We start from the raw sequence: 485,877 nt of genomic DNA on the forward strand, positions 1-485,877 counted from the left end.
ATGTGGAAAAAACACTAAACATTCAACACATCCATTTTATTTTCCTTTTAAACACAGAGGAAATCTATATTTCTTAGCTGTTTTGCTGTTGTGCAGGGCCATGTGACTGAGTTCTGGCCAATGGCTTCCTGAGCAATCCTCCATCTATCTTTTCCTCTCTTCCCTTGTCTGCCAGATAAAGGTTCTAAAAAATGCATAGCCACTAAATGAAAAGAGCCTGGCCCCATTACTCAAAGGAAGTCTGCTCTCTAATACCAAAGTGTTCAAAGTATTATGGTATACGCAAGCAGTAAACTTTTATTTCGTTAAGTCATTAAGCTTTGGGGGGGGGGGGGGGTTGTTTGTTATAGCAGCTGATGCTACTTGCCCTGACTAATACATGTATAAAAAGCCTTTCAATATTGTTGTGCCTGATATCACCATCGCATATTGTTTACTCATATACACATACACAAAGAGTGTGAGAACAGTTTAGCCTTCAGTCTGTGTGAGTAACCAGAACATCCCTTAAAAGCATTATTTGGCTTTCATATCCCCAACAAAGAAAATCTTTATTCCAGAACACTACTTCCTACTCATCACATGGGGATAAAACAACTACAATTTCAAAACTAAGACACCAGGTAAATAAAGGAAAATCTCGACCTTTGTGAAATAACCATACCAAATTTGAGCTCCAAAAATGTGTAAACAGCTCTTTCATGCTTGTTCCTCCAAAGGGCTATTTCTCATTTAACTTTCATCATCCTGTTTAGAGTTTACCAAATGAGAATCTTCAGATTTCAGTTTAGACACATCTGGCTCACAAATGAGGCCCAACACCCCCAGTCATTGTGAAATCCTTGCCACAAGCATTGGTGATGAGATCTTGTGTTTATTAGTAAAGATGTGAGAAACAGTCAGTTGCAAACTGTTGTGAGTGGATGTATCTCTGATGTGGCATCTTAGAGGTGTCCATTTGCTCTTTCTCTGCTGAGGAACTGCTGTCATTAAGTCCATTTCTAAATGCAAAGTTACTGCTTTTAGCTTTCTTTCAGACATAACCTCACCAGGAGCTTTTGAAAAGATTATTTCCACTACTCCTTAGTTGTTAAAAAAGAGCGACCATTTCTTGTCTGTTCGTTTTCTCATCTGACTGAGCTCTTTGTAATTTCTCTAGGTATATTTAGCTTCCTTGTATTTTTTTAATGCAACATAGAGTTAGTGTATTTATTATTTTTAAATCACTGAAGCCAATTGTGATTAATAACAAATGTATTTCTCTTTTGTCTTACACCAAGTCTGGCTTGCTATTTCTGAAGAAGAAGAAGAAGAAGAAGAAGAAGAAGAAGAAGAAGAAGAAGAAGAAGAAGAAGAAGAAGAAGAAGAGGAAAAAGAAGAAGAAGAAGAAGAAGAAGAAGAAGAAGAAGTTTGAGGCTAGATGATTAAGAATTAATTGATAAGGGAGCCTGGGTGGCTCAGTTGGCTATATGCCCAAATCTTGAATTTGACTCAGGTCATGATCTCATGGTATGTGAGTTTGAGTCCCACATCAGGCTCTATGCAGACAGTGCAGAGTCTGCTTAAGATTTTCTCTCTCCCTCTCTCTGTCCCTCCCCTACTTGTGTGTGCTCTCACTCTCTCTCAAAATAGATAAACTTTAAAAATAATAATTATTAAAAAAATAATGAATTGATAATGACTTCTGATTAGACCAAATGAAAAAATAACTGACTCACATAGAAAAGTCACCCTCTAATATGGTCATAGCCCATTGCCCTCTGGGGACTGGACAAGGTTGACAACTTAGAACAAAGTGGCGTAGTTTGCTGGGAAATTAGATGAACTTGTGTTTTTCTCTTTCCACATAAAAAAAGTACCAACATATCCTCAGTCAAGAATTCTCACCTAACCTTACAAAATGATTCAAGATCTTTGCATCTTGAAAGAGATTCCCAAACAACTGGACAATTGGGCTTCATGGCGCCTGTGATGCAATGCACTAAGAAGAACACAACATCATGCAGGTAGCATTCCTGCCCAAAGTGCATAATCTAAAACTAATATTGGAGAATCAATCATACAAGAATAAACTGAAGGTCATACTGCAAAATCAGTTGGCCTGGGCTCTTTAAACATGTTAATGACATGAAAGACCAAAAGAAAAGGGTGGTGGGAGGAGATAGGGACTGTTCAAGACAGACATAAAGAGACATGACAATGGGAATTAAATGCAATGAGTAATTCTCATCTGCATCCTGGATAGAAAAAAAATAACTGTAAATGATATTGTAGGGACAGTAAGAAAATGTTGAATAGGGATTTAAATTAGATAAGATTATTGTATCCATAGTAAGTGTCCTGAGCAAAATTAGACTGTGATGATATAGCAGAACCTCTTCAGGAGGTATATGCTGACATATTTGGGGTGAAGGGTTATACTGAGAAGCTTTTTCAGTATGACAAACCCCCACACAACACCTGGGTGCTTCTTGTCATCTCCATTGGGTCCCCTTATGTGTGTGTGCTATCTGTAGGTGGCTCTACTTCTGGGGACAGGGTGGGTGTTGGTTAGAGTGACTGGAACCCTGTCTCTTCTCTTCCAGTAGTCTAGTCCTGGCTTATTCACATGGCAGTGACAAAGCTCCAAGTCAGACACAAAGAGAGAGGAAGCATGTGAGGCTTCTTGAGGCCTAACCACAGAACTGGCACAAACCCACTTGTGCTGCATTTTGTTAGTCAAAGTTAATCACAAGGCCAGTATAGTCAAAGGGGAGATGCTTCCACATTGTGATGGGAGAAGCCACAAAGTCATGTTGTGAAGGGCTTGGGTACAATGAAGGAAAAACTGGTCATTTGTGCAATCTACCACAAGGATGAACGGGTGTTCATTCAATTATACATGTAACTTTTCTCGAGCTTTGAAATTTTTCAGAATAAAAAGTTGAGTAAAGGGATAGATGATAGCACAAGAAGCCAGATACCAAAGAAAATCTACTGTAAAATTCAATTTATATTAATTTTTTAAAGGCAACTCAAATGTATGGTGATAGAAGTCAGGACATTGGTAACATTTGGGTAATTGGCCTCTGGGGTGCTGGTAATATATTGTTTCTTGATCTGGGTAGTAAAAATTCCACTGATCTGTACACTTAGGATATGTATTCTTTTCCATGTGTAGATCATATTTTCATTTTTTAAAAGTTTACTTTGAATAACAGAATATTGGTCTTGGAGCTGGGAAACCTAATACTGCCATCAGGTGCCTTTGCAATATTGCAAATGTCTCTTTAATTCTCTGGACCTCAGTTTCCTCATCTATAGAAGGTAGCTGGATAGTGAATTCTGTGGGCCCCTTCCAACATCTAGACTCTGAGATTCAACTCTGAGTGAATAGTTCACTCACTTCCTGCCTAGAAATTGTCAGAAGTTAAAAGAAAAATTATACCATGTATAATATATAACCTTATAACTATGAACTGCTTTTCTCTTCCAGCTATAACATGCCCCTGAGATTTTATTTTGCTTCCCAGGATTTGCACAGAAGTAATTATAGCAAAGCAAAAGCAATAAAGGGGTCTTTTTAAAAATACAGATTAGAAGGGCACCTGGGTGGCTCAGTTGGTTAAGCGTCTGACTTCAGCTCAGCTCATGATCTCACAGTTCATGAGTTTGAGCCCCATGTTGGGGTCTGTACTGACAGCTCAAAGCCTGGAGCCTTCTTTGGATTCTGTGTCTCCCTCTCTCTCTGCCCCTGCCCCATTTGCACGCGTGCTCTCTCTCTGTCTCTCAAAAATAAATAAAATGTCAAAAAAATAAGTAAATAAAATACAGAGGAGAGCTATGAGGGCCAGCTATTTGCCGAAGATGTCAGTGGACAGGCAGGATCTCATATTTTAATATCACACTAGAAATGCAGTAAAGGACCCTGCCGCATAAGGAAGAACCTTCATAAACCTTTTCAAAAAGCCAATCCAATCTCCCCACTGCTCCAGCTCATGTCTGGGAAGGACAGCCCTCACTCTGGAATGCCATTTCTGGGCCTCCTCAAAAGGTCATGCACTCAGTGGATTCAGGTTCTTTGTACATTTAGAGGCCCTTAGGGTGGAGTGGAAAGAGCTACAGGCATCCCTGCAATCTTCACACATTTTGTTTTGCCTGCGTGTGTTGGAGCCCCAGGAAGCAGAATGTCAGAGGTCCAGGTGTCCCATAAGCCTGGCTGTTACTCCAGGGGTTGGAGCCCCTGGGAGTGCCTCTGAGCCTCTGAGCCTCTGAGGGTGGTGATTTTCTCACTTTTGAGTGCTGTGACCCCTTCATAGTTCAAAGGACTCTAATGAAACAACACTTTGGGCTTTTTGTTTGTTTGTTTCCTTGAGGGCTTAGAGTTTATCTCAGATTCTTTCAGCAACAATTTCCAGCAGTTTTCTAAAAGTTGCATCCATCGAACAAATATTTATGGAGCATCTACTATGCAAATTTGGAAGTGAGTGACACAAAGAAGCTCTCTGCCCTCATGGACACAACATGGTGTCCTTCATCTAGTAGAGCCAAAGACCTGGGACTACTCACCTTGTCTTGATGTGGAAGTGATAGTTGAACTTCACAACAGCCCTAGAACAGCCATTCTTAGATCCAATTTACAGAGGAGGAAACAGATTCAGAGAGGTACAATAACTGGCCCAAGAGGTGCATGGCTAGCAAGTGGAATCCATCTAACTTCACTTCATATTGGCACCTGGGAGGAGGTGGGGAGGTGTGCCAGTCTCTCCAAACAGGGATTCGCAAACTAAGTCATGTGGTCCAGCTGCCTGTTGTGTATGTACAGTTTTATGAAAACACAGCCACACCCATTTGTTCATGTATTATCTTTGACTGCTCTCCCACTGCACCACTGCAACAGGAGGGTTGAGTATTTGCAAGAGAAACCTTGTAGCCCACAGACAAAAAAAAAAAAAAAAAAAAAAAAAAAAAAAAAAAAAAAAAATTGCTATCTGTCCCTCGAAAAGGAAGATTTGCCACCCGTCCTTCTCAGAATAGTACTCCCTTTATTAGAGAAGGTGGTGAAACTCCTATAACAAACCCTCAAATTTTAGTGGTTTAACACATTTTTTTAAGTTTGTTTTTCTTTTAAGTTTATAGATGAAACAAAAGCCCAGCCAGGGTGTTCTGGGCACAGTTAGAGGTGGGGTAAGGGCTCTGCTCCAGGGATCCAGGCTGATCATTGTTCTAAGGTCTGGGCAGACACATTTAGCCAGCAAGGAAGGAAAAAGAGAAGGATCATGCACAGGAGACTTTCATGGGTTAGATATGGAAGTGACACACATTACCTCCACCCACATTCTATTGGCCAGAATTTCAGAGGATAATGGGAAATGTAGTCTAGGGATAAAAAGAAACGGTAACACATAACAGCCTCCACTGCAATCCCTAAATGCTAATTTTTCGTGCACCCTGTAAGTCTCTGGTTTTGGCTTTTCAAATCTGTTTTATACCTCACATACAGTGTGCATGTTTAAAATTTTTTTAATTGACCCCTTGCCTTCTTGAGCTACAAACTGAAATACGTATAAATAAATCAAATGATATGATGTCATGGATTTTGCTTCAAAACAATCCGAGAGGGAGAAAGTACATGAAAATACAGATGAAACATGAGTTTTGTTGAAGCTAGGTGATGGGTGTCTAAGGACTTCTTATATTAGTCTCTTGAATTTTGTACATATTTAAATTTTTCCATGATAAAAAAAAGTGTGTTTTAAAGGTACTAAAACTACTCTTTACTGTCTTGCAACAATTTTTAGTTTTTTTAAAAAAGGAACAACAGTAAAATCCTGACATAATAGACTTGCAAGTTTCTCTTTAGTAATTTTTCCAAGAAGGTTTTCTGATTTATTAATTTTGCTTGCTTTCTCCTAATATTCCAGTTACACAAGCTTGTCTGCAAAAGAAACAGACCAATAACACAAGACAAAAATCTATGAGAGGATAGTACATTCCAGACATAGAAGAGTTAATATTTATAGGTCAGCCACCTATAGTAGGAACACTTTAAGGACACTTAATTTATTAAGTAAGGTCTATATAAAGACCACATTCATTGGGCAACCACTGATTGAGCAACTACTCCATGTAAGGCACTGTGCTCAGGTCTAGAAATACAATGATGATGAGACAGGTGTTCCTCTCTTGAAGAATGTACTTGTCAGGACAGGTAATAATAAGCTGCTATAGCAAACATCCCTAAATCACAGTGGCTTTGAACAATCAAGCTTTATTTCTCACTGCGCAAGGTTAAATGCAGATATCCGTGGTCCAATAGCTCTATTTTGAGCAGTAACTCAGAGATTTGGGCTCCTTTCACCTCAGAGTCCTTCTTTATGTAGAAAGGAAAGATAGCGTGTGTATAGGTGATCACTCATGAGTTTTATTTATTTATTTTTGTTTATTTACTTTTGAGAGACATAGAATACGAGCCGGGGTGGGGGACAGAGAGAGAGAGGGAGACACAGAATCTGAAGCAGGCTCCAGGCTCTGAGCTGTCAGCACAGAGCCCAATGAGCCAAAATTGGACACTAAACCGACTGAGCCATCCGGGTGCCCCACTCACTCGTGATATTTCATAACCAGACCTGAATGTAACAGAGCTCTTCACACCTCACCTAGATCTAGTGTTGTTGGAAAATATTCTCTATAAACCCAGGAAGAAGAAAACTATATGCTGAAGGAGGGGAGGGGACACGTATTCTAGAATGTTCTACGTAAATGGTGATCTGGATCTGGTGAGAAGGCACATTCTATTAGGGCAAAATAAGAGCAATAATAAAGATATGAATAAGTTGTATAAAACTCTAAAAGAGGAGGTAGGAATTTTTTTTTTAACTGATCAGCAATTCACAATTCCATAAATGTGCTTGCAACTTAATTTGTTTGGGCTATTAAATTTGTAATTCTCTTTCCACAAAAATTATAGTCCGGTTTTCCCTACCCCCTAAAAAGCAGCCTGGTTTGGCAAGTTCAGTCACAGATTACGGGTGTTTATCGATACCGGCTATGTATACTCACTAGAACATAAACTCACCTGGAATTTGGATCTCGCAGCGTGAAAGGATTTTAATAGGATTCATTCATACATTTGTTCAACATTTTATAAAGACTTCTGTCCCCAAAATTCAATTTACAATTTTTACAACATTTCACAAAGACTTTGATCTCTAACTCCCCCTTTACAAATTTACAAGAATTTACACTCACTGCAAGGATTTCTTTCCAGAGTTTTTTTTTTTTTTTTTAAGTTATTTTTCCTTAGGATCCAAAAATGTTAATTTTAGATGAGAGGAGAGGCAATTGAGGCTCACATGTGGGGACTGTGTGTGATGGAAATACGGGACACAGCAGCGCCTGGATTCTAATTTAGACCAGCCTGCCTCAGGCAATAGGAAAAGTCATTTGTCCCTGTGCGCCCACATCATAATCTGGCACAACTGGGGCTTAGAGCCAGTCTTAAACTCTCTCTGCCTTCAGATTCTAGTTTGCCATCTTAATTTATGTATTTCATCATCGTGCCGACTGTCCCACCCTGCTCCCCTTTGGAAGTGACTCTAATTAGAAAGCACACTGGAGGATCCTTGTGGGATCTGAACTGCTGGGATCTCCTTTGATCTCCAATCTGAACTGCGGACGGTCTATTGTTTCAAATTCTCCCCCAGCCCTCGGGTTGACAATTATTTGGCATTTCAGAGCCTGGAGATTGCAATGGATGCTGGACAGGACCGACCGCCTGAAAATCCAAAGCAAGCACTCCCTCCAAATATCTCCCTTCCCCAGACCCTGCACTCCTCCCCCTTACCCCCCCCAAAAAAAAATTACTGAAAAGGGAAAGATATCGAGTGCTTTATAAACAGCTGCCAATCCATTAATAAAATGATAAGCCTGGTTAGAATTTTAAAGATGCTCAAGGCGTCTCTAAAGCAGCAACTAGCCTAGCCTTTCCTTCCCCTGACACAAATTAAAACGCAACTATCACACCCTACCCTACTATTGCTATTTAAATTCTGCAAAATGCCACGGTGACCTGAGAAACTTTCGGAATGGTGAAGTGTTTCTTGTCTTAATTTGGGTTAGACTCAGCTGAGATGCCTTGCGTAAAGATGTGAACTCCGAAGGTAGTTGACTTAAGAATCTTCAGTTTGTAGGACCGGGAGGAGGAGGGCAGAAACGGGGTGGGGGGGGGTGGGCGGGGGGACGGGCAGGCGAAAAAGTTTTGCTTATTTATTTAATTTCAACCACCAAGGGAACGACGGAAGGTTCATCCCCGGAGCACTGGAATCCTAAAGGCTAGGTAGGCTTGGAAATTTGCGAAATGAATTGTGCGAACGCCTAGGCTGAGGGCGCCGCACGCGGGGAGGGACTGGCTGGGCGGGCACAAGAAAGGAGGGAGGGAGGAAACCCGGTAGGAGGCGGAGGAAGTGCAGTATAAAAGGCCCCAGTCTTACAGCGCGCTCACCACTCTGAGCTACTTTGGGAAGGCGGGATCCTGAGCAAGATCAAAAGAGAGGGGAACGCGGGGTGCCACTGCGGTGATCCCAGCCTACCATCGGACCCAGTTTGCTCTTGCGCTCGAGTCCAAGCTCCGCGCTCTCTGCTCGACCCCGGAGCCTTTCCACTCGCCGGCTGCCCCCAGCACGGCATGAGCCGCGCGCGGGAGCCGGAGGCTGCAGCGCGGTCATGAGACGGTGGCCCAGGAGCGGCGGCTGTGCGACGCCAGCCCCTAGGTCCCCTCCGGGAGCAGCGCCTCCGGGATGAGCCCCTCGACCCGTGACTGCCTGAGCTGAGATTGACCCCCAGTGCCCTACCTACGTACTGCGCGCCCGAGCCAAGCCCTGAAGCTTCCCACCGCGCCACCTGCGCGCTCCACCCGACCGACACCTAGCGAATCCGACTCGCCTCCCTTTCCAGGCTCTACCAGGCGCCACCGGCGCGTGAGCTGCGCTGCTCAGGGAGCGCAGACCCACCGTCCAGGAGCAAGTGTCAAGACCCTTCTGGAACTACACTTTATCATTCCCCTGGTACACACGCACGCCAGCTTCAGCAAGGGGCGCACAGTCGCAGACACCTGGCTTGCCCTGAGCCCCCTCCGTTCTCCACCACCACAACTCCCAACTCCACTTTGTCAATAAAGGTTTCTAAACTCGCCCAGGCACCCCACCCACCCACAGCCCCGAGCCTCAGTACGCACAAGGCTCTGCCCTCGGCGGCCACAGCGACCTCGGCAGCAGTGCGCGCACTTGGCGCAGCCCGGCAGGCGGACGCCGACCCCGGAGGGGCGCCCGGGTCACCTCCAAACTGTGACAGCCCCCGTGTACCCGGGGTCCCCATCTGGATCCGGCTCACCCTAGGACTCGGCGGCGGGGCGGCGGCCCGCGGCCCGAAGGAGCGCGGGGAGGAGGGGAGGTGGCTCGTCGGGTGAGTGGCTCCGGGCGGCAAGGGCGGGGGAGCCAAGCGTGGAGGTAACTCCGGGCCGCCACTGAAGCCCTCCTCCTCATTCTCCTCCTCCTCCTTCTCCTCCTCCTCCTCCTGCTCCCCGCGCTCCTCTGGCGGCCGCTCCCGCTCCAGCTGCGGCGCCGCGGCCACATCTGGGGCGCCCATGTGCGCTCGGGGGCTCGGCTGCGCCTGCCCCGCCGCCGCCCCCGCTACCCCCTGCCCGCAGGGTGGTCCCCGGCCCGGCCCGGGTCCCGGGCAGCCCCCCGTCCCCGCCGCCGCCGCCGCCGGGGAGCGCCGGGGTTTGCTCCGCAGCCGGCTTGGACGCCCCCGGCCCCGCCGTGGCTCCGCCGTGGTGCGGCGGCGGCGGCGGCGGCGGCGGCGGCGGCGGCTCCTGCTCCCCCGGCCCGGCGCGCCCCGCTGAGCCCAGCGCCAGCCCCGCGGGCCCGGGGAGCGGGGCCCCAGCGGGGGCCGAGGCGGGAGCCGCGCTGCCGGGCTCCCGGGCTCCAACTCCGCCTCCCCCGGCGCCGCCGCCGCCGCCGCCGCCGCCGCCGCCGCCCGCCGCGCCGGGTCCTAAAGCCGCGCGCCTCAAGAGGATGGTGCGTCTGGCGGCCGAGCTGTTGCTGCTGCTGGGGCTGCTGCTGCTCACGCTGCACATCACAGTGCTGCGCGGTTCGGGAGCCGCCGACGGGCCGGACGCGGCCGCGGGCAACGCCAGCCGGACGCAGCTGCAGGTGAGTGCGCCGCCAGAGAGGGGCGCGCGTGGCAGCGGGGACCGGGTGGCAGGGTGCTGAGCAAGCGCAGGCTGGATGCGAGGGGGCGGGTCCCCCGCCCCACCAAAGAGCAACGGTCTTGCGGGGACAACCTGTCTTAGGCAGAGACGGAGCGGGGTTGCGTGCCGGAGACTGAACCCCGTATTGAGGTCTGGCAGATGCTGTCCTCCAGGTTTTTCACAGGTCAGGTACCTGGGGGTGCGAGGCTTGGGATGGGCGGCTTGGTATGTGTTTGTTTTGGGGTGGTGACAGTCTTTGATTGCCCTTTTGTGGCGAGTAATGTTACTCTGGGGGGTGAGGGGAACGGCAGGAGACTCTTAACTATAGGGTAATACCCCCAAACTGGGTTTGGGAGAAAGAACCCCAGGGAGTCTGCCCCTTCAGAAAGCATCGCCAAGGGTCAGGAAATAATGTCCCAGAGGAAAATGGCCAGACACCCTGTTTTCCCGCGCGGTCCACGTGCCTCCCACGTCCCTCCCCAGCCTTGCGGAGGGAGCGGAGTCAAGCCACCTGTCGTGCTTGGGGCCCGAGTCACCTGGGGCTTTTAAAAATATAGTAAAGACTTTCAGCGTTCTGCCCCTCTTGAGGGTCGCTTTAGGAATGAGATTCTGAGCATCCGTTGCGCTCCAAGGCTGGAGAGGGGGTCGCCTTTGGGGAAGTGAGGGGGCTCCAGACACAAGGTTAATTATATTTTCCGAATAAAGGATTGCTCAGGTATAGATTTCTTGTCACTGCCCTGGAAAGCGTTTTTCCTTGAGTGTTACAACTGTCAACTTGGAGCATGGGTAGAAGTCAGCAAGATTTTCCCAGGAAGCCTCGGTAATTTTCTGCCTCCTAAAATCTCTTCCTCAAACCAGCTCTTTTAAACTCTTTGCTCTGCAGTGTGGAGATAAGTAGTATTCATTGTTCCCAAAGAACTTTACAACCATTGCCCCTGCTAATGTACTTTTTAATGTAATTTTTGTGAAAAAAAAAATTGTTAAAGAGAGAATTCACTTAAATATTTCTGTAGTGCTTACTATGTGCCTGTGTGCCACTGTATTAAGTGCTTTACAGAATTTCATTGATTTAATGAGGTACTATACTGTTAATATGCTCCCTTTACAAATGCAAAAACTGAGGCACAGAGAGATTAGGAAACTGGCCAATTTTCATGCATTCCAAACTCTTGATTACTTATACCAAGTTTTCTCTCTGCCAGGATGTTATAGACTAAAGCAAGGTGATCCTTGCACACAAATACAAAACCAGGAATGGAAAAGAATACACCCCAGAGCCTACAGTTCTTTTAAATTTGGGACATTTCTGGAGCGCCTGGGTAGCTCAGTCTGGGTTGGTCGACCAACTTCAGCTGACATCATGATCTCTCAGTTTGTGAGTTCAAGCCCAGCATAGGGCTCTGTGCTGACAGCTTGGAGCCTGGAGCCTGCTTCAGATTCTGTGTATCCCTCTCTCTCTGCCCCTCCCCTACATTCTCTCTCTCTCTCTCTCTCTCTCTCTCTCTCTCTCAATACCCATTAAAAAGAAATTTTAATTTGGGGCATCTCTGAAGATGTTCTAAATTTGTGGGGCCTGCCCATCTTCTGTGGGCAAACAGGTACAATGACAGACGTATCGGATTCCTTTGGGGAAACTGAAGACACTCCCATTCTGTAGATGGTGCGACACCCACCAGTCTACCACTGCCGGCATAATTCTTAATATCTTCAAGATTTCTGGAAGTCATATTTTGTACATGATGCTTTCTTTCCTCATGGACTCATGAAAAGCTATAAAAATGATGTTCTATGGAAAAGTAAATTTGGCAGATTTCTTTATGAGGTGTTTGCTATCATTAGAATAACCTGGGGTTGGCCTTTTCTGCCTGAACAGTAAGGTAATGAGAGAAGCAGCTGGTGGAAGTGGCAGCTGCAAAGGGGAAGTGGATTAAATTCTCAAAGGGGCCTTTGGCTGAAGAAGTTCCCCAAGAGGGCAAAAGAAATGGGGGATTTAGAAGGAGTAATGCTCCTAGGAGTATCTTGGGTCCCAAGCAGCTGCTAATCCACCAGCTTCAGTTTATCTTGCAATAGTGTTTGATTATTCTGTCCACTCAATGCACTTATCCAGGCAGAATGATGAGTTTAACAGTTTGGTTCATAATTTTACTCTCTTTTGTAATTTGTTATTATAAAAGTTTTATATTCTTCCTGACTAAAGTTATTTCTCTGGCTCTCCAAAGATCTTACCATTCAAATGGAGAGAGAGAATATGTCACACCAAGTGAGGAGGTCTGCAAAAAACATTTAGGTTATTGTTTTCAGCCCAGGACACTGAATTCACTAGTAGCAGGTGTATTTAAAAACAAAACTGCAGACACTGTATTCTTTCTGTTTAGTGGACATGTGTAACCCATCTCAAAATCCATTTAAATGTGTTGGTTCTGTGATATTTTAAGCTGCTAAATTCATTCTTTGTAACCAGGAAGTTAATCAGTCCCTAGACTACATGATTGTTCTTGTTATTTCTGCTTAAAATATTCTAAAATATGAGGTTGGAGTGAGAAATAAACATAGTTCGTTTATTTACCCAAACTGTAATATCTTTGGGGTCATTTAAGAAGAGATACTCCCTTATTTAAGATCTGGTTGTTTTGACGTTATTAAGGACATCCAATAAAATAGTAGTAAGAATAACAACAATCATGACTAAGATTTCTCAAGTGTCTTTTACGTGTCAGGCACTGTCCTTAGCAGTTTACATATATCAACAAAAGTCTTGTGAATCAGGCACTATCATTATTCTTGATTCAACTAAAAGAACTGAGGTTAGGTAACTTGTCCAAGGTTGCCCACCTAGAAACACTATATTTCAAGTGGCTCATGAAACCAATGATGTTAGTCGTCACACCGTTTTGAATATTTAAAAATATCTGATAAGAAATTGTCTGGTTGTCTGCAACAGCTGCATAAAAATGTACAGAAACATTAACTTTTTTCACTTTTGAATGAAATCTAAGCTCTTCATTGAAATAAGTGTCTCATGTTCAGAGACGCAGACTAGTTCTTTGAGGTCTTTAATAATAGTCAGAAAACAATGATATATAATAAAAGCAGTCTGGAAGATAGAACATCCCAAAATATAGAATCCCCAGGCAATAATAACAACTATTATTATATTTCTTTTATTTGAAATTCACATGACTACCTCTCTACTGAATCTCAGTCACATTTAAAACCATAAATTTCTACAGATTTTAATAGGAAAGTTAGAATTTATTAAGACAGTGAGATATAAGCAAATATTATAAACCATCAAATTGATTATTTTTACAACGCCATTAAAGCAACCCAAACTCTGAAATGTAACTTAGTGCCTTTGTTCTCTATCTCTTAACTACTGTCTTTATGAGCTCTTTCTCCCTTTATCGCTCTACTTGCCTTCAGTAAAACAACTTAGCTTCTGGTACTGAAGAGGTCATCAGAGCCATTTATAGCAGTAGAAGCAAAAGCAACATTTATTTGTATTTAATACAAGTACATTTCCTACAATGATTCTGTGGGATTGACAGAGAATTTGAGTCTTTGTATACTCATTTTATAGATGAGGAAACTGAGGCCTGGAGAGATTTGAGTAACTTGCCCAAGGCCACACAGCTGTGATGGGGACAGGGCCGAGCTTCAGAACCAGGCAGGCTGATACTGGAGCTCAAGTTCTTGTTCCTATTCAGCAGAAAGACTCCCAGCTCTGATTCAAGTCAACAGCCATTGTATTTCTTGTTTCATGGCTTGCCTTCCCATTATCCAGACAGGCTGGTGGCTCTTCTCCCTGGAATTCTTTATAAATTATGGATGACTGTCCCAGTTAGCTATTACTACATAACAAACTACCCCGATATTTAGTGGCTAGAAACAACCATTCTTTCGTTAGCTCATCAAGAAAACTTGCTCCAGGCTCAGCGGGGTGGTTCTTCTGCTGATCTCACCTGGAGTTACTCATGTGTCTCTAGCCTAGTGTTGGCTTGACATGAGCTTGATAGTCCAGGATGACCTCACTCATATGTCTGATGGTTGATGCTGGCTGTCACCTAGGCTCTGTCTCCACAGAGTCTTTCATCTTCAAGGAACCTAGCCCACATAGCCTGACGTGGTGGACTTAGAGCAGCAAGAGAGTAAAAGCAGAAGTTGCAAAGCCTCTTGAAGAACTTGTACAACTTCAGCTACATTCTATGAGCCAAATAAATCACTGGGCCAGCTCAGAGTCTAGGGCACAGGGAATAGACTCCTCTTGATTAGAGGACCAGAAAAGTAATATTGCAAAGGAGCATGTGTATAGCAATGGGAGGAATTACTGTGGCTATGTTTGCAAATATCTACCATATTCATTTTTTGTCTCATATGCTTTGTAAATGTTTAGACCAATCTTGCACTCACCTTTTAATATTGTTTATGCTGCCTTTGTAGTAGTAGTACAAAAAGTAGTAGTAGTAAAAGTTTCTACTTTATTTATTTTTTGTAATGTCTTATTTATTTTTGAGAGAGAGAGAAACAGAGCATGAATCGGGGAGAGGGAGAGAGAGAGGGAGACACAGAATCTGAAGCAGGCTCTGAGCTGTCAGCACAGAGCCCAGCGCAGGGGTCAAACTCACAAACCATGAGATCATGACCTGAGCAAAAGTCGGATGCTTAACTCACTGAGCCACCCAGGTGCCCCAAAAAACTTTCTGTTTTGAATGTAATCAACTCTGAATCCTTTTATGATTTTCGGTTGTCTTGCTTTACTTACAAAAAGGTTCCTCAAATAAAGATTGTCATAATCTTTAAATATATTTTGTTCTAACAGTTTTATAGTTCCTTATTGTTGTTGGCTGCTGTTGTTTAGAACAACAGTCTGCTTTGAAGTTATTTGTGGGTTTAAGGTTTAAGATGAAGGTACAACTTTGGTTTTTGTCCAAGTGAATAGCCACTTGTCCTATCATACCTAGGTTTGTTTCCTATTGTGGATAGGGTTTTATTTTTTGTTGTTATATTCTCCAATTTGTTAGTTCTAGAATATAGGAAAGTTATAGAAATATATGCTTACAGTTTTCTTGGTGTGGGCATGAAAGCTAGCAGCATCCATTTCAATAGTGTATCATTAGAGATCCATGGGATGAGGTGAAAATCTTTATTTTTTTTTCACTTTAGCACTTTAAATAATAATCATCTCTTTCTTATGAGATTGTTAAAATTCATTCATAAGTGCTTTTAGGCTTGGTACCTCTTTGCTTGAGATTACTGATTATCATTCCATGTTAATCATGGTTAGTAGTCTATTCAGATAATATAAATTTTCTTGAGTCAATTTTGATAAATTATGTTTTCCCAGAAAATTATATATTTTTATAAACTGATAAATTATACTTTATCACTATAAAGTTTATACATAGTACAAGCATATTTTGCAAATATTTCATAACTATATTCTTTATGTTTTATGATGTACACTCTTGGATCTCTTTATAAAACCTATCAGATCAAGATTGTTGATTATATTTTGAAAACCCTCAACTCAATGTATTTACTGTCCACTATTTTACTGATTTCTCAAGAAAATTAATTTCACTTTTATCCTACTGTTGTTGATTTTTCTGTCTCTCATTATCCCATTAATTTTTGCTTTACTTGTTTCGAATCCATGGTGTTAGGACATAAAATATCCTTTTTTGGTGGTTATATTTTATCAAGATGAAATTCCTTATTTATCATTTTATTGACTTTTGTCTTGAATACTTTTTTGTCTGATATTAATGTTGCAACTCTTGTTTTATTTCTTTTTCTTTTGAGATTTGTCGAATGTCCTTTTCCAACCTTTACTTTAAAACTTTGTCTAACTTTTTTTAAATTTAAATAGCTCTCTTATTAATAACTGATAGCTCAATTTTCTGTTTCCATGCAACACATCAATGAATGTAACTCATTTATATTTGTTGTGAGTACTGATAGATTTGAAGATATTTTTCCCATTTTGTATAGTATTCTCAAATTTCCACAATTTTTTTCCATTTTGCCTCTTACTCTCCAACTTATCTGTGTAACCTTTGGCAAGAGACTTAGCCTTTATCTTAATTTCCTCATCTATAAATTATATATATAATAGCTATTTCCTAGTGCTGTTGTAAAAATTAAAACACTGAATGCATACTAAGTACTTTATCAGAGCTTAGCACTTAAACATTCAATAAGTACTTAAATACTATTTACTTTGTTCATTTTTCCTCAAGTATTGAAAGTGTTCTATTGCTGTTATTCTCAACATTTTAACAGATTTGAACTTACACTTTTTATCAGTGCTGAGAATCAATCCGTATTTATAACCTAAAGTCTTCAAAAACAAGATTCTGACATTCTGTTTCTCTCTGTGTCCTGTGTATCTCTCAGCTTTTAATCATATTATCTGAATATTTAGGCTAAATTATTTCTCTTTCTATTTCTTTTTTCTTCTTTCTTTCTTTCTTTCTTTCTTTCTTTCTTTCTTTCTTTCTTTTTCATTATAACTCTTAGGAATAATTTCTTAGCAGTTTCATTTATGTTTCTAATAATTATCTAGACATAACTATAAAATTTACTTATTTCTTTACTGGCTGTTGCTGCTACTTGAATCTCATATTTTCATCTTTTATTTTGTTGGAAAACATTCTCAAAAAGTTATTTTAAGGTTTTATCAAAGGCTAAACTCTCTGAGATCCTAAATTTTTTAACATATCTTTATTTGGTTCTCACACTTACATGCTAATTTGGCAGTTGGCCATGTTCCATATTGTTTCCCCTCAGAATTTTGAAGATAAAATCCAATTTTATTACATCAGCTCATGTTTCATTCAAAATCGGATGCTATGTCTTTGTAGCTGGCTATTTTTTTAAACTAGAAGCTTTTAGGATTTTTCACTTTATTCATAATGTTCAGAAATGTCATCATGTTGTGTTTAGATTTAAGACTTTAGTAGTTTGTTCTGGTTGGCACTCAGTGGACCCTTTAAATCTGAAGCCCCAAGTTTGTCTTCATCGTGAGAACATTTCTTGAGTAATCTCCTTGCTTATCCACTCTTTAATCAGTTTCCTGTCCTCACCTTTTTCTAACTTCTATATCCTTGCCTCTTCTCTTCTCTTCCCTCCTCCTTCTCCCCTCCTCTCCTTTTCCTCTTCCTTTTTACTCTCTTTTTTCTCTCTCTTAGAATTTTTTAAGTTTTTAAAAGTAATGAATAATTTACATACAATAAAATAATCTTAAAAGTTCAGTTCCATTTTTGATGATTGTATATGCCCATGTAGCCACCATCAAAATTAGGATATAGAATGTCTACATCATCCCAGAAAGCCTTCTTGTGAATCTTTATTGGCAGTTCATTCCTCCCAGAGGCAATCAGTGTCTGACTCCTCTCATCACAATTAGTTTGCCTGTTCCAGATCTTCATGTAGATGGCATCATAGGTGTGCAGTTTTGTGTGTGTGTCTCTGGCTTCTTTTGCTCAACATGTTTTTGGGATTTATTTGTATTGGTGTGTGTATCAGTAGATTTCTCTTTTTTATTGGTGAGTTGTATTCCATTGTATAACCATATCATAATTTATTTCTCTATCCCCCCATTGGTAAACATTTTGATCATTTCCCATGCATTGGATATATTTTTTTAAAAGACCATGGTAACATTCTTGTACAGGCCTTTCTGTGAACATATATTTTCATGTCATGTGAGTAAATACCTAGTAGTACAACTGACACAGCTTCTATTCTTGATATTATTATAAGAATTCCTCTAAAGAAACTCACTTTTTCTCAACTCCTTTAGTGTTTCACTTTCAGTTGGTTACAATTTATTTCATGTCAACTAGAAATCATTCCTTCTTCTGTATGCGAAACTTCTCTGCTTTACACGTCTGTTCTGGATTTATTTACTTATTTGTATTTCAGCTGGCTTTTCAGTAGAATTTGGAGAGGGAAAAGAAGTAAATGAAAATGCCTGATCTGCCACCTTGAACTGAAACACTATAATTTTATTTCTTAATTTAATTTTCCTGTATACAAACCAAAAGGAAGTTTTATTGTTTGTGTAGCCCCTTTGTTCTTTCTTTGCCAGCCATATTCTAAAAGGCATTGATCTTTGAGTCTTGATCATTGATCTTTGAAGTCATGAGAACTATCCATTCAGTAAAGAAGAATCTATTTTGGTTTTAAAGCTTCCAAAGGAAAGAATCCCACCATCTTCTGTGTCTTTTAAAAACCCTCAGTGTCATAATATTTTCCCTCTGATGTGTCCTTTGAATCTTTTATGCTACATCTTTATTTCATGTTTGCCTTTTTTTTCCCCACTATTCATTCACTTTTCAAAAACCATCTCATGTAGGATTTGAAGTCTATTATTTAATAGTTTCTCTGTCTTCTCCAGATTTGATTATCTCAATCTTTTTTTCAACTTGTTTGCATTGGTCTCATTTTATAGCATTTTAATGGTTTCTGTGGTCCTCTTATTTCTCTTTCATCTTCTGAGAACATCTTCTGCAAACCTTGGCTCAGGATTTTTTAATCTATAAAAAAAAAAAGATGGTGATGAAGCTTCTGTTCAGTGACAGCTAGGGTATCCCTCTGTATTCATTTCCTAAAGGACAGAAGATTCTTCAGAGGATGAGTTAGGGGTGTCATTTTAATGCCCAGATTATATGCAGTGAGTTTATGAAGTAATGGAAGAGTATGCTATTAAGAAACAGATCTCATTTTGCATTTTATTTAAATCTTTTCTGTGCTCCACTTCAGTAAGAACTTCATAAGAAGCCATGAACATAAAAGATAAAATTTAATTTCCTTCTTTCTGTGGCTGATGAGTCCATATTTTAGATGAAATACAATGCTAATAAAGTCAATATGCTAGTGGCCAGTGTTCCTCTTGGGACTAAGCACTCACTGCCCACTGTGGTCATTGTCTTGATAACATAACTTTATGGCTTCTCCCTTCTCTGCCTTCTTTCCTTTTCCACTACCAAAGCTTTCTGGGATCATCTCCCAAATATACTACTTGCTCTTTGTCTCAGAGTTTCCTTGTGGGAGAACCCAAACTAAATGAAGCACTACTCACACGTTAGGCATGGGGATAGTGACCACTTTTCTAGATAGTGATGGTATAGGAAAGCTATGGGGCAGAGTTTCCATGAGGCACCTGCTGCTTCTTGCCATCAACAAGGTTGAGGCCTGTTAGTCTCAGAAAGGTACATGCTATGGGCAACAACAGAATCAGGCCATGCTATGCCCTCCCAGAGCAGCTGGGAACAGAGGGAATTCCAAAATTGTAGGAATGGGAAAGATCAGGCCTGGGCAAACCCTCAAATTGCTGGTGTGTAAAGAGATAACTGGTCTTTTCTCTCCTGAGAGCCTGATTCTGTGCTTGTGTGCTATTTTAGGTAGGAAAGTGAGCGAGCGACAATAGAAAGTCCTCAAAGATATATGGGATTGTCATCTAATGCCTTAAAAAGGCAGAGGCCCAGATGCCTTGTTAAATGTAGCTTCATCAACTCCCCAAGCACTGACCGGCATGTGTCACTGAAAAGTTGTTTCTGTAAACTGAGTAGATATAAAAACAGTGGATTAATTACTCCTTCTTCCTCTTGGTCTGACCCATGCACACTTTAGTAAACCAAGTCATCTTGCATAGAGCACTGTCTGGGACTCATATACCTCTGTAACAGAGCAGTACCCCTTTACCCACTGGCAGAGACAGTGCTGCAGGGCCTGTCTTCAAGTTTGGGACCCTGGGCTGCCAGACTCACAGTTTGGGGCGCTCCAATCCCCAGATGTTCACATAAGTGACCTGGAAAAAGGAAGGTAGTCTGTGAATGCAATAGGCCACTTCCTGCCAGACACCACATCTCTATTTTCAAAAATAACGAGATGTGGTTAGAATCTATATGAAGGATCCAGGGAAGCTGGAAACGATGCCATAAGCCCCCCAGGTGTTAACTTACTCCCAAAGGCATCTAGATAGAATATCCATGCCCATGCCAATGAAACAAATGAAAAACATGCCTTGGCTCCCAACTGCCTCTTGGAGATAGCAGTGGGAAGAAGATAGAGGGAAAAGTGGCAGTTGTGTTATTATTTTTAAAAACAGAGCTTTATTGAGGTGTAATTGACATAAAGGGAACCATGCATATTTAAAGTGAACAATCCAGTGGGCTTTGACACCTGTCAAACCGGCACTGCTATCAAGATAATGAATAAATCTATCATCTCCGAAAGTTTCTTTGTGCTCCTTTGTGATTCTTCCTTCATTCTCCAGCAATCTCCGGGCCACTGAGCTGCCTTCTGTCACTATAGCTTTTGCATTTCCTAGATTTTTATGTAACTAACATCATACAGAATGTACAGTACAACAAGCTTCTTTGCTCACCATAATGACTTTGAGAATCATCCATGTTTTATGTATAAAGTGTTTGATCCTTTTTATTGCCAATTAGTATTGCACTGTATGCATACAACATGCTTATCCACTCATCCATTGAAGCACATTTAGGCTGTTTCCAATTTGGGCCTATTAAAATAAAGATGCTATGAATATTCAGGTATAAGTCTTTGCATGGACATATGCTTTCATTTCTCCTGTGTGAATACTTAGCAGAATGGTTGGGTCATACGATAGGTGTATGTTTAGCTAAATTAGGAAATTGTAGCAATCTTTTTAAGGCACTCACATAACATGTTTGGGATCTGTAACAATCCACGGATGCCACTGGAAAACTTCAGAGAATTTGGACGTTGAGTCTCAGGAAGAGATCCTCTTACAGTTAAACCATTTGTAGACTATGTTCTGCAATATACAACTGATTCTCGAACAATGCAGTCAAAAATCCACGTATAATTTTGACTCCCCATAAACTTAACATCCAATAGGCTACTGTTGACCAGAAGCCTTACTGATAACATAAACAGTTGCTTAACGCATATTTTGTATGTTATACATATTATATACTGTATTCTTATAATCAAGCTAGAGAAAAGAAAATGTTATTAAGCAAATCATAAGGAAGAGAAAGTACATTTACAGAACTATACTGTATTTATCAACAAAACCAATAAGAAGCCACATAAGTGGACTCATGCAATTCAGACCCCTGTTGTTCAAGACTCAATTGTATTATGAAAAATGGAAGAAAGAAGAGAAGAGATTGTCTTCTTGCAAAGAATTCTCCTGTTTTTCCAGGATGCCCAAAGTATGGAAATTTCATGGGGCTCAATTCTCCAGGTGATGGTGGTAGAGGGAAAGTTAGGTGCTGGACAGAAAAACAGGTTGGAAAGATGTCCCAGCAGAAGACTCAGTTTCCTCCATAAGCTTCTGTCCATCACTCCCCTCATCTTCTTGTCCCAGGCCTTCCCTGACTAGAGTTTAAGAAAACCAGAAATAGACTTGGTATCTCTTGCCTGGGGACCCAGTTACATTGTGACTTAGAAATCTGGTATTGGTTATGACCCCCAAATGAATTGGACACCAGTTTTATTGCCATGAACCTTCAAATTCCAGGAAGTAGAAAGGGCAAAAAGTAAAAAAGGGGAGATCTCATTAGGTGATTCTAATCCTTAGCCCATGAAATGGGTTGAGGAAATGTTAATATGAGCTGATCTCCTGGCTACGCCAGACATTATGAGTGCACAGTATTATAAACCCACCCAGAATTCTCATTGGAGGGCAGGGACTGTCCTTCCCTTACCCATCTGCTGCCTTGATGTTCACCAGGTGCAGCTGTGGCTCTGAGGTACAGGTGAGAAGCTTGGGGTGACTTCTCTGCCTTTGCACCCAGAGTGCATTCTGTGGAACAGCAGCGGCATCTCCTGGGATCTTAGAATCTCAGGCCTCATCCAGAACAACTGAGTCAGGATCTGGATTTTATAAGGGCCCCAGACTCATCATATATATGCATGTCACAGTTTAAGAAGCACCATTCAAGATGCATATCTTACAAGTCGCAAGTCCCAGAAAACACTCAATACAGGTCAGGTATTATTCATCTATTGCCCAATTATGCTGCACGACCAAGTACCCTCAAACTCAGTGGCTGTAACAATAAGCATGTATTCTCATGCTGATGGGTCTGAAGATCATCTGGGGTTCAGTAGATCTAGGCAGGCTAAGTTGCAACCTGTGGGTTGGGTCTGGGTTTCTTCCATGTGTCTCCTATACTTGTGCAACCAGTGAGCTACCTGCCACATGTTCCTCTCATGATGATCAAATGCACAGAAAGGCAGAGGCAATGGGCACTCTTAAGGCTTTGCTTGGGCCACACTATCCCTTCAGCACAAACTAGTCACCAGGCCCGACAGAGTGGCAAAAGGCATGGGCTTTGGATTTGTTTCAAGTTCACTTGTGCTTCTCACTAACATGTGTACCCTTAGGCAAAAGTCTCACGTTTCTCTCTGCTTCTCTGTCCTGTTCAGTAAAATGGGGTAAGAGTAATAGATAAATCACTGGGAGCTTATAATGTTGCAAGGACCAACCACCCTTGATGTATAGGAATGGTTTAACTCATGGGTATGATAGAGCTGTGTGACCTTGGGCAAGTCACTTCAACTCTCTGCATTTCATTTTCTTCACCTAAGAATAGACATCCTAATGGGATAATTCTAATTTGTGAACTTCATCTTCAAAACTGATAACGATGATGCAAAAGCTAACACTGTGCATTTACTCTATGCCGGACACTGCTGTAAAGACGTTAGATGTATTTACACCTTTAACTCAAAATAGCCCAATGGGGATTATCTCCATTTTGCAGCTGAAGAAACTGAGGCAAAGCAATATGAGGAAGCCAAGGTTTAACATCTGATTGTTCAGAGCACCTCATGTGGAGGGAAAGATACCACAGAACTGCTGCAGTCCAGGCTTGGCTCCATGTGGCTGACACATTCTGCCTCACGCCAATCAGTGATGCTTCTAAAAAGGCTATTCTTGGCTTCTGCTCCCACGTGGGAAAAAGAAAAGAAAGAGCAGGGGCAGCTTGAGAGAAGAGACTGGGAAAGCAACTGTCCTCCTGGTTAAACAGCAGCCCCCTCCCCATGCTACCCACCATGCGGAAGCAGATGCTGGATGGATGTGATGAGCACTTCTGGTGGGACCCAGCCATCACCTAGGGCTGTGGTGTGGAGCAGACCAGCCTGGCTCTGAACCAGCATCAGGCTGAGGGGAAGCGTGAGGCCGGAAGGACCCTGCATCTGAGAAACTAGAGGTAGAAAAGGCTGTGGATTTCTCTGCCAGCACAGGATTCCACCCACCAAAGGTTGTTTGTTAGTCAAGAAATGCACGTCGATCTCTGTGTGTCTTCGTTCTGAATGCCCTCCCTTGTGCGGTCTCACTGCTTAAAATTCATGTGCTCCATGGCAGGGATGGAACTGTGCCCGCAAATATGTTATTCATCACTCACAAACCTTAACAATTTAAGCCTGAAACCACTTCCCTGATGAAGGGGGACACCCTTTCCTACCTTCCTTTCCCAGACATAACAGAAGAGAAACAGGACAAGCCTTGGGGGCAGGAGCCTGAGGAACTCTCTGAGCTGTATATTCTACTTTCTTAATGACTGTTGCTGGCCAGAAGGATAACTTCCTTGTGGCTAATCCAATTTTCCCTTTCTTCAATGTGTCACAAAGTCCATTTTCTCAAGGTCTTCTGAGGAACAAGTAGTCAGCTTTTTAAAATGTTTCCCATAGGTGAGAGTAGTATCATATTTCCGTTTTTATTTATGGCACTACATTGCTAATATCTGGTCAGCCACTCTGGTTCCAGATCTTTTTCAGTTATTCTTGCCAAGTTCCTGACTGCCCTAAATCCCCAGTGTATTTTATCTTCTGTTTTGTTTTTGTTTTGGTAGGCTGTGTCTTATACTTCAGGTATGTTCTGCAGTGCCCTATTTCTTCTCCCTTTGCACCCCAGATGTTGAGTTGGGACCAGTCTCATTTCAGCTATCTTAATAGCTTATTAATTTGCCAATTGTCACAGAATTGAGCACTGACTAGGTAGATAGCTAGATAGAAAGGAAAAAATCATTTTAAAAAATATATGACCACTGAAAATATGAAATCACTATAATATGCTGCCCGAAAGAAAAAATGAGAAAGAAAGAAAAAAAACCCAAATCTGAAGAGATCCAAGTGTTGGCAAGAAGGTGGAGCACCTGTAGGGAATGTGAACTGGTATGTACACTTTGGAAAATTGGTTTCCAAGCTATTAAAATAATATAAATGTACCCTCTGACCCAGCAATCCCATCCTGGAAATATACCCAACAGAAATATGCACTCCAAGCCCTGAAAAAGAATGCTCAGAGCAACACTATTTAAATAGCCCCAAACTGGAAACAGTGAAATGCCCGTCAACAGTAGAACAGATAATCAGTAAGTACACACACAGATAACGAACAACTAGTCACAACATGTACAACTTCACAAATGTAATGTTGACTGAAAGAAGCCAGGCACAAAGGAGTACATGGATGATTCTGTTTATATAAAATAACCAGGAAGAACTAGAAGAGAGAACACTGGTCACCCTTGTCAAGGAAGTGACTAGAAGGGAGCATAAAGGGGCTGTCTGGGGCACTGGTAGTAATGTTCTGTTTCTTGATGTGAGTGTGGACTACACAGATACAGTTTATGAAATCTCACTGGGCAGTATAGTTATATATGTGCATTTTCCATATGTGTATCAGACTTCAATTAAAAATACTGTAAAAAATGCAGTGGGCAGGGTGGATGGTACAGAAGAGATGGCCATTTTTCACTGGGAAAGGCAACCCACAAGCCCTGGAGCCCACTCTCTTTGCTCCCTGATGTGTACTACCCTGCAGACTGGTCTTCAAATTGTAATGAATGTGGACTAGTTTCAGTGTTATGAGGATCCTCCTCTGCCTCCATGGCCCAGTGCTATTGTTATGACATCAAAGACCAACTGCTGACTAAGATACAGTCCATATGAAAAGAATGACCAGCAAATTTACTGCTTGACTTCATTCCCTTTAAATGGAACTGGCCCCGTGGTCCTCTTTCAAAGCTCAGTTGTAGACATATATCTTCTTTATAGGACACCGTGTACAATAAAGAGAAGCAATAATTTAAAACTTAAAAAAAAAAAAAAAAAAGAATACCTTTGAGAGCGCTGTGAGGTGAGCATTCCATCACTGTGGTTACATGTGCCCAAACACTCCTAAAAGTCTAGCCGTTGGTCTGACAGCCTTCTATTCAACATGGTGACTTTTTTTGGACCAACTGAGTTCTATTTTTATGCTCCCACCCTTTCCCTAGGCTTTGCAAGTTCTTGGGAAAGTCCTTGATGAGGGGTGATCTACTTCAAGCCACCTCACTGAAGTCAGGCAGAATGGCAAAGTCTGTATCCCAGTACTCATTAACTTATTTGGAGTTGCCCTTTGTGGAGTACACATTTTTTTAAGGACTGAGCCGAAACTAAGCCTGGATCAGTTCTATGCAGTCCCTTAATACCAACATGGACAGCATTCCTTCACACAGCTCTAAGTGTGGAAGTCTCAGGGAGTTATTAGCACTTATGGATACTGAGTGACAAAAGAATGGAGTTGTTTTATGACTGTGAGAAAAGTAAGAACCTCGTTACCTTTCTAAGAGGGAATAAGGTTCTGCAGCATGCAAGTAAAATTCCTTACAACGTATAGGCTGTCCCTGGCGTGACTTGGGATCTGGCCCAGCTTGTGGAGGAAGAGGCTTCTGCAGTCAAAATTTACCAGCCTGCTCAAAACCAAACAATCCAGAACAATCCTTTCAATATGCAATCATGTATTACAGTGGTGCATTGGCCCACAGGGGATAAAACATTTCAAGAGTTGCCAAGTCATCCTGGCCCAAGGCTTCCCCTCCTGTTTAATCCATTACTCTTGAACAGGTTCAGCATACCATACTTTGCTGGAAAAAGGCTAACTGCTGAGAAGATCCTTTCCTTTGTGTTCCCCTCACTGGCACCTTCAGGAAGGCACACGTATCGTGTGAAACAGCTACAGTTTTCCTGTTGAGGGTTTGATGGAAGCAAAGCAATTCATAAGACACCTATGAAATGAGATAAATCTCACTTAAAATGGGAATAAGTATCCAGTGGAAGAAACTGGAAATATTTGAAGAGGCCATGGAATCCCAAGGAGAGTAACTCTAACTGCTGAGCAGCAGGTGGAAATAATGAGTCTGGCTCTTCTGAAGGCACCTGCGGCAGACAGCTTTTCTGTTCCAAGTTCTCACTGCTGGCCTCCTTGTCCTGAGGTGCAGTCCAGTGTGGTCCCCATGCCTGACGGTGGTTCCTTCACTGCTTCTTCTCCAAGGCCTGGCCCGATGCTAAGCTATGAGATAACCCAAAAATGAATGTCAGTGTCCTTGGCCCTAAATTTGTTCATAAATGGGGAAAGGGGAGGAAGAAGCGAAGGCAAGTGGGCCTGACCAGAACCAGAGAACTCAGTTACAGAAAGGCAGGGTCCAAAATAAGGGAAGAATTCTGTACCATGGACCCAAGAAGAGCACCATTTCCACCTTCCTAATGTGAGTGAAGGACAGGGATATGAGCACAGGGGAAAACTAAGAGACACAATCACAGCCTTAAAGAGCAACCCTCTAATTAAAGAGGCTGCATCTTTTCTCTGGGCCCCTGAATGCTTGTTGCTCCAAGATTGCTCAAATCATTTACTCAATTTACTTTACTTAGAAGGCCCTGTATGTTTCTACTATTCTTTGGGTCAGAGTTCTTCACACCATTTAGGATGCGGTGTAAATGGAAGTGCTGTGGAAACTTGCCAGTGAGATGGAGCTTGCCAAAGTGGCAGGGGCTGTCTGTAGACCACACAGACTCTTTTTAAGAGAAAAACTCAGCACCCTCAAAATCCCAGATGTTCAGCCTGAAGCAACATCAGGGAGCCATCTGTGGGCTCCCCCTTGAGACTCAAGGACAGGTGGATGCTGTCAGGAGAATTGCTATGGCTGTGCCCTGGAAGGTTCTTGGTCCTAACAATCTAAGTGAAGCGCTTCTTGTGCCATCAAGATACAGGGGCATATGACAGGTGTATGCCAGGGTCACAGCATGTGGTTGCAGGCATGGTCACTGCCCTGCTCACTCGGTTGAACCAGGGCTTCATCCAAGCTCTGTGCTACCCCCCACAACCATGATGAGGTGCTCTACTTAAAAGGCAGGTTGCAGGCACTCACCAAACACTAGAATTTTGTTGTCGGCAAGACCCCTGGAAAACTAAGTCCCAACCTCTCATTTCTTGCATGAGGAATCCAAAACCCAGAGAAATGAAAGAACTTCCTCAAGACTATACTACTCATTCCAGGTTGACCAACTCGTAGGCCAGTCCTCTTTCAGGAAGCCACACAACCTCCCATTTCTGGACATCTTTAAGAGAACTGGAGCATATGTACATCTAAAATGCCCAGGCTCTGATATTATAGTTACTGTTAGGTTGTTATGAGAGCCGAAAGGAAATTCAATGAACATGAATTGTAGCTTTATTTCAGATACCGGGTTGCAGTCAGGTAAAGACATAATGTACATAGAAGTATAGAGCATAGCCTGACTATACAGTAAGCATCCCATTATTCCATTCATTCATTTAGCACTTACATATTGAGTGTCTCCTATATGCAGGCATTGTGCTAGACACTGGAGATTCAACAGAGTACAAGCTTATGCTCTGGAAGGGGAGATTGAGAAGAATTAATTCATAAGTAAAGTAATAGATGTAAAGTAGATGGTAATAGGTGCTTAGCAGTAATAGTAATAGATGGTAAAGTAATAGATGGTAAAGTAGATGGTAATAAGTGCCAGCAGGACATGAACAGGGAGCAAAGATAGGGAATACTTGCGGGTACCTACTAAAAGAGTGTGACCAAGGAAGGACTTGGTGGAAGAGTGACACTGAAGCCTGGAGCTAAAGAGTAAGACAGGGCTATCTTTGCAAAGAACTAGGAGGAGAGCAGTTCAGGCAATGTAATCCCACACACCAAAACCTTGAGGTGGGAAACTTTGACTTGACTAAGGGACAGAAAAAAGACTGGAGAAAGAGAGTAAGTATAAGGGAAAAAGTGATTTTAGAATTTGTAGAAGAGGGTGGAGCCTTGTAGGTCATGATAAAAGATATAGCTGTGCTTCTGAGATCAGCAAGGAAGGAGTCATTAAAGAGATTTTGGATGATGGCTCTGTCTGGTTTGTGGAGAATGGGTTGGAGGGGTGCAGACATGTTAGGAGGTTTTGTAATAAAATAATCCAGGCAAGAGATGAAGGGACGTGGACTAACATGTGAAGAAGTGGATGGATACAAGACACCATTCTGACACAGAGCCAACAGGATGTGCTAATGGGTCATATTTCAGAGTTGAAAAACTGAGGAGTCAAAGATAACTTCCAGTTTTATGGGGGGGGGGTGCGGTATACATATCAGTGGATCTATATTGAATGTATAGAATTTGAGATGTCTGTGGGACATCCAAGTGAAGATGATGAGCAGAGAAGTGGTCAAATAGACTGGGAACCGAGACTGAGATGTTCTACCAAGTGATAGGAGGAGAACCAAGAGTTGTGTCATGGACAACAAGGGAGGAGAATGCTTTAAGTAAAGAGTTATTTTGAATGCTGCTATGAGAGCAAAGATGAAGACAGAGAAGTGCCCATTCAACTGGGCATCATGGCCATTGTTGAAAGCCTTGATGAGAGCAGTTTAAGAAGCATGGGAATAGATACCAGCCTCTACTGGGTAAAGTAGCAAAGGCGGGTGAAGAAGAAGAAACAGAATCTAGGGGCACCTGGGTGGCTCAGTCAGTTGAGTGTCCAACTCTTGATTTCAGCTCAGGTCATGATCCCCCAGGGTCATGGGATCAAGCTCTGAGGGCGGAGCCTGCTGAAGATTCATTCTCTCTCTCTCTCTCTCTCTCTCTCTCTCTCTCTCTCTCTCTCCCATCACTCTTCCCCACTCATGTACTCTCTCTCTCTCTAAAGTAACATAAAAAATAAAAATAAAAAAACAGCATCTATAATTAAGTCTTAGGGAAGCTTTGCCATGAAGGGGAACCATGTAGACTTGGGGTTAAGGGAGGGTATTTTGTTCATTTGGTTTTTTTTAACATTTTATTTTATTTTTAATTTATTTTGAGAGAGAGAGAGAGAAGAGAGAGGGAGAGTAAGCGATCACAAGCAAGGGAGGGGAAGAGAGAGAGGGAGACACAGAATCAGAAGCAGGCTCCAGGCTCTGAGCTGTCAGCACAGAGCCCGACATGGAGCTTGAACTCACGAACTGTGAGATCATGATCTGAGCCAAAGTTGGACGCTCTGGTTCATTTGTTTTAAGATCAGAGATACCAGGGCATCACTGATGCTGAGACTGAGCCAGTAAAAAGGGGAAAATGAATGGTGACAGATTGAGAAGGAAGGGCTGAGGGGTAAATTGATCAAGAAAGCAAGAATCTATGTATGGGAATTGACCTTTGATAGAAGCAGGGATGATTGTTCCATGCAATAGTTGAAAAGAAGAAGAAGATGAACTATGCAGTTAGGAGTGTAGATATAGTGTGAGTATATGAGAGTTAACCATACAACTCTCATGGATGAGGAAAGCTCCTGTTCCTTCAATGGAATATGCAGTGAGGTCAGTGAGGAAGAGTAGGGGATTTGGAGAGAGTAGATATGAAATAGTCATCTTGGATACCAGAGAAGGCAAAATTGTGAGGGAAGGGCCGTCAATTTTGGAACAGTGCTGAATACTTGTTTGAGGTTTGAGAACATGGGAAACAGACCAGGTTTTAAAGTTGAGCTATTGTGGGGTGCCTGGGTGGCTCAGTCAGTTAAGTGTCTAACTTCAGCTCAGGTCATGATCTCACAGCTCGCGGGTTCAAGCCCTACATTGGCTCTGTGCTGACAGCTCAGAGCCTGGAGCCTGCTTCGGATTCTGTGTCTCCCTCTCTCTCTGCCCCTCCCCTGCTTGTGCTCTGTCTCTGTCTCTGTCTCTCTCTCTCTCTCAAAACTAAATAAACATTAATAAAATTAAAAAAAAATAAAGTTGAGCTATTGTATTTTTCCCATCATCCATGTGCTTGGCTACTAACATAGATAGGGAAGTTGGATAATTGGATTCAACCAGAACTGAGGTTTTGCCCATGAAATAGATCAGAGGGAGAGGAGGCCAGGAGAGTCGTGGGGAGTTACAAAGAAATGGTTATATATATATATATATATATATATATATATATATATATATATACACACATACACACAACCATGTGCTAAATAAGAAGGAAAGTAAAATAGAAAGCTGAAGGGCGGTGAGAAAATGGTAGAAGACTAGGGATCTCAGTGAGTTTAAAACTAGGGAAATGAGCTAACAGGACGGGAAGTACCTTTGTGTAGAAGATTTGCTGATGGAAGGTCTTGGGCAGAGGGTGGCTGAGATACAGTGGAGGAAAAGGTTGTTGGTGGTGAGAGATCAAGGGGCTAGGAGGGCCATCTGTATGGATGTTGAAGTTACTAAATAGGACAACAGATGAGATTGGTGAAGAAGACTGAGCCAGAAGTTTACATTTTCAATAAATGAGGAAGAATGACCACAATAGCAACTAGAACAGCCATCATCCTGAAAGGAGCAGAGTTTGTTTATGTGTTTTTGGTTTTGTTTTTCAGGAAGAAGGGGGCAGAAATGGTCAGAAAGCAGCTATGGGGACCAGGAAGACATAGGAGGAGGTTGAAGGAAAAGTCAAAGAAGAAGTTGACAATGAGAGGAGATAGTTTATCATGGAATGAAAGTCTTACAAGGGTTTCAGAGGGTGGAGGGGGACAGGTTGATTTCAATTAGGAAATGTTTAAAGCTGTATGGGATGGAGAGCATATGGTCATGGGAGATCGCTCAGTGGAAGCTAGAGAAACCATAATGGGAATGGTCTTGAGCTTCTCTTGACACCCTTTTCTTAATGGCATGGTGGCCTCTGGGTTCTTGTTTCTGTGATTATTTGGTTTGATGTAAAGGCATTAGATGAGAGATGGGGTTACTTAGGTCTCACAAGGTGGGGTTGGCAGCCATAGCTTGAGATCCTTTAGTGTTCAATGTGGTATTGGTTAAGCTGGTAGTTATACAGAACTCACCTGATTCTATCTACTTGGTTTTATCAAACACCTATATAGCACTTACTATGAGCCAAGCACTTTTCTAAGCATGTGATGAATGTTAATTTATTCAATCCTCAAAACAACACCATGAACAGGCACTATTATTAACTCTGTTTTACACTATACAGTTAAATAACTTGTCCAAGTCACACGATTAGTAGAGGTAGAGGCAGGATTTGAACCCTGGCTGCCTGAATCCCAGAGTCCATACTTTCAGTCTCTATGACCACTATGCCCCACAGTAGGTTCAGGCAAAATTTCCTTTTTAATTGTCAGAAAGAGCTCTTGCCTTGAAAATCAGACCATGAGTTTGAATCCCTACTCTGCCACCAACCAGCTGTGGTCCTGGACACAACATTCAACTTCTATCCTCTTCAGCTTTCTTAGTGGCCGGTTCCATGCAGTCATTCAGGGACTCAGACTGATGGAGGCACTATGTCTCCTTAATAGTCCCAGCTTAGAAATTACACACATCACTTCTGTTCATATCAGTCATACCTTGATACAAGGTGGCTGGGAAATTCATTCCCTGGCTGCCTCCACTTTGGAGCAAGTGTACATATTTTTGGTGGACAGCTAGCCATCTCTGCCTTATTACTCAATGTGCCTTATGCTTTGGGACTCTGTGTGTGCACTTCTGTGTACACTTGAGCCTGTGCTCTCAGCTTCATGTCTTCTTCCTGCCTCACCTTTGGGTTTGTCTCATTGCCTGACCAATAGTTGACCATTAATTACCATGCAGTCCATGACTTCTCAGAATAGAAGACATGTAGTCAAGAAAAAACTTAGTCCTTGCCCAGCACCAAAACCTAAGGAAGAAATTAAGCATGCCCCAAATTTCAAGCCACAGCCATCACCTCTAAGCATTTAATTGCGTTGTGAATATTTATCCAGATACTAATCAGCAAAAGATAGTTTAGGTAGAAGTTGCTATAACCCATTTAATTGGGAATACAGTTGGATTGAATTCACAGTATTTCTGCAGTTAGAGTAGCAGGTGCAGTTTCCCCAAAATAGTTAGATGTTTGAAAGGAAGATGGACTTATTTTCTCAATTATCCAGATTATGTGTTTGCTTTAGTGGAATGGAGATAAGTCTCAATGCTCATGGAATTTTCAGAAGGGAATACTCATCTATTTACCACAGCTTCCATGGAGGAGGGGTTGATCCACCTGCAGGTGAGAGACAGAGCCCATTAGCAGTTCAGAAAGGTCACACTCATGGACAAACCCAAACTGTACTTTGCTGTCTTCCCCTTCACTCTCAGACGAGTGTGGTAAACTCATGCAGAAAGAAAATATGCCTCAGCCTTGTACTAAATGCAAGCTCATTTTCTTAGAATGAAGTCTATATGAGCAGGAGAGCTGATCCAGAACAGCTCATCTCTGACTGGTTTGCAGGTGTCAGTCTCTCACCACAGTGATGACTACAGGTCTCACCTAGGTGTCAAGCTCAAGTTCAGAGGCTCTGTTTCCCACTACTGTGGAAGATGGAGGATGTCATTATGAGGGGAAAAAAGCCTTAGCTAATAAAAACAGAATGTGGTTACCTCCTTAGACATTGTATGTCCTTATGTCCTGCAAGCTATGTGGTAAGGCAGTTTTCTTGACTACAAGAAGACCAGCAAAAGGAATTTAATTACAAGTAATCGCATTCCATGTAAAAACATATTTAAAAGGTTTAACAGGGGCACCTGGGTGGCTCAGTCAATTGAGCTTCTGACTTCAGCTCAGGTCATGATCTCACGGTCTGTGAGTTCGAGCCCCGCGTCGGGCTCTGTGCTGACAGCTTAGAGCCTGGAGCCTGCTTCAGATTCTGTGTCTCCCTCTCTCTCTGCCCCTCCCCAACTCATGCTCTGTCTCTCTCTGTCTCAAAAATAAAATAAACATTAAAAAAATTAAAAAAAAAAATAAGAAGTTTAACATGAAAGTTTATTCCATAGTTCACAGGCATGATATTAGCTTTGCTACATACTGCTGTAATTCAAACACAAATGAAGAGAGAATATAATTTCTTAAAAATCCCTTGGCCAAGTTTTTTTGTTAACTATCATTCAAGTATTTTGGTGCCACAAATGCATTGGTGGGGTGATGCATTTTATATTGAGAGAATACATTACCCTTACCAGGCTCCTAAAACCAAACTGCCAATGCAAAAGCAAAAGAGGGCAAAAGGAAAGGTGTGTTTCACCTAAATGTCAGATTTAGAAGCATCTGCCTTGCCTAGTATGTATGGCATTAATTTCCTGCTGGTTTTTCTATTGGAATGCCCCCCTGAGTTGCTTGAAATTGAAAATCAAGTCATGTTTCCTTCATCAGCTCTAGGAACCAGTGAAAAAAAGGGGGTGGTGGAGAGGTTTCTTTTTATGAAAAGTTTCTAAAATCCACAAAGCCTAGAAAAGAGACTGTGTACCACTTTGGGCCATGAGGCTGGGATTTTAATCTCAAAGAGCATTTGTCCCCCACTATCTCCACGCCAGTTAAGTATCTTCCTCCCTGTATTAGTTATCTCTTATTACAAAATTTAGCAGCTTAAAAGAGACATTTATTATCTCAGATTTTCAGTGGGTCGGAAACTCAGGCACAGTTTAGCTGGGCACCTCTGATGCAGGGTCACAATCAAGTTTATCAGACAGGACAACAGTCATCTCAAGACATGGCTGGAGGAGGACTGGCTTCCAGGTTTACTGACATGCTTATTGGCAAGATTCAGTTTCTCATGGGCTGTGAGCAGAGGGCGCCCTAAGCTCCATGCCAGGGGCCTCCCCACAGAGGATCTCAAATACGGCAGCTCGTTTAATCAGAGCAAACAGTGAGTAAAGCCAGAAAGACATTGTGAGCAAGACAAAACCCATGGTCTTTTGTAACCTAATCTCAGTGAAGTCCCATCACTTTTGTCATATCCTATTTGTTAGAAGCTAAGTTACGTCTTCCATCCTACCCTCAAAGGAATGGAAGATTGCACAGAAGTGTGAATTCCAGTAGATGGGACCACTTAGGGCCCTTCAGAAGCTGCCTTCCACACTCCGCTCCACATGTATCTGGGTCCCTGCCCATTCCTATTTGTCCCAGTGGATAATTCCCCTTCACTGTCTCGTGTGGCGAACTGGATCCTTCTCACGATCTCCTTATTTTTCATTCTGATTTCTCTTGCCTATTCAAAATGTAATACTCACGTTAATTTTCTTAAAAATTGTTGTGCTCCATAGCTTAAGAACCTCCAATGGTTTCTCCTGTTCCTCGCCTCAGACCAGGTATTGAGGAACTGCATATCTGGAATTAATCAACTTTTCTCACTCTTTGCTTTATAGGCTGTATTTGCAGCCAAATTGGATGCTTATTTGTCCTTGTGCCCTCCCCATGCTCTTTTGCCTCTCTGCTCAGACCATTCCCACGGCGAATACTACCTTCCTCCCTCTTTCCAGCTGTGAAAATTCTGGACAAGCCACAACAGTTTTTCTATGAACTGTCAAGGTGGAAACAGGCCATTTCTGAACCCTTATAACATTGTAACCTTATAACATTGTACATTCATTAAGTGACGATTGCATTCTTCCTTATATATAATTATCTGAGGGTGTGAAACATCTCTACTCCCCCACCTCTGCCTGCCAAAACAGGGTAAGGGTCTTAAGAGCAGACATAGTAGCTTGCTTCTCTTTTATACCCCCAGGGCACATGGTGTAGCCCCTGCATATAGCACATGTTCAATGAAATTTGCTCTGTCCATTAGTATGTGCTTTCCGAAATTCCTTCACTGTATTTGGGAAGACAAAGTGGGTGTTTTTATTTTCATTTCATAGATGAGGAAACTGACACCCAGAAAATTGACCTACTTGATGACAATGGCAGAGCCCCAATTAAGTTCCCAAGTTCCAATGCCCTGACCTATAAGAAGGAAATGACTAATTCGGGCTTCTCCATTCAGATCTGATTTTTTTCTTTTAAATGTAAAACTACTTAGCTTGACCTGATTTTTTTAGTGAGATGATTCACAGTCACTCAACAACCCCTGGATTGTAATAAATGTTTTATTCTTTTGAGTTTTTTTAACCATCCCAGGGCAAAGGAGGAAGTAGAACAGAGATTTTTTAAATAAATAAATAAAAGACCATCAGGAGTAGGAGGGGGCCCTGAATCTGCAATTTCTTGTTCCTCCATGAATTAACCTTTCCAACTTACCCCAAAAAGCAGCATCAGGAAACACTGTGCTTTTAAATGTCACTGTGTATGTGTGTGTGTGTGTGTGTGTGTGTGTGTGTGTGTGTGTGTGTTGCTGTCCCCTGATTCACTTCTGACTATGTGATGAAGTAAGTTATCATGCAACTTGTAGTTTGCACAGGTCAAGAGGGTTCCAGTGACCCGAGAGACTTTTGCCAGATGCCTTGGCTGGAACCACAGGCATTTCTGTCGGGAAAAGTGGTATATGCGATGTGTGTGTGTGTGTGTGTGTGTGTGTGTGTGTGTGTGTGTTGCTGTCCCCTGATTCACTTCTGACTATGTGATGAAGTAAGTTATCATGCAACTTGTAGTTTGCACAGGTCAAGAGGGTTCCAGTGACCCGAGAGACTTTTGCCAGATGCCTTGGCTGGAACCACAGGCATTTCTGTCGGGAAAAGTGGTATATGCGATGTGTGTGTGTGTGTGTGTGTGTGTGTGTGTGTGTGTGTGTGTGTGTAGGAGGAGGAGGAGCAACTTAAAAGAGAGACTCAGGCATGAAGGGTAATTATTTCTCAAAACCCACTATCCAGACCTCTGTAGGCAATATTCTGAATTCAAAATGACTTTCAGCCAAGTCATGTTTGCACCTGGGAACTGTGAAAAATATTGAAAGCTTCATAAAGGAGATGTAACTTGACCATGACAGGAAGTGACTTACAGCCCCAGAGGCTCAGATGTATTGACATAAGGTAGTGAAGTAGGAAAGAATTATGGTTTTTCAAAAAGTCAGATCTTGGTTTCTCTTTTATCTCAGTATAATGTGTGTGTCCTAGAATAAAACTCTCTAACCACAGTGCAGAAATGACTTTCATGCAACAGGCATTGTCTGAATCCTTTGCTTTGGTGGGTCTGATACTGATGAAAGTCAGAATTTCCTCTATGACTTCTTCATCCTGCATCAGTATTGTGGTTTCCAAATACTGTATGAACCTGAATTTCCAAGTTTCAGGTGGGCCATGTAGTTGATGGCAGCAGCAAAAAGTGTTGAAGGAATTCGCTACTTGAGACTAAGGCTATGGTGCCCTATTCATATTAGTAATTTCTTTGTGCGTGAATTGTCAGAAACCTTTATTCTCTAGCATTTAATTCCTTGGTTCTACTTTAAGAACATTTCTTGTTTCTCCACTTGAATTAGCAGTCTAACGTCCAGCAGCAGGTGATTATCCAAAAAGCTGAGGGGGAACTGCCCATAGCTGGTGGGGGAACTGACTCAGAGAAGCCATGATCAGCTGGAAAATTTGATATAATTTTGACAAGCTGGTGGGCCATTCATCTTAGCAGTGAGGTGTCTACACTCTGTAGAAAGCAACTTTATTTTATGTAACATTGTGCCTGACATACTGCTTTGAGGTCAATCTCAGAAGGGTCTTAGGTTTAGCCAAAGCACGCTTCATCATTTCCCAGCAGGTGACTTCATAGTACGTGAGACCATTGAACTTCACCCCTTGAGCCAGGTCCCATAACACTAATTTCTACCAGTGTTCCTCTCATGTTCCCTACAGTGAACTGCACTAATTTTGTTTCTCCTTTCAGCTCACCTCTCTCCCCTTTCTGTGCGCTGATCCCAGTGTTAGAGTAACAACTTCAGATATCCTGAAGGGATGACTTTGATGCCATTCCTCTGATCCCACAAGATGTTTCCCTGTTCTGTGTTACCAGCTGTTTGGGAGGGGGGAAAAGTGCAATAAATATATATTTATCCACAAAGCATAGCTCTGGCTTTGAATTTACCATGAAGGTACAAGTGGAAGATAGGGTGAAAGTATATGATATAAGGAAGAGAGTTTATAAACATGAAATTGGTAGAAAGGGCTGCTATTTCTGAAGCTGCTTATATAGGAGAGAGAGCTGTTTATACTTGGGTGAGATTGACTACACACCACGGTCCAAATTCTGGCCCTAAGTACATGTGGTCAGCCCATGAGCCCTGGAAAGAATCTGACTTTGCCTTTATCCAAATATTAGTCATTGCTGGGTGGATTTTTTTAGGATGATTTTTGAAAAGATAAACAAAATAAGGACACAAAGACCTAGAAGAAAAGCCAGGTCTTACAGGGGACAGGGCTTCTAATGATCTTCCACTCTCCCCACCATCAAGAGGTACCATAACAGGTATGAGTGAGGGTGAGTGTTGAGCCTGCCCGTTTCATAGGTGGACCAGGGCTTGGGAGCTGGTGCAGCCAGTCCAGGCCCAGCGCCTCCTGCCTCCTCATGTCTGGTTCTGCCGAGCAGACTGGCTGCTGCCTCCAGATGGGAAGAAGAGCAGGCCAACTTGAACCCCTCCATGCTGAGTGGATGGATGCGGCAGGACCACACGGAGGCCATTCTTCTCCAGCAAAGCAGTGATGTGTTCCAGGCAAGAACCCAATCTGGGATGTTTTGGCCCAAAGGAAACATTTACAACCAAATTATACACCTCGGAAAATAAATGAGCTTTCATTTTGGAAGGAAACCCTGCCAGGCTCTTTATTATTTGCACCACAATCATAAAGTTGGTTTTAATCTCTATAGTGGAATGTTGCTGGGCTGGCCAACTGGCAGGCGCTGGCCGTTTGAGTGGGGACCACTTCAGCCTTAAGAACGCACAATGGGAAGCAGGGGAAGTCCTTCTTCTGCAACATTTTTCTCAGGATCCATCGTTTTGGTTTTGGGTTTTTTTGTTTGTTTGTTTTGTTTTGTTTCCTCTGGCACGTTCATTGCAACTTCAAAGCAAACTCCTTTTTCTCTCTCTTTTCTTTTATTCTCATTTTTTGAAAATTCCTGGGGCCTTCCAGAAAAAGACTTAATGTAATGTTTCCTTTCTAAATTGATGAAAATCCAGGAGTAGGTCCAAGAAAATCTATAATGGCTTTCCATTGATTGCTTGAAGGGGAACACGGGATATAAAAGCTCAGAGAGAACAGAGGGAGAGGGCTTATCAAGCAAGTTCTCTTTTTCTATCTCAACAAAGACTTCGGGTGATTTAAACCCCCTGGGAGTCTGCTCCCAGGATTTATGCCATGAAATAACCTTGTAGCTATGGCAGCAGGAGGCTTAGAGTTTCTGGGATGGCTTGGGTCTCAAATATTTTATACCATTATCAGATTAGGTGCTGGCTAATGTGTTCTGATTTAGGGTTTGGAATAAGGAGGTACTCCTACCAGCGTTTAAGAATGTGGCTAGTACTTGTAGTTAGGGAACTCCTTTGGGAGCTACATAGAATTTTGCACTTGTCCTGAAGACATTAGGATGAAGTCCTTGTGGACACATGGAGCTTCAGAAGGCAGAGCAAGAGCTGCTAGGGTAAGTGATTGGCAAGCTTTGGTGCTCATTGATGGGACAAATCACTGCAACGCAGTCAAGAACCTAAGTGTGGGGGAGTTGGGGGAGGTTAAATGGGTGGTGGGCATTAAGAAGGGCACTTTTGGGGATGAGCACTGGGTGTCATATGTAAGAGATGAATCACTGGGTTCTATTCCCAAAGCCAAGACTACACTGTATGTTAACTAACTTGAGAAAAAAAAAAAAAAAAAAAAAAAAAAGAATCCTAAGTGATTCCCAAACTTAGCAGCACAATGGAATCCCCTAGAGATCTTTGAAAAATATCCGGGTCCTATTCCAAACACCCTGATTTAAATGGTTTGGGGTGTGACCTGGGCATCAGGAGGCACAGCAAAACATGGGAACCCCTAGTAGAAACTAGAAACTCCATGAAGGCAAGAATGGTATGTCTTCTTACCATCACATTCCCAGTCCTTGGAATAGAGTAATTGCCTCTCAGTAATTACATGTTGAGTAAATGAATAAAGGTCCTGAAGCTCATCTGCCCACACACCATTCAAAATGAATCCCAGATAAGTTCAGCTCTTAAATATTTGAGGTGATTTAGGGTGGAGTGTGGGTTAAGTTCTGGGTCTACTATGCATCCAATTTACCCACTGTCTCTTCCTGAGAATGAGATGATTTTATAACCTCTTCCTAGGTCACTTTTAATATTCATGACATGCAACCTTCCAGCTTAGGACTACTGATCACTTTGTATTTTCCATAAGTCAGGAATGCATACCTGGGGTATGCTGCATCTCAGGTTTCCCTGTCTCTCCCTGCGATGCCTTAATTATCCAGAGATGGGTCAATCCAGTTCTTTGCCAGCAATGCCACAGGGGCGTCTTTCACCTGTACTTAATGCCCAGTACTTGTTCTCTCATTCTGACGCTGAAGGCTTCTACTACTCACTCCTTGCCTTCATCCCACCTCACCCCCTCCTACAGACACCAAATCCTGGCAGTAGATAAGTCAGCTTCCATTGTAAAAATGTTTATGGAGACTGTCAGTTCTTAACCTTAAAACTGAACCATGCTGTTTGTATTTTTCCAAGTGATGGCGAGTGTGAAGGACTAAGGAAAATGGAGCGTGAAGAGATCAAACATGCATCGTGGAATCTTTGTTAAAGACCTGGGATGGGAGAAATTCCCTTGGGGAGGGCAGAATTCCGGGGAACGTGATCTTCTATTAGTTGGGATCCAGGCCTGAGATCCTGGCCAGGGAGGGAGGGGAGAGAACCAGAAGTGGTGTGTGGGAGGGAGGGATCATGAAATGCTTTTTTTTTTGTCTTTGGAAAGGCAAGAAACTTACTTCCTTTGGTCAGGGAATGAGCAGATCCACTTGTAACAAACTACATTCTGACCTTATAGAGCCTGCTTTCAAAAGTCAGTATGTTGAAAGACATTTGTAAGTTTGTGTCATGTACCTTGTTGGAGAAGTTTCTGCAAACTCTGTGCCTTTCTCTAGACCACTGGGGAAGGTGAGCATTTGGACCTCTCAGTGGCTGACTACCCAGCATTTGGTTAAAAATGGATTTTTCTTTAACTCCAAGCCAGTCTTTCCATCTGCAGACTTGGGGAGTGAATGGGGGAGTTTGAGCTGAAGCAAATAAATGTCATTTTCACAGAATGAGGTATAAATTTGCTGGAGGAGAGTGGAGCTCTGGTTGCTACATGAGCCCTATCCAGTCAGGGCCTGTGTGGGTTGTCTCAGGTTGGACTCATCCATCAGGCTTCTGTTCCCAGAAGGCGTCCCTGGAAGGTTAAGGAGCAAGTGTGAAGGGGAGCTGTTGAAGGACTCCTCCTCAGGGGTGTTTCCCTGTGGAATGGGGCACATTTGGTTCTGATGGTAAGGTCTGTAGATATGCTGGGAACAGATTGATATTGCTTCTCCAACTTCATACCTGTGTCATTCTTTCATCTCCTGGAAAGCTGCAGCTTTGATGGCGGACACTTTGGGGTTTATCCTTGTGATGGGTTTGTAGGGAGCTCTCAGGCTTGAAGAGGAGCCATCTCCAAACCATGGTAATAGGCACTTGGCATTTGGGGTGCCTGAAGGAAACTCTTGGTCCAATTGTCTCCTCTGTCTCCTGCCTTCTTTCTTCCCTTGTCTCTCATATACTGATGGATAATTTCTCTCTGGCCTTCCTGAGGCCCTCCTCATGGGCCTTGTTTAATTTGCCAGCCCTCTGAGCTAGGAAAGTTTATCCCGTAGCCAGTCAGGGCCCAAGCCTGTCCCTCCCCATGGCCCAGAGTGGCTTATTCGGAGACAGATACACTGTGAAGGGGATGTCAGTTAGAAACCCGTTGCTGTTCCATTTGGGACACTAGCTACCTAAATGAGCAGGACGAGGCTAGAAGACATTGATGCTGGGGATAAGTGGGAAGCGAGCCAAGTCTTATAGTATAGCCTCCATCTTTGAGGTTCTACCTTTTCACCTAGTTCCTAATGTCACCTGACTCAGCGGCACCTTCCTTCACCCAGGGACCCAAGAGTTGAGGAGCTCTGCCCTTGGTGTCCTCATTGCGGGGAAGGGGGGAGTCCCTGAGGAGTGGGTGACTGCTCAGAGGGTCTCCCCGTGCTGGACTGGATGCCTTGGGGCTCATTTGCTATTTACCTGGTTACATTTCCCTCAGTTTACCATTTGAGAGCCCTTCATTTCCTGAAAATCTTTCCCTTTGCTAAAGTGACCCTCAGAATAATAGCTCCTTAGCTACTACTCAGCCACCTGTTCCTCATATTCTCCTGGGTAAAGCCAAGGATCTCAGATGTTAGCCTGCCTCCGACTTCCTGGAAGGTCTGGTTAAAACACAAGCTGCCAGGCCCCACCCCAGAGACTGATTCTGCAGGACAGGGCCTGAGAGTCAGGATTTTTCAAGTTAACAGGTGATGCTGATGCTGCTGGACTGGCGGCCACACTTTGAGAACAAGTAGGTTCAGGTGATACTTCAGCTTATTAACACTTTCCATGAGCTTGGTGAACACATGTATACACTTATGTATCCACACTTATAAATGTGTATATGTAAAGAAATATGTATGTAGACATACATATAGAATATATTTGGATTCTTATGTGACACTGAAGAGAAGCAAGTAGATTCAGAAAATGTTTAGAATCTAAACTGAATGTAAGAGAACAAAATACCTGGGCTCCTACCCCTCATCTCCTTCAGAGTCTCCCTTCTGTCCTTGCTTCCCAAGTGCCTGCTGCCCCATGTTGCCCCACCAAGGCTTCTGCTTGGTGCACTTACTCAGTGTTGAATGGTGAATGAGTCACACACAGGTGGCTGTCTGCATTGGAGCCTCCAATGCTGTCTCTACATTCTCTCTCTGGGTGGAGTAAAGCCGGGCACTACTCATGACATCACTGGGAGGCGGGTGCCATGTCATGTTGGACAGAAATTGGGGTCACCTCACCAGTGGAGACCAGGCCAGAAACTGAGGCAGGGAGGACTTTCCCCACCTCTGCCAGAGCCTCTGTTCATCTCCCCACATCCCAGGATCCTAACATCAGGGAGGCAGGGTGATTCAGCTGTGCCTATGCCTCTGGAGCTTTGAAATCCTATTCATTCATTCACCCATCTGTCCTTCCATCTATTTATTTAGAGGGTATTTAGCACCTAGTTGTGAAGCACACAATTCGGTAGGAAGAACATCAGACTGGGAGTCGGGAATCCTGCATTCTGGGCCCCAGCCCAGAAACTCTCTCCATGTGCCACCTCCTCCCAAAGATCTCCGGGATCATGTTCCATCAACATGAGGAGCCGGATCCCCACTTTGTGCCCTGCTCTTGCCAGACAGGTCTGTTGTGACTATTCTCAGGACTAGCTATGTCTTAATAGGGGATCGTGGAGATGAAAATGGCTTTAAAATTCAAAAGACTAAAGCACTGACCACTCCCTCTGTCCTGAAGGGTAGGCATCTTTGGAAGGGCTGCCCATTGGTCATCTAGGTTGGTTCTCTCTCTCTGTCCTGATCCTTCCCTTTACACTGGGGTGGTTAACATTCTTCCCGGTGGCTTTGGCCAACACAGGCTGCCATCTCTTGTCTCCACTGTCCAGCATTAACACCTACAGCCCCTGCCCATCAGCCGGATTCACAGTCACAGTCAGCCCCAGCTAGACTCTTTATGAGCTGAGTGACTTTCATAACATTCTCAATTCAGCATTGTCATCTGTATGGTGGAGATGATGTAATTGTACCCACCCAGTGGGGAACTTGGGGAGGCACTGAGTTGATGCACGATGAGTGTTGGGACAAGGCTAGTACAGAGAAGACATTTCTGAAAAGGTGGTGGAGATGGAGGTGTGGTTACAACTAGGGAAGATAGGAGCTGAGCCTGAGGGGGCAGGGAAACGTTCAAGATCAAAGGTTAACAATATACCCGTGAGTACTAGAAAGACTAATGAGAAAAGGGAATAATAAAAAAGATGTGTGTTTACCACAGAGATGCTCCCCATTCTACAGGTGGAGCCCCTCTTTTTTCAAAAGGTGTGTTTCCCTCTGCCCTTTATTGTTCAGAAAATAGCAGTAGTAGAGAAGCTTGGCATCTTTAAGTAATATCTGTGATCTTGCCAATTGCCATTTCTCTAGGATTCCTTTTCTGTTTTCTCTTGTGTTTTTGGTAGTTGGGTAAGTTCTCATCTAAGTAACATGCATACCAAAGGGAGCACAGATCATAAGCACACAGCTCAATCAATTTTCACAAAGTGAATGCACTGTGTGACCAGCTCCCAGACCAGGAAAAGAGCATGGTCAGTGCCCCAGAGCCCAGTCAAGAACTCCCTGCAGGTCACTAGCATGCCCCGGACACCGCTGTCCTAACTTCTAACAGCACTGTTAGTTTTGCTGGCTTTTAAACTTTGTATAAATAGAATCATATGCTTTATGTTCTTTGGTATCTGCTTGCTTTGTTCACTATCATGTTTGTGAGATTCTTCGATGTTCTTGGGTGTGGTTGTAGTTTGCTCATTGCTCTATAGGGTTTCATTCTGTGACTATTTTATGCAGGCATCTTACTTAAACATTTTACTGTGGATGCCTGGCCATTTGGGCCGCTGCCACTTCCAAAGTTCACCCCAAATTTAGCAGGCGTGAGGATGAATGTGATGGCACCAAATGCTAATATCGAAAGCAACACATGTTTGAGGACTGGCTCTTTGTGACCTGTTTTGTCTGTTCTTTGCCTCATCTGGTCCCCTGAATAGCGGTCACAATGCTTGAATGAAGTACTATGTGCCATTCATTCTTATTTCATCTCCTCTCTCAATAGATAGGTAGAATTTACATTTATAAATATATACATTTAAGTATATACTTTTTTTTAGCAGAGGGGAGTCCTAGATTCATTTTCCTAGGAAAACTCATACTAGCCCAATCTTTCTCAACTTGTACAGTGTGACTATATTTATATGCGATATATGTTTATAAATATGTTTATAAATATATATCGCATATAAATATACACTATATAAATAATATGTAAAATATATTTATAAACACAAATTATATATAATATGTAGGTAAATATATATTATATTATATAAAATATAATAAATAATAAATATTATAATTTTAATAATTTTATAATTTATAATAAATAATAATAATTTAATAATACTAATTTATAATTTATAATATATTATAATTATAATATAATAAATAATAAAATGCTATTATAAATATAAATATATTTATAAATATATATTATATGTATATTAATGTATACGGTCAGACTGCACAAGTCAAGAAGCATTGGACTAGAATGAGTCTTCCTAAGAAAATGGGTCCAGGACTTCCCCACCAAACAAAATGGGGGAAAAGAGTGGAAGAATAAATCAACAGTGTGCTTCAGGGCAGTGTTTGCAAGCCAGTCCTCTTGGAACAGCTACCCCTCATTACCCCTGGGCAGGAGCTGCAGTTGGGGGAGGACGGGGCTTCAAGGGGCTGCAGACCCTCTTACTCTAAAGAGTAAGTACCCTCTTAGTCCAGGGGAGAAGTTAGGACCATGGGGCACAGCGGGAGGAACAGGGCTGTGGAGCCTACTTACTAGCTAGGGGCTTCTCTGACTCCACTTTCCCATCCATGGAATAGGGGTACTCATGGCTACGTCAAATGGACGTTGTAAAGATTAGATTTAATATCCAGTGCCTGGCACGAGTGCTCATGTGGTTTTCCCAGACATGAGCTATGTGCCCTATATCTTCTGTTTCTCTGTCTAGACCCAACCTTTGCCCTTCTGCATCCTAGCTTATCTCTTGGGTGCTTGATCTGTGTGTATTACTTCGACAGGCTCCCTTGCTCTCAGGCAGCAGGTGAGAGGAAGAGGAGAGGGAAGTTGCAATATTGAGTAAGCCCCGTATGTCCCCCCACACACAACTCTCTCTCTCACTTTTGGCAATGGAGACCTCCCTCTTTCCTTGTCTCTTCAGGCCTGGGGGAATAAGATTTCCCTGGCTTTAGTGGCCCTGGGCACTGCAGTGTCTTCAGTGGTTTCCAGCCTCTTTGCTCAGACATGTGTTAATTGTTCCTTTATTAAGCTTTCCTTGCTCATCTAGGACCTCAGTGCCATCCATTTCCTGCCCAGAATCAAACCAATACATCCTAATACCATGGTGTTTATGCTGGGGAGAGTAGTAAACCTATAAGCATGTTCTTGGCTGCAAACCCTCACTTGATGACCACTCGCAGAAAGACAGCCTCTGAAAACCTGTTGTTCTCTTTTCTTGAACCTTAACGAACTGAATGATTTCTAGCGGGAGAATTATCTTTGCGGAGAACAACGCTGGGGGTTGCTTTGTTTCTCTAGGGTCAGAGTAGGAAACGGTATGGGTACAGGGAGGTAATAAAATGGTTGAAAGTAATGAGGGTGCCCACCCGATCTGGCACATGACCTACTGTTAACATTAACTAATTAATGAGAGAACTAAGATGTTAATGCCAGAACAGAGGATTTGAGGAACACATATTTAAAACATTACTTAAGGGGCACCTGGGTGGCTCTGTCGGTTTAGCGTACGACTTCGGCTCAGGTCATGATCTCATGGTTTGTAGATTCAAGCCCCACGTCAGACTCTGTGCTGACAGCTCAGAGCCTGGAGCCTGCTTCAGATTCTGTGTTTCCCTCTTTCTCTGCCCCTCCCCTGCTTGCTCTCTCTCTCTCTCTCTCTCTCTGTCTCTCAAAAATAAATAACATTAAAAAAACCCAAAACATTACTTAAGAAAATCATGAGGATGTAAACTTGTAAGTTAGAAATAAAACTGGTTAATGTCCTATAAGGCAATAAAACAGTAAACTTTCAGTTATTGTCTCTCTCTCTCTTTTTTTGCTAGTTTTATTGATATACAGTTGACATATAGCATTGTATAAGTTTAAAGTATACAACAATCATTTGATGGATGTATATATTATGAAATGATCACCACAGTGTTTGGTTAATAGCCATCACCTCACAGAGTTACAATTTTTTTTTCTTATGATGACAATTTTTAATGAGTTAATATTCTACCAGGCCAAAAAACAAATTGGATTTCTACAAGATCAAAATGTACAAGTTACTGTGTAACTTTTAGTCTGGGCTCTCATCAATAGTCAATAATAAGTGAAACAAAGTTACCTTCTCCTAGAGTTAAATAATCTTTACAGGCCTGTCACACTGTGCCCTGGAATGAACTGATTGACTCGCAGACATCCTCTTCCTTTATTTCCAAGTTTGGGATAATTTGTCTTTAACAAGCGATGTGCTATTGACCTGTCTCACCCGCAGCAGAGCACCTGGCACAAAGTGCGTGCCCAGGAGGGTGTTTGTTGAGTGAATCCACGAAAAGAACAAACACCCCAACCATTTATAGAGAAGGGTTAGCCAGACTAAGCCAAGGGATCACAATCACATGTTCTGCCAGCTTTCCAAATAGGGATCAAACAGTTTCCCTGGAGAACAGAACAGCAGTCCAAATAAGAACAATCTGTATAGGCAGGTGGGCAAGGGAGCCACTCCTGGTGGTGCACAGCTTTCTCTTCACCTCAGGCTGCATTTGGTCTATGATAGCTCTATAATTGTTTTATAGTGTCAGTAGGGGTTCCCTAGTAAATGGGCATTGCTAGTTTCTGGCAGCCTACGGAGCTGTACAGGTGCATCATGAAAGTGCAAGGGGAGAATTGTTAAATCTCAAGTTGAATCTTTGAAAAACTGGCAATAGAGCTGTTAACAAAGCAGCACATGTAATTGACGGAAGCAGTAGGCAGAGGGTGGTTTTCCGACAGATTTTACCCAGCTTTGAGTTAGCAGGTGGAGAAGGCGAAGGTGTTCTAATAATTGAAATCGTAGTTATATTTTTATGTATTTAGAACCATTGGATTTTTTGTTTAATCTTCCCACCTTTAATTTGAAGCATTTGATATAATATTCTTTTTGCATTGTTGGAAAATATTTTCTCCAGGACAAGTGTCTCTCAAGGACTCCATTGCTAGGATGTCAGAACTGGATAGATGGAGAAGTTCTTTGCAGTTCCCACCCCACTTCACCATGCCCATTTTACAGAAGAAATCACTGAGGCCCTGAATCTGTTAGCTTTTGCTATATAACAAATCACTCTGAATTCATTAGCTTAAACTGACAAACACTGATTATTTTTCACAATTCTATGGGTCGTCTTAGTGGCTTTTCTACTCTGGGTTGACTCAGCTAGGGCTGGATGGTCTTAGGATGGTCTCCATTTGAGTGGCTAGTCATTGGCTGGCTACTTGTCTGGGGTGAATTATCTGTGTTCCACATGCCTCTCATCATCCAACAGATTAGCCCAGGCCTCTTCCACACAGTGGTCTTGGGATTACAAAGCACAACAAAAATAGACAAGCCCCAATACATAAGTACTTTTCTCTGCTTTGGCCATTCATTGGCCAAAGTAAATCACGTGGCCAAACAGAATGACAGTGTTGGAAGCCACTACCCAAGGTATGGATGTTTAGAGTATTTGTAGACATTTTTGCAAACCACAGACAAACAGGTACAGAAACCTGCCTAAGTTTACAAAACTAGGTAGGGACAATGGTAGGACATAAAACCAGGCCTTATACCTCCTGGCCCAGGCACCTTCCACAATACCATGAGCCCTTTTCCAGGATTTCCAGGCCAAGGTCCAATTCCTTTAAAACCTATTCCTTTAAATAAATTAAATATTAAATTTATTTATATATAAATTTATTTATATTTTTATATTTTATTTATACTTCTTATATTTTATTTATATTATTTATAAATTTATTAAATTAAATAAATTTAAATTCCTTTAAAACCTATTTTAGAGGGGTTGCCTGGGTGGCTCAGTCGGTTAAGCATCTGACTTCAGCTCAGGTCATGATCTCACGGTCTGTGGGTTTGAGCCCTGCATCGGGCTCGTTGCTGACAGCTCAGAGCCTGGAGCCTGCTTCAGATTCTGTGTCTCCCTCTCTCTCTGCTCCTCCCCCACTCATGCTCTATCTCTCTCTGTCTCTCAAAAATAAATAAACATTAAAAAAAATTTTTTAATTAATAAAATCTATTTTAGAGGTACTTGGAGCAGAGATTTGTGGTAGGTTTCAAGGAAGGATCTTGACTTTGAGTGTTGAGAGAAGTCCATCTTCGTGATTAAAATAATAAACTGGGCAAGGGTCTCCAGGGTCACCCCCACCCCCAGGTCAGCCGCTGAACTCTGTCCTCCAATGCTCTTTAGTTCTGTCAACAGCAGAACACCAGCCTTGACCTGGGCCTTGGGAGCCTCCCCCCATTTCATGTGGGGAGACACTGAATCCCTGCAGCGATGTTAGCTTCCTGGGACTCCTTGTCCTGTTTGACAACAGCCCTCTCTTGTCAAGGGCTGGCTTAGATAGTTGGGCCATTTAGGTACATTAACAATTTGGTGCTTCTTCAAATTGGGTCCTGGAAGATGGGTCTTGGATAGTTGCCACTCTTTCTTTACTACAGATGGAGAAAGCACAACTTGAAAAACCCTCAGTAATCCAGACTCATTAAGTATTTTGCTCAAAATTTGACATGGAGGGGAGGCTAAGTTCCAAGTGGCCCAAGGGCCCCCTGGTGGCCACCACTGGCCTGTTCTTTACAGCCTTGAGATTCAGACAGCCCTCTCAGCAGACAAAAACCTCCCCTGAGCTTACTCTTGAGGAGGGTTTGTCTCACACCAAAAGGGACTTACCAAAGTGTGCCTTCTAGGCAGGTCCACCATTCCCCCTGAGAATGGTTTTGGAAAATACAATTTCTCCATCCCCTACATTTGCAGAGATGTTTTAGATGATGGGTGAAGGTTTTTTTTTGTTTTGTTTTGTTTTGTTTTGTTTTTTGTTTTGTTTTGTTTTTTTGGCCAAATTGGCTTCCTCCCATTGCTTCTTACATGTTTTCTTAGACTTGAAAGAAAAATTTGTATTTCATTTCTGTTCATTCTTTAGCTTAACAGGACATAAAGGAAATGGGCCCTGGATAGTTCCCACTCTGTTTTCTTTGCCAGCAGTGGAGAAAGCACAACTTGAAAAATCACCAATAACATGCACATTTTCAAGATCAAAGCTGTTTACAGAAGTATCTGAGACAAGCCAGTGGGGTGTTGACTTCCATTTTGTCAGCCAGCCCCCAGAGCCTTCAATTAAGAAAGAATCACAGGGGTGGGTGGCCCACAGTAGTGGCCCCTTCCCCATGGAGCCAGCTCCCTGCTCAAGTGCAGCCAGTTGACCATTCTTCATGTCTTCTAAAGCCTCGCCTGGGATCATAAGCAGGGTCATTCCCAAGCCCTAAAATAAACATTCTTGTGATACATTCTGCCACTGTAACAAAAGATTCCTCAGCTATTAGTCAGGCTTTCAACAGAAGCCTCCATTCCCAACCAAGATGCAACACTCCTGGGTTCTTGAAACATGATGTGCCCATGTCACTAGTTCCCAGGGTTGTCTTCAAGCTTCCACAGCAAAGATGGAAGCATATCTCTAGCCATTTCCCCTCTGCCAGGAATTGGCATTTTCTGCTTGCTGTAAAATAAAACTGTTGATATTCTCTCTGTTCCTGCTGGCTGAAGGTGCGTGATTGCCATCACACACTGAACAAAGAGAGAACAGAGGGTGGCCAGCCCTGTCCTCCATATATTCACCAGTGCAGGGTTCTCCCCATGGGTCCTGGTTACTTCTTTCCAGTAGTTCACAGGACAAGCCTCCATCACCCCCTGCTTCCATGGCTATAGTGGTCTCTGTGCTTATCTTCCTGAGCCCTACGAGCAAGTGCACCCCCCTGAGATAGCCGATTTTACTGCCTGAAACTCATTTTGTTTATTCTGGTTTTCTCTTCCTAGAAGCGCCTGCTCTCCGATCATGTGTAAAGATAATCAGGGTGCCCTTTCATTCTTTCATCTCCCCAAACAGGGAAATTTTGCTCTTCCCTTTGAAATACCACCAATGGCATTCTTGAACTTATTTTTAGATGCGTGGAAGTGTTCCAGACAAAAATCGATGCCTAGCACAGATAAAGCTCTGAGTGTGTTTATCGTGGGTAGAAGAAAAACGGAGTGTTTTAATGTGAAAGGAGAATGGCCATATGCCTGGGTGCAGCATGGCTTCCTTTAATCTGGAAAAAGGAAACAAGCATTGTCGATAATAATATGCAGATGTCCAGCCCCAAATGAGGACATATTGCTAATTAGCTATATTGTTAGTATGTTTTAAGGAGAGAGGCTGCAGTGACATTAATTATAATCTCTGTTGTTTGTTGTTCAAAGTCTATGAGACCAAAAGCATTGCTAATAATATCTTCTTTAATATCTTCAATAGAAGATTCCTAGATTGTTTTTTTTTTCTTTAGAATCCCACATAAAAGCCCCATTAGGGGTAATGAGGCCTGTAGCCTGAGCCTAATTAAAATGAAATCTAACTAGGCCCGTAGCCATCATTATCATCAACTAGTACTTATTGGGTGCCCCCTGAGCTCGTGGAATTGGAGGGTGTGGGCTTCGCGATTGCAGATATACTTGTTCATTGCCCTCCAGAAATTTGCCATCCCGTCTGCCTCCAAGAAGCCTGCCTGGTTGTGTTAATCTGGGAATAGTTACCACAGCCTTTTAAAAAATAAATAAATAAATAATAAATAAATAAGGCACTAAAACTCTCTTAGCCAGCCACCAGTTTGTGCCTCTTCTGGAGGTTCTGGAAATGGTCAGATAAACCCTTTTATTCACATACCAGCCTTTGGTGGATGTTTGCAGAATAGGGCAGGTGGCTATTTGCAGATTGGGACAATGATGCTTAGCATGCTTTTTCCAAAGGTGGACCCACCACTCATTTCCACACCTTGATTGCCTCCCCTTGAGCTTACCACCCTATCCTCTCCAAAGAACCTCTCCCTCTTCCTGTGCCAAATGTCCAGCTGGAAACTCTAAACATTGTGACCACTTTGACCTTGATGTGGCTGTGGCAACCCACCTTGGTCACAAGGATGGCCAGAATGAGCAGCTCTGGCCAGGCAGTGGCTGGAAACAGTGGTTGGGCCAGTGATGTCCTGGGAAGAAAGGACACAAATGAGAAAGTGTCTGGGCTTAGCATCTTAGAAACTGTCCCCAATCTACCAATGAGAGACTTTTTTCTTCTCTGTTCATCTTTCCCAGGGGCACTGAGGATCATCTGCTAAGAGCAGGGAGGAGGGAGGAGATACTAGAACCACATAGCTTTAGAAGCCTCCAAATGACCCAGAAAATGCCACCAGGGAAGCGGTGGCCTGTTGGAAAAGTCACAACATGACCTGAGCCGAAGTCAGATGCTCAACCGACTGAGCCACCCAGGCGCCCCAGAGAGGACACTATTAACCACTAAAAGCTTCCTCATTTTCTGCCACATCAAAGTATCCCAAACTCACCTATACTTCCTGGCCCAAACTCTGGAATCAGCCATTTGCCCAAGGAGCTCTGGTTTCTTTTATTGAGGACAAACTCCTTAAAATTTAATGATAGGACTTTAGGACAAATTGAAGGAAATATTACATTACACAGTGAGTAATACGTTTGAGAAATTTAATATATAGATGCTGAGACAATGAGCAGATTCTATAAATGTGTGGAGAAGGGTACAGATGGCAGATTTGGAATAGGCTATTAGGAAAGTTAGCTGGTATCAGTAGCCTGGCTGCCACTGTGAAGTTCACCATGATGACTCACTAAATGCCCTGTCGGTACCTCTATCAGCTGGGGATGGTGTTCAGTTGCACAGAACAGAGTGCCCAACTTCGAGTCACTTAACTGAACTGGGCTGTTCCCTTCTCATTGGTAGTCACAGCTCTAAAATTAGAGTCACAACAGGGAACGTTGTTACTGGTGCTGCAGCATTGTCAATGTCAACATTAATGCTCGTGGTAGTGGTAAAAGAAGTTCAGAGGCCACCAATCCAGGACTGGTATGATGGCTCTACCATGACTTCAGGGACCCAGGCTCCCCTATCTTTCCATTCAGCCACCTTTATTATTTTTTTTAATATAATTTATTGTCAAATTGCCTAGCATACAGTGTATACAGTGTAGTCTTGGTTTTGGGGGGTAGATTCCTATGGTTCATCGCTCACATATAACACCCAGTACTCATCCCAACGAGTGCCCTCATCAATGCCCATCACCCACTTTCCCCTCTCCCCCACCTCCTATCAACCCTCAGTTTGTTCTCTGTATCCAAGAATCTCTTGTGGTTTGCCTTCCTCCTTCTCTGTTCATAACTATTTTTTCCCCTTCCCTTCCACCATGGTCTTCTGTTAAGTTTCTCAAGTTCCACATGTGAGTGAAAACATATGATATCTGTCTTCTCCGACCGACTTATTTCACTTAGCATACTACCTTCCAGTTCCATCCACATTGCTGCAAATGGCATGATCTCATTCTTTCTCATTGCCAAGTAGTGTTCCATTGTATATATAAACCACATCTTCTTTATCCATTCATCAGTTGATGGACATTTAGGCTCTTTTCATAACTTGGCTATTGTTGAAAGCCCATTCAGCCACCTTTAGAGACTAGCCTTCGACTTCATGCCTGCCAGCAGCCTCATTTTACTCAAAGCACTTGTGTCCACATTCTAGGCAAGAGAAAGGAGAAGACAGAAAAGCAAATGGTAAACTGACTGCCTCCCACTCAGCAGTCTCATCCAGCACCTTCCACTTACACCTCATTGGGTAGAACTGTATCACACAGTTACTTCTAGCGGATGCTGGGAAATGTAGTTTTATCCAGGAACATTGCCGCCTGAAACAAATACTGAAAAAACCCATATATTTATAGATATAGATACAGATATAGACATATAGATATAGATATAGATATAGATATAGATATAGATGATATAGATATAGGTAGGTAGAATTAGGCAAATTGCAATATTTGCCACAATACTGCTCTCTGAGGCAAAATATATGGCTCCCATTTTATTATTTTATCAGTGTTAACATTTTATGATTACTTTGTTTTCTATTTTAGGTAAGAATCGTTATAAAATAACAGAGGGACAGGAGCTATGCACAAAGATGAGGAATGTCAAGCAGAAGCTATATAATTTGGCCGCTATAGATCACCTGCCTCAGCTGTTGAACAGTGAATGTGTATGAACCATATAATAGCATTAGTTCTTCTGTTCCTCTTTTTATTGGTAATCCCAGCTCTTAAATTACAGTTTCAGAGAGAACAATGCTATTGGAGCGGCAACACTGATTGAAGATCAGCTCAAAGACACATTGTGGGTAAAGAAATATTTTCTCAAACTAAGCAGACCTCTTCATGTCATGTGAGTTTAGGCAAAATGAATCCCGCAGCACCTTGGAAAGTATGGTGACATTTTCCTTTCTCAGTTCCTGGACTTTCCCAAGCTAATACCTTCACAAAAAGTTGTTTGCTTTTCTGAGTAAAACAAACTATTTAACATCTTTATTTTGAGATCCACCCTTCCTGAGAATCTTCACTTTGCTAGAATAACTTAAGGGGACACTCAGTGGGTGAGCTCATTGTTATAGATGGAGTGATGGCCATCAACCCAGACCTCTGGTGGAGCCTCTGCAAGGAAGATGTGCAGTGTGCTCCTAAGACAAGAGGAAGAAAAGGCTTTCTCCTGCACTGCTGGCAGATCCTGTCTGCTGCCTCCCACCCCAGATGCAAAAATCTAGATTTCCAAAATAATGGCCACTCCCAAATCTTGTTATTGATTGAATAGAGTGGAGTTTCATTTTATAGGAGGTGTTGTAAGACAACCTTCCCCAGGGCTTCCAGTTTCTGGAAATTTGGGAGCTTGCCCATTGCAGGGAGCCAAGGTTTCCAGTTAAATATGTTTTGATAAAGACACAAGGATAATTCAGATATTCAGGGATTGTGATTGGTGTTTCTTTATTACTTACAATCTTCCAAATGCTTTACAAACACTGAACTTGTTTGGGGGGTGGGCAGGGGGATTGGGAAAAGATGGAGAAATGCCACAATTGTGTGCAGAACTCAAGCCAAAACATACTCTAGCCCCAATCTATTCCCGGCAGAGGAGCTTGTGGCCTGAGCTGGCCAGCCGATTGCCCTAACTCTAAACTTCTCTTTTTTTCTCATGTGTAGACAACAACCCAACTGAGTTGTCTTAACCATCCTGCTGGGACAGCATGGGACTGTTTTACATGGAGGATCATTGAGCCATGGAATGTTTAATGGGTTTCTTGTTTCGTGGCTAAATCAGGATCACTCTGTGGTGGTGTATCTCCTACCAAGAAAATTCCAGACTCAGAGCAAGAAACCATTCAGATTCAGTCCTTGGTTCTTCAGCCATCTAAGCAAAATGCCAAACAGCCTTTCCTATCTCTTCCTCTAAAATGTGAGTTTTAGGAGTAGAAAGTGTACTTCATCACAGGGTAAAGGAAAGAGAGCTCCATTTTTAACCCAGTTAAGCAGTTATGTCCCAGTGACTACAATGAAGTTAGGGCTGGATTCGCAAGTGATTCCGGAAGCAATTGGCAAGCAAATCTTGGTCCCCTCTGAGACTTATACTCACAAATCCGCTGCAAGAAATTCTCCATGAGAATCCAACTGTGTTCCCTAACACTGTTGCAGAAGTTTTAGGGTTGGGGATCCCGGAAGAAGAGCAAGGGAACAATGATAAAGAACTCATATTGAGGGAAGACTTAGCATGCTTCTCTCTCTCTCTCTCTCTCTTTCTGTCTCTCTCTCTCTCTCTCTCTCCCCCCCTTCCCTCCCTTCCCCTCCCCTCCCCCACCCCCCTCTCCATGTGCTGGGCTCAGTCTCAGCATAATACATTTGGCCCTCATTGCACTGAGCAATGCTTGGGTATGCCAGGGCAACTCCCTTTGCAAGGATGTGCCAGGAGACAAAAACCATGGCAGAGAGGTGGCTGGAAAGGTGAACAAAGACACAGCCCTTGGCCACATTTCTTGAGCAAAAAGGGAGGGCAAGCAAAAACATGATGAGGAGCAGCCAGCTTCCCCGCTCTGTAACTCTATAACTGCAGGTTTTAAGGAGACAGAAGACAGGCTGTCTCAGAATTGCGCTTGGCCTCTTGGAACATTCACAAAGGTGGTCCCTGCACCAACAAGTTTATTCCTCATACCCATTCCTGTTTAAAGAGATACAGGAAAAATCCATTCCCTCAGGTTAGCTCTCTAAGAAGATATTTATCTGCTGCATGTGTTCCATCCCCTGGCCATTCTTGACCTTTGGTACTCAGAGTCAGGAGTGTTTTGATACCAGATGTAACCCTTTGGCTGGGTCAAAGGCACTGCGGTGGGGGCAGGGAGTGCGTGTGGAGACAGTGTGCTGGAATATACACTCCAAAACCCCAGAACATGCCCAAGAATAACAAAAGCATTAACCACTGACCCAAACGCTGGTGAAATTCTATCTCTACATCTCCCTTCACCAGTAAACATGAAAATGCCATCCCTGACGGGATGGAGGAAACCTCCGGTGAGAAGTCCAGGGAGAATGAGAGGAGAAGAAGGGCTGGTTTAGGAAAGAAGTCCAACAACTTCTACACCCTTCAATCACTAGAAAAATTTCCCCCAAAAGACAACAAAATAGAGACATTTTTTTACTAGCTGAGAGAAACAACAGACTTGCACTTTTCTTTGCAGAATAAAGACATTAAATTTCAAAGTGCCTTCTTGTCACTTTTCTTTTTCTATCCCTGTCTCTTCCTCCTCATCGCATGCCATCTTCCCTCCCTCACTCCATACCAGCCTCATTGGCCTTCTTTCTGTCTCTCACATGGGCCAAGTTCATCCCCAGCTCAGGACTGTCTTACTTACTGTTTCCTCTTTGAGAATGTTCCTTCCCCAGATTGTTGCAGGTGTTCAAGTCTCACCTTCCCAAGGAGGTTTTCTCCAGAAACCCATCGAATGTTGTCCCTGGCCACTATCATGTTCTCCTTCCTTCTTACCAGTCACCACCCTCTGATCTGATCTGTCATAGTAGTTGTACATATTAAAAGAATAGGGCCTATGTCTTGTTCATGGCTCTATCTCCTGTGCCTAGCATGTGGTTGACACTTGTTGACTGGATGGATGGATACATGGTTGCATGGATGGATAGGATGGGGAAACGCATAGGTGGATGGGTGGAGAGATGGATCGATGGATGGATCAATGGATGGATATATTCAATGATTTGACTCAAGTATTTTATCCAGTTTGGTCAGATCTTTTGTTCCATGGCCTGCACAGACGAAATGAGCTCTGGACACTGGGGCTATAACTAATGCCAGAGTGGTTAATTAATTGAAGCTGTGAGAAAGAAACCATAATTTGATTGCAGTTCTGAATGAACACCTCCTCTCCTTCAAAATAGCACTTTTGTGTTGATGTGCTTCAATGGAATATATAGCCCTCAGAATATATAGCCCTCATTAGCCCTCAGAAAATTCCCAGGTAGCAGCCTGGGAAATGTTTCTTGATGATTTGGCGTTTTGAAGATGGAGTAAATAAACCAGGGGGAATGAAAATGAGTTGGAAATGCCATCCTGGTTTAATTCCAGCCACTGGAATTGTCTTTGCTCCGGAACTTAATGGACTGTTAAGGCTGGTATTTTTAAATCATGTGCCTCATATTCATTTATTCATTTGCTTGTCTGTTTGTTTTAGAATAACCTCCACGTGGAAACTGACTCTGCATCAGAAACCAGCTTTTCTCTCTCCAAAGAAGCACCAGGGGAGCATCTGGACCACCAGGCTGCACACCAACCCTTCCCCAGACAGCGATTCCGGCAAGACGCTGGGCACCCTTCCCTACAAAGAGATGGCCCCAGGTCCTTTCTCCTTGATCTACCAAACTTTCCAGATCTTTCCAAAGCTGATATAAATGGGCAGAATCCAAATATCCAGGTAATGCTAGAGGGTTGAAAGGTGGAAGAAAATGAAACAATCTGTCTCTTTGTGTCTTGACCTGATTCCAAAGCAACCACTGCCTTACCTCATTTTCCTCCTTAGCCCCTAATGAATCCTATTTATGATCATTTTATCTCTATGAGAACAGTGTTGTATTTCATCTACGTAACACCCTTGATTGTGAGAGGAACCATTATTTCATGAACCACTAAAAAAAGAAAACACCAATGACTACAATACATCCTGATTTCAGAGCTGTTGAATTGTAAAAACAAAACAAAATAAGATGCCCTGAAATTGATGAAATATGGTAGCTCTAGAAAAGGGCCCATCTAACACGTGGTTGCACTAGACAAATTATAGTAGGATTTCAAAAGTACTCAGGAAGGCCCTCTCACAAATGCCTCTTGGCTTGCCTTGGACACCAGCAACCCCCTCAGGAGGTGACAACACTTCAGTTGCTCTAAAATGTAAATGACTGATTTTTAAAAATGGATAAAAGAAAAGGAGGGGAGAACAGAAGTTCCTGGGAGAGAGATGAATCAGTACCACTAAGATGGGATGGGAAGAAGCTGAAGAGAATGGCAGGTTAGGGAAAAGGGTACCTGGGATTAAAAATAACTCATCTACACTGAAATAGAATGCTTTACAAAGCAAATGTTGATATGATTTGACTCTTCCAACACTCTCATGAAGGAGCTGAAGCACACATCATTTTCCATTATCAATAATGCAACAGGTACTCAGTAAGTTCCTATTTGGTTTGCCCAAGGTCATATGTCTAGTAAACAGTGGTTGCAGCTCAAATGTAGACTCTTGGGCTCCCAGAAGTACTCACCCTACAAATCCATGTTTCATAGACAAACTCCTAATTTTGAATTTTGCTTGTAATTCCTTCTGTGTCTTCCCAAAGATGGTAGCCATGATAACCAAGGAAGGCTCACCCACCCCTGGCAACCTAGTGCCTGTTGTAGCTCCTGTCCTCATTTGCCTGCTTCCATACTTTCAAGCTTTGTTCTCAATTCTTTTCATTTGGGGGAAGGGCAGCAATCTTGTATTCTTCCTATCTGCTTCAAATTCCAATTAGCTTACATGGCAGCAAGTTCCTGAACTTGACCTCATAGCTATTGATCCTTAATTTACTACCATTCTGTGCATGACACCACTTTAGATCAGATTTCCTTGGTCAGAGTTGTTTTGCTCATCATACCAGTGTCATAGTGGCTAAGAAATGTCACGGAGAATACACCTCCATTAGAATGTTGACCAGCCCCTACTGTGTATAAAGTGCTGTGTTAGGTTATGGGAAATTAAGAAATGTAAGACCTTCTCCCTCCAGGAAATGACATGCATATGAAGGTCGCAGCTACCACTTAAGACAGTGCCAAAGGGATCATGGAGACAGAGGCGAGAGAAAAAAAAAAATGCTATGTTCCATTGTGAACAGGTCTGCATAGATGGGAAGAAATAGGGCAGGATAATGTTGAGGGTCTAGAAGTGAACAGTGCTTTGGAGGTAATTCTTTGACAACTCATACACAGAAATCACATCATGCACCTCTTAACATTTCCAATGAGTCTTGTATTGTTCTAATTGATTAATTAGAAAAACAGGCCTTTTGCTCCACTCCTCTCTCTCCAGGAAGTGGCTGCATGGCTCTCTGCTAAAGAACAGAGGATCTTCTTGAGGGAGGTGCAGATTGGCAAAAAAGGTGCAGACATCTCCTTACTGTTGCTCAACAGTGCTCCCCATCAGGCCTTTCTCTACAGGAAGTGATTTCTTCCTTTTTTATAGAATTTATGGTTTCAGGACCAGACTACCTTCACTCCAGGGGAGGTTAGGCCATGCTCCAAACAATTTTAGGTTTGTTGTGGCTCACCTTTTTATTCCCCCAGAGTGGGAAATGTACTATAGGGCTTAATGCTGAGGATTGAGCTATTAATGTAATAGATTTAAGAGTTTCTTAGGTAAGCCTACAAGAAAAGACCCAGATGCAGGCGAACTGAAGGCTACAGGGAAAGCGTCCTCTCACTGGAAGGTTACTAAGTGCATGGGGCTCTACCTAAGAACCAAATTTGGGGCAACACTTTCAAGTTCCCCCCTCCTTCTCTCCCAGATAAATCCATCAGTCTGGAAATCCCCAGACCTCACTTGGGCCTTTTTAAAACATGAACCTAAATGTCAGGGAAGAATAGTGGTTGAGATCCTTAGACCTGGGAAACCCAGATTACTTTTTCAAAAAGAAGGTCAGGGCAACCGCGAAGTGCATGATGGATCTGTGCATGAGGTCAATAGAACACCCAAGGTTACAATTCATTTTAAATCATCCTCAACTGTGTTGTTTGGCTGGATAGGAAGGAGAGAATGCTCTGGAACAGTTCCACTTAGCTTCCTGAGGTGAGGGGCTGCTGGAGTTGGTGGATGTGGAGAGAACTAGAATGAACCAAGGAGCAAAGAATAAATGGAGGTGAGTTATGAAAAGGCCAAACACCAGATTCTGGCAAAGCTTCTGGCACTTTCATAAAATGCAGCTTCCCTGTGTACTGTCAGAAAGGAATGACAGCAGAGATGGAAATTATTTGTTCTTGTGTCCTCTCAGACCCCAAGCCACCTGTTTACATAGACTTACAACAGGTGGAAAGAAACAATCAGTGCTTTGTTTTCACTCTGTCTTACCACCACCCCAGCTCAAGAACAAAAAGTTCTCCTTCAGGTGCTGCTTCTGAAAGGAATGCTTTAGAGCACAGGGTGGAAAGAGGCCAGGGCTGCTCTTTCAGGACCTCATACCTTTCTGAGTTGCCCTTTGGACAGCAAAGATCACCGTAACTCCCAAGAACATAGGTCTCCCCAAAGCTGTAAATATCAGGGCAGAATGAATTAAAAATTTAATGGTACTCTAGCCCAGATACTTGTAGAGTCCAAAGCCCATGAAGATTAAGCTACTACCACTTTTCTGTCCACTGCCTGAATGGGCCACTCCACTTCTGCTTTGTGCAATCCCTGTGTCTGTTAGCCTTCCTCAGGCAGTAGAAAGGGGTGAGCAGCCTATGTTTTGTTGATCTGATGACCTGTTGGCCTGACAGAAAAGAAAATTGAGCCGTGTTTCTGGCCTCTTCTTTCTGGAAGACCACAAGGGTCACTCAGAAAGATTTCAAAGAAAGAACGAAGCAGCTGCCATCCCTGAGCGCCCCATCCTAGGTCTGCGTGTGAGTACACTAGCACACATGCTCATACACACTCTCACACACACAGACACACACAGTGCCATCCCCTGCAGCCCCATGCACCACTGCACTTGAGTAAACCAGTGCCCTGGTGGTCCTTTAAAAATGAGGTGCTTTCTAAAAGGGGGTGATGGTTTCTGTGCTGGCAGCCCTTGCCCCTTCCTTAAGAGCACTGCCCTTTTGTTGAAATGCACTGGTTTGACACGAGGCGGTTCAGCCAAGCAGACATCCAGGCCCACTGATCACCCAGGCCGTCAAAGCATTTTGTCTCTCTGGGGAGGAGAGTGAAGAAGGTGAAGGGCGCATCAGTGGGTCAGCTTCCGCTGCTAGGGCCCCTGGCCTTGTCTTCCCCCCTCCCCTGGCAACCTGCCCTTCACCCCCACACCTAGTTGTCCTGCTCTGAAGCCGGGGAGCTGAACAGGAATTTGATACCCTCTCTCTGAACAGCCCCCCCACCCAATCCATCCAGTGTCTGGAAGAGTTTCCCACGCTCCAGGACTGGGGTCTGCTGTCCCTCTTGCCAAATAGCCCACACCTTTGCAAAGTGATATTGCTGAGCCTGTGCAAGCCTGTCACATCCCTCTTGGACCTCTTAACTTTTAGGAAGGGAAATCCTTTAAAAAGCCTGGATTTTTGGAGCTTTTTTCACCCCACCTCCACCCCACCCCTCCAAGCCAGGTGGGACTGGTTTAGGGCTGTGGAAGTGAGTGGGAAAAAGAAAAGACAACAATGTACAAATTAGAAAGAAAGAGCCTCAAACTCCTGAACACAATCTCCATATTAAATTTGAAACAATTCTAGAAGTTGGGTTTTGTTAAAAATAAATAAATAAATCATTCAGAAAGAAAGGAAATTCCCCCAGGACAAGTTAGACTTGAACTTTAGTATTGTTGGCTGGGTTTTTTGGTCTGCAGCTGATGGTCAGATAGCAAAGACAAAAGTCTCTAAAATAAACTCATTACTAGTCTTACTGCATCACTTCATTACCATAGTAGCTATTCACAAACAAATACTTCTCTTTTCTGGATCAAGCCGAAATTAGTATTCGTTTCAACCAATATACTTATTTCTTTTTTCCAATTGAGGGAGACTTAAAATAGTCACCCAATTCTTTTTTTTTTTTTTTACTTGCAGACTTATTTACATGGTCATAGGCCTCTTGAGTGCCTTAAGATACAACCAGATGAGTTGGGCAGGGCTACTACTTTTGATTTCCCCTCCTCCTTTTTCTCTAAAATACTTTTGGAATGGCAGGTCTGACTGAGGAAGAAACAAGAAATTCTGTGCCCAAGACATGGGCCCACACAGCTATGTGGACAAGCCTATATTGTTAAGATTCTCATGGGAGCATGTTGTCCAGAACACTGAGCTGCATTGGATCAGGCATCACCATTGAATCTACCAGGCTTGGTCTCTATGTTTTCCTGCAGGTGACTTGACCTCTCTATGCCTCAGTGTCCTTATCTATAAAATGAGCGTGATAATATTACCCATGAGTACCTCTGTAGTACAATACTGAACAAAAGAAGGTTTGTTGTGGGAATTAAATGAGATCATCCACGTGAAGCACTTAACACAGAGACAGGTATATGGTAAGTGTCCCCAAATGGGTAGATTCAGGTTGGTGATGATAGTGGATTAAGATGACAGAGGAAACATGTATAAAATAACTGGGAATCAGGGGCATCTGGGTGGCTCTGTTGGTTAAGTCTGGCTCTTGATTTCAGCCCAGGTCATGATTTCACAGTTTGTGAGATCGAGCCCCACATAGGGCTCTGCACTGACATCACAGATTCTGCTTGGGTTTCTCTCTCTCCCTCTCTTTCTTCCCCTCCCCCACTTGCATTTTCTCTCTTTCTTTCTCTCTCTCTCTCTCTCTCTCTGAAAATAAATAGATAAACTTAAAAAAAAATAACTGGGAATCACAAGAACTAGTTTTGAGACCAGCTCTGCACGTTGCTGTTCCCCTCAGGAACTTGAATTCTCCAATCCAGTTTCTGTGCCTGAAATTCAGATCTAACTAGTGAAGAACAAGCAATAATGTTTGGGCAAGCACACTGCAAACCTCAAAGTACTAACCACAGTTACTGGTAACCGCTGGGTTACTGTAGTTGTGTTTTGGAGCATCGGTGAGTCTGAGAGGCAGAGATTATATACTTCCTTAGTCCATTTTGTGTTCTTTCTGCTGCATTTGTCATGGAAGGAGGGAGAGCGTAATCTGGGACCTAACTCTTCACTGGAGATTATTTCCTTGTCTGGATGCTCTGTGCTCTTGAGGAAATCACTTCACCATACAGGGTTCATTTTCCTGTCTGGGAAATACCAACCCACACCTGCCTAATCACCAGAGGTCTCCAGGCCTAGAGGACTGAGTTAAAAGATTCTAGAAGATTCTCCCGAGTTGAGAGGTCAAAGCTTATGTATTCGCAGAGTCATTAGTTTATTAACCAATAGACTGAGAAATGTGTTAGTTTCTCTATGAAAAGTGCTTTTCAGAGCAAGTTAATGTAAAGAGTTTGTTTCTAACAAATAACTATCAAGAGAAGGAAAGAAGCTGGTAGCACTTCATAGGATCTTATCCTCACTTCCCAATTTTGGTCAGAATTCCCCAAATCGACACTTATTTCGGACTTTTTTTTTTTTGGAGCTGACAAGTTCCTGCCAGAAGTTGGACTTGGGTCTTTTAAAAGAGTTCTCTTTCTTGTACTGTCTTGATTCATGGTGTGGAAAAGTCCAGAAAAAATAAATATACTAAAGCACATCAATTATGCATATTAAGGAACAGAAAAGATAGTAAGGTCTAGCATCTTTTTTGGCTTGGAAATCTGCTATACTCCCACATCTTCAGCCTGTCACATTGATTATTGTTTAAGGCATCTTTATCCACACATTCTTTGATGCTGAAGAACATGTAAATAAGAATGAGAGCAACAGGAAATATAAAACTAATCTCTGCCATCCAAGAAGCCACTGATCATGCTCATTAAGTTTCTTTAATTGGATGCCTATAAAATTTCAGGTTCAAGATTAGATTTCTTCTTCTGATATCAGTATGAGATTTCCACATTATTAACTGCAGGGAAGGGTGGGTTTAAGATTTATGTGTGTTTTTGTTTTTTTGTTTGTTTTGTTTTGTTTTTAATTCAGTTGGGGCTGTGGCCAGAAACTAAAGGGGAAAAAGAAACCTCTAAGCTGTTAAGATTCAGTCATCGATATGGTTTTTGGAGTAAATTCGCATTTTGCTACTTATTGCCTGGCCAGGCAACAAATCTATTTTGTTTGGACCTGAGCAACAGTTTGGGGGGAAAATCGTATTGACGGTAATAGCTTAAAACATGAAATTGTTTTTATTCCCAGCTTGGAGAAATTGCAGGGCACGTCTGCTTAGGCAATCCCTTCGACTCCAGTCTGAATACAAATGGAATACCAAAACCGTTGGGCACGTTCCCCCTTATCTTCTACCCAGAGACTGATTTCATTACCATAATTGCAGGCTTGCCTGGCTCTTGGCAGCTTCTCCCCTCTGAGACCCTTAATAGCCTTACAGATGATTGTTGCGGCTCAGTCGTTCAGTCTGTAGGCAGAGGGGAACGAGACTGCAGAAGAGAAAGGTTATGTCTCTGAAGGCTCAGCATTGCCCTGTCACTACCTGGCTCAGTTCTGCACCACCCAGCTGTGCATTCCAGGGGCACCTGTCCTCCCAGGGCTGCATGTGGGTCCCAGTCACTCTCCAGCAACCAGCCTTTGCAACAAACAGCAGTGATATAAGATGTATGAGGTATTCCTGTTCTTCTCTTCCCTTTTTTCCTTTCTGGAAGACTACTAAACATTCCATATTTATTAATATGCAAGAGATGCTTACCAGGCTGGAGATGATGGTGGCATGGAATAAAGCCAATGATGCCCTTCTAGGTATCCCACACCAGAAAAAGATTCACTTGGCTTCCTGTAGCCCGAGGATACTCTGGGACTGATGGTCATACCCTTGACCTTGTGTCTGGACCACACAAGGCCATAGCCCAGGCCTACCATAGGCTGGGCAACCTCCTTGGAATGTCAAAGTGAGTAGAATTCAAACCTCCCCATTCCTAGTACACAAGGAAGGGGCTGTTTGTCTCAGAGATGGGCACACCCTGGTGCAATTTGGCAGAGCATCCCAGCAACTCTCTCAGATGTCGAGTTAGGGCAAAACTGGAAACGCATCTGCCCAGTACATCTTGCGCTGATTACTCGGAGCACATGTTTCTGATTCATTTGCACACAACTCATCCAGGGGGTGTTGCAAGGGCTATGTGATGGCCAAAGGAACCCAATGAGTCTTTTATTATATTTTTTTAAACAAGTTTCTCTACGTTGATTGTCTCTCAGAGCCAAGAAACTCCATTCTTCCAGCCCCGTGACTTCAAAACTAGGCTCTGTACATCCAAGAGCAAGTTCTAACCTTGGCTCTGGGATTATCTGCTCTGACCCTCAGGGTCAGTTGAGGAGTGCACGCAGAGTCTGGATGTGGGATGGGTGAAAGTCACAATTGCGGCTCTTGAGGACCATGTGCTCACACCTCTACACAACCTGTGGCGGCCAGTCCCCACCAGCCTCTGTGGCCTTCTTGCCCCCCTATTTGCATGAGGGGACAGTACTTCTATTACCTTTTGAGAGTCAGTGTCACAAAGTTGTTGAGAGCATGGGCTTTAGGGCTAGACAGTTTGCATCTGCCACTCACTCTCTGTGTGACCTTCGGCAAGTTGTTAACTTCTCTGCAAAAAGCTAACCTGTTGCTGTCTAGCAACCAAAATTTAACAGCTTGAAGCGATGATCCTGGATTGCCCACGGTCCTGTGGGTTAGGCATTTGAACAGGGCTCAGCCAAAAGAGCTTGTCTCTGGTCCACATGGTATTGACTGTGGTAACCCAACTGGGCTGGAGCATCCAAGATGGCCTTACTCACATGACTGGGGCCCTGGAGCTGGCCATTGGCTGAAGTACCTCAGCTCTCTGCTAAGTGGCCTCTCTCTTCACTATGTGTAAGGCTTCCTTACCTTGTGGTAGGAACATTCCAAGAGAATGAAAATGGAAGCTGCAAGACCTCATGAGGCTTGTCACAGCGTCACTCCTATCATATTCTACTGAACAAAGTGAGTCACAAGACTGGGCCAGAATAAAAGGGAGAGGAAATAACCTCCACTTCTTAATACAAAGATGGGATGAATTGCTGAGGCCATCTTTTCAGATAGTCAACCATAGGGGCCAATCAGTAGTACCAACTTTATTCGGTTATTATGAGGATTAAATAAATTAATATATGTAGAACACGTAAAACAGTGCCTGGTTACAGATTTAGTACTCAAGAAGTGTTTGGTTTTATTATAATTATTCTTGTGTCACCTTAAAAACACATATAGTACATGTTTACTTCTTGAATTAAAGACTTCCCAGCAATGTAGTCATCAGAAAATCAGGAACCCTAGTGATGAACTGTCTCCTCACAACCTGAGGCCCATGTACATCAGTTCTGTCTGGTCATGTGGTTCATTTGGGCCATTCCTGGGTGTTTTCCATTCCGTATCGCCATGTGGTCTCAGCTTTCCTCCATGAGGGACACAGCCATCATTTCCCTCTACTCTCTTAGACTTTCTTCTGAGGGTACCTAGTTTGGAGACTGTCAACTCCTCATTGACTCTGCCCTGTTCTGAATTCTTCAGGTCACCATAGAGGTGGTGGATGGTCCTGACTCTGAAGCAGATAAAGATCAACATCCAGAGAATAAGCCCAGCTGGTCAGTCCCGTCCCCTGACTGGAGGGCCTGGTGGCAGAGGTCCTTGTCCCTGACAAGGGCCAACAGCGGGGACCAAGACTATAAGTACGACAGTACCTCAGACGACAGCAACTTCCTCAACCCCCCCAGGGGGTGGGACCGTCCAGCCCCAGGCCACCGGACTTTTGAAACCAAAGACCAGCCAGAATATGGTGAGTTTACCACCCAGCAATCTAAAATTGATGGGGAGAATAAATGAGGATGATGAGGCCTAATGGACACGGAGCCAAGCAAAACCCAGTTTACAGTATGTGGTTTTTGGTCTTCATAAAGACTTTGTTCCACAGAAGCCCCAAGGAGGCACCAGCAGCCACATTTTTCTGGAAAGCCTATAATTTTTAAATCATACCAATTATCCTAGGAGAGAAATTTTTTTTTTTTTTTTTTTTTTTTTTTAGTTACGGATCTTTGACATTCTGCTTTTTTTCCCAAAAAAGTTTTATTTCTAAAAGTGAAGATAGCACCAAATTAACTTCCTTGCATATTTTACTGAAAAATTCATACTAAAAATCAATTTAGTAAAAAGAGATGTGTCCAGTTGCCTCTGTTGACCAGGCAACCATGTTATGTTTGACATTGGCAGTGGAGCAGCCCTTGGGAATCCACATGAACATGTGCTTCACAGGTTGTCAAAGTAAGGCTCCCCCACGAATAAATGTGAAGACCCCAAGTTGGGATTTCTAGTTTCTCATGTTTTTAGAGTAGGAGAAGTGAGGTAACAACTTACAAATTCAGTGATTTAAATAATAAAAATCATGGTTCACTTGAGTCGGAGTGGGAGACAGTAGGGGAAACTCAGCTCCGCTCAGTCATTCAGGGATCCAGGCTTCTTCCATGTTGGAGCTCGGCAAACCATCAGGACCTGAGTTATGCTCCTTTGCTGGCAGCCAAGGGGACAGGGGGAGCCTAGAAAAGGCACTCATGATCTTAACCCCTCAGCCTGGAGATGATACACATCACATCTGCTTAGCACACCACCACACCACATTCTGTTGGTGACATGTAGTCATATGGCCCACATAGATGCAAGGAAAGCTGGGAAACACATCTCATGTGTGCAAAAAGAGGAAATGAAACAGACCTGGCAAGGCTTTGTGGGGAATCAGGCAATCTGCCTCATGTTATGAGAATATCTGATATCTTACAAATTCACCCATCGTGACAGTGTTCTTGTGGCTTCACCATCTGCAGCCTTAGGAATAAATGCTATACAATGGAGATGATTTGTCTCACACCATTGCCTTCTCACCCTTACCTCCATTTCTCAGTAGTAAGACCAGTTGTATATTGGAGAGTCGTTTCTGCTGCTAATAGATGATAGCAGGCAACTTCCAAAGCAGTTTCTGAAGATCATGCATTGTGTCTGCCACCATGCTAGGCTCCGGGAATCCAAAAGTTAGAAAGACATGGGTCTTCCCTAATGAGGATCTCACCGTCTGTGGATAAGGGAGAAAACTTAAGTGAGAGAGGAAAACAGTGCCATGGCAAAGATACACATCAAATACTAGGGTAGCAGAAAGAGAACTCCCATATTCTTTCCAGCCAGGAGGCTTCTCAAACCTTCCCCCTTTTCTGGAAGAAGTCCAATTTATCTGTTTCTAAGAGAAAGGACTGGGAATAATCATCAACGTTTATATAGCACTCCCCATGCACCAGTCCCACTTCATGGAATCTCACATATATTAGCTTATTTAATCAGCAATTTGAGGCAGATACCCCATTTTACAGATGGAAAAACTGAAGGCTAGAGAAGTTAAATAATTTGACTTGAAGGGTCAAGACCTAGGATTCATCTCAGGCGGTCCGAGTCCAGCATCTGTTCTCTTAACCATTGTGTTATTCTACCTCTCTAGGGAATAAAACATAGCACATCCTTTAGGACAATAGAAATGGATGCTTAGATTAGAAGATAGAAATGAGGGGAAAAGTCCCATGGTGTTGAGCAAGAGAAACACAGAGGATCCCTGTGTGCCAGTCTGACATGTCACCACTGGTTTTTGGGTTAAGCCGTTTGCTCAGCACATACAGAACATTGTTCAAAGAATGGAGCTCAGACCCTCCACATCAGAATCCCTTGGTTGCATGTTTGAAAATGCCAATCCTTGGGGCACCTGGGTGGCTCAGTCAGTTTGGTGCCTGACTTTGTCTCAGGTCATGATCTCGCCTTTCAGAGTTCAAGCCCCATGTTGGGCTCTGTGCTGACAGCTAGGAGCCTGGGACCTGTTTCAGATTCTGTGTCTTCCCCTCTCTCTCTGCCCCTTCCCTGCTCACACTCTGTCTCTCTCAAAAATACGCATAAAAAAAAAAATGAAAATAAAATGCCAATCCTGGTCCCAGCCCCATCTCTCTCTATACCAACATTCCTCAAAGTGTAAACCCCAAATCCGCTGCATCAACATCACCTGAGACTGTGATGGGAATGCAGATCTTCAGGCCCCAACCCCAGGCCTATTGAATAAGACACTCTGGGGTGGGGTCCCCAAAATCTGTGTTTGAACAGGCCTTCCGGAGGTTCTGGTACACTGAGCACCAATATCCCAGAGCAATGGTTCTCAGCCTTGGTTGCTCATTATACTCACCCCAGCAATTTTTTAAAGTCAATGCCGAGACTTGTCTTCAGACCAGTTATATTGGGATCTCTCGGGTTGAGGCCCAAGCATTAGTTTTTCAAAGCTCCATGAGTGACTCCGGTGTGCAGCCTAGTTTGAGAGATGCTGCTGTCCTTCTGCTGAAGTAGAGTGTCCAGGAGTGAGACCTGGAGTTGGCCTTTCTTTGCTTTTTTGTTTCTTTCTTTTCTCAGCCAAGGTCAGCAGGTGATTCTCATGCTCATCGAAGTTGAAGACCACCACTAGAAACAACTTTTGCATCTAAAGCTCTTACAGAATACACTCTCCCAAATTCATGAACATTAAGAACATCGTCCATTTCAATCTTGAGTATAGAATTTGCTTCTACTAGGACAGTTCCTGTGGTTGCCCCTGTCACCTTCACCCCAGCTCTCTAGGCCTAGAATACCTGTGCAGTATCCCACATCTGGATCTCACAGCATCCCTGGGCCATGGGAAACCCCCATCTTTCATGGGTTTGGACTATCTCTTGGTAACTTCCTCATCCTTAGAGCAGATATCAGGATTGCTACTTTATAAAGAAAATCTCGTCCCTTAAAATATCCCTAAGGGAGTGCTTCTTGGGTTTCAGTGTGCACACAAATAGCCTGGAGGTCTTTTTTTTTAATGTTTGTTTGTTTGTTTGTTTGTTTTTGAGAGAAAGAGAGAGAGAGAGAACGAACACAAGCAGGGGAGGGGCAGAGAGAGAGGGAGATAACAGAATCCAAAGCAGGCTCCAGGCCCTGAGCTGTCAACACAGAGCCCGATATGGGGCTTGAACCCACTAACCATGAGATCATGACCTCAGCTGAAGTCGGACACTTAACTGACTGAGCCACTCAGGCGCCCCTAACCTGGGGTCTTTTAAAATGCAGCATCTGATGCCATAGATGAAGCTGACAGTGCTCAGACCACACTTTGACTAGCAAGACTCTGAGCATGTTGTAAATGCTCAGTAGCAGGCAGAATGAATGAATGATTACTTACTTCCCTGACGGGCTCACAAGGAATGTGTGATTTCCAGAATTCCACACAGCATCGGATGAGCTGAATGCCCTTTATTTCAATCAATAAGAAACTACTAAACAATGTCTAAGTATTTATCCCTATGATGTGTGTGGTGAGGACAGAGGGAATGAACACATGGCCCAGGATGGCGAGGTTCCTGCGGTGGCAAAGCAGCGAGACTCACTGTGCCTAAGTATGTGTGAAAATCACCACAGGAACTGGCCTTTGTGGTGGGAGTTGATCTCGGATTTTTGAAGGGAGGATCTTTCGTAAGAATTTAAATGTTTGTGGCCAAAGAGTTCTTCAAAAAAATGTTGGTGTAAAAAAAATAGAATTTAATGGCATCTGTAGAATAAATTCTAAAATACACAATGGGAGTTAGTTACACCTAAGTTGCGATTGTGGAAACATATGATGTGACCACGGGTTGGCTCAATTTTGGACTCAATTTGAGATGCTGCATTTTAAATACCTTCTGTGTAGACACTTAAGGTATCATCAAGGACCAAGAAAGAATCCGAGTAAATATTTTTCTGTCAAATAGTAGAATACCATTGCCAAAATTGTTCTGAATCAACCATATAATGAAATCAGATAGGCATCGCTTACTGTAAACCTGGGTTGGGACTCAGTTCTTTGCAATTCTCTGACTGGTCATGGTCCTATTTTAATAGATTTCACAGTGATTTTTGTCGAGGCTTTTTCTTTGTAATGTTGAATTATGGCCACATAAGTGGGTGTCTTAAAAAAGAGAGGCCAACATGGGCCAGAATTAAAGCTGCAGGAGTACCAGGATATAGAACAGCATGCTGCCACAGAGACCTCACATCTAATCCCAGATCTGCCAGGCTTGAGCTGTGTGTCCTTAGGCAAGACCCTTAACCTCTCTGAGCCTCAGTTTCCTTATCCATAAAAGGAGGAAGTTTCTACCTACCTTACAGGATTATTATAGGAGTTTAATCAGTGTATTTAGACAGAGAAGCTGGTTAAAGCAGGCCCTCAATAATTGGTAGCCACTCTCATCTAGGATTAGTGGTGGAAGCTTGCCAGTGACCAAGACCCAAATCACTCCAGTTGCCCAGACACCATAACTGTCCCACAGAACTCTAGTGACCTGAAACTGCTTAATCACTACTTTAAAATTTCAAATGACATGATTGAGACCCAGCTCTCAGCCCAGTACCCTGTGGATTGTTTTCTTCCTTCATTGAGCTCTTTGATGTCACAGGGACTGTCTTTTACTGTCATTGTTGTCATCTTAGTGGTTACTGTTGTTCATATTCATTTTCTGCTCTGAGCGATGCTCCCTGGCAGGTGAGCACATGACAACAGGCTTGTTTTGCTATAACAGAAAGGAATACTGCCCTCAAAGCTTTCTGTCCTTTGCATGCATTAAACAAATAGAGATTACCCAAGAGGAGGGTCTTTGCTGGGACATTTATCTGGGACAGTATGCTATGGAGCCTGCAGGGTTGTGAGTGGACATACACACTTTGTCCTAGGAGGTGGCTTCATTTCATTGCTAACCTAATAGAAATGATTAGCCACATGGGTATGGAGCTTTTCTGTTTCTGATTTGGGGGACCATGTTTTGAAAAACTGGAAAAATCAGTGGCTTTGTGAGCATTTAAAATAAAAACATGAAGAGGCGCTTTTGTGGCTCAGTTGGTTGTCTGACTTCAGATCAGGTCATGATCTGAACTCAGCTCCTGAGTTCGAGACCCACGTCAGGCTCTTTGCTGTCAGCACAGAGCCTGTGTCAGATCCTCTGTCCCCCTTTCTCTCTGGCCCTCCCCTGCTCATTTTTTCTCTCTCTTTCTCTGTATGCTTTTAAAAAAACAAAAAAAATAATAATAACATGAAGAGAGCCACTTATTGGGATAATAAACCCTTCATTGTTCCAGACTCTGCTAGCCATCTAGAGAGCATATTTTAGGGAGAATTTTATGGTGTATTTGTAACAGGTAACTTTTTCTGCTTAAGAAACCACCCCCTAAGTTTAGTGTCTTAAAAGAACAAATGGGTTCTTTCTTAAGAATCTACAGTTTTGGGGTGTCTGGGTGGCTCAGTCGGTTAAGCGTCCAACTCTTGGTTTGGGTTCAGGTCATGAGTTCAAAGCCCCATATCCAGCTCAGTGCTGACAGCATGGGACCTACTTGGGATTCTCTATCTCCCTCTCTCTCTGCCCCTCCTCTGCTCATGCTCTCTCTCTGCCTCTCTGTGTCTCTCAAAAATAAACATTTAAAAAAAAGAAAAAAAGAAAAGAGTCTGAACTTTGCCTGAACTGTCATTCAGCTCTGGGCTGGCTTGGCTGGGGCTGGATAGTCTAGGATGGCTTTACTCAATGGTGGGGCCCCAGCTGAATAGCTGGGCATGCTGGGGTGGCTGGGGCCTCTCTCTAACTGGTCCCTCACCCCCCAGGTTGCCAGCCCAGGCTCTTCACATAGTGATGGAAGAGTTCTCTGTGTCAAGAGAGCAAACCCTAATTCACGAACACTTTTCCTGCCTCTGTTTGCATCATGTTTGCTATTTTCCCATTGGCCAAAGCAAGTCACATGGCCCAGGCTGGGGTGGGCAGGAGAAGAGAGTAACCGAAGGGCAGATATGGGGAAAGGAATGATGGAAGTCATTTTTCACATATCCAACACAGTATTAACATTCAATAATTTAGATCCAAGAAACCAAGACCAGAAATTACCTTGTGCAAAGATTCCAATATAAGCCTCATGGCGGGTTTAATGTTAGAATCTTAAAGGTCAAAGATATTTTCCAAAATGTCTCTCCATTTTACTGCAACAGGAAGGAAAGGCTGTAGGAGATCTAGATGGTTGAGGTCCCATTGCTTCGGCTGAGCAAAACAGCTACACCACTTGGCATCACTGGATTATGTACCTAGCATATCCATGACATAAACTCTACTTATCTGATTTAGTAAGCTTTCTCTGACTTGCCCACCGTCCCCTTTATGAGTCTAATGACATTACGACCTTTACTTGTGACTTTTGTTGTTGTTGTTCCCTTCAACAAATCTGGTCTTGGTGGTACGTGTCGGATGTGGTTCAGTGTGTTAGTGTGTGCCTATAACCCACTGCACCTGGATGTTCCCACTGACCAGAGTGTGATCTCATGATTGCTCTGGTGTTCTCGGGGGGAGATTACCAAGAGATACCAGACCACAGAGGTCTTGGAGGGAGCAGCAACCACCCTTACTGAGGTGGTTTCGCCCTCTGGAAGCAACTTGTCTCTCTAATTCTACTGTTGATGCCTAGTAAGAGATAAGAGAGATGGAGAGGCTGACACTGGGGAAATGGGCCCAACTCCTTCACACGAGACAGTAGTTTCAAACACCTGCTCGGCCGTGTTGCTGGAAAACCATTTCTTAGAAGATAATCAAAATACAAAAAGATTCCTTTTTGGGGAGAGAGAAGAAATGGATGGGGGCCCTTGGGGCAGGCAAGGTGTGGGCAAACTCTCTGCTCTCGGTTAGGGAAGAGGACACAACCATGAACGACACCCCCCTCCCCAACTCCGTTTAATGGGCTGAGGAGACTCGGCGGCCCTGTGTTTGCCTGAGGAGTGTTCAGAGTGGATGCAATGCAAACAGCAGCCTGGGAGGCTGGCACAGGGCCCACCCTGCAGGTAGAAACATGTGTGGACTACATTCCTGATGGGCCTACATCATAACAATCACCGCGACCTGTTATGAACAGAGAGGGCCCCTTCCCTGCAAAGCACATGCCTGTAGCTCCAAGTTTGGCATTGGCGGCAGCCCCAAGGCTGTAGGAAGATCTGGACAAACCAGGAGAAAGTATTACAGAGTGCAGATGCTTCAGAGGGGATCATGCTGTGCAGACCGAGGGCTTAGCACTAGCGCCCAAGCTTTCCTCTCCGTTACCCTTATGACGTTGGGTAAGTTCCCCAGTCCCTCCAGGACTTGGTTTCTTTACTTTTAAAAGAGGAACTTCATCTTGATAATATACCAACCTTCCTCACACCACTCACATTCTCAGCACCCCCACCCCCCAGTTTGGTCCACTCCTTTTTTCCTTATCATTTATTGACTTCTAGTACACTGTATAACTTACTCATTTTTTATTGATTATTGTCTGACTCTTCTTACTAAAATATTAGTTCCACCAGGAAAAAAGTCTTTGAAAGTTTTATTTAATGATATTTCCCACATAACTAGAATTATGCCTGGCATATAATAGGGGCTCAATAAATATTCATTGGATAGATATTGAGTGATGACCTCAAAGGATCATTTCTAGCTCTACCTTTATGTAGCAGTTATCTACTGCTGTATAACAAACCATCCCAAAACAACAATGGTTTTAGGGGTGCCTGGGTGGCTCAGTCAGTTGATCATCCAACTCTTGATTTCGACTCAGGTCATGATCCCAGGGTAATGAGATCAAGCCCCGTATCAGACTCTGAGCTGAGCATGGAGCCTGCTTAAGATTTTCCCCCTCTTTCTCTCTCTCTCTCCCTCTGCCCCTCTCCCCCACTTGCACTCTCACTCTCTCTAAAATAAAAATTTTAAACAAAACACAAACAAAAAAAACAGCAGTTTATTATTTATCATGATTCTGTGGCTCAGGAGTTCATGCAGGGCCCCACTAGGCAGTTGGTGTGCTCCTAAGCATCCACTGTGTTCATCTGTCCACTGGGAAGGGCTGGAAGGTTCAACAAGGCTTCACTCATGTGCGTGTGCCTTGCAGCCCCTCATGTGCCTCCTCCATCTCCATGCGGTGTCCCACAATTCACAAGTTTAGCCTCAGTTTCTTTCACAGTGACCAGATTGCCTAGAGCAAAGTCAGAAGCTGCCAGGCCCTCTTAAGGCCAAAGTCAGCTCAGATTTTAAAGAAGGGGAAATAAACACTCTCTCTCAATCTCTCTCTCTCTCTCTCTCTCGTATGTAATAGGAGGGAAAGAACTGATGGTGGCCATCTTTGAAAACTACCTACCATAGTATTCCATGAGCCCATACTCTACAAATGCAGGCATTCTCAATAAGCACTGACCGGGCACCTTCTAGGAGTCAGGCCCTGGCTGTGTGCTGACCATCACAGTGCTCAAAACCTCAGACAGAGTCCTGGTCTCATGAAGCTAATCCCTACAATGAACCCTGGAGCCATAAGCCTTTTGCCTCCAGCTGGCATCTAGTCCTCTCCAACAGTGAGAACGATGGAAGAAGACAACTGGCAGACTGCTTGACAAGAGGGATTTGGGGACTCCTTGGGCGAGGCTGGTGACCGTATCCCTGGCTCCCTTCCAGATTCCACAGATGGTGAGGGCGACTGGAGTCTCTGGTCTGTCTGCAGTGTCACCTGTGGGAACGGCAACCAGAAACGGACTAGGTCTTGTGGCTACGCATGTACCGCAACAGAATCTAGGACATGTGATCGTCCAAACTGCCCAGGTTGGTATACACAGGGGAGTGGCTCCAAGTTCGGGGGGAAGTTTTTAACTTATTTTTAAGCCTTAGAGAAAGTGACTTTCTAAAAGACAACCATTTCCCTAGTAAGAATTCTGACCAGGCTGAAACAACAAGAGCTAACACAAGCATAATGAGCTGAATGGATGAAAAGATGGGTTTTCTGAGCCTTATGCACAATCCCTATAGCCATGACCTAGAATGCAATGCCACAGTGTACTTGTTTAATTTAAAGGGGGGATTCTGTTTAACTTGAGACTTTGATGTGGGATTTGTTGTGCCTTGAAGAGACGCAGACAGACATTTGTGGTCTGATAAGGAAGCCAGGATGAGTGGATTGACAGCCACATACAGGAGAACCATGCAGGTAGCCCTGTCGGTGATGTGTGAGAGTTGCTGAAGCCTCCAAGGGAGGAGACAGAGGAAACCTGGCAGTTAATTATCCCTTTAAACTGCATTGTCAGTGTTTTAAAAACTAAACTAATTGCAATTGGAGAGAGGCCATTGGGGGTAAAAGAATAATTGTGACTGTCTGTGGCAGTTGGGTGTCAAAATGTGGCCTGTTTTTATATGGCCTACACATTTTTAAAGGGTCAAGAAGAAGGAAGGGGAGAAGGAGCAGAAGGAAGAGGAGGAGGAAACGGAGGGAGAGGAGGGTGAGTAGGGGTGGGAGAAGAAATATGCAACCAAGACTACATGGGACTCACAAAGCCTAAAACATTTACTCTCTGCCCCTTTACAAAAAAAATTTACCAGCTCCTGATCTGCAGTTTTACATTTACTTTTGTGTCCCGTTGCCAGGTAGAATGCCAGCTTCAAATAATATCTCAGGTTCTTCCAAGAAACTGTACATTCCAAATGGCTTCATCTGAAAGATGAATATCAGAGGCAGAAAACTAGATCCCTGCACCCCCAGACTTCCTTTTCCTACTCCTAGAAACTTGGTTGTCGACCATAAGGCTGAGATCTGAAACAGAAAAGAAGTGAAAGAGCAAAGGGGTTTCTGAGGGGAGAGAGGAAGGATCAGACTGGACATGTGTCTGTTAGCAAAGGGGCATGTGTAGAAAATGGGGCTGACATTTAACAAGCGGCAGCTTGGGCTCCATGTCAGCCATGCAGGTGGATTTCAGAAAATGGAGCAACCATCAAGATGCTCTTCCCGATCTTTCCTATGCTCACCGTAATGAAGCTGAGTTGGAAGTCTGGTGTGATGGGATTTAGGTGGGTACAAAATATACCAATAAATAATAACATGAGAAGGGGGAAGAGGAGAAATACATGAAGAAAAGGAAGAAGGGAGAGAAGGACGGTATGAAGAAGATGATGATGATGGAGATGAGATAAAACAAGAAAACAAAGGCGAAGATGAAGATAAAGAAAGCGAAGATGGTGAAGAAGGAAAACAAAATGTAATGAAGATCATGAAGAATAGGATTGTTTGAGGACTTAAGTATCAAGCCAATTTCTCAGGTCTTTGGGGGCATTATTTCATTTAATCCTTGCAATAGCCTCATGAAATAAGTATTTACTATTGTACCCACTTGACAGCTATGGAAACAGGCGTGGGATTAACTTGTACGAGTCATACAAGCAGCAAGTGATCAATCTTGAATGTGAATCCAGGCAGTCTGGTTCCAGAGTTCATGTTCTTAACCATTAAACTATTCCACTGCCACCAGGAGGAAGGATATGGGGCTCAGCCAGTAATGGATACAGATGGCATTTACTGTCAGGGCTTGGGGGCTTGCCTGTTATTTCTTTTCCCAGGCTGGCATCCGGATCCAAGTCTACCACCTGGTGACCACCATTGTGAATGTTTCTCTGCCACCATTTTTAATGTTTCCTTCTCATTTTCTCTCACCACCAAGAGCAGCATGCCCAGCAGCACTGTTCATACATTTTCTTCTCATCTGATCTTGCCCTCCTTCCATCCTTTCTGCCTCTCTGTTCCTCGGCCTTCCAGGTTTTCAGGGCTTCATGAAGGATTTTTTTTTTTTTTTACAGGATCTTTTTCTTTATTTGGTTTGTTGATTCTCAGCCTTACTGGAAGGAGTCGTGGGGCAGGCAATATCCCCAGCCTGGCAGTGATTACCCAGTAAAAGTTTGTCCCCTAAGTCAACCCTACAAATAAGTTCAAGGGGCCTCACATAAAGTCAGAGAGAGCCCCTTAAAGGAAATCAAGTCACACCTAGCAGGCAGCCAAGGCTCTCCACCATTCCAGCCTCCTTGGATGCCTCAGCTAGCACAGGATTCCTGTCCATAAGGGAAGCCTGGATGGGAATGGTAGTTTGGGGATGAAAGAGGAACCAAGAAGTATGAGGCAAGCTGAGTTCAGTCCCTCAGAGCAAGTAATGACAAGGTCGGTGTATTCTCTCTGAAGCATCGTTGTCAATGCTGAAAGTCCTAGAATTTGAGGTATCTGGTCTTTAGTTGTGGACTGCGACATCCTCAAAATGAGCTACTCTCAACCAACCAGGGAAAACTGGTTTTCTCAACCAGGGAAAACTCTCAACCAACAGTTACCGCTTAACTACAGTGCTTTCTTTACACATAGTTTGTTGAATGCATTCAGCTCTATGAGGTGGGGCACTTATTTCTCTCCATTTTACAGATGCAAAAGCTGAGGCATACAAAGGTAAAGAGTCTTCCCCAACGTCACCAGACTAGTTATAATTTTAACCCAGTCAGTCCTTAAAACTGGTATTGGCCACTAGACAAAATATTAACCATTGCCTCTAGTTCAGTTTGTCACCCTGACACCAGCAGACAGACAGCCTTGCAGACATGTGTCCCCCACTGCCCCAAACCCCATTCCTGGGCCTAGTGAATGAGTTCCTTAAGACTCATTCAGGGGCACCTGGGTGGCTCAGTCATTAAGCATATGAATTTGGCTTGGGTCATGGTCTCATGGTTCGTGAGTTCAAGTCCTACATCAGGTGAGCTCGAGCCTCGCTTTAGGTAAACACAAATCCTGCTTGGGGTAAGCCCCGCTTCTCTCTCTCTCTCTCTATCTCTCTCTCTCCCCCTCTGCCTCTATCTCCCTCTGCCTCTCCTGGAATTCTCTCTCTGCCCCTGGCTCTCTCTCTCTCTCTCTCTCTCTCAAAAAAAAAAAAAAAAAAAAAAGATTCTATCTCTCCCTCTGCCCCTCTCCCCCACTTACACTGCACTCTCTCTAAAAAAATAAAAATATGGTAAAAAAAAAAAAAGGCTAATTCAGGCACATTTGGATCTGATTTCATGCTGCAAATGGTATCTGGGGTTTTAATATATTTTATGCTCTACTACCTGCTTTTTACTGTTTCCTCCACTGGCAAGTTCCTACCCAGGAGTGGTAATGAATACAAAAAAGCTTTGTTCAGGTGTATTTGTTTCTGTATTTGCTGGGGGGGGGGGGGGGGGAGGGTAACTTTTTCCATAAAACTAGGGAAAAATGAGCTCCTGTCTGTGTCTAGGAATCGAAGACACCTTCAGGACAGCTGCCACCGAAGTGAGTCTGCTTGCGGGAAGCGAGGAGTTTAACGCCACCAAGCTGTTTGAAGTTGGTAAGGAGAGTTTTCTCCCCCGCCCCTTTTGTTTTTTTATTCAAATATTGATTTAATGTTTTGGTGATTCCTTTTGCTTTTGCAGTGCCGTCCCATCCCGGGATCCATTTAAGTGTTTTGTTTTCCTCTTATGGGGTCCAATTCTCCCAGCATATTTCTTGCTACCCGAATACAGTCCGAGCAGGAGAGAGCAGTCCTGGGCCTCCCAGACCAGCCTGAGCAGAGCAGCCAGCTGGGTCTGCCTTGCTTGCTACACAGCTTCCGTGGCAAGAAGTGGGACAGGACTGCTCTCCCTAAGCACAGAGTCAGCCTCAGTAGGGCCTCAGGCTGCATGGGGTCTCTTCTCATAGGCCTCACTGAGTGTCCCCAAGAAGTCAGGAAATGCTGATCTCAGTTCTGCAGCAAAAGGAGGGACGGAGAGAAAAAGGGAACTTCCTCGGCATTATACCTGCCTGTCTCTACCTCATCAATTTTTTTGTAAACTTTCGGCATACCCTGCTCCTCATCTGCCAGAAAGTGCTAGACCAAACACAATAAGCACGAACCAGAGAAAATTAAAAGTGACTACTCAGGGGGCACCTGGGTGGCTCAGTCGGTTAAGCAGCTGACTTCGGCTCAGGTCATGATCTTGCGGTCCGTGAGTTCGAGCCCCGCGTCGGGCTCTGTGCTGACTGCTCAGAGCCTAGAGCCTGTTTCAGATTCTGTGTCTCCCTCTCTCTCTGACCCTCCCCCATTCATGCTCTGTCTCAAAAATAAATAAATGTTAAAAAAATTTTTTAAAAAAAGTGACTACTCAGGTGTGAGGTGAAAGCTTCCTTTTTAAAAATAGCTTCACGTGCTTTGGGGTGCAATTCTTTATTGCAGAAAGATAAGACTCCTTCTGTCACACTTCTTCGTGTCACCCAGAAAGTCTTTCTTAGCCTCTTCACTTTTGCCCTGTCTCCTCAGCCAAACTGGAGGCAGTGTGGAAATTCTGTGTCACCCGGGGGTTCCACCTCAGTCTTTCACACACACACAAGCTACCTTTCGCAGGAGCCTTCTGCAAACACTATGCATTTGACTCCCCCGACACCAAAATTAAAGACTAAATGTGGGACATTTACATAAAATAGTAGAGCAACAAAGATTGTCTTTGCGGGGCAGAGAGCTTCTCGGGTCTCTCCATACTGCACACCCTACAGACAGGCAGCTGCTTGCTTTGTTGGGAGGATGGGTCCTGTTGCACAAAGTCACACCTGAGGTACGACTGAGGACTCACAGAGACAAGTAGGACTGGGCATCAGTCAGGTTCTGGGCACGAACAAACATGGCACACTGAACAGATAATTGAGGAGCATTTGATGAGGGTCTGTTTGCAAAGGTGTGAGCAGGGTAGAATGGAAACCAAGAAGGGGATGTACGGGGCCGTACAGAGCAGTGGGGAGCCCTTACTGCCCCTCGGCCTGAAGGGAGCAGGGGGAGGAGTGGCTACCACAATCCACAGCCGTGTGGAGAAGGTTACCAACAGCACTCTTGTTGCTAAAGAAGGATGTAGCCAACCTGCAGTAGCAAGGGAGGAGACACGGGAACAAATACCTTGACCTCGCTCTCCTCTCTTCCCCTGGTCTCTGGCCAGGTCCTCCCCTTGACTCAACCCAAAAAGAAGTCAGGGCTCAAGGAGCGCGTTGATGCAATCCACTTAGGATTCCAGAGCAAGAAAAACCTTCCAGAGCAAGAAAAAACACAGAATGAGGATATAAAACCCCAAACAGAAGATGCCTAGCAGAGATGGGACAGAGCTTGATTTGCACAAGGTCATTTATTAACCTTGTACTGCCTCAGTTATCTGATACGTAAAATGGTCTGAGGTAATAGTGCCAACTTATAGAGTTATTGCAGAATTAAATGAGTTAGTATTTGCAAAGCATTTAGAGCATGCCCATCACACTGAACGTCTACATAAGTTTGATAGATAAAAATAAGTCAATGCATGTTCTATAGGCACATGAATTATGATGACCTTCCACACTAGAAGGATAATAACAAAGCCATTTTCTAGCACCTCACTGAACTTTGTTTCTGAAGACTGTGCTCTCTGAAAGAGACCCTCACTCGTTCTGCAGACACACATTTCCCAGGAGGGAGCCTGCATGCTCTCACTACTGTTTAGTCAGGGGCTCCACAGGGGTGGAGTCTCAGAGCTCAGGTCCGAATGGAGCCTTCGCACGTGCCCTCAGGCAGCACCCCGGTCCCGTGCGTGCTGGGTACTCCCTGTGTTCTAGTTTAATCCTCAGCACACTTTATGAGACAGGCGTTACTTTCATCCCCAATGTAGAGATGAGAAAGCTGAATCACAGTGAGGGAGAATATTGTGCTCGAGGTCATGAGCTACCAAACGGTTGAGTGGGAAGTTGATCCCAGGCAGTCCAACACAAGACCCCACACTCTTCGTCTTAGGCCAGGCCTTTCTGAGCTCCTGAGAGATGCCCTATATCTCTCCTCCTCACTCCACTGAAGAGAAGCCTGAGCCCTCCTCCAAACTGCCCCTCCCAACCCTACCCCTGTCCCAGTCTCTTGATTCCCTCCTAGGACACCACCAGTCTCCCAGGCACCTGGGATCAGAGCTGAGGAGTCACTCCTAAAGTCTTTTCTCCTTTACCCTCAAGCCCACCAAGGCCCAGCAGCCCTAACTCTCTGACCACTCTTGATCCCTTGCATCCCCTCCCTTCCCACCTGGACTCTTATGACAGATATCAGCTCTGAATGTATCTTCCTACTGTACAGCTTAGCTAATAGCTCGCTATCACTCAGAAGCCTTCAGCAGTTCCCTAGGGCCATCTAAACAAGCCTAAACTGCACCAAAGACTCCCATGATCTGATGCCAACAGCCTCATTCCCTATAACCTCTGCTCTGGTGACGCTGAATGTTTCCCCACCCCCAGACAACCCCAGCAGATTTTTTGTGCTCAACCTTGGTTTGTGCAACATTCGCCACTGTTTGCCTGTTCATGACGCCTGTTCCCTTGGGGCAGTGCAGGACCAGCATAAACATATCTTTAGGTTTTTCAAATAAGACCAGGAATCCACATTAATAACTAGAATCACCTAAGTCTTAAGTTAATTCAATAATTTATTAATTCATTGGCAATTAATTCAATATTTTTTATTATTGTAAGGTCCAAATAGAACACCACCAGGGGTGGGTTCTTCAGGTCAATGGCCTCTGGCCTAAATGTTAAGTACCCTAAAAGCAGGGGCCAGCCCCTTCCTCTTTGAGGCATCTTATCATATGGATTTCCTTGCAGTGGTCGTTGCTGTTCGGTACCCATGGTTAAGAGATCAGGCCATGGCTCTAGCTTAAACCAGTGAGTGAGGGGCACAAATAAAACTTGTTCCTATAAATTCCCCTGGAGGTACTTTCTGCCTTACCTTGTCACCACTTATTTAAAGAGCAGATTCAAAATAGCCCTCTGAATTATTGTTAATTTTGTCATAGGTGATAAGGGGGTTGTGGTTATCCCCATATCCTCCTTTTTCCCCCCAGATGCCTACTAAAACTCAGGGATAATATATGTTTTCAAAAAAACAAAAAAGATGAAGCAAATGTAGTGGTTAAATCTGGGTGATGGCATATAGGTAGTCACTGCTTAAATGTATTCTCTCTACTTTTCTATGTGTCTGAAAATTTTTCATAGTATAAAGTGGGGAGGGGGTTGCCTTGTGAATAAAGTTCCCAAGTTCAAGGGAGGTGAGCAAGACAACCAAAGGCTGGTGGTTCCAGGGGGCTCCAGGGGTTGCCCCTGGGAGGGGAGGAGTTGACCTCAGCCTTAACCTGCTTCCCCTTTTGCATGTAGTGAGAGGGTTTCTCCCTGGTCTTTTTCAGACACGGACAGCTGCGAGCGATGGATGAGCTGCAAAAGTGAGTTCTTAAAGAAGTACATGCACAAGGTGATCAATGACCTGCCCAGCTGCCCCTGCTCCTACCCCACAGAGGTGGCCTACAGCACGGCGGACATCTTTGACCGCATTAAGCGCAAGGACTTCCGCTGGAAGGACGCCAGTGGGCCCAAGGAGAAGCTAGAGATCTACAAGCCCACGGCCCGGTACTGCATTCGCTCCATGCTGTCCTTGGAGAGCACCACGCTGGCCGCCCAGCACTGTTGCTATGGCGACAACATGCAGCTCATCACCAGGGGCAAAGGGGCCGGGACGCCCAACCTTATCAGCACTGAGTTCTCAGCTGAGCTCCACTACAAGGTGGACGTCTTGCCCTGGATCATCTGCAAGGGTGACTGGAGCAGATACAACGAGGCCCGGCCTCCCAACAATGGACAGAAGTGCACAGAGAGCCCCTCAGATGAAGATTACATTAAGCAGTTCCAAGAGGCCAGGGAGTATTAAGGAGATGCCACCTCGGGTATTTGTGACACAAATGCACTACACTGATCTACCGCTTGGGCAGCGCCCCTCTTATCCGCATACATGTATATTTGTATATACCACATGGGTATTTTTCATAAATTACACTAGGGGTGTGCACCAGCCCCAGGTGACTGCCATCTGAAGCCACCTTGCCATCTGAAATGCCCACAGAGCTCCTTGAAATTCCTCCAAGGGGCGATGTCAGCAGGAAGATGAGGACAAAGAAGCCAGAAGAACCTGGAAGCCATAGTGGGTGAGATTCAACTCACACCCCGATCCAATGTTTTCTAGAGAAGCAAAGAGGAAAAGACTGAGTTGTAAACGTTATAAGCAGTTTTTATATATAACTTATTTAATATGAATGTGACTTAAGCATAAACTTTTTCGCTGGAGTTGTGAAACTGTTTAATCCCTTCTGTGAGAGTTCAGACAGGGGCTTCCGGAGGTGGGAGAGAAAGGGAATTTTGTAATGATTTAAAAAAAGAAAAACTAAATAACTCAACATAAGTGTATCAAAATAAGAAAACAGCCACCTAAAAACAAATATTCTTTAGTCCTGAGGGACCTTGCTGGAGTCTCAGCTTCCAAAATGCCCTTGCCTAAGATTGGATAGGGGGTGGGGGGCACATGGGTATTTTAGGGACAAATCTGATGACTGGTTTTAAATAGGCTTTAAAATAAAAGGCCAATATTAGCATAATGCTATAATTCTATTGAAAGGCTTCAGAGTAGGAGACGTTCTGCTCATGTCTTAGTAGGTTCAGAAGGCTGCAGGAAGGTCAGATGTAAAAATAGTAGCACTTTTCCAAAGAAAAACAAGCAAAATAAATGGTAAAAGAACATAAACCTCATTTCATCTATTTTATTTTAATACCATCGTAACATTTTTTTTCTCCACCAATATATTCCCAGTAAATACATATAAAAAGAGTAGGGGGACTCATGTTTAGAAAAAACCTAATTTTTTTATGTTTTAAGAAAGGGGAAAAAACTACGTTATTTTTGTAAAGTATTTATTGAGTCACTGAGTCTTGTGCTTCAAGCAATTACCTGGTTCTGTAGTGTGGAACTTAGGACAAATAAAGAATTTGTTCTTATGAAATCTTTACTTGCAAAACTCCAGGAAAAGAGAATATATAATAAAATCATAATAAAATGTGTTACCTGCAATAAATGTGTTACCTGCCAATATTTATGATACAAATACCATAAATAATCCTGGTAAGCCCTGGACTCCAAGGCAGGGGGAGAGGAAGGTCTAAACCAGGTGGGAATAAAAGGCTCATTGATTGATGTGATGGTGGGTGGTATAACTCAGCATCTTTGGCACCAAGAACATCAACCCAGTCCCCAGGAAGCTGAAGTCATTGACCCACAGGTAAGTTTTTGCCTCCTCAGAGCTAAGAAGGAGCTAAGAAAACCAAGCCAGAGTAAAGGTTTAAGACAGTCCAGGTGAGCAGGGCTGCTTCCAGACAAAATTCAGCAATTACAGTAGCAAGTAGAACTAATCATGCAGATTATTCCTTTTACAGATGAGAAAACCAAAACTCGAGGCGGGGGGCGGGGGGGAATATATCACACTGGACCCATCTTTCTTTTCCTAGCCTAGCTCATTCTACTATGTCAAACTGGTAGTGTCCTGGTGATGTCATAAGCTCTTCTAGTAAAATCTTGTTCTTCTGGAAAAGCTTTTATCAATCATCTACACTTTAAAATGAATCACTCATGCATTGCCCATTCTCAGAATATTTGTATTTAAGAGCTATTTCTAATTATGATATGAGAAGCCTATTGACATCTGAAGGAATTTTAGGTAACTGAACTGGTAGGGAGAGAATCAATACACCTATATATCAGGGAAGCAGATTTGGTTTCTATAATAGGGAAACTATTTTTGCAAAGAGAGTTGGTTGCATTGGATTGCATTACTTTTGAGGTGGTGAGATCCCTGTTGAGACAGGTATTCAAGCAGAGACTGGAGATGAAGCATATGAGAAACTCAACCAAATGAGGAGAGAAAAAAAACGTATAATAACCCTCTGATAAATGTTTTATTAAGGATAAATGCAAAGTACTATGGGAAAACAGAGGCAGGAATCAGGTAAGTACCTGTCGAGTCCAATGGAGGTGTGGTATTTCATAAAGCAAAGAGGGAGGGAGAAATGGAGGCATTTGGAGTCAGAAAAAAAGAACAAAAACAAGGAATTAGGAATGAGCTTGGTGTTTCCCAAAGGCTAGTATGTTTAGAATGATAAGCAGAGGAACAAGAGTGGTAAGTTATGGAGCCATATCTAAGGTGTCTTTATTAAGGATTTAGCCTGGAAGACAAAAAGGAACAGAGCTCTTTCCTACTACAGTGAGAATGACTGATATGAGCAATGTTTGCAATGGGCTCTTTGCCTTTTCATATCAGACTTTGCTGACCTAGTGAAATGAGAGTTGGAAGGTGAGGTGAAATGGGAGCAGAGAGGTCCCCGGGTTTTTTGCCTACTGAATACATCCCTACTCTCCAGTACAAGTTAGTGTCACGCCTCTGGAAATTTGTGGAACTATGATCTGCCTCTAATCAGGATAAGCTAGTTGTCAGTCCCAAAGCCAATGAGTGATGCTCAGAAAGCCAGACCCCTCTGCTCAGCTATCTAATAAGACAAGGCAACCTTGTCTGATTCAGCACAGGGCTTCAAGCCAGCCCCTTGGTAGCCCCAAGTAATTCTCTCCTTCCAAGTGGAGCATGTGCTCAAGGGCCAACTTTGCCTGCAGCAGAGAAGGCTGCGCCTTCACCAACAGTACCTGTAAATATGACCCTCAACAAGTGCTCTACAAATGACTCTCATCAAATTTCTTGCTCCTTTGCTGGAAAAAGAGTCCTTTTTCTAATCACTGGGCCTCCTGGGTGCCATGTGAGCAAGCCAATAGTGGCAAACAGAGATGCCCAAGGCCCTCTAGTGGCTGCACATGGGAAAGTTGAGAAAGAGAACAGGGACAACGGAACTTTCTCTTTGGCCCCATTACAGTTGTCCACCATGATTACAGGCTCCGGGGTGTTTCTGCCTGTGTAGCTCAGCGGCCAAGAGGATAGAGTTCTCCAGCCTAACATCAGGGATCAAAGAATAGGTACTATACTAGCCACCCTTTCCTGAGCACACACTTTGTGCCTCTGTGCAGCTCACATTAACATGGGAGGCAAGCATAGTGCATCACATCCATTTTACAGATGAGGAAAAAGAAGCCCAACCAGGTTAGCAAAGTTGCCCAAAGTCATAAATGCTCCATAAATGGCAGACCCAGCTGAAGCCAGTTCTTTCTAATCACCAACCCAACGTTTGTAACCTTAACCCTTGTTCTACTCTCTTCCTAAGTCTTCACAGCACTCACAGGATCTGTTTGGTGTTTGTTTTTCTCTAACTCACTCTGCCTTTACTTGAATTGTTCAAATCTGCCAAATGTCCCTGCATCAACCCTTATGATATCTCACATTGGAGACAGAGGATCTGGCTTTATTTCTACATATTCTGCTCGGTTCTGTCATTCTGTAAGAGGATGCTTGCTCCTATAGCAGAGCCCTTGCTCCAGTTGGGTCAGTAACAGAACTCAACATTTCTAGAACAGAGACTGGTCTGTTTTCCTTACTGCAAGCAAACCCCATGCTGTTGCCTGTTGGGTAGGCCTCAGAGGCAGGTGTTGTGTCTCTTACTTTTCTACACTCTCAGCTCCTAGCACTGCCCCTGGCAGATGTCAGACAATGTGCAGAGGGCTTAAGAATTTGAAGGTTGAGTCAAACTTCCTGGATTATAGTCCTGGCTTCCACAATTGCCTGTTGGGTACCACTGGATAGATTAATCAGCCTCTATGCATTTCAGTTCCTCATACAGTTGTTATGAGAATGAACTAAGAGCCTTGAAGTTCTTGGAGCCTGTCAGATGCAATGAAGTTTGGACATTGGGATTTAGTCACTTGAAAAATGTATATTGAACATCTCCCAGTTGCCCAGAATTGTTCCAGATGCCAGAGATAAAACAGTATACAAATACAGATACTCCTGTTGGAGGGCAGACAGCTGAAAAATAAAGACATAATCTGAGATAATGATAAGTGATATAAAGAAAAATAAATTATTTGATTACACATGTATGTTGCATTATTTATAGTAATACTATACTAGTAGCTATTATAGATAATCTTCAAAATCACTGTGGCTTAACACAGTAAAAATCTAGGGGATGTGTCTGGTCAAGTGGCTCTCTTTTAGGTGATGAGTCAAGGGTCCAGGCTCCTTCCATATTGTGGGTTGGCCATCCTCAAAATGTAACTCTCTAGGATGTCCTGGGGGTCATCTCTATCCCAGCCTGCTTGAAGAGTAAAGAGCAGGCAGGCCGTGCATAAAGGTTTGCATAGGTCAAGGAGAGAAGTACTGTACATCATTTCCACTTCATCTCCACAGCTCTGTTCCATGCCACACTCTTTCACAAGGAAGATTGGGAAACGGAATTTAGTTGGGGGTGAAAGAAACAGAGAAAGACTATGTGAGCACTTAGCCAGTCTGCCACAGAGGTAGATCACCAACTACCTGATTACACAAAGCAGGAATATAAGCAAGCAAAAAAGGACTCTGGGTGGGCTGAAAGTAGGTAACCAAAGAAGAGAGGTCCTTCCCAGCCCCTCACCACCTTCCACATTGTTTTATAGTGTTAAACTGGACCTCAGTTTACTATCTATAAATTGGATAAGATCACCTGTCTTACCTACTCATTGGCAGATGCTTTTGATGTCCAGCACTTGCCCCTTGGCACTTACCACACTGACTACACATACTGTGTACACCAGCCCCATTCTCAACTGGAAGCTCCTGCAAGCCTTTGCCTGAACACGTTCTCTAGGCAGTGGGACCCACTTGGCTTGCATAGGAACAGACCAAAGTGCCAGGGACTTAACAGTGCCCCCCAGGAGCACTTAACAGTTGACTGACAGGAACTTGGGGGAACACTCCAGCTTCCTCACCCCTCAAGTGGGGCAATTCTGAAGCATATTCTGTACCATTCCCAGAATTCTCAGTGGGACTGAGCTCCAGTCACCCACAGTGCTAACTTGCTTGCTAACACACCATTTATCGGCTTCCTTCCCTTCCCTGTATTTCTTCCCGACTCTGCTACTGTTGCTCTCTGGAATCATCTCCCAAATGTGCTTACCTGCTCAGATCATTCTCTCTGGCTTTTCTTCTGGGTGAGTCCCAAACCAAGACTTTATGCTTTAGTACTTACTGAGTGCTATTCAAAAATAAGCTTACTATTATCACCCTCATGTGGAAATGAGGTTTTGCTGTTGTTGATAGTTCTACAAAAAAAAAAAAAAAAAAAAAAAAAAAACTGGTGCTTTAATAGATCTTTTTTGTTTCTACAAAACAACATGATAAACCCTCAGTTTTTACAATTAGAGCCAACAGACAGAAAGTGACTCTGCCAGATACCTCCAAAAATTGCTGAACGCCTTTTCTTAGTTTTTGAATTAATCTCCTTGCTGACTACAAACCAATCATGCTCCATAGACCACACTTTGAGTAGCACTGTTATAATCAACTGGGCGACAGTGATCAATATCCCCAAGAGCAATGATTCTGGCCTGATATACAAAATCATGAAAAGGCTTCACAGGAAGTTATGTGTGGGGAGGAAAGAGGATGGGGTTCTCCCTTTGTCATCTACTTACAATTTCCAATGGAAAAATGTGTGGGTTGTCACCACTATGCCTGCACTATTTCAGACTAATTAAAGACTTGCCTCAGTAATTACTGGGTGGGTATACACAGAAACATACATCCATGTGTACAGATCCTGAATACAGTAGTATAAATTAAGACAGAAAGCTTACAGCCCATTGCTTTTCTGAGACTTAGTATTGGTTTACCATACAGGATTAGAAGAAGAGGGGCATTTTCTGGGATCAGAAGATAAGACTTTTTAGAAACAAATTTATGGGACTAGCACTCTTTGCTGAACCAGAAGAACAAAGTTTAGATACATTTGGGGATTTTTTTTGGGGGGGGGGTTTGTTTTTTGGTTTTTGGTTTTTTTTTTTTTTACTATCTCCATCTCCTTGTAGAAGTTTTGGAAAGCCAACATACAACAGCCAGTGCCTTGCCTGTAATGGCAAAAATAACATCATCCTCAACCATTTTAGTGGCAGGGGAATTGGTGGGGGGCTGGACGGAGACACAGCTGCAATAGCAAAGCTGGGTAAGAATTTTATAACTTTGCTAATTTTCTATCTGTTCTGGGAGTAATAAATGTACCCTTATAGATATTCATGATTGCCCTTAAAATGAAAAAGAAAAAGACTTTTTTTTTTTTTTTTTTTTTTTTTTTTTTTTTTTTTTTTTTTTATTTTATTTTATTTTTTTTATTTTATTTTATTTTTTTTTAATATATGAAATTTACTGTCAAATTGGTTTCCATACAACACCCAGTGCTCATCCCAAAAGGTGCCCTCCTCAATACCCATCACCCACCCTGCCCTCCCTCCCACCCTGCCCTCCCTCCCACCCCCCATCAACCCTCAGTTTGTTCTCAGTTTTTAACAGTCTCTAATGCTTTGGCTCTCTCCCACTCTAACCTCTTTTTTTTTTTTTTTTTTTTTCCTTCCCCTCCCCCATGGGTTTCTGTTATGTTTCTCAGGATCCACATAAGAGTGAAACCATATGGTATCTGTCTTTCTCTGTATGGCTTATTTCACTTAGCATCACACTCTCCAGTTCCATCCATGTTGCTACAAAAGGCCATATTTCATTTTTTCTCATTGCCACGTAGTATTCCATTGTGTATATAAACCACAATTTCTTTATCCATTCATCAGTTGATGGACATTTAGGCTCTTTCCATAATTTGGCTATTGTTGAGAGTGCCGCTATAAACATTGGGGTACAGGTGCCCCTATGCATCAGTACTCCTGTATCCCTTGGATAAATTCCTAGCAGTGCTATTGCTGGGTCATAGGGTAGGTCTATTTTTAATTTTCTGAGGAACCTCCACACTGCTTTCCAGAGCGGCTGCACCAATTTGCATTCCCACCAACAGTGCAAGAGGGTTCCTGTTTCTCCACATCCTCTCCAGCATCTATAGTCTCCTGATTTCTTCATTTTGGCCACTTTGACTGGCGTGAGGTGGTATCTGAATGTGGTTTTGATTTGTATTTCCCTGATAAGGAGCGACGTTGAACATCTTTTCATGTGCCTGTTGGCCATCCGGATGTCTTCTTTAGAGAAGTGTCTATTCATGTTTTCTGCCCATTTCTTCACTGGGTTATTTGTTAGAAAAAGACTTTTAAATGGCACAGAAAAGCCTTTCATTCTTGAGGCATGTAATTCATGGATGATTTTCAAAATGTCATGTTTGAATTGGGAAAGTAACATTTCTTGAATTAATCAGCCAGTTGCTTCAAGAACATGACTCAAAGGATATAAAAATTTCAAGCCTGACTTTTAAAGAAAAAAGTAATTTTTTCTATGCAGCTAAGTTTATTTTTCACAAATGCCATGGCCACATATTAGGTTTATCTGCCATGGAAGGGAATGGTCTAAATGAAGTACCCCTTTAATTACTTAGTGAAAGTGAGCAGTAGCAGATCTTAACAAGAACTGCTTCAAAGTTTTACACCAGTAGACAAGTGGTTTTGCTTTGTCTAGTTCTGCCCTCCTTTACTCTCCTCTACACCTAGATTGGGTTTGGTTTGTTTTACCTTTGGAGAGCTTAGCAAATGGAGAAGGAGAAAGAAAAGGAAAAGGCAAAGAGAAAAGCCAGGGTTTCCCAGGACAAAATCTTCTTTGGAGCTTCTAAAGTAACTCAGTGCCTCTGTTGTCCATATAACTCCAATGAGATCTTTACACAGGTAAGACTGGGGACACCCACACCACTGATGCACCTGTTCCCAGGGCGCCTTCAAATTCGCCTTCAGGGACCAGCCAAGACCAGGAAGAGGTGCCCAGAGACCTCATGCTTCAGAGCCATGTGATCAGGATTCCTTCAGTCGAAAGAAAAGTGAGGTCCTCTGTGCTGATTGCTATGGAGGGCAGACCTTTCTATCAAGAATGTTTTAGGGCCCTCATCTGGGGACTTCTACTGAGTGGAGGCCAAGGCAGCCTTCTCCAGGTCTCAGGCAAAAGCCCTTCATGGAGCCACTCTTGAGCACTCCCTCCCACTATTACAAGATATTATAAAGAGAAAAAAAAAAAGGAGGAAAGCAGGCATCCCATTCTAGGAAGATAAAGCCTGGCTCACACTACTCACCATCAGCAAACATAGAAAACTGAAGTTTGAGATAAAAGCAAACTCACTTTGTTTCCTCTTCTTCAATATTTCTACTTCGTACACTCCCAGTTGCCTTCCCCCCTGCTCGTCTCTCATTCCCTTTGCCACCCAACTGGAGATCTTGTAGCCAACTTCCATTCTTTGAGCCAATCTTTTTTGAAAAATACTCTTCATTTTATTGATGTATAACATACAATCAGAAAAAAAGTACATGTCATAAATGGGTGGCTCAGTGGATTTTCACAAAGTGAACACACTCATGGACAAAGTCAAGAAATAGAATATAAGGTTCATGAGGGAGCTCCCAGGGATGAAATGTTCTATGTCTTGATTATGGTGGTGGCTACACAACTGTATGCATTTGCCAAAACTCATTGGACTATGGTGCACTTATAAAAAAAATTGAATTTCATCATATGTAAATGTTACCTCAATGGAAAACAAATAAAGAAGACATTACTTACCATCACTCCTGTGCCACCTTACTGTTAGTACCCACTTCCCACCAAAAGTAATCAGTATCATGACACCATATTGGTTTTGCCTGATTTTGAACATCAAGTGAATGGAATCCTCTAGCATATGCTCCCTGAAGTCTGGCATCTTTTGTTCAATATGACATTATGAGAGTCTTCCATATTGCTGTTTGCAGCTCTAGGTCATTCTTTCTCATCACTGCTTAGGACTGTACCTTTCTATTTAACCTTTCTACCATGAACAGGCATTTGGGTCCTTGCCAGTTTGGAGCTTTTACAAATAGTGCTGCAACAGTCCAGGGTGTGTCCTTTAGTGCTTGTACACACACATTTCCATGAGGAGTGGAATTAATAGGTCCTAGGGCAGGTTCAGATTTAGCAGATACCATCCAAGAATTCTCCCAAGTGGTTACATTAATTGACATTCTATCCAGGAGGGGTTGAAGGTTCTGGTTCTTTGATCAATCTTGGTTCCACTCCTACACGAACCGTTCTTTGATATGTTAATTCTTTAGATTTAAGTCAACATGTGTGTACTGAACACTTACTGTGTGCTTGTCATCATTGACCATGCTGGGTACTGGAGACAGATAGAGGGACAGATAGGAATCCTGTCATAAATGAATGGTACAGGGGGGTGACTAATTCAGATGACTGTCATACAATGTGATAGGTACTATGGGACCAGGTGAGGATTAATTACAGTGGTTGTAATTAATAAGTCAGAGTTGCCACATAGTATTTAGGGGGAAAAAAGGTCTTATGATATCAAGTGTTGGCAAGGTGACAAAGAGACAGAAACTCTTATTGCCACACTTTTGGGGATATAAATTGGGGATAATTTGACTCTACCTTATACCATGGATGCTGTAAAGTGCATGTAGCAGAAGTCACCAATTTCACCCCTGAGGGCTTTCTTTGTATTATCAAAAATTGGAAACAATTTAATTGTCTACCAATAGAAGAATGGACAAATAAACCGTGTTGTATTAGTAAGACAGAATACCACCCAGCTGTGAAAATAAATGATCTAAAGCTATGCATACTGTCACAGTGTCATAAAAATATAACGTGTAAAAAAACAAATTGCAAATGAATATATTAAGTATTGCACAATTTCAATAATTTAAAAACTCACAAAGCAATACTACATGATGTCTGGACACTGACATAGGGAATAGTACTAAATTATGCATGGGAAGGCTAACCACGAATTTCAAGGTAACAGTTACCTCTGGGGATGGATGACAGTGAGTGGGTGGAGAAGGCAAAAAACATTACAGGTAATATGATATTTCTTTTTTTAAAAAAAGAAACCTAAAATATACTGCAAGATGTTAATACTGGTTAAATCTGAGCATTGGACAACATACAATTGTTACATTATTCTCTATATATTTGATATATTTTAAACTAAGTACTAAAAATAAACAAAACTGAAAAGAAAAAATAAATGATGTAGTGAGGTCAGGTGGGTCATGAGTCTATGCCCCATGGCACATGTGAGTCCATACACAGAGGAAGTTGTGCAGGCCACCATTGGCTGTTGATGGCAATACTAAGGTTGGGATATCTGTATTCGCCCACTCCCAGGCAGTGAACCCACTCTGACTAGCAGCCATCTTGGTTACTCCAAGAGAATCACTTGGCATCTCTCCAAATTCTTCCTTCCTCTCTTGTGTGTACAGCTTGGGATAAACACAGCACTGGTCCCAAATCCAGCATTTCCTGGATGGGAGGCCTCAAGCAGTCCCACAGCTTTGCTGAGTCATGTTTCCTATCATCCCCCAACCCCTGCAGTTCTGCTCCCAGAGCTGCCCCCAGAGCCCAGAAGACAGCTTAAAAACTGCCCCTTTGGGGGCCATTGGCTCCCACCTCAGGCTAAAATACCCACTTACTGAGCACCTCCTTTGTGCTAGACACTGGATTGGGAAATCATCTCGGTCACCTTTTTAACATATCACAGGTGAGGACCCCAAGGCTCAGGGAGTAGAAAGACGTGCCCACAATCACTCAAGTGGATCCATATTTAAACCTGGGTATGTCTGGCTCCAAATCCACATTTCTTTTCGCCATTTGGACATCAAACATGGAGATAGTTTGTCTTCTTACTTCTGTTCCCTCTGCCCCACCTTCCCTTCATGCAACTAGCATCTGGATTAGGTGTGAGGGAGTGAGATTTGATTCTCATCTAAACACCTTCCAAATTCAAGTAGGGCCCCTGAATCCCAACGGGCTTCCCCCGACCCCCACCGGTCCCTCTTGTGGTCCATCTCATCACCATCACCGATGACTCAGCATTCATCTGCCACAGATTTCTCCCACCGTCTGTTCCCTTGAAAAATTGAATTGCAGAAAAGCAAACAGAGTAAGAGCAACTTAGACTATGAGCAACTTCTGGCCTCCGCTGGAAGAACCAGATGTGAGCCTGGCATGCCAGGTGTTTCTGCTTCTAGTCAGAAACTGGAAGTTATAGAAGACAGAGCTCAGGCACACCAGGGGCCGCTGATCCACATCTTGTCTGGGTCTCCCAGGGGCCAAGGGTTGAAGAGTGAGCCTCACTTAATCCTAACAGGGAACAGTCACTTAGGAAACTGGGAGAAGAGGGCTCAACAAGGCACAGATTGGAGAAGAGAGAGAACTATAGGGAAAAAAGGATGGTGAAATGGAGGGAGGGGAGGGAGGGCAGGGAGGGTGGGTGATGGGCATTGAGGAGGGCACCTGTTGGGATGAGCACTGGGTGTTGTATGGAAACCAATCTGACAATAAATTTCATATTAAAAAAAAAGAAATGGAGGCTTGAAAAAACATAACCCACATTCTAGCTTATTTATCTGTCCCAAAAAAGAGGGTTGGTTTTCAGAGTTCTAAGGTTGCTATGATGCTTGAAGGTATGAAGGGGTTAAGTTTGGCTACATGTAAAAGATGACTAATGCTGAGCCCCTCCCTACCACACACACACACACACACACACACACAGCAGATACGACAGAGGCCCAAAGAGGGCATGGCATCTTGTAATCTCTGGGGCTGTGGACCCGGCAGAACACCTGGCAATGGTGTGTCTGGAGTCTGGTTAAAGGAAGGGGGCTCTCTGACCAGCGCAGGTCCCACAGGGGCCCGTAAGCAGGGAGGGAAGAAAGCACTGGAAATTCTGAACAACCCGTCTGTGGATTGGGGGCTGGAGGATCTGGCCAGCCTGCTCTGAGGGGATGACCTTGGATTGCAAAGTCAGGGGCAGGGGGTGAGGGTGGGGAGGACACACAGCAGGTGGAAGTGCAGCACAAAGGGCCCAGGCGTCCGGTCCCATGCAGAGGACCAACAGCTCACACTCCTGGTCCCATCAACCATGTCCTGAAGTGAGAGCCCCCACTCCCACCCCCCAGCAAAGGCTGAGGGGATATGGACCCTGGAGAAGCACAGGACATTTTTCCTGTCTTTCTGAGAACTAAGACAAATCCATGGAAAGGATAGTAGTGCACACGTCAAGCAAAAATACTTGCCAAATTCCAAGGAGAATTCATACTTCATTAGCAGAGGTCCGTATGGTATACTAGCTTTGTGTTGCAGGAGGTATTTTAACCTTAAAAGCACTGGTATCATCGTGTGTTTGCAAAACCCAGGGCAACACTTTGAGACAGATGGTGCCAGTCGGGACTCAAGGCTGAAACCAAGAGAACTTAACTCTGGTTAATTTAAAAAGAAAGGAAGCATATGGGGCAGATGTTGGGTAGCTTTAGAAAGATTCAAATAAATAAATAAAACCACGTCACATATCATGTAAGAGGGATGCATATCAAACAAGATAACCATGGCTTAACTAAGATAGAGGTTTATTACTTTCCTGTGAAAAATACATCTGGCCTTAGAGAGTTCCATGGAGGTATGGGATCCAGTTTCTTCCACATTTCTCTCCAAGCAATTTCCACTTCATAGTCTAAAATGACTACCCAAACTCCAGCCTTCACATTCACATTCCAGCAAGCAAAATAAGAGAAAGAAGTGAAAAGGGACTTTCCAGAAGCTATAGGCACACTTCTCTTTGCATCCCGTTCACCAGAACTCAGTCCTCTGGACTCAACTAGTTTACGAGAGATGAGGAAGTCTTTCTCTGGGACAGCCATGTGTTTCAGCTAACAAATAAAGATTCTACGACAAATAAAAAAGATACTGGAGAGAAAATTAGCAGCTTCTTCCACAGGAGCTTAAATCCTATTAAACTCTATGACAACTGCAGTCAAAATTTTTATGTCAGACAGGGAGCCCCACTGAAGCACGCTGCTTTGAACAGAGTTTTTCCTCGCAGGGGAAGTGACAATTGTTGCTGGGATCCAAGGAGAGAAATGCTGTGTTCCAGGAAGTGTCAGGACCCCAGTCCCACAGCATCTAAAACCCTCAGCCGTGTTGCTGTACACATGTGATCCTTGGTCTCTGGGCCCAGACCTCAGCTTGAACACAGGAAGCTGGTGCATTTCAGCCTCTGCCATCCCCAGCACCTAGCCCAGGGCCAGGCACGCACAGCCAGCTTTCAAAGAAATGTTTATGAAACTGATGAATGAACGTCTACATTCAACTGCCTCCCACGTACTTGTATAACTCTTTTTCATGTGGATGAAAATATTTTAAAATATTACTGAATTCATAAATGTGTATCTTTTCCTCCCATGTGTATTTTCAGTGAATTTCTAAGTGTTGGTGGCGGGGGGCAGGGGGCAGCGGAGCAGCAGAGTCAGATTCTTGGGCTCAACTGCCTGGGTTTGAATCCTTAATCTGTCACGCGCTAGCTTTGTGACCTTGAGCAAGATACTTCACTTCTCTGTGCTGTAGTTTCCTCATTTGGTAGTGTTGTTCATGGTTGTCATGAAGTTTCATGAGTTAACATTTGTATTGTGTAAATTGTGTGTATCACGTAGGACAGTGATTGGCACAGAGGTTCAAATAAAATATCAGAAGTGAATGTGCCCGTTTACAAAGTCTCATGTTTTAACGTCATAGAGTCTCTTGAACAAAGCTGGAAGGCTGTGACCCAGCCTAAATGATTTTTACTTTGGCAGCTCTTGAGTTTCAAGCATTTTTTTTTTTTAGTTGCCCCAATCCCAAGACCAAGCCAGTTCATCACCATTAGAGATGGTTCTCAGTGCTTCACCTCAGTGCCCAGGTCTAAGTTACAGAGTTACAGGTCATTCTAAAAGGAAAGACACCCTTGGCTGATGGACCCAGGGCAGGGATCAAATGTATTTCTCTCTCCAAACCCTCCACCTGCCACTTCCTCACTTCATAGCATCCCAGCAGCTGACCATGTTGCAAACAGAGACCAATTCCCTTTGATGCCCATGACCAGACGAGGTCCATATGAGGCTCTCAAACAAAGCTTTTGCTTTGTTTCTAAACAACTTAAGAAGGCTTAAAGGGGGAAGAAGTGCCCTATTTTCTCAGGCTCCCTTTCCTGCTCAAATAGAAAGAAAAACTCAAGACCCAGGGAGGGACCCAGTGAGACAGAGAGAGAAACAGACAGGAGTGTAAGACAAGGAATGGCTGCAAAGCTTAGATTACTTCCTAAAGGATGGGGGGCTGGGGGAGGCGGGTGGATACGTGATCTTTATCTAATCAGACAGTCTACCCAGGAAGTCCCTGAGATCAAAGCAAGGGGCTTTTTATTTAGCCCTGTGTCAACTTAAAAACAGTCCTGGCAAAGCCACAGATCTGGACAAGCTCACACCTCTCCCCACCCCCACCTCCCTGAGCTGTCTCTCAGCATCTGAACCCTCTTAACATTCCATTTGGAATAAAACCCCGGGATGAAAAGAGTCCCAGGATTACTGTAGGAAGAGACAACATTTGACAAAGTAGGGCAGAAAACACTCTGGTGAAGCCACAATCCTTCCTGGCTTCCCAGAACAACTAGGTGTGCACTCTGAGGGAAGGCACCACCATCTCCATTTCTCTGGTAGATTCCCCACCACCCACCATTCCTCTAGGATCAAAAGAGTCCTAAAAGGCACACAGCCACTTGTCACAAGCATTTTCCCCCACCTGGCAGGCGCTGTGTCAGGACAGCTCTGAGGAAAAGCAGGCACTAAGGGGGAGCAACCAGACTGACAAGGGATAGAGTCCAAGCAAGGAGAGCCACAATCCCTATTGGATGGTCTGACGGATGAGATGGTGAGCAGGATGGGGGTGGGGTGTGTTCAGGCCAAGCAGGAGACACGCGAAGGCTGACCTGTTGAAAAGACAGGTGCTGAGGAACTGGGCACTGGTTCAAAGGGAGGGAAGTCATTTTTCAGGAGTACAGTGGCTCAAAGGGAAGAGGACAGGAAACTTAGAATCACACCACAGAGGTAGAAAGAGTTGGTCCCCTTGGATAAAAGACTCGAGAACCAGGGTCACCCTCCAGTGCATTTCCATAGAGAAAGCTCAGTACTGTGTTTTTTTGTTTGTTTGTTTGTTTGTTTGTTTTTTACCTAGTGCAGCTGAGACCCTTGTATCCTTTATTCCCAAAAACAGAAACATAGTACTGCTCATATGGAGCTAAGACATCTTAGATATTTATTTTGTTAGGCATTTAAAAATATATATCACCTTATTTAACCTTTATAAACACCTTATGATTATAGCTCCTATTTGATGGGAACTGGGTTCATCAGTTTAGTCCTGGTTTTTCTTATACAAGCTGCAGGCTGCTCCTCGAGTTGATTATTAAAAGAAATTTTCAAAAGAAGAGTATTTAACATTCACCTTGAAAGAGAACCTTGTTCTTCAATGCCAGCAGCTTGAAATGGAGGCTTCCTTATGGGAGAATGAACAAGCCTTTTTCTGTCCTCTTCTCCCAACAGGATTTATTATTTTTTTTCAGAGCCAAATCGATGGGAAATGCAGTATTTCTCATGAGTCTTTCTGGATTTCTATGTAGTGAGTCTGTCATTTTTAGGACATGTTTTTCTTTAAGAAATATTATCTATCTTCCTCCTAATAAGGATAATTTGCACTAAAGAGGAATTCTAATTTGAAGCCAAGAAACATGTGAAGTAATTGCTTGATGTTCTGTAGGAAAATGTTGCAACTTTCAGGTACCTACCTGGGATCTGGTGTGAATCAGCTTTAATAACACTCACACACGCTTGTGTGGCCCCTTACAAAACATGTCCCTATGGGTGTTCTCTTTCACATCCCCACCTCACAGGTAAGGAAGTGGAAGGTGGGAGCAATTGAGTTGCTTAAAAATACATAGGACAGGGGCGCCTGAGTGGGTCAGTCGGTTAAACTTCCGACTCTTGATTTCAGCTCGGGTCATGATCTCATGGTTCATGGGATTGAGCTCCGCATCAGGCTCTGCGCTGACAGCCAGATCCTGTTTGGGATTTCTCTCTCTCTCTCTCTCTCAAAATAAATAAATAAACATTAAAAAAAAAATACACAGAACAGTGTAGGGATCAATTGCCTCATTATCTATAAGATATAACTACATGTGAATGTATTTTTAAAATACAACTTACAGCTTCAGGACTTATGAATTCTTTTTTTTATTTTATTTTTTAAGTTTATTTATTTTGAGAGAGAGAGAGAGAACAGGGTGGGGAAGGGGCAGAGAAAGAAGGAGAGAGAATCCCAAGCAGGCTCTGCCCTGTCAGCACAGACCCCGATTATGGGGCTCGAACCCACCAACTGTGAGGTTATGACCTGAGTCAAGATCCAAGAGTCAGACGCTTAACCAACTGAGCCACCCAGGTGCCTCTGGGACTTATGAAGTCTTAAAATGATAGACAAGACCCAAAAGTGTTGAAAGAGGGTCTTATCTACATTTTTATCAGGAGTGTAGGATTTAAATGTACATCCTTAAGTCTCTCTGAAGACTGGTGGGTTTTAACTGCGATTGGATGAGAGCCTCTTGGAAAAAATTAAGTTTCAACTGGTTTTAATTGTGCCTTCATCATTATCGTCTATTTCATATATTCAAGATGCTTTCCCTTCCACAGGTGGAAAGGGATTGGTGATGGAGGTCAAAAAGCTGCCTACAAGATGTCTTTACATCGTCTTCAATTTCCCAGGCACTGATCTCTGCTCACAGCTGGTGCTAAGTCAGGGAGTACAAATAGCTTCTAACACCTCTATATAGAAGACACTTACTAAACATACATATATTAGATAATGGATAAGTTTAAAGTCAAAGCACCCTTAGAAATAATCTAGTTTAAGTTTCTTGTTTTCCAGATGAGAAAACTAAAGCGCAGGGAGGGAACAAAGCGGTTTGCTCCTGCAGCTAAGAAACACACAAGTACTCCTAGCTCTGATGACTACATTTTAACACCATTTGGTCAGAAAATACTTTGTTTCTTTTCTGCTTCTTCTCTGCTGGTCAGCTAATGCTTGCTGCGCCAAAGAAATATATCAGAATGTTTCTATTTGTTTTACACAAGTGTTCCAGCCAGGGAGCTTCTGGATGCCAGGAACAGAGACACTCCACCTAGAAACAAAAGTGACCACCAGGGGGTGCCCACAGGACAGTGCCACAAATGGGGGGTATCCCTGGAGATCCTCCCTTCTCATGGGAAATACATGTGATACCACAACTGAAACTATTATCTTTTGTTCTTAGCAAGGGGTTAGAGGTCTCTGGTCCCTTCTGAAAGCGAGTTTGAGCATGAAAAGTGAGGAAAAATCTGCAACACGTGCAGACCTCGTGCTTAAGATGTTTGTTTAGAACTCTTGCTTGCTTGCTCTTCTAATATCTGTCTCCGTAAGTAAAATGGGGAGAAATCTGTCATTCTGATTCCCAAACAAAGCAGAAAAGAGCAGGGATTTGATGTCATGAGGGGGGCTCACAATTTCTGCTACAAACAAAAGGTAAAAAGGGGCAGGGGTTATAATATAGACTCACTGTACCTCAACCTGTTTCCTGGAACAATCATATGGTTGTCTGTCCCCAGAGACTTGACCATGACCAAAATCCCTCTGCTGCCTTCAGAAGGCAAAACTCCCTTCGGGTGAAAGCCAGATCCAAAATTATCAGCTCTTCGGTGAATCCTACCAGCATCAAAATACTGAAATGTAGGTAACATGTGTTCATTCATAATTCCCATGTGGTGAACTGGATTCATCAGTTTGGGCATGATTTTTCTTATTCATGCCATGAATAATAAACTGATTACTGATTACTGATAGAACTGATTACTAGCAGTTTTTAAAAGAAGAGTATTTAACACTCACCTTGAAAAAAAACCTTGTTCTTCAACCCCAGCAGTTTGAAACGGAGGCTTCTTTATGGCTAAAAACAGTTTCATAACCCCCAAAACACTCTCTTATACTACCTATTATAGTCACATCCTCCACCCCACCCTACTGACCTCTGGCAACCACCAATCACTACATTTCTGTCTTTTTGAAATGCCATGGTTAATAGAAACATACACAGTGTATTACCTTTGCAAATGGCTTCTTTCACTGGGCACAATGCCTCTGAAATTTATCCAAGTTGTTGTTACTGTTGTTGTGTGTGCATGGCTCATTATTTTTTTATTGCTGAGTAGTAATCCATTGTATGAATATACCATAGTTTGTTTATCCATCACCTATTAAAAGACATGTAAGTTGCTTCTAGTTTGGGGCAATTATGAAAAGAGCTGCTATAAACAATTATGTACAGGTGTTTGTGCATAAGGTTTCATTTCTCTAGAGTAAGTATCTAAGAGTGCAGTAGCTGGGTCATGTGGTAAGTATATGTTTGACTTTTTAAGAAAATAACCAAATAGCTGTACTGTTTTGAATTCCCACCAGCAATGTATGAGCATTTCAGTTGTCACACATCCTCAGCAACACTTGGTGTTGTCAGTATATACATTTTTTTTTATTTTAGCCATTTTAAAAGGTATATGGTAGTACCTCGTTATGTTCTTTGTTTGAATTTCCTTGATGGTTAAGGAAATTGAACAGCTTTTCGTGTGTTTATTTCCCTTCCATGTATCCTCTTTAATGCTCATTTTCTTGCTCATTTTTATAATTGCATTGTTGGTTTTGTAACTGTTGAGTTTGAAGATACAGGTTGGATACAGGCTGTTTGTGAAGTATGTGTTTTTCAAACATTTTCTCTCAGACTGTAGTTTTTCTTTTCATTTTCTCAAGAGTGTCTTTTGCCAAGAAAAAACTATTAATTTTGATGAATTTTAATGTATCAATATTTTTATCTATTTTACTTTTGGTGTCATGTCTGAGATGTCTTGGTAAAACCCCAGGTCAGGAATATTTGTCTCTCTTTTTTTTTTAATTCTTATATAGATTTACATTTTAAATTTAGATCTCTGACTCACTTTGAGTTAATTTTTGTATAAAAAATTAGGTTTAGATCAAGGTTTACTTTTTTTGCATAAGATGTCCAATTACTCCAGCACCATTTGTTGAAAAGCCTATCCTCTCTCCTTGTAATTATCTTAGCACTTCTGTCAATAATAAGTTGATTGTACTTATGTGGGTCTTTTTCTGGATGCTTTACTCTGCTTTGTTGATATATAAGTTTATCCCTTCCCCAATACCTCACTGTCTTAATTACTATAGCTTTATGGCAAGTTTTTAAACCAGGCTGAGTTCACCAACTTTATTCTTTTTCAAAATTGCTTTTGCTATTCTAAGTACTTTAATTTTTATATAAATTTTAGAAACAGCTTGTCTTCATCTAAAAAAATCCTGATGACAGTTTTCATCGAAATTGCCTTAAATCCATAGGTCAATGTGGGTAGAGTTGACAATTTACTATGTTTAATAGTAATCTACAAACCTGGTATGTTTCCCCTGTTTGTTTAGGACATTTTTTATTTCTTTCATAACATTTCAAACTCCTCAGCATACAGATTCTGCACATTTCATTAGATTTATAAATGAAGTATTTCATTTTTAACAGCAGCTAATTTCAGAAAAATTAGCTACTGTTAATAGTTATTATGGGCTGCATTGTGTACCCCCACCCCTAATTTTCATATGTTGAAGTCTTTAACCCTCAGTACCTCAGAATATGACTTTAAAAAAAAAAAAAGAGATAGGTTCTTTAAAGAGATAATTAAGTTAAATTGAGGGGATTAGAGTGGGCCCTAATCCAATATAACTGGTATCCCTGTATATATAGGAAGAGGAGAACAGGACACAGACATGCACAGACAGAAGACCATGTGAGGACATAGGGAGAAGTTGATCATCCACAAACAGAAGAGAAAAGTCTCAGAAGAAATGACCTTAACAAAAGCTTTCTCTCAGACTTCTGGCTTCCAGAATTATGAAAAAATAAATTTCTGCTGTTTAAGCCATCCAGTCTGTGGTACTTTGTTATGACAGCACTAGCAAAGCATTACAGTAATCACACTTTTAAGAAAAACTCAGTTTCAGTTGTTCATTGCTAGTATATAGAAAACCAATTGATTTTGTGTTTACCTTATATCCCATGACCTTGTTAACTCACTTATTAGTCCTATGAGATTTTAATTAGAAATTTTTTGAGATTTTATACATAGACAATCATATCACCTGCCAATAGGGACAGCTTTATTTTTTCCTCTCCACTCTGCATGACTCTTATTTCTTGTTCTTGCTATTGCAATGGCTGGGACTTTCAGGATAATGTACAATAGGAAAAATGAGTGGACATTCTTGTCTTCTTCCCAGTCTTAGAGGGAAAACATTCAATCTTCAATCATTAAGTATGATGTTGGTATGATATTAGCATTTTTGTAAAATAGCCTTCTTAGGTTGGGGATCTTTGTTTTATGCCTTGTTTGTTGAGAATTTTTATCATACATTAATGTTAAATTCTGTCAAATGCTTTTTCTATATCGGTTGCATGATCATATGGTTTTTCTTCTTTCAACTGTTAATATGCTAGATTACAATGATTAATTTTTGAATATCGAATCAGTCTTACATATGCTAGATAAGCCTCTGTTGGCTTTATATACTGTTAAATTTTATTTTTTAACATCTTGTTGTGGATTTTTGTATCCATATTCATGAGGGGTATCAGTCTGTAGTCTTCATTTCTTGCAATGTCATTGATTTTGGTATCAGGATAAATCAGGCCTCATAAAATGAAACTAGAAATGTTGCCTCTTTTTTTATTTCCTGGAGGAGATTGTATAGAATTAATATTATGTCTCTTTAACACAATTAGTAGACAATGCCAGTGAGAAAATCCAAGGCTAGAGTTTTCTTTAGTGGCAACTTTTAAACTACACATTCAATTTATTTAGTTCTCTATTTAGGTACTTATTTTATCTTGGGTGAGTTTGGTAATCTGTGGATTTTTTTCCCTTCTTGACTTATGGTTTTTTTTTAGTTGCTACTTAATGTTGCTCTAAGTAAAAAAAAAAAAAAAAAAAAAATATATATATATATATATATATATATATTAATTAATTACAATGTAAGTTATTAGCATGAGCTTTACCATTCATTCTTATGTTGCGTAACACCAGTTTTAAATGAAAATCTAAGAGTGCTTAACATGTGCAAAGAATCACCAAAATTACACAATTTGTACCTCATAGCTCATATATGCATATGTGTTTTGTTCTTATGAGAACAGTGGAAATGCACAAAGCTAACTCAAGTGTTTTTATCTTACTTCTTCACACATGCACATTCTACCAACAGTCTCTATTTTGGGCCTCCTGGTGAGTTAGGAAGGACTGAAAGGAAAGGAACAATACATTGACCTTTCTCTTTCCTTCTATGTCATTACTAGCATACAAGGTTAGCTAATATAGGAGATGATAAGGTTTCTTGATCATTCATGCTTCTTACAATGCCCTTTTCTTCTTTCTGCATTCGAAGCAAGTCTGGTGTGAACACAAAATGTTGCCTCCCAGGGCTGTCAGTACTATAGCTTACTTTGTATGTTTACACATACATGCCTTGAAACGTGCTGAGTTCCCATGCAGAGTTCTGTACTCATGGACCATTGCAAATGGGCAGCAAAGAACGGCGGACCCACACATTGTACATACCTCTTCAGCTCATGTACATGCTCTATTGCCTTCTCAGACTTCACTTATACAACATAAGATAAAGTTATTAAGAATGTCAAGATAGTAACAGCAGTGCATTCAGCCAAGCTTGGGGCCCTCGTGAGCACAGGGCTATGCAACTGCCCAAGTTACATACCCATGAAGCTGGCCTGGAAGGTATGTGTAGAAATCACTAAGGTGATTCTGCATTGAAAATTTTTTTTTTTATTGTTCTACCCACACTTGACTTCCTGGGAAATCCGAAGAATCCATTGTGACATTTTGAGATCATTAACCACTTGACAGGGGAGGAGAGAGAAATTTAAAGCAAATGTGTCAGCAGTCACACCTAATCAAAGATCAATCCAAAGCAAAGATAAAAGCATCTTGAAATTACAACATGAGTCAATAGCAAGATAAGGTTTGATCCCAAACATTTTGGGAACAGGTCAGTTATGTCAAGAAACACATAGCTGCTCTCCAAAACATACTGAAATAAAAATTCACATTTTCCCTACCTGCCACAATCTCTTTCCACTGCCTCCCTTTAAAAAGACATAGTCGATGTTCCATATGTAATCTATAATGTTCAAACTCAAACAGCTTGGTGGTAAAATAGGATTGTTGTCCATGTGAAAAATAGTACTTCATTGTTCTGTCATCACGAAATAAATTTTATGATAAATTAAAGGTAATATTTTCTTTATACATCACACAAATTTATTTCTTGTTTCATTTTTATTATTTTTAAGGGAATTATACTGAAGAAAAAAGCCAATCTCAAAATATCACATACTCACTGATTCTATTAATGGCATTCTTTTTTTTCTTTCTTTCTTTTTGTTATTTTTGAAATCTTTTTGAAATATATCACACATATGCCTTCTTCTTAAATGAACTGTACAGATTCCATTTTGACTTGTCCTTGAGAACTAAAGATTATCACATCAAATATCAATTATCATACTTTCAATTGGATTTAACAACCTTTTACTCAGGAACATTTACTGACAAGGCATTACGCTGAGAGTAATGGCTGTCTTAGTCAATTTGGTATGCTACAACAAATATAGTGGCTCATAAATACCAGAAATTTATTTTTCACAGTTTCAGAGGCTGGAAGTCCCAGATCAGGGGGCTAGCATGGTTAGGCTCTTGCTGAGGGTGAGGAACAAAGAAGAGAAAGGAGGGAGAATACATGATGAGGATTCAAATAGGTCTTGTAGAATGACTTGTGATGGCAAGAAATGGTGTGCCATGCTAAGAAATTCACAGCTCGTAAGTAGAAATTCATAGGTGAATTAGAGCAGGGTGTTTCACTGGCACTGCAGGTCATATGCTTGGGAATAGATGGAACAGTGAGAGAGCATTAGGCTTATATCAACAGACACTGGGGGGTCATAGAAGGTTGTGTAATAGGAAGATGGCATCAGCATTACACTTGATTGCAGCAATGCATTTTGAAGTGTCTAGGACTGTTTGTACCTAAATAAACTGTTGTGTTGTTATATGTTCTTTTAACTTATAAGTTTCCTTTTTTTATAAGTCTATTTTGAGAGAGAGAGAGAGAGAGAGAGAACAAGCAGGGAAGGGTCAGAGTGGGAGAGAAAGAATCCCATCAGGTTCCATGCTGTTAGCGCAGAGCCCGACATGAGGCTCAAACTCATGAACCATGAGATCATGACCTGCGCTGAAACCAAGAGTTGGACGCAGAACCAACTGAGCCACCCAGGTGCCCCTTATAAGTTTTCTGCCACCTTTTGGTCTTCCAGCTATTCTGGATACTCCCAGGATATATGACTAGTTACATTCAGATCTAACTTTCTACTAAAATTCTGCCTCTAACCTACTAAAAGCTAGAGTACTAAATAATCAAGATTATTAGAATTGTATGTAAATAAATATACACAGGCCATGAGATATAGACTAAAAGTTAGTATTTTTCTAAATCGTTTACTGTTTATGTAGTAAACAGTAGGGATTTGCCTAAAAGAGAAGTTCAAGGGTCTGGATTCCAATAAAAATTAAGATTTCCAAGGGCAACTTCTGGTTAAAACTACTGGAATTGACCATAACTACCTTTTCTTCCTATCCAAATCTCATTAAAATGACAGGCGAAGAATTTTTAAAAACAAATTAATCAACAAGGTCAAAGAGAATGAGAGACATTTTGCCATAAATGCTTTCAACAAATTTTTGGAAGGTGAGAAATGAATGGAAGAATGGTAATTACCTTGGCAAATGAAGAAAGGAGAAAGCCAATTGCTTGCAGACAAGTGGGAACAAAGCTGCTTCACCCTGAAGAAACTTGGAGTTGCTCAGTGTTTATAAGCAATGAAAATTCCAAAAGAAAGGTGAGAGCAAAGCCCCTTGTGGGAAAGGGTGTTTGTTGGAAGTTTGCCCACAGTGTGGTTGAACCCATCAAGTCTCCTCTCCCATGTGTACATGCAGGCAATAGCCCTTCCCTCCTTCCTGGAAGAAAGCTGGAGGTTGATTCTTCAGAGCAACTGGACTTGGGAAGAAGGTGAAGAAAAATCTACATGCCATACTGCGGATGCCACACTCCTCCTCCCCCATGCTGTTTCCAGAGCTCCTCTTACCTATACACGCATGTGAGCACCTACACTCACATATACCCTGGTGTATGTTAGGTTCCCCTCTAAACCGTTCAGAGAAAAGACCTTCAAATAGTAACACTTTGGAGTTCTCAAGTGAATCGGTGATTCCTTCCCTGAGCACCCTGTGGTGAAGTGCCCCGATCCAGGGTCTTAATGCACCCAATCATAGTGCCTCACTTTTGAATAGACTGAGAGGTTCTCCTCCCTCCTGGCATCAAAAAACACAGTATCCTTCCTGACACCATTTCCCCAACACTCTGACACCAACTGGGTGTCCGATAATTCAATTCAGTTCTGACACTGTCTACTGAAGTTAGTGTCAAATCCTACATGTTAAAGGGCTCAGTCCCACAAGACTGTCCCACTTTGGATGCTAATCACAAGTCTCAGGCCACTGGTACTTCTGACCCACCAACTATAGATTGGGGGTCCCCTCAACCCCCTTCTTAGGTTTGGTATTTTGCTGTAAAGTATCACAGAACTCAGGAAAGCTTTACTTATTATATTCCCAGTTTACTGTAGAGGTTACAACTCAGGAACAAATGGTAGAGATGCATGGGGCAAGGTGTGGTGGGAGGGTCACAAAACTTCCAAGCGCTCTCCAGGCACCACCTCCCCAGCACCTACCCAGTGTGTCCATGTGTTCACCTACCCAGAAACTTTCTGAACCCTGTGGTCTAGGGGTTTTTATGGAATTTTCATCACATAGACACAGTTGATTACATCACTGGCCATTAGTGATTGAACTCAATCTCCAGCCCCTCACCTCTCCCCAGGGGTCAGGGGGTTGAGTTGAGACTCCTAACCTTCTGATCATGGCTGGATCTTTCTAGAGACCAGCTACCATTCGGATACTATCTAGGAGACCCTCAGCCAAAGGTCGTCTCATTAGCATACCAAAGATACTCTTCTCCATCAGGAGATTCCAAGGGCTTTAGTTCTGTGCCAGAAAACTGGGACAAAGGCCAAATATTTTTTATGCCACATAAACATATCACCAGACATTATGAAAAGTCTCCAACATGAAAGAATAGGAGAAAAGATCAAAGAGGGGGGACAAAAGGGACAGAATTAATGTAGGAATGAATAAAAGGATTGAAAATATTATTAGTATTCTCAAATACATAAGAAAAAGATATTGCATCCAAATAAGAACAGTTTGCTATGCAAAATGAATAAATTAAAAAGGAAAAAACCTCTTGCAAGTGAAAAATATGATTGCAGAAATTTTGTGAATTTCATAGACAGTTGACAAAGTTGAGGAACATTCCCAGAGAAAGGAGGCAGAGATCAAGGAGATAGAAACTAGGAAAGAAAGAAAAACAAATTAGAGACCTGATCCAACACACAGCAACAGGAATTGCAGGAAGACAGAACAGAAAAAGAAATAAAGGAGAAACAATTACCAAGGAAACAATGCAAGACAATTTCCCAGAACAGAAAGACGTTGGTTTCCAGACTAAAACAGTCCTCTGAGGGCTCTAGGCAATAAACGATGAAAAATGTATGTACACCAAGGTGCAGAAGTGAGACATTTCTGAATACTGGGGTTAAAGAGAAGATCCTAAAAGCTTCCAGGAATTAGAAACAGATTACATAGAAAAGAACGGAAATCAAAAGGTCAAATCAAAATCAGGAAAGAAGATTCCAACAATAAGATTTCAGACGGCCCAATGAGTCATGTTATGCCTTTGAAATCGTGAAAGAAAATAAGCTTCAACTAGGACCAGTGAAGTCACAAAGGGTCTGGAACTCAGAAGGGAGCCTTGCACTTGAGTTCAGTGCTGTGGTCACCATTTTTAACACCTGAGTAATTTTATCTTTGAATTTGTAGATTGTGACTGAAGTCCAACAGGACACTGGCACATACACCGTGCTGTGTCCTGCCATCCCCTTACCTCCCTGGCCTGGGTTCCTGGCTACCTGTTCCCTGATCCCCACCGAGGGGCTACTGGGGCCTCTGCCTCCCGTGGGCCCTGGGGCAGGTGCAGAGAAGATTGGGGCTGGTCATGTGCACTTCACACATCCAGTTGCCAGGCTGGGCTCTGGGTGCTTTTGAAGGTCTACACTCACCCTGCAAGTCTCCCCATTCTTGAGGGAGTGTGACAGTAAAATAGCAAATAAAAAATACCATGAGAGGTTGAAAGAGGTCACAAAAAAAAAAAAAAAAAAAAAAAAAAAAGCTTTTTTTCTGCTCTTTGAGAAAAAGGTCCCACATTTTCAGTTTGTGCTGAGCCCTATGAATTATGTAGCCATCCCTGGTTTCAATTTAGAGACTGCCTGAGAAGTGAGAATTTTTTTTTGTACCTCAAAAGTGCAACTGTGAATATCACTGAAGATAAAAAGAGCAAGTACTCCTAATATCGGTTGATTTTGTGATGATGACAGGATCATTCCAATGTGGACCCCGGATCCCACAGTTGAAAATTCCTAGTTTCAATGTGTCTTTTCTGAGCCACACCCCAACTACTGGATTAGGGTGTTCACAACCAAGCATTGGATTCACATCCAGACAGCCACAACTTCAGACCCAAAAAGACAGCTTCAGACAGAACTAGATGCTCCCAAAGAAACCCATGAGTGGATTTAGGGGTTTAGTGAGGTTTTTGCCATATGAATAGAGGCACCTGTTTTTTGAGAGTTTCTTGGTGTCTTCTAAGTTCAAGTTAAGGCAAAGGCATCTCAGGGAGTACGTGAGACTCTGTAAATGTCTATCAAGAACGAGGAGGATTTTCATCTCTGGGAAATCTTAAGAGGAAAAGAGATTCCTGCTCATCTGGACAGGCACAGGGGAGGCCAGAGGCAAAGATGGGGAGACTCAGACTCTCTAGCCCTGCCCACAACCTCCTGAATCTCTGATTTTCATTTTCTTAGACACCAAGGTCATTGCCAGTTGTGAGAATAGCCAAGTCTAGACCTTGCTTTTTGAAGTAAGTACTGCCACTTGCTTCACACAGGTCCACATTCTCCCCCCATCTTCCCCCTCGCTGCCACCCTCAGGACCTCAGACTTCACTGGATTTGGTGACCTGACAACTGCCCTTTACATAGGGATTTGTATCGTAAATTGCCACTAAGAGGCCTCTGATACACGTCTTCCTCACAAATTTATGCTGTCGTGGTTTTCAGACATAAACTGGTGTCTACACATGTGCCAGGCTTGCGGCTCCTCAGACAGGTTCTATTAACTTGGTCGCCAGGTGGTAACCATATTACTTCCTGCTTCTCGGTAACTTTTGTGCAACACAATTACCTTTGACAGTTCTTGAGTGGGACAGCAATTTTCAGCAAATGTTTTCAGTAACCAGAGGCCAGAAGGAAAGGAAACGTGAGTGCTTCAGTTAAGCTTTGAGTGTGGCTCTGACAGCTCTTCAGCACCTCTGTGGTGTTATAAATAGAAATTCTGCGGAAATTCGGGCACATGGAACATAACGGAAGGGGGCCAAGCAAGGCCAGTGGTTTCCACTGTATTTAAGAAAGAATTTGCCCTTAAACAGGATAGTAAGTTCTACCATGATGAATTTCTTCCAAGTTCCAGAACACAGTAGAATTTTCTTTCAGTGGTGTTTCATGCTAGGGATGTTTTGCCCTCCTTCATGCTAATTCCGTGGTACAGAGAATGTGACATTCACTTCTTGGACTTTCCTGAATTTACAGTGCCCCCAGCATTCCTCAGAGTTATCCAAGGAAGATGGAGATCAATTCACCCTCCACATAGTAGTTTCTATTTTCAGGGAAAAAAAGAATACTAAGTCATCACAGGTGAGCTGTTCAATATCTGGTCTTGTAGACTGAGAATATGAAAGTCAGTCACTTCTCCACAATCCTCCCACTAGCACCACCAACAGACACACACACACACACACACACACACACACACACACACACAAAAGCATGCACATACACATGTGCAACAGGACTTTCTAAGAAAATACAAAACAAGGTACCTGCAGCCTCTAATGATACATTACAGGAAAAGAAAAGAACCTTTTGGTCTCCAAATCATTAGGTGTTAAAAGGACTGATTACATACAATTGATAAATCGGCAGAGGTCAGGGCTGCTGAAGTTGAACATGAGGTCACGTGGCCATGACCACATCCCAGAGGACGTACTATGACTCACATCCCACTGGCCTGATGCAGAGCAAAACTTCCCTTTGAAACCACCCAAGAGAAGAGCCTACCCTTTGCTCCAGTTTCATTAGCAGTGTCTTACAGGCAAGCTTTCTTCTGATCTCCAGTGACTAGACACATGATTATCATCCACTGTAAATCAAGCCACATTCCTCCCTCTCCCCGAAACTGGTCTCACTGGTGAGATGGCAGCATCTCCTGGTGGCATCATTTATCACCTTTTTTATTTGCTTACCAGCCATTTTGTCAATAACAGTTGGTGACTTTTCTCCTAGACTCAGAGACCAGAATTCTGATTATAAACTTTGCCTGCATACCACATCCCTACCAAAGTTTGACGTTTGGCAATTACCCATTTGAACTAGTTTCTATGTATCTCAAGAGTTTGTTCTTTCCTTATATGTGATCTTTTAGTGGAGAACAACAGTCTAGAAAGTAATCTGCAGAGGGTTTGATATAGAATAACTCCCCAAAATAACTTTGTTTCCCCAAAGTCACAAGTGGCAGTTTGTCAACCTTTTACACATGTTGAGCATTAATTAATCTTCTGCTTAGTTTGGGAGACCAGAGAAGGAGACACCACAACCAGGCAACAACATATGTGTAATCAGGTCATTCTTATGTGCAATATGAAAACAGTAGGCTGCAGTCTTTTATTTGATCAGTTTTAAAATAATAGCCCTTGGGGCGCCTGGGTGGCTCAGTCGGTTGAGCGTCCAACTTCGGCTCAGGTCATGATCTCGCGGTCTGTGAGTTCGAGCCCCAAGTGGGGCTCTGTCCTGACAGCTCAGAGTCTGGTGCCTGCTTCGGATTCTGTGTCTCTTTCTCTCTCTGCCCATCCCCCACTCATGCTCTGTCTCTCTCTGTCAAAAATAAAATAAACATTAAAAAAAATTAGAATAGTAGTCCTTAATCAATGTCTTTCTTATTATGAAAACACAAAATGTATCTGTTACCAAAATATCGGGAAGTCCAAGCAAGCAAAAATTAGAAAGAAAAGAGAAAATATTCACATTTCCCCAGTAGCATAACTATTGGTTAGTGAGGACCACACATTCCCAAGTATTCTCATTTGGTTATCTCTGGTATAGAGTCACAAAGCGCCTCCTGCGACTTAAGTGGTCATATGACACATTTCTAGCCAATAAGAGCCAAATAGAAAAAAAATTCCTAAGGGAGTTTCTGAGAACACTGTGATTCCTCCACTTTTTCCCCTTGACTGGAGCTGCACAGCTATCTTGAGACCATGATACAGTAAGCATGAGGATAAAAGCCAATATGTTAAGGGTGACAGAGTGGGCACAGGGCATCATTGAGCAACTGAACCAATGCCAGAAAACCTCCACCACCAGACTTCTTATCAAGTGAGAAAATGCCTATTTATTTATTTAAGCCACTGGTAACTGCATTTTCTATCACATGCAGTATTCCTAACTGATACTCCCAATTACCTAGACAAGAATTCTATCATACCTGTGGACACTGTTCTAAAGGTTCTCACCTTTGAAGGAGGTAAGATACACATTTTTTTTTGTTTAACCCAAAACTTTTCAAATTCTCCAATTAATCATCTTCGGTGATAACTTTACTCTTGTGACAATAATAATAATAACTGATACTCTTATGGCACTTACCTTTTGTTATCTCATACTTTCATCTCCAATTTGAAAGTAAGGAGATTGTGATTACAGTTAACAGTGCCATATTGCATATTTGAAAGTTTCTAAGAGAGGTGATCTTAAAAGTTCTCATCACAGGAAGAAAAATTGTAACTATATGAGGTGATGGGTGTTAACTGAACTTCATTGTGGCAATCATTATGTAAATATATTAAATTTATATGCATCAGACCATTACAGTATACCTTCAACTGATGTAATCTTATATGTCAATTATATCTCAATACAACTAAGGGGGGAAAAAAGAAAAAAAAAACTAAAGTGCCGAAGAGATTAGAGTTGCTCAGGGAGTAGTTGGGGCTTAAATTCAAGTTTCATGGTTGCAAATACTCTCCTCTTTTAGTCGTATTACATGTTCAGGCTTTTCCCAGTGAGTTCTAGCAAATACTCTAACCTACAGCTTAAGGGCTGAGTAAACAGAAACTTGCCTGAGGTCAACTCTAAATGCCAGTTGAGATGCCAAATACATTCAAAGCAAGGTTCACTTCCTAAGCTTCTCACCCAGACAGAGTCTGGTGCCCCAGAGCTCATAATTGTGCTGGAGAAGGACTTGCTTCCTGCAATAGCCTGAATATTTGTGTTACCCCAAAATTCATATGTTGAAACACTGACCCCAATGTGATGGTATTTAGAAGTGGGGTCTTTGGGAGGTAATTAGGTCACAAGAGATCACATGAATGGAATTAGTGTCCTTATAAGAAGAAGCTAGAGAGCTAGCTAGCTTTCATTTCTACCATGTGAGTATATACAATGAGAAGATATTCCTTGGCAACTGAGGAAGATGGCTCTCACCATGAACCGAACCATGCTGATACCATGATATTGGACTTTTAACCTGCAGAACTATGAGGAAAAAATGTTATTTAAAACAACCAGTTTATGTTAATTTGTTATAGCATTCCAAGCTAAGACATTTCCAAAAATGTCACCATAGAACCAGAGAATAAGCATGTTAACTTTTCTAATTCTCTAGAAACAAAACACTTTCATCTTTCCTTTTGCAAAACTCTTAAGCCACATGCCTAAGATCATAGCTCATCGGAAGGGTGGAACCAGCATTTGAACCCTGGTCTTTCTGATTCTAAAGCCAGGCAAGAATTCCAATTATGTCACCTGTTTGGCATTTGCAAATATCATGAACACCCAGTGCGAATTTTTGTGGGGAGAAATAAGACCCTAGAGAACACTAGACAGGTCAGAAGTCCTGAGACTGACTCTCCATTCTGCCATTTTGTATATGAGTCTAAGCAACTTTTCTATCCTGTAACATTAGGGTTGGTGATAAAGCAAAGGAGATGGTGTGTATGTGGGATGGTCGAACAAACAGGCATGACAACTTTCCTCCTATAAAGTCTCTCTCTCTCTCACCTTCTCCCCACCCTTCTCCTAATGATGGACTGAGCTGGTGTATCAGTTCGCTTTTGCTATATAACAAACCATCCCAAAACAAATTAAAATTCTATGGATGCACTGGGTGGTTCTTCTCATCTGGGCTGGTTTGGCAAACTCTCTCATGTGTCCATGATCAAATGGCAGGGTGGGGAGAGGGTCAGCTGATGACTGGCTGCTCTACAATGGCCACAATCAAATGTCTGGTGGTTGAATGGCTGTCGGTCAGGCAATGGGGTGACTAGCCATATGTCTGTCATCCTCCAGCAGCTTGGGCTTGTTTGCACGGTGGTCACAGGAGACTGGGAGAAAGTATGCAACACCTCTTGAGACCCTGACTCAGAACTGGCACATGCTCACTTCCACCACATCCTGTTAGTCAAAGCAAGCCACAGGCCAGCCCAGGTTCAACAGGTGAGGAAATAGACTTCACCTCTTGAGGAGGGGCTTCAAAGTAACAGGCAAATTTAGGAAGAACTTGGGGCTGTTTTAGCAATCAATTACAATACTCAGACAGTATTCTGGAGCCACACATGTGGGCCAGCCATCCCAAATTTTCGCTGCCCAAAAACCCAGACAGAGCTTGTTTTTCCCGTGGGGCACCGATTGCAGGTCTGGATGGGTTGTTTGTTTTTCTATTTGTTTTGACTTTATGCTATTTCCAGGATGTTTCTTTCAGAAAAGAGAAGGCTCAGTTCTGTCTGCCATGTGTATTAAGATGAGCTGTGACAGAGTATTGCTTTGTGGTCAGAGGACCTGGAAGCTGGGACAGAGGCAGCAGAGTCCGTGACAGGCCCTCCAGGCACTGGAGTCCTCCCTTCCAAAATAAGAAAACAGTCTTCCTCCTGCAGTGCTCATGTCTGCCTGATAACCAAGATTGTGCAAGTCAAGAGCATGACCAGTTGTCAGCCAGCCCTGCCAGGGGTGACAGGGCAAGTTCACTTCACCAGCAAATCAGGGACACTCCCAGCCTGATGAATTTCTGGAACTCCTAGCCCTTGGTTGACACTATCTGGCTCATGGTTTCTCCGCTTTCAAGTTTGGATATTGCACAAGTGACATGAAGGGTTGCAGAGGGCCTTGGAATGTCCCGTTTGGTGAAATCACACAGGGGGACAAGATGGGGGCAAAGGAGGGGGGTCAAATACTCCCAACAGGGTGCCCCCTGATGGTGTATATGTTGGAGGGTGGGTGCCCGCCCAGGTTGGGTCACTTCTGGCCATCTGGGGTATTGGACAAGGAGAAGCTAGTGAACGTGGCTGGCAGAGATACAGGAAGGAATGTCTCAAGAAGAGTGAAAAATTGCTTTCATGCGCTTTGCTGGCACAGCCTCCGAGGATGGAGCCTTTTTCTGAGGAAATATTGCAACATGCTGAGAGGCTGAAGGGTCAGGGAAGAGTCCTGGCCAGTGAGGATGAATGCCCCTTCCCTGGCCTCCCTCACCTCTGGCAGGGGTCTGTTTGGTGGCATTCCCATGTGAGGGGGGAAAGTGAGAAATTCCACTTCCAATCCTTGCCGCCCACACGGAGGTCTTAAATGAGGTCCGGCAAGAGGCCAGCATCAGATATGCCTGGAGGCCCATGTGGGAAAGCCAGAACCTCCACCAAAACAAGCAGTGGCCATGCTCATCCACCAGTCTCCTGGGAGAGCAGAGGCTCGGCAGTGCCTGAGGGAGGCACAGTTGGGCTCTTGGAAAAACAGCCCTGTTGGCCTTCATTCCTCAGGTACTTGCTTTCTGGCTCTAGAGACAATGCGAAATTCTGTGCGCACCCACATGAAAGTTTCTGAATCCAAAAGCCAAGGAGACTCCCCAGACCATGCTTGGACCAGGAAACAAACAAAAGAAATCTATCTACTTTCTTTTAATGTTTCTCCCTATTGGCCAGGGGACAGTAGAACTGGGCCAAGCAACTGCGCTTCCTGCCCTGCTTCATTAGTCAGGAAGTTCTTCTCATCCAAAGATGGCCAGACCCTGTCCTGAGATACAGGGGTCCCCCAGTCACGCTTCTAGCTCCCCTCAGGCCTCAGTGAATTGTGCTTCTAGCTCCTACTTGACAGCCTTTTCTTTCAGCTGTGACTCTTGTTTGCAGAGCGCCTGCTCAGCTCCCACAGTCAGTGGCTGCAGCCAACCTGTAGGAAGAAAGGCATCAAGGACCCCAACCAACAGAGCCTATTCCTGCAGAATCCAGAACCTGGGAGGATTCCCGAGTCTAATGGAAACAGAGCTGCCACTAGAGCCAGGCCAGCCTTGCCATCAGTCCCTCTTGTCCACCAGCTTCTGCATGCTTTCAAGTGGTTGCCCCAATCAGGAATGTTCTCACTTTTAGCCCTTCTGCTTGTAGATGCTCTCCTCCTCTTTCTCAACTTCCCCAACCCCAGACTGATTCCATCTTTCCTTGTTTAATATTCTCTTTTCTGTAATTCAATGGACTTTTTGGTTGTGGGACACTAGCAGGAATCTCATCCTGAGGGGGAGAAGCATGACCTATGAAGGCCAGGTAGTATTCTTGGTCTTGATCTCCAGGCTCTGGGGGTGTGGTTTATAATAAATATATATTTGGACTTTGTTTCTGACAAAGAGCTTCTAAAACCCTTAGAATTTTTTAAGTAATGAGTACAGCAAAGTTGCCTTTTGTTAAGTTAATGAGGTGACTTTTCGACCCTACCTAAGGATGGGGGCTGGTTGCCAGGAGAATCAACCAGGTAATTGGAGGGCTGGAACATTCAGTCCCATCCCCATGACCCATAGGGGAGGGGAGATAGGCTGGAGGTTCAATCAATCACCAAAGACTCATGATTTAATCCATCATGACTATGTCATGAAGCCTCCATTAAAAAGTCAGAAAAATGTGATTCAGAGATCTTCTGGGTTGGTGACTACATGGAGACTTGGGGAGAAAGGCACACTCAGAGAGGGCATGAAGGCTCAGTGCCCTTTCCCCATACCCTGCCCTATGCATCTCTCCCATCTAACTGTTCCTGAGTTATATAATAATAAAATGGCAATCTGGTGAGTAAAAGGTTTTCCTGAGTTCTGTGAATTGCTGTAGCAAATTAATTGAACCTAAAGAGGGGGTCATGTGAACCTCTGATTTAGAGCCAGTTGGTAGACATACAGGTAACAACCAAAATTTCTGAAGGGTATCTGAAGTTAGGGGAGGTGACAGTCTTGGAGGATTCAGTCCTTTACCTGTGGGATCTGAAGCCATCTCAGGGTAGACAGTGTCAGAATTGAGTTGAATGGTAAGACACTCAACTTGTGTCAGAGAATTGCTTGCTTGATGGTATGGGGAAAGCCCCCACATATTGAAATTGGAATCAGAATCATTGTTGGGGGCCAGTCTTGGGATAGCCTCAAGTTTGCAGTATCTGAAATATTCACACACACACACACACACACACACACACGCCCAGACTGGATTCCCAAACCCAGAGTTCCCTTCAACCAAACATTTGGAATCAGACTTTTCAGATCCTGATAAAAGGGTACAATTAATTTAAATAAACAGAGGCAAAGGGAAGCGGTAGTTGTCTACATAATGGGATGGGAAGCTGGGTCATAAGAGATGGGGGAGAGATCCTTCATTTAGAATCAGATATTCTCAGAATTTAAGAGAAGATCTGCCAGTAGGGATCTCTGTGCCCAGGGAAGTTTTTCTGGAATGAAGTTTTATTCTCTCAATGATCTCCTGGTTACACTTAGTAACATCCACCCTCCTGGGAGGTAAAGGTAAGATTAGACCATAAGGTTGATACTCAGTGTGAGAGAGGATGTCCCTTAAGGCCAAGTTCTTCAGCATCCTTTGTGTTTCTCCCATCTTCCTAGGGCTTTGCTTTTTCCATGTGCCTAACACCCTTAGCCCACTGTGCTGGCCCCTCTCCCTCTATGCTGGCCCTGTGTTCACCCCCCTCCAGTCTCACTCAGGGGCTGACATGATTAATGGGTCACGGCAGGCCCAGGAAATAGCCCCAGGGGCTTCCAAGATTTCTTCGGCTTGAGGCATAGCGGAGGCCCTAAGTCTTCCAGGATTCTACTGTACTCAGTTCCATGTAGGGAGGTCAGACCCCACACAGGTAAGTGTGTCCAGTCAAACTGCTCCCACCTACTCTCAATCCACTACCACCTTCTGCAGGCTCATGCAGGTTTACACACATTCGCCAGGCTGGATGCCTGGAAACATTAACCTCTCCTGACTCTACCTTTGAGAACTTGGTGAAAATTTTAGAGTTGTTTCCTTTCTACATTTCTTTTCTTCTTCTTCTTCCTTTTTTTTTTTTTTTTTTTTTTTTTTGTTATAAAGACAATACACCACATTGGAGAAAATGAAGAGACCACAGTTAAAATTTTTGTTTTTATATCTGTTTAGTTTTTATATGTGTGCATACAGGTTTTTGTTTTTGTTTTTTTAAAGCAGTAAGCAGAATGTAGGGAATTTTGTTGGCCAACTTTTTGTTCATTTCAGCTGCATTTTCTGACCCATGAGGCCTTTGGGCACTGGAAGCCATCAATAGTAGGGTGGGGCCTGAGGCTCCACTTAAGAGGCAATTCAGAGGGCTGACACTGCACCTCTCAGTTCTTCCCCCCAAAAATCTAAGGTGTCCTTGACCTCCACAGAGCACCAGTAGAAAAATGAGTTGCCTCCCTGAGTTGAACACCCCTGCATGAATCCAATGTCAGGGCTCTGGCATGGCTCCCAGTGGGCCTACATTTTGCATGAGGGAGGTCTAGTATGCACCTATCCCCAGTTGAGTGACGCAAGGCTGGTGCCTTACAGAACAGAGCTGTCAGTGTCTCTAGAGGATGGACCTTGGCACCAGATTCAGAGTAGGTAGAACACTGGGCATTTGTTAGCTGAGCCAACCCCATCAGTTCCACTCTTTCCCCAGATCCAGTGGGTTTTCCTAACTCTGCCAGAGGTTGGAAGGGGACAGCTGGGGATGATGTTGAGCAGGATCCCAGGGGACTGGCCCCCACCACTGCCACAGCCTCCTCAAAGTCTAGTCGGTCTCTTCCCATGAAAACACTCAGCTCCCTCCCAAACTGTAAAAAGCGAATGAAGAGCAGGACTGTTTGACCAACACACTGGCTAAGAGAAACTTTGGAGGCAGCTCAAGGGCTACTGCCTGTTCCACCGGGTCCATGCTTCCAAACACAAATATTAACCTTGGCGATCTGTCTGTCTCCTGCTTCACAACTTAGACGGCACTTTTTGGGGTCATGTTTAAGTTGGGGAAGAGAGAGATGAAGAAAAAAATATGAAATCTGCAACAAAGTGAGCTTTTGATTTCTAGACAGTATGTAAATGGCAGTAGTGTTTAAAATCCACCCTGGTTAAAGTCTACTTTTCTAGGAACTTCTAGAACAGAAGGGTGAATCCCAGCAGCCCTTCCTTATGGGGTCCTCTGGTTGAAAACAGAAAAATAAAAACATCAATGCCTAGATTCTTTGTTGCAAAATCACTCAAGTGACAACTAATCCCCACAACTTGAGATCGGAAGCCTTGGGGATCAGCTTCATAAAGCCTGAAGACTTGTCTTGCACCCCAGTGGTTTAGATTTTATGAGACAGTCAGCAGGTGTGGCCATAAGAGGAGACAGAGGAGAGGTTCAGGGAACAACAAAATTTCTTATACTTACAGATCCTAGAGACAATAGGCACATGGCACACCTTGCAGGGCTATGTAGGAAAGACATGAGGGTGGTCAGGAGGCAGAAAATGGGAACGAAGGTTGTGCTGTAGCCACAGCCTTTATTGGGGTTTCCTGGGGAAAGACCAGGCAGAGCAGGGTAAACAGTTTAGGATTGAGAGTTTGAAAACTTTCAGCAGGCTCCGGGCTTTAGGAGTGGTTACTAGTTTCCCGGCACTGGCCGTGGCCGTAGGATGATTAAGGCAGAGGAATATTGTCTCCTGGGTTGCATTGGCCAAATAGAGTTAAGTGGGTCTCTGGATTGGTTAGTTTGCACATCAAGGGTAGGTTCTTGGCCATATCTTTTGCTATCTTTAAGAATTTTCTAACCCAGGAAGAGGTTGTGAGAAGAATTTTTCTAAGATGACAAAACATACAGAAAATTGAAATTATTTACAATTATTTACAATTTATTTACAAAATATACACAAAATTGAAAGTATATACACATAGCCTTCTCCAGAGGGGCTCACAGTCTATGAAAATGCACCTAACTTCATCAGGGATGCCAAATCCAGAAGAAAACAGTGGTTCTGACCACACCTCGGTGCCAGTGGCAAAGCACTAAAATGTGCCAAAAGTTAAGTGGCCCAGGGACAGGAGAGGAGAGTCTTACCAGGACCGTGGGAGCTGTTGGCTGCTAGGAGAAAGCAAAATCCACAAAAGTGCTCAAGTCTTTGAAACTGGGGCTCCAGACTTTAGCAGTTATCTGGGCTTCAGAGAAGCCTGAAAAGTATGCAGTGCATCTGTTACGTTACCCTTTCTTCATTTATGCGAGGTTATTTTAGCTCCTCTACAAATAATTCGGGGCTCCCTTTCAGGAGGGCATTGCAGTACACACCATTAAACCAATACGCCACATCTAATAATTTGCCCGTAGGCAACAATCAGTGGCAAATTTCAGTCTTCATCTCCTAGATGCTTAATTGTGTTCCTACCAGAAGAAATTTGAAAACAGTCAAAAGCGAATTGACTGAATACATTACATACAGGCAAGTAATGTGCAGCCCTTTCAAATGATGTCTTAAGTCATTTAATGTGGGTTGATATGGGAACTAAGAAAGGTTTATAAAACCATACATACAGTGCGATATTAAAAAGGCCACAAAACACAGTAGGATATGGTTTTTACTTAAAATATGTATGTTTCTGTACATTCATAGAAAAAAATTCTCCATGAACTCTTCTTTGCCTGTCCTTCACATTCCTGCCTTGACCCATAAAACAGGAACTCCTTCTAACTCTGTGGCTTTCTCAGAGGAGGTTTCCAGCTGTGGGGACAACCCTCCAACCTGGATACAGCAGCTTATCTTAACTGGCCATGTCGGCAGCACACAAGTCAGTTAGGGCCATTCTGTCTCAAAACCCTAAAACAGAACCTCCCCCTTTCCTGCCCTCTCAGACCTGCTCTGGCAGGGCCATAGGCTCTATTCTTGCCTTAGGCACAATGAGGCCTCTTTCTGCTTCCAGCTTCTCAGCTTACTTTGGATGGATGAAACCAGTCAGGCTCACTGTGGTCCATTTGCCACAAACTGAATAATGCATAAAGCTGATAACTGATAAGTGTCATCCAGACTCCTGGAGGGGAAGTGGGATGAATGATAGGATTCAGTCAATAAACCCCACTCTGAACCCAGAATGGCCTAAGGTGGTTAGGCCCTAGGAGACATTCAGCAATGCTCAGGAGTCATTTTTGGTTGTTCCAACAAAGATGAAAGTAGGCAGGGAGTTGCTGCTGACATGTAAGGGGGAGTGGGTAGCAGGCCAGAGATGCTGCTACATACCCTACAGTATACAAGGCATCCCTCTGCAATAAAGATTCATTGGACCCAAAATGTTGGTAGTGCTGATGTTGAGAAACTTTGGTCTTAAGAATATTTATAGACATACTGACAGCAGTTTGTCTTCTATTTTCTTAGTAATAAAGAAAAAAATAAAAGTTACTTTAAAATTTAAGACAAAGTGGCTATATTATAATTAGGATTTGTCAAATGAATAAGGGAAAGAAGAAAGAAAATAACATGGCTTCTTAAAAAAAGGGGGGTGGCTGGGTGGTTCAGTCAGTTGAGCATCCAACGTCAGCTCAGGTCATGATCTCACAGTTTGTGGGTTCAAACCCTGGATTGGACTCTGCTGACAACTCAGAGCCTGGAGCCTGCTTCAGATTCTGTGTCTCTATCTCTCTCTACCCCCTCCCTGGCTCTCTCTCTCTCTCTCTCTCCCTCTCTCTCAAAAATGGATAAATATTTTTCGAAAGGGTAGCTAAGACTATGAATTTCTTGGGCAGGGCTATCTATGTGTTGTACAACTTTATATTCTGAGCACTTCTATCAGTAGGTGGCAGGCGCATGGTAGGTGCTGGGTAATTGTAGGTAGATGGATGGATGAGTGGATGGGTAGATGGATGGATTGAAAGATGGATGGATGGATGGATGGATGGATTGAATCTGCCTCAACATCATCAAGAACACTTAAATATCTCATGGTAATCATTTTATAATATATACTTATAGCAAATCATCATGTTGTATACGTTAAACAATTTTACATGTGAATTATATCTCAATAAAATTGGAAACGAATAGGAAAAAAAAAGATAAAGTGCCTGTACCTTGTCAAAAGTTCAGGTATGGCCAATGTTGGTGAGTATTTATTGAAAAAAAGTATAAAATATGGGTCTCACCAACAGCCCCAGCCCTCTTTGGAAGCCCCTCTATGATGAACATAATAGAGAGGTAGAGAGATTGAACTTAGTACAGTCCAATCATAACTGTGCATTACTAGGAAAGAAATGTGGTAAGTTGACCCATCCCTAGGGACTTAATAAATTTCATGTTGGCTTATTTTTTTCTCTTCTCATTCAAATGATGTGAATTTTTAGCTACTGATACTGTGGTATGGGTGGTGTAGTGCATGCCAGAAAGCATGTTGTTCTGTTTCCATAGGTTTATTATATCTGGTCAGTCTTAATTAAAAGACTCCCTTTGTCTTCTCTTTAGGGCTTCTGGACATGGCGCCTGAACTTTATTTTTGGCCCTGAGTATTGATGTTGCTTCCTGTTTTGGTGCCAGATTAATGGCATACAGCATGGGAGCTAAGGCAGCTCTCACCTTCCTTCTTATTCCCTAGGACAATTCTGGACCCACAACAGATCAAGTGCATCATACAAGAGCCAGCAACTCTGACGTGCAAAACTCCCATGTCCTGCCACCTCCTGCCTGTTGATATTTTTGACAGTCCTCAATTAGCACGGTACAGTTAACTTCAGCCTGTCATTTGTGTGGGCTAAGCTGTTTGAAAAATCCTGGGGTCAAGAGGGGTCAGCCAGTGGTGGGAGGACCATTTTCCCATAAACAAATGATGGAACTTCTATGTCTGGAAGACACCAGCTGTGGTTTGGTGCCAGGGGCCTTTTGAGGGGATAGAAATGTCAGCCCCTTCCTCCTTGGCTCCGCAGGCTGTCTCTTCCTGGGACTGATGCTTTCCCATTCCATTATCAGGAGCTCCTGAGGAGGCCTCTGGATCACAAGGATGTCTGCCTCCAGCTTCAGATTATCATTACTAGTGCTAAAGATATAACATTTACCTCCCAGGTAACTTATTCTTGAGAACATCTAGGAAAGTTGGTTTGGGTTTTAGAATAGTTAATGTTTCACAAAGACCATGTCACCAAAAGCACAAGGCCATATCACTGAGAGAATATTTATTCTTATGATTAGGGGCATGGGAGGAAAAGCATGCAGATAATATAAGACAAATTTCAATCAAAAAGATAGAAATGAAAAAGAAAGGGACCAGAAAACTCAGCTTTGTTTTATATGACTTGAAATTTCTATCTGATCCCTCAGTAGATTGTTACCCAAACCCTGATATTAGAAAGAAGGCTCTGCCCATTCACATGTAATATCATAGTATATATAGAAATTTGTAAGGAATCTACAAAAAAAATCTAGAACTAATAAATGAGCTTATCAAGGTCACAGGATACAAGGTCAACATTTAAAAGCAATCAATCATGTAGGGGCACCTCGTTTGCTCAGTGGGTAGAGCATGTGACTTTTGATCTCAGGGTTGTGAGTTTGAGCCCCATGTTGGAGGTAGAGTTTACTTTTAAAAATAATGATAACATAATAAAATTCAAAAAAGAAAGATAACCAATCAATCATCTTGTTTTATGCTAGCAATGAACAGTTAGAAATAAAAAAAATTAAAAATATGATTTACAATAGCCCCAGAAATGACAAAATTCTGTAGGAATCTAAAAATACAGAATATATATGAGGAAAATTACAAAACATTAGTGAAAGAAATCATGGAATATCTAAATAAATAGAGAGAAATACCACATCCATGAATGGGAAGACTCAGCATAGTCAAGATGTTAATTTTCCCCCCAAATGATCTAAAGACTTGACTAAATTCCAATCTCAATCCCAGTAGGATTTTCTTTTGTGGATAAAGTAACACTGGCTCTAAAATTCATATGGAAATGCAACTAGAAGAGCCAAAACAATTTTGAAAAATAATAATAAATTTGGAGAAATCATGCTATCTCATTTTAAGATTTATTACAGAGCAATAGTAATGAGAACCATCAAAATTAAAAACATTTGCTCCACAAAAGACACTATTAAAAGAAAGAAAAGAAGGATACAGACTGGGAGAGATATTTGCAATTCATGTATCTGACAAAGAACTTATAACCAGAAAATATAAATAACTCTCAAAACTCAACAGTGTGGAAATAAACAATCTAATTTTAAAATGGGCAAAAACTGAACAGGCCTCTCTCCAAAGAAGATGCAAAGATGGTAAATAAGCAAAACATAATTAGCCATTAAGGAATTGCAAAATAATACCAGAAGATACTACTATGTGTGTACTTGAATGGCAAAAAAAAAAAAAAAAAAAAAAAAAAAAAAAAAAAAAGACAATACCAAGTGTTAATAAAGACACAGAGCTACTGGAACTCTATATATTGCTGTTGGGAATGCAACACAGAATAGCCACTCTGGGAAACTGTTTGGTGGTTTTTGGTACAATAAAGCATATATTTACCATATTACCCAGCAACCCTATTCCTGGATATTTACTTTAGAGAAATGAAAACCTATAATTCACACAGAAACCTGATCACAAATGTTTTAGCAGCTTTGTTCATAAACTCCTAAAACGGAAATGGCCAAGATATTTTTCAATGGGTGAGTGGGTTAACAAACTGTGAAACCACCATATAATGGAATACTATTCGCACAAAGACTTGGGTAGATGCAACAAGTTGGATAAATCTTAAAGGCACTAAGCTGTGTAAAAGAAGCCAGTCTTGGGGCGCCTGGGTGGCTCAGTCAGTTAAGTGACCGACTCTTATTTTCGGCTCAGGTCATGATCTCACAGTTCATGAGTTTGAGCCTCACGTCCGGCTCTGTGCTTACTGTGTGGAGCCTGCTCTGGATTCTCTCTCTCCCTCTCTCTCTGCCCCTCCCTTGCTTGCACACACACACACACTCTCTCTCTAAATAAATAAACTTAAATAAATAAAAAAAAAAAAAGCCAGCCTCAAAAGGTTAACATATTATATGATTCAATCTATACTATATCCTTGAAAAGGTAAAACTATGGGAAAAGACACACTAGATTAATGATTGCTTGGGGGCAGGGTGAGAAATTGTGCCTCTAAAGGAGCAGCATGAGGAAATTTGGGTGGTTATAGGATTGTTCTGTGTCACAATTGTGGTGGTGGTTACTTTTATTTTAAGATTTTCTAAAATTTAAAAGCAGCCTTTGTACAAATATCTAATCATTATGTTATACACCTGAAATGAATCCAATATAATATAACCATTATATCTCAATAAAAAAGAATAGACTTTGTGTAACCAAAGGACAGTGTGATCTAAGATAACTTCTGGTGATAAAAATGTTCTATATCTGTGATATGCAGTACTGCAGTCACTTATCACATGTGACCAGAAAGCACTTGAAATGTGACTAGTTTGAGACGTTCAATGTTCTATTTTATTTAATTATTTTAACTTTAAATAGTCACACATGGCTAGTAGTTACTGCATTGGGCAGTAAAGTTACAAAACACTTGAATCGCTATGTTGTGTTCCAGAGTTTAGCTAACGTGTGCAGATGTAGAAAACATGAGAATATCCACAAAGATAAGAAATCCCAAATTCATTATATGTATACTCATTGAGAATGCATTAACTTAGATTTTATAGCAGAATTGTCTTCCTGATTAAGGTTTTCTGAGATTTGGGTTAGTATGTATTTACATTTTTTCATCATACTATATCCAATGAAGTGATGGGCATGAGGGCTATATGGGGGCAGAGGAGAGGAGCAGGAAATAAAACCAGCAGCTTCCTATGTGACAGCAGGAAGCCAATCTATATCCTTTTTTAACTGTTGTAAATAATTCAAAGGAAAATCATTACTTATTGACTTGACTTGGATTAGCCACAATGAGTAACCATGATGCCTCTTGGACTTAGACACGGTACAACCATCAAACCAGTGTTAAAATAATACTTACAGAGGTACCTGGTGGTTCAGTTGGTTGAGCCTCTGACTTCAGTTCAGGTCATGATCTAATGGCTTGTGAGTTTGAGCCCTGCATCAGGCTCTGTACTGACAGCTCGGAGCTTGGAGCATGCTTCGGATTCTGTCTCCCTCTCTCTGCCCCTCCCCCACTCACACACTGTCTCTCTTTCTCTCTCAAAAATAAATAAACATTAAAAGATTTTTTTAAAGTAACACTTACAAAAATACATTGTTCTTCATAATCTACAAAAATACATTGTTCTTCATAATCTAGTCTCTGACCACTCTTTCCACTCTCCACACCCACACACAGAGGGACTTGTAATTTCCCCACCACACATCTCTGTCCCTTTGCTTTGTCCATCATTCCACATGGAGTCCCCTTTCTACTCTCTTTTTGCCTTGTTTCTATCCATCTTGTACTATTATTGATCTTAATAGTTTGAACTTGAGTCACTCTCATTTAGTTAGCTTGCCTTAAGTGATGATATGATCCATGACACCATGGTTTTGGTGTGCTAGTTATATTTTTGCCAGCACATACTAGAGCAAATATACTATAAAGAAAAATATTTAGTCATTTGTACCCTAAAGTCAACTCATGTATCACCAGTGCCACACTCAGCCTTTGGGCAATGTGGCTTTCACAGTCAGCTCAAGCATCTACACTTCCAAGAAGTGGGTTATGTACTTCTACTGCTCCAGCAGTTAGGCATAAGCCTCTGGTAAGAAAATTAGAAGACTCTTCAGTGGGGAAATTGACTGACATTTGGGAGTCCTCCCACAGAGCAGCTGGACCACTGCCTGATTCCACTGTGACGCCCTTCTGGCATATAAAGTCTCCAGTCATGTCTTTAGTACTTTACTAGAAATAGAGACAGAGAGGGGTGCCTGGGTGGCTCAGCTGGTTAAGTGTCCGACTCTTGGTTTCAACTCGGGTCATGATCTCATGGTTTGTGGGTTCAAGCCCCGCCTCAGGCTCTGTGCTGCTAGTGCAGAGGCTGTTTGAGATTTTCTCTCTCTCTCTCTCTCTCTCTCTCTCTCTCTCTCTCTCTCCTCTCTCTCTCTTTCTCTCTCTCCCTTTTCTCTGCTCCCCTCAGTCCCAGCCACTTGCTCACTCTCTCTCTCTCAAAATAAATAAATAAATAAATAAATAAATAAATAAATAAACTTAAAAAAAAAAAAAAAGAAATAGCAACAGAGAGCCAAAGACCACCAAATAGTTGAGGAATGTCTCCTAACATAGAACACAAAAACTGAAACAAAGAACTAGGGAAAAAAGAAACACAAAGGTCAAAGAGATAATGTGCAGATCAGAAGAAAATGACAAAAATCCCACTAATTCTTAGATTGAAAAGAGAAGATGTTGCATCCATGAGACAAGAAGAGAAAACTATAAAAAATAATGAATGAAATAATAAGAAAGAACTCTAACAAATTTAAAATAAGATGGCTAAAATTTAAAAGAATCAGTAGAAGGCTTGGAAAATAAAGTAGATGAAACCTCTCAGGAAGAACAAATATACACAAAGATTTTTCATAAAGAGTGATTAAGAGACTCAGGGAATCAATCTAGGAGATCCAAGATCCAAATAATAGTTATTTTGAACACTTAGAGAATGGAGAGGGAAAGAAATGACTAAGGAAATAATAAAAGAAAAATTCCATAATTAAAGAGTGTGCCTTGAGACTGAAAGGGTCCACTGAGTGACCAGTCTCACAGTCTTCCACTGTGAGACTCGTGGAAATAAAGAGAAGATCATAAAAAATATCCCAGAGAGAAAGAGAGAGAGAAAAGGAGAAAAAAAATGTCACTTACAAAAGATGGGAAATGAAATTTGCATTGGACTAGTCACAACAAAACATGTGCTAGAAGACAGTAAAGCAATTGAATTTTGACCAGGAATTTATATGCAGCCAAATTCCAAATTATTGTAAGAGGGACAATAAAGACATTTCAGACACATCCCTGGACTGAAGGAATAAGTCCCTCCCATGTACCCTGCCTTAGGAAACCACTAGTGAACCTTCTTACAAAAGGAGGGGGTAAGCCAAGAAAGTGGGAGACATGGGGATTCAAAAAACGAGGAATCCAAAAAGGGAAGTTGCAGGGTGATGGTGAAAAAACTCCAGGATGACAACCATGAGGTAGCCCTAATGACTGCATCAAAACAGGAGAACACAGGGGTTCAGGAGAGAAGACTTCAGAGGAAATAAGTAGAACAAATTATCTGACATGTTTGAGCTTTTGGAAAAGATATCAACAGGTGGGGATTGACAGACCTGATGGAAAAAATTAAGGTAGGACCAAGAAAATTCTGGGAGTGAAAAACAACAAAACTAAGCACTGGGTAAAAAAGATAATCACAATACCTACTTGGTTTTGGGGTCAACCATATTTACCAACCATAACAATATAAATAGTGACAATTGATTCAGCTAAAAACTGCAATGTAATTATGAGAATAGGGAGAGAGGAAAAGGGGAGGGAGTGTGCAAAGGTATTGTGTCCTTATTTAACACAGTAGGAAGTCAACACATATGGTCTAAAATGAATAATCCAGAAAGAGTATAAGCAAAAAGAGAGAAATCGGAAAGAAAAAAAAGAAAAGAAAAGAAAGAAACAGTTGAAAGCAAGTGGGCCTTGGGCAGCAGGAGTTGGGGGTAAGAACTGGTAAGGCCCTTGTTATTTGGGGGCTTATTTAATTTTTAAATTATGTCTATATATTTCACACACACACACACACACACACACACACACACACACGTGAAAAAGGGAGAGAGGAATTATGGCTGCCGGGCTGTAGAGCAGAAAGCAAAGATTTAGCTGCTGAGGGGAGCCATAAATTATAGCACAGCCAACTTTCTAAAGGCTCCCTTCTGCACACGATACCCCCAGATGATGTGACAATATTACACAAGGGAAGAGAAGGAAAGCCATGCCCAAGCTCCACCCTCCCTTTTGGGAAATTCTTGGCTCATTTCACAATACTGAGTCTTTGTTTCATGGTGTTTGCAGGACTCTGCCCTTTTGGAGGTGAGATGTTTACTTTCCATGGCCAGAAATTTTCCTACATCCCTATCCCACCATACACGTGGCTGAGGAATTGCATGAGCTCTAGCATGCCTCCTCCAACACTGTGTGTCAAGCCTTGGCCACAAATTACGTGTAACGTGATGGTGATGGTGCCTTTGGAATGCTTTACAGGCTGTCTCTGTCTTCCATTTTGACCAGCTGAATGGTTCATGATGTAACTAGGGATCTGATTGGTGGGGAGATGCCAACTTAGCTACACTTAAATGCCTCTGTGTAACTCTTCCTGTCTCCTTCCTCCTAAGCTCCCATTTATCTTGGTCGAGGAGATCCCCCAACCTCAAAGAGTCCTATAGAAAGCTCACTGTTCCTCGCTTTGCAGCAAAATAGCTATGTTGATACCATGTGCAGCCTTGCTCATAACTCAGCCCTACTGCTTCCTCCTGCTATTAGACTAACATGCTGCTGGTATTTCCTCTAACTCTTCATTCCCACTGGATTCTTGACAGGGAAACTAAAGTTTTGTCTTGTAAAGCAATCATAAATCAAAAAATAAAGGAGAGCCAGAGAAAAGGCAAAAAGAGAGGAGACTCACAAACCCATATCTCATTTCCAAGACTTGTTGTTGAGATGTTAGTATTTTACATAATAAGAGGTTTTATGGCTTAAATTCAAGAGGTGGGAATGCAGAAGTTAGTATTCCAGTCATGCCTACAGATTTTTCCAGACCTGACAATCAAGAATATGAGCAATTGTTGTGAAGCACAGTCTCCTCATTCAGCATATAAAGGTCAGAGAAATAATCTGCCTTTCTATACTTAGTCTTGGGGAACTGGGTTTTGGGAGCTGCCAGCAGCTTCATAACTAACAGAACTAAGCCTACATCAACATGACTTTACCATTTGTTCCAGAAAATTCTTGTCTACTAAATAACCTCAGTGTTTGCTCCAGGAGCTTCCTGAACATTTACTTATTTTCAAACAATGGACTACTCAACCAGCCCCTTTTCAGGCCAACAAGTTGCTCTATGGGACAGACTTACTTGTTTATCAGTACATACTTTGCTCTAGAACCTTTACCTTTTTGTGAACTTTGCCCATTTGGAATCCCCACATTGAAAGATCTGCCTTTAACCACTCAAAACCAGATCTAAACCCCTACACACATGTGTTCTGACCTTTCCTTTTGAAGCTACTACTAAGACTTGGTCAAGGTGGTGTTCTCCCTTATTACAGTACGTAATAAACAGTTTTGCTTGATCAGTAGAGTACTGGTATGGTCTTTTTGGGGAGTTGGCAGTCAACGAATACATGTATTTCAACCACTTTTGTATAGTCACAACCGTTAGCTTGGCAGTCTTGTTCTGTTAACCTGTTTCTATTTCTCTTATTCATTTGTTCATTCATTAAAAAATATATATATTTTTTTTAGTTCTACTGTGAGCCAGGAGAGATAAAGAAGCTTGGTTCCTCATGTCATGACGTAAGGAGAAAAGACACTCATCGATGAATTCCACAAATATCACTGACTATAAACTATACTAAGTGCTATAAAGGAAGAGGGTGTGGTGCCAAAGAAACATTTACTAGGCCTACTATGGGAAATTCTCAAAGGATTACCCCACTGGGGCTGAGCTAGGAGGAATGAGTAATCTCCAGGTCTGAAAAAGGAGTCTGAACTGGAGTCTGAAGGACAACTCTGCAGGTTGAAGGAAAAATTCACCACTGTTAGGTTAGGAATTCATTAACATTCTCTTCAATTCTTTTATCTTCAGGATCAGATAACCATTTGATTTCTTCTGGCTATTTCTCTTTCACAGAAATGAAAAAGAAAGAGAAATATATTTCAAAAGGAAGAACACCAAAAAGAAAAGACAACATATCCATGTTTTTCATTGTTAAACTCCCATTTCCCAAAGGCCCTTTAAACCCCTGGTAAGAAGCAATAATGGTAAAAATGGAAGATCCCAACCTCTCTGAAAAACAGTCTGGTAATTTCTTATACTTATATTCTTATGTAAATGTAATGGCGCCTGGGTGGCTCAGTCAGTTAAGTGTCTGACTTCAGCTCAGGTCATGATCTCACTGTTGGTGGGTTTGAGTCCCGCATCGGTCTCTATGCTGACAGCTTGGAGCCTGGAGCCTGCTGCAGATTCTGTGTCTCCCTCTCTCTCTGCCCCTCCCCCACTTGCACTCCATCTCTCTCTGTTTCTTGAAAATAAATAAATGTTAAAAATTTTTTAAAAAATGTAAAATACCATTTAACCCAGGATTTTCACTCCCAGGTATTTACCCAGGAGAAATGAAAACATACACCCTCACTTAAATATGAATATGACTTAAATATGAATATCCTTAGCAGTACTGTTCTTAGTAGTCCTGGACTGAAAAAACCTGGTACTCATCAATAGTAGAATAGATAAATAAATTGTGGTGTATTCATTTAGTGGAATACTATACAGCAGATAAAAATAAGTAATCTACTGCTATATGTAATAACATGGATACATTTCTGAAACACATTTAAAAGTCAGATGCAAATGAGTACATACCATATGATTCCATTTATATGAAATTCTATAAAAGGCAAAAAAAAAAAAAACCCACACCAATCTGTAGTAACAGAAAACAGATCAGTGATTACTAAGAGCCAGAAGGAAAGGGGGGACTGACTGCAAAGTGGCATTAGAGAAACTTTCAGGGTTATAAAAATGTTTTATATCTTGATTGTGGTGGCAGTTACACAGAAATATGTGTTTTCCAAAATTCATTGAACAGTACATTTGAAATGGGTATATTTTATAATATATAAATTCTACCTACATGAAATTGACCCCCCCTTTTTTTTTAATAAAATGAAGGTGGAAGAAGTTGGTTTCTAAGTAAGAGTGCTGAACCCTGCTCCAAATTTGATTAAGAGTCAAAGTTTTATGGCAATCTTGCTGCAGGGAAAGGAACTATATATATCAGGCTAATCCAAGGACTTACTTTGGCAGGGGAGGGGGGGGACGTTTTATGGGAAAAGAAATGGTTAGGTAATTTTGTTAGACTAGATACCAAGTGAAAGAAACGTCTAATTAAAGATCTTTAGAATCTTTACTGACAGTCAGCTGGGAGTCACCTGGAAGGATAAGTAACTGGCTTCTCAAACATGATCTTAATCCCATTGGAATGCATCAGAAAATTGCATCTGCATTGATCAGAAATGCCAATTTCTTCCTATGAGGAGGTTTGTGTATAATAACTCACAAAAAAGTCCAATTCCAGACAAAATTTGGTACAATTTTTTTTTCTTCCAAATATAAATTCACTAAGAAAAAAAAAAAAAGATGGAAGGAAAACATTTAAAAATGTTAAGTGCTGTGATTATTTCTCAGTGATGGGATTTTAAAGGACTTTAATTTTCTTCCTTGTCTCATTTTTAAGACATTTTCTAGTATATCAAACGTATCACTTTTATAATTCCAATAATAAGAAGGAAATGCTTTTCACCATCAATTAAATAAAGAATTCCATTTCTTCATTATAACATGTTTGATTATGAAAAATAAAGGAAGCAATATGAAAGTGCTGGCCTGGGATCCCACGGAGGACAAGCCATGCTTTCTCAATGGCACTAAGCTGAGGAATGAAGCAAGGTTAGGAAGGAAGATGAGGAATTCCTTCCCTAGAGAAGGAAAAATGCCAGGAGATGAGTGGTGCCATGGCCACCATGGCCATCGGGGGAGGAGCAGAGACTGATTTGCTCCTGTCAGTTCTCCTCACATTTTTTGTTCCTGTAGTGGCCAAAGACAGACAGATAACAAAGGTCCACCTGACATACAACAGCTTGCCCTGTGCCCCCGTCCATGAGCTTACGAGCTGGACTGAAACTCCTAGTTTTGTAAACATAGACCCAGGATTTGAAGTCTACATAGCTGACCCCTATGATGGGTCAAACTCGTATCTGCATTGAAATACCTATGCCCATTGAAAGAAAAAACAACTTGAAGGAATCTGGAGTAATGTGCTTTTCATCAGGTGCCCTACCTACTGCATCTTCCAAGACCAAATTAGGATGCATCTTTCTAAGTCAGCCAGCTCCTCATGCTGCAGTGTAGGGTATCTGTTGTGGAGATGAGGAAAAGAGAGAACTCAAAGGCAATTTGCAGATTTTGTACATGAGCCACTGAGTAAATGAGAATATCAATTGAAATGGTGAATTCTGGGGGAAGGAGCAGGCTTGGGGGTGGAGATGGGGAGATAGAAACTAAGGGTTCTGTGTTGGGCACATTATGAAATGCTTTATTGGGTGTTACAGTGAACATACCAAGTCAGGAGTTTGGAGTTTAGGTGCAGTTCAGGCTGGAGATTTGGGAGACATGATACTTAAGGCACCAAACAGAATAAAATCATCTATGGGGAAAAAGGGCTGATAACCAAGCACTGGGACCACCAACGTTCAGTGGCCAGGAAGAGAAGAGAAACCATAAAAGGATACTGAGAAGGAAACCAGGGAGGTATGAGGAAAACCAAAAGCATTAAGTGTCTCAGAATCCAAGTGAAGAAAGTCTTTAATTCTAAATCTTCAACAACTCCAGTTTCTTATCTTTCAACAATCCTTTAAGCAATGGCTGTACTATTTCAGCCCAACAACCTACCACTCCCACACCTAATGAAAAGATATTTACTAAGATTAAGTGTTTGGACAGTGGCCCAACATCCTCCCAGCCACCTGTGTGGTTGATTTTTCCTGCTCTTGCCCAGAGAAAGGAGAGCCAAAAACAAGTCCCCTGGATAAGAGATTTATTCTCTGGCCTTTATGATATAAAATGAGCCATCCCCCTTTTATACCAGCATTGACTGCCATGAACTGAGTGTGAGTTTAATAGACATGTTCTCCCAGTGAAAGATAGTTCCAAAGAGCATTCTTCTAGGGGTGTACCAAAAAAAAAAAAAAGCATTTCCTCTTTCCTTGCAGGCTCTGCACTGGTCTTGGTACCAAGAGGTAAACACACACACACACACACACACACACACACACACACACACACACACAAACCCAACTCAGAGCAAGGATTCAAAACACCGAGCAGCTCAGGAATTGATTTTAGGAGCGGAAGTATCAATGTTACCACCACCTAGCTCTTGCTAAGCCTTAGGCGTTGTAGCTAATCAGTTAGTAACATTGAAAGACTCCTTTTATGGAGGCTTCCCCACCATCAATGAACTCATTCTATATAAATATTTAGCCAGGCAATAAACTGGACAGCCTATATTACTCAACATCAGCCTCAAAAGACCCTCCCGATTTATATACACGGCATCTTGGTGGAGCAATACATTTTACACGCATGACATGGTCAGCGATAAATATACCAGGGTAGGTCAAAGCCTATTTGGTTCTCTGCTTTTAACTGTCTTGGGCTTTGTGTGTTTCTTTAATCAGTTGGATGATTTAGATAAACAACATGTATTAGTCTTTGTAAGTATAACATGCCTTGAACTTTCTCCAGATATTCATTCCCATTCATCATTGTAATAGTTGCTCCCCCTTGGCCATCATTAAGATTAGAAACGTCCTTGAACCATTTAATGATATTCCACAAGACTGGACAGACTTTTCATGCCTTGATGAATTGCGATCACTCAGCTTAGACCAATGAAATCGGATATCCTTTAATGTGCCTGATGACTTTAAGGAGTTTAGGGAAAGCAGTGCTCAGGAATCAAAATGGCTTCAGAGAATAACCATTCATTTGAGGGAAGATGCATGATTTCAGTAAAAATTGATTAATGAGTTAATATCTAATCTGATAGCTAACTATAATACATATTATTTCTCTGTTCATACTGCTAAATATGGTTTTATCTACAGGTGTCCATTTATTATAGAACTCACTAGAAGAAGGTATGATACAATTTTTCTAAAGCATAAGTTGGAGTGTTAAACAAGGTTCTTTCAAGAAAATGACTTTTATATGTTCATACTGCTGATGAGGAAAACAATATAAAGACAAGTCTGGGCTAGAATGTGTTTAACTACCTTGGAGCTGAGAAAGACGTTCTCTCTATTTTATGGGCCTTTGCAGCTCCAGATGGTCACCATGGGAATGATGTGGTCCCCCCAAATGTCTGTGCGACTTGGCAATTTGTCCCATAAATATCTTTAATATCCTCACAGATCTTTGTATTCCACTAACTCTGAAACCATTGACATCACTATGGTTTAGAGGTGGCTAACAATATTGGCGTATTTAAGTCATCTTTAAGTTCCTCTGCAGGCTATGATCTGAGACAACAGGGTTAAGAACAGGACGTGAGTGTATAATGGAGAGAATACTGTGCTTGGGTCAAAGAACCCTGGCTCTCTCACTGGCAATTTGATAAAATTGCTTACAGGAGCATCAGTTTCTTTCTTTACTCATCAATTATTTATTAAACATCTACAACATGCCAGGTGCTGTTCTTGGGATACACGAGAGAGTGTAACAGAACGTGGGACTCACATTCCATTGCTAGACTTAACCAATATAACTTTCTCTCTTCCAGAGTTGTTTTATGGGTCAAATAAGTTATCATAAGCAAAAGCATTTTATAATGTGCTTCTCTCCTAGAAGCAAATCCTGAGATAAGAATATGAGTGCAAGGGCTTTATTTGGGAGGTACAGGAAACACTGATAGTGGGGATAGGAGATGAGAAAGGGGAAGACAGCCAATAAAAGATGCATTAGCAAGGCAGTCACCGCTTTGGGAAACTGGAAACACCAAAGGGAAATTCTGGGAAATGGTGCAAACACTAGCCCCAGTGATATCCCACTCCAGAGGTAAAGGAGTTGGGGTATTTGTATACCAACTCCTGAGAATCATGAGTTGAGGGCTAGTCCAGGAGATGTTAATGCCCTGGTCCTTCTGGCATGCCACAGGCAGAGCTGTCTTCTGTGATTTTGGAGAGAACTCCCAGCACAGAGATACAGAGTATGGTAATTAGAGTATAGCAACTGGAAATCAGCTGGATCACACTGGAAATGGTAATGGAAATGGAGGAGGATTGTCAGATACAGATGAGTAAAGAATGAACCTATTATCCTCATTACTCTACTGGTCAGATGGGACTGTCTGTCCCCAACCATGTGCCCCAATTTTTAACAACTACCTTCAGGCTAGCTTGTAGTACATTAGTAACTCTTCTTATTAACTAGCTAAATGTGGAAATGGTGCAGACTTAAGTTTCTCAAATTGGAGTTTGTGAGTCCATATAGATGTAGCCTCTATAGAACCCATGAATTCAATGAATTTATAACTTAAGAATTTTTCATTTTGATGATAAACTAAAATGAATTAATACAAACATATTCAGGGATCACCTTGCAACTAATTCATGCCAGGCAATTTCATTTGCATTTGTACCTGGGGTTGTAGTAATGTTGATGCCAAATGAAGATTATAGGCGGCTGGAAAAGAATAAGTGACAGAACCAAGTCACGATCAGTAATAATCTATGCTGAAAACAAAATAGCCTCTGTGGTATTATCTTTACATTCAGGGTTGAGCAGAGGTGGTGCATGGATTAGTCTCTCTACGCACCAACATTTGCCAGCAGTAAATGTAGTACTAAACCCTCAATTAAGGAATTTTTCATTAAATGGCTATATCACAATTTCCCAGGGTATCTATTAAGTGGATTGGATAGAAAAATAATGGGTATGTAGTTAAAAAACAGGTTCATTATCAAAAAAGAAGTATAATGCCAATCATGTTAGCAACTCAAATGATGGCTGTCAAGTTTAAAATCAAAGAATCAAGTCAGCTAGAGAAATACTCAGTTTCCAAATAAAGGCTTCTATAATAAAAATCAGGACTTCTGCTTCTGAAAGATGCAGTAGAGGCATTTTCCCTTATTCCTTCCTACTACTAAGTGCAGTTAAAAACATGGGGCATTATACACAAAACAAACATGAGAAAAGTTGGACAGGTGGAGAAAAGAAGGCAGGCCAGTTTGGGACCATGAGTCCTAAGGAACATGGTCATGGGTTCCCTGAGAGTTCATTTTTGCCTCATCTATCCCAGACTGATTACTGGAGGAGCCAGCAACCCAGAAATACCAATGGACACAGACAAAAGAGCCCCACCAACTCTTCCAGGTGGTGTCTAAGAAGGCTGAGGGGGAATAGAAACTTTCATCTCCTCCAAGGAGTAAAGAGCCTCTTCCCCCACTCCCCACAGTGGGCAGGATGTCAGCAAAAGGCCTTGTGGGAGCCTGAATTCCCACCTCCACAGGCGGTAATGAGGAGCCACTCCCCTATGGGTATCTAAGCAGCTAAGTGGAGAGTCCAGGCTTCTCTACTTCCATCTGGCAAGTAACAAGGGAGCACCCCCCTTCTCCCACCAAAGTGGCATCAGAGGAGATCTGCTAAAATTTTAAATTTAAGATTTAAGTGAGATCCAGAGACTCATAAAATGATAACCAAAATATCCAGGTTTCAGTGAAATGCCACTCATACCAAGAACCAGGAAGATCTCAACTTGAATGACAAAAGACAGTCAACAGATGCCCAAGATGTTGGAATTATCTGATAAGGAATTTAAAGCAGCCATTACAAAAATGTTTTGACAAGCAATTATGAACATGCTTGACATAAATGAATAAAAAAATAGAAAGCCTCAGCAAAGAAATTTAAGATACAAAGAAAAATCACATGGAAATTTTAAGATGGAAAAACCCAATAACCAAAATAAAATCAAATAATGATTTAAGGTAAAATAATAACAAAACAATGTAATATAGCCATCATATAATTGTTAATATAAACTTTGATTTTGGATATTGTTGTATTCACTTGGAAATCTACCTGGATTTATAATTGTAAAAGAGCTCTACACACAAGAAGTTTATATTTAGTTTTTATACTTGCTTTTTAAAAGTTTATTTATTTGGGGGGGGGAGGGGCAGAGAGGAGAGAGAGAGTCTCAAGCTGATGGCACACAGCCCGATGCAGGACTTGATCCCACAACCATGAGGTCATGACCTGAGCCAAAATCAAGAGCCGGACTCTTAAGTGACTGAACCACCCAGGCACCCCATGTATGTTTAAGTTCTAACCTTCAGTATCCCAGAATGTGTCTTTTTTGAGACAGGGCCTTTAAAGAGCTAATTAAGGTAACATGAGGTCATATGTGTGGGGCTTAATCCAATATGACTGGTGTCCTTATGAGAAGAGGAGCTTAGGACACAGACATGCACAGAGGAAGGACAATGTCCAAACAAAACAGATAGGGATGGCCATGTAAAGCCAGAGAGAGAGGCCTCAGAAGAAATCAATCCCACCAACAACTGGATCTCAGACTTCTGGCCTCCAGAACTGTGAGGAAAATAAATTTCATAGCCACCCAGGCTGTGGTACTTTGCTATGGCAGCCCAAGCACATAGTAATACATAATGCAATTGGAAATGCAATCATTTAATAGACTTTTAATGATATGAAAGAATTATTATAAAATGTTTTAGATGTAATACTATGGCTAAGTTATTGTGGTTATGTTAAAAACACCTTAATTTTTAATAATGCAAGTGAAAAATGTTGGGAAAAACTGGAAATTATCAACCAGGAAAATGAAGAATTTGCTAGGGTATGATATTCTTTTCCAGTATTTTTTTTCCTAAATTATATCCTAAATTGTTTTCTATTTTTTAACAACTTATTGAGATATAACTTATATTATCATACAATTCACCCATTTAAAGTATACAGTTCAATGGCTTTTACTATATTCAGAGTGATGCATTCAGCACCATAATTAATTTAAGCACATCATTAATTAATCCTCAAGGAAACCCTACACTCTTTATTTATCACCACTTAACTTTCCCTGTCCCTCATCCCTCCCACCTCTAGGAAACTACTAATCTATAGGTTCTGTTTCTAGAGATTTATCTACACTGGGCATTTCAAATAAATGGGATCACACAACATGTAGTCCTTTGTGACTGGCTTCTTTTGTGTAGCATGTTTTCAAAGTTCATTCATGTTGTAGTATTTATCAGTATTGTATTGTTTTTATTGCCAAATAATATTCCATTATATTGCTATAATGTAGTATTATATACTAAATTATATTACTAAAAAGTAGTATTATATACTACATTTTGTTTATCAGTTGGGGAACTTTAGGGTTGTTTCCACTTTGTGGTTATTATGCTGCTATGAACATTCATGTACAAGTTTTTGTGTGACATGTTTTCATTTCTCCTGGGTATGTACCTAGGAGGGGAAAAACTCAGTGTTTAACTATTTGAGGAGAGCCTCCTGACTGTCTCAAAGTGTCTGCACCTCGTAGAATAAGTTGAGAAGTGTCTCCTCCTCTTCTGTATTTTGGAAAAATTTGTGTAGAACTGGTAATAATTATTTAAATGTTTGGTAGAATTAACCAGTACAGCCATCTAGTTCTGGACTTTCTTCCTGGGAAGACTTTTGATTAACAACTTAATCTCTTGTTATAAATCTATTTGGATTTTCTAGTTCTTTTTGAGTCAGTTGTGGTGGTCTGTATCTTTCTAAGAATTTGCCTCTACCTCTCCTTGGAAAGAACTTTCCAGATGGATCCACATAGCTTACTCGTCCCTCATCTTCAACACTTTGCTTAAATGTTATCTTCTCAATGAGCACCCTCCTTACCACTCTCCCGTCAGCACTCTGCGTCCCCTTTCTGCTTCATTTTTTCCTCTGGAACTCAACCCTTTCTAATCTACCATATAACTGACACATTTGTTTAGAGGTTTGGGGCAGAGGAGCACCATGATGAGACTCCTTCTGCTGCCAAGTGGACTAGTAACTCTGGATGCAGGGAGGCCAGTGAGGACCTTGTTGTAATTTCTCAGGTAAGAGATGATCTGGATGGTAGCAGTGGTGAGGGGGAGAAGTGGTTGGATTTAGGACACATTTTAAAGGAGGGCCAATAGCATTTACTAACAGACTGTTTGTTTCTTTTATGCTTTTTTGAATTTAAATTTTAGCTAACATACAGTGCAATATTGGTTTCAGGAGCAGAATTCAATGATTCGTCACTTACATACAACACCCGGTGCTCATCACAAGTGCCCTCCTCTTTTTTTTTTTTTTTAATTTTTTTAATGTTTATTGAGAGACAGAGAGCATGAGCAGGGAAGGGGCAGAGAGAGACGAAGACACAGAATCCGAAGCAGGCTCCAGGCTCTGAGCTGTAAGCACAGAGCCCGACGCGGGGCTCGAACTCAAGAACTGCGAGATCATGACCTGAGTTGAAGTCAGATGCTCAACTGACTGAGCCACCCAGGTGCCCCACAAGTGCCCTCCTTAATACCCATCACCCATCTAGCCCATCTCCCACCCAACTTCCTCCATCAACCTTCAGTTTGTTCTCTGTTGTGCAGAGTTTCTTGCAGTTGTAAAATAGGAGAAGAAGTAGATTCAAAGATTTCAGGTTGATGGCCCCCAAAGACCCTTCCTTCTGTATTTATACAGTTATGCAGTCCCCTTTTGAATCTGGGGTGGGCCAGAGGACTTGATTTAAGCAATAAATGTGGCAAAAGTAAGGCTGGGCCAGTTCTGACCTAACCTTAAAAAGGCCTGGTAGTTTTTGCTTTTATGCTCCTGGGAACCTTGAGCTGCCATGTCTTATGGAGAAGCAGCATGAAAAGACCATGTAGAGTGGTCACGAGCAGAGGGAAAGGCCCTGAGCCTGCATGTGGAAAAAAAGGAAGCTCATCCAGCCCAACCCCCAGTTCACACTCCTGCTGAATGCAGCACACCTGTGACTACCAGCAAGTGCCACAGAGAAACCATTGAGAGAAGCCAAGCCACGTTGACAGAATTGTGAGAAAAAAAAATAGTTGTTGTAAGATTTGGGGAGAATTGTTAGGCAACAATAGAAACATAAAAAGAGGACGCCAAGAATTTTGACCCAAGCACCCAAGAGGATGGAGTTACCATTAACTAGATGGAAAAGACTGTTAGTTAACAGGTTTGGAGAAAAACGTGGGTGGACAGATTATAATCTTACTACTTATAAATGAAAAAGAACATATTTTTCTTCATATATTAGAACAAAATCTTCTTCCTGGATTTTCCAAGGCGAGAAAAAGCCATTTTAGGAGCACCTTTTTGGAGAGTGACATCAGTGATTAAGGGAACTGTTTAGCATTTTTTCCTTTCCAGCTTCTGAAGCTCTATTGACAATCAGTGAAATCCCCATCAAGGCAGAGAAAAACCCAGTTTTTTCCAGCTTTGCCACTGTGGTTTCAGGGCTTCAGTGACTCTAGCATGTAAAGGAGAGACCACTGTGCTTGCTTTCTCTCCCGCCTTCCACAACTGGTCACCGTGAACCACCGCGGGCTTGGCTGACGGGCTTCTGGAAGCTGAGAGCAGAGTCTTGGAGGGAGGCTCTTGCCAGTTTTAGATTTAATCCTTCCTGTGGCCATACACTTCAGAGACAGCAGTATATGGGCAAAGAAAAACTGCCTGGTTAATCTGGTCAGCCTGTAGGTCTCTGATGATAGGCATCTGGGTTAATACCTTATGAATTTGAACCCAAATTAAGTGTTGGGGAAAAGTGGTGTATTCATTAAGAATTCCTAATGTCCCAGGGCAAATATTAATGTAAAAGGATTACTCTTATGCGGTCAACCTCCCATTCACTCACTCCCACCTATATAGCTCACCACGTTTACACACCCACATCTCCTTTCCCTGCTTAATCTGCATTTGGGGAAGGTTTAGAACATAGCTAAAGTAAAAGAAATTAATCATATTCACAGGGGCTCATTTTTTCTGGGCTCAATCTTTTCTTGGACTAGTGTTCCTGGGAGGGGGGCCCATAGTCCCCTTTTGGTCCTTCACCCCATGACTAACCACTGCAAGCTTAAGTTGGATAGGAGACTGGGCTTCATGGCACAAAGGGATTCACAATGTTGAGCAATTGTAGGGTTTATGTCAAAAAAAAAAAAAAGTTGATTTTAATAAACATTTTAGTTAAACGTTAAAAGTTAATAGACATTTTAAGAAAAATGTTGGGAGGCATTTTTAAAAAAATTAACCACAAAATTATGTTGGGGATATCTAGGCTTAAGAGGTGGCATTCTGAAAGTGGGTGCCATATGAAGTTGTTATGCATGGTCATGGTGGACATGTGTTCATGACATGGGAACACTGGCTACCATTGTTTCGGTCTCTTCAAATCTCTTAACTTCGTAACACACCTTTGGCTATGGTCTCTTCCAAGTCCCATTAACACAATTCCAGTTTCTTTCTCTTAAGGAGTCCCTCAATCCTTGATGGAGAGCTGCTATTTAGCTTGTTTATTCCCTACCTCCTTAAAAGTATGCACTTGTCTCCTGTCGGGTGCCTGTCATCACTGATTTGGCTATGAACTTCCTTCCACTTTTTTTTTTAATTTTAATGTTTTATTTATTTTTGAGAGAGAGAGAGAGAGAGAGAGACAGAGTATGAGTGGGGGAGGGGCAGAGAGAGAGGGAGACAGAATCCAAAGCAGGCTCCAGGCTCTGAGCTGTCAGCACAGAGCCTGACATGGGGCTCAAACTCAGGAACCGTGAGATAATGACCTGAGCCAAAGTCAGCACTTAATCAACTGAGCCTCCCAGGCTCTCTTCCTTCCAGTTTTGTGGCACATCCAGCCTTATCACTTGGAGAATATTCAATCAGATATTATGGATTAAAATGGTTCATCAGGAGCACAAGGCAGGAAGAGACTCCAGTGCAGGGCACAAGTAGACTGGTGAATTCATCCTCTCAATCAGAAGAGGGTATAAATGCCTCCTGGCTAAGAGTATGTAGAATGGATTGTTTCTTAGTTTCAAGTCCCCAAGAAGCAACCCTGAGACAGGGTGGCAAGTACAAACAGTTCATCTGGGAGATGACCCCATGAATCATAAAACAGGGGCACTAAGAAGGGAATAGGGAAGGGAAAAAAGTCAACACAAGGTGTATTAAGTCAACTGCCACAGGCGGCAACTGAAGCTTAATTTCTATGGAAAATCTCTCAAACAGTGTGAAACACACACCCAACTTATACCACCCAAGAAGCAAGGGAACTAGTGTGCTTATACAACTTTCGTTCATCAACTGTGAGCTGCTTCTGGGCCGTGCTGATTCCCTGACACTACTGGCCTGCTGTGTGCAGGGACAGTGCAGTTTTCTATGGTTCCAGAACAAGTCCTGAGGCATAGAGGTGCAGATACTAGTCTTTACATGTTGTCTGGGGGCACTCTGCAATGGAGGATCAATGGGCAATGGCAATGGTCTGCCCTAGGACACCTGCTCAGCTGGCTTTCAAGGGAAAGTAAGACCTCACAGTGCTCATTGCAGGGATCTGTGCCCTGAGAAAACAGATGCTGACTGTATTGTTAGTCTGTTAGTACTGAGACAGATTTCCACAGAAGTCTTAGGATAAAATATATGTACTGAACATTAGCTGAACCAATAATAAATGAGGTAATTCTTATTAAGTCTGGACATCTTCCTATGACATTATTAAGTGAAAATGGCAGGTTATATAAACCCATTTTGGTGTTAAAAATACAGAAAATGTATGCATAAAAAGGTCATAAAGGGTACAAGATAAAGTGTTAACTGTTGTCTCTAGGGAAATGGAGTTATGAGTTTTGTTTTGTTTTGTTTTGTTTTTTTGCTTTCCTATTTTCTGATTTTTTTTTTTTTTGTAATGAGCATGAATTGCTTTTATAATAACAATGACCAGATTAAAAAAAAATCCACAGGGGTGCCTGGGTGGCTCAGTTGGTTAAGCATCAGACTCTTGATTTTGGCTCAGGTCATGATCTCACAGTTTATGAGTTTGAGCCCCACGTCGGGCTCCGCACTGGCAGTGAGGAGCCTGCTTGGGACTCTCAGTCTCTCCCTCTCTCTGCCCTCCCACCCCTCCATGCACCCTATCTCTCTCTCAAAAATAAGTAAACATTTAAAAAATCCACAATAATTTAATACAATCTCAAGACTCAAGAATAATTTCCGCACTTTTCTAAATCTTCCCTTCTTCACAGCCTCCTTTCCTCCCTCCCCCTCCTACCAGTGCTTCAAAACAGCCAAACTTTGCATATTTGCTGGTAACTACAATGCACCATCACCGCCTCTCAAACATGGGAGAAAGTGAGGAATTAGGCAAAAAAGACTTTTGAGCAGCCAACAAAGAGGTTCCTATAGCCATAAACTACAATTCATCCATTTTTGCTCACAGATAAGCACCACAGACTAGCATTTAGGATGGATTTATACATACATCGATATCGGACTTCAACTTCCTGTTTAGAAGCAGCAGTGAAAAGCTGAGAAAGGGTCTGCTCTGGGCAGACACACAGGAGGCAGGGAGGAGAGGCAGAGCTGACAAGCGAGAAGGACAGTCCTGGACAAGACCTTCATGCCTCATCAGACAGCATGGACACTCTAGGCTCCTTTAAGGTAGAGCACATGGCCTCCATCTCCTTGCCCTTCCAGAAGATTCCCATTTCCAAACCCAGAGCAGGATTGCAGTGATGGCCTTGAGGGATCCAGACCAGGCTTATTTGTACTCAAGAGAACCGAGCATCCAATGATCAGGTCTTAAAAGGAAATGGAATATAGGCAGACGGTAAGTTCATCCATGTTAAAATACTGCTTCAGAATCTTGGTGATATAAACCAGACTAGGGAATGAAGTTACTTTCTTATCTGTTTCTTTCGACTCTTTCTACTTTTGTGTGAAATGAGGTTGATTTTATATCTGTCAATATCCTCCGGTTCTGGTATCTGCTCTTTAATATCTGATCTTTTCACTAAGGCACTTATACTGCCCATTACGTTTGTGCCTCAATGATTCTGAATATCACTTTTTTTTCCTCCTGGTTTGACAATATTCCTTAAATTTAAAAACAAAAAAAAAAAAAAACAAAAAAAAAAAAAAAGAAAGAAAGAAAGAAAAAAGAAATTGGAGAATGAAGCTTTAACAAACTGTTCTTGGAGGGGCTGTGCTCTTTTATACTGACCAGTTTTTAAAATCTTCATAAAAGGGTCTTTAACAAGCCCAAACTTTTAAATATGAGTAGAATAAAGTCAAAAGAAGATGAAAAGAAATGGCATTCCTGGTGAAATAGGTCAGATGATTTTCAGACTCCAAAGTGTCCTGATAGTTTTACGTGATCCAGTCCAGTTCCTCAAAAAACTCTGCCAACAGGTAACAGGTCTTTGAAAGCTTTTGAAGCCAAAGGCTCCCCACCAGCCAGCCCATCACTTACTAAGTTCTCAGCCTCATTAAGAATGAGAAACAGATATCATGGCACCAACCTGTCTACGAGAACACAGCGAGACAAATGTAATTGCCTGTACAAGGAATATAAATCAGCAACTCCCAAATCATTCATATTTACACCCACTCCATTTTGGTTGTCTTTCCTTTATAATTTGGCCATACATCGATGTCAAGTATATAATTTCATCTGGGGCTTTATCAGTTACCGCCCGAGCCATGATTATATGGTGCAGGGAACTTCCTCTCCCTGAGTGAGTCTATCTTTAGTATCTTCTTGATAGCCACTTCTTACACATAAAATCAAAAGAAAAGTCTTGGTTTTCTTATGTGGCTCCAGAATCACTAACTATAACATTTAGAAGCAATTTATCAGCTGAAACCATTGAGTTTTCAGCTGCCACTACAGTTTTTCAAACCAAAGCGGTCTTACTCCTTCCCTTTGTTAGTTTTTATCAACTCACAATAAACATTTTAGGGATTTTGATACTGGCCATTCAATCATGAGCTAAGTTCAACTTTCATCATGTTAGTGTCCAGGCCTAACTGCACAAAGACAGGTTTTGAACTATCAGAATCATAGCAACAAAGATAAAGGGATGATTTCTGGAAGAAGTAACTTTTTACAAACAAAATAAAAAATGGCTCTCCAATCTAGGATTCAAAAGATTAATTTATTAGTCTGAGAAGAGGAGTCACACACTGTACCCAGTAATATGCTTCTTTTATTTTTGTGCCTTTATCTTAAAAATATATTTAAACAGGAAACAAAGATAATATTGAATTTTCCCATAAATTTTGCTTTCTTATTTACAGTGTTACATTGTAAATAACATTCCATTATACACAAATTAGGGACTGTGCATTACTGTATGTTCTCTTTACATATTCTTTCATAATATAGTACATATAGCTCGAAGATATGCAGTATTTAAGCTTAGAAAAGCTTGAGGAAAGAAGTACAAACTTTATCAATAAGACTATTATTTAAAAAGGTTCTGACCTTAATTCTCTGCTAGATTGTTTCACTGAAACCATTCTTTGTTAAAGAAAAATGCCCCATATGAGGGATGAGAATAACAGTTTAAGTTACCACAGGATCCACTTAAACTGGTTAACAAATAAAACACTGTATCACTTATTACTGTTATTAAATGGAGCACTACCACTGTCAAATCATTTAAACAAGTAGATTTACTCTTCAGTTCGGACACATTACATCAACAACAGCTGGTACCTCTTTATGAAATCAAAAATGTTTCCTGCAACTCTAGGTTTTACTTGTAAACAGTAAAGCACACATTTTGTGAAGATGATTTAGTCATTCCCGGTCTTAGGTTACACAGTAAGGAGTTTCTATTTCATCAGGGGAGAAGCAAGCACACGCACTGCACACACACGCACATACACACGCACACTCAGTCCCGTCACCTGCCGAAGACCTGCATGTCACTAAGCGCTAACCACGGCAGCACTAGTGTCGCGAGCAGTGCACGAGGCTGCAACAGGAATTATAAAATGGCGAAGATAAAACATCCAAGTTCAGTTAAAAACCCCGAAAAGCTCAGGTTCTGAAATGCCTCTCAGACGCTTCATGCTCAGCCTGAGGGTCAGTTCACTGGGCTCTCCAGGCGGCAAACCCCACCTTCGATTGCCACGGACTGTCCTGCCACTGCACCGGGAGGGAGTCTTGAAATGTGAGTCTGCAGAGAGGGAGACAGGAGAGCGTTAGAAGTGCCAGCTGTGTCCTCCCATATGTGACAAGGATGGAGGAAATACTGGAGTGACACAGCCTCTCTTTGCTTCTCAGTATCTACAGAACATGAGGGTGGTAACCTTTAAGTGCAGAGAGATCTTGTTTGTTCAAATCCTGCAGGGAATGTTTACTGAGCAACTACTATATGCTAAGCATAGCACTAGCAACTAGAGATACAGATTGAACAAGAACTTAGAATTTCATCGTATTCAAAATAGTCATGGTTTTAACGCCAACTATATTAAGTATATTCTAGTTCCTCTGAAAACTAGTAATTTATATACATTTTGTCTTCTGAACATTCAAAGCAACTGAGAATACCCGATTCATGTTTATATTTATTCCCTAAAGGATTTGAATAGCTTGCAAAAATTCAGACAATTCAACAACCTAAAAAGTGAGGTGATGAGAGAAAAGAAAAATAAGAGCTTATAAAATAAGGTAAAGACAGGCATGAGATTACCACGCAATTCTAGCCTGAGTTCTGTACCTGTGCTAGAGGCAGACTGTTGCCCTGTCTCTCAGCATCCTCATTCCACGACCAGATAGGTGGTTCATGTGTGTGTTCACAGCCTCACAACAAACCAACTGCTCAGAGGAGAACTCCTGTTCCTGGTACGAGGTCTGGGAACTATTTCTCTTACAGGGCTTCATACACACTGGGTGCCATGTTTTGTGGGTGAGTAAAGACATCAGTGTACAACAAGGAGTTTTGTAGGGCTGAGTATTAACATCACTCAAAGGAGGCTGGCCCTGAGCAGAAGATAGTAAAAGCTGTTCCATAAAGGGTCAGGATGATGTCAGCCAGGAATTCCTTTTTTTTTTTTTTGACCGTCTGGCTTAATCCAGGGATAGATAAATGTCGGGAGTTTCTAAGAAGAACAGAAGGACTGCATATCCCTTTAGGTAATCCTCTCTAATTCTGCTACTCTAAACAAGTTTTTCCTAAGGACTGAACTGAAGTAAGTTCAAGCCCAAGGTGAGGCTGTTAGATGCTAGTGAAGTGGCCAAGTCTAAAATGGGAATGACATCTTCTCACGCAACCAAATGTGAAACAAGCCTGTTTTAGATGGAGTAACAGCTAAGCTAACTCTGTTGTAGTTTGAGCGTGGACACTATTCTTTAATCTCACCACACAAGTCCCATTAGAGTAGCTGACATACGTCAACAACTTGGAAAGTTCTAGAGAATGGGAAGTGTTCTTTGGGCACTTAGTTTTTCTGTGTGCAAGGCAGGAAGCAACCTGTAACCTACAGGGGGGTGAGGTCTGTTGCCTCAGGTGGAGAGCTGGGTGAGGCAGTCTCTGTGGTATCTCCTGGGATATGAGGATCAGTGAGTTCACTCACCATGCTCATGCTTCTGGGAACCCTGTCCCAAAATCTGGCCTCATTGCTGCATTTGAGGGCCAAACTTGGGTCTCACCATATGGATATATTGTACCTGAGAAGTCCACAGTAGGAAAACTTGTAGCTCTTTTGTTTCTTGTGGTGCCTCATTAATCTAGCAGGAGTTAGAACAGGGTGTGTTGTTCAATTCTGCTACCCAGAAGTCCTTGTCACATCAGGCACAAAAATCTCAATTCTCACAATTCTCAGTGTTGATACGGCCACTTTTATTCTTCCAGAAATTTCTTAACATGAGGTAAAAGAGAATTTTCTCCCCAGTTATCATTCATCAGTTTTTTAAAAAGGTTCTTCTAAACAAGAAAGATCCCTGGAAGAGTAGATAGAGGTCCCTCAGTCAATTTCATCCCTAATCTCACCCCCTACAGTCATAAACACCATCATGCAACTATGACAGGGATCGAAAATGTGGAAAACAGCATGGGGGTTCCTCAAAAACTTAAACATAAAATTAACATGTGGTCCAACAATTCCACTTATGGATATATATCCCAAACAAGTGAAAGCAGGGACTTAAAAAGGTATTTCTAGACCCATGTTCATAGTGACCTTATTCACAATAGCCAAAAGGTGGAAACAACCCAGGAGTTCATAACACAATGTGATATATAGTATATATAGCAATGGAACATTATTCAGCCCTAAAAAGGAAGGAAACTGTGACACACAGTACAACATGGATGAACTTTGAAGATGTTATACTAAGTGAAATAAGCCAGCTACAAAAGGACAAATATTGTAGGGTTCCACCTATATGAGGTGTCTATTAGTCAAATTCATAGAGACAGAAAACAGAATGGTGGTTGCCAGGGTTTGGGGGAGGGGTAATGGGAAGTCACTGTTTAATGGGTACAAAGTTTCAGTTTGAGGAGATGAAAAGTTCTGGAGACAGATGGTGGTGATGGTTATACAACAGCATGAATATACTAAATACTGCTGAACTGCGCACTCAAAAATGGATCAAATGGTAAATTTTGTTATGTAAATTTTACCATAATAATAATAAAAGAATAAAGCAGAAATGACAATTTCTGACCTGGACCAGAACAGTAGTCCATATGATAGTATTAAGAGAAGGGGCTAGTTAGGAATGAATCTACAATGCAGACCCCCGTAGAAGAAACATTAACACCATCAGGTTCTGTTCACAAATAGGCTGGAATTCTCCAATCAGGTTCATTAAAATATCTGTCCCTAAAAGAGAAGCTCACAGGAAAACCTGTCTTCATGTTTCCCAGAGATTCAGGGAGAATACAATGGGACCTCCTGGCAGGCCTGGTGGTCCAGGCACCAGAGGCTACAGAGAATAAATTAATTGTTTAAAGATCAAAGAGTGAACATATGTCCAAGCAGATGGCCTGCAACTTGACCAGGGGGATGTTGGTCTTAAAGCAACTGATTTCCTGCTGACCAAAGAAAAGACCAGAGCTAGAAGGAAGAAATTCTTGCCCCACGGACCAGGGGACTTGATAGCAATCCCTTGAGATTTACAAAAACACAGATGGCCAATTTAAACTTATCTCTGACACTCCCACCCCCACCAGGTTTACGACAGAAGAACAACTAAATAAACTGAACTGAACTGCAAAGTCTCTAGGAGAGTTAGAAAGGAAAAGAAAAAGGATTGGAAAAGATGAGACTGGTCTTGAGATAATCTGTTAACAGTACATGGCAAAATATTTCGAAAATACATGGAGATCTGTATAAATTTTGCTGTTTACATAGGACGGAAATGCTCAACTAGACAAACTAGCTAAGATTAATTTCTTAAATCATCATCTAGTCAGGAGGGATTTTGTGATTGCAAAACACATTGGCGTGATCTTGGTGTTGGGAGGAATACAATGGGCAACAATCCATCCAAATGTCAGTACTTCCCCAGTTTCATCCATCAACATGATCTTCTGATTCATCAGAAAATCACTGCCCTTGGTCTGAAAAAGTTTGAGCCGGAAGAATTTGAAGCTTTCTTTGGAAATTTCAATGGAGCATCAAATCACATTATAAACAATGGGAGCTATTTAAGAGAATGTTTATATGAGTGTTTATCTCGAAAAGTTCTTTTAGAGAACTGGGTTTGAATTCCTCTTGTAGCTAAAAATAGACCATTTTCTATAATGAATTTACATGTCACCATTTAAAAGCACAATAAAATATTTTATATTGTCTGAGGACTGTGTAGATTCTTGGGTACCCTATAATCATTAAGAACTTTACAAGCTGTCTTTTTTTTTTTTTTTTAATTTTTTTAATGTTTATTTATTTCTGAGGCAGAGAGAGACAGAGCATGAGTGGGGGAAGGTCAGAGAGAGAGGGAGACACAGAATCCGAAGCAGGCTTCAGGCTCCGAGCTGTCAGCACAGAGCCCAATGCGGGGCTAGAACTCACAAACTGTGAGATCATGACCTGAGCCGAAGTCGGTCGCTCAACCGACTGAGCCATCCAGGCGCCCCATAACAAGGTGTCTTTAAGGCAATTTAAAAAGCAATGTATTTTTATTGATATTTATAACTAATGATAAATAACATGAAAAAGCAGCAGACAGGTTCATTTTGGGCTATTTTCCTCCACTTCTTGCTGCATGCCCCACTCATACACTTAACCATGACTCCATGTCTGTCATGTCCTTTTCTGGTTCTTTCTCATGTAAAGACTCCCTTGACTGGATCCCCAACTCAAACTAGAAGCTCTTCTTCTAGCTCTAATGGCACCCATCTGAGCATTTCTCGTCCTGTGATGTAACTGTCTTGGTTTTGGTTTGCTTTTAATTTTTAAGTCTCTGTAACGGAAAGTCAATTGGAGACAGGAGCTTGTCTTACACGTACCTCTATATTCCTTGCACCTGTCAAAATGCTTGGCCCAGAACGTTCGCACACTCTGGAAATGCTCACTGAGTGAAGTGACTAAAATACACCCTCAAGGGCTATACTTACAAATACACAGGGTCTCAGGTGCTTTAACGTGTGTGACCAACCAGTTTGATTAAAAAGTGAATCAAACTAGTTGTCATAGTAAAGATTCTTTTAAACAGATTTTTTTAAAGACTAAACTTTTCAATTTTCCAAGTGATTATGTTTTTAGAATAAGATGGAGTTTTAGATTTCTCAGATGCTAACAGCTCCACACCAGTGGAACCCAATGGCCTTGTACTCACAATTCTCTGCTTTCTTGCTAATTCCCTGACTGACACAGAGAGATCCTTGAGGTTAACATTCCTTGAAGAATTATCTACTTCAAAATTAAACTAATTCACAGCCAATATTCTTAGGCCTATATCTTGCTATAAAACCAAATACATTGTATAATAACATATTTAGCCTAAGATTTCAAAATGAGAAACTTAAAGAAAAAATATTATAGAAATTGTATAATTCCTTGATGTCCTAATCACAATCTAAGTAGTAGCTGAGACTTCCTATCATTCATATTCATGTCTTTAAATCTCTGAAGACCACCTTAGTGACTGCTCTTTTGTGGTTTCTAGGAAAACTGTAAGCACACAATTTAATTTTAAAAGTCTCAAAGCCTTTATTTAGTGGTTATATTTTAATCCATCTTTCCACTCTTAGAATTGTTGCGATCTGCCACAAAAGTCAAGGAAAGAGCCTCTTAAACAAGTTTATCCTCCTTCAGTGGGGTTAGAAAAATAAAATCTGGACAGACACAGTCCAAAAAAAGCTCTTGGAAATATTTTATTCATTGGTTTCATAATTCTGAGGGTTTGGTTTTCTGTTTTTAAAAAATAGAGGTTGCAGCAAGATAGCACAGTCAAAGCAATACAGACATTTACAAATAGAACAAATGACGCTGAAAAAAACACTCTGCACAGACTTAAGAAACAGTATTTCAAAACAGAGAAGAGGTGTTTTTATCAACCAGAAGCTTAAACAGTACGTGCAATACACAACATATTATGCCCAATTCTAAGGTTAATCTACAGAGACAGTTTATCATGATGGCTGTGTGCATGGGTTACTGAATCAGAGCATCTCAGGTTCTGGGCCATTTCTTCTTCTTCTTCTTGGACACATGGAAGGACTACATTTCTGTTTCCTTTCAGTTGGGTGTGGCTATGTGACTGAATCAGGCCAGTGGACTAAAGTGGTATGAGCCACTACCAGGCTTTGCAGAAAATCTTCCTATGCACTATTCTCCATGCTCTTTTCTCTGATGACATTGAGGCCCATGTGCTATAAGGAGCTTGGACCCTGGTTCACAACTTGGGAGGAGAGCATCCTGTTAATCCTAATCCCCAATTTGGATTTTACGTGAATAAGAAACACACTTCTTATTGTATTTGAGCAACTACACATTTTGGGGGTTCCTTCTTAGAGCAGCTAGTGCTATCTTACCCAATAATACAGGCCTCTGCACTTACTAGCTGCATAATCTCTGTTGGCTACTTAACTTCTCAGGCTCCATTTCTAAAATGGATATAATAGTAGCATTTATGATCAGGTTGATAAGGACTATATGAGATATTGCATGCAATGAAAACATGTGTCAATAAATGTTAGGTTATTGTTATTCAAACAAACACATAGCCATAGAACAAAACATTATATAGCACAATCTCTATTATAGATTTTTGGATATCCCAGAATTGAGGAATTCTATTTTAAAAGTTCTATAGTTTGCAAAAATAGAATGAGGTATTTTAAAGAAAAGTTAGCTGCATGCTAAAAGGTAAGGTTCAGGAAAATTGACATTTTTAGGTCAGTATTTTTGATAGGGGCTATTTTGCTGCTACAGATAAAATAATTAACAATTGCTAAGTATTTAGTGACTCCTAAAGGTTTGTACATATCTGCTTGCTATATAACTAATCTTCTAAGGCTCAAAAACAATGAGCCTTGGGTACTTGGGTACTATAGAGAAAACCAAACTTGTAGAATACTGGCAAATTGCCTTCTAAAAACATGTAGCATTGTAGGGAAGACAAGTATAGCCATATAAAATGATTAGAAAACCATTAACCAAAGCCCTTATAGTGACCATGCACTGTAAGGGTAGAATACTCCAAAGTTGTCTTCTGACACCACCAAGCAATTAACTCAATTCTGCAAATTGTCTGACAATTTACCTCAATTCTGACACTTATCTACCAGGAGATAGTGTCAGATCCCCCAGATTAAGGGGTCAGTTCCACGAGACTTTTTCTCCTTCCCAATCCAGATGCCAATCACAAATCCAGATTGTCACCTGTGCCTCTGACCTACCCACTATAAATAGCACAACCGCTCCTCAAGTTTGCTAATTTGTTGGAGTGGCTCACAGAACTCAAGAAAACAGCTTACTTACTAAGTTACTGGTTTATTGTAAAAGTGTATAATTCAGGAGCAGCCAGATGGAAGAGATGGAGAGGACAAAGTAATTGGGAAGCAGTTCAGAGCTCCTATGCCTTCTCCAGACATGCTACTTGCCCCAGCACCCCCACATGTTCATCAACTCCACCCTATCGGGTATTCTGGAGATTTTATTACATAGGCATGACTGATTAAATCATTGGTTATTGGTGACTGAGCTATCTCCAGCCCCTCACCTCTCTTTAGATGTTAGGGGGTGAGGTTGAAAGTCCCAACTCTCTAATCACATGGTTGATTCCCCTGGCAACAGTCCCCATCCTTAGGTTACCTTGGGGTTTTCCATAAGTTGTCTCATTAACATAAACTCTGGTGTGGTTGAAAGGGGTTTGTTATGAATAACAAGACACCCATTTCACTCTTAAAGATGTATCTCGATTTTAGGAACTGAGGACAAAAGACCAATATAATAAAATATGATCCCACTGCTCTTACTGCTTAGGATATTACAAGGGTTTTGAAGCTGTGAGTCAGGAACCATGAAGGAAGACCAAATAAACATTTCTTATGATAAATCATAATACCACAGATACCCAACCACAAATGCCATAGGAAGTTAGGAGTGAGAAGACGGATGTGGATCAAAGAATTGAGGAAGACATTCCAGAGGCCTTGGCACTAGAAGGCAAGTAGAATGGGAGGGCAGAGGGACACAAAAATGACATGTTGGACCTTTGTAAGGAAGAGCTGATAAGTTTACTTGGTTTGAGCCACACAGTTTTTCCAACTTTTAAAAACTAGAAAATATTTTTGTTAATATAATTTATTGTCAAGTTAGCTAACATACAGTATATACAGTGCGCTGTTGCCTTTGGGAGTAGACTCCCATGATTCATCGCTTACATACAATACCTACTGCTCATCCCAACAAGTGCCCTAATAGAAAATATTTTTAAATGGAGAAGTTATATAAAAGCATCTTGATTTCTAGCTCGTCTTGAAAAATTTGGCAACCCTTATATTCCCTCACTGAGGTGAAGTAGCAGCTACCATTTTTGGCAAGAATTTTCCACAGGTGAAGCTGTGTTCCTCCTGTGGCATGTGTTCAGAAGGCACCTAATATCTGGTGATGTTCTTTCAGTGGGTTTAATCCACTGGGTTTAGGTCATGGCAGCCCGATCCTTCCATATAAAGTTTCCCCATCAACGTTTTGTCCAATGGTTGTAGCAGCCACTGATAATCATGCTTAAGACCCCTTATTTCATGAGGAAGTTCCCAAAGGGTGGTTTCCTAATTCTGTCATTCTCATTACATTAACAGCTGAAATTCATCTATGAAGAACTTTCTCTCATCAACTTTTTGATATTCCAAAATAAAGTTCACATAAGAAAGAAAGGATAAATACTTGATTCTTCCACTGCCTCAGGGCTCAAATAATAAGGCTCCAAAAGCAGCCAATCATTTTCCCCCTCATCATTTTTTGTGATGTTAAGAAACCAGTTTTGTTAGAAGAAAGATGATAAGAGATTAAAGAGGGAACATGGTTTGAGGGGATAAAAGGGATGGAAAGAGAAGTTACAGCATTTTGCTTCTTCATTCATACCAGCCCAAGGCCAATTCTTCTATGTTATATAAAAAAGAGACAGAAATAAAAGAACTGTAAGAGATACCTTCAAACTCCAACGCAAAAGAAACTATATCTAGCTGGACTGACTTGCTAGTTCTGTTCTGGATGACTAATCTGAACACTCATATGTTTTAAGTCAAATACAGAGACTTTAGGATGAATTAGCTCCTTTTGGATTGACATAAAATAAGTATTGCTGTCAGTTAATAAAGTTTGCTCAAGATCAATTTGACTAGCAGAAAGTTCTTTCATCAAAGTGAACTGGGTGTTAAGATAGTATGAGTCTGCTAAGGCTTCTGTAACAAAATACCTCATGCTTGGTGGCTTAAACAACATCAATTTATTTTCTCATATATTAAGATATCTGTAGATTTGGTTTTTCTGAGACCTCTCTCCTTGGCTTACAGATGTTCTCTTCTCTATTAGTACAACCCTAGTGTCTCTTCCTCATCCGACAAGGACTTTAGGGCCCCACCCTTCTGTTCATTTACCTTAATCATCTCATTAAAGGCCCTATCTCCAAATACAGTCACATTCAGGCTTCAAGATACGAATTTGGGGGGACATAATTCAGTCTTCAATAGATACAGATCTTAAAGTGATACAGAGTAAAATCCAAAAATGCCCCATATGTTCTGGTTTCCCTTAGTTCTCTGAGCTGAACTCCTCCTGCTCTCCCTCCTTTGCTCAGTCCTTTCTCTCTCTCCACTTGCCTTCTTGCTGTTACTCAACCACATAGCACACCCCTGCTTGAAGGCCATTACAAGTGGTGTTCTCACTGCCCAGAAAGCTCTTCCATCCTTGTCCCTGTGCCTCACTTGCTCAACTTTGCCAGATATGTACTCAAAAGCCACCTTTTCAAGAAAGTTTACTCTGGCCACTCACCTGAATCTCACTACCATCACCCTCTCTGCCTCAATGTTTCATACGTCCTTACTACTATTTAACTAGCCATTTATTTTGCTCCTTTATCTTATTCATTGCTTGTCTCCCCCACTGGGTCATAAACTCCATGAAGGCAGGAAGTTTATCTATTTGTTCACTGCTTTTTCCTCAGTTCCTAAAAGATAGTGTGGCACATGGTAGGGGTTCAGTATACTTGGCAAACGAATAAAGAACCTCCTTCCTTCCTTCCTTCCTTCCTTCCTTCCTTCCTTCCTTCCTTCCTCCCTCCCTCCCTCCCTCCCTCCCTCTTTCTTTCTTTCTTTCTTTCTTTCTTTCTTTCTTTCTTTCCTTTTAAAAAATGTTTATTTGTGTGCATGTGCAAGCAGGGGAGGGACAGAGAGAGGGACAGAATCCCAAGCAGGCTTCGTGCTGTCACGCGGTCAGCACAGAGCCCAACATGGGGCTCAATCCCACCCAGGAACCATGAGATCATGACTTGAGCCAAAATCAAGAGTTGGTTGCTCAACCGGCTGAGCTACCCAGGTGCCCCAAGACTTTTTTTTTTTTTTTTTAAATGAGGGTTGGGAAGTGAAAGAGAGCAAACTGCAAATTAGACATTTTATATTTCTTAATTTTATATTTTTACACTTACATTTGTTATAAAATTTTAAAGAGACTTGTATAAATTAAATAGTCAAAATGATATTGAAGCTGTGGACCTTTAAAAAGTCTGAAAATAAAAGCCTGCTTATTTTCCAAGACTGACATAGCATGATTCAACAGATTCTGTTCATCCATTTACACAACAATTGCATGTCAGTGCACATATCACTTTCTTTTAGACAGAGAGAGCATCACAGACATCAGCTAACTAGGTAGTGGTCAAGTGCAGGCTGTGTGCCTTATGTGTCTATTATGTTAGGCCGCATTAATACAATTTTGATGAATTCAGCATGAGGAGGAATATGGAAAACAGGACTTTAGCCTAGTGAGACATCAGTGCCTCCTGCTTAATCTTACATTATCACGAGCATTTGAAGAGACAGATCTTTTTCCCTACCATCTCCCCTTCTCTTGTTAATTCTGCCATAATTTTCCAACTGTTGAGTCCTCAGTAACTTATATTTTTCCATCTACTAACAGTGTCACATGAACTTTCTTAAAATACTATGGAATAATGTATATATTTCATAGAATGAAGACCCATTCAGCTACAGGCCAAGTTTGTCTTCTGTATTTATCACTGTGCTACTCGGGGCCCATACATTTGGAACTGTGAGTTGGCTCTGTTGGCTAAGCACATCTTATGTCCTTACATAGTGAATTCTTACCTGATGTGATAATAGTCATGCTTTCTTTTACTGGCACAAATGTGATAGACCTTAAATGACCGATTCCAGAGAGAAGGGCAGGAGAAATATGTCTGGTTGGCTTTTATCGCTTTGTTTCTATTAGGGGCATTCACCCCTCAATGAGTGAGTCAGGAGGCACTACCACCCCCACCCTTTTCCCAGAAGTTCCTTGCCCACTGCTGTCAAGGGCTGTCTTTCAAGGAGATACAAGTTGTGAATAAGTATATTCTGAGCATTCTTTGTGTGTGGTATTAAACCTTGGAATGTAGTTTACTGCTCTAAAAATAGGGTTTGGTCTTTAGACTTCATCCTGAAAGCAGATGTCCTCAAGTAGTTGACAGTTTCACATGAACTTGCTTAATATAGTCCAGAATAATGTGTATATTTTATAGAAGAAAAGCCCACTTAACTTCAGGTCAAAAGATCTGGGTGCTCACTTCCTAAGCCCCTGTGTTCGTGGGCAAATCAGTGAAAGTCTCCCGAGTTATAAAATGAGGACTTTGGGTTGGATTCTCTCTAGAGTAGCCTCTCAAGTTTTAACATTTTCTGATGCTTACTTCATTTAGCTTTTGTATACATTGTTAATGAATCCAAAAACAAATGTTTTACTTTTATTCCATCATTGTCTTACACTAAAAGTAATAAATAGGCCAGAGCAATTTCAAGATGTAATTTTTAAGTTCAACTTAACAAATCAGAAATACCAACAGAATGAGAAATTAATGCCATATGTTAGTCATTTTACTGTATGTCACCCCTACCTAGTTTTCCACATTTAAAACAAGGATGCCATAAAAGATCCAATGGTGAATGTGGACAAAACACAAAGACAGCATTATGGTGAATTTCATTGTTAGCGCTGAAACATGTCTACATAAAGGGAAAAGTTCTATTGTTCTCACATATAAATATCATGTCCAAGGAGCCTTAAAATGCTGTCTGATGAGAACAGCATGTTGTTCCAGTCTCAAGGCAACTTTTGTTACTTCTTTTACCATGCAGGCAACACCACACTTCACAGGCAACATCAGACAAGATTGTCCTCCTATTTTTAACTTAAAAGCCCTGGGAAGGCATCCGCATAAACATGGCAGGCCCCACAGTACCTATTATACCATCACTCACATGGAGAATTATCATGAGTATTCCATTTTGCTAAAGGTGATAAAAGCTCTCCATTATTTAGCAAATATTTATTCTGCACTTATTATGAGGGAACAAAAGAATGAAACACACATGGGTTGTACTCTGAAGGCAATTATGTCTTTGCAGGATGCAGAAACTAGCTCTTCGTGAACCTAGTTCCTTAAGAAATCTTAATAAAAACACCAAGTCCCTATATTTGCATAATACTTTAATTTGCATAATGTTTTTACATCTATGAGATCTCCTCAAAATGCCATGTACAAAGATGTTTACTATACCTGTATTTCAGGTGGAAAAAAGCAAGGCTCAGAATGGTTATGTGGTTTGCTTATGGTCACAGAGGAAGTGGAAAAACTGAAACTTGAAGGAATGCCTGTGGACTCCAAATTTAGGGCTCTCTTTACTCCCACAAAGCCTTACCATGAAGGATTCTAAATCTAGCTCTGTTAACAGACACACCTCTCACTGCAGGAGGCTTATGACTAAGTAGTTTCCCAGGGTGAAATAGGGCTTGCTCAGAAAAGCTATTGCCACAAATTTTACCAACAAATTTCAGGATGGTTCTGGGATTCAGAGAACTGGGTCTGAGCTTTAACTCTGCTGCTGACAAACTAGTTGGTCATAGGACTAGGAGGTTACCAGCTCTCTGGGCTTCAGCTACTTTGTAGGTAAAAATGAAAAAGTCAACTCAATCATACTCTGAGTCTTTCTGATTCTAACATTCTATATAGTTTTGTATTAGGCCCTCTAAATGTTTGAATACGTTTTTTCAAAAAAACCACACGTCTAAATTTTTCTAGAATTCAGGTTACAGATTTTTAATGTTTATTTATTTATTTTGAGAGAGAGAGAGAGAGAGAGAGAGAGAGAGAGAGAGAGAGAGAATGAGCTGGAGAGGAGCAGAGAGAGAAGGAAAGAGAGAACCCCAAGCAGGCTCCACACTGTCAGTGCAGAGCCCAACACAGGTCTCGAACTCTAGAACCGTGAGATCATGACCTGAGCCAAAATCAAGAGTCACACGCTTACAGGTTAAAGATTTTTTTAATAGCCCCTCTAAGAACTAACTAAAATTCCAGTTGGTCCCGGGACTTTGTGTCACCTTTTCCTTAGACCCAGCCTAGTACTGGGAGGTCTTTTTAGAGGGTAGTTTTATGACCACCTACTGAGAACCACCTACTGAGTATCTGAGGTTGGGACCAGGAGGCTGGATTTTCACCCTACTCCCATCTCTGCAGGAGCAAAGCCTGTCCTAGGCTACCTCTTGGATAAGTAGGTAGGCAGGCAAGCAGGAAGAAAGGTTGGTGGATAGGTCATGCAGACTAAATGTAAACATGTATCTGATACCATAATGTGAATGAATGCAAACTCAGGTTGTACAGACCTTTTGTACTGTACTCTGATTTTTAAAAATTTCTTTACTCTTCTTTTTCAAATATTGTAAGAGGAACATGTGCTATTTTTATATTAAAAACTGATTTTATTAAAATTTTTTTTTTAATGTTTTATTTATTTTTGAGACAGAAAGAGACAGAGCATGAGCAGGGGAGGGGCAGAGAGAGAGCAAGATACAGAATCCGAAGCAGGCTCCAGCTCTGAGCTGTCAGCACAGAGCCTGATGCGGGGCTCGAACTCACAAACCGTGAGATCATGACCTGAGCTGAAGTCGGACGCTCAACCGACTGAGCCACCCAGGCGCCCCATATATTATTACCGATAAAAGAATAAATCAGTATATGCCATTCCATGCTTTCCACGTGATCACAACTGTGTGTTTAAAAAAAAAAATTCATAGTTGCAAAAACAGAAGGAAATATACCAAAATGTTAAAAACAGTTAATGTGGGTAGTTCACTGTATTCCAGAAGGATTCACTCAGGGCCAGGACTGAATTTTTTTTTTTTCTTCCCATAATCTTCCTGTACTTTCTTAATTATGTAGAAGGGTGACTTAGTGAGTGTTTAATGTAGAACACAATCTATTACTGTTCTAGACTCATTTTGGAAAGTATGACTGTGTCCCCACTCTACTCCCCAGCTTTGCTGAAAAAGGAAGGAACAGAAGTAACTCTAATGTCCACATAGGACTCAGCAACAGCACCTGGTTGAGTTGGTCCCTCTGTTCCCCTCGGAACACCTTCTCCTCTCGGTTTCCAGGACACCACACTCATCTGGTTCTCCTCAACCTCTAAGGCCAGAACTTTTCAGTCTCCTTGCAGGTTCCTCCTCCTGTCACCAACTTATGTACACTGGAGTTCTCCAGGAGTCAGGCCTCTTTTCTTCTACCTGTGTTCACTCCCTTGGTCATCTCAGCTGATCTTAAAGGTTTTTTTTTTTCTTTTTTTTCTAATGTTTATTTATTTTTGAGAGACAGAGAGAGTGTGTGAGCAGGGGCGGGTCAGAGAGACAGGGACACACAGAATCCAAAGCAGGTTCCAGGCTCTGTGGTGTCAGCATAGAGCCTGACGTGGGGCTCAATCTCACAAACTGCGAGATCATGACCTGAGCTAAAGTCGGCCACTTAACCAACCGAGCCACCCAAATGCCCCTGATGTTAAAATTAAAAAAAAGGGGCACCTGGGTGGCTCAGTTGGTTAAGCGGCCGACTTCGGCTCAGGTCATAATCTCGCGGTCCATGAGTTTGAGCCCCGCGTCGGGCTCTGTGCTGACACCTCAGAGCCTGGAGCCTGTTTCAGATTCTGTGTCTCCCTCTCTCTGACCCTCCCCCGTTCATGCTCTGTCTCTCTCTGTCTCAAAAATCAATAAACGTTAAAAAAAATTAAAAACAACAACAACAACAACAACAAAAACATTCATATGCTGAGATTCCTAAATATACACTTCCAGCTAAGGCCTCTCCAGATAACTAAGTGGTTAGAAGCTTGGGTTCTGGAGTTCAGACTGTCCAGCCTGAATCTTAGTTCCACCTCTTTGTAGCTGTGTGACCGTAGATAACTAACTTGATATCTCAGATATTTCTTCTCTGAGGGGCTAGTGGTGGCAAAGTGTTCTGAGCTAAGAGGAGAGCGTCTAGCTGAGTCCTACAGGCCAAGGAAGGGGTTTATACTCAGTCCTATAAGGGGAGGCTCTGAGTCACCAATTTCTTGGTAAAGACAGGCCAGTGGCCTCTAATTCTTAGAGAACCTGGTAGGAAAGGCTCAACATCCTAATGATTTATACTGGGTGAAAATCCAAAATGTCAGTTACAATCTTCTGGTTGGTAAGCTGCCAGATAACATAGATTTTACCACTGCTTGAAAGGAGCATCTTGTATTTGAAAAGAAATGAAAGGCTAATGTTTAAACTATCATAAAGAGTGAAACTACTATTTGTGTAATGGACTATTTCCTGAGAATTTCAGTCCATCTGTCAGTGAGGAATTTGGGAGGGGTAAAAATAAAAGCCACCAACAAACCCTTTGAAGAAAGTTCTCCTTGTTAAAACCATCTGCTTCCTGACTTCTTATTGATCTGACCCATGTAATACCAATGAACTAACTAAGGCGTTGAGACCTAGACAGCAGCATTTCCCAAGCTGACTCCTGGGAGATGCTCTCTGAAAAAAAGAGCATGGTTAAATGTTAGGGAAATGGTGCAAACTTATTGCTCAACCCAGTCCACTCTTCTTAGAGCTGGATAGGCATGTGAACACTTCAAGGTTCAGACATCCTTCTGAGGGGAGCAAAATACATGACCCCAAAATATACCACTTCGGCATATGCATTATTTGAGCTGAGTGCAACTGAGACCTGGCAGAATCAAGAAAACCATTTTATCTCTCCCTTAACTACCCAAAAGAACTTAAATAGGAGGCCTGGCCAGAAAGAGAGCCCTTACCAGGTATAATTGTGTCTGTGAAAGGCTTATCTGTAGCGCAGGGCAAACATCTAATTACCAAACATCTGCTCTTACTGTCCTGTGAATTACCCTTCTCCCCTTGGAAGCCCCAGGCCCCTATCCCATTCCTTATCTCAAGATGGCTTACAGGCCTCAAGAGACTCATTTGTCCTTGTGTCTCATGTTTTTTTATGGGACTCGTATATGTACATAATTAAACTTGCTTTTTTCTGTTAATCTATTTTATGTCAATTTAATTAATAGACCAGCCAAAAGAACCTAGAAGGGTAGAGAAGAAAATTTCCTCCCCTACATTTCAATAGAGAATTCTATATAGGGGCGCTTTGGTGGCTCAGTGGGTTAACGTCCGACTTCGGCTCAGGTCACGATCTCATGGTTCATGGGATTGGGCCCTGCATCGGGCTCTGTGCTGACAGCTCAGAGTCTAGAGCCTGCTTCAGATTCTGTGTCTCTCCCTCTCCCTGCCCCTTCCATGCTCACACTCTCTCAAAAATAAATAAACATTAAAAAAAAAAAAAAAAGAATTCTATGTAACTTTAAGCCAGCTCATCCCAAAAGTTAATGAATGCTTTTCTTTAATTCCAGCTACACTCAAACTACTATTAAGAGTTTGCTCTTATTTTACTTTAATGCTGAGACTTCAGCTCCCTTTGCTGGTTCTTCCTCACCATATCAACCACTAAATATTGGGGAACCTCAGGACTCAACAGTTGGACAGCTTTTCCTCTGCTCATTTTATAGAAAAATATTTGTGAAACGTTTTGGACATATAGTAAAGCATCTGGCTGTATTGGAGAAAGAGGAAAGAATAAAAACTCTCCAGACCAACCTCCTCCTCTAGTTACCACTCCATTTCTTTATGTCCATTTACAGCAAAGTTTTTTAAAAGGCTTATCTGAACTTTGTTACCTCAATTTTTTTCCCTTCCATTCTCTCTGTAACTGCTCTATAATCAGGTTTTTGCCTTGGCCATTCCATTGAAACAGCTCTTGTCAAGGTAAGCAAAAACTTCCAATGCTAAACCCAATGGTCAGACGTAGTTTCGTGGTACTAGACTAATGCATCTGATAAAGTTGGTCTCCCTCTTCTCCTTAAAATATTTTCTTTCCCTGGTTTCTAAAACACCACATTCATGTTGTTCTCCATCAACCTCTGTGGCCATTTCTCACTCTATGGCCATTTTGCAATCTCCTTCATTCCCAATTTCCCAAACTCCTCCTCCTTTACTCCTCATTTCCCAAACTTATAAACATGTGAGGTCCTCAGGACTCTTTTCTCCTGTCTGTATTCACTCACTTGGTGATCTTTTTCAGTCTTCTAGTTTGAAAAAGCATTTATATTGAGATTCCCAAGTATTCTCCAGCTTAGTCCTCTCTCCTGACAAATATATCCAACTCTCTACTGAGTATCTCCATTCAATGCCTAACACGTGTCTCAACATTAAGATACTCCAATTCAGCTCTACTTCCCCTCATTCCCCTCAAGCCTTCTTCCTCTCCCACTCACCTTCCTTTCCCTAGTAAATGCCAAATGTACTCTTCCAACTGTCCAGGCCAAACTCTTAGGAGTCATCATTGCCTTCTCTATTTCCCTCATACCTCTATCCAATCAATCAGCAAATATCATTGGCTCTACCTTAAAACACACAAAGAAGTCAACTGATTCTCACACACAACTGATTCTGCACAGCTAACACTCTAGTCCAGTCATTATCATCATTTATATGAGTGGCAACAACCTAACACTCTGTCTCCCCTTCATAGCTGGAGTCACCTCTTAAAATGTAAGTCAGATCATGTCACACATGGGCTAGTGAATGACATGATGCTAGTGAGCCTCCAATGACTCCCATCTTAGAGAAAAAGCCCAAACCCTGACACTGACCAATATAAACTTATGATCTGGTCCCCTGCTACATACTCTGATCCACTAAGACTGGCCTTCTCAATGACCCTACAACATACCAGGAATATTCCTACTTGAGGGCCTTTGCACTTGCTGTTCTCTATGCCCAGAATGTTCTTGCCTTGCTTCCATAAACCTTCCAGACTTCACTCAAATGTTACTTTCTCAGTGAGACCTACCTAACATCGGAACCTTTGTACTTCCTAAAACCCTTCCCAGCTTCACATTTCTTTTTGCGCTTTATCACAAACATAGTATATTCCTTACTTACCTTGTTTATTATTACCCCCCTACCCTCAGCATGTAAGCCCACAAGTATAGGGATTCTTGACTTCCTTGTTCACTATTATGTCTCCAGGGAAGTACCTGAATATAAAAGGCATTCAATACTATTTAATAAATACTTCATTTTAAAAAATGAGCTTCTTTATTGTATCAAAATTCTATTCCTAAACTGAGTTTTTTAAATAGCTAAATTCTCAAAGCCAAAGAATTAGGGCTTCCTTCCTAGTCAATCATTGTTAAGCACTATAATAAATCCTTGAGTAGCCCTAATACTGGTTAACTGAAGTTTTAAAAAAATGTGTTTTTGTCACTTTGACGTGTGTGAAGATCTTATAAGTTATACTTATTTCTCTTTTGTCCCAGATATGGCTTACAGAACAAAAACATAAAAAAGAAAACATAAACACAAATGCTAGATTCAGGAACTTGTTGTATCTAAGAGGGTCATCATATTAAAGACCAGGTCTTCCTATCTGCCCATATGGCACTGGAAATGTATAGAAATTTGGAATGGAAGTATATTCTATTAAGTTATTATTGGGACTTATTACTAACTGTCTATTAAGAGCTTGTTTTGCTAAGATCTTCCATTTTTATCCTTAAAATACACATTATAAATATTTTTAAAAAAATTTTTTCCCAATGTTTATTTATTTTTGAGAGACAGAGAGAGACAGAGCATGAGCAAGGGATGGGCAGAGAGAGAGGGAGACACAGAATCCAAAGCAAGCTCCAGGCTCTGAGCCATCCGCACAGAGCCTGACACGAGGCTCAAACTCGTGAACGGTGAGATCATGACCTGAGCGGAAGTTAGACACTTAACCGACTGAGCCACCCAGGTGCCCCACATTATAAACATTTTTAATAGAGCAGTATAGTTAGCAGTTCTTTTTTTTTTTAATGTTTATTTATTTTTGAGAGAGAAAGCACAAGCCGGGGGGGGGGGGGAGGGGAGGGTGCAGAGGGTCCAAGTTGGGCTCTGAGTTGATAGCAGTGAGCCCGATGTAGGGCTCGAACTCAGGAACTGTGAGATCATGACCTGAGCTGGTCAGATGCTCAACTGACTGAGCCACCCAGGCCTCCCATAGTTGGCAGTTCTAACTATTCAAATGTTGATCATAATATCCACAAGAACTATCAATGGAAGAAATCAGGGGATTATTGGGTTTTTTATCTGTTATAGGAGATACCTTTAAAACAATATTTTCTATTTCAAGTGAATAAAAAGCTGTTTTAAAGTACTTTGAGCATCTCCTAATAGCAAAATGTTAATACAATCTTTATCCTAAATGAAGTTCCTTTTTACCCCTTCAACAGTACAGCAAACAGTGTAGTCCAAACGTGTATAGCACAGTGATGACAGCTCAAGAGCATAAAAGTCAATCGCCAGTACCTACCACTTATTGCATCCAGAAGTATTTGAAAGGAATATAAATAGAATAACTCAACCATATCCAAATGTCTCAATCAGTTATTACTAAAATGATAAGTTTTCACAAATTTACAATACTGCTTTACTTACAAGACATGAAAATCATACAGTGTAACTATCATAAAAAATTTAATTCTTAGGATTAGACAAACTGGACACTCCAAGATGAAGGTTTTTTAAAAGACAGAAACTATATTTTTTGAATGCGTGGTACTGAAATTAAAATGTATTCTAGCAGACAGATTTTTCTTAGGGTTCAAAATATACAACATGGGTCAATCTCAAATGTCTGTGAGTGAAGCAGGCCAAGTGTAGGACTGTCAAAGTGGAGTGGCAGGTCCTACCAAAGAGGGTGGTTACCAGTGTTGCCAAATCTTCTCTTAGAGAATAAAACAAATCAGAAGGAAAAAAATCATATTTTCACGTAAAATTTAAATGTTGAAATCTTGCACAAAAATGTTATATAAAATTTGCATTTTGTATAATCTTAATTTTTTATGTAAAAATTTTTAATGTTTTGAAAAAGCTGATCTGTAAATGAACCCCACTTTAGACCTCAAATCTGGGAAGGAGAGACAGTGGGGACAAAATGTTGTGTCCGAACAACCACCTGGACTCAAAGTTCTACCCTTAACCTTGACATGGAGTCACTCACTAAAGATGTAACCATGGAAAGCTTACATGTGCTAAAGTCTTGTGTGGTCATTGTCATTAGTACCTCCCATATACTATGCTTGGTAGATACAGCTCCCGTCACTCACCAATAAAATAATGTAATGAAAGTTCTTATAAAATCAACGGGTAATACTGAATATTTAAAATCATAAAACCAATACTTTGTGTTGAGTTGGGAAGTTGACATGAATTAAGAATGATGCCTCAAGACACAAGAAAAATCTCAAATAAACTAACTTTAACACCTAAAGGAACTAGAAAAAGAAGAACAAACAAGACCCAAAGTTAATGGAAGGAGGGAAATAATAAAGATCATAGCAGAAATAAATAAAAACAAAGGCAAAAAAAGAAAAGATCAATGAGACTAAGAGTTAGTTCTTTGAAAAGATAAATAAAATTGATAAACCTTTAACCAGAGTCACCAAAGACAGAGAGAGAGAACTCACATAAAAAAGAAATGTAAGAGAAGTTACAGCTGACACCACAGAAATACAAAAAATTATAAAAGATTACTACATAAAAGTATACGCCAACAAATTGGACAACCTAGAAGAAATGGATACATTCCTAGAAACATACAACCTTCTGAGACTGAATCAGGAAGAAACAGAAAATGTAAACAGATGAATTACTAGTAATGAAATTGAATCAGTAATCAAGAAATTCCCAATAAATGAAAGTCCAAGACAAAATGGCTTCACAAGTGAATCCTACCAGACATTCAAACAAGGGTTAATACCTATTCTTTTAAACTATTCCAAAAAAAAAAAAAAAAAAAAAAGAAGAAGAAGAAGAGGAAGGAATGCTTCCAAACTCATTCTAAGGCCAGTAATACTCTTATAACAAAACCAAAGACACCACACGAAAGAAAATCAGGGACCAATATCTCTGATGAACAAAGATGTAAAAGTGCTCAACAACAAAATATAACCAAACCAAATTCAAAAACATTCATCGAAACCAAGTGGTATTTATTCCAGGGAGGCAAGGATGGTTCAATATATGCAAGTCAATCAGTGTGAACATTACATCAACAAAATAAAAGATAAAAATCTTACGATCATTTCAATAGATGCAGAAAAAGCATTTGACAAAATTCAACATCCACTCATGATAAAAACTCAACAGAGTGGGGGTACAGAACATATCCTCACATAATAAAGGCCACATATGCCAAACCCACAGCTAATAACATACTCAATGGTGAAGAGCTGAAAGCCTTTCCCCTAAGATCATGAACAAGACAAGGATATGACTCCTACCACTGTTCTTCAACATAGTACTGGAACTCCAAGTCATAGCAATCAGACAAGAAAAAAGAAATAAAAGTCATCCATATTGGTAAGGAAGAAGTAAAATTGTCACTATATGCAGATGACACAATACTAAAATCCTAAAGACTACCAAAAAACTATTAGAACCAATAAATGAATTGAGTAAAGTTTCAGGATACAAAATCAATATATGGACACCTGTTGTGTTTCTATACACTAATAATGAAATAGCTAAAAGGGAAATAAAGAAAACAACCCCATTTTCAACTGCATTAAAGAGAATATAATACCTAGGGATAAATTTACCCAAAGAAGTTAAAGACTTTTGTAGTAGTCAAAAATGACAACACACTGAAAAACTTTCCTTCTGGTTAAAATAGCCATTGTCAAATATAGTCAACAATATCTTAATAGTGTTGTATAGTGACAGATGATAGCTATACTTGTGGAGAGCAGAGCACAATGTATGGAGAAACTGAATCACCACATTGTACAGTTGGAACTACTGTAACATTGTATATCAACTATACTCAAAAATAATTATTAATAATAAAAAGTAAAAGACCTATATTCTGAAAACTATAAGACAATGATGAAAGAAATCAAAGGTGACACAAATGGAAAGATGTACCATGCTCATAGACTAAAAGAATTAATATTGTTCAAATGTCTATACTACCTAAAGCAATCTACAGATTCAATGCACTCCCTATCAAAGTACCAACAGTTTTTCACAGGACTAGAGCCAAAAATAAGACAAACAAAACAAACAAACAAACAAACAAACAAACAAACAAACAAACAATTTATGGAACCACAAAAGACCCCGAATAGCCAAACCAATCTTAAGAACAAAGCAGGAGTTATCATAATCCTAGATTTCAAGATTTAATACAAAAATATAGCAATCAAAACAGTATAGTACTGGCACACACACACACACACAAAAGACACATAAACCAAGGGAACAGACTTGAGAGCCCAGTAATAAATGCACACATATATGGTCAATTAATCTATGACAAAGGAGGCAAGAATACAATGGAGAAAAGACAGTCTCTTCAATAAACAGTGCTGGGAAAACTAAATGGTTGCATGCAAAAGAATAAAAATGGGCTACTTATACCATACTAAAAACAAACTCAAAATGGAATAAAGACCTAAATGTATGACTTGAAACCAGAAAACTAAAAGAAAACACAGGCAGTAATCTCTTGGGCATCAAGCTTAGCAGTATTTTTCTGGGTCTGTCTTCTCAAGCAAGAGAAACAAAAGCAAAAACAAATAATTGAGATTACATCAAACTAAAAAGCTTTTTGCAAGTGAAGAAAGCCATCAACAAGACAAAAAAGAAACTTACTGAATGGGAGAAAATGCTACAAATGCTATATCCAATAGCAAGTTAATATCCAAAATATATAAAGAACTCCTACAACTCAACACTAAAAACAGATAATCTGATCAAAAAATGAGCAGAAGACCTGAACAGACATTTTTCCAAAGAAGACACACAAATCGCCAACAGACAAATGAAAAGATGCTCAACAATACTATTAGGAAAATTCAAATCAAAACCACCATGAGACACCACCTCTTAGAATATTTAATATTAAAAAGACAAGAAATAGGGGCGCCTGGGTGGCTCAGTCAGTTGGGCATCCGACTTTGGCTCAGGTCATGATCTTGCGGTCCGTGAGTTCGAGCCCCGCGTCGGACTCTGTGCTGACAGCTCGGAGCCTGGAGCCTGTTTCAGATTCTGTGTCTCCCTCTCTCTCTGACCCTCCCCCATTCATGCTGTCTCTCCCTGTCTCAAAAATAAATAAACGTTAAAAAAAAAAAGTAAAAAGACAAGAAATAACAAGTCTTGATGAGGATGTGGAGAAAAGAGAACCCTCATGGATTACTGGTGCAAATGTAAACTGGTATAGCCAATTATGAAATAAACAGTATAGAGGTTCCTCAAAAAAAAAAAAAAAAAAAAAAAAAAAAAAAAAAAAGAAGTGCCACACTATCCAGTAATGCCACTTCTGGGTATTTACCGAAAGAAAACAAAAACACCTTATGTTTACTGCAGTGTTATTTACAACAGCCAAGATATGGAAGCAACCTAAGTATTCATCAGTAAATGTATGGATAAAGAAGATGCGGTATAGGGGTGACTGGGTGGCTCAGTTGGCTGGGCATCCAACTCCAGCTCAGGTCATGATCTCGCAGTCCATGCATTCGAGCCCCACGTGGGGCTCTGTGCTGACAGCTCGGAGTCTGGAGCCTGCTTCAGATTCTTTGTGTACCCCCCCCCCTCTCTGCCCCTCCCCCACTCGTGCCCTGTCTCTCTGTGTCTCTCAAAAGTAAATGTTAAAAAAAAATGAAAAAAAAAAAAAGATGTGGTATAGATACACAATGGAGTATTAGCCACAAAAACGAATGAAATCTTGCATTCACAACAACATGGATGGATTTAGAGGGTATTACTGGTACTATGCCAAGTGAAATAAGCCAGACAGAGACAAATAACATATGATTTCACTTATAATGTACAATCTAAAAAACAAATGAACAAGTAAACAGCAAATAACAATGGCTAAAAAGAAACAGACTCATAAATACAGAGAATAAACCGGTAATTGCCAAGAGGGGAGGAGTGGGGGGAGGGACAAAATAGGTGAAGAGAATTGAGAGGTACAAACTTCCATTTACAAAATAAATAAGTCACAGGGATGAAAAGTACAGCATAGAGCGTACAATCAATAATATTGTAACACATTTATGGTGCCCAATATTCATAATAACTAAAACTAAGTTAATATTACACATCCACTATACTCCAATTAAAAATGAAATTTTTTTTTCAAAAAAAGAAGATTCCTTTCATCATTTGTCCTCTGCTTTTTAACCAAAAAAAAAAAGAAAACAGCATTCTGCAATCATTACTCACTCACTGTGGGTAATGAGGGCAATCATTCTCAAGGGCACTTGTCTTAGTTACAGGCCATGGTTATGCGTCCTGTGGACAGTCTGCCTTGGGAAGGTATACATATTTACCTAAAATGTTGAGTACTAAAAGGTAACAAGATAATAGTCTACTGTTCAATTCACACCTGATGTGAACTACATAGACTGATGACTATGCAACTATGTAGAGGTTGAGAAAGTAATGTTTTCGTTATTTTCCATGTTGCTATAACAACAACAACAAAAAGGCTTATTCACTTCACTTCAACTAACATCCAGTGTTTACAAGTCTAGGTAATAGATCTATTTATCTTTGCAAAGATCTTAACCTATACCATGATTAAAATGAGATTTATTTGGATAAATATGGTTAATACATCTGAGGAGATTTATGCTCTTGCCAACATGTGAATTCTCTGCTGTTTATTCTTTTTACTGCTTTGGAGCAATGTCAATGAACCATTTGGAAGAAATCGATGTCATAAGACTAATTAGGCAAAAATTACCGATTACTCTTAGAAATAAACTGGAGGCTGAGGAGACTTCTGTCTTCAAGTTTGTTTTCCACACATTCGGTTTTATACAATCGTCTCCTGTTTGTCTAAAGAACTTTCTAAACAGACCTAATGGGATCCTCCTTGCAGTCTTAGCAGCATGGACAAGAAATACAATTTTCTACACTTGAAATTCTGGGCAAACTTGAAAGGTACAAGTAAAATCACTGATTAGCCACTTTTCCTTGTGTTCCCTAAGTGTCTCCAGCAAATTTTGCTGTCTGGGATGTTTTCTTCATACACAGCTTGTTGGTGGTACCTAAGTTACCATCGTGAGGCAGTTGGGCTTCCTGTCAGGGATTAGGCTCCTTAGGTTGTCAGGCTCCTTCAGTATGGGGGCTAAATTACCAAAAGCAGTTAAAATTTGGTTTAGACTAGGGCCAACTTGTATCTAGGTGATCATCATAAATCTAACATATGTCCAATAAACCCATATGGCCCAATAAATCCAGTGACTGAATGCCACGGGGTACTATCACGGAGCTCTTTTAAGGAATTCACAGGCAATATACCCTAAAGTATTCCACTGTCTATTGCTCAGTAGAATCTAACAAGGCTGCCTGTATGTTCAAGGTTAACACAAGAGAAATTCAACAGGAGCTAGTCACCAATATTTTTCCCTATTTTAAAAGAAAAAATATTTAGTTGGGTGAGCTTAACAGAAAAGCAGCAGGCAAATCTTGGAGTTCATAAAAAACTTAGGTCTGTGGTGCTATCAAGCTGATAGGCCTCCAGTCAGACAGCTTTTTGAAAGGCATTACTATCATATAAGCCTGAACTACAGGGTTGGAGGCTGTGTGTGTGTGTTTTCTTGTAACTTCAAGCAAGTTTTTTTGTTTTTCTGAGATTTTTGAATTCACTCATCAATTTATATTTACGAGTTAGAGTTACATTTTGTCAAATGGAATAACTGCTCCACAAGAGGTGCAGGATAGAAATCCAGGAGGTACTGCTCTTGTCATAGACCATGTAAAAGGCACCTTTGGGAGTACAACTGTAGTGTATCGAAGGCTGTGGAGCTGTGCAGTGTGAAGGCCCTGAGAGAATGTCTACAATGTCTACTATCACTGCCTCCTCCTAACACAACCACCATCACCAACACCCAGTGTCGTTTACGTAGCTCTATTATATGCACTTTAGTTATATTATTCAGTTAATTTTCAGCAATCTATGAGAGCATCAGTAGTATTCTCACTTTAAATATAAGGAAGCCAAGCGTCAGAGTTGTAACCTGCCCCAGGTTATAAAAGCAGGGGCTCCAGGATCAAAATCCAAGTTTGGCTAACTCCAAAGCCCATTCCTGTTACCATCACACCACACCTAAAGACAGGCCCACTAATACCTTTCCTTAGACTTTTAAAAAGTAGAGGTTTGATTTAGATATGATAAAATGTATAGATGTTAAGTAAAGCATTTGAAGACTTTTGACCATCTGTATAACTATGAAACTGAAACCAAAACCTAAAAGGAAATTTTCATATGAAATATATTTCTATTACACCTCAAATTCCCTTGTGCTTTTTTTCCTTGAAGCAACCACTTTTGGATTTCTATCACTTAGTATACTTTATATAAATGGAATGATTCAGAAAATAGTCTTTTGTGTCTGGCTGTATTCACTCAACGTAATGTTTTTAGATTTGTTTGTTTTGAAAGGTATACGGAAGAATTTATTTAGCTTTGTGAGGATTTACTTTCACAATGGTATAAACCCTTGGCATAGAAGACCTTCTTAAAACTTCATAAACTGATTTAATTAGTTAAATATCTAGGCTGATATTACGAAGCTGTCAGACATTGTTAGAAAAAGTTAATGGTGGCCAGGATTTGTAAACATAACCATATAATGGTAAAATAAACCAAAGGACAAGACTTTTTAATACCCCTCAAAACATAATAAAGTACAATTTTTCATCAAACATTTATTCCCAGGCTATATCCATGTGGATCTATGAATTTATTTTCCATTTTACACTTTCTGACATTTTCTCTGAATATAGATTACAAATAGTCTTTTGCATTCTCTCCCCAGTCTCAACATCCCAAGTCACCTGCCTTACCTTGTTATACAGTTATCTTTTAGAGAAGATACACTTACATAGCATGTTATACTTGAAAGTGAAAAAATCTTAGAGGATTAAAAAGAAGTAATACAATAATTCTTTCACTGATCTTAATATAACTTCCAAAAGAACATTTCCCTACAACAGCAATTCTGCCTAATAAAATTCTTTCCAAGTCTAAACACACTGAAAACAAGTGAAATTATGAAAAACTTATGATAGGTTACCAGATATTGTGTGCTTTTAACCATTCAACACTGGCAATACTTGATAAACAATTAGGTAAGCTTCTTGAAGAAGCAAACCTAGACACATAAATTAGAAGATACTGGTATCCATCTAAATTTTCTTTCATTCTTTTACAGACCATTTTATTAAATAAAGTTGTTGAAGGTACACTTTATTTTTTGTCACTTTAGAGGACCTTTACTGTAAAGACAATTCTTTTATCTGATAACAACAGCAGCAGCCAAATTGCTAGTGATTATTCCAGACCTCCCTGTAGGATACATTCAGTTTCTTCTCGAGACGCAAATTTCCACCTGAGTTTCTGAGGCAATGTTTTTATAAATCCCGCAGTGTCTTATGAACCCTGCTACATCAACAAGTCTGGTAACTTACTCCTTTAGAACGTGAAATTGCAGAAGAGAGAGATGTATTCCTGCTGATCTCAAAGCTTCTGATATATTGGATTTAGGATTGTCTCTTCCACCAGACAACACTACCTTTAGCTTTATGGGGAGTCTCAAAATCAGTTAAGTTCTCTAAACTTCCATCTTCTTTTCTAAAGTTGATTTTTACAATTCTAGATACCTTGCATTTCCATAGAAATTTTGAAACCAGCTTGTCAATTCCTTATTTAAAAAACAGGTGGAATTTTTATTGGGATTGCTTTGAATCTATGGATGAATTTGGAAAGAATGACTATCTTAACATTATTGAGACTTGCAATCCATGAACATGCATATTTCTCCACCTACTTAGGTTTTCTTTTATTTCTCTCAGCAACACTGTTACCTTCAGAGGACAGGTCTTGCACATCATGTCTTAGAATCATTCCATAGCACCTGAGAATAACTACAGTTTTTACTACTTTTCCAATTTTTGTTTTCTACTTCTTTTATTTGCTTTATTGTACTGGTTAGGAATTCCAGTAAAATACTGAATAGAAGTAATGACAGTGGATCTCCCCATTGCCTGTTCTCAACGTTAGAAAGAAAGTGTCCATTGTTTCACCACTTAGCATGACTTTAACTATAGGTTTTTGGGAGATGACTTTTAACAAATTGAGGTATTTCCCAGATATCTGGTATTGCAAGGATTTTTATCATGAATGGAAGTTGAAATGAGCACATATCTAGATTGATCATATGGTTTTTCTCATTTATTTTGGTAATACAGTAAATAACATTGGTTGATATTTTTAACACATTTGTTGAGATATTTGAACATGATTTGTTCATGTACCATAAAATTCACCCTTTAAGTAAGTGTTCAATTTAGTACTTTTAGTGTATCTGCAAAGTTGTGCAGCTCCAATTCCAGAACACTTTAATCGCTTCAAAAAGAAAAAAACAAAACAAAAAACCAAAAAACCCTCTACCCATCAGCACTCTCACACTCTCCTCCCCGACCAGAAACCACTAATCTACAATCTGTCACATTCTGTTTATCCATTCATCAGTTGGTGGATATTTGTTTCCACTTTGGAGCTATCATGAATAATGCTGCTATAAACATTTGTGCACAAGTTTTTGTGTGGTCATCATTTCAAGTCTCATGGGTATATACCTAGGAGTGGAACTGCTGGTTTATTAGATAACTCTAGGTTTAATTTTTTTTTCTTTATTGCTTCTATAAGCAGAAGACACTGAATTTTGTATCTTTATTTTCTACTTGTTCTTCCTAAATTCATAATTCTGAGAATTTAATAGTTTATCTCCTTGGATTTTCTAGGTCTACATCATATCGCAAAGATATGGGTGCTTTCTTGTCTGTTCCTTTCTTTTCAGAAATTATACGTCGTTTTGATTCCACGTTCATTATATTGGTTTAAATATTCAGAAGAGTTTCAAATAGTAGTAGCAGTACTCTGATAGGTTTAATTTTTTTAAGGAAGTGGCCAACTGTTTTTCAAAGTGGCTATATACCATGTTCCATTCCCACCAGCAATATATGAAGGCTACATATATTCCTAACACTTGCTGTTGTTCATTTTTTTTATTATACCCATCTTGGTGGATGTGAAGTGATATCTAATTGTAGTTTTGATTTGCATTGCCCTAAAGACTACTGATGCTGAGCATTTTTCATGTACTAATTGGCTATTTATATACCTTTGCAGAAATGTCTAGGGGCACCTGGGTGGCTTAGTCAGTTAAGCATCCGACTCTTGATTTCGGCTCAGGTCACGATCTCACAGTTTTGTGAGTTCGAGTCCCACATCAGGCTCTGCACTGACCACACAGAGCCTGCTGGGATTCTCTCTCTCTCTCTCTCGCTCTCTCTTTCTGACCCTCGCCCCACCACACTGTCTCAAAATAAAAAAAGAAATGTCTATTTAAATCCTTTGCCCATTTTTGTCTTTTTATTGTTGAATTTAAAGAGTTCCTCATATATTTTGAATACAAATCCCTTGCCAAATACATTTATTTCTCTATTCTGTGGGTTGTCTTTTTACTTTCTTGATGGTGTCCTTTGAAGCACAAAAGTTATTAATTTTGATGACATCCTATTTATCTATTTTTTTTTTCTTTTGTAACTTGTGCTTTTGGAGTCACAGTGGAAAAAAAATTGCTTAATCCAAAGTCATGAAGATTTACTCCCGATTTCTTCAAAAAAATGTATAGATTCAGCTCTTACATTTTGGTCTCTGATCTATTCTGAATTAATTTTTATATATAGTGTGTAGTAAGTTTTCAACTTCGTTCTTTTGTATATAGATATATACAAATGTTTTGGGATCAACTATCGACATTGTGTTATTTTTTTAATGTTTATTTTGCATGTGTGCGTGCGCGTGCACACACACACACACACACACACACACACACACACACACACACACACACGTGGGGGAGGGGCAGAGAGAGAGGAGAGAGAAAATCCCAAGCAGGCTCTGTGCTGTCAGCACAGAGCCCATCACAGGGCTGATCCCACGAACCATGAGATCATGACCTGAGTTGAAACCAAGAGTCAGATACTTAACTGACTGAGCCACCCAGGCACCCCAGCATTGATTGGTTCTTAAATGTTAATTCTATTCTACACTCTTGGAAAAAAGAATTTACTTGGTGTGTATTTATGGTATATATGTGTGTGCGTGTGTAATATTTTTAGAGTTTTAATCCTAAATTAATAATTAACTAATTAAGAATTCTTACACCTATGTTTATGAGGGATATTGGTCTGTAGTTTCCCTTGCTTGTAAAATATTTGCCAAATTTTGATATGGAGATTACTCTCACATCATAAAATGGGTTGGAAAGCATTCCCCCTGCCTTGTTTTTCCAAAGATTTTGTGAAAGACTGTATTATTTCTTTATTTTTTTAAGTTAATTTATTTTGAGAGGGAGAGAGACAGAGACAGAGAGAGAGAGACAGTACACATGAGTGGGGGGAGGAGCAGAGAGAGGAAGGGAAAGAGAGAGTGAATCCCAAGCAGGCTCCACACCAGCAGCATGTAGTCCGATGTGGGGCTTGAACTTATAAACCAATCCCCGAGATCATGACCTGAGCCAAAACCAAGAGTTAGATGCTTAACCAACTGAGCCACCCAGGTGCCCCTATTTCTTCTTGCCTCTTTGGGCATGAAGTTTTCCTTGTGAGAAGATTTTGATGATAAATTCAATTTCTTAAATATGTATATGCTTTTTTCCAATTTTCTGTGTTAGATTTCCTAATTTGGGTTTTTATTTCAAGGAATTTATGAATTTCATCTAAGTTACTGAATGTATTGTAATAAAGTTACTCATTGTATCACCTTATTATCCATTTAATGTCTGTAGGATCCATGATTCTGCATTGATATTCCCTCTTTAACCTTGATATTGGTAATTTGTTCTATTCTCTCTTTCCTGACCATTTTTTCTAAGGCTACATCAATTTTATTAACTTTTTTCAAAGAACCAATTTCTGGCTTTGTTGATTTTTCTCTATTTTTTTTATTTTCTACATCACTGTTTTTACTTTTTAATCTTGACTATTTTGTATTTACTTTCCTTAAATCTTCTTAAGATGGAAATTTTACTCATTTATTTAAATTTTCTGCTATAAGCATTTAAGGACACACTTTTTCTTTTAGTGTTCTCATTGCATACTATAAATTCTGAGACATTTCCATTATCATTCTATTTGAAGTAATTTCCAATTTCTTTTGGTGAGTATTCCTTGTAAACTTGAAAAGAATAGCTTATTGAGTGTGGAATCTATAAATATTGCTTAAGTCAAGCTGGATCATAGTGCTGTTCATATTTTTATTCTACTTATTACTGAGAGAGGAATGTTAAAATTTCCAACTACACTGTAGATTTGTTGATTTCTTCTCTATAGTTCTCTCAATTTTTACTTCCTTTACTCGGTACATACATCCTTAGAATTTTTATGTCTTCTTTTAATGAATTGGCCATTTTATCAATATGAAATATGCTGCCTCACCTTAGAATGTTTCTTATGCCTGACATTAATATAACCATACCAACTTTCTTATGCTTAGTGTTTGCAGATACATTTTTTTCTACAATCTCACTACTAATTTTGTCTGAGTCTTTATACTACTAATTTTGTCTATTTCTTATAAACACCATATGGTTGGGTCTTCTGAAATTTTTTCAATCTGAAAATCTGTGCCTTTTAAATTGAATGTTTAGTTTATTCACATTTAATGTAATTATTGTTATAATTGAACTAAAGTCTTATAGCATTTGTTTTATGTTATATGTTTTTCTGTTCCTCTTTTCCTACCAACCTTTTGGTTAATATTTTGTAGTATACTTTCTTATATGTCTTGCATTGATTTTTTTAACAACTTTTTTGTTATGTTTAAATTTGTTGCTCTAGAAATTAAATAAGCACACTTACCTCAAACTACATTCAAATACTAACATAAGAACTTCACAGCTATATTAGTCCAAACGCACACATTTTAGGCCACTTGTGATAGTTCCATAGGTCAGACACTCGTTTCAGTTTCTTAGATTCATTTTCTTGTTTGTGTTTAACTTTGGACAGTTTCTACTGAATGGTTCTCAAGTTCACTCATCATATTTTCCACCCCAATTTCCTGTTAAGCCCATCGAATAAGTACTTTATTTCTGATGTTGTATTTTTCCATTATACCATTTCCATTTTGTTATTTCTTTTTGTAGTTATCATAATTATTTTATTATCCTTCTCTGCTAATTCCAACATCCAGGTCATCTATGGATAAGTTTCCATTTTTTTTCTGTTTCTTCAGAGGACTCAATTTTAATTGTGTGATAGACACTGCATGTAAAATAATAGTAAATTATATTTAACATGGATATTATTTATCCTAAGAAAATGGCACACCCTCTTCCTACAGGTTAGGAGTGTGAATCAGTCTAATCTCTAGTGAACTGGTTCTGGGCTTTGTGGTAGGTTTAGATTCAATTCACTCTTGGCTAATATTCTGAGGTCTGGATCAGGGATCTCCCTTAAGCAAAGTCTGGGATCTGAGCCCTGATTAGACTCTGAAGACTTCTCTATGTCTTATAATCCAGCTGCCAGTATTCTAATCATGGGCTATTTCTCTTTGCTTATAGCCTAACCACCAGATTTCTGGTATGCTTAGGTGATCTCTTTACTCTTGATAATCTCCCCCAGGTTTCCATGCCATAGCATATTTCTTCACCCTGCTCCCCAGGCACTAGCATTCATTAGTACACTGCTTTGCCCTTGATGAAGGTCCTGTACACCTTGCAGAAATAAGGGAGGTTTCTTCTCATTTCTTGTGCTTTATCCCAGCCTTCTCTTGCAATTGCCTTGCACTTGATAAAGGGCCACTATACCTCAGGGAGATGTCTCTCAGCTCTCTTGCTCTATCTCCAGTCTTTCTTTGGCCACTGCCATGTACTTGGTGCAAATCCTACACACCTTGATGAATCACTCAGTTCTTTACCATGCTCCAAGCCTTTGGTGTGTTCACTTGGTGAAGGCTTCATAGGGAAGAACTGGTGGTGGGTGTGAGACTCACCCTGTGACTGGGGCTTCTTAGGATTTTAAGCTGTCACACATGTGGCCATAAATAGTTCATTAAAAGTTGGGCTGGTTTCTCTTTATATTTTTCTATGTCAGTTTTACTCTTCTTCCTGATGTTCTGCCAGAAATAAACCAGTCAAGAGTTTTTATTCTCTCCTAAAAAAGGTTTGTCTCTTTCTGGGACTTAGTTCATTCAGGTTTTTCTAGCATATTCAGCTTTTTGGATGGTTTTTTAAATTTATGATTTTATAGTTTATCCAGCTCATTCTCATTGTTGGGAGTAGGAGCAACAGTCTCTTGTGACTTTCTTCATGCTAACTGGGAGTAGAAATTTCTTTCTCGATTCCTTTGATAACTCCTTCTTGTCTGCCTCACATTTTGTATTTGTCTTCCTCCTAGACTTTATTTGAGAGGTACATTAAGCCTAACAAAAAACTCTCAGAAATCCCATATGTTCTATTCCTTTTATATAGATGTTTATTTTTTTTTTTAAGCCTCAAAAACTATCTTCAAAAAAGACAAAACATGGTAAATACAACATTCGGATTGCAAAAATTCTACTGAGAATCATATCTGCTTATGTAATCTGGAATGCAGAATTTAGAATTTTGCATATTGGAGGCAAGTGTCTAGGGGTACTAATACATGCAAATATCTAGGGGGTCATAATATATGCAAATATCTATAATATATACAATATATCTATGATATAGATATATAGACAGATATAGATATAGATATAGATATAGATATAGATATAGATATAGATACAGATATAGATACATCAAGGAGTTAATAGGGTCCAGTCATCTGTATTCAGAGACAGATTTTGTTTCTTTGTTGTTATCATACCTTCTCCCAGAAAGGACTTAGGCATAATAAGGTACTCTTATTCTCATTTTACAGATGAGGCTCCTGAGATCCCAAGAAGCAGAGTGATCACACCAAGTGTGGAGAGTGGAGGGAAAACCCAGGCTCCAGCTTCCTGGCACTGCATCATTCCATTACGTATTCATTTCAAACCTAATCAAATGTGCCATAATAGCCAAGAGTGATAATACATTTTAAATTGTCTACGCAAAAATAATATCAAAATTACAGAACAGTTCGAGGAACATCCATACATCCTTTACCCAGATTCACCTATTGATAACATTTTGCTCCATTACTTTGTAATTTGCTCTCCAACTATCCATCCATCCACATATTTTTTCTGAACCATCAAGAAGATAGTATATATATTATGGCCCTTTATCCCTAGATACTTTAGTCTGTATTTGCTAAGAGTGAGAATATTTCTTTACGTACCACAGTACAGTTGTAACAAATTTAACAACGATATAATTTTTTCTATTTATATTCCAATTTTGTAAATTGACCTAGTAACACATTTATAGCATTTCCCCCTTCCCATATAGGATCCAGTCTAGGATCAAGTATTACATTTAGTTGTCAAGACTCTACTATTGTTTAATCTGGAGCATTTCCCTCAGCTTTTGTCTTTTATGACACTGACATTTTTGAAGAATATAGTCCTTTTTTTCTCTTTTCATAGAATGTTCTTCATTTTAGATTTGTCTGATGTTTCCTTGTGCTTAGATTCAGGTTATGCACTTCCAGATGGAATACTATAAAAATGATGTTGTGCCTTTCTCAGGTTATCACATCCAGAGCCACATGATGTCCATCTGCCCCTCACTAGTCACATTAATTTTGATCACAAGGTCAAGTTGTTGCCTGGTTTCCCCATTTATATTTATTTTTCTCTGCAACTAATAAGAATTCTGTGGGGAGACACGTTAAGATCATAAAACAGCCTGCTCTTCCTCAAGAATGAATTTTTTTATAACAGTATTTTCACTATTGTTATAAAAAGTGACCTCTACATAGTAAAAGAAACCTAGGTTTCACTTATTACACTGGAATAAGTTCCATGCAGTCTTAACATCTGTTTTTATTACAGTAGTCCATGCACACAGGGTGTTTATTAAAAACTATTCATTAGGCACTATCTGGGTAGGATATAGGCAATCTGATTTTTAAATCCAACTGGTATCAATGCCCTAGTTTTGGTTTAATAAAAAAATCTCTTTAATTTATGTTACCAGGCTTAGAAATTATACAATTGAAAGAATGTTCTATAAAAAAGAGAAGAAAACAAAGAAATTTGTAAAAGAAACTACTTCTTCTATTTAATTCAAATCATATATGGATTTTGGTTACAATATTATCCAGTCTTTTTAAAGCAGTATGATTTTGAGGTGAACTTTAATTCAAGGACTTAACTTGGATTGAACATAGCTAGCTTAAATAAAATGTTTGAATAGCCAGGTGGTTTAGTTTCTGAGGTTGGTAACAATAAGTCCAAATTGGAAAAAAAAAAAAAAAAAAGAACTTTTTAGAAATAGTTTTTAAATTTAAAAATGTGTGTGTTTTTTGTTGTTTGGTTTTTGAGTTTTGTTTTGGTTTAATTTTTAAAGATGCCTTCTTTCTTATTTTGCTACCATGGACCTCAACATTATGTAAGAGCATGTTTTACAAACCAGTCATCATACTGAATGGGTATACCATTAATTCAGCATTTTTTTCATTGAAGTCAGGAAAACAGAGGGGTACGCCAAAGGCTTACTTACTCTCTTAAAAGGAATACAAACTTTGCTATTGCCCCTTTCTCTTTTGAGCCCAGCTTTTCATTTCTAACATTGTCTTACTTGCAATACAATAAAATTCCAGCCTTTATGACAGAAGAGATGGTTTTTTGATCAATAGAATTCAACAGCCAAAGCATTAGTGTTTTGGGTGGGTTTTTTTTTTTTTTTTTTTTCTTTCTGGAAAGCATTTGTAGCCACAGGCTCAAAGGAGGAAGAAAGGGAGAGGGATTAACTCTCTGCAAGGAAGGTCAAAAACATAATTTACAAGTGAGGCAAGAGGAGCAGCTGTATCTGTTGGCCCAATCAAGACTACCAGCTGGAGAATTTACCAGCAATATGAAAACCACATCGACCAGATGTCAAGCAATGCAACTAGAGGCCAAACATCTTTGGGCTCAATGCAGGACTCTCCACTCTCTTTACTACCCATATTTCATGTTAAATAGTAAGGTGCCTTCCAGAGGCCACCAGCAGGGATAACTGGAACATTTCCACACAAGGGACTTAAATAACATGATGGTACCCCCACCACACTGGCTTAAACACTGAAGTCCACCTCCTACTTGTTCTTTTATTAAAAAGCAATTTTAGCTCGGAGTCAATATGCATGGGTAAGAGAAACTTAAATGGCTGTAAGCCATTTTTATGGCTTATCAGGCTTATTTATATTTGGAAATTATTTTGCCATTGGGAAGAAAAGAGTGTTCTGAAAATACTTATTTGAATAACCATTTTTCCACTCATTCTTTAAACCCATGATGTTCAATACAGTAGCTATTTTGCCACATGTGGCTATCTAAATTAAAAGTAAGTCATTTAGAGGCACCCGGGTAGCTCTGTCAGTTAAGCATCCGACTTCAACTCAGGTCATGATCTCACGGCTCATTGGTTTGAGCCCTACATTGGGCTTTGCGCTGACAGCATGGAGCCTGCTTTGGATTCTGTGTCTCCCTCTCTCTCTGCCCCTCCCCTGTTTGTGCACATGCGCTCGCTCTCTCTCTCTCTCTCTCAAAAATAAATAAACATTAAAAAAAACCCTAAGTAATTTAAATTAAACTAATTTAAAATTCTGTTCCTCAGGTATACTAGCCATATTTCAGGTGCTCAATAGCCACGTGACTAGTGGCTATCACACTGGATAACAAAATATAAATATAAATAATTTCACTCATCACAGAAAATTCTATTAGGCAATGTTGCTCGAAACTCAAAAATCACCTTTAAAGTGAGCAATTATAATTCTTCTCCGTATATACTATGAAACAAAGCAATCTCTGTGCATTCTCTTATGAAATAAGCCTACTAATACAATGTGTGAAAACTGTATTAGTTGAGGGTAAGACAAAGGGGAGGAGAACTCAGCAATACCATTACAAATATAAGTCAATCTTTGTCTGATGAAATGTTCTTGTATGCTGTACTCACAGAAGCCCTGTGATGCTCCTGGCTTGCTGAATAATATAGAGGCCAGTCTGGATGGGTTAGCAATAAGCAATAAACTGACATGTACCCTTAATTTGCTGCATGCATCTTTGATTTGTTAATGATTCAATATTTATCAGACAGTTTGTATCAGAAGTTTCCTTACTTATATTTCCCAATGTGCAAAATAAATTATGTCCTTTAAAAAAGAGGTGGCCCAACTTTACAGCTTTGCAATTGAGGCACTTTAATGCCAAGTAAACATCATATGCCACAGCTGTTTCTAAAACTTTTATGAACAAGAAGAACATGAGGCCAGTATAAAATAAAACCCACAAATTATATTTCTTACTCCCAGACTCACCCACCGTGGGTGCAGTGAAACCAAGCAACTCACGAGGTGCTGTGTATGTCTGTGTGATTGTTGTGACTCACCGAGGGATGCATGCCACAGGCACGTGTCGCCCAGAGCACAGACCTTTGACTCTTCCCACAAGGGCATCATGCCAGGGAATGCCATAACACACCAGAGCACTGGACAAGTTGCATGTGCAAGCACATCGGCTGCCTCTGCCCTTGAACATGTAGGGTGGTATACAAGCACTGTTTTTCCCTCTGTTTCCTTGATCTATTCCAACACTCCCGGCAAAATCACCCAGCCCGGTCAGCCCATCAGTTCTACTCCCACTTTCTCTTCTCAATCCCCAGTTTCTTCTTTTCCAATTATTCACAATAGATGAGGAAGAACAAGATGAAAATAAAAGGAAGGTGGTGTTTCCTAATCTCCCCTGCTTTGTCATTAAAAGCTAAAAAGATCTGCTGTTTTTCTTTGGCATCGTTAACTGTGCTTAATCAGATTCCCATAAAGATCACAGAGTTACTGCCCAACAGAAGCTGAAAAATTTCATTTGTATCAACTTAGCCAGTTAGAGGTTCATGCAACAGCTGCAAGGTTTTCAGGTTATGCCCCAGTGTTCCCGCTTACCTTGGCTTTCCCATCCTGGGCTGACATGTATCCAACACACATGCTCTCTGTCGTGTGGCTCCACAGAAATTCCACTGCCGTGGAAGAGAACACAAGTAGGCACATTCAGATCACAGATGGAAAATAAATCTTTGCTTTTTAATACAACAGTTAAAGATAGCTTTATATTTAACACACTCAGTTCCCTACTTTCCATTTGGTCCTTCATAAATGTCAAGATGATTTAGAACTCAAAACTGTGTAATGCCATTTACTGTGAAATGAAAAATGTATTTCTTTCTTGTCAAAACTTATGATTATTACATGTAAAATAAGTGCTCTTCTGTTTGAAACTTGTAAACTTAAACACACACATGCACCATACATTCATACATACAGTACACAATGATTTAGCACATGTAATATTCCATAACGTAGTTTCCTTTAACACACACACACACACACACACACACACACACACACACACAGAGTCTTGGTTTCTAAATACCATTCTCCATGAAAAGGAACCAGGATTCCTTGGAGAATGTTCGTTCTGGGGCTGGGGCAGAGAAAATATAAAATGAATCTGGAACATCTTTTTGCATGTCAGAAAGTAAGGCAGCTCAAGGAATGATGACAACTTATCAAAATGACCCCGAGGTCAGACTGAGGAGCTTCCACTGGCCAAAGTATCAAAATAAATCATGATAGTAAGGAATTATCACTACTGAATAAAATAAGAACCAATGAACCTATACTAATGCAAGTAAATAAATGAATAAATAAAAGAGAAAGGAAAGAAAGCTCTTCCTTGCAGCAGAATGCCAACTAGTAAATATAGAAGAAATAACAGACTTAGAAAATCATCACGGTTGCTAAAACGAGTGGGTGAAAATTTGAAGATGAGCAAGCTGTTTACATAGTCTCAACATATCTCTCCATAATGTTCTTACAAAATAGAAACGGGGGAAGTGTAGGTTCACTGTGGAGAAACCAATGGGCCCCCCCCTTAATCAAATGATGGAAACTCACATCACCAATTAAGAAAAAATCAACACCACGTGCCCCCTGATAAGACACCGTCAGACGTACACCACCACTCCTGTGGTACTTCTGCCAAAACTGCAGAGCCCAGACTGCGTGAGGAAATACCACACAAACTCGATTACAGGAATACTACTAAAGGACCGATTTGAACTCTTCACAAATGTCAAAGTCAAAACATACACAAAAACCATTCCCATGTAAAGGAGATATGACAACTAAATGCAATGTGTTATCCTGAATAGGTCTGGGGAGGGTGGGGAACATCATAGGCACGATACTGAGACAACTGATGAAATTTAAAAGGGACTATGGCTTAGATAATAATCCCATATCAATATTAAATTTTATGATTTTGATAACTATACCGTGATTATTTAGAAGAATGGCCTGTCTTTAAGAAATATACACTGAACTATTAGGAGTAAAGATAGCTGACATCCACCTTGCCTTCAAATAGTTCATTAAAAAAAAGCACATGTTTAAATGTGTATGATGTGTGTGCGTGTGTGTGTGTGTGTGTGTGTGTGTGTGTGTGTGTCTAGAGGGAAGAGAGGGGAAGGAAGGAGTGAGGATGGAAAGACAAACAGGGTAAAATAAAAACAGTGGGTAAATCTGGGTAAAGGAATAATGGGTGTCTCTTGTATTATTCTTGCAACTTTCCTGTAAGTTTGAACTTCTATTTAAATAAAAAGTGACAAAAGAAAAACCCACAAATATACAGATACACACAGCTCTGTCACCTTCAAGTATGTACTTTCAAAATTCTAAGGTTTTTTTTTTAAGTTTTGATGATGTACTTCTCCAACAAAAATTTCAAAGTCCCTGATAATAAAACTGCATTGCTCAACACTAAACCCTCTGGGTCCCAGACCATCCATCTGTTTATATCTCTGAGCTAATTAAGCCTGAAGACAAGTGTTGGAGTTGAGACACAACTGTGGGATCAGTGATCCTAGACTCTGAAGGCTTTGCCAGACATGTGGGGAAGAAAGAAGCAGTAAGGGGCAAAACTGAATCCTCAGATACGTGGCTCATTCCCTCATCATTAATTAATTATCAAACCTGCCAACCTGCTCAACAGACGCTCTGCTGAAGAGTGCAGGAAAACAGCATCACGCGACGAAGCAAGTTCTCTTCACCAGATGTTTTTTCTTCCTCACACATCTGCTTTGAACTACAAAAAATCTTGAAGTCCAGAGCAAGGTCTGGGATATTCTAAATTGCCTAATAGAGCAAAGGCATTCAAGTCTTACTGAATTTCCTTAGAGTAGTGACAAAGCAATTGTATTTAAATACAAAGTTAAGGCATTTCTAAAATTGCGACTTCTCCTTATGCTCCACATGTTAAGGTGGCTCATGAATTAGCCATGGAAAGAAAAATACATGGAAATATAGTTGATCTAGTCATGAAACTAAAGGATAAACACATTATGCTTTATTTTTTACGACACGATTTTGATGATTTTAGAATGCATTATTCTCTCTAAAAATGTAGCCTGCTTTAAGAAAATATAATATGTAAAAAATTTAGAATTACGAAACAGGATAAATTGGGTACACTGACTGATTTCATTAACTAATTGCTTTTTTAATTAAAGGGCTTCCAATGAAGTTTCTAGACATAGTCTAGGAGTTCTTAAAGAAAATAATGCAGTGTCTAAAAATTCAGTCTTCATTTACTTTTTTCACATTTATTACCAAAAAATTACCATATATTACCAAATTACCAAAAACCATTTATTACCAAAAAAATGTATTTTTGCAATGTGCATTGTACTGACACACAATTTTTAGTACCTTCAACTCAAATATGTATGTATGTATGTATGTATGTATGTATGAGTTACTAGTTCAGGCTGGCTTGAGAAACTCAACAGAAATTTTTTTATAATTTAAATTATAGAATGCTTTTGTAAAGAAATCCTATTTATTTAAGTATATGTCTTACATTAATTTATCAAAATATTTCTTGGTCAAGGGCTTCAGGAAAGCAGGAGAGAGAGCAACTAACATTGAGAATCTATCACGTGCCAGGCACTGTCTTTTGTAATAGAACTCACTAATGCCCGGATGGGGAACCTGAGGCTAAGAGCAAGTAAGTAACATGGCTTAGGTCACTTTAGTAAGTGCATAAACTACAATTCAAACTGGACTTTTGGATTCCAAAACCTGGTGAACTTCCATCGTTCTATTGCTTTGAAATTTACCCAGCATGGAAAGAAAGATTTGTAATTAATGTTATATACTGAAAAGATTAAATTCCTTAACAACACCAAAGGATCACAAAACTTCAAACACAAACACAACTCTTATACATCTCTTAAGAAAAGCTTTTAAAACTGTAACAAACCCAAGAGGCCACAAAAGCCATGATCAATACATTTGACTACATTAAAAATGTTTATAGGGGTGCCTGGGGTGGCTCAGTTGGTTGAGCGTCCAAGTCTTGATTTTGGCTCAGGTCTTGATCCCAGGGTTGTTGGATCGAGTCCCACATCGGGCTTCATGCTCAGCGTGTACCCTGCTTAAAATTCTCTCTCTCTCTCTCTCTCTCTCTCTCTCTCTCTCTCCCCCCACCCCCATCCCTCTCCCCTGCTCACACTCTTTCTCTCTTTCTCTATCAAAAAAAAAAAAATGTGTATTTTCTTTTGCCATATGGGGAAAAAAGTATAGAGACAAATGACACACTAGTGAAAATATCTGCAATTTGTAGCATAGAAAAAGAGCTAATTTTCTTCATACATAAAGATGTGCCACAAATCAATGAGAAAAAGACAAAAGGAAAAAGAGAAAACAAGGGGAATATAAGTGGCTCCAAAACATGAAAAGATGATCTACATTTTTCATACTAAATGTAATGCAAATTAAAACTGCAAACTACCATTATTCAACTATCAGATATCAAAGTTTGAAACATTATGTTAGCTGGGGTAGAGAAAAGAGCACTCTCACAAATGATGGAAGCATAGCCATTTGAAAATACATCCCTGCACTTTGTGGTAGTTATATTCTACAGTGTTGCCATGAACATTGAATTAGCAAATACTGAGCTATTGCTCCTAAGGAAAATACTGGGTTCGATTCCCACAAGCCTCTGGTCACAACATTTTCAATCAGTAAGTAACCTTAAGTGTTTCTGTATAAGACATCTTATATTTCTTTATAATGAAACACAAGCAAAGAAGAGTTAACCATTTTCCTGACCCTAGATGACCTGCTCATGAATTAATTTGGTTTTCAGCCTCAAAACAATGCTGTCCCCCATGCTCTGTTTATTGGTCATTATCTTATGAATGCACAAGTTTAGCTAATTGTCCAGTTTTTCCATGGCTTCATCATGCACCACAGACATTATTTTAGGAATTTTTGGAGCAGCCCTACATACAGATCAATGAATTTCCTCTTCCTTTTTCTGGATGTACGATACTGTTATTCATGAACTCTGAGTTCATCGTCAACAGCGTAACAACTCTTGCCTGAATGATGTTTATCTAACATGCACCCTTTCTCCACAAGGCAGCACAACCTCTTTGCATTAGGAAAACACTTCAACACTGAGCTTGGGGGCCATGTTAATTTCATTAAGATCTTAATTTTAATTTGAGTATAGTTAATGTACAGTATTATATTAGTTTCAAGTGTACAATATAGTGATTCAACAATTCTATACATTACTAGTGCTAATGATGAAAAGTGTACTCTTTAACCCCCATCCCCCCAACCCATCTCCCTATCAGTTTGTTCTCTATAATTAAGAGCCTGTTTCTTGATTTCTCTCTCTCTCTCTCTTCCCTTTTGTTTGCATTGTTTCTTTAATTCAAAATATGACTGAAATCATATGGTATTTGTTTTTCTCGGACTTATTTCACTTAGCATTATACTCTCTAGCTCCAACCATGTTGTTGAAAATGGCAAAATTTCATTCTTTTTTCAAGAGTGAATAATATCCCATTGTGTGTGTGTGTGTGTGTGTGTGTGTGTGTGTGTGTGTGATATATCTTGTTCATCCATTCATCTATCAATGGATACTTAGGATGCTTCCATAATTTGGCTTTTGTAAATAATGCTGCAATAAATACAGCAGTGCATATATCCCACTGAAATAATGTTTTTGTATTTTTAACACTAGTACTGTGATTGCTGGATCATAGGGTAGTTATATTTTCAACTTTTTGAGGACCTTCCATACTGTTTGTCACAGTGACAGCACCAGTTTGTATTCCCACCAACAGTACAAGAGGTAGTTCTATTTTTAACTTTTTGAGGACCCTCCATACTGTTTCTCACAGTAGCTGTACCAGTTTGTCTTCCCATCAACAGTGCAGGGGATTTCTTTATCTCCTACACTTGTATGGATATTAGCCATTCTGACACGTTTCGTGAAGTGAGATCTCATTGTAGTTTATGATTTGCATTTCCCTGATGATGAGTGATGTGCCTCTTTTCATTTGTCTGTTGGCCATCTGTATATCTTCTTTGGAGAAATGTCTCTTCATGTCTTCTGCCCATTTCTTAATTGGATTATGTTTTTTGGGTGTTTAATTATATATTTTGAATACTAACCCTTTATCAGATATTATTTGTAAGTATCTTCTCCCATTCTGTAGGCTGCCTTTTAGTTTTGCTGATTGTTTTCTTTGCTGTGCAGATGCTTTTTATTTTGATGTAGTCCCAATAGTTTATTTTTGCTTTTGTTTCCTTGCCTCAGGGGACATATCTAGAATAAAGTTGCTATGGCTGATGTCAAAGAGAGTACTGTCTGTGTTCCCCTCTAGGATTTTGATGGTTTCAGGTCTCACATTTAGGTCTTTAATCCATTTAAGTTTATTTTTGTGTATGGTGTAAGAAAGTGGTCCAGTTTATTTCTCTTGCATGTTGTCCATTTTCCCAATACCGTTTCTGGAAGAGACTGTCCTTTTCCCACTGGATATTCTTTCCTGCTTTGTCAAAGATTAACTGACCATACTGTTGTGAATTCATTTCTGGATTTTCCATTCTGTTCCATTAATCTATGTGTCTATTTTTATGCCACTCCCATACCATTTTGATTACTACACCTTTGTAATATAACTTCATATCTGGAATTATGATCCTTTGGCTTTTCTTTTTCAAGATTGCTTTGGCTATTCAGATTCTTCTGTAGTTACATACAAATTTTAGAATTGTTCTAGTTCTGTGAAAAATGCTATTGGTATTTTGATAGGGATTTCATTAAATCTGTAGGTTGCTTTGGGTAATATAGCATTTAAATGATATTCTTTCAACCTATGAGCATTGAATATCTTTTCTTTTTTTATAATTTTTTTAATGTTTATTTACTTTTGAGACAGAATCAGAGCATTAACAGGGGAGGGGCAGAGAGAGAGGGAGACACAGAATCTGAAGCAGGCTCCAGGCTCTGAGCCGTCAGTACAGAGCCCATCATGGGGCTCGAGCTCGCGGACTGTGAGATCATGACCTGAGCTGAAGTCGGACGCTTAACCGACTGAGCCACCCAGGCGCGCCCCCCCCCCTTTTTTTAAATTTAGATGCAAGTAAGTTAACATATAGTGTAGTATTGGTTTCAGGAGTAGAAATTGGTGATTCATCACTTACATATAACACCCAGTGGCTCATCCCAGCAAGTGCCCTCTTTAATGCCCATCACCCATTTAGCCCATTCCCCCTGCCACCATTTCCATCAACCCTCAATTTGTTCTCTATATTTAAGAGTCTCTTATGGTTTGCTCCCCTCTATTTTTATCTTATTTTATTTTTCCTTCTCTTCTCCTATGTTCATCTGTTGTGTTTCTTAAATTCGTCATGAGTGAAATTATATGATATTTGTCTTTCTCTGAATGGCTTATTTCACTTAGCATAATACACTCTAGTTCCATCCACATTGTTGCAAATGGTAAGATTTCATTCTTTTTGATCACTGAGTAACATTCCATCGCATATATATATCACAACTTCTTTACCCGTTCATCAGTCAATGGACATTGGGCCCTTTCCATAGTTTGACTATTGTTGATAGCACTGCTATTAATATTGCATGGACTCCTTTGAATCAGCATTTTGTAACCTTTGGATAAATACCTAATAGTGTAATTTCTGGGTGGTAGGGTAGTACTATTTTTAACTTTTTCAGGAACATCCATACTGTTTTCCATAGTGGCTACACCAGTTTCCATTCCCACCAACAGTGCAAGGGGGTTCCCTTTTCTCTGCATCTTCGCCAACATCTGTTGTTTCCTGAATTGTTCCTTTTAGTTATTCTGACAGGTGTGAGGTGGTATCTCATTGTGGTTTTGATTTGTATTTCCCTGATGATGAGTGATATTGAGCATCTTTTCATGTGTCTGTTAGCCATCTGGATGTTTTCTTTGGAAAAGTCCTCTACCAATTTCTTCATTGGATTGTTTGTTTTGGGGGGGATTGAATTTAATTAAGTTCTTTACAGATTTTGGATACTAACCCTTTACCAGACATGTCATTTGTAAATATCTTCTCCCATTCCAAAGGTTGACTTTTAGTTTTGTTGTTTCCTTCACTGGGCAGGAGCTTTTAATCTTGATGTGGTCCCAGTAGTTCATGTTTGCTTTTGTTTCCCTTGCCTCTGGAGACATGTCTGGTAATAAGTTGCTGTGGCTGAGGTCAAAAAGGTTACTGCCTGTATTCTCTTCTAGGATTTTGATGTCTCCTGTCTTACATTTAGGTCTTTCATCCAATTTGAATTTATTTCTGTGCATGGTGTAATAAAGTTGTCCAGTTTAGGGACTCCTGGGTGGCTCAGTTGGTTAAGCATCCAACTCTTGACTTGAGCTGAGGTCATGATATCACGGTTTATGAGTTTGAACCCTGCATTGGGCTCTGTGCTGACAGCATGGAGCCTGCTTGGGTTTCTGTCTCCCTCTCTCTCTGCCCCTCCCCCACTGGCTCTCTATCTCTCAAAAAATAAAATTTTTTAAAAGAACAATTAAAAAAAATTGGTCCAGTTTCATTCCTCTGCATGTCACTGTCCAGTTTTCCCAACACCATTTGCTGAAGATGCTGCCTTTTTCCATTGGATACTCTTTCCTGCTTTGTCAGAGATTAGTTGGCCATAGGTTTGTGGGTCCATTTCTGGTTTTTCTATTCTGTTCCATTGATCTAAGTGTCTTTGTGCCAATACCATACTATCTTGATAATTCCAGCTTTGTAAATACAGCTTGAAGTCTGGAATTATGATGCCTCCATCTTCACAGTTTTCTTTTGCAACATTACTTTGGCTATTTGGGGTCTTTTCTGGTTCCATACACATTTTAGAACTGTTCTAGCTCTGTGAAGAATGCTGATGTTATTTTGATACGGATTGCAGTGAATGTGGAGATTGCTTTGAGTAGTATAGACATTTTAACAATATCTGTCCTTCCAATCCATGCACATGGGATATTCTTCCATTTCTTTGTGTCTTCTTCAATTTCTTTCAGAAATGTTCTATAGTTTTCAGCATATAGATCTTTTACCTCTTTGGTTAGGTTTACTTCTAGGTATCTTATGGGTTTTGGTGCAATTGTAAATGGGATCAATTCCTTGACTTCTCTTTCTGCTGCTTCATTATTGGCATATATTAATGCAAGATTTCTGTACTTTGATTTTATATCCTGCAACTTTGCTGAATTCATGTATCACTTTTAGCAATTTTTTGATGGAGTCTTTCAGGTTTCCCATGTAGAGTATCATGTCATTTGTGAAGATTGGAAGTTTAACTTCTTCCTTGCCAATTTGTATGCCTTTTATTTATTTTTGTTGTCTGATTGCTGAAGTTATGGAATGTCTTTTCATTCCCTTGTATCATCAATTTCTTTCATCAGTGTTTTAAAGTTTTTACAGTACAGGTCTTTCACCTCCTTGGTTAGGCTTATTCCTAGGTATCTTATAATTTTTGGTGCAATTATAAATAGGACTGTTTTCTTAATTTCTCTTTCTGTTGCTTCATTATTGATGTATACAAATGCAACAGATTTCTGCACACTGATTTTGCATCCTGCCTCTTTACTGAATTCATTTATTAGTTCTAGCAGTTTTTTGGAAGAGCCTTGCAAGGACTTTCATTACTATGTTGAATAAAAGTGGTGAGAATGGCCATCTCTGTCTTGTTCCTTATCTTAGGGGGAAAGCTTTAAGTTTTTCATCGAGTAGGATGTTAGCTGTGGGTTTCTCATATATGGCCTTTATTATGTTGAGGAATGTTCCCTCTAAACTTACTTTGTTAAGGATTTTTATCATGAATTGATGTTGTATTTTGTCAAGTGTTTTCTCTGAATCTATCAAAATGACCATATGCTTTTTATCCATTCTCTTGTTGATGTGATATATCACATTGATTTGTGAAAACTGAACAATGCTTGCATCCTGGGAATAAATTCCACTTGATCATGGTGAATAACTTTTTAAAATGTAGTTTTGTATTCAATATGCTAGTATTTTATTGAGAAGTTTTTGCATCTATGTTCATCAAAGATATTGGCCTGCATTTCTCTTTTTTGGTAGTGTTTTTATCTGCTTTTGGTATCAGGTAATGCAGGCCTCATAGAATAAATTTGGAAGTTTTCCTTTTTCATTTTTTGGAATCGTTTGAGAATACTTTTTTTAAATTAAATTTTAGGCAAAATACAGTGCAATATTGGTTTCAGGAGTAGAATTCAGTGATTCATCATTACATACAGCACCCAGTGCTCATCAAAAGGGCCTTCCTTAATATCCATCACCTATCTAGCTCATCCCCCACTCACCTCCCTCCATCAACGCTCAGTTTATTCTCTATCATCAAGAGTTTCTTGTGATTTGTTTCCTTCTCTTCTTGTTTTTTTCCTCCCCTTCCCATATGATTATCTGTCTTGTTTCTTAAATTCTACATGAGTGAAATCATATGGTATTTCCCTTTCTGCTTGACTTATCTCACTTAGCATAATACATTCTAGCTCCATCCAGGTTGTTGCAAATGGCAAGATTTCATTCTTTTTGATGGCTGAGTACTATTCCATCATTTATATATACCACATCTTCTTTATCCATTTATCAGTCAATGCACATTTGGGTTCTCTCCATAGTCTGCTGCTTGTTGATAATGCTGCTATAAACATTAGGATTCAGGTACCCCTTCATATCCATATTTTTTGTATCCTCTGGGTAAATACATAGTAATGGAATTGCTGGATCTAGGGTAGTTTTATTTGTAGTTTTTTGAGGAACCTCCATACTGTTCTTCAGAGTGGCTACACCAGTTTGCATTCCTACCAACAGTGCAAGAGAGTTTCCTCTTTCTCCGTATCTTTGCCAACACCTGTTGTTTCTTGTGTTGTTAATTTTAGCCATTCTGACAGGTGTGAGGTGGTATCTCATCGTGGTTTTGATTTGTATTTCCTTGGTGATGAGTGATGTTGTACATCTTTTCCTGTTAGCCATCTGGATGTCTTCATTGGGAAAGTGTCTATTCATGTTGAAAAGAATAGGTATTAATGCTTCTTTAAATATTTGTTATAATTTGCCTGTGAAGCCATCTGGTCTTAGACTTTTGTTTGTGATGATTTTTTTGACTACTGATTAATTTCACTGCTGATTATTTATATAATTTTGTATTTCTCCTGATTCAATGTTGGTAGTTTATATGTTTCTAGGAATTTATCTATTTCTTCCAAATTGTCCAATTTATTGGCATATAACTTTTCCTCATATTCTCTTACAATCCTTTGTATTTCTGTACTATCATTTGTTATTTCTCCTCTTTAATTTCTGATTTTGAGTCCTCTCTCTTTTTTGATGAGTCTGGCTAATGGTTTATCAATTTTGTTGATATTTTCAAAGAAGCAGCTCCTGGTTTCATTGATATGTTCTATTATTTTTTAGTTCATATATTTTTCTTATTTCTGCTCTAACTTTATTATTTACTTCATTCTTTTGGTTTGGGATTTCAATTGTTCGTCTTTTTCTAACGCCTTTATGTGTAAGGGTTAGGTTGTTTATTTGAGGTTTTTCTTGTTTCTTAAGGTAGACCTGTATTGCTAAAACCTTCCCTCTTAGAACAGTTTTTGCTGCATCTCAAATGTTTTGGACTGTGTGTTTTCATTTTCATTTAATTTCATTTTGATTTCCTCTTTGATTTGTTGGTTGACCCATTTATTGTTTAGTAGTATGTTATTTAACCTCCATGTATTTGTTCTCTTTTCAGATTTTTTCTTATGGTTTTCTAGTTTCATAGCATTGTGGTCAGAAGAAATGCATGAAATGACTTTGATTTCTTTGAGTATGTTGAGATTTGTTTTGTGGGCTAACATATGATCTTTCTGGAGAATGTTCTATATGCACTTGAAAAGAATATGTATTCTGCTGTTTTAGGAAGGAACATTCTGAACATATCTGTTAAATCCATCTGGTCCAATATATCATTCAAAGCCACTGTTTCCTTGTTGATTTTCTATTCGGATGATCTGTTCATTGATGTAAGTGGGGTGTTAAAGTCCCCTACTAGTATTGTACTATTATTGATTAGTTCATGTTTGTTATTAACTGCTTTAAGTATTTGAGTGCTCCTATGTGGATGCATAAATATTTACAATTGTTCTACCTTCTTGGATTGTCCCCTTAATGATTATATAGTGTCTTTGTCTCTGTTACAGTGTTTGTTTTAAGGTCTATTTTGTTCTATGTAAGTATTGCTACCCTAGTTTTCTCTCCACACCTCCCTAAAAATCTTAATTATCCTATCAATCTATATTATCTAAGAATTAATTTCTTCTATAGATTATGACATTCTGAACTTCTGAAATTTGATGTAATAATACCATAAATTTTCAATTGTCCTTCATGAGAATGCTTTATTATGATATGAAACTGATCTAATGCTATCAAATTGTTTTATGTCTCATGACTACCTAAAATATAATCAAATCTTATGAAAGGCCATGAATAAGTCCCTACATAAATTTACACTGGGCACATATAATTAGGGCAAAATCTGTTATGTTTAAAGAACAATCAAAATGAACAAAAATTTATTCCCAATAGAAATTTAAAAATTGCAAAACTTCTATAAGTTTTTAAAAATGAATACAAAACATTTATTTGTCTCAGGCCAGTTTATCTCACAAACTTTTAAAACTGTCTAATTAACTCTTAATTTATAATTAAAACCTGGCAAAAGATAGAGTTACATAGGGAAAAAAAATAATAGAACAGTAGTATTTCTTATCATGAGTGATATCTAGAAGTCTATAATTTGTTTCTTGTTTTTAAGGACTATAATTGAAATTATTTCATAAACTTAAAATGGAAGTTTATGGTAAGAGTATTAAGAAATAATTCTAATAATCACACAGCAAACCAGGCAGATGTTATATTATAGTAATGGGATTTTTCCACGTGTAATTATTCCATGTAGAGAATCATGAACTCAAGCAGCATACAAGGTAAATGAATAGCCTGGAGTGCAATGCCTGAGCCTGTGAAAAAGCCATGTTGCTTTGGTAGTGGCTGGTGACTGCACTTAAACTACTAATCTGAAAAGCCTATTGTTTTGTAGAAAGCCAAAGCACAGGGATTGTGAAGCTACTGAAAATGACCAGACCATGAAAAGATCTCCATCAGAAAACTTTAAGAACCAAAGCCATGCTGAAATAAATTCCTGAATGGGTTTAACATGTGAAAAATGGTCAAAGGATTTGGCAAGTTTCTTCTCTACCAGCTGACTTCACATCACATCATATCACATCACATAAGTATGATATGAAAAAAAGGCCAACACTACTGATCCTGTTGCAGTGCCAGAGAATGTGTTAGGTAGGATGTGCTGTGCATGTGCTCCTCATGAATGACAGGTTAATGGTATTATAGGGACATCCAGAATGGATTCGCACATAATCTTAGAGGTTAGCCTTTCTGGAAAGTTGCATTTAATGGTTTGGAATAAAGAAACTCACCCACAGTATAATGCCCAAGAGTGGTTCTACTTTAGTCATAGTGTCCCTCCACTATATGAGACAGCCTTTAGTCCCTATGTAAGGCTTTGACTCCTGGGGACATTTAAATCACCACCTTTACTGGTTAACATTAGAGCTACAAGCCATCCCTTGTAAGATGTTCCCCCCATGATACCTCTTTCTCTTTCAAATGATTCACAGGTCATTCTGTTTAAATTAAGTCAAATAAAATTTCTTTACCAGGGGTGCAAGCAAGTTTTCTCTATCCAAACAGATTCTCTTTTCTGACCAGAGAGAAGCTCTTAGCCATCCCTCTAAAAAAAAGTTGTTGTTCTTCAATTGTTGTTAACAACCCCCATCTGCACTGGCTCCCGCACCCATTTAAAACTCCTCTGCCTGGCTTCACATCCCAGACTTTCTTGCAAGGAAAACAGAACTTTAACATCAGAACTGTCTTGGGCTAGGCAGTTGCCAAGTCAGCTGCTGCTCTTTAGACTTAGGTGGAATGTCTTCCCCTTAGACGTTCTACACAGTGCTTTAAGTTATAGCTTGCTGAATAAAGACAAATTCATTTTTAAAATGGGAAGAGTGAGGAACCATAAATGGAACAGCCTCCTATTGTCTCTGTAGATTTTTCCCCCTGGTTGTTAGTTTCTTTATAACCCAGTATGGGGCTCACACAGGGATGCTTTACTGTCCTGACATGGAATCCTTAAGATTCATCTTGTGTGTCCCCCTGTGGCCATTAAGTGGTTTTGAGCTGGCTTGCCTCCCTAAAAAACTTTAACCACTGAACTGTATTAAAAAGAATGGGTTCTATAGAACCTTGGCTATACTAAGCCAAGAAAATAACTATTCTCTCTTCCCAAGGCTCACCCTGATTGGTTCAATACTAAAGAAGCATGATGACTGAAAAGGAGGAAGGGGATGTGGGTCAAATACAAGCCTCAAAGGACAATTCAGCTCTCTTCCTTTATCATTTTATTGTATTAGAAACTTCCGGAAATAGGGACCACTGGATGGAACCTAGAAGTTCTCTGATGAACAGGAAAGCATTCAGTGACACAAGTTTTACTGAAACATGATTTCATCCATTCAACAAATATTTTTTTAGGATTTATTTCATATAGGAGTAATCTCTATCTCCTTTTGAGCAGATGAAAATGGACTATAAAATTTGTCAAAATGTTTTTCTGAGAGTTTTAGGAGAACCACGGTAATAAGAGTTACATAACCACTAGAATTCTATTCATAAATCTTTATATTATTTATATCAGATGGAAAATTTTGTAGCCAAAAAAAACCAAAAAAACAAAAAAAAAAAACCTACATGGTTTGATTACAGCTAGAACTATAGTTCTCAGGATGGAGGAAAAAAATTACAGATAAACCTCTATTTCTAATTTTTTTCTTTTTTTTAAGTACATTAGTGATGGGACGCCTGGGTAGCTCAGTCAGTTAAGCGTCCAACTCTTGATTTCAACTCAGGTCACCATCTCACAGTTCCTGAGACTGAACCCCACATCAGGCTCTGCATTGACAACATAGAGCCTGGTTGGGATTCTCTCACTCCCTTTCTCTGGCCCTACCCACTTGCTCACTCTCTCTCTCTCTCAAAACAAATAATTTTTTAAAAAACTACAGTTAGTGATATTTAAAGGAAAAAAATGTTCTTTTATAAGGCAAACAAAGCAGATTATATCCATTTGTAATCAACATTTTTGTCTTAAAAATGACAACTAATTCTGAAAAATATAAATCTCAGAGCACTACATCAATAGATTAATGCAACTCAGTTATTAAAAAGTTTAAATATCATGTCTGCTTATTTACTTTGCATTTAAAAACAACTACTTAATTTGCTTATTTCCATCTGATCCCTAAATAAGAACCAAAATGTCAGCCTCTATCAAGACTATAATGAAGATATAATAATTCCAAAGCATTGCTGAGGCACTAAAGAAATAATTTTCCACCCACCTCCCAGGATGTTGTATGGAAGTACTGAATCACTGTATTGTACACCTGAAACTAATATTATACTGTATGTTAACTAACTGGAAATTAAATAAAAAGAAAAGAAAGCAGTTTCCAACCATGACACTGGACCCTCTTTACAGACAGTTTTAGTTATATTTCTAAGACAAGTTATTAACGTCAGACAAGCATCCAGCACTACCTCTTTTCCACTACCAGCCTAATAGCTAATTTGCCTTCTCTTGAGGAGTTATTTTTATGATCATGTGAGCCCAACAGAATGCCTCCTCGTAAGTGCTCATGGTGGCATGTGCCATGAAATGGAAATAAGTGATACTGCCGGGGCCCCAAGAATGAAGCTCCTTTGAAGTGCATGTGTTTGTGTGTGCTCGCCAAATTTTTAATGCCAGTAAAACCAAAAGGCAGTTTGGAATTTTAACTTACAGTAAAATGACCTTTTATCTTTTTAATGTTCCAGGAAGCATCAACTCAATCTAACATTTTTTATTCTTAAACCATAGCATGTTTTGGTAACAGTGACAAGAAGAGTACTTGATAAAGAACTTTGCTTGTTCTAAGAAGGGGGGAAGGGAATGCCACATTTAAGCTCTAACTGGCAAGTGAAGAACAGTTTAATTTGATAGAGCTAAGTCGAAAATGATAGAAGGATTCATTATTCTTTGAAGTAATTATGTAAGAAATTGCAAAACTTCTCACATAGAAAAATCATGTACATACCATTTATATAAAGTCAGGCCCACATGGGGGCTTCAAAAATACGGGTTATGGGCTATTTCTTAGGCTGGGTGGTGGGTTCACAGGTGTTCATTTTATTATTATCCTTTATAACTCACAAATTTATTACATTCTTTTAAAAATATATGAAACATTTCATAGTTAAGATGAAAAACGGGAAAAAGGGGTAGCTGGACAATTATAAGCAATATCGTGTACACCACTTAATTATCAGCATAATGAACATATGCCTGGATAGCAAGGAACCTGGAGTCATTCTCTGAGTAAGGTGAGGGTAACTTAATGGGGGAGTAACAATTACCATATGTGTTCATCAGATGATCAGCCTCTGGCTGAACTGTGTGCCTCAAATTTATTTTGGATAAAGGACTCCCAACAGCAGCACAGAGGCCACTGGCTGAACACACAGCCCCTAAGAGCCCCTATGCCTCCTATCCTGAATTGCTTAAGATTTTCCTTAAATATATGGAGGCTGTTTCTCATTGATCCCCATACTCACTGCTTCTTAGTAACCATTCTCAAGCAGGGACCCTTGAACTTCACAAGGTCTGTGAGGCTCCCACCAACACAGTAAAGGCAAGCTACAAGGAAAGAAATGAACTCATATAGAGAGATGGCTGTTTATGCCATATATTTGCATAGACTCTAATTACTTGTATCAAATCACAAGTTTAAAACAGAAAAGGACTCATTTCTTTCCACTGGGAGGTTTGAGATGACTTTGTTTACACAATTATTAACCATACTATATATAGCAGCCTCAATAAAGCACTTTTGTACAGGCCTGGAAAGCACATGTAATTGTACTTTAGCAGGTAAAATATATATTGTTGTTATTGGTTTTTTTCTCTCTAAAAGCAGAGAGAAAAATTAATTCTTTTCAGTTGTTTCACTCCAGGGACAAGCATTTGCTTTACGTTAAAACAGTGATTTGTAGGCTGAGATTTGTCAGCATCTCATGATCTGGGAGGTGGGAGGTGGAGAGATGGGTGTTGCAAACACATTCACATCCAAATTGTCATTTTGCAAGGCTGTTTGCAGAGGCTGTCTCCTGCGATCCATTTAAACTGTCTCCAAAACTTGTTCCCAAACACTCGTCATTATCCAACATTTCCAAGCCATATTGTTTGTTTGTTTGTTTGTTTGTTTGTTTTTAGAGCACGTGAATATACCTTATATGACATTTCATTTTTCTGGAAGAGTGTCAATTTCTTTTAGCATTTCTGTTAAAGAATCAATAGAGAAATTCCACTTGGCACTTAACTCGTTCACCTAATAGTTAGAAGCTACTATGGTGGGTGGGTATAAGGTTGGATAGGACACAGTCATTGCCCTCAAATGATTCACAATCTGGTGGTGTGATTCTCAGAGGCAGCTGAAGCTTCTAGTGCTTGGAAAGGTATTTTAAACCCCTGGATCCTCCATGTGAGTCACTGGCACTCAAAAATCTGTGATCTATTCCTGTCAAATATTTGGGCTCAGAAAAAAGCTTAAGAGGTGTGAGCCTAGAGGGAGGGACAGACACTTTAACACATGTCTAGGATGTGTCACGGCAAGTGTTGCAAGGGATGCCAAATGCATGTTGCAAAAAAAAAAAAAAAAATGCACACACACACACACACACACACACACACAAGGAAGGAACAAATCACCTGGGGAAAGGATTTCCAAAGGATTCCAAGAATATTCACATCTGTCCTGGGTCTTAAAAGAAGGAATGTAATTGGCCCAAGGCATCCCAAGCACAGGTAAAAGCACATGAAGGTTACTGGGGAAAAACAGGACCCTTTGGAAGACGACCAACCAATCTGGAGTGGCAAGAACTTGGGGCATTGAGGATGTGTAGAGGGAAGGACTAATTGGAAACAACAATGAAAGCATGTTCTGGGGTTAGATCAGAGGAGGACTTTCCCATCCAGTTCAGTAGTTCTTGTCTGTCTTCTAGGGAAATGACCAGCAGAGGCAGGAGTATATATGTGTTCTCAGGGAAGAACTGAAAAGTAGGGAGTGAGTGATAGTAACAGATACAGGTTTTGTCTTTATTTTAACACACAGAGAAAGTTATTAAACATTTAGCTTAGACATAGAGTAAACGAATTACATATACTTTAGTGGCTCTTCTTTTGACCACTATTCCCCTGATCCTAGGATTAGTCTCTCCAAGCCACAATTAGGTCTAGTTCTCATTTTTGCCCTTTCTTCATGGCAGCCTGCTTCTCTCCTGACTGCCCATTTCTGAGCCCACAGTTAGGTTCTCTGGACCAGCTACAGATGTATTATCGAGAGCAAAGTCTGGTGACAATATGGAGATGGGAGACGAATAGAGGTGGGGTGGGTAAGGAGACAGTCTGGAAAAGAGTGACTAGGGACTGCAAGCTAGGGAAGGCACTGATTTCATTTGTCCCAGAGGATGTCAAAGAAGAAAACCAGGATCCACTGATGCAATATTTTAGAATGAGCTGCCTAAAGATGCAACAGAGCACCTTGATTTGTTATAACTATTTAGACAAACTAGAGGCCCCTTTGGCAGTGAGAGGGTTTAAAAGGTTTGTTAGTTATCTGTGTTGGCATAAATCACACCAAAATGTAGTGGTTTAAAACAACAAACATTTATTATCTCAGTTTCTGTGGGTGAGGAATTCAGGAGTGGCTTTGTTGGGTGATTCTTGCTCAGAGATTCATATTCTCCCTCATGGTTGCAGTTACCTGAAAGTTCGCTCAGAGCTGAGGCTATTGGCAAGAAGTCCCAATGCCTTGCTGGTTACTGGAAGGAGGGCTCAGTTTTTTGCCACATGGACCCCTCTCTAGTGCTGCCTGAGTTTTCATACAACATGACAGTTGGTCCTTCTGAGAGTGAGTGATCCAATAGAGAAAGCAAGGAGGATGTCACAATGCCTTTAAAAAAATTTTTTTAATGTTTATTTTTGAGAGAGAGAGACAGATACGAGCAAGGGAGAAGCAGAGAGAGAGACAGAGAGAGAGAGAGAGGGAAAAACACACACACACAGAATCTGAAACAGGCTCCAGGCTCTGAGCTGTCAGCACGGATGTGAGGCTTGAACTCGGAAACAGTGAGATCATGACCTGAGCCAAAGTAGGATGCTTAACAGACTGAGCCACCCAGGCACCCCCACAATGCCTTTTTTGATCTAGCCTCAGAAGTCACACTCTATCACACTGCCATATTCTTAAGCCTTAGAAGAAGAGTCCCAAGAGAGGAATTAAGCTCCACTTCTTGCAAACAGTTTATGGACAAAGCATATGTAACAAGGTCACACAAGAGGATTTTTAACATTCCTTCATACCTGAGATTAGCCAATTCTATTAATAAACCAGTAAACAGAGGATAAACCTGGAAAGTGCCCTATATTTGAGTCATCCCATGCCCTGAAGTGGCCCACTGGGGCTCTTGTAACTGATGTATTTGTCAAGAGGAAAGGTTCAGTAATGGATTTCTGGAAACTCCACCAAATGACAATAGCGTTTGATTGAAACTGCTCTTGTGGTGTAATGGAAACACTATTTACGATTTTCAGAAAAGAGAGTGGGCACAGAAAAAGCTTAAGTTAGAGACTATTTTGCTTATACTATTCTTCAGATAAAAAATGAACAATATACAGCAATCAAGTGTTTTTTTTTAATTTTGGGAATTATTTTATTTGGATTGTAGAAAAGAAAGACTTCTGAGCTCTCCTGGTTACTAGGTATTACTAAGTATTAGGAAGCATAAGTTTATAAAGTTATAGTCTCATGAGAGTTCTATAAGGCAGTAAATGAGAAGTTATGGTCCAAAGATGAGGCAAATTAAATTGTGGCCTGCTTTGGAGCAACTGATGGGGTATAGCATGGAAGAATTCACTTGACCTTGATATTTTAAATATTCTCCCTTTACAGGCAGAGGTTTATGACAGATACTTCTTATGGATCCAGTCTTCCACTACTGGGATCTGCAGTGAATAATATTTATAAAATCTTGATACTGTCTATACTGGTTACTAATTGTCACTGTTCAGAACCTCCAATCAAAGTGTAGAAGACAAGTTAGATATAGGACAGAATATGGATGGTAATAACTATGACATTATTGCTAGGGATTGAGGTGAGAGTTGGAGTGGGGAAGGAGGAGAAAAGAAGAGCACAAGAACTTTCCTGAACTTACATAGTCAAAGGGGGGTGAGATATGGTTGATAGAAATTGTATAAAGTTGAGGAATCAAGAAATAAATCAAGAAACAATGTTACAGTTGCAATAAAATTAAAACTTATGATTTCAAGTTAGAGTAGAAATCTATCAAAAGCCAGGAGGAAAGGGAAGTGGAAAGTGGTATGAGCTACATTCTTAATTTTTTTTTCCTAAAAAGAAGTCACACACTACTGACTAACCAAGAAATAGAAATATGAGCATATCCTATAGAGTGAAGGTGTTTCCTACAAGAATAACCAGAACCATGAGGCACCTGGGTGTCTCAGTCAGTTAAGTGTCTGACTTCAGCTCAGGTCATGATCTCAAGGTCTGTGGGTTTGAGCCCTGCATTGGGCTCTGTGCTGACAGCTCAGAGCCTGGAACCTGCTTTAGATTCTGTGTCTCCCTCTCTCTCCACCCTCCCCCACTCGCACTCTGTCTCTCTCTCTCTCAAAAATAAATAAACATTAAAAAAAAAAAAAAAAAAAAAGAATATCCAGAACCAGAGACTGGTGACTCTGGGACTGGGGTGGCCAAGGTGACTTTCACATCTCCTTTCCTATATTTCTATACTAGATTTGCTTTCTTATCTGTACTGAACGTACATGACTCTTTTGAAGCAAACAAATGTAAAAATCCATGGATTTGGTATAATCTATAAGTTTATACTAACCTATGTTCACCAGGTTTTAGGTAAACTTTATAAACATCAATCACTCTAGTTATTTTTAACAAATGGTAAGATTTCACTTATTTTAGAAATTCACACTTTGCATCTCATTCTTCTTGAGACAGAGAGTAGGAATCAGTTTACAAATTACTACATTGGTGATAAAAACTATTTAAAATGAGCTGGAATTCCATGACTTTTCTATATATATGCTTTTCTATACTCTACCACCAAAAAGGAAAGGACAACCTTACAATTTTCAGGATTAACTCTAAAGGGCAAGAATCTAGGCTCAGTAAAGAACTGATAGTCCATCCTAGGAATAGTCTATGAAACAGTTTTAATAACTAGTCCCTTGGTCCCCAGTACTAAGGGTTATTCTGAGTTTTTTTTTTTTAAATGCTTATTATTTTTGAGAAAGAGAGAGACAGAGAGAGAGACAGAGTGCAAACGGGGAAGGGGCAGAGAGTGAGGGAGACATAGACTCTGAAGCAGGCTCCAGGCTCTGGGCTGTCAATACATGGCCCAATGCAGGGCTCGAACCCTTGAACTATGAGATCATGACCTGAGCCAAAGTCGGACGCTTAACCAACTGAGCCGGGTTGTTCTGAGTTTTTATGGAAGGCCCATGTACATCATATATATGTATGTGTATATATATATATATATATATATATGTGTGTGTGTGTGTATATATATATATATATATATATATATATATGTATGTGTATATATATATATATATGTATGTATATATATATACACACACACACACATATACATATATATATATATATATATATATATTTTTTTTTTTTAATTTACTTTGAAAGAGAGAGAGAGCATGAGCACAGGAGGGGCAGAGCGAGAGAGGGAGAGAAAGAATCCCAAGCAGGCTCCCCACTATCAGTGTGGAGCCTGATGCAGGGCTCGAACTCATGAACTGAGATCATGACCTGAAATGAAACCAAGAGTTGGATGTTTAAGCAACTAAGCTACCCAGGTGCCCCTTCCTCTTATATATTTTAAAAGCAAATTCCCTTCTATCTAACTATGGAAGATTTATTCAAAAGATTCACCAATGATTAAAGATACCAAAGAAGCAATTGACTAATTTGACTTGTTTTAACAAAAGACAGCCATTTAAAAATACATTTCCTGGGAGCAACCTGGGTACCAAATATAGTGCGTGGAAAGAGAAAGGGAATACCAAAAACAAAACAAAACAAAACAAAACAAAACAAAACAAAACAAAACAAAACGATGAGGTTAGTAGTCAGAGACCAAAGTCCATTTTTTTTTTCTCTTTGAGTAATTAGGGGAGAAATTTTACGAAAGCTCTTTGGGCTCCTAGAAAAAAATACTTTTCTCAAAGTCATATGAAATGCTTGATTTTCTAATTTACAGACTCAACTTGTACTATATCAATTCACAACAACCATACAATATAGATCAGGCAGCACCCACACTTTCCGTAAGAAAATTTATACAAAGGGTTTAACTACCACAGTTCCTGTGGATGATCTGTAACACTTATACTAAAAAAATACTTAGGAAAGAACAGATAAATGCACAGTAGTATGTCTGTATAATGGAATACCATACAGTAACGAAAATGAACAAACTACTGCCACATGTAACATGGATAAATATAACAGGCTTAATGCTGACTGAACACATCAGATACATATAGTACATATTCCATGATTCCATTTATGTAAAATATAAACCCAAGCAAAGCTAATCATGGTTTTAAAATCGGCATAGTGGCTAACTCTGGAGAGGCAAAGAATGGAGGTGATTGCCAGGGAGATTTTGGGGTCGTGGTAAAGTTCTACTATATCTGTCTGCTGGTTGTATGGGTGGGTTCGGTTTATAATAATTCATCAAGTAGTTGCAATTATAACTTGTGTACTTTTCGGAATGTATATATAGGTAATTAAAAAGTCAATTAAAAAAAAAAAAACATATAAGACCCCCTCCTAACTTCTGTGGCACCTTTATGGAGTTTTAAAAAACGTCCCCTCTGTATGAATGAATGAAAAAGGCACCCCTGTGGGCAGAGGCAGCCCCACAGTTTTGTGCCTTGGCAAATGGAAGACTGGCTGCTTTTTAACCCCACTACTACATTTGGCTAGACACAAAACCACACATCTGGATGGACATCTGCAAATCTGCAAAACACTCATTTGACCCTTCTTCACCACAATTTTACAAGGAGGGCAGGGCAGATGTCCTTATTTTACAGAAGAGGAAGTGGCACAGAACAGTAAGACCCATATACAAAGGCGTCATAGCTAATAAGCAATGGAGCCAGAACCGACTCCTAGGCCAGTAGCTCTTCACATGGTTCTGATTCCTTTTTGGGAGGGGAAGAGGAAGAAGCTTCTTCTATGTTTGTTACTGTGTATGTTGTTATGGGTCATCTCAAATGCTTTGTGGAATAAGGCAGGGAACAAATACATGGTCCAATGTTCTTAATATTGGGCTTTAGTGAAGGTCCTAGGTTCTAAGCCCGTTTGAAATATGCTGTAAGCATACACTTAAAAATGAATATTCATCTTTTACATGTTTACCTATGCTAAAAGATTAGTAGGATAGACATGTTTAGATACCAAGGGAGCATTCCGGCCTTCCCATAACTTATTAAGGAAAAAATCTTTCTGTGTCTTGAAAAATTGAAAAAGAAAGACATGCCATAAGGTGTATGTCCAGCTTACCTAGAAGTGTCTGCTTATCTTGGGAGGAGTCAGACTCTGCAGAACATCTGCAAGTTCGGAGAACAATGACTCCTCCAAGCACGCCATCTTCGCTGGCCAGGAAAGGCGAACCTAGGCAGAAATGGCAAATGGTCATTTTTCAGTGAATTTTGCTTTTTTCATTTTCAATTTTCATTTTATTACAAGAACAAAAATGTGGTGTGAATGCCCATTTTCTGACAATCACCATTGTTCGAACCTTGTATAGGCTTGATGGCAAAGGCAGGCTTATGCCCAAATGGGGGCCATTTGGCAAAGACTATCCCAGATGTCGCCAAGAAGACTTGAGTGGGGGTGGAGTGTGCATTACAGTAGTCAGAAGGGAATTGGAAACACTACCAGATTAAAGGACCAAAACACAAATACAGGAAAAAATGCTCAGCAAGTCTCTTTGATCAGCTTTTAGGGATCACTTACCAGGCTCTCCCTGCTGTCAGGGGCATGCCACCAAAAGCTTTGATTTACTACCTTAAATTCAATTTTAAACAATAAGCCACAAACTTTACTACAAACATTTAAAAATGATCCTGATGGTTTACACAAATAAGGGTGAAACTGTATTTCTATTATGAGAGTCTGGTGGTTAGAAACAACTGGGCCTCTTTGGGATCTCACACACTGAACCATTGTGAGCATTTCAAGAACACTACATTTTAAAACCCCTCATTTTTCCTCCCCAAGGACATCTTCTTCGAACATCTGGCATAGCAAGTAAGCACGTGGAAAACAAATGCAAAATTAACCCAAGAGCTATCAAAGAAAGTAGTAAAAAATAAAAATCAACCAAATTGGATTTGGGGGGAAGCTTCTGGTTAAACTTAGTAGATTAAACACATATATTTATCTCCACTCCTTCCAAAAGCATGACCCAATAAGGACAGAGAGAAAGGCAAACAAGAAAAAAACTCATGTTTTAGAAAATGAAAAGAAGATAGACATTACTTGCTCACCTAGTGGACCTGCAGAAGCTGAAACCTAAGCTTTAATGGGGAACATGGTTAAAACTGGGGGGGGGGGGGAAGCACCTATAAGAAATCACCCAGTTTTGTCATAAAACCCACAAAGAATCAGAAATTAGAAACTTCAAGTTCCTCTGAAGACAGGGATTCAAGGTGGGGCTGAAATGAAGATGGTTGATTCAGAGTGTTCAAAAGGACCCTCTACACCAGGCATCAGTAAGCTATGACTTGTCTGGTCTGCAACTTGTTTTTGTACTGTCCAAAAGCTAAGAATGTTTATTTTATGCCTTAAAGGATTATTTTTTTAAAAAGAAGGAGAAGCAGAAGAATATGTGATAGAGACCATGATGTAGTCCCAAAAGTCTAAAATCTTTACTTTCTGGCCCTTAACAGAAATAGCTTGCCAACCCCTGATAGATCAGCCCGATTCCTGCCTAGACAAGAAGTTACTTCTTCCTTACGTAGGAGATGCCAGGATATTTACTCTCTAGAGAGGATAAACCAGAGGGACTTGAGTCGTGGGGTCATCAGACTCAGCACAAGGCAGGAGGGAGTGTCCACAATGAACACAGGACGTCGAAGTGGAAGTCTTTATGCTAAACAGTGAAATAACTAGCTCCTTTACCCACAGGCTCCCAGGATACAAGAAGTCAAACTGATACACTCCAAGCACGTGACTGGATAATTCCCTTCCAGCCACACAACCATCTCGAGGATAAAGAACTACTTGAGAGACCCTAAACAAAAACTGCCTTATGTTAAGGGCTTCCAGATGACAAATGTGGCTCATTCAGAAGGTTTTCAGTTCAGCTTCTTGGTATATAACTGCTCAATAGTATAGACAACCTAGGTTCACTAGTTGTTTCAGTGTGACCTCTAGAAAAGACAGAGACCAAAACAAAAAAGAAAACAGAGAAAACGTAGGCCAATGCATTGAGCAAAAGAAAAGTAAAAGAGATGGAAAATGGGAGGAAAAAAAATCAGAACAGGCCAGAAGGTCCAATATCTGAATAATAGGAGTTTCAAAAAGAGAGAATAGAAGAAATAACACTTCAAAGAAGTAATTCAAAAACATTTCCAGGAATTGAAAGGTGAGTGTTTGAAAAGGCTCATCAACCTGCCAGCACAACTCATGAAAATAAATAAATAAATAAAAGTGCCACAGATATATATCACTGTGACATATCAAAATATTGAAGAAATAAAGAAAAGTCCAAAAACTTCCATGTGAAAACACACACACACACACACACACACACACACACACACACAGAAAGCAAGGGGATCATAATGGCACCAGATTTCTCAACATAACAATGGAAACTACAAGGTTAGAAGGAAGGCACCATCTTCAACATGCTGAAGGAAAATTATTTCCAACCTAGAATTCTATACTAGGCCAAAATGTCAATCAAGTATGAAAACAGAATAAAGCTCTACAAAGTCTGAAAGAATTCACCTCCCACATACTTTCTCAGAAAGCTGTAGGATGAATGTGCCTTGGCAAAATGAAGTAATAAGGTACAAAATGAGAAAGAAAACAAGATCTGGAAATAGGGGATCCAAAACAACAGAATACAAAAAGATTTCTAGATGACACACAGTGAGGCAGCAGGCTTAGAGAGTCAACAGTCCAAATTGGAGCAGAAAGCCAGAGAAGGCTGGAAAGAGATTTCCAAGGGGAAAATAAATCAAACTTATAGAATACATGTTGAGTTTGAAATTATTAGGAGGAAATGTTTCAGATTTTGAGGGAAATTTGACAATCAACCAGTGATCAGTATCAAAAAGCAAACAAAAAGAAACCTAAAAAATAATGAGGCAAATATTAATGCAGAAAAAAATAAGAATTTGTATAAGAAAGGAGACAGAATCACAGTATACTACATAGTTCAGATGTCAATAGCTAGAGTCAAAAATATAAACTCACAATACTGATGAGCTAAAAAAAAAAAAAGGCAGGGGGACATAATACATTTAGAGGAGTGATGGATGTAGTATGTGTAGGTTTGGGCTTGGAAATATAAGGGAATTAAATCTTTGCCTTCCCTCGTATGAATATGAAGATATCTTGATATCTAAATAATATCTAAAATTGAAAACTGAAGGAATGGTAGTACAAGTGTGTTATTTTGAATTACAGATTTAAGTTCTAAAAGAAATAGCTACAAGAGTTAAAAGTAGTAGTAGCCCGAGGGGAGAGGAAACTGGGGGGCAGGGAATTGGAGTTGGAACAGGGAACCATTCATTTTCATTTTAAGTCTGGGGGTATTGTTTGCCTTTTTAAACCACTTATTTGTTTTGCCTTGCAAAGAAAAACAACACAAATTTAAACTGTGGAACTGGAGTAAATTTTTTAATCCTTAGCCTCTTAAAGAAGGGGGAAGGAGACAGGAAATTCACAGTCATTGAGAAACTACTCTGCATCAGGGCTTGGTTCCATGCTTTCATGTTCTATAGTTGAATTTTCAGAACCACTGAGAGGGTTCAGAGCAAATCTTCCCAAAATGTGTCATTTTGGTATGTAGGCTATTTTGAGCTGAAGGCAATTGAGACCCTCCTTTACCTAGAATCTAAATTGGGGGTCTTTCTCAGAATTAGAGTTATCACCAGGGATAAATTTTATCTGAGTAACCCATTTGTATGGCATAGCAAATATCTAACTACCAAACATTTGTTCTTCTTATTGCCCCCCTCCCCTTTGAAGCTGCTGGCCCCTATACCATTCCTTAGCTCAGCATGGCATAAATACCTCATTTTACCTTTCTGTCTTTGAATCTCTCATGTATAAGGGGTTTCTCAATGTATAAAATTAAATTTAATTTTCTTCTGTAAATTGATTTCATGTCAATTTAATCTTAGACCAGCTGGAAGAAACTTTTGAAACATAGAGTAAAACTTCTCTTCCCCAACACCACTATGCCATGAGGTATTTTTATCATGTTATAGATGAAGAACCTAAGGTTCAGAGAGGTTCAATGACTTGTCACAGCCATGCCACAATTGAACAGAGAATGTGGCTTTCCCTCATGTCTCTGAGCCCATGGTCCTCGACTGCTTGGCAGCAATACCTCTTAGGGAATGGGAAACTCTGGATAAAGTCACATTCCAACTGCTGCTAAAAACTTCCACCCCATCAACATCCAAACTCTTGACACCTCTAGAACAGTTCTCTTCCCCACCAAATCCAGGAGCTTCTCCTAGGTTTCTAATAGCTCATCCAAGCTCAAAACTCTCTACCTTTTCCCTCTTCAATGACTCAAAACATGAAACCAAGTCAAATCCCAACAGTTCCCTATGATTCCACGTGTACTGAGCTCTGCCTCTTCATTCCCACTGACAAACCCTCAATGTACCCTCACTGTACTGAAAACACTGCAGTAGGCTCCCTACTCCAGTCATTCAAATCCCTAAATTAATTGATTCAATAAATATGTACTATATGCCAGGACTCTTCAAGGCACTGGGATGTAACAATGGAAAAAATGAAGTCCTTTCTTAAATATAGTTGAACAGGTTAGGGGACAAGTAAACTTACAAGTCAATAAAGAAATTCATCCAATTAGTGATAGGCGCTGTGGAGAAAATGAATCCTGGTAAATGACAGAAGGTGTGACTCAAGCAGGGGCTATTTTACATCAAGGGTCAGGAAAGGCCTCTTTTGGTAAGGAGCTAATAACCATGTGAAGACCTGAGGAAAGAACATTCCAGGCAGATGAACAAGCAAATGCAGAGACCCTAAGGTGAGAAGGAACCTGGATGTTCAGGAAATACAAAGGGAGTAGGGTGGTAAGAGCTGACTGAGGGAGAGGGAAGAGAGTGCAGAACATGAATTCAGAGGGAGGCAGGAATTCAGAGGGAGGCAAGGCCAGGTCACATAGGGTTACAGAAGGCCTTATGGGTACAGCAAGGAGTCTGAATTTTACTTCAAGTGTGATGAAAAGATGATGAAATCTTTAACCAGGACAATGATAGTTTTTGTTTGCACTTGCAAAAGGCTACTTTGTAGTATGGAATGGATTGGCAGGGCAAGCATGGAAGCAGCAAGTCACTAAAGAAGCTGCAATGGCAGCCCAACTGACAGATGACAGTGGCTTAGGTGAGCCTGATGGCAACAGAGACTGTCAGTAGAAGCTGGCTCTGGGATATATTCTGCAAGTAAAACCAGGAGGGCTGTTCATAGACTAAATATGGGGACATGGAAAACAGAGACATCAAAGTTTAATAAGAAATAAGCAGCCTAGCTATGATTATATCATTAAACCATTCAAACACTTTCAATAGACCCCAAGTGCCTACAGAATGGTATACAAATGCCTTAGCTAGGCAAGCCTTCCTCTCTTCCCTGTATCCCACTTCCCCAAGACCTCCCCCTGTGAACTATTCTTCCTGGATCCCTATCTCCCCATGAACTGGAATTTATCCTTCCAGTGCGTTTCATATATAGACACAGTTCTCTGGGGTGAGGATATCTGATTCACCTTTAAAGCACCTTTGGTGACTAATGAAATTCTTCCACTTATTCACTGCCTTCTCCTATCCCCAACCTCCTCAACATACCTCCCCCCCCCCACACACACACCCACACACTCCTGCTTACACCACTGAAGTGTGACATTGAGGATGGCAAGACAGGATGTTAATGCAATGAAAGGAGAGTGGGCCCCCAGGGCGCCATGGAAGCTACATCAGGGCTCCTCACTCTCAGTATGCATTCATTCAATAATTTGATGAAACAATGATTAAAGTATATTTGAAGATTTCAAATTTTTCATGAAAAGTACTCAGATTTCACATTATCACTGTGATGTTAAAAAAATGCTGACTCAGACAGAAGGCCTTGTTTTGAGTCTCAGGGTAGCAACTATGGTTCAGTTTCTTAAATTATAAACTATAGATATTAAAAGACACCTTTCTGGCTGTTGTAAGGATTGAATTATATATATAAGCTCTGTAACCTCTGAAGTGTTATTTAAACATCTGGTGGTAGTAATACTGATGGTGGGAAGACACTTCAGCATTTTGCTGGTTCTCAAAAATTGTCATGTTGAACAAGATCTATTACTGTAACTACTTGGCTAACCTTCCACAATAGCCAGAAACAGTGTTCAACTGACATTCAGTGGTTGTGATAGGGTATCGGTTTTCCTAAATGTTAAACAGTCTCTGAATATAAGGAAACACTATTCCTTATTCTTCCCAGTAAAAAAAAGAAACATTAACATGGAGTAACATGTTGGGCACTGTGCTTTTCATACCCAAATAGGGAAAAAATTAATGAACTAAGACAATCCAAAGCTCTATTAATACATGTGCAAGAAGCTGCATAAAATATCTAAAGAAAATTAATAATGAAATAATAAAAATTAAGCTTCATTCACCCTAACAAAATATCCCAAACAGATTCCTTAAATACCCAAGTCTAAAACTGTTATGGAATAAACTTATAATTACAGATAGTAAGAGAAATAGTTATTGTGATCAAATGTGTATAATCTGAATATTCATTTAAATCATAAATCCAGGGGCGCCTGGGTGGCTCAGTCGGTTAAGCGGCCGACTTCGGCTCAGGTCACGATCTCGCGGTCCGTGAGTTCGAGCCCCGCGTCGGGCTCTGTGCTGACAGCTCAGAGCCTGGAGCCTGTTTCAGATTCTGTGTCTCCCTCTCTCTCTGCCCCTCCCCTGTTCATGCTCTCTCTCTGTCTCAAAAATAAATAAACATTAAAAAAAATTTTTAAATCATAAATCCATACTGTAAACAAATGAGACACCTACATACTAAATTTGTGCCATGATCTTTAAGGATGAAGAATTTGAAAGGAAAATCACTATAAGTATTACAGAAGTCAATGTGAATATTAACCCATATTATTTGGATTGCTAGTATCAAATCCTAATCAGAATGATCTTCAGTACAAAGGAGAATTTGGTGGCTCATAAAATCCAATGGTAGGGATGTGACAGGTTTCAATAACAGCTGGAAATAGCTCTCTATGGATAGCAATGCCCATTGATAGTTCCAGAACTGTATTCCTGAACTTGCACCACCAGAAACTATTTCTCATTTTCAGTTTTTAAATTTTTTTTAAAGTTTATTTATTTTTAGAGACAGCATATGTGTGCACAAGTTGGGGAGGGGAACAGAGAGAGGGGGAGATAGAAAGAATCCTAAGCAGGCTCCACATTCTGCACTAAGCCCGATGCGGGGCTCAACCTCATGGACCATGAAATCATGACCTGAGCCAAAATCAAGAATCAAGATGCCTAACTGGCTGAGCCACCCAGGTGCCCTCTTTTTCAGTTTTAACATTCTCAGGGGCCATCAATTGGATTTAGGAAAATGAAATAACCTGATTGGCCTAGCTTTAGTCAGTGAAGCCTAGAACAATCAACTATGACCAAGAGGCCAGTGGAGTGGACTCATGGATGGACAGACAAATCCAAAAATGTCCAGAAAACTCAAATGGGCTACAGAATCAGGAAATCAGGATCCCAGATTTGGTATGCTCTACTTGAACTCAGACAACCCACTTTACTTTGCTTTCTTGGTTCATCGGAAATATTGGGAGACTAGAGTAACAATCTCTGATATCTTCTACCAGTTGTAATAGGCGGGAGTATTTTCAGTTTTAGAGATTCATGTCTACCCACAGCAGCAATCAGCCACTATCTGATGCCAACAAGACAAAATATTAAAGCTTCTTTTGCAACACCTGATACAATGCTTCCTCTTCAACATGTGAGAACTTATCGAGAGAGTGATTCTATAGCCAGAAGGCAGTTGCTAGTGTTTCACCTTCCCATTACATTTAACAAAGAACGTCTGTCTTTCAAATACATTTCTACACATTGCTTTCTTATTTTTAACATCTATATGCCAAATCATTTGAACTCCATTTTCTCTTGAAGGAATTACACATCTATTGAGAAAAGGAAATATACAGAGAGACACAAAGATGGTTTGAAGGTCAGATGAGCAAGAAAACGGAGGGCAGAGGAATAATGAATGTACCCTACTGGAAACACATACCTGTAACTCCAAAAGAATTAGAGAGATTATTATAAATATTCTTTAAAAACAGAAGCAGGGTAACAGTTTATATTTCTTGGAAGAAGAATCTTTTTTTCCTAAAGATGCACTTGAGTTAGTTAACTTCTCTTTTCTGGATGTGAAGAGTAAGCAGAATGACATGAAGACCACATAACATAATGAGAGGAGCCAACAACCATGTTCAGAAGCATTAGCTCCATTAATGAAGTGCCACTATGTGATGCCCTTGAAAAGAAATCTGTGAGACCACCACCATCATCCCATTAGATGTATATTAACTGTATTCTATCATTTCCTGCTCCTACAAAAATCCTAATGTAAGGAGTATTACTACATTCATCTGACATGAGAAAACGCAGTCAAAAAAGAAAGAAGCTGATGCACAGAGGTAAATGACAGGCTTTCAGAAACATGAAGAGGAAGTGGGGATCAGGATACTAACCACTGACCCAGATCCTCTCACTACAAACCCTGAGGACTATACCTATTCTCAAGAACCCATCTCTACCACAGCTCATGGGTGTCCTCATTATGTGTGGTTTTCTGGTGATAAACATACTTTTCAAGACTCCAATTTAACTGTAAAGAGAAGAGTTAAGTGTGGTCATTGGCCTTTTGAAATCCCTTATCTACCATAATTTGAAAGATAGAAAAAGTTAACTTTTGTGTCAGAACAGAAAATTCCAAACTATAATCAGAACCTAAACATATCAGAGAGACAGTCTGTGGATAAATTTACTGATTCTGCCACAAAGATTACAAGTAAGAAACAAAACTGAGTCCATTAAAGCTTCTGCTTTTTGGTTTAACCAATCCACAGAATATATTCACCTAATACTGCTACAAAAATGACAAGATATATATATATCTATCTTTATATCTTTATATATATATATATATCTTTATATATATCTTTATATATATCTTTATATATATATATCTTTATATATATATATCTTTATATATATATATATCTTTATATATATATATATATAGAGATATATATATATACATATAAAGTTTGACACAAAGTCTGTTCTGAAGAGAACAATTCAGCTGACTTGTTTTAAAAATCATACTTATAGTAATAAAATTAATAAGTCATGGGAATGTAATGTACAACATGGTGACTAAAGCTAATAATATTGTACTGTATATTTGAAAGTTGCTAAGAGTAGGTCTTAAAAGAAAAAAAAATTGTAACTATGTATGGTGACATATGTTAACTAAACTTAATGTACTCATCGCTTTGCAGTATATATAATCGTTACATTGTACACTCAAAATTAATGTTATGTAAATTACACTTCATAAAAAATCATAAAACAATTTAAGAAGGATCAGTAGGTATTTTCTTTTCCTGAAATTCCAGCCCAGTATTCTACCTGCTAGTGGAGGTATCCAGGATTCCACCAATTCACCCTTATGCAACAATGAATGGATGAGAAACATGAATCCTTGACAGAGAAAACAAGTGAGAGTGGCCTACAGACAACTGAAGAGTCACTGGAGGGGAAACCAAATGGGCCATTTTTCCAGCCCTGGTCCTGGCATATTCCATATTAATTTTAACAAGTAAGAAGATTCTCTCCCTCTCAACTCTACCAGGTCACCCCAAGCTGCTGGCTGTGCAGAGAACCCATTTCCCCCACAGTTACAGTTGCCAGAACTTCCATCTCCAGGAATGTCACAAGGCAGAAGAGGCCAAAATTGTGATAATGGCAGAAGATAGGGGGTCCTGACGGAGCAAGCTGTCTTCAGTGGAGATAGGGTATGGTGGTGTGGATTCACACTTACTTATTAATACTAGACTAGAAGCCATGAATTTGAGAGATACAACATTCATTCAACAAATACTTCATATTTCATAAACATTCACTTTAAAACATTTAAGAATCAACTCTGTCAAGCACTGCTTGGGCCCTTGAGTATGCAGTGATTAAGGCAAAATATGTCCACAAGTGCTATGGTCTGAATGTTTGTATCCCTTTCAAATTCATATGTTGAAAATGCCCAATGTGATGGTGCTAGAAGATAAGGCCTTTGGGAAGTGATTAGTGCCCTTATAAAAGAGGCCCAAGAAAGCTCCCTTACCATATCTGCCACGTTAGGTTATAGTGAGAAGTCTGCAGTCCATAAGAAGGCCCTCACTTGACCATACTAGCACTCTGAGCTTGGACTTCCAGCCTCCAGAACTGTGAGAAATCAGTGTCTGTTGTTTATAAGCTACCCGATCTAGCTTATAAAATCTACCCATTTTGTTCTAGCAGCCCAAATGGACATACCGAGGCACGTATGATATGACAGACAATATATAAGTATAATCAATGCTAGAAAGGGAAATCAAGCAACATAAGGGAGATACAGTGCTAAGGTGGGTTAAAAGAAAGAGAGCATTTTAATCAGCATGGTCAGGGACAGTTGTTCTGACGGTGACATTTGAGGAGAAAAATCCAACAAAGAATAGCAATCCTGGTATTGGGGCCCTGAAGCAACAACGTTTCCAGCACAGTAAATAAATACATCCCCATATATAATCATGCCTAACAACCAAGAATGGTATTTCTCATTTTAAATCAAGATAAGCAAGGGCCAGTATTCAGCTGATTATTAATGCTGGTATCCCTACTGGTTGTTAACTCTCTTGACTATCCCGACTAAAGGCATAGTTTTAATTCATTACTATACTCCTAAAAACATACTAAGAATCCCACACATGCAGAGCATGTAACAGAACAACATAATATACAATGGAAGTATCTGTCTTACTGCAGTCCCATTCCACAGAGGTGAGTGCCATCAAGAGTTCCATGTACATCCTTTCTGAAATTATCCATACTTAACACACATCCATTTTCAAGTTTTCACTCAGTGGGTTATGGTATGTAAACTGCTCTGTATCCGGCATTCTATTTATTTTTATTTATTTAGTTTTTATTTTTTTATTTGAGAGAAAGAGAGAGAGAGAGTACAAGAGAGACAGGGAGTAGAAAGCAAGACAGAGAGAGAGAATCTCAAGCAGGTTCCATGCTCATCATGAAGCCCGATGGGGGGGCTCAATATCATGACCCTGGGATCATGATCTGAGCTGAAATCAAGAGTGGAATGCTCAACCTACTGAGCCACCCAGGCGCCCCTGTATCTGGTCTTTTAAATTCAATAATATGACTTAGAGATCCTTCCATATTGGCTCACGCAAACTTAGCCTATTCTTTTTAACAACAAATACACTCTTGGACATATATACCATCACTTCTTTAACTAGTTCCCTGGGGATAGGCATTTAGGTTGTTTCTGGCTTTATTTTTTTTCCTATTACAAGTAATGCTACAGTGAACATGTGTATACATTTACCATTCATACATGTATAAATATATATATAGGATACATTTGTAAATGTAGAGTTGATGAATCAATCAGCATACTCATTAAATTATTTGCTACAGATTCCAAACTGCCTTTTAAAAAGACTTACACCCATAAGAAACAGTGTTTGACAGTGTCCTTTTCCCCATAAACTTACCAAAACTGGGTATTGCCAAACTCATTATTATTAATCTGATACATGAAAAATGGTATCTCATTGGTATCTTGATTTATATTTATTTAATTATGAATAAAGTTAAATATCTGTAGGCTTACAAGCCATCTGTATTTATCTGTGCCTTCATATTTCTGTTATATGCAACTTTTTGCCTACCCATTATCCATTCTCCCTTTCTTCCTTACAGAAAAACCTCTAGTTTTGTTTGGGGCAGAAATGTGTCCAGCTTCCCAAACTGCTTTGCAGCTAGCAGGTGAAATGGCAGAGTTTCTAGCAGATGCATCTTTGTTTTTAAATTTTTTTTCAATGTTTATTTATTTTTGAGAGAGAGAGAGAGAGAGAGAAAGAGAGAGAGAGACAGCACAAGCAGGGGAGGGGCAGAGAGAGAGGGAGACACAGAATCTGAAACGGGCTCCAGGTTCTGAGCTGTCAGTACAGCGCCCAACTCAGGGCTTGAACTCGTGAACTGTGAGATCATGACCTAGCAGATGCATCTTATTAGCTGCTTCCGTTTGTCTCTGATGTAGCACCTAGAGGTGGAACAGCTATCTTGCGGCCAAGAAGAATGAGCCACCCGTGAGAGATTACCAAACAGAGAGTCTAGGCCTCTGGTGTACCATGAAGCCACTGTGCCAGTTTTGGACTGCTTTCAGACTTCTAGTATGAGCCCTCATTGTGTTAAGCCCTGCAGTTGGCCTTCCATCATGTCAGTCAAACATAATCCCAAACCAAAAATTTCCTTTATCCATTTCTCTAGTGTACAGGTTTTTCTTTTTTTATTATTACTAATTTCCTAAACTCTTTACATGTTAAGGCAATAAGTACTTAGTCATGTGTATTGTAAATATTTTCCCTCAGTTTGTCACATATCTTTTGATTTTGTCTATGACTTTTTTTGTAATAGATAAGTTTTTAATACTTATGTGGTCAAATTTATCAACCATTGCCTTTTACAACTTCTGTGTTGAGTGTTTTCTGTAGTCCAAAATTATGAAAATAAGAAGTCCATGTTTTCTATTAGTACTCTTATAATTCAGTTTTTACATTTAAAATTTCAGTCCATCTGGAATTAATTTTGGTGTAAGGACTGCAGTGGAGATCCTGCTTTATTATTTTTTTCCTAAACCATCACCAAATTGCCCAATGTAAATTTGATGGAAAATTCATCTCATACCCAATGATTTGAAATGCATTTTTAATCACACATTATATTCCCATATATACTTGCATCTATATCTAGATTATCCTGTTCCTTTGATGAAACTATTCCCACACAGATACCAAATGGCTTTAATTATTACAGCTTTATAGTATATTCTACCTGACCGGGCCAGGTTCCTCTGATTAGTCATTATTTTCAAAATATTCTTTTTTACTTTCATGTGATTTCTCCATATCATCTTAATAATAAGCTTGCTTACAGGAACCTGGGAAGCTCGTTTGGTTAAGCATCCAACTCTTGGTGTAGGCTCAGGTCATGATATCACATTTCACGAGTTAGAGCCCTGCATAGGGCTCTGCACCAACAGTGCAGAACCTGCTTGGGATTCTCTCTCTCTCCCTCTCTTTCTCTGTCCCTCCCCTGCTCATGCACTTGCTCTCTCTCAAAACAAATAAACATCTAAAAAATTACAAAAAATTTATATTGCTTATACTTTTACCTCTCTCACTGGAATTTTCATTGAATATAATTTAATAAAACTGTGATTTTGCTTAAGATTTATGCTGTCCTGGTAAATTTTTCCAAGGAAAGCCAGAAGTGGAGTTAGTTGTATGTTTGACACCTCCAAATGGTGGAGCCATGTGGATTTTTAGACAAGGAAATGTGACATGGCACCCCTAAAATAAAATTTGCAAGCATGCTTCCACCTAGTTTATTTTTTATTTAAAAAACTTTTTAAAATATTTATTTATTTTTGAGAGAGAGAGAGAGAGAGAGAGAAGCAGAGCACAAGCAGGGCAGAGGCAGAGAGAGAGGGAGACACAGAATCTGAAACAGGCTCCAGGCTGAGCTGTCAGCACAAAGCCTGATGTGGGGCTCGAACTCATGAGCTGTGAGATCATGACCTGAGCCGAAGTCAGACACTTAACCGACTGAGCCACCCAGGTGCCCCTACCTCTTCCTAGTTTAAAAGGATCAAATAAACACCTTTATAGAATATCTTCTGAGATGTTAGTATGAGAAAAAAACAATTTTTTTTCTTCATGATCAGTTCTTTCTCTTCCGATCCATCTTACCTGATTAACTACAGGCTATAGTCACCATCAGTAATATTTCCAAATCAAGAAAATCATTCTCAGCAACCCTCAGCCTACTCACACAAACAGGACAAAACCAAAACTAAACCCCTCAGTTCTAAGACAGGCAAAACAGCAAGTTGTCTGTGAGTGAAGTGAAAACACTGAATTGGCAAATATTTAAGTCAACTAATCAATCCTAAGTATATAAAAGTATCTGGGGAGTGCCTGGGTGGCTCAGTCAGTTAAGTATCTGACTTCGGCTCAGGTCATAATCTCACAGTTTGTGGGTTTAAGCCCGGTGTCAGGCTCTGTGCTGACAGCTCAGAGCCTGGAACCTGCTTCAGATTCTGTGTCTCCCTCTCTCTCTGCCCTTCCCTCTCCTGTACTCTAGCTCTCTTTCTTCCAAAAACAAATTTAAAAAAAAGAAAATATTAGAAAAATTTTAAAGTGTTTAAAATATAAAAAAAATTTCTGGGTAGATAAAGTTATTGCTCATTGAATCCTAGATTCCATTCCTGTTAGAATGGAAGAACTATCTTATGGTATTTACAATATTATCCAAGGGACCAATGTTCATGAGCAACATCATTTGCTTCAGGAGGACTACGCTGGTATTTTTTTTTTTTTTATCTCAACTTAGTAAACAAAATCAATGTGATCAAATAATGCAGATAAACATCTGGGATTTTACCAGACTGTCTCTATAATAGGAAAAGGTAGGATAAAAATAGGCAAAGAGGGAAAAGTTAGGACCTAAGGTCCCTGGTGGGGAAAAAAACACATGTTTTAAAACAATGCTGGGAACATCTGACCTGGAGCAAACTCCCTCAGACAGAAGGTTCCTCTTAAAAATGTAACAGACCTACTCCCCCTCAAGTTTCCCTCAGGTTTCCCTCAGAAATTTGACAAACAAAAGACCTGACTAAAGATAAGTAGACCATAAAATGTATGACCCACATGGAATGGTTTGGTCATAGACCACCCCTCATAGGATGGAAACGAGCCAATTGTAAAGGAATGGCTAGAGTCACCTAGCCAGTAAGGGTAGAACCCGAGAAGGAACAATGGGGAAGGAAAGAGGCTGACCAAAATCCTACAAAAGTCCCTTACCTACAGTTCACTTTTGAATGCCCCCTCTCTGTAAAGAAAGCTTCCATACTGTTCTTATTGTCTGATCTTCTACTCTGATAAACTTTTGCCTGCTGTTCCCTTTACTCTGTGTCCATCTCTTCATTCTTCGGAGTAGTGAGACAAGGAACCCTGGCTATTGAGGTAAGGAATCCTTCAACATCTCCACCAATTACTGCACAAAGATACACAAAGGACATCAGACATTTAAGAGCATTATATACCCATCTGTCATTGTTCATTATTTTTTTTAAGTGTTTACTTACTAATTTTTGAGTGGAGGAGGGACAGAGAGAGGGAGACAGTGAATCCCAAGCAGGCTCCACTGTGTCAGTGCAGAACCCACTTGCCCCCTCACCCCAAAGCAGGGCTTTAGCTCACGAACCATAAGATCATAACCTGAGCTGAAATCAAGAGTTGGTCACATAACCAACTAAGCCATCCAGGTGCCCCTCTTTCTTATAAATTCTAAAAGGTTTGTTCATTTTGTGTTGACAAAAGGGAGAACAGTAAGTCCAAGGAAGGCACAACAGGTCCCAGCTGCTTCCCACACACCTTGCCTTTTGCATCTCATCTGTCTGGCTTTTCTCAGTTACATCCTTTTTTTAACAAACCAGTAGCCTAGTAAGTAAACTGTTTTCCTGAGTTCTGTGAACCACTCTAGCAAATTAATTAAACCCAAGGAGAGTATCATGAGAACGTGCAATTTATATCCATAGCACAGATGACAACCTGGGCTTGTGACTGGCATCTGGAGTTGGGGGTGGGGGTAATGCAATCCTGTGGGATTCTGAGCCCTTAAGCTTTGGTATCTGATGTTACATCCAAGTAGATAGTCTCAGAAGTGAGTTCAGTTGTAGGACACCCAACTGAGTGATATCAGAGAATCCGAAAATTGCTTAGTGTGGGACTCCACCCTCCACCACCACTACCACACACACACACACACACACACACACACACACACACACACTTGGTGACCACAAGTGTTAAAGTGAAGTACTGACAGAGAAGATACAGGAGTGTTTTTCCTTAGCAAATGGTGATTGGTGATATTGAGATTGCTGTAAGTTTCTGGATGCTTCAATATTTTTTACATTTATTATTGTATTGAGAGGGCATTTACTTAGAAAATTATAAATGCAATTTTCTATCAGTGCTTGAGCTTACAACTCTAGTTCTAGAAACACTACACTGTTTACACTATGAACTTTAAATGAATCTGTCCTGGATCCATGTATAGTGAATTAATATATTCTGAACCCATAACAGTGAGACACCCATTAATGCACCCAGTAATGGAGGACATTTACACAGAGAACTAGACTGCAATTAGACAATGTATCCTTGCAGTAATATGTGGGATTTTGTATCTCACTTGAATGTAAATCTTCACGTATTCTATATTTAGTGAAGCCACTGGAATCTTGTGGCAAGAGAGAAGAATGAGATTAAACTATAAGATATAGCAATCAGTAATCAAGAAAGTCAGGAAGGTAGTACCACTTCCAAGATCTTCTGCTTCACAAGGTGATGACAGTGGTCATGTTAACCAATGACTTAATATCCTAACAGAGTTCCAACAATATTTTTAGTTGTTTCAAAAAGTCAAGCAAGAACAAGGCTAGACCCTAGAACTCCCACAGTGAGTGTTGAGAGGCATTCTGTTCCTTGAACTGTCACACACATAAATTGGGTTAAGGAAAATACAAAAGCTATTCTTGAAAGGGGAGGGGACAACAAAAAGGTAACCCATAACCTGGAAGATTGTGTGAATATTATTGTTACTTTTCCTTCATTTATTCTATGACTATTGAGTACCTATTAATTACGTATTCAACCCAATTCTTAGTGCTGGATTACATTGGTAAACAAGGCACACTTGGTCCTAGCACACAGGAAGGTTATATTCTGATGGGGGAGATGACCAAACAAGCAAATACACACACATTATTTATAATTGTGACAGTTCCACAGAGGAAACAAACAGGGGGGCTAAGAAGGAGACTAATGGTGGTAGACAGGCCTCTCTGAGCAGGTGGTATTTTAATTTTGACTAAAAGATGAGGAGAAAGGAACCTGATAAAGACTGGAAAGGGGAACATTCCCGACAGGAAATAGCACATGCCAAGGTCCTGAGGTATGAAACAACCTGGGAAATTGTAAAAACAAAAAGAAGACCAGAGAAGCCAGCATTATAAGCAATGGAGGAGAATGACCAGGGATGAGACTGAGGGAACAGGCAGGAATTGCATTAGAGATCCATGAGGTAACGTGTGCATTATAACGGAGGACCTCATTATAATGGAGGACCATCAAAACAATAGACAAGGGGCGCCTGGGTGGCTCAGTTGGTTGAGTGTCCGACTTCAGCTCGGGTCATGATCTCACAGCTCGTGAGTTCAAGCCCCGTGTCGGGCTCTGTGCTGACAGCTCAGAGCCTGGAGCCTGCTTCGGATTCTGTGTCTCCCTCTCTCCCTGCCCCTAACCCACTCGCATTCTGTCTCTGTCTCTCTCAAAAATAAATAAACATTAAAAAAAAAAAAAAAACAGTAGATGAGAAACTGGAACAGGCTGCTATGTGGAGAACAGATTAGGTTGAGGGCAGTTGTCATGGGAAGAGGCAGGAAGATTGCTGACGATACTTCTATGGTAGTCCAGATAAGATGTTATTTAGTGAGTGTGCAGGGACATCCCCATGTCCCCATGGATAGCTTCCCTTGCCCAGGTCCACTGAGGTGGCAAAAGGACCATACCCCTGGCCACCATACTGTGGAAGATGCTGCTTAGAGTAGAAGTGGGACAAGGAGAAATTGCACTGGGGAATGATGGCAGGTGTCTGCTAAGGACAGCATTTGGGTCACTGCTCTCCATCATGAAGCCCATGTGCCACACTGGAATATTTGGAAGCAGTCATGCACCTAGATTTGTCATTTCAATCAGGTAATTTACATGTCCCCTTATCATTATGTAAGATCAACTGCAGTGCTCTGAGGACAGTTGTCAGAGAATCCCAAGCACAGTGAGGTCTACCATTTCCTCTGAAATTCTTTCGCTGGTCTACTGCTCCAACTTCCTTCCCTTTGTGGGTCCATCATGGCCTTGTTCATCTCTGGAATTCCCTTCCTGCCCTAATTCAGCCGAGCTCTAATTTGCTAACCATAGGGTGCTGAGCTGGGTCTATTTTTCAGCTTGTCATTCTTTACTAAATAAAGCCCTAAACTTTTTTTTTTTTTTTCATCTTTGTTGTGGAATTTCAGCTTGCCCTACTTAACTGTGGATTTTTACAGTCTACACATGCCTAGAAGCCTTGGGCTGTGGATAACCTTTCACTATGCCTACTAAATAAAATGAAAAAAGAAACTGCAGAAGAAAACGATAAATGTCTTAAAGATTGGCCAACAGGCAAAAGTGAGAGCCATGAATTTTTAAATTTTTAAAAACATTTTGGAGAGTGAGATGCTATCATTACAGAACAACTAGAAAGAAAGCAAAGGTAACGAAAAAACTAACTCCTTTCCTTCATTTGTATTTTTGTAGAAGTGTCTCTGCTAGAAGTCATATGTTATCAATGGCACTTAAAGGCCAAACTGATTTATCAGTCATCTTTAACTTCTAGAAGAATGGGCAGTAAGTAGACTGCCAAACTCAAGGAACTCTAAGGAAAAATAAAATAATAAAGTAAGATAAAGTTAAATTTAAAAGCTTGTAATGAGAAAAGGGCCAAAAATCAAAGTAGGCACATAGCAGGAAAAAACAAGCAATGTAACCTACTGATTCTTTTTGTCCATAACATATTGAAAAGGAGAAAAAATGAAAATTGGGTTCTGTAAGTTATATACATTATGAAAAACCTGATAATTCAGGTAAATAAAATTGGAAAACAGTATAGTATATATATAATAAGGTGGCTTTAGGAAATTATCAATCAATAAATAATTCTATGTTTAACAACAACTTTTATAGAACTTTTGTAAGAAAAAAATAATAGAAACACAAAACCATCCATTTGAAGGATTTAAATTAATCTAAAATTAAATTAAAAATTTTTTACATATATTACCTATAATATAAATCAATGTATAAAACTATCACAACTTCATAAATAGCAATTAATAATCTGAAATAAAGCTGAAATGTTGCTTTTAAGAATCTTAGGAACTCTATCTACATATAGATGAGCAAGTTAATCCAGATACACAGATATATGCAACTTGCAATTTCATGAAGAGAGTTGCTATGTTAATAAGTTGAGACGAACACTGAAATGTCACTCTAAGAGTTGAGACGAACACTGAAATGTCACTAAGAATTCGGGGAATTCCGTATAAGCAAGGTTTATTTTGGACCTGTCTCCCAGAAGGGGATAATTAACCAAAGAGCAGAAAGATCCTTCACCCACAAAACTGTCCAACAACACACAAATCAAGTGAAGCACCACTGTGAGACTCATAAAAAATTCTAAATTTGAAGAGGGGATAGAGGGATATTTTCATTTGTGCATTTTCAATTATGCATTCCCACCAAGACAAACAACTAAATATAGCCTGGTCAGTTGTGCTGCACAAAACCTTAATCTAGTGTGCAACCAAAAGGTTACAATGTTAGAAACTGTGGTGAATCCAAAAGTTTCAAAACAACACATTTTAGGGCCACTTTTAACAAGAGCAAGATCTATGCAGACGGTTGAATGAACAATGCTTCGATGGAGAACGCCCTGAAGGAAAAGGGGTAATGCCAGCAATTCAAATTTTTCATTTTCATACTTAAGTTTATGCATTAATTTTTGGGCTAAAGAAAAGAAGAATCACTCACTTCCTGTACCCATCTGGCTGGACTCCATCTCAGGGCTCCTGAGCCCTGTGGCTGTTTCATGTTCATGCCAGTTAATGGCCCAGCTCAGCAAAAAAACCAAGCAGATTTCAAAACATTCAGGTATACTTGCCAACATACAATGTCAGTACTTGTGGATTCAGAAAACTGTACATTTTTTTCATTTTAATTGTGACAAATGGTTGGCATTGCTACACTTATTAGGGGTATACAAGGTTTAAAATTTATACTAACGTAAAGAGTTTCATGGAATAAAAATATTCATGTCATGCCTGGAGTGGGGTAGTATCTTTCCTCTTCCTCAGGGCTGCCCACAGACTCTTACTGAGATTTGAGTTTCCTATCCTCAGATTTGTCCATGTGGCAGTTCATCCACTGGTCCCCAGAAGTCACTCCCCGTCACTCCTCAAAGATTTATGGTCCTGGGGCACCGGGTGGCTCAGTCGGTTAAGCATCCGGCTTCTGCTCAGGTCATGATCTTGTGGTTTGTGAGTTCAAGCCCTACGTCAGGCTCTGTGCTCACAGCTTGGAGCCTGGAGCCTACTTCTGATTCTGTCTCCCTATTTCTCTGCCCCTCCCCTGCTCCAGAGTATGAGCTCTGTCTGTCTGTCTCTCTCTCAAAGATAAGTAAACATTAAAAAAAAAAAAAAAGATTTAAGGTCCTAGATCATTATTTCTCTGACATCCATACTGCTGTAAGTTCTCATGATTTCAAGGTATGGAGATTATGCTTCCAAACTCCCTGATCTCTCAGTTCCTTGACCTATCCTCTCCCAAGAATCTTATCCTTTATTCCATGTCAGTCACTCATTCTCCTTATTATATACCCTAGTGTGACTACCAACAACTTCCACCTCTTTCATAGACTTTACCTGCAAGCATCTTACTACCTACTACCCCTAACTTTCCATTGTACGCCCTCTAGTACCCAGACTCCAACAATCCTTCAGGCTGTCCCCCACCCACTTCATATCCTCACTTTGGTCCTTAAGTGGGCTAAATTCTATGTCCCATCATTATAATTAATTCCCTGCAGAAACTGTCAACTATTTTGCCCTGCTACTGACCATCATACTCACCTGGCAAAATTCCAACCATCGTTAAATCCTACTCCATGTCTACAGCCATAAGCTGAATTTGACCAGAGAATGGCACTACTGTGCTAACCACTCATGATCACTAACCTCAATTTGGTCCCTTAATGCTGCTCAGAAATCATACATTTCCCAAGGACTGACCTATACTTTCTCACTTACCCTCAAATTTCCAATATCTCCTCCAGTTCTAACTCTGCAGCTGACCTTGATTCCCAATTCCCTGAAAAAAACAGAAACAAGGAAAGAAAACCTTCATACATCCCCACCATATCTTCTTGATTTGTGTGTTATCACAGATGAACTGCTCATGTTCCTGCCTGTTCACTAGGTACATCCCTTCTCTCACTCAAGGATCTCATGACAGTGATTCCAGGGTCCTTCACCATCTTCTTTATCGAGATTCATTCCTCTGAGAATCTCATATATATAGTCCATCACCTTAAAATATCTGCACACTCTTGATTCTCAAATGTATTTTAGCCCAGGCCTTCTCCCTGAACTAGAGACTTGAATAAACACTTGCCTGATTAACATTTCCACTTGCGTATTTGATAAGAACTGCCTGGAACTATTGAACTTGCCTCCAACACTTACTCTTCCTGGAAGCTTCCCCACATCAGTAAACAGAAACTTCATTCTTTCAGTTGCCCAGGCCAAAAGCCAAGTCATCTTGGACTCTCTTTGTCTTACTCTATAGCAATTTATTAGCAAAACATGTTACCTCTACGTTCAAAAACTAGCCAGAATCCAACCACTTCTTTCCCTTCTACCACTGTCACTCTAGTCCAAGCCACTACTATTTCTTGCCTGATATAGCATGAGAGCATCTGACTGGTCTCCCACGTTCCAGTCTGAGCCCTCCATGTCTACTGTTGGTAATGCAGCCAGAATGACCATGCTGAAATGCAAGTCAGGCCATGTTATTCCTCTCCTCATATATCTCCATGAGTAAGTTTCTACATAGAGGTCCTAACCACCCCTTTGAGCTCATCCCTAATCATCTTCCCCCTTGTTCTCTCTGCTCCAGCTACACTGGCCTTCCTCCGAATCCTCAGTCCCTCCAGACACATTGCTACGTCTTTAGCACATGTTGTTCTAGCATATTCTTCCCTTCATGGGCCACATGGCTCCATCCCTCATCTCTGGATTTTTGTTTAAATGTAACCTTCTAAGGGAGGTCTTCCCTGACCATGCTCAAAAACTGCAAGCTCCCCTACAGTTACTACCTACCTTTCCTACATCATTTTTCTCTGTAGCTCTTATAACCATATGACAAATAAGAAGCTTTACCTATTTATTTACTGTCTGCCTGACTTGATAAAATAGAAGCTCCATGAGGAGGACATGGACTTTGTTTCATTCACTACTATAACCCCTGTGCCTGATCTAATGCCTGAAATGTGGTGTATGTTCAAATACTTGTTGAATAAATGAAGAAATGTATGTTTCTGGAAGCATCAAGATGGAGGGGCTTTTCTGAATCATCTAGGCCAGAGATTTGCAAAAGGGCCAGATAGTAAACATTTTCAGCTTTGCGGGCCTTCTGGTCCAAGTCACAACTTCTCAACTCTGCCATTGTAATGCAAAAGGAGTCAAAATGTGTAAACAAACGAATGTGTCTGTGTTTTAATAACATTTTATTTATAAAATCAGGTGGCCAGCAGGATTTGACCTGTCGACCATGGTTTGCCAAACCCTAATCTAGGTTATTCTGCTGCACTAAGCATTAAAGCCTTAATCACCAGTTCTCCTCAAATTTATTAAATAGAGTTCATAAATTCTAGAGGTAGGGCCAATAGACCAATTATCCAATCTAACCCCCATGGCAGACAATAGATGCTTACCTAGCATCCATTCTCTCCTTCTTTCTAACTAAAAGAAACCCATTTTGTTGAGGGGACAGCAATGTGTCCAGCTAAGAAATGACTTTCTTAGACTCTCTGTAGCTAAAGGTGACCACAGGCCACAGTTCTGGCCAATAAGACACACAGAGAAGTCATGTGAGGGCATTTTAGGAAAAGTCCTTGAAAGAGGATTGACAGGTGGAACATTCTTTTTTGTTCATTGCCTTTGCCCCTCTTCCTGTTTTAAATGCAAATATGATGCCCAGAGAGTGGTTAGAGCCACACTCTAAGGACAGCAGAATGGGAGGCTGGTACGGTGAAGATACCGTGGAGCTCGTGCACAGGTCCTCCTGATGTCTTCTTATAAAAGGAAAAACTAGTGTCCCATGATAAATGGCTTTCAAAAAGAGAAAATAAATATTTGGTTAAGCTTAATAAGCTTAAGCTATAAGTAGCTTCTTTTTAAATATGAAATTTATTGTCAAATTGGTTTCCATACAACACCCAGTGCTCATCCCAACAGATGCCATCCTCAAAGTAGCTTTTAAAAAGACAAAATGAATCATCCAAGACCCTAAAGGCCAGCAAGTGGCATAATAGAGATTTGAACTGATTCTATGACTTCCACTTCAACAGCCTTTCTCTCCACGCCACTCCCTACTCAAAGACAGAATAAAAGGCACAACATTCTATTCCATGGAAGGAAGACAGCATGTAAATTAGCAAGCTTTGTTCCTATCCAAAAATGATCATTTCCCAGGCTCAGATAACTAGGAATTCTGGGGTTTTTACCTAGCTTCAGACCTCAGATCCATAACGCTGATAACCCCTAAATTAATCCTATCGCTCAAACTAAAGAGAAAGATGGCTCCTCTGCATAGCTTTGGCAGAAAAAGACCAAGGGAGTGTTTCCATCTGCCTGACTGGATACCACATTCCTTCTCGAATCAACCACCACAGCCAGAAGGATGACTATTCCGATTGGCTTATACTGGGTCACATGCCCACCCCTGTGACATGGGAGATGGGTCAGCCCTACTCAAATGGGGTCTGAATGGTTCCTTTCAGTAAAGAATGGTCTCTTGTATCTGGAGAGGAGTGTTGAAACGTGTGCCCAAACACACACACATATCTTTTTTTTTTTTTTTTTTGGCCTCTCCCAGGAAATTAGGAGATCTGTGTTGTAGGCTTAACTCTGACTACCTAGATGCATGATGCAAGTCACCAGGTTGACATTTGATATTTGGTTCTGGAGATGACTCATCCAATATCAGCCTGAAGTATTAAAAGAGAGACTGAAACAGTATTTGAAAAAATCTTAGAAAAGTATAAAGCGCTATATAATATATAAGATTATTATAATAAGTGAATAAATACAACTGATAAAAATAGGAAAGAAACTCTTTCTTACCTCATCCAAACCTATAACAATCTTTAAAACATTCGTTACAATAAGGAGCAACATAAAAGACTTCAGATCACAACTGGTCTAGACAACAAAGACAGGAACGTTTGGGTACCACCTTTCTGGGACTTCAGGACCATAATGTTCCCCTCAAAAAATGACTTGCCTCATTCTATTCCCATCCCTGTTCTAGTCATAACCTCCTTACTCTGTTGATCTTCAGGAACCAAAATAAAAAAATTTAAAGTAACCATACACATATTGTTTCAATCCTTAAATGATTTTGACGAATTGACTTTCATTTGCTATGGCATCTGTTTGCAATAGCAGAAGACTGACAATCTATAAACATCCACTAAAAAGGGTCTACATAATAAAATTATGCCATAGCCACATAATGGAATACTATACAGCTGTGAAGAAAAATAAAGAAACTATTTATGCACTAACTCAGAAGGATGGCCTAGATAAATTCAGTGAAAAAAGCTAAATGTAAGGTTGTCATATAACTATCTTGCCACTGTTCATGTAAAAGGCAAGAAAAGAACACACACATCATGCTGCTGCACATAAAGGCATGGGATCTCTCTTGATGAATACAAAGAAACAAATTACCTTGGTTTTCTCCACAAAGAAGAGCTGGGTTGGCTGAAGAACAGAGTTTGGGAGAGACTTCTCCCTGTTTATCCTTTTGTATCTCTTGTATCTTGCATCATGTGACTATACTAACTTTGTACCAAATAAATAATAGACTGATAGTACAGTACAGCATAAACCTTATGGAAGGACAAAGACACCACCAGGTCATACAGATCTCTAATAACCAAGCACAGAGGTTGATGCATTTGGCTGCCAGAACAATCAACTCTAGGCTTAATAGTCTAACACAACAGTTGTGTTAACATAGGGTAGTGACTGGAATATAACAATAATCCCATTCTTCCCTATTACCTTCATGGTGGGGACCACAAAGCACATGGTTACCTAATATTTGGGCAAACGCATGTTTCTGCTAACAAAAACAGGGGATGGAAGTGACCAATTAGGGATTCAAACAAGAGCATGCCCCCATTTATGTATGTAAGTATGTGTGTGTATATGCTGGTATATACATGCACAAACACACACACACACATACAAACACAATAAAATTTGAAAATAAATGAGTAGCCAGATCTTTAATACACTTTCCATTTCATAAACACTGGGGATATACACAGAACCATTTATGAGTGTTTTTTGCAACACCTAAGAGAAGACCAATCTGACTGTGACTTAAACAAATTGGAGTTTACTTTTCCCACCTAACATGCAGTCTAGAGGAAAGTGGCTTTTGCATTTGTGGCAGCACATCTACAGTGTCAAGGCCATGATTTCTGTGAGTCTTGTCTGTTTCCTTATGGAAACAAGATGGTTGCTCTTACTCCAGGCATCACATCCATATTCAAGACAGGAAGAAGATAAAAGAGGTAATATCAGCTCTTTTTATCAAGAAAACAAAAGACTGTCCCAGAAAACATCAAGTGGACTCTCACTTGCATCTCATTAGCCTGACCCAATACTGTATGCCTATTTCTGAAAAGGAGTCTTAAAACATAAATATTTAGCTTTTACAGTCTGTGTAATAGAGGCATGCAAGGGTGAAATAAGTTAGAATGACTACTAGACATTCTAACCAGCCCACAGTGTGTGCCACAAGTACTGCAAAAGTTGGCATGTAGAGATGATGAAATGTGACCCCTGACAGTTTGTGTTCTTTATTGCCTGCTTTCAGAATATTTTCATATGTGACAATATTGAGAGCTTTTCATAAATCCAAAAAATAAAAAAATTAATGTACACATCATATATTCATATTTATGTGCCTTCATATTAAATGTAATTGTCCTGCCAAATAAATGCACATCCAAAACACACATATTTATTTTCTGTATATTTTTCCTTAAATATAAGTTTTCATTTGTTTAATGAACTATGTTATAATTGTAATTAATTTCTCAGGATCTGTAAAGCAGTTCTGTTCCCTTCACTTTGTTAACTGGTAAAGTTTTGTTATAACTTAAGTCCCAAACAGTTGTTACTTTCATCATAAGCTTTTCTACAAAGGAGGTCAATTACCCTTGAGTGTCATCATTAGTCTACAGTGCAAAAGTAATACACATAAAAATATTTTTTTCCTGAGCCATTTCCATGTAAGTTGCAAACACTATAAGCTTTCATTCTAAATACTGTGGAAGAGACCCCCTAAAAACAAAGACACTCTCTTACCTTCAGAATTTTTCATGTCTAAGATATTAATAATTCTTATACTACTAATTGGCAATTTTTATGAATAACTATTAATTATTACTTAATCTGTTAAAATTTCTCTAATTGTCTCTAAAAGTATATCAAAGGCTAATCATTCCCAAATGTTTTTGTTTAAAGTGCTGTGTTTTCAAAATTATTTATCCAAAGGGAGTTCATTTTTACTTATATCATTTCTACTGGCTATCAGTCAGGTGGTGTTTGGGTTGGATTCTTTAAATACAGGTTTCTATATTTATAAAACAGTCAATTGTTTTGCATTTTTGTATCTAAATAATTACAGAATACAGTGAGAAGCTCTTGAGAATATCATATTTTACAGGAAGGAAAGGAAAGTAGGGAAGAAAAACAGGCAGGATTATTTTTGACCTAAAAAAAATATGGAAATGCAAACACACACACATACACACACACTTACAGCAAACACACTCAAAGTTTACCCCAAAAATACAATTACAGAATTCCAAGTCAAAAATACAAATAAGAAACTACTTGATTTAAATGTTTAAAATGAATATAAATCTGCTACTTAAATCAAATAAAGAAAATACTCTGAGCTTACCCAATTTGAAACTGAAAATCAAGCCAGAAGCCAGGTACCATAGCAGAAAATCATCAGTGTCATTGAGCCTCAGAGGGACTATGTGAGAAGCACTCAGAATAAGCTTCCCACGATTAATGCTAATGAATGAACTGGGTTCTACCACATTCATAAAAGGTTCTGAATAATGTTGTTTACCCACACCCTATTCTTCCTTCATGAATACGTGGTTTTCACAGATTCAAAAATTATACTTACACTCAAATATCTGATGACAAAGAACATTAGGCTACAATGTGGGAAAGCAACTTTACAACCACAAAAACAATTCTAAAATTTATTATGAGCATACAATATATGGATTTATTTATTTACCCACATCCATCAAATGTAATATAAGGTCTGTTCAAATGAACCAGTCAATATATTGTACAACTCAGCCTTCAGCTTCATATGATTTAATTTTCCTTTCCTTCTTGCAACATTATAATTATGCTCTTGGAGTTTACTATAACTAATATTCGTGGTTTTGTCCACATGCTCACAAACTAAAGGAAAAGACAAAAAAGCTTTCTGATCACCTAATCAGTATCCTCAGGAAAAAAAAAATTGCTAATATGGAAACAAAGATCTTTATTTCTTTTCTGCATGGGATGAAACAAATTCCTTGTGTGGTTTTAATTACATCCTAATATTTCATAAACATCTTTTAGCATAAAATTCAAATTACGTGATGGTACCAACTTCTAAAATCAAGTCCACAGTCCCTTACATCTGGCCACATTTGAATCAAATAGACCAGCAACAAAACTACTGTTCTTTTTAATGTAACATGTTTACAAAGGTGTTGTTGCTGTTTTTCATTTTTAATACTGTACTTATTATTTGCCTTCTATCCAAATAATATTACCAAATTATTTCCAGGTACCAAAATTCCATAGCTAATTTAAATGGTCTTTTCTTTGTTTTCCCAAAGGTCTGTGTGAGTAAGAACACACCTGCTATGGACAAATCATCCTTTGCTATTTTAAAAGCTCCAACTATCCAAAATATTTGGGATTTCCAGGCTGTAGGAGGAGGCTAGAGCTCTTGTATAAACAGGAAACCTAGGCCACAGGGAGAAAACCAACATTAGCTGGGAATGCCCCAAGCCCTACAAAGTTAGACTTCTGGTGGTGGCTACCCATTTCCACTTATTCTGATAAGTCCATATTATTAGTCTGCTGCTGATCAACTCTGTTAGTAATTTAATACAATAACAAGGCTTTTGTTTTTGTTTTTTGTGTGTTTTTTTTCTTATTTGTAAGAGGAGAGGAAGAAAAGAAAACTGATTGAGGCTGCCTAGTTTTATTTCAAGATTCTCCTTTAAGAATAATGCATCAGCCATGCCACAGAAGGGAACTTCTGGGTTTCTTTTGAAATTGGGATGCTTCTGTTTCTTACATTGAATATGCACTGAAAAAAACAAACTTGGGTGTTACTCAATTTAGTAAGAAAATAAACTATTTATTTCCAAAATGATTATCCAAGTCAATAAATGTGATTTTCCACCATCCTTTCCAGCCAAAGGAAAAAAAAAAATGCCTCAAATTTTTACTACTTTCACAATTCTCCTGAATATTATCTATAATCACTCTTCCTATTATGGGATCTCCTAGCCTTTCTGTACAATGTTTCTGCACCTTGTTTTAAATAAGATACATAAGTATTTTTTAAACTTATGTTAAAAATAAACAAAAAAAGGAGACCACTCTGAGAAGTATTTCAGAGCTCACCACAGCAACTCCTCAGAAAAAGACAAGGAAAAAGCTCAATTTTGCCATTAGCTTCCCAAACAGCATTCTTGAAGACCCTTAGAAAACCACCTAAATTTCTAAAATGACTGTTTAAAAACTTAAAAATAAATAAATAAATAAATAAATAAATAAATAATTATCTTCATAGTTAATTGCTATTATTCTTTTTCCCTTTTATTTCCAATCCATCCTTTCACTTAAATTTATTCTGATTTATAAAACTTCTACACATTTAAAAATATTCTGGGATTCTACATATGTATCTTTTGTTACACAGGAAGAAAAATATAATTTATTTTGCAACTTTGTGACATTCCCTGAGACACATTCCAGTTAAGGAAGAAAAAGATGAAAAGCAAAGTATTAATTTCAATAACTTTATGTACTATGCAAAGCTGTGGATGCCAGTCATCTACCAAACTCTAAACCCACCTCACCTGTCACCAAAGAACTTGGCTCAAGAACTTTTCACCATTTCTAGGTCTCTTTCCTTCCCAGCTGCTCACTGTTCTCCTTTTGTCACTATGATACAAGGTGAGAAGTTGACTTACATCCTCCTAATGCCTAAACCAAAAAGCTTTTTCTTGATATTCATTTACATCTCTAAACACATAGATATCCCTTGGCTATGTCAAAAAATTTTCTTCTGCCTCTGTCTTCCAAACCAGTATCTTTCTCAGCTATATCCATTCTCCCTCTCTTTCCTATCTCCTTCACAGGATTCTCTTCCATCCACTGCAAAGGCAGACATCCTCTGAGGTTTTTACCTTTGGCTCTTCATTCATTCATTCATTCACTCTTTCATTCATTCATTCCAAAAATATTCTATTAGAAGTTGGGGATAGAACAGGGGCACCTGGGTGGCTCAGTCGGTTAACTGTCCGACTTCAGCTCAGGTCATGATCTCGCAGTGCACTAGTTTTGAGCCCTTGTGTCAGGCCCTGTGCCGATGTCTCAGAGCCTGGAGCCTACTTCAGATTCTGTCTCTCTCTCTCTCTGCCCCTCCCTCCCCCTTAAAAATAAATAAACATTTTTTTTAAAAAGAAGCTGGGGATAGAACAATGGGAGGAAAATAAGTCAAAATCACTGCCTTCACTGAGTTGATTCCTGCTAAAGGGAGATACACAATAAGAAACAAAAAAGTATAGAATCAAGAAGTGCTAAGAAGAGGGGCTCCTGGGTGGCTCAGTTGGTTAAGCGTCTGACTTCGGCTCAGGTCATGATCTCACAGTCTGTGAGTTCAATCCCTGCCATCAGTCTCTGTGCTGACAGCTCAGAGCCTGGAGACTGCTTCAGATTCTATGTCTCCCTCTCTCTGCCCCTCCCCTACTCATGCTCTGTCTCTCTCTGTCTCAAAATAAATTTAAAAAAAACAACATAAAAAAAAAAAGAAGTGCTAAGAAGGAACATAAATCTAAGTAGGAGGGTAAGAAGAGGTGTAAGAATTTTATGTAGAGTGGTTAGGAACAACCTCTCTGAGGAAATGACATGCAAGTAGATCTGGCCTCCTCAGCTGCATCATACATTCCATGGAAGATACCATAAAGTCTCAACTTTCCACTCAATTCTAAAGTCTCAACTTCCCTTTCAAGCTCAGGCCCATATATCCAACTGACTATCTTGCTTATAAATACCTCTGTGCTAACATGGTCAAGCTCAACCCCATTTTCTCCACATGTCCAATGCTCGTTAAATGACATTCTCATAATCTCTTACTGACATGTAATTTCAAGTCACTCTAGTTACGATTCCTTTTTTACTGCAACTATCATAGTCAATCAGCCATTAAGCCCCAGAGATTCTCTCGTGGAGAGTCTGATACCTGACTCTCCTCTCTATCCAATAAAATTCTGCTTCTATAATTGCAATGGCCTTCACTTCCAGGGCCTTCTTCCTCCAATCTATCCAACATGCTAGTATTGTACTTTATTACAAAAGCCTTATGTGGTCAACACTACAGTAAATCCAATTGTTGCTTTGTTTTTCACTTGTAATTACAACACTGTCTTTAATATATTCTGTACACTTTTATTTTTATTTTTTTTTATTCTGTACACTTTTAAATCAGACTACTTGCTATTCACTAAACAAGTCCAAGATTTTCCCTCCTAAAAACGACTCATTCATGACACTTTCCTCAGTCTACCAGATATGACATCTCTTATCTGCTTCTTTTGAACTCCTTTGCCCTTCCTACTTTGTCATATTTAAGAGCTTTAATTATAAAAGGAACAACATAACATAATTTACAAGGCATATTAAAAGAATAATATCCATTAATCTACTCAACAAATAGAAAAATCTGACACTCTTAATACTATTGAGACTCCCGGTCCTCCCTCCCAAGGGAAATTACCCTGAACTACTTGACAATAACTTGTTCATCTCCTGTATAGTTTTACAGTATGTGGATTTATAATTAAATAGTGTTTGGTTTTGCAAAGTCCTATTAATGGTGGCATACTCACTGCAGCCATCTGCAAACTGCATTTTGTTAGTATTATGATTTTAAGGTTCATCTATACTTCAGTGTATAGCTGTAATGCACTCATTTTCACTGTCATGCAGTAATCTGTTGATGGACATGGGGAGGCTATTTGCTCATCTCACAGAGTGTCCAAGAGAGACAGCATTCACAGAGAGACCCCTCCAGAAACAAAGGAATTGGCAGGTGCCATTTCCCTCCTGTGTCCCTCGGCATAAGTACAGGGCCACCTGTGGGAAGCAATGCAGCACCAACATTTGCTACCTAACTTGCTTACACAAAGCCCCACACACCCAGGCACCAGTGAAACCTCCCCACTTAGTCATGCTTGCCTCAGTCCTAGCAGGGCAGACACCCTACCCCAGAAAACTATTCCAAACCCCTGCCAACACCAAATTTCCCAACAGGGGAAATTTTCAGGGCCTTCATTCTGGTGACAGCAGTGACAGGTCTCATTTCACAAACCAGAACACACCTAGTAAAAACATGCCACATTCAGACCAGGGATGAAACACTGCCCACAACAGAAAAGACAGTCTCTGCAGACCACTGGCTGAAGGATAAAGTGGCCAAGACAAAACAAGAGAGCATACATAACACACACTAGAGACACTCCTGAAAGCAACAGGCCCTGGAAAACAGGAGATACCACATGGCAGGGCACTTCAGGAACTCTTCTTCATAAGGTCATTAACCTTAAGAATAGGAGACATACCTAACTTTCCCAATACAGAGAAACAGGCACAGAGACTTAAGACAAAATGAGAAGACAAAACAACAACAACAACAACAACAACAACAACAACAACACAAAGACTATCCCAAATAAAAGAACAGAACAAGGCCACAGCCAGCCAGAGATCTAAGCAAAACAGATATATATAACATGCCTGACAGAGAATTTAAAGTAATAATCATAAAGATACTCACTGGACTTGACAAAAGAGTGGAAGACATGAGTAAGACCCTTAACACAAACATAAGGAATAACACAGTAAGGAAAAAGGGTGTAATAAACAAAATGAGAAATACACTTGATGGGGGCTCCTGGGTGGCTCAGTCGGTTTAGCATCCAGCTTCAGCTCAGGTCATGATCCTTCAGTTCATGAATTTGAGCCCTGCATCGGGATCTGTGCTGACAGCTCAGAGCCTGGAGCCTGCTTCGGATTCTGTGTCTCCTTCTCTCTCTGCCCCTCCCCCCGCTCATACTCTTTCTGTCTCTCTCTCTCTCTCTCTGTCTCTCAAAATAAATAAAACATTTAAAAATTTTTTTTTAAAAAATAAAGAAATACACTTGATGGAATGAATAAGAGGATGGAAGAAGCAGGGAATGAATTAGTGACCTGGAAGACAGAGTAATGGAAAGTATTCAAGCTGAAAAAAAAAGAAAGAAAAAAGAATTATGCAAAATAAGAGTAGACTTCAGGAACTCAGTGACTCCATGAAATGTTAATAACATTCCTATTATAGGAGTCTCAGAAGAAGAAAGAGAAAAGGGGGAAGAAAATTTTATTTGAAGAAATAATAGCTGAAAACTTTCTTAATCTGGGGAAGGAAACAGATATTCATATAGAGAAAGCATAAAGAACTCTCACCAAAATCAACAAAAGCAGATTCAGACCAAGAAATATTGTAATTAAAGGCAAAATATAGTGACAAAGAGAAAAATTTTTCAATCACTAAGACAAAAGAAGACAGCAACTTAAATTTCAGATGACTGTATATATATATATATATATATATATATGTACATACATACATATATATATGTACACACCCCAAAAGATTCCCCCCCAAAAATTGCTAGAACAGATCCATGAACTCACTTAAGTTGCAGGACACCAAGTCAATGAACAGAAGTCTGCTGCATTTCTATACACTGATAATGAAACAGCAGAAACAGAAATCAAGGGATCAATCCCATTTACAAATGCACCAACTCATAAGATATCTAGGAATAAACCTAACCGAAGAGGTAAAAATTCTGTACTCTGAAAACTATAAAACACCGATGAAGGAAATTGAAGTTGACATAAAAAAATGGAAAAATAATCCATGCTCCAGGATTTTAAGAACAAATAATATCTGTATTACCCAAAACAATCTACACATTCCATGTAAGCCCTATACTAACATTATTTTTCACAGAAATAGAACAATCATAAAATCTGTGTGGAACCACAAAGATCCCGAGTAGCCATAGGAATCTCGAAAAACAAAAGCAAAGCTGTAGCATCACAATTCCAAACATCAAGTTACATTACAAAGCTGTAGTGATCAAACAGTATTGTATTGGCACAAAGATCAATGGAACACAATAGAAAACCCAGAAATGGAACCACAACTATATGGTCAATTAATCTTTGACAAAGCAGGAAAGAATATCCAATGATAAAAAGTCTCTTCAACAAATCATGTGGGAAAACTGGACAACAACACATAAAAGAATTAAACTGGACCATGTTCTGACACCATACACAAAAAGAAATTCAAAATGGATTAAACACATAATATGAGACCTGAAATCATAAAAATCCTAGAGGAGAACACAGGCAGTAACCTCCTTGATACCAGCTGTAGCAATTTCTTACTTGATATGTCTCCTGAAGAAAGGGAAATACTATTGGGACTACACCAAAATAAAAAGCTTCTGCACAATGAAGAAAATATTCACAACTAAAAGGCAACCTATGGAATCAGAGAAGATATTTGTAAATGACATATCTGATAAAGGGTTAGTAGTCAAAATATAGAAATAACTTATAAAGCTCAACACACATACACACACACATAATCCAGTTTAAAAATAAGCAGAAGACATGAATAGACATTTTTCCAAAGAAGCCATCCAAATATGCAACTGACATGAAAAAGATGCTCAACATCTCTTAGCATCAGGGAAATACAAATCAAAACTACAATGAGATATCAGCTCACACCAGTTAGAAAGACTAAAATTAACAACACAGGAAATAATAGGTGTCAGTGAGAATGTAGAGAAAGGAGAACCCTCTACACTGTTGGTAGGAATGCAAACTGGTGCAGCCACTCTACAGAACAGTATGGAGGTTCTTCAAAAAGTTAAAAATAAAACTACCCTACAACCCAGCAATTTCACTACTAGGTATTCACTCAAATGACACAAAAATACTGATTCAAAGGGATACATGCACCACAATGTTATACCAGAATAATCAACAAGAGCCAAATTATGGAGAGTCCAAATGTCCATCGACTAATGAATGGATCAAGCAAATGGTATATATAAATATATACAATGGAATATAACTCATACATAAAAAACAGTGTATTCTTTCCATTTGCAACAATGTGGATGGAGCTAGAGAGTACTATATTGAGAGAAATAATCCAGACAAAAACAAATACCATATGATCTTGCACATATGTGGGATTTAAGAAACAAAACAAATGAACATGGAGGAATAAAAAAGAGAGAGGGAAACCAAGAAATGGACTCTTAACTGTAGAGAACAAACTAATGATTGCTGGCAGGGAAGTAGGTTGGTGGGATCAGTTAAATAGGTGATAGGTATTAAGGAGAGAACTTGTTCTGATGAGCATTGTGTGTTGTATGTAAGTGATGAAACACTAAATTCTTTACCTGAAACTAATGTTACACTGTGTATTGGCCAGATGGAATTTAAATAAAAATTTGGAAAAATAAAAAAAAATTTTTTAATTTAAAAAAATTTAAAAAAAAAGAAAAATAAACAAAAAAGAAAAGAAAATAGTAACTTACAAGGGAAAACCCATAAGGGTATAGCAGGAGATTTTTCAGCAGAAACTTTCCAAGCCAGAAGGGAGTGGCATGACATATTCAGTGCTGAACATGAAAATCTACAGCCAAGAATACTGTCAATGCTATCATTCAGAATAAAAGGAGAGATAGAGAGTTTCCCAGACAAACAACACTAAAGGAGTTCAATCACTAACCCAACCCTGAAAGAAATATTAAAGGGGACTCTAAGTGGAAAGGAGAGACCAAAAGAGACAGTATAGAGGTAGGAAACACAAAAGCAGTAAAAATGAGTATTTCTGTAAAAAATCAGTCAAGGTAATATAAAAACACATAACTAAAACAAGAGAAGTAAAAAATGGGTTCTTAAAAAATAACTAACTTAACTAAAAAAAACCTTAAAAAATAACTAACTTAACACAGACTATTATATGCAGAAGATATATACAAACCTCACGGTAACCATAGATCAAAAATCACCAATAAATATGCAAGAATAAAGAGAAATAAATCCAAAGATATCAGTAAAGAAAATCAGCAAGTCATGAAAGACAGAAAGACAAGAAAGAATCAGAGAAAATCTTTAGAAACACAAAACAAATAATAAAATGACAGTAAATACATATCTATCAATAGTTACTTTGAATGTAAATGGGCTAAATGAACCAATCAAAAGACATAGCATGACACAATGGATAAAAACAAGACCCGTCTATATGCTGCTTACAAGAGACTCATTTTAGACCTAAAGCCACCTACAGATTGAAAGTGAGGAGATGGAGAAACATCAATTATGAAAATGAATGTGAAAAAAAAGCTGGACTAGCAATATATTTATATTGTTATTTATAAGGGACAAAATAGACTTTCAGACAAAGACTATTAATAAGAGACATAGAAGGACACTATATAATACTAAAGGGGGCAATCCAACAAGAAGATAAAACAATTGTAAATATTTATGCACCAAATACATAAAACAGTAACAAATATAAAAGAACTAATCAATAATAATACAAAAATAGTAGGGGACGTTCACACCCCACTTACATCAATGGACAAATCATCTAAACAGAAAATAAACAAGGAAACAATAGCTTTGAATGACACACAAGATCAGATGGATTTAGCAGATATATTCAGAACATTGCATCCTAATACAGCAGAATACACATTGTCTTCAGTGCACATGGAATATTCTGCAGAATAGATCAGATACTAGCAAAACAATCCTCAATAAATTTAAGAAGACTGAAGTCATATCATGCATCTCTTCTGACCACAACATTTATGAAACTAGAGGTCAACCACAAGAAAAAATCTGGAAAGACCGCAGATATATGGGAGGTTAAATAATATGCTACTGAATGATGAAAGAGTCAAACAGGAAATTTAACTAAGTATATGGAAACAAATGAAAATGAAAACACAGGATTCCAAAACATTTGTATGCAACAAAAGCAGTTCTAAGAGGGAAGTTTATAGCAATTCAGGCCCACCTCAAAAAGCAAGAAAAATCTGATTGACAACCTAACCTTACAAGTAAAGGAGCTAGAAAATAAGAACAAACAAAACCTTAAAGCAGCAGAAGGAAGGAAATAATAAAGATTAGAGCAGAAATAAATTATATAAAAAAACAAAATAATAGAACAAATCAGTGAAATGTATTATGCTAAGTAAAATAAGTCAGTCAGGAAAAAGATATCATGTTTTCACTCATATGTGGAATTTGAGAAACTTAACAGAAGACCATAGGGGAAGGGAAGGAAAAAAAAGTTTCAAGCAGAAGGCAAACCATAAAAGACTCTTAAATACAGAGAACAAACTTAGGGTTGTGGGGGTGGGGGGCTGGGGGAAAGGGAAAATGGGAGATGGGCATTAAGGAGGGCACTTATTGGGATGAGCACTGGGTGTTGTATGTAAGTGACGAATCATGGGAATCTACTCCTGAAGTCAAGACTATACTGTACACACTGTATGTTAGCTAACTTGATAATAAATTATTAAAAAAAAAAAAAGAGCTGTTTTTTTTGATAAGATGAATAAACCTCTAGCCAAACTTACCAGAAAGAAAAGAGAAATGGCCCAAATAAATAAAATCACAAATGAGAGAGGAGAAATAACAACCAACACCACAGAAATTAAAACAGTTGTAAGAGAATATTAGGAAAACTATATATCAACAAATTGGACAATGTAGAAAAAACCAATAAATTTCTTAGGAACATATAAACTACCAAAACTGAATGAGGAAGAAATAGAAAATTTGAACAGACCAATAATCACCAAAGAAACTGAATCAGTAATCAAAAAACTCCCAAAAACTCTAAGTCCAGGCAGGACCAGATGGCTTCACAGGCAAACTCCACCAAACATAGAAAGAAGAGTTAATACCATTCTTCCTAAAATATTCCAAAAAATAGAAAAGGAAGGAAAATTTACATTCATTCCATGAGGCCAGTATTACCCTGATACCAAAACCAGATCAAAACACCACTAAAAAATAGAACTGCAGGCCAATCTCATTGATGAACATAGATACAAAAATCCTCTACAAAATACCAGCCAAATGCAATGATACATCTAAAGAATCATTCACCACGATCAAGTGGCATTTATTCCTGGAATGCAAAAGTGGTTCAAAATTTGCAAATCAATCAATGTGATACATTACATCAATAAGAAAAAGGATAATAACCATATGATCATTTCAACAGACTCAGAAAATGCTTTTCACAAAGTACCACATCCATTCATGATTAAAAAAAAGAAACCCTCAACAAAGTAGGATTAGAGGGAATATACCTCAACATTATAAAAACCATATATGAGAAACCCACAGCTAACATCTTACTCAATGGTCAAAAACTGAAAGTTTCCATGTAAGATAAGGAACAAGACAAAGATGGCCATTTTCACCACTTTTATTCAACGTCGTACTGGAACTCCTAGCCACAGCAACCAGACAAGAGGAAAGAATTAAAGGTGTCCAAATTGGTAAGGAAGAAGTAAAACTTTCACTCTTTGCAGAGAGCATGATACTATATATAGAAAACCCAATGACTCTATCAAAGAACTTCTAGAACTAATAAAAGAATTCGGTAAAGTCACAGGATATAGAATTAATGTGCAAAAATCTGTTGCATTTCTGTACACCAATAATGAAGCAACAGAAAGAAATTAAGAAAACAATACCATTTACAACTATATCAAAAATAATAAGATACTCAGGAATAAATCTAACCAAGGAGGTGAAAGACCTATACTCTGAAAACTATAAAACACTGATGAAAGATGATGAAAGAAATTAAAGATGATACAAAGGAATGAAAAGACATTCCATGCTCATAGACTGAAAGAACACATATCATTAAAATGTCTATATTACCCAAAGCAATCTACAGATTTAATGCAATCCCTATCAAATACCAAGAGCATGTTTCACAGAACTAGAACACAATTCTAAAATTTGTATGGAACTACAAAAGACCCTGAATAGTGAAAGCAATCTTGAAAAAGAAAAGTAAAGGCATCACAATTCTGGATATTAAGTTATATTACAATGATGTAGTAATCAAAACAGCATGGGACTGGGACAAAAACAGACATTTAGATCAATGGAACAGAAGAGAAAACCCAGGAATGGAACCAAAACTATATGGTCAATTAATCTTTTACAAAGCAGGAAACTATACCCAATATGAAAAAGACATTCTCTTCAACAAATGGTACTGGAAAAACTGGACAGTAACATTCAAGAGAAAGAAACAGGACCACTTTCTTACACCAAACACAAAAATAAACTCAAAATGGACTAAAGACCTAAGTGTGAGTCCTGAAACCATCAAAGTCCTAGAGGAGAACACTGGCAATACCCTCTCTGACATTAGCTGTAGGAACTTTTTTCTAGATATGTCTCCTGAGGCAAGGGAAACAAAAGCAAAAATAAACTATTGGGACTACATCAGAATACAAGGTTTCTGCATAGCAAAGGAAACAATCAGCAAAACTGAAAGACAACCTACAGAATGGGAGGAGATATTTACAAATGACATATCCAATAAAGGGTTAGTATCCAAAATGTATAAAGAACATATAAGAGGAGGAGTTAAGATGGCAGGGGATAGGAGGACCCTAAGCTTGTCTCCTCCCTCAAACACAGCCAGATAACTATCAAATCATTCTCAACACCCAAGAAATCAATCAGAGATGAGAGAACAAAAACTGCAAGTCTGTAAGTAGAAAAGCAACCATGTTATGGAAGGTAGGAGGAGCAAAGAGTTGACTTGGGGGAGATATAACTGTGGATACGGCAGTGGAGAGGTAGCCTGCTTTATGAGGCAACCACAAGTATTATGTTCAGTGGAGCATATAATTTGAATTTTTTAGAAGTCTGCTGCCGTGAAGGGAGAGCCTGGCTTAAAGATGCTCAGGTGGCAAAGCAGGGTGGAGTCCCAGGAGTGACAGTGAGGACTGAGAGTCCTCTGGGACACAAGAACGGGCGGTGCTAATGTGCTGCACTGTTCCCAAACACAGGAGTAGGACTCCTGCCGGGGGCAGGGAGCTGGGGTGCTGGCTTTCTGCTTTGTTTTGCCATAAACTCTGAACCATGATTATACCACAGCATTCTTTGCATGGGTGACAAGTGGCAAAAGTTCCAGGAGACCCTGTCCCAGAGGAACAGTGAGGGTCCGTCCAGCAGTAGTCCCTAAAATTTTGAGTTTTGAAATTTAGTCATGCACCTGAGATAAAAAAGCTTGGACAAAGTCAGGGTGAATGCAGTGATGTGACCACAACTGGGGACACAAGAGGGGTGACTGATTGCCCTTCTGTGAGGGTTCCATACAGAGTGGGGGGCACGAAATTTTACTTCCTGGGCTAGAGAGTGGGGTGCCACCATATTTGTCCTGCCCATTAGCACTGAAAGCCTACAGGGAGCAAACAGCACCACCTTCTGGAGACCAGAGCCACTTATACCAAGACCCACCTCCCTGCACCCTAAAGTGCATCTCCACTAGGGCAAATCCACCTAAGATTCGTGAAAAAGGCCTCTCCCACAGAAGACCAGCACAAACAACTCACTCACACTAAGTCTACTGATCACAGAGAGCTACAAAGCTTCACTCTAGGGGAAATAGGATCTAGCTTCCCTTTTACTTTTACTCTTTGTTTTTTTAACATTATTTCTTCATTTATTTTATTTTATCAATTCTTTCTTTTGTTTTTTTAATTTTATTTTTATAAATTATATATATTTTTTATTTTCATAAGGTATCTGAACTAGAATTTAAAACAACTTCTTAAGGATACTAGCTGGACTTATAAGAAACAGGAGACGTGAGAGGATCCCCTTCTGTGGGGATAAAAGAATTAAAATCAAGTCAGGCCAAAATTAAAATGCTATAACCAAGATGCAAACCCAAATGGAGGCCATAAAAATCAGGATGGACAAAGCAGGGTGTGAATCAGTGATACAGAAGATAAGAATATGGAAAATAATGAAAGTGAAAAGAAGAGGAAAAGAAAGCTAATGGATCACAAAGGTAGACCTAGGGCATTCAACAACTTACTAAAATGGAATAACATTTGTATCATAGGAGTCCCAGAAGAAAAAGAGAACAGGGGCCAGGAGGTTTATCTGAACAAATTATAGCTGAGACTTCCCTAATATGGGAAAGGACACAGACATCAAAATCCAAGAAGCACAAAGAACTCCAATTAAATTCAACAAAAGCCATACGTTGTCAAGGCATATCATAGCCAAATTCACAAAATATACAGACAAGGAATGATCATGAAAAAAATTCTTAACCTACAAGGAAAGACCAATAAGAAGAGCAGCAGATGTGTACACAAAAACCTAGCAGGCTAAAAGAGATATATTCAACGTGATGAATGAGAAAAATATGCATCCAAGAATTCCTTACCCATCAAGGCTGTCATTCAGAATAGAAGGAGAGATAAAGAATTTCCCAAACAAAAGCTAAAGGAGTTTGTGACCACTAAACCAGCTCTGCAAGAAATTTTAAGGGGGGCTCTTTGAAGGGAGAAAAAAGACCAAAAGCAACTAAGACTAGAAAGGACCAGAGAACATCACCAGAAACACCAACTCTACAAGTAACACAATGGCACTAAATTTATATATTTCAATAATCACTGAATGTAAATGGACTAAATGCTCCAATCAAAAGACACAGGGTATCAGAATGAATTTTAAAAAAACAAAAACAAAAACAAGATCCATCTATATGCTGCCTAAAAGGGTCTCAGTTTAGAACTAAAGACACCTGCAGATTCAAAGTGAAGGGATGGAGAACCATCTATCATGCTAATGGAAATGAAAAGAAAGCTGGAGCAGCCATACTTATATCAGACAAATGAGATTTTATTTTATTTTTTTTTCAATATATGAAATTTATTGTCAAATTGGTTTCCATACAACACCCAGTGCTCATCCCAAAAGGTGCCCTCCTCAATACCCATCACCCACCCTCCCCTCCCTCCCACCCCCCATCAACCCTATTTGTTCTCAGTTTTTAAGAGTCTCTTATGCTTTGGCTCTCTCCCACTCTAACCTCTTTTTTTTTTTTCCCTTCCCCTCCTCCATGGGTTTCTGTTAAGTTTCTCAGGATCCACATAAGAGTGAAAACATATGGTATCTGTCTTTCTCTGTATGGCTTATTTCACTTAGCATCACACTCTCCAGTTCCATCCACGTTGCTACAAAGGGCCATATTTCATTCTTTCTCATTGCCACGTAGTACTCCATTGTGTATATAAACCACAATTTCTTTATCCCAGACAAATGAGATTTTAAACCAAAGCCTTTTACAGGAGATGAAGAAGGGCATTATATCATAATTAAGGGGTCTATCCATCAAGATCTAACGATTATAAATATTTATGCCCCCATGTGGAAGAACCCAAATATATAAATCAATTAATCACAAACATAAAGAAACTCATTGATAATAATACAATAATAGTAGGGGGCTTTAGCATCCCAGGGAAATGGACAGATCATCTAAGCAGAAAATCAACAAGGAAACAATGACTCTGAATGACACACTAGACCTGATGGACCTAACAGATATATTCAGAACATTTCATCCTAAAGCAGCAGAATACACATTCTTCTCAAGTGTGCATGGGACATTCTCCACAATAGATCACATACTGGGTCACAAATCAGCCCTCAACAAGTAGAAAAAGACTGAGATCAGACCATGTATATTTTCAGACCACAAGGCCATTAAACTTGAAGTAAACCACAAGAAAAAATTTGGAAAGACCTCAAATATATGGATGTTAAAGAACATCATACTAAAGAAAGAATGGGTTAAAAAGGAAATTAAAGAAGGAATTTTGAAAACACAACAGTCCAAAATGAAAACACAACATGAAGATGCATGGGATGCAGCAAAGGCCGTCTTAAGAGGGAAGTACATTACAATATAGACCTATCTCAAGAAGCAAGAAAGGTCTCAAATACACAACCTAACCGTATGCCTAAAGGAGCTAGAAAAGGAACAGCCAATAAAGCCTAAAGCCAGCAAAAGAAGGGAAATAATAAAGACTAGAGCAGAAATAAATATATAAACAAACAAAACAGTAGAACAGATCAACAAAACTAAGAGCTGAATGTATTAAAATTGATAAACCCCTAGCCAGACTTAACAAAAAGAAAAAGGACCCAAATAGATAAAAATCATGAATGAAAGAGGAGAGATCATAACCAACACCACAGAAATACAAACTATTATAAGAGAATACTATGAAAAATTATACGCCAACAAACTGGGCAATCTGGAAGAAATGGACACATTTCTACAAACTTACAAACTACCAAAACTGAAACAGGAAGAAATAGAAAATCTGAACAGTTCCATAACCAGCAAAGAAAGTGAATCAGTAATCAAGAATCTCCCAACAAACAAGAGTCCTGGGCCAGAAGGCTTCCCAGGAAAATTCTACCTGATATTTAAAGAAGAGTTACTACCTTTTCTTCTCAAACTGTTTTAAAAATTAGAAATGGAAAGAATACTTCAAAACGCATTCTACGAAGCCAGCACTACCTTGATTCCAAAACCAAAGACCCCACTAAAAAGAAGAATTACAAGCCAATATCCCTGATGAACATGGAGGCAAAAGTTCTCAACAAAATACTAGCAAATGGAATTCAACATTAAAAGAATTATTCACCATAATCAAGCAGGATTTATTCCTGGCCTGCAGGGTTAGTTCAGTATTTGCAAATCAATCAACATGATGATACACCACATTATTAAAAGAAAGGATAAGAATCACAGGATCCTGTCAATGGATGCAGAAAAAGTATTTGACAAAACACAGCATCCATTCTTAACAAAAAACCTCAACAAAGTAGGGCTGGATGGAACATACCTCAGCATCACAAAGACCATACACAAAAACCCCACAGCTAATATCATCCTCAATGGGGATGACCCTACGGTCAGGAACAAGACAGGGATGCCAATGTCACCACTATTATTTAACATAGTACTGGAAATCTTAGCCTCAGAAATCAGACAACAAAACAAAATAAAAGACATCCAAATCAGCAAGGAAGAAATTAAACTTTCACTATTTGCAGACAACATGACAATCTATGTAGAAAACCTGAAAGATCCACCAAAAAATTGCTAGAACTAATTACATGAATTTAGCAAACTCACAGGACACAAATTCAATATGCAGAAATGTGCTGCATTTCTATACACCAATAGTGAAGCAGCAGAAAAATAAATCAAGGAATCAATCCCAGTTGCAATTGCACCAAAACCCATCAGATACCTTGGAATAAATCTAACAAAGAGGTAAAAGATCTGTGCTCTGAAAACTATAGAACACTTATGAAAGAAACTGAAGAGGTCTCAAAGAAATAGAAAAGCATTCCACACGCTCATGAATTAGAAGAACAAACATTGTTAACATGTCTATATCACCCAAAGCAATCTGCACATTTAATGCAATTCCTATCAAAATACCACTAGCATTTTTTTGCACAGCTAGAACAATCCTAAAATATGTATGGAATCACAAAAGACCCTGAATAGCCAAACCAATTCTGAAAAAGAAAAAGAAAACTGGAGGCATCACGATTCCAGATTTCAAACCGTATTACAAAGCTATGGTGATCAAGACAATATGGCTCTGGCACAAAAACAGACACTTAGATCAATGGAAAGAATAGAAAACCCAAAAAATGGACCTACAACTATATGGTCAACTAATCTTCTACAAAGCAGGAAAATATCCAATAGAATAAAGATAGTCTCATCAACAAAATGTTTAGGAAAACTGAACAGCAACACATAAAAGAATGAAACTGGAGCACTTTCTTATACCATACACAAAAATAATTAAAAATGGATGAAAGACCTAAATGTGAGACAGGAAACCATCAAAACCCTAGAGGAGAACACAGGCAGTAGGCAGTAATCTCTTTGACCTCGGCCGGAGCATCTTCTTACTAGAAACATCACCAAAGGCAAGGGAAACAAAGCAAAAATGAACTTTTGGGACTTCATCAAGATAAAAACTTCTGCATAGTGAAAGAAACAATTAACAAAGCTAAAAGGCAACCTTTAGAATGGGAGAAGATATCTGCAAATGACATATCAGATAATGGGTTAGTATCCAAAATCTATAAAGAACTTATCAAACTCAACACCCAAAAAACAAATAATCCAGTGAATAAATGGGCAGAAGATATGAACAGACACTTTTCCAAAGAAGACATCCAGATAGCTAACAGACACATGAAAAGATGCTCAACATCACTCATCATCAGGGAAGTACAAATCAAAACCACAACGAGATACGACCTCACACCTGTCAGAATGGCTAAAATTAACAACTCAGTAAACGACAGATGGTGGCAAGAACATGGAGAAATGGGAACACTTCTGCACTGCTGGTGGGAATGCAAACCAGTGCAGTTACTCTGGAAAACAGTATGGAGGTTCCTCAAAAAATTAAAAATAGAACTACCCTACAACCTAACAAATGCACTAACCAGGTATTTATCCAAAGGATACAAAAATGCTGATTCAAAAAGGTACATGCACCCCCAATGTTTATTACAGCGCTATCAACAATAGCCAAATTATGGAAAGAGCCCAAATGTCCATCGACTGAAGAAAGAAGATGTATATGTGTACACACACTACTGTGTAATATTACTCAGCCATCAAAAAGAATGAAATCTTGCTATTTGCAACAGCATGGAAGGAACTAGAATGTATTATGCTAAGTGAAATAAGTCAGTCAGAGAAAGATAAATATCATATGATTTCACTCATATGTGGAATTTAAGAAATAAAACAGATGGACTTAGGGGAAGGGGGAAAAGGAGGAAAGGGGGAACAAACCACAAGAGACTCTTTTTGGTTTTGCTTTGTTTTTAAAGTTTATTTCTTTATTTTGTGTGTGTGTGTGTGTGTGTGTGCGTGTGAGAGAGAGAGAGAGAGAGAGAGAGAGAGAGAGAGAGAAAGTGGGGGAGGGGCAGAGAGAGGGAGAGAGAAAACCCCAGGCAAACTCCACACCATCAGTGCAGAGCCCGACATGGGGCTCAAACTCACAAACCATGGGATCATGAACTGAGTTGAAGTCAGATGCTTAACCGACTGAGCCACACAGGTGCTCACCCTGGCAAGGATGTGGAGAAAAAGGAACAATTGTTTACTGTTGATGGGAATCACAACTGGAACAGCTATCTGGGGAAAACAGTATGGAGGTTCTTCACAAAGTTAAAAACAGAACTACCCTATGATCCAGCAATCGCAGTACTGGGTATTTTCCCAAAGAATACAAAAACATGAATTCAACGGGATACACACACCCCTATGTTTATTTCAGCATTATTTACAATAGCCAAATTATGGAAGCAGTCCAAGTATCCATACATTGATGAATGGATAAAGAAGATGTGGTACATATACACCATGGAATATTATTCAGCCATAAAAAAGTGATATCATTCCATTTGCAATGACATCAATTAGAAAGTATAACCCTAAGCAAAATAAGACAGAGAAAGAAAAACACCATATGATTTCTGTCATATGTGGAATTTAAAGAACAAAACAAACAGCAAAAGGGGGAAAGAAAGAGAGAGAGACAAATCAAGAAACAGATTTTTAATTATAGAGAACAAAGTGACGGTTACCAGAGGGGGAGGGGGCTGGGGGAATTAAGGAGTATGCTTGTGATGAGCATTGTGTGTTGCATGGAAGTGTTGAATCACTATATTGTACACCTGAAACTAATATAACACTGTATATTTAATAACAGGAATTAAAATAAAAGCTTTAAACAAGTTAACGTCTACCACATACTTATTTCATATTTTATATCTAGCAATTCTAATATGTAACATCTTTGGTAATCTAGTTACAGTTTCTATTGACATATATTCTCTCATGGTAACTCTCTTTACGTAAAGTGTTGCATTGCAATTTAAGACTATACTTTGGATTCATGTTTGAGGAGCATTTTAACATTTGACTTGAAAGAACATTCTTTCAGGAAAGACTTAAATTTTCTTTCATTAAGCCCAGAGAGCTTCATGTATCCAGGACCACCTTAAATGAAAATTCTGTTCTATTCACTTGAAAGTATGATTCTTTTTCAGTTAGTATTTTGCCCAGCACTGTTGGATTATTTGTAATCAGAAGGTTCCAGAGTTTCTATTTCATGAAATTGCCAGGAACAGGAGGGCCTATATTTCCTGAACTTTAGTGTGGCACTTACTGCATCTTACATTTTATTATTATGCATTTGCTTTTTTTCTTCACCTACAATGCAAGCTCCTTGACAGCAAATCTGTTTTTCCTTTAATTTTTTTTAATGTTTGTTTATTTATTTGAGAGAGAGAGAGAGAGCGCACGCACACAAGTTGGGAAGGGGCAGAGAGAGAGGGAGACAACAGAATCCAAAGCAGGCTCCAGGCTCTGAGCTGTCAGCACAGAGCCCAATGCAGGGCTTGAACCCATGAACCACAAGATCATGACCTGAGCCAAATTCGGATGCTTAACCGACCGGGTCACCCAGGCGCCCACAAATCTGTTTTATTTATCTCTAAACCTCTTGTACTAGCCAACAAAGTACATTAAATGGATTTCAATGAATATTTGCTTAACAAAAAGATGTTAAAAATTCTGAAAGTATAAATGTATAGAGCCCAAGGATTAGTGATGAATCATGCTTTGCAATTTGCCTAATTTATTGTTTTCCTTATTTTGCAACTTGGACATGTGAATACAACAGACTAAGCATCACATCATTTCTGAAAATGAAGGAAAAACACATTTGATTTTTTAATAGATAAAAAGAGTAGGCTTCAGAATGGTACAAAAGAAAAAGATTTTAGTGTTTCAAAAAGAGAACAGCATGTTTTTAAAGTTTTTTAAATTATAAAGAAATTCATGAAACATAGTTGATCTCAGGAAGAGGTTAAAATGTGTACTGACATTGTACTTTTGTTCTTCCTATGGAAGCTAATGCTCATGAATTATTAGGGTTTTAGTTAAAAATTTTGTCATTACAAGAAAACATTTATCAAATACAACCTCTCAATTTGGCAGAAAAATCACAAGAGGGGACTCCCTTCAACTCAATTGTAGATGGCATTCTGCATTTGACAATAAACCTATGATGTCATAACAGTGTAAGAATATCCCCCAAACGTATAAAATAACATACAGTGAAAACCACTTTTTAAATAATAATACTGTATACTGCACAGTATTTTTCAACAATGGTCACAGAGACTGTTGGTTGATAATACTAATAGCTTAGAAAGCTAAAGAGAAGAAAAGGGAAATTTGAGTTTTACAGATAACATTTGATCAACTACTATTTTTGGTAGCGAGCAGAACTAACGAAAAAATGTACTGGGACATTACTTGTTAAGAATTGGGCAAGAAGCTATAATGCCTCCTTGAAGTTCACATACCACACATACAGCCACAGTTTGCATGGAAAAAAAGAATAATTCATGAAACCAAGTTCATTCAAAAATAACCATGAATAGGAAAAGTCACATCTGAATCATTGTAAGAGCTTTTAAGTGTGTGTGTGTGTGTGTAATCACTTAAAAAGCACAACTAAAAAGGAAACCTATTTATTTCTTTTCCCTAGTTAACTAAGCATTCGGTCTATAATCAGCTGGTTAGCATGAAGTATTATTAAAGCACTATTTTTATAGTACCCATTTTTATGGGTTTTGTATGTTACACAAACAGTGGTTTTTTAAAAAATGCATGAATTGGTTATTCTCTTTCATGTTCCTATATTAAGTCAAACCAAACCTCTGGATCTTGACATAATGGTAATGCAAGTAGAAACAAAAACAGTTCAATCTTCAAAATGTCTTTCAATTTCACTCCATTCTATCACATTAAAGTCTCATTTATCAAAAGGAGATTTTTAAATTTGTTTTAATGTTTATTCATTTCCTGACAGAGAGAGAGAGATAGAGTGCAAGCAGGGGAAGGGCAGAGAAAGAGGGAGACACAGAATCCAAAGCAGGCTCCAGGCTCTGAGCTGTCAGCACAGAGCCTGATGCGGGGCTCGAACTAACGAACTATACGATCATGACCTGAGCCAAAGTCGGTTGCTTAACCGACTGAGCCACCCAGGTGCCTCTCAAAAGTAGATTTTAAAAGAGCCCTACATTTAAGATAATTTCAGAGTTTATTTCAAATTACAAAAAATAGAAAATAATAAGTCACTGCCTAGAAAAAATACATGAAAACAAATTACTTAATCATAAGTGTAAAATTACTTTAAAACAATACCTTATTTCTGCAGAAGGTCACAGATATCAAACGTATCACCACTCAAAAAAAAAAAACAAGGTCATTTTAAAATTCTGAAGAGATGGTTACTGCTATGCCATTTAAAAAATTTTCATTTTAGGTAATTTTACTATTAATAACAGTTAAACATCAATTAAAAGAAAATCATTCAAACAGTACAACAGAAAAATGGTCAAGAACTATGAGCAGATAATTCACATATTAATACAAAAGGCCAAATTATATGTGAAAAGTTGCTCAACCTCACTCATCAAGAAAAGATGACTCAAAACTGGAAGCTATCTTTTTATCCATGATTTTGGATTGATTGATTGATTGATTTGAGAGAGAGAGAGAGAGAACACATAACTGGGGTAGAACAGAAGGGGGAGAGAAAATCTTAAACAAGCTCCATGCTGAGTGTGGAGCTCAATCCCACAACCCTGGGATCATGACCTGAACCAAAATCAAGAGTCAAACGCTCAACCAACTGAGCCACCCAGGAGCCCCTTGAATATTTTCTTAAAATTGATAATAACCATTTGAAAAGAGTGTGAAGGAGACTTCCAATTTACAGTCCAGTATGTAAGGAGCTTGGAAGTTGCTACTCCATCCTAACAACAAATGAAAAATCAACAACTCTTCTTAGATCCATCAGAAAAGTAAGGTTACAAGGTAAACTACTGCCCCCCAAAATAGAGACAGTCAGATACAGAGAATCCCAACTTATCAGAATGCAAAGTCATGAAGAGAAACCTCCATACAACTAGTGGAAAACCAGAACTGATTTTGAAGAACTACTAGAGTCTCAGTGTGGATAAGCTGGTGAGTTAAAAACTTGTGGGGTGAGGAATGGGATGACACTTTTGTGAGTTTTAACTCCTGGAGCTCTACCAAGTTTTCACAGTAGTGAAGACCTCAGAAAAATCCCTTCTTGTTTCCAGCAGAAACAGGAGAAAAGGAACCATTTTTAAATACAAGATGGGGCACCTGGGTGGCTTAGTCGGTTAAACATCTGACTTCAGATCAGGTCATGATCTCACAGTCCATGAGTTTTAGCCCTGCATTGGGCTCTGTGCTGACAGCTCAGAGCCTGGAGCCTGCTTCAGATTCTGTGTCTCCCTCTCTCTTTGCCCACTGCTGCTCACACTCTGTCTCTCTCTCTCTCTCTCAAAAACAAATAACCATTTAAAAATTTTTTTAAATAAATAAATACAAGAGAACATTCTGTTCTCATTAACAAGGCCTACCCTCAAGAGAAACTATTCTATCAGAGCTTAATCTGTTGGGGTTTTGTTGGAGCCTAAACTCAATGCAAAATATTCAACTCCATCCAGCTCTAACCTTCTACATGGGAGAAGAGTGTAGGGGTGAAAAACTAAGAGGCACTTATGAAGTTCACAGACCAGAGGCATAGGCTACTAAAGGACTGGGACGTAATTACAGGAATATAGAATACTTCTCCTCCCCCAACACCTCATCACCATATTACTAAAAGCCTATTTACCACAGTTCTTTTTCCCTAATACATCATGTCTAGTTACCAAGAAAAAATTACAAGGCATACTAAAAACCACAAAACACCGTTTGAAGAGACAGAACAAGCATCAAACAGAATATTCAAGAACTGTGGAACAACTACAAAAGATGTAAACTAAACAAAATGGGAATACCAAAAGGAGAAGAGAGAAAGGGACAGAAGAAATATTTGAAACGATGACTAAGAGTTTCTCCAAATTAAAGTCAAACACCAAATCACATATTTGCAGTGGAAACTCAGGAAGCTCAGGAAGCTCAGAGAACAACAGGCAACATAAATTCCCCAAAAAAACTATATACAGGCAAATCATATTCAAAGTACAGAAAATCAAAGATAAAGAAAAAAAATCTTGAAAGAATCCAGAGGGGTAAAAAAACACCGTACTCATAGAGGAGCAAAGAAGAATTATATCTGACTTCTCAGAAATCATGAAACCAAGAAGAGACTGAAGTGAAATATTTCAAGTGTCAAAAGAAAAACAACACACACACACACACACACACACACACACACACACACACACACACACACCCAATCCACCAAACTTGACTGTGTATGCTGCAAAACTATCTTTCAAAAGGAGGAATAAAGACTTTCTCAGACAAACAAACTTTAAGGGAATATGTTGTCAGTAGACATGCCTTGCAAGAAATGTTAAAAAGAAATACTTCAGAGAGAAGGAAATTGATAAGGCAGAAACATCATTCTACATAAAGAAAGGAAGAACATTAAAGAAGGAATAAGGGAAGGCAAATAAACTTTACTTTTCCTATTCTTAAGTGATCCAACATATATAATAATTTATATAAACAATAATAACAACAACATACCCACTTGTGTGTGTGGGAGGGTGTACTTATATGTGATTATTTATGCCTGAAATGAATGACAGCAATGATAGAAGGGATGAGAGGGAAGAATTAGGAATTTTTGTTATTTAAGGTACTTGCACTACCCATGAAGTGGCATAATATTATCTGAACATAGACCTAGATTAGTTGTAAATGTATATTGCAACCTCTAGGGCAACCACTAAAAAAAAGTTAAAAAAATAAAACTGATATGCTACAGAGTGAAAATGGCATCGTGTAAAATGCTCAGAGTCAGAGAAATAGGCATTCACACATGGGAAAATGATATAAACAAAAATTACAGAGAAGCACCTAGGTGGCTCAGTCGGTGAAGCATCCGATTTCAGCTCAGGCCCTGATCTCGCAGTTCATGAGTTCGAGCCCCATGTCAGGTTCTGTGCTGACAGCTGAGAGCCTGGAGCCTGCTTCGGATTCTGTGTCTCCCTCTCTCTCTGCCCCTCCCCCACTCATGCTCTTTCTCTCTCTGTCTCTCAAAAAATAAATAAACGTTAAAAAATGTTTAAAAATTACAGACAATGTGAATCTCTCTCAGTAGGGAAACGGATAAATTATGATATGGGATATGCAGCTATAAATCTATGCATACTGACACATTAAAAGTATCAAGGTTTGTTAAGTGAAAAGTATTTTGCAAAACAATATATTAGAAATCTCTTCTATAATTGTTATAAATGATGAAAGATAGAGAGAGGTGTGTGCATGGACAAAAAGAATATACTATAAAGACACATACCAAATTGTCAGTAGTGGTTCTTTCTGGCAAAAGCAATGGGACTTGGAGTAAATGGGAAATGGGTATCTGTCTTGATTATTATCTAAAATTTTTCTATGTATCCACTGCAATGAGAATCTCTAGATATATTATCTATGCAAATGATTTTTTAAAGAAAAAGCAAAGGAAGCAAGAAAGGAAGAATACAGTAGTGTCTTTCCATAAAACCAAGAAAAGTATTTGCTAGCTTGTCGCAGTCGCTGTCAGAAGGATTTCAATCAAATTACTTCAAATAGGAATTTAAAATCCACCATTAACAATTTTAATTCATAGCTTCAATTAAGGAGCAATTTGATTTACAACTGTATGTTCACACAAATAGTTTAGATTGGGCTGTAAACAAACTAAGGATCAAATAGAATTTTGGAGCTAGAAGGGACTTTCTGGCCCCTCATTTTACACATGAGGAAACTGAGAACAAAGAGACTTGTCCTATAACAAACAACGAATTTCATGACTGTTAAAAGAAGAAAGAACCCAACCTCCTTGCTCCTTGTCCAGGCCTCTGGTAAACTCTGTTTATTTCATTCTACCTACTTTATAAATATCATCTGTGGTTCCTGAAAATTCCCAAGTGGTTCTGAAAAATTTGCATTTTCTAATCCCATTTCCAAATCACCTGATTAAAAAGAATTTCACATTTTCAGGTTGAATGCAGTAGAGAATTCATAGAACTTAGCATGTAAAGGAATTTAGAAACTGTCTCTTGCCTAACATTATTTTTGTTTTTTTTTTAAGAAAACAAAACAGCTTAAGTAACTTGTTACATCCAGTGAGTCAGACACAGAGTTGAGAGTAGAACCCAACTCTGCTAACCACCAGAACATTCTCCTTCTGTTATTTCCCATTCATTTTATTTAAAAAAAAAAAAAAAAAAAGCAGTGTGATCTTACAGAAAGTATACACACTGACTAAGTGACATGGACAAGTCATCAAACTTGGAAACTTAAGTTTCTTCAACTATTAAATAAACAGGTGGGCTCTGAAGTTTCTTACACCTTTCCATGATTCTGGAATTTTTAAGATGGGGTTCAATATGTATTAGGTCATGGAATCCAGTGGCGGAATGACAGACTGCAGTCCAACTCTCTTGAGTAGCTGCAAAAAGCTAGAGAAAAGGAGAGGACAAGCAACAGAAGAGAACAGAGTAGAATTCAGGAACTCCTTAGCATGGACCTAAATCTGGAAAGGTACAACCAGCTGGTTAATCTGTGGTTTTAGACTCAGTAAAGTGCTTCAGAAAGTTGCCACATGCCATAGTTCCACATCCACCATTGGTTCCAGGAAGTTAACTTCTCCTGAGCATCCAGTTTTCACCTCTTACTCTTCCTTCCCACTAATGTTCTAAGAATGCTTCTAATATAGCTGGGTAACAAATACCAGATTATATAAATTATATGTGTTATTAAGGTCAAAAATTTGGTTTCCTTTAAAAACAGCAATCAACAGTTGGTAACTGTTACAACAAAAGACCAATAATACCGAAGTCTGATTCTGATATATTTGATGATATAGTGACACAAATGTAATCAACCTTTTTCAGAAAAACCATGAGAGGCAGACCTCAAAGACCTGTCCCTAACTCATTCCTCAGCTCACATTTTGCTATCAAGCAATTCTTGCTAGCATGCATACAATTAATACCATTCCTTATATCTTCATAACCTCAGTTCAAATAACTGTAAGAAAGCATGTGTACAAAATCTCTTCATACTGAATTCTTTTCCTATAGTTATTCACTCTGCTCTTCCTTCAGATATAGCCAATTCTTTCCTGTCCATAATCTGTTTTTCTTTCTCTCTCTGCCCTAAAAATCTTTCCTAATAGAGCACAATACCTACTAAAGCCCTGTACAATAATGAAATATAGTTTTATCTCCATCCCCGGAAACTTCCATTGATCCCATCAGTTGTGTATTTACGTAGCTGATATTAAGTTTTATCCTTTGAGCTTCTAAGTGGACTTTCATAAATTCTAAGTACAGACAGCTCTAGAATTAAATATGATTTGAGCAGGTAAAGCCTAAAATTTGGCAAAATCAATAGTTTGGAGTTCCCCATCAGTACCCTAAAGGTAGCACTGGGGTCAGGGTATGACTGGACACACTGGACATTTGTGGGAAAACCAGAAGAAAAGACTTGATCACTGGTATAGGCTTCTGTCCCTCCTTCCAAGCTGGTAAGAGTGGAGGAAAAAGAGGAGACAAATAAAAAAGCCCTAGCTAGATCTGAAGGATCCAAGAATAGAGGGGGCCTCAAGACACAGAAAGCCACATAGAAAAGTTCCCCATTCCCTCAGGCCAGTAAGATGCTCTAGGAGTAAAGTAAAACAAAACAAAACAGAACAAAACAAACAAACAAACAAAAAACTAGCCTGATATACTTAGGTCATGAGGACTTGACATTCTCACTGACTATTCCAAGAAGTTTCCGATCATCTGATTCTACTACCACTAGCATCTACTGTAAGTGGAAGCTGTGTGTACAGAAGAAGTCAAAGACTACAAAAATACCAAGGACACCATAGTGAATTTAGTAGCAATAGTAGCCAGCAACGTGTAAGGAAGTGGAGAGCAAGTCCTATCTCAGTACAAGCCAACATTGGGAACAGAGTGACCATGAAGCAGATGGTCCCTCCCAATGACAAAGAAGGTCCATTGAATCCCGATACTATCCAGTAGAGAGGGAAAAGTGGCAAACAAATATAAAATGACATGTATAAAGAGACTAGGCTTATATGGAAGGGACTAGCAGAATGAAGGCAAGGATTCAGACATTCAGCTGAACTAGAGAAGATAAACAGTTACAACAGGCACCCTTCCTGCAATATCCAGCATGGGCTGGGGAGGAGAGACAATGTGGGTGTGAAGACAGTGTGGGTGGGTGACTTTAACATCTAAGCCTGGGCTTATCAATAGGACCCTGCAGCTGCACAAGACTCCACTGGCAAGACCCTGCATAGTCTGCATGTAGCCCCTGTGGCCCAGAGGGTCAAACACCAAGTAGTCAGTCCCTCTGTAAGCCCTCTGTGGCCTGGTGGACTGTGAAGTCCTCTGTGTCCCTGCCCCACTGGTACCAGGCTCCCACTACACACCCAGCCAATGGGTACTGATATCTGCTCTCTATCTGCATTCTAGAGAGTGGACTATTGTTTTCTCAGAAACTCCATACTAGTCCCAGCCTGGTCAAACCAGTGAACTTCTCTTCTCTGTTACCCAGCGGCCAAACCATACCTTCTTCATCAAGATCTATACCCTTTACAAGTATGTCCTTCCTTGAACACTCTCTAGAGTACAACAGTTTCTTTATATATTATAGTTACACTTTCAACATAGTTAACAAATCTTTATGTTAAACTTCCCCTGATTAACCTAATGTTAATGTTTCTATGTCCTGATTTGATCCAGAAGGCTACATCGACCTAGTCTCAAAATCCGAGTCTATCAATATTTCCACTTTCTCCATTTCTTCCATCCTCTTCATCCCTTGGACCATTTCCAGGTCCTAATGTCTCTTGCCTACAGAGATGGTCTTGGACAATCTTAGATACACTTTATAAGCCCTCCCCCAAGATACCATTTTACTTGTCAACTTAGAAACAAATAAGGATTCTCTCCTTTCTATCAGGTCAAATGTGAACTCTTATGCTGAGATTTTAAGGCCTTCTGTGATTTTTGTCTGTGTTGTCCTTATCACATAATTAGCATCTTATTATACTCTGTCTTAATTCTCCAAGTAAAGATACAACCTCCCAGACTAACCCTATAATACGCTTTCTCTAATTTATTCATGGTTATTACCCTAACTTATTTTTAACTGTACATCTTATACAACTTCACTATTCTTTCCATGGTGGTAAGCTCAATGTTACATGATGGGAAAATCAGACTAAATCAGATAGTTTTAAACCAATGTAACAGTTATAGATACAGCCACTGTTAGGCCATACAAAACCTTTCTACAGATTAGAAAAAGGCACCCTTTCCTCCAAACTGATGCAGCTTCACATTTGGTTACACAGCTTGGCAAGTGGAGCCCAGGAAGGATTTCAACTCAACCTTATACAACTGTACATGGCAGCCCCAGATTCATTAATATAACACAAATTAAAAAAAGAATCAGGGGCGCCCGGGTGGCTCAGTCGGTTGGGCGTCCGACTTCGGCTCAGGTCATGATCTCACAGTCCATGAGTTCGAGCCCTGCGTCGGGCTCTGTGCTGACAGCTCAGAGCCTGGAGCCCGTTTCACATTCTGTGTCTCCCTCTCTCTCTGCCCCTCCCCTGTTCATGCTCTGTCTCTCTCTGTCTCAAAAATAAATAAATGTTAATAAAAAAAATAAATAAATAAAAATAAAAAAAAAAGAATCAAAGTGTACTATAAAACTTTTAAAGGATATTGTTCCTTGAATTTTGTTTTAGTAGGATTTTATGCTACTGTGTATATCCCTCTAATCCTAGATAATGTCTCACAGCTTGGGCATTAGATCAGTTATATGGCAAATTTCATGCATTAGTGGGTATCTGGTATACCAGATCTCTATGACCAGCTTTAATTGAAGGTCTAAGTCTATCCTAGGGACTGGAGCTAGATCTCATGGAACAAATGAGGTATCCAACTAGTTTGCAGCTCAGTAAATCAATCTATATTTAGAAGAACATAATTTTTTAATGTTATACTTACTGATAAACTTGTTTTGCATAGTCTCCAACAGTGCTTGGTGAGCATCTTCAGCTTGTAAAGCATGTGAACATTCTCTAGCCAGTATGGTACGCACAAGATGCTCCCCACATCCTAGAAATCCAAGGAAACCAAAAACAGTTGAGGAAAAACAATGCTATAAACATCCTTCTTATCCTCTTAGCACTAAAACACCCTTATGTACTACTTAAGAAGTGGTTGTGTTGCAGAATAATTCAGTGATGGATGAAATGACTTCTATGAACAATCTGGGATTTTAGTAATAAGATTCAGCAGAAAATAAAGAAACAACTGTCTAATGTCAAAAGGAAACAGACAAAAATAAAAGAAAACCCCTTTTTAATAGGAATGATTTACATAATACAGGAAGGAATTCAAATGCTCTGCCTAGGAATCTCCTAGGGCTCTGTCTTATTTCCATTATTGGGTAACTACAAAAAATTGTTTTACATTTCGTTATTTGTTTAGATACAAGTGGCCTGAGTCTACCATTTTGCCTCTGGCACCCCACATACTTGGGGGCATGGGAGAAATCTAAACAGCCAGCAACAACCTGCATCTCCCTCTACCTACCTTTCGATAAAATGTCACATCAACAGCTGTAATGTGGACTTAATAAAATAGCACCTTTCTCACCTTATAATAGTAACTTACATAGCCTTCACAGGTGAATACTCTCTGTAATTGTAAAACAAAGAATGCATTTTAAATCCCTGGAGTGAACTTGGACCATTCAGACACACTAAAAAAGGGTAGACATGATGGCAATAGGAAGCACTGCCTAGAATTCTATTTCAATTTTCTACCTGTTAATATTAGAAACTGTCTGCCAAAGTTAAGACAAAGGAAATTTAATTTACATTACAGGTTGATAAGTTCAAATAAAAGATTTCTGAGGAGACTGATTTTTTTCTTAGATATACAAAATATTAAAAATTACTTTGATAAACACCGGAGGGATAAGCCTTTTCAAAAAAATACTAAGTGCCCTTTGAAATGCTTTTTATACATAAAATCAGCTGCATTAATTAAAATATAAATGTCCTCTTACCCAAAAGACAAGAGTAGATACATAAGACCTTATGCTTCCCATCTTTTAAAAAATAAAATAAAATCCTGAGGGAAGCAGATCAGCATGGACACAGGCTGCCTAACTTGCTTACACCAAGTCCCACACACCTTTGCTGCCCTTTTCAGTCAAAGGGTTACTGCCCTTTTCAGTCAAGCCTGCCTAAGTCCCAGTGTGACAGCCGCTCCCTACTCCTACCCAGAAGACCAACAGAAACTCCTGCCCACACCACATCTTCTGACCAGAGTTCTGCCGGGCCTCAGTTCTGGTGGAGTTGGTGTCAGATCTCATTTCACAGACAGACCAGAGCACACCTAGTTAAAACTCATCACATTCAGGCCAGGGACCAAATACTGACCATAGCAGGCAAGGAGAGCCTCTGCAAATGACTGGCCTAAAGGACAGAGCAGCTAAACTACAAGAGCACAGCACACACAGCATACACCAGAGACACTCCCTAAAGCGCCAGACCCTGGGCACTACATGACTTCATAAGGCATTACTTTCAGAAGCAGGAGACATAATTGGCTTTTCTAACACACCAAAGAAGGAAGAGACTTAGGGACGCCTGGGTGTCGCAGTCGGTTGAGCGTCCCACTTCAGCTCAGGTCATGATCTCACAGTTTGTGAGTTCGAGCCCCGCGTCAGGCTCTGTGCTGACAGCTCGGAACCTGGAGCCTGCTTCGGATTCTGTGTCTACCTCTCTCTCTCTCTCTCTCTCTGCCCCTCCCCTGCTCATACTCTGTCTCTCTCAAAAATGAATAAAATTTAAAAAATTTAAAAAAAGAAGAAGGAAGAGACTTAGACAAAATGCCAAGATGGAGGAATTTATCCCAAATGAAAGAACAAGATAAGGCCATGGTTGGAGATCTAAGCAAACATGCTTGATGGAGAATTTAAAGCAAAAATCATAAGGATACTTACTGGGCTTAAGAAAAGAATAGAAGACATCAGTAAGACCCTTACAACAGAGATGAAAGAGTTAAAAAACCAATCAGAAATAAAGAATGCAATAAACAAGATTGGAAAACAGGCTTGATGCAATGAACAGCAGGCTGAAAGAAGCAGTGGAATGAATAAGAGATATATTAGACAAAATAATGGAAAATAATGAAGCTGAATAAGAGAAAGAAGAATTATGCAACATGAGAATAGACTCAAGGAACTCAGTGACTTCATCAAATGTAATAACATTCATATTATAGGAGTCCCAGAAGAAGAGAAGGAAAAGGGGACAGAAAATTTATTTCAAGAAATAACAGCAGAAAACTTCCCTAATCTGGGGGAAAGAAACAGACATGCAGATCAGAAGGCACAGAGAACTCCCATCAAAATCAACAAAAGCATGCCAATAACAAGCCATCTTGTAATTAAATTTGCAAAATATAGTGATAAAGGAAAAATCTTGAAAGCAGCAAGAAAAAGAAGTCCTTAACTTACAAGGAAAGTTACAGATTAACTCAACAGAAACATGGCAAACCAGAAGGGAGTGGCCCGATATATTCAAAGCGCCAAATAGGAAAAATCTGCAGCCAAGAAGACTCTATCCAGCAAGGCTATCATTCATAATAGGAGAGATAGAGTTTCCCAGACAAACAAAAACTAAAGGAGTTCATGACCACTAAACCAGACCTGCAAGAAATATTAGGAGACTTTCTGAGGGCAAAGGAGAGACCAAAAGTGACAAAGAAAGGATCACAGAAAATCTCCAGAAACAATGACAAAACAAGTAATAAAATGGCAATAAATACATATTTATCAATAATTACTTTGAGTGGGGCTTCTGGATTGCTCAGTCAGTTGGGCTTCTGACTTTGGCTTAGGTCATGATCTCACAGTTAATGTTTTCGAGCCCCATGTCAGTCTCTGCTGTCAATGCAGAGCCTGCTTTGGATCCTCGGTCAACCTCTCTCTGTCCCTATGCCACTCTCACCCTCACTCTCAAAAATAAACATTAAAAATAATAATAAAAGTGAGGGGATGGAGGGACATTTATCACACAAACAGACATTAAAAGAAAGCCAGGGTAGTAATACTTATATTGGACAAATTAGACTTTATTCTTGTATTGTTTTCATCCTGCTTTGGTATCTGGATAGCGCTGACCTCATGGAATGATTTTGAATGTGTTCCCTCTATTATTTGTAAGATTTTGATATTGTTATTATTACTTTATAAATGTTTGGTAGAATTCACCAATGAAACCATGTGGTCTTGGGCTTTTCTGTGCTGGGAGATTTTTAATTCCTAATTCAACTTTCATTCTTGTTAATGGTTTAAGAAGATTTCCTACTTCTTGGATTTTAAGATTCATGATTGAATCTTGGTAATTTGTGCGTTTTTAGGGATTATCTAGGTTTTTTTTCCCCTAAAATATCCGATGTTAGTATATAATTGTTTATAATAATCTTATCACATTATGCATTTCTATGGTTATCTGTTGTATTGTTTTCTCTTCCATTCCCCATGTTGATTTTTGGTCTTCTTTTTTTTCTTAGTTAATGTAGTTAAAGCATTGCCAATTGTTTTTTGTGTGTTTTTTTGTTTTTTTTTTTTTTTGCTTTTTTTTTGGTTTTAAACTGGTCATAACATAACTTTCAATGTTATGTTATTTTGGTCTCTATTTTAAATTTCTGATTTTACTTTGTTATTTCCTTCCTCTACTAAATTTCAGCTAAGTTTCTTCTTTTTCTAGTTCCTTGTGGTATAATGTTGTTTATTTGAACTTTTTTTTCTTAATACAAGCATTTATATCATAAATTTCACTCTAACATCTGCTTTTGCTGCATCCCATAGGTTTTGGAATATTGTGTATTCTTTTTCTTTTGTTTTGAGACATATTTTGATTTGCCATTTGATTTCCTATTTGGCCCATTGCTTGTATAATAGTGTGTTGTTTAAAATTTACATGTTAAATATTTAATATTTACATTGTAGATTTTTCAGCTTTGTTTTATTGTTGATTTTCAGTTTTGTACCATTGTGGTTGGAAAATATAGTTGGTATGATTTCCGTACTCTTAAATTTTTAATATTTGTTATGTCTTTTATGTGATTTCACCAGGGGATTCTTCTGTGTATACCTGAGGAAAATGTGTATTCTTATTTTTCTTGAATGGAATGGTTTATATACATCTTTTAGAACCAAATATTCTGAAGTATGCTTCAAGTAAAAAATGTTCTTGTCATGGAAAAAATAAATAAAAAGCTCACCTTAAAAAAAAAAAAACTGCCAAAGGTATTCCAATAATTTTTTTTTAGAAAATCAGGTCCTTCATTAATTCACACAACAGGTAAAGGATATCAAATGATCTCAGCATCTACTGAGACTAAAGGAGAAGTATGACTCAACTCTATAGTCAAAAAACTCACAGCAAAAGAAGGAACAATCCACTCAGATTCCCCAACAGGTCCAGGGACAAAGTAACATTTTCTCATGTTATTAATTTGCGTACACACACACACACACACACACAAACACACACAACACTGGTAAATGGAGAGAGAAGGTTCTTAGCAATGAAAAAGATTGCCATATACATATATGCCATATATATATATATGCCTTTCCTTCCCACTTTTTCCCTCTTTTCCTCTGCACCCTCTCAGTATATACATGCAAAGATGCATACACACATATGTGTATATACACATGTGTATATTATGAATACACATAAAATATGTACTCACTGCCAAAAATACAAACCATTCAAAAAATGTCAAAAGCTTTTTTTAAATCACTTGACACTGGGCACCAAAGTGGCTCAGTCGGTTAAGTATCTCACTTCAGCTCATGTCATGATCTCATGGTTTGTGAGTTCAAGCCCTGCACTGACAGTGTAGAGTCAGCTTGAGATTTTCTCTCTCTCCTCTCTCTCTGCCCCTCCTCTACTCGTGCTTTCCCTCTTTCTCAAAATAAATAAATAAACTTAAAAAAAAAATCACTTGACATTTTTCCAGAAGTAACTTCCCTATATTTTTTGGTAAAGTGTAAATGTAAATATCTTTCCAGATCTAATATCATTTTGTAAGTATCTACACTTAGAAGATCTAGATATGCAATTTAATATATAACTCTGTGAGCAAGACTATTGGTGCTCCCTATTTTGTTAAATTTTTGTAATATTATTTTTATAATCAGGGATAAAACAACAATAAAGTTAATAGAAAATAAACCATTTTTGACACTTACAATGTAAAGACACTGTGCTAAGCTCATGAAACCCCATAAATTTTAATTCCCTTTGTGTACATATTTGATGTTGAAGAGTGAAATGTTATACTTTAGAACAATAATAATTGTTAGGAAATTGGCATATTATAAGCTAAATGAGTATTCAGAAGGTTATGTACACATGCCTGAAGTCAAAGAGCTAAACCACATGAAGTTAACATTACATCAAAAATACACAGTATGTGTCAGAGAGACTTTTCCTCCGTTGTTATACAAGAATATACAGGGTTTTCCAATGACTGATTTTTCACCAAGAAACTTTTAAAATTATGACTTCTATTCGGACATATATCACCTCTAACATAAGAGCGTTGACATCAAAAGCTTGTTCTCCTGCAGGTTCCAATCAAAGAAAAGTTTGACTTATGTGGTTTCACCCACAAAATTCCAAGGTTTCTTAGAATATGCTGCCAGATAGCTGAAGTGTGATTCAAAAGAAAACAGTTCCATTCTTTATATGTGGATATGAAGAAATAAGGCTTTCACTGCATCCTCCTTTTGTCCTTATTCATACAAGTATATACTTATGTTCTCAGGTCTTAGCAGAAAACATGAATTATACATAGAATGAAGACCTAACAGCAAACCTAGAAGAAAAGTGATATAGGCACGCCTCAGATATATTGCAGGTTCAGTTCCAGACCAGTGCAATAAAGCGAGTCAGATAAACGTTTTGGTTTCCCAGAGCATATAAAAGTTATGTTTACATTACACTCTAGTTTATTAAGTGTGCAACAGTATTATGTCTAATAGAACAATGTACATATTTTAATTAAAAAATACTTTATTGCTAAAAAATGCTAACCATCATCTGAGCTTTCAGCAAGTCATAATTACTGACCAGATATCACCATAACAAATATAATAATAATGAAAAAGTTTGAAATATTGTGAGAATTACCAACATGTGACACAGAGACACAAAGTGAGCAAATACTGTTGGAAAAGTGCTGCCAACAGACTTGCTCAGCACAGGGTTGCTACAAATACTCAATTTGTTTTAAAAAGAAATTTGTGAACCACAACAAAGTGAAGCACAGTAAAACAAGGTATATCTGTAAATATCAATTTTCTATAAAAACTTACTTATTTTAGCATCAGTAAGAATGAAAACTGCATGGATTGAAAAACATAGTGAATTCATAACTTATGTTCTAAAAAGCTTTTATGTTTGAAAGATGCTATGGAACCAATTCACTCTTCTGAAAATTGGTAAGTGAAAGCAAAAAATCTAGCATTTCTTTGTCCTTCCTATAGCAACTGTACAGCAGGGAAATCAAATAGTTTATAAAGGAAAATTTTCTCCATAGAAATGCCCCAACTAATAAGTAAATAATAATTACAGAGAATTAGAATATAATCACTTATAACCCATAATGTAATAACTAACACAGGCAACAATCATCAATAGCTGCTAATAGCACAAAAAGATACAACCAGACATTAAATGCCCCTTGATAAAATTGCACGTTGTAGTCTTGCCCCACATCAAAATATTTACAAGCCTGAATCTGAACAAGCCTCTAAATTCGATTATCGATTTCCATAAATAAACAGCATTTGTAAAAAACCTACAGTTAACATCATACTTAATGGTGAAAAACTGAATTGCTTCTCCCTAAGATCAGAAACAAGATAATGATGTCTGCTTTTATCACTTCTATTCAACAATATTCTGGAAGCTCAAGTTATTGCAATTAGGCAAGAAAAATAAATAAAAGGCATAAATATCAGAAAGAAAGAAGCAAAACTGCTTTGCAGATGACATAATTATTTATGTAGAGAAACCAAGGGTATCTATAAAACAACTACTAGAGGTGTCTCTCCAGGTTCTTCCTATCTTGTTAGTAGTCTAGGGCAAAAGTTGGCAACAGACACCTGCCTGGTACTTAACAGTCCCCAAAATGTGGACTTGACTTTCATTTCTTCCCCCATCAACTCACTCACCAGATTGTTACTGAGCACTTACTTGGTGCCAGGTCCAGAATGCACAGCAGTTGGCAGGGGTGCTGCTGCATAATGTCAGATCTCCCCAGTGGTGCTGGACCCCTCCCTGACTACTGAGTATTCAGTAAACTGCCATCCTGTCCAGTCCAGATGCCAGTGCCCTCATTGTGTATTTTATAGATCAACCTTGGGGATTTAGATGAGAACCCTAGATTCAGCAGGAACCTTGGACATTCCCACAGCCCACTATGAACCACTCTCCATGCCAAGTCATCTCCCACTAATCCCAACCCTGAGCCCAGTCTCAGCTCACTCATTCCCAATGTGCTTCCTGTTGCTGAAACTTCAATATGCCCCACACTCAAAGCCTTCATTATTATAATACATGTCCTCTCTTGTAAGAATTAGAATACATTTCCTCTTGTGGGGATCCTTAACCTTTCAAAACCCAAACTGAAGATGAATTCGTAATAAAAAAATTACAAACCACACATGCATGGGCACGCATGCGTACACAAACACACATACACACATACACACACACACACACACACACACACACACACACCAAGATGGAATGAGCAGATATAAAAAAAATAATGTAAAAGATTATCAAACCAAGAAGTGTTAATAGAATAGAGGCTGATAATCATTTTCAGTTAAAACAGATAAAGTAAATATTGTAGGTTTTGTAGTCTACATATGATCTCTGTCAAATTTTCTTCTTTTATTTTTATAACAATCCTTTAAAAATTTAAAAATCATTCTTAGCTCATGGGCTGTACAAATTTAGACCACAGGCCAGATCTGGCCCACAAGTCATAGTTTGACTATCCCTATATTAGAACAATTTGTAGTACAAAGATTAAAAGGAAGGGAGATCATAATTTTTAAAAACAAGGCAAACTGGGAGTAGGGGCCAGGAGGAGGTGTACAAGATTTTTCAAGGAACCAAATAAAACTTTCTTAAATTAAAAGAAAATTGTTTAAAACTCAATGCAAGAAAAAAAAAAAACTCAATGCAAGAGAGAGAAATATAATGTATACCTATGGGAAAAAAAATCTAAAATGTATCCTAGAATGATAAAATGAGGAGTTAAGAAGCCTAGAGTATAAAATGAGAATATCCAACATATTAACAGGCATTTTGAAATAGAGAAAAGAAAGAATGGGGTGAGAGAGTACTAACATTTGAAGAGATCATGAATAAGTGTTATCAGAACTTAAGTTACAAGGAAATTCTTAAACTGAAGATGCATACAGAGTTCCAAAGAAAATGAATCCTACTGTAGTGAAGCTCTGGACCAAAAGCAATTAAAAACTAATCATAAAGAAAAGGAGGATCATCTACAAAGAAATTTAAAATTATAACTGATAAGTTCCCAACCAACAAAAGAGACCAGAAGACTAATATCTTTATTGCTAAGGCAATAAACAGAAAATAACTTGTCAACCTAGAAACAGTTAAAACTACCATGTGAGAGTGAAGGTGAATACAAACAGTTCAGACATATAAAAAAAAGAATTCTTTGAGATTTTATCTCCCAGGTTACTTCTACTCTTCCCAACACTACTCCTTGTCATAATTTCTGCTGATTTTAATATTTACCTAGATGATTCTCCCAACAAACAGTGGCATCCAGATTCTCTGATATCCTCTCTTCAAGTTATCCGCACTACCTCATACATTCCCTCCCATGACTATGTCATTATCAATAACATTAACTCCTCCATAGTCTCAACCACAATCATCCCACCCCTCCTATCTTTCCAGCTCACCTCTGGAGCACTTCGATTCCCTCCACCTCACTAAAAACTGCCAACCATTAATTCTGTTGCTTTCGAACTATCCTGCACTCCTCTTGGGGCATTACCTCCTTCCTTATCCGGATAAAACTCCAATGCTCCATCAACTTATATCCATTCTCTTACTCCTAAAAGCCTACAAGTTTGCCTTCACCAAACTTGTCTGGCAGAAGCCCAATCGGGAGTATTAGTCAAAGTACTACACAAGACTGCAAAAGCAAATAACCACCAAGTCCCAGTGGCTTAAAATAACAAAAATATAATTCTCATTAATGTTATAGGTTGTACCTGGGTCACCAGAGAATGTACTCCACACAGTCACTCAGGAACAAACCTAGGCTCATAGAGATGCCATCATCTATAACTGCACCTCCTGGATTATACCTACTCCAGAACAAGAGGGCATCCAGGGCCTGGAAGTCACACATATAATTTCCACTCCAGTCTAGTGGCCAGAAATAGTCACATGGTCTCAGGCAACCACAAATGGGCTGTGAAATATGGAGGAGTATAGAAATAGTCAGGAAGCACTACATTAAATATCTCTGTCATGTGTGACTCAATCTGATTTTCCATGTCTGCATCTGCAGAGCTAAATGAGGTATAGCAGCCATCCTATACCATGGGGGGACATACATAAGAGGGAAGGCATACCAACAGAGGAATGTAGGAGAGAAAGGACAGACCAGTTACTGACCCCAGCCTCCTTCCAGGTTTCTTGTTGCATGAGATCTAAAATAAAACAAAACAACCTATCTTTTTAAGCCACTATAACTGAGTTCTCTTTTTTAAGCCCAAACGCATTCTTTTTTCATTTTTCTTGTCTTGGAATACATATAACTTAAAATTTACCATTTAATCATTTTTTAAACATACCTTCAGTGGCATTTGTGGTGCTGTACAACCATCACCACCATTTACCTCCAGAATTTTTTCATCCGAAACTCAGAGTTTCAACTGAAACTCTGCACCCATCCAACAACAGCTCCCCATTTCTTCTCTCCCCCCAACCCTGGCAACCACCATTCTAACTTCCATCTCTACAAATTTGACTACTCTAGGTACCTCACATAGGTAGAAGCCTATACTTTTGTCCTTTTGTGACTGACTTATTTCACTTAACAAAATGTCCTCCAAGTCTCGTTCATATGGTAGTATGTTGCAGAATTTCCTTCCTTTTTAAGGTTAAATAATATATTGTATGTATATATACATTTGGTTTATCCATTCATCTGTCAGTGGACATTTGGGCCAAATGCATTCTTAATCTATATAGAGAGCTATTTGCTGAGAAAGAAAATGACTCAGAAAACTTTACACTGAAAGAAGATAACTTCTACTTACTTCCTTCAACTCAAACATAAAACTGCATTGAGTCAAATATAATTTTTGATAAGTTTGTGTAGGTTTATCTATCAAATATCATTCGCAGCAATACCTGAAAAATATCATTTGGTCTGAGCATACTTATTTTCACTGAGTTACTCTGGAAAATCCATGATATATTTAATTGCTACCAACAGCCAAATTTATTTGAATAAATGAGAGTCATTTTAATTAAAATAAATCCTTTATAATGCCTGAAAAATGGAATCTTACATATTTAATAGCACTTTTTATCCATGTAAAAAGTGACCACTTCCCTAAGTCATAAGACCACTATAGGGAGGCAATCTTTAGAATGCCTGTTTGTGGGTTTGTTTAGGATCCAGAAAAAGTTGGCAAAACTCCAAAGAAACTAGAAGGTAAATAGAGCATCTTTATTTTTCCCTCATCTACAAGTGCCCAATAATGCCATCATTTCTCTAGTAAACACATTGGCCTACATTACAAAAGAGTTTCTGTATCTTTACTAAAGGAGAAATCTGAGAGTTCTCAGTCAAGCAGCAGGGTCTTGTTTAGAGGAGGACCCCTTGTGCATTCTATTTCTCTCTCTCTCTCTCTCTCTCTCTCTCTCTCTCTCTCTCACACACACACACACATACACACACACACACACACACACACACACACACACACACACACACACCCCTACTTAAGGTCTAAGGCCCTATACAGTAGGAATTAGTATTTTCTATTCTATTGTCACACTCATGTTTAAATCCAGCTGAGTGACTTTGGAAGTCTTTATTTAAGCCTCAGTTTCTTCAATTGTAAAATGAAAAATCTGAGTAGCAACTACCCCATGGAGCTATTGTGAGGACAAAAATGAAATAATGCACATAAAACATTTAGCATCGAGTTGGGCCCTTAGTAAGCACTTAATAAATATTAAAATAAAGGTAATAACCTTAAGGAAAACCATTTTCTGTCATTGTCTCACCTCAACCTAGTCTGTGTACTTTTCTTCTATTGTGACAAAGTGATTCTCAGGTAGCCTGACAATCATCACCGAGAGCCTAGAATACAGTTGAAAAGGAGTTTAGCCTTTGATTTGCAATTCTAAAGGCTACTGCTTCAAAGCAAACTGAGACTTCACATAGAGTCAAAATGATCACCTGAGTAAACCTTTCATTATCAAAACAAAACAAATAATATGGAAAAAAAAAATCCCTTTTAGTCTGGCAGAAAACATTTTAACTGTGGTTATCCAGGAATTGTGTAGGTTATGCATGATTTTTGTTCATTATTTACTCTTACTATTTTCCCTAATTCCTTTAATAAATACCTTCCCCCCCGCCCCCCACCCCCAGCAGGTTTATTGCCTGACTTCAACATTATACTCTGGCATTCACAATACTTTCTCTTAAGGCAAGATGTAAAGACCAAGGCAGAGACTCCCATAATGGGATTTGGTCCCATGCACTTACTTCCCTTTACCTGAGTTCATGAGTTGGTAAATGAGACCGTGAACTAATGCTACAGGTGTTTTATTCATCTGACCTTCATCACACTGAGTATTTTCACCTCAGATCTAGTGATAGATACAGCCTTCAAACTAAGACAATTAAAAATATGCAAACATAACAGCCCCCCAAAATCATACTGTCAAATCATGTTTTAGTCCTAATATGTAAGTAACAAAATAAAGTGTTTGCAGTAAGTATAGAGAAACAAAATTTTACCAATTCTTGGGTAACACTTAAGATACATTTTCATCATTTCAAGATAAGTTTTCATCTTTTTTTTTAATCTTTGTCTCAATTTAATGGTGTCTCAATTTAATGAGCCAAATTGTTACAAAATGAAAATTAAAAGGGCCTTATGTGTCAAGTTTTTGATGTAGTTTTCAAATGTAGGGTTTTAATGTAATGTTTACATATAGAAGATTATGATAACTCCTCCACAGGCTCTCACAATGAGATTAGGATTTTAAAGTATAACTCCTAATCCAGATATTTCTCTTCGTTGGGAAACTTTATTTCTTCTAAACCACTCTAGACTCATTCTAATACAAAGAGCCCCCAGAGGGGGAAAGTGAAGTTGCATTCACAGGAGAGACATAAGCCACATTCCCAGGCAGCCTGCATACACGAGTACAGGATCAGCAGCAACAAAAGCTCACATTCAGTACCACTGGCACAACACACATCTCCAAGGATTACTGATGATTGTGAAGTATTTATGTCATCTTATAAATGCTGCCATTCACTCTCACTGCGGCTAGTGGGCATCTGAAAAATCTTTCAACACATCCCCTGTTAGAAGTCCACAGGGACAGATAAGTAATGAGGAAAGGCCTTTCCAAATTTAAAAGGAAACATTTGGTACTTCAGTTTCCAGTATTGCAACATCTCTTTTTCAACAAAGGAATTTATTACACAGTACGTCACCTTTTCCCTTTCGGAGGATTTACTGCCAATTTTGGAGTTGGGTTACTTCTGGTTTTCAAGCCTGTCTTGTGAAATTAAAGAGAGGACTGCCTTAAAAGTGATAGAACACACATGATTTCAGTCCTCACAGTGTCCCTATGGTTATCAAACCTGGAACCTATTACATACAAGAAGAAAACATAAGGAGCTTTATAAAGAGATGGAATAAAAGTGAAGATGTCTAATCCAGTCAAGTCTAAAAGTTATATTCACCAACACACATTTAGTATTTCCTCAATATTTAGCTCTCTCTAATCTATAATCCATCAACACACTTTGGATATTTATAGTGATCTATCAAAAACAACTCAGGCTTTTCTGATTTTTTCGATCAATAATAAATAATGAAAAGAAACCAATTTTATAATTAGCTCCTATAGATCTCATCTCTTACAAAGAAGGATGTGATTAATATGTGCTTTAGCATTTCATAATTATTTAAAGTACAGAAAAATATATTACAACAGTTACAATTAAACATAGGAAAATATCTCATCTACAGCACAGTGTTCCGCATATGCTATATATACTAAATGTTTGACAATTACTAGTTATTACCACTATTATCAATTTTATTGAGAAGGTATAACCAAACCACAAAAGATTCAACTGTCTGAACAAGAGGTAGCTACATAAATGAGAAGGGTTCCAGGTTTGTGAATGCAAATACTTTCAGAAACTAAAAAACAAATAAAAAAGCTCCAACAAAAATTAGTAGTGAACAGCCATTATCCAATCTGCCATGTCAGAAAGAGTCTGTGGTTAACAACACAGAAGCATCCTCCACCAAAGCTTGAGCCACTCCTTCTTTCCCTTGGTCCTGTCTTTGTCAAAGTCACATCTCAACGTGGGGACTATACCACATATTTATTCTGAGTGTAAATAAAGATAATAAAATAGTACCTTGCTTTCTGATCTAACTATTCTAGATTTAGTTATCTAAATTACTACACTCTAGGGCACCTGTATGGCTCAAGTGGTTAAGCATCTGACTCTTGATTTTGGCTCAGGTCATGATCTCATGGTCATGAGAGTGAGCCCTGCATTGGAGGGCCAGCATGGAGCCTAAGATTCTCTCTCTCCCTGCCCCTCCCCTGCTCACATGCGTGCAGGTGCTCTCTTTCTCTAAAACAAAAAACAAAATAATGATAATGATAATAATAAATTACAACACTCTAATTAAAGCCCCAGGGCAAATGGTGCCAGGCAGGGGGTGAAAATCAGAGAAAACCACCTTAGTTTTTAGCTATGATGTTCTTAACTATGGTGTTCTTAGCTATGATAGAGCCCCTAAAATCCTATCACTACTGTTGAGTTTGCCTGGGAAACATACTACATGCATAAGAATTAGACTAATCTACATTTGCGACCTCACTAGGGCAGTAGCCATAAAAGAAGCCTCATTGTTTGTAATGTTCAGCTGATGCTCTTGGACATCTTCTATCCAGAGTCCTGTTCAATCAGAGAGGACCACAGATAAGTAGAACCACCTCCAGCTATGGAATCTGAAATAAGTCACTTAAGATCTCCATGCTTCAGTTTTCTCACTGGAAAAAAGCTTAAGCTTAAGCTTAAGTGGTCTTAAATTCCTCATAAGGAAAAATTTTATAGCTGTAAGTACTTTTAGAACTTCAATAACATTCCAGGGGTGCCTGGGTGGCTCAGTTGGTTAAGCATCCAACTTTGGCTCAGGTCATGATCTCACAGTTCACAAGTTCAAGCCTCACATTGGGCTCTGTGCTGGCAGCTTGGAACCTGGAGCCTGCTTTGGATTCTGTGTCTCCCTCTTTCTCTACCTCTCCCCCATTTGCATTCTCTCTCTCTCTCTCTCTCAAAAATAAATAACAACTTATGAGAAACCCCTTTTAAAATGCTATTAATCAATAAAATATTAAAATTCAACTATAGACAACTTTAAAGTTTATATTCATTTTTGAAAGAAACAGAGACAGCATGAGTGGGGAAGGGCAGAGAGAGAGGGAGACAGAGAATCCCAAGCAGGCTCCCAGCTGCCAGTGCAAAGCCTGATGCAGGGCTTGAACCCACAAAACCAAGAGGTCATGACATGAGCCAAAACCAAGAGTCTGACGCTTAACTGACTGAACCACCTTGGCACCCTGAGAACTTTATTTTTTAAGGGGAAAGATAAAAGGTCATGATTCACAGACTCACCATCAATTGATCAACAACTGTGTATCTGGGGCTTTTCCAGTATCATCTCATTAAAGCTTTACAATTAACTTGTAAAGAAGGTATTGCCATCCCCACTGGACAAATAACAAGTGTTAAACTGGAAAAACAAAGAGTATAAGATCCAAGTCTTGTAACTCTAAGTAACATGCTTGCTCCATGATGGCCCACAACTGTAGAAATCATGCCATACCAAAAAAAAGAGATACAAAGAAAACTCAAAAGCCTCAAAACTCTAAGTCCATGGTCAAGATCAAAGTAATAATTACCTGCAGATAAAGAGCACAACAAATTTTGATACCAACAATTAGGACTGTAGATAACTCCCAATTTAAACCACAACATCCTAGAAACAGTCACTAAGCAAGCCCCAAAGAAATAATATTAAAGTTGGAAATTTCATTTTGCATCAAGGCCACAGTGTGTACTTTATGAGTAAAAAAAGCCAAACACAGTTATAAATATCTATAATAATGTAGATGTAATGTAAAATAAATATTTCAGTACACATATAGATTATATATTATTTACAAAGCCCACAAACAGAATATAAGCAAGACAGTTATACTATACCATAAATTTAGCCTATAACTACCAAGTCAGCCATATATGTTAAACATTTAATTAATACTTTTCTTAATGACAAAATATATAAGTGATTTGTGGGAGTGATTTGAATGGCCACAGTCTCTTTAAAATCTGAAAAAGGAAATCTGAGTTGATGTTATTTCTCAATAAATTCCTCTGTACAAAGGAGAGGCAATATAAATCATTTCATCAGTCTTAAAGCCATATTCAGAGTTTAAAACCAACATTCAGTATTTAGAGGCCTCATAAAGTATGATAGGGAAAAAGTTTTAAATCTGCTCACCAGTCATTGCTTATCCCTTTCTCTAGTCAACACAGTGTCAAGGGTAGTTCTGAGACTAGAAAAAGACACACAAGTTCTGAAGGTGAAAAGGGAAAATAGTAATCATATTCATTTGTCTAGATCAGAGTAGAATTTAAGGAATAACAGTAAAAATATGGTCCTAAAGCTATCTTACCACCAACTAACAAAAATCACAGAAGCAGATAAAAGAAGGAAAAAGCAAAACAGGTAGGACACCTCAAGTAAAACATGTTAATAAAAGGCAAACAGACAGTATAAAATTTAGCACCTCTCAAGGTTTTCGTTTGACATCATTAAGAAATAATGCTAGTTAAAGAAGAAAATACATTCATGTGTATTACACTTAAACTTTTAGTTTAGCCAAGAAATTTATTTACAATTTTATTCAAAAGTTGCCTAAGACTCTGCTTCCTAGGGCATGAAAAAAAAGATCTATCTTTGCCTAAAATTAAACAGTCTCAGGAAATTCAGGGTATTTTCCATGAAAAGCCATATATAGATTCTGTAGGATCCACAAACCACAAATAAAGAACCCACACAGCTCTGACTTAACTTTAAAATATACAAGTATATGATTATAAACCAGGAAGCAAACTTTCATTTTGATTTCTAATACAAATACCTTCTGCTGGGACCATGAATTCCATGTGACAAAGGCAACAGTGACACTTTCATTGCCTAGGGGCTAATGTGGAAACTGCGGCGAAAATAATGAAATTAGATTATCATGTTAGAATCATACTATTTCATATTAAAAAAAGAAATAAGGATCCTTGGAAAAATAACTGGTTCTGGGCCTGGCTAAGGCAGTCCCCAAGAGGAGTCTGAGGTATCTTGTTCTACCTAAAAGCAAGGAAACTATCAATAATAGTTACATTAAAGAGGACTGAATCCAACTTAAAGGGGCTTTTATTGACAAAAGATGGAACAATTTTACCAGCAAAACGAATAATGGTTCTAAGTCCTTGAATATGTCAATTACAAATGAGATTGATTCACTTCTCTCCTAGATGTATAGAATGCATTCCTTTTCAGTAGCAAATATTTACTTCAATCTTGTCTGTGTTCCAACCATAATGTTTATCATATAACCAGTGATTACAAACATATGAAAAAGCAAGAAATGTGCCCTATAAACAACAGAAAAAACAGTCAACAGAAATAAGCTACTAATGGCTCTGATGTTAGAATTACCACGAGAACCTTAAAATAACTAGAATAATTATTTTATGTAACGAGTGGAAAGGAGGAAAATCTTAACAGAGAAAATCTTCAAATATGAACCAAATAAAATAAAATAAGTAGTATCAAAAATGAAAATGCATTCAACCAGCTTAGGAGCAAATAAGAGATAGCTAAAGAAAATATCAGTGAATTTAATAATGGTCATGAGAAACTACCCATATTGAAACACAAAGAGGATAAGAATGACTAAAAATGGAACAAAGCACCATAGATCTGTAGAATACTAAATGCATATAATGGCAGTCTCAGGAGAAGAAGAAAGGACAGGGCAGAAGAAATGTTTGAAGATATAATGGAGGAGAATTTTCCAAACTTGACAAGTGAAACCAACTCAATAAACTGGGGTCCTCAGCAAAGCCTAAGAAAGATAAATACAAAGAATATCACACTTAGGGATATCACAGTCAAACTGCTGAAAACCAAAGATAAAATATTATACACAAATTAAAAAATACATATTACACACAAGGGGACAACTATAAAACTTCTCATCAGAAACACTGAAAGTCAAAAAGACAACAGAATAACATTTTTGAATTACTGAAGAAAAAATACAGTCAACATAGAACTCTCTGTGCAGAGAAAATATCCTTCAAAAATAAAGAGGAAATGAAGACATTTCAGACAGACAAAGGTGGCAGACTCATCACCAGCAAAGCTGAACTATAAAAATACTAAAAAGCATTCTTTAGGGTTGGTATTACAAATAAAAAGCATCAAAAAGAGGAGCTAGTTGGCTAAAACCATTTTAATTTTAAAAAGCTATTAAGTATGTGTCCATGTGTTTATTTGTGTGCAAATTTCTTTAAAAGATAACAAACCATTTAAAGTAAAAATAATAATGAAGACGATACACTGTGGGGTTTATAACATAATAGGAACATTAAAATATATGTCAAGAACTCAAAAGGTAAAAAAGAAATAATGAATTTATCCTAGTAAAAGGATCTTACATTGTTTATTAAGTACAGTATTATTGTTATCATCATAAAATAAACTATGGTAACTTAATTATACATATTGCAATCTCTAAAGCAAATACACACAAAAAACATAATATATTGAGGCAGAACAAAATATTAACAGAGGAGAAAAAAATGAACTACCAAAAAAATATTCAACCCAAAGGAAAACAGGAAGAGAAGAACAAAGGAAAGAAAGAATACAAAACAAAAAGCAAAATGGTCAGATTTTGCCTGATCATGTCAATAATTACATTAATTGTAAATGGACTAAATTCTACATGTAAAAGTCTCAGATTATCAAACTGGATTAAATTTAAAAGGGGAGGGGCCCACTTTGTTTATCAGAAACACAATTTCATATAAAAAGCAAGATAGGATAAAAGTAAAATTGTGGAAAATGATATCCCAGGCAGGCCCACTACACATAAGAAAGCTGATATGACTATCTCAATGTTAAACAGTTATCAAAACAGAGGATTATCCAGAGGTAAAAAAGAATATTTTATAATGATATAAGGGTTAATTTATCAAGGAGACATTATGATCCTAAATGTGTATGTACCTAATAACTTCTAAACACACAGCTGTATTTAGAATTCTTTCTAATGTCAGAACTTCTAAATGAATTCAATGGACTGAAACACATCAAATATATATATATATATATATATATATATATATATATATATATATATATATAAAAATCTATAAATTGACGATTTCTCATATGAACAAATAAGTGTACATTTAAAAAATAAATTCAGTACAATAAAACCTAATTGAGTATCTTATGAAATTACCTGAGCATCGTTTCATTACTTTGAAAACTGATGTATAAATAAAAAGACTTCAGCATCTTTTCTGCCTTTCCTGTATAAACTGTATCTGTGGGTAGCCAAACAGATGATGAGGAAAGGGTTTTCCTTTTAAAATAATTAGAGCCACAATCAAAAAGAATGAAATCTTGCCATTTGCAACTATGTGGCTGGAACTAGAGGGTATTATGCTAAGCAAAATTAGTCAGTCAGAGAAAGACAAATATCATATGACTTCACTCATATGAGGACTTTTAAGACACAGAACAGATGAACACAAGGGAAGGGAAGCAAGAATAATATAAAAACAGAGAGGGGAACAAAACCTAAGAGACCCTTAAATATGGAGAACAAACAGGGATAACAGAGGGGTTGTGGAGGGGGGATGGGATAAATGGGTAAGGGGTATTAAGGAATCTACTCCTGAAATCATTGTTGCACTATATGCTAACTACTTTGCATGTAAATTAAAAAAAATAAAATTAAAATAAAAAATATATAAATGAGAAGTAAAATAATAATTAGAGCCAATAAATGCAGGGGAAATCATAGAATTCTGAAATATAGTCACACAACGCAGTATTCTACAAATGTTAAGATAAATGCAGAAGAGTTATAGAGCAAGTTTTTGGACAAATACTAGAGAAATACAGTATTTGGTGAAAGAGGCAAGTTACAGAGAACTGTATATCATATGATACTATGTTTCTAGAGCTCAATGAGAACCATAAAACAGTAATATGTTGTTTAGGATGTATACATATTAAACTTTGTTTTAAGGCAAGAGAATGATACAAAATTCAGGATAGTGAATCAGAGATAATTACTCTGGAGGAGACGCAGGGGTTTGGGAAGGGATAGGAGTAGATATTACTAATACTAATATTCATGTTAAGTTAATGATAAAAATGCAAGGGATTTTATTTTATTTTTATGTTTCATAACTTACATCTATGATGCATTCTTTTATAATATATATATATATTAAATGACACAAATTAAAAATACTTAGTTCTTAATAAGAAAAAAGGATATAATAAGTCAATATCTACCAAAATCCTTAAAAATGTCCATTCCTTTTGAGTCATAAAGTATATTTTCAGGTACTTGTGGTAAGGAAATAGACAAGTATACAAATGTAATGTACAAGAAAATCACTGCTATTTGAACAGCAAAAAGCAAAACAAAACAAAACAAAAACAAAAAATAAAAAACAAAAAACAAAAACAAAAACCAGGAAACAACTCAATGGTCGTTCTAAAAAACTGAAACAACCATAGAATAGAATTTTATGCAGCTATTTTAAACTAATAAAATTACTATTTAAATCACTAACTTAGGAGTTATTAAATTCCTAAACTTTATGAGTTAGAACAGGGGTACTTAAGCTGAGCAATCCAAGACTACGAATCCCATAAAATTCTACTAGGATTGTGTATACATTTATGCAGGTAACAATGTTTATGTGCTTGTTTCCAGGGACAGAATTCAAGAAAATATAGTTACTATGGTAGCTAATCTCCAAAGATGGTCCCCAATGAAAAAAGCTGCCCAGTATTCATCTCCTCCTACACTGAATCTGGATTAGCCCTTTCATAAGCAGAATGCTAGTCCTAGACCTAAGCCCTAAGGAGGCTTGACAGTTTTTACTTTTGCACTTTGAGGGTCCTGAGCTACCATGTAAGAAATCTAGCTATCTTGCTGGAGAAGCCATATTAAAGAGGAATAAGCTCTGATACTATGTGGGAAGAAAAGCAAGTCCAAAGCATCCCAGCAGACCAGTTGAGCCCAACCTTCTGGTTGCCCCCACCAAGGCACCATCCATGTGATAAAACTATCATGAACATCTAGTTAAGCCACCATCTGAATGCAGCCACATGAGAATACCCAAGCATAACCGACAAAAGAACTGTCTACTTGAGACCCAGCCAACACACATAATCATAAGAAATAAGAAAAGGTTGTTCTTCTAAACCACAGAGATTGGGGGTGGTTTGTTAAACAGCAATAGATAACCAAATAGTTACAGATGGCTGCTTTAGACTAACTTCACTTAATTAAGCATCTAATGTGTTGCATTATAATAGCTAAAACAAAAATCAGAAGCTATCCATCAGAGGATATAACACCATTCCTCAGTTATATAATGCCATTTATATAACAGTTTCATTGAACAAAAACAACTTTAGTCACTTCGATTTCATGTACTTTATTTACATAGGCCCTTTTATTACACATAAATGAAATACAGATCAAGCATCTAACTTTGCCCTTATATTAAGAGATGAAAAGGAGTGAGACCCTCAAATGACCCTTCATTTTAAATATTACAGTGGTTACTTATGTAAATTGCTTTCATTTTAAATATTACAGTGGTTACTTATGTAAATCACCCTCTAGACTTAAAAAAAAAAAGTAGAATGAGGTTAAGAGAACACGTGTTTAAAAGGTATTTTATAATGCTAATAAAATTGCATTGTATTATGTCATATTAAGACAATTACAATGCTTACCAACTAGAAATACTTTCCCTTTATTAATTTACACAATAATCTTGCAAATGATACTTGAGAGGAAAACAAATTCAAACAGAACCAGGAATTCTGCCCCAGAACCAAGAAGCAAAGCAGAACATAAACAATATGAAAAAGGCCAGATCCCATTTCATCTATTCAATTTGAGTGAAATGAAGATATAAACAAACTTTGTGGTGGCGCGTTTTTTTTTTTAATCTACTGCATTTGATTTTTCAAAACAAAAACATCCATTTTCCACAGCCAGCTCTGTGTTAGCCAAAAATAATGGCAAAAGGCATGGCTTTGGTAAGGACAAACTTAAATGACAACTATATATTTTTTAACTCTTTAAATATGCAACCTATAACATTTTAAGTACAACAATCGCTGATTAAATTTCAATTTAGCCCCTCTTCTTTTTCATATTTCTCTGCTATCATTGAGTGAAGATTCCTTAGATTCTTTAGGCACTCAAGCACTGTTTGACCTTTCTGAACCTCAGATTTCTCATTTGAAAATGAGAATCATTATGTAAAAAGTACTTAGCATAGTACCTGCCCACAGCAAATGCTCAACAAATGATAGCTGTAGTTATCATCCTTATTACTGATCACAAAATGATGGTAAGTGCCAAGTTTAGTAGGATGGTTATCTGCATACCTATTTCCTTCTTTCCTAACAGAATCCTAATTTTGTTCTGCTTTCTACTCCCCCCAGCCCAAAGTTACATATGTGATCCACAGGCATATCATGTGTCCATGATAGGCTTATGGATAATTCCCTTTTGTCAGTGATTAGCTCAGGAATGGACATGTGACCCAACATTAGCCAACCACCAAAATGTGAGAAGAGGTCTGCTGAGAAGCTTCTGATGAAGTATTCCTCAATCCTAGAAAAGAGTTACCCAAAAAATGATTTTTTTCCCTTTCTCTGGAGATTTTTGTGTGATGAGTTTTTCTGGCAATGCAGCAGCCTTTCTGCCATCAGCCTACGGAAGAGGCCAACAATGATGATGACAGAAGAGAACTAGGTCCTTGATATCATCAGTGGAGTCCCTAAACCAACCAACCCTGGGGTCCACCTATTTCAGGACTTCCTCTTATGTAACATCATACCATTCCTTACTATTAAAGCCAGTTCAGGTTGTGAGTTTTGTAACCTGCAGGCCAAAGCATTCTAATCACTACAGTAATGGAAAGGTATTAAAAACTGTAATAGATTTTATCACAACTAAACTAAAGTGAAACAACCCTTCTCTTCAAAAGAACAGAGCCTCTACCATGAATATGTAAAAAGCTCTTCAATAAGCAGGGGCACTAATTCTGGTTTACCAATGTGGCAACACATGTACATGTAGCTGAAAAGCTACAAAGTAAGTCATTGTGCCAATCAGACTGTATGACAGTGCTTCAAAATGGGCAAAGTGCCAATCAGACCGTATGGCAATCAAAATAGGCAAAAACAGTGCTTCAATTCAACAGAGATTTATTTATTTTTTAACTATTATCTTTGAGCCACCAGCTTCTTCCACAAGGAGCTCCCAGGCTTTGTAATGAGGAACAATCATGTAAGTCATATAAATGCTAACTCTTGACCCCACTGACCATGGAGGGAGTAAATCTGCAGGACTGAGTGAGAAGGAGGGGAAGAGGGAAAGAGCAGGGTTGCAGAAAAGAGACGAAAGACATTTGAGCTCAAACCTGAAAGATCAACCAGACTTCACCATATGGATAAGAAGGGAAGGGATTCTACGCAGGAGCCAAGAGAAACATGCACTCCTTCCTCAAGAAACTGTGTGCCAAGTTGTTTATGTTGCAATGATAGCAATAAAGAAATGAATAAAGGACAACAGCTAGGACTTCACAGTAAGAGTTTATTGTGTAGATCATCATAAAAACTTACCTGTGCAATTCGCATAGTGAGTTGCTAAGAACCACCCATGAACTTGAAGACATGGGCAGGGTTTAATATGCAAAAGTTGTTCTGAGGAAAGCACAGGGCTGTACACAAACCCAAGTCTGTACCGAGATACAAATAATTCTGATGTGAAAAGCTACAAAGAAAGAATTGCTGCTGAGATGTGAAGGAAAGTCAAAGCAGGTAAGACAAATGAGATAAATGAAGATCTATACAAGAAAGTATGAAAAATATATCAGTCAAAAATATTATATTTCTATATTCCACTAAATTTACTTTGGCATAAGTATGAAAGCTTAACAGGTAAAGCAGAGGCAAGTCTAAACTTTTTTTTTAATGTTTATTTTTGAGAGATGGAACATGAGTGGGGGAGGGGCAGAGACAGTGGGAGACACAGAATCCAAAGAAGGCTCCAGGCTCTGAGCTGTCAGCACAGAGCCCTACACGGGGATCAAACTCTGAGACCATGACCTGAGCTGAAGTCGGATGACTGACCAACTGAGCCACCCTGGAGCCTCTTTTCGTTTCTTTTCTTCTTTTTTTTTAAATCTAAACTTTTAAGGATAAAGAACTCAGATGCAACAAATGCTCAGTAAATCTTCCATGTGTATTATCTATCCTCTGACATGAATTTTATAACCTATACTGGCTACATAGGGCAGATACTCTCATATTTCTGAGAATACACCACCACATCATCATAGCAGAATCCAAGCAGGAGATTATTATTCCATCATCAACATTAGTAAATAATCACTAATATGACAGATTACAACACATAATTTATAAAGAACTAGGAAAACATTGTCAGGTAGGGCTAGAATAGAGAGAAAAAGAGGGAATAAACAGAACTCCTCAGCATTTCAAAACACCCTCACAATACTGACTTCCAGCCAACAGGAGATACAATGCCACAAAGTAATCATCTTAATGATAATTAACATATCTGTATGTTTCTCTTCCATAAAGAAAGATGTCCTCATCTTGGCACAGGTGGACATACCCTTCCAACATGCCCCCTCCGTAACGATTCAAGCCCAAGTCTGATTCCCAAACCCATGATATCCTGCACCCCAAACTGCCTCCAGCATGCACCTGATCTTACATTCAATGTGGGTATATGTAGACCTACAATACCACTGTAGAAATTTAATGAAGTCGCTAATTCTTCAATATCTAACTCAGATTTTTAAAAATGTCTATCCATGCTTTCAACTAGCCAAAAGACAAATACAACACACAAATAAATATACTTTTTCATGATATGAACAAAACATTCTGAAAAAAAAAAAGTAAGGTATCCTTTGGTTGAGACATGTTATACTGTGGGCTTGATCACGCTGTGATTCACTAACGAGAAACACGACATGTATTCAGTAACAGGTTAAAAAAAAATGTAAGCTATTTCAACATTTTACATTATCTCCACTTTTTCTCCATGATTCACCAATAAATCTTTTTGCCCAAATTAATCAGTCACCATGGACAGAACTAGTTAAAATAATACACATTTGATTCAGCATTATCTCTTCCTGACCCCTCTTAGAGTCAGCACCTTTTAGAGTCAGCAGTTGTTTTACCCACTTCTGTTTTCAACAAGAACCTTGGCTAGGGCAAGGAGCATCCCAGAAGAGTCTGAAAACATAAATATCATTTCTGCCAGCACAATAATCCTGTCTCAGTGCTCCCTTAACAATGCTGGCCCATAAGTTAACTTGTTACACTGTTAATGCTCTCAGGGATACCTATGGTCTAGGATATACACTAGATCTCTTTAGCTTTTGATCCACCAAAACCCACTGTGGGAAGAGACTGAGAAATTGTATGGGATAAGTGTTAGAGGCAAGGCCCAGCTGGGGGACAGCACGACACTGCCTACTGAAATGTTGTCTTACTACTTAAAGTATATCTACAGACTAGCAGTCTTGGCATCTTGTGAAACATGCAGAATCCCAGGCCCACTGGATCATAATATGCATCTTAACAGGTTATTCATACATGCTAAAGTGTGAAAAGAGTACGTGTTTTTTAAAAAATTGCCTGAGAAACTGTTTCTGAAGACTTATCATTAAGATTATTATCCTAAACAACTCTCAGAAATAGGAAGCCTAAACCAAGGTTTGTGTCTAAAGAACTATGTACCTTATGCTGAAAATGGCCAGGGAAACTTTAAAAGAACCAAAGACCCATACCTCAGGCATCTGAGAGCTAAAGCCCAAATTCCCTGGGCATCATTTTTTTCCTAACAGCTTGCCAACATCAGATATACTATGTACCTTCAGAAAGTGATGAGTTATACCATGTACAACTTTCATAGCAACAAATTATCAATTTACAAAACTCAAAGTCAACATATTGTGCCTTACAGTCGTTTAAGCTGGCAAGACTTTAAAGTACACACAAATCTGAAGTAATGCGTTGGAAATATTTGATTTATGTTAAACAGCGCTCTGGAATTTAAACATTCATATGCTCAACCAAACCCTATTCCTGGCCAATCGGCTCACTGATCAGCTTACATATATCGTTCCAATATATACTGCCCAGCTACATTTAATATTTAAAAATTTTAAAGACCTTTTTGTATTTTTAAAATAAATCTTATTTCAAGTAAATTTCCTGAGCTAAAAAAGAACCACCACCACCACAACAAAATAATACCAAAAATGGCTCTGTGCTATAAAAGGCACTGCTTGTATTGAGTGAACTCTGCCTCTAACAAGAACCTTCTACAGAGGGAGCTAAGATGGCAAAGCCACGAAGGCCTTCAGTCCAGTAAGGAGCACGAAGCAGCGTGTCAGAAAGAAATTGTTTTTCTGCTCCTTTTGATGGGTTATGCTTTCAAGTCAGGAAATTAGAAACAGGTGTGCCAGAGGGCACACACATCCTCGCTCCACACTGAAAAACACGCGTTTTCAATTTTCAAACATGAAAGGGACTCCTGTTGAATGAAAGAAGAAATGAAAATCCAGCTCTGCTTCTGCGAACCATATGAAGGGAGTTTAGAAAGTCTTTGACAAGTTGCTCGACTTACTCCCTTCTCCAACTGACAGCAGGTAGTAGTCGACAATAGGAAGGAAAAGCCATTCTTTCAAGTGAGAACAATCAAAGGGAGAATTACATTAAGGATCACAGCATTGGCATTTTAACCCATCACTTGATCTTATGCTTCTGTTTCTACCATTTCTTCACCTTCTGTTTTAAAATTAGAAGTCTGTTCTTTCAAAAACAACAACAAAGCAATACAACATAAGTATCTGGCAAAAAAATAAATCTGAGAAAGTACAAACATCAAAAAGAACATCTTGGGGCTCACTTGTTCCCCTATAACCCAACTCTATAATCTTTTCCAAAGAAAGATCTACTATTCTTCACACTAGGGTGCTAGAAACATTTTAGTGAGTTTATGAGGGTGATAGATAGTGCTAAACTTAAAGTCACTGTTTTTGGTGAGATTTGAGGGGAAGGGGGTGTGGCAGGAAGAAAGATGTACTAAGGGCAGCAGCAACAGCCAACTCATCAGGTGCCCTGAGGGCCTGCAAGTGACCCTCTGGGAGGCACTTAATGCACATTCCTCAGGTGAATGGATGCAGCAGAACCAGAGCCAGGGCTAGCAAGCCCTTGGTATAGCCTATATTTCAACATATTTCTTTTTTTCTTTTTTTTTATGTCTATTTATTTTTGAGAAAGAGAGAGAGAGAGAGAGAGAACATGAGCAAGGGGGAAGGGGCAGAGAGAGAAGGAAACACAGAATCTGAAGCAGGCTCCAGGTTCTAAGCTGTCAGCACAGAGCCCAACATGGGGCTCGAACTCATGAACTGCAAGATGATGACCTGAGCTGAAGTTGGACGCTAAACCAACCAAGCCACCCGGGCGCCCCTCAACATATTTCTATACTGGTAATAGGAAACTTCCCTATATGATCAAGTAAGGCCAGAGATTTCATGCCCTTTTAAATGTCTGTACTTCTCTTTTACCATACCCAGACCTGACCACAGGATAAAGCCTCTAAAACAGGTTGTTTTATAGCATGAGAGCAATTACAAGTCATCTGACATAAGAGCAAAATACCTGAACTCACATATACATGAAAAGACATCCTTCATATCCCTTAAAATTATGTTTTGAAGAATATTTAATGACACATCATTAATTATACAATATAAAGCATAACACAAACTGAAAAATCTCCCAAAAATATTAATACAGACTACCACAGGATGGCAAAATTATCAGTTTCGTTTTCCAAGCTCTTTTCAATGAGTATGTGTTATTTCACAATTAGGAAAAAAAAAATCCACTCATTTAAAACTTCGAAGATGCATGATAACCAAAGCTGTCATACTGAACTGGTTTCCTAGAAAATGACCTACAATAATTCAGAATTGTACTTAACTTTGAACCATCAGTGACTTTACTTATGTAAAAAGCAGGAAATAATATATTAATAGTTCATCAGATATGAAGTGACATAATTAAAATAAGCAACAGTGTCAGAATAGAATTCCCATCCCAGATAATTACCTTAGTTCTTAGAAATGTACTGGTAGTTTAAATACTCTGTTATCTGTAAATGAACAATATTTCTTCCCCACCCCCACTAACCAAACAGTCCAAAGAGTCAAGTGCTTTTAAGATGATGGTGTTTATGAATGTTAGGGTTTTATCTATGCTCACATCTAGAAGTCATAATTCACAGAAAGATTTCTCATGGCATGACTCTCAACCCAATGTATTATATACCAAATTATTTCAGCTTAAGTAGTTGCTCAGTACCCTGAGCCCCCCAAGAATCCTGTTGACTGTAAGAAGATGATGCAACAGGACTAGGATAGCCTGAAAAGGCAGATAAAAGAACCAGAGTAGGCTGAAGGAGTCTGGAATCCAACTCAGTAGAACTCACAGCAATGTATTTAACTTGTTGACCAGTTTTGCCTCTCATTGTCTGAATCATTGCTAATCATTCCTGAACAATCTCAGAGATAAAAGATCTATCTCTCTATCTTCCAAAAGTATGAGCATCTCCCTACTCAAAAAGATCCCCACTTCATACAAAAGAATATTTAAATACTAAGTCAAAGCCATCTAGAGATCCTACATTAAGCTCTATACACCTTGCACTCACCCCTCTATTTAGGCATCCTCCATTCTCACCAGAATAACCACTCTCAATACTTCCCTTAACATTCCTCTCAGCCTTGAATCATCTGAGCTTGACCTAGCTTACTATACCTGTTATGGATTTAATTTCTGTGTCCCCTCACAAATTCATATGTTGAAGCCCTTATCTCTTATGTGATAGTATTTGGGGAGAGGTAATTAAGGTTATATGAAGTCATGAGGATGGGACACTCATGATAGGAATAGTGTCCTTATAAAAAGAGGAAGAGAGGGGCGCTTGGGTGGCTCAGTCAGTGGGTGTCTGACTTCAGGTCAGGTCATGATCTCATGGTCCGTGAGTTCGAGCCCCATGTCGGCTCTGTGCTGACAGCACAGAGTCTGCAGCCTGTTGCAGATTCTGTGTCTCCCTCTCTCTGTCCCTTCCCTACTCACGCTCTGTCTCTGTCTCTCTCAAAAATATATAAACATTAAAAAAAATTTTTTAGATAAAAAATAAATATAAAGAGGAAGAGAAACCAGAGCTAGCTTGCAAGCTCCAGCAAGAAGAAAGATGAAAGATATACTGTGACAAAAAAGCCAAAACATGGGAGGAGAATAAGGAATGTTGGCTGAGAAGATTTGTATGTTTAAATAGGGTGGTCAGAGAAGATCTCAGTAAGAAGGTGAACCATGTGAATAAAGAGTTGATGAAGTAGGAGGCAGCAGCTTAAGCTACTGAGGGTAGAGAGCTAACAGGAAAGGAAACAACTGAGGCAAAGTTCTGAAGGTAAGAGTGTGCCTGGCATGTTTAAAATACAGTAAGCAGCCAATGTAGCTGGAACTGAATAAGTAAGGGAAGAAAAGCAAGAGCTGAAGTCTGAGAAGAAAGTGGGAACACTGTATACAAGGCCTCAGAGGTCCTTCATAAGGACCTCAGCTTTTCCTCTGAGTCAGATGGGAAGTGACTCGACAGTTCAAAGAAGAGGTATGGCATGATTTGATAGGTTAGAACCCCAACTCTTATGTTAAGAACTGAATAAAAGGGCAAAAGAGCAAAAACAAGTACCAGCTAGGGGGTTACTGAAAGAATCCAGATTGGATGTGATAGCACACTGAATCTGTTGGTAGCAGTGGAGGTGCTAAGAATCGTCAGGCTATAAATAGAATAGTCAGAGTTTGTTGTTGGCTTGGATGTGGGTGAGGAAGGGAAGGGGAGGGAAGTAGAGGGGGGGAAGGGAAACCAAACCAAACCAAGCAAAAGGGGATCAAGCATGAATCCAACATTTTGACCCGAGCCACTAGGAGGCTGGAGTTGCCATTTGCTGTGTGGGAAGACTGCAAGAGAAGCAGGTGGCAGGCGGCAAAGGGGATACAATATCAAGAGCTCATATTTGGACATGCTAAATTTGAGATGCCTATCAGATATATGACTGGAGACTGAACAAGCAGTTGAATATACAACGGTGTCCTGGGAGAAGCCCAGGTTGGAGATAAAAATGGGGGAGTCATCAGCATATATATGGATGGTACTTAGCCATTAGACTGATAAGAACACCAAAGGAGTGGGTATACAAAGAGAGAAGTTCAAGGACTAGGTCTCAGGGTACTCCAAAACTGAGAAGTCAGGGAGATGAGAAACATTAACAAAGGAGACTGGGAAGGAAAACCAAGAAGCGGTAACATAATTCTCAGCCCTTGAGGAAGAGGGCTGGCTCAGAATCGCTGGCTCATAGGGGTGCCCTCATGGCCCAGTCAGTTAGGCATCTACCTCTGGATTTCAGCTCAGGTCATGGTGAGTTCTATAGCCCCATGTTGAGCCCCGCATTGGGCTCTGCGCTGACAGCCCAGAGCCTACTTGGGATTCTCATTCTTCTCTCTCTCTTCCTACCAACCCCCTGCCTTACCCTTTTGGCTCAGGTTTGTGAGTTTGAGCCCCATGGGTCAAGCCCCACATGGGGCTTTGCACTGACAGCGCAGAGCCTGCTGGCATTCTTTCTCTCTCTCTGCCCCTCCTCTGCTCATGCTTTCTATCAGAATAAATATATAAACTTTAAAAAAAAAAATCACTGCCTCAGAAATACTTAAGCAAAAGCCTGGTCTCAATTTTTTGCATTTTTTATCACACCAACCTTTGAACTTATTCCTGGCAAGCAATGGCCACATCCTCAGCACGTTCAGGGGTCTAGAACTTCCCAGAGCCAAAATCTAGAAAATCAAAGAATCTACAAAATCAGAAATCACTGGGCCACATACCAGAAACCAAGTAGCAGATCTTTCTTCAGGCCAAAACACTTTAAAAAAGAGGGACTGAAGCTTGTGTTTCCTGAACTCCAGTCAACTGCCATATAACTGCTGGATTCACTGTTTCTCTTTAAGAAAAAAACATACTATACAGACAAGTAACGGCATACCAGTGTTAAGGTCAATCAGAGCATAAACTTAATCTCCTTCTTTTTTCCTCCTTCTGATCTTCTAATCCTCAATCTGCTCTTCCTTTCCATAGCCAGAGAAAGATCACAGATATATCTTACATTATGCATCTATGTGTTGCTAAAAAATTATGTGTGATTCTGACTTTGGCAAATTAAATAAAATTTTAAAGTACTATATAAAGAAATTACATGGTGAATAATCTTTTTGAAATGAGAAGCATCCTTCTAGAAGAGTGAGGAATCACATATACATTTCTTTCATTTAATGAAATGTATTTGACATATGACATTGTATAAATTTAAGGTGTACAACATGTTAATGATACATTTATACACTGTAATATGATTGCCACTACAGCAATAATTAGCACCTCTATCCCATTACAGAATTATCATTTCATTTTAGTGACTGAAATAATTAAGTTCCAGTCTCTCAGCAACTTAGATGATTATAATAATCATCATCTGTCTTAATTTTAATTTGTCTAGTAAGCACTTATTAAGTGCAAGGCCCTATGCCAGGCACTCAGGAAAAACAAATATACCCACAGGTAACCCCTTTTCTCAAGAGCTTATGTCACTGCTTAAGAAAGACTAAAATAAATTGTTATTTTCACCAAAAAAATTAAGAAGCTGAGAATAAAAAAATCTTTTATTGTAGTTTATTAATTGTAGTTTATTAATTCTAAATTATTGTTTTTTCACAGTTAAAATTTTCTAAAATCAGGAGATTCATTTTAATTGATGACATCCTCCTGTGCCTCCTCTCTAGGCTGCAGCTGTGACATAGCACTGCCTCTAGCGGTAAGTAAGCTGTTCCAATTGTTGACCCTTCAGTTGAGTTATGTGCTACGTTGAAACTACATGTTTTGAGTTTACCTGTCATTTACCATGGGTTCAAAAGGAGTATAGTATGATACAGAATTGAAACAAAAAGTAATTAAAAACATAGGAAGGCATGGAAACAGCAATGGCACATGAAATTACTATCAGTGCAACAAATATTTCTTGTTGGAGGAATGCCCCCAAGTTGTATATTTTCTTGTAAAGCAACAACCATGTGTTAAGTGATGAGAAAGAAGAGTGTCATTCGATGATTGGCAGTCTCCTCCCCCCACCCTCCAACACCCACCCCTACTTAATATATGTATCTTATATTGTGTATTTTACTCGTGGATATGACATCAAACATATAAGCAACAAAAGCAAAAATCGGTAAGTGGGACCACATCAAACTAAAAAACTTCTGTACAGGAGCAATTCTTATCAAAATAATGCCAGCATTCTTCACAGAGCTAGAACAAACAATCCTAAAATTTTTATGGAACCAGAAAAGACTCCAAACAGCCAAAGCAATCTTGAAAAAGAAAACCAAAGCTGGAGGCATCACAATCCCAGACTTCAAGCTATACTACAAAGCTGTAATCATCAAGACAGAATGGTACTGGCACAAGAACAGACACTCAGATCAATGGAACAGAATAGAGAACCCAGAAATGGACCCACAAATGTATGGCCAACTAATCTTTGACAAAGCAGGAAAGAATATCCAATGGAATAAAGACAGTCTCTTCAGCAAATGGTGCTGCGAAAACTGGACAGCGACATGCAGAAAAATGAACCTGGACCACTTTCTTACACCATGCAGAAATATGAACCTGGACCACTTTCATACAAAATAAACCCAAAATGGATGAAAGACCTAATGTAAGACAGGAAGCCATCAAAACCCTAGAAGACAAAGCAGGCAAAAAAAACCTCTTTGACCTTGGCCGCAGCAACGTCCTACTCAACAGGTCTCAGGAGGCAAGTGAAACAAAAGCAAAAATGAACTATTGGGACTGCATCAAAATAAAAACCTTCTGCACAGAGAAGGAAACAATCAGCAAAACTAAAAGGCCACCGACATAATGGGAGAAGATATTTGCAAATGACATATCAGATAAATGGTTAGTATCCAAAATCTATAAAGAACTTATCAAACCCAACACCCAAAAAAACCAAATAATCCAGTGAACAAATGGGCAAAAGACATGAATAGACACTTCTCCAAAGAAGACATCCAGATGGCCAACTGACACATGAAAAATGCTCAACGTCACTCATCATCAGAGAAATACAAATCAAAACTACAATGAGATACCACCTCATCCCTGTCAGAATGGCTAACATTAACAACTCAGGCAACAACAGATGTTGGCGAGGATGCAGAGAAAGAGGATCTCTTTTGCACTGCTGGTGGGAATGCAAGCTGGTGCAGCCACTCTGGAAAACAGTGTGGAGGTTCCTCAAAAAATTAAAAATAGAACAACCCTACGACCCAGCAATTACACTACTAGGTATTTATCCAAGGGATACAGGTGTGCTGTTTTGTAGGGGCATATGCACCCCAATGTTTATAGCAGCACTATTGACAATAGCCAAAGTATGGAAAGAGCCCAAATATCCATCAACAGATGAATGGATAAAGAAGATGTGGTATATATATATATACAGTGGAGTATTACTCGGCAATTAAAAAGAATGAAATCTTGCCATTTGCAACTACGTGGATGGAACTGGAGGGTATTATGCTAAGTGACATTAGTCAGAGAAAGACAAATATCATATGACTTCACTCATATAAGGAATTTAAGATACTAAACAGATGGATTTAAGGGAAGAGAAGCAAAAAGAATACAAAAACAGAGAGGAGGACAAAACATAAGAGACTTATAAATATGAAGAACAAACAGAGGGTTACCGGAGGGGTTGTTGGAGAGGGGATGGCTAAATGGGTAAGGGGCATCAAGGAATCTACTCCTGAAATCATTTGTTGCACTATATGCTAACTAACTTGGATGTAAATTAAACAACAAACAAACAAACAAACAAAAACAACTTCTGTACAAGAAAAGAAATAATCAACAAAATGGAAAAGCAACCTATGGACTGGGAGAAAATATTTACAAACCATATACCTGATAAGGGGTATAAAATTATGGAAAGAGCCTAAATGTCCATCAACTGATGAATAAAGAAGATGTGGTTTATATATACAATAGAATACTACTTGGCAATGAGGAAGAATGAAAGCCTGCCATTTGCAACAATGTGGATGGAATTGGAGGGTATTATGCTAAGTGAAATAAGTCAGTCAGAGAATGACAGATATCATATATTTTCACTCAAATGTGGAACTTGAGAAACTTAACAGAAGACCATTGGGGAAGGGAAGGGGACAAAATAGTTTCAAGCAGAGAGGGAGGCAAACCATAAGAGATTCTTAAATACAAAGATGAAACTGAGGGTTGATGGGGGGAGGCGGGAGAGACGGGGAAATGGGTAATGAGCATTGAGGAGGGCACTTGTTGGGATGAGCAGTGGGTATTCTATGTAGGCGATGAATCATGGGAATCTACTCCAAAACCAAGAGCACACTGTATACACTGTATGTTAACCAACTTGACAATAAATTATATTTATAAATAAATAATAAATAAATTAAATTAATTAAATTAAATTAAATGATAAGGGGTTAACATCCAAAAGACACGAAGAACTCCTACAACTCAATAGCAAAACACAAATAGCAAGATTAATGCATCAGCAAAGGACTTAAATAGATATTTCTCCAAAGACACACAATTGGCCAACAGGTACATAAAAAGGTGTTCAACCTCACTAATCATCAGGGAATTGCCAATCAAATCATAATGAGACATCACCTCATACCCGTTAGAATGGCTAGCATCAAAAGGACAAGAGATAAATAAAGTTGGTGAAGATGTAGAGATATTCAAACCATTGTACACTGTAGGTGGGAATGTAAAATGGTGCACCTGCTATGGAAAACAGAATGGGGGTTCCTCAAAAAATTAAAAATAGGAGTATTATATGATCCAACAACTCCACTTCTGGGTATTTACCCAAAAGAATTGAAATCAGGATCTTGAAGAGATTTCAGCACCTCCATGTTCACTGCATCATTATTCATAATAGCTGAGATGTGGATACAACCTAAATGTCTACCAATAGATAAATGGGTAAAGAAAATGTGGCATATATGTATAACAGAATATTATTCAGCCTTAAAAAAGAAGGAAATCCTGCCATAGACAACATGGATAATCCTTGAAGACATTATGCAAAGTGAAATAAGCCAGTCACAGAAGAACAGATACCGCATGATTCCACTTATATGAGGAACTTAAAATAGTCAAACTCATAGAAGCAGAGAATAGAATGGTGATTGCCAGGCACTGGGGGGAGGGGGAAATGGGGAGTTGATAGTGAAAATTCATAAAGTTTCAGTAATGAAAGATGAATAAGTTCAAGGGTCTGCTGTACAATATTGTGCCTAAAGTTAAAAATAGTGTATTATACATTAAAAATGTTGTTAAGATGGGGCATTATACATTAAAAATGTTGTTAAGATGGGGCACCTGGGTGGTTCAGTCGGTTGGGGGTCCAACTTCATCTCAGATCATAATCTCATGGTTTGTGGGTTCAAGACCCATGTCCAGCTCTGTGCTAGCAGCTCAGAGACTGGAACCTCCTTCAGATTCTGGGTCTCCTTCTCTCTCTGCCCTCCCCTGCTCATGCTCTGTCTCTCTCTCTCAAAAATAAAATAAACATTTAAAAATGTTGTTAATAAAATAGATTTCATGGTAAGTGTTCTTATCACAATAAAAAAAAATACGAATCAACCAATGTTTTTTTAAGATAATGGTGTACCTTATAAAAGGTGTGACTTCAATTCAATGAAACACAGTTAAGTATTGAATCACTTCTCTGAGCCAAGAAGTATGTTATGTGCCTTACATACGTCTACTTATTTAATATTAAGGTAGATATTCCTACTTTACAAATAACCTCATGCCAGGGTCACAGGCAGTAAGTGAAACAGACTGAACAAGAACGCAGGTATCTACCCTGCTCCCTTCCTAACTAGACAAATTTCCATGATGCAGAACCTTAGAGTTTACACGGTCAGCTCCTGCCACACTACTCTCTCTTCCCCACTCCCCACTCATTCCTCCCTACCCAGTGATGAGAACAAGATGATGGATCATTATCCCTAAGGCTAATGATCAAATCACCTGTGTGGCCTTGGGAGAGCCCTACCCTGACTATAACTATCTTCCCTCTGCCTTTCAATTATTGCCTTACAAGAACTATAAACCTAAAATGTAGGCCAGGTCTCTAAATTTTCTGCAACAGCCTAAGGCACCAGTCTATTTTGGCCAAACAACCAGAATTCTGTGCACCGCCTTTCTTCTGACTTGGTCACCCAACTCTGCCATGTGTTTTTACTGTCAACCTTATAGCAACAACCCCAGGAGAAACAAGTGTGAAGAAATCACACAAAAGTCCCAGGAATGGCAGGAAGTGGAGACTTGCTCTATTTCCCTCAGGCTCTGAGGACTGATGATGATTAGTCCTTAAACTTCAGAATGATATAACATGACAAACTGGGCATCCAAGTTTAAAAGCTGCACTGGATGTCATGAACTAGAAAACCAAAAGTTATCTTTAGTCATATGAAACTATCTTCAACTGATGCAAGATCAACAAAGGAGAAAATATCCAAGGGGAAGGGGAAAAGACCTTAATTTTACAATTTTAGTTTTACCCACCCACTGCACTGTACTTAATAGAATCAAATCGATGAAATGTGTTTCTATTCCAACTTCCACATCACCAATTAAAAGGAGAGAGGAGGACAATCCCAAAGAGATTGAATTTCTTTTCCAAAACGACAGTCAGGCAGGCTTTCAGGATTTCAGCTTAGAGTACAATCCAGGTCTCCTAACATCTAGACAATTAGAGTAACATTTAAACAATGCCAAACCAACTCACTGAATAACCTAATGATCAAAAATAAAGTCCATACAACATATACTGAGTAATACTCCTTTGGGAAAATAAAAATGAAACGTATTATCTACTTCGGACTTCAGTTCGTTCAAATGCCACAATTTTCTATCAACACAGGGCCATACTTAATTATGTGAACAAGCTAATTTCTAAATATCATGCATAGAGATTTCCATGTGCCACCAAAATTAAATTAAAAATTAACTCCTATTATATTATACTCATCTCCTCAAAAATGAAAGAATGAAAACCAATTTTTTGCCAATTATATTAGTATGATTAAGATTCAACATTAATTCATGTTTAGACTTCACCTGATAGATCAGTGACACAAAAAACACCAGGGCACCAAGAGAAAGCACAGAGCGAAATGAAGGAAAGTAAAGAGAGGCCCAAGACTGGAATTGTTAGAAATGGGAAGAGTCTGTGAAGTGAGCCAAGATGGAGCAGGGCAGAGGAACAGGACAAACCAAGAGAGTTCCAGGATCTATGCTATGACAGAAAGGAGAGAGCTGCTTGAAGCAGAGACCACAGAGTCAAGAGTAAGCAGGAAAACAGGACTAGACTGGATTGGGGGTTTGTTAGTATGGTGAAATAGAAACCAAAGTGGCAAGCAACTGTAGAAAGGAAGGAAGGAAAGGCAGCCTGATAAAGCCTGATAAAGCCTGAGGATATTGAGGAGAAAGGTTTAGAACTGTAACTTGAGAGGTAACACAGCAAAGGGGATGATTTTATTTTGTCAACCATGCATATCACCACACTGAGAGAAAAGGCTTCAAGTATACCTACATAAGTACATGAAAACCTGGATCTAGACAACAACTATTCTGCCCATTAACCAACCCCCAACACACACACACACACACACACACACACACACACACACACACACACACACAATTTCTAAATGATAATGACTTCTAATATAGATACAAAAAGAGGACCTACATTTAATTAAAAGTATAGTTAGAGGAATAAATGTCATAAAACATACATTTTGAAATACATCTTATATTTTATGCCAACATTTTAATCAAGAGATTATCTTAGTTTTGAAATGCCTTATTACTTTTATATCTTCTGTGATCTAAATCTGGCACTATCATGAGTCACACTAGGGGGGAAAAAAAATTAAAACTATAATTGTTATAGTTAACTCCAGACGTGTAATGAAAATGTTAGGAAAACATTTATACTGTGATACGTACATTGTGAAACAATTTTTAAAACCTCCCAAATATCAAAGATCTTTCATGCATTAATGCACTTGTCTATGCAATGTCTCAGCACATGCTTTATGTTTACATAAAAATATTGCTTTACGTTTACATAAAAATATTGTTTTCAATCATTAAATGACCTAACAATGTTGAAGTTATGAAATATGGTCATGAAAGCAGCAAATACCTGAGGTACTCACAGCTGTGGAGTAGGGATTATGAGCTCCAGTGTTTTCAGCCCAGCAGCCACATCCATACAGAGCAGCCTGGGAAAAAAGAAAATAGATACATAGAGTATTTCAGAAATATTATATGTAATTACTAGCTTTCAACAGAAGACAAAATCATACCCATCTAATAAAGCCTGGTTTAATAATGATGTATATCAAATGGGAAATAATACCAGAGACTGTGTAAGACCTACCTAAACAATGGTTCTAACACTATCTAAACTATATATTCCAACTATTGTATTAATCTAAAATTTTTCAGAAACAGTAAGAGAAAGTTCCTTAGACTCTCATCAGCAGTAGTTTTGTTCCTTCCTTGAAAAACCTTTCCCCTGTTGCAGTTTGTCAGCGGAATTTCTCTTCTGGCCCCTTGAAATCACCCCCATGGTTGCCTTAAAATAGTGGTTCTGAAACTAGGTATATGTCAAATTGTTTGAGAAGCTTGGTGATAAGAACCATGGTTCCCAGATATTCTGATTCAGTGGTCTGGGGGTTGGCCAATGAATTGCCATTATTAATCAGGGCCCTGTGGTAGGGGGTGGGGCTGGGATGCAGGGGGTCCTCCTGGCATACCCTAAGAAACCCTATTTGGGAGGGTTTTTGCCATGCCTCCCTTAAAGTGGCACAATAGGAACTGCAAACAGTTATTACCAAAGGGCCCAGTATATGCTCACCACTGTGCTAGATTCTGCCAGATATAAAGAAAGGAGGCAAATAGGTCAATTCAAGCTAATCACTTTATGAGGTGGTAGAGCAGATTTATTTGGCCGAAACCACCCATAACACAAATTACTATGGTAAGAACATGACAATTATTCCTATTTTGTTTCTAATAATGCCACCCAGAATGCCTGGATTCACCTCTCCAATTCCACAATGACTTCTCTGCCTTTGGGAGGGGAATCAAAACTGATAACTTTTCCAGTCCTTAGTTAGAAGTAGAATTAGAAATATCTTTTGATAGCCATCCCAGAGAAATAGAAGAAAGACTGCTCAAGAATGCTCACCACCACAAGTTTGGTAAGAATAGCAAACTGAAAACATAGATGTCCATCAGTAAAGAAATGGCTAACTGTTGGCACAGCAATGTGTGGGATTCACTGCAGAGGTTCAAAATAAAGAATTAAAAATTTTAAGAAGATGTTTAGGAACTAAAGAGAAAGAACCCCACACATATTGTCGGGCTGGGAGGAAGAGGAGGAGGAGGAGGAGGAGAAGTCAGCAACAAGCTACAATACACTGAGTATGCAGCATGACTTATCACTGATGGAGAAAAAAATATGTTCCCATAAAAGAGAAAAAAGTAACTGCTATTTCTAGGAGCTTACTTGTAAGGACTGGGGGAAGAAGCTAAGACTGGGAATGCTGACCAGACAGACTTTAGCTTTCTACAGTATTGTATCCTTTTTTATAAGGACTTTAGAATTCATTTGCTTCAATATTTTACCCAGAGCAGGAATTTGTGAACTATTCCTCAAAACTTTGAGATGCACACACACCTATTCCCCTAATCACCCTCCTTGAGAAATAATCCAAAGTCCAAGATAATTGGAGATGAAGTACCCCATGCCATCCCCAGATGTCATTGACAATAACCTTCTTAAAAGTAGAACCAAGAACTGAACACAACACTCCCATGAGACAAACAGTAGGAAATCTATTATAGCCTTAGAAAACACAATGCTTCTAAAATACACAAGACTGTTGAGTCAGAGTAGTAACTGAAAGCCCTATAAAAGTGATTTCAGAATAAAACTAGCAGACTTGTGGGATAAGCCATTCATCTGGTTCTACCTGGGACAGGTGCTAAGTCAGTCAAAGCCTCAGAGAACTTGTCACCTGAGGAGAAGGGCCCATTCTTCCTTCTTTGAAAACCCTGGACATTAGTCCACTGTCCTTTCCATTCCCAACAATTATCTTGACCAGGAACCTGCACCCAAAAATAACAAACAGGGCCACAAGAACAGCTCTTAGAAACCCAAAGGTCATTTTTTTTTTTTTAGAAAAGAAAAAAACACTTATTCTTACTCTTTGTTTCTTCTCTCTAAGCAAATTCCTTTTATGCTACCTCCCCTCAATTTCATGACCTAAAGCTGTCTTCCTTCTTAACCTTCTGATATCAATTGGGCTGAGACAGTGATAGGTCAGATAAAAGAAAGAATCAGAGATTGTTTGTCTCTTATCCACTTCTTTGGATAAAACATAACATTAAGCAGGCCTTAAAAAAAAAAAAAGCTTCCTTCTTTTCAGTAGTAAAATTTCATTAACATTTTAAAAAATATGAACATTCACTACAAACAGGTCATATAAATATTATTATCATCATCATCATTATTATTATTTAATCTTCTTGGGACTTGTTTTCCTTTATAAAATGAGGATTATAAAACCCCAACCTCATAATGTTGTTGTAGGATCACATGAATGAACACACTTGTTGCATGTAGCAAGAGCTTAATAACAGTAGCTATAGCTGTTATTATCAGGGACTGTGATAAGCAACTTAAATGCATTGCATCACTGAATCTTCTAGAACTTTGTTAAGGTACCTATTTATCCCCATTTTACAGTTATGGAAAGTGGAGCTTAAAGACTTTGAATAACTTGTTTATGGTAAAGAAACTGCAAAGTGGGGAGGTGAGATTAGAATAAAGGTTTACCTGACTCCAAAGTTCACACTCTTAACCACTAAAATCAACTGCCTATTTGTGTGGGAGTAGGTTGCCGGTGTGAGGGGAGAGTGGAATTTAATAATTCCTTTCTTGTGTCCCAGTTGTAAATTCTAATTAGTGTTGGTAAGCCAAGCAAGTAAGTTCTAATTCAAATTGCCATTTCACCATCTGAATGGTTGTTATCATATATACAGAGCAGGGTAATTTAAGACTCTTAAATAGTTCACTTGTGCATTTAGAATGTATTTAAAAGCACCTAGTTTCATCATATTTTTTAAAAAGCCATTTTTTTCAATACTTTGCTTGTATATTTTGTCTCTTTCCCTCCTGATTGTCAAGAATGGTTCCTTACTGTCATCTGATGCTTACGTATTTCCAGGTTTATTATATCTCCTCTATCTAAGCAATATAATCCAATTAAGCAAATGCATTTCCCTGTGAAGTACCTTTACTTCTATCCACCACACCTCTTCCTGATTTTCAGCTCCCACAAACTGTGTCTTCATAAACTAGCCAAGTGGCACAAATCAACAAGTTTAAGTTTTACAGAAGTCTTTCTTTTTCCACGACATCCCATGTGTAGTGGCAGAATGGCTACATGATTGTTCAATGAAATATTCCGCTAACATAGTCCATAACTATCCTTGGTTCTGTTGTTGCTATTTTGCTAACTAAAACAAACAAAAAACAGTGAGAAAGCCATGGGAATTGCAATGCAATGAAGGCGGCTAATACTGGCTTTTCTTTCTCCTTCTCCACCAAGGCGTCCAAATCTGATATGCCAAGCTTGGTTCTTATCCCAAATTTGACAAATACACAGGGCTTTATAATGTGGAAAAACACCATGACCAGACAAAGGCTTTTTATAATGAGTTCAAAGCATTGTACATATGTTGAGTAATCATTCCTCACAAATCCCCTTGTATGGTAGACAAAGAGTAGCACAAAATTAATTATTCTTCCCTACCCCTTCCCTCTGCCATGGGACTGTAAGTGGCCTGTAGACTATAAAGGGCATATCAAGGAACATCACTTGGGGCTTTGCAAAGATGTCCTCCATGAATCAGATCACCGGCCTCCAAGCATTCACTCACCACCACGTCCAAAGCAACTGTGATACCGACTCTTCCTCAAATGTGAGGGACAAAGCATACAGAGCATGCCAAGCAGTGCCCTGCGTGTAACATGAGATCCAAGTACTGAGCTTAAGCACAGTCCTTGCAACAACTTTAACAGACTCCATGAGTCATTAGTTCACTCAACAAATATTTATTAAGCCCATAAGTAATGTACCAAATTGGTTTATACTCAGAAAGCTTACTAGATCAAATGGACTGTGAAATCCCATTCTCTGTACAGAACTAAAGTTTGGAGATGGGGGGAAGGAGGAATGGTAAAGAAAATGTGCAAGTGAAACAGGAATAAGCCAGTTACACATAAAAAAGACCCCCCCCTTATATCTAGATTTCTTGAATGGGATCATGTGTTGGTTCCATTGCTGAAATGCTTAACCAGAGGAGGATTTTAGAGGGTCAAAATTTTACTGTTCCTTGAATGGAAGAAATATAAAAATGTAACTCTAAAGTCATTTTCCCACCTAAAAAGCAGGCCACAATATAGTCAGGTAGTGTTTACCCCTAACGAATAGGACATTTGCAAAGAAAGAAATGGAAGATTATACATATTTACTGAATGTATACTAAATATCCAGTACCCAGCCTTTTTGAAGTAACAACATACAGTATTACTGATTGTAAAGATCATAGAGAACTCTATTGCCATGAGATAGTTTTTTTTAGAATCTTGAAATGGTATTTGATGATTTGTATTACATAAATACTAAAACACACACACACACACACACACACACACACACACACCATAATATCATTTATTTTTTCTAAAGAAAAAATGTTTCTACTGGCTTTAAAAAATGATGAGCCAGAAAACTCCATGTTTTAAATTAACAAGCCAGTTTAAAAACCCCATAATTACTTACCTGTCCAACCCTCCCTGGATGCTTCAAGGCCAAGCCTCCACTGGAGACAGCAGCAGCAACGTTCCCTTCGTGGTCCACAACTACAGCGCCCACTGTGTCCAAAGTGCCCGAGTCATTCTCCTGGAGAGCAAGCAGGGCATGGGCACTCACTAAGCACAGTGTGTCACAATTCAATATGACCACATAGCACTTTTCAGTACAATCATGACAGAATTCACCAATCTCCTAAAATTATCTATTATCAAGTTGCCACCAAAACCCTGTTCAAGTCAAAATGTATTTTCTACCGAAAAATCCTGAGCAGAAGCTGTCTTGTTGCTTTTCTCTAATAATAAGCCATGCATGCCTTTCTAAGGGAGAAAGAAAAACACAATCTAATATAAATCAGTGTATAACAGTGCCCCCTAATCTCAAGTATTAAGTTCATGATTGAAAAATCGGTAGAGGAATCTATCCATGGCATAAGTGAATCAATAAATGACATTAACAGTATTTTCTAAAATATTATATACAAATTTCTAAAAGTAATGTCCTCAGCACAATAAATGAAGAGAATGGCATTTACAATCTTGAAGTATACTATGCTACAATTTTCTTTTACAATTCCTTCCTTATGAGAAATTTATGGCCACCTCCCTCCTCTGCTGTGTTAATAATATGCTTGCCAAATATACAGCAGAAAACGGCACATTTCTGAGAGGCATCTTTGTGTTTCTGAGTCTTGTTCCAGGTCACACAGGCTTAAGGCTTTTCACATGTATTCACTATAAGCAGCTGTCTCCTACCTCAAAGATTTCTGGGTCGCCTGTGCAAGACAGATAAACTTTAAAATACTGGATAAAAATCAGAATTATGGGAAGCAGGAAGTAAGTTTCATTAAAAGAAAAACTCTTTTTGTATATTCAAAAGGGAGGCTACTGCAGGTCTTTAGGTTAATGGCAATCACAGTAGTTTTCCTACACTAGAGCACTGGTGTTTAAACTGTGCACCAGAACTCAAGACTCCCACCCTCACTCCCAGCCCCAAGAATGCAGGAAAGAGCCAGGCACAACCCCACCAGGTTCAACAAAAGCAGTTCCTCCTCCTATGCTGTGAACCATACTACTGAGCAAGACTTCATCTGTACTTGAGGGATTCCCAGCTAAGAAGTTTCAGAAATACCACATTCAGGCAATCCCCAGAAAAGTCAGTGACTTCCTAGGACCACCACAGAAGTTGAATAATGCCGAGGGGAGTTCTGAAATATTGGAGACATGTGCAAACAAAAGATTTTTACTTGAAGCAAACTGACAAATCCAGAGGTAGAGCATGCCTCAACAAATATTCCATTAGTTTGTTAGGAGAAGGTACATCTATACATGTACGTTTCTTTGGGCTTTGCTCTAGATTCTAACTCCTTTTAAATATACTGATACGCTATGATATTACTTAAATAGAAAATGTGTAATTGACTGAAATAAGTGCTTTATTCCCACTCTCCCTTTTAACCACAGCTAGGGGACGTCTAGCCAATGGATCCACATGACCATATCCCAAAATACCACAGTTATGCGGGTGGCAGGATACCTGACTTTCAAGGACAGTTCCCCAACCTGACTATAAATTCTGAGGAAGGCCTGATCCACTGTTTCATTTTGCACATAGCAGACATTCAGGCATACTTATTCTTTAATTAGGAGGAAATAGCGCATGTCTGCATCCATGGTGTCACAGAAACAAGCCAAACAAGTGACGACACATGCCAGGTCATTCTAACATCAGGGTCTCAGTCTTCCGTCTCCTTTTCTCAAGATTCAGTTTCATGCAAATCCACAGGATGCCACTATCTTAGGGAAGACTTAACAATAATTAGGTTTGTTCATTTGGTATGGAAGAAGTGAAGTTTATCTTCTTTGGTAGGTAAGATGAAAGTATCAAAGTAAAGAATTGCATTAGACACATTTTATTCCAGGAAAAAAAAAAAAAAAGCGGGGGGAGGGGGGGAATCCCAAAGAGAAATGTACTTTAAGGAGAAACATTTCATTATTCTAAGAAATAATTCCTAAATCTTTATTATACTCTTGCACTTCAACCTCAGATAGAGAAGTGTTTGTTCCTTACCCAAATGCCAAGTCTTATGTCTTCTACAGGAGGCTTTCTCAAACTTTAAGGTACACACAAATCATCTGAGAATCTATTAAATGTAGATTCTGATTAAGTAATCTGGCATTGGTCAAGACTGTATATCTAACAAACTTCCCCCATAATGCTGATGTTGCTGGTTCCTAGAACCTACCTTAAGAAATAAGGTAAGACAGCATCCTACAGGATTCATTTTCAGCCAAATATCTGTTCTACTCATTTTAAGGCAAATAATTTTATGGGCACAAATATACTGAAGGAGAAATTTAAACCACCTAAGACTATCATTATGTCAGCATAAAAGATTTAAGTTCTATCTGGTTCAACTATCAGTTGGTAGCATATCACCATGATCATACCACAAAGAACATAGAGTATTTTAAACTATTGATCTCATACTGTTTTTTTTAGAAATAGATAACTCTCATATGAATAAATATAAACTGTAAAACACTTCCTTAACAACAATAAAGTCAAGAAAGGGTATTAGTTCATTAACTGTGACTTTTGATCCATGCATTCTGTAAAACAGAATTTTACTAAGGGGATACATAATGTATACATAATGATATACATTACTTACAAGACAACTCTCTTAGCATTTCAATCATGATATCATAAACTATGAGGACTCATGTCTAACCAAACTACTATAGAAAAATACAAAATTATTATACATAGATGGATTTACTGTAACTTAGTTTTCAAAAATGAAAAATCAAGCAAAAAATAAAGAATCCTGTTCCAAATTAAGCTAAATATTCCTAAGGGCTTGTAACACCTGCAAAAACCAGAATTACTTCATAAATATTCAAGAATTAGTTCATATATTTCACATTCTGAAAGGCAAATTTAAGGATGATGAAGTAATATTTAAGCATTTTTATGAAGTGTAGATAAATTGAGTGAAAGACAAACACTGGTATTTTGGCCATAATAATTTCACAGAACTCATTTGTACAGAAATGAAATCTTAGAAAGGTTAAAAAACACACAATAACTGTTACTATATAGAGCTACTATTATGCTCTTACACTCCATAAATACTTGAAAGTATATGCACCACATAGGTACACATGCATTTATTGTCCTTGACTGAAACATGCTATTTGCATTATTTTTTTGATAAAATTGTGACTAAAAAGCAACTGTACAGACCATAGTTCTCCTTATAATAAACACATGTATCTAAAGTTGGCACAGAGATTTCATGTGTTATGGAAAACACTGAAATAAAATTTTCTTCAAGTAACCAAGAAACTAGTAACCATTGGTGGGCTTAATGTCAAAAGTTTTTATTATTCTCTGCTCCAAATTGGAGATTGCTATTACACAATTGTGTAAAAATTAAATTAGGTAACACGTGAACTACTTTAAAAGGAAGAAATCTCTTAAAACAAAGTTTACGTACTTCCCACCAGAAAATTATGCCTCTAACCTGCATTCTAACTCAGAAATCTGCCAAGAGACACCATCTATCAGTTACTTATCTCATTAACCTGGTATTTCTTCTACACAGAATTACTCAAATATCAAAGAGCTACAATAAAAGAATAATATCTCAAATATATAAGTGCATCCTGAAATTGGTATATGGTGGAACTATCCTAATACAATAATAAAGACAGAAATATATTTTTTGAGAAGATACCAAACCTTCATAATACACTTTTGTTAGGTTTATGAGCTGTATTATAACTGACATGAGTTTCCACTTGAGCAAAGCAGATGACTGATGCCCTCCATGACAATACAGCAACGGCAGCATAAAGCTTTGCGATCTTTTAGTATCCTAACCATGGAATGATAGCTCTGGCTACAAGAGACCTAGATCTGGCTCCATGTCTATCTTCCACAAACCAGCCCCACAGTGGGCCACTGTAGGTTTAGAGTTTATCAGGTATGTGTAAACAAAGTAGGATTTAGCTAGAATTACCTACTCTCATGTGTCTGGCTTGGCTGAAACCAAGGAAAATGTGGATATAAGAACACCCAATGACCGTTTTCTTCTCTCTTCACCCTTCTGATGCCCAATACTATAAGTGATGTTTCTGTGAACTACAGTCAAGATGTCTATTGTTAAAGACATATAAATGACTAACAGACACATTAAAAATCACTCATCATCATGGAAATTCAAATCAAAACCACAATAAGATATCATCTCACACCTGTCAGAATGGCTAAAATTAACAAATCAGGAAACAACAGATGTTGGCGAGGATGGGGAGAAAAGGGAACCCTCTGACACTGCTAGTGGGAATGCAAACTGGTACAGCCACTCTGGAAAACAGTATGGAGGTTCCTCAAAAAGTTAAAAATAGAACCACCCTATGACCCAGCAATTGCACTACAAGGTATTTATCCAAAGGGTACAAAAATGCTGATTTGAAGGGGCATATGCACCCCAATGTTTATACAGCACTATCCATAACAGACAAGTTATGGAAAGAACCCAAATGTCCACTGACTGATGAATGGATAAAGATGATGTGGTATCTATATAAAATGGAATATTACTCAGCAATCAAGAAGAATGAAATCTTGCCATTCCAATGACATTGATGGAACTAGAGAGTATTATGCTAGGCAAAGAAAGTCAGTCAGGAAAGGATACATACCACATGATTTCACTCATATGTGTAATTTAAGAAATAAAACAGATGAACATAGGGGAAAGGAAGGAAAAATAAATAAGATAAAAACAGACAGGAGTGCCTGGGTGGCTCAGTTGGTTAAGCATCTGACTCTTGATTTCAGCTCAGGTCATGATCTCACGGGTTCATGAGACTGAGTCCTGCATCAGGATCTGCACTGACAACATGGAGTCTGCTTGGGATTCTCTCTCTCCCTGTCTCTCTGCTCCTCTCCTGCTCTCTCTCTGTCTCAAAATAAATTTAAAAAATGAGTAAATAACTTTAAGAAAGAAAATAAAACAAAGGAAAAGAAAAACAGAGAGAGAGGCAAACAATAAGAGACTCTTAACTATAGAGAACTAAAAGTTGATGGAGGGAGGTGGGTGGGGGATGGGCTAAATGAGTGATGGGCATTAAGGAGGACACTTCTTGGGAAGAGCACTGGGTGTTATATGTAAGCGATGAATCACTAAATTCTACTCCTGAAACTAATACTACACCAATATGTTAGCTAACTTGAATTTAAATAAAATCTTAAAAGAAAAAAAGTGTCTATTCTTAAATAATTCTTTATTGTCTTTAACAAATATGCATTAAATATCTATGAAGCACCACATAAATTAGTGCCAAACATATCTACAACAAAGGAAAAAAAGTAAATAATAATTGTTATTTATTTTCTAAATCACTCAACAAAAATAAAAAAAACTTAACAAAAATATTTTTAGCTCAAAATAAAAATAAAGTTAAAAAAGCATGGGTTATGCTCATGGATTGGAAGAATAAATATTGTTAAAATGTTAAACTACCCAAAGCAATCTACACATTCAATACAATCCCAATCAAAATTGCACCAGCATTCTTCTCAAAGCTAGAACAAACAATCCTAAAATCTGTATGGAACCACAAAAGACCTCAAATAGCCAAAGTAATATTGAAGAAGAAAACCAAAGCCAGAAGCATCACAATCCCAGACTTTAGTCTCTACTACAAAGTTGTAATCATCAAGACAGTATGGTATTGGCACAAAAACAGACACATATACCAATGGAATAGAATAGAAAACCCAGAAGAGGACGCACAAATTTATGGCCAACTAATCTTTGACAAAGCAGGAAAGAGTATCGAATGGAAAAAAGACAGTCTCTTTAACAAATAGTGCTGGGAGAACTGGACAGCAACAGGCAGAAGAATGAAACTAGACCACTTTCTTAACACCATTCACAAAAATAAACTCAAAATGGATGAAGGACCTGAATGTGAGACGGGAAATCATCAAAACCCTAGAGGAGAAAGCAGGAAAAAACCTCTCTGACCACAGCTGCAGCAATTTCTTACTCGACACATCTCTAAAAGCAAGGGAATTAAAAGCAAAAATGAACTATTTGGACCTCATCAAGATAAAAAGCTTCTGCACTGCAAAGGAAACGACCAATAAAACTAAAAGGCAACCGACAGAATAGAAGATATTTGCAAATGACATATCGGATAAAGGGCTAGTATCCAAAATCTATAAAGAACTGACCAAACTCCACACCCAAAAAACAAATAATCCAGTGAAGAAATGGTCAGAAGACATGAATAGACACTTTTCCAAAGAAGACATCCAGATGGCCAACAGACACATGAAAAGATGCTCAACGTCACTCATCATCAGGGAAATACGAATCAAAACCACACTGAGATACCACCTCATGCTGGTCAGAGTGGCTAAAATGAGCAAATCAGGAGACTATAGATGCTGGTGAGGATGTGGAGAAACGGGAACCCTCTTGCACTGTTGGTGGGAATGCAAACCGGTGCAGCCGCTCTGGAAAAGTGTGAAGTTTCCTCAAAAAATTAAAAATAGAACTACCCTATGACCCAGTGATAGCACTGCTAGGTATTTACAAGGGATACAGAGTGCTGATGCATGGAGACACATATACCCCAATGTTTATAGCAGCACTTTCAACAATAGCCAAATTATGGAAAGAGCCTAAATGCCCATCAACTGATGAATAGGTAAAGAAGATGTGGTTTATAGATACAATAGAATACTACTTGGCAATGAGAAAGAATGAAAGCCTGCCATTTGCAGCTATGTGGATGGAACTGGAGAGTATTATGCTAAGTGAAATAAGTCAGTCAGAGAAAGACAGATACCATATGTTTTCACTCATATGTGGATCTTGAGAAACTTAACAGAAGACCATGGGGGAGGAGAAGGGGAAAACAAAGTTACAGAGAGGTAGGGAGGCAAACCATAAGAGACTCTTAAATACTGAGAACAAAGTGAGGGTTGATGGAGGGTGGGAGAGAGGGGAAAGTGGGTGATGGTCATTGAGGAGGGCACCTGCGGGGATGAGCACTGGGTGTTGTATGGAAACCAATTTGACAATAAATTATATTAAAAAAATTAAAAAATAAAAAAAATATTATAGAACTGGGAAAAAAAGGCATGGGTTAATCATGCTCTTAAGGGGTTTTAATATTCTACATTACAGCTTTAATTATAAATTCATACCATAACAAAGTTCCAGAGGATTACCTAAAGTTCCAAACTCTCAAAGACCACAAAGGGCAATGCTTTCCAAATGGCAGAATACTTACACAGTGTTCTAAGGCTCGCAACATTCAAGGTAAAAAAAAAAGCAATGATTTTAATCTTGGTTTTTAAAATAACATTTCAATTAACTATAGTAAGGTGTGGGTTTTTTTTGTTGTTTTTGTTTATTTGTTTTTTGGTTTTTTTGTTTTTTGTTTGGTTCAAAATGGAACAGTTTGAGAGCCTCGGTGTGCATGTTGAGTGATCATGTATAAGTGATGGAAAAGCCCAGATGAACATACTCATGACTTAACTTATTACACAGCTGAAGAGTAAAAACCACAAGGGGAGTTCCACAGAGCTTTAAATCATTTTTATTCATATTCATATGCTACATAATTAAAATTATTTTATACTTTTAATGAACCACTGGTTAAGGAAAGTAAACGTAAGATATACTGAAGTTGAAATAAAAATTGAGGAATTTAAGAATGATAATTCTGACAAAGCCCTTAGATAATATTAGCTAGATCATTAAATTGCATCCATCTGATCAACATGCTTAGAGAATCCATCTCAATGACTTCAAATATCAGTTTAAAAATATGATGATGAATATATCCAATTTGGCTTCTTATTTTTCTGGAATAAATATTAATCACAATTTTTAAATTTTAAATCAAAAATTTTTAATCCTAAATTAAATATACACCCAGAATTTAAACCTCTATGTACTTACCCAAGAGAAATCAAAATATATATGACAAAAGACTTGTCAAAGTGTTCATAGCACTTTTAACTGCAATAGCCAAACCTGGAAACAACACAATGCCTACCTATCAAGAGGGTAATGGGTACACACATTGTGATACAGGCAGTAGGGAAGGAATGCCCAGCAATGAAAAGGAACTAGTGATACACACAACAGTATGGATAACCTTTTAGACATATGCTGAATCAAAGAAGCTGGACACAACAGAGTACATAACATATGATCCCATTTATATGAAGGTTCAGAAAAGGTAAAACTCCTCTATGGTGAAAAAGAATCAGAAAAGTGTTGTTTTAGGAGGCAAGGTTGACTATGAAGGAGCATGAGAAAATTTTCTGGAGTAATGATGTTTTATATTTTGATAGTGGTATGTGTTACATGGGTTTATAAATGTCAAAATTCATCAAAGATGAATTAAGATGTGTGCATTGCACTGTACATTAGTTTTACCTTTAAAAAAATCAATAGCAGATGTATTTATCTAAAAGTACACAATCAAGAATTCAAAAACCAAGTCATGAACAAATTTTCTAATTTTTTCCTAATATTATAACACATTTATATTTATGTTTATATAACATTTAATACACATTTGATTACAATCAATTTTAAGTAGTAAGTATTTTAAGTAGGGGGAGAAGGTGATAGAAAACATCAAAGAGGTGGTAAAAAAAATATATATATATGGATGAGAGAGTCTAGCAAATGTCCAACTGGAAGGAGCAGACAAAATAATGAAAGAAAGAAAGCTAAAATTTCCCACAACTGCTGAAATATAAGAATCCAGATCCCCCAGAAGCCACAAAAGGAAAGGAGCCAGATAGAAAGAAAAGATCACCTACAACAGAATGAATTTCCCGAACCCCAGTGAAAGCCAGAAGACAGTGGTACATCTTCAAGGTACACAGAGAAAAGGAACTATAAACCTAGAAGTAGGTGCCCAACAAGATTACCTTTTAGGAACAAAAATAAAATAAAGGCATTTGTAAATGAATAAATAAAATGAGGTTACCACCAAGAGATCTGCACTTAATGAAAGCCTGAAGGACCATTCTTTTTAATACTACAAGCTGCCCTCCATGGAGCATGATTAATACTATATCCTCTCTACCACTGACTCACGAGCACACCTAATCTCCCTTTCTTGGCTCAACTTTATTTTTTTTCCATAATATTTCAACATTGTCTAAACTGTACAATTTATTTTTGCATTATTTAAATTCCCAATCTCACCCACAAGATTGGAAGCTCCACAAAGGCAGTAATCTTTGTATAGTTTATTCACTAAAATTTGCTAAGCACTGAGAAAAGTACTTGACATCTCTTAGGTATTCAATAACTATTTGTTGAATGGATGCATGAATAAACAAGTGAATTATATACTTCAAGAGAATGAAAATAATTGCTGTGATCTGAAGGTCTGTGTCCTTCCAAAATTCACATGTTGAAATCCTAGCTGCCAAGGTGATGCTATTAGGAGGTGGGGCATTGAAACACAGCAGAGCCCTCATGAATGGAATTAATGCCCTTCTAGAGAGGCCCTTGAAGCTCCCCTGCCCCTTGGGCCATATGAGGTTACAGCACAAAGATGGCCATCTAGAAGCAGGCCCTCAACAGACACCAAATCTGCCTGGGGCTTCATGTTGGACTTCCCAGCCTCCAGAATTGTCAGAAGCAAATTTCTGTTGTTTATAAGCCACCCAGTCTATAGTATATTGTTAGAGCAGCCCAAACAGACTTAAGACAATAATCCAAGTAGGACAGTCAGACATGAAAGAAGGAATACGTAAGCAAATGAAATGGCAAAACTGATGTAAATCAAAACTAATATTATCTTTAAAAATAATAATAACATGCTATTAGAATGTCAGGTTGGGTTTTAAAATATGGCTACATGTTATTTATAAGGGATGTGCCTAAAGCATAAGGATATGGAAAAGTTGAGAGTAAATGGGGAAGAAAGTGATATACCAAACAAGTACCAATCAAACATAAGCAAAGTAAGTTTTACGACAAAAGGTATTAATAGTGACAGAGTCTCTACATCACAAATGCTGAAAGTTTAACTGCACCAGATATAATTAGAGATACAATAATTCTAAATTTGTATGTACCTAAAAAGAATAGCCTCAAATGTACGTAAAGCAAAAGCACACCAACAAGGAGAAAGCAATAAACCATACCTCATGATGAGATATTTCAACACATTTCTCTCAATTACAAGTAAGAAACAGGAGGCCCAAATTATACATCAAAAAGTGTGATTGCAGGTACACCTGGGTGGCTCAGTCGGTTAAGTCCAACTCTTGATTTCAGCTCAGGACATGATCTCACAGGTGGTGAGTTTGAGCTCTGCATCAGGCTCTGCGCTGACAGTATGGCGCCTGTTTGGGATTCCTCTCTCTCCCTCTCTCTCTGCCCCTCTCCTGCTCGCTCACTCTCTCCCTCTTTCTCTCTCTCTCAAAAAATAAACTATTAAAAAATTTTTTTTCAATTTAGAAAGTGTGATTGCAAAGTGAACAATTAGAGGGGAGCAACAATTAGAGGGGAAACATTATTTTCAAACACATATAAATATGTGTAAAAACTGATCATACACTAAACCATAAGCTAAATTACAACAAATTTCAAGAAATGGTATCAAATAGAACATGCTCTCTGAATATGATACAATTAGGAGTCAATAAAATTAAATAAAATTTGGAAATTAAAAAAAACAGTTTAAAATAACTTACGACTCAAATAAGAATCTAAATAGAAACAAAAATATTTAATAATGAATAATAAAAATATTACATTTCAAAATTTGTGGCATACAGAAAAAGTGGTAGAGAAAAATTTATACCCCAAATGTTGGTATTAGAAAAGAACAAAAAAGGGCCTAAGTGTCCAACTAAAGAAGTTAGAGGACAATATAAACACAAAGAGAAAGGAGAAAATAGAGAAAAATCAGTGAAAGACAAACATTAAATACATAGATAAAAAAAAAAAAGGCAAGTCAGTTCTGTGAAAAAACTACTTATTGAATGAATGAACAAATTAAGTCTTATAGGCAATAATTTTCTCTGTATATCACCTAAATCTCAGCAAAGATCCAGCCCTCCTACCTTCTCCCCTAAAGAGAACCTTGGCTCTCTGGAGTAATAGCAGATACTGGCATCCCTCCGAACTCACACTTCATCCAGTACAAAAGTGGGTCCCCACTCCTTTGCCCCCTTTCCCCATCCCACACCAAAATATTGCCATTGAGGTCTCAAATAACTCCAGAAAGGACTTCCTTAATCTCTACCCAACCACGTAGGATGCCCCTGCATCTAAAGGTCCAACCTAAAACAGGTGGCTCTCCCCTCTATGGGAAGACTCTATATGTTGGCTTGTCCTAGGATCTTTTGTGTCTTGTCTTGTTCCTCATCCACCTGTAAGCAGCAACTAACAAAAGTACTGTAACTAAATATTTTTTAATTGACCTTCATCAATAAATCAAACTCTGTGCCCTCTGAAACTGCATCTTGCTCAATATATTTGCATGATCCAAACTCAGCCTATCTAAAGCAGTTTTCCTATTACCTCACATATTTCTCTCTGATTATTTCATATTTAGATCTTCCCTAAATGCAATGCTTTTTGCACATCACTCCTGAATAGGTCCTTTCCCAAAAGTATGAAATCTTTGGCTGGTCCTCATAATAACCACACTGAAGTCCAGACTCATTTTTTACAATATAGGAATGCTTTTTATTTCAAGTGGTTTTGCATACCCTCTGGACTACTGTTCAAAACAAACTTACTCTTACCATCAAACATTAAGCCTCACCTAATCTATAAAGAAATTATATGTCTTGATATTGATCACATTCTCCCATCCAATGTTTTTCTTTTGATAACACTTCTTTACTGCCCTCCCATCCTCTGGGGTCATTTGGCACCAGATCACATTCTTCTCATTTTTAACTAACCTGTTCACTTTCTTTAACTCCAAATTGCTTTCCTAAAAACTCTATGTAAGTAATACATATAATATACTTTAACTTTAACTTTGTTTTTCCACTGGAGACTAAACTCAGTCAACACTGTCTGAGAAACATGTTCAAGGGAGGAGGGAATCAAGACTATTTAGCAGTTTTACTTCATATAGGCACGTATATCATAGTACTTCAGTGACAGAGATAGTGCAACATGCTACCAGCATACTCACTAATAGGCTATGAACTTCATTACCTGAGCAGATTAAAAAACACCCAAGTAAACGAACTAAGACCTTGCTAATTAAATAGACAGCAACAAAGTCTCTTTAATAAGAGCAGGCAACCTTTTTCAATTTAGTTGTCCAATTTGGCTCTTTCCAGGAACACCTGGCCATGGTCTGGACCTCTGGTCTTTCTTTCATTTCAGGGCATACATTTACCTTCTCTGGATAAAATTACACTTTTTCTTTTAAATACCAGAGCTCCACTGGCCTTTGAACTGAGTCTTAAAGCAGTGGGGAATAACAGATAAAGGACTAGAAGGTAACTTGGACAATCTGGAGTCTATTCCTGCCAATGAAACACCATGACAATTGGGATGGGTCATTTAACCTGGATTTAAATTCAACCCTCTCCAGATTGAATATTTGACACTGACTTTAATAACAAAGTAATAAGTTACTTTATTTGATATGAGACTTTAAAAGTATAGCAACATCTATTTGACCATATAACTGTATGAGTATACCCACAAAAATATAATTATTAAAAATCATAAATACACAACTACTAAAGATAATATATTAAGACATAAAGATATTAAAAAAACAAAAAGGAAAGAAAAAGTGCCCACATACTTTTTCTCCTTTTATTCCTCAATAGCTTAAAATTTTATTAGAAGGTAGGAAGAAATCAAAGAATCACAAAGAGTAGGAGAGGAGCTAAGGATATTCTAGGATATAAAATCCATCTAAACTAATTATGATAATACTATATCTTAGAAATTCTAATGCCTAATGCCATTCAATCTCAAGGATATCTTCAGACTCTCAACATTCAAAAGCCTGTGTTTAATGACAAATAGTCACCAGGATGGGCCCCATTCATACATATTTCAAAATATTCTCATTGGCTCTTAAGGACAATTAAAAGTACAAATAAAAGTAGATAAATGTCAAAAAAACAAAAAAGTAGACAAATGTTCAGGGAGAACTCTGGCTATGGACTTAATTCCTCTATGGCCTATTTTACTATGCTAAATTTTGTGCACAGTTGAATCTGATCAACTGTCATGCCCTCACCAGGGATTAAAAACTGCCAAAACCAGAGTTTGCTTTCAACAGCAAAGTGTAATTTTGGTGTTAGACATTTTGCGTTTTGAATACCTTAAAATGGAACACGTATCACCAACTGCTCCACCTCTCTAGATTGTCTCACACATTTAGGCCACCTGGCTGGACCCCAGAATCACTTGCATTTTAAACCACGGTCCTGCAGAAACTCTGTAGCGCAACAAAGCATATCTACTTACAGGCTTCTAAACCTAAGGCTTTCTCTTTCTCTCCACCTAGATACCTGAGTCCTACCCTTTATCCAAGACCCAGTTTAAATTCTACCTCTTCCATAAAACCTACCATGAGAAACTTAAGAGAGTTTAGAGTGATTTCTCCATCCTACTAATTCCCATAGCTCTCACCGATGGCTTCATTCTTCCAGCACATAATACATAGTGTGATTTCTCTTTTGTTTCATTCCCCTCAACTAAATATAGTGGTCAGGGCCTAGGTGCTATATGCTCCATTTACTCCCTAAACCTATATAAAAGCTGGCATAAAAGAGGGCTCTTGGGGAGCATCACTCAAAGCCTGTGTACTCCTCAAGGTGACTTGCTGGTGAGTTCCACGTAACCTCGGGCTACACAAATCTATGCAGCAATGAAAACAAAGCACTGTCTATCCCTTGAGCAAATGACCCAAAATGACCACAGAAGAGATGGCAATGCTTGAAAAATGAAAATGCTCAACACACACACACACACACACACACACACACACACACACACACACAAAAGCACAATAACAGCTTCATAAATTTAGCTTGCAAGGCAATCCCCATTTCCATTCTGTCACCTGCCCTTGGAAAAATCACACAACCAAAATAAACAAGTGCTAGAAAATGGATAGAAATTCTTATAGTGGTGAGAGTCCATTCTTTTTCTTAAGGGGGTAAAAAAAAAGACATGATCTAGAAGTGCATTTGTAAAACAGACATTTTTACCTGCATAACAGGAAAGAGACATGGTCAAATTTTCTCTAGATGGGCACGCCCTCTTGTGGGCACTTCCTGACTCACCTCTTTGGAATGGTTGGTTGAGACTGGGGGCTGTTTCTAAAATATTATTTCCCCACAATCTCCCTCACTTACTTATATAGTATCTTCAGATCTTTACAATATTGAAGAAGTACAGTGATATTATTAGTAATATTTCAGATATCCTCTCTTTTCATTACATCCCAAGAAACAAGCTTACTCTTAATAGCGAAGCATTGTTTAGACTAAAGTATTGCTTGAAGCACTTAAATAACAGATTCAAACTTATCTTGAAAAGACCATAAAACTTAAAATTGAAGGAAATAACATTATATGGTTTTCTCTGTCAAAATTAAAATTACAATCATCTTTTGTAGATGTTTAAGTTAGTAATGTTAACTGAGTAAAAGTACTGTTTCTAGGCACTGTGATAAGGATGAAAAATCAAAATACTCATGGCTCCATGAGCCAACACAAATATTATAAAATAACCATACACACCAATCTCAAAATGGCAAAGGTATAGAGAGTTGAATTCAATAAGAATTTATTGAATGACCATTATATGCACAAAGTAAAAAGAAGAAATTTGTTCTGATCTGGGTAGCATTTCAGCCAGTTATTAAAGGAGGACAGGACTTGGACCAGAATTTCAGTAGGCAGAAGTGGCTAGAATTCCATTATTAATTATCATTTATTCCATGAAAAAAAAAAGAGACATAAGCAAAAACATAGAAGTAAAGACTTTCATGAAATTCATAAAAAATCAAATATATTTGGCAAGAGAAAAAGATTATTCCAGAAGAAAAATAATAGAAAAGTAGGTTGGGTCCAAGTTTCAACAGGATTTGTAAAGTTAGACTGAAAAGTTGGATTGTAAGCTACGGAGGGTAAAGACTCTATTAAGGTTCCTTCCCAAACAACAAAAGCAATTCAGGTATTTTTAAAGAAATATATCCTGGAATAATATACAGGATAAAAGACGAACTGAGTAAGACTAAAAGCAGGGAAACCAGTTATGCAGATACTGCTACTGTCTACCCATCAAGGATGGAAATTTATGGACTAGATGGTGGTAATAATACCAACAAACAAGCAAACAAAACAAGCAAAACAAAAAACAGTGCATGTATTCATTAAACAAATGTTTATTGAGCACTTATTATATGCCAAGCTGAGAAACTATGGTAACTAAAACAGATGCCTATGGACGATGATAATGACCTGGAGAGAAACTATGAAGCACAGAAAAGGGAGAAACAAGTTCTAGTTTACCTGGAGGAGAGCCAACTGAGTGACAGTGCACATGAAGTTATCAACCAAATTATGTAATTCCTAACTCCCCTAGAATGTTCTGTGTTTATTTAAACAATTATTACTATGCAGATGTTTTTCTAGACCCACTGTGACATATTAGGAAGAACAAAGTAATAATTCTCAAAAGCTGGCCAAATAACTTATCCATCCCTGCAGATTTTGATTCAGTATATTGAGAGTAGTGCCTCAGAACCTATAGTTGTAAAACTCCTCAGATGAATCTAATCATATGTCAGGTTTAGAATACACTAGAAAAAAAGAATCTCTTATTAATGAGAGGATCTAGGAAGGGGGTCTGGACAAACCCCATGTTGCTACTGAAAATAGATCAGAGAATTCTCAAGCTGGAAAGAACCATGGTAATCACCTGGTTCAACATGCTGACTTTACTGCTTACAGAGTCTTGACCAATGACAGACCTAAACTAGAACTCGTGAACTACTATGCCCCATCTCTCAGCCTACCCTTCTCCCTCCATTCAAGTAATTCCAGCCTCCTGAATTATCAATAGTTCCCAGCAACTACCTATTTATCAAAATCTTCTGGTAAATAGATCAGAAGATTAGAGAAGGGTTGCTGATTAGAGAAGTAGCGCAATCAAGCCTTTAAAAGCTCTGATAGTTTTCCTTCAACCTAATTAAGCACTGGTTCTTGTCTTCTGACCCTAAAACACCCTTGTTCTTGCTGTGTGTGTGCGCACATGTATACACACACTTGTCTTTTCACATATTGGTTCATTCTGCTGGTCTTATTAGCTGTACATGTGTCAGCATTACTATGTCTGTAATGGGTCAACCCAGATCATTAGAGCCTTGTGATATCATATGAGGACATATTTCAAAGATCTTAGAACCTGATGCTCTTAACACCATGGTGTGAGCCAGTTCCCAGATAGGAAGGCTTCTGTCTGCAGCCCCAGTGAAATTCTATTCAATGAAGGTATTTCCTGTTAGGAAAGCTACAATATGGCGATTTCTACATTATACACAAGATCAGCTGGGACTATTCCAGTGATAATGAAGGAATGCTCTTTTTTCCCTCCACTAATTCTGTTAAACACTAAAATTTAAAGGAGAGTCTACAGAACTGTTGAATACTAAAAAGAGAGGGAGGATTTACAAGGCTGACAATATCTGATGCCAATTTACAAGTCCCCTGGAAAACCACGGGTTATTTTCATTACAAAATAAAAGGAGCAGTTAAGATTTGTTAACAATGTCTTCTTGCCTCAATCTTATCTCACTTACAATTTTAAGACTCAGTATAGATTTAAGGCATAGCTTGGCATGAATTCAAGGTAGACTTGGGAAGAAACCCAACCTACTAGCTAGTGAATCTTTATATGAGAACTAAGAAACTTTTCCTGAAACAGGACCAAAAAAAAAAAAAAAAATACTGCAATTGTCCAGCTATCAAGTATTGAAAGTTCTGAATTTAAATAACTGATTAACTACATAAAGTACAACAAACCGCAGACAGACATATCTGACTTACATGTCAATTCTATAGGCTTATACAGTAATCAAAATAGTCTTAGGTGATGTAAATATAATTTTTAATGTATCGCAACTCAAAGTAATAATTTCAAACAGAAGTAATCACTTCACAATGAATTTTCAATTTTATGAAAAGCTTCAATATATATTTCTTTATGTAAAGAGAATTCAAAGAACTTTCTTCTGTTTACTCATATCTATGCATTAACCATCTTCTTAAGAAACACAACAAAACTCCAGATCAAGTAAATTTCTATAAAAGACTAATTACTCCTTTCCCTGTACACATTATACATGTGTACAAGTAGAACAATCTGAGGAAAATATGTTGTTTTTTGTGCATTTATTTTCTTTGATCTTAACCTACCTCTCACCCAAAAAATACAGTGATTTAGTATGATACAGTTAAGCGTTTACATAATAATTTCAAGATGGTGGATAAAAGAGAAGAATGTTACCCACAATATACTTCAAAAGAATAGAATATATTTATATGAAGCGCACAAAGCAAGGCCCAACATTTCCTTTCTGAAACATGTGGCCAATTTGATGTCCCTATGTGGTGGCCAAAGAACACAAAATTAAAAGTTGTAGCATCTCTTTAGAGTGGTTTTGAACACACAACATTGTATAAAGCATTGCAAATTTTTCTCAACTTGTCCTTAGAAATTAGAGAATAAAAGATATTCACAAAATGGAAAACACCTGATTATCTTTCATTGCATGACCCTATGCAAGCACTGTTTTATCTAAAAACCAATGAAATTAATTAAAAACTCAAATTAAGTTGTAAAAGTGGTGAGAGGAGGCAAAGAATTCTATGTACATTCAAGTGTAAAATCTGTTATTAAAGAAAAAAACATGGAAACTATTCCAACAATATGCTTGTGAAAAATGAAGGGGGGGGGGGAAGGCTTAAAACATCAAATATATTGAGATCAAACAATACCCCCAACTTCTTTTAATACTCTAAGAATAAAAGAGTCCCTTCTAGTAATATCCAGGGCTAACTGTTTGAAACTGATATTTATAAAATCTAGATTATGGTGTACATTGAGTCTGTTTGTTTTCCCAGTGTGAGCATCTCCTCTTTGTAGCAACTCAGTCAGTCCTGTGGCATGAGCCAATCACAGCCATTGGCCAATGAGCTAACCACTTCATTCCAAAATGAAGGTTTTCTTTCTCAAACATGAAAAAGATTATTGCTAACTACCTTTTTTCTTTTTGTATCAAAACAAAGCAAAAAGTAAATTTAAAACATGTCATCACTTCATCACACATACCACAAGACCTATCGATACACAGTCGAACAATGAGACTTCATGACAATACTGTTAGGGGAGATCTAGATGCCAATTTGCAGAAATTTAAAAGGACAGAAAAGTACAATGAATATGTGAGCAGCAAAACTCATACTGAAGGAAACTCCACAGGACAAATATTTCAGGTTCCTTTACAGAAACATAGTCCTCACTTTGCCTAGTACCAATTTCAGTTACCACAGTTTAAACAGTACCAGTCACTCAACACCACGGTTCAAATTTCAGTTACCATGGTATGTTGACTGTGAATAGTTTCACTTTTAGCTCTTCAGTTCACAGATCACTATGTAATCCTCAGAGGCCCATCACAATCAGTAATCAATCATGTCACTTCCTTCAAAGTCTGTCAGTGATGGGTCACTGTGCACGGACAGCAAAGGGTATAGCTGTGCTGCCTCCTTGTCTCCTAGTGATAATTTCATACGACATTTTACCAAAAATGGTCATCAAAAGAAGGAACTGACCAGCAAAGATGAACGCGAAGCCAAGAAATGAAAAGTGATAATGCCGGAAGTGAAATTCTAACCAAAAATAAATGAAGTCATAGAAGAAACAGGTAATAGTGGGTATGTCGGACACTGACACACTCAAGAGACTCCTAGTTCTAGAGTCAGAGGAACTTGGTGAAGACAAATTTATCAACATAAATAAGGAATGTGGTTGTGATAAAATGGACAAAGATGTCCCAGAGGAAGTGACACTGGCAAAAAAAAAAACAAACACTTACATTAAAGAGACTCTAAGAGAAAGACCAGTACATATTACTTCACTTCTATGTACAATATAAAAACCAAAACAAATGAACAAACAACAACAACAAAAAACAGAAACAGACCCATAAATACAGAGAACAAACTGGTAGTTTCCAGAGGGAAGTGGCAAAATAGATGAAAGGGGTTAAGATGTACAAGCTTCCAGTTATAAAATAAATAAGCCATGGAAATGAAAAGTACAGCATAGGGAATATAATCAATAATATTGTAATAATGTCCTAGGATGACAAATGATGACTGCACTTATCATAGTAAATGCTGAGTAATGTATAAAATTGCCAAATCACTTGTTGTACAACCTGAAACTACTGTAATATTGTATGTCAACTATACAATAAATAAAGAAATAAACTGAACCCAAAGGAGACAGTAGGGAGGGAGAAAAGGAGGGAGGAAGACAGGGAGGGAAGCAAGAAGGAAACAAACTCTGGGAGGTATTTTGCAACATGGAAAGAGCAAAAGATAAAATGTTAAAACCTGATCCAAAACTAAAAAGGAGTCTAACAATTCACCATGACATAAAAAGATGCTCACACCGTATCATAAGTTACATGACAAGAAGGTAAGCGCTGTTCAAACTCCTCTTGATAACTTTTTTTTTCAAAGCAGAAATAAAAACACTCTAATGCCTCTAATGTTTCAAATTAGTATACTAAATAAGTATTAGTTTTACTTACCTTTAATCATTTCTCTATACATTTAAAACCAACAGTAAAAGAGTTCTTAATGTGTTGACAAAAATGTTTAAATGTCATGGAACAAGTATAATTGTTGGCCATTAAGACCCCTTTGCACAGTTCCACCTTTCACATTTTTATGGTCCGGCACTATCATGCACAAAGCATGGACTGTTTATATACCATAAGGGAAAGAAGTGAGTAAAAGAAAAATCTGGAAGGGTTGGGAGTGGAGGGGAGTGGAACAGAGAGTAAACAATTACTATTTTTATATTATACAATACTATAGTTAAATAGTAATTTTTCCCTCTCCAGCCTGTCTTTCCTCTAAGTTATAAAAAATAAACAAGAATGAAACAGAGGTGCCAATTACCAAGAAAGGACAATTACTAACAATTTATGTTCCTCATGTTTTAATATTGTATCTTAAAATCTATATATCCTGAAAGTCAAGAAAAATATGTTTTTATCCAATTTATGTGTAGATTAGCTGCCTAACCCAGTATCAGTTTATAGTAATAAGGGACATGTTAATTGTGGGGAAGGAAAACATATAAACTTTCTCCCCCTATGCCACATGCTACAAATTGCAGACTTAATAACCACTCTCTTCCCCCTCCTTTGATAATAAAACCACTATTTTGTCTGGGAAAACAAAGTGTCCAGCAGCAAGCCATGAGCTATATAAAAGACAGTCATTGGGATGACCCACTCAACTTTCTAAGTTCTCTTGCAGCCAAGAACAGCCAAGTGACTGAATTGTGCTCCTTCTCTACTACTCCCCCCAAAAATAACTAAGGGGAAGTCTATAGGGAGACTCTGGAAAACTCTTGCATCCCAGATTTAAAAAGTAACAGATACATCTGGCAATAGTCTCCCCCACCCACATCATCTCTCTTCTTCTCACCTTGAATGCAGATGTGACATCTAAAATTGTAGGAGCTATATTATATCCATAAGGCAAAAGACATGAGAGAAGGGACTAAGAGAATCCCAGATATGTTGGCTCTAGCATCATTGGAAACCTAAGCTAATGCCAGCAACCAACCACTCCAAACTTTTTATTATATGGCCAGAAGCCAGGGAGCAGGAAGACAAACATGCACATCCTAACCACAGTCAGGTTTTCTATTGTTTGCCGCCAAAAACATTCCATGGATTAACCATTCTTATTTTAAACTAAGTCAAACGTAAATGTAAATGATCAAAGACTGAGGAAAATAAAAACACTACAATTTAGTGAGATAGGAAGCTATTAAATAATTTTCTTGCTTTAATTTTTATTTCTATTGGTATTGTGCTAATATCTGTACAATCAATTACATTTTTAAAGAAAAACAAGAAATATCAATGCAACAAAAGGGCCTAACTGGTTTACTTTATTTTCAGAATTAAAAATGTTGGCTTTTTGTACCATATACTTTTCAAGACAATATTTATTTCCTTCAACACTGAGTCACAAAAAATATCAACATTAGGACAATTACCAAACACTATTCTTTTTATCATATTTATATACCCAACTCACAGGTTACATTAAGTAGCCACAACAAACAGTAGTCTTAGTCCTATGTTCACTGACAACAAACACAGTCAATGCTGGCTAATCAAAACTATGTTGAAACTACACATCCAGGATAAGGAAAAATAAACTAAATACAGGCTGATTTAGAAAACAGCTATTTGTCCTTTCCTGTCATATGTCTAAAAAATTACTATACCTCCTCTTAAAATTTATAATTTTCTGCCCCATTGGCTCATTACCTGGTGGTCTTTTCTCTCTGTGAGCATGTTTTCTTAACTTTACTATTAGAGACAAGGCCTACCAAGGTTATGTAGCAAACATCTATTAAAACAAAGCCTCTGGCCTGCATCTTTCCCTAATGGCAGGCCCTTGGATCCTAGTCATTTCTGTTGGTCAGTGCTAAGCACAAAGCTTTGTATGCATTAATGATCATATATTCTGAATGTTAAAAATATTTTCCCAGGGGGCCTGGATGGCTCAGTCAGTTACGCGTCCAACTCCGTATTGGCTCAGGTCGTGATCTTGTGGTCATGAGATCAAGCCCACATCGGGCTCCATGTTGAACATGGAGCCTGCTTGAGATTCTCTCTCTCCCTCTCTCTGCCCCTCCCTGGCTCGTGTGCATTCTCACTCTAAACAAACATTTAAAAAATATTTTCCTGTCATTTAAGATATCTAAAATATTCTATTAGAATCATGCCTGAATTCAACCTCTCCATCCACCACTACCACCCTCCCTTACCAAGCCCCCTTTCTCCATTACAAGACTCCACCCAAGGTAACTAATTTGGACAGCAGTTTTCTTTCCTTCTTTCCTTCCTTTTTCCCTCCCTTCTTCCTTTTTTTCTTTCTTTCTCTCTCTTTTCTTTCTTTCTTCCTTCCTTTCTCTTTCTTTCTTTCTTGGCTAAGTGACTTTAAAGATGAAGGCCACAATGGCAAACACTATTATATCTGACTAAATCAATGATAGCCACAAAGCACTTGACACTTATTATCACTTTTCTTCCTCATAACAGACAGTGCTTGTGAGAGAATATCACTATTTTCATTTAGACGTAAGAAATTTGAGACTTTGTATGTTACATTACTCATTGAATTCATAGACCATAACTGACAATGGCACAGTCTCTTGACCTCATACCTCTCTCTTACTGCTCCGTGGTAAAACTTCTCAAAAGAGTTACCTACACTCTTCTCCCTGATCAATCCATGCCACCGGGGTCCACAACCACTATGTCACAGAAACTGTCCTCATCTAGGCCCAAAGCCTCCAATGGCGAGTCCTCCATCCTCATTAGCTCTTTTCTCAGTGGTGCTTGACCCAGGTGATGACTGACTTTGAACTGCTCCTTTCTTGGCTAACTAGACGTTCCCCTGGTGATACATCTGTCTTACCTGCTGCATCTTTGTTCTTTGCTGAGTTTTCCTCTTCCCAGCCTGCAGATGTTGAACTGGCCCAGGATTCAACTTTCAGACCTCTATCTTCTCTAAACTCTTAGTGAGCTATCTAGCCACATATATTTATATTCCTTTTGATGCCAATAATTTCCAAGTGGGAATCTCTCTCCTGATCTGCCCACAAGCTTCAGATGCATAGTAACCCAACTCCACAATTCATCTCTCCTTCTGCTATATCAAGATTTTTATTGAAAATCCTCCTAACCAGTATGATGAGGGGTTGGTTAAATTTTTCAAAAGTTGAATATTCTCTTGGTAAAGTAGAGAATCATTTAAAAACAAAGTATGCATAACTTAAACATTTTCTTTTTATTTAAAACACAAAGGTTCATTCATTGGCCAATTTTTTTTATATAAGACCAAAGACTTTTCTTTGAATGCAGTCCCACAACTAAATGTTCCATATCATCTTTCTTACATAAACTATAATACATTGAATTGTCCTACGATTTCAAGTTTCATTTTATTTAAAATAGAACAAGAATATAAAAACACTAACAATGCACTCTGCATGCAGAATGCTTTTATGATTTTTCTCAATCTTTTACAGCTGGGTTACCCATACTTAATTCTAGAGCAATTTTTTATAAACCAACTCTATTTTTTCAAGTTAGCGCTCAAACAGCAATCTTAGTTTTCAAACCCACAACTCTCTTTTTAAATTCAGTATTCATCAGTTTACAGGAGACTTAATGAATTATATAATTACAACAATAAAAGCAAGCATAATGAGGCTCTAGGTGGCATATAATTCAACTGACACTAGCAGAGGAGCATGGTTCTACAAGGTGGTGTTTAGGGTGTTTTAAACTAATGCTGCAGGGTGTTTAGGGTGCTGTTGGCATCAGGAAACATGTTTTAAGGTGAAAATGGGAAGTATTGGTTAATCTGAGTCCATTAAGGGAATATGGGCCAAATTTCCACTTCCCACCTCTATCATAATGAAGCCATACCTTTTCCAGCCCTCCTCACCTTAGCAAATGGCAAAAGTTTTGCTGAAGCTAAACTTTTAATTCCTGTCTCTTCTTTCCCAATATCTCAGACAGCAATAATGCCTGTATTTCTAGGAACTCTCAAAATACATCCCTGATATATTCACTTCTCTTCAATTTCATCCCTATCACCCACAGTCTACACTGTCAACATCTCCCAACTATAGTAACTTCCTAGTCTCCTCACTTCTATTCTTGCCCCTACCCTCAAAACCATAAAACACAAAACAGCCCAAGAGAACCTTGTAAAATGAGAGTGAGATGGCATCACTTCTCTGCTTTTAATTCGTCAATGGCTACTCATTAGTCATGAACTAAAACTGTGAGTCCTTCCCATGATCAACCAGATCCTAGCAGAGCCAGCACCTGGCTACCTCTCCAGCTTTGTTTCATACCATTCTCCTCTTGCACTCTGCTTTAGGCACACTGACTTTCATCTCCATTCCTCCAATATGCTAACTCCCCACCAGGACCCTTGCACGTGCAGTTCATTCTGCCTCAAATGAGTTCTACTAACTCTTCATAAAACTCACTTCTGATTTTTCAAATGTTACATCCTCAGACAGGTCTCTGTTGATCACTAACTAAAGGAGTCTTCCTTTGAGTCTCTCTTGTGTCTCTCACATCCAAGGTACTCTTGGATCACATCCTCTTCAGGGGAGGAGGGACTCCCTTCATAACAGTTACCAAACATAGTAACTTTCTTACCTAATTGTATGCTTATAAGTTTCTGTTTGTATCCACTAAAATATAGTTTCATTATATCATGAATTTCCTCCACGTTGTTTATCATTGCTTTTCTTCCTACCCAGCTCAGTACCAAGAGTAACGACTTAACAAATACTTTCTGAAGAAAAAAAAATGAATCTTCTGAATAAGACCAGCTAAATATATTCTCAACTGATACTTCTCTGTATCAAAATCCTACATTTATGTCAAAAAAAAAAAAAAAAAAAATATATATATATATATATATATATATATATATATATATATATATATATGTATATGAATGTTTAGAGCAGCTTTATTCAGAATAGCTAAAATCTGGAAACCAAATGTCCAACAAGAGAAGAATGGAGACACAAATTACAGTACATTCATACTAGAGAATATTAATTAGTAAATTAAAAAAATGAGCCAGTGAGAAGTATCTCAAAAACACTTTGTGAAAGCAACCAAACAGAAAAGAGTACCTTTTGTATTATTCCAATTATACATAGTTTAAGAACAATACAAAACATCTTTGATGAGAAAAATCATAGCAGTGGTTGCCTATACAAGGTGGAGACTGGCCAAAAGGAAGTACAAAAGAACTAGATATGTTCTACACCTTAACAGGCATATATATGGGTTACATGGGTATGCTCATTTATAAAAGTGATTAAATTGCTCACTGCATGCAAATTTTATCACAGTATTTTAAAAGGTCAAAGGTTTTAAAGTCTTAAATTTGCTCCCTCAGATAACCCAAGAAACGGAAACACACTACTATCCCTTTTCACCAAGATCTATTTACTAATCTGTTCATTCACCCTCTAATTTCCTACTCATCTCTGGCAGAAATATGAAAAGATTTGGGTCAAAATGTTTGATTCCTTGTGGCAACATACTGGGAAAATATATATAGCTATGAAAGATCATTTATTATGCTTTTATATAGGGTAAATAATATAAAACTATGACAGCTAAAGCATAAACCAGTATATGAGCAATTATAGAAGGAATAATCAATAAAGAACATTAATGAGATGTCAAAGTACATCAAACAAATGTGATATGAGACAGCCAACATGAATTGTTGGCCCCCAACAGGCTAAGCAAGAATGTCGTGGTTTTCAACTTCTTTCTACCCCTCAAAACACCTAACAAATACAACACATGGACTCATGATGGCACATTAACACATGAAATGCAAACAAAGAATGCAAAAGAACAAAAAACAGAAACATGTAATTAGAATGTAAAAAATCTACATGAATCCAATATATATATTTCCTTAAAACACACTCTACCCTCTAAATAGCCATGTTAAGAATCACTATTTAGAGCTGCAAGAACCGAAACAGTAGTCATGGGCCACATGTAGCTACTGAGCACTTAAAATGTGACAGGGGCATATGGGAAACTGAATTTTTAATTTTATTAAATATCAATTAATTTTAATTTTAAAATGTATTCAATTCAATTATTGGAAAGTTTTTAAGTTTGTTTGGAATAATCTGTTATGTAAACCTACTTTTTCAACTGTTAATTTTATGAAATATAAGTACAAACCAAATATTTCCAATGAAAACTTAGTGTCATAATTGAGATGTGCTATAAGCATAAAATATACACTGGTTTTGAAGACTTAATACAAAAAAGAAAAAAGAAAGTTCAATAGCTCACTAATTTTTTCATTGGTTACATTTTTAAGAGATACTTTGGATTCACTGATTTAAATAAAGTAATTATTGAAATTAATTTCACCTTTTTTTTTTTTTTTAACTTTTTTTAATGTAGCTACTGGAAAACTTAAAAGTACATATGTGCCATGCATTGTATTCCTACTGGAAAGTACTATTCTAAAGCTTATATGTCTAAATGCAAATTATAGATACCATGATGATACATTAATGATTAATATTTCAAACATCTCCTGACCTTTTCACTTGATTGTCTTCTTTTCTTTAGTTGAATGAAATCTGTTTCCACCCTTTCTGCCAGCTCTAGTTTCCTCTTGTTTCTTTTAAATGCAGCTAAACTGAATCCTATAAAAGAAACATTAAAAATAACATTTGAGAAATATTAGAGCAATGGGGTAATGAAATATCCTGAAGAGTCTTCTCAGAATAAAATCCATAAGAATGGCAAATAAAAGGGTTTAAGATTTTTTGCAATGTACACTGAAGTAGTAGGAGAATAAAAGAAATAGCCTGAGAAGAGGTTAAAACCTTAAGAAAAAGATCAAAATACAGATAGACAAGAAGAGTCCTAAAGGGAGATGGTACCCAGAGGTATCTGCTAACGCATGCTACTACCAACTTTAGTTTTGAAGGTCTCTGCATAAATGACAAGACGAAATCTTGGGACAATGCAGCATGAGAAAACATCTTAGGATTTTGGACAAAAAAAGTAAGGAATCTCAAAGAGTAATATGCATAGTGAAAGGGAAAACTAGAAAAGGCCACTGTTCACAAAGAAACAGGAAATTTGCAAGTCTCAGCTGTGGCTATAAATGTAAAAGGGGGAAAGGTCTCACTAGAAAATTTATGAGCAAAAAGTACATTCAGACAAGTTTAGAGGAGAATTCATATTATCTGTCCGGTCTGAACACACACACACACACACACACACACACACATATGCACATCTTGGTGTTTCAGTGCTTCAAAAACCCATTAAACACAAATGAAATACTCCCTGGAAAAGCATACCTTAACTTACCAGACCTTAGAGAATTCACAGGTTCCAATTAACATGAGCCCATAGTTTAAAAAAAAAAATTTTTTTTTACAAAGTATATGAGAAATGAACCACCAAAAATAAAGAATAGAAGTCAGCCAAATAAGGGGCACCTGGGTGGCTCAGTCACTTGAGCACCCAGCTCTTGATTTCAGCTCAGGTCATGATCCAGGGAGGTAGGATGGAGCCCCTCATTGGGCTCCACATTCAGCTTGGAGTCTACTTGAGATATTCTCTCTCTCTCTCTCTCTCTCTCTCTAAAATAAAAAAACATTACTTTTTTAAAAAGTCAGCCAAATATAAGAAAACATAATTTGACCTACAAAGCCTCAGATAATGGAATAATCAGATACAGAACAAAAACATGTTTATGCTCACAGAAATTTAAAAAAAGATATTGAAAATATAATTAGGGGACCAAAAAATGATACACTGACCAGGCAGACTTAAAGAAGAACAAAATGGAACTTCTAAAAATAAAAAAATTAAAAAAAAAAAAGTTTTAACTTAACATATAGATTTCAACAGCCAATTAGATTCAGCTGATAAAAGAGAAATTATGAGGGGCGCCTGGCTGGCTCTTGGTAGAGAACGCAACTCTTGATCTCAAGGTTGTAAATTCGAGCCCCATGTTGGGTGTAGAGATTGCTTAAAAATAAAATCTTTCAAAACAGACAGAAATTATGAACTAGAATATAATGCTAAAGAGATTATCAAAGTTTTCTGATAATGGCAGACTAAATTACTCAGAGTAATTCTCTACTGAATTTACTAAAAATGTCAGATAAAATATGAAAACACAGCACCTTAAAAACATTAAAAAAAACTTATAAAAAGTACCAAGCTAAATTCTGGGGGTAAACTGAGACTAATGCTATTATTATGGCACTGTAAGCATTTGCCAACACAAGCACACATGAGTTTGGTTAAAAGGCATCAAGAAAAGATATAAATCAAGCCCAGAGCCAAGTTTCATAAGAGACACTTCCCACAATAAGCTAGGTATTAAAAGGGCTAATGGTCTCATAGTAGAGCTGATTCAGAACTATACAAGTCTGTCCCTACCTTCTATCCCAACATGAAGTCCATTCAGACAAGACTGTCTTAGATTAAGGGTGAAAAAAAAATGAGGAGGAGGACAAGGACAGTGATAAGAGGAATTAGAAAGAAAAAAAAAAAAAACTACCCCTAATAAGTTTGGGGTTGACTGGAGCCCTTCAACAGATTTGCAAACATGAAGTCTGGGTAGGTCAGGGAATGTTAAGCTTTGAACTAAGTTTAAGTAAATTCTGATGAATGGTATGTGAAATAATAGAAAAAAAATATATTGGTCTCTGACCTTAGTTCCTGGCACAGATCTCTTAAAACTCTTGTAATTTCCTAAATTATAAGAGCACTAGGACCATCTTTTGTTCTAATATTTGGTCTTTGACCCTAGTTTCTGACACAGAACTCCTAAATCCCTTGGAATCCCTGGGTGATATGAATGCCTTTTGTTCTAATGAGGCAATTCTTGGTGGGTACCTAGCTAGCGTCAGGCTGAAGACTAGACACCAGAAAGCCTAAACCATGATTAAAAGCTTGAAACTTTCAGCCCCATCTCCATCCTCTGGGAAGGAGAGAGGGACTGGCAATTGAGTTAATGACTGAGCATACCTAGAAGATGAAACCTCCATAAATATCCCAAAAGTACAAGGTTTGGAGAGTTGCCAGCTGGCTAAACATATCTACATGTTGGGAGGATGGTACAAATTAATTGGACCTAAGGATGGCCTCATGGGAACCTATGATTTATAGCCAGTTGGTCAGTACAAGTGACAACCTACACTTTCAATTGGCATCTAATGAGGCAAGAGGTGGGGGTAAACTAGTAAGACAGCCCTAACCTGTGTGGTCTACACTAACTCCAGTTAGAGTCAGAATTGAACTGAATTGTAGGACACCCAGACGGTGTTGAAGAAATGCTTGGTGTAGAAACCCATACATCTGGTATCAAAAGTGATGTAGAGAGTTCTGAGTATGAAAGTAGGATGAGAGTAAAGGACAGACAGAGGAGTATTTTCCCCATAAACAGTAAACACACAATTGGCAAAAATAAATGCAAAATATAATACAAGAGAAAAACACCTTCATCCTAGGCCATGGTGAAATTACACAAATAATTATTTAAGGGCAATGATAAGCACATAAAGATAATCAGGCACAAAAAAAAAAAAAAAAAAAAAAAAAAAAAAAAAAAAAAAAGATGGGGCACTATAAATGACAACAAGCAGAGAAAAAAATCCCAATTAGGATTTCAGATTATCAGGCAGAAATATAAAACAAGCACACTTAAAATAATTTAAAAACAAACAAAAAACATGAAAGTAGCTATAGTTCATACTGTAAACTAAAGATAGCACAGATTTTTAAAAAAACAAGCAAAAAAAAAAAAAAAACCTAGAACTTCTAGAAATGAAAAAATAAATACTCAAAACTAAAATCTCAATGTATATGTTTGGTAGCTGATAGGATATAGAAAAAGGAGCTGATGAATTGGAAGACTGATCAGAAGAAAGCCAGAATACAGCTAAAAGAAATAAAATAAAATAAAAAGAAATAAAATAATAGAGAAAACCAAAGAAACACTAAGAAACAGGAAAGGTAAGGTGAGATGGTCTAATATGTGTTTAATCAGAATTTAATAAGATGAAGGTAAAAGAATGGAATAAAGGTAATGTTTTAGAAAACTGGAAAAGAACTTTTCCAAAATTATAAAAGCCACTAATCTACAGATTTAATAATTCCAAAGAATATCCATAAATTAAATTAAAATCATAAAAGTTCATAATAAGATACATTAAGTAAAAGAGAGTAAGAACAATGACAGAGAAAAATCTAAAAACAGCAAGAGGGAAAACAGATTACTTTCAAATAAGCAGAAGTTAAAATGACAGCAGCCTTTTCAACAGCAAAATGGAAGCCTGAGACAGTGGACTAATTACCTGCAATGAGCTAAAAAGAAATATCTGCTGATTCAGAACACTATATTCAGTGAAAATATCCTTCAAAAATGAAAGTGAAATAAAAATAGTTTCAGATAAACAAGAATGAGCAAATTCATCACCATCAAGACCTATGGTAATCAAAATACTAAAGGGTGTTCTTCAGAAACTGAGAAAATGATACAAAGTGAAAGATGAAAGACAAAAAAAAAAGCAGAGGGGATTAAGTGCAAAGGAAAAAGTAAATAGGCAAATCTAAATGAAAACTCACTGTTATAAAACAATAATGTCTCCCACTGTTTTAAATGCATACCGAGTTAAAAATAAAAACACAAAAGTTGGGAAGACATTACATGTAGTTCATTCGAGTATTCTAGGGTTCTTGCATTGGCTGAGAAGTGGTAAAAAGTACTATTATCTAATAAACTTTCCTAAGTATGTATGTTGAAATCTCTAAGTTAATTCAAAGAGAATGGTAAAAGAAGGCAACAGAAACATATTAATGAAAAAGAAAATGTAATGATGGAAAATAATACTAAAGAAGGCAAGAAATGAGATATAGAAGGAGACACAGACCATGTGGGACAAATAAGAAGCAAAGAGTAAGAGATTAGATTCAAATCTAATATATGAGTAATTAAATTGAATGTAAATGGACTAAATGCACCAATTAAAATACAAAGATCACACACAAAAATTTTTTTTAATATATATGTGTTGCTTTTAAACATAAGAATACACAGACAGATTAAAAAGATAGAAAAAGATACACATGCAAATACTAACCAAAGGAAGCTATTATAGTTATTTTTTTTTTAATGTTTACTCATTTAGTTTGAGAGAGCATGTGCACATAAGCAGGGGAAGGGTAGAGAGAAAGGAGGAGTGAGAATCCCAACCTGACTCCTCACTGTCAGCACAGAGCCCAACGTGGGGCTTGATCTCACTAACTCTGAGAATATGACATGAGCTGAAATCAAGAATTGAACACTTAACTGCCTGAGACATCCAGGCGTCCCTACAGTTATTTTAATATCAAACAAGTAGACTTCAAGGCAGTAAGCATTACTAGATACAGAGTGCCATTTCTTTAAAAAAAAAAAAAAAAAAAAAAAAGTCAACTCTGGGGCTCCTGAGTGGCTCAGTCGGTTAACCTTCCAACCTTGGCTCAAGTCATGATCTCACAGTTTATGAGTTCAAACCCCCCCCCCCCCACCACCAGGCTCTGTGCTGACAGCTCAGAGCCTGGAGACTGCTTCGCATTCTGTGTTTCCCTCTCTGCTTCTCCCCCACTCACACACTCTCTCTCTCTCCCTCCCTCCCTCAAAAATAAATGAACATAAAAAAAAAATTTTTTTTTAAGTCAACTAACCAAAGTCTTTCATGGGGCTACTAATACATGCAAGTAAATATATGGCAACTATAGTAAAAGAAAAAAAAATTAAGTTTTTTTCATAATATAGTATGTGACAAATATAAAAAATATGAAGTTGTTTGAACATTTAAAAATTCAACATAATTCATTACACTAACAAATTAATGTCCTCTTAATAAACAAAAATACAATATTAAATTCATTTACAATTTTTTAAATCTTTCAAAATAAAACTCCCTAAATATGACATATCACTAAATTTTCAATCAAACGCATTATACTTAAGTACGTCCAATATCATCACTTCAGTTAAACTATACTAATGATCCTTTGTCACTATGAAAGGGAAGGGGAAAAAGTATAAAGATTCAAAAGAAAGAAACACAACTATCATTATTCACAAATGACATGATTATGAATTTAGGAATCAACAAGAATCTACAGATAAATCATAAGGATTAATAGAAGAGTTTAGCAAGGCAGCTATATAAATGTATGTGTATATACATATATACACATATGAACATATACATAAATATACATATATGAAAACAATTATATCCATTGGCAACGACCATTCTGAAATATATTTTGGCATCATCTGGTAAGATGAAGATAGGCAGACACTATGATCCAACAATTCTACTACAGTGCGTATATTAGAGAAAGCCAACTGACACAGAATATACGTAGAAGAAAACTTGTAAGTTTGTTGTAACTCCAACATAATAGTCTACCTACAGAAGGTATACAATAGTTTATAATAAATAGGTTAAAAAAGCAAAGTGGAGAAATGTTATTTTCAAAATGAACCCAAATTGCAAAATATCCAATAATAAACTAATCATGAAGCCTGAAAACAATACTGTAGTAATAACACAGAAATGAACTAAAAAAAAAAAAAAAGTTAACGGAACTACCCGTCAAATCCAAAAACAAATTGATGTATATTCTATTTGAGAAAAAACAATGATATTTCATGCCAGTAGGAAATGAATGTTACTCAATAAGCTGTCTTGGCACAATATGTTACCTATTTGGGGGGAAAAATTAGATTCCTACCTCACACTACACATAAAAATCAAATCTTATATTAATAATTTAAACACATATTTTTTAAATGCCCAAAAAAGTTAAACCATTATCCAACAATATAGGCATAAATAACAGAGTTTTTTGAGATACTTGCTATTTTTTAGTTTAATAGTTTTGTTTTAAAGTAGAAGATTTCCCATAAAATGTTATCAAAGCCAGAATCTGTTCAAACAATGGTTGGCTGATACAATCATATAAAATTTAAAATGTCTATATGGCAAAAGATATCATATGCAACAGTAATGATAAATAACATATTTAAACTTTTTAGTATATGCAAATAGCTATTGAGACAGGATTAATATCCTTAAATCATAATGATTATAATACAAAATTAATAAAATGGAGTTAGAAAGAAGATGGCCCAGTAGGAAGTGACAGGAATCTATCTCCCTACCTAAACAATAACTGTCTTGCCAAAATCTAATGCAAGTGTTACAGAAAGAGGATGGCCCAGTAGGAAGTGACAGGAATCTATCTCCCTACCTAAACAATAACTGTCCTGCCAAAATCTAATACAAGTGTTACAGACCTCTGGAGTCTATTTAAGGCTGTTACTTTCAAAGGAACGCTTGAAGTAAACTGTGGTTAGTTGGGGCCAATTTTAGCTCTTACTGAAATTGACCCATTCTCCATCCCCATCCGTTTGGCAGACAACCACACACGTATATTCTGAGAACAGATTGCACAGAGCTTGTGAGAGCCAGGTTGGGCAATAAAGACCCTGTCCTCCAAATACTGGAATTTGTGCTTCTGATTTCTTCTTGCTGGTACTGGTCACAAGGTGCAGAAACAGAAGTAGGCAGCTATTGTCGCAATGCCCTCCCCCTCCAGCTGAACTGACTTTCAAGGAATTTAAAAGACTTGTGCTTTTTCTCCACCTTCAACTTACCTCTTTTTCCCCTTTTGGGAGACATTCAAAGAGATATAGAAATGGCCCATAAGCACATTAAAAATGCTGAATATCATAAGCATTAGGGAATATGAAGCAAAACCACAATGAGATACCACCTCACACCCATTAGAATAATTATTATTTAAAGAAAATAAATAAATAGCAAATGTTGGTGAGGATGTGGAGAAACTGGAACCCTTGTGCACTATTAGTGGAAATTTAAAATGGCATAGCCACTATGGAAAAGGGTACAGTGATCCTCCCAAAAATTGAAAATAGGATTACCATAAAATCCAGCAATTGCACTTCTTAGTACTCAAAACTTTTGAAAGCAGGGATTCTAACAGAGATTTGTACACCCATGTTCATAGCAGCAAAATAAACACTGGCCAAACAGCAACCCGAGTATCCATCAACAGGTAAATGGATAAACAAACTGTGGTGTGTGTGTGTGTGTACACATCATGTGTATATATACATATATATGGAATTCCATATTCATATTCCAATTCAGCCTTAAAAAGAAACTGACAGATGCAACAACATGGATAAACCTTGAGAACATCGTGTTAAACGAAATAAGCCAGTCATAAAAGGACAAATAACGTGTGGTTCCACTAATATGAAGTACCCACGGTAGTCAAATTCATAAAGATAGAAATGAGAATGGTTGCTAGAGGCTAAGTGGAGGGTAACAGGGAATTACTGTTTAAGGAGTACAGAGTTTTCAGTTTGGCAAGATAAAAAGGGTTCTATAGAAGGATGGGAGTGATGGCTGCACAAAAATGTGAATATACTAAAAGCCATTTAACTGTACCATTAAAAAATATTTAAGATGATAAATTTAATGTTATGTGTATTTTGCCAAAATATTCAAAAAGAATTATAGAAAAAAAATGTACACAAATGTTTATAGCAGCATTATTTATAACAGTCCCAAACTGGACACAATCCAGATGTCTTTCAATGGGTAAATGATTAAACAAACAGTGGTATACCCATATCATATACTACTTAGCAATAAAATGAAATAGGCTATTAATAAATACAACCATCTGGATGAATCTCCAAAGAATTATTCTGAATTATTAAAAAGCCAGTTCCCAAAAGGTTACATATTGTATGGTGTCACTTATATCACATTCTTGAAATAGCAAAATTATACTAATGGAAAATAGGTTAGTGGCTCCAGGGGCTAAGGAGGGCATGGAGGTGAGGAGGTATGACTATAAAAAAGGAAACCTGAGAAACTGTTGTGAAGATGGAAGTGTTCTGTATCTTGACTACATCAACATCAATATCCCAAATGTGATTCTGCACTGTGTTTTGCAAGATTATTACCATTAGAGAAACTGAGCAAAGGGTACACTGGGATCTCTCTATATTAATTCTTACAACTGCATGTGAATTTATAATTACCTAAAAATAAAAAATTTAAAATAGCATAACTTGTCATATTAAAGAGTGAAGTACTAATATATCACACACCTGTTATAATAAAATTCTAAAATTAGTACATAAAATGTTTTATCAATCATGTTGTCTTTCAAAGTATCCTACTCAAAGGCAGAAGAACTCTAAAATCACAACCCAGCCAATAGAAAAAAAATAGGATTCCTTGTAGCAGAATCATGCCCATAAATTGACAGGATATAATAATGTCCCCAACCAACTCCTTACTTAATATAAACATGTACCTCAGGTCCAATCAAAGCATAAAACAGCTAAAAATTAAGGAATAGATGGTGGCAACTTTGTAGCACAAGCTATTTAAGATTGGTCTTTACTAAGGGACAACAAAACTACTTTCAATTTCAACTTTAATGAGTCTTCTGGAAGAACTCAAAAACATGTAGAAGCTTGGGGCACCTGGGGGGCTCAGTGGGTTAAGCATCCAACTTCAGCTCAGGTCACGATCTCACGGTTTGTGAGTTCGACCCCCGCATCAGGCTCTGTGCTGACAGCTCAGAGCCTGGAGCCTGCTTCAGATTCTGTGTGTCTCTCTCTCTTCCCCTCCCCTGCTCGCACGCTGTCTCTCTCTCTCTCAAAAATAAACATTAAAAAAAATTTTTTATAATAACTAAATAAAACACACAGAAGCTTTATCTCAGACATGTTAAAATTGAATATATATTGAAATTACCTGCAAAACTTTAAAAACGTCAGATGCACGGATGCCAGCTACAGAGTTGCTGGTTTTGGGTGCAGCCAGGGCTTCAGAGTTTTTCAAAGCTCTCCAGGGATCCTAATGTGCAGCCAAAGTTGAAAACCACTGCTCTAATGGTTACACCTAACTCCAGTTGGATCAATCACTAAAACCACAAGTCAGTGTTGAAGAGCTAGACTGATTAAATTCTGATGAAATTATATCACCAGAATTATTTTCATGTCCAACACATTAATGATAGTAAAAGTGATATTAATAGTTAACATTTGAGTGATTCTATGTGCCAGAGATTGGAATAAGAATTCTTTATACATTATCTCAAGTAAACACAACCTCTCCATGAGAAAAGTTCCTTGGAGGTAAGTTGTCCGTGGTCACACAAAGTTGTATGCCTCTAAAGCCTATGCTCTGAGCTACTTTATGGTCAATAATGGCAGCAACTTTACAAATACAGATTTCTCAAAAATAGACAAAAAATAAAAGCTCTTAGGAGAGGAATCTGGCAATAGCCAGGATAATGGTAAATGTATATTCTGAGTGAGCAAATCTACTTCCAACTAGATAAATAAAACACATTTGTACAAGAATATTTGTGAAATCATCAACATTAATGGCAAAACCTAGGAACAACATGAATGCTCATCAATAAGGAAACAGCTAAAAAATAATGTATAGTAAATGCTATCCAGCAGTTTAAAAATTAATTGATTTCTATATATATCAACATGGATAGATTTCAGAATATATTTTGCTGACTGATGAAAAACATAAGAAATATCATATTATGATATCACTCCTCTAAAAACTTACTAAAAATACTATAGAGTATGATACCATTTATCTAAAACAAAAAGAATAATACTATATATTCCAGCATTTCTGTTGACACAGAAAGAAGCAAATCAACAAGTAAGTGTGGCTGTCGGAGTGGACAGGAGAGGCTGGGACTGGGAAAGGGGAAGGTTTATGTAGAATGCTCTAATTAAAAAAAAAAAAAAAAAGTAACATCTTTTTTTAAAAAAAGGTAACAAAAAAGGTACAATTAAAAAGTAACAAATATAATGTTTAAGTAATCAACTCCCTTTTATAATGTGAAATGTTATATTTGTTAACTTATATTTGTTATTTATATTATTATATCTGCTAATAGTACACATTTACAAAGCATAGGTTCTGGCTCCTGGTAATGGAGTTGCTTATATGAGACTAACCCACAAAACAATAACAATTAGAAACTCTGGTCAGAATTTTTTTAATTAAAAACAAAAAGCTATTTGAAGACTAGTGACCAAAAGCTGGTAGAAATAGGAGAAGATTCAACCACTGAAAGAAAAGAAACACACTGGATGACATCAACATTCATACAGCTTTCTCTATGAGGCACTACAGTCGAAACTATAGAGGCACAGCAAATAGATCTCAAATAGAAAACTATAGTCTTGCCAGGTGGAGTTGAAAGTGTTTGGGACTATTGAAGCAGCTGGAAATTGAGGGAGGAATCCTGGAAAGGAGAAAGCCACACACACAGAAAAAGGGAAGCCCCCAAATTTATGTAAACATCCCTTCAAATTCTTGAATGAGCCCTTAACTGTTTATATAAGATACAAGATTCCATAGAGGTTAGTGAGGAAAACAACAGCTGAAAAGCTGACAGATTTTGACAAACACTTGCTGTAGGAGAGACAAAGTTTAAAGCTTGAGACTTTTAAGTGAAACCCTAGAAAGGCCATATCTTAGGAAAAAAGACCACAAACTAGTACTAAGGATTAACTCTAGAATTAAGAACAAAACTGAAATGGACTCACTTTCACAAAGTCTAAAACTAGGCTGTAACAAAATCAAGGTGATCTACAATTTTACTACATGCTAAAACAAAACCCAACATCATTCAGAGGAAGATAATATGCCCATAGTCTCTACAACATATCATTACAATGCCCAAGATGTAACAAAAAAACAAATTATGAGACATACAACTAAACAAAAAAAAAGTGATAGAGTCAAGAGGAAAAAAACCCTGTCAATAGAAATTGACCTACCAGTGACCTAGATTTCAGAATTAGCAATCAACGATTTTAAAATAGCAATAAACAGGAGCACCTGGGTGACTCAGTCACTTAGGCATCTGACTCCTGATTTCGGCTCAGGTCATCATCTCACGATTCGTGGGTTGCTCTGCTCTGTCCGGCTCTGCTCTAACAGTGTGGAGCCTGGTTGGGATTCTCTCTCCCTGTCGCTCTCTGCCCGTCCTCCACTCGTGCTCCCATGCATTCACGCATGTGCACTCTCTTTCTCACTCTCTCAAGAAATAAACATTTAAAAAAAATTTTTTTTATGTTTATTTATTTTTGAGACAGAGAGAGACAGAGCATGAATGGGGGAGGGTCAAAGAGAGGGAGACACAGAATCTGAAGCAGGCTCCAGGCTCCGAGCTGTCAGCACAAAGCCCAATACAGGACTCGAACTCATGGACTGTGAGATCATGACCTGAGCTGAAGTCGGATGCTTAACCGACTGAGCCACCCAGGTGCCCGGATATAAACATTTTTAAAAATAAATAAAATAACAATCAATATGTTAACAATGGGTATAATAAGTGAAGACAAAGGGAATTTCAGGAGAAATATAGAAATTTTATAAAAATGTAAACTTTAGAACTGAAAGTTCTAAATATTCTGAAATTTAGAATTTAGAACTGAAAGCTCTAAATATTATGAAAACATAATATTTTACACTGTAAAGAAATAACTACATTAGGTTCACATCAAATTGGACACTGCAGAAAAAAAGACTGGTGAACCTGAAGACAATTCAACAGAATCATACAAATGAAAGCATATTGGTTAATTTTATGTGTCTACTTGCCTGGGCCACAGGGTGCCCAGATATTTGGTCAAACATTATTCTCGGCATATCTGCGAGGGTGTGTTTGATGAGGATGAGATTAACATTTAAAGTGGTAGACTGAGTAAAGCAGATTGCCCTCCCTAATATAGGGGGAATTATTCCAATCGGTCAAAAGCCTTCATAGAACTAAAAGGCAAACTCTCCCCTAAATAAAAGAGAATCCTTTTTTCCTGACTGCCTTCAAACTGCAACACTTTTTCCTGCCTTTACACTTGAACTAAAACATTGGCTCTTCCTCAGTCTCGAGCTTGCCAGGCTTCAGACTGGAAGCACACAGCTAGCTCTCCTGGTTCTTAGGCCTTTGGACATGGATTGGAACTACACCACTGGTTCTCCTGAGTCTCCAGCTTGCTGACTGACCCTGAAGATCTTGGGACTTGTCAGCCTCTATAATTGCGTTAAATATAAAAGCCAATAATAAATCTGATAGATCAATCGATCTATTGGTTCTGTTTCAGTAGAGAATCCTGACTAGTACAGAAAGCACAGAGGGAAAAAAAAAAAAAAAAAAAAAAAAAAAAACAGCTAAAATGAGAGCTTCAATAACATGTGACAGTATCAAGTGTTTTCATATAAGTAGAAATGAAGTCCCAGAAACAAATGAAGAAGACTATGAACCAGAAAAAAAATCTAAACAAATATTGTCCAAAAGGTTCCCTAATTTGATTGAAAACATTAACCACAGATTCAGCAGGCACAGTAAAAACTAGGCACAAAGAAACCACACCTAGGCATACCATGGTTAAACTTTTTAAAACCAAAGATAAAAAACCTTTAAAAAAAAATCTGAAAAGGAGAGAAAAAGAACAATATTCTCATTCATGCTACAAACATGGAATAACCTTAAACACATTATGCTACGTAAAATAAGCCAGACACAAAAGGACAAATACTGTATGATTCACACTTATAGAAGGTACCCAGAACAGGCAATCATAGAGAATGACTTTGCAGAATGGAGGTTACGGGAAACGGTTATTTTCTGTTTAACAGATACGGAGTTTCTGCTTGGAATGATAAAAAAGTTATGGAAATACGTACTGGTTATATACCACTGAATACACACTAAATTACACACTTAAATACTGTCAAAATAGTAAATTTTATGTCACATTTTTTAACCATAATAAAAAAAAAGGGAAAAAAAAGTGCTAAAAGGAAAAAACCTGACAACCTAGAAGTCTGTATCCCACAAGAAATTAATATTTTTAAAGTAAAGGCAAAATAAAGATTTTCCAGATAATGAAAGCTGACAGCATTTTTCACCACGACACCTGTCGCATTACCAGAAATGCTTGTGCCAGATGAAGGGAATAATACCAGATAGAAATTTACATCTACATAGAGGAATGAAATATTAAGTATGTGAGACACTATGTAAAATATTATTTTAGAATAAACTGAGAAAGACATTCCGAAAACTTTGGAACACTGAAAGGGGATAAAAACCCACCAGTTATGCCCCCCACCAACACAAAAGGTAGTCAAGGTTAAAACACATCATTACCAAGTATAGAAACTAATTTTTACTGAGGAATAGACAAGTGCCCAATATAGAATAGCATTTAAAAAAATGTTTAATCTAAATAATAATTATAATTTCTCCCTCTAAATTGACCATAGGTCAATATGATTTTTTGTAATATATTATATATAATATACATATTATATGTGTGTGTGTGAATATAATCACACAACTTTCAAACACTTTATTTATTCAGAGAATATTTCTTGCTGGTTGGTTATATAAGAAGTTTATGGCATAAAACAAATATATATTTCTTATTTTGAGGATACTAATATATTAGTCAAAAATATTTTTGTCCTCCTGCAAAATATCTAGTAATTGTGATTTTATAACACCTTTTTATATAAATGCTCTGAAGTAAAACTGGCAAAGTGAATATATAAATGAGTTCACTTCACACCCTACTAAAATCTTACCAAAAAGAAACTGAAGGGAGAAAAAAGACTGACATACATAAGGGATGATGACAAAAAGGGCAGTAGCAACACAATTTCAGAAAATAGAAAGCAAATGGACAGTTACTGATTGAGTAGAGGAAGATGAATCCAGATGCCTGGTAGCCAAGACATCACAACGCAAACTAATCTCTTCCAAAGTAAACAAATTCCTTCCAAAGAAACACTACAAGACCTCAGAATAAAAGGCACCTGGTATTTTTTTTTTTAATTTTTTAAAAATGTTTATTTTTTTGAGAGAGAGAAAGAGAGACAGAGACAGAGCATGAGCAGGGGAGGGACAGAAAGAGAGGGACACACAGAATCCAAAGCAGGCTCCAGGCTCTGAGCTGTCAGCACAGAGTCCGACGTGGGGCTCAAACTCGTGAACCGTGAGATCGTGACCTGAGCTGAAGTCAGACGCTTAACCGACTGAGCCACCCAGGCGCCCCAGGCACCTGATATTTCTGAAAGCCAGGTTGGGACTAAAAATAGGAGAACTGGTGGAAAGTGTCAGTAAGAAACATGGAGATGCCTAAATCCCCCCTTCATGCCCGCAGAAAATATGAGGTTGACTAAACCATATGGACCTCGAATTAGTGTACATCCAGCACAAGTGGGAACAGGTATCATCAGGGGCTCTACACAAAAGTTCTACATCAGGGTTCTACATAAGTCTGAAACAGGAAAGGTGAGACCTCCAGCCCCTGCCCTTGTTCTGCACCACAATACTGGCTATAGCCCTGGCAGACCTGGGAAAATTTCTCTCTCACTAATCCAAAAGAAAACAGATACAACTGGTTTTGTTGGGGGGAATACCTGGGAATTCCCCCCAACAAAAGAGCCTGATCACACCACCCTTCTTGAGGTCAACCAGACCTGTCATCAAACACAAAGCTTCCAAATGGCTTTTAAGTACCATATTCATAAATGTGAAAACAGCAAGGGGTCACTAGATAGAAAAATTTGCTAACATGCATGAAACAAACAAAAAGAAAGAAGCAGAAACAGCAGATAGCTAATTTTAAACCATAATATCCTAAGAGATGAGCAAAAATATTGAGCTTATGAAATAAGAACAGTGCACTACATTTTAAAAGTATTAGTCAGTGTGGTGCCTGGCTGGCTTAGTCAATAGAGCATGCAACTCTTGATCTCGGAGTTGTGAGTTCAAACCTCACGCTAGACATACAGCTTACTTAAAATTAAAAAAAAAAAAAAAAAAAAAAGGATTAATCACAGAGGAATCTCTAGTAATTAAGACAATAAAATCCAAAATTATAAATTCATCAGAAGTTTAGGAGACAAAACTGAAGACATTTCTGAGACAGTAGGACAAAATGATTTCAAAAAGAAGAATAAATCACTTTTGAAAAAGATACAAGGGATTGGAGCATGAGATCCAACATCCAATTCATAGAAATTAGAAAAATAAAAAAGAGGAAAGATAAGGGAAGATATTAATACACAATTTTTTAATTTCTCCCCAAAATAAAGCACATGAATTTCCAGATTGAAAGTACTCAGGATGAGTACCATACATACTGAATTAAAAAAGACCCATTCCAAGATGTTTCATTATAATAATAAGAACATAGGAATTAAGCCTTCCTTCCAAAGATGAAAAATATACCACAAAGAACTGGGAATCAAAATGCATAACAGAAAGACTGGAAACTAAAACATGAGAGAACAATTTCTTCAAAACCCAGGGAAAACAATTTCTAGTCTTACATATATCAAGTAATGGAATACAATGAAAAAGAAACAAACATATGAGACTCAGGAATCAGAGAATTTGATGTTGGAGAGACAAAATGGGAATCCAAAATGATAGTGAGGTAAAGACCAGGGATGACAATCCCTCAGCAGGCTTTCTGTGAACCCATTCTAAACTTGAAGGTGCCAGCTGGCATGTCTCCAAGAAAAAACAAAATGGAACTATCAACTGACCAGATTTGTTTGCCTGACATAAAAACTAAATAAATGCTACTGGGAAGATTTTAAGGTAGAATTAGTGGTGGGGGCCATGAGAATTAGACCTCTAACACTCCCTGTTTGCCTACCATGTACATATTTCTCTGCCCACCAGCCTCCCTATAACATTCAGCTACATGATTATTCATTTTGAATATAATGTTATTAAGAGCTGATCCTTACCAAATACCTCTTATGATATATAATCATTACTTTTTTGGTTTAACTCCTCGCAGTTAATGATTCCTCATTTTCTCATTTGATTCTTTAAATTATAGTCATAGATTAGCATGATAAAAAATAAAAATTTAACATTTTTACATTTCACATGTAAATATTTATAACTCATTTTTCATTTTTCAGTCATTAGACTTAATCATTATCAGACATTATTCTTGATAACAATTTCGAGTTACTACATATCATCATATGATAATTTGCTTACATTTCTTTCTGTTGGGCATTAAGACTTTTTCAAATTTTTTTATATTCTTTTTTTTTCACAAACTGTTGAGTGTTTTTTGTTTTCTGTTTTGTTTTTTTTTTTTGCTTTTTATTTTTATTTTTTAATTTATATCCAAGCTAGTTAGCATATAGTGCAACAATGATTTCAGGAGTAGATTCCTTAATGCCCCTTACCCATTTAGCCCACCCTCCCTCCCACAACCCCTCCAGTAAACCTCTGTTTGTTCTCCATATTTAAGAGCCTCTTATGTATTGTCCCCGTCCCTGTTTTTATATTATTTTTGCTTCCCTTCCCTTATTTTCATCTGTTCTGTGTCTTAAAGTCCTCATATGAGTGAAGTCATATGATCTTTGTATTTCTCTGACTAATTTCGCTTAGCATAATACCCTCTAGTTCCATCTACATAGTTGCCAATGACAAGACTTCATTCTTTTTGATTGCCAAGTAATATTCCATTATAAATATACATACCACATCTTCTTTATCTGTTCATCCATCGATAGACATTTGGGCTCTTTCCATACTTTGGCTATTGTCGATAGTGCTGCTATAAACATTGGGGTGAGTGTTCCCCTTCGAAACATCACACCTGATCCCCTTGGATAAATGCCTAGTAGTGCAATTGCTGGGTCGTAGGGTAGTTCTATTTTTAACTTTTTGAGGAACTTCCATACTGTTTTCCAGAATGGCTGCACCAGTTTGGATTCCCACCAGCAGTGCAAAAGAGATCCTCTTTCTCCACATCCTCTCCAACATCTCTTGCTGCCTGAGTTGTTACTGTTAGCCATTCTCACAGGTGTGAGGTGGTATCTCATTGTAGTTTTGATTTGTATTTCCCTAATGATGAGCCATGTTGAGCATCGTTTCATGTGTCAGTTGGCCATCTGCATGTCTTCTTTGGAGAAGTCTATTCATGTCTTTTGCCATTTCTTCACTGGATTGTTTGTTTTTTGGGTGTTGAGTTAGATAAGTTCTTTATAGATTTTGGATACTAACCTTTATCTGGTATGTCATTTGCAAAGATCTTCTCCCATTCTGTTGGTTGCCATTTAGTTTTGATATTCTTAATAATGCTTATTGAGAACTACATAAATCTTTGTCTCTATTTCTAATGACAAGTTCCTACAAGCAGGATAAATTTAAGGTTTTGCTCTATACGACTTAGTTGTCCCCTAAAATTTCTGCCAATTTACATTTGTACCTACAATGTATTATGTTCATTTCGCCACACACTTATGAGCAGTAATACAGTATTTTTAACTCTTTCAGAAATTAAGAGGGAACAAATTTAACATGTACTCTTTTTAATTTGAATTTCCCTATTAGTTATATTATATTATATATTTATGACTTTTAATCATTTTTCTTTTTGGGTATTATTTGTATTTGTGTGGTTTTAAATTTGACATACCTTCTTCCGGATTAAGGATATGTATCACTTTGTCATGGTAAGTGTTATGGTAAGTGTTTTTTCAGTCTTAACTCTTATGTAGTCATACTTTTGTTCTTCTTTCTCTTGCACTTGGTCCCTAGGAAGGCCTTCCTCAGCTCAAGGACAGATAAATGTTGACCTCTGTTTTCTTCTCCCTCTATGAGGGGGGTAGTATTAAGGTTTTATTCTTAGTAATTATATTAAGTAACCTAAAAGGGATCCTTTAGCAATACTTCCATAAAAGCATGAGAATGGAGGAAACCTCAGGAATATAAAAAGTGGCTTAAAATCAAATAACTTTCAATGTATCTTTTAACTTTAAATATTTCAACATGTAAGCTTCCTTCCTTAAATATCAGAGTACCATGTGGATTAAAACAATGTAACACTTTCAGGTATATATGCCAATATAGCTTAATTTTGAAAAATTTTTACTCACTTGTGGTCATGATGTTAGGAGGACAAGAGGGTATTCCATGATCTACTGCCCATCTGTAGGCTCCTTCTCCAACTAAAAAGCTAACAACAGAAAAATTATTCTTTTAAAAATTCAGTTTCATCTTTTCCTATATCAATAAAGTAATATAAATCATATAGTAAGGCAACTGAAAAAATGTTTTGCATATAGATATAATTCTAGGTTTATTACCTCAAAATAACAATATGGCTACATGCCCCAAAATTATTTAAACATTTTCCCCAAGTTAGGAATTTTACAATTGGAAATGGTACAATTTCATTTGCAATAACCAACAAGTAAAAACCAGCAAAATTCACCCTGAGATGCAAAAAATAGTTGATTTCCCCATGGAAAATACTAAGATTTATCTTGGATCATCATGGTCACACGATCCATTTAATCAAGTTAAGAGTCACAGTATCAGTGAATGTCCTCAGATTTAGTATTCTTACCTACTATAACACCTGGGTCTACCTAAAATGAGTGGGTACATCTAGAGATGCCCAAAAACAATGAGATGTGCTTACATTTTCATGTCTTAATGCAATGAAAATATATAAATGACCTATAAAATATATGACTCTCAGAATCATTTTTACTGTGGCGAGTACTGTGGTGTGTCCCAAAAGTAATTTTTTAAGCCCTAAACTGCAAGTTTTAACATAATGAAGTAAATGAAAGGATACTGTTAGCTAACTGTAAAAGACTTATTTCCAAAGATTTCAAAGGGCATGCAGGATAATTAACCACTCCATTCCCTAACACAGTAACAGCAAGTGGTTACCATAAAAATCAATCACTTCATCTCCTTCCATAGCCAACTTCTTAAAGCTCTCAGCCAGCTAGTAATGGGTTTCCTTGAACTTATGCCTGCTCATTAGTTTTTGGCTCTCTAGTTTTTGTTTCTGTTCTTCTAATCATTCCAACACTAAAACTCAAAGTAATGCATACTGAAGTCTTTAGATTCATTTGTTAGTAAGGAGACCAATGACATACTGGCAAAACAAAATCTAAGGAGATACTCAGAAATGTCCAAATAGTTCTACTGAGAAACTAAATGGTTACGTCCAATAACTGTTTTCCAATATATGGAGAGAGAGCCAACAAGAATAGACAACTTTACTCCTTCAAACCTCTATATCTTTTTTTAAATTCTAGAGGATTCTGAAATAGAAAACAGTTTCTCCTATTCTTTTATCAAATGAAGACCACTGCAAAGAAAATGCAAAGAAAAGCTGTCATGTAAAGTTCAAATGAAGAATAACTGAAATAGAAACTTGAATGTGAGTTAAGCTGTCCTGATGGCATTTTTAGCACTTCCTCCTTCCAAAAAAGGAATGTGATATAAGAAATAACTTCTCTCCATGCAAAGATGTAAAAGAGATGCCGAAGTAGCATATTAAGTGATCAGAACAGAAATTTGGAGCTGAATCTAGTATTCTTAGCACGCCCATTTCATCTTGGGTTCAAGCCCAGTATCTGGAATCAATGGCATTTTACAAAATATTCTTAGTTTTATTTTTCATTTATTAAACAGTCATTGCTTCTAAATTAAACCAACTTGCCACTGGCTGCTATGCAAGTTTTTAAAATACCTTAGCCATTTTATAATATTCATAGGAAGTTGACTATTTGGATGCCATCTTATGAATAAGAACACTGAATATCTGACCTTTTCCTACTATCAAAAACTACCTGTCTAGTAGTTAATCATCACACAGAATGGCACAGTGCTTTCGAAGTAATTTTAAAATTCTGAAAAGCTACATGATACTAACATGCCAAAAATTCATTTTCTAGAATATTACATGCAGTATCAATTCCAATTTCTCAGTCTTATGACTCCCCAGGGAGAAAGCTTTTAGGGAAATTTTGCCTCAATCAAGTTTAGGAAATCCCATAGAATATACCTTTGTAAAATATCTGGAATCTGACCACTTCTCACCACCTCCCCTGCTAACCCCTTTCTCTGAACTACCATCATCTCTTACCTGGATTGTTGCAATGGACTCAATACTTTAATGCTTGCCTTGCTTTGCTCCCTGCCCCAGTCTATGCTCACTGGCCGCTGACATCCTTGTAAAACACAAGTCAGACAAAAATTATATCCCTCCTCTCAAAACTTGCAAAACCTCTCATGAGAACTCTAGTGTAAACACTGGAGTCTTCATAAGAATCTACAAGCTCTCAAGTGATCTGATCCTTTCTGCTCCCTCTTTACCTCATCTCTTACTCCCCTTGCCCCTTTGCTTACCCTACTCCAGCCTCCTATAAAAACACAAACATGTCAAGGAACCTCCAGCCTCAAGGCCTTCACCCTGAATGTTCCCTCTATTAGGCTCTTCCTTATTTCCCAAATGGCATATTCCCTCATCTGCTCAAATGTCTCCTTTGAGGAGGCCTATTTAAACTGTACCCAGCATGAGGTACCTGGGTGGCTCAGTTGGTTAAGCTTCTGACTCTTGGTTTCAGCTCAGGTCATGATCTCACAGTTTTGTGAGTTCAAGCCCCGTGTCAGGTTCTGCGCTGGCAGCATGGAGCCTGCTAGGGATTCTCTCTCTCCCTCTCTCTGCCCCTCTCCCACTCACACTCAGTCTCTCTCAAAATAAATAAACCTAAAAAAAACAAAAAACAAAAAACTGTACCCAACACACTGTATTCCCCTACCTAGGACTTTCAATCCCTGTCATTCTATTTTTTTCACATTTTTTTCACCTTCTAACATACTATACACTTTATAATTTATATGTCCATTATTTACTTCTATCTTCCTCAAATAAACTGTAAGCTTCGTAAGGATGGGAATCTTTGTTTTTTCACTGACATACCCAAGCATTTACAAGAGTGCCTAAAGCATACTAAGCATTAAACAAACATTGGCAAGATATTAAACAAGTAATAATAAGCTAGGGGGTCAAAATTCCTTAAGGGACAGTATTTTCCTTGTGTTTTACCCAATGTAATTTACATTAAAACAAGTCTCACGGTGATGTAAAACAAAAAGCAGCAACACTCTACTAGAAGCAGCCCTGGGGTGGGGGGAATGAAACCTCCACCAAGCTGCCCTCTGGGTGCTGCAGCAAGCACTAGCACAGTCAAGGTCCGGGCAAGGGCTATGGGCGCAAATGCAAGATGCGAACTGCAATCTCATGGCTGGCAACCACCCATTTCCAGAGAACCATGACTCCATAATCAGTCTAAAAAGTGTCATTTCGTGATTCAGAAAGCTCTCAAGATTGCTCAGGGATCCCAATAATCAAAATATATTATTCTGGAAAAGAAAGATATAGGAGAAAATGATAGTTATTTCTTTGACTTAAAACTGATTTCTATCTATTTTATCTGTTGCTTCTTTGTTCATCATAAATATATAAAACTGATGAAAGACAAATTAATGGCTATTGATCATTAAAAGCTTATACACAAAGTGCAAATAAAGGAGAACTTGCTGTATTTGGAAATAACATGTAACAACCAAATTAAACAATAAGCACATAACTCTTTGAAACCATTTTTAATTTAATTTCAATTTTTATTTTTTTAATTTAAAAAATGAATTTTTAAAACACAGAACCTCAGCATAAGCAATTGACACATAAAAAATAAACAATCTTTAGAATCAAAATATATTTCATCAATGTTCACATTTCTCTGGTTGTCTTAGAAAATTTTTTCTACTATTGTTATCCAACTAAATCTATACTTTCTGAATAACTTATTTCTTACATTTCATCTTTACATTTTTTTAATTGTCTTTTCACATTCACACAACAAAAGTAGTACAAATTTGAATGAATTTATGAAATATAATAGATTAAATAGTATTTTAAGAAAATGTACCAAAAGCTAAATTTGCCTCTGAAGAAAATCCTAGGGTCAAATGAGCACCTTAGGTTTCATTTATACTAAACATAAAACAATGTTTGTCAGGCTTTCCCTTTTTCATGAAAAGAAACATAATTTCCAAAAATTATAACTTCTTTATTAGGAGTCAGCAAAGTTTTTGTGTAAAGGATGGGATAGTAAATAGGTCGGTTTTCTGGCCATAATGTCTCTTTTGCAACAACTCGATTTGGCCTTTGAGTGTACAAGCAGCCACAGACAATACATACACAAATGGGTAGGGCTGTGTCCCAATAAAACTTTATTTACAAAGCAAGCAGCAGACCAGATTTGGCCCATAAGCCATAGCTTGCCAATCCCTTGTTCTAAATGATAACACCTGTCAAAGCTATACCCTATCATAATGGAAGAAGAAAGATCCAAGCTATAAAATAAAATATAGAAACTTGAGTAAATGTGACACAGTTTATGAAGGTTGGCCCACCAAGTTTATAAAGATATCAAATACTCTACTAATCTGACCAAACACCACTACTTAAACAATACAACATATCTTAGTGGCTATAACCAAAAAATAAGGTATGCAGATAAATGAACTTTTTATTTAATTTTTTTTAATTTTTTTAACACTTATTTATTTTTGAGAGGCAGAGAGAGGCAGAGCATGAGCAGCGGAGGGAGAGAGAGAGAGAGAGAGATACAGAATCTGAAGCAGGCTCCAGGCTCCGAGCTGTTTGTTAGCACAGAGCCTGACGTGGGCTCAAACTCAAAACCTGCGAGACCATGACCCAAGCTGAAGTTGGGCGCTCAACCAACTGAACTACCCAGGCGCCCCAATGAACTTTTTATTTAAAGACTTCCTAAAAAAACATTCATTATATATAATGTCTTGCTATCCCCATAGAGTGGTGACAGATGACACCAGAGGACCATGATTTCTAAGTCTTCCGTCTGCTTTTTATAGTTTTTGTACCTCTATGCCTGGCATAGAGAAAATGAACAATAAATATTTGCTGAGTGAATTGAAAAATGAATAAATAACTACATGAGTATAAACAGTAACTTCTCATTATTATAAAAGGATTCTATTCTACCCTTACTTCTAATCTGCTGCTTCTAATGTGATATGGAAGGACTCCATAAATTCCTAATAGCCTAACAGTGGTCAAGTATGGGACCCAGTTTCATTATCTGCAAAATGTCTTACCCTCATAAATCACTGTATAATTTTTATGAGTCAATACATGCAAACCACATAAAACACTGCCTGAAATAGTGTACAAATGCAATAAATGTTAGCTATTATTATTACACTAATTAGATAACTAGACTTATTAGGGTCATATGAAAATAAACTCAAATTAAAAACATGATAAAGTTGGTTTTGTTGACTTAGGACGCCAAAAGAATTTGGTTTTTTCTCAATTACTAGAGGTGTGCGGTGAACTTCCAGGAACATGAGAGAGAGAGAGATTTCTGCTCCTGGACAAGATGGCATAACAGAGAACAAATTTACACCCTTATCTGAAGAAATTATTTTAAAAATCAGAAATACAGGAAATGATAGTTTTCAGACATTAGTAGGCAACATAAGGGCAGCGATCTTGAGAGAAAGGAAACAAACAAGGTAAACCCTATGACTGACCCAGCTTACGGCCTAGAGAGTTTCCAGGCCATGGCCCAGGAAGAATTCAGGCAAAGCCCAGCAGTCTCTCAGTTGAAGGGAAAGAGCTGGGCGTCCAAAGAAGCCCAGACAGCCAGAGTTCACAGGGCAGAATACCAGAGAGGAGAGAGCTGCACAGAAAAGGACTCGGACATCTACAGAGTCCCCTCTAGTCTTCAGCTAAGTAGAGATGAGTGTATGTGTAATAAGAAACCACCCAAAGTGCGGGAAAGACTACCACAAAAATTTTAGAGCAAACAAGCCCCAAGTTCACAAAGGCCAGGAACAGCTCCTGCTCCCATCAGTCAAAGTAAGAAACCTCATTCTAGGTACATCTGTTATAGTACTCAGAAGAGTTTTGCCCCAATAGCAAAATAAAATTAGCTCAAGGCGAAATGCTTCTCTAGTCACATGTAACAAAGTATAAGGTAAGACCTGAAAGGATGAACCTGTCTTTAAATAACTATATCCTAGAATAAAACTCAAGAATATTTATTAAAATATAAAAATATCCAGCACCAAATATAGTAAAATTCACAATGCCTCAAATGCAATAAAAAATTACCAAGCATGCAAATAAGCAAGGAAATGCAACCTACAATGAAAGAAATCATTCAACTGAAAACAACTCAGAAATGACAGATGATAGCAAATTAGTAAACAAAGATATTATAAGTTACTATAACTCTATTCATATGTTCAAGAAGCTACAGGAAAGATTAAACATGTTAAGTAGATACATGGAAGACACTTTCTAAAGCTGCAAATCAAACTTCTGGAGATGTTACAAAGTCAGAGATGAAAAACAATGTAGATGGGATTAACAAGCGATTAGATATTATAGAAAGATAACTAGTGAACTTGAAAACAGCAATGGAAGTTATTCAACATGAAACAAGGAGAAAAATGAATGGAAAAAGTAAATAAATTATCAGTGACCTGCAGGGCCACAAGAGCTCAAATGCACATGCAACTGGAGTCCTGAAGGATGAAAGAGGAGTCAGAAAAAATATCTGAGGAAATAATAGCCAAAAATTTTCCAAATTTGATAAAGTATGTATCCCTATATATCCAAGAAACAAAATAAACCCAATCCAAAAACAAGAGAAAAAAACAATGGACCAATGTATCTCATATATTATAAAAATTCTTTACAAAATCTTAGCAAATTGGGTCCAACAATATATCAAAAGGATAACACAGTATGACCAAGTGGAATTTATCCCAGGAATGCATTGTTAACAGTTGAAAATCAACCAATCACTAACTCACCAAGTAAGAAAAATTGTAAGACCATCTTAATAGGTGCAGAAAAGCATTTGAAGAAGTACAACACCCATTCCTATTAAAAACTCTTAGAACACCAAGAAGAGAACTTTCTCAGCATAATAAAGAACATCTATGACAAACCTACAGTAACCACCATACTTAAGGGTAAAAGACCAAACACTTCTACCCTAAGATCACAAACAAGGCACAGATGCCCACTCTCACATTTCTTTTGTTTCCCCCACTCTCACATTTCTATGCCACATTGCATTGGAGGTCCCAGCCACTATAATAAAGAAAAGGAAATTAGTTAAAGTAACCCAGATTAGAAAAACAAGGAAGAAGTAAAACAATCTTTATTCTCAGAAGACATTACTATCTATATAGAAAATCTTATCAAATCTATAAAAATAGTACTACCGAACAAATGAATTTAGCAAATTCTCTGGAAAGAATATCCATGTAATAAAATCAATCATATTTCTATATTGGCAAGGAATAATTGGAAAGTAACATTTATTATTTATATAATTTATCATGGTATCAAAAAGGATGAAATACTGAAGTATAAATTCGATAAAAGCTTTGCGAGACCTGTACACTGAAAACTATAAAACTGTTCAGAGAGGCTAAGGAAGACTTTAATAAATGAATATGTTGCAATCCTAATCAAAATTCGAGCAGGGTATTTATAGAAACTGGCAGCTTAATTCTAAAATTCATACGGAAATGCAATATGCCTGAAATGGTCAAAACAATTCTGAAAACAAAGAACAAAGCTGAAGAACTATATACATGATAAAATAAGACAACTAGTTCCAGACAAGTATAGCATCACTATACCATAAAAGCCATCACTTTTTCCCACATATTTTATCTTTGTAAAATATAAAAATATTGCACATGTACCCTTTGACAATTGCTTCATCTTGTTCCCTCCCTTCCTCTTTTCCCAGAGGTAATCACAGTGACTTTGGTAACCTCCTTTGCAGACCTTCTTTGTACATCTATGTACATATATATGTAGCCTTAAAAAATTAGAGCCCCGTTTATGTTGCAATATTATGAAGGAATACATGGGAATAAGAGAAGCTTAAATTCAAGACAACTGTTACATAGGAGCAGGAGCAGAGGCAAAATCAGGGTAAGGGTGTGGGACAATGGGAAGGATAAGGATGCTATTAGAAAGGGATCCATCTAGGAAGCTTCAAATCACTCTGTAATATTTTATTTCCCAAACTGGATGGTAGGAAACAGGTATTCTTATTTATAAACATCACATTATTTTGTATTTTTTTAAGAAAACATAAGTTAAACTGAATATATCATACAGCAATTTGATTTGTTTACAATATAGAGATCTATCCATTTTTACTATATATAAATGTTTCTCCCTTTCAATACTGCAGATTATTCAAAATATGACTAGAAAACAGTCTATTTAGCCATTGATGGACATTTAGATTGTTTACATTTTATACACCAGAAGCAGTGTTGCTGTATGCTTCTTGTGCTATAGAAGCCCTCCTGTGTACATGTGAAGGTGTTCTATCCCAGGACAGAATTGCTGGAGCACATAGCATGTGCATTTTCAATTTTTTACATTAATAAATAATAACAAAATGTCCCTCAGCTGGCCATATCAATCTATGTTCCCACCACTAGTAGAACAAAGAACCTGTTTTTCCATAACCTCAACAACACTGGATAACATTCGTCTTTATTAATTTTGCTACTTTAAATAACATGAAAATGCCATCTTATCATTTTAATTCACAATTCCCTGATTATCGTTGGGCACTTTTATACCATTAATATTTTATTCTCTATAAGCTGCCTATTTGTACTGCTTACCAATTTTTAAAGTTGAGGCTATCTTTGTCTTAATATTTCATAGTTCTTAAACATGGTTACTATTTTTTTTTTTTTTGCTACTTACACTGCAAATAATTGTCCTCAGTTCCAAAGGCCATAATGTCTTTTAATTCAGATCATAGTGCCTTCAGTTGTATAACGCTAGACATTTTCACTTGTCATGTATCCATATTTTAGCCTTAATTTTTAATCTTAATAAGGTCTTTGTTACCCTGTAGTCATAAACATAATCTCTCATTTTTTTCTTAAAAAAATTTTATACTAAGCTTTTTTTAACCTCATGTTTGAATTTTATTTTTTTGAATGGTATGACAGAGGAATTTAAATTAACTTTTATCCACTAGGTAGCCAATTGTCCCAACACAATTTATTTAATATGCCATCCTTTTTTCCCCCACAATACTTTGAGATGACATTTAGGAGAGACTAAACTTAATTCCATACTTGGTCTGCTTCTGGACTCCCAGTTCAGTCCTACTGATTTTTTCTATATATATCCCTATACCTCTGTCAATCTGTTTCCTGTTTTAATTATGATAATACTATGAGGTATCAGGATAGCTTTTAGATAAGTCCAACTCTTTGGTCTGTTTCAAAATGTCTTGGCTATCTATGGTTGTACACTTGTTCCTCCATATAAACTTAAGAATCAACTTGATAAATGCCAGGAGTAGTGTGGGGAATGGGATTATGATGATTTGCAGATGAACTGTAAAATACTTGTCACAAGGTTTATGCTATTTTTCTTGTCAACTAAAACAACTTTATTGTTTCCTCCCTACATGTGTCTTCTAATTGGTTTAGAATTAATTATGCTAATTTACGTACAGTAGCAGATATGGGTGAAAGAAAACAGAACATTTTAAATCAACATTGAGGAGAATATGAATCCAGAGATAATCTCTTTACATCTACTACTTCCCCCAAAGTAAGTCCCATCCAGTAGGACTCTGTGTATGTATTAAAGAAAACTTAGTAAATTTTGGGTTAGTGGACTTCATACCAGTTAAAAAAATAGCATGGTTTTAATACAAATTATGAGAAAAGTCTAAGAATTTTCTAAACATTTTTCCTACTTTCAGATTTATAAAAGTAAACTTACTGGTATCAACCAAACATATTATAAACAACCTCAAAATTTCACATCTGCTTCTCCTTATCCTTGTTTTGTTGAAGACACAAATATTAAAAATTATATTTCTCTGAAAATTTTTATAATTGACCTTCCTAGCATCACAATTAAACACACCTGAGAAGTATATGATTAAAAGGATTACTTGAGTATATTTGCGTAAAAAGTTTCAAAAATTTTCAAAACTATGTCAATTTATTTTCTATGATTTCAAATTATAACAGTCAAATAAAGTGGTACAGTAATATCACAATTTTCAACACACACATTAATATAACCTACACACCCAGGCATGCAGAAGATATACTGAGTATGCAATGGCATTGAAGCATATTTGTTACCATTATTAGGCATACTAATAGGATAGTGATTGTTTTGCAAACAGAGAAGTTTACAATTATTTAAGGGTAAAAAATATGATGTCAAGGATTTGCTTTAAAATACTATAGGAAAGGGGCACCTGGCTGGCTAAGTCAGAGGAGGATATGACTCTTGATCTTGGGGTCATGATTTCAAGCCCCATGTTGGGTGTAGAGATTGCTTAAAATAAATAAATAAATAAATAAATAAATAAATAAATAAATAAATAAACAAACAAACAAACAAACAAACAAACTTTAAAAAATTCTTTAAATAAAAAACTAAAATACTACAAAAAGGAAAAAGAAAGATGAATGAAATAGATGAAGGGCAAAACAATGTAATTATTGGAGCCAGGTATCAGGTTCATGAGGGCTTTTCACCATGTTCATTCTACATTTATAAATACTTCAAAAGTTCAGAGTTTTTTTTAATAAAAACTGTATGTTAATGTTGGAGAAAAGATGTAATCTTACTAATCTTAACATCACAGTGTGTTTCTCCAGAAGAGAAAAATTAAGTACTTTTAGTCTAAGATCATCTCAAAATTAAAATCAGTTTGGACTCTGAATTTTTAAAGTTTCATAATAAAAGACCCAACTGTGCACTTAGTAACAGCAAAAACATCTCTGTAATCAACTACAAAACCAAAAATTAACTCTGATTTCTTTTCTGCTTTAATCTGTAATATTCTATTCCATCTGAAGCTCTATCAAGTGTACAAAATGTTCCAAGATTACAGAACAAAGTGTGTCTTCCTCTCAAAAGCAAGCTACTGCTGGTGTGTAACCAATAGCATCAGCCTTCTGTGGATAAAAATAGCCTTCAAACACCGCATGCACCAAAGACCAAAGACCCAGGGAAAGTCAGGCAGAACAAAGCTGTTACCAGGGAGGAATTCGGCCAGCCGAGAGCTTGCCCTTCTGCCCTTCACACAAGAGTCTGTTTGCAACTGAAACTGGGTTCTTGATTCCTATAAAATAAAATTGGCAGAAAATGGAGTCAGAAAAATGCCTTCAAGTTTCCCACTCAGTTTTGTGGTGTTTCAATAAAACAACTTTAAAATATCTTAGAAAACTCTTCTTATATACATACTAATGAAAACCCTCAATTATCATGAACAATAAGGATAAAATCAACAAACATATGAATACCTAGTAGATGCAAGAAAAGAATATAAAACATACATTCTCAGTTTTGTCATGTGCTACAGCAGCAAAGACTGAATTTGAAATATATACTTAAATTAGGTTCCTTGTTAGATTTCAGAACAGAATAAAAAAAGTAATGAAAGTGTAGCATCTACTACCAAAAATTGAATTTCCTCTAAAGCATAAACATGATTACAAACATAGGAGGAGGAATTAATGGCCAAAAATTTTAAATCTCACCTACAGGAGAGATAGAATAAAGAGAATATCCTACAAATTAGGTAAGAGTGGGGAAAAGAGGTCAAGTATATACAGGTTGGTAACCTAAAATATGGTTCAGATTGTTTTCAGAACAGAAAACAGAATGTGAAGAAAAGTGAGAAGAGGATGTATATATGGAAGGGATGATAGGACAGCAAGTGTTAGTGTGAAAAACGGTGCCATGATGACAATGACAATGACAAATATGACAATGTGATGATGACCAAAGATAGTGATAGCAAAGTAACTCAGTATCTAATATATGCCAGGCTCACTGCCAAACCCTTAAATGTATCAGGTTATTTCACTGATCTCTCAACTCTATCATATAAGTATACTTACGAAACCTGATTACTGAGGAAATATTTGCACAGAGGGTTAAGTTACCCAACCAAGATCACAGTGTTAAGATTTTAACAGAAGCAGCTAATGCCAGAGACCATACCCTTAACCACTAATCAATGGATGCCTCTCAGGATATCATTAATGCCAAAAAAAGAAAAAAATCAATAGTGGGATATGAAGAGACTATAAAAACTCAAATTAAAGTCACTATATTGCCTCAAAACAAAATCATTTAGCTAAACAACAAAAACATGTGCTAGCTCTTAAACTATATCTCTGCACAGGTGCCTGGGTGGCTCAGTCAGTTAAGCGTCCAGCTCTTGATTTCAGCTCAGATCATGATCTCATGGTTCTTAAGTTTGAGCCCAGCATCAGGCTCTGTGCTGACAGCACGGAGCCTGCTTGGGATTCTCTTTCCCCCTCTCTCTCTGTCCCTCCCTGACTCGTGCTTGCTCTGTCTCTCAAAATTAAATAAAAAAACATTAAAAAAAATGTTTACATCTCTGTATATGATGATTCAATATTGTTAACACTTTAATAATTGTCAAATCAAGTTATAAATTCAAATCAACAAATTCTCCATCAAAACTTCAAAAGGATTTCTATGATGTATGACAAGCTGACTCTTAAACTCATCAGGAAGAGAACACTTTGGGAAAAAATGAAGAGATATTTACCCTACAAGATACCATTTCTTACTAAAATCTATTCTTAATTAAGAGAGTGTGATTTGGGTACAAACAAACAAATACATCAATTGAATAGAATAAAGCTACCATTCAGACACAGACACACATTCATTTGGACATTTAATCCATGACACAGACAGTAGTTCAAATGAGTATGAAAAGATAGACTCTATGTGAGAGGTAGAAAGAACACAGAGTGATGGGAGTCAGACTGTTTTATAACTGTACTGGCTATCAATCTATTACTTCTCAGCTACAGATTCTCCCTTCATTGCCTGACCTGTGGAAATAGATATGAACCCTTTAAATGTGTTCCCTTTGCCAGCTGGCACACCGGTAACTTTATCAGTAGAGGGCACTGGAGACATACTGCAGAAGGAACAGTGCCTTATTAGCCAGGCTTGCAGAATGTCAGTTCTTCTTCACTATTTGGCCCACATGGTATTCCCCAGTGCTAAGGGCCTGCAGAGTGCAGCTTTCTCCAGCATTTGGCCACCACATGTTCTCCCCAGCTCCTGATTCAAACTACAACAGCATAGCTGACAGCCCCAGAAAGAACAGGACTGTGCCCAGCTCAAGTCACACACCTTCTCAGCCTCACAAGCACAAACAGCAAACTGTCCTATGGGGAACACTGCCTCGTGAGCCAAAAGCCCAATCTTTATCCTGTGCAACAGAGGTTCAGTTCCCATAGTTTCCTGACCCCTGTGTATCTGCCCACCAGCTTGAGCTCACATGTGCCCCACAGGATCGTTCCTGGTCTCACAGTGACTGTAGCCTGGGTAACCCAACAACTACTCTGCCCCACAGTGAGCTGCACCCATACCTTCTTTACTGATGTCTGAATCTCCTTTCAAGTCTATCCTTACTTGGGTATTCTCCCTCTGCCCTAGAACACATTTTGAGTTTTCATTCCATCTTTATATAGTTACTCTCCTATCACTGTTTAATCATCCTTTATATTAAACTTCTCCTATTTTATCTACTGTGTGGTTTATCTCCTAGTTAGACCCAGACTGATACAGCAACCTTGGACAAATTACTAAACCTCTTTTGTATTTCAGTTTCCTTATCTGTGAAATGGGGATAAAAGTACTGACGTCAAAAGGTAATTGTGAGAACTAAGTGACTAAGTATACGTAAGCTACTGGAGAACAATGCATAGTATGCAACAATCACCCAATAAATGGTAGTTGTTATTGTTATTATCATTCAACAAATTGTATAGGGACAATTTGTTGGTTATTTCTTAAAGAAGTAAATGAAAAATAAATTATAAGTGTATTAGAAGAAAATATAGATTAACTGTACTTATAATTATAAGGGAAACCTTAAGAAATGCAAAACACAGGCAGGGACTGCTCCACGTGGTTTCCCGACCACCGACTGGCAGGGTCTTGATATTAAAGAATCAGCAGAACGGAGTCTCCGGAGCCAAGCGCAGACGAGAGGCCCACGGAAGAGGGTAGGAAGGGCGGCGAGGTGGTGCGCGCTCCATGGACTGGCAGGAGGGAGCCGGGGCGGAGGGGCGGCTCGCCGGCCAAGCAGAGCCCCCGAGTCTGGCAGGCAAAAGCGGACGGGCCTGACGGACTGTGTTCCGACAGCAAGCCCAACTTAGAGTCTGGGAGGTCATAAGTTAACAGCTCTGCTCAGAAAGCAGGAAGGCTGGAGGACAAAGGGAGGGAGAGCTGCTGAGCCCCCCCGGACGACAGAGCTCAGCTTGGCGAGGAACAAAGGCGCTCGCCAGCGCCATCCCCCCCGCCCATCCCCCAGCCAAAATCCCAAAGAGAACCAGTTCCTGCCAGGGAACTTTCTCGCTCCGCTCAAACACCCAACTCTGTGCTTCTGCGGAGCCAAACCTCCGGCAGCGGATCTGACTCCCTCCCGCTGCCACAGGGCCCCTCCTGAAGTGGATCACCTAAGGAGAAGCGAGCTAAGCCTGCCCCTCCTGCCCCCGTGCACCTTGCCTACCCACCCCAGCTAATACGCCAGATCCCCAGCACCACAAGCCTGGCAGTGTGCAAGTAGCCCAGACGGGCCACGCCACCCCACAGTGAATCCCGCCCCTAGGAGAGGGGAAGAGAAGGCACACACCAGTCTGACTGTGGCCCCAGCGGTGGGCTGGGGGCAGACATCAGGTCAGACTGCGGCCCCGCCCACCAACTCCAGTTATACACCACAGCACAGGGGAAGTGCACTGCAGGTCCTCACCACGCCAGGGACTCTCCAAAATGACCAAACGGAAGAATTCCCCTCAGAAGAATCTCCAGGAAATAACAACAGCTAATGAACTGATCAAAAAGGATTTAAATAATATAACAGAAAGTGAATTTAGAATAATAGTCATAAAATTAATCGCTGGGCTTGAAAACAGTATAGAGGACAGCAGAGAATCTCTTGCTACAGAGATCAAGGGACTAAGGAACAGTCACGAGGAGCTGAAAAGCGCTTTAAATGAAATGCAAAACAAAATGGAAATGACGACAGCTCGGATTGAAGAGGCAGAGGAGAGAATAGGTGAACTAGAAGATAAAGTTATGGAAAAAGAGGAAGCTGAGAGAAAGAGAGATAAAAAAATCCAGGAGTATGAGGGGAAAATTAGAGAACTAAGTGATACACTAAAAAGAAATAATATACGCATAATTGGTATCCCAGAGGAGGAAGAGAGAGGGAAAGGTGCTGAAGGGGTACTTGAAGAAATTATAGCTGAGAACTTCCCTGAACTGGGGAAGGAAAAAGGCATTGAAATCCAAGAGGCACAGAGAACTCCTTTCAGACGTAACTTGAATCGATCTTCTGCACGACATATCATAGTGAAACTGGCAAAATACAAGGATAAAGAGAAAATTCTGAAAGCAGCTAGGGATAAACGTGCCCTCACATATAAAGGGAGACCTATAAGACTCGTGACTGATCTCTCTTTTGAAACTTGGCAGGCCAGAAAGGATTGGCACAATATCTTCAGTGTGCTAAACAGAAAAAATATGCAGCCAAGAATCCTTTATCCAGCAAGTCTGTCATTTAGAATAGAAGGAGAGATGAAGGTCTTCCCAAACAAACAAAAACTGAAGGAATTTGTCACCACGAAACCAGCCCTACAAGAGATCCTAAGGGGGATCCTGTGAGACAAAGTACCAGAGACATCACTACAAGCATAAAACATACAGACATCACAATGACTCTAAACCCGTATCTTTCTATAATAACACTGAATGTAAATGGATTAAATGTGCCAACCAAAAGACATAGGGTATCAGAATGGATAAAAAAACAAGACCCATCTATTTGCTGTCTACAAGAGACTCATTTTAGATCTGAGGACACCTTTAGATTGAGAGTGAGGGGATGGAGAACTATTTATCATGCTCCTGGAAGCCAAAAGAAAGCTGGAGTAGCCATACTTATATCAGACAAACTAGACTTTAAATTAAAGGCTGTAACAAGAGATGAAGAAGGGCATTATATAATAATCACAGGGTCTATCCATCAGGAAGAGCTAACAATTATAAATGTCTATGCGCCGAATACCGGAGCCCCCAAATATATAAAACAATTACTCATAAACATAAGCAACCTTATTGATAAGAATGTGGTCATTGCAGGGGACTTTAACACCCCACTTACAGAAATGGATAGATCATCTAGACACACGGTCAATAAAGAAACAAGGGCCCTGAATGATACATTGGATCAGATGGACCTGACAGATATATTTAGAACTCTGCATCCCAAAGCAACAGAATATACTTTCTTCTCGAGTGCACATGGAACATTCTCCAAGATAGATCATATACTGGGTCACAAAACAGCCCTTCATAAGTTTACAAGAACTGAAATTGTACCATGCATACTTTCAGACCACAATGCTATGAAGCTTGAAATCAACCACAGGAAAAAGTCTGGAAAACCTCCAAAAGCATGGAGGTTAAAGAACACCCTACTAACGAATGAGTGGGTCAACCAGGCAATTAGAGAAGAAATTAAAAAATATATGGAAACAAACGAAAATGAAAATACAACAATCCAAACGCTTTGGGACACAGCGAAGGCAGTCCTGAGAGGAAAATACATTGCAATCCAGGCCTATCTCAAGAAACAAGAAAAATCCCAAATACAAAATCTGACAGCACACCTAAAGGAAACAGAAGCAGAACAGCAAAGGCAGCCTAAACCCAGCAGAAGAAGAGAAATAATAAAGATCAGAGCAGAAATAAACAATATAGAATCTAAAAAAACTGTAGAGCAGATCAACGAAACCAAGAGTTGGTTTTTCGAAAAAATAAACAAAATTGACAAACCTCTAGCCAGGCTTCTCAAAAAGAAAAGGGAGATGACCCAAATAGATAAAACCATGAATGAAAATGGAATTATTACAACCAATCCCTCAGAGATACAAACAATTATCAGGGAATACTATGAAAAATTATATGCCAACAAACTGGACAACCTGGAAGAAATGGACAAATTCCTAAACACCCACACTCTTCCAAAACTCAATCAGGAGGAAATAGAAAGCTTGAACAGACCCATAACCAGCGAAGAAATTGAATCAGTTATCAAAAATCTCCCAACAAATAAGAGTCCAGGACCAGATGGTTTCCCAGGGGAGTTCTACCAGACGTTTAAAGTAGAGATAATACCTATCCTTCTCAAGCTATTCCAAGAAATAGAAAGGGAAGGAAAACTTCCAGACTCATTCTATGAAGCCAGTATTACTTTGATTCCTAAACCAGACAGAGACCCAGTAAAAAAAGAGAACTACAGGCCAATATCCCTGATGAATATGGATGCAAAAATTCTCAATAAGATACTAGCAAATCGAATTCAACAGCATATAAAAAGAATTATTCTCCATGATCAAGTGGAATTCATTCCTGGGCTGCAGGGCTGGTTCAACATTCGCAAATCAATCAACGTGATACATCACATTAACAAAAAAAAAAAGAGAAGAACCATATGATCCTGTCAATTGATGCAGAAAAGGCCTTTGACAAAATCCAGCACCCTTTCTTAATAAAAACCCTTGAGAAAGTCGGGATAGAAGGAACATACTTAAAGATCATAAAGGCCATTTATGAAAAGCCCACAGCTAACATCATCCTCAACGGGGAAAAACTGAGAGCTTTTTCCCTGAGATCAGGAACACGACAGGGATGCCCACTCTCATCGCTGTTGTTTAACATAGTGTTGGAAGTTCTAGCATCAGCAATCAGACAACAAAAGGAAATCAAAGGCATCAAAATTGGCAAAGATGAAGTCAAGCTTTCGCTTTTTGCAGATGACATGATATTATACATGGAAAATCCGATGGACTCCACCAAAAGTCTGCTAGAACTGATACATGAATTCAGCAAAGTTGCAGGATACAAAATCAATGTACAGAAATCAGTTGCATTCTTATACACTAACAATGAAGCAACAGAAAGACAAATAAAGAAACTGATCCCATTCACAATTGCACAAAGAAGCATACAATACCTAGGAATAAATCTAACCAAAGATGTAAAAGATCTGTATGCTGAAAACTATAGAAAGCTTACGAAGATAATTGAAGAAGATATAAAGAAATGGAAAGACATTCCCTGCTCATGGATTGGAAGAATAAATATTGTCAAAATGTCAATACTACCCAAAGCTATCTACACATTCAATGCAATCCCAATCAAAATTGCACCAGCATTCTTCTCGAAACTAGAACAAGCAATCCTAAAATTCATATGGAAACACAAAAGGCCCCGAATAGCCAAAGTAATTTTGAAGAAGAAGACCAAAGCAGGAGGCATCACAATCCCAGACTTTAGCCTCTACTACAAAGCTGTCATCAAGACAGCATGGTATTGGCATAAAAACAGACACATAGACCAATGGAATAGAATAGAAACCCCAGAACTAGATCCACAAACGTATGGCCAACTAATCTTTGACAAAGCAGGAAAGAACATCCAATGGAAAAAAGACAGTCTCTTTAACAAATGGTGCTGGGAGAACTGGACAGCAACATGCAGAAGGTTGAAACTAGACCACTTTCTCACACCATTCACAAAAATAAACTCAAAATGGATAAAGGACCTGAATGTGAGACAGGAAACCATCAAAACCTTAGAGGAGAAAGCAGGAAAAGACCTCTCTGACCTCAGCCGTAGCAATCTCTTACTCGACACATCCCCAAAGGCAAGGGAATTAAAAGCAAAAGTGAATTACTGGGACCTTATGAAGATAAAAAGCTTCTGCACAGCAAAGGAAACAACCAACAAAACTAAAAGGCAACCAACGGAATGGGAAAAGATATTTGCAAATGACATATCGGACAAAGGGCTAGTATCCAAAATCTATAAAAAGCTCACCAAACTCCACACCCGAAAAACAAATAACCCAGTGAAGAAATGGGCAGAAAACATGAATAGACACTTCTCTAAAGAAGACATCCGGATGGCCAACAGGCACATGAAAAGATGTTCAACGTTGCTCCTTATCAGGGAAATACAAATCAAAACCACACTCAGATATCACCTCACGCCAGTCAGAGTGGCCAAAATGAACAAATCAGGAGACTGTAGATGCTAGAGAGGATGTGGAGAAACGGGAACCCTCTTGCACTGTTGGTGGGAATGCAAATTGGTGCAGCCACTCTGGAAAGCAGTGTGGAAGTCCCTCAGAAAATTAAAAATAGACCTACCCTATGACCCAGCAATAGCACTGCTAGGAATTTATCCAAGGGATACAGGAGTACTGATGCATAGGGGCACTTGTACCCCAATGTTTATAGCAGCACTCTCAACAATAGCCAAATTATGGAAAGAGCCTAAATGTCCATCAACTGATGAATGGATAAAGAAATTGTGGTTTATATACACAATGGAATACTACATGGCAATGAGAAAAAATGAAATATGGCCTTTTGTAGCAACGTGGATGGAACTGGAGAGTGTGATGCTAAGTGAAATAAGCCATACAGAGAAAGACAGATACCATATGGTTTCACTCTTATGTGGATCCTGAGAAACCTAACAGAAACCCATGGGGGAGGGGAAGGAAAAAAAAAAAAAAAGAGGTTAGAGTGGGAGAGAGCCAAAGCATAAGAGACTGTTAAAAACTGAGAACAAACTGAGGGTTGATGGGGGGTGGGAGGGAGGGTAGGGTGGGTGATGGGTATTGAGAAGGGCACCTTTTGGGATGAGCACTGGGTGTTGTATGGAAACCAATTTGACAGTAAATTTCATATATTAAAAAAATAAATAAATAAATAAATAAATAAATAATAAATTAAATAAAAAAAAAAAGAAATGCAAAACACAAAAGCCACAAAAGAACAAGTAAAACCTTGATAAATAAAAATTTTAAATTCCAATATAATAAAGCACATTATAAATAAAGTTAAAAGGCAAACCACAAGAGATATGGAACAGTCAGTTCACAAAGAAACGCTAATGGCTTTTAATATATGAAATTTCATTAAATCCCAATAAAATATCATAATAAAAGAAATTAAAATTAAAATTAATTGATATACCCTTTCTTACCTACCACACGAATCAGAAAGGATATAGAAGATTGGAAGAAGTGAATAACCAAATTGACCTAGTTGACACATACAGAACACACACCTAACAACTACAAAATACATACTCTTCTAAAGTTCACACGGAATGGGGCTCCTGGGTAGCTCAGTCGATTAAGCGTCTGACTCTTGGTTTTGGCTCAGGTCATGATCTCACAGTTTGTGTGTTCAAGCCCTGCATTGGGCTCTGCGCTAATAGCACAGGGCCTACTTGGGATTCTCTCTCTGCCCCTACCCACTCTCTCTCTTTCAAAATAAATAAATAAACTTTATTAAAAAAATAAAGTTCACGTGGAGTGTTTATCAAAACACACCATAAACTGGGCCATAGAGCAAGTCTCAAAACGTTTCAAGGGACTGGAATCATACAGAAGATGTTCTCTGGCCACAGTGAAATTAAACTAGAACTCAAAAAGAAAACTTAAAGTCTTTAGGCAAATACAATTGACAACTCATATGAAAAAGACAAATTCCTTGAAAACACACACAAGAAAAAGAAAATATAATCTTATAATTATTAAAGAAATTGAATCCCATTTTTTAAAACTCCCTTCAAAGAAAACTCCACTAACTTAGAATAACTAATAAATTCTCAGAAGAAATCATTCCAATCATGCATAAACTCTATCAAAGGGAGTGAAAAAAAAAAATCCTCAATTCATTTTATGAGGCCAGCCATAACATGATTCTAAAACCTTAAAATAATATTACAAGAAAGGAAAATTGAAACCAATTTTTACATATACATGAACATAGATGTCAAAATATTAAACATCAACAACTTGAATCCAGCAGAATATAAAAAGATAAAAACACAACCAAGATTTTATGCCATGAAGGGAATATTCAAAAATCAATCACAAATTTCATCATATTTAACAATATAAGGGGGGAAAACCTTCCTCTCAATAGATACAGAAAAGCCCTTAATGATAATTTTCAATATCCATTTATAATAAAAACTATTGGCAAACTAAGATTAAAAAGGAACTTCTTCAATCTGATAAAGAGTATCTATAACAATCCAAAAGCTAGCAGAGCACACAGAATGATCCTGATCTCTAAGATCAAGAATCAAGCAAGGATATACATTATCACCACTTATATTCAGCATTGCACTGGATGTCACAGCCAGTATAATAATGTAAGAAAAAAATAAAAAGTTTACATATATATTGGAAAGAAAAAAGCAAAATTACATGAGTCATAGGTAATTATGTATATAAAATTTCATGGGAACTTATTTTTTCAAACTTTTTCAAATTAGTAAGTGAATTTATCAAGGACAGTGAATTCAAAGCCAATATACAAAACTCAATTGTATTTCTAAATACAATAAAACAATTAGATATCAATATTTAAAATATACGTACTTTATAATAGCATCAAAAAACTAAGTATCTAGAATAAACCTAATAAAATATATACATGGAATTTATACTGAAAATAAAACATTGCTGAGAAAAAATGAGCAATATTTATGTAAAAATACATATTCTATGTTTGTGGGATGGAATACTCAATACTGCTAAGACATCAGTTCTCCACAAATGTTCCATACTTTCAATGCAATACCAATCAAAATTCCAGCAAGGTTTTATTGTGGACGTTGACAAGTTGATTTAAAATTTTTACGAAAATGGAGTGCCTGGGTGGCTCAGTAGGTTAAGTGTTCGACTTCAGCTCAGGTCACAATCCCGAGGTCTGTGAGTCCGAGCCCCACATCAGGCTCTGGGCTGATAGCTCAGAGCCTAGACCCTGTTTCAGACCCTGTTTCAGACCCTGTGTCTCCCTCTCTCTCTGCCCCTCCCCTGCTCACACTCTGTGTCTCCCTCTCTCTCAAAATAATAAACATTAAATTTTTTTTTAATTTTTACGAAAATGGCCAAAGACCTACAATAGACAATATAATCTTTAAACAAATAAAAAAAAAGAAAAAAAGGAAGTTGGAAGTCTCATACTACCAGATATGAAGAATATATAAATATATTACTAGATATAAAGAATATAAAGCTACAGTAATCAAAACAGTATGGCACTGGCAATAAATAGGACAATAGAATAGATCAAGGGTACAGAAACAAGCCATTGCATGCATAGTCAGTCACCTGATTTACCAACACAGCTGTGTGAGGAAAGCACTGTCCTTTCTATTGACAATGGCAATGAACCATTTGGATATCCGTAAGTAGAAAAAAATTAATGTCAGCTCCTATTTCACATACACTAAAATTAACCTGAGCTTGATAAGAGAGCTAAACGTGAAGAGTAAAAAACAACAGAACTAATGAGGATGCGTAGCGGGCTCAGTTGGTGAAGCACGCAACTCTTAATCTCGGGGTCATGAGTTCAAGCCCCACCTTGGGGTGTAGAGCTCACTTAAAAAAAAAAAATAGAAGAAAGAAAACAATGGAGATGATCTTCAGAACTTTGGGTAGACAAAGATTTCTTAAATAAAATATTTTTTTAAATAACCATAAAAGATTAGTAATGTAAACATTAGAATTTAAAACTTCAGTTCATCAAAAGATAGCATTTAAAGAGTGAAAAGGTGATCCACAGACTGGGAGGAGATATTCATAATACAGGTATCAGACAAAGGATGTGTATCTAAAATATATAAAATACTTGAACAAATCAATAAAAAGAGATAATCCAATACAAAATATGCAAAAGACATTTGAACACACACTATGCAACAAGAATATCTAAAAGGCCAGTAAGTATATCAAAAGGTTCTCAGTATTGTTAGTCACCAGGGAATTTCAAATCAAAACAATAACGTCATTGCACCAATATCAAAACAGATGAAATTTAAAAAGAATAGCAATACTAAATGTTGGCCTGGATGTAGAGTAACCAAAATGCTCATACACTGCTGGCGGGAGTAGAGACTGTAAAAACTACCTTGGAAAACTGTCTAACAGTAACTATTAAAGCAAAGCATATTATGCACCTAAACTTATTTACTCCAAATCTTAGGGTAATACCCAAGAGAATTAAGTACACATGTCTATCAAAAGGCATGTACAAGAATATTCATTGGAGCTTTATTCTTTACAGTTCAAATTATCACGGGAAGGAGAATAAATAAGTTATTATATATTCACGCAATAAAATACTACTAAGTAATAAAAAGAAAAAATTACTAGGACACAAAACATGGGTTAATCTCATAGGCATAGTGTTAAGCAAAAAAAAACAAAAACAAAAACAAAAAAAAACAAACAAAAAATAGACACAAAGGTGTATGATTCATTATGTAAATTTTAGTAAGAGGCAAATTAATCTACAGTGCTTAAAGTCACAATTAGGAGAGAAGAGGATAAGGAGGGAAGGTAGGAGCAGAGTATGAGAGGTATGGACAAGAAAAAGGCATAAAGAATCCCTCTGGGATTACAGAAATGTTTTGTATTTTGACATGGAAGTGTTTTACATCTTGATCTGGGTAATGGTTTACATGGCTATGTACATTTAAAAATTCATGCAGCTACAACAAAGGAAACAATCAACAAAACTAAAAGGAAGCCGATGGAATGGGAGAAAATATTTGCAAATGACATATCAGATAAAGGGTTACTGTCAAAAATCAACAAAGAACTTATCAAACTCAACACCCGTAAAACAACCCAGTGAAGGAACGGGCAGAAGACATGAATAGACATTTTTCCAAAGATGTACGGATGGTAAACAGATACATGAAAAGATACTCAACATCACTCATCATTAGGGAAATACAAATCAAAAATCACACTGAGGGGCGCCTGGGTGGCTCAGTCGGTTAAGCGTCCGACTTGGGCTCAGGTCATGATCTCGCATTTGTGAGTTCGAGCCCTGAGTTGGGCTCTGTGCCGACCACTCGGAGCCTGGAGCCTGCTTCGGATTCTCTGTCTTGCTCTCTCTCTGCCCCTCCCTTGCTCACACTCTGTCTCTCTCTGTCTCAAAAATAAATGAAACATTCAAAAAAAAATTAAAAAAAAAACACACTGAGATACCACCTCACATGGGTCAGAGTGGCTAAAAGTAACAACTCAGGAAACAACAGATGTTGGCAAGGACATGGAGAAAGGGAAACTCTCTTGCACTGTTGATGGGAGTGCAAACTGGCACAGCCACTCTGGAAAACTGTTCCTCAAAAAATTAAAAATAGAACTACCCTATGACTCAGCAATTACATTACTAGGAATTTATCCAAAGGATACAAAAATGCTGACTCGAAGGGGCACATGCACCCCAATGTTTCCTTCCCTATGAAAAAAAAAAAACAAACTTCAAGGCAACCTGGCTATATGCATATGTGACATTCCTCATGACCTTGTATCATGAGATCACTTAATCAGACTGCATGTTTGTGTGTTACCATATATGGGAGACAAAGAAGTAGAAAATACATTAAAAAAACTATGCCACGTGGCGTTGAGAGTTCAGTTCTTCAGGTACGAACCCAACTGAGCCATGCCGGCACTGATAAAGTTGCTTCCTGGAAAGAAAAGCCTCGGTGTCGTGACTCTCTATGCGAGAATCCTGCTACAGCAGCGCTAACAATAGCCAAATCATGGAAAGAACCCATATGTCCATCAACTGATGAATGGATTAAAAAGATGTTGTGTAAATATATGTATACACACACACACACACACACACACACACACACACACACACACAATGGAATACTACTGATTGATGAAAAAGAATGAGCTCTTGTCACTGCAACAACGTGGATGGAACTGGAGGGTATTGAGAGTCCGGAAGATGGCGGCGTAGGAGGACGCGGGGCTCACAGCGCGTCCTGCCGATCACTTAGATTCCACCTACACCTGCCTAAAGAACCCAGAAAACCGCCAGAGGATTAGCAGAAGGGAGTCTCCGGAGTCAAGCGCAGACGAGAGGCCCACGGTAGAGGGTAGGAAGGGCGGTGAGGCGGTGCGCGCTCCACGGACTGGCGGGAGGGAGCCGGGGCGGAGGGGCGGCTCGCCGGCCAAGCAGAGCCCCCGAGTCTGGCTGGCAAAAGCGGAGGGGCCGGACGGACTGTGTTCCGAGAGCAAGCGCAACTTAGCGTCTGGGAGGTCATAAGTTAACAGCTCTGCTCGGAAAGCGGGAAGGCTGGAGGACAAAGGGAGGGAGAGCTGCTGAGCCCCCTGACGGCAGAGCTCAGCTTGGCGGGGAACAAAGGCGCCAGCGCCATCTCCCCCGCCCATCCCCCAGCCAAAATCCCAAAGGGAACCAGTTCCTGCCAGGGAACTTGCTCGCTCCGCGCAAACACCCAACTCTGTGCTTCTGCGGAGCCAAACCTCCGGCAGCGGATCTGACTCCCTCCCGCTGCCACAGGGCTCCTCCTGAAGTGGATCACCTAAGGAGAAGCGAGCTAAGCCTGCCCCTCCAGCCCCCGTGCACCTTGCCTACCCACCCCAGCTAATACGCCAGATCCCCAGCAACACAAGCCTGGCAGTGTGCAAGTAGCCCAGACGGGACACGCCTCCCCACAGTGAATCCCGCCCCTACGAGAGGGGAAGAGAAGGCACACACCAGTCTGACTGTGGCCCCAGCGGTGGGCTGGGGGCAGACATCGGGTCGGACTGCGGCCCCGCCCACCAACTCCAGTTATACACCACAGCACAGGGGAAGTGCACTGCAGGTCCTCACCACGCCAGGGACTCTCCAAAATGACCAAACGGAAGAATTCCCCTCAGAAGAATCTCCAGGAAATAACAACAGCTAATGAACTGATCAAAAAGGATTTAAATAATATAACAGAAAGTGAATTTAGAATAATAGTCATAAAATTAATCGCTGGGCTTGAAAACAGTATACAGGACAGCAGAGAATCTCTTGCCACAAAGATCGAGGGACTAAGGAACAGTCACGAGGAGTTGAAAAACGCTTTAAACGAATTGCAAAACAAAATGGAATCCACGATGGCTCGGCTTGAAGAGGCAGAGGAGAGAATAGGTGAACTAGAAGATAAAGTTATGGAGAAAGAGGAAGCTGAAAGAAAGAGAGATAAAAAAATCCAGGAGTATGAGGGGAAAATTAGAGAACTAAGTGATACACTAAAAAAAAATAATATACGCATAATTGGTATCCCAGAGGAGGAAGAGAGAGGGAAGGGTGCTGAAGGGGTACTTGAACAAATTATAGCTGAGAACTTCCCTGAACTGGGGAAGGAAAAAGGCATTGAAATCCAAGAGGCACAGAGAACTCCCTTCAGACGTAACTTGAATCGATCTTCTGCACGACATATCATAGTGAAACTGGCAAAATACAAGGATAAAGAGAAAATTCTGAAAGCAGCAAGGGATAAACGTGCCCTCACATATAAAGGGAGACCTATAAGACTCGTGACTGATCTCTCCTTTGAAACTTGGCAGGCCAGAAAGGCTTGGCACGATATCTACAGTGTGCTAAACAGCAAAAATATGCAGCCGAGAATCCTTTATCCAGCAAGTCTGTCATTTAGAATAGAAGGAGAGATAAAGGTCTTCCCAAACAAACAAAAACTGAAGGAATTTGTCACCACGAAACCAGCCCTACAAGAGATCCTAAGGGGGATCCTGTGAGACAAAGTACCAGAGACATCACTACAAGCATAAAACATACAGACATCACAATGACTCTAAACCCATATCTTTCTATAATAACACTGAATGTAAATGGATTAAATGCGCCAACTAAAAGACATAGGGTATCAGAATGGATAAAAAAACAAGACCCATCTATTTGCTGTCTACAAGAGACTCATTTTAGATCTGAGGACACCTTTAGATTGAGAGTGAGGGGATGGAGAACTATTTATCATGCTCCTGGAAGCCAAAAGAAAGCTGGAGTAGCCATACTTATATCAGACAAACTAGACTTTAAATTAAAGGCTGTAACAAGAGATGAAGAAGGGCATTATATAATAATCACAGGGTCTATCCACCAGGAAGAGCTAACTATTATAAATGTCTATGCGCCGAATACCCGAGCCCCCAGATATATAAAACAATTACTCATAAACATAAGCAACCTTATTGATAAGAATGTGGTCATTGCAGGGGACTTTAACACCCCACTTACAGAAATGGATAGATCATCTAGACACACAGTCAATAAAGAAACAAGGGCCCTGAATGATACATTGGATCAGATGGACTTGACAGATATATTTAGAACTCTGCATCCCAAAGCAACAGAATATACTTTCTTCTCGAGTGCACATGGAACATTCTCCAAGATAGATCATATACTGGGTCACAAAACAGCCCTTCATAAGTTTACAAGAATTGAAATTATACCATGCATACTTTCAGACCACAATGCTATGAAGCTTGAAATCAACCACAGGAAAAAGTCTGGAAAACCTCCAAAAGCATGGAGGTTAAAGAACACCCTACTAACGAATGAGTGGGTCAACCAGGCAATTAGAGAAGAAATTAAAACATATATGGAAACAAACGAAAATGAAAATACAACAATCCAAACGCTTTGGGATGCAGCGAAGGCAGTCCTGAGAGGAAAATACATTGCAATCCAGGCCTATCTCAAGAAACAAGAAAAATCCCAAATACAAAATCTAACAGCACACCTAAAGGAAATAGAAGCAGAACAGCAAAGGCAGCCTAAACCCAGCAGAAGAAGAGAAATCATAAAGATCAGAGCAGAAATAAACAATATAGAATCTAAAAAAACTGTAGAGCAGATCAACGAAACCAAGAGTTGGTTTTTTGAAAAAATAAACAAAATTGACAAACCTCTAGCCAGGCTTCTCAAAAAGAAAAGGGAGATGACCCAAATAGATAAAATCATGAATGAAAATGGAATGATTACAACCAATCCCTCAGAGATACAAACAATTATCAGGGAATACTATGAAAAATTATATGCCAGCAAATTGGACAACCTGGAAGAAATGGACAAATTTCTAAACACCCACACTCTTCCAAAACTCAATCAGGAGGAAATAGAAAGCTTGAACAGACCCATAACCAGCGAAGAAATTGAATCGGTTATCAAAAATCTCCCAACAAATAAGAGTCCAGGACCAGATGGCTTCCCAGGGGAGTTCTACCAGACATTTAAAGCAGAGATAATACCTATCCTTCTCAAGCTATTCCAAGAAATAGAAAGGGAAGGAAAACTTCCAGACTCATTCTATGAAGCCAGTATTACTTTGATTCCTAAACCAGACAGAGACCCAGTAAAAAAAGAGAACTACAGGCCAATATCCCTGATGAATATGGATGCAAAAATTCTCAATAAGATACTAGCAAATCGAATTCAACAGCATATAAAAAGAATTATTCACCATGATCAAGTGGGATTCATTCCTGGGCTGCAGGGCTGGTTCAACATTCGCAAATCGATCAACGTGATACATCACATTAACAAAAAAAAAGAGAAGAACCATATGATCCTGTCAATCGATGCAGAAAAGGCCTTTGACAAAATCCAGCACCCTTTCTTAATAAAAACCCTTGAGAAAGTCGGGATAGAAGGAACATACTTAAAGATCATAAAGGCCATTTATGAAAAGCCCACAGCTAACATCATCCTCAACGGGGAAAAACTGAGAGCTTTTTCCCTGAGATCAGGAACACGACAGGGATGCCCACTGTCACCGCTGCTGTTCAATATAGTGCTGGAAGTTCTAGCATCAGCAATCAGACAACAAAAGGAAATCAAAGGCATCAAAATTGGCAAAGATGAAGTCAAGCTTTCGCTTTTTGCAGATGACATGATATTATACATGGAAAATCCGATGGACTCCACCAAAAGTCTGCTAGAACTGATACATGAATTCAGCAAAGTTGCAGGATACAAAATCAATGTACAGAAATCAGTTGCATTCTTATACACTAACAATGAAGCAACAGAAAGACAAATGAAGAAACTGATCCCATTCACAATTGCACCAAGAAGCATAAAATACCTAGGAATAAATCTAACCAAAGATGTAAAAGATCTGTATGCTGAAAACTATAGAAAGCTTATGCAGGTAATTGAAGAAGATATAAAGAAATGGAAAGACATTCCCTGCTCATGGATTGGAAGAATAAATATTGTCAAAATGTCAATACTACCCAAAGCTATCTACACATTCAATGCAATCCCAATCAAAATTGCACCAGCATTCTTCTCGAAACTAGAACAAGCAATCCTAAAATTCATATGGAACCACAAAAGGCCCCGAATAGCCAAAGTAATTTTGAAGAAGAAGACCAAAGCAGGAGGCATCACAATCCCAGACTTTAGCCTCTACTACAAAGCTGTCATCATCAAGACAGCATGGTATTGGAACTGGAGGGTATTATGCTAAGTGAAATAAGTCAGAGAAAGACAGATATCATATGATTTCACTCATATGTGGAATTTGAGAAACTTAACAAAAGACCACAGAGGAAGGGAAGGGAAAATAAGTTACAAACAGAGGGAGGCACAATCACAGAGTCTTTTAAATACAGAAAACAAACTGAGTGTTGATGGGTTTGAGGGGATGAGGAGGTGGGGGGATGGGTGATGGGCACTGAGGAGGGCACTTGCTGGGATGAGCACTGGGTGTTGTATGTAAGTGATGAATCACAGGAATCTACTCCTGAAGCCAAAACTAAACTGTATGTTAGCTAACTTGACAATAATTTTTAATTCACTCATTCATTCATGCAGCTTTCTAATTAAAATCTGTGCATTTCATGTATATTTCGCTTTTATAAAAGAACTGCAAAATATTAGATATATCTTATATGTACTGATGTGGGAAAAAATCTGAGACATCCTGTATAAGAAAAAAATACATACAATGTACATATACACAAATATACATATATTTTTTAAAAAACACATGTGCAAAACTATGTTTTTATTACATAAAAATATAGATAAATGCACTGTATTTTACTGGTTAAGCCCCCCATGGAGAGAGGGATTTGAAAGAAAGATTTGGAAGATCAATGGTAAATCTTATTTGTATCATTTGAATTTCCTAACAAGAAATATATTATTTGTGTACTTCAAAAATTATAAAATTAATAGAACATGCTAACTCACATGTTACATGTCTATAATCTCAAGGGAATGAAGGAGAATGATCAAACTCTAACAAAAAGTTGAACATAAGCTGTCACTGTTTTCTTTAAAACTATTCACACCGAAGATTTTCATGTTTTAAATTAAGGAAAAGACGATTTATTTTCAACACTATTCCTAGCAAGAATGGTAGAAAACACTGGATTGACTAAGTCTTTAGGAGGCATCAAATCTTAATATTCATAGTTCTTTAAAGAATAGAGATAATGTCTTATAATGTCTACATACCACTCAGTGCTCCAACAGCTCCAAAATTTAAGGATTTTCCATCCATTATGCTGGCATCACATTCAATTTCACCCAAGAGATTTAGATTAGATCCCATTCCTGCATTTGTAAATGGAGAATCCTAAGAGATAAAAACAAAAATCAAACTATCATTAGTTTGTGGGGTTTTTTTAGTTTTTTATCTATTTTTTTGAGTAATCTCTACTCCCAGGGTGGGGCTCAAACTCATGACCTTGAGTTGTAGATACTCCTCTGACTGAGGCAGCCAGATGTCCCTAAAATACAGTTATTCTTAAATAAGATTTAATGTCAGTCCTTTATAAACTGTTCCAAAAACTAGAAAGGGAAAGAATACTTCCCAACTCATTGTACAATACCAGTACTACCCTGATTCCAAAACAAGACAAAGACATCAATGAGGAAAGAAAACTACAGGTGAATATATCTTGAGAATATGGACACAGTATCCTCAAGAAGATAGTAGCAAACCAAATGCAGCATAACATAAAGAAGTCTCATACACCATGAATAAGAGGGATCCCAGAAAAGTAAATTTGGTTTAATATGTGAAACTTAATGTGATACACCATGTTAATAAAGAAAGAGGAAAAAAAAAAAAAAAAACAGGATCATACCAATAAACATAGAAAAAGCATTTGATAAAATCCAATACCCTTTCATGAGAAAAGCACTCAACTAGAAACAGAATGGAACTTCCTTAACATGATAAAGGGCATCTACAAAAAGTCCAGAGTTAACATCATAACTAATGGTGAAAAACTGAATATTTTTTAAAAAACACATGTGCAAACCTATGCTTTTATTATATAAAAATACAGATAAATACACCGTGTTTTGCTGGTTAAGCCCCCCAAGGAGAGAGGGATGAGAAGGAAAGATTTGGAAGATCAATGGTAAATTTTATTTATATGGTTTGAATTTTCTAACAAAAAATTATTTGTGTATTCCCTAAAGATTAGGAATAATATAGCAAAGTTCACTCTTGTCAATTCTATTTACCATTATACTGGATATTCTGGACAAAACAATTAGGTAAAAGAAAGAAATAATGAGTGTCTAAATTGGAAAAGAAAAAGTAAAATTACCTCTTAGTTGAAGATAATAAAAAGTCCTAAGGACTTGACTAAAAACTATTAGGACTGATAAGTTCAACAGGATTTCAAGATACAAGATTAATGTACAAAAATCAATCATATTTCTACACGTTAGCAATGAACAATATGAAGATGAAATTCAGAAAACAATTCCACTTACAATAACATCAAAAAGAATAAAATACTTAGGAAGAAATTCAACAAAATAAGTATAAGATTTATATACTGAAAACTAAAAAACATGTTGAGAAAAAATTAAAGAAGACCTAAATAAATGGAAAGGCAGCCATGTTCATAGGTCAGAAGGCTTAATAGCTTTAAGAGCAATATTCTCCAAAACTGATCTGCTTCAACACATTCCCCTATCAAATCCTAGCTGCCTTTTTTCAGGCAGAAATTGACAAACTAATCCTAAACTTCATAGGGAACTTCAAGGGATGCAGAACCACCAAAACCACTTTGAAAAGAAAAAACAAAATTGGAGGGCTCACACTTCTAGTTTTTTTTTTTAACTTACTACACAAATACAGCAATCAAGAGGTATACAGCAATATAGGGGTAATATAGGGGTGTCTGGCTGGCTTAGTCAGTGCAGCATGTGACTCTCCATCTTAGGGTCGTGAGTTTGAGCCACACATTGGACATGGAACCTACTTAAAAAAAAAAAAAAAAAAAGACGATGTGATATAAGCATGTAGCTAAGGACAGACCTATAGATCAATGTAATAGGATTGACAGAAGCCTCACAGGGCCTGGGTGGCTCAATCGGTTAAGTGTCCAGCTTCGGCTCAGGTCATGATCTCACAGTTCATGGGTTCAAGCCCTGCATCAGGCTCTGTGCTGACCCCTTGATCAGAGCCTGGAGCCTGCTTCAGATTCTGTGTCTCCTTCTCTCTCTGCCCCTCCCCCGCTCATGCTTTGTCTCACTCTGTTTCTCAAAAATAAATAAAAAAAAAATTTTTTTTTTAATTAAAAAAAAAAAAAAAAAGGAAGACTCACATTTATGGTCAATTCAACAAGGATGCCAGAAAAATGCAATAAAGAAAAGACAGTCTTCTATAAGTGGAGCTAGGACAACTGGATATTCAATTCAAGAGAAGAAAGTTTGATGCTATCTCACACCATCTACAACTTAACTCCAAGTAAAACAAAGACCTAAATGTAAAGATTAAAACTATAAAACCATTCAAAGAAAACACTGGAGCAAATGTTTACGGTCTCAGATAAGACAGTGGTTTCCTAGATATGATACTAAAAGCAAAAGCAACCAAAGAAAAAACTAGATAAGTTGGACTTCTTCAAAATTAAAAACTTTTGGGTTTCAAAGTACACAATAGGGGCACCTGGATGGCTAAGTCGGTTGAACATCCATCTCCTGATTTCAACTCAGGTCATGATCCCAGGGCTGTGGGATCAAGCCCCGCATCAGGCTCCACACTGAGCGTGCAGCCTGCTTAGGAGTGTGTGTGTGTGTGTCTCTCTCTCTCTTTTTCTCTCTCTCCACCTCCCCCACCCTAAGGCCCTCTCCCCTACTCTCTCTCTCTCTTTTTAAAAATAAATCTTTAAAGTACACAATAAAAAAAGTAGAAAAAACTCACAGAATTGGGGGGGGGGGGGGGATGCAAATCATTTACCCTTAAGAGATTTGTATCCAGGATATATAAAAACTTCCCACAACTCTAAAATAAAAACACAATTTTAAAAAGGGAAAAGGACATGAATGAACATTTCTCCAAAGAATATACATAAATGGCCAATAAGCACATGAAAAAATGCTCAACATCAAGGAAAAGCAAATCAAAACCACATAAAATACTACTTCGTACCCACAATTCCACTTACAATAACATCAAAAAGAATCACAAAGACAGATGTGCTGGCAAGGATATGAAGAAATTAGAACTCTTATACACTGCTGGTGGGAATGTACAATGGTAATGCCACTTTGGAAAACATCTGGAAGCCCCTCAAAAACTTAAACATAAAATTACCATTTGACCCAACAATTCCACTTCTAGGTATATACCCAAGAGAAATGAATTGTCTACACAAAACTTGAGCCCAAATATTCTTAACAGCTTATTCAATACTCATACTCCAGCATTTTTGCAAACTCAAATATCCACCAACTGATAAAGTGGATAAGTAAAACATGGTATATCTATACAATGGAGTATTAATCAGCAATTAAAAGTAATGAAATACTGATACACAGCAAAATGTAGATAAACCTAAAAAACAATGCTAAGTGAAAGAAGCCAGTCACAAATGATAACATATTGGATGATCCAATTTATATGAAATGTCCAGAATAAGCAAATCCAAAAAGAAGATCAGTGGTTGCCAGGCGTTAGGAAAGGGGGAATGGGGGGGTGACAGCTAATAGATCCTGCATTTCTTTTGGGGGTGATTCAGATGAACTAAAATTAGACAGGGTGACGGCTGCAGAACTTTATGAATATACTAAAAACCAGTGAATTGTATACTATAAAATGGTGAATTCTTTGGTATATGAATTACATCTTTAAAAAGATATCATAAGGAAAAAAAATAAAAGCTTACATCAACAGGCTACCTAGAACATAAAAGCCTGGAATCAGAAGCCAGTCATGTATTTGAAATCTAAAAGAAAAATACTGCCTTATTTTTCTAATACTGTGAATACAGTTTTTAAAAATATATACCATTAGTCTTGTTATGTCAAGACAATATCATACATAATCTCCCACCACAGAATATGGGAACAAAATCTAACAATAAAAAAATCTTACAATTAAAAAAAAAAAAAATCATGGGGACAAAGTCCCAAAAGATTTCATTAAAAAAAAAAAAAAGAAGAAGAAGAAAAGAAAAGAAAAGAAAAGAAAAGAAAAGAAAAGGAAAGGAAAGAAAGGAAAAGAAAAGAAAAAAAGGCCCAGGGGTGGAAAAATTAGGTTGACACTCCTGAGAGTCACTGCATAAATGAAAGGCCTACTCCAAAATAACTAAAGGCCATAAAAATGAACAATTCTACCTCACATTCTAGAAAATTAACTCTGTTCTAAGGTAAGACCAATACTATCTAAGAAATCAGGGCAAATCTGGATCAATCCATAGATCACCAAAAGACTCAAGTCATCTACAAATGTCCCCAGTTTCCTGTATTTCTGCAAGATCCGAGAAAAACTGACCAAAACATTAAACCTTCCCAGTATGTACCTACAACTAGAGCAAAGGGGTCAGGGATTGAAGAAAAGGGCTTTTGTCCTAATGCAGTTAGATAATCTAATTGTCCACAGAATATTAATAGTAAGATCACAGGATGGAAAATAACAAAAAGGTTATATAATTAAATAGATATGAGTAAGTAGATAATAAATGCTTTGAGCACCCAAAAAGAAATGGCCTACAGCAGGCTTCCTGAAGGACATTAAACAAAAGTAAAAACTAGCCAGGAAGGTAGAAAATGACAGTTGGTAAAAATGATGTGAGCAACATGTAGGCAATGGGAAAGTGTCAGAGCCACAGAAGAAACATTCAGGAAAAACGGTTTACTGGAGCCAAATATGAAGATAGAGCTATGCTACTCATCAGAATCTGAACCTGACTGAAAAACACTGAGAAGCCAGTCAAGCTTTCTGTATAAGAGAAAGTCAAGGTTAGCATATTGGTCAAGGAAACTAATTGACATTCTCATGTTGTATGAAAAGGAAGGGGAGAAGACTGGAATCAGAGAGACTAAACTAGGGGCTATTTTACAACATAGGCTTGAAATACTAACTACGTGGCATGGAAATCATAGAAATGGGAACACAAAAAAAAGGGGGGTGGGGATCAGAACTTTGAAACTTGAGAGAGAAATTAAACCACGAAAAAGAAAAGGCATTTTATAAGATGTTGGAAAGAGTATGCATAATTAGGCGTAATGCTTCTGAATAAGGCTTTCCAACTTAATATTTCTAGCTAAATCAATTCATAACTAAATTTTGGGAAAGAGAACACAACCAAAGAAAGATTATGGTTTAAAATAGATGAATTCTGAATTCTTGCCTTAGATTATTTCATATTTTGAGAACCGAACAGAGATTATAAGTAAATTACCACATTACAAAGGTTTTGTTTTGTTTTATTTCACATAACCTCCTTTGCCTACTCATGTATATCTTCAAAGTATGAAAAAGGAACTGAAATGTGAGGAAAATGTGAAGCATCTACCCATATGCAGTAATTCCCAAAATACACACACAAGGTTGCACCAATGTATACACTATTTCAACAATCTTTGAAATGGAATATATCAGCTAATCAGCTCTGCCAATTTTTTCACAAACTGAACAAAGTTATTCTTTTTTTTTTTTTAATTCTTGTTAGTTAACCTCTTGGTTTCAGTAGAATTCAGTGACTCATCACTTACACATAACACCCTCTGCTCATCACAACACAAAATTATTCTGAAAATGACTACTGCATGATGATTTAAATTGACATTTTAAAAATATATAAGAAAAGGTAAAGAAAATTAAAGGGTATCTTAGAAACATTTTTTTCAAAAATATTTCTCCTACTTTGAAATATATTTATAACTTCAAAAGTATGTCCACTGAACTTCTGCTTCTGATTTTGAAGTCATAATAGGGATTATACTGATCTTCCTAACTAGAAAAATCAGGCAAAATATATAGCAAATGGAGTTCAATCAACAGCCAGCACAGGACTGTGATCCTGAAAGAAGAGATGCTAATCAGATATCTCAACTTAATTCCCAGAAATATTTTCCAGGCTATAGCACAGGGAAGAGAAATCCTAAAGAGAGTGAGGAGACAAAGTTATGAGTGCAAAGAGGCCAAGAAGGTTAGAATATGCAGTATAGGTTACAAAGAGGAAAGAGCTACAAAGAGAGAGGTCTAAAGATACAGAGTCTTTAAATAAGTATTAGTCTGCATATATTTGTTAGGAAACTACCAAGGCCAAAGAAAAAAGCTCTGGAAAAGAGTAAGCTGAACAATTTCTGGAGCTCACACAGAAGCAAGAATAGGTCATGTTCCCATCAGCCAGCGTGAGGCTATCAGGGAAAGTCTCAGAAGGTAATGCCTCAAAAGTTAGACCAGATTAGTCTTAGAAAGGTTACTGTAGACCTACACTAACAAAGTTTTAAAGCAAAGCCTCAAAAAAAAATCCAAATGATTTCAATGAACAAGTATGCCCCAAAGAAGTTCCACAATAGCCGACTCCCAAAGATACAAAATTCACAATATTTAGTATAAAATCAAAGATGACCACACATGTAAATAAGCAGAAAACTATGGTCCATATCCAGAAGAAAGTATCAAATAATGAAGAGAGACCCAGAAATGACACAGATAATAGAATGAGCAAACAATTCCAAAGGTAGCTAACAATGTTAAAATAGTTCTGATAAACATAATCTATATATTCAAGTAGGTATAGAAAAACATGAGGGTAAAAAGAAAGGAAGCTATAAAGAAAATAAATAAATTGAACTTCTAAGATGAAAAATATAATAATCTAAGGTAAAAAACCCTTTGGAACAGAAAAACTGTTTACAGTAGGTAAAAATGAATAAAATCTTAAGTACAGACTTTAGTTAGCAATAATAATGTGTCAATATAGGTTCATTAATTGTGAAAAATACACCATACTAAAGTAGATTTTAGTAATAGGGGAAATCAGGTGTTGGGTATACGGGAATTCTCTGTACTACCTTCTGAATTTTTCTGTAAATCTAAAACTGTTCTAAAATTAAAAGTTTCTTTTAAAAAATCAACCCACAGCTTGGGAGAAATTTTTACAAAACATAAAAATAAAGTCCTTGTATCCAGATTATAAAAAAAAATCCAAGCAACTCAGTAAGACAAACCATCCAAAATTTTTAATGGGCAAATAATTTTATGTACAGATTGCAAATAACATGAAAATAATGAAATTAGTCATATTAACATCATTAGTCATTAAGAAATGCACATTAAAACCATAAGATGCCACTACATAACCTGTATAAATTTTTTAAAAAGTAAAATAAAATAAAAAAATAAAATGGCTAAAATTAAGAAGACAGACAATAGCGGGGTTCCTGGGTGGCTCAGTCAGTTAAGTATCGACTTCAGCTCAGATCATCATCTCACAGCTTGTGAGCTGGAGCCCCACATCAGGCTCTGTGCTGACAGCTCAGAGCCTGGAGCCTCTTTCTGATGAAGGAATCTCAAAAGCATCATGCTAAGTGAAAGAAGCCATTCACAAAAGGCCACATATCATATGACTGTATTTAATCCAAACTCTAGAAAAGGCAAAATGATAAAAAGCAGATAATGGTTGCCAGAGGTCAATGAAAAGGAGGGGATAGGCAAACAGGCATTAAAAGGGAATTTTGGGGGTGCCTGGGTGGCTCAGTTGGTTGAGCATCCAACTCTGGACTTTGGCTCAGGTCTTGATCTCAAGGTTCATGGGATGGAGGCCCACATCAGGTTCTGTGCTGGTGGTGTAGAACCTGCTTGGGATTCTCTCTCTCCCTCTCTCTCTGCCCCTCTCCCTCACACTCTCTCTCTCAAAATAAACAAACTTTAAAAAGAGAGAAAAAGAATTTTAGAGGTGATGAAAATGTTATATACAACTGCAATGGTGATTACATGATTGTATATATTTGTTATAAAATCAAACTGTACACTTAAAATTGGTGAATTTTGTTGTATATAAATTACCCTTCAATAAAACTGACAAAAAAAGAAGTGTATCTCTCATTTGATATAAACTGATCACCCTATATATTAATTTTCCCCTTATAAAAAATATACATTAAGTTTTTTAAATGGTCATTTTTTAATTTTCTGACCTGAATCAGTTTGTTCAACTAGAAAGCATTATGTCAAATCAGTAGCAAGCAATCCTTTTAAAATATGTCAGAAATTTTGTTACTCTCATGTTCAAAAACCTACAATGGTTTCCCATAATACTCAGAATAAAATATAAAGTCTTAATTTCCAAGATGTACAAGACCCTACATAATCTGGCCCCTCCCTCCTCACACATACTATTTATAAGCCGCATTGACCTCCTTGTAATTCCATGAGCACACAGAGAACATTCCCACCTCAGGGATTTTACATTTGTTCATTCATTCCTTTGAAATGCTGAGTTTAGTGAGTCACTCTAATAGGAGAAAAAGTCAATAAATAAAGACTCTGTGTTTGTGCAGAAACATCCACATATACATATATATAAATAGCTGATGTTCCATGGGGATAAAGTGTTATAAAGAATAGGTTAAGAAGAGATAATGGGATAATTTTCCCTCTAACCAAAAACTCCCTTCCCCAACATCTTTGCATGGCTTTCTCCTCCATTTCATTCAGATCTCTACTCAAATGACATCAGTGGGCACTCTGCTTACTGAGTTATTAGCATTTCTCCAAACTTCCCCAACCATTTTTTTTCTCTTACTATCTTATTGTTCTTTATGGCACTTTTTACTACTTGACATTATATGTACTTTGTTTGTCTAATTCTCTTCATAGACTGTTAAGCCCGAAAAGTATAGTAATTTGTCTTTTTAGATATTGTATTCAGATGTCTAACGTAATGCTTGGCACTTAGTAGCTACTTGATAAATATTTGCAGAATGAATGAATAGGAGTTAATTACAACCAGATATAAATAGAATGATTGTGAACTGTAACCCCTTAAGCTGATACTTATTGATTCTTACAGGTTACCCTTATAGAGAAATACCAGAAAAATGTAATAGAGTATTAAGAATTCAATCTTTTCAGGGCACCTGGGTGGCTAAGTCAGTTAAGCATCCAACTATTGATTTTGGCTCAGCTCATGATCACACAAGGTTTCGTGAGTTCAAGCCTCACAGCAGGCTCTGCGCACTGACTGTGCTGAGACTGCTTGGGATTCCCTCTCTCTCCTCCCCCTCTCTCTCTGCCCCATGCCCACTTACACTCTGACTCTTTCTCAAAATAAATAAGGAAACTTAAAAAAAAAAAAAAAAAAGAATTCAACTGTTTCACAATTAAAACAAGAGAAATGAAATAAATTCAAGCAATAGCATTTTCAGCTTCTAAAAGATGAAATTTTAAAAGCAAAATATTTTTTCAAGTTTATTTTGAGAAAGAAGGAGTGGGGGAGGGGCAGAGAGAGAGGGAGATACAGAATCCCAAGCAGGCTCCATGCTGTCAGCACAAAGCCCAATGTGGGGCTCAATCCCACAACTGCGAAATTACGAGCCGAGCTGATATCAAGTGTCAGGCACTTAACCAACTGAGCCACCCACGCTCCCCAAAAGCAAAATATTTTTTAAGTTTATTCATGACTTTCAGAGGAAACAAAGTTTTACAAAATAAGATCCCTCTGACTGTGTAACCCAGCAAAGAGAGAGCAGGAAGGCCAAAAATGCAAGTGAGGAGCTACACCCCCATCAGGACATGTAAACCCTTTCCTATTAGTAAAATTTGCAAACACCAAGCCAAGGCAAAGATCTGCAAAGCATTACTCTTTCGCTACAAACCACAACCTGTATTACCCATTTAACATCCTTTGCTGAAAGCATAAAATAAGAACTATTTGCAAGGCTATAGAGTATACTGTACCTCTGGGGATCTATTATGAGACCTCTATTATCAGCTCTTACAGATGCAAACAATTTAGCTTTCAAATGTTGTACAAAAAGTAGACTGGCACATTATAAAATCATTTTTATATAAAATGATTTATGTTTGTCCAATTTCTAATCTCCCTTTAAGAAGTTAGACATTTACAGGAAATTACTGGTATGTTAGTATTCATACCCTGTTATTCAAGTACAAATCAACAAACACACCATTAGATGAATAAAATACAGTAGAATGAAATTATGTGATAATATGGTTTCTTATTCACATGAAGTATGCTAAGATATCAAAATTATTTTAATCACTACCTTCATTAGCATGCAGGTTAGCTTTATTAATCTAAAGCTGATGAGAAAGGGAAAAAATAAACAGGTTCTGAAACAAACTAGCTGTTGAATCTCTTTTAAATAGAGTAATAAAAACAGGATGTACACTCCATGTTGTTATAGCCTTTCTCAAACTAACCCTGATAAAACCTGTGTATACATATCCTACCTGACACTATCCTAAGAATTACAAATTCTCTAGTATTTTATCATCAATCATCATTATTTACAGGATGAATAGAGACCAATGAAAATGTATTTACCAAAAAATCATTTGGGGATATTTTGTTGGTTTGTTTGTTTAGCAGCTAATGAAACTCAAACTCTCAAGAATGGGATTACTGAAGGACTTCCAGTTTAGATACCTCTGTGGTAGCATAGGTTAAGTTTCATTCATTCAGCAAATATTTATCGGACATCTATGTGCCAGGCAAATCTTTTCTGTAAAGAGCCAGATATATTATACAGCTCAGGCTTTGTGGGCCACACAGGCAATTCTACAACTACTCAACTCTGCCTTTCTAGCATGAAAGTAGCCAGAGAAAATACAAAAACAAATAAGCCTAGCTTTGTTCCAATAAAACTTTGTTTATAAACAGTGAGATTTAAATTTCACAACATTTTCTGGTGTCATGAAATATTATTCTTCTCTTGACCTTTTTTTCCAACCATTTAAGAAAGTAAAAACCATATTTAGCTTGCAGACTGTTCAAAACCAAGCAGCAGTCCAGATTTGGCTTTCAGGCCTTAGTTTGTAAATCCATAATGTAAACTATGTGGGTATAGCAAAACAGAAAAATATCCTTGCCCACATGGAGCCTCCGTTCTAGATAAGAGAGACAGACAATAAAAAACTAAATAAATTAGATGGCATATTAGATAGCAGTAAATATGATGGAGAAAAATGAAACAGGACAGGAGATAGGGCATGGTCAGAGGACTATAATGGGGAGACAACACTACAGCGGTAGTTACAATTTATTTTTCAAGTGTTTATTTTGACATAATTCCAGACTTACAATAGTAGTACAGTATCTAGAACATATTGAGAACTCCAACTTTCAATTATAACCAAAATATAACCCAATTAAAAAATGGCCAAAGGACTTGAATAGACTTCAATAGGCATTTCTCTGAAGAAGATACACAAATGGTCAACAGGCACATGAAAAGGTGTTCAACATCAGTAATTATTAAAGAAATAAAAATAATAACCACTATGATATACCATCTCACACCTATGAGATGGCCATACTCACAAAGACAAAAAATAGCAAGTGCTGGCAAGAATGTAGAGAAATTGTAACCCTCATACACTGCTGTTGGTAATATAAAATGGTTCAGCTGCTGTGGAAACAGTTTGATGGTTCCACAAAAAGTTAAACACAAGAGTTAGTATCATCTAGCAATTCGGTACTCAGACAAATGCGTGTAACAGGAATGTTCACAGCAACACTCTTCACAAATGGGAAAAAGTAGTAACAACTTAGATCTGCCTGTCAATAGATGAAGGGATAAATAAACTGTGGCATATACATGAACAATGTTGAATTATACTCTACAAAAAAGAAGGAAGTACTAATACATGCTACAATGTGAATGAACCTTAAAAACATTGTTAAGTGAAAGTCAGACACAAAAGATCACATATTGTATGATTCCATTTATATGAAATATTCAGTACAGGTAAATCCATAGAGACAGAAAGCAGACTGGTGGTTGCCATGGGGTTAGGGGAGGAGGGAATGGAAAGCAACCACTTAATGGGTACACGGTTTCTTTCAGGGAGATAAAAATGTTCCAGGAATAAGACAGAGGGTGGCAGTAGCACAATATTACAAATCTTTAAATGCCACTCAATTACTTTAAAATGACTAATTTTGTGTTATGTGAATTTCACCTCAATTAACCAAAAAAAAAAAAAAAAAAAAAAAAAAAAAAAACAGACACAAAAGACTTATTTACAGCATGATTCCATTTCAGAACAGGCTTTACCCCAGAGTGACTAGAAGGGGACATAACTGGCCTTCTGGAGGGGTACAAATATTTTGTTATCTGGGTGCTGGTTCCACGGGGCTATGTCCACTCTGAAAAATTCAAGGAGCTGTCCCTTATAATAAACGTGTATATTTTTCTATGTGTATATTATACGTCATTAAAAAGTTTTGAAACTATAATGTATAATTCTGAAAATAAAAGATTAACTGCAATTTTTTTTTTAACTGTTACCATTGTGGGGTAAAAGACCCAAGGAATCTCTCTGTATTATTTTTTTAAGTTTATTTATTTATTTTTGAGAGAGAGCAAGCAAAAGCTTGCAAGAGGGGCAGAGAGAGAGGGAAACAGAGAGAATCCCAAGCAGGCTCTGCACTGTCAGTGCAAAGTCCAATGTAGGATGTGAACCCACAAACTGCAAGATCATGACCCAAGCTGAAATCAAGAGTCAGACACTCAACTGACTGAGCCACCCACGTGCCCCTCTCCGTATTATTTCTTACAACTACATGTAAGTCTACAATTATCTCAAAACAAAAAGGTTTTTTTAAAAAGAATCAGAAAACTAAAATTTCCAGATTCCCATCCCCAAAGATTCTGATTTAGGTCCTCTGAGGTGCAGATAGGGAATGTTTTCATTTTTTTGAAAAAGCTACCTCAAGTGATTCTAATCCAGGTGGCCACAACTCACACCTTGAGAAACTCCAACCTAAATGAATTCCAAAATCTGTTTAACTTCACTTTCTCTGTGAACCTCATCTAAAGGAGGCTTTCCCACACATCTATCAGCAAAAGCATGGAAGAGGTGAGAAGCAAGGAAGCACACGTGAGCTAAGAGAGGCTACAAAAGCTAACCACTTTGGAAGCCAAGACTCAACTTTTACTGCAGAAAAATTAGGTGAACTGGAAGATTAATAAAATGAGAGAATTACTGAAAAGAACATACAAAGCTTTCTGGATAATCATCACAGATGCAGCCACAGATATTATGTGCAAATCAGTGACTTTTCTAAGTATGTTTTCCATTAAGAAGTAGTGGAATCAAGATAAGATAAATGATGTTGGATGCTAAATGTCCTTTAGGAGGTTAGCAAGACAAAGTTTGGAAATCAGTGCAATATGCTTGTACTTATGGTCATTTCTGGTACATTCTTCACCACAAAACACTGAAAATAATATTTTATTCCTGAGACAAGAAGTAAATAAATGAACAATTTAGTTCAAGTTTAGTTGGGCCATACGGTATTTTGATCTGCTTTAGCTCCAGCTCTAAACTCTCTGGAGTGAGATACTTTGGTTCTGGTTCAAACTGCTTTGATGGGAAATTTTTTGAAAAGTCTTTAGTTTGATTTGAAGTTCATTTTCAAAATAATAAGTTAATATTTCAGTCCAATTCCAATTGCAAAAATTCAAATCAAAGCTCATTCCACTTTTACCCTTACTTTTGGTAGAAATCCCTGTTAAGCTATCAATTCATTTTCTAGGCCTTTCCAACAAGACAAAAGTTGGTGTATCTGCCCAAGCCTTATTTTCAGCTTTATCTTGAACTGAAAATACAATCTTAATTACAAAGCCTCCTATACTTAAAACTGGCAGACTGCAGGCCTGAGAGAATGCATGCTCCATGTAGCCAGGTATCATTTTTTCAATAGAAGCTAGAAATACATATTTTTTAGTCTCCTAATTTTTAAATGTTGGCAACAAATTCCAATTTTTATGAACTAGTCTAACAGCCAATCAACACATATCTGTGAACTGTCTCTTCTGCAACCTCTGGCCTAATGGTTAATAAGGTATTAAGCTTCTGTTGCAAAATCTGAGCTTTGCTAAGTCTTCAGTGAAAACTGAATACACAATACAGATTTCAGGCAAAGTAGCTCTTTGACACAAATGCCAGTCCAAACAACAAATCATGATTTCATTCTCATGCTTAGTTGAATATTTAAAATACTGAATATTCTTTCTTCTTGCTGCGTAAACAAGAAGAATAGATACAGAAGTAAGCCACTACAAGCACTGTAGTCTAACTACAATGTGTCAACACACTTTACTAGGAAGAGCCAGGTTAGTGTCAAATGCCACATATCTTCTGATTATGACAATTCGAATTTATAATACTTCTTTGCTTCTCCAAATAAGTCAGATAAGCTTTCTACCCAGAATCCACAAGAAGAAAGATGAATCATGGTATTCTTCTCAAGATTATGTTGGTCACCATTAGTCTACTTCATATAGAACTTTACTTAATGGTGAACTGACATATCAAAATGATAAAACATGATATTCTTTGGAGCCAGTAGTTTGGAGCAGAAAAACTCAAAAAACAACACACACACACACACACACACACACACACACACACACAGCTTACATAGCTCCATGGGGTGGGGGCTTCAATATTCAGGTAACGTAAAAAAAGACAAAGCACAAATCAGGTGAAATAATTAAAGGATAGTAAGAACCTATCTATAAATTAGATATCAGATTCCACATTGTTTTAGAAAGTCTCATCTCAGTGTGAACTGTAATGATTTCAAGATCAAAGCAATAAGCACATGAAACTAAATAAGCATTAAATTTGAAGAAATTATGGCATTCAGATGGACAATATTTACAGGAAGAAAAATTCTTGGGTAAACAAAGAAACAGTAACAAGGTAACCAACTCAGAAATCTGCTCAAGTACCCTGTCCATGAAAATCACAATTAGTTTACCCAGGCCTTGCCCTTCCCCTACCTATCCTCCACAACTTTCCCATTCACCATTTCTCTACACCTCTTTCAGGATACAGGGGATGGGCTTAAAAAGGTATAAATCTACCAATATATACTGCCTGACTTGTCCAGTTTGGGGGGGGGGGGGGGCACCATGAAAAGATGGTAAAACTACAATAAAACTTTTTTTTAGTACTAGTAATTTTTTTAATCTTTAATGTTTTATTTTTGAGAGAGACAGAGACAGAGACAGAGAAACAGAACTCCAGCAGGGGAGGGGCAGAGACAGAGGGACACACAGAATCCGAAGAAGGATCCCCGCTCTGAGCTGTCAGCACAGAGCCCGATGTGGGGCTCGAACCCATGAGCCTCAAGATCATGACCTGAACCAAAGTCGGATGTTTAACTGACTGAGCCACCTAGGTGCCCCTACTACTAGTAAATTTTATTTAACTGGGTTAACCTTGTTTTGACTGACTGACTGACTGAAGAATGTGGACAATAGAGATCTGCCACAAGGAAATTACAAGATTATGGATTTGTCGTAATGTCTGATACAATATTGACCCAAAAAGGAGAATTTTCACAACTGGAGCTAATTAAAAGGTCATAGTATTTGTTATCATGAGACTGTAGTCAACATGGTTGGAAAGAAGCTAGACAGAACATTCCATTTAATATCCACTTTGCGAGTAGTTGTTAACTCCTTGAAAGATCTTCAGGCCAAGTGATATCAATGTGATAGGAGCATGCTGTGTCTAAAAATATGAGAAACATGCAGCTCCCAACATAGCACAGGGCAATTTACCATTATAAATATTCTTAGTTAATGCTTCTGTATAGAAACCAGTAGATATTTGCAAATTCATTTTCAGGTCACTGAAAACAAAACACAGAAACCCTTTTTTGTCTTTCATCCATGTGTTGAAAACAAACTTAGAACTATTCTCTAAAATAGGATCATATTTCACTCAAATACTAGCCAATTAAAAACAAGCAAGACCCACTTGACTGATATATACTATTGTTTATGTTAGATTTTTAGCCACTTAACATTACATTAAGAAAGACTGGAAAGTTTAAGAATTAATGGACTCTAACCAATAAGTCTCAGCAGCAGAGTTAGCCAAAAACATTTTTACTAGGCCCAAATGAGGTATCTTTCATTCATTAATACAGAACCACAGGGCATGCTTAGACATCAGAGGCTCAATGATCTAAAAAGAGTTCCTAGGGAAACAAAAAACTTTCCATTTTCATTCTGTAACTGCTCCTTAATGACAGAAAGTATTCTTTCTTTTTTTGGCATTCTCTTTTCTCTCTACCTCAGGACATATTTACAGATGCACTGGCTGCTTTACAGACATGCTAAAAGTTCTTGCTGCGGTTGATCAAAGTTGGAATGCCTGAGGAAATTACTCAACTTAGACAGCCCGGAATTATATCTAGCCAAATAGTTACAGTGCTCTACTTTTAACATGTGTTAAAGTAATATTTTAGCTATCCTGGATGTAAGTTGAGAGAACATTTGTTTGCATCACACTCTGTGAACATTTGAGTCAAATATAGTATGTTGAATACCCAGTTTTAGCATCTGCGACAGTTCATTTTTTTAACTATTCAATAACACAAAAGACAACATATTTTATGTTGGGAGAAAAAAAACCTTCACACACAACAGCGTATGTATTAGGAACTAAGACTTTTTATGATCTTCTTGAAATATCCAAACTCTTCTGGAAATGTCAGAATAAATACAACAAATGTTTGATACTTGTTCATTAGAGCATTTGTTGATCTGGCATACAGTATTCTGTCAAAAAATAGGACCATGTTTTTCTCTAATTTATTACAAAAAACATTTTAATAAAAAGCACTGCAGATCTTTATGAATCTCCTTTCTATTATTAATCTGACTAATTTGCAAATAAACATATATCATAATTAATTAAGTAGAAAAAGGACATCACAGCAATTTACTTTCATGTTTTTTTTTTAATTGAAGGCCACAGAATTGCAGTACAAAGAGTTACTTGTCAAACACAACACAGATCTCTAAAATAAAATATTGGCTCCAATATACTTGCACATCTGAAATAGTTTTAAACTTTGTTTTAGTTGGATTCTTTACGATGTCCAGGAAGAGGTTAGCACACACAGTACCTGAAATTGTCCTTTCCACAAGAGGTACAATAGAAAAGACAAATGTAGCTGTTTCTCTAGTAGAGCCAAATTTGGCATCCACATACACTTCCTTTCAAAAGGGTATAAATAATTATACCTTTTAACCATGTTGACAATAATATGGAAATATCACTCAAAAAGAATCTAACAGACCATGGAATTACAGTAACTTAAACCATCCTTCTATCAAATGCGAGGTGAGGACATGGTAAGAATTGGAAGGGAGAAAGAAGTATTACTAACTTAATAAGTAGTAACTTATAATGCTTCTTTTTATTACAAAGACTTCCAGCACACTAGAAAATGTTAACATCTGCATGTACTCCAAGAGAAGAAAACATAAATAAATGCCTCACCCTGAATCTTCTAAGAAGCCTAACAAGTGTTAACAGCGTTGATGTCCTATGTTATAGTATAAGCATGTCATGAACTGCCAGGAAATGTGTGTACCATGAAGGAGGTTAGACCCTGAGTGAGAATGACTACCAGTAAAAACTCCCTGGCAGTGGTAATGACCAAAGAACTTTCATCAACTGGAATGCCTAGAATTCAATTTTAAGCTGTTTGCTCTGCTAGAGTGCGATGCAATCCTGCATCATTCTAGCATTTAGGTAAAGCCTACTATACACATAAAAACTAGACAGACAGAAAATGAATCAAAGAAAATTGAAGCAATATTTTGTTCTACTTTGGAGCAGGAGTTAGGATGTTATCTTGATTGGATTCCTAAAAATCATGTAACTTAAGTTTCTTCCTCATTCCTTTCCAGATTCTAAATAAAAGCCAGGTCTGAGAAAATGGGCAAAAATTTAAAATCAAAGGGCAGTCTTACAGATTGACCTGCATGATATCAGCCCATGATTTTGCTGAACACAGAAAAAGCTTCTTAGCCCAGAAATTACAAAAAAATAAAAAAATTTTTTAAATAAAACAAAAAAATACAGTAGATATTCAATTATAAAACTGATGCCCCAAATGCACAAGCACATGCACACACACACACACACACACACACACAAAATGATTCAATAATCACTACACTATAAATCTAAGGGCCAATGAATCTGATAACTCTATTAATACAGGACAAGAAGATATTTTACACTCAATTCATAAGTCTAAATTGCTTTCACACAGCCAAAATACAGATTACCACCAATTCCACCATTCCACCAAATGTGGCTTTAATATATAAAAGTATTGTAGTATGTTCGGAGAAGAACAATTCCAAGAGCAAACTGAAGGTTCATTCATAAAGCTACATGCTCCTCGGGAACTGCTAAGTCTGGTCTTGGACCGTATCTTCTACTAGATTTAGCCAATATGAATACATCTGATAAGGTCACACAACTCATCAAGAAATGGCTAGAAAAAAAGTGAAAAATGTTTCATGTTCCCATCAGTACAAAGTAAAACACAACAAGCTCTGTACTTCAGTGTTCTGACTTCACCAAAAACTAATACATGGTTTTGATGCAGTGCAAAATTAATTTAGAATGTAATAAGTGACTCAGTCTTCTTATTGTTCTAAAAAAATTTAAAGGAAAAAAAATCACTGCTTGTCCATTAAGCAGGTACTTTGTGCTAGAGAGCACATTTAATTTCTAGGGTCTTACAAAAAGAACAGATAGATGTACCTATTGTGTAAACACAAACAGTAAGTTACAAGTTGCCCCTTAGTATTAAAGGCAAGAATCAGCATCAGTACTCAAAAGTGTTTTAAAAAGAGCGTAACTTACTTTTACTGTCCCAGGCTAACTGGGCTCTGTCTGGTGCTTCTTTGTCTGCACATGGCCACCCACAGCCTGTCTTCTAATTAAATCAATGCTCTAGCAGCAGAACAAGCAAACAAGTTGCCTCCCATCTGCGTACAGCTCCTCAGGACACATTTCCCTTGGTCAGAAGGTGGAAATTCTTGGGAGAGGTGATTTTCTCTGCCTCTTCACAAGAAGAACATGGACACTTGGCTGGATGCAACTCCATGAAGTGTAACTGTGTATGTACACCTCAAAAAATAAAACAAAAAAAAAAAAATGCAGAGAAACATAAAGACTCTATAAACAGCTGGAATACACAGAAATACTGAAGCACCACTGGAAATAATGCTAAACAGACAGGGAAATGGGGTAGTTGACTGAAATAATCAATGATACTAAGTTGGAAAAAAAAAAGGAAAAAGAGCATCTAAAGTCAAAACTCAAATTTTATGCAATGAAAACGGGTTAAGTACTACAAAAGAAAAGAAGTAAAACTCTGCTTCAAGGGGTGCCTAGGTGGCTCAGTCGGTTAAGCATCTGACTCTTGATTTCTGCTCAGGTCGTTGTTTCCTGGGTTCAAGTCCCGCATCAGGCTCTGGGCTGACAACGCAGAGTTTGCTTGGGATTCTCTTTCTTCCTCTCTCTCTGCCTCTCCCCCCCACACCTCAAAAATAAACACTTTAAAAATGAAAACAAAAAACTCTTTGCTTCAAATATATAAACACAGATCCTCCCCATATTATAGAGAATAAAAGATATTTTCAATTGAAGAGAAAAATGAGACTTTCAAGAGTGTTAGGTCTAAAATTGGACTCATCAGTCACATTATGGTTAATGGACACTTGTGTATTTGTGAGCTAAATGCATCAAACTGTCTTTCCAATGTGTTCAGCGCAGCCCCTTGGGGGAGAGGAGGGGCGGAGGAAGCAAGGAACCACTGAAATACTCAGCTACCCTCTGCTTATGAAAAGATGATTTCTGCAAAACAGAAAATGTTCAGAAAATTGGAGATGCTTATTTATTTACATACTTTTCTAACCTCCCAAATAAACAGAAATGCCTATAAAGCAAACCCCTATTTATTTGCAACAACAACAACAAAAAACAAACACTGAAGTTGGGTAGGAGGCAAGATGTGGTTAAGTGTCTACTCACAAAAACACCACAAGCAAACTTGCAAACAGGTTTGTTGAGAGAAAGTGAGGTATATCAGCGCTTCCCATATGTTTCCTTCCATCTTAGATATACCCATATGCCATGAGCAATCCATACCATCTCCATGACCACTAAGCATTTCAAGGACAGGCAAGCCTTAGGTGCTCTCTCTCCCAGTGGCATATAGACAATTCCAGCCCAAGAGAAGGGGGTGTGGCCTAATCCTGCAGCTGCCCAGAGGCCTGGACCAGGGTACCAACAACAGACTAGTACACAATGATGACCTTCTGGAGATCCCTGCTTTAAAGAAATGCATGCAGAGCTGGCTCTGGGTATAAGAGGATGTAGAGACAGATAAATGTGTAACAATATTATATGTAATAATATAAGTATATAATAATGTAAATACTTTTTTCTCTCTCACACCCTAAACTATCAGCCATCTGGATAAGAAGTTACTTCTTAAAGAATTTTCCTAGAGTTTATAAGCAAGCATTATATTGGATTATATAGAGACCAAAGACAATAGACTGTTTGAGGCAGACAGATATGAAAATATGTGCCCAATATAATGTGCTCTTTAAATGCTAAAACATTTGAACAATAAACTAGCTTCAACCATGAACTACCATCTCCTCTGACCACAGGGAGCCTTAAAGGATGAATCAAATCAAGTCAATGAAAGAACTGCAGGGTCCACTTAAAATAACATAAACTCAACAAAACATTTTCAACAAAGGAGCCTGTGCAAGTTGCCTTTCACTATATGAAATTTGAAAGCTGTATCTACCACTATGTTTAATGCACAATATTCTACCTACTAAAATAACCAGTTTTCAAAATGAATTGGCCAAAATCTCTCAAAGTCTACACCAAGATATTCAAACTCTCAGCCAGATTCATCAATAACCTCTCCAAAGTCTGTCATTCCCATATCACCTATAATTCCTTATTAGAAATTTTAAAGCTGGGTCTTAATACTTTTATAGAAAAACATCAATGTGCAAAGAGAGTTTCAGCAAGTATTTTATGAGTAGTGTGTTTTCCATCAGAATCCATGATACACTTTCTACTTTAGCAGCTGCATCATGACTCATCCAGATCTAAAGCCAATTTCCTCAAAGAAGAAATTCGCATTAGAAGCTATACCATGTGAAATGTGCCAATTACGGTCTAGAATTTACAATCCACTGCCACTATCTGAACCAAAACTATTCCCGAAGCGGCCATAAAAACAACTGTCTTCCAGATGCATAGCCCCAGACAGGAAGATCAAGATGCTTCATGATACCTGTCTTCTCTACTATGAGTGACATCAGAAATGTACTATCCAATAAATAGAAGTCACTTTCCCATGAGTTATAAGGATAATCTCAAAAAGCTATAAATAGCTAAATGAAACAATAGGACCAAATAAATTTAACAATAAATTAAAATATGATCTATAAACTGACATTTCCATTTCCTCCCTCACATTTTGAAGATAAACAAAATACACTTTGGTATCATATCATTTTCATTCCGAAACTGCAGAACACCTCTCAAATGGGACTGGCCACCTTCCCTCCCAAAACCCTGAAGAGAGAAGCTGGTCAGTTAAAGGCAGAAACTTATGCACTCACCTCCTCCCTTATTTAAATGATGGAAACACCCCTCTAGTCTCCAGAGGTGGTTGTCTTAGGATGACTCCACTTGTCTGTAGTGGTAGACGAGGAAAATGAAACTACACAAGGTAACCAGCTTCCAAAAAAAGCTCAAAATGATGAGTCTGGGTGGCCTGCATTAAGTGTGTATGTGTCTCTAGGTATAAACTTCTTTTATCTTGTCTCTCCCTCCCCTATGGCATGGAGTTGAGATCATTATACTTTTGACTATTTGGGTAACTGCAATTCTCATATTTTTTTTTAAATACAAGGCCAGATATCCCTTCTAGCCAGTAAGGACCATGAAACTACTTCAGTCATTTCAGTCCACAGTGTTCAAGGAATTCAAACCGATTTCAGTATCTGCCTAAGTAGTAAAGTAACAGACAGGTTTTTAAAAGGGGGCCCTTTTTTTACTCAAAAAGTACATCCCAAAGTCAAAAAGCAAAGGTATGGCTTTGGTAATCAGGACAAGACTTAGCTTTACCAAATAGATTGATTAAACTTAAAGATAAGTAGTTACTCTCAAAGTAAACATAACACATTATAAATCAGATTCTCTGGGACTTTTCAGTAAGCTGAAAGGACTCAAAATTGTTATTTATATCTTTCTAAGTATAGAAAATATTAGAATCTGATTTTCTTGTAGCTTTCTATTGACCCAAACTATTATAATACTCCTTCAACTGAACTCTACTTGAAAACCTCACCTTGTTTAAAGGTGGTGAATCAAAGTGGCTGAAACTGCAGGGGGCAGTATAAGCACAACTTCCAATAATTCTTAAGATTTAAGAAAATTCTTCCAGCTAGCCTTAGCCTTTAAACTATTAACATATTTCAAAGACTCCACATAAAAATGATTTTTTAAAGATAATTAATTGAAATTCTTCTCCAGATTTAACAATGGGGGTTAGGGGGAGGAGTACACTACACTCACTTAGGTCAGTATTCATCCATATAACATAGTCCAGTCAAAAATAGAACAAGTTTGTTTAAAAAAGAACTTCTTATCCACACTCTTAAAAAACAGAGGTCATCATTTTAAACTATAAAGCTCACTTACTCATGAGCTACTTACTATTTCAGAATGTATCTTCAATCACTTTTAAGCATAAATAAGTAAACTCTTTAAAAGTATGATTGATTCATCACTGGAGAAAAATGTAATAAAATATTCAACATGATATAAGTATAACTTGAGAAAATTAAAGTTATTTTAAGATGAAGAGAAAAGAAAAACTTAATTTTGCTCAATTTTGTATTTACAATTGCCATTACAGTATATCCCCCAGCTACTCATTAACCTTCTTTTTCTTTCCCTGGACCCACACTGATTCCATGCACAGATTATCTCAGGACATTGTCTTATGCACAAAGGACAGTAATTTGCAATTAACAATTGAATTAAGATTGATGAAGCTTTCCTTGTGTGTGTGTGTTTTGAGTAAAGGTAAGATCTGGTAGTTAATATATCAATCTTCTTTCTTGAAGCACTTTTCTCCTTTCCTCCATGATAATTAACCTTTTCTTGACATTGTAAAAATGTGTCATTGACAGTTACCATAAATATTCACCTCATATATATCATTTCCAAAGCACTTCATAATAGCAATAATTACTAACTTTTAAGGGCTGCTTACTATGTGCCATACAATGACCTAAGTGGTTGTCACACGTTAATTCGGTTAATCTTCAGAACTCTATGAAACAGAAATTACCCCCATATTATAAATGAGAAACTGAGTCAAGGAGAATCTGTGAGGTGCCCAGGGCTAATGACTAGTAGATCTGGTATAAGATGCATCAGTCACAAGAGGAGGGAACAACATACCCCAAGTTAGATGTCTCTCTCAGGGACCACACTACAATAGAATTTGTACCCATCATATATGTTCACCTTCTTTGAATACACTTGGACCAATCTGAAGGCATTAATAGGATAGATTAAAATCCACAAAGAGTGATCAAAAGTGTAGCTCTACAACTAATCAGGGGAATAAACAGAAAACAGGGCTAAGACTTCTGGTAAACTCCTGGACAATTTTTGTAGGGAAAAGCAAGGCCTGGCATGACTGGGTAGGTGCTCTGAAATGAGGGTGTAAACAAAAGAGCCACAATCCAGTCAACTTGGGAAGACCTACTCCATTCACCTCCTACCTCAAACTCATCACTGTTTTATCTTCATATCTTATTTGATTTCCCAAGTAGTGTTCTCAACCAGAAAACTATTGGCTCACTATAATCCTCTAAATAGACTGATACAAATCTATCTATCTATCTATCTATCTATCTATCTATCTTCTAAAAGTTTGATCAACAAAAGTCAGTCTTCTGAAGGCCTCAATATCTCCAGGACAAATTCATCCTCAAAGTTCCAGATTATAAGAACAAGGAAACACTCAGATTGCAACAAATTATAGCAAACTTGAGAGCCTCCCCACTGAATTCCTCAATGTCTTCAGTTAACCAGAGACCAACTTAACAATCACACTGGACAAGTCACACTTCACAGAGCATAGCTTCAGGATATAGATCTAACTGTCAGGCTTATGAGGAAACTTCCCTTTCACTTTAGATACTTCTAGACAGCTGAAATTTTTTCTTCTCTAATATATTACTTTTGGGGAAGAGGAGTTAACTTCAGGAATTTTCCTACTGAACATATTAAGAAAATTTAAGTACCCAAACACCAGTAACTTTAGCATTCATGAATCTCACAGAAAGGGGGGGGGGGGAGGGAGGCAGGGTTGATTTAACCAACTTTTATGTTACTAAGAGAAGTCCCCAAGGAAAATAACCTAGCAATATCACAGGGCTCTTCATAACTTTGTTAATACAGTTGGGAAACACTGGTCATATAATTGATGGTTAACTAACTCAATACTTTTATGTCATTTAAGAATAATGAACATAAACTCATAAATATTTTCAATAAAACATAGAGAAAAGAAATACCTCGAGTTCCACCAGAGCTGCGGTCACTGCATCTGTAGCAAGAGCACCAGCCTGTAGCTTTTCAATTGCCTATGAAACCAAGGGGAGAGATTATTCATTGTAAAACCACAACTTCCCAAATAGGCCCAGAAACTTTCCAAGGCCATAAAGAAGTATAGGAGACATTTAAAGTTAATAAAAATTGATCACTAGTCCCATTCTGTACCTCAAGACATAAACCACTTAGATTTAAAACAAGCAAGTGTTTATATTTAGTATAATTTATGATATAGCTCACTGATAATTCCAATTAAGACAATGAATACAATCTAGCCACTAAATGAAAAGTGCAGGCAATTTAATAAGTGGAAGGGCTTCAATCATCACAGGGCAATTCAAAATAGCCATAGATATTATCAAATTCAGTTTCGTTTAAATATCCTGATAATTCAAAGGAGGGCACTTGTGATGAGCACCGGGTGTTCTATGTAAGTGATGAATAACTAAATTCTACACCTGAACCTGATATTACACTGTATGCTAACTAACTGGAATTTACATAAAAATTTGGAGAAAGACAAAAATAAATACATAAATACCCTGATAATTTATACTTCATATTCATAATTGAATCTCAGACTTAGCTAATAACATCTTTTCCCACTGTTTTCCTCTCCACATCCCTAACTAAAAAGCAGTGACTCTCAGTCACACAAACATTTAGATGGACATATATATGTGACAAAAGCATTTTTGGTACTATAGTAGTTCCCCCTTATCCTCAATTTCAGTTACCCCCAGTCAAATGCAGTCTAGAAGATAATCCTCCTTCTAACATATCATCAAAAGGTTAACAGTAGCCTAGCGCTTACATCATCATGCTTACATTATACACCTCACTTCATCCCATCATGTAGGCATTTTATCATCTCACATCATTACAAGAAGAAGAAGGGGTAAGTACAGTACAATATGATATTTTGACAGAGAAAGACCACATTCACATAACTTTTATATACACACAGTATAACTGTTCTATTTTATTATTGTTGTTGTTAATCTCTTATTGTGCCTAATTTATAAAGTAAACTTTATCATACGTATGTATATATAGGGAAAAACAAGTACATATAGGGTTTGGTACTATCTGCAGTTCCAGGCATCCACTGGGGGTCTTGGAACATATCCCCCATAGATAAGGGCAGACCACTGTACAAAATATTGAGATAAACAAACAATGTTCTTTTGTAATATGAATTATACAGAGTAACGGCCTATAAAATCACCTTATTTCTTAAGTATAAAGGGGAGAGAGAGAAGGAAAACTGATTTCTAAATGAACAATTAAAGCTCCAATTTAGTCAACAAAAGAGAATGCTCAAAAATTAAGAGCTGTATTCCTCATTAAGCTTTTAATAAGTTCATTCATTGTATAGATTGAGAAGGCTGATTATACATTCAAGATGTATTAGGATTCTAGGACTATAGTGATACAAAACATTGCAGACAATAAAAACTTACAAAATTAAAAAATAAGAAAAAATATGAAATAGTTTAGAGAACTTCTAGCTTCATTATAAATTTAAAAAACGATAAAATCCCTATAACAAAATTTTCTTACTTATGGGATTTCACTAATGACTCATAATCTTTCTTTTCAATGGTATTTAAATATAAACGAAAAGAGCAGGGAGAGACCCAAATTTACTCGATATATAATATCCATTAACATTGTATTTGCATAAAAAGTAATGGATGCTTTGCCAGTAAGAGTATACAGTCAAGATCAAAATAAAAACAAACAATATTACTTCTGAGTCCATTCCTGCATCCAAATTAAGTATTCAACAATTTAGCAAAACCTCAAAAACCAAAGAGAAAAAAAAGCACAACCGAGAACAAGGGCAAAGCTAAACTCAGGAATGACAATGAATTTGCTATGATACAAACTACATAATGAAAAACAGAAGGAAAAAGTACAGGATAATCTCCCTAAGAAAGTACCCATTTTAATTTTTTATTACTTATTTTCTTCTCTTCATTGAAAGATACACTGGCTGCCTTTGAAATGTTTTCCCTACTCCTTCAATGGAGCTCAATGCCTTTGCAAAGATTAAAAGATATATGATTATGTGCCCACATTTCCAAAAATACAGACTTTAATCTGGGAAAGGGAGGGAAAGATCTAAGCATCATTTGGAGAATAAAAAATACAAACAAAACAAAACAAAAGACCCCGCAAATATGAGCAAAATAATTTCATGGTCCAAACTAAAGACTCTCTTCTAAGTCAAACCTTAAAATTTTGAATTTCAAGGTAAAGCTGCTTGCTGGTCAAAACTGAAATGTTTCCATCATACACACTCTGTTCATACCTTCTGACAAGCTCGTTTGCATACATGTTTATATTCCTTGGCTTTGGACTCAGAATGATAACCCGCACCTGTAGTGGAAAAAAACAACCGATTGCTAGTCATCATTAAAATATCAGAGATTTTGCTTATATTATATACATAGTTCATACAAACTAATGCTCCCTTGGTGACAATAAAAGTATTATCCTACATGTATGGAGTTTTCAAAATCTAATCGCCTCCTTCTCTACCATAGCCTTTTTCATGCCATGCCTTACCTTCTTTTTCAAAGGCTATTTTCCTGACAGAGGCACTAAAAATAGCTCATATCCCCAAAGGGACTCCACCAAGATCATCTCCTTTCAAAAACCTCTCTCCAAAGTCAGGTTTTTTGTTTTTTTTTTTGTTTTTTTTTTTTGGTCTGGAGTTGATAACCCAGGAGGTGTCAGGGACAGAGTCCCTTCACTTTCCTTTCTGTTGACCTTTAGAAAGCCCCTGCCATTTAGCAAATAACTGCTCAGAATCCTGAATCCTTAAAAATAACCAGAAAACTAGGTAGTTTCTACATAACATTTGAAGTTATTTCCCACAACCACCAAAATACCATCACTGCTATCCAAACTTTTTACACCCTCTCACTGCTGGACTGTAGCTCAGGGTGTCTCTGAAACCTCAGTAACAGCACATTCATGTGTGTCTATAAGAAATCCTGGTGTCCCTGTCTCTTAAACACCCAGCAACCTACTCAAGAGAATGGCTCTGAAATGTGTTGCCCTAAGAGGGTGAATACTTGCTTAGTTAGGGACTTGAGAATAATATAAATAAGAAAGAAACCAAGACAAGGGCCCTGAAACTCTCTTGATGATTAGGCTTCTAAACAAAGTTCTTTAACAGAGAACTCTGAATCACTCCCCCCAACTCCCCTGAACCAAGGCCCTACAGGGGTCCAACATAAAGAAGGTTAAGAACTGCATTTCTAAGCCTCAGGGCTGTTCATGTAGGCCTACAGACTCTAACACAAACCTAACCCACCTTTCCTCAAGTCAGAGAAAAAACTAGCCCATGAAACTATCAAACAGGGACCCAGAAGAGCAGAAAAGATGCAAAACCAACAGGAATCCATACACCCAAATTCTAATCCTATTTCTCAAGAGAACTTCAAAACTTCATAGAGCCTATGCCAATATTGAACAGGCCTCTTTTCATGCTTCTCTAACAGGTCTGTCGCCTTAGATCTAGGGGCCTCAATCTTTCAGCAGTATTTCCCAAATCATGGGACACTATTGCTAAATAAATAACTTTAGTGTATGGATGACAGTTTTAATAGGATTAACATACAACTCCCCTTTGAATAAGGGAAAAGTCTCAGCATGGCCACAATACATCTTTAATATCTGGTTAACATTTGCTAATTTCTCTATTTAACAAAGGAAAGGTAGGCTCAGGATCTAAGCCACAGACATGCAACAGGATTTAGCTAAAATTTAATTACACTGGTTTGGTTATTTACACTGTAAATTACACTGTATTTAAAGTTATTTTTGGGGCGCCTGGGTGGCTCAGTTGGTTGAGCGTCCAACTTTGGCTCAGGTCATGATCTCGCGGTCTGTGAGTTCGAGCCCGGCGTCAGGCTCTGTGCTGACAGCTCAGAGCCTGGAGCCTGTTTCAGATTCTGTGTCTCCCTCTCTCTCTGCCCTCCCCAGCTCATGCTCTGTCTCTATCTCAAAAATAAATAAACCTTAAAAAAAATTTTTTTTAAGTTATTTTCTTCTCATGCAAGTGATACTGACATTTCATTTGAGTAAAGATAAGTTTCAGCTTTAAAGTTTTAAGGTAAAAAGTGTTCAGCCTTTTGATATTAGGTAAACAGTATAGGTAGTATACAGACTAGGAAAAATCAAGAATCTAAGACTCAAATGACTAAAATCTGGGCAAGTCTCCTCTAGTGGGGGGGGAAAAAAGCTTTAAGATCTCTACAATGGATAAGGAATTGAAATTTCGTCCCTTAAATGTGCAAAATATATATTTCTCCATGGTCAGTCTATCTGACCTTCTAATGGTTTAGAAAAAGAGTCACTCTAATCCACATAATTTCCGCCTATTACTGCTGGCCCTAACACCAACTTATCTAAGATATCTAAGAGCCATTCCCATCCAGTGAGTAAAAGAAGAGGGACATTACCATGACAGTCATAAAAAGCAATGCTTTCCAACTAATCAAAAGCTCTATGTTGTTGCTTGTCAAAAATTTTAAACCTTTCTTGTATGTTTGTCACATACTCATTCTAAATAAAATAACACTGGGTACCAGTGCACCAGCAACATTATAGTAGGAAGAGCCCCGGACTAGGAGTCTGAAGGCAGGCATTTCTGGTCCCAAGTCTACTTCTAACTGGGTTATTTCTAAAATTTACCTCATTTCTTTGTAAAAATCTTTTGAAAGAAAAGCAAATTGAACCTGGGTTTCTTAGATTCTCCCGGATTAGATTCTGTAAGACTCCCCAAGTTATCTAGTCTAGATATAGACAAAGTTTAATGACCAGGCAGGACACCAGTTTGGCAAGAAAAAACAATTCTACTCCTCACCCCATATCAAAGTTAATCTTGATCCCACCCTGTTTGACTGTCTGGGGATAGTTAAAAGGAGATCCAGCCATTCCTTCTCCCTTCACAGAAGTCATGCATTTTAGATAAATGCAGGCAAATAAAAATGACTAAAGGAAAAAAAAAAAAAAAAAAAAAAAAGCCTGCTGAGAGCAGAGCTGCCCTGCTCTGAAATCCAAAATCCTCAATGAGTGGGGACCCAGGAGTTGAACTTCACTGTGTCTGTCCCCCAGATCCTCTGAAGTAGAGATTATGGGCTGATGTATTACCAAAAGCACTAGACTGGGACTAAGGGTCCACATAAGGGTTTCTCAACCTGGCTCTAGTGCAAACTAGCCGTGAGGCTGGAGCTACTTAATCTCTCTTCCTCATTTTTAGTATTAAGGCAAACTAACTCCATGATCGTATAATTCTATTCTAAAAAGGCCACAACTCAATATGGGGTCAGTAAAATTTCTCAGTAGCATTATTTTTAAAAACAGAAACTAGAGTTTAAGAAATGACTTTGGGGCACCTGAGTGGCTCAGTTGGTTAAGCATCCGACTCTTGGTTTCAGCTCAGGTCATGATATTGCACTTTCGTGGGTTCAAGCCCCATATCGGGCTGTGCACTGGCAGTGTGGAGCCTGCTTAGGATTCTCTCTCTTCATCTCTCTCTGCACCTGCCCCACTCACACTGTCTCTCTCAAAATAAATAAATAAACTAAAAAAAAAATTACTTTGTCTGATTCTAACACTACTTAATTATACCTATTACATATAGGGGGTGAAAGTAAGTAACAGGGTAGAGAAGTAAAGAAGACATAAGAAGAGCTGTCAGTATAAGATCTTCCAAGTAGGGAATAGGAGAGGCCTGTATTGAAGTCACTCTTTGGTTCCAACTCCTCTCTGGCAGTTTGCCTCCTCCAGATGTGAAATTCAATTCTCAGTGTACTTCAAGGCAAGAAAAAAAAAAATCAACATTATTTTCATCTTCCGACTCACCCACTTAGAGCTTACCTGCATGTACCAACACAAAGCCCCCTCGCTTCTCCTTATGGGATTGCTTTGTTTCCAACTCTTTGACTGTTATTTTAGCAGCCGAAACCTGAGATGATCTGGAAGGCAGCCCTTCTCCAGAACTCATCCCCTTCTCCATGGTCATTCTCTGAGATTACCATCTTCTATTGGGGAAAGTGCATACTTCCATCCAAAAGTAATTGCAGGAGAAGAATTACCCTAAAGAAAAACAGCCAAAGATGGTATACATTTCCCTCTCTAACACAAACATAACTTATACAAATATGTGCAAAGATAACTTTCCAGAAACCTAATTTTAAAGTCATTTAACTGGATAATACAAAGAATATGAAAAGGTAAGATTTAAATCTCTGTCCACAGACAGTACTTGCTTGAAGTCATATAAACAAAAGAACTGTTGAAAAAAGACTTCCTACTGAGTCTAAAGATATTTTATCTTTCACTGCATATACACTGTAGAAAACCTCAATATAACTTAAATATGACTTTCTACTCCCTCCAAACCAAATACTAATAATCTCTGGGACATTGTAGAATCAAAGATGGTGCCTTGATATAAAGCCCAGGTCGCAGCTTACTTTTTTCACCAGCTTTATTGCGATATAACTGACATATAACATTATGTAAATTGGCGTACAAAATGATTTGACACACACACATACTGTGAAATGATCACCACAATAATATCAGTTAACATGTCCATCACCTCACATAATTAGTTTTTTGTGTGATGCGAAAATTTAAGATCTATAAATTGCTGCTTAAAGATATGAAGCAACGGATTCGCACTTGCCTGTGAAGAACTTAAGACAAACAGTACAATGCTCCACAGCTTGACTGTAAAACATAAATGCTAACAAAATTGTAAGACCAAACCAAGAAATGAAAATAACAACACTTGTGCAAATACTTAATTTTCATGAAAAGCTTTGTTTCTGAGGTGCTCGATAGATGACATATAAAATGTAATGAGACAAACTAAAAACAACTTATACCACCAAGTTCCTAATTTTTCTCACAAGCTCACAAGCTTCTAGCAATCTTGGCTTAACAACAGTAATTATGGTATGGCAGAACATATCTCAGATTAGGGAAAAATGAATCATTTAAAAATCAACACAGAGATTTAAAGAAAATCTGAGAGTCGGGTGGCTGACATAAACACCTAGATTCATACTGTCAGGTAAAAATCTGTACTTTATTCTAAAATGGGGAGGGGCATAAGTCTTTCTTTTCTAATATAAAACATAAATAGTAATATAAAAAGTGACTTAGCTGCCTAATCCAAAAAACTGGTGTTTCTCAAAGTGTGGTCTGCAGACCAGGGTTTGCTACCAGTGTGCAAGAGATTATTATTTCATTAATATTTTAATTGGTTTGTATACACATTTTCAATAAAGAATGTGTACAACTTGTGTAATTTTTTTTTCTATTTCCTTGTTCTGTTTCTATTTTTGAAGCAATTTTTATCTATTAAATATAATAAAAAATTGAGCTTTTATTTTTATCTTTCATTCATAGTTCCATACTTCCATTTTGTTTGGGGTTTAGTTCTTTGGTTTGGGGTTTTGGTTCATTTGCACTTTACAAAATAAATAGTCAACAATGGATTGAAAATTTTTTTAAGTTGGTTCTTTACACCAGAGGTGGTCTGAGAAGCACTACAATATAGTATTTTAACTTCTTTTAATTCTTGGTTAAAAAGAGTCCCTTGAGTTAGTATCGAAAATCTATGAAGAACTTACCAAACTCAACACCCAAAAAACAAATAATCCAGTGAAGAAATGGGCAGAAGACATGAATAGACACTTTTCCAAAGACATCCAGATGGCTAACAGACACATGAAAAGATGTTCAACATTGCTCATCATCAGGGAAACACAAATTAAAACCACAATGAGATACCATCTCACACCAGTCAGAGTGGCTAAAATTAACAACTCAGGAAATAACAGATGTTGGCAAGGATGTGAAGAAACGGGAACTCTTGCAGTGTTGGTGGGAATACAAACTGGTACAGCCACTCTGGAAAACAGTGTGGAGGTTCTTCAAAAAATTAAAAATAGAACTACCCTACGACCCGGCAATTGCACTACTAGGCATTTATCCAAGGGATACAGGTGTGCTGTTTAGAAGGGATGCATACATCGCCATGTTTATAGCAGCACTATCAACAATAGCCAAAGTATGGAAAGAGCCCAAATGTCCATCGATGGATGAATGGATAAAGAAGATATGGTATATATATACAATGGAGTATTACTCGGCAATCAAAAAGAATGAAATCTTGCCATCTGCAACTACGTGGATGGAACCGGAGGGTATTACACTAAGTGAAATAAGTCAGTCAGAGAAAGACGGATATCATATGTTCTCATTCATATGTGGAATTTGAGAAACTTAACAGACGATCATAGGGGAAGGGAAGGAAAAATAGGATAAAAACAGAGAGGGAGGCAAACCATGACTCTTAAATACAGAGAGCAAACTGAGGATTGGTGGAGGTGGGTAAAATGGCTGATGAGCTTTAAGGAGGGCACTAGTTGGGATGAGCACTGGGTGTTATACGTAAATGATGAATCATTGGATTCTACTGAAACCAGGACTACACTGCATGTTATCTCACTTGAGAATAAAAAATAAAAAAATAAAATAAAATAAAATGAAGTAAAATAAAATAAAATAAAATAAAAGTTTGATAGAAAAAAAAGAGTCCAGTGAACTTTTATCACAGAACATTTCATTTAAAGGGCGCTCTGTGCTTATAGCCCTGACAGAAGGATTCTCTCTCTCTGTCGCTCCTCCACTCACACTGTCTCTCTCTCAAAATAAATAAGCTTTAAAAAATATATATTTTTTTTAAAAAAGGACAAATAGAGGTTTTTTTATGTTTATTTATTAACTTTGAGACAGTGTTAGCCTGAGTGGGGTGAGGCAGAGAGGACGAGAGAGAAAGAATCCCAAGCAGGCTCCCCACATCCATTCACAACCCAATGCAGGGCTCACTCTCCCTAAGGATGAGATCATGACCTGAGCCAAAACCAGAGGTGGAGGCTTAACTGACTGAGCTACCCAGGTGTCCCTAAAGGACAGATAGTTTTAAATCAAAAAATATATTTGCTGTTGTACTAAAATGTTTATATATATTCATAAATGCAGGAATAAAATTTGGATTACAAAAGAATGCTGATATTGATTAAATAAACATGAATTGAAATGCCTGCTTTTGTTTTTGTTTTGTGGTGATTGCTGACTTTCTAAGGAAGGATTCTATTCTAATGACTTCACTTATTTGACTTAGGTTATTTAGTTATTTCTCTTTGGTTATTTCACTTATTCGACTTTGGTTACTACTTATTCATGTGTCAGTTGACCAAGTGGATTTTTTTTTTTATTTTTTTTTTTCGAAGTGGAATTTAAATGATTAGCATACATGCCATCATGTCTGACCCAGCCATGAAATGAGCTTAGGCCCAATAGTCCCACAAACACAGGTGGAGTGAAAACTCAGGCCTCGGAAAATTAAGAGTTTCAGTTAAAATGAACACACATCCAAGCAGTATGAGTTATTAAACTTCAAGCTACTCTGACTCACCATTATCAGATGCATTCTTTCATAAGTAAGAAACTGAAACACCTATATTTTACAATGAATAAGGTTGATGTAATAGCATTTTAATATATATGAGAGATTTAAAAACATTGCTTCTCAGGCTTATCTGAAAAAAATAAAATGTGGAAGATGAATTAATATGCTATTTCTTGAGCAATCTACCATCCCTCAGAGAGAGAATATCTGAAATATATTTAGCTAATCATGTCATCTCCATAAACTCCTCCAAAAATGTTGGCCCGAAGGTTCTGCTGGACTAGGAAAGGAACTTAAATACACAGGCTATCCAATGTACAACTCTGGCCTCCAACTCCCAATGGTTACCGGAATGTTTTGAGTTCAATTAGAAATGAAGCAACTTCTACTCCAACATCAGTTTTTGTTTAACTCAAAACCTATTAAAGGTCTGACCTAATAAAGAGTTCCAACAAAAGACTTAAAAAAAAAAAAAAAAAAAGACAACAAAGGGCAAATGGGCAAATCCCAGTTCATAGAAAAATTATACAACGGTTTAAACAGATCAAAAAAGGCTAAACCTCACTCAAAAGAAAGATACAAAACAAAACTACACCCAAATGCCATTTTTTAACTTGGGTTGGCCAACATCCAAATTATATCACGTTTTGAGGCAATTGAGAATCAGGAGTTCTCACACACTATAGTAGTAACCTAAAGATGACAAAACTGAACAAGAGCAATTTGGCAAAATCAATCAAAATTAGGAATGCACGCTGAAGGATTATTTGCAATAGTAAAAATATGAACCAACAATATGTCTTAATGTAAGTGGTTAAAAATAAAAGCATCCTTTGGAAAAAATGAGAATAATTTTGGTAAGCAAAAAAGGCATAGTACAGATGTACATGCAATACCATATTTTGAGGGAATGGGGAAAAAGTAATACAGCTAAATATATACGCAAAGTACAAATCTGCAAGAATATGCCAAAAAAAAAATACTATAATAGTAGCCACCAGAAGAAGATTTGAATGACTAATGGACAAAAGTGGGGTGGAAATTTATTGTTCATAGTTTATACCTTTCAATTCTTAAAAATCTAAACATATTATTAAAAAAAAAAAAAAACCCACCTCTTTTTTTTTTTTATGGAAACATGAAGTAACTAGCTAAATCCAAGTTCCAAAATAGAGCAAGCCTATGAGATCTCACTTAAAAACTTCAGTAAGGGAGGAAATGTCATATGCTGAAACTTCTCAATACTCATCCCACCCAGGGCAGGAATAGACAAAAACATGGCCAAACCAACAATACTGCCCAAGAAGTCTGTTTTTGTTTTTCTGAATCTTGAACTTCTGAGGCCACACAAACTACAGGTAATCCAAAAAAAAAAAAAAAAAAGAAAAAAAAAAAAAAAAACAACAAACAAAGAAAAAGGAAAAAAAAAGATCATAGTGTTTGACCCCTACAGTTCAGACTAAGGAGTAAAAACTAAATCATTTCTGTAGACTAACATCAAATATCCCTGGTATTATTTTTTATCACATTTGTACTAATTGTTACAAATCATTATTTGAAATTGATGAAGCATACTTACATCAATATATTGATCCACAAGAAAAATGTCTAACATTTCAGCCAAGCTTTGAGGTAACATTCAATACACAAAGTTTCCAATGAAAGGAGATGCACAAACATGTTATAGTTTTACACAACAGAAAACAATTATATGGTTCATTTTTATAATGCTTTTATTTATGAATAATATACCTGAATATGGACATTTTGCAATTTTCCACTAGTGATGATATTAAAATTCATTTTATTATTTCTAACAAACACTGGTAACTTGTCCATCTTCCGAAACAAAGTTAGCATATGACCCAATAATTTCACTCCTAGGTATATACTCAAGAGAACTGAAAACATAGCCACACAAAAAAACTGTACATGAATGTTTTTGGCAGAATTATTTATAATAGTCAAAAAATGATTAACAATTCAAATGTCCAAGAACTGATGATAAACAAATATGGTACATTCATATAATGGCATATTATTTAGCCATAGAAAAAATAAGTACTGATACATAGTATGGCATGAATGAACCTTGAAAACAATCAAAGAAGTCAGACACAAAAGGCTGCATATAGTATGCTTCCATTTATGTGAAATGTCCAGAGTAGGCAAGTCTAAGGAGACAGAAAGTAGATTAATGGTTGCCTTGGGCTGGGAGGCTAAAGGGGAATTGGAGAGTGACTGCTCATGGGGGCGGGCTTTCTTTTGATGGCAATAAAAATGTTCTAAAACTGATTGTGGTGATGGTTGCACAATTCTGAATATACTAAATGCCACTGAGTTGTACACTTTAAGTGGATAAATTATATGATAAATGAATTCTATCTTAATAAAGCTGTTTGGAAAAAAACAAACTTCCTGCTTCACATAAATTGTATCTTTTCCAAGTTACCAAACTTAATGGCCTTTTCTGCTTACAACCCTTGTTCTCTAGATCCCCTAGAGGTCTCCTAGATCCCCTGCTCTTCATGGCCCTCTGACCCTTCCCAACTTCGTCCTCTTACATGACTCCCTGTCCATGGACCAATTCTCAAATTTCAGCAATTTCATCCACTGCCAATCTTTCAAAACAATCATCCCTCAGTAAATCAGATGATTTGCAACTCTTTATCCTGTCTCTTGAGCTCTAGCCACGAGTCTCCTGCACAGCTCAACCTGGATCCTCTTCACTCTTAGCCTACCCAAAACAAACTCATCTTTCCATAGAAATCTAGTTCTTTACACATTACTCCTTATTTTGCTTAATAGCACTAATTTTTTTCTAACACACCTTCATGTCATCTAGGACTATACCTACTTTCCAAGTCCTATAAGTTTCTCCCTCAAGCATTTAACTTCCTTTTCCCTACTGCCTTGACCCTTGTTCAGCTCACATACCTCTTAGCATAAATGTTACAAAAAGCATTTTAACTTTTCTCCCCAAATCCAGACTATTGTAAAACAACCAACTACAAAAGGCTGCCAAAATAAATCTCATAAAAGGACAACTCCAATCAAAACGAATAGCATGCCAAAAGACATGAACAGACAATACGCAAAAGAGGAAATATAAACTCGATATCCAATATTAAGGGAAGAATATTCAAAAAAATACAAATAAAAATGAAATCTTCCTAACTAGCACTGTACAGCCGCCATAAACTGATGTAACCATTTGAAAAGGAATTCGTCAGTATCAGGAGACTTAAAATGTGTAATTTTGTATATACTACCTTTCCAGAGATACTCTGTATGAACTAGTCTACACTAAAGCACAAGTAACAATAATACTGTGGATACCTCTAAGGAGAACTCAGAGACTGAGGGGCAAAGATGAAAGGAAAACTTGATTTTCTAATAGCTTTATGTATTTGATTTTTTTTTTTAAACCATGTACTATCTACAGGTTTAAGTTAGCCATCTCTGAGACTAAGATGAATGTAAATTAATCTGATTATCAAGGCCAGAAAAGAAACTCAGAATAAAACATTGTTTCTGCTCTAGGGACTTTGAAGACACTGATTTAAGGTCTAAATCTTGACCCCATTTCTCTCAAAGACTGTTTTATTTTCCTACTGCATGTGATGACACTTTTTTTTTCTTTACACCACTTAGAAAACTACTGCATGTCCTGTTTGCCCCTGGTGTTGAAGTTTTTCACTCTAGATTTATTTAGTCTTTTAGAAACAGTTGAAAGAATAATAAGTCAGGGAATCCATTCATCTTATAGCAAAAGGCTTTTATAGAAATACAGCCCTTAAGCTATAGCAACTGATGGATAAAGAAACATTTTGCCACTCTTAACATCATGACATTGAAGGTTTAATGCCTCATTCAATGAGCTCCAAAACACACTTATTTCATCTTTGACCCAATAATTTCAATTTTGAGAACACTTTCTACCAAAATAACTTCAAACACAAAAAAGACTTTATGTCTTTTATGCTGTGTTTAACACAGGATAATATAGAAAAACAAAAATCTGGGAGTGACCTAAATATCCAACATAGAAAAATGGTTAACAAATGATAACCTTTATTATTTATGGTCAATATGTTTTCAACAAGGGTACCAAGGCCATTAAATGAGGAAAGGATAGTCTTCAACAAATGGTGCTGGAAAAACTGGATAGCTACATGCAAAAGAATGAACTTGGAATCCTACTTATTCCTACCCACCTATTCCTTGATATACACAGATCAAGAACTAAATGTAAGAACTAAAACTATAAAATTCTTAGGAAAAAACATAACCTCGTCTTTGACAATGGTGTTACATAGGACACCAAAAGCACAAGCAACCAAAGAAAATATAAATAAATTAGTATTCACCAAAAGGTTAAAAGGACACTATTCAAAAAGCAAAAAGAAACCCCACAAAATGGAAAAAAAAAAAAAAAAACCACTGCAAATTATATATCTGATAAAGGACTTGCCTCCAGACTATATAAAGAACTCATATAACATCAAAGTTTTTAAAATCTCAACATAAAAATGAGCAAAGGAATTAGACTGACATTTCTCCAAAGATACAAAAAAGGCTAATAAGCATAATGGAAAGATGCTCAACATTACTAGCCATCAGGGAAATGGAAATCAAAACCACAGTGAGATACCATTTCATAAGCAATAGCATAGCTGTAATTCAAAATAGATAATAAGTGCCAACAAGGATATGGAGAAATCAGAACCCTCTTATCCTGCTGGACAGACCACTTTGGAAAACATCTGGCAGCTCCTCAAAAAGTTCAATATAGTTACCATATGACCCAGCATTTCCACTCCTAGATATATACCCAAAAGAACTGAAAACCTATAACCACACAGAAACCTGTACCTGAATGTTTACATAATTATTCATAATAGTCAAAAAGAGAATTCAATTCAAATGTCCAACTGATGATGGATAAACAAAATGTGGCATATTCATATAATGGAATATTATTCAGTCATTAAGAAGGAAAGCAGTACTGATACATAATACAACATGGATGAACCTTGAAAACATTATGCTAAGTAAAAGAAGGCAGACACAAAAGGCCACATATTATATAGTTCCATGTGCATGAAATGTCCAGAATACGAAAATCAATAGACACAAAAGTGGATTAGTGGCTGCTAGGGACTGGGGGATCAAACGGGGAAGTGATTATAATGGGCAGTTTCTTTTGGAGATGATGAAAATGTTCTGGAACTATATAGTGGTGATAGGTGCACAACTCTATCAGTATAGTAAAAACCAATGAAATTTACAATTTAAAAGGATGGGTTTATGGTATGTTAATTATATCTAAAGGGGAAAAAAAAGATCAATCTATGCAATGGATGCAATGTACAAAAATTATGCTTTTTGGTTATAACCACACTTTATACACACACACTATAATCACAAATAGGTTGAGAATTTGCTATTAAAAAAAAAAAAAGGAAAGGGATCAAAATGCTGGGTTGGTAAAACTACAGGTGATCTCTTTATAATTATTTCTGCGTTCTCCAGATATTCTTTAATAAGCATGCACTGCTTTTTACGAGTGGGGGTGGAGCTTTATTTAAAACAAACAAAAAAGGAAACTGTTTTAACTCCCGAGTGTATAAAAATTCCTTAGGTTAGTATTCAACGATCTCAGTCACATGGTCCCGAAAATACCTTTCCTTTCCCCTCCCCTACAGAGGCGAGTCAAGTTAAACTCCCTCCTTCCGGAAACACGATGCCCTCTATTTCCAGGGCTGCTCCAGCTCCTGTTTTCCACCCTCCTCTCCATCTTCTCGGTCCTTTCCTCCGCCGCCGCCTGAGCAGTAAATGCTAACGTCCTGACGGACCCTAACCAGGCCTCTTACACCACGGGGCTGCCCTGGCCCCAACCCGCCACGCACGACTAGGGTGCACACTCTCGGGTCTCTGCGAGCCTCCGACTCGGAGAACCCCGCAGCCCGCACTGCAAAGTGAGTGAAGGACAGTGAGGACTGCCCACACACAGACAGCCCCTTCCTCGGAGAAGGAATGAGACCGCCAAGCTGGAGCCAACGCTGAGAAGGGGACCGACACGGGCGCCACGCGCGACCGAGGGGCCGAGGGACGTCCCGGATCCGCTCCTTCAGCACCGCCCCAGGCAAGTGGGCATCATGCGCGCCGCCCCCTCCCGGCCCCGGAGAGGATGTCCCGGTGAGCGTACGGGGCCTGGACAGAGGCAGCGCCGCCGCGGCTGCAGCAGCGCGGACAGCGTGAGAAAGAGGGACACTCACCCGCGTCAGCCCCGAGCCCTCACAGCACCGGAAGTAGTCACCCGCCCGTTGCCAGGGTGAGGAAGCGGGGCTTACGTCAAGCTTTTCCATTGGGCATGCGCCTAGCCACGTGGCCGGAAGCTTACGCCCACGCGCTGATCTGACTCTGCCCACTGCTAGCGAACGTTTCACCTGGCCGCAGAAGTTCTGCGTGGATTTCACCTGGAGCTTCGTTCTGAGCTGCGCAGGCGCTGTTGCCTATCTCCCCTCAACCTGCCTCTTAGTGAGCCCGAGTCCTGTGACTGTAACTGATCCGAGTGGTTTGGCAGACCAGCGATGTGATAGGACATGAAATTAGAGCAGCCATGATTTAATGAAGTGACACTTCAGAACTTAATTTTACTCCGTCTTTGCAGCCCCCCCCGCCGCCGCCCGGCCCCATACAGTAGGGAAAACTACAGTTCTGCCCGGATTCCATATGGGAGGTGAGGGCTAGCCCTGCCCTGGGGACAATGAAAGTGTAGATAACCTTTCTTTTACACGTAGCATCCAAGATCAAGATCCAGCAACAATGTAATCCCTCTAATGTTTCTTTGTAACTATTAACAAGAGTCCTTTAACAAGTAACCAACCACCTTTCAACCTGTTTTAGGAAGCAAAGATTGAAAGAAGTAAAGCAATAGCTCTATGGTCCCCAGACCAGAAGTTTAACTTAACCCTGGCCCTTGCTAGAAGTACAGTTTATGAAAAGAAGTCCCACCTCGCTGGGGTGTAAAAAAAATAAATAAATAAATTTTTTTTAAGTATTTAATTGCAGATTGAAATAGACAGCAGTCCGCTTCTATCTGATTATCTAAAATTTTAAGACTGATGATACTATATCCTGTTGGTGAGGATTGAGAAAATAATCACTCTTGTTCATTGTTGGAGGAATAAAGATTTGCGCATATTTTTGGAGGGCAATTTGATGGTCATCTACCACAATTTTAAATGTACTTACCCTTTGACTCAGAAGATCCAGTTTTCTGTCTCTCTCTCTCTCAAAAAAAAATAAATAAATAAACTTAAAAAAAATAAAAAGGGGCGCCTGGTGGCTTACTAGGTTGAGCATCAGACTCGGTTTTGCCTCAGATCATGATTTCATGGTTCATCAGTTCCAGTTGGCATCAGACTCCATGCTGACAGTGCGGAGCCTGCTTGGGATTCTCTCTTCTTTGGATTCCCTCTCTCTCTCTGCCCCTCTGCCACTCTCCCTCTCTGTCTCTCTCAAAAATAAATAAATAAACTTAAATTTTAAAAAAAAAGAAGAACCGCTTTTAAGAGTCTACCTACAATATTTCTATATGTGCACAAAGATATACATATTCATGCAAAAAAAAATACTCACCAGATAATGTCTACAAGTTTGGCACTGCTCAAGGAGGTTGATTGCACCATTGCTTGTGCAGGAGAAAAGGAAAAAACCGGAAACTTGAATTTCTATCAATATGGAATAGCTAAATAAGTTATTAAAACACAATGATGATCTAACCATTTTTAAGTACTAAAATGAAAAGCTATCAATGGCATGTGGTTAACTAAAAAAAAAAAAAATCCGAAATAATACTTAACATATAATTTACATATGTGTGTCTGTGTATTTATTTTTATTATATTTACATACATACATATACAATATATGTGGGAAATAGAAGGTCATGTACTAAAATACAAATGAAACTACTAACAGAAATAAGATTGGATTGAGTTGGGGTGAAATCGTTTTTGTTTTATTTAATTTACATCAGGATGCCAGTGCTCAAGGCCCATTTCTATCTACTAAGGGCACTTACATATAGCAGGATGCTAAGGTCTAGGTTTTTAAGCCCATCAGGTGAAAAGCAGAAACAACACAAACAGTCTTTAGTAAGAACAGAAACAAGAGACAGTGGACTTGATCTCATAGGCTTCTGGTTTTGAAGTCACTGGATACAGAATAAGAAAAACATATTTCTTAAATGTTTTTAAAAATAAGTGAGGGAGTAGAAAAAAATAAGTGAGGGAGTAGAAAACCAAGCAAAGATTAAGAAAATACAAGGGGCACCTGGGCTCTCTGTTGACAGCACAGAGCCTGCTTCAGATCCTTTGTCCCCACCCTCTCACTCTGCACCTTCCACATGCACTCTCTCTCTCTCTCTCAAAAATAAAAAATAAACATTAAAAAAATAAAATACCTGAAAATTATCTGAAAGAATTGAAAAAATTAAAGATCTAAGACTAGAAAATTGTTCACTAAAATAATAATAATAATAACAGCATATGGGTTAAATATTACTTACGCACTACTTAAGAAAAAAAATCAAGCAAATTGGAAAGTAGATATAAAGAAATTACCCAGAATGAGGATCAAAGAAACGAAGAGGTGGAATATATGGAAGAGAATGTAATCGACACGGAAGAGAGAACGGTAAGGATAGAATGTCTAATATATATAACATTAGAATTCCATGAACATAAAAAAATGGAATGAACGAAGAAGATGTAATATTTTAAGAGATGACAGATATACTTAGGGTTCTTGAGTTTGAGACCTGCATCCAGATCTGTGCTGACAGCTCAGAGCTGGAGCCTGCTTCAGATTCTGTGTCTCCCTCTCTCTCTGCCTCTCTCTCTCTCTCTCTCTCTCTCTCTCAAAAAAAAAAAATAAATAAATAAATAAATAAACATTAAAGAAAGACAATAGATATGAATTATCCAGAATTGATGAAAAACAGAAACTCTCATATTTGGGAAGGTCATGAATCTCAAGCTGGATATATAAAAGAAATCCAAACCTAGACACATAATACTGAAATTTCAGAATATCAAAGACAAAAATATCTTAAAAGCAACCAGAGACAAAATCCCTAAAGAGAAATGATTAGACTGAAATTAGATGTCTTGGTTTAACAATTGAAGGTAGAAGATGAAAATGGTATTTTTGAATTACTGATAAAATATTTCCAAAGTCCTGAAGAAATGTCAACCTAGAATTGTTTACCCAACTAAACAAGCATTCAGGAATGAGAGTGTATTGAGGATATTTTCAGATGAAACCAAACTGAGAAAATTTACTATGAATCAAAATATTTATAAAAGATACAATTCAGGAGGAAGAAGATAATTCCAGAAGAATCATTTGAAAAGAAATGTTGACTTTGAGAATCCCAAGTTCTGAGCCTAAGATTCTTATGACAGGTTTAAAGAGTTGCCTTTATCTCCAGAGACTTAGTCTCTAATCCTCTGATATCTGTGCTATTTCTTTTTATGGTAAAGGATTTGACATATCACCAGCAACCACAGAATGTTCTATATCTGTAATATGTCATCTTACTGTTTTGGTATATGACAGTGCAGTGGATAATTTTTCTGAAATGGCCACACATTGTCCATCTCACATGCTCTTTGAACGATGAGACTTTGATACTCCTTCCATATAAAGGTGTGTCTACCTATGTTCCCCACCCTTGACACTCTGAGCCAGCTTGTGACTATATAGCAGAAGCCATGCCATGTAACTTCTGAAAAGCAATGCAGTTTCTTTGCAATTCTCTCTTGCAATGCTTGCTCTTAGATCCCAGCCACCATGCTCTGAGGAAGCACAAGCAACTGCATGGGAAAATCATATATTGACATTGTGACCAACAGCTCCAGGTAAGATCCCAGCTGGCAGCCAGCACCAACTACCAGACATGTAATTGAATGGGCCTTCAGAAGATCCGGTCTTCAGCCATGGATTAACTTCCAGCCTTTGAGTCTTCCCAGCTTAGGTGTCATGAGCAGAAACAGGCCATCTCCCCTTGCCCTTTCCAAATCTTGATAATAATAACAATGAAATAGCTTTTGTTTATATTTACAGTACAAGTAGTACTTAGTCATAGGCTCCAACAACATAACCACAGTCCACTGGCTCTTATATTGAGGGCATCATGCCATGACCCTGACACTGAAAGCCCAAAGAAAGATAGCAATGGCTGGGAGGATGTCCTCATGATTCTGGACAACTCCAGTGCCTCCAGTTTGCCCATCTTATCTTCACTAACTAGTTCTCTCTCTCTCTCTCTCTCTCTCTCTCTCTCTCTCTCTCTCTCTCTCTCTTTGGTACACTCCCACCATAGATAAGTCACATGGGGACTTTTTTCTTTATATTTCTACCAGTGACTTCTAGTGATGGAAGAGAAAGTTTATTACATAGTAATTGTAAGAGTAACCACTTATTACATGGCAGTAGTAACTGGAACAGATTTTGTTACTTAGAAGTGGATGAATATCATAACAAAACATAACAAAATAATGTAACAAGACTAAAACATGTGGCATTGCCTTTGGAACTAGGTGAAGCAACCTGAATGGGAGGGGATCCTAAAGGAGAATGTTAGAAATCTAAAAGGCCTTGAGGAGGCTGCACTAAGGGCACAAAGGGAGCTAAGGAAGATGTTGTTGAGAAGGGTCCCTTGTTACATACGACCAAAAATTCGACCCAAGCTTTGGGGAACAGATACATACTATCCCCAGTGTGCCCTGCCTGAATTCCTGACCTACATAGTCAATCTATAAGCATAATAAAATAGTTGATTTTTTATATCATTGAATATGGAGCATTTTTTTAACAGCAATATTAAATGGAACAGGCAGAAATAGAAAAGATGTTCGTAGTTTTTAATGCATAGATAAATCACTATGTTGTACCTCTGAAACTAATGTAACATTGTATGCCAACTATACTGAAATAAAACAAATAAACAAATAAATAAATAAATAAATAAATAAATGCATAGATAGGCTCCCTTCCATTGATAGGACAACACTGTTACCGACTGCATTCCCAGAATTTAGCTACATGTAGCAATCACTTCCCAAAGCTGTTCTGCAAACCTTTATCTTGGGCACCCAACCCAGACACCTCTCTTGACACCCTCTAGCAGTTTAAGTAAAAGTAACAATCTTCTATCTAACCTGCCTTCATACCCAATTTTTCAGATTTCTAACCTGTGTCAGTGCAGTTGCCCTAAGGTCTTTTGAAATATTAAGGATGGGCAGTTATCTAATCAATTCATGGAAGTTGTTAAATATAAAAGAAAGGTTTCTACTAGTTAATCTCCTTCAAGAAAAATCTTACCTCCCCATTCTCCCTTCTTTCAACTCCCAAACAAAAGCCAAAAGCTAACTGAGGAAAAAGAGCAGGGGACATGCATGGATGGTAGGCTGCAAAAAACAATAGATGCCCATTGTCCAGGATGCTTTGAATGCAACTTTATAATTCTTTTCAATATAGGGTCAGGGTCTTTCCCCTCCCAATAACGTTTATATCTGCCAATGCTATATAATCTACTTTTGTGAATTCAATGCAATTTCAGCAAACTTAAAACAAATTATTTGTTTGGAATTATTAACTCATTATTTTATATTGTTTAGAACACATAACATGTCTCCACGTTTATAATTTTTACAAAGAAGAATGTGCCTGATAGTATTTGGCGGGGGGCGGAGGGGGGGGATGGGTTATTTAGCTTCTATTCCAATGCTTCTCTTAAGTGTGAGAATGACATTAAAGGGAAGTGATTTGTATATTAAGCTATAACTTTTTTTTTTTACTTCTTATTATGGACATTTGCAAAGATGTACAAAAGTAAGGAGGATAATGTAATGACATCCCATATTCCAGTTACAAATTAACCTGTAGTTATATGGGTTTATTCTGTCTGCTCACGTTTTGTTAGCAGATGCCTCTGGCTCTGATTTCATCTCTAGCAAGCAGCTCCAACTTGCAATGTCAGCTTCCCTGGCTTTCTATTTTCTGGCCTCAAGCCATTTCCAATGCCACATAGCTTTCTCAGCCTTAATGCCCAAACACAGCCTAGAAACAATTGTGTCTAGACACTCCCCAGGGCAACCCTCAACCAAAGAGGGGTTTCATGCTCCAGCTTTCTGTTCTTCCCCCATTTCTGAAAGTCATTCTTATAAATTTCTCAGATCTCAGGGTATCGAGTCATGGGTTGCCTACAGCACCAATTGCTTCCTCCCCCCTGCCTTACTGCATGGTCCTCACTTCTGCTTCCTACAACCGCCTCCCAAAAAACTTCATGCACCTGAGTTCCTTTCTCAGGGTCTACGTTCAGAGGAACCCAAATGAAGACCAGCATCCTTCATCCAGTCATACCTTTTGGTTATATTCTAAGTCTAATATTCATTCTTATGAAGACAGAATAGATCTTCTTCCAGATGCTGGCCAGTGTGGCTAACTGCCATAGAGAACTTGGGAGCAGCATAATTCTGTTTTTCTACCAAAATTAAGAGTAGATTTTCTTCCAATATTCTTGCTTAGCTAAAGAGGAAGAAAAGAGCAAATGAAGGGACAAAGAAAAGGGAGAGAGGGAGGAAGGAAGCTTAAGGAAGGAAATGAATGACCTATTCTTTCCAACAGGTTTTACTACAGAATTAAATTTTGCTTTAGGAGCTGAACATCAATAATTTCACCCACCCTATCTGAATTCTGAGCTTTTCTTCCAAATCCCAGACTAGAACCATTCTAACCCAGGAGTACCCTGAGGATGTGTTAGCGAGCAAATTGGCTGTCAGCACCTGAGATCTGGGAACACACCCAGGCCCCCAAGGAAGCTGGACCCAAGGGTCAGAGGATAGCACTATTGTAGCCTAATATCTGTAATAGGAAACAGATGCTCCCAGCTGTCACCTGCCATCAGCCTGCTCATCGACTGTTTTCAGTCCTGGCTCCTTCTGGACCAACCCAGCTGTGTAAACACACTTTTATCCACAAGCAGTCCATGGGGGCAGCCAACGGATCTGTCTTTTTTCTGTCAGAAGAGTCTGCCTGTGCTGAACATGAGGCTTAACTCATTAGAATAACAATTAAACAAAGGTAGATTTTTTTTCTTTTCCTTTTCTTTGTAATTTTTAGCCTCTATTTTCTTTGCTATCAGGATGCCTGGGTGGTGTTAGCTGATGGTTAATCTACTGAAAGCTGAGGGGCAAAGGGAAACTGTTGGAAATAGGAATGCTTTAAAGAAATATGAAGAGGCAGTATGGGAGAATGGGATGCTTTGGTTCTAGAAGTAATCACATATCTTTGGGAACATCACTTAACTTCTTTGAGCCTCATTTTCTTTTATCTGTGAAATGAAAGGGTTAGTCTAGCTGATCTCTAAGAACTTTCCCATTACTAATATTTAAAGTAATTTGTCATTCCCATGGGTGTTTAACATACTCTTTTACTCAACACATACTTTCTGAGCATCTACTACCAGCCTAGAAGTCTGAACAGCATTTTTAAAACATTAGCACTAGATTCTTGAGAGCCCAGGCTATATAGTAGGCATCTGTTTTCTTTTCTGTCTCTAGTTTCCCTTTTTTCCTCTGGTAACAATGTTCCTTGGGCTATGGAGACTGATCCCTAATCCCATTTTTTGTGGCTTTGCTGAGTCTTCCAGTCATAGCCTGGAGCAAGTATGAGCACATGATCCAGACATAGCTAATCACATACCATCCTGGGGCTATAAGGAAGGCTCAGGACTCATTCAGTCCAATCCAAATTCTTCCCTGGAATCTTACATTATTGATGTTTAAAGAGTCCTCTTTTTTTTTTTTTTTTTTTTTTTTTAAGTAATCTCTATGCCCCAAAATGGGGCTCAAACTCATGACCCCAACATCAAGAGTCATATCCTCTACTGACTGAGACAACCAGGTGCCCCCAGGGAGAGAATCCTCTTTTACATGTAGGGCCACTAAATTGGAAAGAGATAATATCTGTAGCCATTCTCTTTCTCTGTTGCATGGGAAAAGTCCATATGGAGTTGGAAAACTATGTGTTGGGAAAGGCCAACACATAAAGAGAAGCAGAGTCAAGAGATGGGGAGAGGGGCGCCTGGGTGGCTCAGCTGGTTAAATGTCCGACTTTGGCTCAGGTCATGATCTCACAGTCCATGAGTTTGAGCCCCATGTGGGACTCTGTGCTGACAGCTCAGAGCCTGGAGCCTGCTTCAGATTCTGTGTCTCCCTCTCTTTCTCTGCCTCTCTCTCTCTTTCTCTCTCTCTCTCTCTCTCTCTCTCTCTCTCTCTCTCTTTCAAAAATGAATAAGCCTTAAAAAAGTTTTTTTAAAGAAATGGGGAGAAATTTCAAATGGTCTAGTTTGAAGGTTTCTTCTTCCCAGGTATGTATGCTAACCTCTTTCTCAGCTACTTTGAGATGGCTTTATGTCACTTCCAGCCAAAAAAGTCCTGACTAATACATAGTCAAACTATTTATTTTTAATATAATTCTCACAGTGTTTGGAATTTGTCCAAGGTTAGCTCTGCTAGTGAGTAGCAGATCTGCGACCCAATCATTGGTCTCCTGAGTCCAAACCAATTCTTTTATTTTTCTGTGTTTCTTCCAACTTTGTATGATGAAAATTTTCAAACATTCATAAAACTTAAAAAGTAAAAAACAAAAACAAAACAAAACAAAAAAAACCAAGCACCTATATATCTACCATGTAGATTCTACCATTTATGTCTGGCTGTACTTGCTTTTCATGCATCTAGCCATTTCTCTATCCAGGCAATAATCTATCTCATTTTTAAAAACAAGTTGCAAAGTAAGTTGCAAAGTCCTCTTTGCTATACCCCACCCTTTATAGGCATGGTGGTATATTGGACGGGACTTGGATGGGCAAGCTTGCCCATATGCGTGATGTACAAGGGCCTCTCATGGCACAGGATGGAACCGGGGATGGGAAAGGAAGGGGGCTGGATGTGAGTCAGAGGCCTCCACAGGATAAGAGTGGTGAGCCTAGAAGAGACACACAACAAATAAGTAAAAAATCAAGTGGACAAAATAATTTTTGTTACTAATGAGTGTTATGAAGAATACAAAGCAGAGCAATATCATAGAGGATGTTTGTGTGTCAGAGAAAATAATATTAGATCAGCCCTAGGAAAGCTGCCTAGTGAACATGACTTTGGGATTATACCTCATTGAAGAAGGGAACCAATTACATCAAAATGTGGAACAAGTTTGGGGCAGAAGGAAGAGCAAGTAAAAAGGCCCCAGAGCAGCTTAGTAACAGAAAGAAACATAACACAGTACCCTCCATTCCCTTCCCTCCCCCTCCTTTTCCCCTTCCTGCTTCTACTCCTCGTCACCATCATCATCAACATCCTCATTATGACTGGAAATACGTGTGGTATATTTAATAATCAGTCATTGCTCTTTCTAGGTGGATTGAAATATTACATCTTGCTCATAACTGTGTTGGTCAAATGGTATCTTTGTAATTCTGCCATTTTCTAGACAAAGATAAACAGCTTCAAGAATAGTTTTGACACACAGAAGCCCTGTAAGCCTACGGAAACAAGCGGGTCCTAAATAGGAACATGTTGGTCTTTCACAGTTTTGCTGGTCCAAAGAACAGGCTCAAATTACATCCCAAACAACTCATGGTTTCTTATGTTGCTCTTTTAACATCGTAATTGGCAGGCTCTTGGCCAAAAAAATTGTTAGTTTGTCTTGTGTAAATGGCTTAAATATGTGTTTTAGCGTTAAAATGATCCAAAACCAACACTTTGCATTGCTTTCAAGTGCCTTTTTGACCTGCCCTCACTGGAAACCAGATTAACTTAAAGCTTTATACATGAAATGTCTCAATCTTCTGAGGGACCATTCTGCCCTCGTTGGTTTCAGGATCATGAGGAGATGGGCCTCTTCAGTTTCTTTTATTTTCAGTAATTTTTGCTTTAATTGTGGAGATATTTGTTCATAAATGAGCCAAAGAACATATGCTTCAAGTTTCATTTTTATGGTTTTTTAACCGTGCCATGAATAATGTCCAAAACATCAATATTAAACCAAATTAATACCATAACCAATCAGAAGGACATTTGGATCTAGTATGCAGTCAAATGCATTTTTCTGTAGAATTGGATTAGAAAATTGGATTAGAAATTCTGTAGAATTTCTGTAGAATTGGATTAGAAAAGTCAGAAATACCCTTAGAAACAACCAAATGGAATTTTTTAAATGCAGAAGTTATGTATACCATGGTACTCTAGAGCCACATTTACCACTGGAAAAATTTATTTCCTGGGAGCAAACCCATATTTATTAAAGGCAAATGTATCTCAAGTACAGGAGTACCTCTCTTTCAGAATTCTCAAAATGTGAATTTTTGCCCATACAAATAAGGAAATTTTGTCACTTTGCAGCAATATTTCTACAGTTGTAGGGCTGGAAGAAGCTGTGGTGAATGCTGTTGGGGCTTACCTAGATCCCCTCAGATCTCTTTGACCATTTCTGTGTCCCTCCCTTGCCTTCTGTGTTTTTGCTTTTAGGAAAACCATCACCTGTGCCTCTTTTCAGAGGCCATCTCTTGAGCTGCCAAAGACACTTTGCTAACTTTGCTGAGAGCTGGAAGTGCCTGGGAGTTCACATCCCCCTTGGGTGGCCTTTGGCCAACAAGTGAATGATAGCAGAATATAAATCCCAGCTCCTTTCCCTGACAAAAGTACTAACTTTAAGCTATAATTTCAATTTAGAGCCTCCGTGTGGGATCCAGCAGAAGCTGCGGCTCTGTGGAGATCACTTCTTTGGTTGGCTTCTTCCTCCCCTCGTCCTGTCCCCCTGACACTGGTACCTGTTTCTCTCAGAAGTCCTTCCTTAACATATTACTTACACACAAATCTTCATTTCAGGACATGTTTCTGAAGAGCCCCATGTAAGATCTGAGATGAAGTTCATCTGCTCCAAACCACTCATTCACAAAGGATTAACCCAATCTATCAATCCACAAATATTTGTTAAAGGCCTACTATATTTTGGGCCCAGTTTAGCCATGGAGAAGTAGATCTCTAGGAAAGTGGAAATGACAGAGTCCTCTGACCCAGGGTCCAAGTTATCTTCCATCAGAACCAGTGTGAGAATCCAGAAGAAGGTGTTACCAATGACAGATCCATGAATTCAGGATCATTCATACATTATTAACCACCACTTGAGGAAGGTGAGAGAGGGAGAAGTCAATGAAGATCAATTGGAAAGTATGTGCATCATCTATTCCAAAGGTAGGGAGGGAGGCCAGTAAAAAAATATCCGTGGACTTACCTAAGTCCAACAGCATTCACCGAGAAACTCTGAAACATTATTATTTGATAATTAATATCATTGTCTTCTAATCTCTATTACTTATCTCTAAAGTTTGCAAATATATGACATAATGACAGATAGGAAATTGTAGGAAATCCTCTTATTTGCCCCCAAGAGATCCTAAACACTTCTGTGGAGTAAAAACACGACTAATCTTACTGTACTTTATAATAATCCATCCAAAAAATATTTACTGTCAGCTATGGATGCTTCCTGTTTTCTAATCAGTCATGTAAATTTTTTTTTGCAGAGCTCTTGAGTACTTAGCACTTAGAATAGCCAGTGAGGAACATGGATAAATAGAGGTTATTTGGACTAGTCTGATCCCTCTCTCTTTTTTTTTTTTCTAGAACCCATTTCTTCTTCTTCTTTTTCTTTTTAAACATCTATTCATTTATTTTGAGACAGAGAGAGAGAGAGAGAGAGGCAGAGACAGAAATGGAGACAGAAAGAATCCCAAGCAGGCTCCATGCTGTCAGTGCAGAGCCCAATGTGGGGCTCAATCTCATGAACTATGAGATCATAACCTGTGCCAAAATCTAGAGTTGGATGCTTAACTGACTAAACCATCCAGGCACACCTCTGGAACCCATTTCTAAACAAACAAACAAACAAACAAACTGTAGTGATTACAATATCATCTGTGGTAGGTATAATATGCCCCCCCAAAATATGTATGTACTAACCTCAGGAACTTGTGAATACATTATTTTATAATGTAAAAGGGGTCTGTACCTCCAATTCCAATGGGAGAGGTGGAAGAGGGGAGGCTGTAGGGTTTCCCCACAACAATAACAAATGGTCCGGAAGCAGCTGGGTGTCCTCCCACTGAACTCAATTCTGACATTACCTACCTGGAGATAGCATGAGATTCCACGGGTTAAGGGCTCAGGGCCATAAGACTACCAATTGCAAGCCCAGATTGTTACCTGCGCTTCTGACCAATCAGAGTTGCCCACAACTCCCTCCTTAGGCTTGATTAATCTGTAGAGCCACTCACAGAACTCAGGAAACATTTTGCTTACTAGTGTTAAAAAGAAAATCACAGGCCCAAGTTGGTGTCACTTAGGCCAAGTCACCAAACTGGGCCTTAATACCTAACCTAACTGCAGTTTCAAACTCCCCCAGAAATATAAGTCTTACCCTGTCAATCAGGAATTTTCTGGTAAGCACCAATGAGGTAACCTGTTTCATGGGCCCTCTCCATCCTCCAAAGGAAGGTAACCCACCTAATGAGAGCCCCTTCCCTTCCACCTAAGAGGAGGTGACGTTGCCTAGAATAATGCTTTCTTTTCTTCTGCTAGTAAGTTTCTTGCCCTGCCCTCCTTCCTATAAAAACTTTCCATTTTATACAATCCCTTGGAGCTCCCCTCTACTTTCTAGATGGGGACACTGCCTGGTTAACGAATTGTTTAATAAATCCAATTAGACCTTCAAACTTAGTTGAATTTGTGTTTTTTTAACACTAGATTACCAGTTTATTGTAAAAGCCTAGAACTCAGGAACTCAGGAACTATGGAACTCTTCCATAGGGAAGAGATGCATAGAGCAAGGTATAGGGTAAATGCATGGAGCCTCAGGCCCTCTCCAGGCACACCACTCTTCCAGCACCTCCTCATGTTCACCAACCCCAGAAGCTCTCCGAGCCAGTCTGTTAAATAACAAAAATTCACCCAAGTAAAATTGAAAGCTCTAATTGGCTTTATTAATCGATTCGTGAATCGGGCAGCATCCCATCTCGCAAGTTGAGGGGGGCTCCAAAGAGCTACAGAAGAGGACAGGTGTTTAAAGGTAGAGAGGGAGTGAACAAAAGGAAATTGTTAGCAAAAAAATCTTTTTTTTTAGGCAAGGTTGCCTTCCTGAGGGGATCAGAAGAGGTCTATTGATAAATTTCCTAGTGCTGACCAGGAAATTCCATGTTGGCTGGCTAAAGGTTACATTTCTGGGGGGTTAGGTTAGCTGCAGTTAGGTTAGGTATGAAGTCTTGGGTTACTGGCTTGCGGTCTTAACCTAAGTGACACCATTTTGAGCTGTGGTTTTCTTTTTAACAAGTCTTTTCGGGTTTTTAGGGAGGCCTCATTACATTGGCATAGTTGATTAAATCACTAGCCTTTGGTGATTGATCGAATCCTTCCCCTGGAGGTTAGAGAGATGGGACTGAATTCCAATCCTCTAACCACCTGGTTGGTTTTGCTGGCAACCAGCCCTCATCATTCGGTGGGGGGAGGGGGGGGGTCCAAAAGTCACCTCATTAATAAACAAAAGATACTTTACTGCTCTCATCACTTAGGAAATTCCAAGGGTTTTAGGAGCTCTGTGCCAGGAACCAAATACAGGAGTCCTCCTTATCCTTTGAGGGTACATTCTAAGACCAGCATCCACTGCCTAAAAAAACAGATAGTACTGAACCTTATATACACTATGTTTTTTGCTATACAAACATACCTATGATAAAGTGTTTTTTTAATATTTATTTATTTTGAGAGAGAGAGAGAGAGAGAGAGAGAGAGCACAAGTGGGGGAGGGGCAGAAAGAGAGGAAGAGAGAGAATCCCAAGCAGGCTCTGCATGGGGCTCAATATCATGAAGTGTGAGATCATGACCCGAGCCCAAATCAAGAATTGGATGCTTAACCAACTGAGTCACCCAGATGCCCCAAGTTTAATTTATAAATTAGGCACAGTAAGAGATTAACAACAATAACTGATAATAAAATAGAACAATTATAACAATATACTGTGATAAAGTTATGTGAATGTGGTCTCTCTCTCTCTTTCAAAATATCTTACTGTACTGAACTTCTTGGTGAGATGATAAAATGTCTACGTAATGAGGTGAAGTGAGGTGAATCATGTAGACATTGTGATGTAGGGTTAGGCCACTATTGATCTTCTGAGCAGGAAAGGTCAGAAGGAGGATCATCTGCTTTCAGACTGAGGTTGACTGTGGGTAGGAAAATCTTGGGAAGTGAAAGCACAGATAAGGAGGGGACTACTGTGTGTATTTCTTGTTAAAAATTATAATATCACATAAGGCAAAATGAAAATAAGACTATAGATGGAATTAAGACTTAATCAGTTGATTCTAAAATAAAGAGATTATCCTAGATTACCCAGCTAGGCACAATGTAATGAGAAGGTCCTTAAACGTGGAAAGAGGAATCAGAAGCATCAGTGCCAGAGGGATGCTATGTGAGAAAGACTTGGGTAACCATTGCTAGCTTTGAAGATGAAGTGGGGCCATGAGCCAAAGAGTGTGAGAAGCCTCCAAAGCTGGAAAAGGCAAGCAAACAGATTTTCCCCTAGGGCTTCCAGAATGGAACACAGCCCTTGATTTTAGCTCAGTGAGATTCATTTCACACTACAGAATTGTAAGATTATAAATTTGTGTTGTTTGAAGCTACTAAGCTTGTGGTAATTTGTGATAGCAACAACTGCAAACTGACATAACCAATATGCTCTTCAAGTTCATTGCTACTTCTGAAGAAAGTGCAAAACTTCTGTATCATGGCCAAAATTCTTTTGTTATTGACTCAGTTTGGTTTTCATGACCTGTATTTGAAATGTCCCACTATTCTTTTTGCCTGTCATGGGGTATTCTGTATTTTCCCAGCCCTTCGTCTACTGAACTCAACTGCAATTATGTTTCAAGTGCCATCACTTTCTTCTGGCCTCCATACAAAACTAACACCAACAACAGTGAATATTTTCAAGCTTAGATGTGTTAGTTCCCCCTTGAAATTTACAGTTTGGGGTGTCTGGCTTCCTCTTCTCCTTCCCCTTCCATTTATATTCTGTTTAATTTGAGATTTTGAAGATATGATATTCAATGATGTTAGCAATAAAAACTGAAATCCAGATGGGTTTATGACAACTGGAAGAAAATTTTCAACTCCTCTGGACAAGATACATTAAGATCAAAGACACAGAGTGATGACATCAGTATCACTAAAACCCCAAATAACTCCACATGCATTTACTCACACACTCATTTATTCATTCAGTTGAATATTAACAAATATTTATTGAGAGCCGACCATGTGCTGGAAACTGTTCTAAGATTTGGGGATTTGAACAAAGATCTCTGCCCTTGTAAAATGTATTTTCTGGTGCAGGGAGGCAGGCAATAAACCAGACAGATAAGTAATATATGTTGGAGATGGTAAGTGCAACGAGAGGAAAAAAAGAGCAAGACATGTAAGATGGACTAGGGGTGCTGCAATTGAAGTTGAATGGACAAAGTGGCTTCACTTTAAAAAGTGACATTTGAGAAAAGACTTGAAGAAGTTAAGGGGCCCAGTCATTTCATACAAAAGGAGCAATCAGTTCAATGGTCATGAGACAAGAGCAAGCCTGGAGGTTTCAAGGAATAGCAAAGTCAGTGTAGCTGGAGCAGGAAGTTGGGGCGGTGGGGGGGTAAGGAGATGAGACAGAGAGGCAATTAATGAGGGAGGACTTCAAATGAAACAGGGAGCTGTGATTTGTACCCAACTACAATGTAGGAGTTTCGCTCCCCATATCAAGCAACTCTCTGACACCATCTGAGTGTTCTACAATTGAACTCAATTCTGACACTATCTACCTGGAGAGAATGTCAAATCCCACAGGTTAAGGGCTGAGTCCTACAAGACTGCTAACCCCACCACACCACCAGCTTTGGATTGGAGGTTCCAATGATCCAATCTCTGGGTCTGACTAATATGCAACAGCAGCTAATAGAACTCAGAGAAACATTGTACTTACTAGATTATTAGATTATTATAAAAGGGTATAACCCAGGAAGAGCAGATGGAAGAAATCCATAGGGCAAAGTATTTGGAAAAGGGTGTCCTTCCTTGTCCTCTACAGGCTTGGCACTCTCCCCAAATCTCCACATATTCACCCACTGGGAAGTTTTGTGTTTTGTTTTGTTGTGTTGTGTTTTATGGAGGCTTCATTCCATAGATATGATTGAGGCATCATTGGCCATTGGCAAATGCACTCAATCTCCAGCCCTTCTCCCCCTCCCCAGAGATTGTGGGGATGGGACTAAAATTTCCAACCCTTCAGTCCTGCCTTTGGTTCCCCTGGTAACCAGCTCCCATCCTCAGGTATTTTCCAAAATTCACATCATTAACATAACAAAAACATCATTATAGCTCTCATCTATAAGGAAATTCCCAGGGTTTTAGGAGCTCTGTGCCAGGAATGGAATGAAGAGCAAATATATATTTCTTATTATAAATCACAATATCACAGTAGCTTATTACATAGTTTTAAGACCAAGAGGGACATGATCTTATCATGTTTTACTATTTTTTTAGCTTTTATTTATTTAAATAATCTCTACACCCAGTGTGTGTCTTGAACTCACTTCTCCAAGATCAAGAGTCCCATGCTCTCCAAATGAGCCAGCCAAGAGTTCCCAATCTTACATATTTTAAATGGGTTGTTCTAGGGGCACACGGGTGGCTCAATCAATTCAGCATCCAACTCTTGATTTCGACTAGGGTCATGATCTCACAGTTTTTGAGTTTGAGTCCCAGGGTAGGCTGTAAACAGACAGCACAGAGCTTGCTTGGGATTCTCTCTCTGTCCCTCTGTCTCTGCCCCTCCCCTGCTCAGGCACTCACTCCCTTTCTAAATAAATAAGTAAATAAATACTAAAACATTTTTAAAAACAAAAAATAAAATAAATGTATTGTTCTAGTTTCTGACTACTGTAGAGGAACAATGGAGAAAGATAAGGGACACCATTCATGAGACAACTTTAGTAATCTAGGTAAGAGATAATGATGGCCAGGACCAAGGTGGTAACAGTGGACATGGTAAAAAAATGGTCAGATTCTAGTTATATGTTGAAGCTAGAGCCAACATGATTTTTTGTTTGATTGCATGTGTGCTATTTGAGAAAGAGAAAATTAAAAGATGACTCCAGGCTTCTTGGCCTTAAGAAAGAAAGATGGCATTTTCAATCAGTGACATGCAAAGGCTATAGATGCAAACTTCGATGGAGTAGGGAAAGATCAGAAGGTCCAGCTGGGGCATGTTAACTTCGATATATCTAATAGATAATCAAGTGGAGCTACCAGCTTGGCAGTGGGATATGGGAATATAGCATTTGTGGGACATTTCTGGGTTGGAAATATATATTTGAGACTTATAAACATATAGTTCATGTTTAAAAATCATGAGAATAAAAATGAGATCACCTAAGGGAGTGGGTGTGACAAAGAAGAGAAGGGTCAAAAACTGAGCCCTGGCATTCAGCATTAGGATGGCAAGGATATGAGGAAAAACCTGCCAAGAAGGCTTTGAAGGAGTCGGTGGGGTAGGAGGTATTAAACAAAATTTGGGGGCACCTGGGCGGCTCAGTGGGTTAAATGTCCAACTTCGGCTCAAGTCATGATCTCATAGTTGGTGAGTTTGAGCCCTGCTTTGGGCTCTGCGCTGACAGCTCCAAACCTGGACCCTGTTTCAATTCTATGTCTCCCTCTCCCTCTCTGCCCCTCCCCAGATTGTGCTCTCTCTCTCTCTCTCTCTCTCTCTCAAAATAAACAAATAAACTTTAAAAAATTCAAATGAGTAAATTTGAAGATCTAAAATTGGCTTTATTAAATGATTCTCAATCAGGCAACATCCCACCTAGAAAATAGAAGGTAACTCCACTGAGCTAAACAGAAGTTTGTAAAGGGAGAGAGAGGGCATTAAAAAAAAGAAGAAGAAAAAGATTTATTAGCAAGTAATGCATAGTTTAGGCAAAGTTGCCTTCCTAAGGGGAGGGAAAGGAGTCTATCAGTAAATTTCCATTATTAACCAGTAAATTCCATGTTGACTTGTTAAGGGTTACATTCCTGGGAGGATTAAACTGCAGTTAGGTTAGGGATTAAAGTTAGGTTTAAACTGCAGTTAGGTTTAGTGACTTGGACCTGAACCTAAGTGATGCCATTTGGGGACAGTTTTGCTTGTTTGTTTGAGATTGAGAAAGAGAGAGCTCACACAGGAGCAGGGAAAGGGCAGAGAGAGAGAGAGAGACAATCTTTAGTAGCCTCCACATTCAGTGGGGAGCCTGATGTGGGGCTTCGTCTCATGACTGCGTGATCATGACCTGAGCTGAAATCAAGAGTGGGCTGAGCTGACTGAGCTACCCAAGCGCTCCTATTTTTTTGTTTTGTTTTGTTTTTAAATTTTTTTAATGTTTTTGTTTTTGAGACAGAAAGAGACAGAGCATGAGCAGGGGAGGGGTAGAGAGAGGAGACACAGAATCTGAGGCAGGCTCCAGGCTGTGAGCTGTGAGCATAGAGCCTGATGTAGGGCTCGAACTCATCAACCGTGAGATCATGACCTGAGCCAAAGTTGGACGCTTAACTGACTGAGCCACCCAGGCACCCCTGTTTTGTTTTGTTTTTTAACAGAGGAAAAACAGTAGAGAGTGGAGACCTGAAAGCAAGTGAGGAAGTGTTCTCAGGAAGAGGGAGAGACCAAGTGAGACACAGAGTGGTAATCATCCATTAGATACCAGCTTAGAAGTCATTGGTCAGCCTTGACTGGAACAGTTTCTTGGAGTGCTCATGGCAAAGCTTAATCTGGGTCAGCTTAAAGGGAGGAAAACCCAGACAGTTCTTTTGAAGAGTTTTGTTTATCAAAACTAAAGTGAAGCAAAGAACAAAGCTATATAGCAAGAGAAGTGAGGTCAAGAGAATGTTTTACAACGAGAAAAATAACTGCATGAATAATTGTGCTGATGGGGATGATCAGAAGGAGAAGGAGAAATTGATGATGTGAGAGCAAAGGGAAGAATTGTTGGAGCTCTTTTCTTGAATAGGCCAAAAGAGAATGTGTATAGGTCAGTGGTTCTGAAGCTCTAGTGTGAATCAGAATCCTCTAGAGAGCCTGCAAAAACCCAGTTTTCTGGGCCCCACCCCCAGAGCTTCTGATTCAATGGGTCTGGGGTAGAACCTGAAATTCTGCATTTCTAAGTTTCCAGGTAGTGTTGATGCTGCTGGTTTGAGGACCACACTTTGGGAACCACTGGGTAATTGGGAAGGGGTTGTTGACTCTAAATAGGAGTCAATCCTTTAATCTATAGTAACAGATTCATTCATTGAAGTAGTTATACAAGAGAGTTTATTTTGGAAAGATGCAGCCAAGAAGACAAAAACAACTAATGTAGCCAATCTCTGTCTTAGCCTATATAACTTACAAGAACCTGGCGTTGCTCCCGAAGAGAAGTCATTCAGGATAAGTCTAAGTTTGCAGGCACACTACCTTCACCTCCATACTAACTGAGCCATTTTTCTGATGTCCAGCCAAGTAGAAACACTCGGTTCACATAATCACTCCGTTTACATGATTGGAACGCCTCCGAGGCCACTCCTGGCTGGGCTTCTGCAACATTCTTGGGAGTCCCAGGTGCATCACACCCTTAGCTTTCTCTTTCCAATGCATGTTCCACAACATCGCAAAAGAGCCTAACTAAATGTGATTGTGTTGTTTTGCTGGCCAGCATTTGGAATTGTGATTAGCTGGGGGCCAAGCCAAAAACCTCAAGAAGCCTGAGTCTTGTATTTTCTTTTATTTTTTTTGTTCTTATTGCAATGTTCATCGCTTGCCAGAAACGGCCACTAACCATCAACCTTTCCATAATGTTTTTTTCTATTTTCTCATGGCAGAGATGGGTAGAGTGATATATGCTCAGAATGGAACAACAGCAACTTTCCTCTGCATAGCTGTTAGGGGTTTAAAAATATTTTTATATTCAATTTATTATGTCCATTTTATTTTTTAGTTTTTTAATGTTTATTTATTTTTAAGAAGGAGAGACAGAGTGAGAGTGGGGGGAGGGCAGAGAGAGGGAGACACAGAATTTGAAGCAGGATCTAGTCTCAAAGCTGTCAGCATAGAGCCCAACGTGGGGCTTGAACCCATGAACTGTGAGAGCATGACCTGAGCCAAAGTCAGATGCTTAACCAATTGAGCCACCCAGGTGTCCCATATTATGCCCATTTTAAACACGAGGAAACTGAAGCTCCCAGGAATAAGTCAACTCTATGGGTCTTTGAATTCTGAATTTTTTACATACAGCACTATATAAGTTTAAGGTGTGCAGTATAATGAGTTGACTTACATATATTGTGAAATGATTATTGCAGTGAAATATTGGGAACAATAATGCAATGAACCCAAGGCCCACCAGGGTGTGAAAAAAAAAAGATCAAGGAAGTTAGTAAGTGAGGCTTTGACTTAAGCAAGGAGTGGAACCAGGATGGAGATCAGCACTTGCTCTCAAAGGAATGACACAAATAATAATGTTTTTGTATGGTTACACCAAACACTGGATCAGGTTGGATGTTGTCCACAGTTGGAGTTGGATGTCCAGAAACCCTCAATGGAAGGAAGACTTTGGACCCTTATCACTTGTCACTTTCTTCTCTGTTCCCAATATCTTATTCCCTAGAACCATGCAAAATGAAACTGCACATGATGGCAAAGAAGACTGTGGTCATGGACCTGAGAAGTAAATAAACAAGAAAAGAAGAGAAAGGAAGAAGCAGAACATGGGGAAGAGAAGAAAAAATTTTAGGGCATTTTCTGTCAGGAAGTAGAGAAAAAGGTAAAATCAAAGATGATCCTATTTAACATAGAATGACACACCTCTGAGGTGGAGGCATCATGCACAGAATGTTAACATGTCTCCCACTGAATGCTCCGGGGGTGACATCCCCTCCAGCCCAGTCAATGCCTCATTTTACGACAGGAACTTCTCCAAACAAGTTTCCATATTAAGGCTTTTCATTGAGCCCACTTCCCAGAATTGGGTCCTGGCCTCCTTTTCAATTGCAGAATATGAATCAGAATCATAGTTAATGATCCTGAAAAATAAAACAAGATACTCCTTTTACTTGAAGAAAGAAATAAATACACTGTGTGGTAATTTTCTGATGCATTTCAGAATAATCTTCATGTTAACTCAGTGGGAAAGTAATTAGATTTCCTCTGAAAGAGAAAACATTATCTCCCACATTGAAAAAAAAGAAAAGGAAAAAACCAAGGTCAATAGATTCCAGGGCTGGGACCTACTACAAATGTTCCTGGTTTTGAAAGGAATTTGTTCTGACCTCACTTTTAAGGGACTCAGCATATGTGTCTTGAGCTTATTTTCCATTTGCTAATTAAAAGTTCCTTGTCAGCAGTATTTATCACTATTATTATTGGTAAGTGAATCATCCTCTTTTTCCACCAAATCTATTTTCCAGGCTTACCCGTTCTAAATGCTGGCTTACCACTCACCCATAGGTGCCAAAACAATGCACTCAGATGAGCCTCCTCTGCATTTCTCTGTCAAATCCTTTTGCTCTAATCTGACACTGAAAGTCTTAATTGAATGATTGCCTGCTTTAAAAATGTTCTGGATTGACATCTGTCTTACTCTCAAAGCAAACATTTTTTAACATTCTTTTAAGACCAGGTCAGAGGCCCTTAACAAGGCATCATAAAAGAAAGAGATTTGCCTTCAGCTTGGTGTCTTCCAGGGTAGAAATGTGAATTTCTAAGTCTTGCAGATGCATGAATTTCCAGGGCAGTTTTGTAGATCCATACCCCCTCTGTGTTCATGAAAAACCATGGCAATGGAGACTTTAATAAATGCATTAATAAAGGGCCACTCCAAAGCTGTTATTTATTTTTTAATTTAAATTTTTAAAAAACTTGTCATTTTCAAATAAATTTCAACTTTTAAAAACAATGCAAAAAATACTACAAAGATGTTTGTATATCCTTCATCCAGCTTCTCCAAATGTTGACAACTTACATAACCATAGATCAGTTATCAAAATCAGAAAATTAACATTGATTCAATACTGTTAGCTAATCTACAGCCTTTATTCGAATGTTTCTAGTTGTCCTACTAATCTCCTTTTTCTGCTTCAAGATCCAATCCAAGATCACATGTTGTCTTTGGTTTTCATGTCTCCTTAGCCCCCTTTATTTTTGGACAGTTACTCAATCTTTCTTCATCTTTCAGGACCTTGACCTGTTATTGGGGCCAGTTATTTTATAGAATGTCCCTCAAATTGGGGAACCTACTTTCAAAGAATTGCCTTTCCCTTTCACAATCCTCGTATCAAAATTCTAGAAGGGTATTGGAGTTCTACTCTTGTGAGCAAATGTGTGGTAGGATGGAAAATGGTGAAATCATGCCAAACAAATACTTATTTCTTCTACAGTTTAGGGACATCCTGAAAAATAAGGCCTCAAGAAATTAATCTCATAAAAGCTTATATGGTTCAGTCTGAAATGTGGCCATCCTTTTCAAAGAAGCAATCAAGATGGGTGTAATCAGTTACAAACAACAGACAAGGAAAGTCAAACTAGTTTGAGCCAGAGAGAAGACTTATTGCCACATGCAACTAAGAAATCTGCAGGTAAGATGAACTTCAGGAAAGGGCTGATTCAGTCCCTCCAGGGTCTTTCTACCTTAATTATTCTTCCCACAGTGTTGGTTTTATCCCAGGGCTGGCTGTTTCTGTGGTCACATGGTAGCCACCAATAACAACTGGGGGACATGCTCCCTCATTCACATTCAGAAAAATCACTGAGAATTGTCTCTAACCCAGTCACTAGGTTATAGAATGTACTGAATCCCAGGGCACCTGGATGGCTCAGTCGTTTAAGAGTCCAACTTCAGCGTGGGTCATGATCTCACGGTCTGTGGGTTCAAACCTTGCATCAGGCTCTGTGCTGACAGCTCAGAGCCTAGAGCCTGCTTTGGATTCTGTGTCTCCCTCTCTCTCTGCCCTTGCCCCGCTCACACTCTCTCTCTCTTTTTTACACTCTCTCACTCTCTCAAAAATAAACAAACATTAAAAAAAAATTAAAACAACAACAACAACAATGTACTGAATCCCTTAAATCAATCATAGGTCACCGCTTAACCTAAGAATAGGACCTCTGTCACCCAGTTCACATGTGGGGTGCTTTTAGAAGAAATGGGTGCTATGTAGGCAATTAACTTATGTGGGGAATAAGCTTAGAAATTCCCTGAGCCTGTATTGATGGGTTAACAAGGCACCTTTCTTTTGTTAATCAGCTCCACTCTGGGCAGCTTCATCCCCAGTGCAGCGGTCTATAGCCCTATTTACCTGTTTACTTAATTTGGTCCTTCCCTCCTGTGAAAGCAGCTTTCTGCTATAGTACTAAATTGGCAGCCTCTTTTGCCCTGAATACCTAATCTTGCTTACCTCATATACCTTTTATTGGGAGTCTTTGCCCCTCCTACTTAATTCTGGGGGTCTTAGCCCCCCCTTCTCTATCCTTATTCACCCAATCTTGTTTACCCAAACTTGGGTGTGAGCATCCTACGGCTTTGTAATTCTTTATGCCTTGTTAACACATAAGTGCAGGCTCAAGGAATTCCTAAGCTTATTCCCCACAGGTATCCACATATCCCAAATATGCTTTTCCCATGATCTCTATCCCATAAATAGTTCCATGGAGTCATCCTTGACTTCTCTCTTTCTCTCACATCACACATCTGATCCATCAGGAAACCCTTTCTACTCTACCCTCAAAGAGTATCCAGCATCCAATCACTTCTCATTGTCTCCACCAGCCTGCTCCAATCTATTACTCTATCTTGCTTGGATTATTGCAATAGTTTCTTGAAGTTTTATCTCTTCTAAGCTGTCACCTAAAGTTCATTCTCCACTATACAGCCAGTGATCCTTTCAACCAAAAATCTGACTGTGTTACCTCAACTGCTTGAAACCTCCATAGTAATCTCCTTGAAATGTCTTGTCTCACTCAGTAAAGTCTTTACCTTGTTTGATGCTCTCCTGGGTCCAGCTCCCAATTAAACTCTGACCACTCTCCTCCCATCCACCCCCTTGCTCCCTTTGCTCCAGCCACACTGGCTGCCATTTTGTTCCTTAAACATGCCAGGCAGGTCCTACTACAGAGCCTTTGGACCTCCAGCTCTCTGTCTGCCAAGCTCTTTCCCTAGATAGCTGATGATTTGCTCCCTCACTTCCTTCATATATCACCTTACCACTGAGTATTCACTGATACTAAAGATTTTATTATTGCTTCTGTTTGGTGCAATAATGGTATTGTAGATTGTGCTGAAAATGTTCTCATCTGTCATGACTGCATACCTATGGACAGGATGGCATGGTGTCTTGGTTTGGTTTGCTATGTGTGATTGTGATTGTGTGTATGTGTACATGTGTGGATGTGTGTGAAGACAGAAGGGAAATAGGTGAAACATGATTAGAAAAATATTGTTCATGGGTGCATCTAAATGGGTGAAACCAGGTAATGGGTCATTCTATTTTCTCTCCTTTTGTGTATTTAAAATTTCCATACTAAAAAGCCTTTAAATTACCTTATCATAGACTCCTTTCTGACCACATCTCTCTTACCTTTTCCTTAGTTATCTTTGTAGTTCTTATCAACATCTGACATAATACACATTATTTGTTTGTTTATACCTTCTCCTTCTGATAGAACATATGTTCTAGTAATGTTTCCTTGAATGTAAGAATGTAAATTCCATGAATATTTACCGAACATTGTTGTGTGCTAGTCACTGTTCTAAATACAATGTTTTGTTCATTTGATTCCCTATGCCTACACTGATTAACACATAGCAGATGTTCAAGAAATGCTTTTTAATTTAATGAAAGATATGCATGGAAAAGAATGACCAGATTATGGACAAGAGATAAGATGCTAATATTATAGTTTGAGCTCCTGGATCCAGCTGAACCTGAAAACCTAACTTTGGGTTTTGCAATTGCATAAGTCAATAAGCTCTCATTTTTTATTGGGCCAGTTTGAACTGGTTTTTCAGGAAGAACTTGCAACTAGAAGAACCTTGTTACAGTATGTAACTAAATGTCTCTAAACTCCTTTCACGAGCAAAATGGGAAAACTGTCACTAGTTGCCCAGCCTACCTCATAGACCTGTTAACATTAGTGATGCTCAACTGAATTACTATATATGGAAGGACACTGCTGACTTCAACATAGTTCTGCAATGTGTGCTATTGTTGCTCACAATTAGGCAAATAATAGAGTCTTTGCATTAAAAGGAAAGTTAGACTGGGAAACTCTATTACTTATGAATTATCAGAAAAGTCATTCTGGCTGCCCAGAGTTTTCATCCTGGGACAAGAAACAACCGAGCTCCACCAAGTAAACTCAACTGGATGAAAGATAACCAAGAATAAAAATGTTTTACAAGTTAGAAAAGAAAAGAAGAAGAAGTGAGGGGGGGCATTTACAAATAACCATTCCCAGACCCCTTCCTTTTATGGAGCAGGCCAAGAAAACACCAGTGTCTTGTTCAAGGTCACACAACTACTTTCAGTGGCAGAATCAGGACCAGAAACCCAAATCTCTTGGCGTCCAGTCCCATACTCTTTCCACCACCACAAATGTACAGTTTCATTCTTCTGAAGTTTTTCTCTTTGTTTTTCTTTCCTCCAAATTTTTGGAGATAAATTTTAGTTTTGGGGATCAAATTTGAAATCTCCTCCATTTCAGTATTTGCCCCATGGAACAATTTGCAGACAGAAAAGGGAGACAGGGAGGGAGGAAGTCTCATTCCTGTATTCCAGGGTTTTGCTGCCCAAGAAAATCTCAATAGCTGAGGCCGTTGGCTGTCATCTCTGCTTTGAAGGCCCAGGACCTTTCTTCCAAAGTCTTTTGGCTCTGAGATCTTTAAATTACATTGGTCTTCTGTTAGTTCCCAAAGGTCTTTTCACACCGAACTAGTAATAAAAGATCAACTTTCAAAGCAAAAGGAGAAAATATTCATAAACTGTGTGAAATGTGAGGAGTTCCTCGATGAGAGGGATACTGGGTGGAGGAGTAGAGATCACAGGAGTGTTTAAAGATCTGGGGTTTATTCTCATGGAGCCATATCTAGGGGGACTGATCAACCTTTGGGAAACTATGAAAGGAGTGATACAAGCTTTGGTGCCCTGGCCTCTGTCTTCTGTGACTTTTCTGCACCGTCCATCATCATCTTGCTCTCTGTGCTCCCATTCCTGGATGTCCATCTCCTAACTTGTTTAAGATAAGAAAGAGATGTCAAGTTGGCAGTTGCATGCAGAGATCTGAATTTCAGAAGATGTATTTTTGAGTCATTCAGGCCTCAAAGATTGCCTTGGCTGCAGGAAGCTGACTCATCCAAGACCACCTCTTTCCAGGGGCCGCTCTCATACAAAGACTAATCAATGCTGAAGCTCAAAGGCCAGCCATCTCAGCTTGACTCAGAACAACTCTGAAGACGCATTCTGGCTTCTGAGCTTCCCATGAACTGACTGAGTCTGTTAGCCCCCCCACTGCAGCTTAACTTTTCCCTCTGTCCATTCCTGACTCTTTCCCCTACTTTCCTCAGGCATTGATCCCAAGAAACTTCCCAGGATGTTTATCCTGCAAACCAAACTCCATCTCAGCATCTCAGAGTTTCTCCCAGGGAACCCAACCTGCAGGACACTCCCTCATCTCATTCTTGTTTTAGTTATCCTCATGGGTTTCCTATTTCCTGATGCCTTCACGGTGCCTCCTCCCCCCTTTTTCCCAGGAACTAACTTGACAACTCATTCTTTTGCTCAGAGTTTCCCAGAACCTGCCACTCTTGCCAGTTTCTCTTATTCTTATCACCAAAAAGCAACCCCCCCCCCCCCCAGTTTACCTGCTTAATCTTACTAGCCTAGGCTCTTTTTTGTGGATCCCGACATTAGTGTCTTGGAACAGGGTGAGGGTCATACTGTCTGAGATGGATAAAAAGAAAATGTATGGTAGAAGCATATTGAAATAGCCACGGGGTCCACTAAAGGGGTGACACCACAATCCAAGATAGTGGATATGACACACCACCCATGCACACCCGCACTGCTTAAAATACTATGAATGAGATTCTGAATTGCTGAGCAACTGCTGAAATACCAGAGAGGGCACTGGAGTTGTAAGATTTCAGGTGAAAGTTGGATAGGAAATAAAACACATTTTTTCCCCCAAATTGGCTGCTTTTTTTGTATAGATTCATTCCAATTTCTGAACCTGTCAAAGTTCCCCAACTTGTAGACATATATACACTTTTTATGATCCTATTATTATCTACTTAGTAATATTTAATTATTTTAAATTACTTTATAATTTTTCCATAGGGAATTTACTTTCTTGGTTGAGTTGTGTTGTTTATTAGATGTCCTGTCAACTATTTATTTGGTTTCATTTCTAGAGATAAATATTTAATGAATAAATATACACAGAAAAGAATGGTCAGACTATGGTGCTAATGTCATCATTTGAGCTTCTGGATCCCCCTGAATGCGAAGACCTACCCCTGAGCTTTTTAGTAATATGAGTTAATATATTCTCTATTTTGCTTGTGTCAGTTTGAGTTGGGTTTTCTTTTCTTTTTTTTTTTTCTTTTTTAAAGTTTACATCCAAATTAGTTAACATATAGTGCAACAATGATTTCAGGAGTAAGCTCCATAATTCCCCTTACCCATTTAGCCCATCCCCCCTCCCATCCCCCCTCCAGTAACCCTCAATTTGTTCTCCATATTTATGAGTCTCTTCTGTTTTGTCCCCCTCCCTGTTTTTATATTATTTTTGTTTCCTTTCCCTTATGTTCATCTGTTTTGTCTCTTAAAGTCTTCATATGAGTGAAGTCATATGATATTTGTCTTTCTCTGACTAATTTTGCTTAGCATAATACCCTCCAGTTCCATCCACATAGTTGCAAATGGCAAAATTTTATTCTTTTTGATTGCCAAGGAATACTCCATTGTATATATATACCACATCTTCTTTATCCATTCATCCATCGATGGCCATTTGGGCTCTTTCCATACTTTGGTTATTGTTGATAGTGCTGCTATAAACATGGGGGTGCATGTGTCCCTTCAAAACAGCACACCTGTATCCCTTGGATAAATGCCTAGTAGTGCAATTTCTGGGTCATAGGATAGTTCTATTTTTAGTTTTTTGAGGAACCTCCATACTGTTTTCCAGAATGGCTGCACCAGCTTGTATTCCTAGAGTTGGGTTTTCAGTAAAAGAATCTGTAGCTAGAAGAACCCTGGAACACCATGTGACCTTGGGAATGTCACTAAATAGCTCTAAACTTGTTTCCCAAGTAGCAACATGGTAAAACTATAAACCCTGACTACCTCATAGATAGCAGATATTATCATATTCCCTCAAGCATTTCTATCACAATACAGGCTTACCCAAATTTCAGCTACTAGCATTTCAATGTCTTTGCCTGAAGCCTTTTAGCTAGACCAGGCTCTGCCCCATTCTACTTGCAGTAGGGTCACTGAGCAATCCTCAAGTAATAACTGCTATATGAATACTCCAGATCCCTCAGGCCTCAGGGGGGCTCACTCTAAAGTGATTGTTCTGTGCTGTCTCCATAAGAACTCCAGTAGAGTTAAGCTTGAGCAGTCCACAATAGTTTAACCTATCAACCAATTTGCCCTTTGTTGGCTTCCTTCCCCTCCATGTCTCCCTTCCCTACTCCCCCAACATCTGGGATCTCATCCCAGACAGACCACTAGCACTCAGATTCCAGTCTCAGAGTCTGCTTCTGGGAGTGTCAAAATGAAGAAATTTATACCTTTCTAGTGCCTGGAAAACTCCAGTCTCTCTGTGTTATTTGCCTTTGTTCAGGACATTGCTGAATTTTCATTGGTTGAAGTGGTTCAAACTCACATCATCAATGTGTATTTACAAGCATAAAAGCTGTGATAACCACTCCGACGCTGAAGCAGGGTTATTAGGCTCTTCATTTTATTTTCTACACAATTGTGTATATTTTAAAGACAACTCTCCAAAAATGTCCTTTTCAATACATTCTGCCAGTAAAAGGATAAAGAACTTCTAAACATGCTGTCTTGCTTTAAAAACAGCTGAAAGCATATGTGCATTTATAGAATCAATTATATAAACAGCATTAGTGTGAATAAAGCTGGAATATATTCCCACATGACAATTGAGAGTCCCACAGAACTGTGTTGGATGAAAAAGTATTTACTGTGGCTTAGAGAGGCTCTCACACATGGGAGGACAAGAAATGAGAGGCCTCTTAATAAGGCAGTCCACGGTCTAAAAACTAACCGCATCTAACACAAGACTGTGAGTGGCAACAAGAGCCTCAAAACAAAGAGGAATCGCCATATGGTCCTAGCGTGGGAAGACCACTGGGTCCTGCTGGTCTTATCAGTGACACCTGTTCTTCCAGCTGGGGCGCATTACTGGTGGTGTCATCTTCAAAAGCAGAGGACAGCAAGCGCAATCCAAAGAAGAATCAGAAATGTGGGCAGATGGGCCTGATGGCTTGATTAGCAGGTCCCTCTACTTAGGGAGCTGGACCAGTGCCATCACATCCTCTGTTTCCTGTGCTGATGGTACCCAGCACTCATCTTGGCAGTGACCCATCACTCTTGCAAAGCTGCTGCAGATGGCCAGGAACTTCCTCTCTCACCACAATGTTCTCTCCATTGCCCCCATTCCACTACTCTTACCCCAAACCACAGCATTTAAGGTTCACTTACCCAGAGGCCATTGCTTTATAGGTGTCTTCAGACCTACTTGCTAGCCAGTAGTAAATAAAGAAAGATAGAAAGAAAATAAGCAAATGTGGTAAAAAAAAAAAAAACCTTTAAATTATTTTATTTTTTTACAGCTTTACTGAGATATAATTGACATATAACATTGCCTAAGTTAAGGTGCACAACATGTTGGTTTGATACACTTTTATATTGCAAAATAATTGCATAATAGCATTAGCTAACACCTCCTAGCTAATACCTCCATCCCTTCACATAATTACCATTTCCTGTTTGTGGTGAGAACACTTAATATCCACTCTCTTAGCAACTTTCAAGTATACAATACAAAATTATTAACTATAATCACCATGCTATACATTAGATTTCCTAGAATTTATTAATTTTATAACCAGAATCTTATTGACCAGTATCTCCCTATTTCTCCAACCCCCAGCTCCTGGTAACCACCACTCCACTCTCTACAGCAGAGATGCAGTGAAATTTTAACAATTGGCAAATATGGGTGAAGGGCATATGGAAGTTCTTCATACTATTCTTAAAACCATACTCTAAGTCTAAAATTGTTTCAAAATTAAAAGTAAAAAAAGAGGTAAGCCAACCATAAGAGCACTACTATAATTACGATCATAGTCGGCAGTATTTTTTTAATTACTAAAATCCTATTTTTTAAGGCAGAACACAAAATCTTCTTTAAAAATTATTTTCCTTTACTCTTGATTTTTATTGAAGTGAGATTCACATAGCATTTCATTTTAAAGTGAATAATGTGGTGCCATTTAATACTTTGACAATATCACCACCACCTCTATCTGACTCAAAATGTTTCATCCCCCCAAAAAGAAACCCCATACCCATTAAGCAGTTACTCCCAATCTTTTCCTTTCCCCAGCCTTTGGTAACCTATGCTCTGTCTCTATAAATTAACCTATTGTGAATATTTCATATAAATGCAATCATTTAATATTTGCCCTTTTGTGTCTGGCTTACTTCATTTAGCATAATGTTTTTGAGGTTTATCCATGTTGTGGTATGTATCAGTACTTCACCTTTTTTATGACTAACTAATATTCCTTTGTATACATGCATGACAACTTGCTTATCCATTCATCTGTTGATAGATCTTTGGGCTATTTCCATCTTTTGGCTATTGTGAGTAATGCTATTATGAACATGGGTGTACAAATATTAGATCACCTAAAATCTTGATGGTTATTAATGTCTATTGATGACTTAAAATAATAATTTCATGCTTGAAGCATACCCAAGCTTAGACTTCTCAGATCCGTGAGTAAATTCTCTCTGTGCCTGGATGGATTGGGTTGCATTTCTGTCAACTTGAAAGAATCCTAACTGATACAAAACTTTAAAACGTCTTTCAAATGTATTGGGGGAAAAAATCTGCTCATTAAGAATACCTTTTGAAAAAAAAAAAGCTGAGTTAAATTTTCAGAAGGGCAAAGCTCTCCTTGCCCCCAAGAAACTTTAATAAGAATTTGAAATATTTCTGAACAGGAGCAATGAGCTCAGCTAAGCACAGAACATTCTTGAACTATGTCTGCCACCACAAAGGGATAATCATAATGCAATCTTGAACCAGAGGTTTCTGTGTGTGCCAGACTTAAAGAAATTCAAAGCACTTTACTTGTGAAATAATTATAACTTTAAAAACCAGATCTTTCCTAAATCACTTGGTAATCATTTTTAGCAACTCATGTGAACGGAAGTCCCTAAATATAAATGCTGCTCCTTATTTCTTCTTTTACCGTTTGCTTCCTGCCATCCATCTGTCATCTCGTGTGGTCATAGGAATTTTAGCATTTTCTTTTCAAAGGGCTTCTAGGAATTGCCTTTGGTTTACTTGATGAAATCTTGCACTGCATACACTTCTTCAAAAGGACATCATTTCATCTGATTTTTGTTGAAGAAAAATTAGATAATTGGAGAATTTATCTTCTGACAGCTTATTTTCCACTTAAAAAAATATGTCATCACCTTCACTTCATTTTGATCTTGGGGTCCTTGACTCAACCAATTTATTAGGGTACAAATTTGGTCTGAGTTTGTCCAGCTTCCCCCTGTGTCACTGCTGTGGTAGATCACTGGTGGGGTTTGTGTCTTTTTCTGCCTCTCAAATCTACCACTCTCTGACTCTTCTCTCAAGGCTATGGAGGATTGAGCCAAATTCCTGATTCCCAGAAGTGTGATGTTGGTTTAAGACATTTTAATTCAATCTGACCTGCTCATTTGAACTGAGATGAATCTAGGAACTATCAGTAATCTTGGAGAACCATATTTGGCTATATGGTGAGTAAATATGGTCTGGGGAATAGAAGGAGGAAGGAAGGGAGAGGAGAGAACAAAAAGGAGGGGGAGGAACAGAGAGACAGAAGACAGGAAAGGGAAAGAAAGAAAGATAAAGATGGTGAGTAAAGACAGGGTGTGGGCTGTGGGAAGGGAGAGATTTTCTTGGTTTATACTACTGAAAAGACAGAGGAATCTCATTTCAAGTGAGACTTGATCAAGTGGGTCAATGATAGTCCCAAAGACCTGGCTTTTTTTTTTCATCTCTTCTCTATGATGAGGTAAAAATGGTTGCCATAGCCCTCAGAGCCATATGCTTTCTTTCATCCAAGAAGAAAGAGATCCAAAAACTGAAGTCTCATGAGTCATGCTAACTAGACTGACATAGGTCACATGTCCATCTCTACACCAATTACTGTGGTGGGAGGGGAGTTTGGAGGGTAAGAAGTGAGATGGCCTTTGTTGATTGGATGAGTCTAGGTCACATGTCCCACCCCTGGAGTAGAACTGGAGTCCAGCTCCCAGATCCATACAGATCTCCAAGTAGAAACCTGGAACAATTGGCAGGGGGCAGGAGGGAAGTGCATGCTCAGAAGGGAGCCAATGAATGTTCATTATGTTTGTTCTCTTGTTTGGCCAGACACCTCAATAACTTTATGATTCCTCTTTTTAAAATCTACATTGGCTTCTGGCACTTACAGTCAAAGAATGTTAACTAAGACATCTGACTAGAATAGTGAAGACAGAAAAACTAAAGGTAGTCTAAGTTTCAGGGGAGAGGTTGGACACAGTGGGGTTGTATCACATGGACACTTAGCTTATAGAAGAGGACAATGCAGCTTAAATTGCTTGGGTGGCTCTACCCACCATTCCACCAATCTCCATCTGAGATGGCAGATGGCAGCAGCTCTTTCCTCAGCCTGTCTTGGCTCTGTCTTTTCTCCCATGGTGTGAGCATCTTGTCAAACATAATGTGATTCTTGTATACGTATCGTAAAAGATGAGCCTATGCCAGCCACTGCTTTAACTGGTACTCAACAAAAGGTACAAAAATGGTGGAAGAACTGACTGAGTAGCACATATTGAGTATGTCAGACTCACATGTGTCATTTCCAGAGTACTTTCAAAGGTAACTTACAAAAAGAACTTCCGAGGAACCTTTTCCTAAAACACTTCTGAGGGAAATTTTGCTGATTTATAAGATAGGACTCCATTTTATCTAGACAGGTAACAATTACTCATGTGAAGCTGGCCAGTGGGAGATAGAGAATATCAGTGTGTTTAAGAATGTGACCTGTTTGATGGTTTGACACATATTCAGCCATTATTTAAATGGGTCTCAGTACTTTCCACATGGTTAGAGCTTAATAAATATTGTGAAATTAATGCAAAATGGCTGAACTCAGGGACATAGCTTGGTAAGATAATCTGGACCCCGCCTGCTTGAATGCTCTTTTATGGCATTTCACAGTGGTTTAGTGCAGAGAGAGAGGTATCCTAACTTGTAATTCCATTTCTGCTATGAACTATTCCTGTGACCTGGGAAAAGTTACATAATTTCCCTGAGTCTCAGGTTTCCCCCTGGTGGGATGGGAAAACAAAAATGCTTACTCTACTTGTTTTTCAGAGTTATTAAAAATCAGTGGCCTGTGTTGTCTTGGGCAGCTGCTCTATGTCTTTTAGGGCAGAATGAATACTATACAGAAGGAAAAACATTCAGATGAAAAACAATGTTGGTGTCTCCAGATATATTCAGTAAACAATTTATCCTGCTTAACACACCCTCAGATGTTAAAATATAACCCAATACAAAAATACAACCCAACAGTAAGCACAGATTCTCCAGAATTCCACAACCATCCTAATGGAGACGGTATTTCTAGTGCTATGTTGCCAACGCTTCAATTATGATCTTTGACCTCAAAATCTCAGGAAAGGTATAAATTATGAAAAGTAGTCTCAGCTATTCAGAGCAAAGCATAATGTTAAATGTTTCATCTCATTTCTCTTTGATGCCTGACTCTCACCAATAGCTTATTAGCTAACAGGTCATCCATCAACCCCAAATGATGACTTTGGCTTGAGTCTATATGACTTGCCAACCTGGTTGATTGACATTATTTCTCCCTCCCAGGAGATATTTTGTAGACACTCAATAGAAATTAATTTCCATGAATCCCTTGGTAGACTCTTGATAAATATTAATTTTGCCCCTTCAGAGAATCAACACCATTTGAGTATAGAAGAATGTTTGTTTGATAGTGGGCTAGTGATGCAATATTCTTTTCCTTGCCATCCACATATATAAGGTAGAGAAAAAACTTCAGGTTGGGCGAGGCCCTTCTAGAAAGACTCAAGACATTCTCAGACCAATCTGGAAAGTCTCTGAAATTGAACCAAGTCACCACTATTTCTTAAATCAACATACTCTTGTGTCCATGAAAAGGTTTCTATTTCATTTCTCAAAGATTGCAACTTATGATTTTATTATTGTGGTGAAAGAAAGAAAAATGAAAGCCATTGAACTTCAACCTCAGGGTGAGTGCTTTGGTTTGCCCTTTGTGTTGCTCTGTCAAACATTTAGATCTAAGTCTTTGATTAAGAGCGAATTGAAGTGTGGGAATGCAAGCTGGTGCAGCCACTCTGGAAAACAGTATGGAGGTTCCTCAAAAAACTAAAAATAGAACTACCCGATGGCCCAGCAATTGCACTACTAGGCATTTATCCAAGGGATGCAGGTGTGCTGTTTCGAAGGGACACATGCACCCCCATGTTTATAGCGGCACTATCAACAATAGCCAAAGTATGGAAAGAGCCCAAATGGCCATCGATGGATGAATGGATAAAGAAGATGTGGCATATATATACAATGGAGCATTACTCGGCAATCAAAAAGAATGAAGTCTTGCCATTTGCAACTACGTGGATGGAACTGGAGGGTATTATGCTAAGTGAAATTAGCCAGATATCATATGACTTCACTCATATGAGGACTTTAAGAGACAAAACAGATGAACATAAGGAGGGGACACAAAAATAATATAAAAACAGGGAGGGAGACAAAACAGAAGAGACTCATAAATATGGAGAAAAAAGTGAGGGTTACTGGAGGGGTTGTGGGAGGGGGGGATGGGCTAAAAATGTAAGGGGCACAAGGAATCTACTCCTGAAATCATTGTTGTACTATATGCTAACTAATTTGGATATAAATTTAAAAAACAAAAAATAAAACAACTTAAAAAAAAACAATTAAATTATCTTCACTCAGTTAAACTGATGGAGGCAGGATAGTGGGCCACTGGCTCCTAAAATCCTCTTCAGAAGCAGGAATGACACACCAATGGGCTGGAGATCTGGAGAGGGTGACACATGAGGAGAGTGTCAGTCTGTGTCTGGGCCAGGCCTGGCAGTGGGTGCAGGCATCACAGTGGTGGTTTGGCAGAGTGAGATCTACAACCAAGATGGCTGGAAGTTTAGATTTTTCTGGTAATCCGTGAGCATGTTTGAGGAGACTGGGTACAAACAGTGGAAAGCCATGATCTGGGATGATGACCACTGTCTCCTTCCTACAAATGCATTTATCAGGGGCGCCTGGGTGGCTCAGCCGGTTAAGCGTCCGACTTTGGCTCAGGTCATGAGCTCACAGTTTGTGGGTTCGAGCCCCGCATCGGGCTCTGTGCTGACAGCTCAGAGCCCGGAGCCTGTTTCAGATTCTGTGTCTCCCTCTCTCTATGCCCCTCCCCCACTCGTGCTCTGTCTCCCTCTGTGTCAAAAATAAATAAACATTTAAAAAAATCATCAAAAAAATGCATTTATCACTGGGCTGTAAATGTGAGACATTTCAAAGGTGCTCGTCACCAAATACAGGAAACAACGAGATAATGGACAGCTTGGGGGAGATTCTGTTATCCCTATGTTTAAAAAAAATTAGCTATATTTCCATTGTTCCTCTCACTTTATCAAACAATCTTTTCGAATAAAATCAATAAATACTTATGGAGCTAGGTGCTACGGGGGATACAAAGGAAAAAAAAAAAGAGTGAATTGAAGTGGTTCTTCCCATAAGCGGCGAAAGGTGGTCTCCGAAAATGGTTCACTATTCACTTGATCCAGACAACCGTACAAAATCGTGCAAATCAAGAGATTCAAATCTTTGTGTTCACTTTAAGAAGTGAATGTGAAACTTCCCAGGCCATCAAGGGTATCCACACCCCAAAAGACACCAAGTATCTGAAGGATGTCACTTTGCAGAAGCAATGTGTGCCATTCTGTCACTGCCAACTGAGTAGTTAGTAGGTGTGCCCAGGCCAAACAATGGAGCTGAACATAGGGTCAGTGACCCAAAAAGAGTGCTGAATTTTTTACTGAACATGCTTAAAAATACAGAGAATAATGCTGAACTTAAGGCTTTAGATATAGATTCTCTGGTCATTGAGCACATCAGGTGAACAAAGCCTCCAAGATGTGGTAGAACTTACCAGAGCTCATGGTCAGATTAACCCATACATGAGCTCTCCCTGCCACATTGAGATGATCCTTCCTGAAAAAGAGCAGATTGTTCCTAAACCAGAAGAGGAACTTGCACAGAAGAACAAAGACATCCCAGAAGAAACTGAAGAAATAAAAACTTATGGCCTGGGAATAAATTTTATTTTGCATAAAATAATTGCAAGTAAAACAAACAAACAAAAGAGTGAGTTGAAGTGGCACATAACTTAAATACTCAGCTCTCCTGTGATGAGACATGGATTACTATGGAAGCACGAGAAAGGATGAGGTCAATGACCTTCAGCACATGTTCCAGAGATGACATATATGACAATTTCCACTGTCCTATAAACTAGCTCTGCAGGTAAAGATGAGTGTAAGGCTATTTGGTACCCCCGTCTCCCACTACTCCACACCCTGCTCCCATCCATTCTCCACCCTTCCCTTCCCTTCCCTGCCTGGGAGTCTGACCCTAGCTAACCAGAACTCCTTGCAGTTGCTTCTTGTTGGGTTTTGTCAATGGGAGCCACTGGTAGTACTGCTCTGAAGCCCAGGCTGTAGGGGGCAGCCCTGCACCTGATACTTAAGAAAGCATTGCATATCACAGACACAGGCCAAATATATATATATATATATCTCAAAGGGCACATGGGCACCTCTGTCACTTGGGATAAAGCACTACCAACAGTGCAAACAATGCTTGGACTGTGGGAGAATTCAATACCAGAGTCCTTAGATAAAAGATCTATGAATTAACTTGTTAAATTCTTCCACTCTTCAGGGATACAGTTTTTGAAGAATGCAGTATTGATTTCTAATAGTGCTTGGTATCCATTTTCTTGTTGCTCTTTGGATGTTCCAATTCTTGCTCTAGAAGTCCTCACAATTTAGTATAGTATTTACAACAGTTATGCGTGGTAGCTAAGGAATATTATATGTTGTGTATATGCAGTCTAGATGTCACCTGAACTTAGCATGATACCAATTCTTTACATTTGGCAACTGGATAGACATCAAATGCTACAACTGTGAACAGATTTATATTTTAAAAATATTTTGAGGTTTTATTAAATTAAAAAAATAAATACAAAATTGCCTTTCACATATTTTTTATTTAACTTTGAAACTAATTAATAATTTGCTCATTTTTAAAAACTTAATAGGGGTGCCTGAGTGGCTCAGTTGGTTATGCATTCGACTTTGGCTCAGGTCATGATCTCCTGGTTCGTGAATTCAAACCCCTCATCAAGCTGTCTGCTGCCAGCATGGAGCCTGTTTTAGATCCTCTGTTCCCCTCTGTCTCTGCCCCTACCCGACTTGTGCTCTCTCTCTCTCAAAAATAAATAAAGCATTTTTAAAAACTTAATAAATTTTGAATATTCTAAAACAAAAAACTTTTGAAGCAAAACATGAAAAATAATTTAAAATTTATATTTACTTTGCAAGTTTTATGAAAATTTACTGAAATGGTGAACACTTCAAGTACAATTATGTTTTATTTTTAGTTCTCCAATTTTTACGATCAACAAAACTTAAGTTATGTGGAATTTACATTATAAACATAGTGCTTTTATTAAAATTAAGACAAAAATTAATTTTGTGGAATATATGAATGGAATAAATTTATACATTTATTATATCTTTATTTTATTATTCATCCAAATCTTGCTGGCCTTAACACAAGGCCAATCATATGAAATAACAATTTAATTTAGTTGTCTTTAATATTTTGTTCACTTTCAACTATACAAAAGCCTTAGATTTACACATACTTTTCAATTTTGTGGTAATAAAAGTATATTTGTTGTGTGGGGGCAAGGATTTGCAAACTTTTTTTTTGTTTTTTGTTTTTTATTATTTTTATTAAAAAAATTTTTTTAATGTTTATTTATTTTTGAGAGAGAGAGAAACAGAGCATAAGTGGAGGAGGGGCAGAGAGAGAGGGAGACACAGAATCCAAAGCAAGCTCCAGGCTCTTAGCTGTCAGCACAGAACCCGACATGGGGTTCAAACTCATGAACTGTGAGATCATGACTGGAGCCAAAGTCAGATGCTTAACTGACTAAGCCACCCACGCACCCCACAGACACTTTTTTTGTTAAGAGTCAGATAGTTATTTGAGGCATTGTGGACCAGACATTTCCTGTTGCAACTTTTTCTTTTTTTTTTAATTTTTTTTCTTAAAGTTTATTTATTATTGAGAGACAGAAAGAGATAGAGCATGAGCATGGGAGGGGCAGAGAGAGGAGGAGACACAGAATCTGAAGCAGGCTCCAGGCTCTGAGCTGTCAGCACAGAGCCCAACGTGGGGCTCGAACTCATGAACTGCGAGATCATGACCTGAGCCAAAGTCGGACGCTCAACCAACTGAGCCACCCAGGCACCCCTGTTGCAACTTCTTGATTTTCAGCTGAGTGGGTGAAAGCAGCCATAGACCATACGTATGACTGGTCATAGCTGTGTTCTAACAAAACTTACAAAAACAGGCAGTGGGCTCCATTTGGCCTACAGGTTATAATTTGCTGACCCCTGTGGCCAGGTGTATCAGACTCTGAAATGGAGATTTGTGTGCAGGAGACTTACTGAGAATACCGTCAGATGACAAGTGTAGGGGGAAGTAAGGCTAGCACAAAGAGAAATAGGCCTAGGATGATGCAATCATAGCACATACCTCAGCTGATCCCATGAGGAGCTCAGTATCAGGGACAGCCCTTTAGTGTTATTCCACCTTGAAGCAAAAGAGGCTGGTCTTTATACCTTGACATGTCCTGGGCAGGGAGGGCAAGGTGTGATCTTGGAAAAGGAAGCTCCCTTAAGGAGAGAGCAGTGCTTGGAGAGGAGGGGTTCAGCTGTGACCTCCCAGCACCTGAGGAACAAATGCCTTCATCTTTTTAAAAACAATTTTTAAATGTTTATTTATTTATTTTGAGAGAGGTAGGGATGGGCAGAGAGGGAGGGAGAGAGAGAATCCGAAGCAGACTCTGCTCTGTCAGCACATGGCCTGACACGGGGCTTGAACTCACAAACCATGAGATCATGACGAGCCAAAATCAGGAGTTGGACATTTAACAGACTGAGCCACCCAGGTGCCCCACAAGTATCTTCATCTTAAGGAAGGATGTGATGGTTAATTTTAAGTCTCAGCTTGGCTGGGCCAAGTGCCCAAATATCTGTTCAAGCATTCTTCTGGATGATTCTGTGATGGTGTTTTAGGATGAGGTTAGCATTTTAATCAGTGGACTTTGAGTAAAGCAGATTGCCTTCCATAAGCATGAGGGTGGGCCTCATTCAATTAATTGTCCTGAATAGAACAAAATAGACTGACCAGGCAAGAGGGAATTTTGCCAGCAAACAGCATTCAGATTTGAATTGTAACATTGGCTCTTCTCTGAGCCTCTAGCCTGAAAGCTCACCCTCCAGAATTTGGACTTTCTAACCTCCATAATCACATGACTCAATTCCTTAAAATAAATCTCTGTACACACACACACACACACACACACACGCACACATCCTATTCGTTCTGTTTTTCTGAAGAATTCTAATATAAGGGATCTGGGTAAAGCACCATATTTGCTGTGATTATCAAGGTAGGAGAACAGAACACATACAGTATGCAGTCTTGCTTTGTAACATTTAAATATTTAAATGCATGATATGTGGGTCTCCATTTGCACACTTCCTCCAGTACAGTGGTGTGCTAGAGTCAGCTCATACCAGATCTCCATAACCAATTCCATGCATCTCCTCTCAACTCCATGTTTAAATTTTTTAATGTTTATTTATTCTTGAAAGAGAGAGAGAGAGAGAGAGCGTGCATGAGCGGGGGAGGGGCAGAGTGAGAGAGGGACACAGAATCCAAAGCAGGCTCCAGGCTCTGGGCTGTCAGCATATAGCCCGACGCGGGGCTCAAACCCATGAGCCATGAGATCATGACTTGAGCTGACATCAGACGCTTAACTGACTGAGACACCCAGGCGCCCCTCAACTCCGTATTTAGTCACATCAGTCTGGTAGCTTGAAATTGTCATGGTAAGAGTATTTGTACTATGGAAATCAGCAAACACAACAAATCGGGGCTATTTTTTTGTTTCCAGACAGCTGATTGTTAAACATTTACCTGTATATGACTGCTTAGGTCCCACAAATATTAGAAGGAGGCTTGCCTCCATATCAGCAATTTCACCAGGAAGTTCCTTCTCATGATTCCATCTCCCCTGAGCTCTTGTGAGTGCATTTCCTCTCCATGACCCTCCCAGAATAGAGAAGTAACTCCCCATGGTTGCTTTGCTCTGAGTCCTTTCTCACTCCTTGATTATTCCCTGGTGAGTAGTCCTTGCATTACAGTCCCCTCATTTGAACCATCTGAGATGAATTCCTTTTCTTACTGGGACCCTAATACAAGAAGTGAGTGGTAAATCTGTCTCTTACTTTATGCTCACCCTAAGATTCAATGACCATCTCCCTCTCCCCCTCTCCAGTTCTATCTTTAGGATCAGCAGCTGATAAGCTATTTCATTTTTCATCTACCCTGTCCATTTGTCCCTCTTGACCAAACATACCAATGAATGTGTGCTATGGTTTAAGTCTTGAAACAGACTTCCAAGACACAGTCCAAAGAGAACTCACCATACCCAGTCATTTTGTTCTTTGGCCACCTTGGTTATTTAAAATACGTGTTAGTGTTGCTTAGTGAGGTTAGTTTTGGAATCCCCAAATATATAAAAAGGATACAAAAGCCAACTGTCACAACTAATTGGAAACATTGCATTTAGTTTTAGAAGGCAAGAGTAATAGAAATCACGTGGGGCTGTTCATCTGTTTGTCTCATCTCTTTAAATTACTTAAAAAATCAAAAGCTCTTGTGGTTTCAACCTGTAATCTTATATCCCTGCATGTCCTGACTTACACATCCAGTAATCACTCCTAATAATCGCCCTGGGCTTAGGACAAGAAGGGCTGTTCTAGGCCCCTACACACTGTGCAGATCATGAGAGCTGTCTATTGTCATACAACAGCTTTGAAGTTTGGGATTTTTTTTTTTTTTTTCGAATTGCCTCTGCTTTTCCAAGCACCTCTGGTCACACTGCTTCCCTGAGTTGCATTGCATTATTGACTCTAGACACAACATAGCTTTAGTGAGGTTTAATCAAAAAACAACAAAGAGGAACATCTTTTCATTTTCATTAGGTTTTACTAAGCACACATGTCTTTTTGCTTCAAAGAAAGAAAGAGAAAGAGGGGAAAGAAAGAAAGAAAGAGAAAAAGGAAGAAGAAAGAAAGAAAGAAAGAAAGAAAGAAAGAAGGAAGGAAAGAAAAATCATTTGGGTTGGTCTACCAAATTGTCCCAATAGGAGGGATGTAATATGATGTGATACTGGTAGATATCTCATAAGTAGGCCATCATAAGAAAAACACATTTTTATAAACAATAATAAATACTATGCAATTTTTAACATTGATCAAGTTCTCAGAGAAGGGAGAGGCTTCCTTTGTAGATACATAGGGAATTTGAGGGTGAGGAAGGAAACTGAACTCAGAATAGCAGAGGCTGGGGGAGTGAGGTATCTCTATCTGGCAGGATGGGTGAGGTTATTTGCAGAAACAAACAACTTCAGTCTCAGTGGCTTAAAGCAAGGTTTGTTTTTTACTCATGCTACATGAACAATAGGGGTTGGCTGTTGATATGGCTATCAGAGTGGTGCTGGGAAGGGGGAGGAGCATGTAATACATTCTATATTAGTTGTTAACATTTCTGTATGGGAGTGACACACATCTCTTCCACTTATATTTCATTGACCAAAAAAGGTCAACGGCCACATATAACTTCACAAGGTATGGGGAAGATCCCTGCCATGTGCCCAAAAAATGGAAGGGCCAGAAATAAGGTGACCAGAACTACTACTCTGGTGACCTGTGAAAGGTAAAGACAGTTGTGAGAATGGCACAAAAGTGCCCATTACCTTTCCTTTTTTCCTGTTTCTTTGTGAGTGAAGAGAACATATATAGTAGATGCTAGAGACTGAAAAACTCCTACAGTTGATCATAATTTAGGGGAAGGAGACACTTCAGAACAAATTTGGAACTTTCCATTTCATGAAAGAAATTTTTGTGTAGTGTTAAATGGCCACACTTGATTATATCAAATAATGTTATTAAAAATTTTTTAATGTTTATTTAATTTCGAGAGAGAGAGAGAGATAGAGACAGAGTCAGAGCATGAGTGGGGGAGGGGCAGAGAGAGATGGAGACAGAATCTGAAGCAGGCTCCAGGCTCTGTGCTGACAGCTCAGTCACAAGCTGTGAGATCATGACCTGAGCCGAAGTCAGACACCTAACCAACTGAGCCACCCAGGCTCTCCTCAAATAATTTTTTTTTTTTTTAAATTTTTTTTTTCAACGTTTTTTATTTATTTTTGGGACAGAGAGAGACACAGCATGAGCGGGGGAGGGGCAGAGAGAGAGGGAGACACAGAATCGGAAACAGGCTCCAGGCTCCGAGCCATCAGCCCAGAGCCTGACGCGGGGCTCGAACTCACGGACTCACGGACCGCAAGATCGTGACCTGGCTGAAGTCGGACGCTTAACCGACTGCGCCACCCAGGCGCCCCTCTCCTCAAATAATTTTAAATGTATTTTAATAGTGATGAAACGTGGCAAGTGAAGATAATGGCTGAAAAGTTTCCCCAGAAAAGCCAAAGCAGGAAGGTCCCTGTGGTGCAGTGGTTTCCAATGCTCTAAGGGACATACGAAGGGAACCCTCCAAGAAAACTCAAGGGGAAATGGAGTGGCAGAGTAAAGTGCAACCTATACATAACTAAGTACTATGAATTGATGAAGAAACATTTATGACTTTCGCATTTTTGTAGTACACTAAAACGGTCCACTGTCAATGTTAGTTCTTGTCCAGGCAGAGACTATGATAACGCATCATGATAAGACATTGTCTTCACGTGCGCTTGGGTGGCTCAGTTGGTTAAGGGTCTGACTTCAGCTTGGGTCATGATCTCGCAGTTCTAGAGTCTGAGCCCCGTGTCAGGCTCTGGGCTGATAGCCCAGAGCCTGGAGCCTGCTTCAGATTCTGTCTCCATCTCTCGGCCTCTCCCCTGCTCATGCTCTCTCTCTTTCTCTCTCAAATATAAAATAAAACAAAACAAAAATTTAAGACATTGTCTTCAGTCATGGATGGGATTTTCACCAGGAAAGCAGGGGTCGTTACAGTGTGTCTACAGCCTGTAGTTCCACATTGGGCACTTCTCTGAGGCATCTCAGATTCTTGTTGCCTTTCATATGCCTAGTCCACTGCCTCTCCCTTCTTCCACAAAGAGGAAAAAAGAGAACTAACAAGATTAATTCATAAATATTTATGGGTTACCAAAAAATCCAATAGCATAAAGCCACTGTCGGTGGAGGGGACATCTACTGGATCACTTCTCCAATGCCGTTGTAGAAACTGTTGAGAGAACTGTCTCGTGGCTCCCACTGACCACAGCTGATGGATGAGCAGGGGACACAGGCAGGGGACACAAGCGTGCCCTTAACTTTGGCCAGTCACATTGTTTCTCTGGAAATTTGGAGGTTAAATTATTTAAAGAGGGAAAAAATTTTCTTCTTTGAAACAAATTCAGATTTACAGAAAAGTTGTAATACAGTACAAAGACGTTTGTTTGTCCCTAAATCATATGAGAGTAAGCCGCCGACACGATACCTCATCACCCTTAAACCGTTTAGTGTTTATTTCCCTCAAACAAAAACATTCTTTTATATGACAAAAATTAAACCATCAAAATCTGAAAATCCACACTGATATCTAGCCACCAGTTAATCCTCAGGCCACCCCAGTTCTATCACAGTCTCAGTAATGTCCTTTATAGCAAAAAGGTCCAGTTCAGAATCATCACGTCTCTTTATTAGAGATTGGATTATTTAATGAAGTTTTAAAGTAGCATACAGTAAAACAAAGCCATCTAAAAAGGTATTTAGGGAAAAATAAGTCTCCCCTTTCCCCTGGTTTTCAGAGGCAATCTCTGTTACCAGTTTCTCCTGCATACTTACAGTCTATCATACACAGCTTATGTGTGTACATTGGTGAAGTGGGATGTCAAAATTCCTCTTAGCTCAGGCAAAAAATAAGATCAGATATAGGAGTTCCTCCTTTAAAAATGTTAGATATCCATTAAGAACTTTATTGATTGTCATCAAGACAAAGGATAAAGAAAGGAAGTTTCCAAGTGAATACATTTTCCCAGGTTTTTTTTTAAAGCCTATTTATTTGTTTTGAGAGGGAGAAAGAGAACACAGGAGCAGGAGAGGGACAGAGAGAGGAACAGAAGACATCCCAAGCAGGCTTCGTACTGTCAGCATGGCCTGATGCAGGGCTTGATCCCACATCTTGAGATCATGACCTGAGCCCAAACCAAGAGTCAACTGAGCCATCAAAGTGCACCACATTTCCCCAGATTTTGAATATCAAAGTCATTGACCACCTAGAAAAGACAAAATTTCTTCTCTTGCCAATACTAATATATTGCCAGTTTAATAATTTATTTTTCTCTTTGTAGAAATTAAGGTTCCTTTGTTGTTTAGCTGTTTAAATGCTTGGAACATCTTTTAGATTATTATATAAATCATAAAATAATAGTGTAAAAATTGTTTTTTAAATTGTATTGGTTGGTATATAAGATTCAAAAGTAAATTTCCTAAGCTGTTTTTTTAAAAATGTTTATTCATTTTGAGAGAGTATGAGATGGGGAGGGACAGAGAGAGAGAGGGAAAGTGAGAGAGGGAGAGAGAGAATCCAAGAGGGCTACACACTGTCAGCACAGAGCCCAATGCAGGGCTCAAACTCACAAACGATGAAATCATAGCCTGAGTCAAAATCGACAGTGGGATGCTTAACTGACTGAGCCACACATGTGCCCTTCCTAAGCTGTTTTTAATATTACACTGTATGCAATCATATAAAAGTTTAATTTATCTTCATTTTAATGGTGCTGTGATGAAAAATTTTAAATTCATTTCTGAATCTTAAACAGAAGACAAAAACCTTTAGGGCACCTGTGTAGCTCAGTCACTAAAGCATCTGACTTCAGCTCAGGACATCATCTCACGGTTTGGAAGTTCCAGTCCTTCATTGGGTGAACTTGAGCCCCACTTCAGGTAAAACACAAGCCCCACTTCAGGTGAGCCCTGCTTCTCTCTCTCTGCCTCCACCCCTTTCTGCCCCTCACTCACCTGCACCCTCTCTCAAAAAAAAAAAAAAAAAAAAAAAGAAGACAAAAAACTTTTTTTCAGTAACATAAAATATGAGCCTGTAACTTAAAACATGGAAACCCTGATGTGGTCATCTTATTCCACTTCCCAATGGGCTAAAGAGAGAGGTGTATAGGCAGCAATATGAGCAAAATAAGATGAATTGAAGAAAACAGGGATGAACAAAAGAGAGTTTCTGAGGACATTCTGGTTCCTGCTCCCAGTCTCTTCCTGAGATTTGCCTTTGGATTCTGTGCTATGAGATCCCACAGGACCCTTATAATAAAATCCACTCTCAGTCTTTTAAAATTGTTGCTTAAGCTAGCTTGAGTTGGTTTCTGTTACATGCAACATTCCTGAGGCATAGGGGAATGGAATGGATAGGGCAATAGAGGGTCACTTGAATGCAAAGAAATCTGAAGGAACACAACAATTACTAGATGGTTTCTGATATTGCTTGGGCTCTCCAAAGGAATCCTAAGGTTGTCCTCGAACAAGTTCAGGTAGCAGACCCAAATGGAAGAAGATAGGTACTCAAATAGTTGTTTTCAAAATTTTTCTTTCATCAAATAATGAGCTACTGTCAGTTTATAGATTAAACTTATTCTTTTACAGTTGTTCCACTACTAACTTAAAGGTCTTTCCTAATTCTTAGTTTTAGTTCAATAATTTCCCCCCCAAATTAAATATTTTTAATATGCTTTATTGGCCATTTCTTGCCTCTCTCATCCAGAAGAACTATTTGAAATATGATAGAGATTATTACTTCTTACTGGTCTAAGAGAAAAGGCACTACTAACTAATTTCAGATTTTAGTAAAAGAGTTTAAAAACTCATGACAGGCTACTCAAGACATAAGCATGTACAGTGATAAAGGATTATGACTCAATTTTAATTTTAAAAAAATTCGTGAAAACAGCTCATAACCCCAAAAGCTAGCATTTCTCACAGCTTTCCCTAACACAATATAATTTGTTAGTCTATTTGCTTTGGCACTCTCCTACAGTATGGAGTTTTCACCTCCACATTTTGGCAAAGTTTGGGCAACCATATTTAAGGCTGAGCACTGACTCTCATTCATGCTTTTTCATTTTCCCATGGGCCTGGTTCTGCTTGCTGTTGGCAACTGCTCCTTCATAAACTTTTCAAGAAAGTGATAATGTGAACCCAGAGATGCTGAATATAGAGTTTGTAACTCCAATGTCAGTGGGGCTTGTAGGACAAAAGGTCCCAGTTGCCTTCGAAGGGGATTTGCCTCATTTCTCTTGACTCATGTCCATTTCCAGAAACCTGGGAACCTTACATTACTGAGTATCTTATTTTGGCACTTTCAAGTTGCAAGCACTTTGACCATAATGTACTGCCAAGAGTTTCTTTAAGAATATGGAGATGGGGGGCGCCTGGGTGGCTCAGTCAGTTAAGCATCCGACTTCGGCTCAGGTCATGATCTCGCAGTCCGTGAGTTCGAGCCCCGCGTGGGGATCTGTGCTGACAGCTCAGAGCCTGGAGCCTGTTTCAGATTCTGTGTCTCCCTCTCTCTGACCCTCCCTCGTTCATGCTCTGTCTCTTTCTGTCTCAAAATTAAATAAACGTTTAAAAATTAAAAAAAAAAGAATATGGAGATGGGAATGCAAGCTGGTGCAGCCACTCTGGAAAACAGTATGGAGGTTCCTCAAAAAACTAAAAATAGAACGACCCTACGACTGAGCAATTGCACTACTAGGCATTTATCCAAGGCATACAGGTGTGCTGTTTCGAAGGGACACATGCACCCCCATGTTTATAGCAGCACTATCAACAATAGCCAAAGTATGGAAAGAGCCCAAATGGCCATCGATGGATGAATGGATAAAGAAGATGTGGTATATATATACAATGGAGTATTACTCAGCAATCAAAAAGAATGAAGTCTTGCCATTTGCAACTACGTGGATGGAACTGGAGGGTATTATGCTAAGTGAACTTAGAGAAAGACAAAAATCATATGACTTCACTCATATGAGAACTTTAAGAGACAAAACAGATGGACATAGGGAGGGGAAACAAAAATAAGATAAAAACAGGGAGGGGGACAAAACAGAAGAGACTCATAAATATGGAGAACAAAGTGAGGGTTACTGGAGGTGGTGTGGGAGGGGGGATGGGCTAAATGGGTAAGCGGCACTAAGGAACCAACCTACTCCTGAAATCACTGTTGCACTATATGCTAATTTGGATGCAAATTTTAAAAATTAAAATTAAAAAAAAAAGAATATGGAGAAATAGTCTGCAATAGTCTCAAACCAGGGCAAAATAGTCCATAAAGACTATGGCCCTATACCATTATATTTGTCTTTGCATTAGTTAGGATACAGGTGGAACAGGAAGTAACAGAGAACTGAGAAAATAGTGGCTTGAACAAGGTAGTATTTTATTTTCTGTCACATAGATGTCTTGAAAAAACAGCCCATGGATGTTATGGTGGCTATGCTCCACAAATTTCTCAGGGATCTTGGCTCTTTCTAGCTTACCATACATTATGGCTAGATAACGGAATGTGACTTTTATTTTTTTATTTTTTTTATTTTTTTCAATATATGAAATTTATTGTCAAATTGGTTTCCATACAACACCCAGTGCTCATCCCAAAAGGTGCTCTCCTCAATACCCATCACCCACCCTCTCCTCCCTCCCACCCCCCCATCAACCCTCAGTTTGTTCTCAGTTTTTAAGAGTCTCTTATGCTTTGGCTCTCTCCCACTCTAAACTCTTTTTTTTTTTTTTTTTTCCCTTCCCCTCCTCCATGGGTTTCTGTTAAGTTTCTCAGGATCCACATAAGAGTGAAAACATATGGTATCTGTCTTTCTCTGTATGGCTTATTTCACTTAGCATCACACTCTCCAGTTCCATCCACGTTGCTACAAAGGTGTGGCTTTTTTTTTTTAAATTGAAGTATATTTGATGCACAATGTTACATTAGTTTCAGGTGTATAACTTAGTGATTTGACAAGTCTATATGTTATGCTACGCTCACCATTTGTCATCATATAACACTTACAATACCTGGAGTGTGGCTTTTGTACTGAGGATCCAAAACAACTTTAGCCATTACCTCTGCATTCCAGGCAGTAGAGTGAAAGACAGAAGAAAGCAAGAGGTAAAATTTACTAGTCTGATGATTTCAAAGAAGGTCCCTACAAACTGTAATTTTCTTCCATACCAGGCTGCAAAGGAGTATGGGTAAATGGTTTTATTATGCAAAGCTTTATGCTTAACTAAAGGATTCTATTACCATAGAAGATGGAGAGAACAAATATTGGGGAACAACCATTGGTCTCACTCATAGTCTCATAAAGTTCTTTGGGGAGCATGCATAACTTTCTCCTGGTCTGACCTATTTAATGATCTCCCTGCATTCTTGCCAGCATTTGGTGTCACTATTTTTTATTTTACATATTCTGATATGTAGTGATATCTCATTCTGGTTTTAATTTGTAGTCCCCTAATGGCTAATGAAGTTGAGTATCTTTTCACATGCTTATTTACCATCTGTACGTTCTCTTCAGAGAAATGTCTGCTCCTGTCCTTTGCCTGTTTTACGAATTTCCTTTAAGCTGTAGAGTTTTGAGAATTATTTTATATTCTAGGTTTCAACCCTTTGTTGGATATGTAGTTGACAAATATCTCCTTGTGGTTTGTAGCTTATCTTTCTATCCTTTAAGAGCTTTTTTTCACAGAGCAAAAAAATTTTTGATGATTTATCCACTTTTTTTCTGGGTATATTTCCTCCACTGAGCTACTTTTGTACGTATGTCAAAAATCAGCTGAGCATATTTGTGTTGGTCAATTGCTACATTCTCTATTCTGTTCCACTAACTTATGTGTTTGTCTCTCTGCCAATACTACATTGTCTTGATATAGTAGCTATATAGTAAGCCTTAATATAAGGTAGAGTGTTTCCTCCCACTTTGTTCTTTGTTAAGATTATTTTAACTATTCCAGGGCCTGTACCTTTCATTATAAATTTTAGAATAAACTTGAATGTGCTTATAGAAAACTTTGCTGGGATTTGGTAGAAATTGTATTATTTTGCACAGTGAAGGAAAAAAGTCAACAAAATGAAAAAGCAACCTACTGAATGAGAGAAGATATTTGCAAATGATATATCTGATAAAAGGCAAATATCCAAAATACATAAAGAACTTTCTACAACTCAGCAGCAACAACAACAAAAATAATTTGATTAAAAACGGGTAGAGGGAAGGGGGAGCTAGATGGCGGTGTATAGGAGGACCCTAAACATGGCTGATTCCTCCAGTACAGCTAGATAAATATAAAATCATTCTAAATACTCATGAAATCAACCTGAGGACTGATGAAACAAACTGCACAACTAAGGGGAGATAAGAGGCCACTCTGAGGAAGATAGGAAGTGTGAAGAAATGGATTAGATAGCAGGTGCTGCAGAGGGTAGGGAGCCCTGGTTGCAGAGAAAGGGGAGAGAGAATGAAGCAGACAAGGATAAGCACAAGGAGAACACTTCCTCAAAGTCATTGGGAAAATGAGAGGGGCTGAATTTTGTGTTTTTGCCACTAGTAGAGCTCAAAGACCTGGAGTTTCAGAGGTCCCCAGGCTTGGCTGTGATAGAGACCTGAAGACACTGCCCTACTCTTGGAGGCAGGCAAACAATCTCAGGGGCAGACTGTGCAATCTGAAGATCGCCTAAGTGGTAAGGGGAAAGACTGTTTTCTTTGGAGCACCTCTCTGGGGACAAAAGAGCAAACAGGAGCCATTTCCCTTCCCTGCCCCTCAGTGTAGGTGCAGAGACACCTACTGAGGGCAGCTAACTGGGACATGGGCTGTTTTGTCTGTTGGCTCCAAACCCCATGCCCCTGAGTTCTGGTATGACTACACTTCTGGGTGAAACTTGCATCAGTCCTAGCACAGTGAGACCCTTTCTCAGAAGACCAGTGCAGGTTCCTGCCATAACCAAGTACCTGAATTGTAATTTTGAAAGTCAACAGCCTGGCTAGGGTAGAGCCCAGGGTGTGCTGTGCTGCTCTAGGTGGTCAAGCAACCCAGAGACAGATCATGTGAAATCACCGATCTGAAAAACACCTGTGATGCACAAGGGGAAGTTGTTCACTTCTCTGAGAGTGTTTCCTTGAGAGCAGCAGGCATGGATTCCCCTCTCCAGGGTAAAAAGAGAAGACTGGCACCATTTCCTTTCCCTGCCCCTCAGCATAAACCAACTTCAGTAAACAGCACAACGCTAACACTGGCAGCCTAAACTGCTCACACCAAGTCCCACCCCTCTGCTCTGTGCAGGTGCTGCTTTTCTCCTGCAAGTGTGCCTGAGGACCAGTGCAACAGGCCCTTCTTCAAGAAGACCAGCACAAACCCACACACCACATTCATGGGCCATAGAGTTCTACAAGACCTTCATATCTAGTGGAAATAGCATCAGTTCTCTTTTAGCAAGTGGACCAGAGCATATCTAGTTAAAACTTGCTACACTCTGGCCAAGGTCCAAACACTCCCCACTACAAGCAAGGAGAAACTCTGCAGATGACTGACCTGAGGGATAGAGCAGCCATAACATAGCAGCTGAGGGCATGCAGAGTCACTTCCTGAAGCACCAGTCCCTGGACATTATATGACCTCTTCTTCATAAAGTCATTACTCTCAGGAACCGGAAATTAAGTCTTTCCTAACACAGAGAACACAGAGACTTAGACAAAATGTCAAGATTGAGGAATTCATCCCAAAAGAAAGAACAAGAAAAGGTCATGGCCAGGGGTCTAATCAAAACAGATACAAGCATATGCTTGATCTAGAATTTAAAGCAACAATTATAAGGATACTAGCTGGGTTTGAGAAAAGCATTGAAGACATCAGGAAAACCCTTACTATAGAGAAAAAAAACGTAAAAAACATATCAGGCCGAAATGAAAAATGCAATAACTGAGATTCAAAACCAACTGGTTGTAAAGACCACAAGGATAGATGGAGAGGAATGAATAAGTGATATAGAAAATAGAATTATGGGGGGAAATGAAGCTGAACAATAAAGGAAAATAAAAATCTTAGATCACAAAAGTAGACTTAGTGAACTCAGTGACTCTATCAATTGTAATGATATTTGTATCATAGGAGTCCCAGAAGAAGAAGAGAGAGAAGGGGGCAGGGAGAAGGTTTATTTGAGGAAATTATAGTTGAAAACTTCCTTAATATGGGGAAGGAAACAGGCATCCAAATCCAGGAGCCACAGAGAACTCCCATTAAAATCAACAAAAGCAGGCCAACACCAAGACATATTGTAGTTAAATTTGCAAAATATAAAGAAAAAGTCCTAAAGGCAGCAAGACAAAAGAAGTTCCTAACTTATAAGCAAAGACCAATAAGGTTAGCAGCACATCTCTCCACAGAAACTTGGCAGGTCAGAAGGGGGTGGCATGATATATTCAATGTACTGAATGGGAAAAATATGCAGCCAAAAATATTCTATCCAGCAAGGCTATTATTCAGAATAGAAGGAAAGATAAAGAGTTTCCCAGACAAACACACATTAAAGGGGTTTGTGACCACTAGAACAGCCTGAAAGAAATATTAAAGGGGACCCTTTCAGTGGAGGAGAAACACAAAAAGCAACAAAGACTAGAAAGGAACAAAGAAAATCTCCAGCAACAGTGACAAAAAAAGTAATAAAATGGCACCAAGTTCATATCTATCAATAATGACTCTGAATGTAAATGGACTAAATGCTCCAATAAAAAGACATAGGGTGTCAGAATGGATTAAAAAAAAACCCAAGGCCCATTTATATGCTGTCTACAAGAGACTCATTTTAGACCTAAAGACACAAGCAGATAGAAAGTGAGGGGATAGAGAAATATTTATCATGCATATGGACATCAGATGAAAGCTGGAATAGCAATACTTACGTCAGACAAACTAGATTTTAAACCAGAGAGTGTAACAAGAGATGAAGCAGGGCACTATATAATAATAAAGAGGTTTATCCAAAAAGAAGACCTAACAATTGTAAATATTTATGCTCCCAACTTGAAATAACCCAAATGTATAAAACAACTAATACCAAGCATAAAGGAACTCATTGATAATAATACAATAATAGTAGGGGACTGTAACAGCTGACATACATCAATGGATAGATCATCTACACAGAAAATCAACAAGGAAACAATGGTTTGAAAGATACACTAGACCAGATGGACTTAACAAATATATTCAGAACTTTTCATCCTAAAGCAATAGAATACACATTCTTTTCAAGTGCACATGGGGCATTCTCTAGAATAAATCACATACCAGGTCACAAATCAGGCTTCAACAAGTGCAAAAAACAAGTACAAAAAGATGGAGATAATACCATGTACATTTTCCGAACACAATGCTATGAAACTTGAAGTCAACCACAATAAACAATTTGGAAAGACCAAAAAGACATGGAGGTTAAAGAACATCCTACCAAAGAATGAATGGGTCAACCAAAAAATTAAAGAAGAAATTTTTAAAAATACATGGAAATGAATGAAAATAAAAACAAAACAGTCCAAAACCTTTGTGATGCAGCAAAAGCAGCCATAAGAGAGATGTACATAGCAAGACAGGTGTACCTCAAGAAGCAATAAAAATCTCAAATAAGCAACCTAGTCTTACACCTAAAGGAGCTAGAAAAAGAACAACAAATGAAGCCTAAAGCCAACAGAAGAAGAGAAATAATACAGATTAGAGCAAAAATAAATGATAAAGAAAAGAAAACAGTAGAACAGATCAGTGAAACTGGGAGCTGATTCTTTGAAAAAATTAATAAAATTAATATACCCCTAGCCAAATTTATCACAAATATAAGAGAAAGGATCCAAATAAATAAAATCACAAACGAGAGAGGAGAAATAACAACCAACATTGCGGAAATACAAACAGTTATAGGAGAATGTTATGAAAAATTATATACCAAAAAATTGGACAATCTGGAAGAAATGGATAAATTCCTAGAAACATAACATATAAACTACCAAAACTGAAACAGGAAGAAATAGAAAACTTTGACAGACCAACAATCAGCAAAAACAAATTGAATCAGTAATCCAAAATCTCCCAACAAACAAAAGTCTAGGGCCAGATGGCCTCATAGGGGAATTTTACAAAACACTTAAAGAAGAGTTAATATCTCCTCTTCTCAAACTATTCCAAAAAATATAAATGGAGGAACAACTTTCAATCTCATTTTATGAGGACAGCATTACCTTGATTACAAAACCAGACAAAAGCTCCACTAAAAAAGAGAACTATAGGCCAATATCCCTGATGAACATGGATGCAAAAATTCTCAATAAAATACTAGCAAATTGAATCCAATAGTACATTAAAAGAATCATTCACCACAAAAGAGTGGTTCAATATTCATAAATCAACCAATGTGATACACCACATTAATAAAAGAAAGGATAAGAACCATATGATTCTTTCAATAGAGGCAGAAAAAGCATTTGACAAAGTACAGCATCTATTCTCGATAAAAACCCTCAACAAAGCAGGGGTAGATGGAATATATCTCAACATAATAAAGGCCATATAGGAAAAAAAAAAAAAACACCCCACAGCTAATATCATCCTCAATAGGGAAAAACTGAGAACTTTTCCTCTACAGTTAGGGAGAAGACAGGGATGACCACTGTCACCACTGTTATTTAACATAGTGCTGGAAGTCTAGCCCTGGCAGACAACAAAAAGAAATAAAAGGCATCCAAATCAGCAAGGAAGAAGTCAAACTTTTCACTACTTGCAGATGAATTGATACTCTACATAGAAAACCTGCAGGACTCCACTAAAAAACTGCTAGAACTGAGACACTAGTTCAGTAAAGTCCCAAGATATAAAATCAATGTACAGAAATTTGTTGCATTTCTATACACCAATAATGAAGCAGCAGAAAAAAAAATCAAAGAGTCAATCTCTTTTTACAATTGCATCAAAACCCGTAAGATACCTGGGAATAAACCTAACCAAAGAGGAAAAGATCTGTACTCTGAAAACTATAAAACCCAAGGGCGTCTGGGTGGTTCAGTTTGGTTAAGTGTCCAACTCTTGATTTCGGCTCAGGTCATGATCTCACAAATTGTGAGATCAAGCCCTGTGTCAGAGTACAGGCTCTGTGCTGATGATGTGGAGCTTACTTGGGATTTTCTGTCTCTCCCTTTCTCTCTGTCCCTCCTCCACTCACACACACACACACACACACACACTCTCTCTCTCTCTCTCGCTCTTGCTCTCGCTCTCGCTCTCTCTCTTTCTCTCAAATAAATGTTAGAAAAACTATAAAACACTTATGAAAGAAGTTGAAGATGACACAAAGAAATGGAAAAACAGTACATGGTCATAGGTTGGAAGAATAAATATTGTTAAAATGTCTATACTACCTAAAGCCATCTACGCATTTAATGCAATCCCTATCAAAATACCACTAGAATTTTTCACAGAGCTATAACAAACAATCCTAAAATTTGTATGAAACTTGTTACAAAAGACCCTAAATAGCCAAAGCAGTCTTGAAAAAGCAAAACAAATCTGGAGGCATCACAATTCCAGACTTTAAGTTATATTACAAAGCTGTAGTGATCACGACAGTATGGTACTGGCACAAAAATAGACACAGAGATCAATGGAATAGAATAGAAAACCCAAAAATGGACCCATAAATATATGGTCAACTAATCTTCCACAAAGAAGGAAAGGATATCCAATAAGAAAAGGCCAGTCTCTTCAACAAATGGTGCTGGAAAAACTGGATGGCAACATGCAAAAGAATAAAACTGGACCACTTTCTTAACACCATATACAAAATAAACTCAAAATGGATGACAGACCTAAATGTGAAGAGGAAACCATCAAAATCCTAGAGGAGAACACAGGCAGTAACCTCTTTGATATCAGCCATAGCAACTTCTTACTAAATACATCTCCTAAGGCAATGGAAACAAAAGCAAAAATAAACTATTGGGACTTCATCAAGATAAAAAGCTTCTGCACAGCCAAGGAAACAATTAACAAAACTAAAAGGCAACCTTCAGAATGGAAGAAGATATTTGCAAATGACATACCGGATAAAATGTTAGCATCCAAAATAAAGAACTTATAAAGCTCAACACCCAAAAAACAAACAATCCAGTTTAAAAATGGGCAGAAGACAGGAATAGACACTTTTCCAAAGAAGACATTCAGACCATGAATGTCTGGCCAACAGACACATGAAAAGATGCTCAACATCTTTCATTATCAGGCAATTACAAATCCAAACTACACTGAGATACCACCTCATACCTGTCAGAATGGCTAAAATTAACAACACAGGAAACAACAGATGTTGTCAAGGATGTGGAGAAAGGGGAAATCTCCTGCACTGTTGGTGGGAATGCAAACTGATGTAGCCACTCTGGAAAACAGTATGCAGGTTCCTCAAAAAAATAAAAATAGAACTACCCTATAACCCAGCAATAGCACTACTAGGTATTTACCCAAAGGATTCAAAAAAGTGATTCAAAGGGAAACATGTTTATAGTAGCATTATCAATAGTCAAATTACGGAAAAATCCCAAATGTCCAGCGACTGATAAATGGATAAAGAAGATGTGTTATATATAAACAATGGAACATTACACAGCCATTTGCAGTGACATGGATGGAGCTAGAGAGTATTACTCTAAGTGAAATAAGTCAAAGAAAAACAAATGCCATATGATTTCACTCATATGTGGAATTTGAGAAAGAAAACAGAAAACCATAGGTGATAAACACACACACACACACACACACACACACACACACAGGCAAACCATAAAACAGGCTCAACTATAGAGAACAAACTGAGGGTTGCTAGAAGGGAGGTTAGTGGGGGGATGGGTTAAATGGATGATGGGTATTAAGGAGGGCACTTGTTGTCATGAGCACTGGGTGTTGTATGTAAATGATAAATCACCAAATTCTACATCTGAAACTAATATTATATTACACTGTATGTTAACTGGAATTTAAATAAAAACTTTTAAAAAGAAAAAAAATGGGCAGAGGACTTAAACATTTTTTCTGAAGATACACAAATGGCAAACAGACAGGTGAAAAGATGTTCAACATCACTAATCATCAGGGAAATGCAAATCAAAACCATAATAAGATATCACCTTACACTTGTCAGAATGACTATAATCAAAAGATAAGAAATAAGTGTTGGGGAAGATGTGTAAAAAAAAAAAATCTAAAGCACTGTTGGTGGGAATGTAAATTGGTACAGCCACTGTGGAAAACAGCACAGATGGTCCTCAAAAAAATAAAAATAGAAATACTATAAGATCCAGTAACTCCTCTACGAGGTATTCAGCTGAAGAAAACAAAGAGTGATTTGAAAGATAGATGCATCCATATGTTTATTGCAGCATTTATAATAGCCAAGATGTGGAAGCAACCCAAGAGACCACTGATAGATGAATGCATAAAGATGTGGCATGTGTAGGGGCGCCTGGGTGGCTCAGTCAGTTAAGCGGCCGACTTCAGCTCAGGTCATGATCTCGCGGTCCGTGAGCTCGAGCCCCGTGTCGGGCTCTGTGCTGACAGCTCAGAGCCTGGAGCCTGTTTCAGATTCTGTGTCTCCCTCTCTCTGACCCTCCCCCGTCCATGCTCTGTCTCTCTCTGTCTCAAAAATAAATAAACATTAAAAAAAAAAAAGATGTGGTGTGTGTGTGTATAAATACACGTATATATATAAATACATGCGAAATATTTATATTGATATGTATAAATATTTATATATGTACATATATATAAGTATTTATATATATGTACATATATATAAGTATTTATATATATAAATATATATATTATATATAAATATATTATATATATTATATATGTATTATATATTATAAATATATTATAAATATATTATATATATATAAAAATATATATAATATAAATTATATATAAATATAATATATAAATAATATATATATTATATATAAATATATTATATATAAATATATAAATATATATTTATATATATAAAGTATATAACTAAATATTTATATATGTACATATATATAACTATTTATATATGTACATATATATAAGTATTTATATATATGTACATATATTTATATGTATGTATACACACACACAGGAACATTACTCAGCCATAAAATGGATGACATCTTGCCATTTGCAATAACATAGATGGATCTAGAGAGTATTATCTAACTGAAATAAGTCAGAGAGAGACAAATACCATATGATTTCACTTATATGTGGAATCTAAAAAACAAATGAATAAAAAAACAAAAAGCAGAAATAGACCCATGAATACTGGGAAAACAAACAGATAGTTGCTAGAGGGTAAGTGGGGAGATGGGCAAAATTGGTGAAGGAGAGTGAGATATACAGGCTCCAGTTATGCAATGAATAAGTTGCAGGAATAAATGATACAGCATAGGAAATACAGTCAGTGGCATCATAATAGCGTTGTATGGAGACAGATGGTATCTCACTTGTGGTGAGCATAGCATAACATACAAGCTTGTCAAATCACTGTGTTGTAGACCTGAAACTAAAGTAATATTATATGTCAAGTATACTTCAGTAAAAAGGAAAAAAAAAATATCCCCACAAAATTGCCTCAAATATGCACATCCATTTGGGGGGAAATTGACATATTTACTATGTTGAGTCTTCTCATCTCATTTGTCTTTGGTTTCTTTCATCAGCATTTTGTCATTTTCAGCATACAAATTCCGCACATTTTGGTAAGTTTTTACCTAAGTATTTTATTTTATTTGGAACTGTGGTTTAAAATTTTTTTTTAATGTTTATTTTTGAGAGAGAGAGAGAGAGAGAGAGAGGGAGGGGGAGAGAGAGAGAGAGAAAGAGAGAGAGAGAGCATGAGCGAGGGAGGGGCAGACAGAGAGGGAGACACAGAATCCAAAGCAGGCTCCAGGCTCTGCGCTGTCCGCAGAGAGCCTGACGAACTCACGAACTGCAAGACCATGACCTGAGCCAAAGTTGGACACTTAACTGAGTCACCCAGGTGCCCCAGAACAACTGTGTTTTTAATTTCAGTTTTCATATTTCATTGTTAGTACATATACAGAAATGTGATTAATTCTTGTGTGCAAGACATTGTATCCTATAATCTTGCTGAACTCATTAGTTTGAGGGTTTTTTAAAAAATTTATTTATTTTGAGAGACAGAGGGAGGAACAGAGAGAGGAAGAGGGAGAATCCCAAGCAGGCTATGATGTGGGTCTCCATCTCACAAACCATGTGAGATCATGATGTGAGCTGAAACCAAGAGTTGAACCCAGGAGCCCGTTTTTGTTTTTGTAGATTCCTTGGGATTTTCTATGAGGGCAATCGTATCATCTGCAAATTGGGACAGTTATATTTCTTTGTGTCCAATCTTTATGTATTTTTTACTTTTTTATTCGTTTTTTGCTAGAACTTTCAGTATTATGTTGAATGAGTAGTGAGAGTGGACATTGTTTTAAGGATACCTGGGATATGTTTATACAGATATAAGACAAGCAGACATGGGAATGACAGTCATGATGTAAGTTTTTTATACTCATATTCCTTCAAAAATGGGGGCATAGCATATCACAGAAAGGGGCCACAAAGAGAAACACTAGGTTTGGTCAGGAAGCAGAGAGGGCAGGGGAAGATATGGGCAAGAGCTTTCCTTGTGGTTTCTTTGGGGAGGGATAGGCAAGATGGGATAAGCAGGTTTAGGATTTGCAGTAGGCTCTAGGGTACATGGGCTGTTCCTAGTATGTCTGCTTCCGGGACACAGAGTTAATAGAGTAGGGGGATAGAGCCCTGAGTGTGAAAGCCCAGTAAAGGAGGTGGTTGGGGATATGGGCTCTGGATTGGTTGGTTTGCATTTGAAAAGCGTGCTTGCCTGCAAGTTATTTACTATCTCCAGGAATTGGCTAGCATGGGGTGGGGCAGTTTCTCTAGGGTCAGTGAGGCTTCAGCGGTCAAAGCCATCATAATGCAGAAAACTTCCAGAGACAGGGTTAAAACAGCCTTGCTTCCTTCTCAATCTTAGGAAAGCATACAGTCTTTCACTAGTCAGTATGTTTAGTTTTTTCATAAAGATACTCTTTATCAAGTTAGGTAGTTTCTCTCTATTCCAAACCTATTATTGATCATGAATGGGTGTTAGATTTTATCAGATACTTTATCTCATCAATTGATATGATTTTATTTTCTTTAGTCTGTGAATATAGTGGATTATGTTGATTGAATTTGAATCAACCAGCTCTGTGTACCTGAAATTAAACGCCATTTATTGGTATGGTGTATAATTCTTTTTACAATGTTGGATTCAATCTGCTAATTTTGAGGACTTTTATGCCTAAATTCATGGGACAGATCCTCCAGGAGTCACATTTCTACATACTAACCATGTCAGTCAGTGTTTTTGTACTGTCTTTGTCTGGTTTTGGTATCAAGGATACCAACAATAAACAAATAAAATAAATGTGACCTTAAAGGTCACCCGAACTATTCTCACATTGTTGGAATTTTGACAGTGTCCACTTTTCCCCTGAGTTTTACTACTAGCAATTATTTATTGATATCCTCACATTCTTGGTGTGGAATGTTTATTTAATGTACCTGATAGTACTATTTTCATTTTTTCTTCTACCTAAAAAGTATCAATTCTTTGAGAAAAGGAGTCAGAGCTATGCATAACTTAGAAGCTCAACTTATTTGTTGTAAGCAATTATGTGCCTGATTAGTAATATGAGATTTACAATTAAAAACAGTGACTTAAAAACATAGAACTCTAAAAACAAAAAAACAAACCAAACCAAACCAAACCAATCAAACACCAAAGGGCTAAGTTTCACAGGAATCTTAAAATCAAACCCTGAGTAATTCCTACATTATGATTAAATAGTTTAAAGGAAACGAATAATTATAAAACTGTTTATAGACTATATTCATAAACATATTAAGATTCATGGTCTTTCAGTGAGTGAAATACTGGGAAGTTCACAGAGCATCAATAGAACACTGCTTTATTTGGCTGAATTACCTAACAATGGCAGTGCTTTATGAAAACATACACACACACACACACACACACACACACACTACTCTCTGCCTTTTTCTCTGTTATAATGAGCAATGTCCTCTTTTTTTCTTTCTCCTTTCAGAGTCTGTTTATATGCCCTTGTCATCTTGATATTCCTCTGAATTTTCCATCCTTTTATTCTTAAAAACACATACTACATTAGCA

The 485,877-nt window shown here is 38.6% G+C and overlaps 2 protein-coding genes across 13 annotated transcripts; one reads left to right on the plus strand and one right to left on the minus strand.

The window, feature by feature from the left end:
• The first annotated feature begins 10,012 nt into the window (after positions 1–10,012).
• On the plus strand, positions 10,013–83,448 carry ISM1 (isthmin 1). 2 transcript variants are annotated; one of them, XM_042931636.1, is made up of 6 exons: positions 10,013–10,190; positions 57,029–57,268; positions 66,194–66,458; positions 75,199–75,342; positions 78,810–78,899; positions 82,762–83,448. In XM_042931636.1, exons 1-6 carry the CDS (start codon positions 10,053–10,055, stop codon positions 83,277–83,279), a joined length of 1,395 nt encoding a protein of 464 aa, XP_042787570.1. In that variant the 5' UTR covers positions 10,013–10,052; the 3' UTR covers positions 83,280–83,448. The 2 variants fall into 2 exon arrangements, with proteins under 2 accessions (XP_042787570.1, XP_042787569.1); XM_042931635.1 differs by lacking the exon at positions 10,013–10,190 and adding an exon at positions 10,233–10,412.
• Positions 83,360–424,919, minus strand: TASP1 (taspase 1). Of its 11 annotated transcripts, none has more exons than XM_042931624.1 (15): positions 424,844–424,919; positions 414,953–415,171; positions 411,372–411,439; positions 409,018–409,086; positions 384,565–384,685; positions 365,159–365,243; positions 354,108–354,187; positions 335,608–335,714; positions 309,071–309,190; positions 304,357–304,435; positions 266,134–266,244; positions 209,422–209,532; positions 202,349–202,430; positions 186,152–186,225; positions 83,360–83,587 (listed from the first exon to the last, which is right to left on the minus strand). In XM_042931624.1, the coding sequence occupies exons 2-15, from the start codon at positions 415,095–415,097 to the stop codon at positions 83,502–83,504; spliced, it is 1,338 nt and encodes a 445-aa protein (XP_042787558.1). In that variant the 5' UTR covers positions 415,098–415,171; positions 424,844–424,919; the 3' UTR covers positions 83,360–83,501. The 11 variants fall into 11 exon arrangements, with proteins under 11 accessions (XP_042787558.1, XP_042787561.1, XP_042787557.1 ...); XM_042931623.1 differs by lacking the exon at positions 83,360–83,587 and adding an exon at positions 147,097–148,113; XM_042931626.1 differs by lacking the exon at positions 83,360–83,587 and adding an exon at positions 181,897–182,116.
• Positions 424,920–485,877: the final 60,958 nt, after the last annotated feature.

The sequence above is a fragment of the Panthera leo genome, chromosome A3 (genome assembly GCF_018350215.1).
Source record: "Panthera leo isolate Ple1 chromosome A3, P.leo_Ple1_pat1.1, whole genome shotgun sequence".
Lineage (NCBI taxonomy): Eukaryota > Metazoa > Chordata > Mammalia > Carnivora > Felidae > Panthera > Panthera leo.

What these genes read in the sequence shown, in the direction of transcription:
- TASP1 (XM_042931623.1), bottom strand. Translation starts at nt 415,097, where the DNA reads ATGACCATGGAGAAGGGGATGAGTTCTGGAGAAGGGCTGCCTTCCAGA. An exon ending in TCCTAACATCATGACCACAA is followed by an intron (nt 335,715 to 354,107) that starts GTGAGTAAAAAT and finishes TTTCTTTTATAG; the next exon opens with GATTCAGTTTAGCTGCATTT. An exon ending in AGATAAGCAGACACTTCTAG is followed by an intron (nt 202,431 to 209,421) that starts GTAAGCTGGACA and finishes CTTTCCTTGTAG; the next exon opens with CTTGCCTTTACTGTGTTGGT.
- ISM1 (XM_042931635.1), top strand. Translation starts at nt 10,266, where the DNA reads ATGCGAGGGGGCGGGTCCCCCGCCCCACCAAAGAGCAACGGTCTTGCG. An exon ending in GTCCTCCAGGTTTTTCACAG is followed by an intron (nt 10,413 to 57,028) that starts GTCAGGTACCTG and finishes TGTTTGTTTTAG; the next exon opens with AATAACCTCCACGTGGAAAC. An exon ending in CAAAGACCAGCCAGAATATG is followed by an intron (nt 66,459 to 75,198) that starts GTGAGTTTACCA and finishes GCTCCCTTCCAG; the next exon opens with ATTCCACAGATGGTGAGGGC.